The sequence below is a fragment of the Schistocerca americana genome, chromosome 5 (assembly GCF_021461395.2).
Source record: "Schistocerca americana isolate TAMUIC-IGC-003095 chromosome 5, iqSchAmer2.1, whole genome shotgun sequence".
Classification (NCBI taxonomy): Eukaryota; Metazoa; Arthropoda; class Insecta; order Orthoptera; family Acrididae; genus Schistocerca; species Schistocerca americana.
In genome coordinates, this window is record NC_060123.1 from 226,612,373 (window position 1) to 227,189,088 (window position 576,716).

The following is a 576,716-nucleotide window of genomic DNA, read 5'->3' on the forward strand; positions in this document are numbered from 1 at the left end:
TGAATGAATATAACTTTGCTCACTGACTTACATGTCTTACTTTTTCTGTTCCTCAGTTTGTGTACAGTTGTCATAGCAATATAAGCACATTTTTGCAAGTTAAAAATTTCATATGAGTTGCTCAGTAACTGCTATTCAAATGTAGTGAGCATTTTTGTAAGAGATGTTCAGTCATTACTGGCTGATGTCAAACCCAGTACCTAACTGTTCATTGCAAATAGTTCAAATTTCCTTTTCATGTGCAGGCAATAAGTGTCAATGGAATACTTTTAAAATTTTTCACTTTTATTATGGGTCATCTCCAAGAAATCTTACGGGAGCATTTATTATCTAAACTCATTTCTTACATTCCAGATATTGTTCTTAACCTTACAGATTGAAAAAATTGTTTTGAACTTTGAGGCAGAACAACTTTTTTATTTATTCTTTTCAATTTGTATTGTGCAAAATGAAATCAATTTTTTTTCACTGTCACTATGTTGTGAACTGACAACTGCAATTGAACTTTACCTGCCCCACAAAATTGAATGTTTACACGTTGCAGATGTCCATGTTCAGCTTAATCAAAGTTCATTTTTTGTGCTAATCTAGAATGACCTACTTTATTCTATCAGCCAGTACAATACTAATTCAATAACTTGTTATATAAAGCTTACCTGTTCCTATTAAACAACAGTAATGTTTGCAATTCAGATGTATTGGTAGTACAAGTGAGGGTATTTTAAATTCATGCAACAAATGTACAAATTTATTTCATTTTCTGTATACACATAAAAAAGACATTGTTATGATTTACATTTTGCTTTTTTGGTATCATTCAACACTATGGTTTTACTTCAACATCACCAGTTTGATAACTCTGACAATTACAGATCTGCAAGATATTTGTGCGCTTCATCCACCCACACTTTGTACTAATCACATTACACCATCTGTTTAAGCCTTTAAATCAAATACTATGAGATGAACACACAAATTAAAACAAAACAAAATGTCACAAACATATTTACTGTTCCCTTTAAATGACACAAACATGAAGGTACTCAATCCTCTTTCTTCATACACATATTTTCTTCTCAGCACTGCATACACTGAATTTCTTTCCATCGGTGTTAAATGTTTTGCTTTCTGCAGGTTTGTTCAAAACTGAGATATGTGACACACATTTGTAAAAACAAGTTTTTGTGACATATCCTCTCCTAAAATTTTACAGCATTTCTCTGGCTATCAAATACAAAATTAAAAATTCTAGGAGCTACAGAGATCTGCATAATTCATATTGTCTTGTATTTACGAAAGGACATCTACACAGGAAAGGGTAATACTGAAAATGGGTTACTATATCTCGCATGCTGCAAATGTTCTGAAGACTGAATAAGTGAAAAAGTTTCAACATACAATATCCGTATTCCTTGAAAGCCTATTGCAAAGTTCCTTTCTGTGGAGTTCTCTTATTTTATTCATACAGTACTTGAATCTTCTATTTTTCTACTGTTTTCCTGCTTTAAGATGAAAGACATTACATTCTGCAATGAAATGTACTTTGGACACACTCAGTACATGTATGCAAAAGAACAAGGTTGAGTATTCCCACATAGAAAGCGTAAACACAAGTGGAAATGTGATTATATACTTGATGAAATATGCTAACACATTATCATTAATTCACAACTATCAATTGCTTTACTTTTTCTTGTCAATGAAACAGTACATCATGGATTGAAAAGAATCTCCCCTCCCCTGGTCCGCTCTTGGATTGATTAAAATCTGCATTATTTGGACAGGGTGGACAAAAAGATAACACCCAGCTACTGTTGCATCAGCTCCAGAGATATCACAGAGAACTACGTAGTTCTTGAAAAAGAGTGTACAATGATTGCTGGTGACACACAAATTAACACTCATATTTTCAAAAGGGTTTCAATTATACAAAAAATAAAGTCAGTTTGTGGAAAGACTAATAAATTCATAGTTCCTCAATTGGAGTGACCAAAATTACCCTGGGGATGGAGAGTGCAGGAGTGTTTGGCAGTACTATACTCCATAAACAAAAATGTCATGATATGTCAATGCTTGCCATAGGCATGTAGAGCTGTTCTTCAGCTGCTGCTGTTACTGGAATGCGAGGGGACATAGGCATGTATCCAGGTTCAGTGTCAGAAAGAGCAGAACAGGATGCAGAATGCCGTTCAGTGTATCTCAGGGCCACTTGTGACGAAACCAGCCTCGACGATGGTCGGCAGTCGTCTAATGTCTCCTCACTCCGTACACTGTAAAAACAAGAAGTAAAATGTTTTTTTTACAACAAAAATGGACTAATATCAGTAAAATTTTATGGAAATAAATATAAAATTTTAACAGACTGCTCTGCATTAAACAAACCACAAAACTATGTTTTCCATGTTCTTATTATGTGTACTGTAATTTATGTTTTGCTGACTGCTATGTTGTAAGTAATTTTGCTGAGGGATTTTTATTTTACTGAAAAGGCTGCTATTTTAAATTTAAGACTATTATGTGCTCTAAAAATTTTTGACCATATTAATAATCTTTTGCTGGAAAACTAACTTGCCATAATTTAAAGTACTAAGTTTCTTGATTATAATAATTTGTCTGAATTTTCATAACACACAATAATTTGGTTTTCAAATCTCATCTGGTGCAATCCCTAACAATCAGTCTTTCCTTCTCATCCCATTCGGTAAGTCTCCCCCAATTTGCAGTTCTGGGTGACCTTTCTGAAACCTACCCCCTTTCTTAAACCTCTCCAGTCTCTTTCCTTCACCCTTCATCCTTCCCCTTCAACCCTTCTGTCAGAGAAAGGAGCCACTGGCTCCAAAAGCTTGCATAAGTATAACCTTTTATTTGTGTTGTCTCCTGCTGCCCCTTGGTGAGTATATATACTGTATGTATTTTTTTTATCTCGACAATTACATTATATAGTCAAACATCGATTATTGTCATTACAATAATTTGGAAGTCTTTTTATGTACAGATTTCATTGTTCATCTAAAAATGTAATAATGAACTCTTCAGTTGTGTGGCCATAGTGTTTGTAGGTGCTCTAAAATTATCCGAGGTATTTCAAACCCATCTCTGCAACTACTAAAAATACATTGTTTATTTTGTCATGCTTTACACCAAGAAATGTGTGGTGCTACAAAATAAAGTTAAGTTAGATCAAATATATCAGTGTCAAATACAGGAGTACCAGTAAATTATGTAAGCAGATGACAGATGACTCTTCCAGATGTAAGCACGAGGTAGACAAAAATGCAACTGCTGCAATTTTTTAAATGAGTAAAATGGAACATACATCTGCACTAACAATAGAACAATTAAACTGTCATGTCTGTCTGCCTGTTTGAACATACTAATATACAAAACTACTACACAAATTTTCATGTGGTTTCTGCAGATAACTTGAGCATAGCTTGGGGCAACATTGAAGCTTTATTTCATCTTCACTATCCCTGTGTATACCAGTTTTACATTTGTAAATCTCGTATTTTAGCATTTCCGCGACCCATTCCATAGGTGAAACAAACCCACATCCGTTCATGCTGTCCTTCTTCGTATATGTTCAGTATCCTCCGTTATAGGCCTAGTTGGTGCAAGACCCTAACCCTTGAACAATGTTCTAGGATGAATTGCAAGAGTGTTTTGTAAGTAGACTGATTTTTTTTTATTTTTTTTATTTTTTTTTTTTTATTGGGGGGGGGGGCAGTATCTAATCAATGAATGGAAATCTGTCACCCACTTTACCTTCAACTGAGCTTACGTGATCATTCTATTTCATATCCCCAGAAACTGTTTCACACAGGTATTTGTATGGGCTGACAGATTCCAACTGTGCTCATCAACAATTTTAATAAATGGATATCTAGTTTTTTGCATTTTCTGAAATCCACAGTTTTCCAACGAACACATATGTTAACATTGCATTGCTTTGAAATTTTATCAAGATCTGACTGACAAGACATTTTGCTTCTTTCAGACAGAGTTTCATTATACAGATTAAATTCCTCTGAAAAAATATGATTGAGTTGTCTTGGGTTGGTGCGTAAGTTCATAGAATTTCACCATAATCTTAATAAACACAACACACACATATAACATAGACTTCAGTCATCAATAATATATTGTTCTTCACTATTTACAACATTCTACTAAAACTGGGTTAAATCTTCAATTCCACAACTTTACAGATCACATGGTTTTCAGGTGAAGAACTCGTTAAGCCATGTTCAGAGTGCATTTACATCTGAAAATGAAGTTCCTTCAAGGTTTTTCACAGAAACTGGAAAAGATAGAAATCTGGAGACACAAGAACAGGCAAATAATGTGGGTGCAGAATGACTTCCCAACCTAACTCCTGTATAGTGTTTTTTGTCAGTTTAGCATAATGCAGATGGGCATCATCAATCATCGTGGAGTAGCATCACTTCATCCAGTCTTCCTGGTTGTTGTTCTTTGACTGTGTATGTCAGACATCTCAGTTGTTGACAATAAATGTGAGCAGTGATGGTTACACCCCGCTGTTCCATCAGATGCATACCATTACCATTTGTGGATGCACACAAGTCTTTGTACGGGGAGATGCTGCTTTTTTTGGTTAAAAAAATGATGCAAACGGCTCTGAGCACTATGTGACTTAACATCTGACGTCATCAGTCTCCGAGAACTTAGAACTACTTAAACCTAAGGACATCACACACATCCACGCCTGAGGCAGGATTCGAACCTGCGGCCATAGCAGTCACACGGTTCTGGACTTAAGCGCCTAGAACTGCTCAGCCACCGCAGCCGGCGCTTTGTTTGGACTCAACCATTCCTTTCTTTTCTTTATGCTAGCATAAAGACACCATTTCTCATCATCAGTAACAATACAGGATAAGAATGGTTGGTGTTGTTCTTGAGCCAGTTTGATGAGCAAGCAGAAATGCACATAGGGCCACCCCCTGATTTCGGTGAATTTGGCTTAGAGCATGTGGTATCCATACTCCCAATTTTTTTAACCTTCCCACTGCATGCAAATGTTGCACATTGCTTACCCACACAGTTAGCCAGTGAAAATTGCTTTTCATTGCACTCTGAATACTCAACTTTCTTCTAAGAAAACCTTTCCTATGCACTTCAATACTTCAGTTTTAATCGCTCTTCAAACCAATGCCAAACAGTTTTAGCCTAGTGGGAACATGAAGTTACGGAGTGGCTGCAAATTGTCTTCAAGTAGCAACGTAACCATTTCCAATCAATGACTGGTTCAGTTGGACCAGAGGATCCAGTCCATTCCATTCCATATGAACACAGCCCACACCACTACGGAGCAACCACCAGCTTGCACAGTGCCTTGTTGACAACTTAGGTCCATGGCTTCATATGGTGTGTGCCACACTTGTAGCCTACTCTCAGCTTACCAACTGAAAACTGGACTCACTGGACGAGACATGGGTTTCTAGTCATCTAGGATTCAAGCAATATGGTGACGAGCCCCAAACAGGCACTGCAGGTGACGTCATGCTGTTAGTAAAAGCACTCACGTAGATCGTCTGCTGCCATAGCCGATTAATGCCAAATTTCACCACACCATCCTAAAAGATATATTCATCATACATCCCACATTGATTTCTGCTGTTACTTCAAACAGTATTACTTGTCTGTTAGCAATGACAACTCCATGCGAAACCCACTGATCTCGGTCATTAAGTGAAGGCTGTCGGCCACTGTGTTATCTGTGGTGAGAGGTAATGCCTGAAAATTGGTATTCTCAGCACACTCTTGACTCTGTGGGTCTTGGAAAATTGAATTCCCTAACAATTTACAAAACGTAATGTCCAATGTCTCTAGCTCCAATTACTATTTCAGTCTGTTAATTCCCGTCATGCAGCCATAATTGCACTGGAAATCTTTTCACATGAACTCCACCAATGCACTGGCCTTTTATACCTTGTTGCACAATATTACCACTGTGTGTACATGTGCATATTGCTAACCCATGACTTTTGTCACTTCACTTCAGTGTATACTCCTCTCTTTGAATTTAATCAGGGGCAACAACAGCACTGGAGATTCCAAATATTTGTGCCATAGTGTTACAAGATGAATTGGTGAGAGCATGACATGGATACACTAATCTTATTTCAAGGAAGGTCATTGTGACAAAAGTGGTCATGTTCACTCAGAAAGACTTGCAGACAAATGGAGACCATTTAAACACAATAATGCATTATTGTAACTGTCACTGAACCTCAGATTTGGCAAATGTAATGAATTGTGATGACTCACATTGAACAAAAAGACAGCACGTTGCCATATGTGCACATGTACTTGTTTGTCTCCACATGCCTCATGAGCAGAAGCACCATTGACATCCAGAATAATCATTAGCAATTCAAAGCAATGCCTTTCAATAACATCATAAATAAAAATAAAAGGATTGCTAACCTCTAACAAAAATTGAGCATCTCCTCATACAGAGGTCAGTGCGCATCTGCAAAACATAATATTAAACATCTCTGAGGATAGAGGGCATGTTGTACATTAGGAACCATTTCTCAGAAAGTGTTAACGTCATGTGGTATTTATTGCCATCTGAGATGTCGGGTGGCTACAGTCTAATACAAAAAGCCAAAAGGAGGGAGATAAATGCTGGAACTACTTGCTAATGCTTGTCCACATTGTACTAACTTGACTAAAGATATTAAAGAGCTTCATTGTTACGTGATTCAACGCCCCTCTTGATATTCTGATCTACCCTCACTTTAAAACTTTTCCAGTTACATTCATACAGACATTCAAAATGAATGTGCACTTCCAACCTGACTTGAATTTCTTAGTTCTAAATCAATTGACTTTGTTAGGCATGGACTCAAATAGCTATTCCTGAAGCGTATATTTTAGATAACTCAAAGGACTACCTTCTGTTGACCTTTTAATTTAAAAAAGTCATTTTTTTTAAAAAAAAGCTACAAGATTTTGAAAGAACATTTTTTGTTTCCATTTAACTTGGTTAAAGTAGCCACTAAATTCACAAGTCACTTTAAGGTGTCATACCTTAAGAGAAAACTTTCAGTATTACAAATATACATTTAAATGAGTATATACAGTATTTGGCCTGAAAACAGTAATAAATGAAAGAGAATGAAGACATTTCAAATGCCTAATGTTGCTGGTTCAGAATACCAACCTGCAGATAGTGCGGCAGTCGTGTCTCTTCCGTGGGGGCAGTGGAGGAGGTAGAGGGGCACTCTTGTTCATTAATGTTGTCCAGTGTAAAGAAACAGGATTCTCGTAATGACTCTGTGATGATACTTCAGATTCATCAATTTCCTCATATATACCAGATGCCACAGAAATACCAGACTCCCTCCTCGGAGATGTCCCATACCGAATCTGGTCCTGATCATCCTCATCACTGTCAAAGCTTCCAATCTGTTGATACTCATGCAAAGATTCTGAGTCAACTTCACTGCAGCCTGGTGTCGAGAACATCAGCCCCAAGCCAGCAGATATTAGACTCGACGCAATCTATAAAGAAGGAAAAAAGAGCTGTTGAGTAATTATACTACAAAACTCCACATGATTATAATAATTGTTAACAGCCAAATAATATTGTGTACTAAACAGTAAAGCAACTGTAGCTTAAAAGACAAAAGTAAAATATTATCATTAGAGTTTAACATAATCACAAATAACGATGGCATAATTTTCTCAATAGCTGTGAAATTTTGTCTGTCCTACTAAGTTATTCACAAACACGGGGCAACTGTCTCGAAAATACACCACTGTCAGTCAGTCTAGACCCACCAAATCAAGAGGAAACATGCAAGAAGTGCCAGTAAGCCTCACCAACACAAAGGCCACAATGTTGGCACACGAATGAGATCAAATGGAGCAGATTAATTGTTCTCCGGGAAATAGGTGAATCTTACCGTGGCATGGCAGCTTGTACAGGGCACACTGTAATGACACTGATGTGTGTGGAACCAGTGCATAGAAGATGATCATACACAGTGACAAGGAGGTACAGGACCATACAATGTGGGCAAAGCACAGAATGAACGCCTTGCTGTCTGCTTGGCCATAACCCGCAGAACAACTTTGTCGACAGTGTTGGCTCAATGTTGGACCACTTAAACTCTATTACAAGGATTGGACTGAGGGCACATATGCCTTTGCATGGTCTTCCATTGACCAGAAATGGCCAGTGTCTCAGACTGCAATGGGTACACGAGTGCAATTACTGGCACACTGAGTGGAAAAATGTGTTTTCAGATGAATCCTCCTTCAAATTGTCCTACAGTGATGGCCACATACCTGTTAGATGCTACTGGGGCGAATGCAGTTGGGCAGTCTGCATTGGTGAGCAGCATAGTGGACCAATGCCTAGTGTGATGATTCTGGGTGCTATTGCCTACAATGTGCAATCTCAGTTCCTACATATTGAAGGCAAGGTAAACACAGGGTGTATATGTGGACAAGGAAAAAAAAATCCCAGATCTCCCGTTTAAAAATACACTTTCTCCCAGGTGAAAATACAATTTTTCTGTGTTAAGTGACCGTATACTTTCCCTCGGAACTGTAAAATTTGTCAATCATTTGAATGGCTATGGTTTTATACAGCAGCTTAAAATTTCCCGGCACTTTAGAAAATCAAACACAGGGGGAGAAAAAAAAACATATTTTGGAATGTTCTTTGATGTGCAGCAACATATATGCTGCATATTTTCGTATTACGAAAGATAGATTCATATTCCACCAAACACCATATGTTACTTTCTGAAGCATTGAAATTGAGATTGCGATGTGCTTTTGTAAGCCAGTCATAGCTCATGTCACGAGAGCTCACCAGCGGATATTAAGAGCATAGGACATGTGATGTAGTCAGCCAATAGCAACAACACTCTTAAGTACTGCAAACACACAAACAGGAAAAGTTAATGGCTCAAATTAATATACATAATGTTGCTACAAAATAATATTTGTCTCTAAAATTAATAAGCTACAAGAGAATCTAATCTTTCACATAAAATGTTAATCTTTTTTGCGTGTTTTACACTTTAAGATACATCACACAAATTTTGCCAGTAAAATGTTTAATACAGACAAAAATTTCTGATATTCTGGGCTTGAAATTCTTCTGAATGTCAAAGAGCTGATTTTTAAATGAGAGTCAAACGCCCTGTGATTTAAAAAATTCATTGTACATTCTTGCACATAGTTCATCTTGCGCATAAGGAAATTTACTTTGAAAATAATGCTTTTCAAATCACAATTCACAATATTTTCCCGTGATCTGTTAGAAATGGATTTGTTCCAATAGTTGCCAGAGAGCGCCAGATAAGACACGTCACCGCGCTTGCACAGCTACGATGACATAGGAAGCCCGTAGGTTCATATGTGTAAAACATTAAAAGATCTTAAATTATCTCGTAAAAGAAACAGGAATGTCAGAATTTCATGAACCATACTGAAATGAATAATTTGCCTTAAAGTGCACATTCATATATCCAGATTCCCAATTAAGTAGGCCTCGACCTGATATTTATCTTTTCAATGTGGTTTTCGGGATGTAAATTTTCTTGGAGTACCAGTACTGTACTATCTCATGTTTGGTACTTTATTATGGCATAATGCCATACATGCTAGAAGATGAAAACATACACTTGAAATGTAGCGAACAGTTGAAACTAGCCAATAGTGTGAAATTAAACACTTCATTTAAAATAAATTGGCTGCCTCAGGGGAAAAGATAAATAAAAGCTGAATTTATTTAGCAATGCGATAAAAATAAGTTCATTGTTCTGCAAGGTGATTAATGGTTGACTATGAGAAAGGTGGAAATAAAAAAAATATAAATAAATAAAATCTGAAACTAATAACGTATTTTAGCCCTCTGTAATTATGTGAATGTATTTTAATTCACTTGATAGCTCCCAGCCATAGAAATCGCCTTTCTTGAGAGCAGTAAACAAAGAGGAAACAGAAGAATCACTAAATGTAAACATGGATCACATGGAGACTACCCCCCTACCCCCACTTTAACTCAGACTGCTCTGCGCAACAACCCGGATCTACAGTATTTCGAGCCAGGAAATACTAGATGGTGGCCTCCCCCCCCCCCCCCCCCCCCTTCCATCCGCCACCCTAGAGCATTTGAGATAGGACATCAAAACTTTTAAAGACTTTTCAAAAATATGTTCATTTTGTAGCGCATATCTTTCTGAAGAGTCTGACGTGTAAAACATATAACTTCAAGGAAATGTAAGACGTTTTATTTGGTCTTAAGTGTGCCACGCCTCTTCGCACAGCATTCTTCTGCTGCACATCACTGTATTTTGCACTGTGGAACTCAAATGTGTATTTTTTGTAATGGATGCCATCAAACTATATTCAGGATAGCGGAAATTAAAACTTCCTGTGGCGCCTCTCCTGCTGCCACTTGGCCATTTGGACATCCTGCCCCTCTTGAAAACTTCCTCGCAATTAATACTGGATGGGATTATTTGTAACCAGAAGAACAAGGACTCTTCAGGAAATATGGACTATTTATTGCCTATTAGCTAATAACTTGCTGTTCTGTGTGACATAAAATTAAATATACGATACATAATATCAGTATAGACAAGAGACAAGCAAAACAGTACACATTTATTCAGTCCTTAGCTCCTAGCATTTTTTTTTCTGTCTAATCTTGCTACAGCTTTACATGGCACGCTTTCCTTTCTGCGAAAGAATCTATTATCTCATCAAAATTCGTCAAACATTTTGCTACATCAAAAATCGACATGTCAGTGTCTAATACTGAAAAAGTTGTTAATACAAATAGTGTCCAAGACTGCTGTGGTCTCTCGATCTGATTACATCTATTTTGTCACTGAGATAAAAGAAAATAGGCCTTTCTAATATTGCATCAATTGTAAAACACACCAAGTAAGTGAGACTGTTTTGGTAATAATGGTCATCTTTATAATACCAATATGAAATGCCTATCTGGCCTACTACAAGCAAAAAGCTTTATGTTAGGAAATAGTTTCACATTTCATTCATATGCTCCAGTTTCTCAAGCATGAGATAGAAAAGCAGTAGTACGAAATTTTTGTACATTTTTGGAATCGTCAGATTCTTCCATAATTTGTGAGATGCCCAGTTTTCTTCTCCTTCCTCATTCTAACAAACAATATTCTCATCACTAATTCTGTAACTATTCTTACCACTGACAAAACTCATTCTCCGGTTAACTCTAGTAACCCTGCCAGAATCACTGATTTAGTTATCCAGCGATTATTCTCCAGTCAGGCATTATTACGTGTTTGTACAACGCGTTTTCCACGCTACTCCCAGACTAGAACTTAAGTGGCTGCTAGCCAGGGACTGTACAACTTGCCCTTTCTAGTGTAGCAAGCTGGCCAAAAAATTTCTGTCAAAATTTCATTTTCTTGGATACACCGAGAAGATAACACGTAATCTTTCTTACCTATTATTCCTGGTAGTCGTTTATTTCCACTCTGGTAGTCTGAATCTTTGGACTTAGCTAGTAATTATAACAGCACTGATCATTCACATACCCAATCAATCACATAAACGAACAGCAGTTGGAATTCTCCCGTTAGGCTTTGTTCCGCTCAGCTCGTATAGCCCCATGCCCTTTTGTCTGAAGGATACTTTATTTCTAGATGGATTCCCCTGGCAGAGACATCATGTACACTATGCATTCAAATATCAACTTATGACCCATTCAGAAATAAACTTGGAATGTGTTCAAAAACCAATAGGGACGTGTTTCAAAATCATCTGAATAATCGATAGACCAACGTGCGCTGGATCCTAGGTGCTTTGTGAAACAAGGCTTTTTTTTCCTCCATGTTGAAAGCATTTTAATTCCGTCATTCAGTAATAATTACATTGGAAATGTTTTCATGAATCACCTAATCACAACTGACAGCTTCACCAATGCACTGCCCTTTTATAGCTTGTGTATACACTACTGTTGCCATCTGCACATGTGCATACTGCTGTCCCATGACTTCTGTCAGCTGAATGTCTAAAGGATGCTATTCACTGTATGGCTATTATCCCTAAGGCACTTCGGGTTGCCTCAATACTTTCCTTCGGTAAAAATCTCTTTACAAACTTACAATACTAACACAATATATAATATAGATTGTGATTTTATCTTGGCAATAAATGAGAGCTTTTTAAAAGCATTGTAGTAAGAAATTTTTAGGGGTAAAACTTTTAATTTGATCACTTAAAACAAACTTGTTGCAGAAGAAGTAAGGTTTCTTTACTAATAAACGGACTGTTTTTCTTATATATAGTTTATTATAAATTGCATTAACAAAAAATGCTCATGATAGTGCTGTTTGCCCTGGAGCTTGGAATTTTCCTTTAGAAAACAGTGTTTTTCTGCTGCTGTTGCTGCTGAGGATTCGAGATTATCAGTTTGAAGTTACTTATGACAACACGAGATATTTGGGCTCGCAGCTATAACAGAAACTGCGAAATCTATTTATGTTAATAAATGACAACAGCTCAGAAATTTGAGGTTATCCTTATCACAATACACATATTTCACATGTTTTGCTTATCTCTGTTGAGGTGTGGACATTGAGTTTGAAGCTAGTGCTCTAACTTAGCAATACATGTGGTGGCTCTTTAATAGATAATGGCTAAATATACTGTTGAGCTCAATGTGTGAGCAGTAGCACGATGTGTTCAAAATGGCAGTAACCGAAAAGTGACCATTAAAACCACTCAAAATAACTGGTTTCAGGAATAACTGATTTTCAGTTTTTTATTCATATTATTTCCTGCAGTAAATGTAGAAATCGAACAAAGACTGAAAAATTTTGACTCTCTCAGTTTCACGAGACAATAGAATCAAAACATTAAACTTAATAGGCTACTAAAAGAAAACCTAGTCCATCCACCATTCCCTCACTTTCTCAAAAAATAGTAAGTGTTTGAATACTATTAAAAAAATATCACCAGTATTCTCATACAGATTCCAATATTTTTAAACTTTTCTCAAAAATTGTATAACAGTGGATCATAACAGAATTTCAGCATTACGAATCGTCAGTGTTAAAGGATGAAAACTGAGGTTGAAGAATCTGTTTTAGTGTTAATTTGTCTGTCTTACAGCAGCAGCAGATAAGCTACTTTCAATTTTTATTGTATACCATGAATGAATTATTGTTAAGTTTTTAATTAATTACTGTTACCATAATTAATTCCTCATTTTTATTTTAAAATATGGTGGACAATTTAATCTTTTAAGCAAATAAATCATTGTACTTCACTGCTATGTCACTCCGTAAAAATATTTCTACATCTTCATCTATAATGATTTCATGCAGTGCTGTTCTGGATCCCCCACTGGTAAGGCTGTGTCAAGAAAAGGCAGTCTGAACATATTCAACCTCCAGAGATGCAATGCCATTGCAGAAGTTATTTGCCTTGTATAATTTTTAGGTATATTTAGGACTGCAGCTACATGACTGAGTTTGGATAATACAAGCATATGGATGTAGTAACCTATTTATACACTGTGGATACTTTGAAGGCTTTAGCTCCTTAATGCTATTCTCACTGACTAAAATTACTTCTTCTAAATAAGTCCCAACATGTACGTGGCATATGCCATGATGATCGTGTCCAAATGGTGTTTTTATCCAATGCATGCAGCGTGGGTGTTGCGAAGATTGAGAATTGTGTCCTACATCATTAAAAACTAATTAATCAACATTAATTTTGTAATGAAACTAGTCCCCCCCCCCCACACACACATATACATACATACATACATACATACATACATACAAAGTACAAAATGTGATCATGGCTTTCACCAATGAGTCTTGTGACCCCAAGGACAATTCTAATGTTGGTTGTTATTAAATATTCTTACATATTATTCTCCTCTCCACACCCACACCTAAGGGTGGTAGGTTCGGGTATATTACCCCACACAGTATTTTTATACAAATAACGAATTCTGTATATATATACAAAATTTGATTGAAACTGCTTCAGACATACCCAAGTTATGCTTCTATGTCACCCTGTTTTTATCCCCAACCACTCCCCTATGGAAGGTAGGTGATTTTTACTAACATAATGCTCCTTTCCAAATAGCAAATGAGATGGGTACCAAGTTTAATTGAAATTGAGCCAGTGGTTTAGGAGTGGTGTGGAACATACATACTTACATAAATTTTTACAATATAATATAATGGGTATTCAAATGGAAAGGTATGAAATGTCTTAGCCAAACTGGTTGAAAATTGCATTTTCCACTTGGGATAATGTAGTGAGACGTTTATGGACATGAATGCAGTGCTGTCACCTTCTCCTAAAAATTTCAAAGCTGCGCCCTCAGCAGGCAAGGTAAAGCTCACAATCTTTTTCGACATCTGAGATCCAATATTCATCAAATTCCTCGAGCATAGAAAAACCATCAACAGTGATGCATATGCTGCGGAACTCCTGTAACAGTACCAAGAATTCTGGGAACAAGGGATCCTTCATCTTGTGAAACAGTGGTGTAGCTGTGTTCAGGCCTCTGGGGGTTCCTTTTCTTCAAAAGACTTTTATATACCCACAGCATTACTTCATATGTTTTCTTCTTGCCTTCATATTTTATACCTGTATATTACACACAAAGGTGACAAGTCACAGGGTAATTCCTAATATTGTATCAGACCACCTTTTGCCTTATTGCAGCAACTTGGTGTGGCATGGACTCAACAAGCTATTTTAAGTCCCCTAACTGATCTCTCAATTATGTCCCATAAATGTTCAATGGGTGGCTAAATCATTTGTCCAGAATGTTTTTCAAACCAATAGCAAACAATTTTAGTCCGGTGACATGGTGCATTGTCACCCACAAAAATTCTATGGTTGTTTTGGAACACTAAGTCCATGAATGAAAGCAAATGATCTCCATGTAATCGAACACAATCATTTCCAGTCAGTGATCAGTTTTGGACCAGAGGACCCAGTCCATTCCACGTAAACACAGCCCACACAGTTATGGAGCCATCATCAGGTTACGAAGTGCCTTGTTGACAACTTGGGTCCGTTGATTGCCTCATAGTAGGGTTCAGGTGTGGCACAGATCCCATCAGCTCTTACCAGCTGAAATTGGGACTCATCTGACCCGGTGATGGTTATCCATTCTCCTAGGGTCGAACCGATACAGCCACAAGCCCCAGAGAGGCACTGCACATAATGTCACGTTGTTCAGAAAGGCACCCAGATAGGTTGTCTGCTGCCATAGTCCATTAATACCAGATTTCACTGCACTGTCCTAATGGGTATGTTCATTGTAGTACATCCCACATCAATTTCTGTGGTTATTTTATGCCGTGTTGCTTGTCTGTTAGCAATGACAACATCCGCATTGCTACCTGCACCGCCCCCCACCAGTCAGCTCACACGCAATTCGTTCGTTTCTTTTGTCAATCGACTCGACTTAATCGAGTTATCGAGTTGTCGTACTTTCCTATGTAGCACGAGCGGCCACGTCATCATATTTTATACGTTTCTGTCTGGCACATAGACAGCTAACACATACCTACAAAAGAAGTCGCGGCCATTCTAGTGATCTCGATACGTTATTCTATCTGGCATTTGTTCGAGAAATGTCACGAATACTCTATTGTTTTGTGATTAAAAAGTGACTACTGGGAGAGGTTCTTCAATACAAGCAAATGGGCATAAAAGCCCTTAACGATCATGATTCTGTTATTCAAGCGTTGCCTGTTTGTCCTAGATCTGACTATCGCACTTTGCACATGCTGTACAAAATATTTGTGTGTCTACCTGCATCTATTGCTATAGTAGAAAGACGTTTTTCAACACTGCACCGTACAAAGACATGGCTGAGGTCGACAATGAAGGTGGATCGGCTTAATGGCTTAGCTTTGTTGAACACTCACCCTTACATTGATATCCTATTGATGATGTAATTAACCAATTTGCCGGGAAGAATAGAATAGAATTTAAGAAAGAGAACCACAATTTTAGCTTTTTTGTATCATAAGATGGCATTGTCTTGTGTGTGTGTGTGTGTAATCAGTATTTAAACTTTGTTAAACTTTGCATGTGACTTGATTATTTTTGTGATTCTTCAACTTCTCCCGCCGTATTTCTTGCTCGAACAGTCCACAGGTGTACTGCCGGTCCATAGTGTCCAACGGGCACAATATTTCAGCGATCAGACATGTCGGCATCATCAGGTGCGCTGACGAACTGAGCTCCTGAGGGCAGGCAGCCGTCCTAAACCCCCTTCCCCGGCGAGGCATTCTCTCTGCGGTCCGCGCCCGCGGCTGTGTGTCGGCGGTCGCCGAGAGGCTGGCATCGGCGTCTGTGGTGGCATCGGTGTAACTGGCTCATCTGCCCTGGTCGCTTGTTCGTTTTCTTTGCTGAGCCTCTTTTTAATTAGACTCAGTGCTGGTTCCCATGCCTTGCTAAGGTAATTCTGTTGATGAGTCTGCCCCTGGTACGAATTTCGTTAGCCTCTATAACAATGCTGTCCCAGTATTTAGATGTCTGTGCCAAGACCCTGGTAGGTTGGTAGTCCATTTCATAATTTTTATTGTGATAAAGTAAAGGTAGCTCAAGGTATCTCTAGCACCCCTTCCTTGAGGTTTTTCTGTATCTGCCACTGCTGACAAATTAGGCGAATGCCGCTGCTCGCGATCATTAAGTGAAAGCCGTCAGTCACTGCGCTGTCCATGGTGAGAGGTAATGCCTGAAACTTGGTATTACACTCTCGACACTTTGAATCTCGGAATACTGAACTGCCTAACCATCTCAGAAATGGAATGTCCCATGCGTGTAGTTCCAACTACCATTCCACATTCGAAGTCTGGTAATTCCTGCCACGATCGCGTCAGAAACCATTTCACATGAATCACCTCAGTGCAAATGACAGCTTCACCAATGCACTGCCCACGTGTATGTTATGTACGCGATGCTACCGCCATCTGCTCGTGGGTATATCGTTATCCCACGACTTCAACTTCCTCAGTGTACAGATAACATAAGATATAGACAAATGGCTTAAGAGCGGCAATATGGCCGTTGCCGACACCCCTCCAATAGGAAGAACGTAAGTAACTGTTAGAAAACGGCGCAGATATAGAGTACCACTACCTTGCCGCGGCCGGTGCTGGAGTCGTCGGAAGCGGTGGAGACTCGCACGCCAGAGTCGCGCGACCCCGAGTGCGTGCGCAGCAGGACAGCAGCAGCGCGCTGTGGGGAGCCGGCGAGCCTGTCGTCGGCTGCCCAGCAGCAGTGCAGGTCGCTCTCGCTGCGGCTGAGCCGGCGGCTGGCGGCGCGCAGGCCGGCGCACACGGCGGACTGTGCCACCAGTGGGCCGGCCATAGAGGCGGCGGTGGATGCGGGCGCGGTGGCAGCGGCCGGTAGAGAAGGCGGTGCAGACGGCGGTGTGGGCAGCGGCGAGGACAGCAGGCGCTGCGGCGGCCGCCAGCCGCGAGAAACGACGCGCTGCACCAGCCGTGGTGCGCGCCACCCGCACCACAGCACCAGCTGTCCCGCGCCCGCACAGAAGGCGCTGCATTCGACACACACAAAGTCAGCCCTCATTAAGACTAGACTTCAGAAGAACAAAACAGCATAAAATGGTGATGCGATACAAATCATCGCTATACACTGATACTGACCGGGCCAAATATCTCACGAAATAAGCATCAAACGAAAAAACTACAAAGAACGGAACTCGTGTAGCTTGATGTGGGAAACCGGATGGCGCTATGGTTGGCCCGCCAGATGGCGCTGCCATAGGTCAAACGGATATCAACTGCGATTTTTTTATTTTTAAATAGGAACCTCCATTTTTTATTACATATTCGTGTAGTACGTAAAGAAACATGAATGTTTTAGTTGGACCACTTTTTTTGCTGTGTGAAAGATGGCGCTGTAATAGTCACAAACGTATAAGTACGTGGTATCACGTAACATTCCGCCAGTGCGGACGGCATTTGCTTCGTGATAGATTACCCGTGTTAAAATGGACCGTTTACCAATTGCCGAAGAGGTCGATATCGTGTTGATGTATGGCTATTGTGATCAAAATGCCCAACAGGCGTGTGCTATGTATGCTGCTCGGTATCCTGGACGACATCATCCAAGTGTCCGGACCGTTCGCCGGATAGTTACGTTATTTAAGGAAGCAGGAAGTGTTCAGCCACATGTGAAACGTCAACCACGACCTGCAACAAATGATGATGCCCAAGTAGGTGTTTTAGCTGCTAATCAGTAGCAGACAAACTGCGCGAGAATCGGGAATCTCAGAAACGTCTGTGTTGAGAATGCTACATCAACATCAATTGCTCCCGTACCATATTTCTATGCACCAGTAATTGCATGGCGATGACTTTGAACGTCGTATACAGTTCTGCCACTGGGCACAAGAGAAATTACGGGACGATGACAGATTTTTTGAACGCGTTCTATTTAGCGACGAAGCGTCATTCACCAACAGCGGTAACGTAAACGGGCATAATATCCACTATTGGGCAACGGAAAATCCACGATGGCTGCGACAAGTGAACATTAGCGACCTTGGCGGGTTAATGTATGGTGCGGCATTATGGGAGGAAGGATAATTGGCCATTTTATCGGTGGCAATCTAAATGGTGCAATGTATGCCGATTTCCTACGTAATGTTCTACCAATGTTACTACAAGATGTTTCACTGCATGACAGAATGGCGATGTACTTCCAACATGATGGATGTCCGGCACATAGCTCGCATGCAGTTGAAGCGGTATTGAATAGCATTTTTCATGACAGATGGATTGGTTGTCGAAGCACCATACCATGGCCCGCACGTTCACCGGATCTGACGTCCCCGGATTTCTTTCTGTGGGGAAAGTTGAAGGATATTTGCTATCGTGATCCACCGACAACGTCTGACAACATGCGTCAGCGCATTGTCAATGCAAGTGCGAACATTACGGAAGGCGAACTACTCCCTGTTGAGAGGAATGTCGTTACACGTATTGCCAAATACATTGAGGTTGACGGACATCATTTTAAGCATTTATTGCATTAATGTGGTATTTACAGGTAATCATGCTGTAACAGCATGCGTTCTCAGAGGTCCAGCTAAAACATTCATATTTCTTTACGTACTACACGAATATATAATTTAAAAAATGAGGGTTCCTATTTAAAAAAACGCAGTTGATATCCGTTTGACCTATGGCAGAGCCATCTAGCGGGCCAACCATAGCACCATCTGGCTTCCCCCTTCAAGCTAGACAAGTTTCGTCCTTTGTAGTTTTTCGTTTGACGCTTATTTCGTGAGATATCTGGCCCGGTCACGATCAATGAAGCACCCTTTATAGTACGACAATTCAGGAACTGTCGTTTACAAAATTCCGATACTTGTGAAATGTCACCGAAAAGACTTCGTTCGCTTAGTGAGAATACTTTGCATCAAACTTTGTTACTAAGACAGCCAGGCATTGAAGTTACCACAGAGGACTCTTGAGTTTTACGAGCAGAAGAAAGTATACGCAAGAGTTCACATACGGCTATTAGTTCCTCCCGATAAAGTTGTGGAATGAACATCTAAAAATCTTGGAATAAGTGCAAGAACAGTAGTAAGCAAGTGAGCGTTATAACAAATGTTGGAAGTTGTAGACGTGAGCCGTAACGAACCTGAGGCGTCTGGATCAGATGGTATATTTTTTGCGAGCCCTGGAAAGAAGAAAAAGCACCCTCACCTAGTCACCGACATAAATTCTTTCGAGACTGACGCATATTTATGCTTACTACAGCAGGAACGAGTGTCCTACTGCAGCAAAGTTACAGGTTCCGTTAAAAGGAAGTGAACTTCTCAGGGATGGGAAAACGTCACCAAAAATTGTGCTGAAAAGCACGGGTTTCTGTTACAAAGCGCTAGACGAGCGCAAAGTCCCGCTAGAACTGGCGCATGTTATTACGCCTTGAAGCGTATTCTTGCACAACATTGTGGGCAAAGACATTCATCGATTTGTCTTGGTGATAACGAAGATGAAGACGGTTTTGGCGCTGATTCCGTGTAGAGACGATGGGGAGCTGGGTCGAATAGCGCCACTGTCGTCGTGAAATGGTGAGAGAACAGCTACGAATATCTGTTATTTATTGCATCATTATAAAACGTAGGGCGAGAAGTTACAAAATAAATAATAACGTAGATTGTAAAGTACGTACCGTACTGTTTTCAAGAAATCGGTCATCGTCATATTCCTTCCTCTTTTATCGAAAGCGTGTGCTTTGTTATGCTTGTATCTACATTATCATGCGATTTGTTTATTTGCTGTCATTGTGGTAGCAAGTAAGACGATTTCATATATACACTGTTATGGCTCAATAGCTTACATTTACGAGATGGAACAGAAAACTGTTATCATCTGCTATGTGTACAAAAACGGCTGTTGCAATATCGCGCACACGCACAAGCAACAAACCATATTTATAAGGCAACATATGGAGCCTGTTTACCTTCTTCAGTGTGTCTTTTTCTCCTTTCCAAGTACCAAATAACGATACCAACTGCACTTTTCTCCTTCAACTTAGATGATTTTTTTTAACTGTTAAAAAAGAATACTCAATGGGAGTCCTTCATAAATTAATGCTCTTATTTACACACAGAGCACTCTTCTTCTCCGTCCAGGTTTTGCGAATCCTCAATCGTTTTCTGGTTAAGATACCTGGTCTGTCTTATGAAATAACACTCAAGGGAAATAATTTTCCAAGTCGTCATGGAAGACTCACATCGTGTCATGAAAACACAGCAAAACAATAAAGAGTAAGAAGACCTAAGAGCACGAAGTCCACTATTACAATAGGAGAGAGTGCGGCGAAAACAGGTCAACTTCGGATGATAGGCGGCGATCCCGTCCAACAACTGCCCCGCTCCCTCACCACTACCACCGTCAAAGAACAACATCTTTCCTGAGAAAACTTGTTTTTGACTTCCCAATCCGTAACGTTCTGTTGACGGCCTGTGTTAAGGGTCTAGTTTAGCAGGGGATACAACCCGTCGGCTTTGACCAATGACGTCATTCCTTAGTCACAGATGGTAATGTCTTCACTTCGAGGCATAGATAATAAATGAGTTCTGTGTTCCGGATAAGCGCTATCATTGTACATTAAAATAATTATTCATAATGATATTGAGGTAATTTGGAGTATTAGTTTGTTATTGTAGAACAATTTTTAATCTTATTTTCGTTTATAGAAATGGATTTGCCTGTTTGTGGGTATGTAATTTTCGTTACTGTCTGTCTAGACGAGCTTCGGTTATTCCTCGATATTTCCGTGTGGTAAGCTCACTTTTCCATTTGCTTCTTTCACTGTATTTCACAATTTTGACATATTTCACAGTTTTATTCCACCAATATGAGTGTTTTCGTGTTGTGAAGTACGTAATAGAAATTTCTCAGCTGTCGATCTTCTTTCGTTTCCCAGCACTAGTATCAGTTCGACATTTTCGAATGTTGACTTGCTATATTACAGGCGAAACCCCCGACACAACTAAAATTTGTATCCCGTCCTTCACTTCGCCTTTACACTGACGACACAACTATAAACAACTATAATTTGTATCCCGTCCTTCACTTCGCCTTTACACTGACACTATATATGTCAATTCGCGAGCAAGATAAAAATGTTGCGTATAGCTATATAGCTCAAGTAACGAGTGGGATACTATTAGCGTCCAAGGCAACACGAAAACTGTACCCCATAGTGAAGTACGGGATGCAAATTGTACATGTGTCGCCTTTTTGTCTCCGCCTTTCGTAGCGACACAGCTGAACCTAAGACAGCCATGCATAACACCCACCCACCTCCCCAGGAGTCGGAACTCCCGCACCCATTAGAAGATACAGATGCTTCAGTAGCTGATAAGTGTTTTTTGGCTTTTTAAAAAAAAATCTCACGAGATAGAATAAACTGATCCTACTTTATTAAGCAATCAATAAAAAAACTAAACTAAAACATAACAGCAAAAGCGAAAATGGTAAACTGGAAATAGAATAGATTACGAAGACAATACCAAAGTGACCAGGACAAGGCAGAGTGACCCAGAGAATCCCAGAGTGTCCCAGAGAATCCCAGAGTGACCCAGAGAGCATCCCAGACTGCCCCAGGGAGCTACAACACTAAGAAGAATCGCTTCTCGGCTTTTGACAAGATCAATGCGTAGTTCCCTTTCAACAAGTGAAACACAAAACATATAAAATGAAACAGGTTGCAAATGTAACGTACGTGTATTTCCACCTATTCGTTACCAGTGTACATATATCGAGGTCAATGGAAGTCTGGTATACATATATTACATACGTACGTCCTTCTGTCATCAGTAATACTGATATGTACGTAAGAAAAGACTGTTAGTAATAGCGGAGACGAAATAAACAGCACATCTACAATTTGTATCCCGTGTTCCACTTAGGGTTTACTGAAGCGGAGGATACATCGTTCAGGTGAAGAACAGGACAGTAATGCTAGTCAAAACGAAGAAATCGCCTTACGACAAACTCGTATTCCGGACTGTACTTAAGCAACACACTTCGAATGAGCTTTTAATTTGTATCGAGTTTCATTTGCGGTTTAGTGAAGCAGGGGATACATAGTTCAAGTGAACAACAGGACAGCAATGCTAGTTGAAACTAAGAAATCGACTACGCTGAACTTGTATCCCGTACTGCACTTAAGCAATACAGTTCGAAAGACTTTCGAGATACAACTGACATACATGTAACGTGATGCATTCTTTGCTAGTAACATATTTCATTCATTTCTTTCCATTGTATTTTGCGGAGAAATACTAAGATACAAACACGCGATATCGTTAACGTGAAAATACTACTGGCCCGGGTTGTATCCCCTGCTAAACTAGACCCTGTGTTAATGCAGCCAACTCAATGCGTTGTGGGATGCTTTGATGTTCCGTTCCATTAAGTGTGATTCACCCTTTAAACCAACGGCCTTCTGGTCACGATCGACTAGACGGAGTGGTTGTGTGTCAGGCCGGGTCTCCACAGACACGAATCTCTTACACTCCCCAACCATTACTGTTACACGCAAGTCCGCGTTTCGGGTCAATTCCACTGTCCGATTCCACCCGTCGGCTTTGACCAATGACGTATGCGTGATGTTATTTTGTTTGTGCCTCAGATTGGGGTCAATGAACGTCAAATGATTTTTCTGGATTTCGTCGTTACGCGCGTATATTAAAAATTCGTTGTACATTGTTTTGTTTTCACATCGTAATTTGTTCTCGGCATCTTTTGTTGACGAAAATAGTCGTGATTTATAAGATCTTGGTTTCTCACGCAATTCCTTTTCATTATGTGTGAGTCAGCTGTGTTTACAGCAAAATTCTCCTTGAGAAAATGACTGCTCGTAAATCAGCTATAAGATTTTTGCAACCATTGCACGTTATTGCAGAATTTTGCAAGTGCAGTGTTTGTGGAAATTGCATGGTTTTGACAAAGGTTCCATCATCACGAACTATCGACGAAAACATGTGGAGGTGCAGAAAAAATAATATATGGAGAACTATATGCAGGGGGACCTGGTTCGAAAGATCGAGGCTGAATTTAGAAGTAATAGTCACGTTAACCTACTATTTTTGTTATCAATATTCTTGTAAATCTGTGATCCACGAAGGAGGAGTTTCGTGTGGCTCTGTAGTTTACTGGTTTTCATTTTGTAGTGAAGTCTACGGGGAATTTTTAAAGTATAGGGGATCATTGGGGTGGATGGGGGGGGGGGGGGTGTTTACAGCAGAAGTTGGCGATTCACGGTTTGGAAAGAGAAAGTACTAAAAGAGGTATGAGGTTGTTGGACTTAGGGTTTTTGGAGTAGTAATTTCTGGAGGATATTGTGCTGATGATGTATATAGGGTCGTACCAAATCGTACAAAGGAAATGTTGACATCTTTAATAGAAGAATATGTGGAAGAAGGTTCTATAGTCATGTCGGATGGGTTTGCTTCGTACAAGGGGTTGGGTGAAAGGGGTTATCATCATTTGGTTATGAATCACAATATCCAGTTTAAAGATTACAAGATGGGGGCATGTACCAATACTATTGAGTGGTACTGGAAGGCTGTAAAATCTGTTGTCGGCGGGGAAAGACAAGGATTTCAGTGTTGCAAGGCCATTTTGATGAATACTGTTGGAGGAAGAGTATTCCTAAAGGTTATTGTGTATGCAACCACAACGGAGGGGTATCTGTTGAGAGGCCAGACAAACATGTGGTTCCTGAAGAGGGGCAGCAGCCTTTTCAGTAGTTGCAGGGGCAACAGTCTGGATGATTGACTGATCTGGCCTTGTAACATTATCCAAAACGGCCTTGCTGCGCTGGTACTGCGAACGGCTGAAAGCAAGGGGAAACTACAGCCGTAATTTTTCCCGAGGACATTCAGCTTTACTGTATGATTAAATGATGATGGCGTCCTCTTGGGTAAAATATTCCGGAGGTAAAATAGTCCCCCATTCGGATCTCCGGGCTGGGACTACTCAAGAGGACGTCGTTATCAGGAGTATGAAGCAAACTGGCACTCTACGGATCGGAGCGTGGAATGTCAGATCCCTTAATCGGGCAGGTAGGTTAGAAAATTTAAAAAGGGAAATGGATAGGTTAAAGTTAGATATAGTGGGAATTAGTGAAGTTCGGTGGCAGGAGGAACAAGACTTTTGGTCAGGCGATTACAGGGTTATAAATACAAAATCAAATAGGGGTAATGCAGGAGTAGGTTTAATAATGAATAAAAAAATAGGAGTGCGGGTTAGCTACTACAAACAGCATAGTGAACGCATTATTGTGGCCAAGATAGACACAAAGCCCATGCCTACTACAGTAGTACAAGTTTATATGCCAACTAGCTCTGTAGATGAAGAAATTGATGAAATGTATGACGAGATAAAAGAAATTATTGAGGTAGTGAAGGGAGGCGAAAATTTAATAGTCATGGGTGACTGGAATTCGTCAGTAGGAAAAGGGAGAGAAGGAAACTGTGGTGCCACCGCCAGACACCACACTTGCTAGGTGGTAGCATTTAAATCGGCCGCGGTCCATCAGTATACGTCGGACCCGCGTGTCGCCACTGTCAGTGATAGCAGACCGAGCGCCACCACACAACAGGTCTAGAGAGACGTCCTGGCAATCGCCCCAGTCGTACAGCCGACTTTGCTAGCGACGCCACACTGACAAATACGCTCTCATTTGCCGAGACGATAGTTAGCATAGCCTTCAGCTAAGTCAATTGCTACGACCTAGCAAGGCGCCATCACCAAGTTATATTGAGATGATAATACTGTATCAAAAAGACCAATGTTCACCAATTGTGGATTAAAGTTAAGTATTCCAGCAGCTACGTACTTTTCTTTATAGCATTCACTACGTATCCTGTTTCAGACCTCACGCCAGCCTGCGTGAGTTTAAGCGCGTGCCGTTCGGCTTCCTCTCATTGCGTCTAGGCTGTCTTGTCTAGGCACAACAGAAACATAGTAGGTGAATATGGATTGGGGGGAAGAAATGAAAGAGGAAACCGCCTTGTAGAATTTTGCACAGAGCATAACTTAATCATAGCTAACACTTGGTTCAAGAATCATAAAAGAAGGTTGTATACCTGGAAGAATCAGATAGACTATATAATGGTAAGGCAGAGATTTAGGAACCAGGTTTTAAGTTGTAAGACATTTCCAGGGGCAGATTTGGATTCTGACCACAATCTATTGGTTATGAACTGCAGATTGAAACTGAAGAAACTGCAAAAAGGTGGAAATTTAAGGAGATGGGACCTGGATAAACTGAAAGAACCAGAGGTTGTAGAGAGTTTCAGGGAGAGAATAAGGGAACAATTGACAGGAATGGGGGAAAGAAATACAGTAGAAGAAGAATGGGTAGCTCTGAGGGATGAAGTAGTGAAGGCAGCAGAGGATCAAGTAGGTAAAAAGACAAGGGCTAGTAGAAATCCTTGGGTAACAGAAGAAATATTGAATTTAATTGATGAAAGGAGAAAATATAAAAATGCAGTAAATGAAGCAGGCAAAAAGGAATACAAACGTCTCAAAAATGAGATCGACAGGAAGTGCAAAATGGCTAAGCAGGGATGGCTAGAGGACAAATGTAAGGATGTAGAGGCTTGTCTCACTAGGGGTAAGATAGATACTGCCTACAGGAAAATTAAAGAGACCTTTGGAGAGAAGAGAACCACTTGTATGAATATCAAGAGCTCAGATGGCAACCCACTTCTAAGCAAAGAAGGGAAGGCAGAAAGGTGGAAGGAGTATATAGAGGGTTTATACAAGGGCGATGTACTTGAGGACAATATTATGGAAATGGAAGAGGATGTAGATGACGATGAAATGGGAGATAAGATACTGCGTGAAGAGTTTGACAGAGCACTGAAAGACCTGAGTCGAAACAAGGCCCCGGGAGTAGACAACATTCCATTAGAACTACTGATGGCCTTGGGAGAGCCAGTCATGACAAAACTCTACCATATGGTGAGCAAGATGTATGAGACAGGCGAAATACCCACAGACTTCAAGAAGAATATAATAATTCCAATCCCAAAGAAAGCAGGTGTTGACAGATGTGAAAATTACCGAACTATCAGTTTAATAAGTCACAGCTGCAAAATACTAACGCGAATTCTTTACAGAAGAATGGAAAAACTGGTAGAAACGGACCTTGGGGAAGATCAGTTCGGATTCCGTAGAAATGTTGGAACACGTGAGGCAATACTAACCTTACGACTTATCTTAGAAGAAAGATTAAGAAAAGGCAAACCTACGTTTCTAGCATTTGTAGATTAACTGGAATACTCTCTTTCAAATTCTGAAGGTGGCAGGGGTAAAATACAAGGAGCGAAAGGCTATTTACAATTTGAACAGAAACCAGATGGCAGTTATAAAAGTCGAGGGGCATGAAAGGGAAGCAGTGGTTGGGAAAGGAGTGAGACAGGGTTGTAGCCTCTCCCCGATGTTATTCAATCTGTATATTGAGCAAGCAGTAAAGGAAACGAAAGAAAAATTCGGAGTAGGTATTAAAATTCATGGAGAAGAAGTAAAAACTTTGAGGTTCGCCGATGACATTGTAATTCTGTCAAAGACAGCAAAGGACTTGGAAGAGCAGTTGAACGGAATGGACAGTGTCTTGACAGGAGGATATAAGATGAACATCAACAAAAGCAAAACGAGGATAATGGAATGTAGTCAAATTAAATCGGGTGATGCTGAGGGGATTAAATTAGGAAATGAGACACTTAAAGTAGTAAAGGAGTTTTGCTATTTAGGGAGTAAAATAACTGATGATGGTCGAAGTAGAGAGGATATAAAATGTAGACTGGCAATGGCAAGGAAATCGTTTCTGAAGAAGAGAAATTTGTTAACATCGAGTATAGATTTAAGTGTCAGGAAGTCGTTTCTGAAAGTATTTGTATGGAGTGTAGCCATGTATGGAAGTGAAACATGGACGATAACCAGTTTGGACAAGAAGAGAATAGAAGCTTTCGAAATGTGGTGCTACAGAAGAATGCTGAAATAAGGTGGGTAGATCACGTAACTAATGAGGAGGTATTGAATAGGATTGGGGAGAAGAGAAGTTTGGGGCACAACTTGACTAGAAGAAGGGATCGGTTGGTAGGACATGTTTTGAGGCATCAAGGGATCACAAATTTAGCATTGGAGGGCAGCGTGGAGGGTAAAAATCGTAGAGGGAGACCAAGAGATGAATACACTAAGCAGCTTCAGAAGGATGTAGGTTGCAGTAGGTACTGGGAGATGAAGAAGCTTGCACAGGATAGAGTAGCGTGGAGAGCTGCATCAAACCAGTCTCAGGACTGAAGACCACAACAACAACATTGTGTATTTCTTATACTTATGAAAATATTCAGCAAAATGTACAAGTCTCGTTTTGTTAGATAGGTGTTGGTGGATCTGATTTTTTTTCTTGTTTTACGTTGCGTTTTTTTCTGTTACTGTACTGTGGGTTTGCTACTTTTCTGGTTTCTCTGGGAGGAGGTTTTTCTGTCTTTTAATGTTTTTTGGTTATAATGGTGGGGTGAGGGGTGTTGCTGTGTGTTGTGCAGGGTTATGTGATTGACTTGTGGTATCATTTTTTTATTATTTTAAAATTTTGCTTCTGGTTGAGGGTGGGTGGTAGGGAAGATCTGATTTGGGTGGTGCCTCTTTCGTGCCTGGCAGTTTGTGTTTCCCATTAATTTTTTGATTAGTTGATTAGTTATTCTGAATTTTGCGTATTTCGTTGTAGTTTGACTTCCTAACATTATTACTTCTTGTTATGTTCTTATTTTATTCTTCTTGTCAGCCTAGATCGTTCACTCCTTTGGAAGTTCATATGTGGTAAGTTTCTTTTTATGTAGCCACTGTTATGTTTTCCTTTTCGATGTTTTTACTATACTTAATTTAACTTTCATTCCTGATGTATCAATTTTAGTGAGTGTTGTTTAGGAACAACTGTGGGTGGTGTCACTGTCGTGTAGTATAGTTATCGGTTCCAGGGTTTGGTCATTTTTGCGTTTTATTTTTTTGTAAGTGTGCAATAATGTTTGTAAAGATTTTCATTTTCTGAAAGTCTAGTCGTACTCTGCAGTTTACTAACAAGATCGTTTTTTAAGCATGTTTCTCATGTGTTATAAGATTTTTGCGCTTGTAATTGCTCTTTGTACTACCGCGAAACATTAATATTGGCAACTAGAAATGACTTCCTATATAGGTTACTTCCAGTTGCCGATTCCAACTATTCGATGCTTCACGACTTACATCGTTTTTGCAGTGTGTGTGGAAAATATAATACAATATCTGCACTCGTAATTGCTCTCTGAAGTTTTGCGAAAAAGTTAGTAATATTGGAATCGGTAACTAGAAATGACCTATATATGAGGTGAATTCTAGTCACCCATTCCATCTATTCGAAAATTCATTAACTGGGTCTTTATTTTTCCGGCAGTTATCTTAAATGTAATAACATTTTTCCGCTCGTAATTGCTCTCTAATTACTGCGAAACAGCTACAAGCATTTGAATCGATAACTAGAATTGTCCTACTATATAGGTCAGTTCTATTTACCGATTACACTTATTCATTAATTATATCGTTTTTCCAGGTCCTGTGTTAAAGATAATACCATTTCTGCACTCTTAGCTGCTCTTTGAACTTCTACAGTAAAGTTAATAAAATTGGAATTGGTACCTAGAATTGACCTCTTATATAGGTCAATTCTAGTTACCAATTCAAACATTTGTAAATTTTTAACTGGTTTCCGTTACTTAAGTAGCTGCTTTGTTTAGGATTTACGGCGTTCATTTCTCCATATTTTATGTTAGTAATTCGTGTTTCTTATAATTCGCTTTATTTTTCCGTTTTTCTGTTCTGATTTAATTTCTCTCCTCCCCAAACCCCAACTTTCCTGCGCTTCTCCCGTTTGAATCAATAATAGAATTAACGCAATTTTGCAACAGGACGATTTCACCAAGCACTATACTGTAATACAGTTCGAGGTTCTCTGTTCCCCTCCACTCGCATAAATTATGATAATAATTCTAATTAGATACAAATTTTTTAGACTCCTCTTCTTATTTATTTCGGTTATCTTCAACTCTTTTACATGTAATTCGTGTGTAAATAATAATCGCGTTAAATGTATTAATTTATCGCATGCTATATTCGTTTACGTGTATGATCCGTTCCCTTCACAGATTGCCGATATGCGGCATCTTAGCCTTACGTATGACGTCATTGATCAAAGCCAACGAATGGAATCGGACACTAGAATTTATCCCGCGTTTCCATACGCCTGAGTTGGAGACACTACTTACGCGACTTTCAAGATGGCTACACGAGAAATTATTTGTACGACAGTTGTGCAGATTTTAGCTGAAGTCCTTCTAGCAACGCTGACAAAAAAACGGACCCACAAATGTTGGGCATGGAAATGAGCATCTTGTAGGAATCTTTTGGGAACATCTAACACGCTGATATGGGAGTTATATCTACTAAAGACTACATTTCGTTCGAAAATGATTTTCAGTGAGTAAAGACAATTTCTAAATTTGTACAAAAGCCTGATAAATGGATGACAGATGATGGGCCAATTAACATTGACATACCTGACAATTGGCGTCACTGCAATATATGTACTGAATTCTGAAAAGTATTGTTTCTAAGTTTTTGTTCTATTTACAGTACACTGAAGATACATCATAAAGTAAGGTTTTTGTCTCGACAGTTCAGCTTTGTTCTTATTTTCAGAGTTCGTCCAGTTTCTGAGAGGTCACAGATGCTGTAAATACATGTGTGTTTTACTGACAGTACTTTATAAACATCTTTATATTACTCTGCAGCACAGTCATTACTATACCTCCACGGTCATTACATAAACACTGTTATATTTACAGACGGTTTTAGTGGAGGCCTTTACAGTATTGACTGTTAATAAGTTTTAAGGGGCCGCTGAATGCTAGGATGATACTCGTATTTTTTTTAAACATTCTGCAACTTTAGAAAGTATGTATTTACTTAGTTGGCCGATTCTAGATCCACGCTGTCGAACGAATCAGAGCAGAATGAGAGATGATCCACGTATCTGAAGTTGCTGAAGATTGTAGGCGATGGTGGGGCAAGCGGCATCGTGCAAGGAAGTTCAACACCTTTTGACTTTCGTAACTTACGCGTCAGTTGGCATGACTGAAAAAGTAGGGTGTTTCCACACGTAAACTGACTTACGCGAGTGGTGGTAGGGAGAGCACACATGTAAGCAATTCGCGCCTGGGGAAACCCAGCTGTGCTTGGGTATGAATCAGCCTCCAACCACTTCGAGTGGGTCAGTGACGTCAATAATATATTGATTGTGCTGAATGTGAAGTTTAAAATCTCACCTTCCATCACCATTAGAAACTCAGTTACTGCTTGCAGTTCTCTTTCTCCTAAGTGAGAATCACCTTCGCCGTCACTGCCTACGCTACCTAAACTCATTATTATTTTATTTATTTCATCATCGAATGAGATTTATTGCTAATATATTCTCGCTCAGTTCTTTTTAACATGTTCGCACAACGGAATCCAGTCTTTTTTATTCACTGAATTAAATTTCTCGTTGCACAAATGTTACGTTGCACAGAACGTTCCTAGAAGCTACCCAAACTTTCACAATAGAACGAATATTCTCTGTTTGGTTTAATTCTGGGTGGTAAGGAGCAAAGCGTAACTCAATGTGACCAGCAATTTGTAGGATGTCATCAATGGATTACTCTATGGGCCTTCGCTCGGTTCTTCGAACGAGCTCATACGAAATAAGTTTCAGCAAGTCATCCGAAATGGAATGCTTTCCGTTGTTAGCCACTTTCTGATATCCTCTTTTAGTAGAATTACACGTTGGACCTTTATTTTAACGCTTTGATACGGAGCATTGTTAATAATTAGTAAGTGCTTTTAAGTTTTAAATTGGGAATCACCTTTTCCGTCTACCATTTTTTTGGTAACTGCGGTAGTTCTTGTAATTGTATTATCTCCCGTTGCTTGGTTTGACTTCCACATGACAAGCCTATTAGGAAATTACGCTATGTTTACCGCCTGCATGAGTTGTTAATAGGTGTCGTCCCTTTGATATAGGTTTGAAGAAACCGAGTTGTATTTTCGTTCCACGTTTTCCCAATTACGTGTGATGATAAAATGAAAAGTTTCATCAACGTAAAAATATATTTGTTTTCCTAATTTTCTTTATTGCTTCAAATAAGCAATTCATTTTTCTTGGACGTCACTTCTCTCTGACAGTATGATTGTCTTTTTCCAGCGGAAACCTAATTTCTTTGATAACCTCCTTACACTAGTATCGTTACCTTGAAAGTCTATCCCCTTTTTCAGCTTCTGTTTAATTCCTTCCACTGTTAGCACCCGTTTTTCGGACACACAAAACTTGTGAACAATCCTCCTGACACGGCCTCATCAAAACTATAGAAGAATATAACTGTTTTGTGTTTATGTTTTTTATCCGAAGTTACAAATTTCTTTTCTCCGCCAGATTCCCATAACCTGCTTTCCCTTTTAATTTTCTGGATAGTGCTCTGCAAATCGTCTGTGGCCACTAGGACTCTCAGTTGAACTTGCTGCACTGAAATGTCCCTTCCCTGAAAGGACTCATCTTCTGTAAACATTAAAACTGACTATTCTGTTTTATGCCTTTCAATTCCGAAGTACTAATTAGCGTCATAATTTCAATCTGAAGTCACTGTGCGCAACACGGAAAAACACACAACAGACACACACGGGAAACTTTTGTTGTTGTTGTTTTCTTCACTCCGAAGACTGGTTAGATCCAGCTCTCCATGCTGCTCTATCCTGTGCAGGCTTCTTCATCTCCGAATAACTACTGCAACTTATATCCTCCTGAATTTGCTTAACGTATTCATTGTTATCAAACGATCCCTTCTCTTATCAGATTGTGCCACAAATTTCTTTTCCCCCATATTCTGTTCTGTACCTCCTCATTAGTTACGTAATCTACCCATCTAATCTTCAGCATTATTCTGTAACACCACATTTTGAAAGCATGTATCTCATCTTACCTAGACTGTTTATCGCCCATGTTTCACTTCCATACATAGATACACACCAGATAAATCCTAGACTAATACTTAACTCTACACTGAAGCGCCAAAGAAACCGGTACTGGCATGAGTATTCAAATGCAGAGATAAGTAAACAAGGCAGATCACAGCGCTGCAATCGGCAACGCCTAAATAAGAGAACTGCCTGGCGCAGTTGTTAGATCGGTATCTGCTGCTACAATGGCAGGTTATTAAAATTTAAGTGAGTTTGAATGCGTTGTTATGGTCAGCGCATGAGCAATGGGACACAGCGTTTCCGAGGTAGCGATGAAGTGGAGATTTTCCCATACAACCATTTCACGAATGCACCGCGAATGTCAGGAATCCAGTAAAACATCAACTCTCCGACACTGCTTGTGACCGGGAAAAGATCCTGCACGAACGGGACCGAAGACGACTGAAGAGAATCGTCCAACTTGACAAAAGTGCAACCCTTCCACAAACTGCTGCAGATTTCAACGTTGGCCCATCAAAAAGCATCAGCGTGCGAACCATTCAATGAAATACCGTCGATATGGGCTTTCGGAGCCGAAGGCCCACTCACATACCCTTGATGACTGCACAACAAAAAGCTACATGCCTCGCCTGGGCCCATCAGTACCAACATTGGACTATTGGTGACTGAAAACATGTTGCCTGGTCAGACGAGTCTCGTTTCAAATTGTTTCAAGTGGATGGACGTTTACAGGTATGGAGACAACCTCATGAATCCATGGACCCTGCATATCAGCAGGGAACTGTTCAAGCTGGTGGAGGCTCTATAATGGTGTGGGGCTTATGCAGTTGGAGTTATATGGGACGCCTGATACGTCTAGACACGACTTTGACAGGTGATACATACGTAAGCATCCTGTCTGATCACCTGCATCCATATATGTCCATTGTGCATTCCGACGGACTTGAGCAATTCCACAAGGGCAACTCGACACCCCACACGTCCAGAATTGCTACAGAGGGGCTCCAGGAACACTTTCGTTAGTTTAAAGACTTCCGCTGGCCACCAAACTCCCTAGACATGAAAACTATTGCGCATATCTGGGACGCCTTGCAACGTGCTGTTCAGAAGAGATCTACACCCTCTCGTACTCTTAAGAGATTTATGGACAGCCCTGCAGGATTCGTGGTGTCAATTCCCTCCAGCATTACTTCATACATTAATCGAGTTCACGCCATGTCATGTTGTGGCACTTCTGCATGCTTGCGGTGGCCCTACATGATATTAGGCCAGTCTACCGGTCTCTTCAGTGTATACTCAATGTTAACAAATTCCTCTTCGGCAGAAACGCTTTTCTTGCCATTTGCCAATCTACATTTTACATCCTGTCTATTTCGGCCATCATCAGTTATTCTACTGGTCAAATAACAAAACTCACCTACAAATTTAATGTTCTTGTTTCCTAATGTAATTCCCTCAGCATCACCTGATTTAATTCCACTACATTGAATTATCCTTGTTTCGCTTTTGTTGATGTTCATCTTATATCCACCTCTCAAGACACTATCCATCTTTGCTACCTCCGACAGAACTACAATGTCATCGGCAAATCTCAAAATTTTATTTCTTCTCCCTGAACTTTTTCTTTGATTTCCTTCAGTGCTTGCACAATGCACGGAATGAACAACATTTGGGATAGGCTACAACACTGCCTCACTCCCTTCTCAATCACTGCGATCTCTTCATGGCCCTTTAGTCTTAACTGCTGCCTTGATTTCTGTACATATTGTAAATAGCCTTTCACTCCCTGTAGTTTACTCCTGCTATTTTCAGAATTTCACAGACAGTATTCCAATCTACACTGTCAAAAGCATTCCCTAAGTCTACAAATGCTATAAACCTAGATTTGCCTTTCTGTAACTTATCTTCTAAGGTAAGTCATAGGATCAGTAGTGCTTCACATGTTCCTATATTTCTCCGGAATCCAAACTGATCTTCCCTGCGGTCGGCTTCTACCAATTTTTCAATTCTTCTGCAATGACTTCATGTTAGTATTTTGCAACCATGACTTATTAAACTGGGGAATTTGAATTATTATATTTTTCTTGAAGACAGAGAATATTTCACCTGACTCATACGTCTTGCACACCAGTTGGAAGAGTTTTGTCATGGCTGGCTGCCCCAAGGCTATCAGTAGATCTGACATAATGGTGTCTACCCCTGGGGCCTTGTTTCATCTTAGGTCGTTCACTGCTCTGTCAAATTTTTCTCACAGTATCATGTCTGTCATCTCATCTTAATCTACATTCTCTTCCACTTCTGTAACGTTGCTTGCAGTTCATCTCCCCTGTATAGATCCTCTGTACACTCCTTCCACCTTTCTGGCTTTCCCTTCTTTGCTTAGGACTGGTTTTCCATGTGAGCTCTTGATATTCTTACGGATGGCTCTCTCTTCTCCAAAGGCCTCTTTAATTTTCCTGTAGGAAGTATCTATCTCTGTAGAAAGTATCTACCTTTCCCCTAGTGGAATATGCATCTACATCCTTACATCTGTCCTCTAGCCATTCCTGCCCAGCCATTCCTGCTTAACCATTTTGCATTTCCTGTCAGTCTCATTTTTTAGATATTTGAATTCCTTTTTGCCTCACCCGAGGGTTTCTACCAGGCCTTGTCATTTTACCTATTTGATCCTCAGCTGCTTTCACAATTTCATCTCTCAAAGCTACCTATTCATCTTCTTCTGTATTCCTTTCCCCTGTTCCGGTCAGTCATACCCTATGCTCCCTCTGAAATTCTCAACAACCTCTGCTTCTTTCAACTTATCCAGTCTCATCTTCTTAACTTCCTACCTTTTTCCAATTTCTTTAGTTTTAAACTACAGTTCATAACCAAAAAATTGTGGTCAGAGTCCACATCCACCCCTGTAAATGTCTTACAATTTAAAATCTGGTTCTGAAATCTCCGTCTTACCATCAAATAATCAGAGCCCCCCAGGTCTCTTCAGCATGGAAAACTCAAGGCAGCCAAATATATTAGCACTGAACAATACCTCTCTGCGCATGTGCTGTGGTTACCTGGCAGTTACACTGCAACGGTCATGAAACTTTCAGGTACCTGGAGTGGAGAGTATGTTGCTGACTGCGTATGTGCAGAAACACGCGACCGTGGCCTCATCTGCTAATGTCAAATGTTAATTTATTCTCACTGAGCTGACTCCCATTGTATCAATCGATTTTGTTCTATGTGGCTTCTCAATTGTTGAAACTTCCTGACAGACGAAAACTGTGTGCTGGATTAGGACTCGAACCTGAGGCCTTTGCCTTTCACAGCCAAGGAGATAAAGCACTGGCAGGAGTATAATTGTAAGAACTGGTCGTGAGTCATATTTAGGTACTTCAGTTGGTAGAGAACTTGTTCATGAAAGGCAAAGGTCTCAGTTTTTGAGACCTGGTCCAATATGAAGTTTTGATCTGCCAGGAGGTTTCACAGCAGAGCACATTCTGCTGCACAATGGAAATTCATTTTGGATTTTGTTATTTTGTTGTTTGCTTTATTTTTGCGACAGATTGCAAAGGGTGGGGCATGAGTTCCTGGTATTTTTTCTATAAGTGTTCTCCCACAATAACTCCACTTTCATTTTTCAGGTGCTAAAATACACAACAGACAACTGTCACAACACATGCAGTTTTGGCACTTACAAATAAACAAAAACAACCACTTGTGACAGGCGAGACAGTACAGAAACAAAACATCAGGGGCACTGCAGTAGACTCACTTGCCATGAGTAGTCTATTTAGACAAGATAGTTGCTCATGTAAAAGAGGCTTAATTCCAAATTTGTGATACTCTGGGATAGTTCTTATCGCAAAGCCTTACTATGCTAGACACCATTCCCATCAGGCTCATTTACTGTAAAATGCTTAAGGAATCCTTCCCTTATCATTCGCTTCACCTGTGACAAAGACAAACTTAAGTATTATTGTTTTTTATAAGCGCACAACAAATTCAAAGCCTGCTCATTTCACTTGCATGACGAGTTGCATTAAATCCTATCCATTTCATCACTTGAAAATGCATTAAAGTGCAATACAGTAATCAATATGAGTGTTAGGAGTAAATATAGATTATTAAATTTAGAAAATTAAAAGAGAATTCTTTGCGAAATCAAAGCCAGTGCTTCTGCCCAGGGTGTTATGATGGTGTTTGTCACTGTTAACTTCTTTTTATGACATTAAGAAAAACAGCAATATAACTTGGGACTTTGTGATAAAACAAGGCAAACTAGAAGGAAAACAAAAACCTACATTTGGACCAAAACTGACCACTACTGGTGATGCTGTGTACACCTGGTACAGGCAACAACACACTGTCGGAGTTCCTGTAATAGAAGTAAAACTTTGACAGAAATATTTGAAGGGAAGTTAGACCAGACAGGTTTCAAGACTAGTAATGGATGGCTGTTCATATTCTGTAACATGCACATCTCTAACAAAAAACTGTGTTCTCTGAAAAAAATCACAGGCCACCAGGAAAGAGAGTTCAACACCTGGGTCCAAAGTCAGTAAAGAACAAAATCACTGGTCTTTTGTGCTCTAATGCTAATGGCTCAACCCATTCACATACATTCCTAATTGGAAAACTTCTACATCCTAGGGCAATCAAAAATATTATGCAGCATCTCCAAGCAATGATTATAACAACTTCAATCATTACTGTGGTACCATTATATTAGTTTTTAAATTAAATAACCTGTAAAGTACTCACACGGAATTACAGTTCATCCAGTTTTAATTTAATCATTACCTACATGGTATATTACATTTCTATTTATGGTTTGAGGTAGTTATTTTATAAAACTTTTCTGTAGTTTAGACTTTCAATCATTTGGAGTATGGCTCATCCCAACTAGTCCAAATCCACAAGTTTCACTGTACACTCACATTGGACTTCATTTGACAGTAATGACAAAAAATTCCACACATGTATTTCAAATTGCATCATTCAGTCTGCAAATTGATTGTTGCTGAACTTCAATGAAACACAATCCATTCAAATCAGTACTGCACAAGACCTGGCCGTGTTGTAAGAGATAATGCACAAGGGTAAATCAGTAAACGAAACCGAATGGATCGGGAAGTTCTCACACTCATCCCTTCAAAGCTTGACACAAGGCACACTTTATCCATACCAGACAAAATATGTTACTTTCAAAACACATTTTACAAAATTTGGGTAATACAGTCATTAACATAAGACCAGATGTGCAATTTTATTAGCAAATAAAGTGTTATAGATAGAATCATAGTTGAACAAGTGTTTTCAAAATTTATTTCCTGTTTCTTCACTTAAGGGAGTACTTTTGTGAATGATCAAGAGTATTTCCTCAGGCAACCACCTAATGTTCTTACACTAGTAATGTAAAGTCGATTCTGGTTGGGAGAGGGGTAGGTGGTATCTATTGTGAATACTTTCTGAGGTTTATTTCCACACTCATTGGATACACAGGATTTTCATTTATGAGTGATATAATTTCAGATCGTTAAATCAAATCAAAGAATTGGCATCTGCATACATATTGATAAACGGAAAAATGTAATTTGCACATCTAAATGAAGTATGATTATGATTCATGGTATCAAAGCCTCATCAGCTTCATACATCTCTATTAATTGCCGGCCAGTGTGGCCGAGCAGTTCTAGGCACTACAGTCTGGAACTGAGCGACCGCTACGGTCGCAGGTTCGAATCCTGCCTCAGGCATGGATGTGTGTGATGTCCTTAGGTTAGTTAGGTTTAAGTAGTTCTAAGTTCTAGGGGACTGATGACCTCAGAAGTTAAGTCCCATAGTGCTCAGAGCCATTTTTTTGAACGAACTCTACCTCCAGTAAATACAGAGTTATTTGTAAGTACCTCTGGGATTTCAGAAATTACTGTGTGAAAACTGCAAGACAGACAGGAAACAACCCATACCAATGGATAAATTTCAACCCTTAATACAAGCTGTGGAGTTGTTGCTGAGCATATCACTGCGAGTAGATGTATCAGAACATGTAGACAAATCATATGTTCCATACTTTCACAATTAATTAATTTGCATCAGCAGGGAGGCAACCCAATGAACAGACTTAGCAAAGGGGGCTGCTGCTGTGCCTTCCAAGCAGTAGCAACAGCAGTGACTTCAATGAATTGCATGCCTGTATAAGGTCTGCTCAAAAAATTTGGAAACTTTGTTCACAAAATTTTACTTCGCTTACCTTTTACCTACTGTGCATGGTCTTCTTCGAATACTCTCCTCCATAATTTATACACTGCTCCCAACACTGTTTCTACTTCCAAAAGCAGCCGTGGTATGTCTCTTGCTGGATTGCACAAAGCACTGCCTGCAAATTTTCTTTTATCTCATCTGTCATTGCAAATCTTCATCCGTTCAACAGGGTTTTCAACTTTGGAAATTAAAAAAAAAAAAAATTTTAAATCGTCTGCAGGGCCAGATTTGGAGAGTATGGAGCATGAGGTAGCACAGCGATTTCATTTTGTGCAACAGTCACACACCAACAGGGATGAATGTGCAACTGTGTTATCATAATGCAAGAGCCATGAATTGTTTCACCTCATTTCAGGCCATTTCCTTCTCACAGGAGTCACAACATGTCCCAATAGTGCCACTGATTAACAGTTTGTCCCTGTGGCACAAATTCATGATGAGCTAGTCCTTCAAAGTCAAAGAAAACTATCAGCATGGCTTTGACATTTGACCTGACCTGACAATCTTTTTGTGGTCTTGGAGAACCTTACCCAACCCAATCTGAAGATTGAACCTTAGTCTCAACATCATAAACATAGACCCATATATCACCATCACCAGTCATGACACTCTTAAGGAACAACTTGTTCTCATTTGCGTGACCTGAAAGCTCTTCACAGATTGCAACGCAAAGGTCTTCCTGGTCTTAACTCATGAGCCGTGGGACGAACTAGCCAGCAACACGATGCATTCAAAGATGCTGTGTCAGAATTGCACGAGATGATCCAACTGAAATGTTATACTCTTCTGCTATCTCTCTGACAGTTGGTTGGCATGCACAATTTCGTTGACGTTCCCAACATGAGCATCATTGGTAGACGTTGAAGGGCATCCTGAACAAGGTTCATCTTTAACTTTTGTCCTGCCATTTTTAAACTGTGTGAACCCTTCGTAACACTAAGTATGACTTAAGCACTCATCACCATGGGCTTCCTACATCATTTGATGTGTGTCTGTAAAGGTTTTCTGGAGTTTCGTGCACAATTTAATGCAGACGGGTGGCTCCTCTAACTTTGCTATCTTGAAATTCATAAATTGTGCAACACAACATTCTACTCAGTACAGCACCGAACAATAACAGACACACAACAATGAAACTTTGGGCAGTTACATATTAAACACAGGCATGTGCAGGGATGCCAACCACATTTGGCTCCAACACACCATTGGCATGAAATTATGAATGTTTCAGAATTTTTTTAACAGACCTCATATTGACGTTTGCTGCATAACAACTGGTGCCCAAAGTGAGCTCCTGTAATATGAGTTAAAAGCTTTAATAGTTGCTCTATCCACTGATGTATGTCTGTTTTCTGTAGCCTTGTTTTCAAGCAGTTTTCTTCTGAAGCCCTAGATGTACTTATAAATAATCCTGTGTTGATATGACACTATGAATTTTTTGGCTTACAATACCTTTATGTAGTCTGAATAGCTATTTCTGGAGTCATTTACATTCTTAAATTAATTAAATCAGTAGTGATAATGAAAGTGTATAATTGTCATCAATGATGAAAACATACGCTATCTGATCGGAAGTATCTGGATACCCCCATGTAATGCAGAATTGACCACTGTGTGTCAGGAGAGGCAGATCTACCAGTATAAAAGGTGACAGGGAGTACTGTGTTGTCAGTAGTGAAGCAGTAGCAACAGAATGAATCAGTTACGAGTGCCCAATGACTTCCAACATGAACGCCATTGGATATCACCTGAGTAACAAACCCGTCAGGTGCATTTCAACCTTTTTGGAAACAGGAAGGAACAACCACATGTAGACCAGGCAGCCATCACGTAGTGATGGACAAGAACTGTCAAGCATTGTGGAGGGTGGCTGTAAAAAAAAAAGCCTATCTGAAATTAGTGGAAGGAATCACTTTTGGGTTCCAGAGTGTTACCAGCTATGCGGATAGCACAGAGACTATTTGTAGGGAGTTAAAAAGAATGCGGTACAATGATTGAGCAGTACTTCATAAACCACACATTTCTGAAGTCAGTGCTAGACAATGCTCGAGGTGGTGTAAAGAGTGACGACTGGAACCAATTCATTTGGTGTGATTAATCACACCATACCCCATGGAAATCTGATGGAAGAGTCTGGGTTTGGCAAATGCCTGGAGATAGTTACCTGCTATCACATGTAGTGCCAACAGTGAAGTACAGAGATGGTGGTGTTACAGTACAGGACTGTTTCTCATGGTTAGGGTGTGGTCCCGTTATTGCACTTAGGAAAATGCTAAATTCCCAAGGATACGAACACATTATGTACTATGCATAGTAGAGGAACAGTTCGTAGATGGTTACTATTTGTGACAGCATTACAACGCACCCTTTCATAATGCAGTATGCAGCATCTGCGAGGCAATAGTTTGTGGATAACAATGTCCCAGAACTGGACTGACCTGCCCACAATCTAACCTGAACTCAATGCAGAATCTTTGGGACAAGTTAGAATGTCGACCTTGCTCTAGACCCCAGTGACCAACATCACTACTTTCTCTGGTTTCAGCTCTTGAGGAAGAATGGGCCATTCCTCCACAGACATGCAGACAGCTCACTGAAAGTGTCCCCAAGAGCCCAAGCCATCATAAAGGTGGACTGGATACATCTCTCATTAATGTGCACTAAATGTTGTCTGGATACTTTTAAACACTAGAGTGCATTTATGAAGCAGTCCAATAGTACATAAGCACTCTATTCTTGAAAACAATTATCTGATGGGAGATGGCTGAAACTCACCTGCTGGTATGTAGGACGCAGATGCGATTCTCGTCGCTAGGGTTGGTGGCGGCGGCTACGTGGCACTGGTGCAGCTGACGCCAGTCGATGCGCATACGGACCTCCTCCAGGAAGGGGTCACGCAGCACCAGGTGCGTTGGTGTCACACTCAGCACGCCATGGTAGCCCGCTAGGCCGGCAGCACGCGCGTGTGCATTGTCGATCAGTGACACCGCGAAGTCGCTCTCCCCTGCCACAGCCAGAGTAGTCTCCTAGCTAGACGAGCTACACTACTCAACTGCGTAAAAGCTCTAACTTACTTACTTTCACTTCTTGTCAGCACAATGCTGTAGGGAAAGGGGAAGTGTCATCTTTGAGTAACTGTAGGAGGAATTGAACAGCATTTCTATTTGGTATGACAAATGACAGTTTGCTCTAAACGGAGAAAAATTTAAGTTGACGGAGATGAGTAGGAAAAACAATCCTGTAATGTTGAAATATAGTATTAGTGTTCTGCTTCTTGACACAGTCACACTGATTAAATATCTAGGCATAACTTTGCAATGTGACATGAAATGGAACGAGCATATAAGGTCAGTTGTAGGGAAAGTGAATGGTCAAGTTTGGTTTATTGGAAGAAACCTAGAAAAATTTAGTTCATCTGTAAAGAAGACCATGTACTTAACACTTGTGCAATCCATTCTTCAGTACTGCTTGAATGTTTGGGATGCCCACCATGACAAACTAATGGAGGGCATTCAAATAATTCAGAGGTGTGCCATCATATTTGTTACCAGTAGGCTCGATCAACATGCAAGTGTTATGGAAATGCTCTGTGAACTCAGATGAGAATCACTGGAGGGAAGAGAGATTCTTTCTGTGAAAGACTACTGAGAAAGTTTAGAGAACCTGGAACTGTGCCAGACTCCTGTATTTGGGAGCAACTGTCGTGAGCGCTTACAGAAAGTGGTTGAAGGGCTGAAACCAGGAATAGTGGACAAGGTGTTGGATGTTCACACCTTATCATGGAAGTTGGAGGTCAGAAGCTTCCCCACTTTGTAAAGCATCATCTGATTAGACAGTAGAGCACTGCACCCACATGGTCAGTTGGCATCGAGTAGCATTAGTCTACATCACTCGCTTTCCACACACACAGCAGAGTACATGGTCAGCTGTTTCCTCACTTGGTATCACATGGCACAGTACCAGGCAACAGGCAAGTCGCCCTGCCACGAGGTTAAGAAAACATGGACTCTATAGAACTTCACCACAGTGTAACAAAACTAATGGGTCTGGGAAGTGTCAGAATGCGTTTAGGACTAAAGTTTCTTTTTAGCTGCCAATTTTCCATGTTTTCTATGGAGAGTGTATATGCTGAATAACTGGTATTCATCAAATATTACCACACTGACTGAGTAATATTATGGGCAATGAAGATGAAAGTGATAATCAAACACAATGTTACTGAAGGTGCGATTGATTTAGGTGGGACACTGTAAATTCGTGTGAATGAATAGATGTTGAAATAATGATCACTTTTGGTCTGCAGCTAAAACTGCACTGACACTGAGATGTATTTTGGGCACATCAAATGAAAAATGTTTATGTTGTAGAACATGGCAATTGACTGTAATTGTCAACATTGTTTCTAACTGACAAAAAACTTAGTCCAGGAACACTGTAGGCTCCCACGAGTAAATTAGCAAATTAACTAATAGGTCTTGTTAAAGTTGGTTATGTTAACTGAGCTGAATGAGGAAGGAGGAAGGAAGTGCAAGGCTTTATTCAAATAAATTTTTGTCTAGATAATTATTCAAATATAACATGAAAAGGAAAGTTGCTACTTACCATACAGCAGAGATACTGAGTTGCAGATAGGCACAACAAACAGACTGTCACAAATTAGCTTTCAGGCAGTAACACACACACACACACACACACACACACACACACACACACACACACAAACAAGTTAACTAATTTTTTTAGAGATGACAACCTAGATGTCAAACTGCAAAGGTTTTGGGAAGTAGAGGAACTATCTACCAAAACTGTAAGTACACAGGATAAACTGTGTGAGGCAATTTCAACACTACATAGCTAGAGACGAAAGTGGGCGATTTTTGGTTAGATTACCAGTGAAGCATGACTGTAAACCCTTGAATTACGACAACTCACCCCTCTAAGACTGGTGCATCTTCAGAGGAGATTTAGAAGGCAGCAGAATCTGAAAAGGGAAAATTTTGCAGTCTTGCGAGACTAATTTGACCTACGACACATAGAGGATATTGTTGGTCCAAAGTTTCACCTTCCACACCATATTGACTTCAAGCAATGCAGCTCTGCTACGAAGTTGAGGGCAGTATTTGATGGTTCTGCTGCCACTTCTACTGGAGTATGCCTCAATGATATCTTGTTGGTTGTCACACTATCCAACCAGATTTATTTTTCATTATTATAAAATGTTGCCCTCTTTAATGTAGCTCTGTCAGCTGACAGAGTAAAAATACATTGCCAGTTGTCTGTCCATCCTGATGATAGGAGCTTGCAGAGCATTCTGCAGCAGGTATCATCACCTGAACTGGTGCAAGAATATAAATTGTCTTCAGTGTCACCAACAGTTGAATTTGGAAAACCAATGTCACCACAAACTCTGTCATCTAGCTTCTCTCCAGGCTGGTCAGCTACAGAAGCTGAAGCCCAAAATCTTCATTCCCAAGTCAACTACTTGGTTCTAGGGGTAATTTTCCACTGAGGAAAAGATGTTCCAATAGTCACAAGGTTATGGAACAAATTCCACTGCAGGACAGAGAAACCTTGTTGCCTTGCTGTCTCACTGGTGAAGAAGCTATAACAATGTTAGGAATCTTTTGGCACCCTTGCTCGACACATTTCAGTGCAATGTGCAGCTGAAGAGTCATCAATGCTCAATGTGTAACAAGTGTAATGTTCTGTCTACAATAGCATGTATTTTCTACCCACTGGTGCTTCTGAGCCTAGCAGTGGTAAGATGAAAGCTATTTTTACAGCACTTGTAGCAATTACATCTTGATTGAGGTGAAGTTTGCCCATCCAACCTGATTGATGAATGGAATGCTCTTAATGTGCAATTGCCACTGTTGTGCACATCCAAGTGTAACTCACATTCTGAAGCCCCTCCATATCACTGTACATCTTTGCATTCAGACTGCTGGCAGCTGTGTTCCATCACATCATGATTTTATGTTTGAAAATGACAAAAATGCCAAAATTTTCATTGCAATAGAAATTTTTGACAGCAATAAAAGGAATGACTACATTTAGTCATAAATTTTAGGCCCTTCATCTCTCTACTGACACAATGTAGATCTAAAACGTTTAGTCAATGCCATGGTAAGACAATGCAAACAGAAGATCTCAACAAATACCTTTCTTCATCTCCAACATAATCTCCATTGTTTAAGACACACAAAGCAAAACTTATAAATACTGCTTGCAACTGTCAGCTGAAGATGGTTATTTTTGAATCAAGGGGGAACATTCCCCTCACATGTCATTAGTCATCTCTTAGGTCATTATATCCAGTGCCACCATAAGCTTGTCTTCATATCTAATACATACTCTGGAAGTCACTGTTAGACAGATAGTACTTTGAACCATTGTTAGGCTGGTTCCATTCGTAAATGAGGCAAGAAAAAAATGTTGCTGCTCGATGAGTATTAATCTTCTGTATTTTGTCCTTATGTGAGATCAGCTTTGTGGGCAGCAGAATAGATCTGCAGACTGTCACAAATCTTGGTTCTCTCAATTTATTCAATTAAGCTTTGCAAAAGTATCTCCTTCCCTCTAGAAATTCCCATCCAAACTCATATAGAGCATTTTCATAACATACCTAGCAGCCTGCTTCTGTATTGCTCCGATGTCTTCCTTTCCTGGCCTGTTGAGAGATTCCCAGCATTTGAGCTGTATCCAAGAATTGGGCCACATAAGTTTCATGTATGGTCTCTATTCGCCTCCTCTACAACTGAACTTACATAGCCATTACATTTTATGTTGTTCCGCCAGGTATTTAATATTATATTTAATCACTGACTGATTCAAGAATCCTACCATTAATACACTGTTCTAACATTAAAGGATTGTTTCGCATTCTGCATGTTATGTACGTCTTTACTCTGGATCAAACTAGTAGAGTTAAGCCTCATTTCATGTGCAGATACCTTATCAGAAATGAAAAATCTCTGTAACACATGACAGCAAAATCTACAAGTTTTCCTTCTGTGTTGCTTTCTGAGAGTAATTAGTGAGTATGTACAGGATGGATCCTCCACTAATTCATTCAAAACTATGTCAATGATGGCACTAATGCAGTCTATGTTCACCCCCCAATTCACATGATATCAAGCTCAGAGACTTGCTGCTTATTATACACGGTGAACAATTGTTAACACAGTGTGCATCCAGCTGGTGAGGCCATCTGCTGTGCCTGTTATGTGGGCAACAGGAGGATCTCCAGAAAATATAGCTGTTTGTCATGCAAACTATTTTTAACACACGTAACATAAACACTTAAAAAGAAAAGTAAATTACTTACATACATTAAGCAAGGAGATGCTTGAAAGCAAGGAGATGCTTCATTGTTCAAATGTTTCTGATATTTGCTTAGGAAACTGATCATTGCATTATGCAGTTATCTCTGAGAAATGACAGCAATTTCTTGATGAATGTTAGTTTTAAGTTCCTTTAAAGTGGGTGAATTTGATTTTTACACCTTCTCTTTTAATGCCCCCCACAGACAAAAATCAAAGGGGGTTAAAAAATGAGGAGGCCACATGTTAGTGATTCTCTATGTTGAAACATATCATGAATTTCCTGTAATGAGAAGTTGGCTGTATGTCCTGTCACAGAGTCCTCCTGAAAAGCCATGAAACCATATTCTTTTCCAGTTAATTGGCTAAAAAAACTGACAATGTGTTTTCTCCATACCTATCGCTCTTTATAGTTTCCTAGAAAAAAAGGCCTATTATTCTCTCACAACTAACAGTGCACCGTGCTTTTATTTTTTGATTGTACAGGAGTGCCTCATGTTTTATGTCAAGACTTTTCAGAACTAGAATAATCGTTATTTTGTGAACTGGTGTATCCATTTAGGTGGAACCATGATTTGTTTGAAAATAAAGTAGATGAGGGTCAGTTTCTCTGTCATGTGCTCTACTCAGAATCCATTCACAAAACTGCAACCCTTTTGCAGAGTCATCCAGTTTAAGTTCAATCATTGCAGTTATTTTATGGGGTTTTAACTCCAGTAACTTTGTAACCATTTGAACAGAGCCATTGCAAACACCAGTTTCCTGAGAATGACATTGAACTGATTTGCTGGGAGAACTTTCAAGAGCAGGCCCGGTGTTATTATAGTTTCTTCTGTGAGTACTATGTGGCTGTCTACATTTTCTGTCACGAAATTAGTTTATCAGTCAATGGATCACACTCTGATTAGGAACTTCAACATCAGGAATTCTTGAAATAATCTTATTGCACCCACTGATTCTGTATGCATACATGAATCATACATAAACACTCTTTGGTGAACAGAATATTTGTATTTCAGCACTTCACTTATAACACTTTCACTCGACACATGAGCTACTCGCACAAGCAAAGGCCTCGCATCAGAAAGGATATATACTCCCATCAGTGCTGCCACTGGCTGGTTACCAGCTGGGCAACAAAATCCCTACCCAGATGGATGCATTAAGGATTGATCACCCTGTACTCAAGCTTCTACCACACTAGCTTGATGTTCTCTATTCAATGGATTTTGTTGACTGACAGGAATGCGGGCCATTCAAAAATTTCCTTTCATGCTGAAAGCATTTGAATCAGCTGTAAACATTACAAGCAGCCCCATTTGCTAGACTGTAAACAAGACTTAATGTGTAACCCCCTGGACTATTACACTACACTCAGATGAATGCAACAACCAATATGCAACATCTAAGCTTGTTTGATGATATGTGGACTTCTGAATGTTTCTCTCCCTTTGCAAGTGCAAATTTTTAACATGCCTTGCCTCTACATATTGGTCCATTCAACTGACTTCTTAAATGTTATGTTCTACAGCAGTGACATAAGTCAAAAGCGTGGTACTTCTGTAACTGGTCTAGAAATTAGCAAGTTATTAACTAATTGTTGTGTCTCAAGTGTTAAGTGACTCAAATATTGAAAACATGTGAACTCTAATAGCAATTCATTTGTAAAAAGATTTGTATGATATAGGTAATAATATTTGTGAAGGTGTTAATCATCTAGTGGTGATTTCCGCATCTGCAAAATGATCTGCTATTTTCTCCTGATTTACATAACATATTAGAACCAATTAAAACATGCTTACCTAGTCTTGATGCAGCAGCTGAAAAAGAAAGAAACTTTGTATTAATTTCAAGAATTTTAATTATAAATTGGAATTGTGAACATACCAAGATTTGAAACTGGAACTGTGTCTTTCATGAAGATTGGTACTAGCAGAACTGAAACTGTGGTCCTCAAGTAGACTACTGCTGCCTGATTATCTCAGTTGGTGACATCAAGGCCAGCAAATGGTAATGTTCCAGGTTCAAGTCCTAGTCCAGCATACAATTTTAATTTATCTGTAGGCTACAAAACAAAACTGGGGGAGTTCATTTAAAAAAGTTAATGTAAGGCAATGGCGTGCCACCTGATAGGACATACCTAGTAAAGAACTGTGATATTCGTAAATATGTAGAAAAGAGATAATGCCATCGACCATAGAAGAGTTTCTTTATTTTTCATTTGACTCAATCCCTTACTGATACTTTCCGTTATGAGCATTTCAGTTCTTTTTATCCTTCTTGTCTTTATTGGCATTTGGCGATTGCCATCTTGAAACATGTTACAAGTTCAGAGATGAATAATTTCTGGAAAAATGTGTGTCTTTTTTTTTTCAACTTGTTGGTGTATTCTTTGTTTTGGAGAATTTTTTATCACATTCGACACTTCTTTTTGGCTAACAATATTTTTTTTGTTTTATCTTAATTAAAGGAAACCAATGTACAATTTTATAATCACTAACAGGTGATAGGATGTCTGTGTAGTTATCTACCACATAGAATTCACCTCTGGAGTTATATACCACCAGAGCTACATACCACCAATTAAAATAAAGCAAAATTTTGCTAAAAATGTTGGAATCCAACATTTCCTTAGTAATGGTAACAGTGAATTTCAAAATGAGGAGAACACGAATGTGGTGAATTGCTTTTCCATTGCTAACAAGGTGATTGAATTTTGTGAACCTTGTCATAGCTTAACAACAACTTTTGAGGATGAAAAACAGTCCCGGACTACCACAGGAAGACAAAATGGTACTTCAGTGATGCGAGCAGTTTTTTGGACAGGTATATCGAAAGCCACAAACACAACACATTGCCATGCCTAATATGGTCTAGGAAAACAATTAGCATTCAAAATAGCTGCCATATCATCTTGGTATGGATAAACATAGATCCTCTATGGTTGTCAAGAGAATCTCGCACCACTCTTCCAGCAAAATAATGGCAAGGTCAGGTAACAGTAATGGAGGTGGGCAGTGAATAGTCAAGGCTCCATAATATCAGATCTTATGACTGTGGAGGCCATGGAAGATGCAACAATATGCAACAATACATCCTTCTGCTCATGAAACAGGATCTGAATAATGTGAGCTGTGTAAACAGAGGGCCTGTCATCTTGGAACACAGCATCGTTAGGAAAAAAAAAATTGTACAATATGATGGACCTGATCATCCAAAATGGTCACATAAGTCCTGGCAGTAATGTGGCCTTGCAGAGTAACCATAAGACCCAGGGAATATAAGTAACCCATGTCATGTTTCACTCTTAGAACGTACTCTCGGCCAGTAGTTGTTAACAGGCTGAATCTGGATTCACCTGAACAATTGTTTGATAGAAAAGATTTTATGGTTTCGGCACCAAGTTTTCCTGTTATGGGCATTTGCATCACTGGTGAGTGGTTTTGGAATACCAGAACACCCTGCAATACCCAGCTTATGGAGCTCCCTTCATGTTGTTTTGGAGCTGACAGGTTTGCAAATGCAACATTCAGTTGTGCAGTGACTTTTGCAGCTGTGTTCCTCTTGTTTTTCATCATAATCCTCTTCAATGACCATCTGTGATGATCCCTCAACACACGCTTTCATCCATGTTGTGATTTAGTGGGTGACGTTTTTCCGCTTTCCCTGTACTCGGTATATATCTTCAGTACAACACTGTGAAATCAAGACTGCAAAAACCACCTGGTGGTGTGTGGTGGAGCGTACTTCTGGTACCACTATCTGATCCCCCTTTACCTCTTCCGTTTCTGAATGGCTCATTGTAAGAATGACTGCTGGTACTCCTCTGTATTAGCTTTAATTTCTCATTTCTCTAATTTTCTTGTTGTGGCCATTTCGTGAGACATACATGGCAGGATGTAATATGTTGTCCAACTCTTCCTGGAATGTAATCTCTCAGAATTTCAATAGTAAACCACTCTGTGAAGCACAACGGGCTTCTTGTAGCATCTGCCACTGGAGTTTGCTGACCATCTCCGTATGCTCTCGTGCCAACTAAACAACCCTGTGAGCAAACACACTGCTCCTCATTGCATCTTCTCCATTTCTTCTAACAGTCCTACCTAGTAAGGTCCCAGAGTGATGAGCAATAGTCAATAATCATTTGAACAAGTGATTTATAAACCACTTCTTTCGTGGATGAGTAAAATTTCCTTAAGATTCTTCGTATGAATCTCAGTCTAAAATCTGCTTTTCCTACTATTTGTCTTGCAGGATAATTACTCCTAGATACGGTAGATACAGTTTCGAGCAATTTCTCATCAACGGTGTAGTTGTACAGTTGTGGATTTCTTCTTCTATGTATGCACAATATGGTACTTTTATTTACATTCAGGATTAACTGCCAGTCCGTGCACTATTCATCAGTTCTCTGTATGTTTTCTGTAAATCTACTATATTCTTCTGGTGTTGCTACCTTCTTGTAGTCAACCACACCTGCAAACAGCATTATGGAGCTTCCCACATTTTCTATTAGATGATTTACACATACTGTAAACAGTAACGCTCCCACCACAGTTTCTTGGGGTGATCCTGACATTATCTTTGCATTTGAAACTTCCGGGCAGATTAAAACTGTGTGCCGGACTGAGACTCGAACTCGGGACCTTTGCCTTTCGAGGGCAAGTGCTCTACCATCTGAGCTATCCGAGCACGACTCACGCCCCATCCTCACAGCTTTACTTCTGCCAGTACTTCTTATCCTACCTTCCAAACTTTACAGAAGCTCTCCTGCGAAACGGTAGAGCACTTGCCTGTGAAAGGCAAAGGTTGTGAGTTCGAGTCTCGGTCCGGCACACAGTTTTAATCTGCCAGGAAGTTTCATATCAGCACACACTCCGCTGCAGAGTGAATATCTCATTCCATCTTTACATTTGTCTTTTTGTTCTGGTAAGAGCGACGTGTTGAGTTCTCCCTGCAAGGAAGTCGGAAATCTGGTCTGATACTCTGTAAGCTCGTATTTTCCTCACTAAATGGCAGTGAGAGACGGTGTCAAATGTCTTCCTAAACTCTAGGAACACGGTACCAACCTGAGCATTGACGTATACAGCACTGCGGATATCATGGAGGAACATAACGAGATGAGTTTGCAAGATCTCTGCTTCGAAACCCATGTTGATTTTGATAAACGAGATTTTCGTTCTCCAAAAACGTCGCAATGCATGGGCATGAAACATGTTCCGTAATTCTAGAACAGTTTGTGGTCAGCAATACATGCTTGTAATTATGTAAATCTGTCCTTTCTTGTAAACAAGAGTAACCTGCACTTTTTTCCAGTCATTAGGCACCCTTCATTGCTCCGGCAACCTACGATAAACTGCTGTTAGTAGGGTAGCAAGCGCTTTCGCAAAATTTCTGTAGAATCTTACAGGTGCCTCTTGAAACGATAAACACTTCGGCTATCTCCGTTAAGGAAGCATCCACCATACGAGCACCAATAATCTGTCCATGTTAGGAGTAACGTAACTCCGACATAATGCACTGACCACTACGAAGAATACTGTTCTGACCACAACGACACTTACAGCGTACAGGTGCCCTCTGTGGTCAAATGCAACAGCGTAACTTGCAGGCTCGGCTAGCATCTGCATTTATGTTCAAGCAAGCACTTCTCACGGTGTTTCTATATTAGTGTCCAAATCCTTGTACTGTTACAACAGAGCGACTTGATGCGGCGTAGGTTCCATGCCGTGCACGCTGCATGGTGATAGCTATGCGAGTGTATAGAAGACGAGGGGAGAGGAGAGGAGGGAGGATCTAGTGAGTACTTACGCAGCGGGCGTCCCATGGCGAGCAGCGCGCGGATGTGCGCCATCCAGGTCTGCGTCTCGGCCTCGTTAGGGGTGGCCAGGAAGAGCGACGGTCGCCGCGGCGTGCCCACACCCACACCCAGGCCCTGGGACTGAGAGTGTGAGCGGCCCTCCACCTGCGGCTGCTCGTACACGCCGAACGCAAACTGGCGGGACCTGCCCAACAGCAAGAATATGCTAGGGGTTTTTGTGTTACACCTCCGCTATTCCATTACACTTTTCAAACAAAAACACAACGCGAGCGTGCACACTTCTCAGGATAAACAGAACTTCAAGAGGGAAGAGGCATCGAGAATGGTGAAGGAGGAAAGATCGAGGAGGTGGAGGAGCAGGAAGAAGAGAAGACAAAGATCAAGGGGGAAGAAGAGAAGAAGAAAAAAAGGAAAAAGATCAAGGGGGAGGAAGAGGAGAAGAAAAGAAAAAATGGAAAAAGATCAAGGGGGAGCAAGAGGAGAAGAAAAGAAAAAATGGAAAAAGATCAAGGGGGAGCAAGAGGAGAAGAAAAGAAAAAATGGAAAAAGATCAAGGGGGAGCAAGAGGAGAAGAACAAAGAGAAAAATATCAAGGGCGAGGAGGAGGAGGAGAAGAAGAGGAAAAAGACCGAGGAGGAGAGGAAAAAGACCGAGGAGGAGAGGAAAAAGACCGAGGAGGAGAGGAAAAAGACCGAGGAGGAGAGGAAAAAGACCGAGGAGGAGAGGAAAAAGACCGAGGAGGAGAGGAAAAAGACCGAGGAGGAGAGGAAAAAGACCGAGGAGGAGAGGAAAAAGACCGAGGAGGAGAGGAAAAAGACCGAGGAGGAGAGGAAAAAGACCGAGGAGGAGAGGAAAAAGACCGAGGAGGAGAGGAAAAAGACCGAGGAGGAGAGGAAAAAGACCGAGGAGGAGAGGAAAAAGACCGAGGAGGAGAGGAAAAAGACCGAGGAGGAGAGGAAAAAGACCGAGGAGGAGAGGAAAAAGACCGAGGAGGAGAGAAAAAAGACCGAGGAGGAGGACGAGGAGGAGAGGAAAAAGACCGAGGACGAGGAAAAGACCGAGGAGGAGAGGATGAGAAAAAGATCGAGAAGTTGAAAAAGACTGATGAGACGAAGAGGAGAAGGAGAGCAGGAAAAGTTCGATGAAGAGAGGAGGAGGAGGAAGAGGTGAAGAAAAGATCGATGAAGAGAGGAGGAGGAGGAAGAGGTGAAGAAAAGATCGATGAGGATAGGAAGTGGAGGAGAAGTCAAAATACCGATGGAAATGCAAGAGAAATGGCACAGGAGACGACAGTGACCAAGATATTTATAAAATGAATACTGGAAAGAGTGATTGTTTACTGGCAACTATATCAAAATAGTACAGGGTGTTGCACTATGACGAAAATGCAGTGGCACTATGTAGTTTCAGATTCCAACAAGGCAGGCAAACGCCCAGGCACATTCATTGTCACACACAGACACGAAACAAAGAGACCAGAAATCGTACAGGTGTAGACCGTTTCCATTTTGTGTTTCTGTCACATTCAGTTACACAAATGTGAAAGAACACCCTCAGTGTTCTTGTTTTCTGAATCACCTTGCAAGTGCCTTCATTATTGTTTGTAAAGTATGACTTCATATTGTGATAAAAAGTGGCACGCACTAACTATTTGTAGCGAAATATGGGTTAACGACGGACAACTGCTTACTTTCAGGATACGGAGTTGATGTAATCCACCGGTCCACTTAAGAGTCACCGTGTAAGCATTCTAAATGTGTTGTGGACGAAAACAAAAGCGACTGACACAGGTAAATGTTTTAATTTGGTTTTTTTTGTATCAAACTGTTGCAGTTCCCTGAACACAGTCCAATACGAGCGATATAGGGCTGTCCTAAGTGTGTTTCGAACTTTCTACGCCACAAATCTTGCTTTAAATGACGGAGGTACTGCATTCTAAACAGGCAATACGGGAGTAGTACACCTCTTCCTACATTCCATTTTAACACAGTAAAAGGCGTACGCAATGCCACAGATTACCGCAAGCCGCTAGACTGCTGGAATGTCAAACAGTGCGAAACCATACAGCATGCAGATCGAGGCCTTACCGGGACTCGGAGCGGCAGAGCACGACTCCGTGCGGAATGTGCACTGTGTTGGTGCTGCCACCTCCCGGCGTCGCGGAGAACTGCAGCTCAACGGCGCCTTCCTCAGCTGCCGGCCGCGCTTCGCACCACTGCCGCCGCCACGCCTGCGGGTCACAGCAAAATTGTTACTACTGCAATGTTAGTTTCGTGATAATTACCGCTTCTGTCCAATAAATTCTTCCAATTTTTGTTATTTTACAACATAGGATGTCTCTAAAAGAAACTACTATAAATCGAATTTACTTACTCGAAAGAAGCAAACAGAACACACCATTCTCGTCAAGAGATATGCTGTTTAAGCGTAAAACACAATATCAAGCATTTGACCTCCCCCGCCCACCCCCCACCAGCGCTTGAAGTGATCGTTCGGTAAATGAAATAAACCATCAATCGTTCACACGTTTTTCCAACTACGGCGAGGACAAGTCGAATTTCTTGTGTGTGTTGCAACAGACTTGTTCTGGTAAACTCGTGTCTTAGCGTAGCTCCATAGAAAAAAGTCACGAGGTGTCAGGTCACAAGATCAAGGTGGGCAAGCTTGGTCTCCTCGTAACGAGATTTGTCTGAGAACCTTTCACGCAACAGTGCGATTGTCTCTCCTGAAATATGGCAAGCTGCACGGTCTTAGAACCATACATTCTCTGTGCCCATTTGATCCAAACTGGGCCAAAGGATAGCAGTGCGCATCGCATGACAATGAATTCCATTCACCGTGACAGACCTTGTCCATCTTCAAAAAAGTAACGGGCGATTAAGGCCCCACTCAAAATCTAACACCAAACCTTAACTCGTTGACGATGCATGCTCTTTTCGTCAATTACACTTGCGTTCTCTGATATCGATATCTGGCAATTGTGCTTTTTCACAACGCAGTTTAAATGGAAGTGAGCTACTTTTGAGAAAATGCTCATTCCCGTGATTCAAGGTTTAAGTTCGTGTGTTAAGTGAACGGTGTAAAGGTGTAAGTGCAAATCTTTTTTTAAGATTCTGTGCACTGAATTTTCCCGGACTCGCAATAACAGTATCACGCACAGCAATATCGTTCGCCTCTATGCGGCCTCTTTAAGGGCGTCCAGGGCTTTTGATGTCTGCTGTTGAACCGGTTTGTTTCCCTCCTTCAGATTTCTTGATCACACACGAAAAGTGGGTTCAGCTGATGCGCTGTTGAGTGCAAGAACAGTATGGCGTTTTTGAACAGTTTCTGCGAAAACATTCCCATTCATATAGTGAGTTTTCACAATCAACACGTCCGCCCCAGTAGCTGAGTGGTCAGCGTGACGGATTGCCGTCCTCTGGGCCCGGGTTCGATTCCCGGCTGGGTCGGAGATTTTCTCCGCTCAGGGACTGGGTGTTGTGTTGTGTTCATCATCATTTCATCCCCATCCGGCGTGCGGGTCGCCCAATGTGGCGCCGAATGTAATAAGACCTGCGATATGGCGGCCGGACCTGCCCCGCGAGGGGCCTCCCGGCCAATGACGCCAAACGCTCATTTCCATTCCACAATCAACACTCGCTGTTCCGCACTGTACAGGGTTATTACAAATGATTGAAGCGATTTCACAGCTCTACAATAACTTTATTATTTGAGATATTTTCACAATGCTTTGCACACACATACAAAAACTCAAAAAGTTTTTTTAGGCATTCACAAATGTTCGATATGTGCCCCTTTAGTGATTCGGCAGACATCAAGCCGATAATCAAGTTCCTCCCACACTCGGCGCAGCATGTCCGCATCAATGAGTTCGAAAGCATCGTTGATGCGAGCTCGCAGTTCTGGCACGTTTCTTGGTAGAGGAGGTTTAAACACTGAATCTTTCACATAACCCCACAGAAAGAAATCGCATGCGGTTAAGTCGGGAGAGCGTGGAGGCCATGACATGAATTGCTGATCATGATCTCCACCACGACCGATCCATCGGTTTTCCAATCTCCTGTTTAAGAAATGCCGAACATCATGATGGAAGTGCGGTGGAGCACCATCCTGTGGTACGTTTAGCTCCCTGCTTGCTTTATTCGTCGACTTCCGCGGGCTACGCGTGAAACTTGCCCGCGCGCGTTCAACCGTTTCTTCGCTCACTGCAGGCCGACCCGTTGATTTCCCCTTACAGAGGCATCCAGAAGCTTTAAACTGCGCATACCATCGCCGAATGGAGTTAGCAGTTGGTGGATCTTTGTTGAACTTCGTCCTGAAGTGTCGTTGCACTGTTATGACTGACTGATGTGAGTGCATTTCAAGCGCGACATACGCTTTCTCGGCTCCTGTCGCCATTTTGTCTCACTGCGCTCTCGAGCGCTCTGGCGGCAGAAACCTGAAGTGCGGCTTCAGCCGAACAAAACTTTATGAGTTTTTCTACGTATCTGTAGTGTGTCGTGACCATATGTCAATGAATGGAGCTACAGTGAATTTATGAAATCGCTTCAATCATTTGTAATAGCCCTGTACATTTCTATGCCGATGCTCCACAAACACTAACCTGGAAAACAGAAGCACAGTATCAAAACCAAACTTCAATGACCACTGATAACGCAACATACAAAAGCAACGTTGCCAACAACAATGCCGGCCGCTGTGGCCGAGCGGTTTTAGGCGCTTCAGTCCGGAACAACGCGGTTGCTACGGTCGCTGGTTCGAATCCTGTCTCCGGCATGGATGTGTGTGTGATATCCTTAGGTTAGTTAGGTTTAGGTAGTTCTAAGTCTAGGGGACTGATGACCTCAAATGTTAAGTCCCATAGTGCTTAGAGCCATTTGAACCAACAACAATAAATCAAAGTAACGGGCCTTTCAAATCCGGCGTTCTTTTTGAGACACCCGATTGTAACTATCGTTTTGCCCACAGCTTCATCCGCGTACGCATGTCACATAAATTTAGCACATTCACTCCACAAATATTTAACATATTTCACACATATTTCATCTATATAAGTAGGGACTTTCGCCCCGCTGTTTCATCTGCAATCCTCAGGAGACCGACTGTTTCTCCGCTGTTTTACAACATGCGACTCCAGAAAGCGCAAATGTATCTGCCGTGAGGCATGATCAATGATCACAAAATACGCTGAACAAATCATTGGGTCGCTGCAGGGCTTAATCCCTGCGACCTGGTAGTCACATAAAAAAAACGGAGTATGATGCCCAATCTGTCATTTATTCAAGTATTTAACTCAACTAAGCTAAATACATGAAAGAGCTATCAATAGGTCGTTTTCCAACTTTTTACATGGCACACCTTCTTATCCCCAACCCTAACCCCAGCACCAGTTGGGGTATCTTATTCCTACAGTATTTTTAAACAAATAATGACTCAAAGTGTTCAAGAGATTCCCGAGTAACACTTCTGCGTCACCACTCTTATGGCAGCTAGGTGGTTCTAACCCCACATCGCTTCGTTCCAGTTAGTGATATGTTTACCAAACTGATCCAGTCGTTCAGCAGTAGGTATGGAATCTGCACGCTGTTTCAGACGGTTTGAGATATTGAAACGAGATTTTGGCAAATGGTAGCATGCAAAGAAGAGAGTATTTCGCCGTACTGTCAGTATGCAAAACTTTCGAATCTACCAGTATACAAAGTAACTACAGATTTTTTCCAATGGAAAAATAAATTTTCAAAGGCCATCGATTGTTGCTGTGAATTTTACAATAAAGTAAAAAAATTACTCGTTTATTTTTGTACCAAGCATTAGATTTTCGTAAACTGATTGACCAATCTTGTCCTCAGTTGCTAGTTTAATAATGCACCGTGTCATGATTCCGTCGCGATTTCAACTGCATTACAATGTAAGTCAGATGAGTCTTTCTAAACTCTGCTTTTTTTTTTTTTTTTTTTTTTTTGCTACAGAAGCAAATTTTAACATCGCAACAAGAGAAGTTGAGCATTACTCAAAACTCATCACTGATGACATTTCACTGGAAAAAAAGAATAAGATGTCTGGTATAGGGATAGGAACTAAAATATGGTATCTGCAGTGAATTGTTTTCACATTTCTCAGATCACTAGGGGATAGGATTCCGCCAAAACTGCAACACAAGTGGAGATTTTTGTTTCAAAGCGAATATTTCGTGTACGGTGTCTTCCACAGCATTAGACCGCCCGGTACTGCAACCGTCTGATTTGAATACAGCCTTGGCTGCAGTTTTATATTTTTTTTAACGATGCGTTTCGCCTTCGTGGGGCATCATCAGATTATCTATTGAGGTAACAGAATAAACAAAAATTAGGGTATGGTCCTAGCTTTCACTATTCTAAATGTGAATAAGGATTTTTTTGGTCGTTATCTTACGATTTTATTAAGTTACGGGTGATTTTACTATTTTATCTACTTTGAGTAATGTAAAGGTTCCTTCACGGACGACTATTCTGTTGCTGATTCTGTTACCACTATAGATAATCTGAAGATGTTCACCGAAGGCCTAAGGCGTCGTTAATAAAAGAATAAATTGCAACAGGGACTGCGGCGCAGGGTAGCCGCGCCGTCTATGGCGTCTTGTCACGGTCCGCGAGGCTCCCTCCGTCGGAGCTTCGAGTTCTCCCTCGGGCGCGCGCGTACGAATTATTTCGCAACCGGGACTGTCTGTAATTCAGAGTTCTTGTACAAGTCGATGATGTTCTTGTTCATTAGCTCGCTTGCTCCTAATGACAATAATAAATTGCCACTTTTGCATTTTCGGGGGAATCCTATACTCTAGTGGATTTTTAATAAAGGATGGCGGGGGCTGGAACTTCCCAGAGGATTTAATTTCTGTGTGCCAACGATCTGAAAACTATGAAACAATTCCATTTGCAGAATCTTTTCAATTACCCATCAAGGTGGAAGTATTATCAACATCTTTGGCGAACTGAAAGACATTTGATACGTAAAAAGTAACGTCATTCACTCTGTATAGGAATAGGTACTACAAGATGGTATACTACCCCTATAAATTGTTTTCATACTTCACAGATCATTGAGGTGAAGAAACAAAATCCTTTGGCAGGTTTCATTCACAGCCGAAAATACACTAGGGATAGCATTCAGCTGGAACTGCGATAGAGGCGGCAATCTTTATTTCAAAGCGAGTACTTCTTATATAATGCGATGCTCTCCTGGTTCATTCTCTTGCTCGCTACGAAAACCAACGTTTACACTACACAAAACAAGCGAAGCTCTATGATGTGCGCCCAAAACCCGACCATTGTTAAACAGCAACACGTTTCGTGGTGAAGGCCTCGTTAGCACTAGCAGAGAGTTTGTCGAAGAACTGCCCTGACATCCTTCTAGATTATGATTATTATTATTATCAGACGTAATGTTAACTGTCAAGGGTATTCTGGGAATAAGTTACGAATGTACGTATTGTAAGATGGTAAAAGAAATAATATAGAAAAAACAGAACAGATTTGTGTAATTTATATGCATATGAATTCGAAAATATTTAAGAAAATGAACTAATATTTCTTTAGTGTTTGTTTGTACGGCAATATCTGAATCGTACAAGTCGACGGAGTGCAGTCTGTTAACATATTAAGAAACCAGTGAGAAGTATATTCGTTCCGGGAAGAGTCTGATTTCCTCCCATGTACATCCTGCAAAATTATACAACGGCACAAACGGAGGTTTACCAACAATCATTCTCTCCACGCGCCATTCTCGACTGTGACAAGGAGGGGAAAGGGGGGGGGGGAGATAATGGTACCCTCCATCAGGCACCATAAGATGGCTTGCGGAGTGTACATGTAGATGTAGAATTATTGCCAGCACCTCTGCATCAGCGGTGTTACATTTTGACGACGGAATATGTAAAGAACAGCATTTAGTCATCAGTGAGAATGTAATTATTTGCCGAAGACCATGAGTGTACAAAACAAGATAACTTTGAGATGAAGAGCGCGTGTCTGTATTAGTTAGTCGATTACCGTAATTTTAATTTGACGGACAACGCCTGCGAAACTTCTGGCGCAGACATATGTATAGATGCACTTAAAACAGTGTATTATAAGGATTGAGGTCCGATAAAGGAGGCAAGATATCACATTCCGCTTAAGTTGTAGGATACACGACGATTAGTTAGACTTTCAAATTGCGCTACTGCATTTATTATCTTCGCACCCCTAACTTGACGACTATTATTATTATTAATATGTGTGAGGTTCGTGCGATGTCTCGCGAAAATCGTAGAATACGCCAGAATTTTCTAGGTAGATATTACACTTGTACTATCTGTTTCTGCCCTGAATTTGCGGCTGAGTTATCCCCTCTTCTAACTATAATCTATCGTAGATCCCTCGAACTGGGCTTTTTGGTAGGGAGGGCGAGGCATGTTACCTCGGATTGAGAGTCATCGTCAGATGTGGAAGTAACTTCAGGTGTGCCCCTGTTAAGTGTGTTGGGACCCTTGCTGTTCATGTTGAACATCAATGATCTCGCAGACAATACCAATAGGAACCTTCGAGTTCTTGCATATGACGCAATTATGTAATCCATGATGAAGTAATGTCTGAAAGAAGCTGCATAAATACTCAGATCTTGATAAGATTTCGAAGCGGTCCAAAGACTGACAACTTGCTTTAACGTTCAGAAATGTAAAATTGTGCACTTCACAAAACGAAAAAAACGTAGTATCCTACGAATGTAACATCAATGAGTCACTATTGGAATTGGTCAACTCATACAAATATCTGTGTGTCACACTTTTTAGGGATGTGCAATGGAATAATCACATAGTCTCAGATGTGAGTAAAGCAGGTTGTAAGCTTCGGTTTATTGGTAGAATATCGGGGAAGTGCAATCAGTCTAGAAGGGAGACTGCTTACAAATCACGCGTGTGTCTGTTCTAGAATATTGCTCAGGTGTGTGGGGGGCCCGTTCAAAATAGGGCTAACAGGGGATATTGAACGTATACAGAGAAGGCCAGCACGAATGGTCACGATTTGTTTGATCCGTGGCAGAGTGTCACAGATGCTGAAGGAACTGAACTGGAAGACTATTGAAGGTAGTTTACGTCTATCCCGAGAAAGTCTACTAACAAAGTTTCAAGAACCAAGTTTAAATGATTACTCTAGGAATATACTGCTCACGTAGGGATCGTCAGGATAAGATTACAATAATTACTGCACACACAGAGGTATTCAAACAGTTGCTCTGCCCGCGCTCAGTACGTGAGTGGAACAGGAAGAAAATCTAATAGGTGGTACAGTGAAATGTACGCCCTGCAGTGCACCTCATGGTTGTTTGCAGAGTATAGTTGTAGATGTAGTACTGGACAGGAATAAATACAGCTTGAAGGACGGATGTGGTCTTCGTCGAGCGTGGGAGCCTTACCGCTCATCGGTATCTGGAGGAAATCCTTCTGCTCCATTTATTGTTGATGATTTTACAATATTGCACGGCAATGCACGCCCACATATTGCGAGAACTGTGCAAGAGCTCTTGGATGAGCAAGGATTCATGCTATGGGTTGGCCTGCTTGAAGCCCCGATTTGAATCCTATTCAGCATGTTTGGGACCGGCTGGGGAGAAGAGCCTGTCAGCACTATCTAGAGACTCTACAGGACCAGCGGAACGCCCTCCTGGAAGAGTTGGATATGATTCATCAACAGGACATTACCACATTAATCAGGAACATGCCTGAAAGGTAGAATGCTGCCATTGGTGCAAGAGGTGGGGATACACGCTTTTGATTGTGCGAACGGAGGTCTCCTCAATCGTTTCGTCCGCAGCTCGTGGTCTAGTAGCTGGCGTTGCTGCATCTGGATCGCGGGGTTCCGGGTTCGACTCCCGGGCGGGTTGGAGATTTTCTCTGCCCGGGAACAGGGTGTTTCTGTTGTCTTCGTCATTTAATAATAATAATAATAATAATAAGTCGTGACAGCAACAAGATTGGACTGTGTAAAAAAATTGAACTGTGAAAAAAATTGGTACATTGTATGGGCGCTGATGACCGCGCAGTTGAGCGCCCCATAAACCAATCATCATCAATCGTTGCGGAGATCTGTGGTGTGAAGTGTGTAACATCAAAACTGACATGCATTATCTTGATGAGATTACTCAAAATTTCGTTTGTTAAATCTGTTTATAATCGTCTTTCTTATTTCATTGCTGGACACTTACAAGGGAACCTCCCCATCGCACCCCCCTCGAATTTTGTTATAAGTTGGCACAGTGGATAGGCCTTGAAAAACTGAACACAGATCATTCGAGAAAACAGGAAGTAGTTGTGTGGAACTATGAAAAAAATAAGCAAAATATACAAACTGAGTATTCCATGCGGAGGATATGCAACATCAAGGATGGTATGAGCTCAGGAGCGCCGTGGTCCTGTGGTTAGTGTGAGCAGCTGTGGAGCGAGAGGTCCTTGGTTCAAGTCTTCCCTCAAGTGAAAAAGTTAAATTTTTTATTTTCAGACAATTATTATCTGTCCGTCCGTCCGCTATATTTGCTGGATTCATATTGCCACGGAATACATCTCACGTATTTAATGCACTCTCGTCCAAAGTAGCGAACAGTCAACTGCCAGCCAGGGAGCCTCGTTAGCAGGAATAATCTCTCTTCCGTGCGTTGTAGTCGACTGACGTCGTATGTTTCGATGTTTGTTTAGTTGTAGCGTCCCCATACTACGGCGCAGTTACCTCGCATCGGACGGACGGACGGACAGATAATAATTGTCTGAAAATAAAAAATTACAATTTTCACTCGAGGGAGACTTGAACCAAAGACCTTTCGTTCCGCAGCTGCTGACGCTAACTACGGGACCGCGGCTCTCCTGAGCTCTGTGTATCCTTGATGTTGCCTATCTTGCGCATGAACTACTCAGTTCGTATATTTCGCTTATTTTTTTCATAGTTCCACACAACTTCTTCCTGTTTTCTCGATTGATCTGTGTTCAGTTTCTCAAGGCCTATCCACTGTGCCAACTTATAACTACATCTGAGGGGGGTGCGATGGGGAGGTTCCCTTGTTAGATGGGACCGTACCACAATATTCCATCATAAGATAGTGGATTAGTGTCATAAAAGTGTCATAAATTTAAAATAAATTTCAGTTTTTCTAAGAAATAAAAGTGTTTCGTTTTACGTGCCGGTCAGTGTATTTAACAGTTAAGGCGATTACTTTTGAAATAATAAACAGTTCACTCACTTCCTTCCACCTGTCTCGATTTCATTCAATTGATTGCTTCTTATAACAGAAATAATGACTTAACCTAAATGTGCTGCTACGCATTTCGGCATATCTGAAGCTAACAACTAAAAAGATACTGTGAGATGCGGTGCAGTGGTGAGACACATTACTCGTACTGGATTGGAACTAGGTTCAAATCCCCGTCCGACCATCCAGATTTTGCTTTTCCATTCCTTCTCCATATTGCATAAGGAAAATGACTGAAGGGTTACTCTGAAATGGATACAGCCAATTTCCTTCGTGATGTGAGTTTGTTCTCCGTTCTACTGACACCATCATCGACGGAACGCCAAACCCTAACCTCAATTTTTTCCCCCGGATGAAAATCCTTGGTAGAGCAAATAATTACTAAGATACTAGGTGGCTAAATACACACATGAAAAAAAGTTTTGCATCACCCCATTTCCCAGAACTCCTGAAGGCAGACGTTCACTGTGGATATTGTATCACAGACACAGTCCCTTTGACTGTTCAGAGATGTCACTAAACCCGCCCAAAGATGTAAACAACCATGCATGAGCAGCGCCTATTAGACGGAGGGGGTCCGACAGCCGATCAGTTCCAGTCATCCACCAGGAAGGAGGTACACGGTTCGTGTTGTCTGTAGTTCGACCATGCCTTGACGACTAACACCACGGATAGATCGCGTCCGCATTGTTACTTTGTACCAGGAAGAGCTCTCAATAAGGGAAGTACCCAGGTGTCTCGGAGTGAACCAAAGAGATGTCGTTCGGACATGGAGGAGATACAGGGAGACAGGAACTGTCGAAGACATGCCTCGCTCAGGCCGCCCAAGGGCTACTACTGCAGTAGATTACCGCTACGTACAGATTATGGCTCGGAGGAACCCCGACAGCAACGCCACAATATGGAATAATGGTCTTCGTGCAGCCACAGGACGTCGTGTTACGACTCAAACTGTGCGCAATGGGCTGCAAGATGTGCAACTTCACTCCCGACGTCCATGGCGAAGCCCCTCTTTGCAACCACGACACCATGCAGCGCGGTACAGATGGGCCCAATAACCCGCCGGATGAACTCTCTTCACCAACGAGTGTCGCATATTCCTTCAACAAGACAATCGTCGGAGACGTGTTTGGAGGCAACCTGGTCACGCTGAACGCCTTAGACACACCGTCCAGCGAGTGCAGCAAGGTGGAGGTTCCCTGATGTTTTTGGGGTGGCATTATGTGGGACCGACGTACGCCGCTGGCGGTCATGGAAGGCGCCGTAACGGCTGCGCGATACGTGAATGCCATCCTGCGACCAATAGTGCAACCTTATCGGCAGCATATTGGCGAGGCATTCGTCTTCATGGGCATTCGCGCCCCGATCGTGCACATCTTGCAAATGACTTCCTTCAGGATAACGACATCGCTCGACTAGAGTAGCCAGCATGTTCTCCAGACATGAACCCTATCGGCACGCCTGGGATAGATTGAAAAGGGCTGTTTATGGACGATGTGACCCACCAACCACTCTTAGGGATCTACGCCGAATAGGCGTTGAGGAGTGGGACAATCTGGACCAACAGTGCGTTGATGAACTTGTGGACAGTATGCCACGACGAACAGAGGCATGCATCAATGCAAGAGGACGTGCTACTGGCTATTAGGGGTACAGGTGTGTACAGCAATCTGGACCACCACCTCTGAAGGTCTCACTGTATGGTGGTACAACATGCAATGTGTGGTTTTCATGAGCTATAAAAAGGGCAGAAATGATGTTTATGTTGATGTCTATTCCAATTATCCGTACAGATTTCGGAACTCTCGGAACGGAGGTGACGCAAAATTTTTGATGTGTGTTTGTTGAAAATAGGTGAAGCATGTTACGTTAATAAACAAATCCATACGAAGTATAAAAATATATGGATGTATGTTGGTTCAATATCATCTCCTGATTTAGTGTCTGGAAAGAATCACTGTTGTGGTAAGAACCACCCATCTATCAAAGGGGTGGGGGTGAAAAAGCAGTGTGGCATGCGACGCCAGAATACACGTGCTTTACACATCCAGTATTTGAGAACGAGAGAACTTAGATATTTCCAACTTTACCAATAATTTGAAACCTTTAGGAAACTTTTTTTCGCTGACTAATCCCACAAATTGATGAAAGGGAAGAATTTTACCTCTTACTACATTTTCAATGTTCACACATTAAGACTGGCACATGTTGCATGACGTTTTAATTTATTACTTTTTTGCTACTGATTGTATACTTGGCACTTTTCCAGACAGTATTCACATATTCCACTCAATGTACCAGAAAAATCCGAAGTTGGAATGAGTTACGGAGATATGACGTCAAATACTAAGATGCGAGAAAAAACTGCCGCATCATGCATGACGTTTTAATTTATTACTTCGTTGCTACTAACTCTGTTCACAAAATATTTCGCAGACGGTAGGCATATATACACCACTGGTGTAGCTGCAAAATTATATGATTGTACAGCACATAGTTCAGGAGATACATCGTCATAAACATTAAGCTGCGTGAAAATGAAACTGCAGGGTGAAATTCGTTATACACGTGAAATGTGTGTACAAATACCTGTGAAATATGTAAGAAGTATATTTGACATAAGTGTATGCGAGCATACCTTAGAGTAAGAAGCTTATCCTGTACTCCTGGAAAGATTTCACTCTAATTTGGCATACATTGTATTTACAAGCAGAAAAGAAATACTGCAGGGAAGTCAGCAGACTGCTATTGGAATGAGTGTGATAACGTGGAGAGAAGGGAGGACGAAGAAATGGACAGACAACGAGAGGGACGGAGAAAATGGACAGAGGGAGGAGGAGGTGGACTAATGGAAGATTGGAATAAATAATATTCAGGTAATGTTAGGTTTCTAAGTAGGCCTGTAAAATCTAACTGCAAAAGAAGAATAATGAATATTTTAATTTATGACATAAACAGCACTGTAGTAGCAGTTGGGCAAGAATAGCTGGAATTGTTAACAACGTGAATCTATGTTCGGTTTCTTCGTTTCACGACGTCTTCCTCCGAAGTTTTTTCAGATGCGCCTTGTAGTACAAGGACACGGTAAGTATCCGGGTAATGTTCTGGAGCACAGCAGAGTGCATGTTAGTGGCGGTAAAATGTAAAGTATATGTACTTGTCAGTACCCAGCGCAACTGCAGTGCGGCATTTTTCCATCAGTAGATGGGCATCCTGCCCCGGATAGGGAGATACACGGGCGCGCCGCCAGATGCCGTGTGGCTGAGCAGGCGCTGCCAATAACAGGCGCGCCTGTGGATCGGACGTATCTCCGAACCGAAGCGGACGGCGACTGACCTCGGCCACACATTCCGCTGGCAGCTGGTCAGTCGATACAAACCTGCTCACCACCCAGGCGGAGCTCGCTCCCAGCTTGCGGGGCACCTTCACCTGCGTGTATTCTCAGCAGGCCACAGTGAATGGCGGAGGGTATTTCGTAGGAACATCAGCTACTTTTTGTCCAGTTCCCTTAGTCTATGCACTAAGAGGCGGGTGGAAAATTACTACGCGCCTCTTTACGCACTTTAAACCCTCTTATCCTTGCCTCGTATACACGAGATTCACTCAAAAACAAATGTGCAACATGTGTTGGAAAATCTAACTTTTTTCTGCATCTTTGCTATTCACGGAAGCCATAGCAACATCTTCCCCTTTGAATTCAAATTTAGTTCAAATGGCTCTGAACACTATGGGACTTTACTTCTTAGGTCATCAGTCACCTAGAACTTAGAACTCCTTAAACCTAACTAACCTAAGGACATCACACACATCCATGTCCGAGGCAGGATTCGAACCTGCGACCGTAGCGGTCGCGCGGTTCCAGACTGTAGCGCCTAGAACCCCTCGGCCACTTCGGCCGGCCAAATTTAGTTCAACCTGTTTCCACAAGTCGCGCTGTCGTGTCACTTCGTCAAGATGGTTGCTGCACTTGAGGTTCGTCTGAAGCAACGACCTGTTGGAGTGTTCCTTTGTTGTGAGAACGAGATAGTTGTGAGAACGAGACAGTGACAAAAATTCACAAGACACTGAAGAAGGTGCACGGGAATGACGCTGTTGATCGCAGTGCAGTTGGCCGATGGGCAGATTATCTCTGCAACAGCCCTCCCAGGGCTAGAAATGGTAACATCCTTACAGCATGTTGATGTTTAATACCACTGATACAGAAGGTGTGATCATTTGAAAACCGATTTATCGTAAAATTCTGTTTCAGTATCGTGTGCCAGTAAAGAACTTCACACTGACCCCTCGTAATAATAAGGCAGCGCAAGTTAATTCTACGCTTGACAATAAGTGTATTTACAAATTATCTGTACAAAAGTAACCTTTAATCGAGAAAAAGGTAAACAGTTTACAGAAATGTTTAATACAGCATTGAATGCAGTACGTCTTCAAGTTCTATTCCTGCCTAACACTATTAGTTTCCAACTTTCCCGTTAGGTGACATGCATGAGTGAGTTTATTCAAACAGTTATCATGGGGTCGTACGAGGGGGCGTTTGAAAAGTCCGTGCAAAAATAAAAACTACTTACGTGTTTGGAGTAAGCCTTTTTTATTTTTCAACATAGTCTCCTTTTAGACATACACTTCGTCCAGCGCTGTTCTAATTTGTTGATCCCTTCCGAATAATAGGAATTGTCCAAGTCTGCAAAATAGCTATTAGTTGCTGTAATCACCTCCTCGTTTGAGTAACATCTTTGTCCCGCCAGCCATTTCTTCAAATTGGGGAACTAATAGTAGTTCGAGGGAGCCAAATCTGGAGAATAGGGGGAGGATGTGAAACTATTTGGAAACCTAATTCCAATAATTTTGCGACCACAACTGCTGAGATGTGTGCTGGTGCATTGTCGTGATGGAAAAGGACCTGTTGCGGTTTAATCGCCGGTGTTGTTCTTGCACCTCTGTTTTCAAATGGTCCAATAACGATGAATAATATGCACCTGTAATAGTTTTACCCTTTTCCAGATAGTCTATGAAGATTATCCCTTGCGAATCCCAAAAGACATTCGCCGTAACCTTTCCGGCCGAACGAATGGTCTTCGCCTTTTTTGGTGCAGATTCTCCCTTGGTAACCCATTGTTTAGATTGTTGTTTGGTCTCTGGAGTATAGTAATGTATCCATGTTTCATCCACAGTGACCAAACGACGCTTAGAGTCTTGCGGATTCTTCCTGAACAGCTGCAATCCATCCTTGCAACACTTGACACGATTCCGTTTTTGGTCAAGCGTGAGCTATCGCGGAACCCGTCTTGCGGATAGCTTTCTCATGTCCAAATGTTTGTGCAAAATATTATGTACCCGTTCATTCGAGGTGCCCACAGCACTAGCAATCTCACGCACCTTAACTCTTCTACCATCCATCACAATATCACGGATTTTATCAATGATATCTGGAATCGTAACCTCCACAGGGCGTCCAGAACGCTCAGCATCACTTGTGCCCATATGGCCACTCCGAAAATTTTAAAACCACTTATAATCTGTTCTAATCGAAGGTGCACAGTCTCCATAATGTTTATCAAGCTTCTCTTTAGTCTCCTGAGGCTTTTTGCCGTTCATAAAGTAATGTTTAATCACCACACGGAATTCTTTTTCGTCCATTTTTTTGACAGTCTCTTGACATCCTTGATTCACACGAATGCCAAACACAAAGAAATACACCAATATGGCTGAAACTTGGTGTGCGTTCTTTCCAAAGATGCTACTAACTAAACATGAGCTAGATACGCGCCTGTGGAGCCGTCTCTCGGACTTTGCACGGACTTTTCAAACGCCCCTCGTATAATGGTGCACAGTCTGGTTTTATGAATCCAAATCCGCTACCACAGTTCCGAGGTAGTCGAGGACTAAATATCGCAAGCGACCACCTCAAAGACTAACTGTTATTAACTGGTACAATCGTTACAGCGAAATTGGCTGTGTGTCATAAATGACGCCGGGTCAGGTCGGCCAGTAAGACATTTGTCGTGTTACAAAAGATAGCCACACTGAACATTTATAAATAAAACTAAGATACACTGCTCTCAGTGCCGTATCAAACATTTCTGTAAGTTAGTTTCCTTTTTCACAATTGAAAGTTACTTTTGTATAACTAGTTTATAAACACCCTGCTGTACGGCTGGTCCCGGCGGAGGTCCGAGTCCTCCCTCGGGCATGGGTGCGTGTGTTTGTCCTTAGGATAATTTAGGTTAAGTAGTGTGTAAGCTTAGGGACTGATGACCTTAGCAGTTAAGTCTCATAAGATTTCACACAAAAAAATGGCTCTGAGCACTATGGGACTCAACTGCTGAGGTCATTAGTCCCCTAGAACTTAGAACTAGTTAAACCTAACTAACCTAAGGACATCACAAACATCCATGCCCGAGGCAGGATTCGAATCTGCGACCGTAGCGGTGTTGCGGTTCCAGACTGCAGCGCCTTTAACCGCACGGCCACTTCGGCCGGCTTTTTCACACACATCTGAACATTTTAAACGCCCTGTGTTAGCCACCCAGAAACAGAAGCGCACTGGTCGCTTTGGAACACTGTAGACCTAGTAGCAGAGAGTCATGTGATTCTTCAATGCTTACGAAATTGTTTCGACGAAGCGGTATGCTCGTGCCAGTTGCTTGTATGGAAACAGCGGCCGGCCGCGGTGGCCGAGCGGTTCTCAGCGCTTCAGTCCGGAACCGCGCGACTGTTACGGTCGCAGGTTCGAATCCTGCCTCGGGCATGGATGTGTGTGATGTCCTTAGGTTAGTTAGGTTTAAGAAGTTCTAAGTTCTAGGGGACTGATGACCTCAGATGTTAAGTCCCATAGTGCTCAGAGCCATTTGAACCATTTTTTTGGAAACAGCGCAGTGAGGCTGACGAATTAGGGTATTTATTTCAACATTCTCGGTGGCGAAATGTTGCCCTTTCTTCTACGTTTCCATGGTGAGTATTCTGCAGACACTGTCATCTTCCAAAAACAAAGGCGGTGTTCTGAGCAGCAAGTATATGTTTCTGCTTTGACGAAGACATGGGCAATCCATTGAATCTCGACTGGCCCGCTAAATCATCTGATATTAATCCCAAAGAGAATATCTGGAAACATATGGAACAGGAAGTGAAACTTAGCAATCAGCATCCCAAAATTTGGTATCTGTATGCGACCTAGTCAGCTGTGCAAGGCATTCCTGAAGAAACTTTTTAGGCTTACTGCCTCGCTAAACTCAGGCCACTATCAAAGCCAAAGGTAGCATCCTACGATTTTTTCTTCTAGTGTGCTGATAGACATAAATCTAACGCGAACCTCGCAATGGTAACGGTAACAAGTGCACGCAGCAGAGCATGCCAAAATGCGAGCTATAATAGAGACTGCGTAAGAAGGTGCCCGACATCTTGCAGCACTGTTGCCAGCTTTCAACTGCGTAGCGCTAACAGCTGCAGGCGGAAACAGTAGCCATCTCAAGAGCTATGACAAAACTACAAAATAGCATTACGTTATTCGCTGAAGTAGGTCAGTGAAGCTGCCGCACCCAGCAAACTGCAATTGTCAGGGATCAACTTACGCTGATTCAGTAACAGTCTCCTTGAGAGACAGTTAAGAAGTAGCGTGTTAATGAACAGTAGACACTGTTCTGGTTTTACTAGCTGTTGCCACTAGATGCAACCTTTAACTTGTTCTACCAATGTAGGGGGGGGGGGGGTGTCCTTCAAGCAACTCACATATCTGTATATCTGTGAAATACTGACAGGCGGTGGAAATATGAAATGATAGCAGTAATAGCAACAATTTAAATTACAAAACGACTACCTCCGGTACACGGTAATCAACCCCCAGTTACAGGGTGCTACCTAAAAAAACAGCTTCCTTGGGCAACAAAAATTTGATTTGGAACATTTCATATCAATAGTGGTCGAATTTAAGAATTACAATATTTCATAATCTACTCATTACAAGGTACAGGGTGAGGCAGTGAAACGGCACGATTTCGATAGTGGTTGTCGGGCGCGGAGGGGGGTTGCGAGAGTGGGGGAAGTGACCTTGGGCGTCTAGAGTGGTGGAAGTTTCAGTAGCCATGGAGCGTTGGTCGAGTGCGCAACGTGCATATGCCGTAAAGGCATATTACAAAAACGCGGATAGTGTGGTTGGTGCTCAACGCGCCTTTCGTCGTGAATTCAAACTGCCGCCACGGGCTCCCGTGCCATCAAGGAAAGCCATTCTCCTTTGGGTTAAAACCTTTGAAGCTACTGCTAGCACAACAAAGAAAAGAGGCGGCAGCACAAAAACAATCCGGACACCCGAGAACATTAATCGTGTGCGCGAAGCGTTGGGACGAAGTCCGCGAAAATCCGCGAGACGGCACAGCGCAGAACTTGGTCTCAGCAATCGATCAGTAAGACGCATTTTGAAGAGTGACCTTCACTATCATCCATACAAAATTCAGGTAGTGCAAGCCCTTAAACCTAATGACTACAATAACCGTATACGCTTTTGCCAGTCAATGCTTAACGTTATTGAACGAAATGAAGAAAGAGTGCATAACTTATGGATGAGTGATGAAGCCCACTTTCATCTTAGTGGGTACGTAAATAAGCAAAACTTCAGATATTGGTCCTCAGATAACCCGCACGAACTTCATGAAAAACCTCTCCATTCTGAAAAAGTAACAGTCTGGTGCGCAATGTCATCTCGTGGAATCGTGGGGCCCTATTTTTTTGAAGATGAAGATGGCAACACAGTGACGGTAAACTCTGGACGTTATGCTGACATGTTGACCATTTTTGGTCTGCCTGGAATTGATCGACATGATCCAGATGCTGAAACACTCTTCCAGCAAGATGGTGCAACAAGCCATACTGCTAATGTCTCAATGGAATTGCTCAGACTTGCATTTCCACGACGTCTAATCAGCAGGAATGGCGATTTCCCCTGGCCTGCCCGTTCACCAGATCTGACGGCACCAGACTTTTTTCTTTGGGGCTACCTCAAGTGCAAAGTCTTCTAGGAAAATCCACCAAGAACAAAAGAAGACCTGAAGGAGCGAATTCGACAGGAAATTAACAACATTCCAGTACAGATGCTACGAAACGTCATGGGACAATTTCATCTCAGGCTTAGACAATGTGTGCAAAACCAAGGACGACACCTCACTGACACCATATTTAAAAAATGATTGTTTTTAAGTTAAATCTTTAATTTCCACTCTTGTACTTGAGATCCATGTTCAACTATTATGATTTTACTTGTAAATAAATCTTTGGTGGTTTTACAAAATCGTGCCGTTTCACTGCCTCACCCTGTATAATCTCGTGTTAAACGTTGAACTCAGGAAGTAAAGTAATACAGACAGAAACTGTTTCTATCTCTTGCGGCAGCGTAAATCACGCCGTGTAAATTACTGAGACTATATTCATCGTAAATGACATCATTTAGCGTACTGCAGGAAACTTTACACATAATTTCCAATCTTTATGAAAATTTCTCTCGCTTTCACCCCTGCAAAATGCTGAAAGGGAAAAAGTTTATTGCTTTTTACATTTTCCCGGTTCAGGCAGTAAAATTTTAGCATCAGACATGACCTTTCAGATTGTTAGTTCTTTACTACACACCCTATTCGTAACCCATTTTTCAGGCTGTATACACGTATACTGAATGTATCTGCAAAATTTTATCACTATACGACGCGTAGTTCAGAAATGACGTCATAAACAGAAAGATGCGTCAAAAACTTTGTCTTGAAGTAGCGCAAATTTCTCAGACTATACTTATCCAGCGTCTGGTACTGAGATCACGTAGTAACTTCCAACAAACTTTACGCATAGTTTCAAACCTTTCCGAAACTATTTCCCGCTAACATGCATAGCGTCAATTATTTAACACATTATCTCATTATAAAGTAATCAGACGTCTGAAGCTGTTTTATACATGGGATTCACTAAATGAAAATAAACTGATAAAAATTACGAGGGTAAGTCAATTATTATCCGCAATTTAGTTATATTTATGTTTATTTTGGTAGTACTGTCGTTTTACGTTGATGACGCATGCTTTGTTTATTTCTTGTTATATCTTTGCAATTTTCAAGCTGCTAGGTTAGTTTCGTTATCGCTGCCGTGCTGTTAATCACGGTTGCTCCGCTGTCTATTTGCACAAAAGAAGATCCGTTTTTTGTGGTCAGAAGACGTACCAGGGGCCGAAGTTTATCGAAGACTTTCGGTACAGTACGGGAACAGTGTTTTACCAAAACAGTGTCTACGAATGGATTGAAAAATTCAGACGCACCATGAAGCAGTCGGACGACCGTTAACCGCCACAAATGAAGAAACCATTGACCGTTCACGTGAAATAATTTTCTTGGACAGACGATTAACTATTGACGAAGTGGCACATCGTCTGAAAATTAGACACGGTTCTGCCTACGAAATCATCCACAACAGACTTGGGTTTCATAAAGTCTGTGGAAGATGGGTCCCAAAACAACTCACACAGTTGTACAAACAAACGCGCTTGGACATCTGCAGAAAACATTTGGATCGCTATGGTAACGAAGGGGACAACTTCTTAGACAGAATCGTTACTGGTGACGAATTACGAGCCAGAGAGTAAACGGCAGAGTATGGAATGGAAACATCCAAATTCCTCGTGCAAGAAAAAGTTCAAGCTCCAACCGTCCGCAGGAAAACTTATGCTTACGGTTTTTTGGGACGCACAACGTCCAGTACTGGAACATTATGGGGAAAGGGGCTCAACAATAAACAGTGTACGTTAGAGTGACATGCTTACTACCAGGCTAAAGCCTGCAATTCGAAGCAAACGCCGATGACTGCTGTCAAAACGTGTGTTGTTGTACGACAATGCCCGTCCGCATACTGCTGCCCACACAGCTGAAACGCTCCAGAAACTCAAATTTGAAGTACTCGATCACCCTCCATATAGTCCCGATTTTGCTCCTTCTAACTATCACTTATTTGGTTCACTCAAACAGGCATTAAGGGGCCGTCGATTTGCATCGAACGAAGCAGTGAAAGAAGCAGCTCAACCGAGAATCTTCTTTTATGAGGGCATCAGGAAGCTTATACAACGATGGACCAAGTGAGTTGAAACGCAAGGAGACTATGTCGAAAAATGATGTTCTTTTAAGTTTCCTATTTGATTACAATACAATTTTATAACTACTTTGCGGATAATAATTGACTTACCCTCGTATTTTTCATACACTAAAGCAGACTGTAAGTGTAGCATGTTCCCGTAACTTTTATTGTGAATGTGATCAATGGAAGATGATCAAATTATGTTCTACTGTCAACGTACTCTCTGTCCGCCCCCGGTAGCTGAGTGGTCAGCGCGACAGACTGTCAATCCAAAGGGCCCGGGTTCGATTCCCGGCTGGGTCGGAGATTTTCTCCGCTCAGGGACTGGGTGTTGTGTTGTCATAATTATCATTATTTCATCCCCATCGACACGCAAGTCGCCGAAGTGGCGTCAGATCGAAAGACTTGCACCAGGCGAGCGGTCTACCCGACGGGAGGCCCTCGTTACACGACATTTCATTTTCAACGTACTCTCTCTCGTCAGCTCTATACACCAGTCTTATTATCTACCCTGTCTATCCATCTACCCATCTTACTATCTTTCCCCCAGTCTACAGTCTACCAAAGTCTTACAATCTACCCCCAGTATTATTATCTTCACCAGTCTTATAGTCTACTTTCCAGTACCTTCCAAGGAGTGAGCCCCCTCTTGCGGACGCGCGATGGCACCTTCACCTCCAGGAAGCCGCTCAGCTCCGAGGACATGGCGGCTGGCGCTCCCTCCTGTAACACAAAGCACACCCATCAACTTAGCAAGATGCTGCTGGTATTGGGAGGTTTATCTATTGCAGCATCCTAGAATATATAGGGTGTTTCAAAATCTTTGCGACAAACTGCCAGGGGCAATAGGTCACGCCATGGAGAATAATATTTGTTAGAGACAGAAATTTTGGTGACCCTTTACAGTAACGCTAGGCGTCTTATATACGAGAGCTATTTGGAAAGTAAGGACCGATCGGTCACGAAATGGAAACCACAGTGAAAACCAAAAATGTTTTATTTGCAACAGTCTGCAACACCTTCCAGTTACTTCTCTAAATAGTCGCCGCACTGAGACATCTGTCGTAGTAGTTGGTCGGTTGATTTGGGGGAGGGGACCAAGCAGCGATTTCATCGCTCCCATCGGATTAGGGAAGGAAGTCGGCTGTGTCCTTACAACTATTTCGGCATTTGCCGGAAGCGATTTAGGAAAATTACGGAAAACCTACATCAGGATGCCCGGACGCTGGTTTGAACCGCCATCCTCCCCAAAGTGAGTCCATTGTGCTAACCACTGTGCCACCTATCTCGGTCAGTCTCACAAGGGAACCTCCCCATCGCACCACCTTAGATTTAGTTATAAGTTGGCACAGTGGATAGGCCTTGAAAAACTGAACACAGATCAATCGAGAGAACAGGAAGAAGTAGTGTGGAACTATGAAAAAAATAAGCAACATATACAAACTGAGTAGTCCATGGGCAAGATACGTAATATCAAGGAGAACGCGAGCTCAGGAGCGCCCGTGGTCCCGTGGTTACCGTCAGCTGCTACGGAACGAAAGGTCCTTGGTTCAAGTCTTCCCTCGAGTGAAAAGTTTACTTTCTTTATTTTCGCAAAGTTATGATCTGTCCGTCCGTTCATTGACGTCTCTGTTCACTGTAATAAGTTTAGCGTCTGTGTTTTGCGACCGCACCGCAAAACCGTGCGATTAGTAGACGAAAGGACGTGCCTCTCCAATGGGAACCGAAAACATTTGATCGCAAGGTCATAGGTCAACCGATTCTTCCACAGGAAAACACGTCTGATATATTCTATACGACACTGGTGACGGCATGTCCATCACATGACAGGAATATGTTGTCGACCCACCTAACTTGTACACTTGGTGAATGGGTAAAAAGATTCTTCTACCTTTCCCGATTTAGATTTTCTTGTGAATGTGATAATCACTCCCAAAAAACTGATGAAAACATAAGAGTTTGTCACATAAACTGCAACAAATGAATGCAACAGTTTCACAGTCGTGTGTTTCGATGTTTGTTTAGGTGTAGCGTCCCCATACTACGGCGCAGTTACCTCGCATCGGACGGACTGACGGACAGATAATAATTGTCTGAAAATAAAAAAAAAACTTTTCATTCGAGGGAAGACTTGAACCAAGGCCTTGGAGTTTAGATTCTAAGCGGCGGTGTGTCTGAAATGTGTGTCCAAAATGTTTACCTCGGCTACTTGTAAAAAAAAAAACCGCTCGGTTTCAACTTTGGGAGTCACGATTCTGACCTCCATCGCAGAAGGCGTCAGAAGAAGGGGTGAAACGTAGACAACAGGGAATGTGACTACCTTCCCATCTTGTGACACGTCCATGGTGCCGTTGAGCAGAACTATGGTGAAACTGGACGCCAACCTGACACCAGTAACCCACGTTACAGCTCACATGAACTACTGAGCTCTGGCCTTTTTTTCCGCATGTGTCGACGCCTTGCTGTTCGAAGCGTTGTCGACCCCTAGGGTGACGTAGCGGGCGTTAAGCTTTGCAACATTACAGAGAGAGGTTGTAGGCACCAAATTTCAAACTTCTTCGCCACAACAGGAACCCATTATGGGGTTTCTAGAAAGTAGCAAGCAGAGGCAGCACACCTCGTTAATATACCTTGCTAGTTCCGTGAAACCCAGTCGTTCAAGGACCGGCAAATTCAATAAAACGACGCCTACCGTCTCGAGGAAGCGTCATCGAACATTCTGTCTCTGACAAAAGTTGTTCCACATGATGTGATCTACCACCAGTAGACGTCTGATGCAGAAACACCGCAAGACCCTGTATATTGTTAATAGTAATGGTCCTGTAAACGTAGGCTTCCGCGGCCGTTGTCACAGTCAATAAAATTCTTCTGGGTTTGCGGCCGCATTGTCATCTGTAAAATTCCGACGTTTCGGCGACTGTTATCGACATGGAGACAGAGTTTATAGGAAATCCACCAACACGGACAGGTACCTGCATGCGTCCTCCCACCACCATCTTACGCAAAAGAATTCGGCCCTGCAAACTTTAACTAAGAGAGCCAACAGAATCAGTGATGAACACAAGCTGGAAGCTTAATTACAGAACCTCAGGTCCATTTTTGGAGCTAATTACTACGACATGAGGATGCTACACAAAACCATGGCGCTGAAGGAAGAGGGCAACAGGGAAATGCAGAACGAAGCACAGAACACCGTCGTGCTACCATATGTACAAAGGGTTACTGAACGTCTGGGCAAAATTCTCCGTCGGGCAGGCATTAAGCCGATTTTTCGTAGCAACAACAAAATAAGACATTCTGGGCTCGACGAAAGATGCAATTCACAAGTTTCATGCCGCCAGAGTTTATGAAATCGGGTGCGAATGTGGACTGGTGTATGCAGGTGAGACTGGGCGTCCAATAAGCACAAGGTTAACTGAACACGAGAGACACATCCACCGCAAACAATACAACAAATCAGCGGTGGCAGAACATCTGGAACAGTGCAGGATGAAGATCGATTTTCGAGAAGCCCGCGTACTGGTGAAACAGCCGTTTAGTTTGAGGAGGAAGACAGAGAGGCTATAGAAATAGCCAAGCGACACGACAATATGAATAGAGAAGACGGGTACCGACTTCCAGCTGTGACAGCTTTGCGGAAGGACAGCTGTCGCAGAGCAACAGGCGCGCGGTAGGCCACAGCGGTGGAGGGTACACAGACACTGACGCGCCCTAGTCGATACTAGTAGGCAGTTATTAAACAACGCTACGCTGTAATAGCCGCTCAGACTCCTATTCGCCGACTTCCACCAATGGCAAGTAGTAAAAGAAACTTCAATGGAATACGCCTATTTCCGCCAATGACAACACGCAATGCAAAGACAAATAAAATGAACTCCTAATACCCTTTCCTCTCACCCTCACATCCAATGACAGCACTCCTCCATAGTATATACATGGAGAGCTGCATGAAACCAGTCTCAGGACTGAAGACCACAACAACATTGTAGCATATCGCGATTGCGGTTTATCGTATCGCGACATTGCTGCTCGCGTTGGTCGAGATCCAATGACTGTTAGCAGAATATGGAATCGGTGGGTTCAAGAGGGTAATACGGAACGCCGTGCTGGATCCCAACGGCCTCGTATCACTACCAGTCGAGATTACAGGTATCTTATCCGCATGGCTGTAACGGATCGTGCAGTCACGTCTCAATTCCTCAGTCAACAGATGGGGACGTTTGCAAGACAACAACCATCTGCACGAACAGTTCGACGACGTTTGCAGCAGCATGGACTATCAGATCGGACACCATGGCTGCGGTTACCCTTGACGCTGCATGACAGACAGGAGCGCCTGCGATGGTGTACTCAACGACGAACCTGGGTGCGCGAATGGCAAAACGTCATTTTTTCGGATGAATCCAGGTTATGTTTACAGCATCATGATGGTCGCATCCGTGTTTGGCGACATCGCGGTGAACGCACATTGGAAGCTTGTATTCGTCTTCGCCATACTGGCGTATCACCAGGCGTGATGGTATGGGGTGCCATTAGTTACACGTCTCGGTCACCTCTTGTTCGCATTGACGGCACTTTGAACAGTGGACGTTACATTTCAGATGTGTTACGACCTGTGGCTCTACCCTTCATTCGATCTCTGCGAAACCCTACATTTCAGCAGAATAATGCACGACCGCATACTGCAGGTCCTGTATAGGCCTTTCTGGATACAGAAAATGTTCGACTGCTGCCCTGGCTAGCACATTCACCAGATCTCTTACCAATTGAAAACGTCTGGTCAAATGTGGCCGAGCAACTGGCTCGTCACAATACGCCAGGTACTACTCCTGATGAACTGTGGTATCGTGTTGAAGCTGCATGGGCAGCTGTACCTGTACACGCTACCCAAGCTCTGTTTGACTCAATACCCAGGCGTATCAAGGCCGTCATTACGGGCAGAGGTGGTTGTTCTGGGTACTGATTTCTCAGGATCTATGCACCCAAATTGCGTGAAAATGTAATTACACTACAGGTCTAGTTTAATATATTTGTCCAATGAATACCCGTTTATCATCTGCATTTGTTTTTCGTGTAGCAATTTTAATGGACAGTAGTGTAAGTATCCAAACTAGTGTTCATTCAGCAGTTAGCAATACACCCTGAGGAAGGCGCCTTGCAATAGTCGCCGAAACGTCGGAATTTTACAGATGACAATGCGGCCTCAAACCCAGAAAATTATTTATTGACAGTAATGGTCCTATTACACTTCCTTGGGTACGACTGAAGTTATTTTTAGGTACTACGACTTCTGTTCTCGAAAAAAACATGCCAATCACAAAGCTAGCCTAATATTCCGTACATTCTTTTATTTTGTTCATTAGTAACAGTGTGGAACTGTATCGAACACCTCCCAGAAGTCTAGCAACACGGTATTCGGAAATGACGACAGCTGGAGTGACGCCTGAAAGCCCGGTTAAGCACAGGAGCACGTGTCTCAGCTCCCGCCACAAGTTTCCCCTTGCAGCGGAGTGGCAAGAAGCTGACCCGAGACGCCGGCGGGGGTTTTGGCGACGGCTTCTCATTACGGCAAGTCCCTGGCGAGCCGTTGCGGACTCACGAGGTGTGAGGGGCTAGTCTCGTCCCAGCCTCTTGCGAGATGGGCCAAACTTTCCTCTCGTGACCCTAGCGTTGTGCAATCTTCTCCACTACTGTCTCCGTCCTCTGATTACACTACTCTGCGCAGCGTCCGAACAACCGACTTATCTACGGCTGAGAAATCACTCAAATTTTTTTCTCTTTTCAGATGGGACTAGCGCTACTTTAAAATGGGTGCACCTTTATACAGGATATTCATAAAGTCCCAATATCATTCCAAAAAATGAGGTGACATAAGTCATGGGATACCTCTTAATAGCGTGTCAGACCCCCTTCTGCCCGGCGTAGAGCAGCACATTGGCGTGGCGCGGGCTCAGCAAGTCCACTCCATAAATACTGAGCTATTGTGCTCTAAAATCGTCCATGATTGCGAATGTGTTGCCGGTGGAGAATTTAGTCCACGAACTGACCTCTCTTATAATGTCCCATAAATGTCCGAAGGGATTCATGTCGGGCGACCTGCGTGGCCAAATCATTCGCTCGAAGTGTCCAGAATGTTCTTCAAACCAATCACGAACAAATGTGGCCCAGTGACATGTTTGGGAATGGCTGCAAATAGTCACCAAGTAGCCGAACATAATCATTTGTAGTCAATGAGCAGTTCACTTTGACCAGAGGACCCAGTCCATTCCATGTAAACACAGTCCACAACATTACGGAGCCACCATCAGCTTGCACAGTGCCTTGGTGACAATTTGGGTCCGCTGCTTTGTGGGATCTGCGCCACACTCGAACCCTAGCTTCAGGTTTTACCAACTGGAATCGGAACTCGTCTGACTAGGCCACGGTTTTCCAGTCGTCTAGAGTCCAGCCGATATGGTGACAAGCCCAAGAGGGGCGCTGCAGGCGATGAAGTGCTGTTTGCAAAGGTACTCGCGTCGGTCGTCTGCTGCCATAGCCCATCAACGCCAAATTTCGCCGCTCTGTCCTAAAGGATACGTTCTTCGTGCGTCCCACCTTGATTTCTGCGGTCATTTCATGCAGTGGTATTTGTCTGTTAGCAATGACTACTCTATGCAAAAGCAGCTGCTCTCAATCACTAAACGAAAGCCATCGGCCACTGCCTTGTCAGTGGTGACAGGAAACGCCTGAAATCTGGTATTCTCGGCACACTCTTGGATTTCATATAATTGAAATCCCCTACCATTTCCGAAATTGAATGTCCCACGCGTCTGGCTCCATCTAGCATTCCGCGTTCAAAGTGCGTTAATTCCTGGCGTGCGGTCGTAATCATGAATCACCTGACGAAAAAAAGTTGACAGCCCCGCCAATGCACCGCCCTTTTACACATTGTTTACGCGATACTACCGCCATCTGTATGTATATCTGCATATCGCTATGCATGACTTTTGCCGCGTCACTGTAGGATCATGGCTTGTCATCAAACATTTAGCAGCGGTCGAATTTTTTTCTCTTCCGCCAGAATTTAAACGTGTACCCTACTCGTCCCTCGTAGAACATCAAGGCGCTATTTGAGTTCTGTCTATACACGGATCAGTATTGCAACATCAACAGTTCTGATTTCATCGGTGATTCGTGCACGAAGGGTAGGAATGACACGGGGTCGTGTCGTGTACTCGCGATCCTTGACGAATCCCCACAAAAGGAAATCTAATGGCGTGACATCGACTGAGCGCTGGGGCCGTGCGATGCGACGGGACCACCATGAACCAGCTACCCCTCACTAGATTTGTCCGTCAGCAGTAGGAATAAAGATTCTCACTGAAACAAACGGTTTTCGATTATACAGTTTTTTTCCACGCAAGTTTAACTTGACTCTTAAAACCTCACAAAACAACCAGTTTCTATTAAAAGAATCAGCTATCTTCGGTTTTCTGTTCCTCTTATTTCCTGTAGTAAACGTAGAAATCGAACAAAGACTGAAAAATTTTGACTCACTCAGTTTCAGGATACACAGAATCAAGATATTAAACAGGCAAATATCATCATCATCATCATCATCATTTAAGACTGATGCCTTTCAGCGTTCAGTCTGGAGCATAGTCCCCCTTATAAAATTCCGCCATGATCCCCTATTCAGTGCTAACATTGGTGCCTCTTCTGATGTTAAGCCTATTACTTCAAAATCATTCTTAACCGAATCCAGCTACCTTCTCCTTGGCCTATCCCGACTCCTCCTACCCTCTACTGCTGAACCCATGAGTCTCTTGGGTAACCTTGCTTCTCCCATGCGTGTAACATGCCCTCACCATCTAAGCCTGTTCGCCCTGACTGCTACATCTATAGAGTTCATTCCCAGTTTTTCTTTGATTTCCTCATTGTGGACACCCTCCTGCCATTGTTCCCATCTACTAGTACCTGCAATCATCCTAGCTACTTTCATATCTGTAACCTCAACCTTATTGATAAGGTAACCTGAATCCACCCAGCTTTCGCTCCCATACAACAAAGTTGGTCGAAAGATTGAACGGTGCAAAGATAACTTAGTCTTGGTACTGACTTCCTTCTTGCAGAAGAGAGTAGCTCGTAGCTGAGCGCTCACTGCATTAGCTTTGCTACACCTCGCTTCCCGTTCTTTCACTATGTTGCCATCCTGTGAGAATATGCATCCTAAGTACTTGAAACCGTCCACCTGTTCTAACTTTGTTCCTCCTATTTGGCACTCAATCCGTTTATATTTCTTTCCCACTGACATTACTTTCGTTTTGGAGATGCTAATCTTCATACCATAGTCCTTACTTTTCTGATCTAGCTCTGAAATATTACTTTGCAAACGTTCAATAGAATCTGCCATCAAAACTAAGTCATCCGCATATGTGAGACTGCTTATTTTGTGATCACCTATGTTAATCTCACCCAGCCAGTCTACTGTTTTCAACATATGATCCATAAGTAATATGAACAACAGTGGAGACAGGTTGCAGCCTTGTCTTACCCCTGAAACTGCTCTGAACCATGGACTCAATTTACCGTCAACTCTAACTGCTGCCTGACTATCTATGTAAAGACGTTTAATTGCTTGCAAAAGTTTGCCTCCCATTCCATAATCTCGTAGAACAGACAATAACTTCCTTCTAGGAACCCGGTCATATGCCTTTTCTAGATCTATAAAGCATAGATACAATTCCCTGTTCCACTCGTAACACTTCTCCATTATTTGCCGTAAGCTAAAGATCTGGTCCTGACAACCTCTAAGAGGCCTACACCCACACTGATTTTCATCCACTTTGTCCTCAACTAATACTCGCACTTTCCTTTCAACAATACCTGAGAAGATTTTACCCACAACGCTTATTAAAGAGATACCTCTGTAGTTGTTACAATCTTTTCTGTTTAAACATGGAAACTGATCAAAGATCGCCGCAATTCTGGTTCGTTACATACACCATGTCAAGTCTGCAATGAAGAAGGAAGAGGAAAAAGAAAAACTGAACTGCTAAACTTGTTACAACAAATCACGATGCTTATCTCCAACGGTTTCCAAGTTACGACGTGCGCTTGCTTAGTTGGGTGGTAACGTGCTAGCGTCCCATGCAGCGGACCCGGGTTCGATTCCCGGCCGGGCTAGAGATTTTCTCCGCTCGTGGACTGGACGTTGTGTTGTCCTCATCATCATTTCAATATTATCACTTGAACTCGGCGCCCGAACTTCCCCGGATGGCCTCTCAGCCAACAATGCTCATTTCATTTCATTTCCAAATAACGATGTTTTGAAATGATGGCGGGACTTCATAGACACACTGTATCAATGATGTAGCTGATAGGGTAGTCAGTATCCCTAGAATGTTGTTTTCTGTGAACAGATTAATGCTTCCAGAATGAGATTTTCACTCTGCAGCGGAGTGTGCGCTGATGTGAAACTTCCTGGCAGATTAAAACAGTGTGCCGGACCGAGACTAGAACTTGGGGCGTTTGCCCTTCGCGGGCAAGTGCTCTACCATCTGACCTACCCAAGCACGACTCACGCCCCGTCCTCACAGCTTCAACTCCGTCAGTACCCCATCTCCTACCTTCCAGACTCCACAGAAGCTCTCCTGCAAAACCTGCAGAACTAGCACTCCTGAAAGAAAGACAAAGGTCCCGAGTTCGAGTCTCGCTCCGGCACACGGTTTTAATCTGCAGGAAGATTCATATCAGCGCACACTCCGCTGCAGAGTGAAAATCTCATTCTGGAAACATCCCCCAACCTGTGGCTAAGCCATGTCTCCGCAATATCTTTTCTTCCAGGAGTGCTCGTTCTGCAGGTTCGCATGAGAGCTTCTGCAGAGTTCGGAAGGTAGGAGACGAGGTACTGGCGGAATTAAGACTGTGAGGACGGGGCGTGAGTCGTGCTTGGGTAGCTCAGATGATAGAGCACTTGCCCCTTATATATATATATATATATATATATATATATATATATATATATATATATATATTACGACGTTTGAACACTATTAAGGTAAATACATTGTTTGTTCTCTATCAAAATCTTTCATTTGCTAACTATACCTATCAGTAGTTAGTGACTTCAGTAGTTAGAATCTTTTATTTAGCTGACAATATTGGCTTTTGCTATATTGCAGTAGTTGGAGTAACGAAGATTTTTGTGAGGTAAGTGATTCATAAAGGGTAGAGGTTATTGTTAGTCAGGGCCATTCTTTTGTAGGGATTTTTGAAAGTCAGATTGCGTTGCGCTAAAAATATTGTGTGTCAGTTCAGTGGTGATCAGAATAGGTAAAGAGTGAAATGTCTGAGTACGTTCAGTTTTGCTCAGCTGTTTTAAAATCAAATAACGTAAGAGGTTTACCAGCACAGTAATTCATAATTTTCCAAAGGGGATGTTTCAAGTTTTAATCAGGAAGTTTCAGATTAATGTTTAATTGCAAGGAGACGCAGCGCATACTGCTCCTGACACGGAACTCTTGTCAAAAACGACATTTTGCTGCGCCATTTCGAAGGAACCATCCCAGTATTTGTCTTAAGCGATTTAGGGAAACCACGGAAAACCTAAATCAAGATGGCTGGACGCTGTTTTAAACCGTCGCCCTTCCGAGTGCGAGTCCAGTGTCCTAACCACTGCGCTATTCCGCTGGAGTGGAGCTTGGGCTAGGATAGGCGAGAACACCTGTCTCGGTGCACGTGGGTGGGAACGGCGCGAGCCACAGCGTGCATCACGTCACGCCCCCGCTCCGCAGCTGGCGGCAGCAATTACCCAAGTGCAGCCTCCGCGAACAGGAGGCAGTACAGCGGTGCTGAATGAATAACAAATTCAGAGGCGTGCATTAAGTCCTTACTCTCTTATCTTCCCGCGGTAAAAGGATCGCTTCGCGTAATTGCACGCCACGCATATTTCGTCCGAGCGAGCGAGAGCTTGCGGCTGCGAAGATTACAGGCGTGTGTGGCGTAAAGGAAAACAAAGAGTGGCGGCGGGCAATAGAGACTGCAATTACTGAATCAGGCCGCCTTAATGCGGATCTCAAACGGCCGTAAAACTGCCACTGGAAGAGAGTATCCTGCTGCAGCGCGATGCACTAGGTAACAGTGCCGCCGTTGGGTATCCTCTTCCTCCGTGGCTGGTGACTCTGGCGAAGACATAGAAATCAAACTATTTTGACTTGAGAATGTCTATTTGATCGTCGATCGAGCTTTCTTGTGCGGCAGAATACCTTCAGATTTGAATCGCTAATAACTAGACTAATAATGCGTGAGCAATGGTTAAGACAACAACAGATAGAGTATACCGCACCCCGAGAAGATACGTGACCCGAATTAAAAGACGTGTGAATTGCCCCAATGTGCATGAAAAACGCCATATCTCTATCTCGCAATTCGTCCACTTCCGAGCAGTTGTGTTAGTTTTGTTGTAGGCTACTTCTTCATTCGCCACGGCAAGAACAGGGTCACTCCAGTTTTGCTACTTGCAGGTGTGCATCTGTCATTCAAGAAGAGTGGGAAATTTGAGTTATGAAACTTTTCGTTCGTAAGATAAGTTGAATGCAGTTTTTAGTATCATTGATTATTACAATGCCAGTGTTTATTAAGTGTCTAAATGGTTCAAATGGCTCTGAGCACTATGGGACTTAACATCTGAGGTCATGTCCCCTGGACTTAGAACTACTTAAACCCAACTAATCTAAGGACATCACACACATCCATGCCCGAGGCAGGATTCGAACCTGCGACTGTAGCACCAGCGTGGTTCGGGCTCGAGCGCCTAGAACTGCTCGGCCACAGCGGCCGGCTATTAAGTGTGTGACAGCGTCCTTCAGACATACACGCATGACAGACACTGTTTTGACGATTACCGCTATTTTTAATATTACAAAATTTCGTGCGTCGCAGCGCACAAGAAAAATAATGAAAATTTCTGCTATGTGTATTATTTGAGGTGAAAAAGTGCCAGAAGTATTACATGAAGGGCCATACCAAAAACAAAACTATTTTTAGTCAAGAAAAGCGGCACAACTCAAAGAATCAATAAACAGTTACCTGATAACACCTCACATTCGAGGAGTACAGAAATACACGCCCATATTACTGTTGTATAGACCTTTAATAGAATTTACTGCCAAAATTACTTATTTGAAATATAAAGGGTGATTGAAATATTTCAGTATAAATTATATAGAATTCTTTAAGTCGATTTTTCTCAAATACTGTACGTTAGAGTTGTGTCACTGTTTTTGTTCTTGCCGTGGTGGACATCTTTACTTTTGCGCTGTATTTGTTTTTCCTGCGATGTCACCGCACCAGTGCTTGCTGCGAATAACCTTCGTGTAAATTTATAAACTGGTGTAGTGTGGAAACGCGTTTAGCTAACACATTGTTTCGGATATCACTGTGAAGAGCTTTTGGAATGCTACTAGGACCCAAATGCGAGACAAAATATTTCCCTGAGTATTTGAAAGTCAATATTAAATTGAAAATTAGAAAACGATGTAAGATCTCGTCTCAACTGACTCGAAAATATGTTCGGAATTATAGAAGTCAGAGGAAAGCTCGCGTCGAAAGGAGTCTAAAAGCCTGAAAGTTCCAGTGACGAGCTAACGCGAGAGCTAAGGCAGCGTCGACAAGGAAATGAAAATACGGCGCAAACCGATTACGTAGCTGGCCCACCGGACATATCTATCTTGTGTTCTCTCTGTTCTGTAACATTTACACTGAGGTGATTGGCGGAGCTGTCATTTGTACTCAGGTGACTCACGTGGAAAGATCCCGACTTGGCTATGGATGCACGACGGGAGTTAACAGACGTTGAACGGGGGGAATCGTAAATGGAGCTAGACGCATGGGACACTCCATTTCGCAAATCGTTAGAGAATTCAATATTACTTTCTTCTGACTTCAGTTTTCTATAATTCCGAATACATTTTCAAGTCAGATATCTTGCATAGTTCTGTAATTTTCAATTTAATATCGATTTTCACATACACACATAGAAAGTGATTTGCTTAGCCTCGGTTCCAAGAGTTCCGGAACCTGTACAGAAAATTGGAATGGAGATCAACGGAAACATAATTTCCGTCCTTTTTATTGCTCATGAAAAACACAAATTGCATGTTGTACCACCATACAGCAAGACCTTCAGAGGTGGTGGTCCAGATTGGTGTACACACCCGTACCTCTAATACCCTCTTGCATTGATACACGCCTGTATTCGTCGTGGCATATTATCCACAAGTTCATCAAGGCACTTTTGGTCCAGACTGTCCCACTCCTCAACGGCAATTCAGCGTAGATCCCTCAGAGTGGTTGGTGGGTCACGTCGTCCATAAACAGCCCTTTTCAATCTATCCCAGGCATGTTCGGTAGGGTTAATGTCTGGAGAACATGCTGGCCACTCTTGCCGAGCGATGTCGTTATCCTGAAGGAAATTCACAAGATGTGCAAGATGGGGGCGCGAATTGCCCTCCATGAAGACGAATGCCCCGACAATATGCCGCCGATATAGTTGCTCTATCGGTCAGAGGGAGGTATTCATGTATCGTACAGCAATTACGGCGCCTTCCATGACCACCAGCGGCGTACATCGGTCTCACATAATGCCACCCCCAACAGCAGGGAACCTCCACGTTGCTGCACGCGCTGGGCAGTGTGTCTCAGGCATTCAGCCTAACAGGGTTGCCTCCGAACACGTCTCCGACGATTGTCTGGTTGAAGCCATATGCGACACTCATCGGTGAAGAGAAAGTGATGCCAATTCGGCATGTCGTTGGGCCCATCTGTACCGCGCTGCATCGTGTCGTGGTTGCAAAGATGCACCTCGCCATGGGCGTCGGGAGTGAAGTTGCGCATCATGCAGCCCATTGCGCACAGTTTGAGTCGTAACACGATGTCCTTGTGGGTGCACGAAAACCATTCTCAAACATGGTGGCGTTGCTTTCAGGGTTCCTCCGAGCCATAATCCGTAGGTAGCGGTCGTCCACTGCAGTAATAGACATCGGGGGGGGGGGGGGGGGGGGGGGGGCTGAGCGAGACATGTCATCGACAGTTCCTGTCTCTCTGTATCTCCTCCATGTCCGGACAACATCGCTTTGGTCCACTCCCAAACACCTGGACACTTCTCTGGTTGAGAGCCCTTCCTGTAACAAACTAACAATACGGACGCGATCTAACCGCGGTATTGACCATCTAGGCATGGTTGAACTACAGACAACACGAGCTGTTGTTTACCTCCTTCCTGGTGGAATGACTGGAACTGATCGGCTGTATGACCCCATCCGTCTAATAGGCGCTGCTCAAGCATCATCTTTGGTCGGGTTTAGTGACATCTCTGATCAGTCAAAGCGACTGTGTCTGTAATACAATATTCACAGTCAACGTCTATCTTCAGGAGTTCTTGCATCCGGGGTGATGCAAAACTTTTTTTGATGTGTGTATATTGGGGGAAATATTTTGTCTCAGTATGGGTGCCAGTAGTGTTCCATAAGCTCTTGACGGTGGCATCGGAGAAAATGTGTTAGCTAAACGCGTTTCCACACTAAAGCAGTTAATAAAATTTACGCGATGTTATTTCGCAGCAATCACGTGCATGCGCTTACACTGGTACTATGACGTCGCAGGCCAAACAAATACTGCGCGAACGTAAAGATATCACACGGCGGCAAGAACAAGAACAGCTCCACAGTGTAAAAAATGTGCCGCGAATACCAAATTTCAGACGTTACCTCTCACCACGGGCGATGCAGTGGCCAACATCCTTGACTTAACGACCTAGAGCAGCGGCGTTTGCCTAGAGCGGTCAGTGCAAACAGACAAGCAACACTCCGTGAAATAACCGCAGAAAGCAATCCGGAACGTGCAACGGACGAATCCGTTACGACACTGCGGCGAAATTTGTCGTTAATGGGCTATGCCAGCAGACGACAGACGCGAATTTCTTTGCTAACATCATGACATCGCCTGAGCGCCTCTCCTGGGTTGTCTTGTGCATATTTGTTGGAACATGGCCTGACAGGTGAATCCCAATTTCAGCTGATAAGGGCTGATGGTAGAGCTCGAATGTGGCGCAGAACACACGAGACCATACACCCAAGTTGTCAACAAGGCATTGGAGAAGATTGTGGTGGCTTCATAATGGTGTGTGCAGTGTTTATACTGGACAGACTGGGTCCTCTTCATGCTCGGCTACTTTAAGACCATTTGTAGCCATTCAATAACATCATGTTCTCAAACAACGATGGATTTTTATCGACGATAATACGCCATGTAACTGGGTCACAATTCTTCGCGCATTGTTTGAAGAACATTCTGCACAATTCGAGCGAATGGTTTGGCCGCCCAAATCACCCGACATCTCATCGACCATTTACGGCACATAATCGGGAGGCCAATTCGTGTCACAAAATCCTGCATCGGCAACACTTTCGCAATTACGGACGGCTATGGAGGCAGCATGGTTGACTTTTCTGTTGAGGGTCTCCAATGACTTGGCGAGTCCCACTGATAATCTAAGACCTGAGCTCCTTCCCTTGCTGAGTCCATACCACGTTCGTTTGCTGGACTACGCCGGCAAAAGGTGGTTTTAACGATATTTGGAGGTATACCAGTATATAAACTGCTATAGCGTGGAAACACGTTTAGCTACGGCACTTATTGGAGGGAAAGACAAGACATTGGACGATATCTACAAATAACTGAAGATGTTGAGTGTAACAGACTTCGAGATTAAAGAGTCGGTAGCGAATATGAAATGGTCGTTGCGCCGCATCAAGTCAGTCCTGAGAGTGGTATTACGTCAGATGATCCGATCTTATGAGTTCCCACTATTTTCTTCCATACCCATCGGTTACGCTGCCACACGGATTATAGGGGCGTCCAAAAAGCATGAACCGTGGCTGCAGGAGGACCTGAACGAACAAGTCTTTGACCGACAATATCCCAGACACGTTCTATGAGCGACTGGTCAGGTAAACGGGCGGGCCAGGGTACGCAGTTTTCTTTGAACAAGGCTTCCGCATTCCTCGCCACTTGCGGCCGTCTATTGTCTTGCCGAAATATGGCATGTGGAACGTCCTGCAGGAGGAACAGTGCCTCGGGCTGTAAAGCCTCCCTGATGTAGTGCTAGTTGTTCAGTTCTCAAAGCGTAGGAGAAGAGATCGCGTGTTATAGGCAATACTGCCCCGAACCATTATACTGTGCGTTTGTCCGCTATGCCGCTCAACAATATAGTCTGCTCGATTGCGTTCATTACGACGGCGCCGAACGCGTATGTGGGAATCACTGTAGGACAAGTTGAAGCGCGACTCGTGTGAAAACAGAAATTTTGCCACTCAGCACGCTACTGTCGACGTTCACGTGCCCTTTTCACTCTGCGACAGTGGTGGGTTCTGGTCAAAGGGAGCCGATGCAAACGTGTGTGTGCAACAATCACCAGGAGACGGCGTCAAACCATCGACGCAGACATGTCCACACCTTCTGCAGTGCTCCAACTTGGCGCCAACAATGCGGACGCAGCTGTTTGCTGCTAAGCGGACAAGATGGCTGCCATCTCGCGCTGTGGTCACATTGTGTAGTCCAGGACCCTTTCGACGCTGTGTAGGCCCTCTTCTCTACACACATGCCTCACTGGTGAAGCAGTGCGCCCTGCACACGTCGCAAGGTTACGGGACGATAAATCCGCCGCCCAGAGAGCAATCATTCTGCGTTCTGCCCCGTTCAGTTGATACCACGTTTCCACTTCGTACGACGGTTCGCCAATCTTGAATCATCATGCAAGACTGAGAAGACTAGCACAAATCGCGCAACTGCATCATTCAAACTTCCGTTCAGTTTTTTGCTCAGTAGTTTCGAAATAATCATGGAGGAAACACTGCTAGTGACGACAGTTGCGCTATGGGTTCTTAAACTGAACAAGAAGAGAAAGTCTGAACAAGAAGAGAAAGTCTGCTTGTCGTTCACGATGGTCCCGCGACTGGTTATTGAACAGAGTTGCAGAAGCGTTTCCAGTACAGTCGTCTTGTGAGATAGACAAGTGGAGGCTTACAGAGTCGTGCTCAAATAACAGAGCAGTCGCCATCGTTGTTATTATTAATGAGTAACAGTCGTTATGAAACATAAAAATAAAGAAACGGGAACGTCAGGTTGAAGAAATGGATACAATGGAGAACGTATTGATGTTATCAAGAACTGCTGTTCAAAAAATGGTTCAAACGGCTCTGAGTATTATGCGACTTAAGTTCTGAGGTCATCAGTCCCCTAGAACTTACAACTACTTAAACCTAACTAACCTAAGGACATCACACACATCCATGCCCGAGGCAGGATTCGAACCTGCGACCGTAGCGCTCGCGCGGTTCCAGACTGTAGCGCCTAGAACCGCTCGGCCACCAAGGCCGACAAGAACCGCTGTTGAATGAACTAAAATCACAGGACATCACTTATATCAAGAACTTTCAGAGACTGTCTTAGGCAAATTTCGAACATCTCTTCTCTACTATACAATCAAATATTCGATAACAATACACCAAAATGACACTTCCTGGCAGAGCAAAACTGTATGCCGGAGCGAGACTCGAACTCGGGACTGAATTCGAGTCTCAGTCCGGCACACAGTTTTAATCTGCCAGGAAGTTTCATATCAACGCACACTCCGCCGCAGAGTGAAAATTCATTCTGGAAAGTATACCAAAATGTTTACGGTAACATTAAAATGTGGCCCCAGATTTAAAGACGTCTGTACTGCCATTCGACTTCTCCTTCTGGTGAGACAAATCGATTGTTAAATTCATGTCGCGCTTCCGTGGCTGGTGGTACCAGTTACATGTGTGTAGGGGTTCCAGTGATACATTTGCTTTAGGCTTATCGTGGACAAATAGTAGACTGCCAGCGGGACTGGGTTTGAGCGATAAGACTGACGTGCGTCTATATGCAAAGACTTGTCGGCAGTCTTTCATGTACACAAACCTGCAGGCCATCAGTCTTTCAAACTTCATTCAGTTCACGCACGACACGTCAAAACTGTGCGTGTGGACACAGACCTTTCCGCTGTTGGGCCTAAGCCACCCCTCTTTCATTTAAATCACTGATTATAGTTCCTCTGTTCTACACGATCTCTTATCGTGAAGTGTTACAGACCATTGCTTCTGAGTGTTTCACATTTTACAAACCGTAGCGCAGATTTATCGCTAGATGTTCCCAATAGGGCTACGAAAATGTGGTACAGGTCTTCTGCTCCATAATACGGCTGCTTTTTTGTTTTAGATATTCACGTTAACAGACCACAGTCCTGTTTCAGAAAACGGATCACTGCTTTCACATCATACATCGCTGCAGTATACCCTGAAAGCCTCGCGTAGTTCTTGCCTGCCGAGCGAGGATATAAAGGGCAATAATTTGCACGATACAATGGAGAAGAGAAATGGGGCTGGAGAAGGCCGGTGTGTCGGCGCGCATGTTGCTGCTTATCTCTGTCTGCAGGAGCAAAGAGGGAAATTATAGCCGGTCTCGCTGCAATTTGCGTACCGGCTGCAGGTATGGGAACGGAGTCCTTTTTCACGATCTCTGGTGTGCGTAGGCGCTCTATCGGTCCAGGAATCTGTGTTGCTCTGGGACGTGCTTTCAGGAGCAGGAGGAGGAGGAGGAGGGGGGGGGGAGGGAGGGGCAGGCGGAGGGAGGAAAGGCTCCGGTACAAGAAGGAAGCACGAGTGAAGGTTAGGATGCAATGTCCTATCGACGATGAGATCGTTAGAGACCTATTGAAAAAGCGGAAAGGTAGCGAGTTTTGTGGGTGTTTTACTATGCCACCAACCAATGACTCAATGTAACAAATGGTATAGCTTATTTCTAATAATTCTCTCTCATAGAAAGCAGTTCTCAGTGCATCACTGGTGGTGGCTACACCTCCCCCTCAGAAACGAAAGCTAACTGTCCACATTGAGGCCGGCCGGTGTGGCCGTGCGGTTAAAGGCGCTTCAGTCTGGAACCGCGTGACCGCTACGGTCGCAGGTTCGAATCCTGCCTCGGGCATGGATGTGTGTGATGTCCTTAGGTTAGTTAGGTTTAATTAGTTCTAAGTTCTAGGCGACTGATGACCTCAGAAGTTAAGTCGCATAGTGCTCAGAGCCATTTGAACCATTTTTTTTTTTTCCACATTGAGTGCAGACACTTGTTACGAGTCATGCTTTCTCTGAATCACTCCCCTTCCTAGAAACAATTGCTTCGTCTCCACTCTGCATCCTCATTTAACATCAACAAAGTTAAAATGTGTGCGCTATACTTGAGCCTATCGTAAGTAAATAATTTGAAACTTCCTGGCAGATTAAAACTGTGTGCCCGACCGAGACTCGAACTCGGGACCTTTGCCTTTCGCGGGCAAGTGCTCTACCATCTGAGCTACCGAAGCACGACTCACGCCCGGTACTCACAGCTTTACTTCTGCCAGTATCTCGTCTCCTACCTTCCAAACTTTACAGAAGCTAAGGACATCACACACATCCATTCCCTAGGCAGGATTCGAACCTGCGACCGTAGTGGTCGCTCGGTTCCAGACTGCAGCGCCTAGAACCGCACGGCCATTCCGGCCGGCGCTCAGACTGCATCTTGATAAGGAACTGCCTATCGTTCCGTCACAGGGGATAGTCAATCACACAGAAAAAATCATCAGCCCACGAGAAATCACGCTAACACCGTGTAACACTGTCTTTAACTTAAATAATGGGCTCACTTCAGACATGTGCGGAATGCGTGCACGTCATGAGGGGGAACTGATCTCCGAGTTTTGCTAACATGAGCACCCCCACACATTGCACTTCCGTAATGCCTGAGCCAAATTAACCGAAGGGGGGAAAAAAGTAATGGTGCTGTGGCCCGGGTTGGAGGCGTGACTCGGCCGTCTGAGGTTTAGGTTACCGGGCATGTATGGGCTGCAACTCGTTCAGGACACACCGTATTGATATTCCTGCGCGACCGCGTCCCCACTGGACGTATCTGAACCTAACGGCTAGAAAACTTGACGAATAATAATATTAATTAATTAATTGGCGAACGGGAAAATTAACTAGCCGCCTCCAACGCATGTTTACAGTGTCGATTAATAATCATAGAAAATTATCCTACTTACTCGAATCACATGTTTTAATTAATATCTCGCCAGCAGTGTGAATCACTAATCAGGTCGTTCTCTCTCTTAGTTTCTGGTCCTGGAGAAGGAAATCTTTGTGGCTACGCCATGTGTTGGATCCGCACATGAAAAGTCTATGCGTTACAGCTGGGTGACGTAACTAAATAACTGAAACTTAAGTACCGTGATATAGCTGTAAGGACCTGACTTACATCGCCAAGCGGGATGAGCAATCATGGATAGTGTGTGACTGATGAGGTACCAAAGACTTGATGAGAGGCAATAGTTTTCTATTCATATAAGGACACAGTGCGGACGTTTGTTAAAGTACACGGTTGTATTTAATAGCCGTTTGCGTATCTGATGTAACTTTGAAAATCGAAAGCGTGATTTAATCTCTTTGCCGGTGTAGGTGCTCAACCCCCTTGCTCCGCGTCCTGCCAGGGGGCATGCGCGCTCCCTGCCGCGCAGACTTAACGACGAAGCGCACGGGCTCGCTGGACACTGGCGCTATGAGCATTTACCAGAGTTTAATATCGATTGAGTGGCTACGTGATTCTCTTTTCCGTCAACTGAAGACAAAGCCTATAAATGAGCCCACGATAATACTACTGCTCTTTATTCGTAGGTCCTCCTCGATCATATAAATTGTAAAATTAACAGTTACCTATTTCGGACATTGCCATCTTCAGACTGTAGAAATCTAATGTAGGTGTCAGTGTCAAAATCTGAACGCTAAGGTGACAAACATTATGGGGTAGCGATATACAAATATAAAGATGGACGTAGTATCGCGTATACAACGTATAGAAGGGCAGCGCATTGGCGGAACTGTCATTTGTACTGAGGTGATTCGTGTGAAAAGGTGTCCGACGTGACTGTCACTGAACGACGGGAAGTGACAGACTTCGAACGCGGAATAGCAGTTGGAGCTGGACGCAAGGGACACTCGATTTCGGAAGTCGTTAGGGAATACAATATTTCAAAGTCCAGAGGGCCGAGAGTGTGCCGAGAAACCGAATTTCAGGCATTACCTCTCACCAAGGACAACGCAGTGGCTGGCGGTTTTCGCTTCATGACCGATAGTAGCGCCGTTTGTGTAGAGTTGTCAGTGCTAACAGACAAGCAACACTGCGTAAAATAACCGCAAAAACAAATGTAGGGCATACGACGAACGTATCCGTTAGGTAAGTGCGGCGAAATTTGGCGTTAATGGGCTATGCCAACAGACGATCGATGCGAGTGCCTTTGCTACCAGCACGACATCGCTGCAGCACCTCTCGTGGGCTCGTGACAATGTCGGTTGGACCCTAGACGACTGGAAAACCTTGGCCTAATAAGATGAGTCACGAGTCCAGTTGGTAAGAGCTGACTGTAGCGTTCGAGTGTGGCGCAGATCACTGAAGCCATGGACCCAGGTTGCCATTGCTGATAACTTGGGTCTACATCTACATCCATACTCCGCAAGCCACCCGACGGTCTGTGGCGGAGGGTACCTTGAGTACCTCTATCGGTTCTCCCTTCTATTCCAGTCTCGTATTGTTCGTGGAAAGAAAGATTGTCGGTATGCCTCTTTGTGGGCTCTAATCTCTGATTTTATCCTCATGGTCTCTTCGCGAGATATACGTAGGAGGGAGCAATATACTGCTTGACTCTTCGGTGAAGGTATGTTCTCGAAACTTCCACAAAAGCCCATACCGAGCTACTGAGCGTCTCTCTTGCAGAGTCTTCCACTGGAGTTCATCTATCATCTCCATAACGCTTTCGCGACTACTAAATGATCCTGTAACGAAGCGCGCTGCCCTCCGTTGGATCTTCTTTCTCTCTTCTATCAACCACATCTGGTATGGATCCCAGACCACTGAATAGTATTCAAGCAGTGGGCGAACAAGCGTACTGTAATCTACTTCCTTTGTTTTCGGGAGTGCATTTCCTTAGAATACTTCCAATGAATCTCAGTCTGGCATCGGCTTTACCGACGATTAATTTTATACGGTCACTCCACTTTAAATCACTCCTAATGCCTACTCCCAGATAATTCATGGAATTAACTGCTTTCAGTTGTTGACCTGCTATATTGTAGCTAAATGATAAAGGATCTTTCTTTCTATATATTCGCAGCACATTGCACTTGCCTACATTGAGATTCAATTGCCATTCCCTGCACCATCAGTCAATTCGTTGCAGATCCTCCTGCATTTCAGTACAATTTTCCATTGTTACAACCCCTCGATATACTGCAGCATCATCCGCAAAGAGCCTAAGTGAACTTCCGATGTTATCCACAAGGTCATTTATATACAGGGTGTTACAAAAAGGTACGGCCAAACTTTCAGGAAACATTCCTCACACACAAAGAAAGAAAATATGTTATGTGGGCATGTGTCCGGAAACGCTTACTTTCCATGTTAGAGCTCATTTTATTACTTCTCTTCAAATCAAATTAATCATGGAATGGAAACACACAGCAACAGAACGTATCATCGTGACTTCAAACACTTTGTTACAGGAAATGTTCAAAATGTCCTCCGCTAGCGAGGATACGAGGTGTGGCTAGAAAAAAACCGGACTAGTACTGGTGAAACGATAAAACGAATGCAGTAACGCTGAAAGTCGCGTGGCCTGTCACGTGACTCTCGCTCCGCCTACTGCTCGAGTTTCATCTGCCTCCTGCACTCAGTCTGCCCGTGGCGTCTGTTTTAAGTAGTTGACGTTTTGTCTGTGCGTCGGACAATGTTGAGTGTACAGAAAGAACAGCGTGTTAACATCGAATTTTGTTTCAAACTAGGAAAATCTGCAAGTGAAACGTTTGTAATGTTACAACAACTGTACGGCGATGATTGTTTATCGCGAACACAAGTGTTTGAGTGGTTTAAACGATTTAAAGATGGCCGCGAAGACACCAGTGATGACACTCGCACTGGCAGACCATTGTCAGCAAAAACTGATGCAAACATTGAAAAAATCGGTAAACTTGTTCGACAAGATCGCCGTTTAACAATCAGAGCAGTGTCTGAGTTAACAGGAGTTGACAAGGAAAGTGTTAGGCAGATTCTTCATGAAAATTTCAACATGAACAAAGTGTGTTCAAAAATGGTTCCAAAGTGTCTCACAATTGAACAGAAGGAACGCCGAAGAATGATTTGTTCTGACATCCTGGAAAACATTGAAAGTGATCCCACCTTCTTACAAAATGTTATTACTTGCGATGAGTCGTGGTTTTTTACTTACGATCCCGAAACTAAACGCCAATCGATGCATTGGAAAACTCCTGGTTCTCCACGACAAAAAAAAAAAAACACGAATGTCAAAATCGAAATTCAAGGCAATGATGATTGTGCACATTGATTGGGTACCAGAGGGACAAACAGTGAATCAGCATTACTACATTAGCGTCCTGGCTACCCTACGTGAGCGAGTACGGAGAAAACGGAACGATTTGTGGAGAAAAAAAGTCATGGATCCTTCACCAAGACAATGCCCCAGCTCATAGTGCGTTGTCAGTGAAGACGTTTTTGGCAAAACACAACATTCCCATCTTAGATCATCCACCCTACTCACCTGATTTGGCCCCCTGTGACTTTTTTCTTTTCCCTAAAGTCAAGTCAGCTTTGAAAGGAACTAGATTTGAGACTGTTGAAGCAGTAAAAGAAAAAGCGACGGAAGTAATGTATGGACTTACCGAAAATGATCTGCAGCATTGCTATGAACAGTGGAAAATTCGTATGAAGCGGTGTAGAGACCGAGGAGGAGAGTACATTGAAGGAGATAACATGAAATTGTAAATAATTGTAAATAAATGTTTTTTCCAGCATCAGTCCGGTTTTTTTCTAGCCGCACCTCGTACATGCATCCACCCTCCGTCACATGGAATCCCTGATGCGCTGACGCAGCCCTGGAGAATGGCGTATTGTATCACAGCCGTCCACAATACGAGCACGAAGAGTCTCTACATTTGGTGCCGGGGTTGCGAAGACAAGAGCTTTCAAATGCCCCCAAAAATGAAAGTCAAGAGGGTTGAGGTCAGGAGAGCATGGAGGCCATAGAATTGGTCCGCCTCTACCAATCCATCGGTCACCGAATCTGTTGTTGAGAAGCGTACGAACACTTCGAATGAAATGTGCAGGAGCTCCATCGTGCATGAACCACATGTTGTGTCGTCCTTGTAAAGGCACATGTTCTAGCAGCACAGGGAGAGTATCCCGTATGAAATCATGGCGGTGAATCGAGGAAGTACAATACATACTGACGAAACTAAAATGAGCTCTAACTTGGGAATTAAGCGTTTCCGGACACATGTCCACATAACATCTTTTCTTTATTTGTGTGTGAGGAATGTTTCCTGAAAGTTTGGCCGTACCGTTTTGTAACACCCTGTATATTTTGAATAGCAACGGTTCTACACTTCCCTGCGGCACACCTGAAATCACTCTTACTTCGGAAGACTTTTCTCCATTGAGAATGACATCCTGCGGTCTGTTATCTAGGAGCTCTTCAATCCAATCACACAATTGGTCTGATAGTCCATATGCTCTTACTTTGTTCATTAAACAACTGTGGGGAACTGTATCGAACGCCTTGCGGAAGACAAGAAACACGACATCTACCTGGGAACCCGTGTCTATGGCCCTCTGAGTCTCGTGGACGAATAGCGCGAGCTGGAATTCACACGATCGTCTTTTTCGAAACCCATGCTGATTCCTACAAAGTAAATTTCTAGTCTCCAGGAAAGTCATTATACCCGAACATAATACGTGTTCCAAAATTCTACAACTGATCGACGTTAGAGATATAGGACTATAGTTCTGTACATCTGTTCGACGTCCATGGCTTCGGGGGATCTGCGCCACACTCGAACGCTACAGTCAGCTCTTACCAACTGAACTTGGGACGCATCTTACTGTGCAAGCTGTTGGTGACTCCATAATGGTGAGAGCTGTGTTTACACGGAATGGAATGGCTCCTCTGACCCAACTGAATTGATCATTGACTGGAAACGGGTACGTTCGGCTACTTGGAGACAATTTGCAGCCATTCACGGATTTCGTAATCCCAAACAACGACGGAATTTTTATGGATGACAATGCTCCATGTCACCTGGACACAACTGCTCGAATAATTTGGCCATCCAGATCGCCGGTATGAATCCCATCCAACATTTGCGGGACATAATCGAGAGGTCACTTCCTGCACAAAATCCTGCACAGGGAACACTACCGCAATTGCGGCCAGCTGTAGCAACAGCATGGCTCAATAATTCTGCAGGGGACTTGCAAGGACTCGTTGACTCCGTGCCATGTCAAGTTGCTGCACTACGCCGAGCAGGTGGCGGCTCGACGGTATATTAGGTGGTGTCCCATGATCTTAGTCACCTCAGAGTACATATAGGCATGTAGTAAGTTGTCTATCCTACAAACTTACATGTCCGAGAATAATGTCGCTAGGATTTGGTGCAAGACGGCCTTGGAACGTTGTCTGGTATTTGTGTCTACAGAATTCACGGGCAAAGTGAGATACTGGCCCGTAGTCTTTGTCGCCTTCATTGTATAGACCGTACGAACAGTTATTCGGAGCTAAACACTGCGCCGTAGGGTTCTTTATACTATGCGTGGTATATTGTTGTAGCACTGGGTTAAGCCCGATGTTATTTACAATATTTGCCGCTTCCAACTTGGCTAACTTAGAATGCTGAAATTGTTTATGACATATTTAATCCGGTCTATCGGGATTGAGCGCTGTTTCTAATTTTTGAAATTATGTGCCCTGGTTTTGTGTAATTTATTTAGTATTTAGGATCGATGTGAAACGTATCAATATATTATCGTTAGGCTATGTGTGACATGAAGTGTTGATCTCAGGCATCAGGCTGCCACATTCAGAGGCTTAAAAAATTTTTGTAACAATCTTATTTCATTTATCTGGTCGTTTTAGAACAAAATTCATTACACTGATTCAAATTCTGTCATTAATTTAGTTTCGACTTTAGCACGCATACTTACACCACTGCGCTGGTTCGATTGTTACCAATAGATACTTGAACACAAAACATAATTCTCATTTTGTCATTCCAGGATACCTTTCAGTAGAAGTGAAACTAGCTTTTCGTTAGCATTTATGGAATGAACAAATGCAAGCGTTAGAACCATTTTCCGACTAATATTCTTAGTTATAAAAGCAATTTCATAAAAAGCACTGTTATCGAACATATTTTTTATGAATTTCAATGGTAAAAGCTAAAAGCCGTGTAAAAGTTTATGTTGCCATGTGAGATGAGCGAACTAATACGTAATTCCGTAATGTCAGCCTATATACAGTGACCAGTAATTGTTAAAATAATATATAAAGAGCGACAAATCAGCTGTCGGGGTACAGATTTCGGACGGTTTTTGTGTTACAGTTTTGTAACTGCATTCGACAAACATCTAATTATGAAAGACAGCATCATACCAACCTGTCTTCCTTGAAATTCCTCTTGGCACTACCAAATCATTAGCTACACTGTCAAGACCTCAGAAAGTTGCAGTAAATTTTGGTGGAGCAGATACTTGCAAATTCTTTTACAGCCACTGCAAGATCGGAGATCGCCGAGAAACGAAGGTGAGTATTTGCTGTTAACAATTAAACCTTGTTGCATTTCAAATGTAAGTTCAGTTTTACTAGCTGCTGTTTTACTTGAAATTTTTTGAGCGTTTTCGTTCGGATTTTATTTATACATTTTTTGCAGTACTAGCTTCAGTTGTCGCAGCGTACGCTGATACATTCTCTCTTGGTTGATATTTGCATTCTACTTAATGCCATGTTTGGCTAGACAACCGCTACCTTTTTACGAGGCTTCCAATAATATTTCTCTAATTTACGTAAAGGTTATACTTCATACTATATTACAGTTGTTCATTGCTTCTTCTGGTCTGCTGTGTTTATGGATGTTAACTGATGGGTTAACTAAATGTTTATTGATGACAGATGTATTTTTGTCTGGAACAAGTGTTAACTGAAATGTTTGTATTTGTTCCAGGAGTACCTGAATTCGTGCCCTGCTTAAATTAATTTATTTCGAGACAGAATCTGTGAGCAATGTCATGATTTCAAACCTCTAATGAAAATTGTTCATATTTCAAATACTAAATCTTTATTACTGATTTTCTTCCGTTCATTCGAGTTTGTCGCGATTCACCTGTTAAAAATCTTTTGTTTCCCACTATTCGGTAAATTGTTTCATGAGTATAACGTATTAGGTTTTTGAGCCCTGGCATTTTACTACTCCCAGCTTCTAGCTTGTTGTAGTATGTCAGTAACGAATCCCTTCCACCAGTCAGATTTCCGTAAAACTAACACTACAGTTTTTCAAAGAAGCAGGTAAGCGTCATCCGCAGCCATGATCAGTTCAATTGGTCTCTGATCCTGGTGCATCTTTCATCTCTGAGTGTGAAGTCATGGAATGTGCAGAGGTGGAGCGTGCGGTCCGTAGGCTCGCCAAAGCCCAAATAAGCGCTCCGTGTGACCTTTGTTTATGGCGGCAATAACGGAGAATCGGTTCACGGCTGTAAAGTAGGGACGTCCGCCGGGGATTCTGGGTAAGCTGAGGAAGGAAGGGAAGGGAAGGGAAGGGAAGGGAAGGGAAGGCAGCCGAAAGGATAGGCGGGGACCGCGACTTTATGGAGAGCTACTGCCGGCGGCTCAGATCTCGCCACCAAGGCCTGCGCGTTTTCACCTGACCTGCTTTAGCCGCCTTCTGCCTACACGTAGCCTTTGTCTGTGCCGCTTGTATTGTGTGCGACTCTTAGTCAATCGTGGCATATGCTCAACGGGTTTTTGCGCACTCGGCGGAGTAATGCCCATCAAATCCAATTCATTGTCTGTGAATAATCTGACACCACCTGCAGCTGTAATTTTTTCTTTATTTGTGTGCTACTGTACAACTTCGGTCTGAGAAAATTTTCAAGTATTCTAATAACGGAAACAACAAGAACTCAGTGCATTCACAACTGGTTAAAGCCCGCATCTCGTGGTCGTGCGGTAGCGTTCTCGCTTCCCACGCCCGGGTTCCCGGGTTCGATTCCGGCGGGGTCAGGGATTTTCTCTGCCTCGTGATGGCTGGGTGTTGTGTGCTGTCCTTAGGTTAGTTAGGTTTAAGTAGTTCTAAGTTCTAGGGGACTGATGACCATAGATGTTAAGTCCCATAGTGCTCAGAGCCATTTTTTGAACCAACTGGTTAAAAGTTAAACGTAGTAACAAATGAGATGACAAAATGTGCTAAGATTAAAAACTTACTGTACACAAATTCTTAGAGGGCACGTCATGGATGTGCATTGTCTCTAGATGTCTAGCACATCATCTCTGTATGCCTGCTGCGTAGTTTAACATAACCTTGTAACAACATTTTCCGTACTGCCATGGTCATATTAACATTGTGCTGTCGTAAGGTGTAAGCACAGTACGACAGTAAGTGGACACACACATTATGAATGTGAAGTGCTCCCGTAGCAGCGATGTTGATGGCGCTGGATTTATGATAACGTCGACGTTTGCACTTAACAAGCACAAAGGCAGCGTCGACACTCAAATACAGCATGCAGAGAGATACGATGCCCCACTGCAGATTGTTAACGAAGGTACGAGCATAGGGAATAGGGTCCCAGATACATGAGTGGCTCCAAGATTTCTCAAGTAATAGAACCCAGTACGTTGTCCTCGACGGCGACTGTTCACCAAAGACAAAATATCGTCAGGAGTGCCCCAGGGAGTGTGATAGGACCGCTATTATTTTCTACATACGAGGGTAATCCCAAAAATAAGGTCTATTCTTTATAAGTACATAGACCTGTTTATTTCTACAATGATTTACATCAGTTTACAGCTTGAACATTTAACTATTTTTCGACATAATCACCATTTCTGTCGATGCATTTTTGTAGACGCTGTGGCAGTTTTTGTATGCCCATGTCATACCAGCTCGCCGCCGTGCTGTTCAGAAAGCTACGAACGTCTTCTTTCACCTCGTCGTCGGAGCTGAATCACTTTCCCGCCAAATGTTCTTTTAACCTAGGCAACAGGTGATAGTCACTGGGCGCCAAGTCAGGACTATAGGGTGGGTGGGTGATTATGTTCTACTGAAACTGTTGCAGGAGAGCAACGGTTTGCCGAGCGATGTGTGGGCGAGCGTTGTCATGGAGGATATGTATTGCTCAACATTCCTCTTCTCCGTTTCTGAATTGTCCGTTTGAGTTTTTGCAGTGTATCACAATACGTGTCCCAGCGACTCAGCTCCGACGACGAGGTGAAAGAAGAGGTTCATAACTTTCTGAACAGGATGGCGGCGAGCTGGTATGACATGGGCATACAAAAACTTCCACAGCGTCTACAAAAATGCATCGACAGAAATGGTGATTATGTCGAAAAAGAGTTAAATGTTCAAGCTGTTAACTGATGTAAATCATTGTAGAAATAAACAGGTCTATGTACTTATAAAAAAATATGAGACCTCACTTTTGGGATTACCCTCGTACATATATCTGCCGGACAGGCTGTGCAGCAATATGTGGTTGTTTGCTGATGAAGCTGTAGCGTACGGGAGACTTTCGGGAAAGCGTGGTTCATCTGTAAAGGAGATGGCATATATGACGCTAGTGCGACCTATTCTTGAGTACTGCTCGAGTGTTTGGGATCCTTATCAGGTCAGATTAAAAGAAGATATCTACGCGGCTCAGAGGTGGGCTAGATTTATTATCCGTAGGTTCGATCAACATGCAAGTGTTGCGGAACTCAAACGGGAATTCCTGGAGGGAAAGCGGCGTTCTTTTCGAGGAGAACCGGCGTTTGAAGCTACTGCAGAAAGATTCTAACGCCAACACATATTTCGCGTAACGACCGCGAAGATAAGACACGAGAATTTAAGGCTCATGCGGAGGCATAAAGACTTGTTTTTCCATCGCTCTCTTTGCGGGTGAAACAGGAAAGGAAATTAATAGTAGTGGTACAGGGTATCCTGCGACACGCACCCTACTGTGGCTTACGAAGTGTGTTATCTACATGTAGCTACAGATATGGCACAACGTCTCATCGCTAATTTTACACCTGATTTGTTACTGTGTTTAACTTTGAACGAATTTTTAAAGCAATGGATTCCTGTTCTTTCCGTTATCAGAATACTTGAAAATCGTCGAAGATCAAAATTGTAATAGAATACACAAATAAAAAAAAAGGCTGCAGTCGGTATCAAATCGTTCAAACAATTTCTATCAGATGCGGACCCAAATTAAACGAAGATCGTAAAACATCCATTAAATATCGGTTATACAATATATCGTACAAATACAGAAGCCGCCGATTTAACAAAATATCTATGGCTAGCAATTATAGAAAATCAGGGGGGAGAGGCGAGGACAAAACAAATACTGCGTGTTATTGACACAACAATTAGAAGAGGAAAGAAATCTACTAGATAGACTCCTTACACTACGCTTGTCTGTCCTCTTCTGAAGTACTGCTGGGTGATAAGGGATCCTTATTGGATGCGATTGATGGAGTACGTCGAAAAAGTCCAAAGACGGGCAGCTCGTTTTGTATTATCGCGAAATCGGACGGGAAAGGAGGGGGGGGGGGCAGGGGGAGTGTCGCGGATATAAGTGACTTGAGGTGGTAATCATTAAAACAAGGGCGTTTTTCTCTACAGCCGATGTATACGTCTTGTGAGACTCAGCAACTGTATTGATGTTTAAGATAATTCTCGTTTATTGTTCCGTCATTAAAAATGTGCAACTCAGACGGAACATTAAATGAGAATGATCTCAAAGGCATTTTTAATTACAGCGATGCTTTTCTCGAAATTTCAATCACTAGCTCCTCCTAATGCAAAAATATTTGAGTCCCACCTACATAGGGAGAAGTGACCATCGCGATAAAATCAGAGTTCGCTGAATAAAATGCTCATCAACAACTTGTCCTAATTCATTCACGGGTGGAGAGACTGAAAAAAGTGACTATATGCCTCGATTAGACCGAGTTTCTCCTCTTATTCTTATCATTCCTTCGAGAAATAAGCGACTGAGACAGTAAAATTGTTTTACAATTTATTTCGAATGTAGCTTATCTAAATTTACCCCTCCTCACTGTTTAATTTGGTTCTAGAAAGAGCACTGGGAAAATAACAACCCTGCTGACAGGGATACAGGTCGGTGGATCAAAACTCTGGCCTATGCGGATGATGCAGTTTTTAAGCACAGAATGAACAAGATCTGCATCCGATGGCAAGAGTGCTAATATAAAAGGCAATGAAAGCAAGCTTGAAGAGGAATATGGATAAGACCAAATCCGTCGTAATGAGTACAGAGAACGACGGCATACCGTGAGATAAAGGCAGTAAAATCTCTGAAAGGGTAAGAGTTCAAATAACTTAGGGCAGTATTTGGTGGAAGGAATGAGACAGACCAGGAAATAAGCGGCAAGAATCCAGAAAGCAAACAGGTTAAGGTTTGCAGTCGTAGGTTGTGTTCCAAAAATGAACAGCACAGAGATAGAAGTGATAACACTTTCTGCAGGTCCTGACCGTCATATTGCAGGACAATGCTCAAGCACGTACAGTGCAAGCTGTTACTGATTTGTTTGACTGATGGGGCTGCTGAGTGCTATACAACCTACTGCACTCCCCTGACTTAAGCCCTCGTAAGTTCAACTCGGCTTCTAAACTGAAGGATACAGTTCACGGCACTCGCTTCAGAACTGCTACAAATTCGTCGGGCAATAGACCGCGTCGCTCAAACTGTCAGCACAACTGGCACTGCTAAGAGTATCCTACGACTTCCACATCGCTGGCAACGGGTTATACACAATGCTGGTGACTACTTTGAAGGTCAGTAAAACTTTGAAACACGTATATATTTTGTACGAGCTGCAAATAAAGAGTTGCTACTATTGAAGTTCCAACCCTCGTATGTGGTGGAAGAGGACATCAGAGACAACAGAAAAAAGAGAGTGCCACGGCTGAGATGGATTGACTGAGTCAGAGAGGATATGTTTCCGATGGGACTAGTTGGAGGAGAATAATTGGGCCTAAGAAGATGGAGGAGGATGACTGCCCGGAAACCGACCGCGGCTTATGTGACCAACCTAGTAATTAAGTAACAAGTAAGAACTGAGGTTCTCTGCAGAATCGGCGGGGAGTGGAACGTACGGACAACGTTGACAGGAAGATGGGATAGGTTGATACAGGGTGACAATAATTGAACTATATGTGAAAAAATAGTTACTACGGCGTGCACATACTTTATTCAACATGTAAACATCACTACAGATATTCGAATTTAGGTTATGACATATTCGAAAAGCCTGCCATGATTGGCGATGATGAGGCGCAGACGAATAGCGAAATTCTTCTTGACCCGCTGAAGTGTCGGAACATCAATGCTGTCTATGATCTCCTGAATGGTTGTTTTCAGCTCAGAAATGGTTTTGGGGTTATCGCTGTACACCTTGTCTTTAATATAGCCGCACAAAAAGAAGTCGCATGTGTTCAGATCCGGAGAATACGATGGCCAATCGAGGCCCACGCCAGTGGCCTTTGAGTACCCTAGACCCAGAATGCGGTCTCCAGAGTGCTCCTCCAGGACATCAATCACTCCCCTGTTTCGATGGGGTCGAGCTCCGTCTTGCATGAGCCACATCTTGTCGAAATCAGGATCACTTTTGATAATTGGGATGAAATCATCTTCCAAAACCTTCACGTACCGTTCGGTAGGCACCGTGCCATCAAGGAATATCGCACCGATTATTCCGTGACTGAACACCACAGAGTCACTCATTGAGGGTCAAGATACTTCGCGATCGCGAAATGCGAATTCACAGTCCCCCAAATGCGCTAGTTTTGCTTACTGACGAACCCATCCAAATGAAAGTGGGCTTCGTCGATAAACGAAACCATATTCACATCAAAGTCCTGTTCGTCAATTCTGTGGACGATAGTTATGGCGAAACAGCCGCTGTTCCATTGACCTGGGGCTTAATGGCTGATGGGTTTGGATTCTGTATGGGAAGAGATGCAGGTCTTCAACAACAATTTGTCGCAGTGTCTCCCGGTTGATTCCCACCTGTTGTACAGCTCGTCCGATTTCCTGGGTCTAATTTGATAAACAGCGCGTGTCTTTTTGACGTTTTCAGGCTTTCGCCCCCTATTTTGGACGACCGACACTGCGAACAGTTATCACAAACACTACCAGTTCTCTAGAACTTGCGAATCAAATTCGTGACTGTTAGCACACTTGGACCGGTTGTCATCAGCTTCAACTCGGTTGCAATATTCCTTTGACCCGCAGTTGAGCTGTTATTACTCGCTTTACAACCTCTATACCCTCACGCACGCTGTGTCGTGACATTTTCACCTACAAATGGCCGACAACACCAAGACGCGTTCGCATGCGCATACTAATTTCCACCATGCCCCGCGGCCAACCGTGCAGTTTGAATGTCTTAACGCAAACCGTTCAGCAGTTATGACGATGTTATTTCGTATAACTCAATAATTGTCCCCCTGTAGGTTGTGTGTTGAGACACCGAGGAATAACTTTCATGATACTTGAGGGAGCTGTAGAAAGTAGGCCTAAGAACTGTAGGAGAAAAGGAATATTGGAGTATAAGCCCACCTCGGGGAAGATCAGTTTGGATTCCGTAGAAATGTTGGCACATGTGAGGCAAACCTGACCCTACGACTTATCTTAGAAAATAGATTAAAGAAAGGGAAACCTACGTTTCTAGCATTTGTACACTTAGAGAAAGCTTTTGACAATGTTGACTGGAATACTCTTTTTCAAATTCTGAAGGTGGCAGGGATAAAATACAGGGAGCGAAAGGCTATTTACAATTTGTACAGAAACCAGATAGCAGCTATAAGAGTCGAGGGGTATGAAAGGGAAGCAGTGGTAGGGAAGGAAGTGAGACAGGGTTGTAGCCTATTCCCGATGTTATTCAATTTGTATATTGAACAAGCATTAAAGGAAACAAAAGAAAAATTCTGAGTAGGAATTAAAATCCATGGAGAAGAAATAAAAACTTTAAGGTTCGCCGATGACATTGTTATTCTGTCAGAGACAGCAAAGAACCTGGAATGGACAGTGTCTTGAAAGGAGGATATAAGATAAACATCAACAAAACCAAAACGAGGATAATGGAATGTAGTCGAATTAAATCGGGTGATGCTGAGGGAATTAGATTAGGAAATGAGAGGCTTAAAGTAGTAAAGTAGTTTCGCTATTTGGGGAGCAAAATAAGTGATGATGGTCGAAGTAGAGAAGGTATAAAATGTAGACTGGCAACGGCAAGGAAAGCGTTTCTGAAGAAGAGAAACTTGTTGACATCGAGTGCAGATTTAAGTGTCAGGAAGCCGTTTCTGAAAGTATTTGTGTGGAGTGTAGCCATGTATGGAAGTGAAACATGGACGATAAATAGTTTAGTCAAGAAGAGAATAGAAGCTTTCGAAATGTGGTGCTACAGAAGAATGTTGAAGATTGGATGGGTACATCACATAACTAATGAGGAGGTTTTGAACAGAATTGGAGAGAAGAGAAATTTGTGGCACAACTTGGCTAGAAGAAGGGATCGGTTGGTAGGACATGTTCTGATGCACCAAGGGATCATCAATTTGGTATTGGAGGGCAGCGTGGAGGATATTTGGTATTGGAGGGCAGCGTGGAGGGTAAAAATCGTAGAGGGAGACCAAGAGAAGAATACACTAAGCAGATTCAGAAGGATGTAGGTTGCAGTAGATACTCGGAGATGAAAAAGCTTGCACAGGATAGAGTAGCATGGAGAGCTGCATCAAACCAGTCTCTGGACTGAAGACCACGAGAACAACAACAACAACCCTACAAACAATTGAGGAGTTGGGTTCAAGTGCTACTCTGAGATGAAGTGGTTCGCAAAGGAGAGGAGTTCGTGACGAGCCGCACCAAACCACTCGGAAGACTGCTGACAATATAAAAAAATGCTTTTCTCTTTACAGATGCACTACACTTTTTGCAGAACCCTCCCTACATATTTCTCTTACATCACTCTTCCCTACCACCGTTCTCACTCGTTCGTTCTATTGAAATAGTGCCACGATGGAACTGTGTCTGCTTGTGAGGCGCTTCTGAATCACTCAGCCTCCCACGACTGACAAGTACCGGCGTTAAATATCAGTCCCGTAAGAAGTTACAACCTACCGTGATTTTTTTCTTTTAAGATTCACGCTTCATGTGCAATGCTTAGCGTGAAATATTAAAAGATTATTTCTAATGCAACGTCTTTTTTGTCCTCCCTGAACTTGTTCCTGACGCAGCGCCTGTGCGCAGACAGAGGACAGCGGGGTTGACGGCAAACCCCCACCTCTTGATCGCGTCCCTTGGTGGCAAGCCGTCAATTTATCGACACGCGCCCTCCCTCATTAAATATTCCGAGCCATTAAATGCGTGTTTGCAAGTACCCTCGGGCGCTCTGCGTGATTATTAAGCTCCCTCCAGCGTAGCGCAAACTCGCGCTGAAATTGGAAAACAGGTTTTGATGTACGTGGCTAGTACTGAATTTATAAGGTTTTAGAAATACGGTTAACTGATGGCTCATACAAACGTTTAGAGCGCCTCTAACAGCGTGATCACTCAAACGGAGCGTTATTATAAATCATATAACGAGAGAAGTGTCTGAAATGTTCCCGTGACCGACGATCATCACACACGTACCATTTGTTTTCACGTAACATATAAATCAGTTGATATCGCTCTTTTTCTCAAGGAAGGAACTTTTCACCAGCAACAAAATCAGAATTAATGGACTTATATTATGAATTTAAAGTGCCAGTTTTTTCCACTAATGGTATACCGCATTCTGCCTGACAAAACAAGGGACGCACCTAGAAAAATGGCTCTAAGCAGTACGGGACTTAACATCTGAGGTCATCAGTCCCCTACACTTAGAACTACTTAAACCTAACTAACCTCAGGACATCACACACATCCATGCCCGAGGCAGGACCCGAACCTGCGACCGTAGCAGCAGTGCGGTTCCGGACTGAAACGTCTACATCTACATTTATACTCCGCAAGCCACCCAACGGTGTTTCGCGGAGGGCACTTTACGTGCCACTGTCATTACCTCCCTTTCCTGTTCCAGTCGCGTATGGTTCGCGGGAAGGACGACTGACGGAAAGCCTCCGTGCACGCTCGAATCTCTCTAATTTTACATTCGTGATCTCCTCGGGAGGTATAAGTAGGGGGAAGCAATATATTCGATACCTCATCCAGAAATGCACCCTCTCGAAACCTGGACAGCAAGCTACACCGCGATGCAGAGCGCCTCTCTTGCAGAGTCTGCCACTTGAGTTTGCTAAACATCTCCGTAACGCTATCACGCCTACCAAATAACCCTGTGACGAACCGCGCCGCTCTTCTTTGGATCATCTCTATCTCCTCTGTCAACCCGACCTGGAACGGATCCCACACTGATGAGCAATACTCAAGTATAGGTCGAATAGTCTAGAACCGCTCGGCCACAGTGCACCTAGAAACGACGGAGAAGACGAAATGGAATTACACAAGTTGAGGGGGGTATGTAATTTTATTTCAGTGATTACAAAATAGAATTAAATTTATGAAGAACCTGGTGCTTTCAGCCAACTTCCGAGTAGGACACTGCAACGCCCTCTGGCATGGATGCATATACTGATTCGACCAGCAAAGGTATCATGACGCCGAAACATTCTCTCCTGAGGGAAGCTAGCCCATAATTTCTTACTCGTCCTTGATATTCAGCTACTGTTGATAGGACGCAACTGACATCGCAGCTGATCCCACACGTTCTATTGGGGACAGAATCAGGGATCTTCCTGGCCACGGTAATACCTCGACATAACACACACATCCATCATTTTGATTTGCAGCTCCTTGTATTGGCCATGTTTGCAGTTACAATTGTTGGATGTGAGGTCCGGCAATTATGCAAAACACGGTTTTTCTCTGTACCCAAACATGTTTCGGCACCACTGTGCCATCATCAGTGGGTTTTCGTTTTTATTTATGCTTTACATTTGGTGTGCATGAATTTTCTGGATCACTTGTGTGTTAATTACTACCGGCAGCTTGTCATGTTTTCATGTGACAAGCACTTCCATTCTCCTCATAATGCTGAGGTGTTGTGATGCATACGTAATTATAGTAAGTATTTTCCACCAGTAACGTAGTGAAACGCGGATATGGAGCAGCAAGTGGTGCGCTCTTACAGCTACTTCTGTCATGTAGCTCCTCAGTTAGTCTCACAAGGGCTGAGTGCACCGCGCTTTCCATCACCGCTCGCCAGACCTAGACAGACAGTCACCCAACAAGAGCTAGCCAATCCCGACAGCGCTTCACTTCCGTCGGCAGAAAACCCACGCTACCCTCCTTTAAACCACTATCCAACAAGAACGAATAAGCTAAATAATGCATTTACTTTAATGACGTTCCACTGTTTTCTTCCTCCACGGCAACTAGCCACGATACGCAGTATTAGCTGCAAAACAAGAAGGGTGAGATAGAGAGGGGGGGAGGTAGAGAGGGGGAGGGGGAGAGGGAGAGGGGGAGGATAAAGATCAGCTGAAATGTGTCTACCCAATTGTTGTTCTTTTCGTAAGCGTTTAAACTGTCTAGTACGGGCTTCACTGGACTCAAGTGCTGAAATTTATTCTTATTTAAAGCCACTCCTGTCGCTGCAGTATCAGTTGCCTGAGGAAGTAGAGTCGTGTGCGCCTATATCTGTTAATTGTGTAAAATACATTCCGTCTGTGATCGCATTTAACCGTTTGCGCATCGTATTTACTGAGGTGGAAAGTGGGGACCTGCCCAGGTTTTGTCTAAACGAGCGTGGGAAATCGCATAAAACCCACACTCACGGTTATCTAGCGAGGTGGTGCAGTGGTTAGCACACTAAACGCGCTTTCGGGAGGACGACGGTTCAAACCCGCGTCCGGCCATCCTGATTTAGGTTTTCCGTGAATCACCTAAATCGTTTCAGACAAATGCCGGGATCTTTCCTTTGAACGGACACGGCCAACTTCCTTACCCATTCTACCCTAATACGATGGGACCGATGACCTTGCTGTCTAGTCCCCCCCTCAACCAACCACACTCAGGCTAGCGATGGAAAAACCCGACCGGTTAAAACCGATACCGGTATTTCAGTTTCGAATAACCGGCATCTTTCGGTATTTGTTTGGTCTCGGTTATAACAATCTTTCATTTTCGTTTTTTACCAAAAACTGGGTGAAAAACGGATACATCAAACTGGCATAGCAGCAGACTATAATTGTTGTTTGTAAATTGAACTTCTTTAAAAATGAGTAATGTTTTTTTGTAAAATTTTCATTGCTTAGGAATCGGGAAAAGCGATCAGCTCCACTTTAAGACAGAAACTAGCAACAACCACATGACATAAGAATCGGTACAGCCTCGTTGAGACAATTCTGTACCTTTCACAAGCTGCGACACTGTCGCGAATAAAACCGTGACCTGTACAAGCAATAAGTTTCCTTTACTTTACGTCTATGGTCACAAACTTTTTGTGAACAGATTACCGGTTTCGGTCCATAATGACCATCATCAGACCTGTTTCATAAAAACAAAGTCCTAATGTATTGTAGCCATAGTGCATTTAACATTTGACGATGATACTATGGCTGCAGTACATTAGGACTTTGTTTTTATGAAACAGGTCTGATGATGGTCATTATGGACCGAAACCGGTAATCTGTTCACAAAAAGTTTGTGCCCATAGACGTAAAGTAAAGGAAACTTAATTCTGTATCTGTTGCCCTGTATTAGACGTTACGCGTGTACTGGCAGTGTGCAAGACTTGCCACCACCAAGACCATGAAGTAGTTTCTCGCTGACGTCTTCCGGCACCAAGAAATACGGTTTTACAGTACGGTACCGTCTCTCGTTTGTGCAACTAGTTTACGGAGCGCGGTAGCAATGACGTACAGAGCTCCATTCGCTTTAAAAGGTGAAAAACTGCGGGGGGGGGGGGGGGGGGGCACAACGAACTTTTGACATCATATAAGGAGAAAACATCCAAAGAGAAGGTAACACTCATTGATATACCTTTAACATTATTGAGGAAGCATAAACTTGGGATAATACCGGAATCCTTACTCTTATGACTGCTTCAGGGTGAAAAACCGATACCATCCAAAGCCAATGACGCAGAGAAACCATCAACTTGTGGTCTTTCGCTCTCGCTCTCGGCACGCCCGTTCCCTTCACCTTCGCAATCTTTGCTGCCGGCAGTGAGACAGATTCCTGCCGCAACCTCAACACCAAGTCGATCACGAGCTCTTACTCCTTTACCTTCATTAGAACTTTTCAGGTTTTGTTTGGAGTCAACGTTTATTACTGTAAGTAACGCGAATAAAAAAACCCGAAAATCGATTATCCAGAAACTGGTTATTCTGAGCGGATTTAACAGTCAGGTTAAGCCGGAGACAAAAAGAAGCGATGTAGGCGAAAACAGGTTACTTCAGCGATAGCCGCCTGCCCGAACTCAAGCTCGCCACAGCACGTAATCCGCCGCGCGGATGGGTCTGGCACACCGTCACGTAACGCAAAGTAGCGTCTGCTTGCATCTGCATTCGCATGACAATATGCTACTTAAGATAGTTACTGAAGACGCCACTTGTGCTGTTCTGACGTTCTTTGCTCCTAGCGTCCGAGGCACATGGTAATGAATCCTCAACAGCTGCCTTCAGATTTCTTGAGTGCCACTCCTTGACATAGAAACGGAATCATTACCAGTTGGCAGCTCAATGAAGCACTCACTAGAGATCAGAAGTGAGCTCCGTACCCCTGATTTAAACTCGCCAGCGAGTCTTGTGACGTCATCCCGTAACTCGCCGTCTCCATGTTCTCGTACACAGGCTCTTCAGTCTCCGCCACAGCCCACTCCTCACCCGAGTCTGCTGTCGGCTACCAGTGGGCTCAACTCGCTCAGAAGGGATAGTAAAACCGCGGACTTGCGGCATTCCCGCTAGAGACGCAACCGTTTTGAAAGAAAGGCCATTAATCTGTAAATTATTATTCATTATTTTACACACTCATGATTTCGTATTTATACCCATTCTCAACTGCAAGTTAAAATGTCACAAAATTTCCGACCTGCCTAAATAACAGAAGCAAGTTATATACCAATATAACAACTAATCGGTTAGCAGTGAATATTGTTCCGTTTACACATACATTTATATAGACAAAATATTTCCGAAGACAGCTGTAAATTTATTTTAATATCTACTATCTATTCAGAAAATGTCTAACAATTACGCTGAGGTACACACACTTTTGACGCGTTAGGGCGTATGTAACTATAGTACCAGAAAACATGACAAGAGAATGGAGTACAGTCTCTAAATGGTGATAAGATATAAAAACAAATTACAGACGTGAATTAAAAGCTACACAATTTGCTGTTAGCTAATAAACGCAAGCTTTAAAGGCCAAATTAATACAGAAAGAGCGCGCTTTTTTTCTCACAGGAATGCCGATGGAAATGAGCGTTCGGCGTCATTGGCCGGGAGCCCCATACTGGGCAGGTCCGGCCGCCTTGGTGCAGGTCTTATTACATTAGACGCCACATTAGGCGCGCCGGATGAGGATGAAATGATGATGATGATGATGATGATGATGATGATGATGACAACCCCCAGTCCCTGAACAGAGAAAATCCCCGACACAGCCGGGAATCGAACCCGGGCTCCTTAGGACGGCAGTCTATCAAGCTGACTATTCCGATATCGGGGGGGCAGGGATGTAACAGTTACGTTGCTCTGCATCCAGTTTTCGTTTGACGCAGCACGTAGTTTTCTCGTGGTGCAGGTGGAATCAACAAGAATACAACAATTCTGTTTGCACTGCACGAAATTTATATTTTTCATCTGAAGTGCGGACTACAGCGTGTACCTTAGTCCAGACATCACTCCTCCTCTAATGGGACACATTCGAAATCCTGTACGGGGCATCAATTAATTTTCGTCTTACAGCCTCCACAGTTTCACAAAAAATCAGCTTCGTTAAAAGTCACGTCATCCCAAGAGTCGGTCATTTCGCCTTGTCAGTACTACTTAACAGCAGCACGATCGTGAACTAATCTCCCGTACATACAACAAGTCAAGACTAACCTTGAACTCGTGCCCGTTTCAGTAACACAGAACGAGTCGACGAGTATGAAGCGATAGCACGCCACACTTCTCAGACACGTCATACTCGTGGGACTATAGAGAGAATGAAGGAAGCCTATTAGCACGAATGTAACAGCAGCGCTTGATTGTCAAGTGTGCAACCCGAACATTCTAATATCGAGCACTCTCTCTCTCTCTCTCTCTCTCTCTCTCTCTCTCTCTCTCTCTGTCTGTGTAAACGTACCACGGCCCACCATTTTCAGGCGTTGCCCAGTGTACTGACAGTCATTTATTTTATTTTGTTGGCTGAACAAACTCCGCAGTTTATGTTTGTTGTCTGTGTGATGGTCAACTTCAAAACTCCTTGCATGGAGTACTTGTGGCTATGATTTTACGTAAAAGGTATGTTCTTCAGATTACCCACATGAAATAGAAACTGAATCATTTACTTACATCAAACGTTAATTGAGGCCAGATGATTTGAAAACTTTCAAAATACAGTTTCTGTAAACTTACATTGAATCCAAAATTATGTTTTATAATGTGTGAAGTCATTTTCGGAAACTAAAGTAGCTGTAATTAGCAAAAAGGAAGTACAAAATAACGAATATTGTATCAACATACGTGAATGTTGAGATCAATATTAAGCCTTTCTTGATATGAACATCAGCTTACCATTATATGTATGTATTAACTGATACCAATTTTCGATTCTTTTTCATATACTGAAGAGCCAATTATGGTGTAGGGCCCTCGCGAGCACGCAGAAGTGTCGCAACACGACGTGGCATGGACTCCTGAAGTCTGAAGTAGTGCTGGAGGGAACTGACACCATGAATCATGCAGGGCTGTCAATAAATCCGTAAGAATACGAGGGGATGGAGATCTCTTCTGAATAGCAGGTTGCAAGACATCCCAGATATGCTCAATAACGTTCATATCTGGGGAGTTTGGTGGCCAGCGGAAGTATTTAAATTGGGAAGTGTGTTCCTGAAGCCACTCTGTAGCAATTTTTGACGTATTGGGTGTCGCATTGTTCTGCTGGAATTCCCCAAGTCCGTCGGAATGCAGAAAGGAAATGAATGGATGCTGGTGATCAGACAGGATGCTTACGTACGTGTCGTCTGTCAGAATCGTACCTAGACGTATCAGGGGTCTCATATCACTCCAAACCATTACAGAGCCTCCACTAGCTTGAACAGTCTCCTGCTGACATGCAGGGTCTATGGGTTGTCTCCATTCCCGTACACTTCCATCCACTCGATACAATTTGAAACAAGACTCGTCCGACCAAGCAACATGTTTCCAGTCATCAACTGTCCAATGTCAGAGTTGACGGGTCCAAGTAAGGCGTAAAGCTTTGTGTTGTGCAGTCGTCAGGGGTACACGAGTGGGCCTTCGTCTCCGAAAGCCCATGTCGATGATGTTTCGTTGAATGGTTCGCAAGTTGATACTTGTTGATCGCCCAGCAATCTGCAGCAATTTGCGGAAGGGTTGCATTTCTGTCACGTCATACGATTCTCTGCAGTCGCTGTTGGTCCCGTTCTTTCAGGATCTTCTACCGCCCGCAGCGATGTCGGGGATTTTATGTTCTATCGGATTCCTGATATTCACGGTACACTCGTGAAATGGTGGTATGGGAAAATCCCCACTTCGTCGATACGTCGAGGGGCCTGTGTTCCATTGCTCGTGAGCCAACTGTAGCACCACGTTCGAACTCACTTGAATCTTGATAACCTGCCATTGTACAGCAGTAACCGATCTAACAACTGCGCCAGACAATTGTTGTCTTATATAGGCGTTGCCGACCGCAGCGCCGAATTCTGCCTGTTTATGTAAACTCTGTATTTGAATACGCATGCCTATATCAGTTTCGTTGGCGCTTCAGTCTATATGTGATTGATAAGCTACCAACTAATGATCCACGCTTTCGCGTGTTTATTAATTGGCTTGTGTTATTCTGCGTGAATCTATATCTAATTACATACTTACCCCGCAAAGCACCGGCGGAGGGTATCCTGTACCACTACTAGTTAATTCCTTTCCTGTTCCATTCGCAAACAGAGCGAGGGAAGAACGTCTATATGCTCCTTATGAGCCCGAATCTCACTAACCGTATTTTCATGGTCCTTACGCTAAATGTATGATGTCGGCAGCAGAATCGTTCCGCTTCAAATGCCGGTTCTCTAAATTTTCTCAATAGTGTTCCTCTGAACCACCGGTAACAACTGTAGCAGCCCACCTCTGAATTGCTTCGATGTCTTCCGTCTATCCGACCTGGTACGTATCCCGAACACTCGCGCAGTACTCAAGAAATGGTCGCACATGTGTCCTATATGTCATCACCTACTCGTTCGATTTCGTATCGGTTTGCAACATAGCGCCTAGATATTTAACGACGTGACTGTGTGAAGGAGGACACTGCTAAAGCTGTACCCGAACATTGCGGTTTTGTTTTTCTTATTCATCCTCATCAACTCACATTTTTCTATATCTATAGGTAGCTGTTATTCATTACACCAACTAGAAATGTTGTCTAAGTTATCTTCTATCCTCCTGCAGTCACTCAACACTGTCATCTTCCCGTACACCACAGCATCATTAGCAAACAACCGCAAATTGCTGACCAGAATGTCCGCGAGATCATTTATGTATATAGAAAAGAATAGCGGTCCTATCACACTTCTATAACACTAACGAACGAGCAGATTTCACATGTGACCCAGTTCCACCCAAAGACAACAAGATATTGCCCATTCAGTCGCGCAAGCACGGGCGAGCGTTCTCTCTCTCTCTCTCTCTCTCTCTCTCTCTCACACACACACACACACACACACACACACACACACACACACACACAAAAGCGAGAGTAGGCAGCAGTGGAATGAGAATAGCCCCCTCACCGTGAACAGGAGGACATTAGCAGGTGGCAGAATAAACTTCACTGTGCTGTGCTCGTTTCGTGTGTGAATCGGGACAGTTAGGGCAGAAAGTATGTCGAGGCGAACCCTCGCGGTGACGTGCATTCGTTACGTACGTTTATGCAGAGATATTAGCATTAGTTATGTCTAGTGCGTAGCCCGTAACTCAGTGTCCTTTTGCGCTGTTATCGCACTATTCATCGACGGCGGCCTCAGGTCGCAGCTTCCTTTCAGCAAGTCATGAGTAGTAACGAGGATACAGAGTTGCGCATTGGAAATCCAGCCGTTTACGACACACGAGACCAGTTAGCACTTGTTGCAGTTCGATTTCAGCGGCATTTAAGCCTGCGCGAGAAAGAGGGTATAGAGGTGTTCACTAGAGCTCGAACGAAGAACAACGAAGTCACGCAGTAATGCGCAAACTGGACGGGTTGGAGTTTCTTCTACGTGTCCTTTGTACACGACTCTCTACAAAGAAGCTGTATGTTCTTCCTGTCATCTTTGGACCGCGTTATTTCAATTGTACTTTTCGTTTTCCTTGTACTAGGTATTTAACCTAACATTAGCGCATTCGTTTTATGCGCTGTTCCTTCTTCGCTTGTCACTGAGCGTGGTGGTGTAGCGGTTAGCACAATGGACTCGCATTCGGGAGGACGACGGTTCAGATCCCCGTTCGGCCATCCGAATTTAGCTTTTCCCTAAATCGCGCCAGGCAAATGCCGGGATGGTTCCTTTGGAAAGGGCACGGCCCGATTTCCTTCCCAATCTTTTGGTAATCTGAGCTTGTGCTCCATCTCTAATGACCGCGCTGTGGACGAGACGTTTAACTCTAATCTTTCTTTCTTCCTTCCTTCCTTCCTTCCTTCCTTCCTTCCTTCGCTTAAGTCCACGTTTTCAGTTTTGACATTCCTTGGAAACAAAGGAGCTCTTTTTGAGTTTCTAATCGAGCGGAACACGTTGCTGGATGTCCTACAGCGTCATCCTCACTTCTTGTACGTCTTTTTATGTCTTTGTTAACCACGCCACACTGGTTTCCTTGTTGAGTAAGTAATTGAAGATATGATTGCTCAAACTTATAGGACTCATATGACTAATGTGACCATAGAAATCATACGAATTACTACGACGATGTCTGTGATATTTTCTACACGTGCATAGAGTTCATGCTAGTGTTGTCTTCTGAAGTCAGCACTATATTTAACTAGATTAAGTAGTTTGCTCCAGATATCTCTCAGATTTCTAACTTTTCGACCACACATTTTACAGTTTACGGCAAAGCCTCTGGCCGTATTATTGTGTAGTATTCTTGTATACACTGTTGCTTAGCTAAAATGAAGCTTCCATCGATTTGTACGACTATCTTTTCGTCTTTTTTCTTTTTAATTTGTGGTTGGCCTGAATAAGGACATAGCTGCCCCCAATATGTCAAACGATTCTCTGGTTTGATTTATTTCCCGTCCATGCCGGAAAGGTGAGGAGAAACAATCATTCAGCACCCAGGATTTGACAGCTGGTGACATAGCACCGTTTGCAATTTGTAGCGTAGCACTATCTGCATTTGTAGATACAGTAAGACGTCTCTCTCTCTCTCTCTCTCTCTCTCTCTCTCTCTCTCTCTCCCCATCACCAGTCCAATTTTCAACAGCGGGCCGCAAGAAGGTGAAGTGGAGAGGAAAAAACAAACAATCAAAGGAATTCACCTCTGTATGGTTGTAATGAGACCATCATCGTGTGAAAATGGTTTCAAAAGTCCAGTCAGTTTGTAAAATACCAGTTATTCACGGAGCTGGTTGGTTCCGGAAGGTGGCATACAGATATGGAGTCTTTGAAAGCTCCAGTAACATAGTGCGCATTTGCAAAGTATTTTAAGCAGACCTTATAAATTTTACAAGAAGTGACCAGAGCATGCGTCGATTTCTGAAGCAGTCGCCAGTAACTCCTGTGGGAGGGTAAAACGTCAACACGCTTACGTTTTCTAAAAAAAAAAACGAGATTGAACGCCATAACGCAGGAACTATTTTTGACCTGTTGGTATTGTTAGAGCACTCAAAAATAAGGAAATTTCACTCACACGTATCGACATGCAAGCTACTACTTTCCGAGAAATGTAAGAATTAATCATATCGACCGCTTACAGATGTACATTAGGAATGAAATCCTTGCAAACAGGGGCAGTGGGCAAGTGCTGTTAAAGGCCTGGGTATCGATCGCTTAAAAAATACACTGACGGAAAAAATTTCCGGAAAACATTTGTCTAGGAATATATTTAAGTGATTAACACTGCAAGATCGCATGTTAATGTACGCTCTGGATATGCCCCTGCAAATAAAGAGTACAGGGGAAAAAACGTGATATGTCCAGAATACCAGATTTTCAGTTGTTTTTTCATAATTTTGTATTTCAGCCAGTATAGTTGTACATGGTTTCGCACAACTGGTCAAAAATCTGCCAAGTCGGGGGTTATTTCAAGATTTTGGAAGCGTGTGCAGGGGAAAAAAGCGTTACAAACCCATGCAAAACAGGGGAATACCCTGAAAAGTTCAGGGAATGCAATGACGAAATTTTATGATGTAATGATTCCTAGCCTGTATAGATTATTTCCGCTTTGATCACCGTAGTTAGCTTTGTGGAGATTGTGATGGGAGTTCGACCCAGCGTTGTGTTGGGTCAATGTGATGTGAGTAAACAAGACAGTGAGTCATCTACTCGTGAAGGAAAGTACACAATGGCATCGGTGAAACTCACTAAGAAAAGGTAGAAGTTCGGTCGCATTAGTGATGTTTCGAAACATTTAAGACTGCACTCACATGAAACAGGAGAACTCTGTAAGTGCAAAAACAATTGTTTTGATGTTGTCGGCGACGAAAATGAAAGGAATCTTACTAATAATATGAACCAAATTGAAAATCACGATGAAATAAACCTTTATTTAAGTGGTTTAATAACAGTGGTCCCTGCACAACGCTGGCGTCCTAGAAGAGAAGAGCAGGAGGCACAGTTTCGTGATGCATCTTATAAATTCTGTGTCCGTATTACCCTTAATGAAACTGTCCAAGAAATGCAAGAGTATAAGCAAGCATTTATCTCATTACAAGGATAAGAAAGGGCAAGATGGATCATTTACTCAAGAAACTTAAATCTGGAAACCAATCTCGACAGCCGAGGAAAACATAAAAACCGCCCACAGGCTTTAACGGATGAAACACGTGAAATAATAAGAGGGCACATTAAATCATTTAAAGCCACTACAGATTGACCAAGACAGAAAAAAAATTGTCTGCCAGAGTCTTAAAAATAAAAAAAACTTCCGTATGTTCAAGGAGAAGTTTAATGATCACATTGTATCATATGAAATATACCGCACGATATTCAATTCTTCAATACATGTTTTACATATCCACGAACTAATAATACTTACGGTTCTGCGATGAGTATCTAGCCAAGAGAAAATTTTGCAGAATGAACCGACTTTAAAATTGTCTGCTGAAAATAAATTAAGGCTTCATTCTGAACTTCAATCCAATGAAACAGCTAATGAACTGCTTCTTAGAAAGCAAAAAGTATTCCGTCACAGGAAGAAAAAGCAAAGAACGAATGTCAAAAAAATCTATCGAAGGTTGAAATAACGATGGACTACAGCAAAAATTTCCCTTGTTATTATAAACGTCAGTTGTCTGTATTTATTTTCAATACTCATGTTTTAGCAACAGGGTTAGTTATTTTTATATGCATCCAGAAACCACAAGCCGAAAAGGAGCAGACGGAAGTTTCATCGTTCCTTCCTCATTTTGTACACAATTTGCTAGATCCAGCAGTGAGACATCTGGAGATATTTTTTGACTCCTGTGGAGGACAAAACAAAAATGCCACCATGCTCAGATTCCTTCACCGTCTAGTCCTTACATAAAAACTACTGGTCTTTGTAAAGATTACATTCCCCGTAAGAGGTCATCCGCACCTCGAATGTGATAAAGATAATGGTATGATTGACCAATCTCAGAAATGTCAAATGCCTGAGGAGTGGTGTCAGGTTTTCAGGAATTCACGAACTCACCTTCGGCATTTGTTGTCATTGATCTTGAGGAGCAGCAAGAAATAATTAAAGGATGACAGCACATATGGATAACAATATACAAGAAGAAATTCCCTTTGCAATCCAGGCAAATAGGAGAATTTGAAGTCACACGACATAATGCGTCAAGCTTCGTTACTTCTTCCAGGAAATAAAAGGCGAGTTACCAGCTTGAAAGAAGGTGAATTCAACCTCCCATCTGCTCGATATGAAGGTACGGTATTCCTTCTAATATATGCTGAAAATATTTTTAATTTCTTCAGATAAGTTTTAAGTATTATGCATGTAACTACTTGGATTGTAGGTTTTCTGGTTACTTTACAGGCGATCTCAAAATATCTACTGAGAAAGAGAGATTTGCTGGACTTGAGAAGATTTTACGGTAGTGATGGTCTTCGGCAGTAGTCTCACCCACTGAAAAACGACACAATATTCCCTAGAAGATTAAATTAGATAATTTGTTATAAAGAAAATTCAAGTAAGTGTAAAGCCTTGGAAATCTTCTATCTACATGCAATACGTTACGGACGTGTGAGATTTCCTCAGTACCAGCTGTATTCATGATAAAAATGCATCGTTTAGTTGTAATCCTTAAATCACATGTGCATAATTTCAGCCATACCGTTTCTCTGAAATGTGTGCTATCGCCTTACACAAAAATAAAGAATATAATTTCAAAAACCAAAATTTTATGAGCCATGAAACTATATACACTATTGGTCATTAAAATTGCTACACCAAGAAGAAATGCAGATGATAAACGGGTATTCATTGGACAAATATATTACACTAGAACTGACATGTGATTACATTTTCACGCAATTTCGGTGCATAGATCCTGAGAAATCAGTACGCAGAACAACCACCTCTGGCCGTAATAACGGCCTTCAAACGCCTGGGCATTGAGTAAAACAGAGCTTGGATGGCGTGTACAGGTACAGCTGCCCATGCAGCTTCAACACGATACCACAGTTCATCAAGAGTAGTGACTGGCGTATTGTGACGAACCAGTTGCTCGGCCACCATTGACGAGACGCTTTCAATTGGTGAGAGATCTGGAGAATGTGCTGGCCAGGTCAGCAGTCGAACATTTTCTGTATCCAGAAAGGTCCATACAGGACCTGCATTATCCTGCTGAAATGTAGGGTTTCGCATGGATCGAATGAAGGGTAGAGCCACGGGTCGTAACACATCTGAAATGTAACGTCCACTGTTCAAAGTGCCGTCACTGAGAACAAGAGGTGACCGAGACGTGTAACTAATGGCACCCCATACCATCACGCCGGTTGATATGCCAGTATGGCGATGACGAATACACCCTTCCAATGTGCGTTCACCGCGATGACGCCAAACACGGATGCGACCATCATGATGCTGTTAACAGAACCTGGATTCATCCGAAAAAAAAAATGACGTTTTGCCACTCGTGTACCCAGGTTCGTCGTTCAGTACACCATCGCAGGCGATCCTGTCTGTGATGCAGCGTCAAGGGTAACAGCAGCTATGGTCTCCGAGCTGATAGTCCATGCTGCTGCAAACGTCGTCGAACTATTCCTGCAGATGGTTGTCGTCTTGCAGACGTCCCCATGTGTTGACTCAGGGATCGAGACGTGGCTGCACGATCCGTTACAGCCATGCGGATTTAGATGCCTGTCATCTCGACTGCTAGTGATACGAGGCCGTTGGGCTCCAGCACGGCGTTCCGTATTACCCTCCTGAACCCACCGATTCCATATTCTGCGAACAGTCATTGGATCTCGACCAACGTGAGCAGCAGTGTCGCGATACGATAAACCGCAATCGCGATAGGCTACAATCCGACCTTTATCAAAGTCGGCAACGTGATGGTACGCATTTCTCCTCCTTACACGAGGCATCACAACAACGTTTCACCAGGCAACGCCGGTCAACTGCTGTTTGTGTATGAGAAATCGGTTGGAAACTTTCCTCATGTCAGCACGTTGTAGGTGTCGACACCGGCGCCAACCTCGTGTGAATGGTCTGAAAAGCTTATCATTTGCATATCCCAGCATCATCTTCCTGTCGGTTAAATTTCTCGTCTCTAGCACGTCATCTTCGTGTTGTAGCAATTTCAATGGCCAGTAATGTATTTCGTCCCCCGAAAAAAATGATAACTATAACTTACCAGATTAATCCCCTGGACTCTGCAAATGAGAAGTGCTGGTGCATTAATAACCAGTGTAATAGCCAGAATGTTGAATTCAGGCATGTAAAAGTGGATGCATTGTGTTGTAAAGGTGCTGGATATCAGTTTGTTGGATGGCGTTCCACGTCTGTGGCAGTCGGTCGCTCAATAAAGGAACGATTAATGCTGGTTATGGATGACACTGGAGTTGCCCCTTAATGGCCCATATGCGCTCGATTGGAGACAGGTCTGGTAATCGAGCAGACCAAGGCAAAATCTCGACACTCTGCAGAGCATGTTGGGTTTCAACAGCATCATGTGGGCGAGCGTTATCCTCTTGGAAATTACCTACTGGAATGCTGTTCACAGCAGACCGCATCACCATACTGGCGTATAAGTTTGCATTAAGGGTGCATGGGATAGCCACGAGAGTGCTTCTGATGTCATACAACATCGCACCCTAGATGATGTCAGATGTAGCTCCAGTGTGTCTAGCTCGCAGGCAGGTCACCTGCAGCCCCTCAACCGCTCCACTGCTAACAAACACAAGGACATCACTGCCATCGAGAGAGATTCAGCTTTCATCAGGAAACATAACAGACCTCCACCAGCTGGTCACTCTGGCCCAGCGGTTCTAGGCGCTTCAGTCCGGAATCGCGCTGCTGCTATGGTCGCAGGTTCGAATCCTGCTTCGGGCATGGATGTGTGTGATGTCCTTAGGTTAGTTAGGTTTAATTAATTCTAAAAAATTGTTCAAATGGCTCTGAGCACTATGGGACTCAACATCTTAGGTCATAAGTCCCCTAGAACTTAGAACTACTTAAACCCAACTAACCTAAGGACATCACACACACCCATGCCCGAGGAAGGGTTCGAACCTGCGACCGTAGCAGTGCCGCGGTTCCCGACTGCAGCGTCAGAACCGCACGGCCACCACGGCCGGCAATTAATTCTAAGTCTAGGGGACTAATGACCTCCGATGTTAAGTCGCATAGTGCTAAGAGCTATTTGAACCATTTGAAGACCTCCACCCTGCACTCCAATGAGCTCTCTCTTAATACCACTGAGGTTTGGGGTCAATGGGATGCACGCTACTGGGTGTCCGAATGGAGCTGTCCTTGAACTACCCGATTTGTAACATTCGTTGTGTCACTGCAGTACCAGCTGCTGTGTTGTCCGAAAAAGACACAGCGAGGGCAAAATCACCATGGGGGCAAATATGTGAGCTGGTGCCAGTGGCATAGATGATGATGATGATGATGATGATGGTGGTGGTTTTGGTTTGTGGAGCGCTCAACAGCGTGGTCATCAGCGCCCGTACAAATTCTCAACCTGTACACTGTCCAGTCACGAATGATGATGAGCGCAACACAAACATTCAGTGCCCGGGCAGAGAAAATCCCCAACCCGGCAGGGATTCGGACCCGGGACCCCATGATCCAGAGGTAGCAACGGTTGCCACTATTTACACCACTAGTTGGTGCCAGTGCCATAGAGACACGCCACTAGTGTGAGTTCTACCAGCGCCACTGGCGGCGCTCACGATGAAGATATCGACTTCGCCTCGGCCAGTTGCCGACCGAGTACAACACGCCAATGACCGGACGACAACGGACAGAAGCCTTCTCGGAAGATATAGCAGCTCTCGCCCACTTGGTTACAGATCATCGTCCAGGGCTGAATTACACAGGGAAAGTCGTTTAGTGAACTCTTAGACGTAAACAGACTGTTGCTGTAAATTGCATTTGTTATGTTCTGTGAAGCCTACCTACGATTATTTGCACCTAGCCACTGAGGGCCTTTTTTGTGTTCTATTACATGCAGTGTTGCAGACTTAATCATTCAACAAATCACAAAGATAAGAAAACCTTTTTAACTCATTTGTGTGACTTTGTTACTAATTTGTTGGGGTGCTGTAGAACCTTCGTTGCCCTATCCTGCTACCTAACCCTAGGGCATAGCTGTGTAATAGTGGCACTGTATTGCATCCGAAGCCGTTTGATGTACCCAGAACATCGGTCTACCGTATCAGTGGGAACTCAGACTCATTGGCGCTACTGGCGCCACTCTTCTACGACTAGCGCGAAATTTGAATAGACGCCATCTTTCACATGCAGAAATACGCCTACAAACTTTTATTCATGTCGCGCAACTCTTGTTGGGGTTGCAATTTTTTTCCGTCAGTGTATATGTAAGCTATCGTAAAAAATTGTTACATTCTTGTAAAGAAGGGGAAAATAATCAGAGTAAGTGCTTACACGCTTTGACGTAACGTGTTTGATCCGGCTGTATATCTGCAAAGTATTGAAACCACTGATGCGTCGATTCCTCATTAATTATAAGTTTGCGGGCTGATAATATGTATACAAAATTTCCTTACTGAAGGCTCAACTACTGATTTTTATTTGTATGAACTATTTTTCGGCTTATTAGACCATCTTCAGATAACTAATGGCTATTGTTTACAAGGAGCTTGTGTTCTTACGAACCGAACATTCTGGACTAAGATACAACGCACTTACATACGACCTTTAGTTGTAGTATTGTCTTTGGAATTGTCACACGGATCTTTTGACTTTTTGTTCTGTAAAACTGTCCTTTAACTTAATAAATCACATTTTACGGTGTGTCAGTACCATGTATGACAACAATTAGAATTATTTAGAACACAAATTATTACAAAATTACAAATTTTCGGTATTTGTTGTGAACAGTTGCACTGGAGACTGATTGTTGATTGTACAACAGCGATGTTTTCTTTCGGGGTTACAATTTGTTGTTAGAAAAATATGTGCATTAATACCGGGTGATCAAAAAGTCAGTATAAATTTAAAAACTTAATAAACCACGGAATAATGTAGATAGAGAGGTAAAAATTGACACACATACTTGGAATGACATGGGGTTTTATTAGGATGGCGTTCCACCCCATATTGCTAGACGCGTGAAAGATCTCTTGCGCGCGTCGTTTGGTGACGATCGTGTGCTGAGCTGCCACTTTCGTCATGCTTGGCCTCCCAGGTCCCCAGACCTCAGTCCGTGCGATTATTGGCTTTGGCGTTACCTGAAGTCGCAAGTGTATCGTGATCGACCGACATCTCTAGGGAAGCTGAAAGACAACATCCGACGCCAATGCCTCACCGTAACTCCGGACATGCTTTACAGTGCTGTTCACAACATTATTCCTCGACTACAGCTATTGTTGAGGAATGATGGACATATTGAGCATTTCCTGTAAAGATCATCATCTTTGTTTTGTCTTACTTTGTTATGCTAATTATTGCTGGTCTGATCAGATGAAGCACCATCTGTCGGAATGACATGGGGTTTTATTAGAACAAAAAAAATACAAAAGTGCAAAAAATGTCCAAGTATGTGTGTCAATTTGTACCTCTCTATCTACATTAATCCGTGATTTATTCAGTTTTCAAATTTATACTCACTTTTTGATCACCCGGTATATACCAAATATTACATTGTTATAGTTGAGTTACACTTAGTAATGTAAACACATAAGGTATTACAGTATATTGGGGTGTATTCCACTACGAACAACTGTTTACCTTGATTTCGAGGCCCGTATCGTACTTTTTTCTACACTGAGCAGCCAGAACATTATGACGACCTATCCAATAGCCGGTATGTCCACGTTTGGTACGGATAACAGCGGCGACGAGTAGTGGCGTGGAAGCAATGAGGCCTTGCTAGGTCGCTGGAGGGAGTTGGTACCACACCTGCATACACAAGTCACGTAATTCCCGTATATTCCGGGGAGGAGTGCGATAAACTCTAACGCCACGTCCAGTCACATCCGAAGTATGTTCGATTGGGTTGAGGTCTGGCGACTTGGGGGGCCAGGACATCAATTCCCGCCACTGTTTTCCTCCAACCACCACATCACACTCCTGGCCTTGTGACATGGCGCATTATTTTGTTGCAAAACCACTGCTGTCGGGAAACACGATCGTCCTGAAGAGGTGCACGTGGTCTGCATCCAGTGTACGATACTCCTTGGCCACCATGATGGCTTGTGCGAGCTCCACTGGACCCATGGGTGCCCACGTGATTGTTCCCCAGAGCATAACTGAGCCGCCGCCAGCTTCTCTCTGCCCCGCAGTACGGATGTCCAGGAGGTATTCACGGAAAACGACAGATTCGCGCCCTCCAATCAGCACGATAAAGGAGGTATCGTGATCCATCAGACTGTAATGTCTCTTGCAGCGGTCTCTCCACGATCTTTTCAGAAATTTTATAAATTATATAACTCAGTACATATCTCGAAATATCTCTTCTTATCTTACCGATTCCTAAACTTTAATATACGATGATTATCAATGCAAAGTAGTTTCAAGCCCTATTATTCCTTGGAGCGTGCATTTACTACATGGAATAGCTTCTCTGCTATCTATGTTTTCTCTTATGAAGAGAATGATTCAGATCTTGCCGATTAGCCGTAAAAGAACGAAGATGTATATGTATGTATTGTTGAGCTAGTCACCATCTTGATGAGATTCTGTATGAGAAGGAATTTAATGCATGAACTAAACTAAAGTAAGTGTGTTCGCGTATTATTTAACTGATTATTATTGACAGTGTCTGCTTACTACGCTGTGTTGCACGACATCAGCGGGGAACGTCTGATTTACACTGGACGAACCTGCCGTTTTGTACGCTCAAGATATTCACTTTATTACTTTCAATAAATGGGCTAACACGGTCTTACCAGCAGATCTCCGGTCTTCCCCATGTGATCACCGAAAGTTAATAATTATTACAAATGTTTTCAGCTGATCGACTGACAATTTTCGTCGCACCGTGACTTCGAAATTGCTTCACTGCCTTATGGAATTTAAGTTAAGCTCAATTTAATCAGGATAGAACAGTATTGAACTGTGTGAATGTGATAAGCCTGCTTTGTGAATGAGAATTCCCTTAATATACGCATGTTTTTTTACTATCCTCATCAGTGAAGCTAAATCAGGCCGGTGTGAGAGGTTTTTAAATTTCAGATCCCAAAAAAAATATTAAAAGACCATGCAACGCTCCAGTGCCGATGGTCGTAGCCGACGTCGTGGTGTTAACGGTGGCACAGCCGCCGGCTGCGGAGGCCCGCCGTCAGTAGTGTTAGGTGGAGTGTGTTCACACACACTTTTACTCTGCACAGCATTAGTTCCCCCACAGTTCGCAACCTGTCCTGCTTTACCAGCCTGCCCAGCCTACGACGCCCGACATGTCTAATGAGGGGTGGCCGCCCAACACCACGACGTCTGAACGTGCTTTCGCCACGTGCTCAAGACACTCAACACAGCACTCCTTCAACACCCGACAAGTCGTGCACTTTTGGAAATGCTCGTGCCGAGCCTCCGGGCCATCACAATCTACCCTCGGTCAAACTCAGAAAAATCGCGTGCCTTCTCCATTCTACACACGGACAGCATGCCGACTGATACTACATGCACCGTGCGTGTGTCTAACTAGCAGTCATTCATCGTCAGATGACGCTGCTATCGTCTAGACGGGTTTATATCGATAATAGGCAGGTGGTCATAATGTTCTGGCTGATCAGTGGATATTTCTTCGTTGCCGTTGAACTTTATATCACGTCTTCTTTCATAGGACCATACAGGTAAAAATCCAAAGCGGTGATCTCAGGCTGTAAGGAGGATGAAGAAGGAGGAGCTCCCAACGTACTCTGCCAATGGCTTCCATCGTCAACTTGGCCATATGAGGTCGAGCGTAGTCTTATAAGAACGAGCTCACCTTTCCTCTGACATACCGGGACATTCCTCGTCAGCACCGTCTTGACTACTTTCTTAATCACACCTGAGTAGTATGAGGTGTTCATAGAGCGTTACTCCTCTACAAAATTACAGAAAATAGTACCTTGAGCACTCCGAATGATCGTTGACATGATCTTACCAGCCGATGGTTGTGTTCTGAATTTCTTACGCACAGGAGAGTCAACGTGTTTACACTGCGCGTTCAGGTTACAGTTCGGTCAAAAACTGCATCAGCTTCGCTGCTGCCAAAGTTTTGGCGTCTGATCCTTTTGCTGAATGGTAATATCTCTGGGAATCGCCCTTGCACGAGTCTTACAGTTGATCTATTTGTATCTACTGACTGAATGAGCTCTGCCAACACTTACGACATTTTTTCACCAATTTGCTGAACTGTTGAGTCGTCAGTCTTCTTGTATAATGGAACCACCTCGAGTTTGCAACATTTACTATCGGACGATCGCAGCGATGATCCTAAGTTTTGGCGTCCACCTCTCACCTTACTTGAGAGTTAAATTGACGATGAACAGAAAATCTCAATCTTCATGAAATATTGTGCGTTTCGGGAGTAACACATTTTCTAAACTGATTACTTCAGACTCCCCCGGAAATTACGGGAATTAGGTGACTTGCGTGTGCAGATGTGGTGCGAACTCCAGAAGCGACGTACCAAGGTCTCATTGCTTCCATACCAAAGGTTGACACACCGGCTATTAGATAGGTGGTCATAATGATCTGGCTGATCAATATAGAAAAAAAGTACAAAACGGACTTCATTTTTATGACACATTTTTATGTTCCATATACATGTGTCTTTTCTTCATCACGAATAACATTTAAAGTTAGATGATTACATTTGCTCTAAATATAGTTTTATTAAAACAAGAAAAAAGAGAAAATTACTATTATGTTGTTATAACTTTTAAACTCTTACACCAATGCCTATTAACCCTCACTACTGTTGTACTGATTCTTCATTCGGGAGAATATTTCCGATAGTTGGTTGTTCACTTTCTGAAAGTAAAAATGGTAGAACGATGTTTTTCAAACTTGCTTTCTTCGAACTGACACGTCGTCGTAACTAAGATCTGTGTCATTTGTTCGATCAATATTTCCTCAAACGTAACGTGTAACTTTTCTCGAAAGGCTGCCAATTAACACTTAAAAAGTTTCCGTTCACTGCATTAGACGTTGCCTTCGCATGTTTGTTTGATTACTTAATTATCCTCGTAGTATTCAAGCCGTTTATCGTCTGGGATTGATTATTCGCTAAACTGATGTTCTTTGCTCCTTTTCTGTTCAAATCATATTTTACGTTTGTCTAATTCTGCAACGAATGGACAGCGATGTACGCGTACAGTTGGCGACGTCATTTACCGAACGGAACGTGTACAGAGAAAAGAAATTTCCATTCATCTTCTGTACGCAGCCAGTTTAACTCATTTTCTTTACTACACATGTGCCCTTTGACCACTGATGATAGAGCAGATTATACAAACTCGTTCGTCCTGCTATAGGCGCTAATTTACTCCTGTGAAGTCACTCATCCGAGGTAGCTACATGGTCTCTTTGAAGGCTTTCAGTTTGATATAATAACTCTTCTTGTGCAGTTACTACTTCTACGACGAAAAATTATAGTGAAATTACGGATCTGATTTCCTGATTGCATTAGTACATGAGCAGCAGAACTTTTTGTGCAAACCCGAGATCTCTGTACAAGAGCCGCGAGTGATTAAGTGCGTGTCAGAGAGTAATCCACGGGCGCGCGGAGCGAGCGACACAGGTGCACAAAAAGCGTTGGCAGGCGTGCCACCAAAGTGGAAACGCGTTACAACCAGTTTGCGGCCAGTTGGAATGTATATACCCGTGGCGGGAGCCAACGTAATTTAAATGAAATTAATGCGATGCGAGCTCGCAATGAAACGGCAGAAATACGGAGACACAACTGCGTAAATGGGCAGAGAGAGAAAGAAAGAGAGGGGGAGAGAGAGAGAGAGAGAGAGAGAGAGAGAGAGAGAGAGAGACGGGTGGGGCAGGTGGAAGAGTGTGAGTGTGTGTGTGTGTGTGTGTGTGTGTGTGTGTGTGTGTGTGTGTGTAAGGGGGGGGGGGGGGGGGGGACTATAAACAGACCGTACGAATCTGGAATCACTTCTTACGTTTCACAGACTTGCAACTATGAAGCCGGCCGAAGTGGCCGTGCGGTTAAAGGCGCTGCAGTCTGGAACCGCAAGACCGCTACGGTCGCAGGTTCGAATCCTGCCTCGGGCATGGATGTTTGTGATGTCCTTAGGTTAGTTAGGTTTAACTAGTTCTAAGTGACTAATGACCTCAGCAGTTGAGTCCCATAGTGCTCAGAGCCATTTGAACCTTTTTTTTTTTTTTTTTTTTTTTTTTTTTTTGCAACTATGAGTTTAGTGTACTTCGCAGCACGGCTGACTTGCATCGAACTTAGTAACTGAAACTGTGCGTCTAGAAAATCTCTCTTGGCATCGCACTGTGAAAGTTCAAAATGAGCCTGGTTGGTGAACATTTTTATATCGCCTTCACCACCACCACCACCACAATCATCTTCACACTCCGTTAATAATAATTAGTCGGCCGTCAACAAATGGCAATTACAGTATAACCTCGTTAACACGAATCCGAAGGGACTGAAAAATCAAGAGTTAGAGTTAAATAAATTAGTGTTGAGTGAAAACCACTGATTTTCATACGTATGCGTGTACAGTAATACGTAATACACTACGTTACCACTTTACATTACTGTATACTTATAAGACAGTAAAGTGTCTGTAAAAGTAGACGTACTCACTAATTACACCTTTTTCTTGGAAAAAATTGAAGCACAGTTCGCTGACGTTCACGGGAATGAAAATATCTTGTAATTTCACAACCACTTTTAACTGTAGCATCCGTAAACCTAGCAGTCATTCTGGATGTTGAAGATAATCGTTCTAAACTCTTCAGGGCAGTAAGCATCTCCTCACTTTAATCTGATGACACTTCTTGCACCTCGGTCGCAGCTGTTGACACATCAGATTCCACAGAAGCACGTACGGCAATACCGTCTTCTGCACTAATGAGCCCGCATCTCGTGGTCGTACAGTAGCGTTCTCGCTTCCCACACCCGGGTTCCCGGGTTCGATTCCCGGCGGGGTCAGGGATTTTCTCTGCCTCGTGATGGCTGGGTGTTGTGTGCTGTCCTTAGGTTAGTTAGGTTTAAGTAGTTCTAAGTTCTAGGGGACTGATGACCATAGATGTTAAGTCCCACAGTGCTCACAGCCATTTGAACAATTTTTTGCACTAATGAGTTCCTCAAAACTAATCCCAGGGTTCGCAACGTCTTGCAGAACTGTCCATTCATCAGTTGAAGGCATCGTCTAACTTACTGACACCTGGTGTTACTGTGTCTCCAAGCTCTATTAAAAGCACTTGTGTATATGATGTGGCGACACCGCGTTCTAGGCTGCTGCGATGGCTTTTACTGCGTCAAGCGGATTACAGTTTGGGGTTGTAGTACTGTTTTATGCAGCACGAATTGCAGCTCTCACAAGTCGCTCGTGTGATAGAAATTATACCTTTGTCCAAGGGTTGAAAGCGGCTTGTCATTTGATGGAAAAAACTGAACCTTTATGTTGGTTAGGTTCAGATCCTGTACGTTATGGGTAGTACACCCGTCCAATGTAAGAAGAACATGTGCTTTGAGCAACCATTCGACTGTTGAAATTTAGAAGCCACTTTCCAAATGATGTGCCGTCGATCCAAGCTTTCTTACGGTGTGAATAGTCGCAAGAGCAAGTGGCTATATTAATGTTTTTAAAACAACGCGGTTTCTCGGACTTAGCGAGAACCCAGGAACGAAGCTTCTCATTGCCGCTCACATTACATACAAGGGCAACAGTTATATGTTGTTTGCAACGTTCTCCACCGTGACACTTATCACCTATTATCCCCAGGGTGCGATTTGGAAAAAGTTTGTAGGGAAGTCCAGTTTTATCCATATTAACCATCTCACGCGAGGCAGACTTTGTCCTCACTAGTTTGAATTCATTCAACAAGCTGCTCGCACTTTCTTCATTAACTTTATTTTCCTGACTACAAATTTGTACAGCGAATGCCTTGTTTGGAACCAACACAACAGAACAACTGAAATCTTCGATGCCTATATCTTCGGAAAACTCATTTACTTTTGACTGAATCATGGGCTCACTTAAAGGTATGTTAGATGTTGGCATATGAGTGAACCATTCTATCAGTAATGTCTCTATGTCTTCATACTCAGCGCTATGAAGTCGTTTAGATTTGTTTCCGGAATGCAGCAACATTAATGAATGCAGAGTGAAAATCTCATTCTGGAAACATTCCCCAGGCTGAGGCTAAGCCAAGTCTCTGCAATATCCTTTCTTCCAGGAGTGCTAGCCCTCAAGGTTCGCAGAAGAGCTTCTGCGAAGTTAGGAGAGATGAGGTACTGGCAGAATTGAAGCTGTGAGGGCGGGTCGTGAGTCGTGCTTAGGTAGCTCAGATGGTAGAGCACTTGCCCGGGAAAGGGAAAGGTCCCGAGTTCGAGTCTCGGTCCAGCACGCGGTTTTAATCTGCCAGGAAGTTTCAGAGTAATAGTTGTTGGTTTAGGGCGCAAAACAGTTGAGATCATCAGCGCGCGTGACTTGAAATGGTCGATTAGCGAATGAATTTAAAGTCGCTAATACTGGTCGACTGGAATAGAGGGATAGCTAAAAACTATCACTTCCCCTCTGAGGAGCTTGCTCAAGCGGTTGAAAATTATATTTCCTTCCCCATGTTATTGTGACGAACAAAAAGTAAAACTCGTTCTACAGCTCGTGCAGTACCTGCTAAAATACCTGATAATACAAGGGCAAATATACAATAAAACGTGAACATTGATAAAATCGGCATTGAGTAAGAAAGTGGCGCACTGTCAATGGTTAGTTGCAGTAACCACAGAGTTTGCGGTGTCTCCACTTAACAAATGGCGTTGACTGAAACGACAGCCTAGGTAAAAGTTCTTCAAAATGGTTCAAATGGCTCTGAGCACTATTGGACTTAACATCTAAGGTCATCAACCCCTAGAACTTAGAACTACTTAAACCTAACTAACCTAAGAACATCACACACATCCATGCCCGGGGAAGGATTCGAACCTGCGACCGTAGCGGTCGCGAGGTTCCAGACTGAAGCGCCTATAACCGCTCGTCCACACAGGCCGGCGCCGGCCGAAGTGGCCGTGCGGTTAAAGGCGCTGCAGTCTGGATGTTTGTGATGTCCTTAGGTTAGTTAGGTTTAACTAGTTCTAAATTCTAGGGGACTAATGACCTCAGCAGTTGAGTCCCATAGTGCTCAGAGCCATTTAAACCATTTTTTAACACAGGCCGGCCGTAAAAGTTCTGTATCTCCTCGCGACGAAAGGAAGTTGTCCAAGCAGTTGTGAGGTGTTTAATTTCCCAGAATTTATTCCCATATAGAGATCACCAATGTTGATGCCAGAGTGACACAATGGTCCTACGTGCGGCAACACAGATACCATAAAAAGGAACAGAACAGCTAAAAGGCCTAAGTAGTCGATCTGCAGCCTTCCCCGGCATTCCGAAGTGACCAGAGACATCACGTTGGCTCCATCATCAGCGAGCGAGTGGGTGGGTGCATTCTTGGATTCGTTGTAAAGTGAATAGCACACAGAGACTCTGGAGGGCACTAATTGAGTCGGAACATAACAGACTGGGTGGCCTGATAGAGGGCAGCAAGCTCTGCAGTAAAAATCGAGCAGTTTTCTAGGAGCCAGTACCTGAAATGTTGGTTGCCAATGACAAAGGCGCATCCAACACCACGGTGAGTCTTAAGCATAGTTCACACGAAGACATTGGGTTGCGCCACTCGTTGCGAGGAATGAGTTGCACGCAAGTGGTTTCATATATGACTGTAGACACGGCGACACCAGTATACACTTCAGTTTCGTCGTTTTGTGGGTCCCTGAGTCGTGTCTAAAATAACAGTTTTGGCAGCTGCATGTCGCACGAGTTGTGATGGAGTTAAAGCTTGTTGCGTGGAATCGCCGCATAAGAAAAAAATAGGAAATGTGTTTCGATTCGTGACTGGATGAAGAAAAGACGTCAGCTCGGTTGCTCAGCATCCTTGCTGAAATAATTTATAACGGAAGATCGAAGAAGTTCTTTTAATTATCTTGGAATGTCACCAGAACCGTTCACGTCTCTTCTAAATAGAGTTAATTATGCAATAAGGAATAAAGGTACTGTAGTGCATGGAGCAGTGTCGCCAGAACTGAAATTACGTATCATATTGCGTGCATGGTAATGGAGAACACTCGACATGCTACAACACACGGTTTTAGTTGGCGATGACGCTATTTCATTAACACCAATAATTATTAACCTTAGTAGCTATAATTATTAACATTAGCTACAATAATTATTCGAAGCAGGCCGCATTAAGAAGAGAATGGTTTGCAAACTACTCTCTTGAAGATAGATCTGTACAGTGGCAATATTTCAAAATTCTAACATACGTGAATGGGGGAGCACTGCAGCGACGTTTTAAATGTCTGAATATTGAATAAAGAATGCAGCTTCTTGAATTTGTATAGCCTTCCCTCCTGTCAACAATATTCCTTAACAAAGAATTGGTCAACTCGAACGCTGGGATTTTAGTCTTGTAGACGAGAGCATTGCCACAGTTAGAATTACACTTGCTTGTATTTTTTCTTAATTCAATTGTATATGTGCTCCTAACTCAATAAATTTTGCCCGCACCTCAGATATTGTCAAATCATCTATGTTATGATTGCACATGACGGTCTCAGCGGCAGCAATATGTTGCTTATTTTTGTAATCATCACTGAAATCCCACAAACACCTATGCAAACATAGATATCCAAAAAAACAAACATTATTCTCCGTTCCCCACATCATATTTCAGTTTGTCTACACTCTACGAACACACATAACCTCAAAACTCATGCAACTAGTGTCGCCAAAGTTGGAACACGCCAAAAGTGTTTAGTTTCACCAACGAGTTGCGCAAACTCGCGGCGCGCATGTGCATTGGCCGGTAGCGCAGTTGCCTGCAACCTAGTGTCGTCGTGTGAACTAGGCTTTAGAGCCATCAGTGCAGACGGAAGTGCTGTCTCCGTTGCGTGTAAAGTTCGAGAAAATTACATAGATCGAAACTATCTGCACGAAGCCGAGGTGGTGTGAAGGGCTCATACCCACCGGGAACGTGGCAGGTAGCGTAAAGCCGTCGGCACACGGACCGTGCTGCCGAACGTTAACGTTGAGCGTGCCAAGTTCACCGTGCTGCTGAACGCTAAGGAACGAAGCGATTTGTGCATACGGTACGTGGGCCCCAACGTGGTATACGCGGTCGCAATGGACTCCAGCGGCAGTTGAGGGATGTTTCTAGTTCGTAAATCACATTGTCTACTCAACGGGCGCGCGTAAAATTCCCACGTTAGCTCTATTAAAACACCCATTTCCTCCATCGTCCACGAAAAGGAGAGTACCATGTCCAACCAATAAGGACGCAGGCTTATAAAAGTTCTATTACAAACAGTGCGATACAAATTTGGAATACTTTTCCACATAAGATAAACGTTATTCCACCATTCCAACATTTTAGTAAAACCCCAAGGTCAGTCTTGCTTGATCACTGTTCCTATCCAGTAGCAGAATCTTTGCAACATGTGAATTACAAAGCGTAAAAGAAAAAGGAGCAAAATATCTCTATACAAGTAGCGCAAGCTGTCCTGTAGATTAAGCCAATCGAACAAAGAACAAAGTCACCTCTATATATATATATATATATATATATATATATATATATATATATATATATATATAAAAGAGGTGAACTTATAATTATGTAACGTCGAATATTACAGTGCATACTTATATTAAACTAATAATAAAGTATCAGAACCTAATAAAAGCGCGAATGTTAGGAAAAAAGTTTGAAAGTGTCAAGACGCGAACCACCGTCCCAACTAAGAACTCATTACTGATTGGTGACGCAACTCATTACGCTAAACCAGTGATACACGCCTAACGTCTGATCATATTATGTTACGTCTAACTGAAAACCTTAATCGTAGATATGTTACTAATTGAAATTTAATCATATCTAATTGTACCACGAACAATGCGTTTTGGATGTATCTTCAGTGTGGCGCTGCCTTCAAATAGCCTACTCTCATAATACGCAAGTTATAATAATTCTTTTGCCACGAGTATGATGTTTCTCATTATTTTATTGGAACGAATCACACAGTTAACAACGGGGTTTCCAATGATTCTCAATTTGCTGGTGCTCAGAAACGGCATATATAAATTTAGGCTTGAAATGAACTCCAATATGGCGCCTCACAACTCTGTACTGAAGGGAGACGGCGTGCGTGTCACGCAGGTGGCGTTGTGTCATCCCATTGGTCAACGCTCAGACGCACGCTCAGAATATCTGACATGCCAGATATTGCTCTGCACATTCGGCAAGACTCCCGAACGTGCTATTGCACGCTGTGACGTCAAAAACTCGACACGCTCAACGCTCCGTGTGCCGACAGCTTAAGGTTAAGCACACGAAGCAATATGAGAGAGAGAGAGAGAGAGAGAGAGAGAGAGAGAGAGAGAGAGGTATTTAAACGATTACTCAAGCTCCTCGCTTAGCTGCTTCCACCGTCTTTTACATGAATGGTGTGGTCCATTGGCAATGGAGAAGAGAGATGTTAAAACAGCTATCGCGCTGTCCGCGTTTACGGAATTGCCCGGGCTGTCCGAGTCCATTCTCGTTCTCTGGACAGCTATCCCACCGGTAAATCGAGTCTCGCGCTCGCTGTTCCCAGGGGCGCCCCGCGGCTCAGCGGCCAGTGAGTCGGCCAGAGCGACTCGTAAACAAGGCACCGGCGTGAAGAAGGAGCGGCTGAGTGACGGCGCAGACAGCCGCAGCCGTACATCAGCTGTCGGCCGCAACCTGTTTCCCGCCACCTGCCCGCCACACACACACAGGCACACGCACACACACACTGCTCCCGCTTTTTGCCGCCGAGTGAGTGAGTGAGACAGAGGTGGCGTATCGCGCGCCTGCCCGCTTGTGACTGGTGCGAGAATTGCGCAACGGTGGGGAAGGTCGCGCATCTCGGACACGCCGACATGACGAACGAGTTCTGCGCGCACTGTCCTGATTAAGCATGGACGATGTCAGCTGCTGCGGGGCCGGCCAGCGCGTTGCGCAACCGTGTTGCGTATGCACGCAGATGTCCAGAGGTTCCGATGCCGGTGCGGCGTCGGCTTCGGCTTACGAAACCTGAGCGATTTGTAATCACTGGCAACGGCTCGCCACGAGAGGTAGGATGACTGGCTCGCAACTGCAAATGGAAAGTGTTACACCATGAAGCGCCGGTCCGATATTTATCAAACGCTGCGGAGATGTTCATCATTTCACGGGTATTAACTGATTAAACATGCCCTCTTTTACGGCTACGTAGCCTTCCGGGGCCGGTGTCATGATGATCTAACATTCTTCTAGGTGTTGTAGCGCGTCAGTGTACAAAAGACCTTAAACACAAACTATAAAACCGACATTTCGAACGTACTGCTATGGCCTTCCACAGTAGAAGATTGGTTTTGGTTCAAATGGCTCTGAGCACTATGGGACTGTTTGACGCAGTTAGAGGTAAAATGTTGGCCCTTAAAGCAAAAGAATCCTCTAACGCTACTTCAGTATAATTGTTGACTGAATATAGAAACAGACCGTTTTGAAGCCGAGTGTGTGTGTTACCCCGCTAATTCGTGACACTTTGGGATACAGTACTTTGTTTTATTAAAAGAATACTGTTCTCGTAACGTTATCATGATAAAATGTAATTCATTTGTATTCGTACAGTGCATAGTGTGTTTTCGTTGGTTTATTGGACACAGCAGATAAACGTAAGTGATAAATAAATCGGCAACAATATAATCTCCCATGTTATCTAAAACAGACTGACAATGTTCCGATAGTTTTTCTACTTCACGCCTGTAGACAATACGATGGTAGCACTTCGTCTTCTTGCTGCTTTAACATACAGTAAAACCGTTCATTTAATCATATAGCTGAGGCCAGAGGTCTCGCAAATTCTGTCACCGACGGTACCTTTAACCTAAAAATGACCATTCACTGGTCGGAAGTGGCTACAATATTGTGATATCCTCCATGTTATCATGCCCTAAAACCTAAGACGAATATAGTCAGTCACTTAACCTCAGTGGACAGTATTATGTTTACCAAATCAAAGCGTTGCAAATAAGATGACCAGCCGTGGTCACTGGTGCAATCTTAATGTGCGTGAGTGCCGTCTACTTCATATCCAGTGTTGTTTTTCGTTCCTGTTTTACGTAGCGCTGTATGTAACGCCAAGTGTTTAGCCTGATATATAAATTCCACATCGCAAAGTTCACGACGGATCAATTAGGAAAGAAGAATATTTACACCCATTTCTCCCGCTCGTTTTTGTCTCCACGTGTTCTCCAAGCTTCGACCAGCGACTACTAAGGCTACAGTGTTACCCAGAGGCTTACACACGGTGGGAAATAAATAAATAAATAAAAGGAGCTGACACGATGATTAAGGATGCGGAGCACGTGCGATTCGTCACGACGGCTGATTAATGTGTAGCTGACCTCATGTAAGAGCAGAGCTCGGAATTTCTAGCACTCGTGGAAAGACGCGAAGATATATCGCCAAGTTCTGCAGCGGCGCGCACTTCATCACGTGGCGCGGCGTATTGCGTGAGGGGGCGACGAGCAACGGACTGGGGCTCCGTGGGAATCTAGTCGGGCTGCGCTGTTAAATCTGTGGAACAGCTCCTATTGCTGAGCACAGAGGCAACGAAAGGAAGAAAACCGCAAGAGGGAGAGGAGGCAGAGGAAAAGAAACCACAAATAGGATAGAAGGAGAGATGAAGTAAAACCAGGGTGTGTTATGCTCTGAGCACTGTTAAGTCTGACACCGAAGTCAACACTACGGTACATATTCCTCAGAGACTTTTGTTCTGTATCTCGATTCTCCTTCCCGCGGAACGTAATTCACGGCCTGTAAAATTCAATCGCATCCGCCTGATTATGAGAGTATGTTTATAAGCCCTACTGGCGCATTTAATCTGCAGCTGCCCTGCACCATATATTGCCTACTCTACAGTCGGCTGTGCCTGTATTCCCCGTCGGTTGTTGGGATGCGCAACAGGCGACGGTTGCAGCATGAACTTTTCCATCAACCGGAAAATGAAACTCCAGCTGGAGGCTGTTGCCCCCCCCCCTCCCCATTTCACCATGAAGAAAATACCGTCTTCACAAACGAAGCTAACATCCTTGTTCACAACAGAGATTCTTGTATTAGATCTGTATCAGTTTCAAGAATGCCAGAATATGTAATGGATAGTATCATGAGAACTATAAACCATTTCGCTGTTCAGTGGTATTCTCCTGCAACTGGTAATGCTACATAATTCTGGACCCTAAAAACTTCCAGTTGCTTCAGAGTTCACGACGTTTTCCACTTTTCACTAGTTAATGTCAAAATCTACAAAAATGTGAATGTAAAATGTATTCACAGACATCTGATCGCAACATATGTGAGAGGAAAATAATACTTACCACCCCACCCCAATCCAAATCCAACCGCGCGCACAACATTAGGGTACCCTATTATTAATTTCGATGTATACGCCGTACGTCCGAAAATAACAAAGTTGATTTTATTATTGGTGCAATAGCGAATTCAGCGCAGTAACTCCGACGGCAGCTTGAAATAACAACTGTAAATAAATAAATAAATAATGTGCACTCACCTGTCGGTGAAGAGCAGGCAATGTAATGCGGACGCACGGCTACACAGCCACAGTGTATCAACGTTGTTGGATCAAAAAATTACAATGGAGCAACATCTCTAAACTAAGTGTTCAAGACATTCTCCACACGAGGAAAGTGCGTGCACTGTTTGTACAGCACACATTGAGTCCCAAACAGAAATAATGACATGTGGACGCCCGATATGACTTGATTGAACTGCAAAACACGGACAATTCTCTTCTGGAAAATACCATCGCGCGTCTCATCAATACGAACAGATCACAGAACGACAACATCCAGAAATTCACTTGGAGAGTCCATTCTTTGACGGCATGACAGACATTCAAGCCAATACGACGCCAGAGTTGAAAGACATCCCAAAGGAGGACTTTTCCGACACTTTCACAGGTGTGGACGTTCTTTGAGTCACGCTGAAGTGGGAGGAGAATATATGGAACAACTGAAGTATTAAGACCGCGCCGGCCGGAGTGGCCGTGCGATTCTAGGCGCTACAGTCTGGAACCGAGCGACCGCTACGGTCGCAGGTTCGAATCCTGCCTCGGGCATGGATGTGTGTGATGTCCTTAGGTTAGTTAGGTTTAAGTAGTTCCAAGTTCTAGCCGACTGATGACCTCAGAAGTTAAGTCGCATAGTGCTCAGAGCCATTTGAACCATTTATTAAGACCGCCATATTAACTATCCTCTTTTTTAAATTTATCTAGTTTCTAAACTTTTTGGACTGACGGGGTGGCGTATGTCATATTTTAAAGAGATGTGTTGCGAGCAAAAAAATTTAAACGTCATTTGGTACAAATTGCAGAACGGTATCAATGTAGAACAGAAAGGTGTAAGGGTACAGATGTCGATCCGGCATGCGACGGATCGAATCTGTCGCTTACACTTTTTGCTACAGTAAAGCGCGCCTCTTTGCTATGGCGCAGCGGCTTCGTTGAAGGGGTAGATGGTTGAAATGGTTCTAAGCACTATGGGATTTAACATCTGAGGTCATCAGTCCCCTAGACAGAACTACGTAAACCTAACTAACCTAAGGACATCACACACATCCATGCCCGAGGCAGGATTCGAACCTGTGACCGTAGCAGCAGCGCGGTTCCGGACTGAAACGCCTAGAACCGCTCGGCCACAGCGGCCGGCTGACGTGGAAGGCCCACTGTTGTGGAAGGTGCGAATCGGCGCCTAGAGATCGGTTGGTGGGAGGTAGTGAGTTGGTCTCATTCGAGCTATACCCGTAGCCATCAAGTGAGCAGGACGGGAGTATGTACGATCACGCGATCGCGGCAGCTGTCTTGAAAATAACAATTTCTCGCTTATTCGGTTACGAAATGTTTAATATTGAAAAGGCGACCGTACTAAAAAAAAGATCGGCAATGGCTAGCTCATTTAATATAATGAAAATCATAGTTGCTACTCAGCTTATAGAGGAGATGCTGAGTCGGAGAAAGGACACACAAAAACACTATCGGAAAGTGCGCTTTCGGCCAACAAGGTCTTGTGGGGGAGGGGGGGGGGCTTCTTCGAAAAAAGCCTTGTTGGTCAAAAACTCAAATTCCGACTGTCTTTTTGTTGTGCCTATCTGCGACTCAGGATCTCAGCTATATGGTAGGTAGCAACTATCCTTTTCCTAATATTGTTTCATTCCGTGTTAAAATGATGTGCAAACAAGGAACGATAAAAATCAAATGTTTCGTATAAGTGTGTTATCTATTAGATTGCTTTTTAAGTTAGAAGTGTTTTTGTTTTGCATGTTGGTATTCTAGTTGCTATGAATTTATTTATCTATTGTCAGCCGCGCAGAGTGGGCGCGGGGTTAGAGGCGCCATGTCACGAATTGCGCGGCCCCTCCCGCCGGAGGTTCGAGTCCTCCCTCGGGCATGTGTGTGTGTGTGTGTGTGTGTGTGTGTGTGTGTGTTTTGTCCTTAGTATAAGTAGTGTGTAAGTCTAGGGACCGATGACCTCAGCAGTTCGGTCCTTTAGGAATTCACACACATTTGAACATTTTATCTATAGTCATTTTGGCATTTGGAGGTAGTGAGTAGAGTTGTTGACGCTAGAAAATGGTATACCAAGCGGAGAAATCTGAACAGTTCCGACATGTTCTTCTGTCTGAGTTCAACAGACGGGTGACAACAGTGGAGGCAGCCAGAAACATTTGCGCCGTGTATTGGTTTAATGCCACCGGACAGAGCACGACAAGAAAATGGCTTAAGGAGGATAGTTTTGACGTTAGTGACACTCCATTTTCAGGATGACCCCTGGGGTTTGATGCAGATTGACTGAAAGTATTAATTCGCAATGATCCGCGTCAGCGCACTCGAGGACTGGCAAATGTGATGAACTGTTATCATCCCACCATCATGCGCAATGCGGAAGGTTGAAACATCAGCGGTTTGCCCTGTGAGCCGCTCTGCTTGTTCATGTCAACAACCGTTCCTATCCTGTATCGTCACTGGTATCGAGAAATATCTCTCTATGCTAACATAAAGAAAAGGAAGGAATGATTTAACCCAAACAAAGCAGCAACTCCCTATACAAAGACCTGCGAGGTCCACAAAAAGAAAATGTTATGCATCTGATGGAACCGTGCCTGGGTGGTGTACGACGAATTGCTTCCCACAGGCGTAACCATCACAGCTGACATTTATTTTCGACAACCGAGACCAGTCTTGCAGACGCAATCCGAGAACAACCAAAAAGAAGACTGCGTGAAGTGGTGTTACTCCACGATAACGCCCGCCCGCATTCTGCTAGACTGGCACAAAACACTGTACAGAGTAGCGCTCGGAAGTCATCCCGAACCCACCTTCTTCACTTGATTTTGCGCCCTCGGATTTTCATCTTTCCCACTGTCATCAAACAACCTTCAAACGACTCCCTTTCCGGATGAAACTGCCCTCCGAACAGGCTCGACGAGTTCTTCGCCTCAAAACCCTTCGCTTCAAAACCACGTGATTCCTGAAGTCGCTGAATCGAAAAGTTATCCCAGCGTTGGCAGAGTGTTGTAAACAGTGAAGGAGAATATATTATCGATGACTAAAGTCTCTGCTATGTGTATCTGTTGTGTTTATTAAACTTTTGTAGAAACGCTACGAACATATGCACCAACCCAATAACTTATAACCTAACTCACTTTCATGACTTTAAGGTGGGATTGTTTTCTGTTAGTATGATCGGAGCATGTAGGGCATGTGGCGTAGACTACACAGTTGAAAAAAATAACCGACAAATGTACCATGGGAGTAAGTTTGCCAATCAAGGAACTGGCTAATGTAGATGTCCGACATCTTTAAAAATATCAAACAGCCAGACTGAAACATTTCCAGCAGCTACTACAAAAAGGGGGAAACTCACAAAAGTCAGAAAAAAGTGACTGCCCAGTGAGAAGACAACAACTGAACGTTAAACATTTAGCATGTTTATTGACAATAACATTTAACACTTCCAATGCTTTAGGATGCCTCTGTCTCAATTGCATGCACTAGAATATAAAATATGACGTGATATTCGAAAGCCCCCGATGTATATTAATTACATTATTATGTCTTACCTACATCTTATTCGACACCAACACCTTCAAAGTAGCCCCCTTGCGAGTAGATACACCGACCCCAGGGTTTTTGCCACATTTGAAATGAACTGGAAGGGAAATCAGCATTGGACGTATTTTGTTGTTTTATTGTCAGCAAAATCGATTTTCAGTCACTTAGTGACCATCCTCAGTGCTGTAATATACAATTAAGATTGGTAGGCACTGGTATCGAGCTATAACCACAAGCTTAAAGCGATCACATAGTTTATCAGAGTTTATGTGATCGCTTTCAGCTCGTGGTTATAGCTTGATACCAGTGCCTGCCAATTTTAATTGTATATTTCAGCACTGAGGATGGTCACTAAGTGACTTAAAATCGATTTTGCTGACAATAAAACAACAAAATACGGCCAACGCTGATTTTCCTTCCAATTCTATCCACTATTTGGTCGTGGTGCACACAACACGCCGTGGATTCGCCAATCAGTAATATTTGAAATGCATCTTGGAATTATTTCTTTATTAAGGTGTTTAGAACGCTCTGTGATTCCACTCGAATCTTCCCCGCTGCATCAAATCTACGCCCCTTTAACTCTATGATTTTCAACCTGGGAAAGAGGGTGAAGTCTGATTAGTATGGCGCGTGGAGAGTAACAGTCATCTTGCTTCTGCTCAAAACATTATTAGTGTGGACCCAACGCGGTCGTGCATTGTCATGGTGGAGTGGTGGAGTAACCAGCCTTTCGCACGCTACTTCTGTGGATGTGCTCCGAGTCCTCTCTCAAACGCCTTACAACATCGCGACGGAACTGTTTAGTGGCCATCTGACCAGGCACGACGGACTCTTCACGAGCGATCCGTCAATATCAATACACAGATCAACTAGGACGTTACTCTTGACTTGTCGAGCTCTTTTTGGTCGAGGTGAAGGACTCCTCCATTGCAGCGATTGCTGTTCAGTTCCAGGGTCACGGCCATTAACTCAACATACGTCAGCAGTGACTACCACTGGAAACAAGTTTGGATCCTCCTAAAGCACGTGATGATGTGTCTGATGGTCTTGGCACATACCCGGCTGCCATCTTGCTCGTCTAATACCGCATTTTATGGACTATAAGACGTGCATTTTTTCTTCGAAAAATTACCTCCAAACTTCAGGTGCGTCTCATACTCGACATTAATATAAAAATGTCCAGTGTCTGATTTAAAATTCCCGCCAGCTTTAAAAATGGCCATATACGAGGTGCGGCTAGAAAAAAACCGGACTGATGCTGGAAAAAACATTTATTTACAATTATTTACAATTTCATGTTATCTCCTTCAATGTACACTCCTCCTCGGTCTCTACACCGCTCCATACGAATTTTCCACTGTTCATAGCAATGCTGCAGATCATTTTCGGTAAGTCCATACATTACTTCCGTCGCTTTTTCTTTTACTGCTTCAACAGTCTCAAATCTAGTTCCTTTCAAAGCTGACTTGACTTTAGGGAAAAGAAAAAAATCACAGGGGGCCAAATCAGGTGAGTAGGGTGGATGATCTAAGATGGGAATGTTGTGTTTTGCCAAAAACGTCTTCACTGACAACGCACTGTGAGCTGGGGCATTGTCTTGGTGAAGGATCCATGACTTTTTTCTCCACAAATCGTTCCGTTTTCTCCGTACTCGCTCACGTAGGGTAGCCAGGACGCTAATGTAGTAATGCTGATTCACTGTTTGTCCCTCTGGTACCCAATCAATGTGCACAATCATCATTGCCTTGAATTTCGATTTTGACAATCGTGCTTTTTTTTGTCGTGGAGAACCAGGAGTTTTCCAATGCATCGATTGGCGTTTAGTTTCGGGATCGTAAGTAAAAAACCACGATTCATCGCAAGTAATAACATTTTGTGAGAAGGTGGGATCACTTTCTATGTTTTCCAGGATGTCAGAACAAATCATTCTTCGGCGTTCCTTCTGTTCAATTGTCAGACACTTTGGAACCATTTTTGAACACACTTTGTTCATGTTGAAACTTTCATGAAGAATCTGCCTAACACTTTCCTTGTCAACTCCTGTTAACTCAGACACTGCTCTGATTGTTAAACGGCGATCTTGTCGAACAAGTTTACCGATTTTTTCAATGTTTGCATCAGTTTTTGCTGACAATGGTCTGCCAGTGCGAGTGTCATCACTGGTGTCTTCGCGGCCATCTTTAAATCGTTTAAACCACTCAAACACTTGTGTTCGCGATAAACAATCATCGCCGTACACTTGTTGTAACATTACAAACGTTTCACTTGCAGATTTTCCTAGTTTGAAACAAAATTTGATGTTAACACGCTGTTCTTTCTGTACACGCAACATTTTACGACGCACAGACAAAAAGTCAACTACTTAAAACGGACGCCACGGGCAGACTGAGTGCAGGAGACAGATGAAACTCGAGCAGTAGGCGGAGCGAGAGTCACGTGACAGGCCACGCGACTTTCAGCCTTATTGCATTCGTTTTATTGTTTCACCAGTACTAGTCCGGTTTTTTTTTTTTTTCTAGCCACACCTCGTATTCCAAGCCCCAGAAAACCTATCTGGCAACATTAGATTCACCTGACAGCAGCAGTGCACTAGTGCGACAACATCAGTTGCAGGGATTCACAAGCTTGCTAACACTGTATCCCTCCCAATTCCAGAACACTGCCATGCCTGTGACGCGTCATTGCAGTCTATCGTACCAGTGAACTAGGATTGAAATGATGTGTTATCAGTAACAGTACAATATTTTTGTAAGTAACTACTTTCGTAATGGAAAAATATAAAAGCTATTCATATGATGCGGGCTATAAATTGCAGCAGGACATGGAAACGGAGCGGCTGAGAGGTATTTCGGCCCTCCACCAACAGAAACAACCATTCGCGATTAGCGGGCTAGTAAAGAAGGAATGAAAAAATGAGGAAGACTAAATGTGCAAATAGAGGACGGAACGCAAAATGGCCAAAACTAGAAGATGACTCATTAAAACGGCTTCTAGGACACCGTCAAAATGATATTAATACAAAAACTGATTCAAATACACGATCGTTAAGTTAGCGCTTCAGTGGAACTTAACAGACTTTAAGGGTAGAGATGGTTCGTGCTACAGGTTTATGAAGCGTTATGGACTTAAAAAAACTTATTTTTTTTTCAACTGCTTGAAAATTTAGGTTCGTCTTACAGTCAACATCTGATGCGTTTTTGCTGTGGTTCCCCCCAAGCGAAAAAATCTTTATACAGACATTCTCCTTCACGACAGACATCGTAAAACCGCAACCACTCAATGCGCAGCTACTTGCCGCTATGTTTCACTCGACATGTATGAGGAAACACCTAACCGTATTTTCGATTATTCGTAATTATTTACGAGCAAGATTCAGATTTCGGAAACCTTTGTGTACCATTTCGTACCTAATAGTCGTACATAAATAGGACCTATTTTCAATGGCGTTCCGACCCCTGATGGATGTACACTAGTGCCGGCGACCGATGTAAGAACGCGTGTTTGTAGACACAAAGGTTGAATTTACGATGAAAAACGTACAATTGGCAATTTCGTTGTGGTACGTCTGAGAAATAGCTATCCGAGCATCAGCTGTGTTGGGGCTCCAAGTTCTATCGTCCACTTTCGTGAGGTAAGTGTTGAGTGCCATGTCAGAAAGTGCGGAGTTCATCCACAGCTCTAACACAACCCTACAGCACACAAGCACCAATGACTGTCCTCTGTTCAAAAATGGCTCTGAGCACTATGGGACTTGACATCTGAGGTCATCAGTCCCCTAGAACTTAGAACTACTTAAACCTAACTAACCTAAGGACATCACACACATCCATGCTCGAGGCAGGATTCGAACCTGCGACCGTAGCAGTCGCGCGGTTCCGGACTGAAGCGCCTAGAACCGCTCGGCCACGCCGGCCGGCTGAAAATCTTAACATAACAATATCATCATATGGGGCTTGGATTAAAATGCTGACTGTCCTCTGAAAGATACAAATAAATGTTTTATACTACGTGGAGGAATAGGTGAACCCCTGCCTCACAACACCAAAACGTCGCACTGACACTTAGAAATTGTGCTTATTGTGTCCAAAAACATCTCTCTTAAGTGTAAGAATACTTTGTACATCGGCATGTGTCTTTACATTGCCTTAATTACAAGGGAATTTTACGGACAGCCTCTCTCAGATTCTCAAATTTCTTAAACCAGTACGACGCAATTTAAAAAAAACACAGAAAAAACCACATTCGATGATTACGTAGATTTCACAGCGCACAAGTCTTTCAATTATACAGTCCTATTGGTAGCAATTTTCAATTCCTTATTTCCTAACAAATGGAAATATTAAGTAACAAATGTTGAATTACAATTTTATAGAAGTAAGATTTTTATTTTACTTACTATTCTCAAGAAATTGTAAAATATCAAACAGACTTTAAAATACTTTTTTCCTAGGGGTTGAGAATGTCCGTTATGTATATAATTTTTTTCATTTAACAAAGAGGCAAGTTTTTCAAATTTTAATTTTTTCCCTGTGACCAGTAATTAGAAATAGAAGTGATTTTTGTTACAAAATATTACACTACATTTGTTAATCAATATTTCCGTTTGCTAATACATACAACATTTAAATAAATTTTTTTATAAGTGCTAGCAGTGAGATTCGAACCAGCAACTTCAGAACTGCAAATCTATTGCGCTGCGCACTTTTTCCAGCACTTAACAGCTTTTAATATTTTAATGCAGATTTTTTAGTGTTTTTAAAAACTCACCGTACTGCATTAGGAAACTGAAGCACAGGGATTGCCCTTCAAATTTCGTAAACCACGAAGAGAATCTAATGGGGACAGCCCAAAGCTCCAGTTTTCAACTTCGCTTCTTTCATGAGACCTTGCGCCAACTAGTGCAGTACTCAGCGAAGAAGTGTGTCAAAAAGAAACTATTTTGTATCTAGAGTCTCCTTGTTGGTGAGCAACTTTGACGGGCCCCTCTCTCTCTCTCTCTCTCTCTCTCTCTCTCTCTCTCTCTCTCTGTGTGTGTGTGTGTGTGTGTGTGTGTGTGTGTGTGTGTGTGTCAGCGCGCGCGCAGAAAGAGAGAGAGAGATTAATTAAGGTCATTAAGCAGAAGAGAAATAAACACCGTGACGTTAAATGATCAGATGCAGTAACAGTGTGTTGTTAAACGCCGCATGCAATGAGTAGCTTGTACAAACAGGGCGTTCTGCCATTACACAACGTGTACTGTAGCCATCTTTTTTTCAGTCCTCAGTCAACTACGGCCATAAACACCTATTCCAGCAGACAATGGGACATTAATGGAGGTCGTGCGACTAGTACCTAGCTTTGCATACCATTGCGTTCACAAAAAAAGTTTTACATGCTGCAACCCACCTTTCAACAGTATCACACATACAATAACGTAGCCGTGTTTATGACTGTTGCTATTGGAAAATAAAGATTCTGACTGTGTAATATTATTTGCATAACATTCAGGAATATTGGCACGCAGTTGTATCAGTCTTTTTACGACTTCACAGAAAAGTAATTATCTGTTTGTTATTTAAACGCCAGGATGAGTCACCTAGTTCCGCAAGAGAGATTAAGCATAATTTTATAAATATTTCAAAAAGTTTTTAAACCTTACGTCTAAACTCAAATGGTGCTAAAAGTGTGGCCTGAGCATAAAGAAATCATACATGCCATTCTGATGACGTGCAGCGAAAGTGACTTAGCTAAATGTGACTATAAAGGTTATGATTAAATTTTTTTTTTCCTATGGGACTCAACTGCTGAGGTCATTAGCAGAACTTAGAACTAGTTAAACCTAACTAACCTAAGGACATCACAAACATCCATGCCCGAGGCAGGATTCGAACCTGCGACTGTAGCGGTCTTGCGGTTCCAGACTGCAGCGCCTTTAACCGCACGGCCACTTCGGTCGGCTATGATTAAATCCTCACATAAATTTTATTTCGTTTATTGTTAGAGCCGGAATCGGCTTACAAGGGGAGGCCGCCAATTGTGAAATTCAGATTCGATTCATACTGCGCATAATAAATGCTCATGGCCAGAGGTGTAATGTGGCAAAGCACCAAGATGCACTTCTCAACCGTTGTCGAGAAAATCGACAGTTAAAAGAAACCGTTGCGGTGAAATACTCTCTACGATTAATAATTTTCTACAGCGTCGTGGCGCACAGGGAGAGTAAATGATATATTTTTAATGAATAAAGGTCCGTTGACCTTCTGTACTTCAGTTTTTAAGTTTTATTTCCGATACTGATCGGATATGAAATGACCCGCCGGGGTAGCCGAGAGAGCTAACGCGCAGCTTCCTGGACTCGGGTAGGCGCGCTGGCCCTGGATCGAATCCGCCTGGCGGATTAACGACGAGGGCCGGTGTGCCGGTCAGCCTGGATGTGATTTTTAAGCGGTTTTCCACATCCCACTAGGTGAATACCGGGCTGGTCCCCACGTTCCGCCTCAGTTACACGGCTCGCAGACATGTGAAAACGTCCGCTCAATTACATGGTTTACACTAGACGCAAACAGCTGGGATACACCACTTCCCTTCCGAGGGTTCGGGGTGGTGGCAGGAAGGGCATCTGGCCACCCTCTGTAACTAACACTGCCAGATCAGTAGTAACAAGGCCGACCCTGCGTTCAGCGGGATAAAGCCCCTCCCCCCGCCCCCCCCCCCCCAAAAAAACTATCTGGAACAGAGATCTTAGACATTTCCGATACGTACAGGAAGTAAAGCCTAAAAACCAAAATACAGAGAGTCAAAGGACGTTTATTCATAAAACATACTAGCTTCAAAATAGTTAAGTATATACCAACATCTTTCGTTTTATTTATTTTGCTTTGCCATGATGTATTCCCCAAGCAATTACAAATCACGTTGCAGGTTTCATGAATTATTTCAGTTAATACTTGTAGTGACACAACAGCACTGAATTTGAGGTCCTCTTAAGGTCTGCCAGAGGCTAAAAAAAATGTTCAAATGTGTGTGAATTCTAAGGGACCAAAGTGCTTAGGTCATCGGTCCCTAGACTTACATACTACTTAAACTAACTTATGCTAAGATCAACACACACACACACACACACACACACACACACACACACACACACACACACACACACACACACATCCATGCCCGAGGGAGGACTCTAACCTCCCGCGCGAGGGGCCGGCCAGAGGCTAGGAACCATAATGTAGCTAGCCTCTCGTCACAGGTTACAGCCTGTCTCATGACGGTATTCTTTTTCGTTAAGAATCGTTTGATGATGTTCAACAGATCCAAAATGCATATTTCATCTATTCTTAGATAATTACGGAAATCATCGACTCCCGGCTCCTTGAGTAACGGAGCGTAGGGGAAGTTCTTGCATTGCCTTCTTTGCCCACAGCATTCTGTCGGCCTTTTTTTGGTCTAGTGACCTCAAACAGCCAAGGTAGACCCCAGTTTTTGTTCCGTGTAAAACCAAGCTGGATCTCGTAGGACATAAACTCAATGAACTTGATACAAACAAACCACAACGGAGCGGCGCTGTAACCGTCGAGTGCAGACCGTCGGGACGCGTGTAGGCTGTCACGAAATTGGTCGTCTGGCGGTCGGGCGGACGCCGATAAATTGGTTCTGTGTATGTGTGTGTGTGTGTGTGTGTGTGTGTTGGGGGGTGGAGGGGAGGCTTTAGTCGGGAGTACTTCCATGTGAGCGAGTAAGTGTGAAGAGAAAAGGCGGGAAGTGTTTCGCCAAATCCGCCAGAAAAGTCTCCAATGCAAAACTTACGACAAAATGCTCGAAACGTGCTCAGTATTTTAGACTAATCTTTGTATGCATTGACAAGGGTCAACCCGTGTCAGTCTTGTAAATACTAGCTGACAAACCCGATATTTCCCGCGTATTCATTTTGCCAATTTTCTGTTGGAAACGGAAACAAAAAATGAACTGTGTTTGTAGTGAAGTATCCAGAAAATTTCATTTCCATGTATTCGTGAAAACGCTTTTCAACATTATGAAAGAGTCGTAAAAGAAATATGCATTAAGAACAGATGTGTAAGTACAGTATCCAAACTAAGAAACATGTCTACAACGTGATTTTGTTAACGTCTCCATGGCAACACCTCTTCATGGCTCTATAGACGGCTATCCTCTTCGCCTACAGCCGTTTGCCCTTCGCAGTTGAAACCTGTCAAAAGCGCTGTCAGGTGTTAGGGCTTTCCTTAAGTTAACTGGACTGTATTTAGTAGTAAAGAAAAAATGTATTAAAACATCATGCACGATGCGGCAATTTTTCATGCATCTCAGTGTTTATGACGTAACTCTTGAAGTGTGTGTCGTTCAATCATACATTTGAGTAGATACATTCAGCGGCGTCTGTGTATACAGCCCGCAAAATGTTTTGCGAATACAGTTAGTAGAAAAATAATAAATAAATTTAAACGTCAGGCATGATGCTGCAGTTTTTCACACATCTCAGTGTTTATATCTCCTGAACTATATGTGGTACCATGACATACTTTTGTAGGAGCGTTTAGCGGCACATGTGGATACTGCCTGCAAAATTTATTGCAAATACAGTAAGTAACACAGAAGTAATACACTCAAACGTCATGCATGATGCGGGAGTTTTTCATGCATTTTATCGTTAATGACGTCATATTTCCTGAACTATGACAGGTAGGTGGTTATTACCCCTACAGCATGTGTCACCTCATAGTAATGGATGTTTGTAGCAAGTTTGGATGATATTGGTCCATTTGTTCAAGACGAAGGAAGGAAGATTAGGTTTAACAGCCCGTCGACACAGAGATCATTAGAGACGTAGCACAAGCTCGAACTGTGTCAAGGATGTGGAAAAAAATCGGCTGCGCCCTCTCAAAGGAACCACCCCAGCGTTTTTCAGTAGCGATTTAGGGAAATCATGGAAAACCTAAATCTGGAACCCGAACTGATCTTGTCCAAGATCGCCTTCTACGATTCTTTCCATTGCTCTGTAAATAACTCCAGTCAGCATTTTCCAGCCTTGACCTTAAACTGATTGTTCAGTAATATTCACACCCGCCAGCACCTACCTGCTTTGGAACTGGAATTATTACATTCCTTTTCTACATTATTCTTGAAGGATCAAATTTATCAAAATCGCTAGCAATTTTGTATGCTGGGACATCAGCACATCATGTTATAAGTTTTATTGTGTTTCTTATTTGTGGCATACCGATGTTCCCTGCCATAGTTCATTTGACGCAGCCTCACTATGTCGCTTTCAGTATTCTTACAAGCCTGTACAACTAATAGTGTTACGAGGTCCAATGAGGACAGCGTACATCTGTCGAAACCGGTCACAGTAATTAAAAAAAATAAAAGTTGCTAGCGATCTTGGCAAACTTGATTCTTCCAGAATATATAAATTTCAAGTCGCCCCCAAGCTGACGGAATGTCAAACATATATTCTTTTTGAAGTCAAGAGTACTTGGCTCCATATCTTGGATACCAGGTGGAATAATTGTAGATATGATATATTCTTCCAAGGATCTCAAAAAACCTGAGGGAATGTTGTCAATTACATGTTCCTTGTTTCGTCTTTGGTCTTCGAGTACCTGTCATATTATTCTCGCAGTATCATATCTTACATCTACTCGTCATCTAGTTCTTCTCATTAACCTAAACACTGTCAAATTCGGTTCCTTGTATACACCTTTTATACAGGGTGTACATAAAGGGTAGGAACACTTTCAATTCTTTATTGCACAAGAACTACGCATTGTACAGATGTCATACATAATGCATTTTGAAGAGAAACTCTTAAAGATTTTTATATTTTTTTTATTTTTTTAATACAAACATTCGATATGCAAACCATGAGTGACCCGGCAGACGTCAATACGGTAATCGAATTTTTGCCATACCCGTCCCAGGATGGAATCGTCGACTTCCCGTATTCTCTCTGAGCTCAGCTACATCTCGTGGTAGAGGCTGTACAGTGGTAAATGGCCTTCCTTGTTGGTGGCTTCTTACCGTACTTGGTTCTAAACATCCGTTGAACAGCTGTAGCACACTTGTTTTTGTCTAACTCCCAACACACAGAGAGCTCGCTTCGCACCTGAACTCGCCATGTTTGCGACTAGCGCTGACTATCGGCAAATTACAAACTACGCTGTGGCAGCATACATGGAGAGAAAAAAAAAGATAAGTTTCAGTGTTTCTCTTCAAAATGACATATGTATGATATCTGTACAATGTTTGGTTATTGTGTAATAAATAATTGAAAGTGTTACCCGACTTCATGTATACCCTGTATATTCCTTCCAAAACATAAGCCTTCCCTTGTTTGTGCAGTACTGGATTGCCATCTGATCTCCTTATTCTCATACAGCTGCACCTCTTTTTTTCCAATGGTTTCTTTAATTTTCCTGTAGGCGGTACATAATGCTGCGCCTTGCTTTCAACGATTAGCGAGGGACTACTCTCAAGAGATACACAGAAATAACCTGAAATTCGATTGTCCCCTACCATGCGTAAAATTCAACAGTTGAATTTGAAACTGCATCGCTACGGCTTATAACACTGTTCCAGCAGGGCTGACGGCGGAAGGATGATTTTCTGGTTAAATATTCTGTACACGTAACAGCTTCAACCAACTGAAACCAGACAATACTGGAAACTTTTTTATTTGTTCACTCCAGTCCGCGTGTGCAGAAAATATAAAAACAGCGAGCCACCAACAACGACCGCCGTGGCACAAGTTAAAAACATCCCGCTCTTCAAAATAACAGGTTCATGACCACGCCCCCTGCTCCGGGCAGTACGTTCCAGAGGGGCCAAGCCGGCGCAGAGGAAATGCGAATAAAGGTTCAGCGACTAACATGCTCATTGCTATGATTTGCAATGTGGTTTTCAACTGGCGTATGCTTCAAAATGCTAGTGTTTTGTCTGAGGCACCTTTCGCATTTCTTTGGATGTAAGTTTGATCAGCCATGTTATTCTGTATTCAGTTACTGCTCTGCGTGTTAAGTACAACGTACATACTGTATTGTGCTTCCATTCTAGCGGAGTGCTGTTTAATAATAAATTTACATTCAACTCCCAGAAAGACAACGAAAAAATTCACTTTTCTTAAGTATTCAAATCGTATTTTATGTGCAAAAATACTACGCAGCTTGTCTCTATCAGTTCCATTAAGATATTTTATTTATAAAATGGTCTAGATTGTACCGTGAAATAGATAATTTCAGTTCTGCGAAGTACACTTCTTAGTTTAATGGCGAGTTTCTGAGAATCATATAGAGGCAGGGATCAAGCGATTCTTGTTAACAGTGCGTAACGGAACACTGACGATACTGCCGTGATCGCTAGTTCGCTAGGGCGTTTTCAACTACTGGGTAGAACAACTGAATGACTCTTCTGTATCTACATAATTTGTTTTTATTCATTTAACCTGATCTGATTGGGGCCATGAGGCCCTCTCTAACATCGGGCCAGCGTTTCACATATACAGTACCTTCTTTACCTCATAGTTACCTAAGAAACCATTTTAATATAACAAATAGTATTAAAATGATTTTAGTGTTGATAGTTGCATTGTGAGTAAAAAATACTGACTTTGAACTAGTGAGGTTAATGCTGGCAGTACTTTTACCTGTGCCCTTGCTGCTACTAAAAAGTGATGATGACGATGATAACAGATACAAAAAGAATTTATAGGTGTAAAAAATAAGTTTTCTAATATAGCGAGTTCTGGGAAAAGGAAAGCCGAGGAGACTGCGCCAGCTACGAATACTCTGAACTGAAGAAGGTCTGGTTGGAAAGATGAATGCACAAGGGTAAAGAGTGCGTACAGGGACAATTATAATCATTATTGTTGTTTTAGTAGATACATCATTAACTGTCTTCTGAAGCTGTTATTCAGTTCTCTAATATAATGCGGGAGGTTAGTCCAGAGTCGCGTTCCTGTTACTGGGAAGGTCTTCGGGAAAGCGGCTGAACGAAGTAGTGGGACAGAAAGGATATTGCTCTGGTGGGAAAGGGCGTTTCTGCCATGTTGTTCAGACAAGAGCGCAAAGCTCGAGGAGAAATATGGGGACAGTGTACATTAAGACACTGGAGAAGAAAGGTGGTACGGAAATCTCTGCACTTGAAGCCACTCAGCCAGGATAGCTGTGCATATGATGGTGAAATATGATCAAAGAATCAAACATCAGAGACATAACGAACACAAACGTTCGTAACCAGTTCAGGCGCCGTTAGCGCTTCTGAGAAAGGCCTTAAAAGATAACAGCGGTGTAAGCGTAAGTGTTTGTACAAGCTTCTTTTTCATGTCAAGAGGAAAGAGTTATTTATATTTATGTGGGCATAGAAAGATGTTTGATGGAGTCTTCTTGCACACTGCGGTTACGTGCTAGGTCCAATTTAGATTTTTATCTCTTATTACTCCTAGACTCTTTGGTGAGTGAGAAAAGTTTATATTTGTCCCATTTAGGGTTAAAGATAGTAGCGATTCTTGATATTCGGGCTAATGAACCTAGAAACGCGAACCAGTAGCGCTTGGGAATTGGATGGGTTGACCTTTAACCCCATATCCTACTCCTATTTTGATAGTGCTCACAGGTCGGTATAGAGATTCTCGATATGTGCCTTCAGGTTTATTGTTTCGCACTTGGATACAAATAGGTCATCAGCAGTGGCGCAAAACTGAGGGCACATCATTGATATACAATGAAAAGAGTGTAAGATCTAATACCGAACCGTGGGGGACAAACACTTTCTGAAAGGCACTGCAAAACACATGGTGAAGAGTAGTTCGCAACACTATTTGTCACCACCTGAGGGAAGAAATTCATCTGTGTGGCTGTATACCCACTCATTCTTTAGTCTTGTGTTTTTGCTGGTTTCTGACCCAACGGTTCATTGTATGTCATTTACTTTTACTATGTCATAATTTATTTAGCGACAAAATATTAATCGCGTTGATAACAAAAAAACCACAACATTCCGAAGCTTCAGGGCCCGAAGGAATCACTTTCATCAGATTCTGTACCAAACTTACGGCTGAGTAAGCTCCTGTTTTAATCATAACGTACCGTAGATGGCTTTAACAAAAAAACTGTGCCCAGTGGTGGAAGATAGCACAAGGCATACCTGTCTACAAGAAGGATAGCAGAAGTGGCCCACAAAACTATTGTCCAGTATCCTTGACATTCATTTGTTATAGAATGTAAGAACATATTTGGAGCTAAAACATAATGCAGTATATCTAACAGAATGATCTCCATGATAACCAGCATGAATTCCGTTAACATTGGTCATGCGAGGTTGTTGCAGCTTTTCTTGGCTTGTGAGATGCCATTGACACCATCACACCAACGCTTATAATCTAAAATACGATCGTATGAGGTATGAAGTGAAGTTTATGACTGGACTGAGGATTTCTTGGTAGGGAGGACGTAGTATGTAACCGTGGATGGGAAGTCTTGGACAGCTGTGGAAATAACTTCGGGTGTCTCTCTAGAAATTGTGTTGAGACCCTTGCTAGTTTCCTTAGAAACGCTATTCTATGCTAACCTCCGACGATCCGAACTGCGTATCTCTGAATTCTAGCCTATCCAGTTACGTTTACACTAGACCAACATAACTGTGTAACATTCAGACTGCTAGCTGGTGTGTACAGGTAAAGAACATTATATTGGTGTGTGGCATGTAGAATATTAACACGCAGCCATTTCTTTTGATTCACGAAGTTACTCAACTGAGCCAGGACCAGGAGACTGCCAGCAGCGTTTGCTTGTGACAGATAAGAAGCAGGTTTTTGAATCGGAACTACCATGTAGCAGGCAGAGCACCGAGGGAAAAGTCATTTGGCCACCAGTTTACAGGCGACAAAGAATTGCTTGTAAGATAGACGAGGAAAGAAGTTTCCATGGCTTCACTCATTCCCGTTACTGAGATAATTAGTCATCGGTAATATTATCTCCCTCAGTCCAGCTGACTGGCAGCCACAAGGAAAATTCCGGAGCATATATAGACGCCATTCTATTCCGTACGCAGTGGTGAAAGCTACGGGAGCCTGTCATCCATCGATGGGCATCATTAGCACGCCGTGGCTTAGAGGTATGCTATGTTTCTACGCAGCGTGTAGTAGGGTTTTGTGCTGTAAATAGTGACTGCTGTATTATGTTTAACTGTATCCGGAACAAGATGCAACTCGAAGCGTTTGCCTCCGATGGTTGGGATAGACGACAAATACGAGTCCTTCCTCAGCTCCTTGTAATTTTCTATTCGATAGGTATTATGTGTTATACCAGTTACCTCCTACAGTCTACGAATGAAGTGTGCAACGCCTGCTGTAGGCTGATGTTTAAAATTATAAAATTCGTCGAACCAAATGCTGAAATATCCCAAATAAGAAACAAACACAAGCAAGAATATTTTAACCTTTACTTTAATAGAATATAAAATTTGCTGTGTCTTGAGCATAAACGACCACGTCTAAGAATAATTATTGTAAGACAATACATTACATTGTAGACGCTTGCACATTGAAGACGTGTGTGTGAAGTTTTATGAATTCTACATTACAGCGTTTAAGCAATTTTCGTGAGCAATAGTGAGCTTGTTACGCCAAATGTCATTTGTGAATGATCAACAAAAGTTCTTGTATCTCGGAAACGAGGAAGAAGTCCACCGCACTGTATTGCAGCTGTATTGACAGCAAGAATACAATTGCAAACGAAGGAAGGTTAAGTTCGGTCCTTCTCATTAAGCAATGCTGAGAAGAAAGGTTCATTATTTCAAATTTTAGGCGACACGGTGAAGAAAACAGAGATACAACATAGTGGCTCTAAAAAGACGTAGGAAGAATTTTCCTCGTGCGCGAAAGTAAAAATCACTAAGGAGGAGCATGGTAAGGAGATACAATGAACTTCACACATCTTTAATGAAATATGCGCTTTCAAAAATTGAATCAGGAATCAACTGTAACGATTTTTGTAACATACGTCTTAACTATCCGACGTCAGTCACGTCGTTGTATCATTGTACTGAATTACAGTCCTCCCCCGAGTCTTTAAAGAATCGGAATCTGGAGCATAAAAGTTTGAAACGACTTTACAATTGAATTCATGTTTTAAATATCTGACTTCCACCACGTAAAGGTTTTATGTCTGAAGTCCGAAAACTCTAATTTCCCGCATGAACAACGAACTTGGTAAGCGATAAACCGTTTTCCTCTCATTCTTTTATGGGACTATAAGAGAGAAAAAGTTTAGAATAAGCTTTGTAATCATGTGTAAAGTTTTCTGGAATTCGCCAAGAGCCCTCATTATCAAAAACTGCATGAATATAACATGGGTTATTTGCGCGGCGTGAGTTAGCTACCTAAAGGTACATATACTCTTTTTAACTTTAATACTTGGCTTACTGTATTACACTTACCTATGTCAATTTACACCCCATAATATCTAGATTACCACGGGGTGATCCAGAAATTTAAATACCTAGGCTCTTACATGCAAAGTGATGGAGGATTGGAGGCCGAAATGCAGCACAGGATAAATAGTGGATGGGTGGACAGGAGAAAACTGAGCGGAGTACTGTGTGATAAGAAGGTTAGTTGCAGAATGAAAGAAAACCTCTACAAGTCTGTGGTGAGGCCTGCGATGCTGTATAGTGCAGAAACTTGACCAATTACAAAAGCCCAAGAGAAAAAGATGGAAGGGGCAGAAATGAGAATGTAAAGGTGGACGAGTTGGGTGACACGAAAGTATAGTCTAAGGAATGAGTACATCAGGGAAGAAGATCCAAGAAAGTAGGGTAAGATGGTATGGACATGTGCAGAGAAGAGGGGAGTACTATGTGGGGAGAAGAGGAAGACCGAAACTGAGATGGAAAAACAAGATAGAAACGGACATATGGGAGAATGAATGGCTCAAAGGAGAAGCACTGGATAGGCATTTATGGAAGAGAATGATCCAGCAAAGCAACGCCGACCCCACATGACGTGGGAAAAGGCTGAGATGATAATAAATGATTAGATTAAGATGGAATTCTGAATTTTAAGATTTGGTCAATAATAAAATACCGAAAATAAAATTTTTGTTGCCCCTGGAGGCCGTTTAGTTAGGCCACCTGCAATTGGAACTCTGCGTTTGTAACCATTTATTAATATAAACATAAAATTCATATCCGCTAAATTGGTCCCAGAATTCCAAGAAAGCGCTCTCCCTTGTAAGTTTAGACAACGTACTGATAGCCTGTCGTCATTAGTAAGACTTACTCAAATTCACCTTCGCTTGATATCCGACAGTGAGGTAGAAATCGCGTATCTTCAACGTCGCTAATGCTAATAGTGAGGAGTATCAACGTTCGTCCACTAAGAGGAAGATCAGGTCAGGTTAAACTTCCTGCGTATTCAGTAGAGTTCAAGCGTAACGCCTCCGGGATATGACGATGATGATGATGATGATGATGATGATGATAGTGGTGGTGGTGGTGGTGGTGGTGGTTGTTTGGATTGTGGGACGCTCAACTGCGCAGTTATCAGTGCCCGTACAAATTCCCAACCTTTGCTCAGTCCAATCTCGGCAGTTTCGTGAATATGATGAAATGATGAGGACAACACAAACAACCAGTCATCTCGAGGCAGGGGAAAATCCCTGACCCGCCGGTAATCGAACCCGGGACCCCGTGCTCGGGAAGCGAGAACGCGACCGCGAGACACGAGCTGCGGACGGATATGACGAAGCTGGTTTTAACAACACTGTGCTTCACTAGCCTCATCATTTTGGAAGTGGTATGCCCTTTTACCCCTCACATCTCTGAACTCACTGACACTGTCAGTTACAGGGGCACCTACAGTTTAATGTGGGTTCTGAACCACGGTGGAATCACGGCATTTTTTGCATCAACAAAGATTGCCAGAGGTGAAAGAAAGCGATACCCGGCAGAAGAAAACTCTAGGAACAACTGTGCATCGAACCCCGGACCTATAGATTTGTAGTCTGGCACGTTACCACTGAGCCACACGTACCGAAGTAACGATAACAAAATTTCGTTGTTAACAACACTTTATCTGCCTGGTAGATAAATGTTCTCGTAATTACAGAGAGGCATACTATCTGGATTTAAAAATTAAGATTTCCTCAAATGCCCCACATTTCTAATTCTTGCCTGATTGTAGAGTGTCTTCTTATGTGAAATTTAGATACTTCCGGAAAGAGAAGCTGTATCACACTGCAATTAAATCGTCTTCATGAATGAAACACAACACTGATGTAGTATTCTACAATATTCATTACTTGTTACATTAACCGGTTCTCGGCTGTTACGTCACCATCAGGTACAAAGACAAGTACGTGGCGCTGTGAAAGTTTAAACTAGTGCATCGACAGAGAATCTCCACTTCCACAGATGAAAATATTAATGTCAGTGAACCGATTTCTTCTTTTGATCAAGTTGTGCCATAAAATATCATCTTCCCCAAATCGATTTAGTACCTCTTCATTACTGATTCAATAGATCGAATTGCTTGGCGCATTTACAACTCTTGTTAAGCTGTCTCAATCCACATTCCACCTTACTCACCAAAACTTTCGGCATTCGAACATATTCACGCGTTTTTGTGCTGAAAGAGACAGTGGCGGTGGAAAAGAGATGAGAGTGCGAATAGGAGAGAGAAATTGGCAGTGAAAGAGAAAGAGGTTGATGAAGATAATAGCAGTTGGAACCAAAGTGACGGGGAAGATACTGACGGTTAGTGAGACAGCGGCAGTAAATGTGCGTTGACGCCTGTGCGCCTTGTGCTTAGTCGCCGTGCGACTGTACATGCCCTGCACGCGCAAATGGAGGCACGCGTGTAGATTGCATGCCTCTTCCTAAAAATGTGCGTGGGAGCGGTTGCATTCACAGCTGTGTTCACACTGTGCGCTTCTACGTCCATGTGGGGCAAGCTACAGCTGCAAGGCGCACCTTAAAGAAAGAGATTTATGGAAGCAGTGCGTGCAAAAGAGAGATAAAACATTGGAAATGAAAATTACATGTGAGCGGAGACCATACACAAGCTTGGGGAGGGGGACGGGGAGGGGCAGGCGGGCTCTGGACAGGTGAACTTCATAATTAGGTAGGTACAGGGGACGCCACATTTTGACCGACATTTTAAAGAAGTTGGTGTAGGGAAATTTTTTAGCTGTCAAAGTATGGTTGAAACAGTAGCAGTGGGGTACAAAAACAAAAGCAGACAGTTTAAGTGAGAGGGGCGAAAGTGGAAGTGGGACACACTGTAAAGCAGTGGGAGAAAAAGGAGAACGTGTGTGCGCGCTTCAGAGAGAGAGAGAGAGAGAGAGAGAGAGAGAGAGAGAGAGAGAGAGAGAGAGAGAGTGAGAGGGTGTTAGGAGTATAAGTTCATATATTTCTATTGGTGACTGATGATTGCGTACTGAACAACATATATCATATTTATTTCATTTGCAGACTAATAATTATAATAATTATAGCTGTTAGGAGTAGTATGTCTTTAGGTTGGTTAGTACCACCAAGTACATACAGCAAGAGGAAGCCATTAACGCCCATTTTCGCCTGCGCAGCAGATCAGGTGTTGAGTTGTGGATGCATGGACTCCAAAGGATTAATCTCTAATAACAGGCATAAACCACTTAGTGGTGCACTTATACGACCGTGCAGAAAACATCGGGTAGTAAGTTATGTGACATGTTTGCAGCAAGACTGTTACATAACACAGGCTGATTCTCGCACAGGCGGTAACAGCACCCAGCTGCGTTTTATAATGCTATTTATGTACATAATAGCGCCGTTACCGGTTTCGAACTGACAGGTTCATCATCAGATGGCTCGTTTTTTTTTTAGTTCATAATAGTTTTCGCTCTATATTTCCCCATACAATGGAGTGGTGGTGCCCTACAACTAAAACATGGTGTGAGAAACTGTCTACTTGACTGTAATTATGCCACATAACAATTTCAAATGATGTAAATAAATTATTAAAGTGAAAATGTTTTTGTTACTTACGTCGAATGTCAGTTTCCGACAAAATAACAAGACCGTTCGTGCAGATATAAAACAACTAACACACTGAAGTGGGTACATATTATCACTGATGACAGTATCTGTACTTTTAGCCCTCACACTCTGTGTAGACAGTGGCAGGGACAAGGTTAGTATGAAGGCTTAACTACAAAGAGACCAGGGAAAGGCTTTAGAACGTTGGGTGTTAAAAGAGCGCGAATATGTTCGCACGCCAAAATTTTTGATGAGGAAGGCGGAATGAAGATTTAATCACTGGTTCCCCATTTTTCTGTCAGACCCTTTTAGAGAGGAACGTATTCACCTTTATTTGCTCCGACAGGAGCATTTTTCCGCTTGTTAACTAAGTTTGTCAAAGCTCCATTAACGATGGTAAGCTTAAATACTCTGACGGAAAAAACCAACACCAAAAAGAAGTTGTGCGACGTAAACGAGAAGTTGGTAGACGTGTTTCTACATCTGGAAGATCATGTCTCTTCAAATGTGACATCAGGCGTACAAGAGTGACTACGAGGATGCAAATCAGGTTTGCTTTAAATACACGCTGAAACGGTCGTATGCGTTAGTTACCTTTGAGATTGAACGTGGTGACTGATTTTAGTCAACGATGCGTACAAGGCGACAAAGACGCCATTATCAACACCTCACCGAGTTTGAACGAGGTCGTGTCATAGGGCTACGAGAAGCTGGATGTTCCCTCTCCGACATCACAGAAAGACTTCGCAGGAATTTAGCCACTGTACATGATTAATGGCAGTGGTGGTCACGAGAGTGTACGGTCGCAAGAAGATTGGTCTTCGGACGGCCACGTGGCACTACCGAGAGTACAGAACATCGTGTTTGGCGGATGTCTGTGGCGCATCGTACTGGATCCGCCGCAGCAATTTGAGCAGCAACTGTCACCACAGTGACACAACGGAAGACTTATATAAATCTATTATTTCAAGGGCAGCTCAGAACCGGACGCCCTTTAGTGTGCATGCCACTGACCCCAAACCACCGCCGTTTGCAACTTCAGTTCTGTCAAGTGATAGCTCTCTGGAGAGCACGGTGGAAGTCTGTTGAGTTTTCTTAAGAAAGCTGGGTCTGCATCGGTGCCAGTGATGGCCGTGCGTTGATTGGGATGAGGCCAGCTGAGCGCCTGCACCCATCCTGTCAGTGTGCTAGACACACTGGATCAACACCTGGAATTATCGTCTGGGATGCTATTTCGTACGATAGCAAGAGAACTCTCTTGGTTACCCCACCCAACCTGACCGCAAATTTGTACGTCAGTCTGGTGATTCGACCTGTCGTGCTGCCATTCACGAACAGCATTGGACGGGATGTTTTCCAACAGGATAACGCTCGCCCGCATACCGCTATTATAACCCAGTACGCTCTACAGTGTGTCAACATGTTGCTTTGGCCTGCTCGATCACCATATATGTTTGCAGACGAGCACTTCATCGGACGACTACTCCACGCAGCGTCAACCACAAACAGCATCAACCGTCCGTGTACTGACTAGAGATGGATCGTTCGCGAACTAACGGGTCCAAAGGAACGGTTCACCAAGATGAACGGAACGAGCGAGGAACGAACTCCATGGTACGGTCGTTCATAGTTCACATCGGTCGCGGCTTTCTACTTATAGTTCCCGGGAACGGCACGTCGGCCAGTCTCGTTCCAGCCTCGGTCCCGTGCCCGTCTGTCTCGGTCTCAGTCTCGCTCGGCCGGATTCGTCCTTCACGTGGCCACTCGTCGCACTTCCGCTGCCGACAGCTCACAGTTCAGTACCTAGTTGTCGTTCGTTTCGGACGCCCATTCCAGATCTGTTTCAAACCTTTTTTGAACTCTGAACTTCTGGATATTTTCGCATTCTATTCAGCGTCCACGACCGGTAATTAAAATGTATTTTATAATTACGTAAACTATATAAATATTACGAGGTATATAATACATACATCTTTTCAGGTAACAAAGCGGCGTATCAGCTTACTTCACTATTTCGATAAACAGCAGAAGAAATATTTGTACGAAGGCAAGATTTTTTGTTGTTACACATTCAAAGGACGTCGGTACGGCACAAACGAGTGGCCATTTTCCCGTCTTTTTTTGGTCCAAGCCGGCCGGTGTGGCCGTGCGGTTTTAGGCGCTTCAGTTAGGAACCGCGAGACCCCTACGGTCGCAGGTTCGAATCCTGCCTCGGGCATGGATGTGTGTGATGTCCTTAGGTTAGTTAGGTTTAAGTAGTTCTAAGTTCTAGGGGACTGATGACCTCAGCTCTTGAGTCCCATAGTGCTCTGAGTCATTTGAATCATTTTGGTCGAAGGTAAAAGAGTATGTTCATTGTGATGGAAGGCAGACCGAGTTACAACCGAATGAAGCCCGCGCTTCGTAATCGAGTGTATGGTGTTACGTTTTGTAAATATGATAACTTCTACAATATTATTTCAGTGGTACAGGGTGGCGCACGAAAAATCGGCCCCGAGTACTAGATTGCTCATTGTCGCCTACCAATCGTCATCTCTTGTTTGCATTAGCTTGTAATTTCTTCGCTGCCTAATTGTCCCATGTTTATCTATTCTGCTCGTAGCGGTCAACAAATCGCGCGTAACTGTAGAGCAGTCTGTACTTGGGGCCGGTTTTTCGTGCGCCACCTTATATTATTTTACTGCGATCAGTGTCATAACACTACAGTTGGCGAACGAGATGTTTTGCAGAATCAATAAAAAGTGTGTGAGAATTCTGTTATGAATAAAAACTCTGTACTCCAGGGGGGAGGCAAGTGCCCCCTCTTGGCGCTGTCCATCTTCAGTCACCTATGCTACTAATTTTGAATTTTTCATAAGAACCATAATATACCAAGCACAATGAACGGCGAAGGAGTAAAAATGAACGCTTCCCAGAAAAGGGCGATCACCAGTGAACTAGTTCCCTGGGATGAACGACTTTGCCGATCTCTAATACTGACCTACCAAGTGCAACAGGTATGTATCTCATTCCACCGCACAAACTGACATCCAGCACCTGTAGAACACAATGCACGTAAGTTTGGATGCTTGCATTCAACATTCTGATGGTTAGAGGGGTTGTTACTGCACCAGCATTTCACGTTTGCACTGGCATATCACGCGCTTTCATTAACCTGTGATCTTGCAACGTTAATCGCTTAAATAAAATACTGGCCATTAAAATTGCTGCACCACGAAGATGACGTGCTGCGGACGCGAAATTTAGCCGACAGGAAGAAGATGCTGTGATATGCAAATGATCAGCTTTTCAGAGCATTCACACAAGGCTGGCGACACCTACAACGTGCTGACATGAGGAAAGTTTCCAACCGATTTCTCATACACAAACAGCAGTTGACCGGCGTTGCCTGGTCAAACGTTGTTGTGATGTCTCGTGTAAGGAGGAGAAATTCGTACCTTCACGTTTCCGACTTTGATATTGGTCGGATTGTAGCCTATCGCGATTGCTGCTCGCGTTGGTCGAGATCCAATGGCTTTAGCAGAATATGGAATCGGTGGGTTCAGGAGGGTAATACGGAACGCCGTGCTGGATCCCAACGGCCTCGAGTCGAGATGACCGGCATCTTATCCGCATGGCGGTAACGGAACGTGCAGCCACGTCTCGATCCCTGAGACAACAGATGGGGACGTTTGCAAGACAACGACCGTCTGCACGAACAGTTCGACGACGTTTGCAGCAGCATGGACTATCAGCTCGGAGACCATGGCTGCGGTTACCCCTGACGCTGCATCACAGGCAGGAGCGCCTGTGATGGTTTACTCAACGACGAACCTGGGTGCACGAATGGCAAAACGTCATTTTTCGGATGAATCCAGGTTCTGTTTACAGCGTCATGATGGTCGTATCCGTGTTTGGCGGCATCGTGGTGAACGCACATTGGAAGCGTGTATTCGTCATCGCCATACTGGTGTATCACCCGGTGTGATGGTATGGGGTGCCATTGGTTACGCGTTTCGGTCACCTCTTGTTCGCATTGACGGCACTTTCAGCAGTGGACGTTACATTTCAGATGTGTTACGAACCGTGGCTCTACCCTTCATACGATCCCTGCGAAACCCTACATGCATGAAAATGTGATCACATGTCAGTTCTAGTATAATATATTTGTCCAATGAATACCCGTATATCATCTGCATTTCTTCTTGGTGTAACAATTTTAATGGCCAGTAGTGTGTATTACCCAGACAAATGTATACCAGAAATTTCATTGTTGTTTTTTGGTTTTGCGATTTCTTTCCGTCAGTTTACAAGATAATTTCTGAAACATTTTATTGATACCTTTCAGTTTCCTGTTAGATGTTGCACTGGCGCCACGAAAACTGAGGGTAAATAGCTTTTTCACATTTTCGGTGTGACGAGGTGACATGTAGGGTCACCCACGTGCGAACTGCATTTCTGAGCCTGTCCTGGTTAAGCCAGCGCACCTTTACTCCTGCGGCTACAACGGCCGGCCGCGACGCCGCTCGGCAGAATTTCCCCGGAGGACTGCGCGTCAGCGACATCGCGAGCAGGTCGGCCGCCGCTGCCGCTGCCTCACGACTCCCGTAATCGGCAGTCTGCGCATGCGCGCGCGCCTGCAGCTATGCCCGCGGCAGACAGTAGCCGCGCCTTCATTACGCTGCCGTGTTTTAATTAACGGGCCGAACGGAGCAGCGGCGAGCAGACACCGTCTCCGCCTTTTGTTCCGCTACGGCGCCGAGGCGGATGCTACGAGAGCGCCATTTCATTAGCGCTGCTCCGGAAGGCGCAGCGAGACTGCGACTTGCAGATCTGCAGGATAAACTGCTGACAAGTAGGAGACGTTGCAACGTCATCAATAGTTGCTGCTGAATTCGCTGCGAGCTTGCTTTCTCTCTTTCTTTTTCTATCCTTCTCCGCAGTAGTCTTCGAATAAGCAACCGCTCCTGCCAACTATATTCTACCCAGTCAACACGTCTACTACTTTTCGTTTTCATGAAGAGATTATTGAACTATGTGCGGCTCGCGGTGATGCGGTTCTATCTACATCTACAACCATACTCCGCAAGCCACCTGATGGTGTGTGGCGGAGGGTACCTTGAGTGCCTCTATCGGTTCTCCGTTCTATTCGTCTCGTATTATTCGTGGAAAGAAGGATTGTCGGTATGCCTCTGTGTGGGCTCTGATCTCTCTTATTTTATCTTCATGGTCTCTTCGCGAGATATACGTAGGAGGGGGCAATATACTGCTTGACTCCTCGGTAAAGGTATGATCTCGAAACTCTAACAAAAGCCCGTACCGAGCTACTGAGCGTCTGTCTTGCAGAATCTTCCACTGGAGTTTATCATCTCCATAACGCTTTCGCGATTACTAAATGATCCTGTAACGAAGCGCGCTGCTCTCCGCTGAATCTTCTCTATCTCTTCCATCAACCCTATCTGCTACGGATCCCACACTGGTGAGCAGCATTCAAGCAGTGGGCGAACAAGTGTACTGTAACCTACTTCCTTTGTTTTCGGACTGCATTTCCTTACGATTCTTCCAATGAATCTCAGTCGGGCATCTGCTTTACCGACGATCAACTTTATATAGTCATTCCATTTTAAATCACTACTAATACCTCCCAGATAATTCGTGGAATTAACTGCTTCCAGTTGCTGACTTGCTATATTGTAGCTAAATGATAAGGGATCTATCTTTCTATGTATTCGCAGCACATTACACTTGTCTACATTGAGATTCCATTGCCATTCCCTGCACCATGCGTCAATTCGTTGAGATCGTTCTGCATCTCACTAAAATTTTCCATTGTTACAACCTCTCGATGTACTACAGCATCATCCGCAAAAAGCCTCAGTGAACTTCCGATGTTATCCACAAGGTCATTTATGTATATTGTAAATAGCAACGGTCCTACGACACTCCCCTGCGGCACACCTGAAATCACTCTTACGTCGGAAGACTTCTCTCCATTGAGAATGGCATGCTGCGTTGTGTTATCCACGAACTCTTCAATCCAATCACACAATTGGTCTGATAGTCCACATGCTCTTATTTTGTTCATTAAAAGATTGTGGGGAATTGTATCAAAGGCCTTGCGGAAGTCAAGAAACATGGCATCTATCTGGGAAACCGTGTCTATGGCCCTCTGAGTCTCATGGACGAATAGTTCGAGCTGGTTTTCAGACGATAGTCTTTTTCGAAACCCCTGCCGATTTCTACAGGGTAAATTTCTAATCTCCAGAAAAGCCATAATACTCGAACATAATACGTGTTCCAAAATTCTACAACTGATCGACGTTAGACATACAGGTCTATAGTTCTGCACATCTGTTCGACGTCCCATATTGAAAACGGGAATGGCCTGTACCCTTTTCCAATCCTTTGGAACGCTACGCTCTTCTAGAGACCTACGGTACACCGCTGCAAGAAGGGGGGGCAAGTTCCTTTGCGTACTCTGTGTAAAATCGAACTAGTATCCCATCAGGTCCAGCGGCCTTCCCTCTTTTGAGGAATTTTAATTTTGTCGCCTCGTTTTTCTTTTAATTCGTTTTACAGGCGTCACTAGGTTGCTGGTATGCTTGCCCGTGAGTGGTAGCAGCAGCGCTTATCGATAAGTGCACTGTCGTACCATCTCTGGAGCGACCGCTAGTATTTCCGGGCCGTCGTCTGTCGAGAGTGAATCCGGAAGAAGAAGAAGAAGAAGAAGAAGCAGAAGCAGCAGCAGCAGCAGCAGTGAAGTCGCGGACGGAGCGCCAGTGAGGTGCGGACAGCCAGTGCTCGCCGACCGCTGGCGACACACATGAACTGTCCGACGGAAGGAGACTGGAACGGGTCGACCATTGGTCGTCTCATCGGGCGACATGTATTTGGTTTTTTGAGCGTTTCTGGGCCTCGTCAGTTGGTCATCTCGCCGGACTTGGGCCGGTTCCCTCCTTGTGCAGAGATGTCGTGACCAATGGACGTGAGTTACCTCTGCATGGATGGGTCCGAGCCTGGGTGCCCGGGTGGCCGTGTCTCCGAGTTCGGAAAAGACATGGAGTTCAATCGGGTTCAAGCTGCAGTCAGCTTCGGGCAGCCAACACTCGCCCGACCGTCGCCGACACACGTAACTTGAGAGGGAACGACCTGGGTTGGTCGTTCGGTCGGTCGTCTCACCGGACGACGTGTATTTGGTCGCCGACCGCTTGTGGAAACACACTGTGTGTCGAATTGATTCGTCCTTGTTGTTCCACAGTGATTGCTTTTACGATTGTTCGAGTTTTTGTGCAAGTATGTTTACGTGGAACTGTGCGTAGCTTCTGTGATTTACACTGGGCAGATGAATGCTGGCTGCTTACTGGAATAAGCAGTTGGTCGGTTGCGACAGAGGGAATTGATTAGGTTGTTCGTTGGTTGTTCAGCCGTCCCTAGGTCGTGTTGCAACCCTATTGTTTAGTGTTACTCTTGGCTGCCTGTCTCACCTACACTGTGGTTAGGGTTTCCTCACCAGGCCGACCCTTGGAACACTTCTGAGCACCACTGTTTATTGTTTGTGATTGTCGTTTTATTTGGTCGCAGGTATTGTGCCAGGCCTTCAGCCGTGTATTAATATTGTCAGTTTTATGTTTAGTATATGGCCTTCAGCTGCGTTTGTTTTAAAATCTGTGGCTTTCATATGTAAATCCTTGTCTGTAAGGTTTCTCTTGAATTATCTTGAATTCTTGAAACGGCCTCCAGCCGGGTTCTGTAAATGTTTATCTTAAGGATGTCCTTAATTATTCTTGAATAATTGTTAGGGCCTTCAGCCGACAAGATACTTCATGTTTTCTTAAGATGTTGTACTGTGTAAAAGTTTATCTTTAAAGCATCTCTTTTATTATGTAAGGAATTTCTTTTTTATTCGGCTTTCAGCCGAAGAATTAACTTTAATCTTCCTTAATACGGCCCTTAGCCGGAATTGGTACATGCTTGGCTTTTAAGGAATTTCCTTGCTGATCTGAAATATTATTTCGGCCTTTAGCCGAGAAGATATTGTGATTTTATTTAATTAAGAGGGGACTGATGACCTCTGATGGTAACTCCCATAGTGCACAGAGCGATTTGAACTTAAGTAAGGCCTTCAGCCGTTTCTCTAAATCCTGGTGTTTTAAAAGCAATCATATAACTTATTCTGGAGAAGCTATTTGGACCCTCAACCGTGAATTGATCTTTGTTGCTTTAATGAGAAAACTGTGCATTTGTTTGAGGAGTAAAATTGTGTGTGTTCTTGTATAACTAGGAGTAACTGACTTTGGCCGCTTTCCACAACCTGATCCGCTCCGTCCTGCGAAACTAGATTTCAGTAGTTACATATCGGTTACAGTTGTATTACATACTGATATACTTTTTGGCGACTTGTTTCCAACCGACTGGTGCTTTCTCATGCCTGACCGAATATGTTGCATTTGACTGGACTAACGGTCTAGTTGAGGAGATGAGGGGGGGGGGGGGAGGGGGGGGCGAGGATCTGAAACTTATCAATAAGGATAAATCATTTTAATTTTTCGTGATTGTAACGAGCCTGATGAGCGGTGTCTGCAGTACCAGCCGAGACGTCGGCAGTTGCACACTCTCACGTATTATGAAGCTTTGGAGAACGAAAATCTCTTCTTCGACAATAAACATGGATTCCACAACCAAACATGTTCCAAAACTCAGCTCGTTCTGTTCGTCGTCTAAGTTCCGCATTGCACCTTATTGAAAAAAAAATACGAGCCTTCCGAATACCGCATCAGATTTGTGACTGTATTCAGGAACATTGCCAGAGAGAACTCAACATGGCGCTTTTAACGAACAAGATCGACTGATGTAAACCTAACTTCAGGAGTCCAAATGGTTCAAATGACTCTGAGCGCTATGGGACTTATGTCCTGAGATCATAAGTCCCCTAGAACTTAGAACTACTTAAACCTAACTAACCTAAGGACATCACACACATCCATGCCCGAGGCAGAATTCGTACCTGTGACGGTAGCAGCAGCGCGGTTCCGGACTAAACTTCAGGAGTACCCCAAAGGAGTGTAGTATTGCCGGTCTTCTCTCTCTCTCTCTCTCTCTCTCTCTCTCTCTCTCCCCGTCAGAACAGGCAACGAAAGGTCCAAACGTACTTCTCAGGTAAGTCGCTCCTCAAATAGCCTCACAAGGGCAGAGTGGACACCGTTAACGAACAGCGCTCGGCAGATCCAGACAGTTACCCATCGAAGTGGTTAACGTGGATGATATTACAGGAACGGACGTTACTACTGCGGCAAGGCCGTTGTCAACACGACCGTTACTGCTTACGATACCGTCCGCGCCACTATCCGCCTGTAAGTTGGCAGTAACCCATCTGACAGCACCGCCAGTCTGTGGCCGACTCCAGGACACACGCTCTTCAGGCAGCACGTCGAGCGCGCATGGAGCTGAAAGAGGACGCCACACCGGAGTCGAGACAGTCTGTTATTTCAGTTCTGCCTGTGTAGTCTAGTAGTTATTATTCAGCCTCTGTTGTTGTTGTTGTTGTTGTTGTTGTTGTTGTCGTTGTTGGGATATCGAACCGGCCTTGTTTGGATTGTGCTGTGGACTTGCTGTTATTGAAGTTAAGTAAAAGAAGTCTGTTGACCTCTACGCGTGCGTCTCATCATTTTGGTCTCTGCCTTGGAACTCACCAACTCCTTGGCGTCCACCACGCATATGATGCGATTGTCTGTAAGAAGATAGCATCACCAGAGGACTGATGACTGGTGCAGGGACTGCTGGCTCGACTTAAGCATACGAGGTCTGTTCAAAAATTCCAGAACTTTGTCCACAAAATTGTTCTTCGCTTCATTTTTAGTACGAAATACTCTCCTCCACAATTGATACACCGCTCCCAGCGCCGTTTCCACTTCCGGTAGCAGCCCTGCTCGACCGCGCAATGCGTCACCTGCGAATTTTCTTTTACCTCGTCTATCGTTGCAAATCTGCGTCCTTTTAATGGCGTTTTCAGCTTTTGAAATAAAAGAAGTTCGCAGGGCCAGGTCGGGGGAGCGCGAAGGATGATGCAGCACAGTGACTTCGTTTTTTGTACAATAGTCACGCACCAACAACGACGAATGTGCGGGTGCGTTTTTCTGATGCAGGAGCCACGAACTGTCTCGTCACATTTCAGCCCGTTCCCTTCTCACATTTTCCCGCAGGCATCTTGACACGTTCCGATAGTACCATGGTTTAACAGTTTGCCCCTGTGGCAAGAACTCATGATGCACTAATCTTCAAGTTAAAGAAAACAGCGTGGCTTTGAAATCTGACCTGATCTGACGAGTCTTTTTTTGGTGTCAGAGAAACTTTTCCGACCCACTGCAAGGATTGAACGTTGTTCTCAATATCATACCCGCAGACCCACATCCCATCACCAGTTAGGATTCTCTTAAGGAACATCTCGTTCTCATTTGCGCGATCCAGAAGCACAGATTGCGAGGCGAAGGTCTTTCTGGTCTTGACTCATGAGCGGCAGGACGAAATTGGTGGCAACACGATGCAAACCAAGATTCTCTTTCCGGATTTCATGACATGATCCAGCTGCAATGTTACGTTCTTCTGCAATCTCGTGGACAGCCAGTCTTCGATTGGCAGGCGCAATTTCGTTGACTTTCCTGACATGAGCGTCGTCGCTAGACGTTTATTGGTTGGTTGAGTTGGGGGAGGGGACCAAACAGCGAGGTTATCGGACCCATCGGATTAGGGAAGGGTGTGGAAGAAAGTCGGCCGGTCTCTTTCAAAGGAACCATCCCGGCTTTTGCCTGAAGCGATTTAGGGAAATCACGAGATACCTAAGTGTGGATGACCGGACGCGGGTTTGAACCCTCGTCCTCCCAAATGCGAATCCGGGTACACGTGGAAGGCCGTCCCCGAACGAGGGTCAACTTTAACTTCCGTCCCGCATTTTTAAACCATGGGAACCGTTCGTAATACCGAGTACGGCTTAAGCACTCATCATCGTAGCCTTCCTGCATTATTTTGTGTGTGTGTGTGTAAAGGTTTTCTTAAGTTTCACAGACGCGCTGCTCCCCTAACTCTGCTATCTCGAAATTCGCAAACTGTGCGAAACGACGTTCTACTCAATACAGCACTGAACAACAGATATTCAGCAATGAAACGTTGGGCATTTAAACATTAAACACAGGTGTGTCTGCAGGGACGCCAACCGCATTTCGCTGCAAGGCCCACTGGCGCGAAATTATGAATGTTCCAGAATTTTTTCAACAGACCTCGTAAATGAATGTAACGTACTGTTTATAAATGGGCGAAGAAACCCACTACTGAACTCAGTTGTTAAGTCCCATAGTGCTTAGAGCCATTTGTACCATTTAAGACATCAGATCTCCCACATCACTGTGGCGGAGAAAGATCCTGAAACAACGGGACCAACGACGACTGAAGAGGATCATTCAACGTGACAGTAGCGCAACCCTTCCGCAAATTTTTGCAGATTTCAATGCTGGGCCATCAACAAGTGTCAGCGTGCGAACCATTCAGCGAAACATCATCGGTATGGGCTTCGGAGCCGAAGGCCGACTCGTGTGCCGTCGATGACTGCACGAAAAGAGTTTACGCCTCGCCTGTGCCCGTCAACAGCAACATTGGACTGTTGATGACTGGAAACATGTTGCCTGTCGGACGAGTCTCGTTTCAAATTGTGTCGGACGGATGGATGTGTACGAGTATGGAGACAACCTCATGATCCATGGTCCCTGCATGTCAGCAGGGGACTGTTCAAGCTGGTGGAGGCTCTGTAATGGTGTGGGGCATGTGTAGTTGGAGTGATATGGGACGTATGATACGTCTAGATATGGCTCTGACAAGTGACATGTACGCAAGCATCATGTCTGATCACCTGTATCTATTCACGTTCATTGTGCATTCCGACAGACTTGGACAATTCCAGCAGGACAATGCAACACGCCATACGTCCAGAATTGCTACTGAGTGGCTCCAGAAACACTCTTCTGAAGTTAAACACTTTCGCTGGCCACTAAACTCCCCAGACATGATCTTTATGGAGCATATCTGGGATGCCTGGCAACGTGCTGTCCAGAAGAGATCTCCACCACTGTTGCTCTTACTGAAGTATGGACAGCCCTGGAGGATTCATGGTGTCAGTTCCCTCGAGCACTACTTCAGACATTAGTGGAGTCCATGCCACGTCGTGTTGCGGTAGTTTGGCGAGCTCGCGCGGGCCCTACACGAAACTAGGCATGTGTACCGGTTTCTTTGGCTCTTCCGTGTATAAACATCGGGAGCTAACCGAAAGCAAATTCCATGCTCAGATTCATAGGACGAAACTTAAGCAAATGTAATTCATCCACGAAAGAAGTGGCGAACAAAACACTTGCTCGATAGATTCTTAAGTGATATCCATCAGTCTTGAACCATTACCAGGTTTGATGAATGTAAGAGTGGTATGTCTCGTCACGGTATCGCTTAGTCAGCTCGAGTGCGTTACGGGGATGCTCGACGAACTCCAGTAGCAGCCGCTACAAAAGAGGCTTTGGCTATCAGATAGAGGTTTAGTGTTGAAATTCCAAGGGTGTACTTGTGGGAGCAATGTGACAACACATTGGTTCCTCCCACAAACGTCTCGAGGAATGGCTGCAGAGATAAAACTGAAAATTTAAGAGTTAATACCGAAATTTGCCGAGAATCATTTCTTCCGCGTGCCATTCGCGAATAGAACAGGGAAATGTTCACCAGATAGTGGTACCAGAAGTAACTTCAGCCATACACCACATGGTGGCTTTCGGCGTATAAATGTAGACATAGTTATATCATGACACGATTACACGCCGGAAAGATCTTATTCGAAATGGATCGATTCCTGAACGAACAACAGCGGTTATTTTTGGCAGCGGAACATAGCTAGTCCGAAAATGCTTTTAGTCCTCCCCAGTCGAGTTTTTTTTCATTGACTGGGGTACGCTGCAGAGTTGCACGTACGGAGATCTGGTCCACGCTTATTGGAATCACGCCATCCCCCGGGCGCCCGGGGCAGCACTTTATTAAAAAGCTTTTCGCATCTGCAGCAAACGAAGGCCTTAATTACTACACCTTGTTGAGTTTTAATGAAGTTTAGCTCCCACGGGTAACTCTGTTGGGGCTATTGAGTTTCCGGGACCTGCCCTGCCCCGAGCAATGATAGCGCCGCGAGCTAAAAGAAAAACAGAGGTGGCAGGCGGAGGAACAAAACCGTGAAGCCGTCAAAGTGCTGCCTTTTCAATAATTTATCTTTGCCGCAACAAAGGAAGGCTTTCAGAGGACCAGAGGCGGCGTGCATTAAACAAGAGCGCCGGGCCCCTTCACGGCCTACAACAGCTTTACGCTCGCCGCCGAGCGTACGCTCGTAAATTTCTGAAAGGCATAAGGCCGCCCCGGTCCGAAACACTTAGCAGAGAAATTCCCACCGTCCCCTTTCTCTGGGTGAAAGCGCTGTCTCCGTGAATGACGACGCTCCCGCGGTGTACTCACGCAGCCATTAATTAAACGTATTCTGAAGATCACTCCCAATTTAACTCGGCGATCCATTCGGGTAAAAGATGGCGCCTCACGCTCGAGGCGCATATCGGGCGGAAAGCGAAAGTCGCCGCCACGTTCTGTATTTGCCGCGACGGCGTCAGCTCGGAGAATACCGGCACATCGTTAACAGTCCTGGAGCGAAACGACACTAACGAGGAATCCCGACAGCAGAGCAAAAGACTGGGAATAAATGCGAGGTGTGCTGCGGTCTTAATTTGGAACGAATTTATTTCCACGACAAAGTAATATTTTTTTTTTACTTTTTTATTTTATTTTTTGGTGAGACTCCACAAATGCCGCAACGTTGCAAAAACCACTACTCTGTTACAAATGAGAACAGGCGAGAGTAAATGATTCGAAATAGATATCATAACTTTGTAATGGAGCGGACGAAATAATAAGTAGGCAAGCTGTTTAACGTCAGGTGCTGTGAGAACGTCGACGACTGGCGAGTAAATAGGGAATTACAAAAAAAGTAAAATGTTCTGCAAAAAGATTTCTCTACAAGTACAGAAACATTTGCTGCATTTCTGAATGACGCTCGAAACCATGCACAGAACTTGAAGTGCTGACTGAGAATTATCTATAGAAACAGGTCAACGCCACACAACGGAAGAATGCCGGTCTACATAAAAACTTTCCCTATTACCATATAAAATTCTACCTTAAACACTGAACTTTAAATTCTCTGTTGGCACCTCATTTGATGTAAATGGTTTCGAGCATCTTTGAAAGGTGCGTACTCTATTCTATTTCTTGATTTTAGACACTCTCCGCCCGAACAGGCCTCGTAAGATCCAACGTTACCGATCGACCACCGTGTCATCCTCAGCCCCTATGCGTCTCCGGATGCGAATGGTCATGTGGGCAGCACACAGCTCTCACGGCAATTGTCACTTTTTTTTCCTTTATTGATTTTCAATTCCCCCCCGAAGGGGGCGGGCTGGCAGCAGCTTAAAACAGAAAGCAAAGGGGTTGGCAATGTTAATAAAATACACAGGAATTAGAGAAGTAACATAGTAGAAACACAATTAAAAAGACAGGGCGACAGTCCGGTTTCTGTTCGCAAGATATATATATATATATATATCTCACACCCAGCGACAGTATGATGGCCGTTCGCAACAATTCCCAAAAGACACACAACACGGAACACGCACTGTAAAACACTCCCGAACCAAGGGCAGATGGGGGGGGGGGGCGACCTGGAGGAGGGGGAGGGGGAAAACCAAGGTGGGAGGAGAGTAAAAACGAAAAGGAAGGGGGAGGGAACCAAGGAGACAAAGGACTCATAAGGGGGGAGAGGGGTAGGGTGTCACTATCGTGTCCGGTGCCGCTATTTGTCAAGTCGTTGACAGGGCTGAATGCACCCCGCTTTCCAGCAGCGTTCGGCACGTCCATCCAACTGCTAGGCAAGCAAAACAGCACTTAACTTCGGTGATACGACGGGAACCGGTGATACTACTGCGGCAAGGCTGTTGGCAATTTCTTAGTTTACATCAATAATTACATAAAATATATGGCATTTTCCCAAAATGTTGCTACTTTTCGATTTTTTTACTTAAATACCTTGATTACCTCTAAGTTTCTTTTTTTCTCACGTTGCCCTATTTAATGCCCAATTTTTTCATTTCCTACTCTTCGCTCGGCTACGAAAATCTGGACAAAAATCCAGTGTGTATTTTCTAGGGAGTCTTGTTTCCGTTCCGCTCAAACATTTGACCAAAGGGGTGGAAGGTGCGCGATATGGAAAAATTCCGCAGACAGTCCTGGGATACCACATGTAAAGGTCTATACTGCCTTGCGCAACTAAAGTACACAGCCCGCCGGGAGAACGGAGGCAGCATGTCACAGCCTTCCCTTTAAACTGTCTACATCATATTTTTGCTGTAACTTGTAATCATAAAAATGGCTCTGAGCACTATGGGACTTAACATCTACGGTCATCAGTCCCCTAGAACTTAGAACTACTTAAACCTAACTAATCTAAGGACATCACACACATCCATGCCCGGGGCAGGATTCGAACCTGCGACCGTAGCAGTCGCGCGGCTCCGAAATTGTAATCATATATGAAGACAAATAGATGAAGACGCTGTCTCCCATCAAAACATCTGGGGGTCATTAATTACTTTATCATAGTTGCAGTTTCTAATGGGACATTCTCCTCTGACATTACCTTTCTTTATAGAAATAGCCGATACCAGGGATATTTTCGAATGTCTTATAGGTGAACAATATCTCGGCTGTTTCACTGAAAAAAATTCATATTATTTTGTATACGATGTGTTGTATTTCAGGCTAAAATCTATTAAAAGAAATTAATTTGTTACAATCGATATTTACTAGTTCTGTTTGTATAGCTAAAATTATTCTTCTTTTCGAAATATTTGAAATCACGTAATATCTGACATACTTGAAATTCATATTATTAATTGCACAATGTAACAGTAATTATTAAATTTATTTCGGGATTCATTTATAAAATATTGTATAACTCGGTGATGATTCTTCTTTTGTCAATAAAGTCTGTAAACTCTTTGGAATGTGTTAGTACCGCAGTAGTGGGCAAGCCCCTAACTGAAAAAAGAAAGCAGCCCAAAGTTCGAGACCGTAGCCAACAGACAAGGGCAATTGGCCCGGTATGAAAGGTGTTACGGCGGTAACCCAGGGCAGCATACTGATACGGATACTAGAATACACAGTAAGGATCACACGCTGCCGGTCTGTGAGTTGTGACGTCGACATGAATCCTCTCGCCTCGCCGCACTGCACCGAAACTTATAGGCACATGGCGCACACATGTTTAACTCATACGCTGGTATGAATGTAAGCGAGATCTTAGTGTTCTATTGTATTGTTGTTATTAGTACGAAGTTTATGTTAAACTAATTTTTTCTATGTTTGGTGATTAAATGTTAGTATAAACCCTTCGAAGGACGTCGACATCTTTCATCATCTCGGAGGGCACTGTTTTTTTATGAAGGAAGCTGGTCAGACAGTCTTAAGACCACTTAAGGCATGTAATACGGAGAAACACTCTATATATCATTTTAAACTCTTTAACAGTATGGACAGATTTGCTTTTTCTATTCTCGAAATATATATTACAACTTTTTTCATTTTTTGCCTTTGTTCACACTCAGCAAAACACTAAACTGCATCCGAACAGACTTCTGAATGTCCAACGGCACCGACCGACCGCCATGTCGTTCTCGGCCGATATGCTCCACGGGTTGCGGATATGGAAGGGCTTGTGGTCAGCACACTGTTCTCCCGGCCGTTGTCAGTTTTTGTGACCGGAGCCTCCACTTCTGAGTCAAGTAACTCCTCAATTGGCCTCGCAAGGGCTGAGTGCACCCCGCTGGCCAACAGAGCGCAACACACCCAGACGGTCACCAATCCGAGTGATAGCCAAGCCCGACAGCGCTTAACTTCGCTGATCTGACGGGAAGCCGTTTTACCACTGCGGGAAGGCCGTTGGCCAGTTCAGTCACTACTTTTGCATTATTTTCCCTTATTGCTAGCTTTCATTACGATTACAGTGCATGTTCTTACGACACACATTACAGCAAAGTCATGGCAAAAGGTAACGCTCCCTATGATCGGTAACGTACTGTCGCAGCCTTTGCATTATCTTCAGATGACCAATTAGTACACCATTCTTTTGCCGGTCCTTGCGGCACTTCAGTCCGGAACCGCGCTGCTGCTACGGTCGCAGGTTCGAATCCTGCCTCGGGCATGGGTGTGTATGATATCTTTAGGTTAGTTAGGTTTAAGTAGTTCTAAGACTAGGGGACTGATGACCTCAGATGTTAAGTCCCATAGTGCTCAGAGCCATTTGAACCATACACCGTTTTTTAGTAACCACTTGTTGTTGACACTCAAAGAGATCCCTAAATCACCTTTTGAAAATACTTTAATGTCGGTAACTCAGCGCTATTTCCAGAGAGACGATCCTGTTACTTTACATTCTCTTGTCTAAAGTCTTTTATTTCTGTTTTCATAATTTATAATTGTTGGCCAAAGCACACATTGTCACATTCTCGGCAATGTTTATTCTCACAGTTAACGTTTTGTCTAATAGTAATTTCTTTATTACTTGGCAACATATTTACGTGCAACATATCTTTTACATCTTTAGAGTAGCTTCGTTTTCTTGCTAGAATATTTTTCTCATTTTGGTTTCATTCCTACGCCCTACATCATCTCCGGAGGATGGTGATTTCGAGTTGGAACAGCATCGGTTTTCATCTTGCGCTTCGACTGAATACTTGACAGTTCACCTTTCGAATACTCTTCATAATCCGAATCAGCAAAATGTAATGAGCGGACCCGAGCACTGACTCTCGAGCATTCAACTGAAAACGAATCTACATGTTCACAAGCAGTTATCAATATTCGTTCAGTCTCATTGTTTTTGGAAAATGTATGAAACCTAATTCGTAACTTACTTATCTGTCAGATATGGTTAGTACAACTGGTGATCGCGCAGCTAACCATTATTTTTCACTTAAAAACAGCTCTAAAATATCCATCATTGCGGTTTAACTCTGTATTGTATCACCGGTCACTAATAAAAATGCACACACTGCCGTAAACAACCTTGCTTTCGCTCATAAACAATACATAATAGCAATTACGGGTTACTGGGCGCTGATTGGGTTCACTCTGAAGTCAGCGGTGCACACAGACCTCGTGATCCGTACCGTTTATTTTAGTATATCCGTGCTGATACTGAAGTCAACTGTGGTTCCACTGTAGTAGAAAACACGATTGCATTTTAACGTAGACAAACGGATCTCACTATCTCTTTTATTTTATTTTTTTTAATTTTTACAGAAGCTTAATTATGAGGACGTCACCTCTTCATGTCTCATTAATGACGACTAATCTCGAGAGGGGCTAAAGTGAAGCACCAACTGCCATACATCTCTCTGATGATATACCCATCACCGTAATCAAAATACACCTCAATAAAGGTTGAGATTGCGATTCATGTGAACTCATATAATACTCACGCGACTCGCCTTTTCTAACCACTCAAACAACAAAATTCTTTCTCACTAATCATTTCAATTGCGGCTATTTTTGGTGGTCGGTCTGACAACAGCTGAGTTCAAACGGATGCAACTATACGTTTCTGGTTAGACGAACATACAGGCATCCCACCGCGCCTTCTCATCTATATCTGGATATACACACCGTATGGTTTATGACGGAAATTTCTTTTCCTGTTCCATTTGCAAATAGAGCGAGAGAAAAATGACTATTTGTATGCGTACGTGCGAGCCCTAATTTCTCTATCTTCGTCGCCCTTACGCGAAATGTATGTTGGCGGCAGTAGAATCTTTCTCCGGTCAGCGAGTTGCTTGGATATATTGCTTTAATACGATATGGTGGGAATCTTCCACGAAGAAATCTATTCAGGTATTAATGGGTTAACCAATGCGCCACCACGCACAGTAGATGATGAGAGGAAATGAAGCGCCTGCCACAAATGGTGTTTTCCGCTAGAACAAATAAACCGGGTTTACCTTCTCCTGTTAAAAACATGAATAACCATCTCGCAGAGTCAGTGAGGTCCTGGAAGGCTGTGGAGTCTTGCCTACTCCAGTGACGTGGACAGCTGTGCTTTTCTCTCCTGAGCGCCGGCCGCGGTGGCCGGGCGGTTCTAGGCGCTTCAGTCAGGAACCGCACGACTGCTACGGTCGCAGGTTCGAATCCTGCCTCGGGCGTGGATGTGTGTGATGTCCTTAGGTTACTTTGGTTTAAGTAGTTCTAAGTTCTAGGGGACTGATGACCTCAGATGTTAAGTCCCATATTGCTCAGAGCCATTTGAACCAATCTCTCTTGAGGATCCATGCAGCCAACAACCCGATCAAAGGTGACCCACGAACTGTCGACTAGATTTAAATCTCCAGAGTGTGGTGGCAAGGGGGTTACGCTAAACTCACATTGGTGCTCTTCCAACCACGCAGGTACACTGCGATCTGTTGACACGTCGCATTGTCCTGTTGGTACATGCAATTGTGCCGAGGTAAGGACAGTGAATGGTCTCCAAGGATAGATGTATACTAGTGTTCCATTGTGCTATCCAGAATTAAGAGATGACTCAGGGGATGCCAAGGAAACATTCCCCGATCAGTAACGTTTCTTCCCCCGGCCTGGACCCTTCCAACGATTGTTGCAGGTTGTTTGCTTTCAGACATTTCACGCCGTACACGCCGACAGCCATCTTGTCATCTGGAAACATCAACTGTCGCCACGCAGTGTACTTTCAGTTGCGATAGTGACAAGCAAATTCCAGCCTTCGTCGCCGACGAACAGCAGTCAATATGAGTGTATAAACCAGGCGCCTGCCGCAGAGGCCCATAAGCAGCAACTTTCGCTGAACGGTCGTTGAGGAGACACTGTCGCGAGCCCCTTGGATCATCTCTGCGATAATTTGCTCAACAGTTGCACGTCTAGCGCCATTTTGCCGTACACGGTATACATTAACCACGGTGGCAAGCGAACAGTTTATAAACCTATCTGTTTCGCAAATTCTTCCACCCTTGGCCCGAAAGCCAATGATCATGCCCTTTTGAACGTCAGATAAATCGCTCCGTTTCTGCATTACAACAACTGCATAGTTTTCCGTATCCACCAGACACGCTTTGTATATCTCCCACTGCCAGTGCTGCAACCGGCCGTGAGTGAGTGGTAATTGCTCGAACGTAGGCGGTGGTCACATTAATGTGACTGTACCGCGTAGCAGTAGTTACGAACCGCTAGTGTGGTGTAGTTGAGGTGTACAACAGGTTTCTCTTTCTCACAGCGCAGGAGGCCAGATTCTGGTCTCCGAGAATACTCGCAACACGGCCGATGTTTCGCGCTTCCCTCCCGTCACAGTTTAACGATCCGCCGACTGATGGGCCACTTCACAAACTCTCTCGAATTAGCTTAGAATGTTCCACAAAAATAATTGCAACCAGTTTTGCTGGCGCAACTCGGCCGGTTATTTTTTCTTCCCATACCACTTTCTTTCCCTCTTTCCTTCTTTCGAAGAGTTACGTCACTGCCCTATTCCTTTGAGAAGTATAAAGAATGAAGTGTGAATGACAAACTATAGTTGTAAAGAGCGAATCAGGAATGAATGCGGAACATGCCACTTACATTAAAACTTCTTTCACTTGTTCCACTGACAAGGGAACCTCCCATCGCACCCCCCTCAGATTTAGTTACAAGTTACCACAGTGGGCCGGCCGGAGTGGCCGTGCGGTTCTGGGCGCTACAGTCTGGAGCCGCGTGACCGATACGGTCGCAGGTTCGAATCCTGCCTCGGGCATGGCTGTGTGTGATGTCCTTAGGTTAGTTAGGTTTAAGTAGTTCTAAGTTCTAGGAGACTGATGACCACAGCAGTTAAGTCCCCTAGTGCTCAGAGACATTTGAACCTTTCTTTTTTTTTTTTGCCACAGTGGATAGGCCTTGAAAAACTGAACACAGATCAATCGAGAAAACAGGAAGAAGTTGTGTGTGGAACTATGAAAAAAATAAGTAAAATATACAAACTGCGTTGTCCATGCGCAGATAGGCAACATCAAGGATATGGTGAGCCCAGGAGCGCCGTGGTCCTGTGGTTAGCGTGAGCAGCTGCGAAACGAGAGGTCCTTGGTTCAAGTCTTCCCTCGAGTGAAAAGTTTACTTTCTTTATTTTCGCAAAGTTATGATCTGTACGTTCGTTCATTGACGTCTCTGTTCACTGTAATAAGTTTAGTGTCTGTGTTTTGCGGTCGCACCGCAAAACCGTGCGATTAGTAGACGAAAGGACGTGCCTCTCCAATGGGAACCGAAAACATTTGATCGCAAGGTCATAGGTCAATCGATTCCTCCACAGGAAAACACGTCTGATATATTCTATACGACACTGGTGACGGCATGTGCGTCAAATGACAGGAATATGTTGTCGATCCACCTAACTTGTACACTTGGCGAATGCGTAAAAAGATTCTTCTACCTTGCCCGATTTAGGTTTTCTTGTTGATGTGATAATCACTCCCAAATAGTGATGAAAACATAAGAGTTTGTCACATAAACTGCAACAAATGAATGCAGCAGTTTCATAGTCGCGCAGTTTTCCCTGTGCTCTGTCAAAAAATGTTTTCAACGTTTGCAAATTTTTCGTGTGTAGACCGTCAAGTCCTGCATGTGTCCAAGCAAATCTGAAATTGTCCTGGAATTTTGGAGAGCGAAGTTGATTATGTGTGAGTGCCTGAACTTTGACAATTGTCTGAAAATAAAAAATTAAAATTTTCACTCTAAGGAATACTTGAACCAAGGACCTCTCCCCAGCTGCTCACGCTAACCACGGGACCACGGCGCTCCTGAGCTCACACAAATCGTTGATGTTGCCTATCTTACGCATGGACTACTCAGTTTGTATATTTTGCTTATTTTTTCATAGTTCCACACAACTTCTTCCTGTTTTCTCGATTGATCTGTGTTCAGTTTTCCGAGGCCTATCCACTGTGCCAACTTGTAACTAAATCTGAGGGGGGTGCGATGGGGAAGTTCCCTTGTCAGTACTGTACCAAATTTCCAATACCCTTGTAACCTCCTAACAGAAAAATTCCGAAACCTCCCAACAGTAAAAATATAACTGTTTATATCATTCACATTCAGCGTAACCTCTCAATAAAAAATTCCGTAACCTACCAATAACACAATGTGACTAATCTCTCAATTAAATTGTGGCTCACTTATAACCTTTCAATAATTGATTGTGAATTTAAACTGGTAAATTTGGACGCCAGCAGTGCTGCGTCATGGCCCTGAAAAATCATTCTGAATAAATTGAAAATTCTTACCTCAATAAGGTCGCCAGATAACGCGTATATATCTGCTACTATAAGAATTTTTTCTGGCACAGCTCAGTGCAATGCTGGCCGATAGATTTGTCATGTATAAAAAGAAACAATGTGTCTGTCAGAACTTGGTAAGTTGGTGCACAACTGAAAGAATGAGACTGAGTCTGAGAAATAAGAGAACTATCTTGCCTGTTTCATTGCAATTATGATACCACATTAATTCAATTATGTAAGGAATTAGCTACCATGATAGACAACTGATTTCAAAATTTTTACCTTCTCGAACGTGCTAGGGTATGCGCGGAACGATCGTTACTCAGAGGGATCTCCTGGCGGCATCCATTAAAAAACTGGCGCGAAGCCCTCTAAAAAATGTGCCTCCACTCCCGCTCGGACTATTTTCTGTGGGTCCACCAACGTCGGAAAACAGGTCCACCGGCGCTGTAAATACAGAAGGAAACAGGGCTACCATCTCTTAAGACTCGGCAGTTCTGTTGGCATCATGAGACGTCACGGCATCTCCCACAATTTTTTTTAAAACTCATTTAAACAAGTCGGCAACGTAAATTTAAAATGGTACGCGTATATTAAATCTCAACGTAACTATATCAGCCGCTGCGACAGCGCCAGTGAACATGACTGCGATCGGTACATATCGCCTTTCATATACGTATGCCAGATACCTCAGCGACCTAGTACCATGGAAATGTCTGGTGTTCTGTGTGTCAGTGAGAAAGAAACAAGGTTAGGAGTGCTTGAAATGAGCGTCTGCTACAAGGACAGCCGGTAGCACCTGTTATTTACGTTAAATCTTGTTGTTTTCTTGTTTTGATTATAAGAAACAGTGTTTCAAAAAACTGAATTCAAAATCGTATTTTCTAAAAAGTGATTTCTCATTGTAAGTTTTATCACAAGTTGTCAAAAAGCTAAACAGGGGAGATTGTATGACTGAAGAGACGCATACTGGCAACTAAATTTTTTTAAATTAAGCACACGAACACAATAAGCGACTGGACGCCACCTGTTGGCAAACACATCCAACACCCTTGCGACAGACTCTTTAGTTTTGTTATGAGTGATAGGCAGTAAGTACGCTATTATACGTGCGGTAACGTCAGCTACCCTCATGTGTGTGCCTTTTCGGGTAAACCCACTCACCAAATGCACGACGCGGCAGCAAACACAGCTTCACTGCCGAGCGGTGCCGCAGAGGTGCGTGGGCAGGCCATATGTCCATGCATCGCATCGTGCTACAAACTAGACGTATACATTGCACGATGTGTACCTTATGCAACAAATTTAACATTTTTTCAACATTGTTTATGTTCACTGATGTAAAAAAAGATTATGTTCCATTCTCTACTTCGAAGTCTTGGTATTTGTTTTTTCTTTCTTTCTAAAGCGATCTTCCTCAGGTTTCAAGATATCTCCATACCATATTTCATCGAAATCTGTTCAGCGATTTAGTCGTGAAAACGCAAACAGACAGGCACACTTTCTCATTTATAAATATTAGCAAGAGTATGATCTCCACTCTCCAGTTTCCCTTCCTCTTGCAATTTTTTCTGGGCCATTTTTAGATGACGTTAAGTCTCATCCCCTTGTAGCTCCGTCTACTTTCTTCTATTCCGTCTTCCTCTGTCGTTCATTCCGTTTCTTCCACAAGGTCGGCAAGTTAATTACTGAATTTGATAATGTTAGCGGTTGAGGGTGACTGGATGCAGCCCCCTCCCGGATAAAATTTGTGGAAGTGTGCGAATATTTTCAAAGCCTTCGCGAGTAGGGTAACCCAGGCGGGACGTGGGTACTTAGCCGCATTTGAGAAAGCACCTAATAACCCCATCTAGGCTGGCCGGCACATCGGCCCTCGTAGTTACTCCGCCGGGAGGATTCGATCCGTTACCGGTGCGCCTCTCCGAATCCCGGAAGTGGAGCGCTAATACGGGCGGCTATCCGGGCAGGTTTCAGGAGCATTCTGTAATACGTGTAACTGTTCAATATCCTCATTAATTCTTAAACACCGTACACAATCTGCACTGGAGGTAACAGAACCAAGTCATAAAACAGATAGGTGGCTTCATTTGCTCCAGAATCCGTGAGAGTTAAGTCGCGATTCTCTGGTAGTTCTGCTTCAATATGGAGAAACATACACATTTGTTAGGAGCGGAGGAGGAACACGACGACGACGACGTCGACGACGAGACTAGTGTTTAACGTCCAGTCGATAACGAGGTCATTAGAGACGAAACTTAAGCTCGGATTAGGGAACGACAGAGAAGGAAAGCGGCCGTGCCCATTCGAAGGAATCATCCCGGCATTTGTCTTAAGCAATTTAGGGTTGGGGTTGGGTTGTTTGGGGGAGGAGACCAGACAGCGAGGTCATCGGTCCCATCAGATTAAGGAAGGATGGGGAAGGATGTCGGCCTTGCCCTTTCAAAGGAACCATCCCAGCATTTGCCTGGAGCGATTTAGGGAAATCACGGAAAACCTAAATCAGGATGGCCGGACGCGGATTTAAACCGTCGTCCTCCCGAATGCGAGTCCATTGTGCTAACAAGTCTGCTATTCCGCTTGATACACTATGTGATCAAAAGTATCCGGACATCCCCCAAAAACATACGTTTTTCGTATTAGGTGCATTGTGCTGCCAGCTACTGCCAGGTACTCCGTATCAGCGACCTCAGTAGTCATTAGACACCGTGAGAGAGCAGAATGGGTCGCTCTGCGGAACTCATGGACTTCGAACGAGGTCAGGTGATTGAGTGTCATACTTCTGTACGCGAGATTTCCACACTCCTAAACATCCGTAACCCCATTACTTCCGATCTGATAGTGAAATGGATACGTGAAGGGCCACGTACAGCACAAAAGCGTACAGGCCGACCTCGTCTGTGGCCTGACGGAGACCACCGACAGTTGAAGAGGGTCGTAATGTGTAATAGGCAGATATCTATCCAGACCATCACACAGCAATTCAAAACTGCATCAGGATCCACTGCAAGTACTACTGCCGCGCGGGATTAGGCGAGCGGTCAAACGCGCTGCAGTCATGGACTGTGCGGCTGGTCCCGGCGGAAGTTCGAGTCCTCCCTCGGGCATGGGTGTGTGTGTGTTTGTCCTTAGGATAATTTAGCTTAAGTAGTGTGCAAGCTTAGGGTCTGATGACCTTAGCAGTTAAGTCCCATAAGATTTCACACACATTTGAACATTTTATCAAGTACTACGACAGTGAGGGGGGAGGTGGATTTCATGGTCAAGCGGCTGCTCATAAGCCCCACATCACGCCGGTAATTGCCAAACGACGCCTCGCTCGGTGCAAGGAGCGTAAACATTGGACGACTGAACAGTGGAAAAACGTTGTGTGGAGTGACGAATCACGGTACACAATGTGGCGATCCGATGGCAGTTCGTGGGTGCGGAGAATGTCCGGTGAACGTCATCTGCCAACGTATGTAGTAAACTCAGAGGCGGTGATGCTATGGAGTGGTCGGGTTTTTCATGGAGGAGGCTTGCACCCCCTGTTGTTTTGCGTGGCGCTATCACAGCACAGACCTACATTGATGTTTTAAGCAACTTCTTGCTTCCTACTGCTGAAGAGCAATTCGGGGAGGGGATTTCATCTTTCAACACGATCGAGCACCTGTAGATAATGCACGGCCTGTTGCGGAGAGGTTACACGACAATAACATTCCTGCAATGCACTGGGCTGCACAGAGTCCTGACCTCAATCCTATAGAACACCTTTGGGATGTTTTGGAACGCCGACTTCGTGCCAAGCCTCACCGATCGGCATCGATATCTCTCAGCAGTGCAGCACTCCGTGAAGAATGGGCTGCCATTCCCCAAGAAACCTTCCAGCATCCGATTTAACGTATGCCTGCGAGAGTGGAAGTTGTCATCAAAGCTATGGGTGGGCTAACACTATACTGAATTCCAGCATTACCGATGGAGGGCGCCACGAACTTTTAAGTCATTTTCAGCCAGGTCTCCGGATACCTTTGATCACATAGTGGATGTTTGTTCGGGACAATAGGAGGAAACAGTGGCGACAGAAGTCAGAGTCAGTCAGTCCTGCGTGCTCAGTCAGCGTCGTGGTTAAGACAGACCTCTCGCGGAAAGTACGAGATGTGTGTTCCAGATCTGACACAGACAGTCATCAATCTCGAAATGTTCAGCTTTAAGAAAGGTGGCATTTTGGTGCCATGGTCGAGCGAGTGGTGTGCTAAAATCTAGGTCGTATAATGGGCTGAAGAATCGACCTGACAGCAATGCGCGTACCACTTCGGTTAGCGCAGTTCTAGTTTAAAACATGCAGCAACGCTATACTTACTCCCAGTGTAACAGTAATTCCTGCCGGCAGTTTTAACCGTTTTCGCGGGTTCACACTCAACCCAAACTGACCAACACCAGTCGTTTAGAAAGCAGAAACGTACGCTATGCTGATGCGTTTATAATTGTGCCTTTAGGTATGACTTAACGAGAGCGTGCGCTCTTGTCCAGCCTTGACACTATTTTACTTGACCGGTTCCATTGCTGCCTAGACAACCTCGCGCGAACTTTGCTTAGCTACTGTGTACGAGTTAATTGTTATAGTGCGTCTAAAGTAGCATAGCATCCTATTTAATCCATTGGCTTTTATGGCGAGTGAGTATTATGCAATGTGGGATCGGGGGCTGATCTGTGGGCTGGCACATATCATTCTGGAAAGAAACCGCGGCGGTCTCCTTCCGTACACCACAAAACATTTCGCATTTTTTATTCACAGCTGCGTTATTACTTTGGATAAACGAAAAGCAAAATTAATGTTAAATCCACACACGTCATAAAAACGTGCGTGTGCGCGATTGTGTATGCACCACTGGACCAGTTTCAACCGAACTTTGTACACACACCCCTTACTACCACGTAACAAGTGCTGTCGGGGTAAGAACCACCTACCGTAATTCAGCAGACATGCAATTACAAATAATGAAATGCGTGAAAAATTGCCGCATTGTGTATGACGATTAATTTATTTCTTCCTTGCTGCTAACTCTATTAGCTACATAGTTCGCAAACGGTAGTCACATATGCCGCTGATGAACCTACACAAATACATCACAGTACGACACACAGTTCGAGAGGTATGACATCATAAAGCTGATACGCTTGAAAAAATTCCGCATCACGCACGAAGTTTTAATATACTTAGTCTTTTCTAAGGCACTCTTAGAGTTGGCCTAGCTGAAGGTATTCCCTGACATCTGACAGCACTTTTGGCAGCTTTCAACTCTGAAGCGGTAACTGCTTTAGGCGAAAACAATAGCCGCCTACAAAATCGCGTTGCAAACACATGAAGCAGCTGTAGTTATGCGTTTGTACATTATGCATATTTCTTTGTACGGCTGTTTCATAATTTCTAAGATGTATTCAGGAGCACATAGAAATGACTTTTTCTCGATATTACACTACAAAAACAGTTCATTTTCTTCCGTTTCAAACAGAAAATCGGCAAAATGAATACCCGGACAATGCCGAGTTTGTTGGCTACTATACAGATAATTAAAACGTAGAAGATGAAAATAAAAATATACCCACTATTTTGTTACAAAAGTTAACACGACGAATTGTCTCATAACGCTCATCTTGCTCACATTATAACTGTCGTGATTGCTTAAGCTTCGTACTAAAAAATTAAAAATATACACAAACTTAACAGCTGCGAGTGCGCTCATTACGGATGCAGGGGTATGCTTGGCCTGCACGTGCGGGAAACAGAAATAAAGCATCATGTTTAACGCATTATTTTTCGTCTGTGAAATATAATGAACCATACTTCTGAGTATTTACAGAAACTAAAAGAGATTGATTTTTGTTTCTTTTTATCGGATGGTAGTCCCAATGGGTGCAGTAATCGTTTATCTCAGTTATTTACCTACTCAAAATTGTGTTTGATTGTGTTTCACAAATGAAAAACAGTCATTACGATCAGGCACGATGGGTGATGTAAAGTGACCAAGATGGATGTACGGTGACTTTTCGACCTCTTTCTTTAGTAACAGGACACTTGGTATATTTTTGCGTCCTTTTCACTTTATCCCGTTGTTTTAGTATTTTAAATATTTAGCAACAATTTTGCATTTTATCTTTCCTAGATTTTTAGTTTTGGTAGTGACTCTTAGGAGACGACAATAGTAAATTATCGCAATTGGGCAAAGCCATTATTCTGAATAAAAAAGTATTTTTTAAAATCATATCAGGTACTTCAATCTAACGATGTCAAAACTGATTGAACATATTTGAACTCTTAGCGGCGGTTTTCTCAGATATCGCCCGAAAGAAAACGTCAAAGTTGAAATACAACTTCGTCTACTATTCGCACTGGATGAGCCATCGAGGATTTTGTGTAGTTTAGGTCATTGGAAATTTGTGGTAAGGCCTTATGGGATCAAACTGCTGAGGTCATCGGTCCCTATGCCTAGACACTACTTAAGCTAACTTACACTATGGACAACACACACACACACACACACAGCCATGCCCGAGGGAGGACTCGAACCTCCGACGGGTGTGTGTGTGGGGGGGCGGGGGGGAGGGGGGGAGGAAGCCGCACGGACCTTGACAGGGCGCCTACGACCGCGCGGATAACCCGCGCGGCTTCACGGCATTAGTAGGAATCATTACACGGGAGGTGGTTGTAGTGATGGAATGACACGATCGAAGTGCTTTCTGTCTTGCATCGAAAGACTGCCGTATACTTAATACAGATTTATGCGTCAAAACGAGTTTCTTTCCAAGTAAGGTCAACTCTGAAAAATATTGTCAGCTGAATTACTCTGTTTGTGTAGACGTAAGGAAGTTGTCCTGACTGGTTCTATGAAACTTATGAGCCTACCGGAGTTGGACCTCCAAATAAAATTTCCAATAAATTTTGGATTATACGACATGTTGGGAGTGGCTGAGCGTACAGTAAGTGAAGGGAAGGGAAGTATAGTAAGCACCACCTATAATAATCGAATATTTTAACAATTTCATTATCCATTGCCAGGAATAGTTTGAAAGGGCGAAAGCTTGCCTTCAGATTGCTTTCGAACAGTTTCTGATCGTGCGAAGAGGCCCTGTTGTGGCAATATTATACAACAAACAGGAGTGCACTCTGAATGGATCTCATTTCTATTCATGTGGTAAAATATTAAACTACGTGTGACACACTTTTTACACAAATCATTTTTGTTTTTGTGGAGCTCTGCGTGTAAACCCGGAGGTCAAATCTCTAACCTCGGGGCTAAGTATAGGAAGCTGTGTTGAGAGCCCTACTGTTGTCGGGATGATGGAGATTGCGGTGCAGAAGGCTGGTCTCTGCCTTGCACCCAGAAATATAAATCCTGTCCAAGCCATCCTTAAAGCTCCTACACTCAATCCACAACGACAGTTTTTCCGAATACAACAGAGCCATCTGCAAACACTCTGCTGCCCAGCCTATCCGCAGGAGCCGTCCTGTCGCACGTCATTGGGGCACTACTGCCGTTTCCATTGTCTCTGATGAACACCTGTCGTCGAGGACAGAATACTGGACTCGATCATACAAAGAGATGGTTGATTTGGATAAGGGGAACAAACAGCAAGGTCATCGGACCATCGGATTGGGGAAGGAATCGGCCGTGCCCTGTCAAAGGAATAATCCTGGCATTTGCCTGAAGCAATTTAGGGAAATCACGGAAAACCTAAATCAGGACGGCCGGATGCGGGTTTGAACCGTCCTCCTCCCGATTGCGATTCCAGTGTGCTAGCCACTGCACCACCTCGCTCGGTTATACGAGTCTTGGACTCAGTCACACATGCGAACCACTGTATCACGTCACTCGATCGCGGCAGTTTCATACGGCTATGCAGAGCCCTGCCCCCACGCCCGACTTGTTGAAGTATGACTGGTGGGCGCAAGCATTGGATGGATGTGTGGGTGTGTAGGTGGGTGTGCTGTGACGCCCGCCCCCCCCCCCCCCCCTCCCCTTCATTGTCCCACTTCTTGCAGGCTGCCTCTTGATTCCACTCGCCAGTTTACCGTTGTCAGCGTGCAGATCGACAGCCGTCACGGTGAAGCACGTTACGTACGTGGTCGGTGACCATAAGGAGTCCTCCGTCTACAATCCTTTGTTCACCAACTTCCATATGCAAAATTATTCGCGGTCTAAGGCCGATTGCCAATTGTTGATTACGTGACAACGCCGTTACGGGGACACGGTAAAGAAGTTCTGCATTTTAACCACAAACAGCATTTTTATGTACAATGCACTCTGTCAGCATTCCAAGCCCCGAGAGCACATCGCCTCACAGCGGGAGAGTGGGGGTTTTGCAGCTGTCGTGACTTCGCAGTTCCGAACTCTGTTTCGATCCTGGCGTCGTCTTTTCGAAAATCTCTTTAGTGTGTAGCACAGCGAAAGTCTTAGTATCATTTTACACCTGGATGTACTCGTTTCCTTGTCCTTTCTGTCAGTGTGGTACTAAAAAGACGGTCTAATGAGGGCGCTACTGCCAACATGTTTGCCAAGAGTAGCTAGACTCGGCCATAGATAAATACTATATATGAAGTTAGTATCTGTTCCCGAAAGAGCAGATAACATTGATGACCGTGCAGCTTCACTAGAAATCAAATAATTAAATCGACACCCGGAGCGTGCAAGGGATAAGCTCCTGCAGGTGCACTATCCTATGTGCCCTCGGTGGCTCAGATGGATAGAACGTCTGCCATGTAAGCAGGAGATCCCGGGTTCGAGTCCCAGTCGGGGCACATATTTCAGCATGTCCCCAAAGGTGTATATCAACGGCTGTTTGCAGCTAGGGTGTCGACTTAATTATTTCATAAATAAATACAGACCGCGCAGCTCCCTACCTCTGCCACGCTATGGTTCGAAATCACCATACAAGTCGCGTGACGGAGGGCAAAAAGCCCAGATTCTTTTATTACACACTTTGTGATATGGAGCCCACATTTACTCTTTCTCATTTATAGCTGAAATCAAGCAGTGATTCTAACAACTGAACGACACGTTTGTAATAGGGCAGTTTACCTATTTTTTCCAAATTTCGTAAGATTAATGCAATGGTTGTTTTTCCTTTAGGCCAAGTGGAAGGGCAACAAACCGTCTCAAACAATGTACTGACAGTTTTTCTTCTTTTTACAAGAAACAAAATTAGAATTTGGTGAATTCCTGAATTTGTTGCACAGTAGGTTATTTACTTCGCCTTTTCCAAAAGAAGTAGAACAAAAAATATCAGTTTTCAAGGAGACATTTACGAGGTGCTATCCAAAATTTTCGGGACTGGTGCTGCCATCCGTTGAAAACGTTACCTTTGGACTAAAGGTCACCATCACCCTCGAAGTAGTTCCCATCTGCACGTACACACCGCTCCCAGCGCTTCTGCCACTGGTCAAACATTTCTGGAAGTCCTGTTCTTTGAGGGTATTTATCACTGCCAGCGACGCTTCTTAAATCCTCTCTAGAGTGTCGAACCGACGGCCTTTCAATATGAGTTTCAGTTTTGGGGTATAGTGCGAAGGCGCAAGGTGCCAAATCTATTGAGTACGTTGGGTGGGGTACAACCGCCATGTTGTTTTTTGCCAAAAAAGGTCCTGGTGAGCAAGGACGTGTGACAGGGCGCGTTGTCGTGGTGCACCAGCCAGTTCCCTTGACGCCAAAGTACGGGCCGTCGTCGCCGCACGTTTTCATGGAGCTGTCGCAAAACGTCACAGTAGTAAGCTGAATTCACTGTTTGGTTGGGTGGGAGGAATTCTTCGTGCAGAATTCCATTGGTATCAAAGGAAACGACGATCATGCTCTTCACTTTGCTCTTCACCTGCCTCGCATCTTTGGGTTTTGGGGAGCCCGGGATCTTCCACTGGACAGCTCATGCTCTGTCCCCCAAACACTTGTTGAATAATTGCAAGGGTCTCCTTAACACTTTTCCCGAGATTCGCATAGAATCTGATACACACGGGCTGTTCTGTGCGCGGATCCATCGAAATATCGCCACCCACCAAACACAGAGTATTACGGAAATCACTGTGGGCACGTTCCCAGCTGAATGCCACTCCGCACACTGACTCATCAGATATGCAGCTCTGGCCACGTAGTAGTGCAAAGATCTACTCTTCCTACTTTCCAGATGGCAGCACCAGTCCCGAAAATTTTGGATTCCACCTCGTAATTTTCTACATGAAATGTGTTCACAGTTTCGAATATGGACAATTAGCCGTATACCGGAATGACGACACTGAAAATTTTTGCCTGGCGGAACTCTTGAGTCCGAATTTCCCGCTTATCGCGAGCGGTCGCCTTACCATTAGGCTATCCGAGCACGACTCACAGCCAGTCCCAAAACGTCCATATGTTGTCAAGCATGTGTCTATACCTATACTCTTAGTTCCACTATGAATATTTCCGTATAGAGAAAACACTGTAATCGAAAGTTGCTTGTCCGATGCCAAGGGACAAATCCGATAGGAAACATGAACACTGCATCGTAATTTGGAACAACAAAGGCACTGCAATATTCGAAGTGGTCGACCGGTCACAAACACCTCGCTGCTCAACTGGAGGTCTCTGTTGGTAGTGCTGACACAGCCGTCCACCAGCTGGGGTACTCGGTGTCTCGACGGCTAACAAACGGCCATGAAGAGCAACGAAGGATAATCAGCGGAACTGCTGGCATGTTACGAGGCTGATCCTGACAATTGTTTGTCGCACTTAGTCACCTGCGATGAAACGTGGGTTCATCACTTCGAACCGGAAACAAAACGGCAACCGATGGACTGGCGCCACACCGCCTCTCCCCTGAAGAAAAAGTTCAAAGGTGCACCCTCAGCCAGTAAGGTCATGGCGACAGTCTTCTGGGACTCTGAAAGTGTTATTGTGTTTGATGTCCTCCCTCATGCTGCACCGATCAACTCTCAAATGTGTTGTATTACCCTAAGGTAACTGAAGCAAAAACTTCAGCGTGTTCATCGCCACAAAAATACAAACGAACTATTCCCTGCCAACGCAAGGCCTCACGTAAGTCCAAAATAGTTCAAATGGCTCTAAGCACTATGGGACTTAACATCTGAGGTCATCAGTTCCCTAGACTTAGACAGACTAGGACATCACACACATCCATGCCCGAGGCAGGATTCGAACCTGCGACCGTAACAGCAGCGCGGTTCCGGACTGAAACTCTTAGAACCGCTCGGCCACAGCGGCTGGCGCCCCACGCAAGTCTGCGCACCCAAGAGGAGCTCACAAAGCTTTATTGGACTGTTCTCCCTCATCCACCCTACAGCTCGGATCTCGCCCCCTACCGACGGCCATCACTTTGGCCCAATGAAGAACGCACTCCGCGGGAAAGAGTACGTGGATGACGTGGGGAGGTTACTGACGCACAGCAAGAGATTGGTTCCGACGACGACAAGCGACCAGTAGAGTGGTACCACACAAGCATACAGCCCCCCCCCCCCCCCCCCCCCCAGTAAGGTGGTGTAAGGCTACCGCACTGAAAGGAGATTATGTTGAAAAATAGTGTTCCGTAGCCAAAGAGTGGTGAATGAATAACATGGTGTACTGGAATCCTGAAGAAAACCAATCTGCTTTCAGAAAAAAGTGTTACATTACTTATTGAAAACCCCTTGATAACAAAGGAAATTTTTGTACTGAGTAAGATATCAACGTTCTGTCATCTCAAAACCGTCATTCATTCATTGAGATACATACGTGCTTCTGCTACACAGAGAATTGGAGTACATGGAGATCCCTCAACACACTACGCTCCGGTGTCACGAAATGTAAGAGCAATTTGACTAAATGGTGTTTCCTAGAGGAGCCGCCACTCTGTGAGTGTGGAGCAACGCAGACGACCTTCCACCTGCTCCATTGTCCCAATGTCCAGCAACATGCACAACAGAAGACCTGCTACATGCAACGCCAAATGCAATAGAGGTCGCTAACTTCTGGGGGAGAAAAGTGTAAATAATTGTCTAGTAAATATATATATATATATATATATATATATATATATATATATATATATATACAGAGGACATGTAAATATTGTATATTATTTTATATATCGTAAATGATTCTAACACGAATAAATAAAATTGAGGTACAAACATAATGACACTTATCAAACAAACAAAAAAATGGTTCAAATGGCTCTGAGCACTATGCGACTCAACATCTGTGGTCACCAGTCCCCAAGAACTTAAAACTACTTAAACCTGACTAACCTAAGGACATCACACACATCCATGCCAGAGGCAGCATTCGAACCTGCGACCGTAGCGGTAGTGCGGGTACAGACTCAAGCTCCTAGAACCGCTCGGCCACACCTGCCGGCTTTATCAAACAAGTGTATTATTTAGACACAAGTAAAATCTCTCATATTCAAGATCATTCGCAACCTTAGCTTCACCACGAAGATTCACTGACAATCTGGAAAAACGTGTTCGCAAATTTGTGTGTGTTTCAAAAACAACTTTACCTGTGGAATGAAATGTAAGTTCCTTTCACATCTCTATGCACATAATTTCACCAATGTAATAAAGAAACCTTTACTGAAAACATTACAGTTAAGATAAGCTCCGTTTTCCAGGAGTTGTCTGCAAATGGATGAACGTATCGGTCAGCTAAACGAGCTGATGTTGGCTTTAATTTACACTGCTCAAAATAATTACGGTACATGACTTTGGGCGTCTGCCATACTCCACTGAGCAATAATTGAGGGCTTTCACTAATTAAGTGCACAACAAAACATCGTTACATCCTCGTTTATTTCCATAACAAGAATTTAAATGTCCGACTGATTTCGAAAACAAAGTGGAAACGATCATTCCTGCAGTCATCCTGGGTGCTCTTCATCTCACTTTGAGAGCTTCATCAACATGTACGCCTTCCGTAAGCGCTTATCACCACCTGACACCTACGTGGCAAGCTCCGTCTAAGTCTACAGAGGACACCCTGTGGTATCTGTTCTCATTCTTCAATGAGAACCCTTGAGAGTCATTTGAAAGTCTGTATTGGAACAAGACGACCACGAACACGTCTGTCAAACAAGCCGCACGTTTGTTCGATGGGATTTAGGCCGGGACTCACCACTCGCCAGTCCATTACTTTAATGTCCAAGCTTCGGCAGACAACCCAGGTGGGTGGGAAGGTATCGTGCATGGGAAGGTATTCAGGGCCACCACCGCATGCAGCAGCCACCAGCCGGTTGACTTGGGAAAGGCAGTACTGAAGGCGAACTGCGAGATTTGGTAGTTTTTTTTTTTTTTTTTTTTTTTTTTTGTTTGTGGTTTTAGGGCGCAAAACTTCTATGGTCATTAGCGCCCAGCCCGTGACGTAGAAAACAGGAAAAAAACGAAATTTAAAATCAGCAGCAATGGGAACAAAGTCATAAAATTTGAGAAACTAAAGGCAGAAGGAATGCTTAAAATTCCACTATAGAAAGGGGTTGGTTGTCCCCCAAAAAAAAGGCTTCAAATGACTGACGTCATTTCACTGTCACTAATAAACTGTAGAACGCGGTCAGCTGAGCGCGTGTCATCTGCTAAAATCGACGATAGATCCGGCGTTAGCTGTAGACAGGAGCGTAACGGATTAAAATAGGGGCATTCAATTAAAAGGTGTCTGACCGTCCACGGCTGAGAGCAGTGGGGACAGAGTGGGGGAGGATCACCGCTTAAAAGATGTCGATGACTAAAAAGACAGTGCCCTATCCGGAGTCTAGCTAAAATTACCTCCTCCCGACGACGCGATCGGGAGGAAGAGGTCCATGCGCAAGGAAGGGCTTTCACTTCCCGCAATTTATTATGGGGAAGTGTTGACCAATGCGCATGCCATAAATGAGCAACTTGGCGACATAAACCGCTCCGTAGATCGGTAAACGGAAGAGACTGAATAGCTGGCCGAGGAAGAGAGACTGCAGCCTTGGCCGCTATATCGGCCGCCTCATTTCCACAGATACCAGCGTGTCCTGGGAGCCAGAGGAACGCCACTGAGACGCCCCCCAGGTGGAGCAAGCGCAGACAGTCCTGAATCCGGTGGACCAGAGGGTGCACAGGGTAAAGAGCTTGGAGACTTAGGAGAGAGCTGAGAGAATCTGAGCAGATTACGTACTGTATCCGCTGATGGCGGCGGATGTAGTGGACAGCCTGGAGAATAGCGTAAAGCTCCGCAGTATAAACCGAACACTGGTCGGGAAGCCGAAAGTGATTTGGGGTGTCGCCAACAATATAGGCACTCCCTACACCTAACGATGTTTTCGAGCCATCGGTGTAAATAAATGTGGCTTCCGTCATTTGTGCACATAGAGCAGCAAATGCCCGACGGTAAACAAGTGTAGGGGTACCATCCTTGGGAAATTGACATAGGTCGCTGAGCAAGTCGATCCGGGGACGGAGCCAAGGCGGTGCTGTACCCCAAGTTGTCAAGAAGGTTTTAGGAAAGCGGAAGGAAAGAGAATGGAGCAGTTGACGGAAGCGGACTCCCGGGGGTAGTAGGGAGGAGGAGCGGCCTGCATACCCGACATCAAGGGAGGCGTCGAAAAAAATGTCATGGGCTGGATTAGCAGGCATGGAAGACAAATGGCTAGCATAACGACTCAGAAGGACTGCCCGCCGATTGGATAGCGGAGGTTCAGCAGTCTCAGCATAAAGGCTTTCCACAGGGCTGGTGTAAAAAGCTCCAGACACTAAACGTAATCCACGGTGGTGGATAGAGTCGAGACGCCGAAGAATAGACGGCCGAGCAGAGGAGTAGACTATGCTTCCATAATCCAATTTCGAGCGCACTAAGGCGCGATAGAGGCGGAGAAGGACCACTCGGTCCGCTCCCCAAGAGGTGCCATTCAGGACACGGAGGGTGTTAAGGGAACGCAGACAGCGAGCCGAAAGATAGGAAACGTGGGAGGACCAGCACAGTTTTCTGTCAAACATAAGACCCAAGAATTTAGCGACGTCGGAAAACGGAAGGTTGACAGGACCTAGATGTAAGGAGGGCGGAAGGAACTCCTTACGGCGCCAAAAATTAACACAAACGGTCTTACTGGGTGAGAAACGGAAGCCGGTTTCGATGCTCCACGAGTGGAGGCGATCGAGACATCCTTGAAGACGTCTTTCAAGAAGGCTGGTCCGTTGAGAGCTGTAGTAGATCGCAAAATCGTCCACAAAGAGGGAGCCCGAGACATCAGGAAGGAGACAATCCATAATTGGATTAATGGCAATGGCAAACAGTACAACACTCAGCACGGAGCCCTGGGGTACCCCGTTTTCTTGGGAGAAAATACGGGATAGAGTAGTGTTCACCCGCACCCTAAATGTGCGCTCTGCCATAAATTCGCGAAGAAAAAGGGGCAGCCGGCCTCGAAAGCCCCATGAGAACAGTGTGCGGAGGATGCCTGTCCTCCAACAGGTATCGTATGCTCTCTCCAGATCAAAAAATATTGCTACCGTTTGGCGTTTCCGGAGGAAATTGTTCATGATATAAGTGGAGAGAGCAACAAGATGGTCAACGGCAGAACGATGTTGTCGGAATCCGCATTGGGCTGGCGTTAAAAGACTGCGGGATTCCAGCCACCAAGCTAAACGGTAATTCACCATACGCTCCAAAACCTTACAGACACTACTCGTGAGAGAAATGGGGCGATAGCTAGAGGGGAGATGTTTGTCCTTTCCAGGTTTCGGAACGGGAAAGACAATAGCTTCCCGCCATCGCCTGGGAAAGGTACTGTCGGTCCAAATTCGATTATAAAGGCGAAGGAGGTAGCGCAGGCTATGGGTTGATAAATGCAGCAACATTTGGACATGGATACCATCCGGTCCTGGGGCGGAGGAGCGAGAAGAAGAGAGTGCATGTTGGAGTTCGCGCATGGAGAAAACAGTATTGTAGCTTTCGCGATTTTGAGAGGAGAAAGCAAGATGTCGCACTTCCGCTGCACGTTTCTTCGGGAGAAACGCTGGCGGGTAATTTGAAGAGCTCGAAATCTCAGCAAAGTGCTGACCCAATGAGTTAGAAATTGCGACGGGGTCCACTAAGGTATCATGCGCGACAGTGAGCCCAGAGACCGGGGAGAAACTAGGCGCGCCTGAGAACCGTCGAAGCCGACTCCAAACTTCCGAGGAGGGAGTGAAGGTGTTAAATGAGCTAATAAAGAATTGCCAGCTTGCCTTCTTGCTATCGCGGATGACGCGACGGCAACGCGCACGGAGCTGCTTATATCGGATACAGTTGGCCAAAGTTGGATGGTGACGGAAAATGCGAAGAGCACGTCGCCGCTCACGTATTGCGTCACGGCATGCCTCGTTCCACCAAGGAACTGGGGGGCGCCGGGGCAATTCGGAGGTGCGTGGTATTGAACGTTCCGCAGCTGTGAGAATAACGTCGGTAAAATGTGTGACCTCATCGTCGACGCTGGGAAAGCGACGGTCATCGAATGTCGCTAGAGACGAAAAAAGTGTCCAATCGGCTTGGGCAAACTTCCAGCGTCGCGAGCGCATATATGGCAGTTGAGGCTGCAGTCGAAGGACACATGGAAAGTGGTCACTCGAGTGTGTATCATCAAGGGCGAACCATTCGAAGCGCCGGGCTAGCGGAACAGTACCGACCGCAAGGTCCAAATGAGATAAATTTGCCGTGGAGGCAGACAAAAACGTGGGGACCCCAGTGTTGAGGCAGACTAGATCCGCTTGGTGGAAGACGTCTAGCAATAGTGAGCCACGTGGACAAGGATGTGGAGATCCCCAAAGCGGGTGGTGGGCATTGAAGTCCCCAACCAGCAAATAGGGGGGTGGAAGCTGATCAAGAAGATGAAGGAGATCAGCTCGTGCCAGTGGTGTAGACGATGGAATGTATACCGTACATAGAGAGAACGTGTATCCAGAAAGGGAAAGACGGACGGCGACAGCTTGGAAGGAACTGTTTAAGGGGATTGGGTGATAATGGAGAGTATCATGGAGCAGAATCATGAGTCCTCCATGGGCTGGAGTGCCTTCAACAGAGGGTAGGTCATATCGGACGGATTGAAAATGAGGGAGAACAAAGCGGTCATGGGGACGCAGCTTTGTTTCCTGAAGACAGAAGATGACCGGCGAGTAGGATCGTAAGAGGATCGACAATTCATCCCGATTGGCGCGAATGCCGCGGATATTCCAGTGGATAATGGACATAGGGTGAACAGAAAATGGAGAAACGTGACCAAGGGTGCTGTCAACTCAACGACTGCTCAGAGCTTGCGACCGACAGCATGGAATGGCATTCAGTCGAAGGCAGAAGATCCTGATCCATAGGTTGGTCAGGAGCAGCTCCTGCCACCAACGATCGGCCAGTTGACCGGCCACCAGCAGTGCGCCTCGGCGACACGGAAGATGGCCGGGGGCGATTTCCGCCAGGTGGTGCTGTAGTTGGGACACGCCTTGGCGGAGAAGGAGAGGAACTGTGTTTCTTCGTAGCCTTCTTGGAGGTATGATGTTTAGATAAAGGAGGAACCGATGGTTGTGAAGTTGCAGTACGTAAAAACTCTTCACGAGAATGCTCTTTTTTCGAAGACTTGGCGTCTGACTTTTGGGCTCGAGATTTAGCAGAACCCGACGAAGGGTGAGCCATAGAGTGGGCAGGCGAAAGTGGTGAGGTTGAACGGGCGATCTTTGCGCTGGCCGATCTGACGACCGTGGTACTAAATGTGAGGTCGCAAGTCTGCGTGGCCGCCTCCTTTGTTGGCCGAGGAGAAGCAAGGACAGTGCTGTATTTTCCTGTCTGAGGCACGGTGGGCTGTCGACTGGCGAATAATTTTCGAGCAGCAAAGGTCGACACCTTTTCCTTCACTCTGATTTCCTGGATGAGTTTTTCGTCTTTAAAAATGGGACAATCTCGAGAGGAAGCAGCGTGGTCACCCATACAGTTGATGCAGTGTGGGGATGGAGGTGGACAAGCACCCTCATGGGCATCCTTGCCACACGTAACACATTTGGCCGGATTGGAACAGGACTGGCTGGTGTGATTGAACCGCTGACATCGATAGCAACGCGTAGGGTTTGGGACATAAGGGCGAACGGAAATTATCTCATAGCCTGCTTTGATTTTTGATGGGAGTTGAACTTTGTCAAATGTCAAGAAGACAGTGCGGGTTGGAATGATGTTCGAGTCAACCCTTTTCATAACCCGATGAACAGCGGTGACGCCCTGGTCAGACAGGTAGTGCTGAATTTCTTCGTCAGACAATCCATCGAGGGAGCGTGTATAAACGACTCCACGCGAGGAATTTAAGGTACGGTGCGGTTCCACCCGGACAGGGAAGGTGTGGAGCAGAGAAGTACGCAGCAATTTTTGAGCCTGGAGGGCACTGTGTGTTTCTAACAACAGGGTACCATTCCGTAATCTGGAACAAGACTTTACAGGACCCGCAAATGCGTCGACACCTTTCTGAATAATGAAAGGATTGACCGTGGAAAAGTCGTGACCTTCGTCAGACCGAGAAACAACAAGGAACTGTGGCAACGATGGAAGAACCGTCTGTGGCTGAGACTCAGTGAACTTACGTTTGTGAGCAGACATAGTGGAAGGTGAGGAAACCATTGCAGAAGAATCCCCCATGATTACCGGCGTCTCCGATGGCGCGCTCCTCCCTTGTGGGGGCCCTCACCGAGGGCACACCCGCCTTAGGTGATTGTTCACACCTCAGGTCACACCTCCCGACAAACGGACGGAGGGACCAATCGGCACTTTCGGAAGGTATCAGCTCGGGTAATCACCCCTCCCTGGGCCTGGCCTTTACCAGGGGGTACGTACGTGTCCTACCTGTCTACCCGGGGCGGGGAATTACGCGTTACCCCGTCACCGGCTACGCATGGAAGTGCGTGGGTCGGCCTTCAGACACGCACAGGGAGGAAGAAAGAGACAGGGAAAGGAAAGAAGAGGGGTCTCAAACGCCGCAGTGGAGAAAAGGGTAAAGAGAAGAGGTAAAGAGAAGAGGTAAGGAAAAGAGAAGGACGAAGAAAGATGAAGACATACAAGCAAGGAAAGCGAAGAGTGCGGTACATTTACAAGCGTCCGTCTCCGGACGTAGGCACAAACCATACTCCCAGAGGGGGAGAAAGTGAAGGAAAGAGCCAGAGGTGAGGGGGGGGGGGTGAAGACAGGGGATGGGGAAGGATGCGGAAAGGGAAGGTATGCAGCCCGGAAAGGAAGGAAGGCCACATTAGCTCGGGGCCCCGTGCTCGCTACGCACGTATCCACAAAAGAGTTGTGGATCCCCTGGGGGGAGATTTGGTAGTGCTGAGCACTGTACTCGAGCAGGACGTGTGCGTCGTACGGTCCTTTCTCGTGACTTGTTCACTGCAGTCTGATCGGACACAGCGGCTCCTGTGGCCCTTCTGAGAAAGTATTGCAGTGCTCTGGTGGCAGCAGTACGACGCCGCAACGCAGAAATCGATATATTTTTGTCTTCACGCGAGACTGTAATTCGCCGGCGACCTTGTCGAACTTGCCTTGTGTAGTGACCTGTCTCCCTGTAGTCTGTCCACAACTTGTGGATAACAGATGGAGAGACACTGGGATAAAACAAACCGCCCTTGGGTCTTGCACTGTAGTACGAGGGTGAGTCAAATGAAAACCTTAAATTTGTAATAACAAATCGAAATTTCGCGCCGTTGTCCTGTAAGTTGGTAAGCGTGCTACAAACATCGTGCAGAATGGCCTGTAGGTGGCAGCATAGTGCACATGCACACATACCGTCGCAGTATCAGTATAAAGATGGGTGGCCCACTTGCGACTTGCACCAGGGAAGGACAGCGTTCTGTTATTCGGTTTTTGCGTAGTGAAGGTGTGAAACCTATTGAAAATCATCGACAAATGAAGGTTCAGTAGGGTGATATTTGTCACAGCAGTAAGTCTACGAACGGAGTAGGAAGTTCGCAAATGGTGTGACTTCAGTGGAAGATGCTCCTCGTCCAGGTCAGGCACAACGAGCTGTGACTTCACAGAACATTGCAGCAGTTGAAGGAAAACCGCCGAGTGACACTGAATGACATAGCAGCATGTTTGCAGATTAGTCATGGGCCAGCACACCACATTGTGCTTGATGTGCTCCAGTTTCACAAAGTGTCTGCAAGATGGGTGCCACGGCAGCTGACTCCTGAAATGAGAGAACGACGTGTTGTTGCTTGTGAACAACTTCTTCGGCGCTTTGAACGAGAAGGTGATGGCTTCCTTGCAAGAATCGTTACTGGGGACGAAACCTAGGTTCACTTCCACCAACCGGAAACGAAGAGAGCGAGCAAGGAATGGCGCCAATCCTCATCACGAAAAGCAAAAAAGTTTCGAACAGAACCATCAGCAGGGAAGGTTATGCTGATTCTCTTTTGGGACGAAAAAGGCGTCATTTTGGAGTATTACATGCCTAGAGGGACCACTGTCACCAGTGTATTATACACAGATCTCCTAAAAAGTCATCTGTGGCCTGCAGTCAAATCAAAGCGACGTGAATTGCTGTCGGCAGGTGTCCTTTTGCAACATGACAATGCAAGGCCCCACACTGTCCGTACAACAGCTGCAACAATCACAGACCTGCATTTTGAGTGTCTTCCTCATCCACCATATTCACCAGACCTTGCCAAGTGATTTCCATATGTTTGGACCACTCAAAGACGCAATGGGAGGAAAGAAGTTCCGTTCTGATGAAGAGGTACGCCACGCGGTGCATGAGTGGTTGCGCGGACTACCAAAAGAATTTGTTTCTATAGGACTTTATGCACTTTGTAAGCGCTGGAGGACTTGCATTGAGGTGGGGGAGATTATTTTGAAAAGTGATACATCTTTGTACCATTTCTGCACAATAAATAATATTTAAGGTTTTCATTTGACTCACCCTCGTAAGTTGTCGCTTGTGTGGTTGAATGCAACGGCCACAAATGACAACTGCCGTCTGTGCCCCTCACTACAGAATAGTGAAACACGGGTTCTCAGATCTTGCTAAGGGGTCACCCAATACCGTAATGGGTAACATAGCCGACAGATGTCGCATGACATAGCATATGTTTGCATTCAGTGAATGTAAGGAGACCACAGGTACCAGCAGATCAAAACAGATGATAATGCATGTGTTCCTCTAATTCTTTTGAGCAGTGTAACTGCTTCATAGGTGCTCTGTATTATCTACGGACAAAGAGGATGACGTTATTGGGCGACCTCCAGTGCTGGCATCTGGTGACCATTGTGGGTGCCATTCGGATCACAGCCTAAAGGTGAGTAACACACTTAAAAAAAGGCAAGCACAACGAAGCAATTATCCGAATGGGACGGAAATTAGTAGATGTAACCTACATGTACAAACAAATAATTACAGTTTCTGAAAAACTGGATATTTATTCAAGACAATGAGCTTCACGGGTGGGACAAGTCGATAACGAGTTGGTCCTCCTCTGGCTCTTATGCAAGCCTAGAATCTCAGTGACTGGAGAAGAATTGTCTTCAGTGATGAGTCTTGCTTCGAAATGAGCCCTGGTGACCAGTGAAGACGCGTCTGGAGAGAGGTGGGACACCAACCCAACTGTCGCCCGCCATATGGCCCGACAACCAGGACTGATGGTCTGAGATGTCGTTTCTTCTCGTAGCAGGTCACTTTCGGTTCTCATTCGCGGCACCCTTACAGCACAGAGGTATGTCAACTATATTCTACATCTCGTTTTGTTGCCCTTCGCGACAAGCCATCATGTCCTTAGATTTCAGCAAGATAACGCCCACTCCCACACAGCCAGAGTTTCTACACTTGCCTGCGACTGCCAAACCCTACTTTGACCACCAAGGTCGCCGGATCTCCCTCTAAATGGAGCATTATGGGTAGAGACCTCCAACTAGCTCGCGATTTCGACGATCTATCGTGCCAACTGAACAGAATTTGACGCGGTATGTCGTGAGTGGAGCGAATCAAAGATTTCGATTCATTGGCAGAACACCTAGAAGGTGGAACAGGTCTACTAAGGAGACTGCTTACACTACACTTCTCCTCCATATTCTGGAGTACTGCTGTGCGGTGTGGGATCCGCATCTGGCGTGGGATCCGCATCTGGCGGGACTGACTGATGACATCGAAAAAGTTCAAAGAAGGGCAGCACGTTTGGTACTGTCGCGAAATAGGGGAGATAGTGCCACAGACAGGATAATATAATTGCAGTGCCAATCATTAAAACAAAGGCGTTTTTCGTTGCGACGGGATCTTCTCATGAAATTTCAGTCAGCAGTTTTCTCCTCCGATTGCGAAAACATTAACCTACATAGGGAGAAATGGTCATCACGCTAAAATAAGAGAAATCAGGGCTCGCACAGAAAAATTTAAGTGCTCGTTTTCCCCGGGCGCTGTTTGAGATTTGGCCGGCCGGAATGGCCGAGCGGTTCTAGGCGCTACAGTCTGGAACCGCGCGACAACTACGGTCGCAGGTTCGAATCCTACCTCGGGCATGGATGTGTGTGATGTCCTTAGGTTAGTTAGGTTTAAGTAGTTCTAAGTTCTAGGGGACTGATGACCTCAGATGTTAAGTCCCATAGTGCTCAGAGCCATTTCAACCATTTTTTGTTCGAGAGTTGAACGGTAGAGACACAGCTTGAAGGTGGTTCATTGAACCCTCTGCCAGGCACTTTATTGTGAATAGCAGAGTAATCACATAGATGTAGATATTCCCCAGGAGGACATCCGACAACTCTGTTCAAATGGTTCAAATGGCTCTGAGCACTATGGGACTTAACAGCTGAGGTCATCAGTCCCCTAGACTTAGAACTACTTAAACCTAACTAAGCTAAGAACATCACACACATCCATGCCCGAGGCAGGATTCGAACCTGCAACCGTAGCGGTCGCGCGGTTCCAGACTGAAGAGCCTGGAACCGCTCGGCCACAACGGCCGACCCAACAACTGTGTCAATCGACGCTAATTCGAATAACTGTTGCGTAAGAGCCATAGGTGGACCAACGCATTACTGACGTGTTCAATTTGTGGAACTGTTTCTCATGAATAAATGAACAATTTTTCTGAAATTGTAATCACTTATTTATGTATCATGTACGAAGATTTCCATTGCATTCGGATAATTCCTATGCTTTCTTTTTTCTTAGACTGTATTTCGGCTGACGAGTACATATACGACAGTTTGGGTTCCTGTAAATAGCGAAGCGTGGAGTGGTTGCAGTACGCTGTCTTTTCGACCTGTTGATGCCCAGCCGACTGCACCGGCCTCGTCCTGTAGACGGGGCCATCCGGCGCTGACAGGAAGTGCTAAACACCGGGCCTGCGGGCACGGCATTAAGCCTCGGGCACGTCCGGAGGGCACTCGCATCCGGCTGTCTGGCTGGAGTGAAGTGAGGTGAAGTCGCCCTCGAGTGGCCGGCGCATGCAGATGAGGCCATTAGCGCACAAGGGACCGCAATTAATGCTACACCTGGCGCCGCCGGTAACGAGGAAACGGCGTCCGGTCGCGCCTGATAAATATTGATGGCCCGTCGGTCAGGGGCGCCTAGGCCCCGTCAATTAAGTCGCGCGTCGCCGCCCACATATATTCCGCAAATTACGAGTCAAACACTGATTATAGCGATAGTTCCTTCTAATAAGCCCAGCGGGCGGGAGTAATAGCCGCTCCTCGTTACAGCTTAATGGCGGCGCCGGGGCGTGCACCACGCCGGCAAGTGGCCAGATTGCCTCGCATCGCAGTTACTAGGACACACAACAGCTCACTTGCACTGTGGTCCAGTTTAATTCGCTGCAAACGCCCTCCATGACACGGTAGAAACCAAACCGATACGAAAGTGGAGTGACTGGTATAATAACAGTGCCGTAGACACTGGCGAGCAGATTGATGCCGTATTCCTGGACTTCAGGAAGGCATTTGATACGGTTCCGCACTTACGTTTAGTGAAAAAAATACGAGCTTACGGAATATCGGACCAGGTTTGTGATTGGATTCAGGATTTCCTAGAAGAAAGAACACAACATGTCATTCTTAACGGTTCAAAATCTGCAGATGTAGAGGTAATTTCGGGAGTACCGCAGGGAAGCGTGATAGGACCTTTATTGTTTACAATATACATAAATGACTTAGTTGACAACATCGGTAGCTCCGTGAGGCTATTTGCAGATGACACGGTTGTCTACAAGAAAGTAGCAACATCAGAAGACTCGTACGTACTCCAGGAGGACCTGCAGAGGATTAATGCATGGTGCGACAGCTGGCAGCTTTCCCTAAACGTAGATAAATGTAATATAATGCGCATACATAGGGGCAGAAATCCATTCCAGTACGATTATGCCATAGGTGGTAAATCATTGGAAGCGGTAACGACCGTAAAATACTTAGGAGTTACTATCCGGAGCGATCTGAAGTGGAATGATCACATAAAACAAATAGTGGGAAAAGCAGGCGCCAGGTTGAGATTCATAGGAAGAATTCTAAGAAAATGTGACTCATCGACGAAAGAAGTAGCTTACAAAACGCTTGTTCGTCCGATTCTTGAGTATTGCTCATCAGTATGGGACCCTTACCAGGTTGGATTAATAGAAGAGATAGACATGATCCAGCGAAAAGCAGCGCGATTCGTCATGGGGACATTTAGTCAGCGCGAGAGCGTTACGGAGATGCTGAACAAGCTCCAGTGGCGGACACTTCAAGAAAGGCGTTACGCAATACGGAGAGGTTTATTATCGAAATTACGAGAGAGCACATTCCGGGAAGAGATGGGCAACATATTACTACCGCCCACATATATCTCGCGTAATGATCACAACGAAAAGATCCGAGAAATTAGAGCAAATACGGAGACTTACAAGCAGTCGTTCTTCCCACGCACAATTCGTGAATGGAACAGGGAAGGGGGGATCAGATAGTGGTACAATAAGTACCCTCCGCCACACACCGTAAGGTGGCTCGCGGAGTATAGATGTAGATGTAGAATAATGGTACAAGCGGATTCCGACTTCCCATGATCAGTGTTTACATTAATCCTTGCTGACAGCACTTTGTTCACGCATATTCTGACGGCCTTCGATGTCAACAGACTTCAGCAGTAGGATATGCGTTCTTCTCCCTTGGCTGGAATGTTCGGATTTCGCCTGCCTCACATTGTTTAATTTTTATTGCAGAACGATAACGGTTCCAGAGGGTCTCTTACATTGCCATCACGCGGGGGTCCAGAATGTGCAAATGTCGGAATGGTTCCTTTGAAAGGACATGACCGATTTCCTTCCCCATCCTTCCCTAAATCCGATGGGACACATGATCTCGCTGTTTGTTCCCCTTCCCAAATCAACCAACGAACCATAGTGTGACAGTAACACATTCAAAAGGCGTATCAGAATGAGTTGAAAAACCAAAATGGAATAGTACAATGACTCTTCAAATACAGGAAATTATAGGAAAATAGTTGCTGAATAAACGAAGAGTTATGAGATTCTCATTTATGTGAGCCCCAGTTCATGCCGGATCGCTTTACAGTGATTGATTTATTGATTGATTGAGGCGAAACTTTACAGTGACGAGGTCGACAAGTTAATGAAGGAGGCCAGTATTTCTGGCCCAGCAATGAACGTCGTTCCACGATCCTCTTATTTCAAGTTATGGATGAGGAAACCGGTCGAGGAAGAATGTGCAGTGGACTGGAGCCTTTAAATCTGCCATAAAGGTCAACACTATGCTGCTGTCCAACCAAAATTAGAAGCTCCTCCACGTTTCGAAAACTTCAGGCGAAGAGGACGCTGATAATTACTTTGGAACGAATGCTTACCAGTCGTAGATCAGCTCCTTTCTACTTACATCGGACAGACATCAGGGATAGCCCTTTCTGTGACTGTGAGAACAAAAAAGGAGGTTAAACACTTGCTGTTTTCTTGCACTTTCTCGAAGCATAGCAAAACCATTTAACGGAAAAACTCATGAAATTGAAAGTCCACTTCCGAGCAAGTGCTCCTATTTCATTTTGTTTCCTCAATTATAGAAAGCTTTTTTGTCTTACACGAGATAGTAACAGGTGTTTAACAAATTTGGTGTTCTCTCTGTGGTTGCTTAATTACACTAATTTCAAGGTGTATGCGTCCTAATCTCGAATTTTCTGTTTTGTATTTTTTTTTACGGATGATATGTCAATATTCTTCCCCTGTGAGTATTTAACCTAATTGGAAATTGCAAAACAATTTAAAATCATTATTCGTACTATACTGCAATTTCTCTGTATATTTGATTTTATATTTGTAGCAAGTTATTGGCAGTATGATTCAATAAACGTTATTCAAACAATTAAAACGAGTTAGGTTATATAAGCACACCTCACGGAAATAAATTCTGTCATTTCGTCCTAATTTCCGTAGATTCACAACGAGAATTTCAGACAGACCAGGAGGATTGTTTGCGAAAACTGATCCGTAAGGATAGTACTGTATATATCATCACTCTGTGCTTTTAATAAAAGTTTTCACAAGTTGCTTAAGATATTGAAAATTATATGCAGAATATCGTACAGGTCACCTAATGAGTCTATTACATGGAATTTTCCCTCAAATTGTCTTCGTGTATTGTTAAGTTCCAGGTCTTTGTGACCTACGTGCCAGGTAAGACTGTCGCCTCAGCAAAGGTTGCTTGTTGCCTTGGAACTTTCACTACTGACAATCTGCCTGGTAAGAAGCATGTTCAAAAAGTAAGCACCATTTGGAAGAAAACTAATAAAAACTTTTTTCAAACCAAAATTTATTTCCTGAATGAGGAGACGAAATACCGGCAGAAGTACAGCTGTGAGGACGGGGCATGAGTCATGCTTAGGTAGCTCAGATGGTAGAGCACTTGCCCGCGAAAGGCAAAGGTCCCGAGTTCGAGTCTCGGTCCAGCACACAGTTTTAATCTGCCATGAAGTTTCAAAATTTATTTTTACACGAATGAATATCTCTTAAAATATTTTTCTGCTTTTTCAAAATAATTATAGTAATCTAGATCGCAAGTTATATTTATTACTGTCATCCAACGATTCCTCCTCCACACCCAACCATTTATCCATCAGAATGGTTGTAGGTCTGAAGATGATCATGTGATGATTGAAACCGGTCACCACTCAATAAATGTGCCTTGCGATCTAGACTGTTATTTTGAAAGATTGTATTTGTATCGCTGATATCTCCACCAATGTTTTCAAAAATATTTTGCTGCATGACAACTATTCAGACTTTTTCATAGCGGGAAACCAAATTCACTATGCCTTCTTCAAAGAAGAATGCCGTCAGTGAAGACAGCCACTGGTGACCACAGTTTATTTCGTCGTCATCGCTGTGCAAGTGTCTTCCTACAAAATCACGATTGAAGTTCAAAAATGTACGGTATCCGGCCGTGGTGGCCGAGCGGTTCTAGGCGCTACAGTCTAGAACCGTGCGACCGCTACGGTCGCAGGTTCGAATCCTGCCTCGGGCATGGCTGTGTGTGTTGTCCTTAGGTTAGTTAGGTTTACGTAGTTCTAAGTTCTAGGGGACTGATGACCTTAGCAGTTAAGTCCCATAGTGCTCAGAGCCATTTGAACCATTTTGAATGTATGGTAATCAGAAGGTGCGAAATTGGCGCTGTACGACGGGTGATCGAACTGTTCCCAAACCGAATTGACAGGTATGAGTGACACCTGCTGAATGGCGACGTACGTTGTCATGCAGCAACACAATACCTTATATGAGCACTGCACGCCAAAGTGTCAATGTTTCACATCTGGAAAGGAGCTCAACAAACCGAAAAAATGCAAAAAAATGGTATTCAACAGTGGCTGTCTTCACTGGTGGCATCGTTCTACGAACAGGGCATAGAAAAGTTGGTTTCCCGTAATGAAAAATGTCTGAACAATAGTCTCAACTACGTACAAAAGTAGATTCGAAATGCTCTTTCTTTTGAAAAAATATATTTATGAGTTTTTCTTCAAAACCGTGCGTACTCACTGTGAAGATCCAACGGGGCTCGTGGGGAGGAATCAAGTGTTGACATATGGTCGCCGCCGAAAGCGTCGGCCGAGACCGCCAGCTCTCTCCTGCGCTGACATCCAGTCTCAAGGTCGTGTTTCCCTTCCAACTGCTATGTAGATCTAGGGCCACCCGGAATGGTCAAGTTTCACCTCACTGTCCCAGCAAGACTGACTGGAAGCCTTGCAAACAAACCAAGGCAAGTGCAACTGCATCGCAGTTAAGAAATAAATTTCCTTTTTGACCACGGAAAACTACAGCTTATGACTCAACACCCCCTAAATATTCAAAATAGGCTGAAGTTAAAGAGACAAGTCAGGAAGAATCGATGCGCAAAGAGGTGGGGTACGGAAATACTAAGTAATGAAGATATGCGCTTGAAGTTCTCTGAGGTTACAGATACTACGATAATAACAGTAGGTAGTTCAGTTGGAAGACGAACGGACATCCCTAAAAAGTGCAGTCCCAGAAGTTGGAAAGAAAACCTTAGTTACAAGGACCGTGACTGCGATGAAACCATGGGAAACAGAAGAAATACTTAAGTTGATCCACGACAGAAGGAAACAACAACGTTCACGGAAATTCTTCAATACAAAAGTACTGTTCAGTTAGGAATGAAATGAACAGGAAGTGCAGGGAGGCTAAGGCGAAATGGCCTCATGAAAAATGTGAAGGAATCAAAAAAGAAATAGTTGTCTAAAGATTGACGCAGCGTACGGTTAAAAAAAAAAAAAACTTTCGGAGAAATTAAAACCAAAGACGGTAACATTAAGAGTGCAACGGGAATTAGATGAGAGAGCGGTTAGCTGGAAAGAATACATTTAAGGCCTCTATGAGTGGGACCAGTTATCTGATGATGCCACAGAAGAAGAAGAAGCAGGAGTCTACAAGGAAGAGATACGAGACCCAGTACTAGATGCATAATTTAAGAGAGCTTTCGAAGACATAAGATCAAATAAGGCAGAAGCGACAGATAACGTTCCATCGGAAACATAAAATCATTGGTGAAAGTAGAAGCAAAATTACTGTTCATGTTGATGCGTCGGATTGGCGATATACCATCAGATTTTCGGAGAAAAAAAAAAAAAATCACAATTCGGAAGATTGCAAGTGCCAACAAGTGAGAAAATTATCGCACAATTAGCTTAACATCTCGTGCATCCAAGTTGCTGAGAAGAATAATACACAAAAGAATGGAAAAAGAAAACTGAGGAAGTGTTAGACGACGATCATTTTGGCTTTAGGAAAGGTAAAAGCGCCAGAGAGGCAGTTCTGACGCTGTCGTCCTTAATGGCAACAAGACCGAAGAAAAATCAAGACACGTTATTCGAAACGGTGAGAAAAAACGCGGTATGTTATACGAAAAGCCGGGTAATATGCAATATGTACAAGAACCAAGAGCGAACAATAAGACTGTGTTACCACGAACCAAGTGCTCGGATTAAAGAGGGTGTAGGAAAGGAATGTAGTCGTTCGCCCCTACTGTTCACTCTGTACAATGAAAAAGCGATGACGGAAACAAAGGAAGTGGAATTAAAATTCAAGGTGGAAGGACATCAATGGTAAGATTCGCTTATGACATTGTTACCCTCAGTGAAATTGAAGAATTACAAGAGCTGTTCAAAGGAATGCACAGTCTAGTAAGTACAGAACATCGACTGAGAGTAAATCGAAGATGGGCGAAAGTAATGAGAAGTAGCATAAGTGGGAACAGCAAAAGAATTATCTTCAGAATTGGAGATCATGAAGTACACGAAGTCGAGGAACTCTGTTATCTAGGCAGCGAACTAACCAATGACGGTCGGAGCAACGACGACATAAAAAGCAGAGTAGCGTTGGCAGAAGGGGACATTATTGGGCAAGAGAAGTTTACTCTACTAGTATCAAACATCTGCCTTAATTTGACGAAGAAATTTCTGAGAATGTACGTTTGGAGAACAGCATTGTATGGTAGCGAAATATGGACTGTGGGGAAACCGGAAAAGAAGAGACTCGAAGCATTAGACAGATGTTGCAAATTAGGGGGGCTGCGAAGGTAAGGCATGAGGTGGTTCTACGTTTACATCTAGATGAATAGTCTACTATTCACAATAAAGTGCCTGGCAGAGGGTTCAATGAACCACCTTCAAGCTGTCTCTCTACCGTTCCACTCTCTAACGGCACGCGGGAAAAACGAGCACTTAAATTTTTCTGTGCGAGCCCTGATTTCTCTATTTTATCGTGATGATCATTCCTCCCTATGTAGGTGGGTGCCAATATAATGTTTTCGCAATCGGTGGAGAAAACTGGTGATTGAAATTTCATGAGAAGATCCCGTCACAACGAAAAACGCCTTTGTTTTAATGATGGCCACTCCAATTCACGTATCATGTCTGTGGCACTATCTCCCCTATTTGGCGATAATATAAAGCGAGCTGCCTTTCTGTGTAGTTTTTCTACGTGATCCGTCAGTCCCACCTGATGCGGATCCCACACCGCACAGTAATACTCCAGAACGGGGCGGACAAGCGTGGTGTAAGCAGTCTTTTTAGTAGACCTGTTGCACCTTCTAACTGTTCTGCCAATGAATCGCAGTCTTTGGTTGGCTCTTCCTCGCGAGGAAAGGAATATATGGAAAATACTGAAAGGATGGTAGGATATGTGTTAAGACATCAGATAATAACTTCAGTGGTACTTGAGGGAGCTGTAGAGGATAAGACAAACACTGGAATTTACCCAGTAAATAACTGAGGACATAGGCTACAACTACTGCTGTGAGATGAAAAGGTCGGTACAGGAGAGGAATTCGTCGCGGGCCGCATCGAAGACGTCAGAAGACTGATAACACCTGTACTATCCAGACCAGCGTCACACTGGATTTCAAATTAGCGCCAGTTTTCCTGAATGCACAGCTCGGTACGCCTTTTAACGACAAGTTACTGGTGTGACGGAACGTCAAACTTAGGTCGATGCGCTGTTTAGATTCATGTTCAGGTTCGGTTAGATTGCAAAATGTATCCTTACATAGCTGTATATGAGGCAGGCCGGAATTTACGAACAAATGAGGTTCGGTCTGACAAGCACATTGACCGTTAGTAAACAGAATACACACACCCAAAGATGTACACAGCCCCAAATGACTTACAAATAGGTCATACAGGAAGCTTGTGGCTCCGTGGCACCAGCATCTTTCTATCTCGTCGCAGATTGTTTACAAGTCGTTGATAACCTTACTTAGATGGACATTTCGCCACCAGAACACCCTTCTAAACACAGCCAATACGTACAGCATGTTGAATCCACCCCTAAAAGTTTGAAGTTGCACTTCGCAACAAAAAGCTGCCAACTCCTGTAGATTCCACCATAGTAAAATACAGGATGTTGCAACAAATATTATTCCTGTTTCACAAGACTACCACGAACATACAACCTCGGGGTACTGAACGTCCCATAATGAATTCCCGGAACTCTACATATTGTTGTTTATCACTACAACGAAGAGTTTGTAGCAATGAATTTCGTATGGTTTGAAACGCAAACGTCGCCGCGAAAGACGCAATACAGACACACGATGAATGGCTAACTCTTGGCTGGTTCAAATGGCTCTGAGCACTATGCGACTAAACATCTGAGGTCATCAGTCGCCTAGAACTTAGAACTAATTAAACCTAACTAACCTAAGGTCATCACAAACATCCATGCCCGAGGCAGGATTCGAACCTGCGACCGTAGCGGTCTTGCGGTTCCAGACTGCAGCGCCTTTAACCGCACGGCCACTTCGGCCGGCCGCTAGAGACGAAAAAAGTGTCCAATCGGCTTGGGCAAACTTCCAGCGTCGCGGGCGCGTATAGGGCAGTTGAGGCTGCAGTCTAAGGACACATGGAAAGTGGTTACTCGAGTGTGTATCATCAAGGGCGAACCATTCGAAGCGCCGAGCTAGCGGAACAGTACCGACCGAAAGGTCCAAATGAGAGAAATTTGTCGTGGAGGCAGACAAATATGTAGGGACCCCAGTGTTGAGGCAAACTAGATCCGCTTGGTGGAAGACGTCTAGCAACAGTGAGCCACGTGGACAAGGATGTGGAGATCCCCAAAGTGGGTGGTGGGCATTGAAGTCCCCAACCAGCAAATAGGGGGAGGGTAGAAGCTGACCAAGACGATGAAGGAGATCAGCTCGTGCCATTGGTGTGGACGATGGAATGTATATAGTACAAAGAGAAAAGGTATATCCAGAAAGGGAAAGACTGACAGCGACAGCTTGGAAGGAAGTGTTTAAATGGATTGGATGATAATGGAGAGTATCATGGAGAAGAATCATAAGTCCTCCATGGGCTGGAGTGCCTTCAACAGAGGGGAGATCAAATCGGACGGACTGAAAATGGGGGAGAACAAAGCGGTCATGGGGACGCAGCTTTGTTTCCTGAAGACAGAAGATGACTGGCGAGTAGGATCGTAAGAGGATCGACAATTCATCCCGATTGGCTCGAATGCCGCGGATATTCCAGTGGATAATGGACATAGGGTGAACAGAAAATGGAGGAATGTGATCAAGGTTGCCGTCAACTCAACGACTGCTCAGAGCTTGCGACCGACAGCATGGAATAGCATTCAGCCGAAGGCAGAAGATCCTGATCCATAGGTTGTTCAGGAGCAGCTCCTGCCACCAGCGATCGGCCGCCAGCAGTGCGCCTCGGCGACACAAAAGATGGCCGAGGGCGATTTCCGCCAGGTGGTGCTGTAGATGAGACACGCCTTGGCGGAGAAGGAGATGAACTGGATTTCTTATTAGCCTTCTTGGAAAAATGATGTTTAGATGAAGGAGGAACCGATGGTTGTGAAGTTGGGGTACGTAAAAAATCTTCACGAGTATGCTCTTTTTTCGAAGTCTTGGTGTCTGACTTTTGGGCTCGAGATTTAGCAGAACCCGATGAAGGGTGAGCTGTAGAGTGGGCAGGCGAAAGTGGTGAGGTTGAACGGGCGATCTTTGCACTGGCCGATCTGACGACCGTGGCACTAAAGGTGAGGTCGCAAGTCTGCGTGGCCGCCACCTTTGTTGGCCGAGGAGAAGCAAGGACAGTGCTGTATTTTCCTGTCTGAGGCACGGTGGGCTGTCGACTGGCGAATAATTTTCGAGCAGCAAAGGTCGACACCTTTTCCTTCACTCTGATTTCCTGGATGAGTTTTTCGTCTTTAAAAATGGGGCAATCTCGAGAGGAAGCAGCGTGGTCACCCATACAGTTGATGCAGCGAGGGGATGGAGGTGGACAAGCACCCTCATGGGCATCCTTGCCACACTTAACACATTTGGCCGGATTGGAGCAGGACTGGCTGGTGTGATTGAACCGCTGACACCGATAGCAACGCGTAGGGTTTGGGACGTAAGGGCGAACGGAAATTATCTCATAGCCTGCTTTGATTTTGGATGGGAGTTGAACTTTATCAAATGTCAAGAAGACAGTGCGGGTTGGAATGATGTTCGTGTCAACCCTTTTCATAACTCTATGAACAGCTGTTACGCCCTGGTCAGACAGGTAGTACTGAATTTCGTCGTCAGACAATCCATCGAGGGAGCGTGTATAAACGACTCCACGCGAGAATTTAAAGTACGGTGCGGTTCCACCCGGACAGGGAAGGTGTGGAGAAGTGAAGAAGTGAAGTATGCAGCAATTTTTGTGCCTGGAGGGCACTGACTGTTTCTAACAACAAGGTGCCATTCCGCAATCTGGAACAAGACTTTACAGGACCTGCAATTGCGTCGACACCTTTCTGAATAATGAAAGGGTTGACCGTGGAGAAGTCGTGACCTTCGTCAGACCGAGAAACAACAAGGAACTGTGCCAACGATGGAAGAACTGTCTGTGGCTGAGACTCAGTGAACTTACGCTTGTGAGCAGACATAGTGGAAGGTGAGGAAACCATTGCGGAAGAATCCCCCATGATTACCGGCGTCTCCGATGGCGCGCTCCTCCCTTGTGAGGGCCCTCTCTGAGGGCACTCCCGCCTTAGGTGATTGTTCACACCTCAGGTCACACCTCCCGACAAACGGACGGAGGGACCAATCGGCACTTTCGGAAGATATCAGCTCGGGTAATCACCCCTCCCTGGGCCTGGCCGTTACCAGGGGGTACGTACGTGTCCCCGGGGCGGGGGATTACGTGTTACCCCGGCACCGGCGACGGACGAAAATGCGTGGGTCGGCCTTCAGACACGCACAGGGAGGAAGAACGAGAAAGGGAAAGGGAAAAACAGAGAAAGGGAAAGGAAAGAAGAGAGGTCTTAAACGCCGCAGCGGAGAAAAGGGTAAAGAGAAGAGGTAAGGAAAAGAGAAGGATAAAGGAAGGATGAAGACATACAAGCAGAGAAGGCGAAGAATGCGTTACATTTACGAGCGTCCGTCTCCGGACGTAGGCACAAACCATACTCCCACTACTCCCACAGGGGGAAAAAGAGAAGGAAAGAGCCAGAGGTGAGGGGAGGGGGGGGGGCGAAGGTGGGGGATAGGGAAGGATGTGGAAAAGGAAGGTATGCAGCCCGGAAAGGAAGAAGGGCCACATTAGCTCGGGGTCCCGTGCTCGCTACGCACGTATCCACAAAAGAGTTGTGGACCCCCTGCGGGGGGGGGGGGGGGGGCTGAAAGAACATTTGCAGTGTTCAAATAATAAATATTAATTAACAACCTTGTACTACTTCGCGCCAGGGTCAGTAAGTAATTCTCGGCTGTCACACGGTACTCTAGCATGGTATTGTACAGTCACCGCCAGCATCCCCACGCCTTGAAACCATCTGCCGCACTGCTCAATGCACGGTACTCTCCCCTTACCTTGCTGCTTCTGAATGTTCTTATTCGACTGATAGCAAGTAAAAGTAAAACAGACATGTAACGTGACCGAAAAATTTGGCAGAAGCGGCACTAAATGCCCTGAGCTGTATTAGGTGCAGTGCCGAACTGTCAAAGAAACACTATTGTAACCTCACAGTGTGTGTTGAAAAGGTGACCGCGAAACGCATTTTTGCTCTGTAATAACCATCTTCAATAGATGCACGTGGGGTTAGGAACGAGACAGCCAGCTAGCTGCAACATGTAACTCCCAACTGGCGACGTCGTGTGCCGCGAATTCACAACTGACGCCGATGTTAACTTTGTTTCCATGTACAAGTTAAAATTCACCTCACAATCTACCTTCGTTCATGTAGAAGATGTAGTGAAATCGGACAGATCTTTTTGAAACGCACTATACGTATGGTAACAAACAGAGTGTAAGGTAGGGTTAGTGCACAAATTAATGGAGTCGCTCAGATCAATGTGGGCGCAGCCGAGTGCCTAAGTAGCTACGTCTGGAGATGACGGAACGTTCGCCGTGACCCGCTTACTGCACGAGGCGTGCCGGGGACCGCCGGATTCGGCAGACATACAAACACACATACACAGATGCCCCCTCCTCGCCAGCGGAAAACCTGGGTGAATTAGTTCTTACGAGTTCGCTGCGTTATTAGTCTGTGGAGTGTGAATTAAAAGGTGCGACTTCAGTAGGCGAAAATTCGTCCCAGGCACAAGTCTGCTATCAATATTCCGATGTGTTAGTTAACACTAAGTGCCATGCTCTCAATACTACGGGCGTGCCATTCTTTCCAAATTGAAGACACTGTAATATTACGGGTGTGGCACTAACTGTTTAGCACCTCCACGATGCTTACGAGCTTACTAAATGAACCCATAATGAAGCGCATTGCTCCTTTCTTGATCTCATCCATTTCCCTATCAATCCTGTATGGTACCGATATCCGAGTGACAAACAATATTTACCGGGTGTAGAAGTATGAAACAGGAATTTCTCTATAGATGGTGCTAGCTGTCAGTGTAGGACCCGTGAGTCCGCGTCTGCAGAGCCATCGGCTTCCTGTAACGGCTGACAACGAATGTCAACACACAGTAACCCAAGTTCCATTGATAGGTATCTGTTTCAAACCAGTAAACATGTAAAGTTTTGTGCCTACGAACTACGATTTGCGGACAGCATTGGTTTTCTGTTATCATTTGAAGAAAACTGTTGCAGAATCCCATCGAAAGCTTGTCGAAGCTTTCGGCGAAAATGCTCTTGGGAAAACAAAGCGTTTCGAGTGGTTCAAAAAATTCAAAAGTGGCGGTTTTGACGTGAGAAACGATGAGCGCGGGAAACAGTTAGAAGACAACGAATTGCAGATCTTACTGGATGAAGATGAAACTCAAACTCAACAGGAACAATTGAATGAGACGCAGAAAGCCGTTTCTCTTCGGCTGAAAGCTATGGGAAAAGGCGCGGGGGGTGGGGGGGTGGGGGGTGGAGGGGTGGGTGGAGAGAGAGAGAGACAACGACATCGTGGCCAGGCCTCAGAATTCGAACCCTTCTCTTCTCGCCTCCTTCAGCCTGCCGCCGACAGGTGCTCCTTCATAAAAATTGGTAGGCTGCGGCAATCTTTGAGTATCGCCACTGCACGTGGCGAGTTCTGTAAGTGTTTCTTTGTAGAAAGAAATTTTCAGTCAGTCCTAGCAGATTAAAACTGTGTGGCGGACCGAGACTCGAACTCGGGAAAACGGCTCTGACCACTATGCGACTTAACTTCTGAAGTCATCAGTCGCCTAGAACTTAGAACTAATTAAACCTAACTAACCTAAGAACATCACACACATCCATGCCCGAGGTAGGATTCGAACCTGCGACCGTAGCAGTCACTCGGCTCCAGACTGCAGCGCCTAGAACCGAACGGCCACTCCAGCCGGCAGAATTCGGGACCTTTGCCTTTCGCGGGCAAGTGTTCTACCTTTGTGTTCGGCAAAGGTCCCGAGTTCGAGTCTCGGTCCGGCACACAATTGTAATCTGGCAGGAAGTTTCGTGTTTCTTTGTATTCGTTTCTTCCTTCAGCTGTACGAGCGGTGTGGTAGATCGTCTGTTGATGTCACATGTTCAACATTTGTCATCCACTTTCGGCCCCATGTGTCTTATATTAAATTACTAGTCTCAGTGTCAGCTGAGACGTTTGGGAGGTTTTTAAACGGTGAAAAGGATCATCTTGTATATTATGAAAGGTAAAGGCGTTATAAATTTTTTTAGTCTGAAGATGTCTCTCTGTTAAGAATGATACTCTGTTCTACAAACTCTTGAGTTCACTCACACAGCTGGTCTGATTTTCTGCCGGCCGGAGTGGCCGAGCTGTTCTAAGCGCTTCAGTCTGTAACCGCGGGACCGCTACGGTCGCAGTTTCGAATCCTGCCTCGGGCATGGATGTGTGTTACGTCCTTAGGTTCGTTAGGTTTAAGTAGTTCTAAGTTCTAGGGGGCAGAAGTTAAGTCCCATAGTGCTCAGGGCCATTTGAACCATTTTTTTCTGAATTTCTGTACGCTCATATTTACTCATTAGCCGGTACTGCGGAACCGTATGTAACACGTTCTGGAAGCCAAGAAACACGGCATCATGCTTTGTGGGTCTACGCTTGATACCCATTTAAGATCTTAGTTTCCATAGTAAGCGTACGTGTGGAAACGAATCAAATGTTTTTCGGAAATCAATGAATACTCATCCGCGTGACTGAGACGGGCATCTTCTAGTCACAAATGTTAAGCCTACTTTCAGATGAAACGTGAACTTGAACGGTAATTTACATAATAATCCTGTTTCGTACACTATAAGGCAAGTTTTCAACTGGGCAGCGCGCACGCTAACAGCGGCTCAGCTACAACAGAAGTCGCAGTGCCAGTTTTGCGCGCTGCCCGAGCTGCCGGCCTGTGATCACACTGGAGACGCACGGCGCGGCGAGGCGGTCGGGCACTTTCTCACCGCTGCGTGAGACTCTACCTACCACTAGTCTCCCCCAAACAAGTTGCACAATGGATCAGCTCACTTCTTGGCCAACCGTTTCTCCAGCGTACTCCGAAACTTAAGTTTTCCTCGCCTGCGTCACTGTCGTGCCTAATCAACAACTTGCTACTCCCTGCTGCAAACCTTTATTAGGGGATAATGACCTCAAGATTTTAGCTCACTCTTGTTGTTGTTGTTGTTGTGGTCTTCAGTCCTGAGACTGGTTTGATGCTGCTCTCCATGCTACCCTATCCTGTGCAAACTTCCTCATCTCCCAGTACCTACTGCAACCTACATCATCCTGAATCTGCTTAGTGTATTCATCTCTTGGTCTCCCTCTAAGATTTTTACGCTCCACGCTGCCCTCCAATACTAAATTGGCGATTCCTTGGTGCCTCAGAATATGCCCTACCAAACGATCCATTCTTCTAGTCAAGATGTGCCACAAATTTCTCTTCTTTCCAATTCTATTCAATACCTACTCATTAGTTATGTGATCTACCCACCTAATCTTCAGCATTCTTCTGTAGCACCGCATTTCGAAAGCTTCTATTCTCTTCTTGTCTAAACTATTTATCGTCCATGTTTCACTTCCATACATGGCTACACTCCATACAAATACTTTCAGAAACGACTTGCTGACACTTAAATCTATACTCAATGTTAACAAATTTCTCTTCTTCAGAAACGCTTTCCTTGCCATTGCCAGTCTACGTTTTATGTCCTCTCTATTTCGACCATCATCAGTTATTTTGCTCCCCAAATAGCAAAACTCATTTACTACTTCAAGCGTATCATTTCCTAATCTAATTCCCTCAGCATCACCCGACTTATTAGACTGCATTCCATTATCCTCGTTTTGCTTTTATTGATGTTCATCTTATATTCACCTTTCACGACACTATCCATTCCATTTAACTGCTCTTGCAAGTCCTTTGCTGTCTCAGACAGAAATACAATGTCATCGGTGAACCTCAAAGTTTTTATTTCTTCTCCATGGATTTTAATACCTACTCCGAGTTTTTCTTTTGTTTCCTTCACTGCTTGCTCAATATACAGATTGAATAACATCGGGGAGAGGCTACAACCCTGTCTTACTCCCTTCCCAACCGCTGCTTCCCTTTCATGCCCCTCGACTCTTATAACTGCCATTTGGTTTCTGTACAAATTGTAAATAGCCTTTCGCTCCCTGTATTTTACCCCTGCCGCCTTCAGAATTTGAAAGAAAGTATTCCAGTCAACATTGTCAAAAGCTTTCTCTAAGTCTACAAATGATAGAAACGTAGGTTTGTCTGCCCTTAATCTTTCTTCTAAGATACGTCGTAAAGTCAGTATAGCTCACTCTTATGTTCTTGTTTGCTTACAAATAAATTTCTTTGCGGATAGGTCCCACCTTTTCTTCTTACCTGCTTACACATATTTCGCTCAATTTCAGTGTTTTGCAAAGTGTTTACAGAACTGAAAACGTAGTTGCCTTTAATATGTACCTTGGTAACACATGCTGCTACTTCTGTGGCTTACAGTAGTTTGCGTTACAGCTGTTCCTCTTTCACAGTTTGCGTCCAAACACACTGCGCGCGGACATGCACTCACTCTCACTTATTTTGACGTTGAATAGGATAAGTTTAACATCAACAGTAAGTCTTAAATTTTCGATGTGAAAATGTTATCTATATTGAGTTCTCTATGGTTGCTGATGACCCACTATGAAAGAGAAACAGTTTTAACAGAGAGTACAGTAATCTACAAAAAGCAAGGCATGTGTTAACACGGTGGATCTATATTATTACAAATGGAGCATGTTCCCAGCATGTAGACGAGACTGATGCGTAATTATATTTATGGGCGATCTGAGAATGTCATCTAGTGACGGTCGAAATTAGTCATGAAATAAACTATTTCGCATCAGGCAACCTTGGCTTCTAATATTACAAAATACAAAAAGTTATTTTCAGTTTTGTGAATATTTCACAAAAAACTGAAATTCTATATGTACAGATAGTAAAAGGCAATTTTTCATGTTATTTAATAGGAAGCAAATAAAAAGACACACTGACAAACGTTAGCGAATCACGTATGGATAGAAAATTTAAAAAAAACTGTTTGCTCAAGGCCGGACCGATAAAAAAAAAAACAAGAAACAAATTCGTACGACAATATATTTATCCTTAGGAAAGATAAGGGCACCATAAAGACAGTTCTTACATTGCCCTTCACAGTGGAAACAACACTTAAAGAAAAATGAAGGCATGGTCAGAGGATTTATCGGACTGGAAAAAAAAGTTCGAAAATATGAAAAGGTTGAACATGCCAGAAATTCTCAGAAAAAGAAGTGTAAGCTATAGAGAAGGAGGGTAATACACAAAGATTGCAAGAACCAAGAGGTAACCCTAAGAATAAATAAAGAACAACGTGCATGGATTACGAAGTGTATAAGACAGGGTTCTTATCTTTCGCAAGAACTGTTCAATTTATACATCGAAGAAGCAATGACGGAAATAAAAGAAAGGTTCAGGAGTAGGGTTAAAATTCAAGCTGAAGGATATCGATTATAAAATTCGCCAATGACAAAGCTACTTTAGTGAAAATGAGGAACAACTGCAGGACCTGTGGCCGTGCGGTTAGAGGTGCCATGTAACGGATTGCGCGGCCTCTCCAGTCGGAGATTCGAGTCCTCCCTCGGACCTGGGTGTGCGTGGTGTTCTTAGCGTAAGTTAGTTTAAATACTGTGTAAATCTAGGGACCGATGACCTCAGCAATTTGGTCCCTTAGGAATTCACACACACAGGACCTGTTGAATGAAATGAACAGTTCAAAGACCACACACTATGGATTTGAGACCAAGCTGAAGAAGATTTAAGTAATGCTGAGTAGCAGAAACGAGTTATAAATATTAAAATTGGGGACCACGAAGAAGACGAAGTGCAGGAATTCTGCTCTCCTGGAAGCAAAAACATGACTGACGAAGCAAAGACGACATATAACGGAAAGTAGCACAGACAAAAGATGATATTCCTTACCATAAGAAATCCACCGGTACTACACATCGGCATTAATTTGAGGATGAAATTTCTGAGAGTGTACATACTGGGCACAGTACTGTATGGAAGTGAATTGTGTATTGTGTGAAAACCAGGAAAGATAATCAAAGCGTTTGCGATGTGCAACTAACTTCTAGATCAATCCCAGCGCCAGTCACGGCTGTGTTTCACTACTGCTTCTACACTGAAGATCCAAACAAAATTGTACACCAGCGTAACATCGTGTAGCACCCCCACGAGCAAGCAGAAGTGCCTCAACACGACGTGGCATGGACTCGACTGATGTCTGAAGTATTGCTGGAGGGAATTAACGCCGTGAATCCTAAGCGCTGTTCATAAATCCGTAACAGTACGAGCGGGTGTATATCTCTTCTGAACAGCACATTACAAGGCATCACAGATAGGCTCAATAATGTTTATGTATGGGAGTTCGGTGGGCAGCGGAAGTGTTTAATCTCAGAAGAGTGTTCCTGCAGCCCCTCTGTAGCAATTCTGGACGTGTGATGTATCGCAATGCCCTGCTGGAACTGTCCAAGTCCGTCGGAATTCACAATGGACATGAACGGAAGCAGGTTATCAGACAGGATGCTTACGAACGTGTCACCTGTCACAGTCGTGTCTAGACGTATCAGTGGTCCTGTGTCACTCCAACTGCACACGCCCCACACCATTACAGAGCCTCCACCAGCTTGAACAGCCCCCTGCTGACATGCAGGGTCCATGGCTTCATGAGGTTGTCTCCATACCCCTACACCTTCGTCCGCTCGATACAGTTTGAAACCAGACTCTTCCGACAGGCGACACGTTTCCAGTCATCAACAATCCAATGTCGGTGCTGACGGGCCTAGCCGAGGCAAAAACTTGGAAATTTGTGGTAACGTCGTATGTGACGAAACTGCTAAGGTCGTCGGTCCCTAAACTTACGGCTCTGAGCACTATGGGACTTAACATCTTAGGTCATTAGTCCCTTAGAACTTGGAACTACTTAAACCTAACTAACCTAAGGACATCACACACATCCATGTCCGAGACAGGATTCGAACGTGCGACCGAAGCAACAGCGCGGTTCCAGACTGGAGCGCCTAGAACCGCTCGGCCACACCGGCCAGCCGCATTACTTAATCTAACATAAACTAACCTATGCTAAGGACAACAGACACACCCCTGCCCGAGGGAGGACTCTAACCTCCGACGGGGGGGGGGACCGTGACAAGAGACCTGCGGCCGCGCGGTCCAGGCGAGGCGTAAAGCTTTGTGTCGTGCAGTCTTCAAGGGTACACGAGTGGGCTTTCGGTTCCGAAAGCCCGTATCGATGATGTTTCGTTGAATGGTTCGCACGCTGACACTTTTTGATCGCCCAGCACTGAAATCTGTAGAAATTTGCCGAAGAATTGCAATTCGTCGTTGGCCCCTTTCTTGTAGGATCTTTTCCCGGCCGCAGTGATGTCGGAGATATGATGTTTTACAGCATTACTGATATTCACGGTACACTCGTTAAATGGTCGTACACGACAATCCCCACTTTATCGCCAACTCGGAGATGCTGCATCCCTCTGCTCGTGCGCCGACTATAACTCGTTCAGACTCACTTAAATTTTGGTAACCTGTTATTGTAGCAGCAGTAACCGATCTAACAACTGCGCCAGAGACTAGTCTTATTTACGCGTTGCCGACCGAGGCGCCGTATTCTGCCTGTTTACATATCTCTGTATTCGAATACGCATGCTTGTACCAGTTTCTTTGGCGCTTAAGTGTGTAACTGTTTTTGATGTTGTAATAACATGCGTAATGCCTCATTCGTAGACAGTTTGAAGAAGGGAACAAAATCTCTGTTTTTAATATTGTGATGCATCCTTCGATGCAATCCAATTTATCTTTCTATGGTACTGAGATAGGAGGTTAATGTAAAGAATATCATATATATGTTTCGTTAAGAGAAAATTAAAAATGAGAACAGGAATAAGTTTCTTTTATTTACCCAGGAAAGGTGGTTTTGGACTCGTTCTCTTGTTCGAACTAACAAAGCAGATACGCAAAATAAATCTTGCCGACCCTGCGCAGAATATTATCATCATTGTATTCCATAAGCTAATCGTGTGAAATTTTTAAAAGAAATAAATTTCTGGGTATAATGTCTTTGTGGTCACGTGTCACTGACTCCCAGGTTTCGACGGCCAACGTTCGGCACTTAAGTCTGCGAAGTCCTGTGTCGTGCACGGAATGGCGCTCAGTTTGCGAAACGAACGTGAGCAGGACCCACAGTTGTTACGAGACGCTGCAGTCGAGGGCCACGGCTCTGCTGCAGTCGGCCTCTGGTATGCAGTGGCAGGCACGGAGGTCCCACACCTGCCGAACTGGGACAGCTGCGGGCATCCTTGAGCGCTGCAGACGGCGTGGAGTTACGGACCGACACCTCCGCCGCCGCCAAGGATGTCCCACTATGCGGGCCAAGGCGTCCACCGCTGCTACAAGAAAGCGCTCGCAGGGGGGCGGCTTCCTCCGCGAGGGCGCTCCGCAGTGTCTGCTGCCCGCCGCGACAACACTTCCAATGCAACGGGACATTCAGACACAGGGCTGTTATAATTAAAGTGTAACTACTCACAGAGATCCAGGTTGGAATGTAATTATATTATGGCAACGGGACTTAGTAGAATGCGTTAATGTGGAATCGATTTACGCTGAAAAAATAAATTGTTCGAATTTTCGCCACTAGGTGCAAATCTGGCGTTGTGAATGCATAAATGACGTGTTGAAATGTTTCCGTATGAAATGCATTAGGAACGGGACGTGGTCAGAGGAGGTCACACAAGCGAGAAAGGCATAATAACGATTTTATTATTAATCTCCACTTCAAACAATTTGTTTAGTATGAGAACCGGAGAATCTGACGTGTGGCTACATCCGTACAACGACGCGATCAACAGCTGCTCGGAACAGCTCCGGTAGAGTCTGAGCAACGGGTTCCTGAACGAACTGCATGTGAATATTTTAATACACACATATATAAATAAGCACTGAATGCAAACGCTATTAGCCGCGCGGGATAGCCGCACGGTCTTGGGCGCCTTGCCACGGTTCGCGCGGCTGCCCCCGTCGGAGGTTCGAGTCCTCCCTCGGGCGTGGGTGTGTATGTTGTCCTTAGCGTAAGTTAGTTAAGTTAGATTCAGTAGTGTGTAAGCCTAAGGACAGATGACTTCAGCAATTTTGGCGCCGGTGGCGACACCTACAACGTGCTGACATGAGGAAAGATTCCAACCGATTTCTCATTCACAAACAGCAGTTGACCGGCGTTGCCTGGTGAAACGTTGTTGTGACGCCTCATGTAAGGAGGAGAAATGCGTACCATCGCGTTTCCAACTTTGATAAAGGTCGGATTGTACCCTATCGCGATTGCGATTTATCGTATCGCAACATTCCTGCTCGCGCTGGTCGAGATCCAATGACTGTTAGCAGAATATTGAATCGGTGGCTTCAGGAGGGTAATACGGAACGCCGTGCTGGATCCCAACGGCGTCTTACCACTAGCAGTCGAGATAACAGGCATCTTATCCGCATGGCTTTAACGGATCGTGCAGCCACGACTCGATCCCTGAGTCAACTGATGGGGACGTTTGCAAAACAACAACCATCAGCACCAACAGTTCGACGACGTTTGCAGCAGCATGGACTATCAGCTCAGAGACCATGGCTGCGATTACTCTTGACGCGACATCACAGACAGGAGCGCCTGCCATGGTGTACTCAACGACGAACCAGGACGCACGAATGGCAAAACGTCATTTTTTCGGATGAATCCCGGTTCTGTTTACAGCATCATGACGGTCGCATCCGTGTTTGGCGACATCGCGGTGAACGCAGATTGGAAGCGTGTATTTGTCATCGCCATACTGGCGCATCACCCGGCGTGATGGTATGGGGTGCCATTGGTTACACGTCTCTGTCACCTCTTGTTCGCATTGACGGCACTTTGAACAGTGGACGTTACATTTAGAATGTGTTACGACCCGTGGCTCTACCCTTCATTCGATCCCTGCGAAACCCTACATTTCAGCACTATAATGCACGACCGCATGTTGCAGGTCCTGTACCGGTCTTTCTGGATACAGAAAATGTTCGACTGCTGCCCTGGCCAGCACATTCTCCAGACCTCTCACCAATTGAAAACGTCTGGTCAATGGTGTCCGAGCAACTGGCTTATCACAGTACGCCAGTCACTACTCTTCATGAACTGTGGTATCCTGTTGAAGCTGTATGGGCAGCTGCACCTGTAAACGCCATCCAAGCTCTGTTTGACTCAATGCCCAGGCGTATCAAGGCAGTTATTACGGCCAGAGCTGATTGTTCTGGGTACTGATTTTTCAGGATCTATGCACCCAAATTGCGTGGAAATGTAATCACATGTCATTTCAAGTGTAATACATTAGTCCATTGAATACCCGTTTATCATCTGCATTCCTTCTTGGTGTAGCAATTTTAATGGCCTGTAGTGTAACTTGTTCTCCAGCTTAAATCGTTAACGCATTAGCATATGTACTAAGTTTCGCTGCCACACGATAATTACGGTCCACACTTGACCTCCGTGAGTAGATGCACTTTAATAACCACCTGGTACGTCTACATGCAGGAGCGTATCCATCACCTGAGCTGCGGCGAGGAGTGAGAGCTATGGTCATCCCGAGCTGAATGAGGAAATACATGCATCAACAGAAGTGTTGCATCACCCCGATATTTCGTACAGGTGTGTTACTATCGTGACTGCAGCATTTCAGTTGAAAGAGAAGCACACTTGGGGGCGCATGGAATAGTAGAGTGAAAATAGTTATCAGCGATCGGTTCCGCATCATCATGTTACACACAGAACGCTTGTCAACCGAGCTCGATATGTGCACTGGGATCGAATAGACGTGATGCGGGCATGGAATGGATTCCAATTAACAGGTAGTGTTGAGGACTACACGGCACAGTCCTTCAACGCCGTGCAGGTGTACTGGATTATATCTACGACCTTTGAGGCAAAGGAACCGTGGGCTGAGTGCTTCAGAACTGAATTCGGCGTTCAGAGAAGCTACAGGATGTCATGTATCGCATCAGACTGTTACGAGACGATTTCTCAATTCGACTCTCCATTCCCGATGGCCATGGAGAGCAACTTGACATATAGAACATCATGGAAGACATCGTTAAAGATAAGCGAGAAATCACGCGGACTCGACGCACTAGGATCTTCCTCAGACTCTTCCCGTGTCCACTACTGCTAGAATACTGTCAGAGACCAGTGTCGCGTTCTCTTATAAAGGAGAGTTTCCCCGCATTCGTAATGGTGAAGTGGTAGTATTGGTTAAAATTCCTACGGCTACCATTGGTGGGCCATCGTCATAGGCTAATATTCCCGCACTGATGCAGAAGAAGGGGCGCTGTTGGCTAAACTCTTGTGGATACTATTGGTGGCCTGTCGTCCTTGGCTAGAAAGGCACTATTCCACACTTACGCTGGAGAAGGGTTATTGGTTGAAATTCCTCCTACTGCTTGCTATTGGTTGGCCGTCGTCAGTGGCAAGATGCGAAACGGATAGAGCAAGAAGGGGGGAATGTTTACCCAAAGTATTATTTTCCGCCGAGGTGACTGGCAGCGCGTTGTTTATGTTGCTCGCACACCGCGGCCTTATATTCACTTCCTTGATGGCTGGGAGCCATGATGCCAGAAGCCTATAGCCGTCCTCTCTATTAAAATTAGATGCATTCTTGGAAATTTCAACCGCTTCTCGGACCGGAGTTTAGCCAACAGCGCCCCTTCTTCTGCATCAGTGCGGGACTATTAGCCTATGACGATGGCCCACCAACGGTAGCCGTAGGCATTTTAATAAATACTACCACTTCCCCAGTACGAATGCGGGAAAACTCTCCTTTATAAGAGAACGCGACACTGGTCTCTGACAGTGTTCTAGCAGTAGTGGACACCGGAAGAGTCTAAGGAAGATACCAGCAGTGTGGTCGAAACGTCGATTATTTTAGAGGAAATATGACTCGACCTAATAACCCACTGGATTTTAATTTCTGAAATTTTCCTGGCGTATTTCTTTTTCTAGTCTTTCTTTTTCTAGTAATTTTCTGTCTGTAGCCGGATCCCGTCGACATTCTGCCACGATAATCCGTGGCAAATACAACCGTCATCGGCAATCGTTAAAATCAGCAGTGGCAAAACACTATTTCCATGGGACACTCAGTGGAACACCATGGAAAAATATCGTAGCTCCAGTTTCCAGTTTTTGTGGTTAAGTAGTCAAGAATCGGGGCAAATGCGTCGTGCCGGTAATCTTATAAATCGTGACAACGGCTTTCAACTAGGTAAAAACTGGAATCCGATGACTAAAATTATCCAGTCACAACGGAATCGACGAGGTCATTCGATACTTCCACCACCGAGGGCAGCACACACAATTCGGCAGTTCCGCGCTTGACGTCACCTGGCATATTTCGTATGCGCAAGATTCGGCATAAATACTGTGAATGCACCTGGGCTCTTCAGTAGTTGTCTACTCACCTGAAGATGGACGGACGTCATTGGGCCGAAATATCGTGGCACAATGTCGACGGGATCCGGCTGCACACCCGGAATGTTAGAACATGTCTGGGATCGACTGAAACGAGCCGTTAATGGACGTCAAGAACGACCACGAACCCTGCACGATTTACGCAGAATCGCCATTGAAGAGTAGGACAATGGGGTCTCATCGACGGTATGCAACGACGGATTCAAGTTTGCACCCGAGCAAGGGAATGCTCACTGCGTATTGACGCTACTCCAGAGTGCTTATTTTAAGTCGGTGGTCTGGACACGTTGCAAATGAATATATTAGGCTTGCCTGAGATTCAATTTCTATTTTGAGTGTCGTGAATAAGAAAACGCTGGAAATCATAAATCCGGATGGCCAGACATTGATTCGAAACCAGTTTCTTTGCAGCTCAAATCTACTGCATTGAACGCTGCGCCACTTCGCACGATCACTTCTTAGAGCGGAGGAAAAAGCCGTATCTATATCTAAATAAATTACAGGATTTCGTAAAGATTCGACAGTGCAAATATTTTGGCAATATTTACTGTAAATTAATTTCGATATACCCGTTTTCACAGCACTTCATCAAACACTCTGATGAAGTGTCTTACCTCGGCGAGGCTTATTTCCAATCACAGCGTCATAAACTTTGTGGCGTTGCGTCACGTGACTGGGTACCGCAGGTAGTACGGCACCAAGAGAAACTCCAGCTCTGACATGAAGTGTTCCACTTCGGATGTATTTAATTGCCTCCGCTGGGGCTATGACCCATCTGTCTAGCTTGTTCACTTCATAAATGGCGACTACCAGGGGGCTTAAAACCCCACTATGCGGAATATAGTCCGTGCATGCTATCAATTATCCGGTAAGTTTATGTATCTGTATGAATGTCTTAAGGGAGTGCCGTAGTTTACATCCAATAATATGGTCAGCAATATTTCTTCCTGCTCAACACAAAGTTGTGGGTCTCCCATATAAGGAGTCTAAATACTAATGAGAGGCACTGGGAGCCCCAAGGTCCGAGCGTAATTCAGTAGGCTATTTCATTCACGCACTAAATCTACAAACCAATCAGTGCCGATACCAGGTCAGCATGTGTGAAGTGTGTGTGTGTGTGTGTGTGTGTGTGTGTGTGTGTGTGTGTGTGTGTGTGTGTGTGTTTTCAACTACGGAGTTAACAACACCCTTATCAAAATAGAGACGAATGTGATTAAAGTATTAAAAGGAGGTGAAGAAATAAAAAGTTGGTTAAAAATTGCACTCAATTTCACTGTCTTACACAGTCCACTGGTATATTCATGCAACTTTGAAGGTACAGTACTTTAAGTTAAATATTGTAAACCTTTAAAAAAACTGATAGCATAAAAAGGAAGCTGTAGTAACGACACAGGGAAGTGTGCCTCTCTCATCACTTACATGAGCCAGCTCTCCTAAAAGCAAATTAGTTACATCTCCGTAATATTTAGGAGATTAAGCCGGACATTTCATAGGAACTTAAAATTTGTGCCACATTCTTCTCCTTTTTAGCTAGAATAGAGAACACATCTGCACGCAGATTAGCCGCTGCCTCTTGTCTGAACATAAAACATATTCAAAGAAACTGTGACGCACACAACCACCACACATGTGAGGGTCCTCTCGCTGGAGCAAGACGACATGTGTCAAATGACAGTTCAGAACGTAGACGACGTCCGTAACGATCAGGAAAGTTATTATTTGGTAGAATTTCCCCTGGATCGGCTGATAGTTTGTCGTTTCAGGTGAAAACCTGGCAAGTGTTCCACGCAAAAACGACGCATTTATTTGAATGTCTAATACATGGAAATACTTGTATTTCAGCACTAAGACGTTTAATATCCGGCCTACTTAGATACACAGTAGTTTCTGTACGGGGTGAGGTGTACAGGGCGTACAAAGAAAAAGGAGACAAAATTTATGTACAGGTTCCTAACACATAAATAAGAAAAAAATGTCTAATACCTTAAGAGGTAGGACCACTCCAGCTTTGCTAGCATGAAACACATCTCTACATCTTTTCTGCTGGACAAGCGCTCATAGTTCTTAACATATGAGTTTCAGAGCCCGTGTTTACTGAACATTTTTTCTTGTTTTGGTCGATACTACCTCCCCCCAAAATAAGAAAAGCAAAGAGCTTGCAGTAGAAAAGATTCAACTCATAGAACCAAAGATGAACAAGTGCTCCTATCTCTTAAGGTATGCACTTAAGATGCCTTTTTTGTTTTTGTGTGAGGAACTTGTTCCTAAGCTTTGTCGGTGTTTTTTTGGGCCACCCTGTATTATGTGGGTACACTAATAGCTTCATAGCCGCATCAGCATATTGAACTGAAGCTTTCGACAGGTGATAAAACGTGAAAGGGCATGTGATTTGCTCCATTATTATGTTTTTAAGTTTATAGATGACAGTGAGGTAGCAACTTTTAAATTTTTAATAAGGACATTGTTTTTTAACATGTTCGAATGCTTTTGAGACGTGGAGATTACATGGTGATGTGTCTTTCAAGCCTGGAATTCTAACCTATAGTGGGCAAGGTTAGGCTGTGCTGTTTTCTAATTTTGTGACTGTCTCCAATGATTTTGTCGTCGCCTCGACGTTAAAAACTCTAAACCTTTTCTGGTTTGCCTCCGCTCTACCTTAAGCGCCCATGGCTCACAGATGGTCACAATGTTATACTTTTTTTCTTCACAATGGCTTTCTCCTGCATTGTATGCATGTAAGATTTTTTCTTACGGAACTGTCTTCCCTAATTGCGGTCGTTTATTTACAGCCATTTTGCGAACGGCTTCAGGAATTTTCTGCCTAAAACACTTCAAATTTTAACACGCTGCATATTCCTATACTGTTCAATAGCTATACAATTTCGCCTTTACCTGGAACTATTTTTTTGTTAGCGCCCTCGTACGGAAAAAAAAGAACACACTTGATGATTTCATTGCGGCTTGACATAAAGACTAAGGCTGTTAGCCAGCTAGGAGAAGACGTAATTTACAGCAGCAGCAACTCACCTTTCAGCGCGCGTTACGTGATCCGTTGCGGGGTAAGAAGCGAACGTCGCTTAGAATCCAGGGCGTAGCCAAGTGTTAGCTGGTATGACGTATTTTTTGTGGTCTGCCTCCGATGGTTGTCCGCAGCGACCCTGCAGATAAACGACAAAATCTTAAGGCACTTCATATTAAAAAACACTTAACTATATATGACAGAAATTGTTTCTTTTTAAATATATTTTAAAGGTACGATTTCTCATCTATGACCGTAAACGTACAGAAAAATCGAAAAGAAAAATCCATCGTTCACGAGAATGATGACTCTTTCGGAGACGTTGCAATTGCTCTGTGGGAATGAACACGGAATCCGTAAGCACAAATCGTGTAAAAAAAATAGCTATCTCTGTTCGTTCAGGAGATCTAGGGGGCGCTTCAGAGGCACGTATATACCGACTAGGTTCATCCTCTCCTCTTTCTCTTCATTATGCCACAAAGGCATGACATGACCACTACAGTCGTTGTAGACAACTACGCTAGACAGGCAGCGTCGGACGGACAACTCGAGTACACCACGAGAAAAGGGGGTCAATGTGCACATCAGGGCATTAAAAACAATCTAGGAAATACAGGAAAGCTTTAAAAATATTAACACTTGGTGTACGTGGTGGTAACTCACTCAGAATGAACAAATAAATATCTCTTTGTGTACGTCATTCGAGACTATCACGAGAGATTTCAGTAAACAGAAAGAATCAAGGAATTTATCAATGGAAGCCATCTCCTGTTTATTTACTTGCAGAAGGCCCAAGGCACGTGATAATACACACTATTTTGGTGTCATTTTATGCCAGAAAGCGTATCACATGTAGCCTATAGTGAGAACACTTTGTTGAAACCACACACAAATGAAACATAATACGGAAACTCCAAGTTTACTGTTACCAGTCATTTCTTAATACGACAGTTTGTGTGTGTGTGTGTGTGTGTGTGTGTGTGTGTGTGTGTGTGTTTTGTTGTGTGTCGATTTTTTGGAGGAACTTGTGGCGCTGTCTCCAGTGGTCACAGGTCCCTTTCACTGTCGTAACACATAAAATGCATAGTCATATTTTGTAAACAGTACAGTATGCATGTGATGTGTTACGACAGTGAAAGGAACCTGTAAAGTAAATGTTCACGAGCGGAAGATGTCAGTTGCAAGTTGTAAGTCTGTCCGAGTCTCGCTAGAGAGTTCTGCACGACGTTCGTCGTTTCTTCAAGTCGTCGAGTGAGAGAGAAACAGTGGCCGGTAAATAGACAGTGGTTAGCCTTCAGTAGAGACAGAACACAATAGAATTATCGTGTATGGACAGAGACCGCCTGCCTAGAGCTTTAACCGAGTACGGTTAGCTTGCAATTGTTCTTCGAATAGTACATCACGACTTTAGTTCAGAGAATATTATTTAGTTAGTGTTCATGGAACGCTGGACAGATAGGCTAAACCTGCATTTACAATTGTTCTAGCCAGCGTTACCGAAGTTGAGTAATATATTTTACTGGTTTTTTTCTGTGTGTGTGTGTGCGTGTGTGTGTGTGTGTGTGTGTGTGTGTGTGTGTGCTGCCCTAGAACCCATGCATCCTTCCTACCAGGATACCTGTATTAGATATGAAGACAGTAACTGTTCTCGAAAGAACAGAATACTGTTGATGACCGTGCAGCTTTTCCCTGGAATAAATGATGACTAACTGAAACCCTCAGCTGCCGACAGGTGTTGTTGATATACCTCGATGTGGACAGCTGAAAATGTGTGCCCCGACTGGGACCCGAACCCGGGATTTCCTGCTTACATGGCAGACGCTCTATCCATCTGAGCCACCGAGGACACAGATGAATAGCGCGACTGCAGGGACTTATCCCATTCACGCTTCCCGTGAGACTCACATTCCCAACTGTCCACAATTCTACGTATGTAATGTACCTTATAGACATTTGCCCATCCCGAGTCCCGGTCGGGGCACACATTTTCAGCTGTCCACATCGAGGTATATCAACAACACCTGTCGGCAGCTGAGGGTTTCAGTTAGTCATCATACCTGTACTACTCTTTCTCAGCGGTAGCGAGATTTACGTCAAAGTGGACGCCCCCAGTATACAACACTTATTGAATTACATTACGTGATGCAACAATTAGCCAGTATCTGTGTCTCCAGTCTTTTTCTGTGGCTCAAATGGCTCTGAGCACTATGCGACTCAACTTCTGAGGTCATCAGTCGCCTAGAACTTAGAACTAATTAAACCTAACTAACCTAAGGACATCACACACATCCATGCCCGAGGCAGGATTCGAACCTGCGACCGTAGCGGTCGCTCGGCTCCAGGCTGTAGCGCCTAGAACCGCACGGCCACTCCCTTTTTTTGTGTATTTGGATATCATGGAGGTTTCATGTGGACACACTGTACTGCTGCAGCTCAGGCACTGCTCTGTTTTTACGACGGGGTGAAGGATGGACAAAGCAGTGGGGGCGCTTCCGTTCTCGATTCGTCGCTCAGAGGGCGCTTATGGAACGTCACTTCGCAGGCCAAGCTGTCTTCCATCTTAGTGAGTCGCTACAAAAGACTCTCGCCTGCTGGCATTACTCGCAAGCACCGAGGGTGCTAGGTGGGGGAAGAAACGCAGCTACGCACTCGCCGGTATTAAAACGCACCAGCCTCGGCGGCGGAGCACTAAGACAGAGTGGATGCGCTGCTGCAGGAGCCCGGCCGCGACCCGCGCCCATTCGCTGGTGGCAGAGTGGAAAGCGTGTCCGGCCTAATCGACATTTCCGCCCGTCTCCCTGCTCGCATCGCGCCGAGCCGCGCCGCTGATCACAGAGGCCGCCGGCGGCCGGCCGCCCGCGTGGGCGTTGCGAAACGGCCGTGGCCAACACGACCCGACAGCCGCCCGCTGGACATAAATATTGGCCGTCGCGCCGCGCCGCGCCTAATACCATCGTGCGCTACAGCACCTACAAGTGGCTACTCGACCCAGTACCGGGTGCTGCGGTGTGCACGCGTCGTAGCAGCTCCCTAAGGAGTAGCGAGGCTTTTAGACTAGGTTCTTGTTTTTGTTAGATTACTAGCGAACCTGGCAAAGTTTCGCAACTGTTAAATATTTATGAGAATTGGATATACGTCCGAATCTCCTCCTCCTCCTCCTGCTCTCTCCCCCATCTCTCTCCCCCAATCTCTCTCCCCCAATCTCTCTCCCCCAATCTCTCTCTCCCCCCCCAATCTGTCACTCTCTCCCCCCCCCAATCTGTCACTCTCTCCCCCAATCTCTCTCTCTCTCTCCCCCAATCTCTCTCTCTCTCTCTCCAATCTCTCTCTCTCTCTCTCTCTCTCTCTCTCTCTCTCCCACAATCTCTCTCCCCAATCTCTCTCCGATTACCTTTGCCAATCTGTTCCTCCTCCCCCCTCTCTTTGTCCATCACCTTTCTCCCCTCCCTCCGCTGCCCGTACACCTCTTATCTGACACTCTTTCTATCCATTTCTTCCTCCCTGCTCTGTCCATCTTCTCTTCCCCTCCCCTACCTCATTTATTGTTATTGCAAACGGAACGTTGGTTGGAAACAGAAATCAAAATGAATGGGTAAATCGGTTGGAATCATTAGTATAGGGGGTATGAAAAATGGTTCAAATGGCTCTGAGCACAATGGGACTTAACATCTGAGGTTATCAGTCCCCTAGCACTTAGAACTACTTAAACCTAACTAACCTAAGGACATCACACACATCCATGGCCGAGGCAGGATTCGAACCTGCGACCGTAGCAGTCGCGCGGTTCCGGACTGAGCGCCTAGAACGGCTCGGCCACTCCCTTTTTTTGTGTATTTGGATATCATGGAGGTTTCATGTGGACACACTGTACTGCTGCAGCCGCGCCGGCCGGCCGGCCCCTGGGGTAGTGCCAGCGTGTCTACTTGACAGGACTCACCAGGCCTACATCGTATGCGCAGACGACCATCACATGCGTGGAGGTAGAATCTGCTTTCCCTGCTGAAGACAGTGGCGTACCACTCCCCATCCTCCAAGTGATCCTCTGACGGTACCAGTCGAGTCGTGCACGTCGATCCTGTGGCGCGAGCGGAAGACAGACTAAAGGTGCGCGTGCCTTAGTCCGACTACTAATAACCGCTACGCAACAGTTCGTGTTGGCACGTCTGGCCTCACAACCTCTCTTATCAATACTACTGTCTGCCACCGCTGCCTGGTCGCGTCTGTTCAGCATGGACATCCAGAGCCGTGTGTGTGTGTGTGTGTGTGTGTGTGTGTGTGTGTGTGTGTGTGTGTGGTGTGTGGTGTGTGTGTGTGTGTGAGACTACGTTCACGTCTCCACTTATACCAGCACCACGCTGATCCTTCTGGCTTTCAGCATTCCCCAGAGAAAGGTGTAACAGATGCACTCTGGTAGCAATGCCACTATGCTATGTGTCGGCGGACGACGTTGAAATCATAATCAGTACATCTATTGTCCCCGAGGTGGCGTATGCCATCATCGGATCAAAATCGACGTCGCCTTTCCAGGAGTACTAATTTCCAGCAGCGCATGAATGTCGTCTTCCTCGTATAGTCCACCCGCTGCACACAGACTTCCTACTTTGTGCAAAGCATCTACGACAGCAATATTGAGACATACACGCCACATAGGCATAAATATGTCCTGGAAACCGAGTTCTGGGTAGTTCGTGCAATGCACCACAAGCTGCTTTATTATTCACTTCGCAGCACATAAACTAAATAATTGACTACACAGCACAACACAACAGTTAACTATTCAATGGCTACAACTTTGCTGTAGCGTAAATTTCCTTTACTTTACGTCTATGGTCTCAAACTTTCTGTCAACAGATTACCGGTTTCGGTCTATAATGACCATCTTCAGATCTGTTTTACAAAAACAATGTCCTAATGTACTGCAGCCATAGTAGCATCGTCAAATGTTAAATGCGAAATCAGGCTGATTTTGAATTTAACATTTGATGTTGTCACTATGGCTGCAGTACATTAGGACATTGTTTTCATAAAACAGTTTTTATAAAACAGATGTGAAGATGGTCATTGTAGACCGAAACCGGTAATCTGACCATTCACGTAAAGTAAAGGAAATTTATTCTATATTCGGGTCACTGTTTTATTCACGACAATTCGCAGCTTGTGAAATTTCTGTAGCGGCTTCGCAGTACTGTTACTGTTATTTTTACTAGCGACACTGCTCAGACAAACCACTTCCAACCTCAAGTCTTAAAACAGTACAGCAATCATATGTTTTACAAACAATAAGTACAGAGCACATATTTTAACTTGGTTGATTTTGACTGGGGGTGCAGCGTATAGGTGAAACAAGTGTTGCTAAGGACAGGAATGGGGCAGAGGGAGCTTGGTTTGCAACATACACTCCTGGAAATGGAAAAAAGAACACATTGACACCGGTGTGTCAGACCCACCATACTTGCTCCGGACACTGCGAGAGGGCTGTACAAGCAATGATCACACGCACGGCACAGCGGACACACCAGGAACCGCGGTGTTGGCCGTCGAATGGCGCTAGCTGCGCAGCATTTGTGCACCGCCGCCGTCAGTGTCAGCCAGTTTGCCGTGGCGTACGGAGCTCCATCGCAGTCTTTAACACTGGTAGCATGCCGCGACAGCGTGGACGTGAACCGTATGTGCAGTTGACGGACTTTGAGCGAGGGCGTATAGTGGGCATGCGGGAGGCCGGGTGGACGTACCGCCGAATTGCTCAACACGTGGGGCGTGAGGTCTCCACAGTACATCGATGTTGTCGCCAGTGGTCGGCGGAAGGTGCACGTGCCCGTCGACCTGGGACCGGACCGCAGCGACGCACGGATGCACGCCAAGACCGTAGGATCCTACGCAGTGCCGTAGGGGACCGCACCGCCACTTCCCAGCAAATTAGAGACACTGTTGCTCCTGAGGTATCGGCGAGGACCATTCGCAACCGTCTCCATGAAGCTGGGCTACGGTCCCGCACACCGTTAGGCCGTCTTCCGCTCACGCCCCAACATCGTGCAGCCCGCCTCCAGTGGTGTCGCGACAGGCGTGAATGGAGGGACGAATGGAGACGTGTCGTCTTCAGCGATGAGAGTCGCTTCTGCCTTGGTGCCAATGATGGTCGTATGCGTGTTTGGCGCCGTGCAGGTGAGCGCCACAATCAGGACTGCATACGACCGAGGCACACAGGGCCAACACCCGGCATTATGGTGTGGGGAGCGATCTCCTACACTGGCTGTACACCACTGGTGATCGTCGAGGGGACACTGAATAGTGCACGGCACATCCAAACCGTCATCGAACCCATCGTTCTACCATTCCTAGACCGGCAAGGGAACTTGCTGTTCCAACAGGACAATGCACGTCCGCATGTATCCCGTGCCACCCAACGTGCTCTAGAAGGTGTAAGTCAACTACCCTGGCCAGCAAGATCTCCGGATCTGTCCCCCATTGAGCATGTTTGGGACTGGATGAAGCGTCGTCTCACGCGGTCTGCACGTCCAGCACGAACGCTGGTCCAACTGAGGCGCCAGGTGGAAATGGCATGGCAAGCCGTTCCACAGGACTACATCCAGCATCTCTACGATCGTCTCCATGGGAGAATAGCAGCCTGCATTGCTGCGAAAGGTGGATATACACTGTACTAGTGCCGACATTGTGCATGCTCTGTTGCCTGTGTCTATGTGCCTGTGGTTCTGTCAGTGTGATCATGTGATGTATCTGACCCCAGGAATGTGTCAATAAAGTTTCCCCTTCCTGGGACAATGAATTCACGGTGTTCTTATTTCAATTTCCAGGAGTGTATGTCTATCCTCAACGTGGATAGCCAGCTTTCTTTTCTGAGAATCAGTTGTAGGTAGCACTTGCGATACACTGTGAACTGCTTCAACATTCTATAAAGAAGGGCTGTTACTGATTGTTTTTACTGATTCACAAGTTCATTGTTTAACAAAACACCTGCAAAACCTAAATATCATTTATATTTCATCTTTTTAAAATAAAAGTGAACAAAGAAAGACCTTTTTGATTCCATAATTTAGTTAGGTGCCGATGTTGTTGATGTAGAGGATGGGAGTTGGAGGAGGGGTGGGGGTGGGTACTACGTAATAGCTGTTTACACTCAAGGGCAAAGGTTTCAGATAGGTTGGAACCCAGTGGCGTAAAGTCAGACATGTTTCTGCAGTTGTCGCAAGTAATTGGAATTTTTAGAAGTATTGTGAGCAGGTGGAAATTTTATAACTGCGGAACTTGAATGATTATTGTGAAACAGTTGGTTTAGTATACAGAGAAAATACAGAAGCTAAAACGATTATTAATTATTTAGTAGTTAAAGTCATCCACTGAACTGTGAGGGCTTGCTGAAAAGTAATGCCTCCGAATTTTCTATGTGAAATCTCTTGAACGTTTAAAATGAAACAAACGTTATTAAATTCTACATCTTTATTCAACATATAGTCACCCCGGTCATGAACACATTTCTTCCAACGAGACCAGTCACTGTGGAATGTTTGACTTTGTTGATGGAGCCACAATCTCACCTCTGCTTAACTGCTTCGTCACTACTGAAGTAAAAGTATTCTTTAAGTTTTGGAAACATCTGAAAATTGGATGGGGGCCAAGTCGGCACCGTATGGAGGATGATCGATGACAGTGAACCCAAGGCATCAGATTTTAACAGATAATGCAACATTCATGTGTTGTCTCGCATTGTCATGCTGAAGGACAGGGTGCTCCATTCTGGATGAACTGTTCCAACTCGAAACTGTATTATAGCATGCTGTTCCCCACCCTCTGACACAGGTTACACATTATCATTTTTCACGCTACAGTTCGGAGTTCTCTAGCGGCAGAGGGCTGGAAATGTGTACCGAGTGGTCATAATTAGACAGACGTTGCTCAGATTGCTGCAGTGCGGATTGTATATATACCAGGACGCTGAATCATCATTAGGTTTGTTCACTAATCGGAGAATTCATGGAGTACGCGGAAAAATAGTTCCACTTTCTGCCGCCGGTTGAAAATGTGACGCTGTAAGCAGACAGAATGTGAAATGTTTCCTTTTGTAACGTTAGTGTGCTGTTTGCCGCTTGGCAATCCGTGTTTATTTCTTTTGTGAAGTGATTGTTGGTGTAAAGTGTTAAGAAGCTTTAAGTTTTCCGTACAAAACGTAATGGCTGTTGCGAAGAAACACTGTGCACTACTGGTAAGGTTGTTTTATCAGCACGGCAGCAATAGCAGTGATGCATTGCAGGAGTATCATGGGTAATAATAGCTGCGAGCGGGCCCAATGTCAATAAATGGGCTAAAAAATATGACCAAGAAATTTGAATTAGGTGGAGAGGAAGCATCCCTTTCCCATGGAAGATTATGAAGTTGATGCAGCTATGGCCGACCGTACAGCACTTGCCTCAAATTCTGCAGCCAGTGCTCGAGCTGTGTACGGGAATCCACACTCCTCTGGTCAACAGTTAAAAAGATTTTGCGGCCCATTGTACACTGGTATCGCTACAAGATTCAGAATTTGCACCAAATGAAATCCCAAGGTAGGCTACAAACGCCGTGAATTTGACCTTCCTTTTATGACACGAATGGAAATGGATGAAATGTGGTCAGAGAACATTCTTTGGACGAACGACGAACGTTTTACTATGGACAATGTCGCGAATGCACAGAACTATCGCACATCGGGTTCTAGTCCGTTACATTCACTGCACTCAACTTATGTGACTGTGTGGCGTGGTCTCACAACCTCATCCATTACCAGTCCACTTTTCTTTGAGGAGATTTCAGGTGTACAGCGACACCTGCACGTTATACGGACCTCCTTGTGCAGCACTTTATTCCAGCTTTGCAAGAACGGAACGTTGTCCACACCACTATTTTTAATGCAAGATGGGGCGACACAACATTTCGCTTGCCAGGTGAAAGATTTGCTTCAAGAAATCTTTTGGTTGTATTGATAAATGAAAGATCATGTCTGTCAGGGATGTATCCAGACTCTGCCTGATTTGAATACTAGCATATGATGACATATTGCTATGATTACGCTGAATATGAAGCGAGTAACTGTCGACCATACCGTATTACGGATGCAGCGATGTTGCTGAGCAGGGCGACCATATCGAACACACGTCTTCACTTGGCCTGAATCACCGTTATCATGTGTCTGACTGTTTCTCCCCTTTTCTTGCACCCACGCAAAATTCTGAATGCCTACAGCGCCATATTTTCACCTACTGGCAAAAAGGGGAACTATTATTTCTTTCAGCATATACCGCAAGGACACCAGTTAATGAGCACACCTACGATACTTCAGCATCCTGTGATGTATATAGCCCGCCCTGCAGCACTCCAAACATCTTCAGTTTAATTATTACCACGAGATAAAATGAAGACTAAAGATGTAGAATAATAGTAACGTTTGTTATACGAGGGTTGGAACTTTAATAGTGGCAACTATTTATTCACAGCTCGTACAAAATAGATACGTGTTTCAAAGTTTTACTGACCTTCAAAGTAGTCACCAGCATTGTGTATAACCCGTTGCCAGAGATGTGGAAGTCGTAGGCTAGTCTTAGCAGTGCCAGTTGTGTTAACAGTTCGAGCGGCGCGGTCTATTGCCCGGGGAATTTGTAGCAGTTCTGAAGCGAATGCCGTGAAGTGTTTATTCAGTTTAAAAATCGAGTTGAACTTACGAGGGCTTAAGTCAGGGGAGTGTAGTAGGTGGTATAGCACTTAGCAGCCCCATCAGTCAAACAAATCAATAACAGTTTGCACAGTACGTGCTTGAGCATTGTCCTGCAAAATGATGGTCAGGTCCTGCAGAAAGTGTCATCACTTCTGCCTCTATGCTGTTCATTTTAGGAACACAACCTACGACCAGCTTAGAGAAAAAAAATTTGTAATTATGTCATAGACCACTTCAAATGTCTAAATTCTGATGAAGGCACTCTTAGAAGTGATGAAACCTGGTAAATAAGACTAAAAAATTGTGACCGAGGGATCATTTATTCCAATTTTGTTCCTACGGCGAATAAACGCTTTCACACTTTTATCTCTGAATTAACAACATTTAAACGCTTCATGCTATTCCAACATACGATGGTATTGCAGTATAGTTATCATTTTCAGAAAGCTACGTATCTTTATTTTATTTCATTATTTATTAGGTATTTTGGATCTTTTTTTATTACACAAATGTTTGTCAGAACATTTTATTCTGCGAAATTACACAGCAAATGAATACAGCATAAATACCTCATATTTCGCCATAAATCTGTGTTTACTTCACTAATAGTCGACTATTTTGCCAGTAACTTTATTCCAATGTCGACTGCAAGTGCTATTAAAAACTCTGCTAATTTAAAAGTGGTCAATCGCTGCGTCAGCGGACACTACAACTGAAAAGATGCTTCTATCAAGAAGGTGTAAATAATTATTTAAATAAAATTTAACGACAATTTGTTCTCTTTTAACGTGAGCGCACTTGCGTAGGAATACTAGGTTATTTATTTATGAACGAACATTTGCGTGTAATTATTGCGAATGATCTGAGTGTGACCGAATATTTATAGCATTTATTTATTTGAGTAGGTCGTAATATACTAGTTTAGTTTGGGAAGCGGTCAAATTGAATCTTATCACGTCTACACATCTTAAGAACGTTGTATTTTTTGTGGGGTGGCGTTCAGCCAATGGAAAAGCAGACAGTAGCTGAGAACTATGGGAATTTTCGAGTGAAGAAGTCAAGGGAGAAATCATGACATGCTGGAAGAAGGCACTACTGCCCAAGGTAACGTGCGTGATTCGATCGTGTAGGCGACTGATTCTAGATGGTGAACCGTTGCTACAATACTATTAACTTTTGAAGGGACTCACAAGAGATCTGAATGTGCTCCAAATAAGACTAACTTTTTCCATTTGTCTCACGGAACTGGGCATAGTGAGAGTTGTTATTCTTTGTATTGCGTGTGTTAATTTGTCGATCATCATGTTGAACTGTGAACTATTTTGAGCTGGTGAATCGTGTATTGTGATCATGAAATTGACTTAGTTTACCTGAGTCTTTGATGACTATTTAGTTTGGGGATTTTATCATCATTCTTGTAACGCTCTAGACTTAACTTAACTGCATTTGCTAAGGGCATTTTATGTCTGTATCGTAACTAATACCGCAGGGCCATTCCTATTTATCTGAGATGCTCTTTCTTGACTAAACATTATTAAACGTAATTCTATGTCGACGACATCAATTACAGGCGTTAGAATTGAACCCTTGTTATTAAGTCATTCATTTAATTTTTATTTTGTATTTATGTGTATTTTATTAACTCGCAATTCTAGCCAATGCGTAGATTATTTGACTGCAGGATCACGGTTACAGTTTATTATTTGTAGTGAATTAGCTGCAGAGCATGAAAACAGACGTCTGCGGCTCGACCCTACGACTACATCGAGTTATTCTTTCGAACAGAACCGTGAACAGCCTAAGTAACTATGTTAGGAGTAATATCAAGCAAAGTCGCAACTATTTTGCTCGTATGGGATGCTGTTTGGAAGGGCAACTACACTCAGCCGTAACCGTTAGGTATCGTTGCAACTGGCGATTTGGGAATTGGTCCTGGGAGAGGCTGACTGTGAAATGCACCATGTCCTAGAATGATGGATGCACTGTGCTATCCTCATGCAGTGTGCCAGCTGTGTCACGACAGCTGAACATCGCGTGTTCCCTCGTTCGTAAAGTGCTCCGAAAAGTTGTGAAATGGTATCCGTACAAACTTTCAAGCTGTTGTGGGTGCAAATGGTCGTCACACTGAACAACGTTCATAACCTGAAGCGTAAACATAGTACGCAATTAACAAACGAAAATGAATACACTTCGTACACTGCGATCGCAGCATAGTCACTTACTGTTGTAAGACTACCGGTTTCATCAGTCTTATGCTGGCATCATCTGATCTAAAGGGGACAACATAAAGATAATAATACGGGGAGGAGGGAGAGTACCATTCGTATCACGGACTATACAAAAATAAACAAAATTCCACCTACCTTATGGACCTTGGTATAAAATTGCCAGTTACATTACATGAAATCTAAGCATAAAAAGTTTACATGCCTCGATAAAAATCCAGCTGACAAAATGCACACAGCTGACAAAATCCTCGTATCGTCCACGCATGTTGGTGGCGAACATGATAGATTAGATTAATACTAGTTCCATGGATCATGAATACGATATTTCGTAATGATGTGGAACGAGTCAAATTTTCCAATACATGACATAATTAAGTTAATTTAACAACATACTTAAGTTAATATAACAACTTTTTTATTTTTTTTGTGTTTTTATTTTATTTTTTTTAAATATTTTTTTTCTTAATTTATATCTAAAAATTCCTCTATGGAGTAGAAGGAGTTGTCATTCAGAAATTCTTTTAATTTCTTCTTAAATACTTGTTGGTTATCTGTCAGACTTTTGATACTATTTGGTAAGTGACCAAAGACTTTAGTGCCAGTATAATTCACCCTTTTCTGTGCCAAAGTTAGATTTAATCTTGAATAGTGAAGACCATCCTTTCTCCTAGTATTGTAGTTATGCACACTGCTATTACTTTTGAATTGGGTTTGGTTGTTAATAACAAATTTCATAAGAGAGTATATATACTGAGAAGCTACTGTGAATATCCCTAGATGCTTAAATAAATGTCTGCAGGATGATCTTGGGTGGACTCCAGCTATTATTCTGATTACACGCTTTTCTGCATAAATACTTTATTCCTCAGTGATGAATTACCCCAAAATATGATGCCATATGCAAGCAATGAGTGAAAATAGGCGTAGTAAGCTAATTTACTAAGATGTTTATCACCAAAATTTGCAATGACTCTTATTGCGTAAGTAGCTGAACTCAAACGTTTCAGCAGATCATCAATCTGTTTCTTCCAATGTAATCGCTCATCAATGGACACACCTAAAAATTTGGAATATTCTACCTTAGCTATATGCTTCTGATTAAGGTCTATATATATTAATGGCGTCATACCATTCACTGTACGGAACTGTATGTACTGTGTCTTATCAAAATTCAGTGAGAGTCCATTTACAAGGAACCATTTAGTAATTTTCTGAAAGACAGTATTGACAATTTCATCAGTTAATTCTTGTTTGTCAGGTGTGATTACTATACTTGTATCATCAGCAAAGAGAACTAACTTTGCCTCTTCATGAATATAGAATGGCAAGTCATTAATATATATTAAGAACAACAAAGGACCCAAGACTGACCCTTGTGGAACCCCATTCTTGATAGTTCCCCAGTTTGAGGAATGTGCTGATCCTTGCATATTATGAGAACTACTTATTTCAACTTTCTGCACTCTTCCAGTTAGGTACGAATTAAACCATTTGTGCACTGTCCCACTCATGCCACAATACTTGAGCTTGTCTAGCAGAATTTCATGATTTACACAATCGAAAGCCTTTGAGAGATCACAAAAAATCCCAATGGGTGGTGTTCGGTTATTCAGACCATTCAAAATTTGACTGGTGAAAGCATATATGGCATTTTCTGTTGAAAAACCTTTCTGGAAACCAAACAGACATTTTGTTAGTACTTCTTTTTTACAGATATGTGAAGCTACTCTTGAATACATTACTTTCTCAAAAAGTTTGGATAAAGCTGTTAGAAGGGAGATTGGACGGTAATTGTTGACATCAGATCTATCCCCCTTTTTATGCAAAGGTATAACAATAGCATATTTCAGTCTGTCAGGGAAAATGCCCTGTTCCAGAGAGCTATTACACAGGTGGCTGAGAATCTTACTTATCTGTTGAGAACAAGCTTTTAGTATTTTGCTGGAAATGCCATCAATTCCATGTGAGTTTTTGCTTTTAAGCAAGTTTATTATTTTCCTAATTTCAGAGGGAGAAGTGGGTGAGATTTCAATTGTATCAAATTGCGTAGGTATGGCCTCTTCCATTAACAGCCTAGCATCTTCTAATGAACACCTGGATCCTACTATATCCACAACATTTAGAAAATGATTATTAAACATATTTTCAACTTCTGACTTTTTGTTCGTAAAGTTTTCATTCAATTTGATGGTAATACTGTCTTCCTGTGCTCTTGGTTGACCTGTTTCTCTTTTAATAATATTCCAAATTGTTTTAATTTTATTATCAGAGTTGCTGATACTCACAAGCTTGCCGCACATGACTGCGCTGCCGGCGGCATACCCCCTTCTACATTATTTTTTATGGTATATTTACACTGATTCTGTAGTACACATCTCGCACCCAGTAAGGCTTGCATCTGCCTCCGGATTAGATGACTTCTGAAGTAAGTTCAGCACCGTGTCGTTTTTGCTCACGTCCACCCCGCCCCCTTTTTTGGCTGGGTGATATTTCGCGGGAACCCTCCAGGTCTGGTCGCTTTAGCATTCTTTTTATGTCACGTTGCTGTGTTATTTAAAGATATAGGCTTTTAATTTTTTTATTTTACTGTTGTTTTCTCGCTGTCGAAAAGCGCACAGTATGTAATTGCTACTGATTTTATATGGACCATAAGCCCACACGGCTGCAAAATACAAACACTAATCATTTTCGGTAGAATGGAGAAACTGGTTGAGATCGACCTCGGGGAAGATCAGTTTGGATTCCGGAGAAATGTAGGAACACGCGAGGCAATAGTGACCCTACGACCACATAGGTTAAGGAAAGACAAATCTACGTTTATAGCATTTTTGGACTTAGAAAGTTTTTGACAATGTTGGCTGGAATATTCTCTTTCAAATTCTAAAGGTGGTAGAGGTAAAATACAGGGAGCGAAAATACAGAAACCATATGGTAGTCATAAGAGTCGAGGGGCATGAAAGGGAATCAGTGGTTGGGAAGGGAGTGAGACAGGGTTGTAACCTATCCCCGATGTTATTCAGTCGGTAACTGAGTAAGAAGTAAAATACACAAAAGAAAAATTTGGAGTAGGAATTACAGCCCAGGGAGAAGAAACAAAAACTTCGAGGTTTTCCGATGACACTGTAATTCTGTCGGACACATCATAGGACTTTGAAGAGGAGTTGAACGGAATGGATGGTGTCTTTAGAGGAGGATACAGGATGAACATCAACAAAAGCAAAACGAGGATAATGGAATGTAGTCCAATTAAATTATGTGATGTTGAGGGAATCAGATTAGGAAATGAGACACTTAAAGTAGAAGATGAGTTTTAGTATTTGGGCAGCAACACGACTGTGATGGTCGGAGTAGAGAGTATATAAAATTTAGACTGGCAATAGGAAGAAAATCATTTCTGGAGAAATTTGTTAACATCAAGTATAGATTTGTCAGGAAGTCCTTTCTGAAAGTATTTGTATGGAGTGTAGCCATGTGTGGAAGTGGAACGTAGACGATAAACAGTTTAGACAAGAAGAGAATAGATGCTTTTGAAATGTGGTGCTACAGAAAAATGCTGATCAAGTAACTAATGAGGATGTACTGAATAGACTTGGGGAGAAGAGAAATTTGTAGTACAACCTGACTAGAAGAAGGGATCGGTTGGTAGGACACATTCTGAGGCATCAAGGGATCACCAATTTAGTACTGGAGGGAAGCGTGGGGGAGGGTAAAACCCGTAGAGGGAGACCAAGAGATGAATACACTAAGCAGATTCAGAGGGATGTAGATTGCGGTATTTACTCGGATATGAAGAGGCTTGCAGAGAATAGAGTGGCATGGAGCGCTGCATCAAACCAGTCTTTGGACTGTAGATCCCAACGACAACAAGCACACGGTAGTTTTTTTACATGTATGGCCAGGTGCCATTCCCAATTGTTACAGTGGCACGTTGAAAAATCCACCTTGCTTTCTGGTGCGCTGCTATTCATTGCTTATAACCACAGCATGTAATCATCTAGCACCTACTACACACACCATCCAACGGCGAGATACGTAACTTCGTGGCGGGTCTGCTGCCTCTACGGTTGTGGGCGATACGAGGATTTTGTCATCTGTGTGCATTTTATCGACTGGATTTTTTCTGAACATGTATACATATGGAGTGCCTTTCATGCTTTGACTTCATGTAATGTAAGAAGGTACTTTTATAATAAGTTCAATAAGGTATGAGAAATTTTGTATATTTTATATAACCCGTGGTATGAATTTTAGTGTCCGTCCAAACCCCGTATTACATAGGATGATGGCAGATTAAGACTGTCGAGCCCAGTCATCTTGGAACAACGGAAGTGCCTACACTGCGATCGCAGAATACGAAGTGTGCTAATTTTCAGCCACACCGATCGCCCCACAGCACAACATGTCTATTTTACGACTGACAAATGTTATCCTCTCATGTGAAAACTGAAATGTGTTTCTTTCAGTGGTTTATCCATTGTCTCTCTTCTACAGGTCCGTACGAATATTTCTGCAGAGTTTCATTGTCCTACGATTACTCATGTTTCATGTGGATCTCTCACGTAACGAAAGTTTAATTATAACCACGCTCTATAGCAGAAACGTCTCTGATGCACAAACAATCTCCACCCCCCCCCCTCTCTCTCTCTCTCTCTCTCTCTCTCTCTCTCTCTCTCTCTCTCTCTCTAAGCGTCTGTTAGAGGCATCTGATGATCATTTCTGTGGCACTAACGCGCTTTCTAAACAAAATACTAATGAGACAAGTCACTCGTCTTTCGATCTTCTCTCTTTCTTCTACACTGTGGCCCATGGGAAATTGTACCATATCAGTTAGTAACACGCCCGGGAGTACAAATGGGTTTGTTGTTGTGGTCTTCAGTCCTGAGACTGGTTTGATGCAGCTCTCCATGCTACTCTATCCTGTGCAAGCTTCTTCATCTCCCAGTACCTACTGCAACCTACATCCTTCTGAATCTGCTTAGTGTATTCATCTCTTGGTCTCCCTCTACGATTTTTACCCTCCACGCTGCCCTCCAATACTAAATTCGTAATCCCTTGATGCCTCAGAACATGTCCTACCAACCGATCCCTTCTTCTGGTCAAGTTGTGCCACAAACATCTCTTCTTCCCAATCCTATTCAATACTTCCTCATTAGTTATGTGATCTACCCATCTAATCTTCAGCATTCTTCTGTAGCACCACATTTCGAAAGCTTCTATTCTCTTCTTGTCCAAACTATTTACCGTCCATGTTTCACTTGCATACATGGCTACACTCCATATGAATACTTTCAGAAATGACTTCCTGACACTTAAATCTATACTCGATGTTAACAAATTTCTCTTCTTCAGAAAAGCTTTCCTTGCCATTGCCAGTCTACATTTTATATCATCTCTACTTCGACTATCATCACTTCTTTTGCTCCCCAAATAGCAAACCTCCTTTACTACTTTAAGTGTCTCATTTCCTAATCTAATTCCCTCAGCCTCACCCGACTTAATTCGACTACATTCCATTATCCTCGTTTTGCTTTTGTTGATGTTCATCTTATATCCTCCTTTCAAGACAAATGGGTGGGGTACCATAAACTGTTTGTCGTTCCCTGACCGTGCGCCCCGTCCACATCACGTACCTGATAATCCCGCGGCGGTCGTATTGTTCTGCTCCACACTGCTGCTGGCTTGCCCGAAATTATCTATCGAAATATGCAAGCGGGTTTAGGGGAGCCACTCAACGTTAAAACACAACACTGTCTGACGTCTGGTATGAACAACTATATTCTGAGACGATTAAAGAAAATCGCAGGTTGCACTGTTTACACTCTAAGTCGTAAATATTTATCTCAATTCACAATCTTGATGATTATCTGCCCACAATATCACTTGGACGAGCGTACGCGTAACCGACACGACGCGGGTGATTGTTGTTGATGCGGAAGCCGTATGGTCGCACGAAAGTTCCTACGCTCGTCACGCATAGACAGATTTCTTTTGGTACCAGTCATCCGTGACACTAGTAATGATGTAACATTGTTCGTAAAGTTAATTTTTCAGTGCTCAGTTCTCACGTGTACGAGCGTGCGCGTAACAGTCGCGGCGCGGCTGATTATTGTTGATGCGGAAACGCAATGACCAAACGCACGTTCTCACGCTCGCTGCGAGACACTGGCACTTATTTGCACTCTTTTATAGTAACTAATTTTTGCTAATTCACATTAGTTCATTCTGAGAGACCGAACACGGCACGGATAATTGATACTGTACGGTACGACACGCAACGAGAGGACACACAAATACGTTATCGGCAGCACTGCTCGCTTTTCAATTACTTCTTGACGCACTTTCCTCTGAATCATTTCCATATTTCATCACTTTACTGTAATAGCACTTGCAGAAACATTTCAACTTCCATACTAACAATGCCTCTCACATGCAGAGCTACACACTACACAACAGTTCCGTGTCCCGTGCTCGACCCTGCAGACGCGGCTGCCCGCAAAGATAAGCCAGCGATATGAGAGTACGCTTACAAGATAGCCACCGTGCATAGATGTACATGTGCTCTAGCCGCCTACCTCATATGATCGGACGCACACATATGTTCAGTAAGGAACGTTGGCCAGTGCAGGTGCATACTGAGGCAGTGGAGGGGTTCTTAACAACCGACAGCCAAGATCGCATAAAATACACTGCTGGCCACCGTAAATCCAACACCCTGAAGGAAGCATCCGAATCAAGTGAAATTTACACCATGGGTTTGCAGCGATGAGATACGCAACTGATTAGAATTTCAGTGCAGACGCACATCACGCGCGCCTGTGGCGCCACCTCATAGCGCCATTTAAGGCTTGGCGATTTCGACGAGTGCACGTTCGGCACGTGTGTTTACCTTGTGGTTGTTTCACAAGACGATCAGTTATGCCTCGTAGACAACAGCGAACATCGTTTGATCAAGTATCCGAGTTCGACAGAGGAAGGATAGTGGCTTACCGAGATTGTGGATTATCATACAGAGAAATCGCTAGTCGTGTTGGACGAAACCAAACAACTGTAATGCGGATATGTGACCGTTGGATGCAGGAGGGTACGACGGACCGACGTGGTCGATCGCATTCACCTCTGTGCACCACTGCACGTGCTGATAGGCAAATTGTGCGCATGGCAGTGACGGATCGCTCAGTGACATCCCCAACCATAGCACAGCACATCATCCAGTGCCTGCGCGTACCATTCGACGCCGTTTACAGCAGAGTGGTCTGTCCGCAAGACGTCCATTGCTTCGTCTACCATTGACGCAGAACTACAGACGTCTCTTTCGCCAATGGTGTGATGACAGACGGATGTGGACGGCAGAATGGAATGACGTTGTCTTTACTGACGAGGCACACTTCTGTCTGCAGCACCACGATGGTCGGATTCGAGTGTGGAGACACCGTGGAGAGAGGACTAGTACGCATTGCCGGTACTTTAAATAACCGGCGCTACATATCCGAGGTGCTGGAGCCAGTTGTCCTTCCTTACCTTCAGGGCTCGGCCACAGCCATATTTCAACAGGATAATGCGCGACCACACGTGGCACGCATTGTCCAAAGGTTCTTCGTCAATAACCAGATTGAATTGCTTCCCTGGCCGGCTCGCTCTCCAGATCTTTCGCCGATAGAAAACATGTGGTCCATGGTTGCTCAACGAGTGACCCAGATTACATCCCCAGCTGCCACACCAGATGATCTTTGGCAACGTATGGAAGCTGCTTGGGCTGCTGTACCCCAGGAACACATCCAACGTCTCTTTGACTCAATGCCGAGACGTGTGGCAGCGGTGATCTCCAACAATGGCAGCTACTCTGGCTACTGATTCTGGCAGGAACCACATGTCACAGACGTCTGTAAAAGTAATCGTTTGATACTTGGTCAACATGTTATCTACAAAATAAATTTTGTTGTGCTACTTTTGTCTTTCTTGGTGTTGCATTTACGGTGGCCAGCAGTGTATTTCTTTATAGACGACAACCGGTTTCAACAGTGCACTGTTTAGAATACGTCTAGCACATGCAAACAGTTGTACTGTTGTGTACCGTGTTTGTATGAGGCAAACAAGCAACTGTGAGCAATATTTATACGGACATAGCCTGTTTCACAAGGAGCTTTATGTTTTTAAATATTTTAGCTACGTTAAACCTTTTAAAATGTGCTATTTTTATCCACTTAACATCTTGTGGGTGAGGTCAGTGAAAACGAACATGTTTTACAAAGAAAATGGTTCAAATGGCTCTGAGCACTCTGATCGGAGATCATCAGTCCCCTAAAACTTAGAACTACTTAAACCTAAGGACATTACACACATCCACGCCCGAGGCAGGATTCGAATTTGCGACCGCAGTTGTCGTGTGGTTCCAGACTGAAGCGCCTAGAACCGCTCGGCCACTGCGGCCGGATGAACATGTTTTATAACAACATCTAAGACCTGAAAAATGACAGCATAGTCTGTTGAAACCGGCTGTCTTAAGTAAAGAAGTATTTTATGTGATCTGGGCCGTTGAATGGTTTCTAACAATTAAACAGATCGCCCTTCAGTTCTCTCAAAATGAGAAAACCAGTGGATGAGTTCGATCGTGCGCTGAAAGCTGCGGCTGTGAAAAGCGCAATGATCCATTAAAGAGACTGTCATTACTGTATTCCAGGTAGAAGGTGAATAAAACGGGTTCTATAACTAGTGTCAAGCGTTAGGGGCCTGAACCGACAATTCGACCACAGGAAAATATCCGACGGGTTCGTGCAGCTCTGTAACGAAGCCCACAGCCATCTGTCCGTCTCCATTCCAGAACATTACAAATTCCTCGTACGTCTTTGTAGAGGATTGTGAAACGGGATTTGAAGTTTAACCCTTATAAGCTGCAAGTGGCTCAGCAGTTACGGCAGAGAGATAAAGTGAGCACGCGCAACTTCTGCACATTACAGGGCAGAATTGAGATGGAGGACGCTTTTCTGGCAAGTTTTGTGAAATCTGGCGAGGCAAACTTTCACCTGCATGGTTTTAGCAATAAACAAAACTATTTGGGCACAAACTCGCAGCTCAGTCATGAAATGAAGAGAGATGTAAACAGGCAGAATACGGTGCTGCGGTCAGCAACGCCTACGTAAGACAACAGATGTATGGCGCGGTTTTTAGATCGGTTTTTACTGCTGATGCTATGCAGGTTGTCAATATTTAATTGAGTTTGAACGTGGTTTTACAGTCAGTGCACAAGCGATGGGACACAGCATCCCCGAACGACCATTTCAAATGGTTCAAATGGCTCTGAGCACTATGGGACTCAACTGCTGAGGTCATTAGTCCCCTAGAACTTAGAACTAGTTAAACCTAACTAACCTAAGGACATCACAAACATCCATGCCCGAGGCAGGATTCGAACCTGCGACCGTAGCGGTCTTGCGGTTCCAGACTGCAGCGCCTTTAACCGCACGGCCACTTCGGCCGGCACGATCATTTCACCAGTGTACTGTGAATATTAGGAATACGGTAGAACATCAAATCTTCGACATCGCTGCGGCCGGGAAACGATCCTGCAAGAACGGGACCAACGATGAGTGAAGAAAATCGTTCAATGTGACAGAAGTGCAACCCTTCCGCAAATTGAAGCAGATTTCAATTCTGGGCCATCAACGCGAGCGGCGAATTGTAACAAGAGTGTACGCGTGTTCTGGATTTCCTGCAAACGCAGTCCTGTTGCGACATGAATCACAGCGTGCTAGTGAAACGGTGCGGCAGCTACGAATGTACTCTTCCCTAACTTCGAAGTTGCATGGAACAGTACGATTCTTGTGCGCAAAACGTCTAAGTTGGACACACATTCACGATGAAAGTAAAGTTTGGTGAGCTTGCAAGACCAAAACTCCATAACATCAGTCTTCATAAAGATGCACTACCGTCACAAACGTGGGACCAAATGACGGAAGTCATTTTGGCATTATTTCCGACATCAGAACACCCACAAAATGCAAAAGTCTTGGATAGAACAGACCATACTACAACTAACTGAAGAGAGAAGCAACCTGAAGAAAACTGGTATCCACACCACCCTCGATCAAGACGGTACAAGAACCTACGCAGAGAAATACAACGGAATCGCACAAAAGACTGATCACATTTCATTAACAGTAACTGTGGTGGGACACAAGAACATCGTCATCACAATCAAGTACGCTGTAAGGTACCCCTTATTTGCATATGAGAGCGCATTTTACTTTATTTCCAGTTTTGTTACGTCACGTACTTGAAGTGAATGTAGCAGCGCTGCAGTACCTATGGAGTAAGGAGCGAGCGGTAGGTTCCAACACTTACAGTGGGATGAGGTCCCGAGGCAGAACTCGCTCGTGACGTCAGCAACGAGATAAGTACGGAGAGCGCATTTATTCTGCCGCGAATCAAGTGATTGTTATCGATAAACATTTGCTAACAAAAGTTGCCTTTTGCCACTCAGATATTAGGAGGTGTTTACGAGTCACAAATACTATCAGTAACTTTAAAACCCCAGGAAATTTTGATATTAATACATAAATGAACAACTCTTGCGTAACCGAAGAGGTACGATCTTATACGAACCGTACCGACTGTATGTCCAAGTTACAGACTGCAGCACAGTCGGCAGTCGTCGATAGGATGCCTTTCGATCTAATCATGTGATAGACCATGCTCTCGTGCCGTTATTAGTTAGCTTATATTTAGTGTTTTGTTCATTTTACGGCGTTTCTTAAATAAATGAATCATAGTGACATCCCGTGTAAAAATTATTTGTACAAAAATCTTCTTCCCGCTTCATTACGTAAAACACACAGTAGTGTTGCACTTTCAGAATCCGACGGTGCTGCTACGGCTCTGCAAGGGGAGTGCGGACATAAAACTACGAGAGCATCTCCACGTAACAGGTAAGGAGAATTCCTTCGCGGTGGCTCACAAAGTCAATTTAAAGACGGATTGGCTTAATTAACGCAAAATTCGGGTGGAAAAGAGTGACTAGTTATACTGTACGTCCTTGTACCTCTAGCGACTCACCGGCTAAACCGAAACGTTTCTGGAGGTTTAGTACGACTGGGGGGTTCTTGCAAGAGTCACGCGTAGGAGGTGCAGATATGCCTGATGTTTGAGGCGTTGTGGAAGGATAGCTGGTCCCGCGAAACGTCCGCCAATAATCCCCGGCCACACACTGAGATTGAACGGATGCTGGCGGTTCGCTGCCACCATACTATGCGGTTTCTCCGTAACCCACAGATGGGTGTCGTAAAGGTTCACGATACCGGCATCCGTTAAAGTAGCCTCATTTTTGACCAGGTTGGATGACAGGGAACACAGTACCCTACTGGCCGAAGTGAGGAACAAGCGACTAACCGACGCCAGGAAGGTAATTCGCACTGGTACGAACGCCTGCACGCGTTGTAAGTGATACGGATACTGGCATTTGTCGTGGAGAATGTTCCACATGGTTTTCCGGGTCACATTCCTGGTGCTAATACCGGGGTCACCGGTCAAAGACGTTTCCATCTTCAGTTTCGAGCCACGCGTCCGTATGACCTTTTTTTGTTCCTTTTCTCTCAGGAATCTTTTCCTGCAGTTTGTTCCGAATTCAGCAAAATCACCCTCGTATACCGTCTAGAGGCATTACAAAAACGTGTTTTTAACGCCGGAGTCAAGTTTGATCTTGAAATAAAACTTTTTTTTCGCGTCCCAAAAAAGTTCCTACTTGAGAACTGGCATGCACAATGATTTGCATAACAGAAGCGGTATTTATGGCAGGAACAGTCCATCGAATGACAAACAGATAGGACGGTCAACAAACTCTTGACTGCTTGTGCATCCATTCTTTGAAAGATGGTAAGAGGTCGGCTGAACGAACGAGCGTTTTGTAAGCGAACTTTCTGGTGCATGTGTTACTTTTCTTTAGGATTCCTCGAATAAATCCGAGTCTGGCGCTTGTCTTCCCTTCAACTCGCTCCGGACAGAAATTCCTGGATACATTTAGGTAGTGCCTCGTTTCAGCGAATGATCGCTGTCAGCCTAGTCAAACGATGTCGGCTACTTTCGTCTATTTTTACGCATTACATTACATTTATTTATGATTATTAATTTCTAACACATCTTGGTATTATTGATTAGTGACATATCGTATTTTCAAATTTGCTTGACGTACAATTCAGTCTATTTGTTAAGAAGCCACTTACACTGTCAGTCATCTCTGTGTGCTGACATTGCAGATTCCAGCGTGTAACTTGCCTACTTTCGGAGTTCTACGCTATGGCATTTAACCTGGTTGTCATGTTTTCACCTTAGTATTAAAAGCAAGAACAACACGGTGGCTCATCTTCGAGCGGACTTAGAATAGTGAGTTACACATTACTATGGGAGGCAAAATTTCTTTTACGGAATGCTGCACTATTTGTGCAACACAGATACTTGGCACTATTGTTAAACATAGTCACAAGGTCTCTGTAAAAGACGGCCGGAAACTCCTACCAATCATACGACAGAAATCAGCTCTTTGGTCACGGAACCATTCGACAACCGCTGTATGAAAATCCCCCCCCGGATGTTCGAACTTCCCGCAAATATAGAAATCGCATGGTGCAAAATGTGAAATGAGTAGCGAATAAGCATCACCGACGTTTGTGCGGTCGCGTTCTAATTGTTGGAACCATTTGACTGCGGCTGGTCCAGACATTTCACTTGGTGCGTATGTTACCAGAATTTCACGGCGAATGTGTGTGCTGTGTAGACGCTTTGCTCACAATAATCGTACTGTTCCCCGTATTTTAGATTTGGAGTATGTTTCCAGTTGCCGAAGGGTGAGTTTCGAGTTGCAGCGCCGTTTCATTCCCAAACTGTGATGCCCTATTATCCGACCCGCAGCACAATTGCGTCCGCAAGAAACCCAGAAAATGCGGCACTGTTGTTGCGAAACGGTCTTAGCTTGGAATGACGCGTGCTTTTGTAAAGTTCTTACGTACATTACAGAAGTAGTGAAAGAAATACTCACTCAAGTCATTTGCAGCTTACTACACCTCGAGACGGTGTACGAATGTAATTACCGTGTTATCTCCATCTCGGTACAACGTGCCATAGCTGAGAGCTGAGAAAATGTTACCGCGTAATTTCTGCCTTCTCAGTACATATTTCTCTACAAACAGCGTGTATAATTGTTTGCCAACAGAGATTAACGTATTGTTAACGCAGTTAACATTCCGTTGTGTACAATATGACACTGTCGTGGCTATTTGCTTCGTGAGTAATTGTACTGTTTCTGCTTCCATAGTTGAATGTCTACCTACGCTTTGCTTTACGAACCAGACAGCGAATGCTTGCGCCTCTCCCCCCCCCCCCCCCCCCCCCCCCACACACACACACACACACGAGAGAGAGAGAGAGAGAGAGAGAGAGAGAGAGAGAGAGAGAGAGAGAGGCGCGCGAGCACTTTATCCTAATTACCGGGAAACGTGTTTTATTTACTGCGAACTTTAAATTTTTATCTTAGCATGACGAACGCAAGTGAAGAGAAGGTGGTGAAACGACGTCGGCCAATGGTGCGTTGATTACGACCGCACTACGACAAGAGCGGCCTCTACAAGAGGAGAATATGAGCGCCGCTCCTGCCAACCTCATCGGCTCAGTATTCGGACAGGATCAGAACAGTATACGGACAAGCCTAGCAGAGAACGCTACGATAGTAGTTATTAGTGATCCACAAACTGTGTGTCAAACTTGTGTGCACATTGTATATAGCAAATACAATTGTATATTGTAAATTCAAGTTAAGTATTGTCAACCTGCTTTACTGAAATATAACTACTGATCTTATTTGCTTGAATTGTTGTATAGCATTCCGAGAAACCCAGCCTCCTTTAGGTACCCTATACGAGACAAGAGGACAGGAACCCATATCTTTCACAAATATTCATTTTATTTAACAAATATAATTACAACACTGTACTTTAAAGAACTGCTAATTACACAATTTTATTTGAAACAAGAGACTCCTTTGATTACACAACTCCTCTGATTTGTGGCTCAATTTTTGTCGTGGACAAGCGTAAAATTGAGCCGTCATTCGTCAAGGGATTCATATCTTTTGATTTGTTTCTGCTGATTACGGAAATACTTGGTCATATTAGGTTTGTGCGTAAGTTTGCAGCTTTTCTGTTTCCCATGTTAGTATTCCGGTTGCTACGGGTTCATTTATCAAAGGCCGTTTTTTATTTGTAGATCACTATTGCTATTTGAGGTTATATATTTTCATTTTGCCATTCGGAGATAGTGTGTGGAGCAGTGGACGCCAGGAAATGGAGTGCCAACTCGAGAAATCGGAAAATTTCCGACATACTCTTCTGTTTAAATTCGAAAAAGCGGTGATAGTAGCCAGAAATATTTATGGAGTGTATGGGGATAATGTCATTGGACAGAACACGATATGAAAATGCTTTTCTCGTTTTGTGGAGAATCGTTTTGACATTGGTGACACTCTACATCCAGGAAGATGTTCGGGGTTTGATGTAGATCGTTGAAAAGCATTAATTCCCAACGATTCACGTCATTGTACTCGAGAACTGGCAAATATGATTGACTGTGATCATACCGCCATCGTGCGATATATGCATGCAGTGAGGAAGGTTCAAAAACCGAGTTTATGCGTAACGCATACTCTAAGAAAAAAATCACGAAAATCAGCTAGTCCTTAATTGGCACTTGAACAACTACGACCATTTCTATCCTATGCCATTACTGGTGACGAGAAATTGTGTCTGTATGCTAACATAAGAAAAATAAAGCAATGACTGAGACCAAACAAAGCAGCAGCTGCCCGCACGAAGTCCAGTGAGCATCCACAAACGATAATGTTGCGTATTGCTGGAACAGCAACGGTGTGGTTTTTTACGACGTGCTTCCCTGGGGTCTAGCCGTCATTGCTGACATTTACTGTCAACAACTGACACCTGCAGACGCAGTCCAAGTACAATGACCAGGAAGACTGTGTGTAGTGATGCTATTCCACGATAACGCCCGCCGGCATTCTGCTAGACTGACAAAAAACTCTGTACAGGAGTTGGATTGGGAAGTCATTCCACACCCACCTTATTCATCTTATCTTGCACCCTCAGATTTCTCCCTTTTCCACTCTCTATCAAACAACCTTCAAGGAACTTGAGATGAAAATGCGGTCCGAACATGGACAGACGAGTTCGTTGCCTCAAAACCACGCGATTTTACAGTAACCCCAGGGTTGCCAGACTGTTGCAAATAGTGCAGGAGAATATATTACTGACGACTGAAGTCTCTGTTACGTGTATCTGTTGTGTTTGTTAAACTTAGGGGAAAAAATGCTACGAGCTTTTGCACCAACCCAGTAAGTTGACCCAAAAAGGTTCGCACATTTTAATCCTTCATCTACCAATAATTGGCGCTATGAATGCAAGAATGGCGTATACAAATGTTTACATTGGTAATCGATTAGGAACGAGACATGGGCAGGGAAGGTGAAACAAGTGAGAAAGGTATGATGTTGATTCTATTACTTTGTTCATTATGTGCACCGGCGATGTCGATCCGATGCTCTACAGCGCCATATTTGGTGGTCAAAACTGGAACTTTTTTTTTTCCTGCGTAAATCGGTTCTGCAGTAACGCATTAGCATATGTATCCCGGTACCACTGTCCAAACTTACGCGAGACAGAATCTACATCTACATCTACATCTATACTCCGCGAGCCACCTTACGGTGTGTGGCGGAGGGTACTTATTGTACCACTATCTGATCCCCCCTTCCCTGTTCCATTCACGAATTGTGCGTGGGAAGAACGACTGCTTGTAAGTCTCCGTATTTGCTCTAATTTCTCGGATCTTTTCGTTGTGATCATTACGCGAGATATATGTGGGCGGTAGTAATATGTTGCCCATCTCTTCCCGGAATGTGCTCTCTCGTAATTTCGATAATAAACCTCTCCGTATTGCGTAACGCCTTTCTTGAAGTGTCCGCCACTGGAGCTTGTTCAGCATCTCCGTAACGCTCTCGCGCTGACTGCGTTACGGACCTTCAGGACAGGCAGGTAGTTGGAACTGCGGCAGTTAGGAGACAATGAGATCTCAGGATCGAAAGCAATAAAGGGCGGATCCGAGACTCTCAAGTGGAGGCCACGACGTTGGGATCACAGATTTACTTCAAACTTTGCACATCTTTAGTAGTCCATTAAAAACAACATATTGTGCAAATATAAGGTGCACTACTCTGGAAACTCCGAGAAAATTGCAAGTGAATTTTTACGCGTCTGTTACATGGCTCATGTACCTATGCATAGATGCCGGACGTTAGAGTTCGTGGTGGTCAAGCTTTTTAAGACGAACGTGGATTGAGGCAACGGTTTGTCTCCAGCTGAAATTTAATTATTAACCTTTTATCATCACTGGTCCTATTATTTAATTTTATGGCATTTGCACGGTAATATAATGAAAATAAACACGTGTATTTGCATCAAGTATTTGTACGAAGTTTCAATTTATGTCCTCCATACCTGCGTGACAAATATCATCCTGCAACGTGTGATGTCGCGAGCATATTCGACGAGTAACTGTACATTACTCTTGTGGCTTACTGTATTACAGATTGTGAGTAACATAATTCGCCCCGTTATTAATCTAGGTTTGACGTCGGCTTTCAAAGTCATTCCCTCGCCGTTTGAAAATTTAATTACAAAAAGTAAATTGTCAAATAACATATGAAATTCACCACAACTTGATGAAAATGCACGTGGTTTTTCAGTATATTATCTCTCAAATTCGACACGCAAATCACCGAAGTGGCGTCAACTCGAAAGACTTGCACCAGGCGAACGGTCTACCTGAAGAGAGGCTCTGGTCACACGGCATTTCCGTCTCTCTCAAATATCATATAAATTAAATAATGTGACCAGTGATGAAAAAATATAGATTAAAAAACAAGTGTTAGCGGGACTCTGACTGTTGCCTCGTCTATGACCCTTTTGCAGTAGAGAGAACGCTAACAACTTTTTTCTTCCTTATTTATTTTTTATTTTATGTAATATTCCTCGCATTCCTGAAATTACCTAAAACTAAAAAGGAAAGCTAATGCCACCGCCACTTTTGCCCTAAATATTTGAGAAGCAGCCCAGAAAGAAAAGCGCCACGTCAGGCGTTGGCCCCTATTACGAAAGACCCCAGTAACTTCTAAAAAAAAAAAAAAAACCACCAGGAAAGGAGGATACATGAGAAGTAAGTTTTAATTTTTATTTTTTCCTTTTTTATTTTATTGACTTTATCATACATGAATTCATCTCCATCGGACAAGCACGTCCTCGCAAAGACTGGCGATCGCCTTCGACATCAGCGGGAAAGAAAATACCTCGTGGTGGCGGCACATCAACAGATCATCGATTTACGTCCTCCCGGAAGTGCGCATGAGTAACCGTTGAGGGGAACGTATCTGCAAAATGGAAGAAGGGTCATTTGTCAGCTGCTCTTAGCATAGATGGTCCATCTGCGACGGGGGTTGTGGAAAGCGCTCCGGAGAAATTTCGAGAAATGTTGTTGGTACTCTGGGTTCTTGAGTACTGCTAAATGTCCGTCGTTAAGGCACTGCTAGAAATTGAAGGCTCATTTGTCAGCACGGACCAAATAGGTAGTGGAGTACGTGTCCGCTAATCCAAATCACTGAGTAGGCCTTTGCACGCGGAAAATAGTCCATGTCCGGGAAGAAAAAATGGTTCAAATGGCTCTGAGCACTATGGGCCTTAACATCTGTGGTCATCAGTCCCCTAGAACTTAGAACTACTTAAACCTAACTAACCTAAGGACATCGCACACATCCATGCCCGAGGCAGGATTCGAACCTGCGACCGTAGCAGCCGCGCGGTTTCCGGGAAGAAGTTCTTGACCACAGCCACTACTTACGACCGATGTCTTCGCACAGATACATGAGTTACATAACAGACGCATAAAATTCTCTTGCAATTTTCTCGGAATTGCCAGAGTAGTGCACCTTACTGCTTGCACATTACGTTGTTTTAATGGCCTACTGAAGGTGTACCAAATTTGATGTAAATCTGTGATCCTAACGTCGTGGCCTCCCTTGTTAGTAAGACAGGATTGCGTCGCTGCTTCACGGAGCGCAGTCGCCGCTCCGATCCCCGCCACGGATGTAGGTTTGTTTCTGACTGGCGCCCTGTGCTGGCTTCGCACGGCTGCCCCCAAGTATGCACGGCCGGGCGGATTGTCTGGCGTAGCGGTAATTTGGTTGACTGGCCACTGCGTAGAGTTGTGAGTAAAACTGACTGAAGAACGTTAGGAAACTTAGTACACTACTGACCATTACAGGAACTGCAACATGCGGTCGTGCATTACCCTGCTGAAATGTAGGGATTCGCAGGGATCCAATGAAGGGCAGAGCCACGGGTCGTAACACATCTGAAATGTAACGTGCACTGTTCAAGGTGTCGTCAATGCGGACAAAAGGTGGCCGAGACGCCCCATACCATCACGCCGGAAGATACGCCACTATGGCGATGACGAATACACGCTTCCAATGTGCGTTCACCGCGATGTCGCCAAACACGGATGCGACCATCATGATGCTGTAAACAGAACCTGGATTCATCCGAAAAAATGACGTTTTGCCATTCGTGCACCCAGATTCGTCGTTGAGTACACCATCGCAGGCGCTCCTGTCTGTGATGCAGCGTCAAGGGTACCCACAGCCATGGTCTCCGAGCTGATAGTCCATGCTGCTGCAAACGGCGTCGAACTCTTCGTGCAGATGGTTGTTGTCTTGCAAACGTTCCCATCTCTTGACTCACGGATCGAGACGTGGCTGCACGAACCGTTACAGCCATGGGGATAAGATGCCTGTCACCTCGACTGCTAGTGATACGAGGCCGTTGGAATCCAGCACGGCGTTCCGTATTACCCTCCTGAAACCACCGATTCCATATTCTGCTGACAGTCATCGGATCTCGACCAACGCGTGCAGCAATGTCGCGATACGATAAACTGCAATCGCGACAGGCTACAATCCGACCTTTATCAAAGTTGGAAACATGATGGTACGCATTTCTCCTCCTTACACGAGGCATCACAACAACGTTTCACCAGGCAACGCCGGTCAACTGCTGTTTGTGTATGAGAAATCGGTTGGAAACTTTCCTCATGTCAGCACGTTGTAGGTGTCGCCACTGGCGCCAACCTTGTCTGAATGCTCTGAAAAGCTAATCATTAGCATATCACAGCATCTTCTTCTTGTCTGTTAAATTTCGCGTCTGTAGCACGTCATGTTCGTGGTGTAGCAATTTTAATGGCCAGTAGTGTACTTCCCAAAGCGAACGGAGTCTTCCCTGCTGGGGGGGGTTTCCATTTGAGTTCGCGAGGCATTTCCGTAACACCCTGATGTTGATCGAACCTACAGGTCAGATGAATGCGAAGCTACCGCGAAACAATGCAACAAGTTCTACCAACTTCTCAGGGTTTGCTTGCAAAACATGAACGCCCGTTATTGTCACCAATTGCCCTGGCAAGGACCTCGAAGAGACGACACCATCTGTGCTGTCTAAAGCTCTGAATTTTGCAGCAGTTCTCTAGTGAAGAATACGTCGGCTATACTGAGTTCCAAGAACATTAAAAAAATTCGTGTAAGTGCGAATAGGACTCGACTCCTTGGGTTCCGTACAAACTTTTTGTATCAATAGTTCATCCATCCCAGGAATTGAGAATCCAGACGATTTTTGCCGTTACTGATATCGATACTTGCAAGATATCGGTCCCGGGAAATCCAAGACATTCGAGAATGAGAAGAAAAACACTTGTTTCGTTTGATATAATTACAAATCATATAATTGTTTCCTTTACATGTAGTGTGAAACACAGCTTGTCAAATTTCATAGTTCTAGGTGAAAGGGCAGTACCCCACAGCTTTCGATGGACGAGTTTGCGAGCATCAAAATACATGACATAAATGGCCGTATCTTTTGACTGCGTTGATTTAGAAAAAAATGTGTGTGAAATATTATGGGACTTAACTGCTAAGGTCATTAGTCCCTAAGATTACACACTACTTAAATTTCAACTGCACATGTCTACCATTTCTTGAGAGAAAGGTTTTTGAACAGTAGAACAACGGACAAACAGCAAAGTATCAGTTTTTACCGATTGAGGTACGGAACCCTAGAAAGATAACGAGTAGGAAACGCGTCGAAACGTTGCAACAACACGACACCACGATTCGGCGCCGTCAGAACATTTTATCAACGAAATTTGTCGAGAAAGTATGCATTCTCAAATAATCATTTATGTTTTTAATGGCAATATGTAACAGAAAAATCTATCTAACGGTAGCAGATCACCTCAAATATAGGTGGGCGCTCGCTCTCACTAGCGTCAGATAGTGCGCCTCGTTACGACTGACAAACTACTATAAAATGCTCCGCTATTACATACAAAATTGTCACACTTTGGCGTTACCGTCTCGATAAAGCAGTAGCGATAAACAATATACCTACTCAAGTGTGCATCCGTGTTACTGGTACACATATTATACAAGGCCAAAATAAGTATTAAATCTATTACGTATAGTAATTTAAAATATAAGGCTGCTATTTAACAATAAAGTAGTTAAGTTACCACAATTACCTAAAATATCTATATTCGCTGGAAGCTGAAAGTCTTCAAATTAGTTACGATAAATAACTAAGGCATCATTAAATACAAGTACGTAAGGGTACGTAAAAGTACATGCCCTTAAAATTAAAAGGGAAAGTGAAAGGGAAAGAGAAAGAGAGAGAGAGAGAGAGAGAGAGAGAGAGAGACAGAGAGAGAGAGAGAGAGACGAAGAAAAGGCCACTGATTTCAGTGCTTGTGGGGGGGGGGGGGGGGGGGGGGGCTTAGTAGGTGGTTATGGCATATGACTGTTCTTCAGAACGATATGACAACAAAATTACACGCTGAATTGAACCTTCGTGACAACACTAAACATAACTGAGTAATTACTGTATATGGTAGTCAATATGTCCACATGAACGGAATTTTGATACCTGTATAGGAAAAGTGTACTCCATGATTCTAATAGGCACACGATTTAATGATACAAGAAGCAGCGTATTAGACGCGATGATGCCTGGGTCATCTTCGCTTTTACTATATGAACTGTGTTACTTATTACAGGAGTTCAAAACGTGATGACGCAAAGGCAGTGTTCGGACACTTCCTCAGGACGCCTTGAATCAAGTCAAGACAAAACCCACAGTATCGGTGTCAACAGCATGGCCTGCCAACACGGTACTTGGTTTAAAAAAAATGGTTCAAATGAGCATATGGGACTTAACTTCTGAGGTCATCAAGTCCCCTAGAACTTAGAATTACTTAAACCTAACTAACCTAAGGATATCAGAAACATCCATGCCCGAGGCACGATTCGAACCTACGACTGTAGCGGTCGCGCGGTACCAGACTGTAGCGCCTAGAACCGCTTTTTTTTATAAAACCTTTATTAAAAAAAACAATGTTTCACAATCCAAATACATACTAAGTTATACATACATTAAGTTATTTAAACAAAACGGTTTGATCATTTCAACTGCGCTGACGTTAAGGAAAGACAACAGAAGATTGTGTTACTGACTAAATCACCAGAAAGAATTAAATTAAACATAAATACTTGAGAATGGCGGAAAGGAGATATATAATAAAATTGGCTAGCCTTCCAACTACACTTTCTGGACATTAATTGAATCTAAGTATCTGAAGTAATCAGATCTATATAATCACTCTTTCACTGCAAAATGAACAGGGCAATGTGCCAGCCATTGAATATTACATTTATCAGATAGAATCTTATGGTTTTAACCAATCGATAAGGACATTTCTATAAAAACTGTCTATTTCCAAATTTCTAGTATAAGCCAATAATGCACCCTTAATGTTTTGTGTTTGGCAGTATTAGACACACAATCTCAATGTCACATTCTGTACATTAGCTTATAAATTTCAAAAACTACTCTCTGCACTAGAAAAAGCACACATCATAAATATACTGTAAAATCTTAAATAGTATCCTTAAGGTTACTACAATACATCACTGTCAACACAGTCTTCTTTTTTATTTTAACCAATGCCCATTCTTTCAAATACAATTTTTAAAATATTACCGAACTTTTTCTTGTGATTCGAATAGCTTCTAATTTTGTGGAACTCACACAGCATGTGTACCTTGAACTCTATGATGCTATCGGATCCTAATTTGTTAAGGACGTAGTTAACAAAATTTCCCAGCAACCAGTACACAGCGTTTTTTTTTTTTTTTTTTTTTTTTTTTGCTTCTGGAAAATAGCGTTCTTCAGGCCTGTGTATCAACGACAGCGATATATACTCAGGGGATGTTCTTGTAATCAGAGCTATTTGCTCCCGGATCCAAGAACTACTTAAACCTAACTAACCTAAGGACATCACAAACATCCATGCCCGAGGCAGGATTCGAACCTGCGACCGTAGCGGTCGCGCGGTTCCAGACTGTAGCGCCTAGAACCGCTCGGCCGTCCCGGCCGGCACGGTACTTTGACTACGGAGCGAGGGCACTTACGTGACTTCCCCATTCAGCGCGTCAGTAAACATAGCGCTTTGCCGCCACCCGGTATGGCAACAGTAGCACTACGCAATCGTACCGATCTGTTCCTCAGTCAACACAACTAAGCAGTGCATATTTCAATACAAAAATCCGCCCGCAGAGCGTAACGCGCCAGCTGCGGAGACAAGAAGGTGACCCAAGTCCGGATCGAATCCGTGCTGCTGATAAACGTTTTGCCTTTTTTCTTGAGTCTGCGCAGGATACGACGGTGGATGCGCCGTCACCGATTTTCGGCCAAAGCGCTGGGCGAGTCCATTCGTTTGTTCGGAAGGTGAGGCCGAAACTACCTGGCACCTTTCGGCCGGCGGTATGTCTGAGTCAACGTAGCAAGCATATGACTTGGTAACAAATGGTTCAATTGGCTCTGAGCACTATGGGACTTAACATCTGAGGTCATCAGTCCCCTAGAACTTAGAACTACTTAAACCTAACTAACCTAAGGACATCACATACATCCATGCCCAAGGCAGGATTCGAACCTACGACCGCAGCGGTCGCGCGGTTCCAGACTGAAGCGCCTAGAACCGCTCGGCTGACTTGGTAACATATTCGGGAAAGTTTTGTTGAAGCTGACAACGGCTGGCGAAGCCCACACCGCCATCTGTATACTGGTGCTGTGGCAATCTATGTTCGTTTAAACCAGAGGTTCCCAACCTGTCTGGGACACGTCAAATGAATTCGCAATTGCGAATAGGGACTACCATCAACTGTAGAATGGAATGGCGACAGAGAAAATTTGTGCCGGACCGGGACGTGTTTCGTAACGGCTGTGGTCGCCGCAGCGCCTGTTCCTTTGGACTTGCATTCATGTCCAAAGGAACTTTGCGTCGTAATAAGAACAACACATACATTGCAATATCGTCTTTCTGAGACCACTAATCCTGAAGGGCACTCAGATATTAGATAGTACCCCCTTCCCCCGCCCTGCCCCTCCCACGATGATCAAGATTACTACCAACTACGCTTTAGAGTGAAAAGCATATATTTTAACACTTTCAGTTTTAAAACGACGGGTGATAAATAATATTTTATTTTTTGTAGGTGTCTGTTAAACTACGAACGAATGAGTCAGTGAGACTATAGATACGGCTTATTTCGAACCATATTTTTGTGGAATGATAGAGCAATTCTCAGTGCATTGCGGGTGTTGTTGTGGTCTTCAGTCCTGAGACTGGTTTGATGCAACTCTCCATGCTACTCTATCCTGTGCAAGCTTCATCTCCCAGTACCTACTGCAACCTACATCCTTCTGAATCTGCTTAGTGTATTCATCTCTTGGTCTCCCTCTACGATTTTTACCCTCCACGCTGCCCTCCAATACTAAATTCGTGATCCCTTGATGCCTCAGAACATGTCCTACCCACCGATCCCTTCTTCTAGTCAAGTTGTGCCACAAATTTCTCTTCTCCCCAATTCTATTCAATACCTCCTCATTAGTTATGTGATCTACCCATCTAATCTTCAGCATTCTTCTGTAGCACCACATTTCGAAAGCTTCTATTCTCTTCTTGTCCAAACTAGTTATCGTCCATGTTTCACATCCGTACATGGCTACACTCCATACAAATACTTTCAGAAACGACTTCCTGACACTTAAATCTATACTTGATGTTAACAAATTTCTCTTCTCCAGAAACGATTTCCTTGCCATTGCCAGTCTACATTTTATATCCTCTCTACTTCGACCATCATCAGTTATTTCACTCCCTAAATAGCAAAACTCCTTTACTACTTTAAGTGTCTCATTTCCTAATCTAATCCCCTCAGCATCACCCGATTTAATTTGACTACATTCCATTATCCTCGTTTTGCTTTTGTTGATGTTCATCTTATATCCTCCTTTCAAGACACTGTTTATTCCACTTAACTGCTCTTCCAAGTCCTTTGCTGTCTCTGACAGAATTACAATGTCATCGGCGAACCTCAAAGTTTTTATTTCTTCTCCATGGATTTTAATACCTACTCCGAATTTTTCTTTTCTTTCCTTTACTGCTTGCTCAATATACAGATTGAACAACATCGGGGAGAGGCTACAACCCTGTCTCACTCCCTTCCCAACCAGTGCTTCCCTTTCATGTCCCTCTACTCTTATAACTGCCATCTGGTTTCTGTACAAATTGTAAATAGCCTTTCGCTCCCTGTATTTTACACCTGCCACCTTCAGAATTTGAAAGAGAGTATTCCAGTCAACATTGTCAAAAGCTTTCTCCAAGTCTACAAATGCTAGAAACGTAGGTTTGCCTTTTCTTAATCTAGCTTCTAAAATAAGTCGTAGGGTCAGTATTGCCTCACGTGTTCCCATATTTCTACGGAATCCAAACTGATCTTCCCCGAGGTCGGCTTCTACCACATTTTCCATTCGTCTGCAAAGAATTCGCGTTAGTATTTTGCAGCCGTGACTTATTAAACTGATAGTTCGGTAATTTTCACATCTGTCAACGCCTGCTTTCTTTGGAATTGGAATTATTATATTCTTCTTGAAGTCTGAGGGTATTTCGCCTGTTTCATACATCTTGCTCACCAGATGGTAGAGTTTTGTCAGGACTGGCTCTCCTAAGGCTGTCAGTAGTTCTAATGGAATGTTGTCTACTCCCGGGGCCTTGTTTCGACTTAGGCCTTTCAGTGCTCTATCAAACTCTTCACGCAGTATGATATCTCCCATTTCATCTTCATCTACATCCTCTTCCATTTCTATAACATTGCCCTCAAGTACATCGCCCTTGTATAGACCCTCTATATACTCCTTCCACCTTTCTGCTTTCCCTTCTTTGGTTAGAACTGGGTTTCCATCTGAGCTCTTGATATTCATACAAGTCGTTCTCCTTTCTCCAAAGGTCTCTTTAATTTTCCTGTAGGCAGTATCTATCTTACCCCTCGTGAGAAAAGCCTCTACATCGTTACATTTGTCCTCTAGCCATGCCTGTTTAGCCATTTTGCACTTCCTGTCGATCTCATTTTTGAGACGTTTGTATTCCTTTTTGCCTGCTTCATTTACTGCATTTTTATATTTTCTCCTTTCATCAATTAAATTCAATATTTCTTCTGTTACCCAAGGATTTCTATTAGCCCTCGTCTTTTTACCTACTTAATCCTCTGCTGCCTTCACTACTTCATCCCTGAAAGCTACCCATTCTTCTTCTACTGTATTTCTTTCCCCCATTCCTGTCAATTGTTCCCTTATGCTCTCCCTGAAACGCTGAACAACCTCTGGTTCTTTCAGTTTATCCAGGTCCCATCTCCTTAAATTCCCACCTTTTTGCAGTTTCTTCAGTTTTAATCTGCAGTTCATAACCAATAGATTGTGGTCAGAGCCCACATCTGCCCCTGGAAATGTCTTACAATTTAAAACCTGGTTCCTAAATCTCTGTCTTACCATTATATAATCTATCTGAAACCTTTTAGCATCTCCAGGGTTCTTCCATGTATACAACCTTCTTTCATGATTCTTGAACCAAGTGTTAGCTATGATTAAGTTGTGCTCTGCGCAAAATTCTACCAGGCGGCTTCCTCTTTCATTTCTTACCCCCAATCCATATTCATCTACTACGTTTCCTTCTCTTCCTTTTCCTACTGTCGAATTCCAGTCACCCATGACTATTAAATTTTCGTCTCCCTTCACTATCTGAATAATTTCTTTTATGTCATCATACATTTCTTCAATTTCTTCGTCATCTGCAGAGCTGGTAGGCATATAAACTTGTACTACTGTCGTAGGCGTGGGCTTCGGGTCTATCTTGGCCACAACAGTGCGTTCACTGTGCTGTTTGTAGTAGCTTACCCGCATTCCTATTACTTTATTCACTATTAAACCTACTCCTGCATTACCCCTATTTGATTTTGTATTTATAACCCAGTATTCACCTGACCAGAAGTCTTGTTTCTCCTGCCACCGAACTTCACAATTCCCACTATATCTAACTTTAACCTATCCATTTCCCTTTTTAAATTTTCTAACCTACCTGCCCGATTAAGAGATCTGACATTCCACGCTCCGATCCGTAGAACGCCAGTTTTGTTTCTCCTGATAACGACGTCCTCCTGAGTAGTCCCCGCCCTGAGATCCGAATGGGGGACTATTTTACCTCCGGAATATTTTACCCAAGAGGACGCCATCATCATTTATCCATACAGTAAAGCTGCATGCCCTCCGGAAAAATTTACGGCCGTAGTTTCCCCTTGCTTTCAGCCGTTCGCAGTACCAGCACAGCAAGGCCGTTTTGGTTAGTGTTACAAGACCAGATCAGTCAATCATCCAGACTGTTGCCCCTGCAACTACTGAAAAGGCTGCTGCGCCTCTTCAGGAACCACACGTTTGTCTGGCCTCTCAAGAGATACCCCTCCGTTGTGGTTGCACCTACGGTACGGCTATCTGAGTCGCTGAGGCACGCAAGCCTCCCCACCAACGGCAAGGTCTATGGTTCATGGGAGGTACTCAGTACTACTACTCAAACCTACTACACACAAAAGAAAGATGACTATCCACATTGAGGCAAATGCTTCCTCTGCACCATTCCTCTCCCTAGCGACACTTGCTTCACCCACCTCCTGCAAGTCCATTTAAAATCTACCCAATTAAAATGTGTGCACTTTACTTAGGTCTAATGTAAGTGGTGTTCAAAAAGTCTCTCCGCAGTGCCTTATGATTGTTAGCCGCGCGTGCCGTATGCCGCACTGAATATACCGAAATGAAACTCACTGCAGTATCGTTGTGCGTTTATTGTTTCGTTGATTGGGACCCACAATCCGACATCTAGAAATTGCAATTCAAACTCATATTTTCACAGAATGAAGCGGTTCCTCATGAATACACAATGGATTCACATACGAGAATTTTGCGAATTCATGTACCCGGATAAATGAACCCACGCCTCATCAGTGAAAAAGTTTCATTACGAATATCCCTTCCATTCTGTTGAACAAAATTTTTGAACCATTGGCAATAATGCAGTTTCTTGCCATGATCAGTATTTCTCAGTTCTTGCACGACTGTCAATTTGTACGGGAAAAGTTCTGCTTTTTCCCCTTACAGCTTGGGCGAGTTTGCTTACTGACTTGTTGGGACTCACGGACATTTTATCGTAAATATAGATTAGTTTATCCTCAGACAAAACACTAGGACGACCACTTCTCGGTGCATACATCACTGAATTCGTACTTCGAAATTTGTTAATTAAATCTCGCACAGTATCGCGATGTGAGTGTTGTCTCCGGGATCTCCGGGAATACTGAATTAAATGTTTGAGGAACTGAAACTGTCTATTTACAGCCAGCTTTGAAACGAAACAGTGGGATGTTGGGAGAGAGTACTTGAAGGGAAGTAACCCAGGCAGGCGAACCATCATACGGCACGCGCGGCTAACAATCATACGGCACTGCGGAGAGACTTTTTGAACACCTCGTACTTAGATCTCTTGACTGCTGGGCTCCATACTCTGATCTGGTTGTCAATGCTGTGTGTCTGGTCACTGCCACTAACAATAATAATAATAATAATAATAATAATAATAATACAGTGTAGGCCCTACAGAAGTATAGCAGCCATTAAATGGTTGCTGTTCTGCTGTCTGCTAGTTCGCTTATTGTTACGACGAGAATAACGAAGCGTTTTTGGACCTATTGCAGGACCTACCCGCGATTCGGAGACGGCATTTTCACGAGATATTTACGCATATGTGGCGGAAATGTATCAATTTTACTGTCATAGATGCAGGGTACAAAGTATGTGTGTAGTGTGTGGTTTCTGTGATAAAGATGATGTTCATACATAAGTTTCACAAGCAGCAGCCCCCATAATGTGTAATTTGTTACAAATAATTTGGTTTCGTGGCTGAAACACAGTTCAATCCTTTTCCTTTTACCTCTCAGAAAATTATGTTGTACCCCTCAGGGGAGTAATAACCCCCAGGTTTGGAACCGCTGTGTTCAGGGATAGGCCACACTTGGACACCGGCAGGTAAGAGAAAGCTGCCAATAGCAGCTGCAGCAGCGGAGCTTGCAGATCCTTGGCTGGAACAATGCGGCCAGCTCTTCTTCCGCGAGACGGCGTCCTCTCCACCGCCCCGTCCGCGGAAACTTTTCATCCCCGCGACGAGAGCTGTCTGCAATTACTCTGCAAGGCGTCCCATAATTTACCTGTCAGCGACACAAAGCGCGGCCAAACTGCGCGCGCCGCCCGCGTCCCAGATTCTGCAGCGCGCGCCGTCATAGAGGGCTTTTTCATTATTGCTTGTTCTTTCATTACAGGCTCGCATCACTGATTACCGACGCAGCAGCTGGCTCGCGCCGCACCGAACCGGGCCTCAGTGTACAAAGGAAAACTCTGTGTCGCCGGTCCGCGTTGTTGCAACGCATGTAACACAGCAATTGCTCACATTGTTTACAATCAAATGGCATCCCTTCTCTCTTCCACTCTCTCCCTCCACGTCCCCCCCCCCCCCCCCTCTCTCTCTCTCTCTCTCTCTCTCTCTCTCTCTCTCTCTCTCTCTCTCTCTCTCTCTCTCTCTCTCTCCCGTACGCGTGTGTGTCAGAAACACAACAGCTGTAATCAATGCAGAGAGAATACGTCCACTATTGTTCTGGAAACCACCCCCCCCCCCCCCTTGCGACCAAATATCCGTATGGATTGGCAGTATGACGGTAGGTCACAATTTAAACCCGTTACAGTCCTTTATTTCACACGAAACCCGCAGAACACTCGAGACGAATTTGAATTACATATTAGTCACGAAACTGTCCGACTGCATATGTGTTCGAGTCGAAGTTCCAAATGAAAGAGAGGAAAACGAATTCAGGTTCGACACACAGATCTAAGGTGTCACATACAGGGTGTCTCAGGAGAAACGGTCAACACTCAGCGATATGAAAGGAACGATCATTTGAAGCAAGAAATCTCATATGGACGTATTCCTATTCCTGCATTGCGCAGTCCTGGGGATTCCGAAACAAAAAAATTGTATTGTGTCTGGTATTGATTTTTTTTGTTTTCGGACTGATGCGTAATAAAGGATGTATAAAGAGACATTGTTTAACTTACACTCATTATACTCAATCTAGAAAGAAAATGAAGCGATAAAATCTGAAACTAAAAATATTACCAAAATAGTCTTTTTGTTGTATCTATTTTTCGAGAAACATCTCGCAAATAAAAACTTTTCTTTATCGAACAGACGTTTGGTAAAGTTTATACTATAAGAAAAGAGCACACATTTACTTCGAAAAGAAAAACGTAAAATACTGACAACGATCCAAACATCCATATAAAAGGACATAATATTTAGAATTCCTGTATATTTGCAACGCATTCAACACAAAATTTTCGTCTTCACTTTCAGCACCAGTTAGCATCAGCAGCTGTAAGTTTTTCTGGATTCGTGGACATATTCACTAATTTGAAAATATTACACTAACTGTGTAGCTGAGTTCCTGGGACAAAGTTCGCTCTTCACTATGCTTGCTTACCTCGCTGACTGACTGTAGTCTTCTGAGCACGTGAAGCGTCGCCCCACCAAAGGAAGCTCTCTGATCAAAAAAATTGGAAAATTACTCCGAAACGCCGATTAAGATGTACGGATGTCCCTGGCCACGAGCATTACAGTACATACTTCTGGAATGAAGGAGTCCCTCCATATTTTACGACACTTCTCAAAGAACATGTCAACCGCACTTTCCCTAGTCGCTGGAATGTTCGTGGTAGTACCAATTAACTAGCTAGCACGATCGCCAGTCCGTAACTCATTAGATTTTTGTTTAAAGGACTGGAGAAAGTCTGAGCTGCAGAAACAAGAACTGAATATATGAGATGAACGCCTTGGTCACATCACGGACGCTGATGCCCTGATTAGGGAATGATCAGAGGCACTCAAGACAAGCAACACAGTATGTTTTCCTAAGAAGGCACAAGTGCAATGAACTTAACAGCGAGATATTCTAAATTTATTGTGAGCTATCCAACTGCTGTAACGTGACGTGTGCGATAGTACTTAGACGTGATTGTGTTAGAAGTAAGTATTTTTCAATTGATACTTTGTAAAACGTATGTTGTAATGTTTACTGGCTGACGTACATGAGTAAATGTATTGAATAATAATAATGAATAACGCATTGAGGTGACGAAAGTCATGGGACAGCGATATGCACGTATACAGACGGCTGTAGTATCGCGTACACAAGGTATAAAAGGGCAGTTCAATGGCGGAGCTGTCGATTGCACTCAGGTGATCATGCGAAAAGGCACCGGACGACGGCAATTAACAGACTTTGAGCTGGACGCATGGGCATTCCATTTCCGAAATTGCTAGAGAATTCATTAATACGAGATCCACAGTGTCAAGAGTGTGCCGAGAATACCAAATTTCAGGCAGTGCCTCTCAACATGGACAACCCAATGGCTGAAGGCCTTCACTTAACGACCGAAAGCACCGGCGTTTACGTAGAGCTGTCAGTGTTAACAGACAAGCAACAATGCGCAAAATAGCCGCAGATATCAATGTGGGACGTGCGATGAACGTATGTGTCAGAACAGTGCGCCGAATTCTGGTGTTAATGGGCTATGGCAGCAGACGACCGACGTGAGTGCCTCTGTTAACAGCACGACATCGCCTCTCCTGGACCCGTGACCATATCGGTTGGGACGTAGACGACTGGAAGACCTTGGCCTGGTCAGGTGAGTCCCGATTTCAGTTGATAAGAGCTGATGGTAGGGTTTAAGTGTGACGCAGACCCCACGAAGCCTTGGACCCAAGTTGTAAATAAGGCACTGTTCAAGCTGGTAGTGGCTCCATAATGGTGTGGGCTGTGTTTACATGAAATGGACTGGGTTGGTTGGTTGGTAGGTGGAGTTAAAGGACCAAACTGCTTGGTCATCAGTCCCTTCATCCCGTATGTATCGAACCAGGAAGAACCTCTCAGAAGAAGAATGCAAAAGGCAAATGCTGAGACGCAGACTGTCAGCAAAATACAATAAGACAGAGATAAAATCAGGATGAAGTAGGAGGGGGGTGAGAGAGGCTAAGGTGGGTGAGCCACTCTGTCCAGCATGCAGATGAAGATTTCCGGAGCATGGTTGAGTGGCGGGAGACGCACCCTCTGCATGCCACCAGCACCACCTCACAACCTGTTTCCCCAGGGGAATGGACTGGGTCCTCTGGTCCAATTGAACCGATCATTGACTAGAAATGGTTATCTCCGGCTACTTGGAGACCATTTTCAGCCATCCATGGACGTCTTGTTCCCAAACAACAGTGGAATCTATATGGATGACAATGTGTCAAGTCACTGGGCCACAATGGTTCGCAATTGATTTGAAGTACATTCTAGACAGTTCGAGCTGATGGTTCGAATACCCAAATCGAACATTTATGGGATACAATCAAGAGGCCAGTTCGCGAACAAAATCCTGCACCGCCAGCAACACTTACGCGATTGTGGGTGGCTATATAGAGGCTGCCATGTCTAATTGCGGCACTACGCCGGGCAAAATGAGGTCAGATACCATTATTTTAGGAGGTATCCCATTGCTTTTGTCACTTCGGTGTAAATTTATTGAATAATACAGAATAAATTACCAACGTACATTAAATGTATTTAAAGCCATTCGGAATAGGGCGTACAATATTCATCATTTGGATTTGCAGCTCCGTGTGTTTACCGTGTTTGCAGTTAAAATAGTAGGATGTGAGGTTCGCCAGTTACGCAAAAAACAGGTTTTTCTCAGTACTCTAACATATTTCAGCACCACTGTGCCATCATCTGTGGGTTTCCGTATTATTTAGCCTATAATGTGAACATTTTTACTAAATGATTACAAAATTATGTGGATATTTAGTTCGTTTCTTTTTATTAATGCCTTTACACTTGGTGAGCATGATGTTTCAGCACCACTTTTGTATTATTTATTACAGGTAGCTTGTCATCTTCAACCAAAAGATGTTGATGAGAGATTTTGTCTAAACGCAATTTAGCTTGTCGCGATATCTCGCGCCTATATTCGTTTTTACCTAAGTTTTCGTGTGGCAAGCCCTTTTATTCTTAGCATCATGGTGAGGTACACGTGAATATAACACGAAACGAATATAGACGCGAAATATCGCGACAAGCTAAATTACGTTCAGATGATACGTTATCTTCCAACAAAATTTCTCATCAACATCGTTTGGTTGCAGATGACAAACTACCTGTAACAAATAATACAAAAGTGTCTTGAAAAATCATGCACAACAAGTGTAAAGGTATTAACAAAAAGAAACGAACTATTGTTTGAACTAAATATCCACATAATTTTGTTATCATTTAGTAAGAATGTTCACATTACAGATTAAATAAAACGGAAACCCACAGATGATGACACTGTGGTGCTGAAATATGTTTGGGTACTGAGAAAAAAAACCGTGTTTTGTATAACTGGCGAACCTCACATCCTACAATTTTAGGGCATACAAGTTTTTGCTTCAAATTATCTTTCCTCTGATATCCCTGAATACTGGCCATCCCTCCTGGAACACACTGTACAGCCAGTGTAGCATAAACTGACTAGTAAACAGATGATGATGACCGGTTAGCACCATAAGACCGAATGCCACTAAATGGTGTTGAGGCGCCCAAGTCGGTAAGGGAAGTTCGTAAGGGCAGAATCCGCACTGAAACTCTCATCTAACAGCCGTTGCCCACAGAGAATTATAGATATGACTGGCGTGTGTTCTGTAGGACACGTCAGACAGAACAGACACCGCTCATATCTACGGCGTTTCAAAATGAATGACCTTAGTTAAAAACCCATTATTTACAGACAAAAAGGTACTACAAACATGGGATACAATGCGAAAGCAGGCCGGGGTGCCGTGCGGTTCTAGGCGCTTCAGTCCGGAACCGCGCGACTGCTACGGTCGCAGGTTCGAATCCTGCCTCGGGCATGGATGTGTGTGATGTCCTTAGGTTAGTTAGGTTTAAATAGTTCTAAGTTCTAGGGTACTAATGACCCCACATGTTAAGTGCCATAGTGCTCAGAGCCATTTCAACCATTTTTGAACAATGCGAAATACTCATAAAATCTTAATGTTTCAGCTATGCTATTACAAAGGCTTTGTTTGTACAGCAGCAGCTGAACGAACGAATAAGTAGAGAGCTAAATAAGTCGTCAACTTTACACACTGTATCCACTTTTACAGAAGTTACGGCGGCTGTTATTATGTTCTTCATTTCTTCTGTCACGACGTAAAGGAGAGATGAACATATTATCCTGCACATACCCTCCCAAGAAAAAATCCCATGGGGTCATGTCTGGCGATCTTTGGGTAAAGAATTTTAAGCAGTGTCTCAGGGTCCCGTGCGCCATTCCCAGCGTTGAGGCAGAGTGACACTTAGAAGCTGTCATCCGAGTCCTCGTGGAGTTGTGGAAAAGGTCAGTTCCGAAGTATTTGAAGACAGCTCAAGGCTAGATAGGGAGAACGGGACCGCGATTCATGCCCTGCACTCTTGGCCTCTAAGATCGCCGGACAAGACCCCATGCGATTTTTTCTTGTGGGGATATGTGAAAAAAACTGTCTTCGCCTCCCCTTTATTCCCATAAAAGAAGTGAAAAACAGAATAACAGCCGCCGTAACTTCTGTAAAAGCAGATACACTGTATAAAAGTTTATAACGAATTTAGTTATCATCTACATGTTGTTCGTGTTGCTGCTGGTGGACACATAGGGCCTTTGTAATACACTACTGGCCATTAAAATTGCTACACCAAGAAGAAATGCAGATGATAAACGGGAATTCATTGGACAAATATTATACTAGAACTGGCATTTGATTACATTTTCACGCAGTTTGGGTGCATGGATACTGAGAAATCAGTACTCAGAACAACCACCTCTGGCCGTAATAACGGCCTTGATACGCCTTGAGTCAAACAGAGCTTGAATGGTGTGTACAGGTACAGCTGCCACACGATACCACAGTTCACCAAGAGTAGTGAATGGCATATTGTGACGGGCCAGTTGCTCAGCCACCATTGACCAGACGTTTTCAGTTGGTGAGAGATCTGGAGAATGTGCTGGCCAGGGCAGCAGTCGAACATTTTCTGTATCCAGAAAGGCCCATACAGGACCTGCAACATGCGGTCGTGCATTATCCTGCTGAAATGTAAAGTTTCGCAGAGATCGAATGAAGGGTAGAGCAACGGGTCGTAACACATCTGAAATGTAACGTCCACTGTTCGAAGTGCAGTCAATGCGAACAAGGGGTGACCGAGACGTGTAACCAATGGCACCCCATACCACGACGCCGGGTGATACGCCAGTATGGCGATGACAAATATACGCTTCCAATGTGCGTTCACCGCGATGTCGCCAAACACGGATGCGACCATCATGATACTGTAAACAGATCCTGGATTCATCCGAAAAAATGACGTTTGTGTATGAGAAAGCGGTTGGAAACTTTCCTCATGTCAGCACGTTGTAGGTGTCGCCACCGGCGCCAACCTTGTGTGAATGCTCTGAAAAGCTAATCATTTGCGTATCACAGCATCTTCTTCCTGTCTGTTAAATTTCGCGTCTGTAGCACGTCAGCTTCGTGGTGTAGCAATTTTAATGGCCAGTAGTGTAGCATAGCTCAAACTTTAAGATTCTGTGAGTAATTTGCAATTCGTCCCATGTTAATAGTATATTTTTATCAATAAATATGGAATTTTGGAATCAGGTCATTCTTTTTGAAACGCATTGTACAACGAAAGACTGTCCGAACTTCCAGTATGCTGGACTGAAAGGATTGTTCTTATAACACATTTCTAGCGTCGTTCAGTACTTTGGCAGCAAAGATATGCGACATCTTCTGTGGGCAGTCGCTGACCTCCGTTGGAACACGACCGCTTCTCTGGCTACCGCCGCCGGATCTCCTGCTAACGTATCTTGTGCCGCGGAGAGCCTGCCAGAGCCGTTTCGTAACAGCGGTGGTGCTGCGGGCGGCATTAGCGAGCTAACGCCATTAGCGCCGACGGCTCGTTACAAGCCAGCGCCCGCGGCTACTACGTGATTGCCTAACCTAACCTCACTAACCTAACCTAACTTAACCTGACACAACCTAACGTACCACCCCGCGTCCTGGACGTAAGCGACACTCCGTCCTTCCCATCTGCACCCGCTGCAGGCAGCTATGCCTGCCACGAACACCCGCGACATTTCGCAGACAGCAAATCTGTGTGATTAACCGGTAGAATCGGCGCACCCCTTCCATTTGGAGGCTGCCTACCTAAGGACTTCGAGGGGGCAACAAAAATTTCATTTTTTGTATAATTATTGACGGAATTTGAGAAATTAAAGCCGGCCGAAGTGGCCGTGCGGTTAAAGGCGCTGCAGTCTGGAACCGCAAGACCGCTACGTTCGCAGGTTCGAATCCTGCCTCGGGCATGGTTGTTTGTGATGTCCTTAGGTTAGTTAGGTTTAACTAGTTCTAAGTTCTAGGGGACTAATGACCTCAGCAGTTGAGTCCCATAGTGCTCAGAGCCATTTTTTGAGAAATTAAAATGCTGTCATAATCCACTAACTGAGAAGTACGAGGGTCACTCCAAAAGAAATGCACAATATTTTCGTAAAAATACAGTTTTCTTTCTGCATGTGTGAAAGTTTTACAGTGTGTAGATACATCCCTCCCGCTTGTTTTCAAACTTCTTCAACCTGTTCCCGTGAGTGGCGCTGTCACAGCATGTCTTCAAAATGGCTGCTACACTTGAGTCTCCTCAGAAGCAACATGTCGTCATAGAATTCCTGTGCTGTGAAAACGAGACAGTGGGAAACATCCACAAGAGGTTGAAAAAGGTCTAAGGAGATGCTGCTGTCGATCGCAGTAAAGTTAGTCGGTGGGCATGCAGGTACGTCATGAAAGCGGGCACGGCAATACGGCAATATTGAGGATTGTCCTTGCAGCGGCAGGCCTCGTACTGCACACACTCCAGACAATCTGCAGAGAGTTAACGAATTGGTGACTGCTGACAGGCGCTTCACAGTGAACGAATTGTCACGCTACGTTGGGATAGGGGAAGGAAGTGTTTGCAGAATACTGAAAGCGTTGGCGTTAAAAAAGGTTTGTGCCAGGTGGGTTCCCAGGATGTTGACATTGGCTCACAAAGAAACAAGAAAAACGGTATGCTGCGAACTTTTGGAACAGTACGAGAATGGTGGAGATGAATTTCTCGGAAGAATTGTGACAAGGGACGAAACATGGCGCCATCATTTTTCACCAGAGACGAAGAGGAAATCAATGGAGTGGCATGATGCAAATTCACCCAAGAAAAAAATATTCAAAACCACACCTTCTCCTGGAAAAGTTATGGCTACGGTGTTTTTCGATTCCGAAGGACTCTTGCTTGTGGACATCATGCCAAGTGGAACCATCATAAATTCTGATGCATATGTGACGACACTGAAGAAACTTCAAGCTCGACTGGGTCGTGTTCGACCACATCGGCAAAAGCAGGATGTTTTGCTGTTGCACGGCCACATGTCAGTAAAAAAAACCGTGGAAGCGATCACAAAACTTGGATGGACAACACTGAAACACCCGTCTCACAGTCCTGACCTGGCTCCATGTGGAGTGTTGGCAGAAGAGCCAACACCGTGTTGCTAGAGGAGGCCGAAATGCACGCTTTTAAGCTCACGCAGATTGGCGTGAGGTCTGGAACATTACAAGGAAATAAGAACTTAGAAAAACGGACGCAGTTGCTGTAATACTTAACTTTAATCCATAATTGTAGAACATCCCTCTTGACTGTACAGGCATTAATATAAATATCAAATGAATACGGCGCCTTGCTAGGTCGTAGCAAATGACGTAGCTGAAGGCTATGCTAACTATCGTCTCGGCAAGTGAGAGCGTATTTGTCACTGTAGCATCGCTAGCAAAGTCGGCTATACAACTGGGGCGAGTGCCAGAACGTCTCTCTAGACCTGCCGTGTGGTGGCTCTCGGTCTGCGATCACTGACAGTGGCGACACGCGGGTCCGACGTATACCAACGGACCGCAGCCGATTTAAAGGCTATCACCTAGCAAGTGTGGTGTCTGGCGATGACACTACACCATGTGACTATCATCTCTTTGGGAAACTGAAAGACACTCTTCGTGGAACAAGGTTTGAAGATGATGACTCCCTTGTGCACGCTGCCAAACAGTGGCTCCAACAGGTTGGTCCAGAATTTTACCGTGCAGGTATATAGGCGCTCGTTACAAGATGGCATAAGGCAGTTGAGAGGGGTGGAAATTATGTGGAGAAATGAAACTATTGTTCCTAAAGGATGTATCTACACACTGTAAAACTCTCAGACATGTAAAATAAAAGATGGATTTAAAAAAAAATAGTGTGCATTTCTTTTGGAGTGACCCTCGTATAACGTTACGTTAAAGGTCTAACACAGTAGGTTAAGTATTGAAGTTAGAAACTGCGTGTGTGTTTGAGACTGAGAGCACATAGCGATTTCTAACGAAATTTAAACACAATTTCAAACCTTTTCGAAATTTCTCGCTGACAACCCCATAAAATAATCAAAGGAAAGGAGTTCATGACTCGCTACGTTTCCGCTGTTCGTCACAGCAGTTTTGCGTTAATTTTATTATGATGATACTGTAATGGCTTAGTTACAGCCATTTCTTATATTCCAACAATAAATATTATGCAGAACTACGGCAATAGGGCCTATACAGTATTGTCGTTCGCTAAGTGAAGGGAGAAGGGCGGCAAACAGAAACCGTTTTGGGAAAATCTGTTGCATATTGTCGTCGAGTAAGAGCTAAGCGCGGAGTGGGCAACTGAAAGCTGACCGAAAAAACCGCTCGCACACGCACACATACACGGATATGACTGACCGATACGTTAGTCTTTGGTCTGTGTTCATTTTCGACTGGCGTATTTTTATTTGCGCCAGGCCATAATTATTACCTTTGATACAGACTGTTTACCTTTTAATGGACATTATCAAACAGACACGACAAGACATTGTTTCTGTATTTTACTCGTTGAAGATTATATGACTCCGTTAATATTCAGCACTTCATCGTTTCCTTTTATGTACTGAGAGAATGTGTTTGTCCATGGGTTTCATATTTTCAGTTAATTACAGAGAGAAGTGTCTTTCTACCCGTAACTTCAGCGTGAAGGTAGGGGCCGCTATTTATCTTTAAAGTACTCTTTGCTTCTACTGACTCATGCCCTCAGTGGTTTCGACTATTCATACGCAGATACTAGTTCAGGACCGAATTCATGAAAACTGTACTGGAACATCAGCATTATTAGGAGATATTTATGTTAGACCTTTAAAAGTCGTGGTTCGCCCAAGCAAACAAACTTTAATTTGTTTTACACTACAACAGAATACTCGATACAATATGAACAGTTGTTTTGTACCTCATATAAAAGCACCGATGAAACTGTGTTTCAGTAAGATCTATCTTCCACAGTACAAATAAATGAAAATAGAAATTAAATCAAATTTCAAATTATGCATCAAAACTACGAGGCGTGTTTTTAAGTAAGTACCGTTTTGAAATTAAAAAAAAAGACGTGCTCAGATATCTCAATAATTTTCTTTTTAGATAAAAGCCTGTACCTTAATCTACGCACTGACACCATTACCGTCTGATTCTTCCTTGTTTACGTTGTGTACTGAGTGTTTAAGATGCCTCCGATAATCGTGAGTCCCGCCGACTGTGAAGTATGGACTGTTATAAGATTGCTTAGTGCTAAAGGCCTAAAAGCGATCGATATTCATCGTGAGATCTGTGCAGTTTACGGAGAAAACATTATGAGTGATGCAATGGTAAGAAAGTGGGTGAGAGCCTTTAAAGATGGCCGCAAAAATGTGCATGATGAACAACGGAGTGGGCGTCCTTCAGTCGTCAATGAAAGTTTCGTGCAGGACGTGGGCAATAAGGTGAGAGAAAACAGACGCTTTACGATTTCCTCCTTGCAGGATGAATTTCCTAATGTTTCTCGTAGTGTTTTGTATGACATTCTGACCGAGCACCTGAATTACTGAAAATTGTGCGCACGTTGGGTACCGAAAATGTTGACGGATGTGCACAAAACCGAACGTCTAGACAGTGCATTGACTTTCCTTGAGCGGTACCACAACGATGGTGATGCTTAAGAAATCAAAATCGTTATGGGCGATGAAACATGGGTGGCCTACATCACACCAGAATCAAAGCAACAGTCCATGGAAGTTGAGCAAGGGCGTCGTTTTGCTTCAAGACAATGCCCGTCCGCATGTGGCGAATCACACCAAAGATCTCATCACATCTTTTCGATGGTAAACTCGAAATCATCCTCCGTACAGCCCCTATCTTGCGCGCAGTGACTTCCATCTGTTCCTGCACTTGAAGAATCACCTGGGCGGTCAGCGTCTTCAAGACGATGACGAAGTCAAAACAGTGGTGATGCAGTGGTTAACAAGTCAGGCGGCAGATTTCTATGAGGAGGGTATTCAAAAACTGGTACAAAGTTATGACAAGTGCCTCAGTATTGACGGAAATTATGTAGAAAAGTACATTAAGCTACAGGCTTACATGAAAAATTAAATTATTGAGATATTTTAGCACGCATTTTTTTTAAATTTCAAAACGGTACTTACTTAAAAAACTCGCCTCGTAAATGCTTTCCTTGGCGTCAGCTGTACGTTGCCATTTACATGATTGACGGTAGGTATCTCCAATGCCCAGCCAACTCACACGGTCCTTCATCGGTCGGAGACGAGACTTCTACAGGTGCAGTTCATTCCCAGCTGTGTTGTGTGATCTGCATCCAGAGTACGGTGCTGCGGCGGGAGCTGCTTCATCAACAGATCAGACGTCAACTCCGTCTCACATGGAGTAAAGTTCTCCGCAAGTTTGCTAGCTGGCACGCATGGCTGCTGGCTAGCAGATGGAGGTGACTCCTACTTCGCGTGCTGAACCTCTCGCAAGGCGTCTGTATGATACCGGCGCGAAAGCTAGCTAGCTGTGTGAACGGCAGGGCGCGCGAATCGGCCGGACTGCAGTCTTTCTCAAGCGGTTCTGAAGGAACTATCCGGTAACATAATATGATCCTCACACATCTTACAAATTCACTTGTCAGCTTTATGACGAACTGCCTGTCATTTCGTTAATGGTTATATCTGTTGTGATATTTTAGGATTAAGTAACCTTCTGCAATAATTTCGGAAATTTTGCAGTGAAAAATAGGTTACTATGAATTTGCGTTTGGTGCATGTTATTTCATATATTGCTGCGTATGAAATGCGACTAACATATTGAATTTTTCTTTAAACTTTGAAGGATATTGCTATCTATTACCAATCTTGAGGAAAAGTACCTTATATAGAGTGCTTCGTCTCGAACCCCCGCACCAGTGAAAGAGGCAGGAGGAAATATTCACAAAATTCTTCGTATCTCCTAAACGGTTTCAGAAATTGAAGCAAGATTTTGGCAAATAATAGTACGCTAAGATGACAGTATTTCACCGTATGATCAACATTCTAAACTTCCATATTTAGCGCGATATTCAAGCGACCACAGATTTCTCTCAGTGGAATGATGCTGGTGAAACGAGAATTATTGTGGGTTTGGACCCACACATAAGGTTCAAAATTGGCTCCGAGCACTATGGGACTCAACTGCTGAGGTCATTAGTCCCCTAGAACTTAGAACTAGTTAAACCTAACTAACCTAAGGACATCACAAACATCCATGCCCGAGGCAGGATTCGAACCTGCGACCGTAGCGGTCTTGCGGTTCCAGACTGCAGCGCCTTTAACCGCACGGCCACTTCGGCCGGCCGCACATTTCACTTTATTTTTATATCGAGAACGGGCATTTTCATTACCTACTGACTTTTCTTTCAATCAGTTACTATTTTAAGATACTGTCACAATTTCGATTGCATTATAATGTTAGTGACAGGAATATTAACAAACTTCGCTATGTTTTGGCGAAAGAGTCAGATCTGAATGTGGCATCAAAGTAACTTAATGTTTTAGTCAAAACTCAGGAACTGAAATAGAAATGAGCGTTTAGCATCATTGGCCGGGAGACCCCATCCGAGGAAGTTTGGCCGCAAAGTCTATGTATTACTCAAAACTCAACACTGATGACGTCTCGCTGAAGAAAATGGAATAAGAAGTCTAACGAAAATAAATCGATACTTCTGTTGAAATTTTAATGGAATACCCCAGTGTGTGCATTGTGTGGATTGACACTGACCAAAGAATTTCATTTCTATATCTCAAGGATCTGCGAAATACGTAAACTTGAAAATTTGCAAAATCCAGTCAACTACCTACCATGGTGCAAATAGATTACCAACATTTTTTCCAAGCTAAAAGATGGTATGGTTATATAATTTCATAATTCTTAGATTACTGACACAAAGAAACAAAATCCGTCACCCAGTTCAATACACGTCATTCGTTATTAAAAGTACACTGGGGTATGGGATTTCACAGAAATTTCAATAGAAGTACATATTTATTTTCCCTGACTTTTCATTATGTTTGTTTTTCTTCAGTGAAACGTTATCAGTGACGGAGTTTTGAGCAATATGTAAGACCCCTTGTTGCCATATTAATCGGTTCCTTTCGCCAAAATACAGCTGAGTTTATAAATATTCATCTCACTAACATTCTAATGCAGCTGAAATTGCGACAGAATCATAAAACAGCAACTGATGTAAAAATGTGTCAGTAGTGTATGAAAATGCCCATTCTCGGTACAAAAATAAACTGTAATTTCTTCACATACATGATTCCAAACACACAGCAATTCTCGTTTCAGCAGCTATCAATTGCGCTTAAATATTACATCATTTCACTGAAAAAAAATCTGTAGTCGCTTTAAAAAATATCGCATATTTCTGCATATTAATCATGTAGCAAAATACTCTCGTGTCATTTGCCAAAATGTTATTCCGAGATACAGAACCGTTTTTGACGTACGAGGGATTTTGTGAATGTTTCATTCTGGCTTTTTGGCTCAAATGGCTCTGAGCACAATGGGACTTATCTGTGGTCATCAGTCCCCTTCTGGCTTTTTCACTGGCGCATTAGCTCGGGACTAAGTGCTTTACATAGGATACATCCTCTCGACACTGGTGATATATAGTAACATCCTTGAAAGTTTAGGGAAAAAATAGATGTGTTAGCTACATTTGGTATGCGGCAACATACGACCTAACATGCACCAAACGCAAATTCATAGCAACCTCTATTTTTCACTGCAAACTTCCCACAATTCATGCACTAGTTTACTTAATCATAAAATGTAACAGTAAATATTACCATTAATGAAATGATAGGGTCTGGAACCGCGCGACCGCTACGGTCGCAGGTTCGAATCCTGCCTCGGGCATAGATGTGTGTGATGTCCTTAGGTTAGTTAAGTTTACGTAGTTCTAAGTTCTAGGGGACTGATGACCTCAGCAGTTAAGTCCCATAGTGCTCAGAGCCATTTGAAATGATAGGCAGTTCATCATGAAGCTGACGAATAGAACTATAAGATGTACAAGAAACAACTTATTTCACGGGATAGTTTCTTTACAATCGTTTGAGAAAAATCGCTCGTCTGCTGGCGGGCGAGTGACATTCTGTTTGGTCTCGAGGGTTAACTAGCGTCGTCCCCGAGTTCCCGCCTGTAGGCTGTGAGATGGCCGCAACACGATTTTTGGGGTTTATCTAATCAGATAAGAAGCTGTCTGTGCTAAGTCTGTCAACTTTCTTCTCTGAATGCGAAAATATTTTGTAGACTCCCACACAGATACGGAGAAATTACCATTGTGATAAAATATGACAAATCAGAGTTCGCAAGGAACGATTTAGGTGTTTGCGTACGCCATGTGCCTTTTGATGATGATGATTGGCTTGTGGGGCGCTCAACTGCGCGGTTATCAGCACCCGTACAAATTCCCAACCTTTGCTCAGTCCAAACTCGCCACTTTCAGGAATGATGATGAAATTATGAGGACAACACAAACACCCAGTCATCTCGAGGCAGGTGAAAATCCCTGACCCCGCCGGGAATCGAACCAGAGATCCCGTGCTCGGGAAGCGAGAACGTGACCGCGAGACCACGAGCTGTGGACGTGCCCAATGAGATTGGAACGGTTGAGAAACAGTCAAAGGGGTTCTATGGACCCTCTGCTCTGCAGTTCACATTTTAACAGTGACGTCGATCATCGCGAAGTATGGGACGAATTTGACTATCGCCCGTATGTTTGTTGAGCGTACGGTGGAGGATGCATTGAACATATGTGAGGGGAAAATGGGAACTTCAGTCTTGAACCTAATCGTAAAAAGCAGGGTACGTGGGGGTGAAGCTCTGCAGTTTGTAGGTATTCTAATATTGCGGTCAATTAGGTGCAGATTTTCTCACAATTTCAAATTGAAGAAATAAGTTGTGTTGTTATCTATAACCCGTCCAAATTCTAGGTCTAATTGTTGAATACAGAGAAATTTACAATGTAGCTAAAACAAAATTGCGGTGCAAGTCTTTGTCCGATTTGAAATAAATGTGAATAAAAATTGACGATAAAAACGCTTGAAATAACCCTTTGTGTCATTGTTGTCTTGCAGCCAAGTTACCCAAGACAATATTCAACTGAAATGTCTCAAATTTGAATATAATGCTTAAAAATACTTGTACAAAAGTAATACTTTCTTATCCAGAGAAGGAGACTTAGTAGGGTAACCTGAAAGAGTTCAGTTCCTGAGGTTAAGCTAACTAGGAACCTAATAAATACTGTACTTTCTTAGGTCCATTGACTATTCCTTGAAATTCCAAGTTCTTATTCTCATTCTTCTTCGCGCGCCTTTCTTGATTTTTGTGACCAACTAGAACAATTATTTCACGAGAAAGTGAAGCTTAAATGCACTAGCATTAACGAGTAATTCCTTGAATCTTCTTTTTAAACCATAAATTACAGAACGTTCGATAACAACATCGGGAAAGTAAGTGTTAAATAGTAGAAAACAGAGTTCCTTCATTTTATTACCTCTGGAGGAACCTGCCACCAGGTGGTCAACTCCTAAATCTATGGCGGTCAATTAAAAAATTCGTGAAGGTTTTTACCCCATGTGGGGTTTTACCCCCACCTACCCCACCACATGGATGTACAAGGTGTCCATAAATGTCTACTCTGAATTCAAGATGAAATATTGATTATATTTATGATGGTAACATTTGTTTGTTGTTACAGGTCTACTACGGGACCCATGAAGTTCCTGTACAGCCGTGTCTCATTCAACACTTTCGCTACAAGGAGCGCTGTGCGACTATACTGTAAAAATGGCTTCCCCAGATGAGAAAGTTCAATGTTTTGTTTGGCTAGCAGAAACCTAATCACGATTAGTGTACAGCGGAAGCTTGTGTTCCACTGTGGAAAGAAAGCAAGCTTATGTCAAACATGGAAACTCTTTTAGCAACGGGGTCAGTTCAGAAACGGACAAGCAGTAGAAGACCATCTGTTTCTGATGACACTGTGCAGGCAATTTAAACCGTATTCACGAGTTCGACACATATCGATTAGACAAGCTTCGCGGGAACTTTAAGTGCCAAAGCCTACGCTACAGAAAGTGGTTCGCAAATGTCTTAGATTATGTGCCTATAAGGTTCATATTGTTCAGGCATTAGAACCAAATGAACGTCAAAAAGGTGAGCAATTTTCAATGGACATGTTGAACCGTTTGGATGAGGGCAATGATTTCTCGAAGGCTAACATGTTTGTGGCTTAGTCATGCGCCATAATATTCGGATCTGTGGATCAAAAATCGTCATGTCGTACGAAAACACATCCTGGACTGTCCAAAGGTTAATGTGTGATCGAGTGATTAGACCTTTTTCTTCCTTGAAAACAATGTAAATGGGTACGTTTGCCTTGACATGTTAGTGAGTTACGCAATTCCCCCAGCTACAAGTTATGCAGGACACTATAATCTATACCCCTCATTGGAGTATCAGAAGTCCGCAATTTTCTTAACGAAACCTGTCCCAACGTCCTCTTCGATGACTTTCTTTGGGTGTGTGTGGAAGATATTGTGTTCCTGATATTGTGACTTTGCAACAGAGCATCAGAGACGCCATTCGCACAACACCACGAGACGTGTTGCAGAATGTGTAAGGTTAGAAACTTGATGAGTAAAGGCAAATGTGGTTGTTGGTGCTGTGGTCTTCAGTCCAGAGACTGGTTTGATGCAGCCCTCCATGTTACTCTATCCTGTGCAAGCTTCATCATCTCTCAGTACCTACTACAACCTACATCCTTCTGAATTTGTTTAGTGTATTCATCTGTTGGTCTCCCTCTACGATTTTTATCCTCTGCGCTGCCCTCAAATACTAAATTGGTGATCCCTTGATGCCTCAGAATATGTCCTACCAACCGATCCCTTCTTCTAGTCAAGTTGAGCCACAAATTTCTCTTCTCCTCAATTCAATACCTCCTCATTAGTTATGTGATCTAACCATTTAATCCTCAGCATCCTTCTGTAGCACCACATTTCGAAAACTTCTATTTTCTCCATACAAATACCTTCAGAAAAGACTTCCTGACACCTAAATCTATACTCGATGTTAACAAATTTCTCTTCTTCAGAAACGCTTTCCTTGCTATTGCCAGTCTACATTTTATATCCTCTCTACCTCGACCATCATCAGTTATTTTGCTCCCCAAATAGCAAAACTCCTTTACTACTTTAAGTGTCTCATTTCCTAATCTAATTCCCTCAGCATCACCCAACTTAATTCGACTACATTCCATTATCCTCGTTTTGCTTTTGCTGATGTTCATCTTATATCCTCCTTTCAAGACTCTGTCCATTCCGTTCAACTGCTCTTCCAAGTCCTTTGCTGCCTCTGACAGAATTACAATGTCATCGGCGAACCTCAAAGTTTTTATTTATTCTCCATTGATTTTAATACCTACTCCGAATTTTTCTTTTGTTTCCTTCACTGCTTGCTCAATATACAGATTGAACAACATCGGGGAGAGGCTACAACCCTGTCTCACTCCCTTCCCAACCACTGCTTCTCTTTCATGCCCCTCGACTCTTATAACTGCCATCTGGTTTCTGTACAAATTGTAAATAACCTTTCGCTCCCTGTATTTTACCCCTGCCACCTTTAGAATTTGAAAGAGAGTATTTGAGTCAACACTGTCAAAAGCTTTCTCTAAGTCTACAAATGCTAGAAACGTAGGTTTACGTTTCCTTACTCTTACTTCTAAGATAAGTCGTAGGGTCAGTATTGCCTCACGTGTTCCAACATTTCCACGGAATCCAAACTGATCTTCCCCGAGGTCGGCTTCTACCAGTTTTTCCATTCCTCTGTAAAGAATTCGCGTTAGTATTTTGCAGCCGTGACTTATTAAACTGACAATTCAGTAATTTTCATATCTGTCAACACCTGCTTTCTTTGGGATTGGAATTATTATATTCTTCTTGAAGTGTGAGGGCATTTCGCCTGTCTCATACATCTTGCTCACCAGATGGTAGAGTATTGTCAGGGCTGGCTCTGCCAAGGCTATCAGTAGTTCTAAGGGAATGTTGTCTACTCCCGGGGCCTTGTTTCGACTTAGGTCTTTCAGTGCTCTGTCAAACTCTTCACGCAGTATGATATCTCCCATTTCATCTTCATCTACATTCTCTTCCGTTTCTATAATATTGTCCTTTCAAGAACATCGCCCTTGTATAGACCCTCTATAAACTCCTTCCACCTTTTTGGTTTTCCTTCTTTGCTTAGAACTGGGTTTCATGTGGTATAACGCTCGTTTCATTTCTTGTAGCCAATAAAGGGTTACATTGTTTTCTTACCAGGGTAAACGTTTACGAACATCCTGTATGATTAAGTCTGGAACCGCGGGATCACTACGGTCGCAGGTTCGACTCCTGCCTCGGGTATGGATGTGTGTGATGTCCTTAGGTTAGTTAGGTTTAAGTAGTTCTAAGTTCTAGGGGACTGACGACCTGAGATGTTAAGTCCCATAGTGCTCAGAGCCATTTTCCACAGCCTGTATGAGCATGCATGTAAAACCGGATGCTAGTTTTGAAAATAAAAACTTCTCAGACCTATGCGTTAGCTGTAATTTAATCCAACTTCAGTAATGTACAAGATATGCACAGTCTTGTAAAATAGTATGAATCTACGTACCGCGCTGTGCCACGGCTTAACTGCGCCGCGGAAAGGCCAAATAAATCGATGACGAGGATGTACACACGGAGAGAGTGCGGCAGGCCGGTAATACCTGCGAGCGGCACGTGGAATAGGCCTGGCTGCTTGGAGTGGAGGTGGTGGTGGGGCTGGAGCGGTGGTTGTGGCGCTGGTGGGCCGTGTGATCAAGCGGCCGGCTGACAGCACAGGCCGGCGCTAATTAACGGCTGCAGCCCCAACAGGGCCGTGGCCCGTCACACACAAACGTAGACACGCCGCGGCTACACCGCGCCGCACACAGCCTCTAACTCATTCAGCTGCGCTTGCCTCAGCACGCAACGTAATCTGCGAGGACACCCACCAGTCACCGTGGACACTTGTTTCAAGCGACCAGAAATTCCACTTCCTAATTCGGCATGGCGGTTATCGCCGATATAACCGGTTTTCGATTACATCGGTTTTTTTCATCTCCAGTCCAACCAAACTGTTCCAACCGCTCAAAATAACCAGTTACTGAAATAACCTATTTTCGGTTTTTTATTACTGTCGAGGGACATGAAAGGGAAGCAGTGGTTGCCGGCCGAGGTGGCCGTGCGGTTCTAGGCGCTGCAGTCCGGAACCGCGGGACTCCTACGGTCGCAGGTTCGAATCCTGCCTCGGGCATGGATGTGTATGATGTCCTTAGATTAGTTAGGTTTAAGTATTTCTAAGTTCTAGGGTACTGACGACCTCAGAAGCTGAGTCCCATAGCGCTCAGAACCATTTTTTTATGTATAAAATGTGGACAGGCAATGGCAAGGAAAGCGTTTCTGAAGAAGAGAAATTTGTTAAGATCGAGTATAGATTTAAGTATCAGGAAGTCGTTTCTGAAATTATTTGTATGGAGTGTAGCCATGTATGGAAGTGAAACGTGAACGATAAATAGTTTAGACAAGAAGAGAATAGAAGCTTTCGAAACATGGTGCTACAGAAGAATGCTGACGATTAGATGGGTAGATCGCATAACTAATGAGAAGGTATAGAACAGAATTGGAGAGAAGAGAAATTTGTGGCGCATCTTGACTAGAAGAAGGGATCGGTTGGTAGGCATATTCTGAGGCATCAAGGGATCACCAATTTAGTATTGGAGGGCAGCGTGGAGGGTAAATATCGTAGAGGGAGACCAAGAGATGAATACACTAAACAGATTCAGAAGTATGTAGGTTGCAGTAAATACTGGGAGATGAAGAAGGTTGCACAGGATAGAGTAGCACGGAGAGCTGCATCAAACCAGTATCTGGACTGAAGACAACAACAACAACATTACTGTCATCTTCTTCTCGTGGTCACCTCCCCCTAGTGAGCCCCCTACCAGAGCTCCGTATGGGCGGACCATTTCGAAATCTTTTGACGATGGAGAGCTTATGGAAATTATCTATCCATGAACCACCATTCCTCGGATGAGAAATCTACGATCTAGCAGAAACATGGGCAAATAGTTATTCGCTGTGACCTCCTAGCTTCCATTTCAACCCAATGGAATCGATATGGGCCCAGACTGGTAACTTTGTCGTGAATACTTCCTACAATCTGAACATTCATAAACGAAGCTCTTAAAAACGTAATCTCTGAAAACCGGAAGGAAGCCGTCCATCATAAGCAAGTACGAATCACAGAAAAAGCATGGCGGAATGACGTTATTTTAGAAAATTCAATAGAGGAAATAAATTGACAGTAGCTGTCACTTCAGGCATTTGATGACGAAAGTAGTGTCAGTAATAGGTTTTATGTAATGAACAAGTACAAAGATGTATCAGAAAATGTAGTAACAGGGCATAAACGTAGTTATATGTTTTTCGTAATGAAACCACAGTACTGATAACTTAGTTTTTGACACCCGAGTGCAACATTACGCAACACATTGAACTAAGAAGAATCTCGTGTCGGCAGTTCCCGTTTGGGCCTGATGGAAATTGACGCACTGTAAAGAATTTGTTCACGTAATGTGTCCGCCCAGTTTCGGTAACAAACTTTCCCCACCTGTCGAAAATTCAGCAACGTCATCAGATAACGTGTTTTCGTAAACGTTACGCATACTGAGTAATGAGAAATAGCAGAAATGTGGACAGCGAGAAACTTTTCATAATTGGTGATAAGGTTAAGGTATTGTGCTACTTAGGTGGAAAAACAACTCATGCAATACGGAGCAGGGAGGACATGAGCATAGCACTGACAAAAAGGGCATTCCTAGCCAACAGAAGTATACTAGTATCGAACATATGTCTTAATTTGAGGAAGCATTGTATTGTAGTGAAACATGGACTGTGGGTAAACCGGAACACTGGTGAATTGAAACTTTGAGATGTGGTGCTACAGAAGTATGTTGAAAACTGTATCCACTGATAAAGTAAGGAACTAGGAGGATTTCCGGAGAATCGGCGAAGAAATGAACACTTCGAAAACACTGACAAGACGTAGGGACAGAATGGTAGGACATCTATTGAAATATCACGGAACACTTTCCATGGTACTAGAGGGAGCTGTAGAGGGTAAAGAAAACTGTAGAGGAAGACAGAGATAGGAAAACATCCAGCAAATAACTGAGGACGTAAGATCCAAGTGCTACTAAGAGATGGAGAAGTTGGCACAGAAGAGGAAATCGCGGGGGCCGCATCCATCACACAAGTCAGAAGTCTGATGTCCAGATACACAGAATCAAAATATCAAACAGAATAAGTAAATAGAAGAAAACTTGGTCCGTCCACCGTTCGCTGCCTTTCTCGAAATGTAATGAAGGTCTGAATACCACAAGAATTCAACAGTATTCTCCTATTAATTCCCATTTTTAAACTCTGAAAACAGGACATGTGTAATCAAGGATCATACTACTATTTAGGCATTACGAAGTCAGTGCTAAAGGCTGTAAAGTAAGGTTGAAGAACTCTTATTTTTCGTGTCAGACTGTCCGTTTCTATGAGCCGCAAGAAGATAATGGCGTATTATATACACAGTGGCAACAGATCAACTAATTTCTGATTTTGAAATCAACAACGAGTGATTATTACTCAAGCCATAACTTCCTTTTTACTATTTAACGGAAATGGCAGACAAATAAAAAGTTTTTCTGTAAACATTTTTGCGTTCTTTTTGTTTAACTATTTCAAATGAAAAAGCCGGTTTTAGACCAATATACATCTTCAGTTCTCAACTGGAATTTAAATACAGTTGACTTCTGGCTGACAAAGCGAAAAATGCTCTTTTAATAAGTACAAACTAACGATTTAGATAGTGGTCACAAACAAAAACAGTTACATGACAAGTGCTACACTTTCAGTAATGAATTAATCAGAAGGCAATATTTATTGTCCAATCTGTTCGTAAATATCATTCTATAGTGTGTAGACCTCTAAGTTGACTCCTTTCACCAGAAACTATAACATTCAATGACGCTATCAATCTTTCAGAAGCCACAGCCGCCCTATCAGACTTTTTTCTTAACAGAAGTTTTACCTTAAAGCAAAAATTATAGCACCATTGCTGTAGCAAATTGATACATCAGTTTCATACCTTGTTATTAGTAAAAAAATAAAAATACCTGTATCGGTTTTAACCGGTCGGTTTTTCCCATTTCCACTGTCGAGTGTTGTTTCTGAGCCCTTAGCCAATGAGCGTTCGTGCTCGTGAATCTTATGAACCACCTCAACTATATGAAACCCTACTCTTTAACGACCATGAACATCCTATCTGTATCACTAAGAAGCTGAAACGGTCACCCATTCCACTTGCAGGAGGCGTACCCAGTAACTTCCAAGACAACCAGAAAATTCATTTTTAGTATCTCACACGATTGACAGAATTTAAAAATTTAAAGTTCTGTCATAACCTACTCACTGAGGGGTATAACGTTACGTCAGGCGTTTAACACAATAAATCAGGAAATGAAGTTCGTGTTATGAGTATGTGACAAGGCAGCTTAACTCACAGTGCGCAAATTAGGTGAACTACACTGAAGCGCCAAAGAAACTACCATCTCCGAGGTAGGATGAAGTGGGGACTTTTCCGTACGACCGTTTCAGGAGTGTACCGTGAATATCAGGAATCAGGTAAAACATCAAATCTCCGACATCACTGCGGCCGGAAAAAGATCATGCAAAAACGGGGCCAACGACGAATCATTCAACGTGACAGAAGCGGAACCCTTCCGCAAATTGGTGCAGATTTCAATGCTGGGCCATCAATAAGTGTCAGCGTGCGAAACATTCAACGAAACATCATTGATATGGGCTTTTGGAAGCGAAGGTCCACTCGTGTAGCCTTGATGACTGCACGACACAAAGCTTTATCGCCTCGCTTGGGCCCCGTCTACACCGACATTGGACTGGTTATGACTGGAAACATGCTACCTGGTCAGACGAGTCGTCTCAAATTGCATGTCAGCATGCTGGTGAAGGCTCTAATGGTGTGGGGCGTGTGCAGTTGGAGCTATATCGGACCCATCACACGTCTCGATGCGATTTTGACAGGTGACACGTACGTATGCATCCTGCCTTATCATCTGCATCCATTCATGTACACTGTGCATTCCGACGGACTTGGGCAATTCTAGCAGGACAATGCGGCACCTCACATATCCAGAATTGCTACAGAGTGGCTCCAGGAACACTCTTCTGAGTTTAAACACTTCCGCTGGTCACCACACTCCCCAGACATTAACGTTTTGAGCATATCTGAGATGCCTTGCAATGAGCTGTTCAGAAGAGATTTCCACTCCCTCCTACTCTTACCATGAATCCTGCAGGGCTGTCCATAAATCCGTGTCAGTTCCCTCCAGCACTACTTCAGACATTAGTCGAGTCCTTGTCACGTCGTGTTGCGGCACTTTTGCATGCTCGCGGGGGCTCTACACGATATTAGGCAGGTGTACCAATTTCTTTGGCACTTCTGTGTATATCCATCCAGTATTCGGGAGTGAGAGTACCTAGCGAATTTCAACAAAAGACACACATAATTTCAAACCCTTTGAAACTTCTCACTGACACCCTCAAATAATAATCAAAAGTATGAAATTTTGTCACTCCATTTTCGCTGTTAATGCATTAAAATCAGACATGACATCTCAATTTATTACTTCATTAGTTCACTCGCATCACATTTTGCAGACAGTATCCATGTACACTCCTGGAAATGGAAAAAGGAACACATTGACACCGGTGTGTCAGACCCACCATACTTGCTCCGGACACTGCGAGAGGGCTGTACAAGCAATGATCACACGCACGGTACAGCGGACACACCAGGAACCGCAGTGTTGGCCGTCGAATGGCGCTAGCTGCACAGCATTTGTGCACCGCCGCCGTCAGTGTCAGCCAGTTTGCCGTGGCATACGGAGCTCCATCGCAGTCTTTAACACTGGTAGCATGCCGCGACAGCGTGGACGTGAACCGTATGTGCAGTTGACGGACTTTGAGCGAGGGCGTATAGTAGGCATAGGGGAGGCCGGGTGGACGTACCGCCGAATTGCTCAACACGTGGGGCGTGAGGTCTCCACAGTACATCGATGTTGTCGCAAGTGGTCGGCGGAAGGTGCACGTGCCCGTCGACCAGGGACCGGACCGCAGCGACGCACGGATGCACGCCAAGACCGTAGGATCCTACGCAGTGCCATAGGGGACAGCACCGCCACTTCCCAGCAAATTAGGGACACTGTTGCTCCTGGGGTATCGGCGAGGACCATTCGCAACCGTCTCCATGAAGCTGGGCTACGGTCCCGCACACCGTTAGGCCGTCTTCCGCTCACGCCCCAACATCGTGCAGCCCGCCTCCAGTGGTGTCGCGACAGGCGTGAATGGAGGGACGAATGGAGACGTGTCGTCTTCAGCGATGAGAGTCGCTTCTGCCTTGGTGCCAATGATGGTCGTATGCGTGTTTGGCGCCGTGCAGGTGAGCGCCACAATCAGGACTGCATACGACCGAGGCACACAGGGCCAACACCCGGCATCATGGTGTGGGGAGCGATCTCCTACACTGGCCGTACACCACTGGTGATCGTCGAGGGGACACTGAATAGTGCACTGTACATCCAAACCGTCATCGAACCCATCGTTCTACCATTCCTAGACCGGCAAGGTTGGTTGGTTGGTTTTGGGGAAGGAGACCAAACAGCGAGGTCATCGGTCTCATCGGATTAGGGAAGGACGGGGAAGGAAGTCGGCCGTGTTCTTTGAAAGGAACCATCCCGGCATTTGCCTGGAGCGATTTAGGGAAATCACGAAAAACCTAAATCAGGATGGCCGGACGCAGGATTGAACCGTCGTCCTCCCGAATGTGAGTCCAGTGTCTAACCACTGCGCCACCTCGCTCGGTCGGCAAGGGAACTTGCAGTTCCAACAGGACAATGCACGTCCGCATGTATCCCGTGCCACCCAACGTGCTCTAGAAGGTGTAAGTCAACTACCCTGGCCAGCAAGATCTCCGGATCTGTCCCCCATTGAGCATGTTTGGGACTGGATGAAGCGTCGTCTCACGCGGTCTGCACGTCCAGCACGAACGCTGGTCCAACTGAGGCGCCAGGTGGAAATGGCATGGCAAGCCGTTCCACAGGACTACATCCAGCATCTCTACGATCGTCTCCATGGGAGAATAGCAGCCTGCATTGCTGCGAAAGGTGGATATACACTGTACTAGTGCCGACATTGTGCATGCTCTGTTGCCTGTGTCTATGTGCCTGTGGTTCGGTCAGTGTGATCATGTGATGTATCTGACCCCAGGAATGTGTCAATAAAGTTTCTCCTTCCTGGGACAATGAATTCACGGTGTTCTTATTTCAATTTCCAGGAGTGTATACCACTGAATGTACCTGCAAACTTAGGCTATATCACTGTACGACGCACTACTTGGAAGGTATGACGTCCTATGCACTGAGATGCGTGCAAACATTTAGTTTCGACTTTTTCATTAGTCTATGGGTGAATAGTATAAAACCAATAAAACCAACGAAATTTCAGTTTTTCATCTTCAGTCGTAAATGTTTTACATGCTCAACTTCAGATCTTTAACTCATTAACTCATTTATAAAGTACTCAGACGTTTGAAGCTGTTTTACACATGGGAGTTCGAATCTTTACACAATCAGGAATGCTGGAACGTATAAGTCACCCTGTCACTAGCGCATTCTGCATTTGCTATAACTGGATTTCGCGTAAGTATGGGACATCGATAGTACTTTTTCCATGTATCTGTGTGTACACAGCACTTGATGATGATTCTCTGATGATACGAATACTCCTACTGGTATATTATGGCTGGTAGTTACGATAACCTTATTGTGAACAGCTATTTTTCTCTAGACTGGACCTTCATCTACTTCTACATGACTACTCTGCAATTCACATTTAAGTGATTGGCAGAGGGTTCATCGAACCACAATCATACTATCTCTCTACCATTCCATTCCCGAACAGCGCGCGGCAAAAACGAACACCTAAACCTTTCTGTTCGAGCTCTGATTTCTCTTATTTTATTTTGATGATCATTCCTACCTATGTAGGTTGGTCTCAACAAAATATTTTCGCATTCGGAAGAGAAAGTTGGTGACTGAAATTTCGTAAATAGATCTCGCCGCCACGAAAAACGTCTTTGCTTTAATGACTTCCATCCCAACTCGCGTATCATATCTGCCACACTCTCTCCCCTATTACGTGATAATACAAAACGAGCTGCCCTTTTTTGCACCCTTTCGATGTCCTCCGTCAATCCCACCTGGTAAGTATCCCACACCGCGCAGCAATATTCTAACAGAGGACGAACGAGTGTAATGTAAGCTGTCTCTTTAGTGGACTTGTTGCATCTTCTAAGTGTCCTGCCAATGAAACGCAACCTTTGCCTCGCCTTCCCCACAATATTATCTATGTGGTCTTTCCAACTGAAGTTGTTCGTAATTTTTACACCCAGGTACTCAGTTGAATTGACAGCCTTGAGAATTGTACTATTTATCGAGTAATCGAATTCCAACGGATTTCTTTTGGAACTCATGTGGATCACCTCACACTTTTCGTTATTTAGCGTCAACTGCCACCTGCCACACCATACAGCAATCTTTTCTAAATCGCTTTGCAACTGATACTGGTCTTCGGATGACCTTACTAGACACTAAATTACAGCATCATCTGCGAACATAGCCGGCCAGAGTGGCGGTGCGGTTCTAGGCGCTACAGTCTGGAGCCGAGCGACTGCTACGGTCGCAGGTTCGAATCCTGCCTCGGGCATGGATGTGTGTGATTTCCTTAGGTTAGTTAGGTTTAATTCGTTCTAAGTTCTAGGCGACTGATGACCACAGCAGTTAAGTCGCATAGTGCTCAGAGCCATTTTGAACCATTTTTTTCTGCGAACAACCTAAGAGAACTGCTCGGATTATCACCCAGGTCATTTATATAGATCAGGAACAGCAGAGGTCCCAGGACGCTTCCCTGGGGAACACCTGATATCACTTCAGTTTTACGCGATGATTTGCCGTCTATTACTACGAACTGCGACCTTCCTGACAGGAAATCACGAATCCAGTCGCACAACTGAGACGATACCCCATAGGCCCGCAGCTTGATTAAAAGTCGCTTGTGAGGAACGGTGTCAAAAGCTTTCCGGAAATCTAGAAATACGGAATCAACTTGAGATCTCCTGTCGATAGCGGCCATTACTTCGTGCGAATAAAGAGCTAGCTGTGTTGCACAAGAACGACGTTTTCTGAAACCATGCTGATTACGTATCAATAGATCGTTCCCTTCGAGGTGATTCATAATGTTTGAATACGGTATATGCTCCAAAATCCTACTGCAAACCGACGTCAATGATATAGGTCTGTAGTTCGATGGATTACTCCTACTACCCTTCTTAAACACTGGTGCGACCTGCGCAATTTTCCAATCTGTAGGTACAGATCTATCGGTGAGCGAGCGGTTGTATATGATTGCTAAGTAGGGAGCTATTGTATCAGCGTAATCTGAAAGGAACCTAATCGGTATACAATCTGGACCTGAAGACTTGCCCGTATCAAGCGATTTGAGTTGCTTCGCAACCCGTAAGGTACCTACTTCTAAGAAACTCATGCTAGCAGCTGTTCGTGTTTCAAATTCTGGAATATTCCATTCGTCTTCCCTGGTGAAGGAATTTCGGAAAACTGCGTTCAACAACTCCGCTTTAGCGGCACAGTCGTCGGTAACAGTGCCATCGGCACTGCGCAGCGAAGGTATTGACTGCGTCTTGCCGCTTGTGTACTTTACATACGACCAGAATTTCTTTGGATTTTCTACCAAATTTCGAGACAATGTTTCGTTGTGGAACCTATTAAAGGCATCTCCCATTGAAGTCCGTGCCAAATTTCGCGCGTCTGTAAATTTTAGCCAATCTTCTGAATTTCGCGTTCTTCTGAACTTCGCATGCTTTCTCCGTTGCCTCTGCAACAGCGTTCGGACCTGTTTTGTGTACCACGGGGAATCAGTTCCATCTCTTACCAATCTATGAGGTATGAATCTCTCAATTGCTGTTGCTTCAGCCGTATTGTAACTTATTTTCCTATGTTCTTCCAATTTATTTTCGCAGATCTGATGGCAGAAAGCCAAAACCAATAATATTGTAAACTGTGGCGCCTCTTTTTGAGATTTAAGCTATTTTTTGTATTTTTGTTGTTGTTTCCTTTCCTAACGAGTAATAAATAGCAATTAATAAAGAGCAAAGATGCATAAGATGATGAAGTACCGGAGCGAAGAACTATAGGCTGACCAGAGACATGATGCAGAATACGGCATAACGTGCTTAAATTGTTTCTTTTGTAAAAGTATAAACTGACGAAACAATGTTTATTCACTTCTCCTCTAGCGATTCCTATTGAGATTGCTATTCATATCGTTCGTTGATGATTCATGTACTGTATACAGTCGAAAATATAATTTCAAGAAAAGTACTACTTAGAGTCGTGTGCTTTATTTAGATAGCCTGAGTCATATATCATTTTCAAATAATTGCTAAATGTGGCCTTCATAATAACTGAAGCTATCGTGGGAGAAATTTTTGGTGGCTTCGCCGACAATTAGTGAGAGTCAAACTTATCTGTAAAACGGAATATGCATCTTTTCCAAATTACGTTAAAGAAAGTCCGATAGTTTTTCTACAGTCGAGACGACGACTACTCATTTCGTAGTTTCAAAGGAATCCCATGAGCCGAGGTTACTCGAACTTTGCTTCGTGTAAGCTTGTTAAGCACGGAAAGAGAGTAACTTTCAGAATGTGATGCAGGAAAATATAGTGTGCAAGGGTGAAATAGTATTCAGACTTTAGAAATAATTTTACTCCATCGAGTCTTAAAGGATCGAGAAATCATAGCTATACTTAAAACAGTTTTGTGCTTCAAACAGGAAATTGATATAACTACGCACAATAACTACAGTCTCCCATCACATAAAATACTTAAGTAGTAATATAGTACTTTCTTATTTCGATTTTATTTGCAGAATTACATAATAAAGCGCCGAGTATGATTACTGGAACTGTAATTGTACACTTCTCAATTCAGCATAGCCAGCAAATGATCTGCTTTAACAGTAATAAACGGTGGCTGTTAGCTCAACGTATCGTAGGCCAACAGAAATCGCCTCTCAGAGTTCTTGGCGTAGTGTGCACTTTGTAAAAGTGGCGCCTGAAATCCCATAAAGGCACGACAGCACAGCTGGGATGGGGGCTAATAGATCGGGTGAACAACGACGAAGTGCAGCGCACGAAGCATATCTACTTGCGCTTTTACAACCAGCACCTTTACGTCACGAGAGGTCGCTCAATGAACAGGAAAGGTCAGGATAAAATCTGCGTACTTACCGGTGCCTGTCCAGCTACTTGCTCCGTAGCCACGCGAGAGCAAGCAGTAGCTTAGAACAACAAGTAGCTAAGCGTGTTTCCAGTACGCTGGTGCCGTACACTGTCGTCACCAATGTATTTACGTCTAACCGTGCTATCGGAGGTCGCTTTAACGGCACTGCAGACACGCACTTTAGCTTACCTCAGCTATCGTAGGTATCGTATGATCACGCTTCCTCCTCAGCAACGAGTTAAATACACATGCATGCAGACACGTACAACTGCGAAGGTTCCGGTAAATGTAGTTAGCTTGATGAAGGGTAAAACCATTTTTCTCACGGGCTATGAACTTTCTTCAGAATAGACCAGATGCATTACTAGAGTCAAGACTTTCTGGGGGACAGAAATCAATACGTTGCTCTTAACGGGAGGAAATCGACATCTCTAAAGGTAATTTCTGGATTACCCACGTCCAGTATTACAGGGCCATTACGACATATAAAGAAATGATTAATAGACAACGTCGGAAGTCCACGAGCCCTTTTGCAGACGATGCTGTGACCCATTACGAAGGTTGCAAATCCTAGATGACTGTATCGAAATACAGGAAGGCTTGCGGAGGATCAATGTTGGTGCAGGAACTGGTAGTTTACACGGAACGTAAAGAAGAAATGTAATGAATTGCGCACAAGTAGGGGAAGAGATTCATAACTGTTGACTTACGCACTGGAAACGGTAACAATCGTAATAAATAAATAAAGCCTAGGAGTGACAGAAGAGACCGAAAGTTTATCAGTTTCGGATTTTTCACCCGCAGATAAATATTCATGTAATTGATTCGCTCACATGAGCAATGGATCCACTTCCTTCAGTGCGGATGCACAAATACGTCCGACGTCTGCGGGAGTCGGACAGTAGCGAGTATGGAGGAAACGGACAGAGCTGAGGATACGTGGCGCTCGGTGGGAATGTGGGTCGGCCATGAGGCGTGCCGAGGTAGTCCTCACAGTTGCGATAAAGCTGTGTCCCAGATGGAGCAGTGGTTAACGCACCTGCCCAGTAAGCAGGAGATCCTGGGTTCAAATCCCGGTTCGGCACACATTACGTGTAATGTCCCGATGCAGGTGACGTCAGTAATCCCTTCCCTTCCCTTTCTCCCACCCCTCCCCTCCCCCAAACCAATTTACATATAAACCAAAATGTTCTCAGGCATCAGCCATTCTAATGCTTATGGCGTCGTATCTCCTGAACGGTGTGTTGTATAATGATATAAATTTGGCAGATACATGCAATGATGTATGTGGATACTCTCTGCAAATTACGGAAGTGAAATTGATTCACGAAAGCAACGCCTTAAAAAAAATTCTTTTTCGACCGCTTCTTTGGTACTGTTCATCAGCCTGCTATCATTTCCATTGTATTGTATTTCTATTTTAACCGGGGGCCAAGAAACGACGGAGAGGCTCCGTCCCCGCCGTAGCCGCAGTGGTCCACAACCCCATGACGACTACCGCAGTCCACTTCAACCCTTCGCCACCCCACACCGAACCCAGGGTTATTGTGCGCTTCGGCCCCTGGTGGACCTTAACGACCGCATGTGGTGTGACACAATTAAATCACGATTTTTGAGTAGTTTGAAAAAATTAGAATCAGCAGTAGAACACTGGTGAGCTTTCTGTTATATTCACTCACTTATCACTTTCGAGAGAAGAAGCGAACAGTGAACAAAGTTTTCTTTTCTTTGCCTACGTAATTTAATATTTTGATTCTATTATCTTGAAACTGAGGGAGTTGAGCCGGCCGCGGTGGTCTTGCGGTTCTAGGCGCTGCAGTCTGGAACCGCGGGACTGCTACGGTCGCAGGTTCGAATCCTGCCTCGGGCATGGATGTGTGTGATGTCCTTAGGTTAGTTAGGTTTAAGTAGTTCTAAGTTCTAGGGGACTGATGACCTAATATGTTAAGTCCTATAGTGCTCAGAGCCATTTGAACCGTTTTTTGAGGGAGTTAAAATTTTTTACTCTTCGTTAAGTATTTACATTCATTTCGGGGAACACTTGCATAAAAACCGAAAATCAGTTACTTCAGAAAACGGTTATTTTGAGCTGTTTTAACAGTCACATTAAATTGGCATTGATATAAACCGATATAACCGGAAACCGGTTTTTTCACCGATAGCCGCCAACCCTAATCTGACTGTGGCCACCAGTTGCCGTCGAGTCCAGTGCCTTGTCAAAGAGGTGAGAAAGCAAGAAAAAGAGTTTGTCTGTGTTGGAATATGCGGGATGTTTATCTACCACAACAGGGCAGCGAGCATTCAAAAAGGTATTATAGAAACGAACCGCCATGTAAACCGAACACAGTGCATCGGTATCGACAATTTACGGACACTGTACACATTAACGTGTTGGTCGACCAAGCGCGACCGAGCGAGGCGGCGCAGTGGTTAGCACACTGGACTCGCACTCGGGAGGACGACGGTTCAATCCCGCGTCCGGCCATCCTGATTTAGGTTTTCCGTGATTTCCCTAAACCGCTCCACGCAAATGCCGGGATGGTTCCTTTGAAATGGTGTTGTGTCTAGACAAGACAGCCTAGACACAATGAGAGGAAGCCGAAAGGCACGCGTTTAGCTAAAGCTGGATGGCGTGAAGTCTGAAACAGGATACGTAATGAATGCTGTAAAGAAAAGTACGTAGCTTCTGGAATACTTAACTTTAATCCATCCTTTTGGTACATCTGGAGATTGTGGCGATACAAGTGAGACTCTTTAGATACATGCAATGTTACTAATGGCGCCTTGCTAGGTCGTAGCCATTGACTTAGCTAAAGGCTATTCTAACTATCTGCTCGGCAAAGGAGCGAGGCTTCGTCAGTGTAGTCGCTAGCTACGTCGTCCGTACAACTGGGGCGAGTGCTAGTCCGTATCTCGAGACCTGCCTTGTGGTGGCGCTCGGTCTGCGATCACACAGTGGCGACACGCGGGTCCGACATGTACTAATGGACCGCGGCCGATTTAAAGCTACCACCTAGCAAGTGTGGTGTCTGGCGGTGACGCCACAAATGGCACAACTGACTTCCTTCCCCGTCCTTCCCTAATCTGATGAGACCGATCTTCGTCTCTTCCCCCAAACAACCCAACTCGACCAAGCGTGCCACATGCAACCATGGAGAGGGTGAGGGATACTTTCACACGCAGTCTAAAAAACTCAAAGGTCCAGTGTAAAAGAAAATAAAAAATAAACGATCCGCGCAAGCCACAACTCAGATTACCGCAGCAAACTCTCTAGAAGATCTCAAACCGCGGAAGATTATGGCCGACGCCTTCAATTTTGCATCACAACGCAGAAAGCACTTGAAGATGCACACTTCGCCACCAAGCTGATGTCCAGCGACGAAGCGACCTTCCATTTCTCTGCGAAAGATAATCAGCACAATTTGAGTGTGTGGAGCACTGAACATCTTCATGAAATTGTGTCGCATGAACGAGATTCGACGAAGGTTAATGTTTTCACAGTAGGACATTATGCAGAGAACTAACAGACTGTATGTTCCTTGATATTTCATTTTAGTATTAGAAGCTTATTTCGGCTTTATTGCCTTCGTCAGTACGTGTCCTGACGTTGTCTATAGATATATATCAACTTTGAGTCAACCATTATTCCCGTCCGTAGTTGTTGGATAAATTTTTTCCAGCAACGTTTTACAGTTGTTGGATAATTTGCTGTATCTGACGGTTGTAGAAATTCAAGTTTGACAGTTAGTTGCTTACTCACAAATATTTTTTCTGTTGAAGCTCTACGGGCTGTTTTTATTCTGTGAGAGGACTTGACGGGTGCTTCTTCCCTTGATATGGCACAGTTGTGATTGATACTGAGGAAAACATTGATGCTGTCAGAAAAAATGCTAGACGAAGACAGGCGAGTGACCTGAGACCAGACAGAGGATACTTTAGGGCTAAATGCACCAGCAATTCGTTCGATAGTGCATGGTGATTTGTAAGTAAAGAAACTTTGTTGTCTCTGGGTGCCGCAGATGACACAACGTATGACTTGGTGCCAAGAGATGTTAAAGATGTCTTCTAAGGGACATTTTCAGCAGGTGAATAACATCGTGCTAAGTGACGAGACTTGGCTGTACTATTATGACGTGCCGACTAAGACTGAGAACAAAGTTAGGGTCTGTGAAGATGACGACACACACGTGGCGATCAGAAAATCGCGATCAGTAAAGAAGAAAATGATAGCCGTTTTTCAAATCGATTAGAATTATGGAGCGTGTTGTTTTGGACACACAGAAGACAGTCACAGCTAAGTGGTACACTGAGCGGTGCCTGCCCAAAGTCATCCAATCTTTGAAGATCACACCGAAGTCGAGAATGAACACTTGATTCCTCCAACCCGACAATGTACTGGCTCACTGCGTTGTATACGGTCACAGTGTAACTTGCAAGCATCAGCTAGGGAGTCGGCAAACGATCGTATTAATAGGTTATGTCAGTACGACCAGAAATTCGATAAAGACCACGCACTGCTAGACGAAAATATCATAAAACAAAAAAGGGATAAAAATGTAGAGTAGTGGACAATGTTACTTACAATGATGCTGACAACGCGAAATAAAGAACACGTCTCTTGTGAAAACTCTCTGTCGGTCTACTGACAAACTGTCGTCAGCATAACCTAAATACACTCCTGGAAATTGAAATAAGAACACCGTGAATTCATTGTCCCAGGAAGGGGAAACTTTATTGACACATTCCTGGGGTCAGATACATCACATGATCACACTGACAGAACCACAGGCACATAGACACAGGCAACAGAGCATGCACAATGTCGGCACTAGTACAGTGTATATCCACCTTTCGCAGCAATGCAGGCTGCTATTCTCCCATGGAGACGATCGTAGAGATGCTGGATGTAGTCCTGTGGAACGGCTTGCCATGCCATTTCCACCTGGCGCCTCAGTTGGACCAGCGTTCGTGCTGGACGTGCAGACCGCGTGAGACGACGCTTCATCCAGTCCCAAACATGCTCAATGGGGGACACATCCGGAGATCTTGCTGGCTAGAGCACGTTGGGTGGCACGGGATACATGCGGACGTGCATTGTCATGTTGGAACAGCAAGTTCCCTTGCCGGTCTAGGAATGGTAGAACGATGGGTTCGATGACGGTTTGGATGTACCGTGCACTATTCAGTGTCCCCTCGACGATCACCAGTGGTGTACGGCCAGTGTAGGAGATCGCTCCCCACACCATGATGCCGGGTGTTGGCCCTGTGTGCCTCGGTCGTATGCAGCCCTGATTGTGGCACTCACCTGCACGGCGCCAAACACGCATACGACCATCATTGGCACCAAGGCAGAAGCGACTCTCATCGCTGAAGACGACACGTCTCCATTCGTCCCTCCATTCACGCCAGTCGCGACACCACTGGAGGCGGGCTGCACGATGTTGGGGCGTGAGCGGAAGACGGCCTAACGGTGTGCGGGACCGTAGCCCAGCTTCATGGAGACGGTTGTGAATGGTCCTCGCCGATACCCCAGGAGCAACAGTGTCCCTAATTTGCTGGGAAGTGGCGGTGCGGTCCACTACGGCACTGCGTAGGATCCTACGGTCTTGGCGTGCATCCGTGCGTCGCTGCGGTCCGGTCCCAGGTCGACGGGCACGTGCACCTTCCGCCGACCACTGGCGACAACATCGATGTACTGTGGAGACCTCACGCCCCACGTGTTGAGCAATTCGGCGGTACGTCCACCCGGCCTCCCGCATGCCCACTATACGCCCTCGCTCAAAGTCCGTCAACTGCACATACGGTTCACGTCCACGCTGTCGCGGCATGCTACCAGTGTTAAAGACTGCGATGGAGCTCCGTATGCCACGGCAAACTGGCTGACACTGACGGCGGCGGTGCACAAATGCTGCGCAGCTAGCGCCATTCGACGGCCAACACCGCGGTTCCTGGTGTGTCCGCTGTGCCGTGCGTGTGATCATTGCTTGTACAGCCCTCTCGCAGTGTCCGGAGCAAGTATGGTGGGTCTGACACACCGGTGTCAATGTGTTCTTTTTTCCATTTCCAGGAGTGTATATAAGGGGCGTTCAAAAAGAAACGAACCAGAGGCATAATTATAGAAACCAGTACCTGTATGTTAGAAGTATTGACCCTGGCTGTTGAGACACTTGTCCCACTGTGACACAAGGCAGTGAATGACTGTCTCATACAATTCCCGGGGCTGCGATGTTAACCAGCACGTACAGCTGGACGTCGTCGTCAGAGGTGAATCGTTTCACCCTCAGAGCCTTTTTAAGGGGACCAAAAATGGCGTAATCACAGGGAGGCAGGTCCGGACTGTATGGAGGGTGGCCGAGAATCTCCCGTTTGAATTTCTGTACGAGTGCCGCGACTGTGTGGGCCGTATGAGGCTTTGCATTGTCGTATAGCAGAATGACCCCACGGGTGAAATTGCCTGGTAGTTTTGATTTGATCACTTGGCGAAGGGCGGTCAAGGTTTGCGAGTAACGCTGGGCATTCACTGTTGTCCCGTGCTGAAGGATATGAATCAGCAGGGGGACCATCTTGGTCTCCTTAAAAAGGCTCTGAGGGGCAAACGATTCACCTCTGACGACGACGTCCAGCTGTACGTGCTGGTTAACATCGCAGGCCCGGGAATTTTATGAGACAGCCATTCACCGCCTTGTGTCACAGTGGTGGGGCAAGTGTCTCAACAGCCATGGTCAATACTTCTAATATACAGGTACTGGTTCCTCTGGTTTCTGTAATTATGTCTCCGGCTCGTTTCTTTTTGAACGCCCCTTATAAAATTTTCTTCAGCTCCTTCGGCATCTTTAGTAGAAGCCTTGGTAAGTGTTTGTAGCTATGTTTTCGCCCCATTTCAGTCTCTTTATTGTGTGACGAACGGATGGCGGTTGACGCATCTCTGTCAAGCACACTTAGTAGTTAGATTTTTGTTGCTTAAATAAAACGCTTCGCCTTAGGAAGAATGAGTAATGTTTAAGTATTACTGTGTTGGCAGTGCCAGATGGAGGTTAAAATGATGGAGCAACGTGAAAATATTTTCCAGCAGAGCCAGGTTCTGGAAGTGTATTTGCATACCAGAGAAGTAACGATGTTTGGAAAGCAAGTAGCTATTAATATGTAAAACACCGCTGTCGCGTAATTTAAGTCCTCATCTGCATCAAGTTTGAGTAAATTGTATAGGGTGCTAGGGACACTCGGCGGTGTTAGTACCTCCTCAAACGCACCTGCTAAATTCCTCCACCCGAGAGCTTCCACCTGCACTACTGTCGTACAAACCTCCCATCCCTCCGAATTTGTAACAACATTATTAGCTCGGAAGCTCCGTCAGGCTGTCCAAGGCTGATGCTTTCGTCTATATAAGAGGTGTCCAAACTTTTAATTTACCTGGGCCACACTGGAAGAAGACGAGTATTTTTGGGCCGCACACAGCGTATTTAACACTAACAATAACCGTTGGACAAAAAAAGGGACGGCGGATGATATATATTTAACATATTTAAGTAATAGATCATGATCAAATTTTTCTTTTAGTTGGATGCCAGATTGCAACTCTATGCTTTACAGTTGAAAATCTTCTGGTAACGTATCCACATAGTTTGTAAAAGGTGTCTCACAAATACAAAAAAAGTTGATTCTATCTTGAAACAGATTTTCAAGTTGTTGCATCAAATCGAAAAATATAGCTGCGTGTCTCACCTCGTTTTTAGGATTATGTTTTCCAGTTTCAATTAGAACGCTTTAATGTTTGAAAGACTGTGCTTATAAGTAGGTTTCTACTTTCAAGATACCTGTTTGTTACCTAAATGAAGAGTCAAATCTACCAAAAATGCTACATCTGCCATCCAGCTGTCATCGTCAAGTTCTGGCAGAGATTTCTCTTTTGATATCATGAACAATTTGATTCCATTAATTGTTGTTGTTGTTGTTGATGTCTTCAGTCCTGAGACTGGTTTGATGCAGTTCTCCATGCTACTCTATCATCTGGCCGTAATAACGGCCTTGATACGCCTGCGCATTGGGTCAATGGATCAAACAGAGCTTGGCTGGAGGGTACAGGTACAGCTGCCCACGCAACTTCAACACGATACCACAGTTCATCAAGAGTAGTGACTGGCGTATTGTGACGAGTCAGTTGCTCGGCCACAATTGACCTGGCGTTTTCAATTGTGAGAGATCTGGAGAATGTGCTGGCCAGGGCAGCAGTCGAACATTTTCTGTATCCAGAAACGCCCGTACAGGACCTGCAACATGCGGTCGTGCATTATCCTGCTGAAATGTAGGGTTTCGCGATAGGCTACAATCTGACCTTTATCAAAGTCGGAGACGTGGTGGTACGCATTTCTCCTCCTTAAACGAGGCATCACAACAAGGTTTCACCTGGAAACGCCGGTCAACTTCTGTTTGTGTATGAGAAATCGGTTGGAAACTTTCCTCATGTCAGCACGTTGTAGGTGTCGCCACCGGCGCCAACCTTGTGTGAATGCTCTGTAAAGCTTATCATTTGCGTATTACAGCATCTTCTTCCTGTCGGTTAAATTTAGCGTCTGTAGCATGTCATCTTCGTGGTGTAGCAATTTTAATGGCCAGTAGTGTATATGCGTGCAATGTAAACTCAACTAACGCTGAAAACAGAATAAAGAATTCTTTCAGAGGCACGACCTTGTACTTTGACTACAGAGTACATGAATCTGACTGTGCCATTACAATTGAAGCCACAAAATTTGAAACATAAGAAAATGTCCCCAGATTTTATAGTTATGGCCAATATGTTTTCATTCGTGGGACTAAAAGCTACTCTAGCATCCGTAGCGTGAGGCAGGGATCACGTATTGGATATTTTTTTAATACATCCCTCGTTTTATTAGTATACATGTGACCTGTCCGTTAATAGTGACGATTTCTTTTCTAATGAGCGCCGAGTTGAGAAAGAAAGGGTAGTATGGGATGTATTGCTGAATCGCCCAGTACCATGTGACTTTCATCTTACGGTCCACGAGCACTATCTCCCGCAATTCTTGAGGATGGAAGAGAGTCCTTAGTGCGTGCCTTGGTCGTAGTGATCGACCCGTACATACTGCAATACTTCGAACAGTTCTTCAGGAAGTGTACTCTACAATCACAGAACAGACGGTACACACTGTGATGAAAGAGAGTGTGTACCGTCTGACATTGTTGCATCGCTCTGCTGTGTATTGCACTGCTTTCACACTGTTGTGAAGGTATTTTTTTGCGAAAATACAGGTTACTGGGATGACAAACCAAATAGAACATAATTACCGTACACCACAGGTCCCTTACACTCACACTATATCCTTGAATAACCGCCGAAATTTTGTCGGTAGAGTTCGCGGTCGCTCCATGTAACGATGATATAGGGAGGCGCAGAGAAACGGGAAAATTTGAGATAAGTAGGAAAAATGAAGCAAGCTTAGGCAACTTTGATGCTGAAATGTGTGATCTACAGGAGTGGAAATTTTATCAGCCAACGACGAGGCAACTTTTCGCATTGGACGAAGAGTAATCCTTACCACTGCAGCTTGCAGGTCAAAACCCGAACCAGTCTCTTCAGAGACTACAAGTGAAGAAAGAACTTTACCACGGGAGCGGACCTCATAGTGGCGCTGAAACACACGGAGCAGCTGTCTGTCACACTCTCACCGTGTGGGTAATAAGCGTTCACGGCGAAGACACGCCGCCCGCCGCCACACTTAAAAATTTTAAATTTTACTCGACGGTTTGGCGTCCTTTCTCCCCCCCCCCCCCCCCTCCCCCCCGCCGCCACCAATTACTGAACATCTGCAGGACTGCGAACATCAAACGTTTCCCTTTATCTGCGCCACCCTGTCGACTAACAGAATAAATAATGCAACACTATATGGGCTCGATACAGGGAGAATCGATCAAATTTTAATAGGGTATGGGTGTTAAGGTTGTTCTCTTTTTCAGAATATAAAATTGTGGAGTTATTTCATGGAATTGTGTGCTCACCAGATATATTCATTTAATTTCTTCAATAAAGTAAATGCAGTCGGCATGGTGAACATGCAGTGCTAAGTACAATCGTTCGCATTTGACCCGAATACTGATTTGGTTGATGTATATCGTTACCACGTTAAAAGCCGAGAATTTACAGCATCTGTTTATCGAAGTGCCTGCTGGTATCTTCCTATTCCTCTGGCCCTCAACACAGTCTCCATTCCTCTCAATGTATCCTTTATTCTGCAGCCTATTTTCATTCAAGTGTCCTGATCAGTTTACTTTCTTCCTCTTATTGCTATTCCTTATTTTATCTGTCCATTTCATATCTTCCATCCTCCTCTACGTCATCTGAAAAAAACCTCTGAGCGTTTCTCCGCTCTACGTCACACTGTCCCTGTCCCGGAGCCACACAGGATGACACGACATAGAAAATACTTCACTAATTTCTTCCTTAATTGTTTATTTAATGGATCACAGGCAATACTTCTACTTTAAAATCATTTTATATACAGGGCATCCGCAGCTGCTGAAGTGACAATTAAAACGACAGCTGTCAGCGGTGTTTTCATAATCACGATCTACTTTAAAATATGTGCTTTTATGTTACTGATTATTTCACACTCCCAAGCACTAACTTATCAAAAATTTTCACTTATATCTTCCTCGCTTACCTCGTAAAATTTATTATTGTCTTATACTACTTCATTTTTATCTTCATTCAGTATTGTTCAGTTCTTTTAAGATATTAATTGCATTTTCATTTTTACGTAATTGGCGAATCTTATACATTTGATCAAAATTCCTTTTATTGTCACGCCACTCTTCTGTTAGTAACAGTGTATAATAAATCATCTAAACAGATATTAAACAGAGAAGGTAAAAGACAAAAACCTTGTCTAACCATTCTCTTAATTTCTATTCCTTCTTTCAGCTAATCTTCTATTCTTACTTTTACTCTTTTTTGCCATGTCTACATTGCTTAGCCATACTTCGCTTACTAGTCTTTCTTTCCAGTTAATTCTGATCTTTAGGAAGTCTAAAAATTTAATTCATTCAACTGAATCAGAGGCTTCTTCAAAGATAACAAAAAATTATCAAACTTCTCTGCCGTTCTCTATGAATCTTACGCCAATTACTCGAAACAATGGTACTGCTTCTCTTGTACCTTTGCTCCTTTGCTCGTCCAATCCTCAGTTTACCAAATAGTGTACCTGAAACTGCACAGCGCAGCAGACGAGTGATCAAAAAATGGTTCAAATGGCTCTACGCAATATGGGACTTAACATCTGAGGTCATCATTCCCCTACAGTTAGAACTACGTAAACCTACCCAACCTAAGGACGTCACACACACCCATGCCCGAGGCAGAACTCGAACCTGCGACCGTAGGACAAGTCATCAACACTTGGCAGAACGCTCTATACCCTGTGCAGTCTACGGCGACTGCGGCCGAATCTGTTATCTGGAGACAGTGTGGCTGGTGGCCGCCTCGTCAAACCACACCAGTCCAGGCCTTTGTGCGGTCCACAATGCGCAGTAATGGGAGCGCCTCAGCGGCCAGGCATGCCCGCCTTAACCTGGACCACAGGCCTTACCGCCAGCCTGTGTTCTGTCTGCTCAGGCCTCAAGTTTGTTTCCACAGTATGCAAGAAGCACGAAAACCGTGCACCAACAGGAGTCGAACCGATTCACAGGTAAGTGGAAGACACACTTTTGCTCACACTCATCTAGTACACGCGAACTAGATGTACACGTGCTCCACAACATGAATGTAGCGAACATCACAGAGTTACACTAAAAGCGTTTACACATTTTCATAGGACAAAGTAGTGCAGTATAGGCTGTGATTTCCCTTTCCGCCTCCAAATCGCAGAAGTGTGCAGTATGCAAAAGCAAGCTTGTGCATGCATGTGCACTCGAGTCGGATATCTTCTTCCTTTCTCCAGTGCTTTCTCTGCTCCGAGTGCTTCGTGGTGGGTACTGTAGTTCTTAGCGCACGAAGGTGTTTTGTGGCCTATGGTACTCGTTTCTAACGTTAGTGATTAATTTCGTTGCTTTATTTCAGTTATGTATGTTATGTAAGGAATACCATCTAACAAACGGTTTAGGACAGGTTCTATAAAAGAACATACAATATGAGTACCTTCTGTATGTTTATCGTGTAGTACCAGGCACACGATTCTCGGAGGGAATTATTTTAATTTTTGAATTATATTTTCTACTTGTTACTTCTTTTCAGAAAGAAATTACTGAAAATGAGAAAAGGAAAGTGGAATGAGGAGTGCTTAAAAAAGGCTGTGAGCAAGGCTACGTCTAACAAAATACCGCTAAGGAGGCAGTTTTCAAAAAGAAAAATATCGCCACCGAAAAGAGAACAAAAGCAGAAAAAAAAACGTCTGAAAGAGAGTTTAAGGTAGCTGAATATAATAAGCGTGAACCAAAGTAAAACAAACACGCAAATGGTCCCCATGGAAAACCTATTAAAAAATGGAATTTACTGATTTACTGGAAATAATGGGCCAACAGAGAAGACTGAAAAATGCACTACTTGTTTGGAGCCATATTAAGACGACTGGGCAGTGTGTACCAAGTGTGGACGCTGGTACATGTTAGATGTGCGGAGCACTGTAGAACAATGGCTGAGCATTGGTGAACGGAAGTACCTATCCTTGTGTGTCCCATTATTATTCAGTAACTATTAATGCAGAGCATCATCAACAACCGATATTACAGCGGAAAAGGCAATCGCCGATAATGCAAGACACTTTTTACAAGCCTTGTCATTGGAGGTCGTTTACTTTCGCGGTAAATTACTATAAATCACAAAAATAATTACACTATGCTGTCCATAGAACATGTCTTGAGGTAAGAGAGTAGTGTATTAATATTACGATTCACCAACACAGTTACAAATGGTTCAAATGGCTCTGAGCACTATGGGACTTAACATCTATGGTCATCAGTCCCCTAGAACTTAGAACTACTTAAACCTAACTAACCTAAGGACATCACACAACATCCAGTCATCACGAGGCAGAGAAAATCCCTGACGCCGCCGGGAATCGAACCCGGGCGCGGGAAGCGAGAACGCTACCGCACGACCACGAGCTGCGGACGACACAGTTACAAAGCAAAGTCTGTAAACTCCAGTCGGCTGATACTGCATGACTCTCCGCCGTAGCAATTTCCAAGTCTCACGTAACGTATTTACGACGACCCGTTTCGGTAAACAGAGTTACCATCATCTGATCTGTAAATAGTGTACATGAAGTGGACAGCATGTCAGATTGTAAAAAAATAGCACACAACGTTACAAAATGCAATACATACAACGAATTATTATTAGACACACCGCGGTAAAAGTTGATAGAAGTAGTTATGGAATATTCAGTCGGTTCCACAGATATTAATAATTTGACTACAAAGTATTAATGTTCCACAACAATATTTATCACTTCGTCATGAAGCGGCTTTCAGCTTCTCAGGCCACCGCCATATACCTTAATGCTAAATAGATAGTCCAGACAGCTTCAGCGAGAATTCATAGCTATGCGAGAAGTCTCTTCACCCTCAACGGGTGACCGTGTGGTGTGCAGTGTCCAGCCACGGAATAATCGGTGCTATATTCCTTGATGGCGCGGTGACTACCGAACGGCACGTGAATAATTTGGAAGATGATTTCATCCCCATTATCCTGGAGGAGCACTCTGGGGACCGCATTCTGACTCTGGGGTACCCAGAGGCCACTGGCATGGGCCTCGATTGGCCGCCATGTTCTCCGGATCTGCACATATGCGAATCCTTTTCGTGGTGCTATATTTAAGACAAGGTGTACAGCAATAACGCAAAAAACATTGCAGAGCTGAAAACATCCATTCAAGAGATTATGGACAGCATCAGTGTTCCAACGCTTCAGCGGGCCATGCAGAATTTCGCTATTCGTCTGCGCCAATGATGGCAGGCATATCGAACATGCCGTAACCTAAATCCGAGTATCTTTTACAAGTCGAATAAAGTGTGTGCACGCCGTAATTTGTAACTAGTTTACGTTTTTTCACATACTTCAATAATTGTCACCCTGTATGTTCCTTACAAACATTTTAGAATAACTGCCATGTTAATAAAACCATACGTATCATGAGCGCAGTAAAGGATCTAGAGCTGGTTACATTCTGCGACCTTAATGACTGACCACAGAGAAACAGCCGCCAGAAGATGCATATCACTTTCTGAACACAGGGCTATGCCCCACAGGGGCTCGTAGAGACTTCATTCACTCCTCGCTGTTTATGGCGGCTTTCGCCACGCTGCACGGCAGCAGTAAACGTAAAAAGCGACCGGCGACCGGCGCGCGGCTGAGCCGTCCACAAAAGCAGGCGTGACGGACCGACTGAAAGTTGCTCCGCGCCCGCTAGGGGGCGCCGTTGCGAAATTTCCAAGGCAAAGCAGCAAGGCCGTTACTCATTCTATTACACCGGCTGAACCTCATTCATGGGCTACCACTGAATAGCGGTAATTCATTCCGAGCGCCGTAATGGCTGTTATTACACTACATGAACGTAAAAAGGAAAGTTTATCAAGTGTGCTGTACCAATTATCGGTAATACACGTCGCTCTCCATCTCCCTCGCCGGCAGTAAAAGGCTTTATGAAACTGTATTTTTATTACTGCACAAAGTGTCGTAGATAACTGGAACACACGACGTGAAAAAGTCTGCATTGACCCTTCTGCTTCAATCGCGGCTACTGATTTCCTGCAATGCTCCGGGATAGCACAATGCACTGCTGGAGACTCGGACAAAGTATCGATACCTCTAGATGTCGAGTACCTCGATACGATTACGTTGTCACTGCTTTGTTGATGACGATGGATGATGATGGACTCTATGGTCTGCATATAGCCAGAGCCTCAAGACCGATTTAAGGACCGTTTCATAATTCATGTTTGACAATTTTACAGGTTGTAGAGGGGACTTAGCAGTTTTACATAGGAACCCACGTCCGGAAACGTCATCCAGCGACGCTACAGAACGTCAAAGTTACAGGCGCCAGCGTCTGTAAAAGTATGTATGTACAGGGTGATTGCGTGATGTTATGAACTTTCTTGGACGATAGAGAAGGATAAATGTATGTATGACGTAGGAGTTCCTGCAGCGCAGTGGTTCCCAAGCTGGGGGTAATTACTACCTGAGTGACAAAATAAACTTTTCTGGGGGGGGGGGGGGACTAAACGGTTTGATTCTGTTTCAGCCGGCCGCAGTGACCGAGCGGTTCTAGGCGCTTCAGTCCGGAACCACGCGGCTGCTACGGTCGCAGGTTCAAATCCTGCCTCGAGCATGGATGTGTGTCATGTCTTTAGGTTAGTTAGGTTTAAGTAGTTCTAAGTTCTAGGGGACGGATGACCTCAGATGTTAAGTCCCATAGTGCTTAGAGCCATCTGAACCATTTGATTCTGTTTCAGTCACGAAACTGAATTATTTTCAAAAGATCATTACTATATCACAATTTCGTAAGACTCCAACACTGATTGTGTAAGTTATCAATAATTACTTTTCTCAATAGGTAGCATTAATTTGGTGGAGGTTACAGGTTCCTCACACAATCGACCCACCACATACATGTGTTGTGCTTTGTCCCGTACATCGCTGATGTTAAAAGTGAGATATGTTGTTGCTGTTGTGGTCTTCAGTCCAGAGACCGGTTTGATGCAGCTCTCCATGCTACTCTATCCTGTGCAAGCTTCTACATCTCCCAGTACCTACTGCAACCTACATCCTTCTGAATCTACTTACTGTACTCATCTCTTTGTCTCCCAATACGATTTTTACCATCCACGCTTCCCTACAATACTAAATTGGTGCCTCTTGATGCCTCAGAACGTGGCCTACCAACCGATTCTTTCTTCTAGTCAAGTTGTGCCACAAATTCCTCTTCTCCCCAATTCTATTCAGTCCCTCCTCATTAGTTACGTGATCTATCAATCTAATCTTCAGCATTCTTCTGTAGTACCACATTTCGGAAGCTTCTATTCTCTTCTTGTCTGAACTATTTATCGTCCATGTGTCACATCCATACACGGCTACACTCAATACAAATACTTTCGAAAAGATTTCCTGGCAAATCTATACTCGATGTTAAGAAATTTCTCTTCTTCAGAAACGCTTTCCTCGCCATCACCAGTCTACATATTGTATCCTCTCTTCTTCGACCATAAACAGTTATTTTGCTTCCCAAATAGAAAAACTCATCTACTACTTTAAGTGAAATGATACATATGCGTAATAAATGCTGAATATCTCAAGAAAATGTTTCCTCAAAGTTGTAGATATTACCTACAGTCGTCCACAAATTGCTCCATTACTCGCTTCGAAATAGTTAAATGGATTGACAGCACGACACAGCAGTAACTACGTAAGGATTACTATAGCTGCATACACATTATTATTATTATTATTATTATTATTATGAGTGGCTGTCGTCAGACATATAACGTTAACGGCCTGAAGTTTTACAATTTCTGCCAGTTCAGAAGTACGGAGTAAAGCAATCAAGTGATTTACAAACAGTAAGTATAGTGCACTCATTTAACTAGGCTAATTTTAAATGGGGTTGCAGTGTCCAGGTCAAGCAAGTGCCGTAATGGAGAGGAGTAATGCAAGGGAAGTTTGTTTTGTAGCAAGTGTCTACCCTCACTGTGGATAGTTAGCTTTCTTACTTGAGAAGAAATTGTGGGTAGCACTTGCGATGCACCACGAATTACTTAGTCATTCATTGTATCACCTCCCTCCCCACCCTCTCCTCTCAACCACAAAAACACACTAAGTATCATTCATTTTTTAACTTTTTAAAAATAACAGTTTTGGAAGAAAAGGCTTTCATTCTACAGTTTAGTTAACTGTTAATAGTTGATGATAATGTGGTGGACGGGGGAGGGGGTACCAGGTAATGTATGATTGCTCTCAGGGGCAATGGTCTAAGTGAGGCTGCGAACCAATGCTGCATCGCAAACTAACGAGTCGAAAATTATAAGCGAAAACTGTTCTAATACGTCTGACAGTGAAATAGGAAGGTAAGTCAATTATTAACCGCAATTTAGTTATATATTTGTTTATTTTGGTAGTACTGTCGTTTTACGTTGACGACGCATGCTTTGTTTATTTGTTGTTACATGTCTGCAATTTTCAAGTTGCTAGGTTAGGTTCGTTGTCGCTGCTGTGCTGTTAATCATGGCTGCTCCGCTGTCTATTTGCACCAAAGAAGAGCAACGTTGGGTGATCCATTTCTTTGTGGTCGGAAGGCGTATCAGGGGCCGAAATTCATCGAAGACCTTCGGTACAGTACGGGAACAGTGTTTTGCCACAACGGAGTGTCCAAGAATGGATTGAAAAATTCCGAAATGGTCACACAAGTGTTACGCACGATGTAGGAGCCGGACGACCGTTTACCGCCACAAATGAAGAAACCATTGAGCGTTCACGTGAAACGATTCCCTTAGACAGAAGATTAACTATTGACTAAGTGGCACATAGTCTGCAAATTAGTCACGGTTCTGCCTACGAAGTCATTCACAACAGACTTGGGTTTCGTGAAATTTGTGCAAGATGGGTCCCAAGACAACTCTCACAGTTGCATAAACGAACGCGTTTGGACATATGCAAAAATTTTGGATCGCTATGTTAACGAAGGGGACAACTTCTTAAACAGGATCATTACTGGTGACGAAACATAGATCCATCATTACGAGCCGAAGAGTAAACGGCAGAGTATGGAATGGAAACATCCAAATTCGCCGTGCAGGAAAAGTTCAAGACCCAACCATCCACAGGAAAACATGCTTACGGTTTTTTGGGACGCACAAGGTCCAGTACTGAAAGATTATGGGGAAAGGGGCACAACAATAAACAGTGTACGTTACAGTGAGAAGCTTACTGCCAGGCTAAAGCCTGCAATTCTGAGCAAACGCCGAGGATTGCTGTCAAAAGGTGTTGTGTTGTTGCACGATAATGCCCGTCCGCATACTGCTGCCCACACTGCTGAAACGCTCCAGAAACTCAAATTTGAAGTACTGAATCGTCCTCCATATAGTCCCGATCTTGCCCCTTCTGACTATCACTTGTTTGGTCCACTCGAACGGGGATTAAGGGGCCGTCGATTTGCCTAGGACGAAGCAGTGATAGAAGCGGTGCATTCCTGGCAAGCAACTCAACCGAGAACTTTCTTTTAAGAGGACATGAGGAAGCTTGTACAACGATGGACGAAGTGCGTTGAAACGCAAAGAGACTATCTCTAAAAATGATGTTCTTGTAAGTTTCCTACTTGATTACAATAACATTGTATAACTACTTTGCGGATAATAATTGACTTACCCTCGTACATGTACCTGTACTTTTGTTGCTAAGATTGTAGGGTAGGCAACTTTCACAGGTGGCAGTACGGAGCAAACCCATTAAAAACGTCACGAAAACATGGGCTCTAAAATGCACACCTAAAGCACTTAGAGCACTTGTTCAATACAGATGTGTTTGACACTTCACAATACCGGTACGTGTATTCTCGTGTCAGAGGTATCAGAATGATTTCGCTTGTAACTTTCGACTCGTTCGTTTCCGAACCAGAGACCCTTACCTCAAACTGATACATTTATTCGCCTCCATCGTCCTTTGAAGTTTGAGACGTCATCACGGAATCTCCCTGTAGATACGTTCATGTACAGTCGTGGACCAAACGAGCGAGACCCCTCGCCTTTTCGTTATGCAGATCCGCACAGCTTTAAAGTCTGTTACACACCGTAACAGTCAAGGCGACGAGGTGCTCTCAACATACTGTGCACAGGCGTGAAATTGAAAAACTATCCGAACTTCCTCAGACTGTTTTCAATCATGTGTATGACTATATTAATGCTGATTAGTGTGTTAAACACAACACGTAAATATAAGATGTAAATGAAAGAATAAAAGCAAATTAGTATGAACTGTACTAATAAAAATGAATTTCAGCTTATCGAGACAACGTAACTGTTTTAGTAGGACAAAGTACCCCAGATCGTTATGAATTAGCAAAATATTATGCGTATTCGGCTGCGAAACGGTATGTGTCAACGTTCAGATCAGTCATACTGGATTACCGTTGCTGACCTGGCAAGAAAATGTGCAAATTTAGCATTGCGTGAAGACTCATAACGAAATTCATTTAAAAATCATTCAGTGCACACGTAAGTCAATTCAATTATTGACAAAGCGGATAAAGTAATCAGTAAGAAGCATGAAATGCTACAAGATCTTACATCCACAGGGCGCCGGTACAGAATAAAGCTATCAATAAAACGTATTGGGGAAGCGAGAATTTCTTAAAATTGCTTTACTGCTAGTCTATTTGCCTCCATCGAGATAAGAACCGAAAACAAACCAGACATCCCTTGCAGTAGCAAACACCTTTTACTACGCTAGCTGACAACTCAAGCGTACAGCCCTCTATTACTACCCCAGCCGGCAATTTTGCAATGAAAATGGCAAAATGATCTGCAGTTTCTGTTGCATAGATCTTTCTGGACTCAAAAACAAGAATTTTCTACCTTTATGTCACCGCTTATGTGACAATTATGCGGGATGTTTATCGAAATAACAAAATACTGTTATTAGCGAATAAATTTAGCAGGATAATTCTGCACCACCCCAGGAAATAAACGGCTACATAGCTGCCAAACGTGTTGTACAATGTTTCGAATTCTCCATTAGACTCGCCACAGCCAGAAAATGTTCATTAGCCGAAGTGTTTCTTAAGCTACCTGGCAATGGGAATGCTCGCACTTCTAAAACGTGGTGGCATTAATACTGGGATCCGAATTGCCACATGTATAGGCAAATGGATTTTATTTGCATTCCTGTAAACGTGATTTGGATCGAAAGCATAGCTACGAGTAATATGCTGATGTATCGACTGCAACTAGAACATTTCCAATAAAGAGTAGGGGGGGGTTATTTATGCGGCCCTGATCTTTAGTAACTCTCGTAGCTATTTTCGTTGTTAGGATTTCATCACCTAAATTGGTAAAAATGGAACCCTACTTGTCTCACTTTCTTGGCCTTATATCTGTCTGCCCAGCCCTTAAAACCAGTTTTGCTAATTCGTAACGATCTGGGGTACTTTGTCTTACTAAAACAGTATGTTATGTCGATAAGCTGAAATTCATTTTTATTAGTACAGTTCATACTAATTTTGTTTCTTCTTTCATTTATATCTTATATTTACGTCTTACACATTATTGGAAACAGTCTGAGAAAATTCGGATAGTTTGCAATTTCACGCCTGTGCATAGCATGTTGGTAGCACTTCGTCGCCTTGCCTGTTATGCTGTGTAGCAGACTTTAAAGCTGTGCGGATCAGCATAACGAAAAGGCGAGGGGTCTCGCTCGTTTTATCCACGACTGTACAGGCGCCGGCGCCTATAACTTTGACGGTTTGTAGCCTCGTTGGAGATATTTCGGGACATGAGTTTCTATGTAAAACTCTATCTACTAAGTCATCTCTACAGCCTCTACAAGTGTGTAACATGAATCGTGAAACACTCTGTAGGAGCTTATTTACTCCGTGTAAAGTGAACAAGAATGGACACCGGGACAAAGTGAGCGCGCGCCTCCAGGACAAATGGATCAGCTTGGCGTGGGTTAGAAGGCCGCCTCATCAGTCGTGGCGAATCTGGCTTGCGCAAGTGCGCGGTTTCGTCGTCCGCCAGAGAAAGTAGAACGTGTAAGCGCGGGACGACAGCGGTGCGGCCCACACGGTGATCCAACCACCCATCACTATCGTTTGCATCTGCGACGTCGAGGTCATACGTCGCCCGCATCAATACGTGAGGCAGACTCTCTGACAGGCGTCGAATGCGACCTTCTGTCAGGGAGAGACGACTGTGGAATATTTATTACCTCAGAGTGCGCCGGTCATTAGCATCACAAACAGCCTTATACTGCTGCATAACTACACCACCTGCGAATAATGCTTTATCGTGACGTACAGCCCGACGATATCACATTAGTTGACAGAAGCTAGAGTTAGTAGGTTTATCAGACGTTAAAGCACTGCTCTGTTTGGAAGACAATACTTCGAATTTTTTTTAAAGTACCGGGTGATCAAAGAGTCAGTATAAATTTGAAAACTGAATACATCACGGAATAATGTAGATGGAGAGGTACAAATTGACACACATGCATGGAATGACATGGGGTTTTATCAGAACAAAAAATAAATAAATAAATATTTATACAAAAGTTCAAAAATGTCCGACAGATAGCGCTTCATCTGATCAGAATAGCAATAATTAGCATAACAAAGTAAGAGAAAGCAAAGATGATTATCTTTACAGGAAATGCTCAATATGTCCACCATCATTCCTCAACAATAGCTGTAGTCTAGGAATAATGTTGTGAACAGCACTGTAAAGCATGTCCGGAGTTATGGTGAGGCATTGGCGTCGGATGTTGTCTTTCAGCATGCCTAGAGATGTCGGTCGATCACGATACACTTGCGACTTCAGGTAACCCCAAAGCCAATAATCGCACGGACTGAGGTCTGGGGACCTGGGAGGCCAAGCATGACGAAAGTGGCGGCTGAGCACACGATCCATCACCGAACGACGCGCGCAAGAGATCTTTCACGCGTCTAGCAATATGGGGTGGAGCGCCATTCTGCATGAACATCGTACGTTCCAGCAGGTGTTTATCAGCCAGGCTGGGGATGATGCGATTCTGTAACAATTCGGCGTACCTCTCACTCGTCACGGTAGCAGTTACAAAACCAGAATCAAGCATTTCCTGGAAGAAAAAAGGTCCGGTAACGGTAGATGTGGTAAATCCAACCCATACCGTGACTTTCTCGTCGTACAATGGAGTTTCCACGACAGTTCTAGGATTTTCGGTAGCCCAAATTCTGCAGTTGTGGGCGTTTACAGACCCTTGGAGCGTGAAATGAGCTTCGTCGATCCACAACACGTTACTCAACCAATCGTCATCTTCCGCCATATTTTGAAACGCCCACACCGCAAATGCCCTCCGCTTCACTAAATCGCCAGGTAACAGTTCACGATGCCGATGGATTTTGTACGGATAGCAAGGAGGGTACGCCTAAGTGCCAACCAAACAGTAGTGTATGGAATGCCGGTGCGACGTGACACTGCACGAGCGCTGACTTCCCCGTGCACCGAAGTGGCCGTGCGGTTAAAGGCGCTGCAGTCTGGAACCGCAAGACCGCTACGGTCGCAGGTTCGAATCCTGCCTCGGGCATGGATGTTTGTGATGTCCTTAGGTTAGTTAGGTTTAACTAAGTTCTAAGTTCTAGGGGACTAATGACCTCAGCAGTTGAGTCCCATAGTGCTCAGAGCCATTTGAACCATTTTTCCCCCGTGCATAGACAAACCCGCTACAGTCTCCATTTCTTCCTGAACTGTCTCAGCGGCATTACGCTTTGTGCTCGGTCGACCACTATGGGGTCTAACGTCTAAACAACCCGTGGCTTCGAACTTCGAAATCATTCTCGCCACAGCTGCATTTGTCAATGGACCTTTACCCGTTCCAATCCCCTTCCTATGGCGATAGGATCATAACGCTGAACTAGCACATTCCCCATTGTGATAATACAGCTTCACTAAAAGCGCCTTTTCAGGTAACGTCAACATGCTGCGACTGCTGGCGCATCTGATTCTCTCTCTCATTAAAGCTCCTTTTATACACGATTTTCATGCGCAGTCACTGACGTTTTGCTATCCAGCGCCACCTGTCGGACATCTTGTGAACTTGGTTTGTTTTTTTGTTCTAGTAAAACCCCATGTCATTCCTAGCATGTGTGTCAATTTTTACCACTCTATCTACATTATTCCGTGGTTTATTAAGTTTTCAAATTTATACTTCTTTTTGATCACCCATTATTTTGGATAAACAGGGCACGACGACTCAACACAATTGGATGCCCTTGGCTAAGAAGTAGTCTTCCACGAACAGTACTTCAGACGTGTGGACTCCCTCTGAGCAGAGGAGAGCTGATAATCCGAACAATGCAGGACACACTCCTCCCTCTTCAACTGCAGCGGATGCTGATGTCATACTGCTGGCTACCGTGACGTGGCTATCAGAAACGATGCGCCCATTTCTGATTATTTCTATTAAAAGCTATTGCACAGAGTCAATCCGCTGTCAGCGCAAGCAAGTGAGCCACAACGCGCTACCGCTGTCTGTCTACGGCTCTAGGCAGTAGGCGGCAGTGGCTGGCGAAACACGTGGTCCGCAGGGGGGTGTACGCTGAGAGAAGCAAGCGCTGATAGTAATGTATGCAACAGCCTCCGCCTCTGGACACCTAACGACATGATCATAATCATATTTTGAAACTTTCATGGTTCAGAAACCCAAAACTGAGGGAAAGTATAACTCATCACAGAAAGAGACCACAGCGATAAATACAGGCCTGCTGAGGAAACAGTTGGGCAAGCACGAGGGCTCACGGTAAATATGGCTGTCAGATGTCATTATGTAGCGAGTTTATTTTGTGATTGTTCGTCAATACTGAACTGGCTTCAACAATAGACACACGCTTGAAAAAGTGCGATATACAGGGTGTTACAAAAAGGTAGGGCCAAACTTCCAGGAAATATTCCCTACACACAAAGAAAGAAAATATGTTATGTGGACATGTTTCCGGAAACGCTTACTTTCCATGTTAGAGCTCATTTTATCACTTCTCTTCAAATCACATTAATCATGGAATCCAAACACACAGCAACAGAACGTACCAGCATGGCTTCAAACACGTTGTTACAGGAACTGTTCAAAATGTCCTCCGTTAGCGAGGATACATGCATCCACCGTCCGTCGCTTGGAATCCCAGATGCGCTGATGCAGGCCTGGAGAATGGCGTATTGTGTCACAGCCGTCCACAATACGAGCACGAAGAGTCTCTACATTTGGTACCGGGGTTGCAGATGATAAACGGGTATTCATTGGACAAACATATTATACTAGAACTGACATGTGATTACATAGCTTTCAAATGCCCCCATAAATGAAAGTCAAGAAGGTTGAGGTCAGGAGAGCGTGGAGGCCATGGAATTGGTCCGCCTCTACCAATCCATCCGAATCTGTTGTTGAGAAGCTTACGAACACTTCGACTGAAATGTGCAGGAGCTCCATCGTGCATGAACCACATGTTGTGTCGCACTTGTGAAGGCACATGTTCTAGCAGCACAGGTAAAGTATCCCGTATGAAATCATGGCGGTGAATCGAGGAAGTACAATACACACTGACGAAACTAAAATGAGCTCTAACATGCAAATTAAGCGTTTCCGGACACATGTCCACATAACATCTTTTCTTTATTTGTGTGTGAGGAATGTTTCCTGAAAGTCTGGCCTTAACACCCTGCATAAAAAAAGTGTTGTGTACTAAGTACGGTAGAATACCAGTTTATTCAACCGTGCTGGTACATAGTTTGAAAGTCGCAACAGGACAAGGAACCACGAGACGGACGCCTTACGGTGGATGGCAAGAAACGGGTCAACGTTGTATCTTCAGCGGAAAGTGTCGAATGATACGTGCAATAATACAGACTGCCCCATTATTATACACATCAATCATACAATGTAGGCTTTCACGGTCGGTGTTGTCTTCAGTTGAAACTTACGGGCTCAGAGGCCGTGGTTGATGTATTAAATTTCCACCTAACGCTTCGTCTCCATCTGCGGAAGACATCTTCTGAGGTAGTCCGGCTACTGCCACTGAGGCTCCAGGTACTCTCGCGTTTGTAGAGCGCTTCACCATTCGTCACGTGATGTCGACGGTACGCCTAACTTTGGAAGGCGTCATCATTCTCGATTAAGAGTAATCGATTGTCATTCTGCTGGCGCAACGTCGACATCCACATTTTGCCTAACTTTAAAACTTCCCCTTTTCTATTAAAATTATTATGGTGTTTCTGAATCTCTATTGCTTTTCTATACATGCGCGCATGATAATGGGATATTCGTCACAGAACGCTTGTCTCATTAATTTCGTGGTTCCCATCTCGAAAAACATGCTCAGCTACGGCCGATTTTTCGATGTGTCCTGAGCGACAGTTTCTTTTATGTTCGGCTAAGCGGGTGTTTACACTTCTTTTCTTTGTTCCAATATATACTTGTCCACAATTTACGGAATTTTGTATACCCCAGGTGTTGCTAGGGAGTGTCGGGCGTCTTTTGCAGTTCTTAAATATTCCTTAATCTTCTTGGTGGTTCTGAAGATTGTTTCGATCCCATACTTGTCCAGAACTTTCCCGATACGGTCCGTGACTTTATTAACGAACGGTAGGGAAACTTTTCCAGTAGGTGACCGTTGTTGCTCTGGACTTCTGGCTTCCTTTATTCTTTGATGGAGGGCTCGATCAATTTCCTTGCTGGTATATCCGTTTTTCCATGAAGGCTGACCGTAAGTGATTTAGTTCATCTTGCAAGTAAGCCGGCTCGCAGCCTTTGTTAGCTCTGTCCACCAAGATTTTCCATGACATGTCTTTTTGCCTAGGATGATGGTTTGATTCCTTGTGGAGGTATCGATCCGTGTGAGTGTTCTTTTACACCACTGGCCATTAAAATTGCTACACCAAAAAGAAATGCAGATGATAAACGGGTATTCATTGGACAAATATATTATACTAGAACTGACATGTGATTACATTTTCACGCAATTTGGGTGCATAGATCCTGAGAAATCAGTATCCAGAACAACCACCTCTGGCTGTAATAACGGCGTTGATACGCCTGGGCATTGAGTCAAACAGAGCTTGGATGCCGTGTACAGGTACAGCTGCCCATGCAGCTTCAACACGGTACCACAGTTCATCAAAAGTAGTGACTGGCGTATTGTGCTCGGCCATCAATGACCAGACATTTTCAATTGGTGAGAGATCTGGAGAATATGCTGGCCAGGGCAGCAGCCGAACATTTTCTGTATCCAGGAAGGCTCGTACAGGACCGGCAACACGCGGTCGTGCATTATCCTGCTGAAATGTAGGGTTTCGCAAGACTCGAATGAAGAATAGAGCCGCGGGTCGTAACACATCTGAAATGTAACGTCCACTGTTCAAAGTGCCGTCAATGCGAGCAAGAGGTTACCGAGACGTGTAACCAATGGCACCCCATACCATCACGCCAGGTGATACGCCAGTATGGCGATGGCGAATACACGCTTCCAATGTGCGTTCACCGCGATGTCGCCAAACACGGATTCGACGATCATGATGCTGTAAACAGAACCTGGATTCATCCGAAAAAATGACGTTTCGCCATTCGTGCTCTCAGGTTCGTCGTTGAGTACACCATTGCAGGCACTCCAGCCTGTGATGCAGCGTCAAGGGTAACCGCAGCCATGGTCTCCGAGCTGATAGTCCATGCTGCTGCAAATGTCGTCGAACTGTTCCTGCAGATGGTTGTTATCTGTTGACTCAGGAATCGAGATGTGGCTGCACGATCCGTTACAGCCATGCGGATGAGAAGCCTGTCATCTCGACTGCTAGTGATACGAGGCGTTGGGATCCAGCACGGCGTTCCGTATTACCCCCCTGAACCCAGCGATTCCATATTCTGCTAACAGTCATTGGATCTCGACCAACGCGAGCAGCAGTGTTCGATACAATAAACCGCAATCGCGATAGGCTACAATCCGACCTTTATCAAAGTCGGAAACGTGATGGTACATATTTCTCCTTACACGAGGCATCACAACAACGTTTCACCAGGCAACGCCTGTCAACTGCTGTTTGTGTATGAGAAATCGGTTGGAAACTTTCCTCATGTCATCACGTTGTAGGTGTTGCCACTGGCGCAACCTTGTGTGAATGCTCTGAAAAGCTAATCATTTGCATATCTCAGCATCTTCTTCCTGTCGGTTAAATTTCGCGTCTGTAGCACGTCATCTTCGTGGTTTAGCAATTTTAATGGCCAGTAATGTATATACGTTGTGGCCCAGCGTCCCATCCACCCGTTTAATTACCGACACATCCAGGAAATTGACTTTGCCGTTGCGCTCTTTCTCCATCGTAAACTGCATCTTCGGGCTAATACTGTTCAGCTGCACCAAGAAGACATCCAGCCCTCCTTCACCATGGCCTCGATGGCGCGAACAGTCCGATCGAGTTGGTCCCATAGAATCTCGATTGGGTTTAAATCCTGGGAGTTCGGTGGCCAGAGGAGTGCGGTGAACTCGTCCTGGTGCTCTTCGAACCACGCACGTAAATTGCAAGCTGTGTGACATGTTGCACTGTCCTGCTGAGAAATTCGTGCCGGGGAAGTGCATGTACGAGTGCACATCATCCATAAGCATAGATGCGCGCTTATGTAGCTCCTTTGTGCCTTCCAGGATGACGAGATCACCCAGGCAATATCACAAAAATATTCCCGATAGGGCCATAAACGCTAACAGCTATCTGTCCGATGAATCATAAAAAGTCATTCATCTGAAAACGCCACTTGTCGCACCTCAGTTGACGTCCAACTGCAATACTGGCGTGCATATTCCAGCCTTTGACGCCGATGAACAGCAGTCAGAATGGGTGAATGAACCAGACACCTGCTGTGGACGTCCATGCGCAGCAGTGTTCGCTGAACGGTCGTTCAAAAATGTTCAAATATGTGTGAAATCTTATGGGACTTTACTGCTAAGGTCATGATCAGTCCCTAAGCTTACACACTACTTATCCTAAATCATCCTAAGGACACACACACACACACGCACGCCCGAGGGAGGTCTCGATCGAACCTCCGCCGGAATCAGCCGCACAGTCCATGACTGCAGCGCATCAGACCGCTCGGTTAATCTCGCGCGGCGAACGGTCGTCAAAGAGAGACTGTTGGTAGCCCCTTTGTTCATCTGTGTCGTCAGCTGCTCACAGTATTAGCTCGTCTGTTCACCCGTACCCATCGTTCACTCCTGTCATCTACGGTCCATGGTGCACCACAGCCTGGCGCCGATTTTGAATACTGCTATTTTGTCATGCAGGGAATACTTCAACCCCAGAGTGGCGGACGAACATCCGACCTGAAAGCCAATAATCGTGCCCTTTTGGACGTGATATAAATCTGTTCAATTCCATATTACTACGACTTCCCTGTTTCCGCGTCCCGCCGACATGCTTTACATACTCTTCACTGGCAGTGCTGCCACCTGTCGTCTGTGAGTGGTTATTGCACCCTGATGTAGAGCATAATGAGTGGTCACATTAATGGGAGTGGACCGTGCAGAACAACGCAAGGGCAAGTGTGGAAGGGGGAGAAATGGACAGATGAATTGTTCCAGGACATAGTTTTCGCTCAGGAGACTAAAGTATTCCATTTGGTAAGGCTCAGGTAGTGGCAGATAAAAGCGAGTACCATGAAAGACTGCACAGGACAAGGAAGAATGTGGGGGACTGCATGATATCGTGCGTCCGGTGCCGAAGAACATGTGTATGACTCCTCCACCGCAGGGTGACAACAATAGCAGATGACAGCAACCGTAAATGGCCAGTTGCGATCGAGTTTTCAAAACTTAACTCACGCCCCTTCGCGAGAGCATGTGGCAACGGGATTTTACTTCAAGCAGTAGCGAGTCAGAACTTCCGAAGAGCTACAGTCTCCTTTGCCGATGTCCTGCGCATATGGGGCCCCAATGAAACATTGGGTTTTAACACGAAATTCATCCGACCACGCCATAATACTTCGGATTACACTCCTGGAAATGGAAAAAAGAACACATTGACACCGGTGTGTCAGACCCACCATACTTGCTCCGGACACTGCGAGAGGGCTGTACAAGCAATGATCACACGCACGGCACAGCGGACACACCAGGAACCGCGGTGTTGGCCGTCGAATGGCGCTAGCTGCGCAGCATTTGTGCACCGCCGCCGTCAGTGTCAGCCAGTTTGCCGTGGCATACGGAGCTCCATCGCAGTCTTTGGTAGCATGCCGCGACAGCGTGGACGTGAACCGTATGTGCAGTTGACGGACTTTGAGCGAGGGCGTATAGTGGGCATGCGGGAGGCCGGGTGGACGTACCGCCGAATTGCTCAACACATGGGGCGTGAGGTCTCCACAGTACATCGATGTTGTCGCCAGTGGTCGGCGGAAGGTGCACGTGCCCGTCGACCTGGGACCGGACCGCAGCGACGCACGGATGCACGCCAAGACCGTAGGATCCTACGCAGTGCCGTAGGGAACCGCACCGCCACTTCCCAGCAAATTAGGGACACTGTTGCTCCTGGGGTATCGGCGAGGACCATTCGCAACCGTCTCCATGAAGCTGGGCTACGGTCCCGCACACCGTTAGGCCGTCTTCCGCTCACGCCCCAACATCGCGCAGCCCGCCTCCAGTGGTGTCGCGACAGGCGTGAATGGAGGGACGAATGGAGACGTGTCGTCTTCAGCGATGAGAGTCGCTTCTGCCTTGGTGCCAATGATGGTCGTATGCGTGTTTGGCGCCGTGCAGGTGAGCGCCACAATCAGGACTGCATACGACCGAGGCACACAGGGCCAACACCCGGCATCATGGTGTGGGGAGCGATCTCCTACACTGGCCGTACACCACTGGTGATCGTCGAGGGGACACTGAATAGTGCACGGTACATCCAAACCGTCATCGAACCCATCGTTCTACCATTCCTAGACCGGCAAGGGAACTTGCTGTTCCAACACGACAATGCACGTCCGCATGTATCCCGTGCCACCCAACGTGCTCTAGAAGGTGTAAGTCAACTACCCTGGCCAGCAAGATCTCTGGATCTTTCCCCCATTGAGCATGTTTGGGACTGGATGAAGCGTCGTCTCACGCGGTCTGCACGTCCAGCACGAACGCTGGTCCAACTGAGGCGCCAGGTGGAAATGGCATGGCAAGCCGTTCCACAGGACTACATCCAGTATCTCTACGATCGTCTCCATAGGAGAATAGTAGCCTGCATTGCTGCGAAAGGTGGATATACACTGTACTAGTGCCGACATTGTGCATGCTCTGTTGCCTGTGTCTATGTGCCTGTGGTTCTGTCAGTGCGATCATGTGATGTATCTGACCCCAGGAATGTGTCAATAAAGTTTCCCCTTCCTGGGGCAATGAATTCACGATGTTCTTATTTCAATTTCCATGAGTGTATTTTAATAAGCGTGGTATCTCCGGCCGCCAAAGTTTACAGCCAGAGATGTGTTAACATCGAATATGAATGCAAGTGTTAAGAAATCTTTTCGGAAGTGTATGTTTATAACGAAGTGAAACTGGGATGACACTTCAGGCAAGAAGAGAATAAAAACTTTTGAAATGTGGTGTTATACAAGAATGCCCGAGAGTAGCTACATAATCGAGTAAGCAATGAAGAGGTATTGAATCGAATTGGGGAACAAAGACGTCTATGGCATACCCTGACTGAAAGAAGGGATCGGTTGACAGGACTCATTCTATGACAGCAAGCGACCATCAGTTTGGTAGTGGAGGGAAGCGTGGGGGTAAAAATTGTAGAGGGAGACCAAGGCTCGAATACAGTAAACAGGTTTAAATGGATGTTCGTTGTTGTAGTTACGTAGATGTGAGGAGACTTCCAGAGGAGCGAGTAGCACAGGGAGCTGCATCAAACCGGTCTTCGGACTGAATACAAGAACAGGGACAACAAACTACGAGATGATGGTCTGATTGTAGCTATGCGTATTTACTGACTGCCATCTGGTAGTGGTTAGAAGCAGTAAAAGCGCGTCAAAGACGATAAATGAAATTCATGAAATGTATTTGTAGTTGCAAATATGGACAACCATCAACTGTGTAACAAAATGACAACATTTGCACCAGACCGGGACTGGAAGCCGAATTTCCTGCTTATCGCGAGCTGTCGCCTTACCATTAGGCTATCAGAGCAAGACTCATGGCCAGACCAAAATTTCTGTACATCGTCAACCATGTGCATTCGTAAATCCATTTCGTATACGAGGTGCTATTCAAAATTTTCGGGACTGGTGCTGCCATTTGTTGAAAACCTTACCTTTGGACTAATGGTCACTGTCATCCTCGAAGTAGTTCCCACCCGCACGTACACACCGCTCCCAGCGCCTCTGCCACTGGTCAAACGTTTTCTGGAAGTCCTGTTCTTTAAGAGTGTTTATCACCGCCAGCGATGCTTCTTGAATCCTCTCTAGAGTGTCGAACCGATGGCCTTTCAACCTGAGTTTCAGGTTTGGGAATAGCGCGAAGTCGCAAGGAGCCAAATCTGGCGAGTACTGTGGGTGGGGTACAACCGCCATGTTGTTTTTTGCCAGAAAGGTCCTAGTGATCAAGGACGTGTGACAGGGCGCGTTGTCGTAATGCTGCAGTTAGTTCCCTTGACGCCTAAGTTCGGGCTGTCGTGGCCGCACGTTTTCACGGAGCCGTCGCAAAACGCCACAATAATATGCGAAATTCACTGTTTCATTAGGTGGGACGGATTCTTTGTGCACAGTTCCCTTGGTATCAAAGAAAACGATGATAATGCTCTTCACTTTGCTCTTCACTTGCCTCGCTTTTTTGGGTCTTTGAGAGCCCACGCTCTTCCGCTGGGACGACTGTTGCCTTATCTCTGGGTCATAATCGTAAATCCAGCTCTCGTCGCCGGTGATAACCCGTTACAAGAAGGTTGGATCATCAGATGCGGTCTGACGAAGGTCCGTGCACGCTTCAACACGCTGTGCCTTCTGATCGGCAGTCAAGAACCTTGGCACAAATTTTGCGGCGACACAATGCATGCCCAATTCTTTGCGGCGACACAATGCATGCCCAATTCATCAGTCAACATTCGTTTGTATGTCCCTTAACCAATACCCACTTCATCCGCAAGGTCTTGAATGGTTCGACGTCGCCCGCACGAACCAATTGTTGAAGTTTGGCAACAATGTCTGGCGTTGTGTGGCTAACGGGCCTTCCAGTGTGAGCATCATCTTGGACGTCTGTATGGTCGACCCTGGACCGAGCATGCCAATCAAACACACGCGTACGGCACATGCTCTGTCCCCCAAACACTTGTTGAATCATTGCAAGGGTCTCCACAGCACTTTTCCCGAGATTCGCACAGAATTTGATATACACGCGCTGTTCTGTTTGTGGATCCATCGTAAAATAGCCACACACCAACACAGAGTATTACGGAAATCACTGTGGACACGCAACACGTCCTCCCAGCTGAATGCTACTCCTCACACTGACCCAACGGATACGCAACTCTAGCCACCTAGCGGTGGAAAGATCTACTACTCCTACTTTCCAGATGACGGCACCAGTCCCGAAAAATTTTGGATTCCACCTCTTATTCTCGTACAGCGGAGATATTTTAACTGAAAAGTCGCTTGCCCGGTGTCGCTGTATGAAAAAATACTGCAGGGCGTGTGTTGATCAGAAATATGATGCAATACGCCTTCGGACATGCATCAAGCACTGCAATATCGAATTTATCCGTTGACACCGGGCAATCGACTTTAACAATTAACTTGCCTCCCCTGAATTGGAGTATACATAATGCATGTACGAGTGCAGATTGTAGATGCATGGTTGATGACTTACAGAAACTGGGCTCTGTCTATGAATCGTGCTCAGATAGTGTAATGGTAGGGCGAACGCTCCCGCTCAGCGGGAAATTCGGGTTCGAGTCCCGGTCTGGTACAAATGTTCATTGTCGTCATTCAGTTGTACAGTTGATGGTTGTCCATATTTGCAACTGCGAATACATTTCATGTATTTCATAACGGCTATAGTCGCCGCAGTTCCGGTTCGTTCCGACATGCATGCATGTCCGAACGAACATTGTATTGTATTTCAGATCAACACAGACGCTGCAACACCGTAAATGAAATTCTCTCTGGCAGTAAAATTTTTTATTAAAGAAACGAGCAATGAAATAGGCCGGATCATGAACAGAACGCAAGAAAGAAAGAAAAATGAAAATTTAAAAAATTCAGTTGTGAAAATTCGTCTGATGAACGATTACAAGTGGGAGAAATGGAAACGAACCGGTTTAGTCCATGAAGGGATGAGTATGCCATTTGTCTAGAATGGTGTTGTAGTGGATAAGGCACAGGACACGTGCTGTTCAAACCATACTTCGTAGCTTGAACAGCGGGAGAGCTAAGTGAGCGGTGATAGTTCAGTCTGTGCTAACAATGTTTAGAAAGTGAGCATACCTGCAGTCTGTCCCCCTCACAGCAGGGTCTGTAGAACACCAGCGCTATCACTGCTCTACGGTTAAGACTCAGCGCTCACGCCAAGTACTTTTTCCATGAAAATTATTTTCAAACAGAGAGAAATGATTTGCACGAACTGGGCGAGGCACGACGAACGCAGCGTGCAGTGCTGCGGGGTGGGGTTCGGTGTGATTAATGCTGAGTCGGGCCTTGGCAGCCACCACTGCTGACCCAGTCCCCGCCACTGGGCAGGATTTACATACGGCCTCTCCACACCACCTGCCAGCCAGCCAGCTACGCCTCTCCCCTCCCTGCTGCAGCTTCCTCCACAAGTCAAAGTGGTCGGGCAGGTCTCCCCTCCAGACAGTTGCAGACTGCTCATCACGGAACGCAATCGGTACGAGCGTGTCTTTTACTGGACTGCCCAGCTGCAGTGGACCCTAGCTAATTTAAACATCGAAAAACCGAATGGATTTTCGAGACATATCGCAAATCAAATACACCATAGTTCGAAGTTAATTGCTGTCGAACACTCAGTATTTGGAACTGTTTCGGCAAGTGTTCCGCCATTCACCTCTTCGTGACACCAGTGTGTTTACAATGCATAAAGTATTACATTACGTACAGACTCTGATCAAAAGTACACTGCAGCGGCAAAGAAACCAGTACAGGCATGCGTATTCAAATACAGAGATATGTAAACAGGCAGCAGACAGAGCTGCGGTCGGTAACGCCTACATAAGAAAACAAGCGTCTGGCGCAGTTGTTAGATCGGTTACTGCTGCTACAATGACAGGTTGTCAAGATTTAATCCAGTTTGGACGTGGTGTTATAGTCGGCGCACGAGCGATGGGACACAGCATCTCCGAGGTAGCGATGAAGTGGGGATTTCCCAGTACGATTTCACGAGTGTACCGTGAATATCAGGAATCCGGTAAAACATCAAATCTCCGACTTCACTGCGGGGGAAAGGGATCCTGCAAGAACGGGACCAACGACGACTGAAGAGAATCGTTCAGCGTGACAGAAGTGCAACACTTCCGCAAATTGCTGCAGATTTCAATCCTGGGCCATCGATAAGTGTCAGCGTGCGAACCATTCAGCGAAACATCATTGACATGGGCTTTTGGAGCCGAAGCCCACTCGTGTACCCTTGATGACTGCACAACACAAAGCTTTGCGCCTCACCTGGGCCCGTTAACACCGACATTGGACTGTTGATGACTGGAAACGTGTTGGCCGGTCGGACGAGTCTGGTTTCAAATTGTATCGAGTGCATGGACGTGGTCGGGTATGGAGACAACCTCATGAATCCATTGACCCTGCACGTCACCAGGGGACTGTTCACGCTGGTGGAGTCACTGTAATGGTGTGGGGCGTGTGCAGTTGGAATGATATGGAACCACTGATACATCTACATACGACACTGACAGGTGACACATACGTAAGAATCCTGCCTGATCACCTGCATCCATTTGTGTCCATTGTGCATTCCGACGGACTTGGGCAATTCCAGCAAGACAATCCGACACCCCAAACGCACAGAATTGCTACGGAGTGGCTCCAGGAACACTCTTCTGAATTCAATAACTTCCTCTGGCCACCACGCTCCCCAGATATGAAAGTTATTCAGCATATCTGGGATGCTTTGCAACATGCTGCTCAGAGCAGATCTCCATCCCCTGCAGGATTCATTGTTTGAATTCCCTCCAGAACTACTTCAGACATTAGTCGAGTCCATGTCACGTCGTGTTGCGGCACTTCTGCGTGCTCGCAGGGGCCCTACACGATATTACGCTGGTGTACCAGTTTCTTTGGCTCTTCATTTATTCTTCCTCAAGAGCCGAAGCCACAGAAGTGGTAAAGTCGGACACTGAGCCATTTTAGGAATGTTATTGTCCACGAACTATTGTCTGACTTGCGAGTCTTCGCCGGCCGCTGTGGCCGAGAGGTTCTAGGCGCTTCAGTCCGGAGCCACGCGACTGCTACGGTCGTGGGCTCGAATCCTGCCTTGGGCATAGATGTGTGTGATGTCCTGAGATTAATTAGGTTTAAGTAGTTCTAAGTTCTAGGGGACTCAAGGCCTCGGATGTTAAGTCCCATAGTGCTCAGAGTCATTTGAATTTTGAACTTGTGGGTCGTCCATATTATAATTTTTTTGTGTATACAATTTTGTGTACGCTTTTATCAAGGAACACATAATTCATGTATCTACTAAGGACCATGGAGCCCATATGGCAATATTTACACTATCTGTACAAATGAAAGATAGGGTAGCCTATAATTTTTTCTTCGAAGGCGGCTAGGAGATGTCTAGCTGTTCGCTTTTGTCTTTTACCATCCTGATCTTGTCATCTAAGCACTGCTGTCTGTCGCTCTGAGTAATTTCTAATGCACTGAGTTAACGTCTATTCAAAATGTGTTTCAATACTCTATTGCAGTGTCAGTCCACATATTTATATTATGTACAGGGTTATTACAAATGATTGAAGCGATTTCACAGCTCTACAATAACTTTATTATTTGAGATATTTTCACAATGCTTTGCACACACATACAAAAACTCAAAAAGTTTTTTTAGGCATTCACAAATGTTCGATATGTGCCCCTTTAGTGATTCGGCAGACATCAAGCCGATAATCGAGTTCCTCCTACACTCGGCGCAGCATGTCCCCATCAATGAGTTCGAAAGCATCGTTGATGCGAGCTCGCAGTTCTGGCACGTTTCTTGGTAGAGGTGGTTTAAACACTGAATCTTTCACATAACCCCACAGAAAGAAATCGCATGGGGTTAAGTCGGGAGAGCTGATCATGATCTCCACCACGACCGATCCATCGGTTTTCCAATCTCCTGTTTAAGAAATGCCGAACATCATGATGGAAGTGCGGTGGAGCACCATCCTGTTGAAAGATGAAGTCGGCGCTGTCGGTCTCCAGTTGTGGCATGAGCCAATTTTCCAGCATGTCCAGATACACGTGTCCTGTAACGTTTTTTTCGCAGAAGAAAAAGGGTCCGTAAACTCTAAACCGTGAGATTGCACAAAACAAGTTAACTTTTGGTGAATTACGAATTTGCTGCACGAATGCGTGAGGATTCTCTACCGCCCAGATTCGCACATTGTGTCTGTTCACTTCACCATTAAGAAAAAATGTTGCTTCATCATTGAAAACAAGTTTCGCACTGAACGCATCCTCTTCCATGAGCTGTTGCAACCGCGCCGAAAATTCAAAGCGTTTGACTTTGTCAGCGGATGTCAGGGTTTGTAGCAATTGTAAACGGTAAGGCTTTGCTTTAGTCCTTTCTGTAAGATTTGCCACACTGTCAGCTGTGGTACGTTTAGCTCCCTGCTTGCTTTATTCGTCGACTTCCGCGGGCTACGCGTGAAACTTGGCCGCGCGCGTTCAACCGTTTCTTCGCTCACTGCAGGCCGACCCGCTGATTTCCCCTTACAGAGGCATCCAGAAGTTTTAAACTGCGCATACCATCGCCGAATGGAGTTAGCAGTTGGTGGATCTTTGTTGAACTTCGTCCTGAAGTGTCGTTGCACTGTTATGACTGACTGATGTGAGTGCATTTCAAGCACGACATACGCTTTCTCGGCTCCTGTCGCCATTTTGTCTCACTGCGCTCTCGAGCGCTCTGGCGGCAGAAACCTGAAGTGCGGCTTCAGCCGAACAAAACTTTATGAGTTTTTCTACGTATCTGTAGTGTGTTGTGACCACATGTCAATGAATGGAGCTACAGTGAATTTATGAAATCGCTTCAATCATTTGTAATAGCCCTGTATATAGACTGAAGCAGAGAATGATAACCCTTCACACGTCCTCCCCCGATCCAAATTCTCACTTCTGCCCTGGTCTACTGTTCGTGTGTAAGGGACAACTTAACAGTAGACCGGGGTGCAGTGAGAATTTCGATCGGGGAAGGTGGTGTGAAGGGTTATCCGTGCAGTTGTGTGAACTGCTGTGTCAACCTGGCACTTGCGCCTACCTAGTCAGCAGGAGGCGCGGGTTGGATTCCCGGCCTTCGTACAAATTTTCTCTCTCCGCATCAGTCCGTATACAAAAAATCGTATCTGTATGAGGCCAGTGAAGTCTCTGAAATTGTGTCATTCCACATGTTTATGTAAATGATCACTGTGCTTGCTAGTTTCATTTTTCAGCTTTTTTTTTTTCGACCTGACACCGATCCGTCATTGGCGTGACTTCGTTACTAATTTTCAGTATTTTTTTCTCTTACCGTACAACCTAAACATGCAGCCATTTGCAGGAAAATGTCCGAGAATTTTAACTTAATCACACAACATGGAGCGGTTATCAGATCGCGATGTGCAATTCGCATTTTCAAAAGTTCCAACGGTCCACTTATGTAGTTGAGCTGCACCCAACAATAATCTGAGACAATTACAACGTGCATTCTTTTACTGCTTAGGTATTCATTTAGTGAGCGGAGGCAGAAGCCAACTCACGTACTGCATTATGACACAGAGTGTTTCGTCACGGTGATTTCCAGTACCATCGTCTCCGAACTGCTCTCTTTAGCATTTCATTATTTCTTAACCCTCCGTTACTTGCACGAAAATTCGTGACATGGTCACTCGCGCGGATGACTGGTGTCATCCACAAAGCAAGCGATCTATTTATATACTTTGAACGGTCTTTATGACCGGTTTTATGATTTTTTTTATTAAATCTAAATATAATACATTTAATATGTGTACACAGTATAATATATTCTAACGTTTGAAACGGTTTGACCATTCGAAGAACAATATCTTCAGCTGAATTACTGGGGTTACATGGTTCCTCTTCTTGCTTACTGACGTACGGTTCTAAATTCAAAGTGTAAGCTGTGCTTACATCAACCAAAGCAAACACCTTTAACCCATACTTAGCCGGTTTTCTAGGAATATATTGCCGGAACGGGTAATTTCCTCTAAGTGCCAAAAGCTGTTCGTCAACAGTAAGATATTCACTAGGTGCCGCGCGGGGTTAGCCGATCGGTCTAACGAGCTGCAGCACTGGACTGTGCGGCTGGTCCCGGCGGAGGTTCGAGTCCTCCCTCGGGCATGGGTGTGTGTGTGTGTGTGTGTGTGTGTGTGTGTGTGTGTGTGTCCTTAGGATAATTTAGGTTACGTAGTGTGTAAGCTTAGAGACTGATGACTTTAGCAGTTAAGTCTCATAAGATTTCACACACATTTGAACATTTTTTTTCACTAGGTGAAAAATATTTTTGGCAATTGTTCGTGAATAGTTCAAGTACCTCTCTGATAGTTCTGATAGCTGCCAACTTGTCAGTCTCTCTGCGAACACCTCTATCATGGATATTACCAAACCTCAGACATCTCAACAGAAACCTGAATCGGTTTTCACTTACGTATAAATGACATGACGAAAGTCCGTTTCCCTTTGAGTTATCTCACAATTTCGATATACTCTTCCTAGAACATCTCAAACATCCACATAAATATATAACAAACCAACGAAAGCTCTGATCTCTATCGCATCTGTTTCTTTAGCATCCCTTTCCCTAGAGAAGTTACCACGAACGTCACTGATGTGTATATTAGTGCATGTTGCGATAATGCTTATTGTGTCTTCATGTCTTCATCCAGGAACAAATTCAGAATTTCTATTTCTGTCTTTTTTATACGAGCTTGATTTTTTGGTCTAGGCAATTGCGTAATAAAATTAGAAGATCTGCTTCTAACACTGGTAGAATATTTATTTTTCCTCCGTTTAGTTATTCCATCTTTCCTTAAAAAATGCATCCTCTTGAGTTACCTCTTCCTGTGATTCACATTCATCATTTTCGGACATTTCTTGTTCTGTTCCTGAATCATGCCCGGTTTCATGAACAGAATCCTCAGTCTCTGAGTCAGCGCTAACACTGTGAGCATCTTCACCACTCAGCTCATTGAACCGTTCCAACCATACATGAGATCTCTACTAAACTCTGTCCGAGGTTTTTTGTCTTTGATATTTCTTCCACAATTTAAAAATAAAGAGAATACTAGGTAACTGCAATCAGTTTCAATACGTCTAAATTTACGTACATGAAAGATCAATTGAATCTAGGAAAGCGATGAAGTAATACAGACTTACTTTGTTTCAGCTTGTGGCAGGACAGCTCGCTCGGATGACAAGTGTCCTCCAGACTATAATAAAGTTTCATAAACAATGTATCTCTCGTAAATGCAAGCCAACAATGATTGGAGCTAACAGCCGGAGAGTTAACAGAAAGGTACTGAAAATGGCGCGAACCCAATCCAGCGGGAAAATCATGCGGATGATGAGCGTCATCCGCGCGAGCAACGGAGGGTTAAGCGCAGTACAGGAACCGCACCCTAACCGCGAGGAACATCCGCATACTGTACCACCACCTACTCTGTACTTCACTGTTGGCACTACACGTGATGACAGCTAATGTCCTCCGGGTATTCGCCAAAACCCAGATCCTTCCATCGAATTACCAGAGGATGCAATGCGCTCCATCAGTCCAAATCACTCGTTTCGTCATCCAGTGTCCACTGGTGTCGCTGTCTTCACTACCTCAATCTTGGCTTAGCACCGACTACACAAACGTGTGGCTGTGGCTTACCCCCGACGCACAGTCACTGTGCTAGTTGTGCTGGTAACACTTCAGAACTCACGAGTGGTCCCTTCCGCTGATTTCACGTGGTTTTTTACAACCACTCTCCGCAATGCTTAACAGCCCCTGTCCGAAAGTACAGGAGGACTGCCTGGTCTTGGTTTAGCTGTCGTTCCTTCGCAGTTTATCATATCATCACTGGCAGTCGACGTGGGAGTTTCAGAAGGACTGAAATGTCCACGTTGTATTTGTTACCCTGGTGAAATCCAAGGACTAGTCCACGTCCAAAGTCACTGAGCTCTCCCGAGGGACCCATTCTGCTGTCGCTGCTTCTCCGCTGACAACACGGCCATCCTTTTGTAGTGGCGGGTCCGCCTCTCGCGACATCTGGTGATCAATTCTGGATTACGAAGGGCGGGGTTCCGATAGTTTACATCGGGTAATGCACATCAGTTGTAAAAGTGATTCAACGAAGTGCAATTGTTTGACTCTCGTAAAGATCGAATTGCTGCAAACCCGGCAAGGAGCGTTACCGATTCTTTTTAAGAATGATTATATAAGTGGCATCCTCTACACAGAGGACGAAACGTACTGTAGGAGGTTATTATAATTAAACAAAAATGGTACAACAGGCAGTGATAGTCTTGGTAAAGAAGAATTCGCCGACACTGAGGGGTCGCATACTTTTTAAGAAAGTGCAGTCTGTAAGAATATTTATAGAGGGAGGAGTGTGAGCATAAATGATATACTTTGTTCGGCATGGAAAAATGAACTAGAAAGCCTGCACTCTAACTACGATCCACACGGCATGTTCAGTATCTACGAGCCAGACGGGGTGGCCGAGCGGTTCTAGGCGCTATAGTCTGGAACCGCGCGACCGCTACGGTCGCAGGTCCGAATCCTGCCTCGGGCATGGATGTGTGTGATGTCCTTAGTCTAGTTAGGTTTAAGTAGTTCTAAGTTCTAGGGGACTGATGACCTCAGAAGTTAAGTCCCATAGTGCTCAGAGCCATGGTAAAGAAAGAGACACCCTGTTCATGCAGTGAACATGGACGGGTCTCTGAAACTACAGACCTCTTGATAGCTGCTAATTCTATCATATGATTTCCTATAACTTACCAGTTCGAGAAAAGTTTAAATAAATAAAAATTAGAGCAAAGTAAAAAAAAATCAAGCTTCTTATTTTTAAGTTCTCGTAATGACCTTCCGCTTCTCTGTAGAAGGCAGTATGAATGAAAAACTGCAGTATGATTTTTTTTACGTTTATTTTCGTAGTGACTACACTTATTTTGGTTTTTTTTTTTATTCCGCCTCGATCAGAGATACTTTCGTCAAACCTAACCCTGAAGTATTCTAACTTGATTTATTCCTTGTACTACCATGCATTTTGTTTTTATATTCCTCTATTAAATTATTGGTGATATATTCAATGTCTTCATCTTGTGCCAAAATTAGGTGGCCATCAGCAATTCAATCAAGATATAACAATGGAGACGATTTAGGAACGATTACATATACTAAAGAGTACATTATCTACGACTAAATATCAGACAAGATAGTAAACATGATACGGGAATTAATTCAAGAATAAACGCTGGGACGATCGCTACTGGAATATTTGATGGTATTTTGTAGGATCAACAGTTTAGAAAAGAAACAAAAGCAAAAATCTTCAGAACAGTTACGAGAAGCATGACATACTGGTCAGCAATACGGACAGTTAACTTCCAATAAATGAAAAGATTGTTGACAACTAATGGGGACTTTTGGAGACGGCATGCATGGGTATCCAGACGGGACAGTGTCCGAAACAAACTCATCAGGAAGCTTGTCACTACTTCGATTATTGATTTTGTCTAAGAAAAACATATGCAGATCAGAAAAGGATGTCGCATCATTCCCTGGGAACAATCAGAAAGAAGGAACGAGAGAGATCACACCAGCCACATTGACAAAAGGAATTCAGACATTACTTAGAAGAGGAAATACTGAAGAAAATTTATGGACGTAATACGAAGTGTGGACCTTCTGACACAATTTCTGACAATGCTTCTAGAAGGTGAGGGACTTATCACACACAGGTGAAACATAAATATGTTGCCACGTTTGCATTTGATGGTGTCGTTCTAGTTAAGGAGATCCTTCAGTTTCCTTCCAGTTCCTTTATCTTGTAGATAGAAGGCTGTCCCGTATCGCTGGCTAACTCCCTTGACACACAAGCACTGCACCATAACATGCTAGAAAGGACTTCCGTACGACGAGACACAGCAGAGCCAGGAAGTGGCGAACAGTCGAGGGGTAACTGCAAGCCGCCTGAATAGCCTTCCCACTGGTCAGCGAATGCACTCCACTGGTGGTCGCTGACAATGGAACGGCGCAATCGTTGAGTTAGGTGAGGTGAGACTGCCTGACTGCCGCTACACTCATATTCAAAACACTGGCGAAGGATGATATATCAGCGTTCATATGTGACGTGCTTTAAAGGAACGAAGTCACGATTTTAACCTCCCTTCGACGTCTACGTCTCTAGTGATGCGGCACAAGCTCGAAATGGGGAATGACGGGGGAAGAAGATCAGATCAGCAGTGTCATTTTAAGGAACCATTCCGGCATTATTTTAGGGAAATTACGGAAAATCTTAATGTGGATGGTCGGACGGAGATATGAACTGCCGTCATCCCAAATGCGAGTGCAGTTCCTTGAACTACACCACCTCGCTTAGTGGTTTCTAAATAAAGATTGCTAATTCTTCACCTTGGCAGTTACTTTATTAACATGATGGTATTCTTTGAACAGAAACTAGCTGTGAATTAGAAACCTGTAAATCTGCAGCTTATGCTTATTCTTTTTAAAGGAATATGTGCAGCTTTTGTCTAGCTGGCACGTTTCACATTACATCGTTCGATATCACGGATATGACAGTGTTAATTTACGCTAACAAGGCCGCACGCTATTTGATGAGCTTTGCAAACTTGATACACACTGAATGGTGTATAAATGGCTGTTTTTGCTGCGATTCCTGATTGAGAAGATAATTACGCGACCCCTGGTGAGCAATCCTGTTTACTCGTAATACAGATGGTATCGCGCCAGTATTGCGTGCGAAACGTCCGCGCGTATCGGATAACAGCTGCTTAAGGTTTTTTCCCCCTTCTGTAGGTTTCAACCTTGCGGATGATGGAGTATCTTACGGCCGTCGTCGAGATACCCCGTCATGTGCAGTTTAAACAATGAGAAATATAAATGTAACGAACATCCCTACGATGAACAATAGTGTACTATGGTCATCGATAATGTGTTTAATTCTTCCTTTGCTACTAGAATGTTACTGCGGCTTGCAGATCGGCTTTTCGAAATGAAAGATTGCAGTTAACAACGAGAAATACCTCTGCAGTAATGGTTCGGTTGCACGTACGGTTCCCTTAATTCTTGCTAGATTTGGGTATAAACCAATCTTGATGTGGCTTCATACATTTCTACTGCAGATTTACAGGTCGAGTCTTTATAAGTAAAATGAAAATTAAGTCTGTTGTTGGTTTCAAAACTACACTGACCGGCACGAAAAACGCAACACTTCAATTTATTACAAAAACTGAAATTTTATTTTAAATTTGTGACACTTTTCTGACACTGATCCACTTTCTTATGGTGGAATATTGTGGTACAGTCCTATCCAAGTGCCCATCAATGAAAAAAAAGAAAGACGATTGTAAACAAATTTAACAAATTAAACCAGAGATGTATACTTCAAGCAAATTTTGAGTAAGCTCGTAAAGACAATGCACGTCTGTTTTGATGTTACACACTTCACACTTTACTTCACAGTCCTCGTAGACGATCTCTGAGACCTCTGTTCGCGTCTTCAAAAGCGTGTGTTGTCATCTCTTGCACCAATGATGGCATTCAACCTTTCAGGCATGACCCCGATTAATACAGTTGATGAATCGTACCCCATTCTTCCAGCAGGATGTTCTGTAGGGTTTCTGGATAGTGCTGACGGGTTCTTCTCCCCAGCCAGTCCGAAATGCGCTCAATAGGATTCAAATGAGGGCTTCGAGCAGCCCATCTCATAACATGCATTATTGTTTCATCCAATAATTCCTGTATAATTCTCGTAACATGTGGGCGTGCATTGTCGTGAATTACTGTAAAATCATCTTCAAAAAATTGAGAGAAAGGCAAAACATGCTCCAGAAGGATTTCCTCCAACTAAGGATGCGCGGTAAGGCTCCCATGCTCCAAGACGACCTAACCCATCCTTGCAGTAGTACTGATTCCTGCCCACACCATCACAGAACCACCCTGAAAAGACGTCCTGGACGACCTTGTGGAAGGAGACTACCTTTCCCCTGGACTTCTCCAGACCCTCTCTCTCCAGTCAGGTGATCGGGGGCCAAGTCCAGACTCATAGGTGAACACCACTTGATCCCATTGTCGTACTGTTTAGCCAAGATGTTCCCTCGCGAAATGTAGTCGAACTGTACAATGTTCACTGGCGAGTTCTGGATCTGTGGCAGGTTTTCAGGACTGAAGACTGGCTTCCTCCAGTCTTGTCTGAAGGTTTCTCTGACTAACATTGACCCCCAAACCTCGTAGAATCGATTTCGTGCTTCAATAGCGGTGGTGTGACAGTTGCGGAGAACTTGAAGTTGTAAGAAGCGGTTATCTCTCTCAAATATTGCTCTTTTCGGGCCTGTTTCTGGTCTCCTTGCGAAGCCTCCAGTCTCCCTCTACCTTTGTACGATTCTGGAAATCATGAAACTTTAAGTCCTCAACACCTCTGCAACTTAATGCACGCTGCGGCCATCTCCCACCGAAGCAACAACTTTCGCAGCTTGTTCAGGGCTTAACGGCATGTTTACTCAAGAAATTTGATTACGACGATCACAGAAAGTTCCTACAAACAAATGCAAATGAAAGAACAACAATTCACGGTACAACAATAAGCGCTGCAAGGGCGGGAAAACATTATTCGCTCACATTCAGTGATGTGTTTTCCAGGTTGTGAGGGAAACAACAGCTGAGTCTACTACAATAAACAATTAATACTTCATTTCTTGCTCGCAAAGCAACGCCAGTAACACGCCCCGTCTCAAAAACTTGTTTGAAGTGCTTCAGTTCGATTAAATAGATAATTACACAGTGATTACATATCATTTATTGGGTGTTGCGTTTCTCGTGTCAGTCAGTGTGTATCCAAAAAGTTATCATTTGTGGTACTTACTGGAATAAAGAGTTCAGAGGAAGGTCAACGATCTAGCTTCTCTCTTTCCCTATTTTTGAGTGCGATCTAGTTTTCCTTTTTTCCGTATTATAAAGACATGGACTTAATGTTTGGCGGTTTTGAGTGACAAAGCAGAGAAAGTTTTACATATGGTATGAGAAAACGTTGGCCAGGGTGAATGTACACAAATTCTCAACATAAAAAACGTTTCAACGCAGGTGCAAGATTATCCTAAAGCAAATTTCTATCTGGACATATAAAGGTCAACGCTTGACAAAGGCTGCTCACGGTCATGTGGTGAAACATTTGAGTGTGAGAAGTCAGGGTGGTCTTGTAAACAGTTCCGCTGAAAATAACTTTTTTATATGTAACTGTTTACGCTTTGAGTCGCAAGTATTAAATGTGCACCACCATCAATAATTACGGGTATGGACTTAATTGTTTTAAGATTAACTGAAACTAACTAGAGGGTTTCTTCGCCACTCTTTACACATAGGTTATTCGTGAATATTTAAAGGATTTCAGAAGACAACTGCACGAAAACTACAAGACACACATAAATGAGACATATACAGGGCGACAATTATTAAACTATATGAAATAAAATCGTTATAACTTCTGAATGGTTGGCGTTAAGACGTTCAATTGCACGGTTGGCCGCGAGGTGTGATGAGAGTTAGTATGCGCATGCGCCCATGTCTTCTTGTAGTCGGCCATTTACGTTTGGATGGGTTCGTCAATAATCAAATCTGGAGCATTTGGGGAACTGAGAATCCGCATTTCGCGATCTAAAAGTCGCTTCACACACAACGGGTGCTGCAATGTCCAGTCACGGAGTAATCTGTGCGATATTCCTTGATGGCATGGTGACTAGCGAACGGTACGTAAAGCTTTTGGAAGATTCTTCCATCTCCATTATCCAAAGTGACCCAGATTTCGACAAGATGAGGTACCGGCGAGACGGAGCTCGACCCCACCGAAGCAGGAGTGTGATGTCCTGAAGGAGCACTCTGGGGACCGCATTCTGGCTCTGGGGCAGAGACCACTGACATGGTCCTCGATTGGTCGCCATATTCTCCCGATCTGAACACGCCATTTTGTGGGGCTATGTTGAAGACAAAGTGTACAGTAATAACCCCAAAACCACTGCCAAGCCGTCGACAGCATCGATGTTCCAACACTTCAGTGTGTTATGAAGAATTTCACTAGTCATCTGCGCCACATAATCGCCAATGATGGCAAGCATATCGAACATGTCATAACCTAAATCTGAACACCTGTAGTGATGTATACATGTTGAATAGAGTGTGTGCACGCCCTAGTTTGCAACTAATTTGCGTTTTTTCTTTTCATGTAGTTCTATAATTGTTACCCTGTATCAGTGGATAGAACAACTATCCAAGATTTAACTCTCATTACAGGTGACAATATGAGCACCATTTGTGACGTGGCAAGGTCACTGACGTGAACTGCCTAGAAATGCGCCGGCCGCTGTGGCCGAGCGGTTCTAGGCGCTTCAGACTGGAACCGCGCTACCGCTACGGTCGCAGGTTCGAATCCTGCCTCGGGCATGGATGTGTGTGATGTCCTTAGGTTAGTTAGGTTTAAGTAGTTGTAAGTTCTAGGGGACTGATGACCTCAGATGTTGAGTCCCATAGTGCTCAGAGCCATTTGAACCTAGAAGGGCACGTCAGCAGACCACTTTGGAAATCTGTTCACTGTTTTGCCTATCTGTAGGCGCGAACTAATTTGATGCAACAGTTCGGAGAGGATGATGAGTCTACAGGTTTTGACATTCCTGCCTCCCAGTAGTACGCTCTGCAACTACGCTACGGTGCGCATTACGAATATAAATTTTTTGAGATGCTCTATCCAGTGATGGGTGTAAACTTTTCTGAATGTCTTGTAGGTGTTGCTCAGTTGTCTTCTGAAACTCCCCAAATACTTACAAATCAACTAGGAGGAGGACCGCGTTTGGCATAAAGTCTGACTGAAAACTGCTGATCCGAACTGTTTAGTCACTTCCCTGATTCCCTACAATCAAGCTGGGTGGTTCCTAGTACAGTATGCTGCTGCATTACGTCGCTGTTTTGCGAGGAATATTAGTTATTCTGTTTTACACAGCCAAATTTCTGATCCAAATAGATCAAGGAGACGCCTGGAGTGAAAGATGAAATTTTGACTACAATGTAAAAAGGCAGAAGGCGGGACATGTGGACCTTATGAATGCGTGGTAGGTGCATGAAGGAAGTTCACTTTTGGATTTCAATGGGTATGAAAAAGTGTAGTCGACGGGCTAATAACAAAGATGACGTTAGAAAATATTAATTGCATAACGTTTCGAAACACTTATGTCGCCTTTGATATGGTTCTACAATGTGTGCAAGCTTCAATTGAAAGACAATAGACATTAGTGATAATGACTGGATTCCAGTGCTGTGTGAAGGAGAAGTATTTATGATATGCCCAGAGAAATTACACTATTGACTTGTAGCAGCAAGACAGCTTCATCGAAACCAGCATTTCCTTCAAGAAGGTACGAAACTCGATGTCACAGAGAAAGCCCGGGAGGAAGCGGCGTTAGTGACCTTGAGCATCTTTTGTGAGCCACTAGGGATTCGGAAAACACGGGAGAGACTGGGAGATTTTAGATCGCATCATGAATGCACCTGGATTTCCACAAAAGCGAAATGACGGCAGGATAAACGCCAATTGCGAATAGATACATCAGAGTCCTCGGCTCTGCTAGTTCTCGGCTGTTTCCCTTACATGACACAGTGGTACAACATGCACAAGTGTGCCCAAGACAGAAGCGCATAGGCAACTTGCATACAATATTTGATTCCTCCCTTTCTGAGCTAGGTGCATTCATTGCAGTTTTGTATGCCCGCCGCTTTTTGCGTGTACGGGAGTCGAAACTGAGAGCTTTTGGTAAGAAAATAGAGGGACAGTTCTTTCGTGATACCATGTCAAGAGATGTAAATATAGAGGCAGTGTGAAATTTTTAAGCTTTCATTTCGCAGAATAAAGGTCAACGGCTGAAAACACAAGTATGGAATCGATTCAGTGAAAACTATTCCCTTGTTTCAGAGTCCACGACAAAACATCACAACTGACGAACGGCTCTTTCACACTAACGACGGGTGAAGGTGTACACAACACATGGCTAGCAAGCATTTGCATTTTGCATCAAGTTTTGGTTTATGGCGGATTTGGATATCAAAATATCTCTTAAACGGATTGTGAAAATCTACCGGAGAATCAAACCCTTTCCGGATAAATTGTTATTAAACTTACAGTACCATTCCTTGGAAGTGAAGAGAGTGTAGCAACAAACTGTTTTCCCTCCACTTTGCCGCAATATTGGAAAGTATGTGAACAGCAAACTGTTAAAGAAAAGGAGAAAGAGATCCTATCATCAATATGAATGTCAAAAGAACAATACTATGTTATGCTACTGTGGCGAGACAGACAGAACCTTGCCTGTTTATCACAATAATAAAAATAAAGATTCTCTTTCTCAATAAACTTCATTGAAGTGTAGATATTGGTATCTCTGCAAATTACACTCTAGTGCCTGGCACAGGTTTAACCGAGCCCCGTCACAATAATTCTCTATTATTCTACTCTCTAACAGCGCGCGGGAAAGCTAACACCCGTATCTTTCCCTGCGAGCTCTGATTCCCCTTATTTTATTGTGATGAGCGTTTCTCCCTATGCAGGTCGGTATCAACAAAATATTTTCGCATTCGGAGGAGAAAGTTGGTGACTGCCATTTCTTGAGAAGATTCCGCCGCAACGAAAAACACTTCTTTTAGTGACGTCCACCCCAAATCCAGTATCATGTCAGTGACTCTCCTATTTCTCGATAATAGGAAATGTGCTGCTCTTCTCGAAGTACCCCGTTATACCTGTCTAGTAAGGATCCGAGACTGCGCAGCAGTATTCTAAAAGAAGACGCACAAACGTAGTCCAGGCAGTCTCTTTAGTACGACTGTTACATTTTCTAAGTGTTCTGCCAATAAATCGCAGTCTTTGGTTTGCTTTCCCCAACAACATTTTCTATGCGTTATTTCCAATTTAAGTTGTTCGTAATTGTTACTCCTTCGTGTTTAGTTGAATTTACAGCCATTAGATTTCACTGACTTATCGTGCAACAGAAGTTAACGGATTCCTTTTAGTACTCGTGTAGATAACCTCACACAGTCAACTGCCAATTTTCGCACCATACAGCTAGCTATCTTTTCTAAATTGTTTTGCAATCTGTTTTGATCTTCTTGTGACTTCACTAGATGATAAACGACAGCATCATCTGCAAAAAACCAAAGATGGTCGCTCATACTGTCTTGTAAATCGTTAACCTATATAAGAACCAGCAGAGGGCCTATAATGCCACCTCGAGGAACGCCATAAATCACTTCTGTTTTACTCGATGACTTCCCGCCAATTACTACGAAATGTGACTTCTCTGACAGGAAATCACGAATCCAGTCACATAACTGAGACGATATTCCATAAGCACACAACTGCACTACAAGCTGCTTGTGTGACAGTGTCAAAAGCCTTCTGGAAATCTAGAAATACGGAGTCAACTTGAAATCCCTCGTCAATGGCACTCAACACTCCGTGTGAGTAAAGGGCTAAGTGTGTTTCACAAGAACGATGTTTCCTAAATCCTTGTTGACTGTGTGTCAATAGACCGTTTTCTTCGAAGCAATTCATAATGTTCGAACACAATATATGTTACAGAATCCTGCTACATATCGACGTTAATGATATGGCCCTGTAACTTAGTCGATTACTCTTTCTACCCTTCTTGATTATTTGTGTGACCTGTGTAGCTTTCCAGTCTTTGGGTATGGATGTTTCGTAAGCGAGCGGTTGTATATGATTGTTAAGTATGGAGCTATTGCATCAGTATACTCTGAAAGGAACGTTACTAATATACAGTCTGGACAGGAAGAATTGCTTTTGTTAGGTGATTTAAGTTGCCAAAAGCAGGCAACGGAGCGACTGTTAAAACTAAGTTTTCGAAAACAGCTACAAGTCGCACTTTTTTTTACCGATTTCGCCCTTTACATGAACGATAGCATCATCATAATATAAAGTTTAAAGTAGGCTTGCAGATCAATTTCATCTTTGCCCCTGTCAATGTAAATGTCATTATTTACCACTGTACTTTAAACATTAGTGTCAGTACTATAGTACAGTCAGATTTATCTTTAATGCTGTCAGCCAACTTTAAGCTGTTTATTTTGATGATGCTCTTGATCTTTTGAAGAGCGAAACCAGTCAATAAAACTAGAAATACAAAGTGCGACCTGCGACTGTTTTCGAAAACACAGATTTAAGTTGAATCAGTACTTCGACGATATCTAAGTTACTCATGTTAGCAGCTGTTCTTGATTCAAATTCTGGAATATTTACTTAGTTTCCTCCGGTGAATTTCGGAAGGTTGTTTAGTGACTGCTTTGGCAGTATTGCCGTCGATAGTATTTCCATTGGTATCGCGCAGAGAAGGCTTTGATTGTGTCTTTCTGCTGGCGTACTTTACATACGACGAGAATCTCTTTGGATTTTCTTCCAGGTTTCGAGACACAATGTCTTCCAGAAAACTAAGAATTTTATAATAAATTGGAATATGGAGTGAGTATTACAATAATGGATCAGACTGCTAAAAGAGGCGAGTGACAGCAACTTCGCAGAGACGAGCAGTACAAGTGCTTTACAATACAGGGTGATTCAAAAAGAATACCACAACTTTAAAAATGTGTATTTAATGAAAGAAACATAATATAACCTTCTGTTATACATCATTACAAAGAGTATTTAAAAAGGTTTTTTTTTCACTCAAAAACAAGTTCAGAGATGTTCAATATGGCCCCCTCCAGACACTCGAGCAATATCAACCCGATACTCCAACTCGTTCCACACTCTCTGTAGCATATCAGGCGTAACAGTTTGGATAGCTGCTGTTATTTCTAGTTTCAAATCATCAATGGTGGCTGGGACAGGTGGCCGAAACACCATATCCTTAACATACCCCCATAAGAAAAAATCGCAGAGGGTAAGATCAGGGCTTCTTGGAGGCCAGTGATGAAGTGCTCTGTTAAGGGCTGCCTGGCGGCCGATCCATCGCCTCGGGTAGTTGACTTTCAGGTAGTTACGGACAGATAAGTGCCAATGTGGTGGCGCTCCATCCTGCTGAAATATGAATTGTTGTGCTTCTTGTTCGAGATGAGGGAACAGCCAATTCTCTAACATCTCCAGATACTGTAGTCCAGTTACAGTAGCACCTTCGAAGAAAAAGGGACCAAAAACTTTATTGGCTGTAATGGCACAGAAAACGTTCACCTTAGGCGAGTCACGTTCATACTGAGTTGTTTCCCGCGGATTCTCAGTGCCCCATATACAGACATTGTGACGGTTGACTTTCCCGTTAGTGTGGAAAGTTGCTTCATCACTAAACACAATCTTTGAAACGAAAGATTCATCTGTTTCCATTTGAGCAAGGATAAAATCACAGAAATCGATTCTTTTAATCTTTTCAGCTGCAGACAGTGCTTGAACCAATTTCAGACGATAAGGTTTCATAACTAACCTTTTTCGTAGGACTCTCCATACAGTTGATTGTGGAATTTGCAGCTCTCTGCTAGCTCTGCGAGTCGATTTTCCTGGGCTGCGAACAAATGCTTGCTGGATGCGTGCTACATTTTCATCACTCGTTCTCGGCCGTCCGGAACTTTTCCCTTTGCACAAACACCCATTCTCTGTAAACTGTTTATACCAACGTTTAATACACCACCTATCAGGAGGTTTAACACCATACTTCGTTCGAAATGCACGCTGAACAACTGACGTCGATTCACTTCTGCCGTAATCAATAACACAAAAAGCTTTCTCTTGAGCGGTCGCCATCTTAGCATCAACTGACGCTGACGCCTAGTCAACAGCGCCTCAAGCGAACAAATGTAGAACTAAATGAAACTTTGTAGCTCCCTTAATTCGCCGACAGATAGTGCTTAGCTCTGCCTTTTGCCGTTGCAGAGTTTTAAATTCCTAAAGCTGTGGTATTCTTTTTGAATCACCCTGTATATTGGACATCGCTGAAAAAATGCATCGATTCTTTTCACAGGAGTTTAAGGAAATTTATCCCCCCATTAGTTTCTGCAGCTTCTCAGTGAAAAATAAAGACGTGATCACTTGAAAAACAGGTGCTAAAATTATACTGCCGGAAAAAAATTAGTCACCTTGAAAGACGATGTCTATTTTGAATGCACCTGGGAGACAGATGTACTGATAACGGTTTCAACGTCGTCCGCCAACAGACAGTGGTAGTGGCATACTACGACAGCGCCGACTGTGTCTACCCTTTAATAGGGAATGCGCCCAGCCACGAGGCTCAGTGTGGTGCAAACCTGTGAAGCAAGCAGGCAACCATGCCACAGGGACGCACTCATGCTTCCTACAGCCAACTGAGTGAGTTTGAAAGGCGCTAGATTATGACCTTCCGAGTGGCAGGATGAAGAAGCTCTCTCATTCAAGTTGATAATGGAAGCAAGAGGTCTTTGTGGAAGGAGACCAGACAGCGAGGTCATCGGTCTCACCGGATTAGGGAAGGACGGGGAAGGAAGTCGGCCGTGCCCTTTCAAAGGAACCATCCCGGCATTTGCCTGGAGCGATTTAGGGAAATCACGGGAAACCTAAATCAGGATGGCCGAACGCGGGATTGAACCGTCGTCCTCCCGAATGCGAGTCCAGTGTCTAACCACTGCGCCACCTCGCTCGGTGGCAGGATGAATTGACACGTAAGTTAGACGTGTTGCATCAGTTGTGCAAAGATCCTGGTACCACTGTGGCCAAGCTGTTCTAGGCGCTTCAGTCCAGAACCGCACTGCTGCTACGGTCGCAGGTTCGGATCCTGCCTCGGGCATGGATGTGTGTGATGTCCTTAGGTTAGTTAGGTTTATGTAGTTCTGAGTTCTAGGGGACTGATGACCTCAGATGTTACGTGCCATAGCGCTCAGAGCCATTTGAAATTCTGGTATCAGTGGCAGACGAGATCCTGGATGTCCACAGAGCACAGGGGCCCCATCAGGATCGCCGTATTCTAAGGGCAGCAACGGCAGATCGTACGGCTACCACAGTATACTAAAGAGGGCTTGTGAGCCCAGACGTGTCAACACCAACTGTTGCGAACCGATTATTAGGAGTAGGACTATGGGCACGCACGCACGCACACCCCTAGGTCGTCTTCCATTCACAGCACCGCACTGCTGCGATTTCGGTTTATTTCTAACTTTTACCGAGTGAGAACTGTAATCTTATTATTAGCACGTGCGGTCTGTATGACGTACCTCTCAAGCAACACTATGCCCGACTGGACCTAAGTCCGTACATAGCAGCATTCGTCCAAAAGATCCAGACTTCGATTCTGTTATACAATCGTGGCTAAATGACGCAAGTGATGTTGACAAGTGCGAGGCAGACTTCTGCATGGAGGTATGTGGTAATAATTCAGACTATCAAATGTCTGTAGATGAAAGGGAAGATGTTACAGTAGCCAATGTTCATAGTAAGATTTGTTATGCAAGAACGGGTTCAAATAGTTTTGTGAACCTTTTCTCAAAAGAAGCAGGACGCAAAAACAAAAGACAATGTTGTTGTTCAGTTGCCAAGTATACAGGAACGAGCACACAAACACTTTTACAGAACACTCATGTTGAGTATCACCGGTAACAAATATTTCCAACATTGTAAAAATGTAAAAAACAGTACATTATGATATATCCAGTTTTTAATAGTTCAGTTGCACCCATTCATCTCTAAATATGCAATTAATCACTAAATATTTTTACTAATTACTTAGTACAAAGGTTGGAGTCAGTTTGTGTAATTTCCTCTTAATTTTTAAAGTTGAATTAAAGAAAGTTGTACGAAGCATACATACATACATACATACGGTATGGTCTACATGTATTAATTTGTAAGTAGCTTTAGTCACTAAATACTACTCTATGCTGTCAGGGTCTCAGATTTGAAATTTCTATAAATCTGAGGATAAAATAAAGCACAGCGGCATGGTACACCTGACGCCTCGATCTATGTTCCATTGAAAGTACGTCAAAAGTTAAGGGTAACCATGTTAACTGGTTTACCTTATATTATTTATATGTTTTGTCTTAAGGGGGGTAGGACGTCAAACGGGCCGCCTCGGGGCAGGAGAGGCACCACAGGACATTTTAATTTCCACTGTCTATACTTTTACACATATATTCACACAACTTTGTCAGCATGTCCAAGAAGGATTCAGTATTCACACTCGTAACAGTGGAACTTCAAAAACATGAAGTAAATTTCTTTTACATGTCAAATTTAATCATTTTTTCACTTACTATTGGCTGCATTTGTTACTATAGGTACACTTTTCTTCATAAGTAAGAGACATTCTTCGATGAATTTTGGACAGCACACAAACCATACTCATAGGTATATGAAACTCTACAATTTTCCAAATCTATTAAAAACTGCGGTAAAAATTCAAATAATTAACTATAGAATTTGAGATTTTCTAAACATGAAATTTAAAATATAACAGCTCATTCATTTTTTCGTAAATTAAAGAAATTCTAGAGTTTCATGCACCTGTAAGTATGGTTTGTATGCTGTGCGAAATTCATCGAAGAATCTCTTCTACTTATGAAGAAAAGTGTACCTATAGTAACAAATGCAGCCAATAATAAGTGAAAAAAATGATGAAATTTCAAATGTGAAAAAAATTGTTATGTTTCTGAATTTCCACTGCTAAGAGTAGAATCCTGAATCCTTCCTGGTCATGCTGACAAAGTTTCATGAATTTGTTTGTAAAAGTATAGACAGTGAAAATTAAAATGTCCTGTGGTGCCTCTCCTGCTCCAAGTCGGCCCGTTTGACGTCCAATCCCCCTTAATGTAATTACTACGTTCTAGATCAGTAACAATTTCAAAAACTTATGTGTAATATATTTGTTTGTTGTGTTTCCTTGATAAATAGATAAGAAACTTATACATTAGTTTTGAAATAATTTGATATTTTAATGGTTTTTTTAATAGGTGTGCAGATTGTTCTTTTGATTTACTGATGTATCAGTTGCGTTTCGAAATTAATACATTACATGTGAAATTTGCAAAATTTCCATCCGTATACAAATCCCTAAACAGTTTGTTTCATCACTGAAAAAAAACTACAATTCTGCAGAAAGCGAGTTTCGAAAAACGGTCGGCAAAAAGAGGGGACAGTTCTTTTACCCTTCTTTCTGCAGCCATCATCAATGTAAGGTGCAACTTAAAACAGAATCGACATTGAGAACAGACCGTCTCCATTGAACGACTCTCCCCATTTTAAATGACAGAAGCCAGCGTCCCTCAGCCTGGGATTGCGGCCTGGCGTTTCGTCGGTTACCCCCGGCGACAACCCGATCTGGGGCCTGCTGGCTTAGTCATGACTGTCACGTCATCCAGGCGCGCCCGTGTGGGGGAGTGACGAAGGGTGATTACACTCGTCACGCACCGCACGCACGCGAGCCCCCGGCCAGCGCACAAAAGCCGTACTAGTCACTGCGTTCTGGACGCCGTACACTTGGGGCGACACCCACAGTGAACGATAGCCTGTACACCAACGCTTGACTTTTACTGCAAAAACGTTTGCTGCAATTAATAAAATGTCTCGGGCTATTGTGCCGTTGTCGAATGGATTTCAATTTTAAACCTATCGTTTCGTCCTCGTCTGCGGAGAACATTTTCAAGGAGGACAGTAGCTTCTCCGAGTGTCCCATTCACAACCTGGCTCGCTACTCACTGCAGCAAAATTCCGTTTACGCGTGTTTCCGTGCAGTGGCGTGACGTGACATGTTTTGACTACCCGAGCGCAAATAACCACTGTCGACTGCTGTGATGCGCTGGCGCCTTCAGCTCATGGTGGAAGACTGGCAATCAACATCTTCAGCACTGGAATCTTATGTCATTCAATTTCAAGCCCTCCTCCTTCCTCTTGAAATTCCTGGTCTGTTTTACGATCTCTGTGGCCTCTCTTTATAACCTTTCATGGTATCCGCTTGTAGCTGCTAGTACTTGAGTCCCATCAGAATTAACATCGTGGTCTCCTAGCTGTAAAGTACGTTCCGCAACAGCTTATCAGCCGATGCCCCCCTTTCTCCAATTGCCCTTGTGCTCTTCTAGTCGTTTTTTGACGGTTCTTCTTGTAGCACCCACATACGCCTACATCTACATCTAAATCTACATGATTACTCTGCAATTCACATGTAAGTGCTTGGCAGAGGGTTCATCGAACCACAATCATACTATCTCTCTAACATTTCACTCCCGAACACCGCGCGGCAAAAACGAACACCTAAACCTTTCTGTTCGAGCTCTGATTTCTCTTATTTTATTTTGATTATCATTCCTACTTATGTAGGCTAGGCTCAACAAAATATTTTCGCATTCGGAAGAGAAAGTTGGTGACTGAAATTTCGTAAATAGATCTCGCCGCGACGAAAAACGTCTTTGCTTTAATGACTTCCATCCCAACTCGCGTATCATATCTGCCACACTTTCTCCCCTATTACGTGATAATACAAAACGAGCTGCCCTTTTTTGCACCCTTTCGATGTCCTCCGTCAATCCCACCTGGTAAGGATCCCACACCGCGCAGCAATATTCAAACAGAGGACGAACGAGTGTAGTGTAAGCTGTTTCTCTAGTGGACTTGTTGCATCTTCTAAGTGTCCTGCCAATGAAACGCAACCTTTGGCTCGCCTTCCCCACAATATTATCTATGTGGTCTTTCCAACTGAAGTTGTTCGTAATTTTAACACCCAGGTACTTAGTTGAATTGGCAGCCTTGAGAATTGTACTATTTATCGAGTAATCGAATTCCAACGGATTTCTTTTGGAACTCATGTGGACCACCTCACACTTTTCGTTATTTAGCGTCAACTGCCACCTGCCACACCATACAGCAATCTTTTCTAAATCGCTTTCCAACTGATACTGGTCTTCGGATGACCTTACTAGACGGTAAATTACAGCATCATCTGCGAACAACCTAAGAGAACTGCTCAGATTGTCACCCAGGTCATTTATATAGATCAGGAACAGCAGAGGTCCCAGGACGCTTCCCTGGGGAACACCTGATATCACGTCAGTTTTACTCGCGTATTTGCCGTCTATTACTGCGAACTGCGACCTTCCTGACAGGAAATCACGAATCCAGTCGCACAACTAAGACGATACCCCACAGGACCAGAGCTTGATTAGAAGTCGCTTGTGAGGAACGGTGGTTGTTGCCTCCCCACAACTAAACGGAATACTACAAATTTCTGCTTTTTCTAGCGGTTGGCGAGCATCTTTGGCCAATTTTAGGTGATCCTTTGTCTTCCAGGTGGGATTGTAGATTACCGCGATGTTCCATATTTTCAAGGTTTTTGCTGTGTGGTCAAACGCCCTTAATGAAAGGCAAGAAAACTTTCGATTTCACAGAGGATTGTACATCGTTACGATTCCTGCGCGGTGTTGTCTCTTTTTACCTCAGCGGACGAATAGCCATTCTTTATTAATGCATTGTGAGGTGTTTCAATTCTACGTCAAGCAGCTCTGGTTCACCGATGTTCCTTGCTCTATCCGCCAACGATTTTAAGATACCTCGTTTTGTTGTGAGTGATGGGTCGAATCCCGGTGTTGACGCATGGTGCAGGGAATGGCAATTGAATCTCAATGTAGACAAGTGTAATGTGTTGCGAATACATAGAAAGAAAGGTCCTTTATCATTTAGCTACAATATAGCAGGACAGAAACTGGAAGCAGGTAATTCCATAAATTATCTGGGAGTACGCATTAGGAGTGATTTAAAATGGAATGATCATATAAAGTTGATCGTCGATCAAGCAGATGCCAGACTGAGATTCATTGGAAGAATTCTAAGGAAATGCAATCCGAAAACAAAGGAAGTAGGTTACAGTACGCATGTTCGTCCACTGCTTGAATACTGTTCACCAGTGTGGGATCCATACCAGACGGGGTTGGTAGAAGAGAGAGAAGATCCAACGGAGAGCAGCGCCCTTTGTTACGGGATCTTTTAGTAATTGCGAAAGCATTACGGAGATGATAGATAAACTCCAGTGGAAGACTCTGCAAGAGAGACGCTCAGCAGCTCGGTAAGGGCTTTTGTTGAAGTTTCGAGAACATGCCTTCACCGAGGAGTAAAACATTATATTGCTCCCTCCTACGTATATCTCGCGAAGAGACCATGAGGATAAAATCAGAGAGATTAGAGCCCACACAGAGGCATACCGACAATCTTTCTATCCACGAACAATACGAGACTGGAATAGAAGGGAGAACCAATAGAGGTACTCAAAGTACCCTCCGCTACACACCGTCAGGTGGCTTGCGGAGTATGGATGTACGAGGTGCATTCGAGTTCTAAGGCCTCCGATTTTTTTTCTCCGGACTGGAAAGAGATAGAAACATGTGTATTGTTTCAAAATGAGGCCGCGTTCATTGTCAATACGTCCCAGAGATGGCAGCACCGTACGGCAGATGGAATTTTACCGCCAGCGGCGAGAATGAGAACTGTTTTAAATACTTAAAATGGCGACGTTTTCCTTACTTGAACAGCGTGCAATCATTCGTTTTCTGAATTTGCGTGATGTGAAACAAATTGAAATTCATCGACAGTTGAAGGAGACATGTGGTGATGGAGTTATGGATGTGTCGAAAGTGCGTTCGTGGGTGCGACAGTTTAATGAAGGCAGAGCATCGTGTGACAACAAACCGAAACAACCTCGGGCTCGCACAAGCCGGTCTGACGACATGATCGAGAAAGTGGAGAGAATTGTTTTGGGGGATCGCCGAATGACTGTTGAACAGATCGCCTTCAGAGTTGGCATTTCTGTGGGTTCTGTGCACACAATCCTGCATGACGACCTGAAAATACAAAAAGCGTCATCCAGGTGGGTGCCACGAATGCTGACGGACGACCAAATGGCTGCCCGTGAGGCATGTTGCCAAGCAATGTTGACGCGCAACGACAGCATGAATGGGACTTTCTTTTCGTCGGTTGTGACAATGGATGAGACGTGGATGCCATTTTTCAATCCAGAAACAAAGCGCCAGTCAGCTCAATGGAAGCACACAGATTCACCGCCACCAAAAAAATTTCGGGTAACCGCCAGTGCTGAAATAATGATGGTGTCCATGTTCTCGGACAGCGAGGGCGTAATCCTTACCCATTGCGTTCCAAAGGGCACTACAGTAGCAGATGCATCCTTCGAAAATGTTTTGAAGAACAAATTCCTTCCTGCACTGCAACAAAAACGTCTGGGAAGGGCTGCGCATGTGCTGTTTCACCAAGACAACGCACCAGCACATCAAGCTAACGTTACGCAACAGTTTCTTCGTGATAACTTTGAAGTGATTCCTCATGCTCCCTACTCACCTGACCTGGCTCCTAGTGACTTTTGGCTTTTTCCAACAATGAAAGACACTCTCCGTGGCCGCACATTCACCAGCCGTGCTGCTATTGCCTCAGCGATTTTCCAGTGGTCAAAATAGACTCCTATAGAAGCCTTCGCCGCTGCCATGGAATCATGGCGTCAGCGTTGTGAAAAATGTCTACGTCTGCAGGGCGATTACGTCGAGAAATAACGCCAGTTTCATCGATTTCGGGTGAATAGTTAATTAGAAAAAAAATCGGAGGCCTTAGAACTTGAATGCACCTCGCAGATGTAGATGTAGGTATGTAGGTATGTACATGTGCGTGGATTTTCGGTAAAGTGTGTGACCTAAGCTATTCTTCCTTGAAAACTACCACATCAAGTAAATTCAATCTTCCGGCTTCCTCCTCCTCGTCCTCCTCCTCCATGGCAAACGGAGCCTTTGGATTAATCCCGTTGAGATGTTTACGAAAACGACAAAGTTCCTCTCTGCCATGCCTCCACAAAACAGACTTATCATTCAAGTACTCGAATTTTTCCATACAGAAATTCACTGTAATTGGGCTTAAGTGGCTTCCCAAAGCCACGCAATCAGTCTGTTAATAGAAATCATCACACCATAGGACATACCTGGTTCTGTGGCAGTAGCTGACAACATGTTTCCAGTCATTAACAGTCCAATGTCGGTGTTGATAGGCCCGGGCGACGCGTAAAGCTTTGTGTCGTGCAGTCATCAAGGGTACAGGAGTGGGTTCCGAAAGCCCATATCGATGTTGTTTCGTTGAATGCCTCGCACGCTGACACTTCCTGACGGCCCAACATTGAAATCTGCAGCAATTTGCGGAAGGGTTGCACTTCTGTCACGTTGAACGATTCCCTTCAGTCGTCGTTTGTCCCGTTCTTGCAGGATCTTTTTCCGGCCGCAGAGATGTCGAAGATTTGTTATGCCCGATTCCTGATATTCACAGTACACTCGTGAAATGATCGTACGGGAAAACCGCCGCTTCAACGCTACCTCGGAGATGCTGTATCCTCTCGCTTGTGCGCCGACTACAACACCAAGTTCAAACTCACTTAAATCTTGACAACCTGCTATTGTGGGAGCAATAACCTATCTAAAAACTGCGCCAGACACTTGTCTCACGTATACAGGCGTTGCCGACCGCAGCGCCATATTCTGCCTGTTTACTTATCTCTGTATATCATTAAGTATACCTATATCACTTTCTTTGTCGCTTCAGTGTAGTTACTCATTATACAGCGTTGCGCAAGAAAAAACGACCCGAAGTAATAGACGGCCCATTTTCGTCGGTCATCTACTGTTCCGAAGCTGCTGCGATTACGTTTTGCATTGTCAGTACGAGAGCCGTTGCGATTTGGTTAAGACCTGAGAAGTAAATATCTCAGCGAAATGTATCCCCCCCTCAAGAAAGAATCGCATTAGCAGACGCGTACGTATCTACAGGTTCATTTAAGGAAAGGGGAATGTTTTTGGAAAGAAGTTCCCTGGAGTTTCCGTACCAGCAAGGAGCGTTATGCAGGATATGGTGACGAAGTGACGTACTATAGGGTCAGCTGCAAATGCAGAGAGAATCGACCTCCGTCCGTTCGTACACCTGCTGCAATCGCGGATATTTGAGCACGAATGATACAGAGTCCAAAGACAACACTAGCCGTGTACCTCCTTCCTGGTGGAATGACGAACTGATCGGCTGTCGGACCCCCTCGGTCCAATAGGCGCTGCTCATGCATGATTGTTTACATCTTTCAGCGGGTTTAGTAACATCTCTGGACAGTCAAAGGGACTGTGTCTGTGATACAATAACCACAGTCAACGTCTGTCTTCAGGAGTTCTGGGAACCGTAGTGATGCAAAACTTTTTTTTTTATGTATGTAATTCGGTCAGATGAATTTTGTTTCAACTTTTTATAAATCCTGGCCGAGTTCACGTTTGAAGACTACAACATTGCGGGAGGTTAGTGTTGATTTGGACAGCCATATCACGATATCCCATGAGCACCATGGGTACTCTGCAAGGGTGAGTTACTGTCAAGGATTGTGTTACCATTCTGACGACTCAGTTCCATCCCAAGGTACAACATTTGTTCAAAATGGTGATTTTGTGTTCCAAGACGACAGGACACCTGTTCACGCAGCTTGCATCGTCCAGCAGTGGTTTTGTGAGCAGGAGGATAAATCGTCTCATCTCCCCTGGCCAGCACAGTCAACAGATCTCAACATTACTGAACCTTTCTGGTTTTATTTGGAGAGAAATGTGTGTGATCGCTATCCACCTCCGTCACCGTTACTTGAATTTGCTCTAGTTTAGTAGAAGAACGGCAGAGGTTTCCTTGAAAACCATATAGGACCTTTATTTATCCACTCCGTGTTTTGAATGCGAACGATTTTTGTACATCGTATTAGACACGGTAAGGGTTGTGTTTTTGGTATTTAAATATTTTTGTACACCCCTCTATCTGTTGTACGCTGTTGCCATACAGGAAATCACTCCATTCTCCCGAGTATCCCCTCTTGGATTAGCATTGTGCAAAGTGCTCCACTCTCCCTCGTTACACCGCTGTCACACTCAGCGCTCTCGACGATTCGTCCACCTGTGGGGCGTACAGCCTTCATTTCGGCGTGGCCCGCTTGAAGACGGTTTCGGCGACACCGAACGAAACTGGGAAGCGCTGCTGTGGAACAAGCAATAGCTCCTTCGATTCTAATACAATATTGAAACTGCCAGCAGTTATCGACAATCAGTAACAATCCAAGTGACTCCACACGGTGTTCAGTCACCGTCAATCTGGAAATAAAAGCGTTGGACTAAACGGTTATATTGCTATACCAGTTGTAGCCGCCAGACTTTTTTTCGATACCAGTTTTTTTTTTAATTGCTGTTAGTTGCTGATCTGTGTTGTGACTGGCTATAGAAGCAACTTGAGGAGACGTCATATTGGCCATGGTGTGCAAATGTTGATTTTTTGAGAATGAAAAATCCCTCTACAGGTCCGATGGACTACGTCGTGACTTTGGACACACATCAGCCCCATTAATTACATAGAAAGCGTTAGTCATGGTAGATCACAAGCCGAGAAACGTGATGATCATGTATTCAAAAAATGGTTCAAATGGCTTTGAGCACTATGCGACTTAACTTCTCAGGTCATCAGTCACCTAAAACTTAGAACTAATTGAACCTAACTAACCTAAGGACATCAAACACATCCATGCCCGAGGCAGGATTCGAACCTGTGACCGTAGCGGTCATGCGGTTCCAGACTGAAGCGCCTAGAACCGCGCGGCCACACCGGCCGGCTAATCATGTATTCATTCCACATGCTTGACAAAACAATATCACTCACTGTTGTTATTGTAATGTCTACGGTAGCTCTGCAGAACACGTCACTGAAAGTAAGTGTTAGCACTACAGCGCACGCATATGTTGTGTGACGCATCCCACAACCTGATCGAAAAACGTTCAGTTGAACGTGCTCATGACTGTTCAAGAAAATTACCTACACTTCGGATATCTGTCAAGCACTCAGCTACGGGAACGAAAATTTCAGTTGCAGAAATGTTATGCTTGACTACGCTTTACACTATATTACCGTGTTATATTGTTCTACAAAACAGCATTTGATAATGAAGAATCATTAAAGACTGTATTTTTCGAGAAAAGGTCAAGTTGGCAGTCTTTCGCCACTAAAGAAGTGCACTGGTCCACAACTGATCTCTCAACACAGGAAGTCCGAATTAATGGTTCTCATGGAATTCTTGTCACCAGATTTCACTAGTTATACTGAGATCTTATGGCATCCGTTTTCAGGGAAAGTCTACGTTGAGACTCATACATTGAAGACGATTAAGGAAAAAGACAACCGCTTTCTTTGTGGAGAAAATATACAATGCATCAGTTTTTGAGCATCATTAATTGCAATTTTGTCGTCTGACTTTTAAATTAAATTTTGTTAAAGCAGTCTATGTAGCTTTAGGCAGCACGCTCAGAAATATTTTTCTGTATAGCTACATTTTATAGCACTCCAAGCTCTATGTTTAAATGTTGATGAAAGCACCAGTTATCATTGGGTCAGTATGTGGCTGGATAGGAGGGTATTGATCTGGTGTCATGAATTCGAATTCTTCCAGTGCTACACTGTTTTCCTAGCCACAGATACCCATGACGCGACTTGCCCTATGAGATTATGACCTCTAACACAACAATGAAGAACATTTTAGCACACATCCTATGAAATTTAACCATGCAAAATGGTTCAAATGGCTCTGAGCACTATGGGACTTAACTTCTGTGGTCATCAGTCCCCTAGAACTTAGAACTACTTAAACCTAACTAATCTAAGGACATCACACACATCCATGCCCGAGGCAGGATTCGAACCTGCGACCGTAGAAGCCGTGTGGTTCCGGACTGAAGCGCCTAGAACCGTTCGGTCACAGCGGCCGGCTTTAAACATTCAATTTCGCATATGAAAATTCAACCCGCACGGTCCTTGTGCACGTAATGTTGGTCAGTTGCTGATAAAACGAACGAGGGATGCCTATAGCAGGTAAACTGCAACTGTCAACGAAATACATCAATAAGGCACCAATTTTGATGTCCACATCCGTTGCGTAGTCACACCTTCCGTAACCTTTGACATCTCGCCTTGTCAGACAAGCTTCTCGTACATCACATCTAAAGCTTATGAAGAATCTATATGACAAAAGCTAAGAACAAAAGTAACTATACTTAGTTCGTAACCAAATATTTACAGTGCATTAGGAAAGACTCACATATCAACGCAAATGACATTTAACAAAAACTGTGAGTTAAAAAAATGAAGTTCAGAGCTGTTACACATCTTAGTGGTGACAGTCGTAGGAATTCGGAATGAGACAAGGGCTTTGCCACAGAAATCCTTAATAACTGCCCAGTAATCATAACAACTGCGATCCTTGGACTACCTTCTTATTTACGGATGCGGTAATAACTCTGAGAAACGAAATGACATGTAGGAAACATCCACAATTGGGTTATTTCCGCAGAACTATAAACGCTACTTTTAGTATTTCAATGTAGTTGTCTCTGTAGATAGCAATTCATTTGACGTACATTAGAAAGAACTGTAAATCAAATGCTCTACTACTGTTAATTCCAAACCATTGACCATTATTCCCAAATGTTTACTGGTACAGAAACCCAGTATTTGTAACTGTATGAAATAACCGGTCGTTCCTATAGTGCGTCCGTACACCCATAATCAGATAGCGTAAGAGCGAAGAGCGTGCTTCGGTAAGCTGATGGGGGTAGTACAGCGTTGTTGGTGAACTAATCGCTGTGTACAAATAATCAGTTATTACGATCACTGCAAATACTCATTAACGGGCTGTTCATTCTACGTAAGTTACGTTTTGCCATCTATACTGACGAGCACAGAATTAAATTTAAGTATCTGATTGCATACGGAATAAATTTTAACAAGCTATGTCCCAAGGGGGCTTGAAGATGAATTGGAAGACTGTGAAGAAAGTATTACAAAATGGTAAGGGCGTTAAATTGCCTCACGCTATTCGCCTGGTGTCCCTCTGGCACGAATTCTGATGTTCAATCTGCGAACGCGTGCCGGCTTGTTTGATTTATTCCAATATGGCGGGCGCTCCCTAATTGGGCCTGCCCGTCCCGCTAGTTGACAGGTCTCCCGCGAGCCACGTTCGCTATCAATTCTAAAAAAATTGACGTAAAAGGCAGACAAATGAGATATTTAGGAAAGCCAGTGCTCGGTAGCAACCTACAAACGTTGCGCATTCTTCTGGCAGAAGTAGTTTGCTGCGCATATTCTTGCACGTCAACGAAGTAAACGCCGATTCTATAACAATTTTTGCTAACTTCATTTCATTATTCACGTGGAGTCTAAGGCATCTGGCTTACATTTACCGAGCTCAACAGCTGCACTGCATGTTTACCACTAAAGCCGATGCTGGAATTACTTCAGAGCCTCTGAAACTTCTGTTACGTTGTGGCTTGGCTCTGAGCAATATGCGACTTAATTTCTGAGGTCATCAGTCGCCTAGAACTTAGAACTAATTAAACCTAACTAACCTAAGGACATCACACACATCCATGCCCGAGGCAGGATTCGAACCTGCGACCGTAGCAGTCGCTTGGTTCCAGACTTTAGCGCCTAGAACCGCACGGCCACTCCGGCCGGCTGTTAAGTTGTAAGGATATCAAGTTTATTTATTTACACATTTATTTATGTCACAAGCGAAAATCTTTTTGTTGCGTTGAGATAACTCCTGTTTTTAAATAAATTGTTGTTGTTGTGGTCTTCAGTCCTGAGACTGGTTTGATGCAGCTCTCCATGCTACTCTATCCTGTGCAAGCTTCTTCATCTCTCAATACCTACTGCAACCTACATCCTTCTGAATCTGCTTGGTGTATTCATCTCTTGGTCTCCCTCTACGATTTTTACCCTCTACGCTGCCCTCCAATACTAATTTGGTGATCCCTTGATGCCTCAGAACATGTCCTACCAACCGATCCCTTCTTCTAGTCAAGTTGTGCCATAAACTTCTCTTCTCCACAATCCTATTCAATACCTCCTCATTAGTTATGTGATATACAAACCTAATCTTCAGCATTCTTCTGTAGCACCACATTTCGAAAGCTTCTATTCTCTTCTTGTCTAAACTATTTATCGTCCATGTTTCACTTCCATACATGGCTATACTCCACACTAATACTTTCAGAAATGACTTCCTGACACTTAAATCTATACTCGATGTTAACAAATTTCTCTTCTTCAGAAACGCTTTCCTTGCTATTGCCAGTCTACATTTTATATCCTCTCTACCTCGACCATCAGCAGTTATTTTGCTCCCCAAATAGGAAAACTCCTTTACTACTTTAAGTGTCTCATTTCCTAATCTAATTCCCTCAGCATCACCCGACTTAATTCGACTACATTCCATTATCCTCGTTTTGCTTTTGTTGATGTTCATCTTATATCCTCCTTTCAAGACTCTGTCCATTCCGTTCAACTGCTCTTCCAAGTCCTTCGCTGTCTCTGATAGAATTACAATGTCATCGACGAACCTCAAAGTTGTTATTTCTTCTCCATGGATTTTAATACCTACTCCGAATTTTTCTTTTGCTTCCTTCACTGCTTGTTCAATATACAGATTGAATAACATCGGAGAGAGGCTACAACCCTGTCTCACTCCCTTCCCAACCACTGCTTCCCTTTCATGCCCCTCAACTCTTGTAACTGCCATTTGGTTTCTATACAAACTGTAAATAGCCTTTGGATCCCTATATTTACCCCTGCCACCATTAGAATTTGAAAGAGAGTATTCCAGTTAATTGATTATAAAAATAAAAATTTATGTACAGGTGTCCATTAAAATTTCAAGGCCTTGAAGCGGGCATCCATCACACCTCAAGTTGGCGTGAAGTGCACTTAGTACTTGGATATGAAAATTCTTAACATTTCAGAGAACCCGCACACATTAGGTATAAGTAATTAAGTGGTTCAAATGGCTCTGAGCACTATGGGACTTAACATCTGTGGTCATCAGTCCCCTAGAACTTAGAACTACTTAAACCTAACTAACCTAAGGACATCACACACATCCATGCCCGAGGCAGGATTCGAACCTGCGACCGTAGCGGTCGCACGGTTCCAGACTGTAGCGCCTAGAAGCGCTCGGCCACCCCGGCCGGCTATAAGTTATCCCCTATACATTCCGTATACATGGCGTTGTCTTTGTAGCGTTTTATTGAATTCACCGGCCCTGCGACAAAGAGATTTCACCGCAGTAGTAGGTTCTACTAACCACTTGTGTTGCACCTGAATACCACCGGGTTTTATAATTACAGTGCAGCTACTCTCTGAGGTCCAGTGGGGGCTGTAATTATCGTATGACAACGAAACTACTGTATGTAGATATGCTAATGCGTTAATACGGGACGACTTGCGCTGGAAAAAAAATTAGTTCCAATATTCGCCACCAGATGCAAATCTGGCGCGACGTCTCCGGTGCTCGTTTTGAACAAATTGTGTAAGGGGCAGTTAATGATAAGATTGACCTTCTCTATCCAATACGTAACAAAACATTTCTATACATCTTTCTTGCATTCACAGTGCCTGATTTGCACCTTGTGGTCAAAAACTGAACTAATTTTTCTACGCGTAAATTATTTGCGCATTAATTCGTTATAACAAAGTTTCGCTGCCGTACGATAATTACAGCGCACACTGGCCTCCAGAGTAGCTGCTCTCTTTAATATGACCACCCGGTACCCAAGTAAACTGGGTGATTTTCACAAAAATCTTATAAATTAGTGTTTAAGCAGAGACACTAATTTTGCTCGGTCTACCACCTTTCACGCTGAGAAGATGCCTGAATTATAAGTAACAGACACTGCATACGAATGCCGCACAGTGCCTCCACCCCTCAAACTGTCACATGAAGTGTACACCAGGATCACAGTGACCCTCAATTATTTGCTCGAGAAACTGCCTAAACATAGAATATTTTATAATCAAATTAGACTCTCATTTACTAAATTCATTTTATTTCACCTCTCCCGCGTACTTTCTAGATTCATATTAGTATCAATGAATCTAGTATTTATCCACCCACAGCAACGAAATAGTAATTAATATTAGTATCAATGAATCTAGTATTTATTCACCCACAGCAACGAAATAGTAAGCAACCAGATGCATAGAAGAAATTTAAATGTTTTACCCTTCTTCAGAAGGTTAGATACATAGCCTTACCTGCAAGTGTCAACAATACGATGCACACAGCGAAATTCCGTGGTCATGCGGTTAACATTATGAACCACATAAATAAATAAATAAATAAATAAATAAATAAATAAATAAATGTCATGTGACTAGGGCCTCCCGTCGGCTAGACCGTTCGCCGGGTGAAAGTCTTTCGATTTGACGCCACTTCGGCGACTTGCGTGTCGATGGGGACGATGATTAGCACAACACAACACCCGACCCCTGAGCGGAGCTAATCTCCGACCCAGCCAGGAATCGAATCCGGGCCCTTAGGGTTGACATTGTGTCGCGCTGACCACTCAGCTACCGGGGACGGACATGAACCACATGACCACGGTATTTTGTTGTTTGCTTATTGAAAATAATGCCGTAGATATTAACTTCTAGGCCGTCCGCTGTGGCCGAGCGGTTCTAGGCGCTTCAGTCCGGAACCGCGCGGCTGCTACGGTCGCAGGTTCGAATCCAGCCTCGGGCATGGATGTGTGTGATGTCCTTAGGTTAGTTAGGTTTAGGTAGTTCTAAGTTATAGTGGACTGATGACCTCAGATGTTAGGTCCCACAGTGCTTAGAGCCATTACATTCTAAAGGAGGACACTAAGTATCTGATTTGGTTAAGAAATTAAATTTCTTTTATGCAATTGATTGTATTAATAAATTCAAAATTAGACACTAAGTAAAAGATGTTGTGGAAACTTCAGTGAAGAAACATGAATGCGATCCGTATCAAAAGACATTATTTACAATTTTAGCAGATGACGATGCTATATGTTGTGTCTAGACAAGACAGCCTAGACACAATGAGAGGAAGCCGAAAGGCACGCGCTTAAACTCACGCAGGCTGGCGTGAGGTCTGAAACAGGATACGTAATGAATGCTATAAAGAAAAGTACGTAGCTTCTGGAATACTTAACTTTAATCCACATTTGTAGAACATCACTCTTGATGATACATGCTTCATATAATAAATATCAATTGAATACGGCGCCTTGCTAGGTCGTAGCAACTGTAGCTGAAGGCTATGCTAACTAACGTCTCGGCAAATGAGAGCGTATTTGTCAGTGAACCTTTGCTATGAACGTCGGCTGTACAACTGGGGCGAGTCCTAGTACGTCTCTCTAGACCTGCCGTGTGGTGGCGCTCGGTCTGCTATCACTGACAGTGGCGACACGTGGGTCCGACGTATACTAATGGACCGCGGCCGATTTAAAGGCTACCACCTAGCAAGTGTGGTGTCTGGCGGTGACACCACACTATTCATTTAATGAATTTGCACATATTATAGGAATATTTTGAGGGATTCTGAGTCATTTATAAATCCGTTCATTCTTAATTGCACATTCTTGGAATGTGGACTACAATGTTATCGGCAGCTGCTAGGTCTGAACCATTAAGGAGAACTGTGTTCCTCCATGGGTGATTGTATTTTCTTCATCGACGTCTGAAGATTCGGTAGACTGGTTAGTTTTACCCTTGTCCGTAACTGCTGCAGGAGCTTCGGCTTAAGAAACACTTCCCCACAAATGTCAGTTACACGACTTTCACGTTTAAGTTCTTTTAACAATGCCTGCTTTGCTATTCGCCGTTTTCACTTAAATGCACTTCGCACTCAGCGACAGAACAGTCGCATAATGTGCACTCCAGGGTCACTGTCAATCTTACGAAAATCTTTCTGTCGAATTAATTAAACAACAGTGTATCAAAACATCGAACGGCCGTCCTCCACTAGATCTCACTAAATGCTGAATTTACGTTGGTAGCAGTGGGCTGTGTTTGTGCAGTGGGGCATGCACAGTAACGAACACAAAAACTCCAAGGTCAGAGTGACATTTCTAGGGTTCAAAGACACCTAGCGTCGGGAGAATCAGCGACCATTCTGTGTGTAACAAAAGTTGCTATTCATGACATGGTGCATCACCCACAGACGTCTGATGCACAGTCTTTGAAAAAACCCAGTAAAACGCAGTTGGTTTCCATTCAGAAATCGCATTTCAATCTTAGTTGTCTGCGAGAAGATAGCGTTGTGTCTCGTTTCACAAGCAGAAACGTCTAGCAGCAGGAGTCGGAATTCGATACCAGCCAGATCGCGGCTTTTCGAGAATGCGATATCGTTCCGCGATATTGCTACTGAAGTCGGTCGGCATTCCACTGTCATGCCAACATGGAATCGATATAAGGTCGCAGGAATCAGACCTACATCTCAAAGTGGCCGCCAAGATCAGTGATTTCCTGAGGTCCACGAAGGCTCCATGAATGCTCTCCACAACGCCGATGTCTACGAACTTCGGCGTGAACGCGGCGAAGTCCGTGTTGGTGAAACCGGGAGACCCATAACACTCGCAGTTCGGAGCATGAACGTTACGCACGACTGGAACAGAACAAGTCAGCTGTAGCACAACAGCAAGAGAGATGTGGAAGTCCTAGCAATTTTGAAGTACCTCGCGTATTTTCTCGGCAGCCGTGGATGCAGCAACGGAAAATAAGAGAGGATATTTAAATAATTAAACGCCTTAACAACGTTAACGGAGAAGACTGCTACAAGTTACCTGCGACCTGGCTGCAGACTGTGTTCGTTCGCCATTCAGCAGCGTCACTTGGCGCGGGTTTAACAGCATAAACAGCAGCCGCGAAAGAACTGCCCTGCAGCGGTAACGCCTTGCTACAGGACAACACCACCCCTTTGATACAGGATGCCGATTTGCTACTGCCTTCCAGTCACCAACGACAGCTTGCCTAGCAATCACTTAACAGACTGGCACAGGTAACAGCCACCTTATACGCTGTTGTTGTTGTTGTTGTTGTTGTTGTCGTCTTCAGTCCTGAGACTGGTTTGATGCAGCTCTCCATGCTACTCTATCCTCTGCAAGCTTCATCATCTCCCAGTACCAACTGCAACCTACATCCTTTTGAATCTGCTTAGTGTATTCATCTCTTGGTCTTCCTCTACGATTTTTACCCTCCACGCTGCCCTCCAATCCTAAATTGGTGATCCCTTGATGCCTCAGAACATGTCCTACCAACCGATCCCTTCTTCTAGCCAAGTTGAGCGGCAAACTCCTCTTCTCCCCAATCCTATTCAATAACTCCTCATTAGTTATGTGATCTACCCATCTAATCTTCAGCATTCTTCTGTAGCACCACATTTCGAAAGCTTATATTCTCTTCTTGTCCACACTATTTATCGTCCATGTTTCACTTCCATACATGGCTACACTCCATACAAATACTTTCAGAAACGACTTCCTGACAATTAAATCTATATTCGATATTAACAAATTTCTCTTCTTCAGAAACGCTTTCCTTGCCATTGCCAGTCTACATTTTATATCTTCTCTACTTCGACCATCATCAGTTATTTTGCTCCCCTAACAGCAAAACTCCTTTACTACTTTAAGTGTCTCATTTCCTAATCTAATTTCCTCAGCATCACCCGACTTAATTCGACTACATCCCATTACCCTCGTTTTGCTTTTGTTGATGTTCATCTTATATCCTCCTTTCAAGACACTGTCCATTCCGTTCAACTGCTCTTCCAAGTCCTTTGCTGTCTCTGACAGAATTACAACGTCATCGGCGAGCCTCAAAGTTTTTATTTCTTCACCATGGATTTTAATACCTACTCCGAATTTTTCTTTTGTTTCCTTTATTGCTTGTTCAATATACAGATTGAATAACATCGGTGAGAGGCTACAACCCTGTCTTACTCCCTTCCCAACCACTGCTTCCCTTTCACGTACCTCGACACTTGTAACTACCTTCTGGTTTCTGTACAAATTGTAAATAGCCTTTCGCTCCCTGTATTTTACCCCTGCCACCTTTAGAATTTGAAAGTGAGTATTCCAGTCAACATTGTCAAAAGCTTTCTCTAAGTCTATAAATGCTAGAAATGTAGGTTTGCCTTTCCTTAATCTATTTTCTAAGATATGTCGTAGGTCAGCATTGCCTCACGAGTTACAACATTTCTATGGAATCCAAACTGATCTTCCCCGTGGTCGACTTCTACCAGTTTTTCGATTCGTCTGTAAAGAATTCGCGTTAGTATTTTGCAGCTGTGGCTTATTAAACTGATAGTTCGGTAATTTTCACATCTGTTAACACCTGCTTTCTTTGGGATTGGAATTATTATATTCTTCTTGAAGGCTGAGGGTATTTCGCCTGTCTCATACATCTTGCTCACCAGATGGTAGAGTTTTGTCAGGACCGGCTCTCCCAAGGCTGTCAGTAATTCTAATCGAATGCTGTCTACTCCAAGGGCCTTGTTTCGACTCAGGTCTTTCAGTGCTCTGTCAAACTCTTCACGCAGTATCGTATCTCCCAATTCATCTTCATCTACATCCTCTGCCATTTCCATAATATTGTCCTCAAGTACATCGCCCTTGTACAGACCCTCTATATACTCCTTCCAATTTTCTGCTTTCCCTTCTTTGGTTAGAACTGGGTTACCATCTGAGCTCTTGACATTCATACCAGTGGTTCTCTTTTCTCCAAAGGTCTCTTTCACTTTCCCGTAGGCAGTATCTATCTTACCCCTAGTGAGATAAGCCTCTATATCCTTAGATTTGCCCTATAGCCATCCCTGCTTAGCCATTTTGCACTTCATGTCGATCTCATTTTAGACACGTTTGTATTCCTTTTTGCCTGTTTCATTTACTGTATTTTTATATTTTCTCCTTTTACCAATTAAATTCAATATTTCTTCTATTACCCAAGGAGTTCCAGTAGTCCTCGTCTTTTTACCTACTTGATCGTCTGCTGCCTTCACTATTTCATCTCTCAAAGCTACCCATTCTTCTTCTGCTGTATTTCTTTCTCCCATTCCTGCCATTTGTTCCCTTACGCTCTCCCTGAAAGTCTGTACAACCTCTGGTTTAGTCAGTTTATCCAGGTCGCATCGCCTTAAATTCCCACCTTTTCGCAGTTTATTTAGTTTTAATCTACAGTTCATAACCAATAGATTGTGGTCAGAGTCCATATCTGCCCCTGGAAATGTCTTACAATTTAAAACCTGGTTCCTAGTTCTGTCTTACCATTATATAATCTATCTGAAACCTGTCAGTATCTCCAGGCTTCTTCCATGTCTTCTTTTATGATTCTTGAACCAAGTGTTAGCTATGGTTAAGTTGTGCTCTGTGCAAAATTCTACTAGGCTGCTTCCTCTTTCATTTCTTAGCCCCAATCCATATTCACGTACTACGTTTCCTTCTCTCCCTTTTCCTACTACCGAATTCCAGTCACCCATGACTATTAAATTTTCGTCTCCCTTCACTATCTGAATAATTTCTTTTATCTCCTCGTACATTTCCTCAATTTCTTCGTCATCTGCAGAGCTAGTTGGCATATAAACTTGTACTACTGTAGTAGGCGTGGGCTTCGTGTCTATCTTGGCCACAATAATGCGTTCACTATGCTGTTTGTAGTAGCTTACCCGCACTCCTATTTTTTTTATTCATTATTACACCTACTCCTGCAATACCCCTATTTGATTTTGTATTTATGACCCTGTATTCGCCTGACCAAAAGTCTTGTTCCTCCTGCCACCAAACTTCACTAATTCCCACCATTCTAACTTTAACCTACCCATTTCTCTTTTTAAATTTTCTAACCTACATGCCCGATTAAGGGATCTGACATTCCACGCTCCGATCCGTAGATACAGTATCTTCTCCGTTTCCTTCCAAGCCACCCCTCCATAACAGCCTCTTCAAATTGTGTAATGACATCTGACATATGTGACGTCGGGTGCCACCAGATAACCGGAAATGACATTATGACCAGTATATACAGAAATGAACCGCAGCAAGTCGGTCGAAATGTCAGCTATTTGGTTGTTTACGATGACGCGGCCCAATTATTTGAATCCAGATACTGATGGCTCCAGTTATGGATGTGTCGATAGATCTGTCTGTCTATTCATGGAGTGCACAGGGGACTGAAGATGGCATTACGAGATACAGAACTGATCGCCTAAAGAAAATAACTTCTGAAAACATTGGGTTATTAGGAGATTTCACTTCGCTAAGTAATTGTTTAAGTCTTTCTTGTCACCTTTCTTATGAAGTGATTTAACAACTGCATATTTTAACGTGTCTGGAAAAATTCCTTGCGCCAGTGATGCACTGCTAGGGACATTACTTACTGGATCCCATAGCCACGTCACGAATCTTTGATCAGGAACGGAAGTTTTTTGCAGTAGGGCTGTTGACATTTTTAAACATATCGGGAATCTGATATTTCTGTATTTAAAAAAGTTATATCGACGTACCGGCTTGTAAAAATATACTGGCGGTTTAGAGCTGTACATTTAAGTATTGATTTATTATTAGAAATTCTGTACATGAACAAGCTAGCAGCCTACTTATCCCCCTTAGAGGAAGAACTGAAAGGAAAACGATGCACGTTCACGCAAGGCGATAACCATTTTGCTAACAACTGTAACTGCATATAAGTGGTGCAATGAAAGGTGTGCCGCGCGGGGTAGCCTTGTCTCCCGTCGGAGGTTCGAGTCCTGCCAAGGGTGTGTGTTTGTGTGTGTGTTTGGTCCCATAGGAACTTACCACAAATTTCCAAATAAAAGGTATCAGATGGATCCATCGTTCAGTTTCGTCACATATCGGATTTATCCGGAACACTTCATGTCTACTTCTCCCTTTTTTCATTTTTCAAACGCCAGCCACCTAGCAGTCGTATTGCCAAAATTGCGTGGTGGAGTCAAACGATGCAGTTTCTGCTGGTTGCGCCGAGCTCCGATTACGTGAACATTCCCCCCTGATACGTGTCCGCCAACCGTAGAGACCAATGTTGTCAATTGGATTTTTTTTTGTTCATCATTTTCGGCAACTGTTTTTGAAGAATGCCGATGTGAAGAAATACCACACTAGTTGTTTTAAAAACTAATTTTTAACGCAACTGGTGTGCTATTTCTTCACATCGGCAATGTTGCTATTCCATTCATGCCGCCCTCTTCAGTGCAGTCGGACTACACTCCTTCACACAGTGAAAGTAAAATTAGGTTCTACACAACTTCAAAAGAACAGTTTGACATATTTACGAGAATTGCGAAAAAAATATAACATAAAAACATCGGCGCTCGATATTGTCGTTTTGATATCCTATGTACCAATACATCGGGCAAGAAATTTTGCCGATATATATTTGTTGAAACAAATATTGATGTGTCGATGTTTCGTGAACAGTGCTAGCCTGCAGCACCACGGACCATCAGCGGTTGAGGTTTCCGTTGGCGTGGCAGCACAGAGCGGCGCGCCGACACTGGTGCGCGTAACTTCAGTATTGGTCACTCCAGTGGCACCTCATCCTCTTTCCGGTGGTGGTGGTGGTTTGTGTTTAACGTCCCGTCGACAACGAGGTCATTAGAGACGGAGCGCAAGCTCGGGTGAGGGAAAGACTGGGAAGGAAATCGACCGTGCCCTTTCAAAGGAACCATCCCGGCATTTGCCTGAAACGATTTAGGGAAATCACGGAAAACCTAAATCAGGATGGCCGAAGACGGGATTGAACCGTCCTCTTTCCGGATGAGTAGCGCGTCTGCGTATGGCATTATGACGAATATATCTGTTTATGGAGTTTGCAAGGACAACGAAGGTCGCATCGCTACAGCGAAAATCGGCTTGCTCTTTTCTCAAATATCCTGCGAAACGTAGGTTAAGGGCAACAGGTAGATTTCCGAAAAGCGTTCGACACGATGCACCACTGCGAACTGTTAGCGAAGGTGCGAACGTAAGCAACAGGTTCCCTGGTATGTGCGTGGCTACCAGAAAGCCTCTCGCAGAGGACTACGACGGTCCGGGCTTAAGGGCGTGCCACACATGTAACCGCATGCAGATATTCTTATAGGCGGATTCATGTGTGGCACGCCCTTAAGCCCCAACCGTTGTCCTTCTCAGAGAGAGGCTTTCTGGCAGGCCTAGGATCTAAGAGAATATGCATAATTTATGCACAAACATTTTAATATGCACCTGAATATCTGAATATGGGACACAGGCTCTGAAACCGGGTTGAGCCTTCATTTTTAGAAGTACTTCCCTCCCCACAAATGAATATGTGAGTGGGTCGAAGGCTTCTTAAGTAATTTAACTCAGTATGTTGTCCTGGATGCCAAGTGTTCATCAGAGACATGGGTATCGTCAGGAGTGCCCCAATGAAGTGTCAAAGGACTGTTCTCGTTCACTGTAGACGCATGAATGATCTGACGGACCGAGTGAGCAGCAATCTGTTGCTGTTTGCTGATGATTATGTGGTGTACAGAAAGGAGTCGTCGTCGTCATCGTCGCATGCCTGCACGCGGATACGAGATGACTTGGACAGGAAGTCAGGTTGCCCTAGATATAGAAAAACATGAGGTAATGCAGATTAGTAGGAAAAACAAAACCATAACGTTGGTTTTAATATAATTTTGTACAAAGCATAACTTAATCATAACTTGGTTCAAGAATCATGAAAGAAGGTTGTATACATGGAAGAAGCCTGGAGATACTCACTGGTTTCAGATAGATTATATAATGGTAAGACAGAGATTTAGGAGCAGGTTTTAAATTTTAAGACATTTCCAGGGGCAGATGTGCACTCTGACCACAATCTATTGGTTATGAACTGTAGATTAAAACTGAAGAAACTGCAAAAAGGCGGGAACTTGAGGAGATGGGACCTGGATAAACTGAAAGAACCAGAGGTTGTATAGAGTTTCAGAGAGAGCATAAGGGAACAACTGACAGGAATGGGGGAAAGAAATACAGTAGAAGAAGAATAGGTAGCTTTGAGGGATGAAATAGTGAAGGCAGCAGAGGATCAAGTAGGTAAAAAGACGAGGGCTAGTAGAAATTCTTGGGTAACACAAGAGATACTGAATTTAATTGATGAAAGGAGAAAATATAAGAATGCAGTAAATGAAGCAGGCAAAAAGGAATACAAACGTCTCAAAGATGAGATCGACAGGAAGTGCAAAATGTCTGAGCAGGGATGGCTAGAGTACAAATGTAAGGATATGGAGGCGTATATCACTAGAGGTAAGATAGATACTGCCTACAGGAAAATTAAAGTGACCTTTGGAGAAAAGAGAACCACTTGTATGAATATCAAGAGCTCAGATGGAAACCCAGTTCTAAGCAAAGAAGGGAAAGCAGAAAAGTGGAAGTAGTATATATATAGAGGGTCTGTACAAGGGCGATGTACTTGAGGACAATATTATGGAAATGGCAGATGATGTAGATGAAGATGAAATGGGAGATACGATACTGCGTGAAGAGTTTGACAGAGCACTGAAAGACCTGAGTCGAAACAAAGCCCCTGGAGTAGACAACATTCCAGTAGAACTACTGACGGCCTTGGGAGAGCCAGTCCTGACAAAACTCTACAATCTGGTGAGCAAGATGTATGAGACAGGCGAAATACCCTCAGACTTCAAGAAGAATATAATAATTCCAATCCCAAAGAAAACAGGTGTTGACGGATGTGAAAATAACCGAACAATCAGTTTAATAAGCCACAGCTGCAAAATACTAACACGAATTCTTTACAGACGAATGGAAAAACTGGGAGAAGCCAACATCGGGAAGATTAGTTTGGATTCCGTAGAAATATGGGAACACGTGAGGCAATACTGACCCTACGACATATCTTAGAAAATAGATTAAGGAAAGGCAAAGCTACATTTCTAGCATTTGTTGACTTAGAGAAAGCTTTTGACAATGTTGACTGGAATAATCTCTTTGAAATTCTGAAGGTGGCAGGGGTAAAATACAGGGAGCGAAAGGCTATTTACAAATTGCACAGAAACCAGATGGCAGTTACGAGAGTCTAGGAGCATGAAAGGGAAGCAGTGGTTGTATATTGAGCAAGCAGTAAAGAAAACAAAAGAAACATTCGGACTAGGAATTAAAATTCATGGAAAGAAATAAAAACTTCGCCGATGACATTGTATTTCTGCCAGAGACAGCAAAGGATTTGGAAGAGCAGTTGAACGGAATGGACAGTGTCTTGAAAGGATGATATAAGATGAACATCAACAAAACCAAAACGAGGATAATGAGAGAATTAGATTAGGAAAGGGGACACCTAAAGTAGTAAAGGAGTTTTGCTATTTGGGGAACAAAATAACTCATGAATGTCGAAGTAGAGAGGACATAAAATGTAGACTGGCAATGTCAATGAAGTGGTCCTGAAGAAGAGAAATTTGTTAACATCGAGTAGAGATTTGAATGTCAGAAAGCCGATTATGAAAGTATTTGTATGGAGTATAACCATGTATGTATGGAAGTGAAACATGGACGAGAAATAGTTTGAACAAGAAGAGAATGAAGCTTTCGAAATGTGGTGCTACAGAAGAATGCTGAAGATTAGATGGGTAGATCACATAATTAATGAGGAGGTATTGAATTACGGAGGAGTTTGTGGCACAATTTGATTATAACAAGAGATCGGTAGGACATGTTGTGACTTGTGAGGCATCGAGGGATCACCAGTTTAGTATTGGAGGGCAGCGTGGAGGGTAAAAATCGTAGAGGGAAACCAAGAGATGAATACACTAAGTAGACTCAGAAGGATGTAGGTTGCAGTAGGTACTGGGAGATGAAGAAGCTTGCACAGGATAGAGTAGCATGGAGAGCTGCATCAAACCAGTCTCAGGACTGAAGACGACAACGACGACAACAACAACAACAATGTTGGAATACAGCGTTCGTAATGTACTGCTTGAAAGATTTGCGTCGATAAAATATCTAGGTGGAGCGTTACAAAGCAATATGAAATGGAACAACCACCTAAGGACGATAGTAGGTAAGGCGAATGCTCTAATTCGGTTTATTGGGAGAATGTTACTGACGTGTCGTTCATCTATAAAAAGAGACTGCATACAGAACTCCAATGCGACCCATTCTTGAGTACCGTTTGAGTGTTTGCGATTCACACCACGTCGGATTAATGTAAGACAGCGAAGCCATTCAGAGGCAGGTTACTAGATTTGTTACGATAGTTTCGAGCAACTCGCACGTGTTACAGAGATGCTTCGTGAACGTAAGTGTGAATCCATGGAGGGAAGTCGACAACATTTACAACCATTTTTGTGGAACACTGCTGAGAAAATTTGGAGAACCAGCATTTGAATCTGACTACAGAACGATTCTACAACAGCTAACTTACGTTTCGCGGAAGGACCACAAAGATAAGAGAAGTTAGGACCCGTACGGAGGCTTACAGACAGTCGTGTTTCCCAAGTTCTATATGCGAGTGGAACAGGAAACGAAATGACTGGTGGTGGTACAAGGTACCCTCCGCTTCGCACCAGGCAGTGGACACTCATGTTCGCAGATACAGGTTGCAATCGTTATCACCATACGAGCCCAGCACTTCGCGTACTAGTATGGTTTGCCATTTATTACAGAACATGACTATCCTGGTAGCGCAGACGGTAACTGGGACAACAAGCATCACATTCCTGGCGAGTGGAAACCTGTGGCTGTGTGTGCCATTTCTTCGATGGATCCGTGATGTTATTAAGCGCAAGACCTTATGTTGCCTGTGCACTCCTGTCCTTGATAGACTCTCTCACCCACTGAAAATATCTAGTCATGGGTTGACGAGATATTGACACGCCACCACTCGACAGTCACTACTGTTGAGGAACGATGGCATAGAGTTGAAGCACCATGGAATGACGTACACGTCTGTCATCCAAGCTCAGTTTGACTTTATGCCCACCTGGGTAGCTCATTTCGACTCGAGCGTCACCTGGGTTACAGCTGCTGTTGCCGGCAGATGGGGTAACTGAACACTAAATGTATATTCCCAAATAACCTACAAAATCACCTAATTTTCCAGCTAACTACAATTAATAAGTGAAACAAGCAATCGGGATCCACGGATTGCCCGTCATCTTCTGCTAATATCGTCAGTGGAAGCAGTACGGAGTGGCGTGGGGCCAGCAGACAGCTCTGCCGGCCGTTTCCGGCTTTCTTATCTTGATTGCCAGTGTCAATAATTCTCAAACAGCCGTGTAACTTAAGATGTTAGCCGCGCGGGGTAACCAGCCAGTGTCCCCTGTCCATGATGGACCAACAGATACACACTTTCTTGAAGCCGCTACTTCTCAATCAAGTAGCTCCTCGGTTGGCCCCAAGATACTGAGCGCACCCCGTTACGGTCCTTTCACCTCGGAAAAATCCAGATCAGTACAAGGAGTGGAAGCCGTGTCCTCCACATAAGAGCCAGACTCGCTGACCACTAAGCTACGGAGGCGGAGGCTGGGCGTCTTTCCAATACATGTAACCATAAAATATCGAGCTGCATCTTACTAATTGAAGAAGGGAAGATCCCATAACGTTAGGGAAATTGCAGTAGAAACTATAGAGCAGAACAATAAGTAAAATTGTTATTTGCTGTCCTCTCTGGCGTTGCAAAATGCAATGGTGGCCTGAACACAATACAACACTGGTGCAATACAAACGCATTATCAATCGCGTCACACAAAACAGCTTATATACTAATGAAACGTACACTACAAAGACACCTCCCGATAGAATTAAACAACACAAACATCAAAAGAACTTGGTAGTACATGCTGGCGACGAACATAACACACAGAACTAACTGCAAGTAAGGCCGAAAAAACGTCATAAAAAATTAGCACGTTTAAATACTTCTAATACAGACTACAAGACACGGACATCAGAGCATATCACTGCTCTCTCTATGAGTTAGCAGTATGTTTTATGCGAAGTGTGTGGGCACACAGACTTGTCCCTGAGATAAAAGGGGCAACTATGACGCGCGGACAGAGGAGTGTGCTCCTTGAGGTTGTTAGGGGCGTTCAGAATCACCTCAGTAGAGGCAATGTGTGTAATGCTGGGTGTCTTTACTATAGTCTCGAAGTTATCTCACTTCGTCCACAAACTTGCATTTTAGAGCTGATAACGTAAGTAAGCGATGAAAAAAAGAATAAGGGAATGACCATTAGCGTTAGTGTCGTATGGAAAGGAAACTTCCCTTTATTCATCTTACTGAAGATACCAAAAAAAAAATCATTCTGCTTTGCTGAATATTAACTTCGCTCTTCCCAAAAGCGAATCTAATGTTGATCCCTGCATCATTTCGCCCTGTGAGGAGTGTTAGAGAAATAAGCAAACGTAATTGTCATCGGGTTAAACACAAATAATGTTGAGTAACTACATAACAGGGAAGTTACCGTGGCAGAGAGAAACACTGCGCGTGAGATGTCACAGCCAACAGCCGGGCAGACGATCCTCGCCGTCAAAATATTATCGCCGAGAATGCTCGATGTGCCTGTTGTCAACATTCCTTTCTGTTGACAGACGATGTGAACGCGCCTAAATTTAAACTACAGGTGGGAGTTACTTGCTGTTAACATTCCGTTCCACTGACTTGCCGTCGGGTGCGAAGCGAAAATAACGCTCCTTTATCGATCGCGATTACGAATGAAACCTAGATCGTAGGACATTTCCAGCCTTGTTGGAATAATGACGATTTCCTAAATGACATTTTTTAAAATCAGAAACGATAGGCGTTGTGATGTCTTTCCAAGATTCGCGAGTCAGTGGGTAGCTTCAGTGCTACTTACCGAGCAAAATTATTGACCACACTGACCAAAGAGCCCCAATCAGGTACCAATAAATTTTAGCACATCTTGCAACAGATCGTGTTGAAGCTATTCTCGCGTAGGAATCCAATTAGTCGTCTGCTGTGCTTAAGATGTACGACAATTTCACTCGCGAAAAGGTAAAATGGCAAATTACTATTTTAGCCGACGTATTCTGAGCATAGGGAATGGAGTATCGGCAACTGTAACTTGCTCTTTGGCTAATTGTACGTAATACCACCTGCTCTGTAAATATATTTTGCGCCATGACCAGGCAGGCCTAGTGGTCGAAACTGTTCGTGTCTAACACCACTTGTGCAACTAGAGCTCGTATGTATTCGAACTGTCAAATGTCGCAATTTTTCGTTAAAAACTAACGTTTTCGTGACATGTTTAAAGCCGCCATTCCTAATTTTAAAAAAATTAAAAAAGTTCAAATAGCTCTAAGCTCTATGGGACTTGACATCTGAGGTAATCAGTCCCCTAGATTTAGAACTTCGTAAACCTAACTAACCTAAGGACATCACACATATCCATGTCCGAGGCAGGATTCGAACCTGCGACCACAGCAGGTGCCCGCCGTTTCTACATCTGCATATAGGAGGTGCACGAAAATATATGGAAACACCAAAAGCACAACACATAACCGTGCATAATACGGCGTAGGAAAACAGCTGGCATTCAAGACAGCTTCCAGTTGCATTGGTATTGATAAATACAGATTCTGTATGGCTTTTAAAGGAATCTTAGAACTATTCTTCCCGCAAAATAGTGGCAAATTCAGAGGTAACGATTACGGAGGTGGATTGCGATCACGCAAGCTTCTCACCGAAGTAGACGTATAAAGCTCAATCATACTGAGATGTCATGACTGTGGTGATCACGGGAAATAAAACAGTTCAACCTCGTGCTCACAAAACCGGTCCTGGATGATGCACGCTATGTGAATAGGTCTTTGTCACGAGTTTGGAACACAGCGTTACCATTTTAGAACAAATATTGTACCATGGGATGTCACGTAATCTTCTTCCTCCATAGTCCAAGTTTTACGGGCTCGGCACAATGCTTTCCTGATTGGACGATTGTATCACTAGAGCTCCATTCGCATCATTTTTGTGCTGACGGAGCTCTCCAGTGCGATGTTCAGTTCTGCGGCTGTCGTCCTCTTTATTTCACAATCCTTTTCAAAGAGCGTCCGTCACGACCACTAAAACACAAACCCTCGTTCGCGTTGTGACTTGATGATGATGATGATGATGATGATGTCCCATACTCCGAGGAGCGTAGGGGACGATGCAGGAGACCCGCACGGCTGACTAGGCAAGGTCCTAGCAGAAGTGGTTTGCCATTGCCTTCCTCCGACCGTAATGGGGATGAATGATGATGATAATGATGATGATAATGATGATGATGAAGACGACACGTCACCCAGTCATCTCGAGGCAGGGAAAATCCCTGTCCCCGCCGGGAATCCAACCTGGGACACCGTGCGCGGGAAAACGCTACCGCAAGACCACGAGCTGCGGACCGTTGTGACTTAGCAGATGATACGTAAATTTCCGCTTTACCTGTATGCGGTGTAAACCTTGGATACGGTGCCTCCTGAAACATCAAACACTTGGGGTATCTTGGTTACAGATGCAAGCACCACACGAGCACTGACTTGTGCAAGTTCGAATTCGGTTGGCTCCGACATGGCGCATTCACTACTACCATGTTCCGACCACGACTGACACTTGCGAGGTATTGATGACATCGCATGGCGACGTCAAATACAACAGCGGAACCTGCAGGCTTGGCTACCATCTCCATTTAGATACGATAGTGCAGTGCCTGTGTTATTCCGAATTACAATGCAAATTTCCCATGGACATGCATGCATGTCCGAAGGAACATTGCATCGTAATTCGGAATAACACAGGCACTACACAAACGTATTTATCCATCGGCATCGGCGAACGACTTTCAAGTAAAATGTCTGTCCTGTACGGGAATATGCATAATGGATGTACGAGTACAGGTTGACGACGCAGGAAGTTTGGGTCTGGCCTTGAGCCGTGCACGGATAGCCAAATGGCGAGGCGACAGCTCGCGATAAGCAGGAAATCCGGGTTCGACTCCCGGTCTGGCACCAAGTTTCATTCTCGTCATCCCATTCTACAGCTGATGGGTGTCCATATTCTGAACTGCGAATACATTTCATGGATCTGAATTTACGTTCAAGCACTAATTTCTCGCGGTGTTACCATGTTTTTGTCCACCCTCAAAAAAAAAAAAAAAAAAAAAAAAAAATGGCTCTGAGCACTATGGGACTTAACATCTGTGGTCATCAGTCCCCTAGAACTTAGAACTACTTAAACCTAACGACATCACACACATCCATGCCCGAGGCAGGATTCGAACCTGCGACCGTAGCGGTCACGCGGTTCCAGACTGAAGCGCCAGAACCGCACGGCCACACCGACCGGCTGTCCACCCTCTACACATACTTTGCAGACCACTGTGAAGCCCATGGTGGAAGGTCTTCAGCATATTGCTTCTTAGGGTTTCTTCCACTGCCGCAGAATGACTGCGGTAATGCCAGGAACTTTGAAGGATAGCTTTCACGGGATAGTTGACGCTTGTCTTTAAGCCTCTGCCAACTCAAATTTTCAGCGTCTGTTGACTGTCTTCCGGGATTCAAAGAAACAGATGACCATTCGTGCCGCACTTATTTGCATACGTTCAACACGCCCTACTAATGCTATCTGGAATGGATCTCTCACACTTGACAATAAGACAGTATACACAAATGATTTGTAACCATTTTCCCAGAATGCTGCCTATGAATCGAAGACTGCCATCTGTCTTACCTACAGCTGAGAGCCTGTTTCGTCATTCCGTCATTTCATGCCCCTACAAACAGGTATTTGTCTGAGTTGACGGATACCAATTGTAACTCACTGATGTCATCAGGGAATGCTACGTACTTCTCAACGTTTTATGAAGTGCATAATTTTACGTTTCTCAACATTTAAAACGAGTTGCTAGTCTTTGTGCTGCTTTCTCCAGACAGTACTTCATTATATGTATTTATTTATTTGCTGTTTTTTTTCTAGTTTTTTTCACAGTGCAACACAATTAAGGGTCACTTTTTCGAAACCCCGTATTTGTTTCCCGTTGTGACGAAGATGTTGGAAATCTGACTCAAAGGTGCCTACAACGTTCCTCTGTAATTATGAAAAAACATGACGACCTGCTATTTCACCACCAGGCTCGACGACTTTTCGGTTCAAATAGCTCTAAGCACTATGGACTTAACATCTGAGGTCATCAGTCCCCTAGACTTAGAACTACTTAAACCTAACAAGGGAACCTCCCCATCGCACCCCCCTCAGATTTAGTTATAAGTTGGCACAGTGGATAGGCCTTGAAAAACTGAACACAGACCAGTTGAGAAAACAGGAAGAAGTTGTGTGGAACTGTGAAAAAATAAGCAAAATATACAAACTGAGTAGTTCATGGGGAGATAGGGAACATCAAGGACACTGGAAACGCAGGAGCGCCGTGGTCTCGTGGTAACGTGAGCAGCTGCGGAACGAAAGGTCCTTGGTTCAAATCTTCCATCGAGTGTAAAGTTTAATTTTTTATTTTCAGTTTATGTGACAAACTTATGTTTTCATCACTTTTTTGGGAGTGATTACCACATTCACAAGAAAACCTAAATCGGGCAAGGTAGAAGAATCGTTTGACCCATTCGCCAAGTGTACAAGTTAGGTGGGTCGACAACATATTCGTGTCATGTGACGCACATGCCGTCACCAGTGTCGTATAGAATATATCAGACGTGTTTTCCTGTGGAGGAATCGGTTGAGCTATGACCTTGCGATCAAATGTTTTCGGTTCCCATTGGAGAGGCACGTCCTTTCGTCTACTAATCTCACGGTTTTGCGGTGCGGTCGCAAAACACAGACACTAAACTTATTACAGTGAACAGAGACGTCAATGAACGAACGGACAGATAACTATGTAAAAATAAAGAAAGTAAAATTTTCACTCGAGGGAAGACTTGAACCGTGGACCTCTCCTTCTGCAGCTGCTCACGCTACCACGAGACCACGGCGCTCGTTAGCTGACGGTCTCCATCATACTGCCTATGTCGCCCATGGACTACTCAGTTTGTATATTTTGCTTATTTTTTCACAGTTCCACACAACTTCTTCCTGTTTTCTCAATTGATCTGTGTTCAGTTTATCAAGGCCTATCCACTGTGCCAACTTATAACTAAATCTGAGGGGGGGGGGGGGGTGCGATGGGGAGGTTCCCTTGTAAGTAACCTAAGGACATCACACGCATCCACGCCCGAGGCAGGATTCGAACCTGCGACCGTAGCAGCAGCGCGGTTCCGGAATGAAGCGCCTAGAACCGGTCGGCCACAGCGGCCGGCCGACGTTTCGGGCAGCAAGGCCTTGACACATACAAAAAATACGTCACACCTCCGACGTTCATGCGAGGAGTAAGGTGTGTAACGTAGGTTACATTGGCACCAAATTTCACCACAATTGCACTCACCGCTACCGTGGGCGTGCCACATGATAGGAAGTTTTCTCCCCCACCCCCCTTCCCCCCTACACACTTCTCACGAAACCTCTGCAGTGGAGGTCAAATCCGCACACCCAGCATTAATCACGCGGTTTTCCTGTGGGTGGCAGAGAAAAACATTTTAAACACATCGCCGCTCAGAATCGACACGAGAAGCCTTCAGGGGGTGGGGAATAGGTCGTCAATGAAACCACCCCTTCCCCTGGGGGTGCCCACTCCCACACATTTCGCGATAGAAACGACAGTTCGCAGTACAGGAAGACCCCCTTGACAATCTTTGACACTACTGATGCCACAGACGATTCGAGCCTTCTCTAAGGTCAAATGGGGGGGGGGGGGGGGGGCCTGCAACCGCAATGAACATGATCGTACCCGTTTGGAATGTAGCACGGCCGTAAATCTTTGCTCTGGTGTGAAGGATGAAACCACTAGGTACCACTCAAAACCATTCGACGAAATTTGAACTTTATCCGAAACCAAAGATAGATGAAGTTTTTCAGCCCTCCTGTTTCACGCCTCTTGTGGCGTGATCATGGGGAATCCGACACTAACATGCGCATGAGGAAAAAGGAAAATGGCCCTCTAAGACCCCTCAGTTCAGCAACACCCCCAGCACCATCCATGCACCTTTGCTGAGCACTTTAAGGGAGGGTAGGACGTCAAATGGACCGACTTGGAGCAGGAGAGGCATCACAGGACATAGTTATTTCCAATGTCTATACTTTTACAAATCAATTCATAAAATTTTGTCAGCATGACCAGGAAGTATTCAGGATTCACACTCATAGCAGTGGAAGTTCAAAAACATTAGAAAACAATTTTTTTTTACTTGTGAAATTTCACCATTTTTTCACTTACCATTGGCTGCGTTTGTTGCTATACGTACATTTTTCTTCATAAGTACGAGATTCTTCGATGAATTTTGCACAGCATACACACAATATTTACATTTGTATGAAACTCTATAATTTTCCAAATCCATTAAAAACTGTGGTGAAAACTGAGATAATTAACTATAAAATTTGAGTTCTTTTTATAAACATCAAGTTGAAAATGTAACAGTTCATCCATTTTTTTCATAAATTAAACAAATTCTAGAGTATCATACACCTATAAGCATGGTTTGTATGCCGTGCAAAATTCATCGGGGAATCTCTCTTACTTAATAAGAAGAGTGTACTTGTAGCAACAAATGCAGCCAATAGTAAGTGAAAAACTGACGAAATTTCACATGTAAAAAGAACTTATTTTGTAATGTTTTTGAACTTCCACTGCGATGAGTATGAACCCTGAATCCTTCTTGGTCAAGCTGACAAAGTTTTATGAATTTATTTGTAAAGACATAGACAGTCGAAATTAAAATGTCCTGTTGCGCCTCCCCTGCTCCAAGTCGGCCCGTTTGACGTCGTACACCCCTTAAAAATGTTCCTGTACGGAGAGACCCCCCCAGACAGATGCAAAGGTGCCTGCAGGCAGGCAACCTCTTTGGCACCCCTCAGATTCTGCACGACTGCAAGCAGGCACTCTAGCAACAGTGCAACGTCACTCAGCCGAAGGGTGGCAAAGGCTTGGCTTCCAGCAGGCACCTAAGAGTCCGTCGGAGGTTCTCTCTGTACAGGAAGATTTCGTTCGGATAAGGTGCATGGATGGTGCCGACGACGTTGCTCAGCTGAGGGGTCTTAGAGGGACCATTCGCTGTTCTACTCATGCCAGTGTCAGTGTTCCACCACCCTGTGATCACACCAGAGGAGAGCGTGAACCAGGAGGGCTGAGAAAGCAAAAACAACCTTTCCTGAACGGTTCTGACTGGTCCCTAGTAGTTCCCTCCTGTACACTAGAGAAAAAACTGCAGTCGTGCTATATTCCAAAGGGGTATCATCAGGGTCAATGGACATTTTGCAGCCACGCCACAGGTAGGGAATAAATATCTGCTGAACACCACATCGCATCACGTATTTCCCCTATACGTTTCGGAGCTGTGAGATTCAATCGCAGGTTGAGAAGTCCGTTCATGCTTGAATTATTAAACTAACTTCAATAATCAGCATAATCAAAAAATAATGCAATGCAGCGCCGTTAGAGCATATTGAAGTACAGTAGTCCCGTTAATCCGAACTAATTGGGACTGGGCCTTGTTCGGATTACCAATTTGTTCGGATTAGCCGGAATTGCGGTGACGCGTTCCTGGAATGAAGTATACCAAGCAGGTAAGTAGGTACACCATGGTAACAAATGGGAACAAGCGTGGAAACAATGGCTCACTCTCACCCCCTGCCCTTGTTATTGAGCGTTGTTGAGACCTTTGTAGTGTCTGAGGTCAGTGCACTGCCAGTTGGCTCGCAAAGCGCTTGGTTATGTTAGTTATCGATCGCTAGCTCTCGTAATAGTTGTATTCGTTCAGGTGTAGTGGTGTACGTATTTTCGTCACGAGTAAACGGAAAAATACAACGTTACCTCTCAAAGAAAAACTGAATGCTATGAAGCGGATAGACAATGGCGAGCATGTATCTAAACTGGCAACGGAACTGGTTGTTGGTAAAGCAACCATTTTTAATTTGAAGAAGAACCGAGTGAAGCTTGGCAGGCTTCAACAGTCCCAGTCTGATAAAGTGGATGAAGCTTTTTTCCTTTGGTTTACGCAGGAAAGAGAAAGGGGAACTCCTTTTGAGTGGAGCACTGGTTCAGGAGAAGGCTGTTTACCTGAACAAGTTAATGAATCCAGAATGAGATTTCCACTCTGCAGCGGAGTGTGCGCTGATATGAAACTTCCTGACAGATTGAAACTGTGTGCCGGACCGAGACTCGAACTCGGGACCTTTGCCTTTCGCGGGCAAGTGCTCTACCAACTGAGCTACCCAAGCAAGACTCACGACCCGTCCTCACAGCTTCAATTCTGTCAGGTACAAGCACACAGTTTTAATCTGTCAGGAAGTTTCAAGTTAATGCATGGTGATGAGTCTTTTAGCGCGAGTACGGGTTGGATGGACAGATTCAAAAAACGTCATGGAATCCGTCAGCTAACAATTACTGGATAGAAGCTTTCTACTGACCATGATGCAGCGAAGGAATACTTGGATGAGTTTGAAAAAATGATAAGAAAGGGACAGTATTCTCCCCAACAAATTTATAACGCTGACGAGACTGGACTTAATTTTAGGGCATTGCCAACAAAAAGCCTAGCATCAAAAGCAGACCACCATGCTCCTGGTTTTAAAATGTGCAAATATCGTGTGACTTCATTAGCGTGCAACAAAGCTCTGCGCCCAGCTTTTAAAAATTGCAACATGAAGTCCCTGCCCGTATACTATCGCAACCAGAGAAAAGCACGGAGGTATGGTAAGTTGTTCAGAGAATGGTTTCACGGCCAGTTTGTTCCCTCTGTTCGACGGTTTCGTAAGGAAAATCATTTGTCTCCTCGCGCAATCCTTTTGACTGATAACGTGTCATCTCTTCCCAGCACTGAGGAATTATGTGATGGACAAATTGTGGCGAAGTTTTTGCGCCGAATGTTACACCACTTCTACAGCCGATGGGCCAGGGCGTACTGCAAACATAAAAACTGATTTACAGAAAACAGTTTTTAAGAATGTTTATCCAAAATGATAGCATTCCTTTAGTGGACAAAATAGAAAAGACCAATTTGAAGGATGTTGTTGATTGGGCCGCTGAGGCATAGCGGAATGTTTCAGAAAAAACTGTGAGCAAATCGTGGAGAAAACTGCGGACATCTCTTGAATTTCAGTACAACCTAGTTGAAAATGAAGAGTAAAATCTACTACAAATGATACAGACAATCCCTGGATGTGAAGAAGCTAGTGAAGTAGACTTAGATGAGTGGATGGCAGCGGATGGGGCATATGTAGAGAACCTTACTGACGCTGATTTAGTTGCTGCTGAGACTCAAGACCAGGAAGAAGTGGACTGCTGTGACAGAAGTGACAATGAGCCTGAAAGCGACAAAGGAGAGCTGGTGCCACACAGCGACGCAGCAGAAGCCCTTCACCTCGCGCTACGCTATTTGGAGCAACAGCCCGCTGCTAAACCTGCTGATTTGATGTTTATGAGACGATGGCACAACTATGCGTCATATAACAGACTGTCTTCATTATGACAAAACAACAGTGAGTGAGTTTTGTCATCTAAAAAGTACGGATAAAATGTCCGCCGTATTTTAGTAAGTTTGACAGCTTTTCTTTCATTGTTATGCATTGTTTAAACCTAACGTTTTCTTGCCAATTTTTCTTATACATGTTTACTGTACTGTATAAATTAAAATAGTGTGTATGTATACCAGTTTACCGCACGGTTTTCCATACTTAGACTAACATTTTTCATGTTCGGATTAACCGAACGTTCGGATTACCGGGGTTCGGTTTAGCGGTTCAAAAAATGGTTCAAATGGCTCTGAGCACTATGGGACTTAACATCTATGGTCATCAGTCCCCTAGAACTTAGAACTACTTAAACCTAACTAACCTAACGGCATCACACAACACCCAGTCATCACGAGGCAGAGAAAATCCCTGATCCCTGACCCCCGTCGGATTAGCGAGACTCTGCCGTAGTTGCGTAGTACAGTATTAGTTCTCGCAGTTCTTTTAGAAAACTTCATCTTCATATTAGCTGAACACTTCCACTCATACTTTCTAGTTTAAGCATTAAAGCAGTTCCTCTTACTCATAAGCACTGTAATCTGTAATGTAAAAGGCAGAGTAAGTTATTTCACTTTTCTGTTTAATTTCCCAAGAGTATATCCAGCTGTAGCTGTATACAATACGTCAGCACAAGCAGTAATCCATGATATGAATATTATGTCTGCTTTGTGTGCACTGTATTTGATTTATGCTGAATCGTTCATGCTCTGTAGTTTATCGGCGTTAAACTGGCTGCGATGAATATTATATATGATCGGAAATAGTTATTATCAGTCACTCAACGGACGTTTGTGGACGTTCTTCTCCTGGTGGTTATCTTGATACTACTTGATCAAGTCGCATGCATGTCATGTCGTTGAAACTCTCTTAAATACTTCTTTCGAATGTCACAGAAAAAATTTACAGGGTGTATCTCCATCAAAGAAAAAACCGAAATCAATGACGTAATTCGTCGACTGCAAACGATAAAAATTACTTGCGGACGTCAGGAAATTCGTCATATTGTCTACTACAACTTGGCGAAAACCGTGCCTCCATGTATTTATTCATTCTGGATATAGTTGGGTGGGCTGTCGTAGCTGCCTCACGAAGTAGTTGTGGACAATATCGCGAATATCCCAACTGGCAAGCAATATATACATTTTTATTTATCATGAATTTAGCCCAGACATAATAAAAACGTCGTTTTTGTTGATTGTTGGACAATTTTAGACTTTACTTATTCACTAATTTTTTGCTATTTACCTGCGAACAAAAACACACTACTTTTCGTACAAGTTAAATTTCTTCCGTTTCAAATCTGTGTTGTAGCTCAAGTTCACATTTTACATCGGTAGATGTTATCGTTTACTCGTGTTGTGTGTTGCTTTAGGTGAATGCCTGGCATTTTTCGAAACTTTAACGAGTTGTTCGTATCTTTTGTAGAGGTTGCCCCCATTTCGCTAAACGCATCAAATAGCTAACCGAGAACATTGCAGTATTTATACTAACCATCATGTCCAATATGTTAAATACAATAAAATAATACAGACATAGCAAACGCAGGCATGACCTGCCGAGGGGGACAGCGACCATTATAATTAATATTCAGATAAAAACAGCCAAAGGTCGCACACATGATCTTTCTACGGGTGGCAAGGACGTTTTCAAAAGCACTCGGCACCACAGTCGAAGCCCCTACCGTTGCCACAAACGCAAAGATTTTCTGATGATGATCGCGTCTGACGGGCGAGACCGATTATAAAATGTAGTTCTATGTGACTGTGGCTCTTTTTATCTGAATACTGATGAAGTCACAGTTCTTCTAGCACATTTGTCGATAGGTAATTCATCTTCCTAGCAACTTCTTTGTAGTGGGGGGTTCACTTGTGGTGAGCCATTTCTTCTTCTTCTTCTTCTTCTTCTTGCTTCGAATCCAGCCAACTATGGACCTCGTAAAACAATTATTCAAAAGAATTTTTCTTTTCAATGAAGTTCTTCTTTCTATCTTGACTGGGGTTTTTCACAACGTCGCTCTGTTGACGCTTTTGTTCCCAAGTGAAGATCCTTCCTTGTTGCCTCTTTTTTTATGGAAACCCGTTGTCTTTTTGAGTGTACCTGTTTCATTGATTTTTTGTTGGTTTTGTTCTAAAGTACTCGAAGACTTTTTAGTTAATCTACTGTCGTCAATTTATTTTTACGTGTTCAAGAAAGCAAATCCGTCTTCTCCGCATTGTTACCAAAAGTCTGCGAATTTTTTGATAGAGTTCTTTGTTGCTTCTTAATTTATAGTTGCCATTTTCATCTGTGGTGGGTACCAGAACTTTTCGAGGGATCCTCCTTTCGCTTTTATTCATTTCTTTTATATTCCTCCTACTTCAAGCGTGGCATTGTACCCTGGTGCCTACGACGCTCGCAGTTTTATAACTACTGACTTTCACAGAGTCTAATTTTTGCATTAATGAAGACTGATAGGTGTCCTGGGAGAGTTGATAAGCCGACTTCGTCTTGTGGGATCTGATGTCGTCTGTGTCTTTGGTTGGTGAATTTCTTTGACAGGTTTCTTATTCTATGATTTATTTTTAATTTTGGGACCCGACGCCTAGGAAAAGCGCCATAGTTTTCACAATACGGAAGGAAAGTCATGCACACCATCTGACTGTCAACACCGTAAATTTTGTTGCTATACATTATCGCATTTTATCTGCTTATGTATGGTCTTTTCAATGCAGACATTCGGCATCAGTTTGACATTTGCCTAAGAGCTGGGAATCCGCCTAAAAACCATATTTAGGTTGGCTTATGTATCAGACTGACTGGTCAATATGACGCGGGGATTCGATTCCCGTTTTGCTCACATCACTGTCTTGTATGCAAGCGCGCTGCGCGCTAAGCCATCATGCAGACGAGACGACTGCACACTAACGAGAAAAAAATCGCAACACCAAAATAAAAATTAATGTGGAGCAACGAAATTTCGGGACTACGTTTTTCTAGGTAACATATTTAAGTGATTAACATTGCAAGATCACAAGTTAACGTAAGTGCGAGGTAAGCCACCCCAACTATGAAATGCCGGTACGTTAACAACAGGCGTAGTCGCCAGAATGCTGAATGTAAGCAGGCAAACTTGCCGGGCGTCTATCTGTGGGATGGAGTTCCATGCCTATTGCACTTGATCGGTCAATAAACGGACGGTTAATGCGCGTTATGGCTGATACCGGAGTTCCTGTCCGATGATGTCCCATACAGGCGGCGGCACTTGAAAACGCACAAATGAAGCTTTTTTAAAGCAAATTTACCAAAACAAAACAAAAATGAAAATCAATTTACATGTAAGTAGTGGTATCTTTCAAGAGTAACATTACTCGATGTAACCCCTTTGCCGCAATGATACCCTATAATCTTGCATCAAGCGATCGCACGCACTCTATAAAACAGAGAGCCGGTTTTGGACTAAATGGCTCGTATGAGGTCCTCCTCTGCCATCCGACGCACTGTTCACTCGCAGACATTCAATACTGACGCCAATTTCCACAGCGATCGCACCGGGTCTTCTGCAATCAGCGCCTGAGCTTTTTCGATGTCTACCGCAGTTCGAGACACGAGTTTACTCGCCGGGTTAGCGGAGACTCCACCAGACTTCTGCGAAGCATTATACTTGGCCCCAATATAGAAAGTTGATCTCGGGTACCCAAAGAATCGAACTACACTGAAGCGCTAAAGAATCTGGTATAGGTATGCGTATTCAAATACCAAGACATGTAAACAGACAGAATACGGCTCTACGATCGGCAACACCTACGTAAGACAAGTGTCTGGCGCAGTTATCAGATCGGTCGCAGCTGCTATAACGCCAGGTTATCAAGATTTAAGTGAGTTTGAACGTGGTGTTATAGTCGGCGCACGGACGATGAGACACAGCATCTCCGAGCTAGTGATGGAGTGGGGATTTTCGTACCGTGAATATCAGGTATCAGACAGGTAAAACATCAAATCTCCGACATCGCTGAGGCCGGAAAAAAGATCCTGCAAGAACAGGACCAACGAAAACTGAAGAGAATCGTTCAACGTGACAGAAGTGCAATCCTTTCGCGTATTGCTGCAGATTTCAAGCATGGGCCATCAACAAATGTCAGCGTGCGAACCATTCATCGAAACATCATGTATTGGGCGTTCAGAGTCGTGTACCCTTGATAACTGCACGAAACAAAGCTTGACGCCTCGCCTGGGCGCGTCAGCACCGACATTGGACTGTTGATGACTGGAAACATGTTGTCTGGTCGGATGAATCTCGTTTGAAATTGCGTCGAGCGGATGGACGTGTACCGGTATGGAGACAACCTCATGAATCCATGGACCCCGCATGTCAGAAGGGGATTTTTCGGAGCTGCTGAAGGCTCTGTAATGGTGTTGGGCGTGTGCAGTTGGTGTGACGTGCGACCCTGATGCATCTAGATACTACTCTGACAGGTGACACTTATGTAAGCATCCTGTCTGATCACCTGCATCCATCCATGGCCATTGTGTACTCCGACGGACTTAGGCAATTCCGGCATGGCAATGCGACACCGCACACATCCAAAATTGCTACAGAGTGGCTCCAGTAACACTCTTCTGAGTTTAAAGACTTGCGCTAGCTCAAATGGTTCAGATGGCTCTGAGCACTACGGGACTTAACAGCTGAGGTCATCAGTCCCCTAGAACTTAGAACTACTTAAACCTAACCAACCTAAGGACATCACACACATTGATGCTCGAAGCCCTGTATGTACTCGATTGAAGACAGATATGGTGATCGAAAAGGCCAAGGCAACATGTCGACACAATGCCCGGCACGATGGATTACAACAGCAGTATGTGGGCAAGCGTTGTCCTGTTGAAAAATATCTCCTGGAAGGCCGTTCATGAATGGCATCGCAACAGGTCGAATCTCCAGATTGACGTACAAATCCATAGTCACGTTGCGTTGGATAACCACGGTAGAGCTCCTGCTGTCATACGGATTCGCAACCCCAGACCATGACTCCAGGTGTAGGTCCAGTGAGTCTAGCAAGAGGACAGGTTGGTTGCAAGCCATCAACTGGCCTCCTCCTAACCAACACGTGGCCACCAATGGCACCGAAGCAGAACCAGCTTTCATCAGAAAAAACAATAGACCTCCACTCTGCCCTACAATGAGCTCTCGCTTGATATCACGAATGTTTCTGGTCTATGGAACGCGCGCTTGAGGGCGTATGGCTCGGAGCTGTCCTTGAACTAACCGATTCATCGTGTCATGTGGTCCCACTGCTGCCCAAATGCAGCAGATGCGGTATGGTGTGCGAGAGACAGATGCCGAAGTCTATGGTCCTCCCTCAAGGTAATACCACTGGCCGTCCGGAGACTGGTCGTCTTCCGCACATTGCCGTGACCGCCGCTGCCAGCAGTCATGTACAGTGGCCACATTCCTGCCAAGCCTTCCTGCACTATCGTGGAAGGAACATTAGCTTCTCGTAGCCATACTACACGACCTCGCTCCAACTCAATAAGGTGTTGATAATGGCGTCTTTGTCGCCTCAAAGGTAGTGTTGACTAACCAACTCACCACGTCCAATCTCAAAGGTAACTAACGCTCATGATTGTTACACTGTGTATACAAAGCGAAACTGATTTTCATCCTCATCACAGTCTCTTTTGACTAGTGCGAAATCTAAATGAGACGTAATCTTTGAGATGTAGAAACACGCATGCCAACTTTCTTTTGTGTCGCACAACTCCTCCTTGGGGTTGTGCCTTTTTTCCTGTTAGTGCAGTCAACCTACGTGAACGTTAGGATGCAAACAGCGTCTCGGCGGTGTGGAACTGCCTCGACGGACGAAGTGCAAATGCGTTTTCCGATAGTGACGTCAGATGGTCTGTTCCGTCGGTTTTCGCCTGCGCTCTCCTACGAAAGCCTCGTTACCGCAGCAGTAGTGCTGTCTGCGCGCCGCGACCAGGAGAGAGGAAGGCACGATGCGCGGATCATTTGCAGAAATGTCGTCCTCTCTGGCTGTGGCCTTCCCCGTAGCGAGACTCTACTATTCTTAGGTGAAAACACAGCAAGAAAGACTCGCCTGCCCCTGAGAACAGATGACACGGAGATGCAGAGCGGATATACACAAACAGTGACGACAGTTTTTTTGTGATATCACTCTTCTGTTAATTACTTTAAGAATTACAGCAACCTGCCTCTTTTTTATGTATTTTTCTTTATACCAAAACGCGTTTCGGACTTTCGCCCCCTTTAGTTCCATAATGTGTGTTTAAATCTTGTTAGTGCATCATTAGAAACCTCGATTGTAATTCAGATGCTGCAACTGTCCTGTCCAAGTTGAAAAAAAAGTTAACTCTTACACCTCGAAAATTACGATTTACAATATATCAATCGTTAGATGCACTTTGTTGCATCCTGCCTACTCCTCGAATATGGGGTGGCTAGGTAACCTGCTATCTCGGATCGCTAGACAACAATTCAAGCAAATCGTATTAATGAATGAGATTTTCACTCTACAGTGGAGTGTGCGCTCGTATGAAACTTCTTGGCAGATTAAAACTGTGTGCCGGACCAAGAATCGAACTCGGGACTTTTGCCTTTACTAGCAGAAGTGAAGCTGTGAGGACGGGGCATAAGTCGTGCTTGGGTAGCTCAGATGGTAGAGCACTTGCCCACGAAAGGCAAAGGTCCCGAGTTCGAGTCTCGGTCCAGCACACAGTTTTAATCTGCCAGGAAGTTTCGTATTAACGAAATTTATTACATAAGAAAATTATTACAATGCTTACCGTTGTCTTAACAAGATGTGTCGCAAGCAAAGGGCGACAGACAAAATAAGAAATCTCTTCACTATTGACAATGCTACATAGCAGAAGCGAAAGGCCTAGTCTGATGCTATTCTTGAACGCGCTGCTGTAGAACTCTACGAACTCGCTGAACTTGGCCACGGTCAGACAGCGCGGCGCTGATGTCCTCTTCGTGTAGAGAGCGCTGCCGTGGCGTTGTCGTCCTGAAGAGGGGTCGCTCAGTGTGTAATTGGCTGATGTCTCACAGCTCTCTCTACTCTAACGCTCCCGCCTAGGGTGACGGCGCCTGACTTTACGCCAGAACACACTTAACTTTTCTACTCTGCTCGTCGTTGATCCAGTTTTCTGGATTTATAAACATGCCACAAACACTTTCGTTTAAATGTTGCACAAGAATAGCACAGTATTAGACATGTTGCCGATTGAAGTGTTGGTTACACCAGAAAATTGTGTATATCGACAAAGTTACATTTTGTTGAAAGTTCTGAAGGTACTGCTGAGTCAGTTGGGTGTATGCATCAGATATTTTTAATTAAGCTCTTGAATAACTAAAAGATTGGGATTGGTTAGCGCGAAATGTACTGAGTGCTATGCGTGGTCACTACGTGTAATAGTTCAAATATTCAAATGTGTGTGAATTTCTAAGGGACCAAACTGCTGAGGTCATATGTCCCTAGTCTTAAACAGTACTTAAACTAACTTATGCTAAGAACAACACACACACACACACACACACACACACACACACACACACACACACACACATGCCCGAGGGAGGACTCGAACCGCCGACGGGAGGGGTCGCGCAGTCCGTGACATGGCGCCTAAGACCGCTCGGTCACTCCGCGCGGCCGTGTAGTAGTCACTGGTTAATTAAACTGTAACTTCGGATCATATAAGCTATTGTTCTTCCTTTATTCATTATGAATGTCACTCCAATATGTCAAATTTATGAACTGTGAGTGAAATATGTAATATTAATTCTCTAATATTAAACTTACTGTATTATTGTTGTTGGGTTGTTTTTGGGGAAGGAGACCAGACAGCAAGGTCATCGGTCTCATCGGATTAGGGAAGGACGGGGAAGGAAGTCGGCCGTGCCCTTTGAAAGGAACCATCCCGGCATTTGCCTGGAGCGATTTAGGGAAATCACGGAAAACCTAGATCAGGACGGCCGGACGCGGGATTGAACCGTCGTCCTACTATATTATTGTCGTAATATTCAATATACTTCAACAAACCAGTCACTACTACACTTACGAAATAACCGTGCACAGCACCACTACACTGCATTCCAAGCAGTTTCAAATTTTTAGTTATTCACGGGCTTCAATTAAAAATATTTAATGTATACACCCAACTGTCCTCAGCAGTATTTTCAGAACATTACCAAAATTTAACTTTGACCATAATCCGTATTACGCCAAATGAGAATGGGCGAAAGCTCAAAACGCATAATGGTATAAACAAAAATACATGAAGAAGTGGCAGGTTGCTGTATTTCTTAAAGTGATATGGGGGGCGGGGGCGGCAAATAAAAATAAAAATAGCCCGGGGAACAGAGGAAAGGATCTACAGTACTGACAATAACAGATACTGAAAGGGATCATCATTCGTATCTTGGCACTTTCGGGCCCTGGTCAGCAAGCTGCTGAAGACGGATCGAAGCTGGACTGCTGGAATTGCTGAACTCTCATCCGAAATGTTCTGCTGCAGTGCTTTAAGGCTATGAGAATTTTTGCGATACACCTTAGACTTGAGGGCTCCCCACACGAAGTAATCGCACACTGAGATATCAAGTGACCTGGGTGGCTAGCTAGGACTGCGACCAGACAGACATCTGCTGACAACTCCGTCAGGCGTGAAGACTGTGTGAATGTACTCCGGGGTTCGCCCGGCTGTATGGACAGTTGCTCCATCCTGTTAGTAGTACCTGTAGGTGGTTTCTTCCTCCGTTAATGTTGCCAGAAATACTTTCAAAATGTTCACAATGTAACGCGCCGAAGTCAGCGTTTGATGAAAGGAGATGGGACCAATAATGCGTGGTCGCGAGACTGCGCACCAAACCCCGACCTTCTAATCATGCAGTGATGTTTCTTGGAAGTCATGCTAATTCTCGGCTGCCCAGAACCTGTGATTCTGTGAGTTGATATAGCCAATCGAGCGAAACAAGGTCTCACCAGAAGTACAGATCCACGTCCACGCCAGTCTATGAACAGCCACTCACAAAACTGGAGGCGCTGGGGAGTATCTTCTGGTTTTAATGCATGACCAACCGACACTCGGTATAGATGCATGTGAAGGTCCAGGTGGAGTATGCGTCCGCATGATTTGTGTGGTATGCCAGCCACTTGCGACAGACGTCTAGTTGATTCGGGCACGTTTCGGAATGTCCTTTGACTTGTTCTCAACATATCCCACCTGATGCCATTTTCTGACTAAGTGTTGCATGGCGCTCTCTGCTGGCACTTGGACATCGTTAAACTTCTCAGCAAAAAACTGACCACGCCGTTTCCACGACTCTGTTGTCACACAACTTTCCACAACGAACACCCGTTGCTCCGCTCTCGAGTATCATCGTCCCTTTTGCACTGTTCCACTCACACTCACCGCCCCCACTACGCTCTGAAGCGGTGTGGATCACGTGGCGGGCGCACATTTGGTGTGCGCGTCAACGGCTGTGGTCATATACGAGGGTCGTCCACAAAGTAAGTTACGTTTCTATTTCTATCCGCGGCAGCGCTACGATCGCAGTTCCGAGCATGCGCGGCAGTTACTCTGAATCAAGGAGAAGACATGTAAGCCATTTTCAGATCGCTGCTGCCGACATGTGCTTTGTAGCTCTTCTTTATAATGTCAGCCGTAATTGAAAATGGTGCCGCGTGTGGAATCAGATCTGTGATTCGTTTTCTAAATGCAAAGAAAGTTAAACCAAAGGAAATTCATCGGCAAATCTGCGAGATTTACGGACAAAATGCTATGAGTGATTCAATGGTTACAAGATGGGTCAGATTGTTCAATGAAGGACGTGATCAAGTGCACTATGAAGAACGAAGTGGAGACCCGTCTGTGGTTACTGATGAACTGATTCACGCAACTGAAGAGAAGATTAAGCACAACCCTAAGTTTAAACTTAGTGCCCTTGCTGTGCAAGTTCCGCAAATCTCACGATCACTAATTCATGAAACTGTTACTGAAAAACTGAAATTTCGAAAACTTTGCTCACATTGGGTACCCAAAATTTTTACTAAACACAAAAAACAACGGATGGGCAGTGCACTTCAGTTTCTGACACGCTACAATGAAGAAGGCGATGGTTTCCTTTCTCGGATAGTCACGGGGGATGAAACGTGGGTATCGTACGACACCCCTCAAACGAAAAGGCAATCAATGGAATGGAGGCACTCTTCATCCCCAACGAAGGTTAAGCCTAAGTGACCAAACAACTCTTACGGGAGTTTCACTGGGACGCGTTTGATCATCCTCCGTACAGCCCGGACCTCTCTCGTAGCGACTTTCATTTCTTCTTACAGCTAAAATCTGTCCTTGGTGGTCAACACTTCAACAATGATGACGAGCTGAAAGAACATGTTTCCACATGGTTGAATACACAGGCGGCAACCTTCTATGAAGAAGGCATACAAAAACTTGGGTCACGCTATGACAAGTGCGTACAAAATTTCGGAAGCTATGGAGAAAAGTAGTTTAGCAGTTTTAGATTTTTGTACAATAGATATTTTTCTGTATCTGTACACGTTTGTTTTATATAACCAAACGGAACTTACTTTGTGGACATATCTTGTACGCACATTCACGTACACATTTTATTTGCCCGACGTTGTATGATAACTATCGCTACCTCCATCACCATATGACATAATGTAACTGGCAGTTTTTGGATGTTGCTCCCTACATTCACATAGGTCTTTTCGTTGCAAAGCGCTGTCAAGCTACATATACATCTACAAACATACACCGGAAGCTACTGTACGATGTGCGTGTGTATTTCTAATTCTTCTAATATATTAGAAATACACACACACAAAAAAACAGCAGCCCACACTATATCATTAATGAACAAACAGAGCTAGCTAACACCCCTTTCCTGAAAAATTTCCAGAAATTACTTTCCAACCTCCAAAGCAAATAATGTTAGTACACCTATCTGCAGATCAAGCAGCAAATTTATATGTTACTATAAGTCTCATGATGCTAAATGTAATTAAATAATATACTATTTTACCTATACAGTACTATATATTAAAAAAACTTTATAATTAATTTAACAATATCAAGTCAAAAATGCAATGTCTCTGTACTAGTGTAAAAGGCATTACAGTTGCATAAATGATCCTTTCCAAACATAGGACATCATCGTGAAATGTTACGATATATCATAGCATCTGTGATACTCTTATGTTTGTATTGTAAGCTCTTTGTATGTATCAAAACATGTGGTGCGTGGTAGAAATCTTCTCAGTGACAAATCTAAAGTGTTCAGTGAGAACAATTTACGTGTGCAACACTAAGAATGCAGTGGGAATGTATTTACATCTGCTGGACGAATGTTATGAAAACAAACACCCCAAACCGACGTTTCAGTAAGTCACATGCAACGAAAATCTGTAACGCAACCATCTGTGTGTGGTGTGTTTATAATTATGTATATTTTAGGACAATTAATCTGTAAAAAAACACACCACATGTCATAAAGAAAGCGTGTAAACCGTCTGAGTATGAATCACAACGAATCGAAACCGGTAACGGTACCCTTTGAATAAAGGAACTGAAAGTAAATTTGTGGCTGGTTGCTGTCCTAACACCATCAACATTTGTCTTCAAACAACAGCCACGGTCTCCATCATGTCATCATATGACAAAATTGCATAACAGTATTTTGTTCCACACGACTAGCAAAACTTGATTTGAGCAATAAAAACAGGAGTAATAATGATGAATTATAAAGAAACTTAAATTAGTTGTACGAGACAGGAAATGAGAGAGATAGAAGAGGGAGGATCTTCATATTATCTTTTATTATTAAAACGTAATATATGAATTATGGTTCGTGTTGCTGCTACTCCAGGTGGGAGGGCCTCGGCAGAAACATGGAACCTGTCCCACCCGAAGTAGCATACAAAATTGTGTCTAATATTACTAAATGAAATACCGGTACCGTACATCATGAGTGTGTGTGTGAGTGGATTTGTTTCCCAAAGAACAATTACTACTTATTACATTTGAAGTGCGTATGCCGGCCACTCTGGCCGAGCGGTTCTAGGCGCTCCAGTCCGGGACCGCGCTGCTGCTACGGTCGCAGGTTCGAATCCTGCCTCGGGCATGGATGTGTGTGATGTCCTTAGGTTAGTTAGGTTTAAGTAGTTCTAAGTTCTAGGGGACTGATGACCTGCGATGTTAAGTTCCATAGTGCTTAGAGCCATATGAACCACTTGAAGTGTGTATGTAGGGCATACCCATCGCACCATTTGCGTTGCCGCATCTAGACGTAGTTCTACATGTTGTTCGTTTATGCGCTTGATGCTGATTCCATTAACTAATGCCGTATGTGAGAGGGGAGCCTTTGAACTTTAAGCTCCCCGTAAGGTGTATTCCTTAGATGTAATGATTGCCTCATTGTTTACATAAGTCATTTACCTTTAGATTATCTAGTTATCATATTTGAAGTGTAGATTAGATACGGGGTTGAATCACGTGCTTGGTCAGTTTACTTATAATTAACCTATTTATCTGTTTTAGGTGTTATACTCCTTATGTTAGGAGCCTGTGTTTTTTGATGATGTGTTCGTGTCATTTTGTGCGTCTGCATCTATGTCAGTGTCCGTGTGTAAATTTCTGTCGTTCTAAGGATCTTGTTGTCGCATTTGATGTATGTGCGTGTGTGTGTGTGTGTGTGTGTGTGTGTGTGTGTGTGTGTGTGTGTGTGTTTTCGAGATATGCCGTATGGATTTTCTTGCCTGTAGACGGCATGCAGTGTTCTTAAAAACTTATCTGCGATGTTTGCTACAATCTCGTAGCGTTTCCTTGATGCCATTGTATTCTGTTAGGAGGTCTTAGGTGTGTGAGGGTGTTGCAATGTAATGCCACGGTGACTCATATGCTCCACACGTGGATGTAACGCTCTGGCCAAGGACCACGCGGTTCAAATTTGCTTGGTACGGGCCGTGATCGGTCAAAAAGTAAACCATACGCCATGGCTAGGATCCGCATGCTTCAGCTTCAGTCGCCGTGTATTGGGGAAAAAGGAGACAGTGCGACTGTCTTTGTCGGTCGTCTTCCAACCCCGCTGCCGTGTGTCAAGGCGCCAGCTGTTTAACTGCCGCATGTCTACAACCTTTTCCCCTGTTGTTTCACGAACCTTTTAGTGACTGCCCCTCTTCAGCTAGTACGCCGCCGCTCCTTGGGGGATAGTGACGTCAGTGGGGCAGGTCGGCAAAACAACACCCAAGACGTGTTGCCGAAAGCACCTGACATTCTGAGTAGTATGCTCCACTGCCCTCGCCTCACTGTTTCTATACGTCCTTAGACACAGGTGGTGCGCCCACGTATTTGCTGCAAAGCATACTACGACTTCCAAGAGAGCTAACAAGCCAGTCATACGGTAGCGGCCTTCCCTTTCCAGTGCAGGACTTAATGGCCGCAACGAAACGACCCGTAAACTTGAGCTAGTCACACAGTGGTCATTAACCGCGCACAAACAGCCAGCGAGCGGGACGTTCTGCCATTGTTTGGTTCGCCCTCGCTGTGTCAGCACTGGGAAAACACTGGGCAAAGCGTCTCTCATAGAGTTTTTAACGGGGACTGCCAGAACCGTTACAGATCGTTTCTGCTAAGTCACTCTTGTATTACGAAGTTCCTGTCGGTTCGTGGGGACCCCAACTACATGATAAGGAGGGTCTCGTCTACAATCTTCGACTAAAGAAATACATGGCGATTTTTCCTGTTCGATAACATCGCGATTTTAATAGTCGCACAACGGTGACACACTCTAAGCGTTTATAGCTGCGACATCGCGGTCGATGACGTCGTGTCAAAATTAAAAAGTACTTGTCACATTTGCGACAAAAATTTGTGGTTTCTGCAGTGTGCAGCAACCAGCCCAACGGACACGCCTTGTAAGGTGGGCTGTCATACTGAACGAAACTATTTATTTATTTATTTATTTATTTATTGTTCCGTGGGACCACATGGAGAAGTCTGCATGGTCATGGAACGAGTCAATACATGAAATTATAACACGATTGTAGAAACAGATAAAATGAAATATAAGAAACATATTCAGCTGACACGTCGTTAGTTTAAATAAAGGAAATCAAGAATGTAACACTGGAATTTGCTTAATTTTTTAGCTCTTCCAGGAGCTCCTCGACAGAATAGAAGGAGTGAGCCATGAGGAAACTCTTCAGTTTAGACTTAAAAGCGTTTGGGCTACTGCTAAGATTTTTGAGTTCTTGTGGTAACTTATTGAAAATGGATGCAGCAGAATACTGCACTCCTTTCTGCACAAGAGTCAAGGAAGTGCATTCCACATGCAGATTTGATTTCTGCCTAGTATTAACTGAGTGAAAGCTGCTAACTCTTGGGAATAAGCTAATATTGCTAACAACAAACGACATTAAAGAAAATATATACTGTGAGGGCAATGTCAAAATTCCCAGGCTATTGAATAGGGGTCGACAAGAGGTTTTCGAACTTACACCACACATAGCTCGAACAGCCCGTTTTTGAGCCAAAAATACCCGTTTTGAGTCAGAAGAACTACCCCAAAAAATTATACCATATGACATAAGCGTATGAAAATATGCGAAGTAGACTACTTTTCGTGTTGAAATGTCACTTATTTCAAATACTGTTCTAATGGTAAATAAAGCGGCATTTAGTTTCTGAACAAGATCCTGAACATGGGCTTTCCACAACAGCTTACTATCTATCTGTACGCCTAGGAACTTGAACTGTTCCGTCTCGCTTATAACATGCCCATATAGCTGCAGTGGCGTTAATACGTTATTCGTCGTCGAATAAGAATTAAGCGCTTACCAAAATTGTGGATTCGTCCAATATAATATTACAATTAATCCTCCAAGTCAAGGAAAGTATGTGCTGTTACACAAAAACATAGTTATTGCCCGGAAAAAATTCTTTGACTCATGTCCGTAGCTATTTTCGAATTACTGTTGTCGAATATTAAAATTAACTTTAAAAAAAAGTTACGTGATTGTTTCAGTGGAACGAAAAACACGTTAGTGAAGATAAGGTAAGTTTTCGTTATGAAATAGGTAAGTAGTTTATTAACAAACATGAACTTACTGTCACATTAAAATAGAAAAATTTATTTTAACATTAAAATAAATTTGTAATGACCATGTTTATGTTAAAAGTTCATATTAATTGGTCACACAACTTGGGATATTCTTAAAAATGTCTAAATTGATTCATCACTCACTCTAGTAACCGAATGGAAAATAAGGGACTGAACTCACAGTAGTTGAGCTTTGCATTTACGACGATGTGGACGGTGCTGTGTTTATGAAGTGGCGGGGGCGGGGGTGGTAGTTGTACTGATCTACATCTACATCTACATCTATACTCCGCGAGCCACCTTACGGTGTGTGGTGGAGGGTACTTATTGTACCACTATCTGATCCCCCCTTCCCTGTTCCATTCACGAATTGTGCGTGGAAAGAACGACTGCTTGTAAGTCTCCGTATTTGCTCTAATTTCTCGGATCTTTTCGTTGTGATCATTACGCGAGATATATGTGGGCGGTAGTAATATGTTGCCCATCTCTTCCCGGAATGTGCTCTCTCGTAATTTCAATTGGTATTGGGGGTGGTGGTGATGGTAGAGTCGATACAGAAACAATACGCCACCTGAAGCGCAGCAATATCTGTAACAGGATTTCCAACATAACACGTGTGACGCACTAGAGTGGAAAAATATTTTCCCTGCGCTGCTACTGTTTGTGTATTCCATCCTTTCACGGCGGACCAGGCTTTCCAGACGATGTTTGGTTAAGCCTGCTAAGCGTTTAATGGCCGACATTTCATTACCTTCGGCCACAGTAAAACCCATTCGGAAAGTGACGCAGTATGAGGTTTGGTGTTTACAGAGATTGTGACAGTTGCAACAAATTCTAGATACTATCAAGACGAATGAGAGTTATCATTCACACATTGTCTGGATCGTCGGTGAGCTAGAAGTAAGGCGACGGTAGTTATCTGACCCCTCGCTGACACATAATAATCATTGTGATCAGCAAATTTTATCCTAACACACGGCCTAATGTCCAATTTATGTCAAGACAGTATATCCGTACATATTACTAAATTTAAGCCCCCCGCCATGTTTTTCAGTCTGTATGTGAAGGCTAATCTCGGGAATTGCTGTAGGGGTTCTGATAAGGTTTTCACTGATACACAGACTAATTCACGAGGAAGGTTTCTGCATACACACCATGCGATCAAAAGTATACGGACACTCCCAAAAACATACGTTTATCATATTAGGTGCATTGTGCTGTTATCTTCCGCCAGGTACTCCATATCAGCGACTTCAATAGTCATTAGACATCGTGAGAGAGCAGAATGGGGCGCTCTGCAGAACTCGCTGACTTCGAACGTGGTCAGGTGATTGGGTGTTACTTGTGTCCTACGTCTATACGCGAGATTTCCACACTCCTAAACATTCCTAGCTCCACTGTTTCCGGTATGATATTGAAATGGAAACGTGAAGGAACACGTACAGCACAAAAGCGTATAGGCCGACCTCGTCTGTTGACTGGCAGAGACCGCCTACAGTTGAAGATGGTTGTAAAGTGTAATAGACAGGCATCTATCCAGACCATCACACAGGAGTTGTTAACTGCATCAGGATCCACCGAGAAAACTTTCGATTTCAGGGTCGAGCGGCTGCTCATAAGCCACCCATCATGCCCGTAAATGGTAAGGGACGCCTCGCTTGGTGTAAGGAGCGTAAACATTGGACGATTGAACAGTGGAAAAACATCGTGTGGGGTGACGAATCACGGTAGACAATATGGCGATCCGATGGCAGCGTGTGGGTATGACGAATGCCCGGTGAATATCATCTGTCAGCGTGTGTAGTGCCAACAGTAAAATTAGGTAGCGCCAACAGTAAAATTCGAAGGTGGAGGTGTTATGGTGTGGTCGTGTTTTTCACGGAGGGGGGCTTGCACCCCTTGTTGTTTTGAGTGGCACTATCTCAACACAGGCCTACACTGATATTTTAAGCACCTTCTTGCTTCCAAGGGGATGGCGATTACATCGAGCACCTGTTCATAATGCACGGCCTGTGGCGGCGTGGTTACACGACAATAACAGCCCTGTAATGGACTGGCGTACACTGAGTCCTGACCTAAATCGTATAGCACACCTCTAGGATGTTTTGGAACGCCGACTTCGTGCCAGGCCTCATCGACCGACATCGATCTCCTCAGTGCAGCCCTCCATGAAGAATGGATTGCCATTTCCCCAGAAACCTTCCAGCACCTGATTGAACGTATGCCTGCGAGAGTGGAGGCTGTCATCAAGGCTAAGGTGGGCCAACACCATACTGAATTTCAGCATTACCGATGGAGGGCGCCACGAACTTTAAAGTCATTTTCAGCCAGGTGTCCGGATAATTTTGATCACATAGTGTAATGTACTAACGCTACGCCAGACAATTCGTCCTGTCCCATAGACTCTGAGCTGTCCGTGCGGAACTGAGGAAGGTTATCTACAGTATACTAGAGTATTCACACAGAAATACTATGTATCCAGCGGATATCTACAAGCGCAATCATGCCTTAAACGGTGTCGCGGCGCATTAAGCACAATCACAGAACAGCAAAATATCTGAAGTACAGAGCCCGTGTTACGACACAGAAACGGAATGACAGCAGCGCACCAAGTGGTGCAGAAGTGAACTTCAAATGCGAGAAATATGGCTCGGAAATCTGTATTACTGCTTTTTGTAACACTAGTACTAGATGATGATTTTCTTTTACACTTTATGGGTGGATCTGGTAGTCCGGTGGTAAGTTGCATTTATTTGTAAAACCCAATATTGCAATTTCGACCATGTGGAAATTATGTTCCTGATTACGATCTTCCTGTGCGTATTGCAGTCTTTGAATTGTAACTTAAGTATGTTGTTGGTATTCTGCATAATTTTTTATCTCTTCTTGTAGTACTGGGTGGGGAAGATGACTACATGTTTGTTTTTGTTTTTGTTTTGCAGCAAATGTAAACTGGTACTCTATGGATTATTTGTTTGTTTGTTCAAATGGCTCTGAGCACTATGGGACTTAACTTCTGAGGTCATCAGTCCCCTAGAACTTAGAACTAGTTAAACCTAACTAACCTAAGGATATCATACACACCCATGCCCGAGGCGGGATTCGAACCTGCGACCGTAGCGGTCGCGCGGTTCCAGACTGTAGCGCCTAGAACCGCTCGGCCACCCCGGCCGGCGTCTGTTTGTTACTGCATACGAATCCGTGTGTGAACTGCTTCATTTAAATGCACACTTAACATATATCTGGTATTCTGCGTGTTACCATCCGGTTTTCATACTCTCGCATTCAATGGAGGTTACTGTTTATAGTATGTCTTGATAACCTGTGAAAAATTTGAATAACTAGTGTTGCTTTTTCAGCAGTTGCAAGGATGAATGCTCTAATCAAAAAGACTACGAAGCGTAGGGCCTACTCATCTACCTCTATAGTCATACCTGCAACACACTGTGAAATGCATGGCACCAATAGCAAGAAACAACACCATTCAAATCAGAATTACGCACTCATGCCGTAACAGGAATATAATAAAGGTGAATACAAAAACTGTCAAAACGTACTAACATGGAGATATCCATAAAAGGCAGAAGGCATGGAAAACGGCTGCAAGCAAAAATACGGTAGAATACGAACAAAACACTTACAATGCCTTTAAATCGAGCAGTTCACACTGAAGGTTTGTGAGCAATAACAGATACACCTAAGTACACAGACCACCATGCAACGAAAGTAGCTTTTGTTTTATATGAAACAAGAACAAATTTGGAATCATTTACGCTGCCCAATATTACGGGTGCGAGAAGAAAGCAATCAGAATGCGGGTTATATATTTACAACGCATTTCAAAGACGAATACAAAGGAGAAGTTTTGATCAGAAGAGCGCTGTGATGAAACTAATTTTCGTTAACTAAGAAACTGAAACAAACCTGAAGATTAAAAATCTGCCAGTAAGAAAGCGAGATGGTAGACTGATAAACCGCAGCGCTCCGAGTGGCGTGGCAGCGAACAAAGAGCATGTTGCCTGACGTCTTCGAGAGGAGTATCACATTGGATTATTTAATACAATATCTTTATATTCTCCTTGGAATTAATAAATGTCATTGTTTATGTGGATGCACGCGGTGCGTCTTACTTTATTTACTTGGAGCTACATTGCGAAAACAGTGCAAGGATTGCCGCAGCCGGCACGCGGAACAATTTCTGCGGGCAACATTTCCGTCTTCGCTAAGAAGGCGGAGCAGCTACGCAATCTCATTAAGGTACGGTGAGCAACATAACGCTGTAGGACTCCCGCTCCCGGAAAGGAAATTTGTCAAGCATGTTGTATACTCTATACTTTTTGAGTAAAATTACAAGCCCTCCCGTTACTGCTATTAATATTGCTGTGGAGCATTTACTGAGTATTTTTGTGTGAACTTCGGCGTAGATTGCGATTGTACTGATCTCTGGTTGATTTGGCCGCTGCTGTTGTCACCAGCGGATCTCACCTTTCGTTCATTTGCTACTACCCTAATTTTGGTCTGTACACAATTACTAACTTTCTTTAGAGAAGATCATTAAGCTATAACAGTTTTCTAAACATGTCGGCAGGAAAACTACACCCTCTGAACAGAAACCGAACTCATCAGAGGTCGATATTACTCGATTGATCACGGCTCTCCAACGTTAGACGTTACAAGATTCGATTGAGGACACGGGGTACAATTGTCTGTGAAAATTATACTGATAAAGCGACAGTATCGGAAGGAAGCACACTGAATTCACGTCAAGTTTAAACACGAACGATGTGATCCTTCCTGCCAAAGCAATTACTACTCAGTCAAATTGCCGTCCATTAAATCAGAGCCCTTTTCAGGAGACGTGCAGAGAGAGTATAGATTTTGGGAACAATTTGATAACTAAGTGGACAGCACCCCATCTTCGTCCACTGTCTTCCTTCGAGGCTATCTCGAAGATAAAACTAAGACGCTCGTCGAAGGTATCGCTGTAACAGCTTCGACTGAAAAAGAAAAGTCTACGTTAACAGTACAGAGATAGTAATAGAATCATTCGGGCACATCCAGAGTATTAGGAAGTGATTGCGCCTGTTCAGTTCGTATCCCGGAAAGCCTCAATTTAACATTCATAGAATGTAACTGAAGTAAGCAGGCATTAAAATCATTGGGGGAAGACGTCAATGCCTGTGGGAGAGTTCAGAAAACAGCGCGCCTTCCAGAAGAAATCTGTCGTCACTCGATAATGGGCGCAGAACTACATAACCTCTCCAAAGGAGACCTTTCAAGTTAATAGAGTTTCTAGCGCAAGAAGTAGACGGAGCATGCATTACTTAAAAGATCCGCTGAGAAGTACAAGCAAATTAAAACCCGCTACCCTCAGCTTCGGCTCTAATTACACTGCCTAAACAAACTCTTCTCACGTAATAACAAGCGGACGCCAGAACCATTTTGCGTAATCTGCGCACAATGTAGCCATTGGGCTCAAGATTTCCAGACAGTACTAAAGGCACAGGAGCTTGCCAAGATACTGAAGCTATGTAACCGTTGCTTCCTTTCCCTCTAGAATGCCCATACTTTTAAGAATCGCATGGCGAAAGGCAAGACCTTCTGGTCGTTCTGTAAAGGCAACCACCACAAATCTTTCAGTGGCCGCAAAACATCTGCATCTAGAGCGCAAACGCGTTGTAGATCAGTGGATGATGTGAACACAAGATCCTCCGGCTCCACGCACCTGCAGACGGCACGTGTTCGTGTTGCAGGTCTCAAAGGCGTGGAAGAACTGACACATTGTATTCTGGACGCTGGTACCAGTTCATCTCTGTTAACAGATTTTTGATTGACAGTCTTCTGTCCGCAGCTCGTGGTCGTGCGGTAGCGTTCTCGCTTCCCACGCCCGGGTTCCCGGGTTCGATTCCCGGCGGGGTCAGGGATTTTCTCTGCCTCGTAATGACTGGGTGTTGTGTGCTGTCCTTAAGTTAGTTAGGTTTAAGTAGTTCTAAGTTCTAGGGGACTGATGACCATAGATGTTAAGTCCCATAGTGCTCAGAGCCTTTTGAACCATTGCCAGTCTGAATTGTGTGACTGAGTGTCACTCGGTCGCTGACGGTCGGCGCATACGAGCCCGCGGTTACCACATATGAATCACGCAGGCTCGTCCGTCTGAATTTTAGTATGTGGTTTTTTAGCAGCCTCCGGTCTGTACCACGAGATGCCACGATTGTGCAACACGCCAAGCAACCTATCACTGACCGATCCTATTTCCAAACATACGGATGTCGCTTATATTAATATCTCCGTCTCTGATCTTAAAGTCCTCGAAGTTTGACTAAATACTTAGCGGACGTCGGGCAGGTGTTTCTGCAGTACACACCGCACCTCATTAACGTCAAGTCATAAGGGCCAACGGGTGCCAACATCAGGAGTTTCTGGGTTTTGGAAGCGCGGAAATGTCCATTACTTTGTTGGGTTTAATGCATCTTATCAAAGGCAACAGAAGCTCGAACATTCACGTTTTCTGCGAAGTTTCTGACCATCTACATTGTGTCTTTTACGTCATGTGTAAGAAGAACGAAACTACTTACACACCTCAAGTTCCGTAAAAACCATTTAGCACCAGTCAAGAGAGTAACTATCTCGCGTCCACTGTTCCCAAATCTCCCACTAAACGAAATAAGCTAAACGTGTCCACAAAAAATTGCCAGAAAAAAGTTGGAACAAAAAATGCGTACAATTGTGCAATTTTATTTTTGCAGTAATGAAACTGTATAGCAGACTAGCATGAATTTATATCGTCTTAATTTGGAATGTACTGGCCTGTACAGCAACATAGACGATTAACTGTGAATGTATAACCCTATTTTGAATTACATACGCTTGATAATAAGGAAACAATATACTTGCATTTTCAAAACTTCAAAATGGATTATTTGTATCACTATAAATATTAATTTAAACATTAATTTGCATCCAGGAAACCTACATTTAGAAAAATGTTCAAATGTGTGTGAAATATTATGGGACTTAACTGGTAAGGTCATCAGTCCCTAAGCTTACACACTACTTGACCTAAATTAACCTAAGGACAAACACACACACCCATGCCTGAGGGAGGACTCGGACCTCCGCCGGGATTAGACGCTCAGTCCATGACTGCAGCGCCCTAGACCGCTCGGCTAATTCCGCGCGGCTACATTTAGAACTGCTTCATCCAAAATATCAATGCACCGACATATGATTGCCCTGGTGTAATTTTGTTTACGGTGCAAAGTGGAAACTGTAATCCTTGTAACATTTATTGCGGCATCGAAGACCTGCTCGTATTTTAAGAACACAGCGGTGTCTGCAGAGACATCTTCGTTGGTAAACGGGGCTCAGTTCGAAGCGGAACTCATCACAGTTCTACTCCTGTCAAGGAGATTGAAGGGCGAAGACGTATCTCGAGATGCCCTAGAAAGCGGCGGGATACCAACGTGCCTGCTGCCCAGCACACGGCCCGACAACCAGCACTGATGGTCTGCGGTACAGTTTCTTTTCATAGCACGACCCCTTTAGTTGTCATCCACGGCACCTTCGAGCACAGCGGTACGTCGCCGCCCCGTTTTGTTGTCCTTCATGACAAGCCATCCTGGGATTACATTTCAGCAAGACAATACCCGACTGCACACGATGAGAGCTTCTCCTGCTTGTCTTCGCGCTTGCCAAACCCTACCTTGGCCGGTAAGGTCTTCGCATCTCTCCCCAACTGAGAGTCACTCTGAACCGCGACCAACAACTGTATCAATCAGTACAAAGCCGAGTAACTGCCAGAGGTGGAGCAACACGTTATCGACATGATCGATCTGTAAAGCTGTTTCTCTTTAATAAATCATCAATTTTTTCTGAAACTGCCATCATCTATTTATACAAGGGTGCGTCAAATGAAAACCTTAAATATTTTTTAAATATTATTTATTGTGCAGAAGTGGTAAAAATCTGTATCACTTTTCAACATAATCTCCCCCACGCTCAATGCAAGTCTTCCAGCGCTTAAAAAATGCATAAATTCCTTTAGAAAAAAATTCTTTTGGTAGTCCACGCAACCACTCATGCATCGCGTGGCGTACCTCTTCATCAGAACGGAACTTGTTTCCTCCCATTGCGTCTCTGAGTGGTCCAAACATATGAAAATCACTTGCGGCACGGTCTGGTGAGTATGGTGGATGAGGAAGACACGCAAAATGCAGGTCCGTAATTGTTGCAACTGTTGTACGGGCAGTGTGGGGTCTTGCATTGTCATGTTGCAAAAGGACAACTGCTGACAGCAATCCACGTCGCTTTGATTTGACTGCAGGCCGCAGATGATTTTTTAGATCTGTGTATGATGCACTGGTGACGGTGGTCCCTCTAGGCATGTAATGCTCCAAAATGACTCCTTTTTCGTCCCGAAAGAATGTCAGCATAACCTTCCCTGCTGATGGTTCTGTTCCAAACTTCTTTAGTTTTGGTGATGAGGAATGGCGCCATTCCTTGCTCGCTCTCTTCGTTTTCGGTTGGTGGAAGTGAACCCAGGTTTCGTCCCCAGTAACGATTCTTGCAAGGAAGCTATCACCTCGTTCAAAGCGCCGAAGAAGTTCTTCACAAGCATCAACACGTCGTTCTCTCATTTCAGGAGCCAGCTGCCGTGGCACCCATCTTGCAGACACATTGTGAAACTGGAGCACATCATGCACAATGTGGTGTACTGACCCATGACTAATCTGTAAACATGCTGCAGTGTCATTCAGTGTCACTCGGCGGTTTTCCTTCACTATGGTGAGACTACGCCAGAAGTTGGTCAGAAAGTCATTCAGGGCTACGTGTTAAGGAGAATGGAGTAGAATAGGTTGAAAGGTAATTCCATATTGTAATATCTAGCACAAAATATATTTCCTGCTGTACTGCAGTAGCTGTTTACTTACTCTTTATCTCTAAAATCTCCACACATTGTAATTGTTTTTGTTATATCCCAGCAATTATTTTCAGCTTCCGACAACGGTAAATTTTTCTTAATTTCTACCAGTTTCTACAAGTCTCGAGACAATCCAGTACCACCCCATCATTTAATGCTTAAATCATATATTTTTCTTTCTTCAATGTTCTGTCTAGTCACAACTCGTTGTGCCTGACCTGGACGAGGTGCATCTTCCACTGAAGTCACACCATTTGCGCATTTTCTACTCCATTCGTAGACTTGCTGCTGTGACAAACATGCATCACCGTACTGAACCTTCATTCGTCACTACGCAAAAACCCAACAACAAAACGCTGTTTTTCCCTGGTGCAAGTCGCAAGTGGGGCGGCCATCTTTATACTGATACTGCGACAGTATGTGTGCATCTGCACTATGCTGCCACCTACAGGCCATTTCGCACGCTGTTTGTAGCACGCTTACCAACTTACAGGATAACGGCGCGAAATTTAGATTTATTATTAAAAATTTAAAGTTTTCATTTGACTCACCCTCGTACATGTGTATCATAACTACAGATTTCCATCCAATTCGCGTAATTCATTCTTGTTGCGTCGTTTTTTGTTGGTCTTACAATTCGAGTGTTTACAGTATATCATTTGTGCGCGTCCATCCCTTAGTACTTGCGCTGACAACAGAAATGCCTACATTCTTTTTCGCCTTCAAGCTTGCAGTCTGTGCTGCTCGATTTTTTTTTCCTTTAGCGGTGCTGGTTGTACTTTAACAGAGATACACAGCTGTGTCATTTGACTGCTGCAATGGAAGAGCGGCACAGCGATTCTCTCATGGCCATCTTTGCTAGGGTTGTTACAACTGCAGAAATAGTACGCCGCACTCACAAATTTTTGAGTGTGTAATACACTCGATGGTGCGTCGTCATATGCCCTGCAGCCAACATCGTCGTCGACATTTTGAACTGTAACTGTATGTAAACAGTTCTTAAATTCTTGTGCACTTTCTTCTAGCTTGGCGTAGTGGATACACCGGTTCCCGTGAGATCACCGAAGTTAAGCGCTGTCGGGCGTGGTCGGCACCTGCATGGGTGACCATCCAGGTCGCCATGCTCCGTTGTCATTTTTCCGGGTGCACTCAGCCTCGTGATGCCAATTGAGGAGCTACTCAACAGGATAGTAGCGGCTTCGGTCAAGAATACCATCATAACGACCGAGAGAGCGGTGTGCTGACCCCACGCCCCTCCTATCCGAATTCCTCCAATGCGGATGACACGGCGGTCGGATGGTCCCAGTAGGCCACACGTGGCCTGAAGACGGAGTGCTACTTTCGTGTAGCACAGTGTGTTCAATCTTTTCTGTAAATGTAAGCCGCAATATGTTTGTTTCGCCTGAGGTACTACTATGTTTTATGTTGGTGAGGTTTTTCCTGGTTATAAAGATATTTTCGTACAGACAAAGGTAAATGAGGGGGGAGGCAAAAAATAGAATCAATGATATCTACATCTACATCCATACTCCGCAAGTCACCCGCGGTGTGTGGCGGAGATTACCTTCAGTAGCTCTATCGGTTCTCCCTTCTGTTCCAGATTGTCGGTATGCCTCAGTGTGGGCTCTAATCTCTCTGATTTTATCCTCATGGTCTCTTCGCGAGTATATACGTAGGAGGGAGCAATATACTGCTTGACTCCTCGGTGAAGGCATCTCTTCTCGAAACTTCAACAAAAGCCCGTACCGAGCTACTGAGCGTCTCTCCTGCAGAGTCTTCCACTGGAGTTTATCTATCATCTCCGTAACGCTTTCGCTATTACTAAATGATCCTGTAACGAAGCGCGCTGCTCTCCGTTGGATCTTCTCTATCTATTCTATCAACCCTATCTGGTACGGATCCCACACTGCTGAGCAGTATTCAAGCAGTGGGAGAACAAGCGTACTGTAACCTACTTCCTTTGTTTTCGGATTGCATTTCCTTACGACTCTTCCAATGAATCTCAGTCTGGCATCTGGTTTACCGACGATTAATTTTATACGGTTATTCCATTTTAAATCACTCCTAATGCCTACTCCCAGATAATTTATGGCATTAACTCCTTCCAGTTTCTGACCTGCTACATTGTAGCTAAATGATAAAGGATCTTTCTTTCTATGTATTCACAGTACATTACACTTGTCTACATTGAGATTCAATTGCCATCCCCTGCACCATGCGTCAATTCGCCGCAGATCCTCCTGCATTTGTGTGCAATTTTCCATTGTTACAACCTCTCGATATACTACAGCATCATCCGCAAAAAGCCTCAGTGAACTTCCGATGTTACCTACAAGGTCGTTTACGTATATTGTGAATAGCAACGGTCCTACGACACTCCCCTGCGGCACACCTGAAATCACTTACTTCGGAAGACTTCTCCTCACTGAACGACATGCTGCATTCTGTTATCTAGGAACTCTTCAACGCAATCACACAATTTGTCTGATAGTCCATAAGCTCTTACTTTGTTCACAATTATATTGTTACTCTGTAACTGGAGACCACGAGAATGTTTAAAACCAAAGTACTCAGAAAATACTCCTAAATGATTTCCGAAATTTTGTAATGAAATTCCGTTTCACCCTGTATAGACATTTTCATATACAGACTGATTCAGCTGCCCCTGCCGTTGCCGTTTTAGGCGACCCACCCTGTTTTTACTGTCATAAAACACGCGTGAGATTTTCATAGTCTCTCGCTTGCTACGCGCAAACTATTACTCCTACAGTTAAGATGAACCGCCCCTTTTTGTAGGAAAATTGATGTAGTTAAATTTTGTACTGGGATACGTTTTGCTGAAGGTCACGGTTTTCGAGTCATTAAAGGAAAACCTAGAAATTGGCCTTCAAACGCACCTTCACCCTCAATCATCCCCCACGAGTCAGGATTTCTAGTACGTTGTTCGTGGCACACCCTCCTATCACCGCACAAAAATATCTGACAACACGAAATACTCCCGATATTCGACTTTTCTCGGTGACTATTGATTGGGCTATTACGCCACCACCATAGCCGCCTATTTCGTAAACATTATTAATTTAAACGTGCGCGTGAGGCAATGAAAGGAAAATGACTTTCGTGAACGTTACGCTAAAACTGATTACGCTGACAATTCGATCCAAAATTAACCCCTACAAGCACCGTAGTTTCGTACTCAGATGCCCTGACCATTACAGCGATGTAATTGTTTATTTTATGCTGTCAGAATTCACTTCGCACGAGATGCAAGTTGTAAAGGAATAGGACTGCAAGGGATTTTGTCGCTCAGAATCAAGCAAACTGCTTGCGTAGAATGTAACTTCTGCAGTGGTTGGGAACCCCGCTCTCACAAGGAAAATGCGCCCACAACGAGCGCCCGAGAGAATATCCACAATGTAATCAGAACTTTCAAAGGAAGGGGAAGACTCCAGTGGGTATTTTCCAGCTTAATGAATGAGAAACGATGTTTTCTGAAGGCAGCTGGCTGACTCGCCTCCGCTAGATATGCGACGGAAAACTGCAAAAAAAAGAAGTACTTCAGCTGTTTGATTTCCTGGGAAATCCACCGACGTCGTTATTAAAATGGCATTACCAGTAATCCTTTGTGTGACAAAACTGTTCGAAAACTTCCGCCACTACTCGCTTCATAATACGAAGGCTGTTTGTTTTATCACTGCAATATCTGATGAAATGATTTTTTTTGTGAGAAATCTTAAGCTTCTTAACATTGACGTGCCGGAACTGTCGGTAATAGGGTACAGTATTGCGTCATTTGATACTACAGTACGCTTGCTGACAACTTCAGCCAGCCAACGGAAAATTACGACAGAATTAGATCTACGTTAAGTTCTCCGCAAGCCATTTCGCAATCGATCTTTTGTTACAATCTATTCGCTTACTCGCCGGTTGAAAAATGGCTGCCTGTTTGCTTCTATTTGCACACTAATCTGCCTTTCCTTTTTCTCATGGTTCCTACGCTAGGTATGCGTTAGTGATACGAGAAGTGGTACCGTGTCTTCCTCGATTAAAAGGTTTCTACATTTTCATGATAGGGCTTCCCGAGAATAACGGCACTTTTCTTCCATTTTCCTATTTTCTTTCCACAGGCATCTCTCTCACACTTTCATATGTGTTATATGGATCTACTTAGACCGTAACAAGGAGTTTAATGTCTGCTGCCACGCCTACTCCAAACACAGGAACAGTATTCAAGAAATAGTCGCACCAGTGTTTTCTATATTTCCTTTAGAGATGCTACATCTTCCCAGAAACCCTCCAAACAACCCAAATCATCCGTTCGCCTTCCATAATAATGCTTTTATAGTCAACCCCATTTCATATTGCTTCGTACAACGGAACTGTCCAATTCGATATCTCTAAATCTGCCCTGAAATTGTTTATAGGGGAAGAATAAAGTGAAAGAAACAGCGTCAAAATTTTAGCTTCTCAGACATACTGCAACAATTTTTTTAAAAAGATATGTTGAAATCTACGGAATCTGTAGGTAGCTAGGCAGCTGGAGAAATGTACATCCTTGCCGTAGCTATGGCAGATGGCGCATGCACACATGGCAGGCACATGTCCTTAGCTGAGGACACATCGGTGAACGGGTAACACGGCACAACACGATCGTAATTTGTAAAGCGAATTTCAGTTTCCGTTGATAGTTTGAATGGCACAATTGATCAGTTACTGTTCGCTCGAATTTGGAATTCATTAATATGCATCACAATTAGCAGTTGACTTTGTGGTATTGCCAAGCGTTAATTGAGATAAAGCAATTACTCTTGATTCATTCATATATAGCTGCCAAAAGCATCCGTTTTCGTGCAGGTTTCAGAGTTTCACGGTCATGTCGAGTCCAATTGATGTTTTCAGTGTTGTGAAGATGAAATATGAAGAACGCGGTATGCAGTCGCAATCACCTACTTCTCCCGAATACCTACATATGTGTTACTTACACTCCTTCCAATGATGTGGACATTTCGTTGGAAATTGTGGCAACTTTACAAGCAACAGGAAGTAACTGATCATTCCGTAAATCGTGGTTCGAACTGTGACTGTTGTGCTAATTATACACCAGAACAAAAACAAAGTACCTACCAAGCCCAAAGAACACATATAATAATAGCTTTCAGTGAGAAACAATGCTGTATTTTTTGTTAAACGGAAGATTGAGAAAACGCTTAAACTTAAGCCGTACGCAAAGCCGGTTCCATTTCGTAAAATCCGACCATCGCTAAACGGAAGAAAAGTTTACATGAAGTACGAAATATGCGCCAAAATGAAACTCGCAAAAATGTGAAAGGAAAAACCTTTCGAAAGAATTAGAAAGATTCACGAGAGTTAATGCACTATTACCGACGGAGATCTACGAGAGTGGGCACTCTGAACTTCAATTGCGATGAACATTACTGATTTCCAGGTTTCTTCGGCATGGTTAAACAGATTTAGGAAATTATGGGGAAAAGGAAATCGCAAAATCACGAGGTTTACTTCAAGTACACATGGAGCGGAGATCTCATTAATAGGTAATACAATACAGAAATCGCAGTTGACGTGCATACTAAGCTTCCTGTTATCCCCTAAAGCCTAAAAGCTGCGTATAAATTCATTACTTTTGTTAGACCCTTGACGTGGGCACAACGACACCTCCGTCTTTAGCACGACGACGGAAAGACTGAGTTTGGATTTCACCCGAAACTAATACTGTGACACAGCCTCTCGATTACAAAAAATTTCCGATAGTTACAGCACTTATTTGAAAATAGTCGGACAATATAACTTCCGACAGCACTTTGTCATTTCAGGTTTATCAGCGGAATACTATACTGGGAATACTGGAGATGAAAGGCACCACCAATATGGCAATCTCATTCCACTGAAGGTATTGCATTCACGCAACAAATTGGAAACTAACATTTCACAGCTGGAGGAAAATGGTCTAAAAGCACCACAAAGTGATATTTAAGGGGCACTTAAAGTAATAAGTGCTCATTCCCAAGAAATCTGTTTGCTTGTGTTAGTGCTAAGCTTCTGGGGTTGGTCAGAACAGAGGTATCTACAGATGATACCCCATAAAAACTAAGAAATTAATTTTAGGGGTGGCTAGTGGAACTTAAATTTATTGGAAGGTTCCTTACAAAGTACGTTGGCCTTTAAAGAAATGCGCAAACAAACGTTGGTACAATAGATTGCAGAGTAATGCTTCAGCTTTTAGTGCCCTCTTTTAGGTGGTCGGACGGAAGGTATCAGACGACGTCAGGTGATGCTTGTAGGATCTTAAGGGGTCGGTTTAGCTCACACGAAAGTGTAGGAGACGTGCTCACGCAGCTTACTTCGGAGTCGATGGAAGGAATGACACTGTCCTCACGATATCCTGTTGCGTAGAATAACAGAAACAATTCAGTATCTTATATCTTGCATGTTAGAATAAGACACGAGGGAGTTTATGGCACGTACTGATATGTACGAAACGTATTTCCCTAGCTTAGAACGCGAATGAAATTGGAGTGGAGAAACTAATAATAGTGAACAGTTCCCTCAGCACACGAAGTACACTGGCTTCCGGGATATAGGTAGACGTATAATGGTAATAGTCGGTGCATCTCCACTGACCTTGGTCTGATGCGCCGGTGTTGTGCCACCGACAGTAATGCTTGGTCCGAGAGAAGTACTAACGACGTCTCCCGTCGGTGATGGTATCCGGCAAGAGTCCGTGACTTAGCTTCAGGGCGCACATTCACTCAGCGACATCTGCAAGAGTAACGGATTGATGCAAACAAGTAACGCAAAAAATAATTATAAGTAAACAAGGAACTTCATGTGAAAGTGGAATTTTATCACAATAATAAGAAACTCAGAACTGAAAGAGGTCTCACAGTTTCCATATCCAGAAAACAACCTTAACAGCCCACAGGACGTTTTTAGGCATCTGAACTTTACGAACTACGATGGCATGCGTATTCATGGAACACACGTGAACTATCTTCACTTTCCTGATGATCTTTTACTGTCTGCCTCAATAGAAGAGTAATTTTAACAACTGCAAGAAAAACTGAACACAGAAAGTGTGAAACTAGGACTAAAATCCATCTTAGTAAGATTAGTATAGCGTGTAATTAAAACGATGAAAAATTTATGAAGTTGGGAAGTTGTTGAACCAGTTGGAATCCTTGTATTTGAAGCTGTTATAAACGATTGAAGTTCTCTCTCTCTCTCTCTCTCTCTCTCTCTCTCTCTCACACACACACACACACACACACACACACACACACACACACACACACACACACACACCTAGAAATTATGAGCACTCAATTGTTTAAAAAAACGAAAAAGCAATCAAAAATTTACAAATTCACACATGTATATGAAACACCGTTTTTCGAAATTGTCCCCTTCGTCCTCAACGCCCTTTGCGAGCTTTCGTCAAGAAAGGCACCCACCGCCTCTTTTGCCTATTGTTTGACCTCTGGACCTTATCTCGTGTAGAAAATGTTTTTCCATATATGAGCAATTTCAGAGAGGTGAAAATGAAAATCTGAAGCTACCAAATGAGGGCTGTGAGCGGGGTGATTGGTGATATCGCAACCAACCGAATGAACCAACGAAGTTTCTTGCGGCGTTGGCTGCGTGGGGACGTGCTTTTGTTATGCAAGTAGTACACTCCTTCGCTAACCCTCCCCTTCCACTCTGTATCGCCCTCCGCAGTTTCTTTCTTAGGTTCCATAGTACCACGCAGCTTTAACTGTCTCCCACTTCGGTGAAAATTTAGTGAGAAGAATCCCTTGACGATCGTTAAAGACAGGGAATATTTTTTCGAGTCGGACAACGTTTTGTAATTTTTCGCCGATGACTAAGACGGTTGTCGCGGCCCCAGTGATTGTCTTTTCGTCTCAGGAGTGCAGTCGGCCATCCACGTCTCGTTGCCAACCACAACAGTCATGGAACTGCCCATGTTACAGTTCGAAGCGTTCGAGAAATTCCCCTGAAGGTACGTTTTTATTGACTTTGTGCCGATCCTCGAGCAGTTTTCGTACCCACAATTTACAAAAACCAAATGTTTCAGTAGTGGTTTTTGCCGAAGAGGTTTGAAGATTTCTGGAAACGCTCCGTTTATCTCGTCCAACGTCAATCGTCAGGTCGCAACAGACAGGGTCGGATCCAGGCTCACTGCTTTTGTTAATCTTACGTCAGTGAATGGCAGAATGCTTCAGCATGTGGAACACATACAGTTCAGAAAATTATTTTTTTGAAAATCACATACTAATAATTTGGGAACTACATGTATCACGTAGTTAATTCGAGAACTGTGATAGGAAATTCGATAACGTCATAATGCACACAAAATGAAATCGAGATATGTACTCACTATTACCAGTATTTTACTCAGCACTATCATTGTACAAGCGTTTTTCAGTAAGTAATGTAACCGTTTCTTTCCTGAAAGCAGGTTTGTTTTACTCGGGATTCTAATACACCATATTATTCTCCACTTTTTTGGCTACAAAACCCTAGATTTCAACACAGTCTCCGTTCAAAGCGACAGCCTTACGCCTCCTCACTGGCAGGGCCTGCAAGCATTCAGGGTACCACTACAATGGACGACCCCGGAGCCAACGTCTTGCTGCAACAATAAGCTCCCCACCATCCACGTACTGCTCCCCGCAGAGCGCTACATGATATCAGCAATGATGCAGAACTGCTGGAAAGTGCCATAACAGGCGATAAAAATTGGTGTCCGGATATGACGTCGAACACAGCACTCAGTGGCACCAGGGGAAAACCGTTTTCGACGGTCAACAACGAAGAAAGCTCGACAGTTTAAGTACGATGAAGTGTGAAGGTAACGTTCTTAGACGTTGAAAGCTTAGTGAACCACGAATTCTTGCCACAAGGTCGAACCATCAATAAGGAGTACTAACTACTTCTTACGTCGCGACACCCAGATTCATGGCGTAACAAACCACGGCTTTGCGTCATGATAATGCACCTGCTCACACTTAGTTGCTTTCCCATGATATTTTGGCCCAAAAACAAAAAGTTAAAAAATAAATAAAGAACCGTAAAGATGGCCTAGCATCAATATTCTCAGGCATTGCCCTATTTGACTTTTTGTGTTTGCAAAGTTAAAGAAAATCCTGAAGGGTCGTCGTTTATAAGCACAGATGAATTAAAAACGCACTGGAGCCAGAGAGCCTATCGCTCTTCCTAAAAGAGTTCCAAAAGTGTTAGAAGGACTGGGAAAGCACTGGCATCAGTGTCTAATATCTAATGGGGAGTATTTTGAAGGTGTAACACTGATGTAGAGGAACAATTGAAATTATTTGCAACAAAAGCATTTCAGTTATTTTTTTGAACAGGTTTTGCATGGAGAACAACGCTTCTCCTATAAACGCCGTCTCCCCCCCCCCCCCTTCCTCCATTTCGAGAACTGGGTTGCACCGTATGCAATGGCTAGGCTTGATGTACGACGCCAATCGCTAGATAGGTAGCAAAACAAACAAAAGGAGCAGGCAGTCTTGAATAGAAGACGTAATTATCACCGCAACGAAAATTAAACTGAGTTAAACAGATCACTGTACTTGACGACTTCGATTAGAAAAAAAAAAAAAAAACACTCGATGACCTAATGGAATGTAGCTATGTGCAGCATGGACGCGTATATTTGAGGACCGCGATGCGTGGAAAAACCTGAAGGCGGACTTTAACCAGCAGTGGATATCATGGTTGATGATGACGATTGCGACGACTTTATTTTGAACATGCTGACGCCATATCCACAGGATACATCCAGTGCTAACATATGAAATTCAAAGAGCAATTCTCAGTCACGGAACTTTATTTCCTCCTCCCTCCATTACTTGTGCTCTGCCAAGTTTATCTTTCTCCCCGTCTCTCATGTTTTCACATTCGACTGCTGCTGCATTTCGAATGCCCATGATTTGTCTTTGTTGTTCTACTTCACAACTGCCACGAATAGACTTTCAGTAAATTTAAGACGTCTTACTCAATGTAATAGGAAATACGTAGAATATCTGGTTGGATGGAATATTGCAAGGATAAATAAATCAATAAACAAACGGTGCCTCCTTCACTTTAGCAAGCTGACTTCCTCTTTGAATACTGTTTAGTGTCAACCATTGTGGATAAACACATCGGTTACATTACATTAAAGTAGATGGTTGTCACGCTTCAGATAATAGCGATTTTATGTCCACTGGACTCCAGTTCTTGGAAGCAGCCGCATCCATTACATTTCTGGGAGCTTGCGTACGGATCTATTTCAAGTGAAACGACCCATGAAGATCTTCATTGGAAGAATTTGCAGGGACTGTAGTACGAAAAGTAGCCATTCTGAGACCGGTACCAAAACGAATTTATAGAGGAAATATTAGAGATAAAAAGAAGAGCAGAGCGATTTTTCAGAAATTAGTTTTGCAAACGCGAATGCGTCAGGGGCGGACGCTCTTCCAACTCCATTGGTAGACGGAACAAGACGGGGGGGGGGGGGGGGGCTGTATCGTTAAAGATATGTGAGCGCAGTTTTGTAAAGAACTCAACCAATACATTGCTTCCTCGTATGTGTACCTCACTGGAAGAACAGGTACGTGCAGCAAGAGAGATCAGAGCTCCCATGGAGCCTTACCGACAACCGTTTATTCCGCGCATGTTCGCATGTGAAACAGGAAAGAGATGAAGTGGTTGCGATGCACCAAGAGATTTGAATATAGACCTGTACAATTAGCGTCAATAGTTTTCAAAGTAGGACTGTTTTGGTTCAATACACGATTGCTTTCCTTTATCTCATAGCTCTAAACACACTTGTGAGTTGACAGTTTTTATGAAAGTTTACAACGTCTCTGTTTTGGTGGAAGGTATGCGGGGTACCTCTACTAAACTTCTGCCTGGAATAAGCAAATGTTAGTAGAGATTTCTGCGTCTGCGAAAAGAACTCTGCGCGAAGCATACAACAACTACTACCGTCACATCTTAGCAAAAGATCAGGCAGAGAACGAGAGAAAATTCTGGTCATATGTAAAATCCGTTCAAAATGGATCAAATGGCTCTGAGCACTATGGGACTTAACATCTGAGGTCATTAGTCCCCTAGAACTTAGAACTACTTAAACCTAACCAACCTAAGGACATCACACACATCTATGCCGGAGACAGGATTCGAACCTGCGACCGTAGCAGTGGCGCGGTTCCGAACTGAAACGCCTAGAACCGCTCGGCCACAACTGCAAAATCTGTAAGCAGGTCTAAGGCTTCAATTCAGACCCTTGTTGAGCAGTCTGGATTGGCAATGTGTAAGTAGGCTGTTTTGGTTTCTATGTTGGTAACGCCACGTAGTGCTCTGTATGAAAATCGCTGACTGCGCTGTGTGCAGTCTGTGGCTGGTTGGACTCATTGTTGGAATATTCGCTTGTGTAGTGTTGGGCAGTTGGATGTGAACAGCGCGCAGCGTTCTGCAGTTGGAGGTGAGCCGCCAGCAGTGGTGATATATATATATGTGTGTGTGTGTGTGTGTGTGTGTGTGTGTGAGAGAGAGAGAGAGAGAGAGAGAGAGAGAGAGAGAGATATGCTAGAGTTCTGAGAGGTTACTGTAAGCGGACGATATGGACGCCAGAAAAAAGAAATTTGTAAATACGGATGTCATGAATCGAGATATAACTTTTGAACATTATTAAGGAAAATACATTGTTTGTTCTCTACCAAAATCTTTCATTTGCTAACTATGCCTATGATTAGTTAGAATGTTGTTTTATTTAGCTGGCAGTAATGGCGCTCGCTGTATTGCAGTAGTTCGAGTAACCAAGATTTTTGTGAGGTAAATGATTCATGAAAGGTATAGGTTATTGTTAGTCAGGGCCATTCTTTTGTAGGGATTATTGAAAGTTGGATTGTTTGTCAGTTTAGTGATGACCAGAATAAGTAAATAGAGCACTGTCTACGTTCAGTTTTGCTCAGCTGTTTGAAAATCAAATAACGTAGAAGTTTACCAGCACAGTCATTCATAATTTTTCTAAGGGGACGTTTCAAATGAAGGTAGCAAAACGAAAGCCCAAGTTTTAAATTTCACATTCAAGAAATTGTTCACACAGGAGAATCGTATAAAAATACAGTCATCTGACCATCGGGTTCCCCTATGGAGGACATAGTAATAAGCGTCCCTGACGTAGAGAAACAACTGAAAGATTTGAAAGCAGATAAATCACCACGTCCGAATGGAATTCCAATTCGATTTCACCAATAGTACACTACGGCGGGAAAAATTCCCTTAACGGGAGCGAGAGTCCTACGGCGTTTGTTGCTCATCATAGTTTAATATGACTGCGTGGCTGCTCCACATTCTCAGCGAAGACGGAAATGTTGATCACAGAGATCCTTCCACGTTCCGGCTGCGGCGATCCTTTCATGGAGTAGGCCCTTACCTAGCTTGCAATTATAGTGAATCTATCGTCCAGAACGAAGTCACAAGCGACTGCAAAAAGCGCAGGTGTCAAGTGTGTAAGAATGTAAAAGAAGGGACCCGCCAAATCACAAACCAATATCCCTGACTTCGGTTTGCAACAGATTCCTTGGACATATTCTCAGTTCGAGTACAGTGCATTTTCTTGAGACCGAGAACCTGAAGTCCACGAATCAGCATGGTTTTAGAAAGTACCGGTCATGCGAAACTCAGCTTGCCCTTCTCTTAACGCGTCGGCACTTCCATACTCCAATCGCAAAATTCTCCACTCTCTGTATAGCCTCCTTCCAGGACATAGGCAAATTTTCCTCCTCCAGTCGTATCGCTATACGTGGCTAGGAATAGGCACCCATCGACAAGTCTTCTGATGTCACAGTCGGTGTCCCAATCGAGAAACTGTTTCTCTGCAGCTGCGAAAGCAGCTTGATGGGGTGCCTTCGTGACTCTAATAAACCTCGTGAACGCTATCTCGGCGATAATGCGAAGCGCATCCTGCCATGGCGGCCAATTCTAGCCAGGCGTACCGTTTTTCACGATCCTTCCTGATACAGATCTCGGCACGAGAGTCAGCAGGAAACATCAGGTGGATACCTGGAGTTTCAGAAGAATGCTGTACCCCCAGCCATGAAAAATAATCAAGGCGTCGGGCCGTCGTGACTCCGTTGAAAAAGTTGCAAAATATTTCATCTAGAGCTTCTGGGACAATTCAATGTGCCCCGCTAATAGCTCCACTTTCCCTGAGGTTAAGAAACCCCTTCTGCTGAGACCAGCTGTCAATCAGATTGAGTACTACCGCGTGAAAGCGGCAGCCGGATATACCTCGACCGCGACCCTCACTGTTCATGAAGAGATGGTGATAAAATGGCCTTCTTCATCATATATATGCAGCGATCATTCCTTCGCCTAGCCACAGCCTTAACTGTCCACCAAAACATAAACACAATCCCGCCATTTCTAATCACCCCATGTAATAAGCTACTAATGAACTTAGAACTCACCAACTGTCAACCCTCCTCAACGAACATTACGTCGATCACGTTGTCATTAGAAATAAATAAAATTACCGGAACTGTGTATGTCTTTATAAACTGAATAATGAGAGTGAAAGAATGGCGACCCCATAGGACTTGCAACCTTCCAGATGGTCACAGAGCAACTTCACAGCCAAAGAAATATAAACAGCTGTGCACCACGAAAAACAATACCTTATCTGTTAGGGCAGCCTCTTTAATCTGAGTACAGGTATTTAGTAAATGTTGAGAATAATAATGATGAACAACACAGACGCAAGTTTACGTCGAGACGCTGATTACTGAAGTGAGATCTAAAAAGCAATGAATGAAGTGTAAAAGTGCTGTAAAACGGGACAGTGCAAGGGGAACATACGCTAAGATTGGCAGCCCACAAAAAAAATACGGTAGAAAAAGTTTAAAACAGTTTTGAAAGATCACGAAAGTGTGACTCAATCAAGTGAGGCATCAAAAACAGATCAGCGCAGGCGAAAAGTTTTGTCCATTGCATGATGTGACGCACTTATTTACAGAGTTGTGAAAATTGCTCCAGAAACTACAAGTATTCAAAAAGCTGTCATACGGAAGTGAAGACGGTCAGACGCGAAACAAGAGGAGAGGCCTGCTTCTGAGAAGCTGTTACAGAAGAACGACAAAAATTAAGAATCAGCATCGCACTGAATGCGGACACGCTATAAAGAAGGAGTAAGGGTGAATTGTACGAACAACTGGGACATGAGGTGAGCGTGGATGAACACTTTAAACTTGTAACGGAATGCATTGTATAAAAGAAAATAAGGCACACGCTAAATAGATTGCCGAAGACGGTGGATGAAGTAGGTATGTAGAAATTAAAAGAACACACTAAGAAGGTTATATGAGAAAGGGAGAGCGTCATCTATCAAATTTAAGGCGTTCTCAATTTAAAAGGAATGTAAACCGAATTGGTTCTAATATATGATGTGAAATGAAAATTGAAACTTTAATTTTCTTTTCATACTGAACAACTGAAGTCCCTATAACCACCGGCTACAAGGATAAACATACAAAGAATTTATGAGGTGCTATACGGTTCCAGAAATATGTTACTTAAAATATTACGTCTTAGATCTTTTTCACGTTCAAAGTAACCCCGTTGGCAGTGAACATCTATGTTTCTGTAAATCCCTAAATGCATTCTGGAAGTCTCTTTCTTACGATGTTTAGCACCCTCTGAGAATCCTCTGGAATCTCCATAATTTTATAAGAGGAGAAGTCATATGTAGCTAACACGGGAATGTTCCATTCCGACATGTCGAAACATATCATGAAATTTTTCACACCGGAACATTACACCGAAAGAATCCACTTTCAGAATTTTAACTGGTGAGGCGCACTGTTAACTGTTTGTTTTAAAAAATGTAGACGTTACTTATATTTGCCGCACGAAGGCCTTCCTGCCTAGTGCGCTAATCGGTGAATAAGCAGACGCAGCCGTGATAAGAGAACGTGGTGCAGCGTAGCGTGGAGTCCAAAGTACACACGCGCGAATTTTAAGCCCTTCATCCATACCAAAAATGTCTCATAGTCATACCGTTAATATTTTGCATAATTTGCAGTTCATACTGACAGCCAAACTGTTACAGATGTAACGGTTGCGCATGTTACTAAAGTGCGCGTCATTTATGTTGGCGGCCGAGTTTAGGTTCGTTCTGCGCATCTGACGTCACAAAACAAGGTCAGCCAATGAACAGAGAGCGACGTTGCCAGATCTCGACTGCAGTGCAGAGCATGGACGAGTGTCTTCAGTTTTAGAAACGTTCAGTCATAAATAAAGTAATAGAACAAAAGCAATGTCTTCATAGCAGACTTTCTTTTATAGAAAGTTTGGAAAAAGCATTCTTTATACCAACTGCTTCATATTCTATTAATTAATTAAACAAAACAAGCAATAAGACTCCTAATTCAGGCGATAGCAAGGAAAGGTGTTTGTATCAATCTCACGAACTGCTTTTTCGCAATAAAGAAAAGCGGTAATTATTTATTTCCTATTGTACTTCGACGAAGCGTGAATATTCATAGTCATACCAACGGTGTTTGTCAGTATGTTTCGTGACGTGTTATATTTCTCAAGGAGTAACAAATAGAGATAAGCTGCGTTGGCGTAATGGTGAAGGTGTTGGGCTTCCATGTGAAAGGTTATGAATTCAATCCTTGTGAGGTGCATAATATTTTCTCTATTTAAAAACAATATTGAAGTGCCATGCTTAACGAATTTTATTCGTTTGAATGCAATTTTTCGAAATTTCTAGTGCTTTGTCTCTTCATTAACTCTTTCGCTGCTGCAGACACGTGCTCCCCGCATTCCGCGCTGTGCGCGGTTTTGTCATCACTGCCCTGCTCGCCTGTGCAGACACATAGCGTTCCCACTGCTTTGACACACTTATCATTCGATTTCACAAAAACTATTTGGCCCAAAAATTTGATTTTTACACGTCTTCTTGACTGATACCTTTTCCCCATAAATGACTTAATTTTGTTCCGATGTTCAACGCAGTTATTATGCAGCATTAAATGTAGTAAACCATTACACGAAATTTTGAAGAGTTTGCAGAAGTAAAAGTCCATAGCGTATACTTTCCGTATGGCCGATTTTAGTTGCCACAGTGTTGAGAATGAAATGTGTGGTGTCACCGCCAGACACCACACTTGCTAGGTGGTAGCCTTTAAATCGGCCGCGGTCCTTTAGTATACGTCGGACCCGCGTGTCGGCACTATTAGTGATTGCAGACCGAGCGCCGCCACACGGCAGGTCTAGAGAGTCTTCCTAGCACTCGCCCCAGTTGTACAGCCGACTTTGCTAGCGATGGTTCACTGACAAAATACGCTCTCATTTGCCGAGACGATAGTTAGCATAGCCTTCAGCTACGTCATTTGCTACGACCTAGTAAGGCGCCATTACCAGTTACTATTGATGCTGTAAAACATGTATCATCAAGAGCGATGTTCACCATTTACGGATTAAAGTAAAGTATTCCAACAGCTACGTCCTTTTTTGCTAAAGTCTAACTTCCTTGTCCTGTTCCAGACCTCACGCCAGCCTGCGTGAGCTAAAACGCGTGCCTTTCGGCTTCCTCTCATAGTGGGTTGGCTCTCTTGCCAATCCACAACAAAATGTGGACAAGATACCTAAATTTCATATAAAATTTACTGTATAACATCTCATTTAAGTACCACATAGGTGTCGTATGTAATATTGAGAAATATTCCGTCTTTCGCGACTGTAATAAAAGTTTTATTTACACCGGGCGCATTTGGCTTTATTTTAAAGCACTTCAATCAATGAAAGGTATGGCACATACACAATGGTACTCATGTTCTCTTTCTTGTTTTTGCTCCACAGTCGCAGTTTTACCAATGGTATTGAAATATATTCCTCTTCTGCAACTGTAGTAAGCGACTTATTTAGACCAGACGCGTATCTCTTTTGAAGCATCTTCAGTGGACAGTATTTTGTCTCCTCCATTGCCAAGTCCCCTTTTGTAGTTTTGTGCTGCGGTAACACAATATTCAACGTTTCTGTTGGCTGATCAGTGTTTTAGCAAATAAATGTTGTTTGTGTGTGCCACACACAAAAATTATATTTGACATAGCTCAGAGGACTTCACTGATAGACGGTATATTCAAGTCCTAATGTTTTTGTGTCCACAGTTTTGTTTAATGTATTTTGTGTACTGCCTTTTGATTCATTGAAGTGCTTTAAAATAAAGCCAAACGTGCCTGGTGTAAATAAAACCTTTGTTACAGTCGCGAAAGATGGAATATGTCTCAATATTACATACGACACCTATGTGGTACTTGAATTAAATATTGTTATACAGTAAATTTTTTATGAAATTTAGGTATCTTGTCCACATTTCATTCTCAACATTGTGGCAACTAAAATCGACCATACGGAAAGTATACGCTATGGACTTTTACTTCTGCGAACTCTTCAAATTTTCGTGCAATGGTTAACTATATTTAATGCTGCATAATAACTGCGTTGAACATCGAATCAAAATTAAGTCATTTATGGGGGGAAGGTATCAGTCAAGAAGATGTGTAAAAATCTAATTTTTGGGCCAAATAGTTTTAGTGGAATCGAATGATAAGAGTGTCAAAGCAGTCGGAACACCATGTGTCTGCACAGGCGAGCAGTGCAGTGGCAAAATCGCGCACAGCGTGGAATGCAGGGAGCACGTCTTTGTAGCAGCGAAAGGGTTAATGCGGCCGTGGTGGCGTTATTTCACGTGCTGCGCGCTCCCCCCGAAACGTAAGTTTGCGAACTATGCTATACTATGGCGCTGATTCTCTTGGCGCGTGCGTCGTGTGCAACTGGCAACGCAGCAATCTCCCGCGTCTGGGCGGGCATGCGCGAGCCGCCAAGATAAGAGAATTCTACTATAGTAGAGGAAAAGTGAACCAAGGCATTGTGTAACGTCACATTACAGACGATTCTCATTAAACGAGACTTTAATTTGATGACATGCAATATTTTATAACAATTCCTATAGCACAGTTCTTATGATAATTTTCAAATATTGGATATTTTGCTACCCATGAAACACTCCTTTGTGCGTTTCCTGTAGTCGTCACAAAAATGCGAAGTGCCTATTGGATGACGAAAATAAACATTTACCTTACACCAGACACACCTGATAAAGGAAAAATTAATACATTCAGGCACATCACAGTAAATACTAATTTTATTTAAACAAAATTGGGATGTAGGAAGACAATGCTGTGCTGTGTATCAGGCATACTTTATCAGTTTCCTAAAACGCGGTGATAAAATTTGACAATACACAAATCTCTGAAGTTTAACAATACTTTTCCCCTGATAAACCTGACGTGACAAAGAACTATCGGAAATTATATTGTCTGATAATTTTCTGAAAAATGTTTTACACTAAAAAAATTTCTTTATCGAGAGGCTGAATCACAGTATTAGCTCCGGGTGGAAACCAAATTATGTAAAGTCTTTCGTCGTCGTCCTTCAGGCTGTGTTGTTATGTCCAGGCCAAGAATCCAACAAAAGCATTGAGTTATTTTCTGTAAACGGTAAAAAGACATTTCGAATGTTGTATTGAAAATTATTCTCTGCCATTCTTCCAGATTTTTCAGCATCAATTACAAGATTATTGCAAATTCATTGACTGTAAACAGAGTATGAATTTTTTCGCAAGAAATGATGAAGTGCGGTACGCAGTTCTTACGCGAAACCCGACTGATTGGCTTTATACACAGCATTGTAAGGGATAACAAGAAACTTCGTCTTACGTCAGATCCGAATTTCTCTGTAGTATTACCTATTAATGACTTCTTTACGCAGTACTTGAAGAAAACATAATTTTTGTCACTTTCTTTTTCCGTATAATTTTCTGAGTGTGTTCAACAAGGTCGATGAAATCTGGAAATCAGTCTTCAGAGGCCCAGTCTCGCAGATCTCCCTCACTAACGGTACACTGACGGTACACTGACTGTCTAAATCCTTAGAGTAGTTTTCTGTTCACAATTCTGCGAGTTTCATTCCGGCGAGTATTTCGTAATTCGTGTAAATCTTTCTTGTGTTCATATAATTAATGTTATACGCATTTTATCTCTCCTTTGTTTAAAAATTTACTGCCCTTTGTCACTCAAAGCCATTACTGAAATATTTTCTTTGGGGTAGGGAAGTACTTCATTTTCGTTCTGGCGTTTAATTAGCACAACAATCATCGACTGAGCCACAATTGGTGGAATCAGAATTACTTCCTGTTCCTTCTAACGTTTCCATGATTTCTAACAAAACGTGGGCATCGTTCGAACGAATGTCCATGAAATTAGCTACTAAATAACACGTTTGTAGGTCTTCAGGAGAAGTAGGTGATTTCGATCGCATACCACGTTCATATTTCATCTTCGTAATGCTGAAAACATTAACTCGATTCCACACTGCTGTGGAACTCCGAAACCTGCACAAAGATAGATGCTACCAGCATTCACACACGAAGAAAACACCAAGAAAATGAACCCCGTTTTATCTCCCTTATTAATACACAGTGATATCGCAAAAGCAACTGCTAATCACTATGAATATTAATGAGTTGCAAATTGAAGCAAATAGTAACTGAACAGTTGTGCCATAGATACTACCAATTAAAAGTGAAATTCTGTTTACAAATTATGATCGCGTTGTGCCGTCTTATCTGTTTGCCGAAGCGCCGTCAACCAGCGCTATGCACCTACTTTGTTGTGTGCGCGCGCTGTCTGCTGCAGAAATGGTACTGGTGTACATTTATCCAGCCACCTGACGAACTACGAATTTGGCAATTTTCAACATTTTTTGAAGAATACTTTCATTGTTTCTTAGCAGCTAAAATTCTGATATGATGTTTATTTCGGTGTGTTCTTTGTGTATAAAAAAAAAATTCAGGGCATATGTCGAATTGGACCATCGATTGTCAAGTCTGTCGGGTAACGCTAGGTTGCGGCGAACTGACATCTCGTTTCTAGTTTTAAAAAAAATCTGATTAATGTATACTATATACGAATGTGTACTGAGTACAAAAATGGTTCAAATGGCTCTGAGCACTATGGGACTTAACTTCTGTGGTCATCAGTCCCCTACAACTTAGAACTACTTAAACCTAGCTAACCTAAGGACATCACACACATCCATGCCCGAGGCAGGATTCGATCCTGCGACCGTAGCAGTCCCGCGGTTCCGGACTGCGCGCCTAGAACCACTAGACCACCGCGGCCGGCTACTGAGTACAGAATATAGATTGAGAGTAGATCGAAGAAAGACGAAAGTAACGAAAAGTGGAAGAAATGAGAACAGCGAAAGACTTAGCATCAGGATTTGATGGTCACGATGTAGATGATAAGTAATTCTGCTTTCTAGGCAGCAAAATAAACCATGGCGGACGGAGCAAGAGGACATCAAAAGCAGACTAGAACAGGCAAAAGGGGCATTCCTGGCGAAGAGAAGTCAACTAGTATCAAACATACGCCTTAATTTGAGTAAGAAATTTCTGAGAATGTACGTCTGGAGTACAGCATTGTATGGTAGTGAAACGGACGGTGGGAAAACCGGAACAAAAGAGAATCTAGGCATCTGAGATGTGGTGATACACAAGAATGTTTGGCATTAGGTGGACTGATAAGATAAGGAAGAGGAGGTTCTGCACGCAATCGGAAAGAAATATATGGAAAACACTGACAAGAATAAGGGACAGTATGAAAGGGCATTTTGTATATCAGGGAGTAACCTCGAAGGGAGTTGTAGAGGGTAAAAGCTGCAGAGGAAGACAATTTGAACACATCCAGAAGGGTGAAGACGTAGGTTGCAAGTGCTACTCTGAAATGAAAAGGTTGGCACAGGAGAGGAAGTCGTGGCGGGGTGTATCAAACCAGTCACAAGGCTGGTGAAAAAAAAAATTGAGAACGTGCATTGTCATGATAGAGTACCCAGTCGTTCGTACGCCACTTTTGTGGACGTTATCTCCTCACGTCTTCTTTCAAATGTCTTAGAACGTCGCGGCAAAACTGGATACTGACCGTCTGACCAGGACGGACAAACTGTTTACGAACAACGCCGCCAGTACGCATATAAAAAAAAAATTACGATCAACAGAGACATATACTACTCTCCACTTATCAAGCTGCTTTTTCGTCGAGCTGAAGTACTCTTCCACTGCGACGATTTCTGCTTAGTTTCAAGGTCAAAGTCGTAACTACAATTTCTGTCCCTAGTGAGAACATGTTAAGGAAAACGGGAATCGTCTTTAAGCCATGGTACGAACTTAGCTGCAGTCCTCCTCATGTACAATTCTTTTCACAGCACACGTTCATACGTACCATAGCTTATTCCCAAGGTACTGCAGAGGTCTTCAGTTCTCTGTTTACCATCTGACAGATTCAGGTGCCTCACTTTCTGAATATTTCCTGGTGTGATGTCAGTTGAGGCCTACCGGAACGATCGTCACATCAGTCAATGTTCGCCTATTTTCGAAACGCTTACACCTGGGTGTTGGGCCTAATGCGTTGCCTCCGAAAGCTTGCTTTAACGTTTTGATGCGTTTCTGCTGGAGTATTTCCAAATTTTCTAACAAATTTATGCAGCCAACGCGAAAACGTGAACACTCGGAAACTGTGGCAATATGCTCGTCAACAACTCTGTTCGCACTCACTTGTCACACTGACTGAAGGAACACTGAGAGACAACTAGTGGCATTTCTGTGAACTCTTAAGCATTTCTTCGTAAAATTCGAATTTATATAACTCTTTGATGTCGAATTACGATGTAATATCATTTTTGTGCGTTCTGTCGTTCATTCTCTGTATCGTAACACGTGCAAATACTATGTCGGTCGACCACAAAGGTACATTCAAAACCGTAGCTCACGCCGCTGCTTATGCGAAGCTTTGTTTTAATGAAGTAGTCACGCGTGCGCGAGTGTGTAACCTTGGCCATGGAGACCGGCGTCACCGAGGTTACAAAACTCACCGCCACTTGTTTGCACGCTGTACGTTGCAGACAGCTGTTGTCTGCACAGGCGTTGACAGCTCTGATAATGCGCGTTTCACCGCCGCTGCTCGGCACAAAGCGCCTCCCTCCCTCCCTCCACACCCACCCACACACGCTGACACCCGCACGCTTATCTGGGCGACTCCACTGTAACTAGCCGCTATTCGCAGCGCCTCGCTTTTCAGATCGCTTACAACGCGTTCTGAATTAGATCTGCCAACTAGGACAGCTTTTGCTCACATCACGTATATTGAATTTCAGTACAAAACTGCTCGCTGTAAAGCTAGCGCAGGTAAGCGCTTCGTTAACTTTCCTATTCTTCCCCAAACGCCATTCAGCGGACCTTTTTTAATGTGGCTATACATATGGGGGTGCAGTCAAATGAAAACGATACAGATGGAAAAAAATGGCAACTGAACTCTACATCTACATAGGTACTCCACAAGCCAACGTAAGGTTTCTGGCAGAGGGTACCCTGTACCACTACTAGTCCTTTCCCTTCCTGTTCCACTCGAAAATAGCAGGCTGCTGTGGCCGAGCGGTTCTAGGCGCTTCAGTCCGGAGCCGCACACCTGCTACGGTCGCAGGTTCGGATCCTGCCTCGAGTATGGATGTGTGTGATGTCCTTAGGTTAGCTAGGTTTAAGTAGTTCTAAGTTCTAGGGGACTGATGACCTCATGTGTCAAGTCCCATAGTGCTCAGAGCCATTTGAACCATTTTTCCACTCTAAAAAATGGCTCTGAGCACTATGGGACTTAACATCTGTGGTCATCAGTCCCCTAGAACTTAGAACTACTTAAACCTAACTAACCTAAGGACATCACACACATCCATGCCCGAGGCAGGATTCGAACCTGCGACCGTAGCAGTCGCGCGGTTCCAGACTGAGTGCCTAGAAGCGCTAGACCACCGCGGCCGGCTCCACTCTAAAATAGAGCGACTGAAAAACGACTGTCTACATGCCTCCGTTCGAGCCCTAGTATGTTATCTTCGTAGCCCTTGCACCCGATGTATCCTGGCGGCAGTGGAGTGGTTTGGCAATCAACTTCAAACCCTGGTTCCCTAAAATTTTCCCATTAGTGTTCCTCGAAAACAACGTCACTTCCCGTCCAGCGATTCCTATTTGAGTTCCCGAAGCATCTCCGTAACATTTGCTTGTTGTCCGGACTTACCAGTAACAGATCTAGCAGCCCCCTCTGAATTGCTTCGATGTCTTCCTTCAATCCGACCTGGTACGGACACCAAACAACCAAGCAGTGCTCAAAGGAAGTGTCACCACAGCCTCCTATATTCAGTCTCCTTTACAGGTGGACCACTTTTTTCCTAAAATTCCTCCAATAAACCGACGTCGACCATTCGCCTTCCCTACCACAGGGAAGGTTACATTTCATATCGCTTCGCAACGTTACGCCCAGATATTTAAACGACTTCATTGTGTCAGGCAGGACACTAGTAATACTGTATCCGAACATTACAGGTTTGTTCTTCCTATTCATCCCCGTTAACTTACATTTTTCCACATGTAGAGCTGACCAACTAAAAATTGTGTCTGAGCTGTCTTGTATCTTCCTACAACCACTCAACTCCGACACCTTACCGTACACCACAGCATCGTCAGCAAAGAACCGCAGATTGCTGCCCAACTTTTCCGCATAATCATTTATGTATACAGAGAACAAAAGCGGTCCTGTCACACTTCCCTGGGGCACTCCTGACGTCACTCTTGTCTCTGATGAACACTCACCATCGAGGATAAAATACTGGGCTCTATTACTTGAGAAGTCCTCGGAGCCATTTACATACCTGCGAACTTATTCCGTATGCTTGTGTCTTCGTTAACACCCTGGAATGGAGCGCTGTTTACTATTTCAAAAGCAATCGCCCTAAGTGTTAATACATTTATCGCACTGTGAGACAGGACATGCCTTCATGGAAAAATGTTTGCGGTTGTCTACGGGACCATGATTGTACCCAGGCTTGTAACTCTTCCTCCCAATCAAATCGACGGCCACAAATGTCTTGCTTCAGGGCTCCAAAAATATGGAAATGACATGGGGGGAGATAGGGACTGTATTGAGGATGTGTAAAGGGCTTCCTGGCAAAACTTCTGCGCCGTAGTCATAACAATCTGTCAGCAAAATGTCCGCCCCATGTTGCTAAGGTTGTTCCCAAGTGGAGCTGCCAGCGCGGTAAGGAACCGACACTAAATCCATCCTCTCATGGGAGGTGAAAACGCACGTACAGGAGGAGCTGGTGACGTCACAGTGTGGCTTACGAGGCTTACGAGAAATACACGTACGTCATAACACGTGACACTGCAGGTCTTACGAGTGCCACCAGTCGTCTCCGGCGGCGAGCGAGCAACTATTTCAGACGGATTTAATAAATCTTAACTGGGTGGTTAAATGCATGCTAGTTCTCCATAGCACACAACAAAATTAACGCATAAATTAGTCGGTACCGTTTCAATTAAATACTGAGTTCCCGCGGGCCCTGCAAGGAGCCGAGCGTTCCCGAAGTGTAGCGGAGAAGCCTTCTCGTATGACGTCACAAGTCTGTTGCAGAGCCCGTATATCCCGTTGGTCCCAGTGGAATTTCACGCTCCACAACACTGCGGAGTGTGAGATGAAGACTCCGGCTTGTCAGACTTCTGCCTAGTGAAATACAACATAGCCAGTGAAATACAACATAGTTTTTACTTCACAAGCAGAACTGAAGATCCGCCATATTGAATCGAGTTATGCTACAGTACGTACTGCGTGGGTTTTGATTATCATGGGGTACGATGTATGAATATAAGCCGTTTCAAAGGATCCGTAAAGCGGGGAGCTCTCGAAGACGCGTCATTTTAGCTCTGGTTTGTCGTAGTAAAGGGACATGTAACAACACCTAGGCAAGTAAGGGCTTCCTGTACTTTGATATTTCCAGTGTCGTAGATTGTTTGCTATGGAATTACACCGTTTCACTGCTACATCACAATGACCTATGATTATCATTTTAATACAATTTGTCATAGTTAAATATCAAATAAGTGGTTAAATATCAATCAGTGGTAAATACAGTCTTTACCCCTTCTATTTTTTTTCGTCTTTTGTTTTCTTCAAGCTTCTTGGCCTTTCCTATTCGTATACTGAAGAACTGACTCAAAAACCGATGTTATTTATTGTAAATAATGTACTTGCTGCAATTACTGTTGCAAAGGTCAACGACTGGAATGCTTCCCCTGTGGACAAAAACCTTCGAAGTGACTTACACTTACGTCAGAAAGTAAACAAGTTACACACTGGAAGGCTTTTTGTTACGAAACCTTCTGTAAAATGCAAGGTGCATAAAAAATAATCATCCGATTTTAAAAAAATCATAACTTTTATGTTATTTCAGATATGTGCGTGAACAACGTAATTTTGGAAAGAGCAAACTGTTGAGTTTTACATGGTTCCAGCTATGTAGCAGCAGTGTGCGCCCACTTTAGTTCTAAAAGAAACGGTGTCTGTACAGCAGAAAGCGTTTTGTAGTCTACGTTTTGCGCAGTGCGGCTCAGTAATAACTGTTCAGCGTGACTCTCGTACTAGGTATAGTGTGGATTTTCCTACAGCACACAGCATTTGAAGATGGCACGAAAAATTCCGAGAAACGGTTGTTAGTGTAAAGGTAAATCGCCGGGCCGTCCCCAAGTGTCTAACACAAGTCGAACGCCTCCGAGTTTCACAAGGACTCCGCAGAAATGCGTCCGTCCTGCAGCTCGGCAGCTCAGCATGCCCCCGTTGTCCGTCTGGCGTGTGTTGCGTCGACGTTTACACATAAAACCATACAAAATTCAGCTACTGCAAGCTTTTCGTGAAGGCGACAAACAACAACGTGTGGAGTTCTCTAATGTCGTTCTTGGCAAGATGGATGACAGTTTTCTTTCACGCTTAGTGTTTAGTGACGAGGCAACATTCCATTTAAGTGGAAAGATGAACCGTCATAATGTGAGAATACGGGGTGCGAACAATCACACGAAGCTGTACAACATGGGAGGGACTCTCCAAAATTTAACGTGTTTTGTGCAGTTTCATGGGAAAAAGTGTATGGTCCAGTTTTCTTTGCCGAGAACATCGTTGCGGGAAGCACATATGCTTGGGAACTTTTTTCCCACACTTGGAAATTGATTCGAACGACTTCATTTACCAACAGGATGGGGCCCCGCCACACTGACAGATAGTGCGGGAATTTTTAAATCAAAGGATTACTGAACGATGGATCGGTCGCACTTGATCAAATATTCAGCCTTACATTACTGGCCTCCAGGGTCACCGGACGTGACTGTATGTCATTACTTCTTGTGGGGGTTTATAAAAGACTCTGCTTATGTGCCTCCGTTACGAACAAATATGAGTCAACTGAGACACCGCACAACAGCAGCTGTAGAAGCTGTAACTCAAGACATGCTCGCTGCAGTGTGTGAACAATTTGAATACCGCATTGACATACGTCTTTGATCTCAAGGCAGTGTACTGAACACCTTTGAAAAAGTGTGAAAAGAAAATTTTTGCGTTTCCTGTTCATCAAAAAACAAAATTCATCGTGTATGTTTATTAGTTTCAGAAATACAGACGTGCCAAATCGGATGATTCTTTTTGACACAACCTGTATATATTTATCTCTGTGTTTTGTCTGTTGCCGGTAAGTATCTTTTCTAGCATCGAAAATATGGATACTTTCCACGCGCAAACTGCCAGTAGACGCTATACCCCACGAATTTAAAACCGTAATTGGGATAAATAAATGTCGTGTGACTGGAGCCTCCCGTCGGGTAGACCGTTCGCCAGGTGAGAGTCTTTCGGTTTCACGCCCCTTCGGCGACTTGCGCGTCGATGGGGATGAAATGATGATGATGATGATGATTTGATGAGGACAACGCAACACCCAGTCCCTGAGCGGAGAAAATCTCCGACGCAGCCCGGAATCGAACCTGGGCCCTTAGGATTGACATTTTGTCGCGCTGACCACTCAGCTACCGGGGGCGGACGGAAATGGGATGAAAATGCACTTGAGTTAACGAATAACTTCTATTAGCATGTTTCTCAGATCGTTGTGCAGCCTTAAGTACTGTTCCTCTACCAGCAATTCGCTGTTAATGCCATCGACGAAGACAGAATCTTCTTCACGGTTTTCTCCGCTCTTCTTGGACATTTGCTCGTAGAGATAACGCAGCTATTTTACGCGCGTCCATTGCGATAAAGAAACCCTGTGGTTTTCGAGCCAAATGAAGCCGACAACGGCCGCTGAAGAGCGCTAAAAGCGCATATCACGTTAACCAGCTCGTCCCGTGTGCCGATGCTGCTCTGTCTCTGGTGAGGTGGAACGTCGCGTCCGCGTCCACGTCAACGTTAGCTAGCTGCGTCGTTCCTTTGTGAAGACGACTTTAGGTTCACGCCCGCAACACGCAGCGTCTAGCCTTGTGCTTCGTTTGCGATCATGGTGTAACAAAAGCTCACCGGGAATTGAACACGTCAAAATTTCCGCTCCTATGATGCGTTGGAGAGAATTAACTTTAAGCCTCGTATCATTACACAGTTTCGGTGAGCTTAAATTTTGCAACAGAGTAATCGGGACGCCGTTTACCAAATTAATTTTGTGTGATAGAAGGCCAGGTGAGCTGGAAGTGTTTAAAAATTCGACTGGATAACAGCACCATCTATTGGTTCTTTGGTGTATTATGGCGTGATGATCGTTTCACTAATGTACTAACATCAACACAATCTTAAAGCTTTTAATTACATATTCCTTTAAATGAATCAAAGCTTGTATGTTGACCAAAGCTACGCTGAAGTTACCTGTCATAATCCCGTGAAACCTCGTCTGCCAGTCTTGGAGATCAGCGTGATTAAACAGACGAACAGACAGAAACGCTGGTTTTCCAGTTTTATTATTAGCATTACAAGTTACACGATTGCCGAAAAATAATTAGAAGTAGTTCCAACGATTAAATATCTGGGAATATACGGAGCGATTCAAAATACTACCACCACAGAAAACTAATCCCAAGGAAACAAGACGCTAGACAAATGCCTTTAGAAATGTTCAAAGGTGTGTGAATTCCTAAGGACAAAATTGCTGAGGTCATCGGTCCCTAGACTTACACACTGCTTAAACTAACTTATGCTAAGAACAACACACACACCCAAGCCCGTGGGAGGACTCGAACCTCCGGCGGGAGGGACCGCGCACTCCGTGACACGGCGCCTATAACCGCGCGGCCACTCCGCGCGGCGACTGACTCACTGGAAGCTTCCTCAGGGAGTGCATTCCATCCACAATGGAGCTCGTTCGATCAGTACGTTAATACTGCTCGTCGTTCTGCTATCAGACTGGCAGGACTGAGATGAAAATAGGGAAGATCAAAAGAAAAAAAGTGCGAAAGCGTCACAGAGATCCTCCCCCAGCTCCTGTGGCAGACGCAACAAGTGCCGCATTGTGCATCAGGTTGTGGTTTCCTGTTAAAATTCCGAGAGCGTACATTTCTGGAAGAGTGAAGCAACATATTACTTTCTCCTGCGTTATCTCACGAAAAGAGAATTTAGTTAAAAATATAGATTCGAGCGCACAAGGTAGCTCGTTTATCTCATGGACCATACACAACTAACAAAAACAGCTGGAGGAAACAGTAGTACATAGAACACCTTCCGCAACACACCAAAAGGTGGTCTGTGCACTATAGTTGTAGTTGTGGCAAGGTTGCGCAGATGTGACTTGGACTCTTATTCGGAAGAAACAGGGTTCAAAATCCCTGAAGTTAGCCACTTTCGCTTTATCCTTTGATTCCCTATATTACTTAGGCTAAGAAGAATACCACGAGGGCAACGGAGGGCACTGTGCCCTGTCCTTGCCCAAACCGAACTTTTGTTGCGTACATGTAACTTCCTCGCCATATTTCGTTGTTTTGTGTCCTTCAAACCAACACACACAGATTTTATATATATACACACGAGGGGCGTTTGTGAAGTCCGTGCAAAAATAAAAACTACTTACGTGTTTGCGGTAAACCTTTTACATTTTTCAACATAGTCTGCTTTTAGAGTTATACACTTCGTCCAACGATGTTCTTATTTGTTGATCCCTTCAGGATAATAGGAATTGTAAGCGTAGGCTTCCGCGGCCGTTGTCTTCTTCAATAAAATTCTTCAGGGTATCAGACCGCATCGACTGCAGTTAACGTAAGGCCCTTATGAAGGCTAGCTGCAACGCTGGCCGAAACGTTGGCGCAATTTAAAATTATGACGATGCGGTCTGATACCCTGAAGAATTTTATTGAAGAGGATAATAGGAATTGTTCAAGTCTGCAAAATATCTATTAGTTGAAACTTCCTGGCAGATTAAAACTGTGTGCCGGACCGTGACTCGAACTTGGGACCTTTGCCTTTCGCGGGCAAGTGATCTACCAACTGAGCTACCCAAGCACGACTCGCGCCCCGTCCTCACAGCTTTAATTCTGCCAGTATCTCATCTCCTACCTTCCAAACTTCATAGAAGCTCTCCTGCGAACCCTGCAGAACTAGCACTTCTGGAAGAAAGGATATTGCGGGACATAGCTCAGCCACAGCCTGGGGGATGTTTCTAGAATGAAAGCTGTGAGGACGGGGCCTGAGTCGTGCTTGGGTAGCTCAGTTGGTAGAGCACTTGCCCGCGAAAGGCAAAGGTCCCGAGTTCGAGTCTCGGTCCGGCACACAGTTTTAATCTGCCAGGAAATTTCATATCAGCGCACACTCCGCTTTAGAGTGAAAATTTCATTCTAGCTATTAGTTGCTGCAATCACCTCCTCGTTTGTATAAAATCTTTGTCCCGCCAGCCATTTCTTAAAATTGGGGAACAAATAGTAGTTCGAGGGAGCCAAGTCTGGAGAACAGAGGGGAAGGGAGGGTGAAACGAGTTGGAATCCTATTTCCATTAATTTTGCGACCACAACTGCTGAGGTGTGTGCTGGTGCACTGTCGTGATGGAAAAGGACTTTTTCCGGTCCAATCGGCAGCGTTTTTCTTGCAGCTCGGTTTTCAAACGGTCTAATAACGATGAATAATATGCACTTGTAATTGTTTTACCCTTTCCAGATAGTCGATGAGGATTATCCATTGCGAATCCCAAAAGACAGTCGCCATAACCTTTCCGGCCGAAGGAATGGTCTTCGTCTTTTTTGGTGCAGATTCTCCCTTGGTAACCCATTGTTTAGATTGTTATTTGGTCTCAGGAGTAAAGTAAGTAATGTATCCATGTTCATCCACAGTAACGAAACGACGCTTAAGGTCCTGCGGATTCTTCCTGACCAGTTGCAAACCATCCTTACAACACCTCACACGATTCCGTTTTTGGTCAAGTGTAAGCAATCGCGGAACGCATATTGCGGATAGCTTTCTCATGTCCAAATGTCAATGGAAAGTATTATGTACCCATCCATTCGAGATCCCCACAGCACTATCAATCTCATGCACCTTAACTCTTCTGTCATCCATCACCATATCATAGATTTTATCAACGATTTCTGGAGTCGTAACCTCCACAGGGTGTCCAGAACGTTCAGCAAGAGCGGCACGCTGTCAGAAGACGGTACATGTACCGGGTTTCCCGCACGGACAGTTCTGCTGCTGTAAGGATGATTGGTACACCACAGTGTTGCATCGAAATCGCACAGCAACTGGAGAAGTATTCCAAGTTAAATTACGCTGGACAGTGCGATTATTTAGGCAAGACGTCTACAAATAGCACACAGATCCGTCGTGAAATTTTGGCGGTATTCGGAAGAAATGCAATGTTGCGCCCAGCCGTAGAGAAATGGTGCCAACCGTTGGCCAAGGCCACACACACGCTGGAAGACAAAAATGATCAAAATCCCGAGTTAACTGGAGTGCCCTGATCATAAACTTTCTGGTCAAGGTAGGGCCTGGCAAGCACGAAAACAAGCAGTAGAAACTGTCACCGTATGCAGGCAGGCGTTATCTTGCTGAAAGGTAAGCCTGGGATAGCTTGCCATGAAGGGCAACAAAACGGGACGTACAATATTGTGGACGTACATCTGTTGGAAGCGTGCCAACCAAAGGAGCCTTACGATTCTTAATAGCAACCCAGATCATCACTTCTGGTTGTCGGTCCGTATGGCGGGCGACAAGATGTCACCGCTGTCAGAGGCTTCTCCAGACAAGCCTTCGCTGCTCATCGAAGCTCAGCTGGAAACGGGACTCATCACTATAACAGTTCTTATCAGTCAATGAGATTCCAAACAGAAGACGGGTGTGGAGACGTCCCCGGAAAGCGATGGGATACCAACCAAACTGTCGCCCGCCATACGGCTGGACAACCAGGTCTGGGATGCCCTTCCATTTCACAGCATGACCCCTTCGATTGTTATCCGCCGCACCCCTGCAGTACAGTGGAACGTCGACGATATTCTACCTCCCGTTATGTCGTCCTTCATGGCAAGCCATCCTGGGCTTACCTTTCAGCATGATAACGTCCACCTGGGTAGTGCGAGAGTTTCTACTGCTTCTCTTCGTGTTTGCCAAACCCTACCTTGGCCAGGAAGGTCGCTAGATCTCTCTCTCTCTCTCTCTCTCTCTCTCTCTCTCTCTCTCTCTCTCTCTCTCTCTCTCCAAGTGAGAACGTTATCGAGCATTTGGGCAGGCCCCTCCAACCATCTCTGGGTTTTGGAGATCTAACACGCCACTTGTAGAGAATTTGGCACGATATCACTCAGCTGGGCGTCCAACATCTCTTATCAGTCAATGCCAAGCCGAATAACTACTTGCGTAAGAGATAGAGGTGGACCAATGCGTTATTGACTAAGTTTAAAACTCTCTCTCGGCCAATATTTTCCGAAATTGTAATTGTTTTTTGTCTGTACATGTACATCACATATATCGATTTGCGTCCCATCTTTTTGGTCTGTGAGTGTATGATACCGCCCCTGTTACCCAACATCGAAATTAACGATGAGGCTGTACACGCCGACAACGTCCGATGTAGGACTCAGCGATTTTCCGCCCGAGAAATTTTATTTTGTCGGCTGTACATGTCAACGTTTTATTGAGCAATTAAGCATTTTTAACTCATGACACCGACTCATTTTTATCAGTTTATGAATATAAATGCAAACGGTGTTAGTGAATCTTCGAGGTAATGGCTATGCAGCATATACTCTGTAGAGCCAAAGAAACTGGTATAGACATGTATATTCAAATTCAGAGATACAGTATGTAAACAGACAGAATACGGCGCTGCGGTCGACAACGCCTATATATGGCAACAAGTGTATGGCACAGTTGTTCGATCGGTTACTGCTGCTGCAGTGGCAAGTTATCAAGAATTAAGTGGATTTCAACTTGGTGTTACAGTCGGCGTACGAGTGATGGACACAGCATCTCCGAGGTAGCAATGGAGTGGGGATTTTCCCGTACGACCATTTCACGAGTATACCGTGAATATCAGGAATCCGTTAAAACATCAAACCTCCGACATCGCTGCGGCCGGAAAAAGATCCTGCAAGAACGCGACCAACGACGACTGAAGAGAATCGTTTAACGTGACAGAAGTGCCACCCTTCCGAACAAATTGCTGCAGACTTCAATACTGGGCCATCAACAAGTGTCACCGTGCGAAACATCACCGATATGGACTTTCGGAGGCGAAGGCCTACTGGTGTACCCTTGATGACTGCACGACACAAAGCTTTACGCCATGCCTGGGCTCGACAACACCGATATTGGATTGCTGATTACCAGAAACATGTTGCCTGGTCGGACAGGTCTCGTTTCAAATTATATCGAGTGGATGGATGCGTTCGGGTATGGAGGTAACCTCATGAATCCATGGACCATGCATATCAGCAGGGGACTGTTCAAGCTGGTGGACGCTCTGTAATGGTGTGAGGCGCGTGCAGTTGGAGTGATGTGGGATCCGTGATACGTCAGTGTACAACTCTGACAGGTGACACGTGCGTAAGCTTCGTGTCTGATTACCTGAACTCATTGATGTCCACTGTGCATTCCGACGGACTTGGGAAATTCCAGCAGAACAATGCGACACCCCACATGTCCAGAATTGCTACAGAGTGGCTCCAGGAACACCATTCTTTTTAAGTTTAAACACTTCCGCTGGCCACCAAACTTCCCAGACATTAATATTATTCAGCATATCTGGGTCGCCTTGCACCGTGCTGTTCAGATGATGATTCCACCCCCTCGTACTATTACGGATTTATGGACAGGCCTGCAGGATTTATGTTGTCAATTTCCTCCAGCACTACTTCAGATAATAGTCGAGTCCATGCCACGTCGGGTCGGCACTTTTGCGTGCTCGTGGAGGCACTACACGATACAGGGCAGGTGTACCAGTTTCTCTGGCTCTTGAGTGTATTACGTTCATCTTGTGTAGTTTGTAGCCTAATCTGAGTCTTGTTGAAATGCAGGCCACCTGATTATGTTCGTATGAAATGAGCCCAGTCATTGCTTAGTAAAACAACAGCTGTCATTTTCTTAACATTCATGTGTCTCTGAATTACTTACTGAAAAGCTCTCACTTCTTGTGTGGGCTTTGAGTCATAAGTCCATGTCCCAGTGTCGAATGTCAAAACTAGTATCACAAGGTAATGCATCTGTGCAGGTGTTTCTCTCCCAGACCACAGACACTGCCTGCTAAGATGGTCACTCCAAATGAAATGCACGCTATTTTCATAAAAATACAGTTTTCATTCTGCATGTGTGAAAGTTTTACAGTGTGTAGATACATCATTCCCGCTTGCTTTCAAACTTAGTTCAACCTGTTCCCGTGAGTGGCGCGTCACATGTCTTCAAGATGGCTGCTACACTTGACGTTCGTGAAAAGCAATGTGCTGTCATAGAATTCCTGTGCTGTGGAAAATAGACAGTGGGAAACATCCACAAGAGGTTGAAAAAGGTGTATGGAGATGGCTGCTGTCGATCGCAGTACAGTCAGTCGGTGGGCAAGCAGGTTACGTGATGAAAGCGGACACGGCAATATTGAGGATTGTCCTCGCAGCAGCAGGCCTCGTACTGCACACAATCCAGACAATGTGCAGAGTGTTAACGAATTGGTGACTGCTGACAGACGCATCACAGTGAACGAATTGTCACGCTACGTTGGGATAGGGGAAGGAAGTGTTTGCAGAATACTGGAAGTAATGGCGTTAAAAAAGGTTTGTGCCAGGTGGGTTCCCAGGATGTTGACTGTGGCTCACAAAGAAACATTAAAAACGGTATGCAGGGAACTTTTGGAACAGTACGAGAATGGTGGAGAATTGTGACAGGTGCTGAAACATGGCTCAATCATTTTTCACCAGAGACGAATAGGCAATCAATGGAGTGGCATCATGCAAATTCACCCAAGGAAAAAAATTCAAAACCACACCATCTGCTGGAAAAGTTGTGGCTACGGTGTTTTTCGATTCCGAAGGACTCTTGCTTGTGGACATCATGCCAAGTGGAACCACCATATATTCTTATGCATATGTGACGACACTGAAGAAACTTTAAGCTCGACTGAGTCGTGTTCACCACATCGGGAAAAGCAGGATGTTTTGCTGTTGCACGACAATGCACGGCAACATGTCAGTCAAAAAACCACGGAAGCGATCACAAAACTCGGAAGGACAACACTGAAACACCCGCCTTACAGTCTTGACCAGGCTCCATGTGACTATCATCTCTTAGGGAAACTGAAAGACTCTCTTCGTGGAACAATGTTTGAAGATGATGATTCCCTTGGGCACGCTACCAAACAGTGGCTCTAACAGGTTGGTCCAGAATTTTACCGTGCGAGTGCACAGGCGCTGGTTCCAAGATGGCGTAAGGCAGTTGAGAGGGATGGAAATTATGTGGAGAAATGGAAATATTGCTTCTAAAGGATGTATCTACATACTGTAAAACTTTCAAACATGTAGAATAAAAGATGGATTTAAAAAAATATATTGTGCATTTCTTTTGTATTGATCCTCGTACAAAGTAGCAGTAACATTATTTCTATCTTACAGCAAAATATTACAGACAAACAAGTCAAACATTTGTAGAGCACCGATACAAGTACACATCGCAGCACTCGTGGTACATACTTCTAGCAGGACTACTTCAAGAAAAAACAAAGTGCTATTCGTATAAATTGTCTTTTCCAGAATGTAAAGTCATATGGCATTGTGCAGGCTGGGGTCTCTTATGTGCTGGATTCAGCAGCCTGCGCACAACGGCTCCTTTCGTTGCAGGAATGTGGAAGTTATTCCTTAAGTGTATTCGTAAAGTGTAGGTGACTAATGGAAGCGTGTATAGTGTTAATTCTGACAACTCGTTTGTGCATAAGGTGCCGATCCTATTCTATATCCACGAAGTGTGAAGGTTTTTAACTGATAAAATCTTAACATTCATGCTACGTTCTTCGAAGAAAGGCATAACCGATGTCGCGCTTACACGGGTTGAGCACCATACAAGCTTTCAAAGCGTGGCTTTCGCAAAGGTCGTCCTGCTTTTTCGACAGATAACCTTGTTCCACGGAAATTTCGCGGAAAAACTTCTGTTATTTCACTTTCTGAGCCAAAGACACACAGCGCCAAGGTTCCCAGCAGAAAGCTTCTACGAACACGCCAGCCTGCTCCATTTCGCTGATCGAATCTCTGCCTCTACGAACAAACTTGCTGTTATGCAAATTGTTACACCAGAGAGCAACAGCTGCCAAGATCAGCACTTCATCGCGAGATCCGCGCGCGCAGACAACGAGTTTTCGGTGAAAGGTTGCCGCTCTGAATACAGAGGTTGCGGCGATATGTCACGTGGGCGGAGGCGAACCGAAGCTGTCTGTCAACATCCGCTCTGATTGAGGCGGTGGCTTGCGTGCTGTGATTGGATCCAATTCATTTCCTGCGTCGTGCGCTGCTTGCAATGCGTAGGAAACGTCTTGTCACTCCTGAGCGGCAGCAACAGCAGGAATACAAGGAAGGCTGCTCTAGGTAGGGGCGGAGCGTCTAAAGGGAATCGCCTACAAGACGATAATGTGACCAGTTTTGGACTACAGAATTTTCTTATTTCGTGAGTACTGAAGGACGATCTGTTTTAATTATTAAAAAAAAATTTACAGCCAAGATCGCATAAAACATTTTTTTACTTAAGACATCTGGTTTCCATAGTGTTTGCAGCCATCTTTAAGTCTTAAAAATCTTGTTTTTGTAAAACATTTTACGCTGAACCTCACGCACAAGATGTCAAGTGAACAAAACTCAGCACATTTTAAAAGTTTGTCATCGCTAAAATATTTAAAAACGTGAAGTACCTTGTCCAAAAGGCAATGTCCATATACATATTGCTCACATATGTTTGTTACATCATACAAACACGGTACACAATAGCACATATGTTTACGTACGCTGGATACATTGCAAACAGTGCGAATACACTTTAAGTGGCATATAAGGTGCAACTGACACTATACAACTGGACTATAGCTCCTTATGGAGTAGGAATGGCAAAAGACATTCAACGAATTTAGAGACGCGCTTTCAGGACTGAAACACGTAGGTCTAATCCTGCTCATACTACAGCGAGAACTCAGTTTCTAAGGGGGACTTCATTGGTATTTGACGAAGACAATGATTCTGTCAGCACTTTAAATTTTACGTGTAATTAAAAATTCATTAACATCCGCTACAGGCCCTGTTTCCTCTTGTAAGTCATCAAGCGAAATCCGAAACATAATAAATATACCTCTAATAAATTCATGAGCAAAATAACATGTAAACTGGAACGTCATAAGCATAAAAGTATTCGAGGCATGACACAAATTTCAGGTAGTATAATTAAAACGTTCTTGCATGTAAATTCGTTTTAACGTTTCCGTACGAACCACGTTTTCATTTTGATATTCGCAGTGGCTGAGGAAATCTAACTGGGACTCCTTGAAAAACGCCGCAGTACTCGCAGACGCCTGTTAGTTCAGTTTAGAGTAATTACACTCTAATAAGACTGCGACAATTCTTCTGCCACCATTGCCCTCATTTCCGATATCCATCAACAACACAACCTTTTCATGCTTTACAAGCACTCGTCCTCTTTCTTCTTCCTCCCCCCCCCCCCCCCCCCCCGACAATAAAATAGTTACGCTGACAACAATTAACGCGATATCCACAACAATAAAGTACCAGACTAGGTCGCCTACCGGCAGATAGATTAGGACTTACCGCTGATACTGATACGAAGTACCCTCCGCTATGCATTGTACAGTGGCTTGCACAGTACATATGTACACATACACTGGTCAGCCAGAACATACTGACCACCGACCTGCTATCGATATAAACCCGACCAGGCGATAGCAGCATCACATGGCGAGGAACGACTGCTAGTGAGACGCACGCACGGCGCATGTAGTATAAATGAGCGAGCTGTCCGTGTGTAGAATGCAGAAGGCGCGCCATTTATCTAGGTTTGACTGAGGGCACATTGTGAAGGCCCTGCAGCTCGGGACGAGCAGTTTGGAAACAGCACGAACTAGAGGGCGTTTGAGGAGTGCTATAGTGAGTGTCTTCAACATGTGGCGAAACCAAGGTAAAATCACGTCCAGACGTCGTGGGGTTTGACGCCACCACCCTTTACAGATGTTGGACGTCGTAGGCTGGCAGACTGGTAAAACAGGACAGGCGGCAAACTGTGGCGGAACTAACATCAGACTTTAATGCTGAGCAGAGTACAAGTGTGTTTGGACACACAGTGCACTGAACACTCCTAACGACGGGCTTCCGCAGCCGACGACCCATGCATGTGCCATTGTTAACACCACGACATCGGCAAGTACGACAAACTGACACGTGACCATCGGCACTGGACTTTGGGGCAGTGGGTAGAGCGTTGCATGGTCTGATGAACCCCGATACCTTCATCATGGCGCCGGGAGTGCGCGAATCCATCGCATTTCAGGATAACAGATCCTTGTCAACTGTAGACATGCTGGCGGCGGCTCTATTATACTCTGGGGAACATTCACATGGGCATGCGTGGGTTCAGTGGAGTTCGTGTAATGCACTATGACCGCCTATGAGTAACGTACACTGGTTTCACAGCACGTACACCCCTTCATGACGATCGTGTTTCCCGACAACAGTGGAATTTTTCAGCCCGATCGAAAATATCTGGGATGTTATCGAATATGCCGTCAGAGCTCATTGCCGTCCCCGCTCCCTACCCCCCCCCCCCCTTCCCAGAATTCTCGGTGACTTCGAACGTGGACTACTTGAAGTCATCTGAGTAACAAACTGATCAGATTCATTTCAACTTTTTTAAAGCTGTCCAAGTCGACTGTACGTAAAAAGCCAATGATTACACCTCCTGAAAGTCGGATAAACCGCTCCGTTGCCGCATTACGACAACGATTGCACTCAGCCCCATCCTCGCGATTCGCTTTATATACCCTCCACCGCTAGTGCTGCCACCTGTCGTCTGTGAATGGTTATTGCACGATGACGTCGAACCTATGCTGTGGTGACAATGTAATTGTTATCACGTATTAGAGGGGGTTACATCAATACCACCAATAAATCGACAAATATAAACCTTCAAGGTCGGTAGTTTGGCTTTTTGGGGGGGTTGGTTTGTTTGGGAGAGGAGACCAAACAGCGAGGTCACCGGTCTCATTGGATTAGGGAAGGACGGAGAAGGAAGTCGGCCGTGCCCTGTCAAAGAAACCATCCCGGCATTTGCCTGGAGCGATTTAGGGAAACCACGGAAAACCTAAATCAGGATGGCCGGACGCCGGATTGATCCGTCGTCCTCCCGAATGCGAGTCCAGTGTGCTAGCCACTGCGCAACCTCGCACCGCAGTCCATAGTTTTCCACTACAGTATCGAGAAAGAAACAGTCGCTCAAACAAAGTATCAGCCAGTGCAAAACAAGATATATCTTGCAGTGTAAGAAGAAAGTCAGGCAAAACAACAAATGGATTTAGATGTAGCGCAGTGGACAACGTCGCTTATGGTGATACTGACAATGTAAAATAAAGAACCATTGTCATGCGCAAAATGTGTCAGTCGCCTGACAAGCTGTTCGGTATGGCTACCTAAATATAAAATTTTATTCTCATTCTTCCCGGTCTTCCCGAAGTAGTGAAACGTTGGCAAGAGCTTATAATTATATATTTTTTCTCTTGTCTTACAAGGGAACCTCCCAATCGCACCCCCCTCAGATTACGTTATAAGTTGGCACAGTGGATAGGCCTTGATAAACTGAACACAGATCAATTGAGAAAACAGGAAGAAGTTGTGTGGAAATGTGAAAAAATAAACAAAATATACAAATTGAGTAGTCCATGGGCCACATAAGCAATATCATGGACAATGTGAGCTCAGGAGCGCCGTGGTCCGGTGGTAGCGTGAGCAGCTGCTGAACGAGAGGTCCATGGTTCAAGTCTTCCCTCGAGTGAAAATTTTACTTTCTTTATTTTTACATAGTTATCTGTCCGTTCGTTCATTGACGTCTCTGTTCACTGTAATAAGTTTAGTGTCTGTGTTTTGCGACCGCACCGCAAAACCGTGAGATTAGTAGACGAAAGGACGTGCCTCTCCAATGGGAACCGAAAACATTTGATCGCAAGGTCATAGCTTAACCGATTCCTCCACAGGAAAACACGTCTGATATATTCTATACGACACTGGTGACGGCATGTGCGTCACATGACACGAATATGTTGTCGACCCACCAAACTTGTACACTTGGCGAATGGGTAAAAAGATTCTTCTACCTTGCCCGATTTAGGTTTTCTTGTGGATGTGATAATCACTCCCAAAAAAGTGATGAAAACATAAGAGTTTGTCACATAAACTGAAAATAAAAAGTTAAAATTTTCACTCGATGGAGGATTTGAACCAAGGACCTTTCCTTCCGCAGCTGCTCACGTTACCACGAGACCACGGCGCTCCTGCGTTCCCAGTCCCCTTGATGTTGCATATCTTGGCATGAACTACTCAGATTGTATATTTGGTTTATTTTTTCACAGTTCCACACAACTTCTTCCTGTTTTCTCAATTGATCTGTGTTCAGTTCTCTAAGGCCTATCCACTGTGCCAACTTATAACTAAATCTGAGAGGGGTGCGATGTGGAGGTTCCCTTGTTAGTTGAATAATTCTGACAGCTGCCAATTCTTGCAATCCTCTCGAACATAGTTTTTAATGAGTTTTTGCTTTGTTTGCCTCTTTCAGCAAAAATTTAGTGGCATTACATATAATCACACGAGCCTGATTATGAAGAACTTCTCTGCATCCATGTCGTGCCAAGCTATATAATAAAGATGTAGCAACGAGAACGCTGCAAGTACGAATGCTAGCAAGCGACAGTCAACGGAGGCGGTCTTCCTTTCGGAACAGGATGGAATCGCCCACTGGGAACAGGATGGAATCGCCCACTGCTAGAGGCCGAGAATGCGTTTCTGCGCCGGTCTGACGTTATTTCACGCGAGCTGAACTGTGCACGGTAAGGCACTATCATAAATAAATTCTGTGATCAAAATCTTTTGGCTACATTGCTTGCACGTGAGGTTTGTGATACACTCCTGGAAATGGAAAAAAGAACACATTGACACCGGTGTGTCAGACCCACCATACTTGCTCCGGACACTGCGAGAGGGCTGTACAAGCAATGATCACACGCACGGCACAGCGGACACACCAGGAACCGCGGTGTTGGCCGTCGAATGGCGCTAGCTGCGCAGCATTTGTGCACCGCCGCCGTCGGTGTCAGCCAGTTTGCCGTGGCATACGGAGCTCCATCGCAGTATTTAACACTGGTAGCATGCCGCGACAGCGTGGACGTGAACCGTATGTGCAGTTGACGGACTTTGAGCGAGGGCGTATAGTGGGCATGCGGGAGGCCGGGTGGACGTACCGCCGAATTGCTCAACACGTGGGGCGTGAGGTCTCCACAGTACATCGATGTTGTCGCCAGTGGTCGGCGGAAGGTGCACGTGCCCGTCGACCTGGGACCGGACCGCAGCGACGCAGGGATGCACGCCAAGACTGTAGGATCCTACGCAGTGCCGTAGGAGACCGCACCGCCACTTCCCAGCAAATTAGGGACACTGTTGCTCCTGGGGTATCGGCGAGGACCATCCGCAACCGTCTCCATGAAGCTGGGCTACGGTCCCGCACACCGTTAGCCCGTCTTCCGCGCACGCCCCAACATCGTGCAGCCCGCCTCCAGTGGTGTCGCGACAGGCGTGAATGGAGGGACGAATGGAGACGTGTCGTCTTCAGCGGTGAGAGTCGCTTCTGCCTTGGTGCCAATGATGGTCGTATGCGTGTTTGGCGCCGTGCAGGTGAGCGCCACAATCAGGACTGCATACGACCGAGGCACACAGGGCCAACACCCGGCATCATGGTGTGGGGAGCGATCTCCTACACTGGCCGTACACCACTGGTGATCGTCGAGGGGACACTGAATAGTGCACGGTACATCCAAACCGTCATCGAACCCATCGTTCTACCATTCCTAGACCGGCAAGGGAACTTGCTGTTCCAACAGGACAATGCACGACCGCATGTATCCCGTGCCACCCAACGTGCTCTAGAAGGTGTACGTCAACTACCCTGGCGAGCAAGATCTCCGGATCTGTCCCCCATTGAGCATGTTTGGACTGGATGAAGCGTCGTCTCACGCGGTCTGCACGTCCAGCACGAACGCTGGTCCAACTGAGGCGCCAGATGGAAATGGCATGGCAAGCCGTTCCACAGGACTACATCCAGCATCTCTACGATCGTCTCCATGGGAGAATAGCAGCCTGCATTGCTGCGAAAGGTGGATATACACTGTACTAGTGCCGACATTGTGCATGCTCTGTTGCCTGTGTCTATGTGCCTGTGGTTCTGTCAGTGTGATCATGTGATGTATCTGACCCCAGGAATGTGTCAATAAAGTTTCCCCTTCCTGGGACAATGAATTCACGGTGTTCTTATTTCAATTTCCAGGAGTGTAGGTGCATACTTGCTACGTGCCCAGTGCCAAATGTGCATTACTTGGGCAAGTGGACGAATCTTTTCCCACACTACCCAATATCTTTAAATTTTACAACAACAATCTTTGTCGTGGTCTTCAACCAATTGTCTATAGCTTGACGATGGTATTGGTTTGTGGAGCGCTCAACGTCGTGGTCATCAGCGCCCGTACATGTTCCAGATCTTTCCATTTCCGGTCTCGGCACTTCCCGAATGATGAGATTATGAGGACAATAGAAACACCCAGATTTGTTGGTCATTCGGATCTTTGATTCAATAGCAAATGCGGCGGCGACTTGGGAATATGTCCCATTCTTCCACTCTACTGGAGAGACAAAAGCGGTGTTACTGCTTTTGTTGCAGATGGGAAGTCATCGGATATGGCTCCTGGTCATGCCTGGTAGCGATAGGAGGGAACACTAATGGACAACATTACGTAACGGACATTCTGCGTTCTCATATGTTACCACTCACGCGACAGTGTGGTGTGGCCATTTCCCACCAGGAAAATGCTTGTCCGTTTGAGGCACGTATCTGTACGAACTGTCTGCGCGATACTGAGGTACTCCCGTGGCGAGAAAGATCCCTAGATCTCTACCCGATTGAAACATATGGGACCAACTCTGATATTATCTCCTGCACAGTGCCAGTATACTAAGGACCACTTGCAACAGTTGTGGGCCAGCTTGCCTCATGAGACGATACCACGGCTGTACGACACCCTTTCCAACCGGGTCAGTGCATGCATCCAGGTTTATCACGCTGTAAGTGGGCTCATTCTCCCAAGTTCTTTGCGAAATTGACTATTTTCTAATCACTAGAATAATATCAAATATCCTTTCAACGCATGGAGTACGATTTCGTTACACGACCGCCTGTCTCTTCCCCCACCGCCCTTTTTACCCACTACCTCGCACATCACGTAAGCATGTGCGTTAAAAAACGACTGGAACAGAAACAACTACAGAAGAAGAAGCAAAACTTGTATCATCGTCGTCGTCAATGATGTTCGATAAAAGGCGTACCTATAGCTTTCAATGCATTATGGCCATCGGCTGCCGATAATCACATTCAACTGTTATGCTTTTTAGTATCACTTTCGCTTAGATCACTTTGTTGATGTTTTCGTAATACATCGAACATATTATTTGATCCATTTGCCATCCATTCTTTGGCTACAAGCCCTGACCATTTCCATTTCATTTTTATTATGGTAATAATTTAGTCTTTAACTCCATCCTGTTGCATGATGCATTCGCTTCCCTCTCTCTCCTAATAATTCCCAACATGCGTCTGTCCATTACTCTCCTAAAGCAACCACTTGTCTTTGCGTGATCGCACATTAAAGGTTCATATATCTCTGGTAACACGCTATGATTGTAAACTTCAATTTTAAAGTCTGGTATTTAAAACAGTACTCAGATCACCAGAAGCAACCATGCTTCATTGTGCAAAGAAACAAGGGAACATAAATCATCATCATCATCATCATCATCATCCTGCTGTCATTCATTGTAATTATACAGGACGATTCAGCTGCCCCTGCGAATAGATTTTATGCAATTCGCAATACCTTGAAAAACTAAGCGTGAATTTTTCATTTCTCTCACTGATTACATGCAAACTAAAAATGGACACTATCTTTTGTAGGCAATTTAATGTATTTCAACTTTGTACTGGGATTACTTTCCGCTGGAGCCTTTAGCGAAAAGGTATCCCAGTACAAATTTTAACTGAATTAAATTTCCTACAAAGGTCCTGTTCATTTTCTCTGTAGGACTAGTAGTTTGTCCTTAGCGGGTGAGAGAATGTCTTGCATGTGGTTATTTGAATGTGTTGCAGGTTGCATAAAACCCTTGGTAGGTCAGCTAAATCATCCTGTGTAACACATTCTCGTTCGACATTACCGGTTGCCCACTAATTTTGATACTTGCTGTGGGTACCATTACTAGCCAAGTGTGAATCTCCTGGAATATCTGTTGAGTGAGAGCTATAGAGGTTTCATACAAATAGACCATACACGACATTACACTAAATTTTCGCCTTCAAATTCGACAGATCTTCGACGAGTTTCACCCCATACAATAGATTATGATATTAGGTCACTTACTTTGATCGAAACTTTTAATTAAGTTTGCGGGCTATAAAACTTGTTCAGAGGACTTCATTGGCCTTACCCGTTTGAGTTCCAGGATGTTTGACAGAGAATGGAAGGCAGGAATAAGAGACAGTGATGGCGAAATTTGGAAGCAGAAAGTAGGACAAGTGGATGGTGAGGGTCGCTTGACGAAACATATTGCTCCGGCTGCGCACACGAAATCTGTCAATAAGGCGGGTGCGTAAGCCGGGATGCAGTAAGCTCCGTGAGCGCTTTCAATTCACTTTCTGGTGACGCGGCAATTGCTGCATCAGGAGCAGACTATTACTGTTGCTGGAACAAAACTACCGCAATGTTACAGTCGCCACTCTTTAGTGCAACGATAAATGGCACTGACTATCGTCAGCCCCCACAAACGCTTCACTCTTCTATTCTGTCTGCAAAAAGATGTGCTCCAGTCGGCAGATTCAAAAATCCACAACTCCCGTCGACATACTTATCTTGTGGTCGTTGGTCGTCCAGGGTTGTAGATTCACGGATCCTTTCCGTTTCTTTGTTTAAGGTGATCCATCTTTATAAATAACAGAAACACTTTGAGTACTCTTACTTTATTACTGTTCAGTACACAGACAGAGACTTCTTGCACATGCTTTAGCCAGTTTCGCCAATATACAGGGTGATTCAAAAAGAATACCACAACTTTAGGAATTTAAAACTCTGCAACGGCAAAAGGCAGAGCTAAGCACTATCTGTCGGCGAATTATGGGAGCTATAAAGTTTCATTTAGTTGTACATTTGTTCGCTTGAGGCGCTGTTGACTAGGCGTCAGCGTCAGCTGATGCTAAGATGGCGACCGCTCAAGAGAAAGCTTTTTGTGTTATTGAGTACGGCAGAAGTGAATCGACGACAGTTGTTCAGCGTGCATTTCGAACGAAGTATGGTGTTAAACCTCCTGATAGGTGGTGTATTAAACGTTGGTATAAACAGTTTACAGAGAATGGGTGTTTGTGCAAAGGGAAAAGTTCCGGACGGCCGAGAACGAGTGATGAAAATGTAGCACGCATCCAGCAAGCATTTGTTCGCAGCCCAGGAAAATCGACTCGCAGAGCTAGCAGAGAGCTGCAAATTCCACAATCAACTGTATGGAGAGTCCTACGAAAAAGGTTAGTTATGAAACCTTATCGTCTGAAATTGGTTCAAGCACTGTCTGCAGCTGATAAGATTAAAAGAATCGATTTCTGTGATTTTATCCTTGCTCAAATGGAAACAGATGAATCTTTCGTTTCAAAGATTGTGTTTAGTGATGAAGCAACTTTCCACACTAACGGGAAAGTCAACCGTCACAATGTCTGTATATGGGGCACTGAGAATCCGCGGGAAACAACTCAGTATGAACGTGACTCGCCTAAGGTGAACGTTTTCTGTGCCATTTCAGCCAATAAAGTTTTTGGTCCCTTTTTCTTCGAAGGTGCTACTGTAACTGGACTACAGTATCTGGAGATGTTAGAGAATTGGCTGTTCCCTCAGCTCGAACAAGAAGCACAACAATTCATATTTCAGCAGGGTGGAGCGCCACCACATTGGCACTTATCTGTCCGTAACTACCTGAACGTCAACTACCCGAGGCGATGGATCGGCCGCCAGGCAGCCCGTGACAGAGCACTTCATCACTGGCCTCCAAGAAGCCCTGATCTTACCCCCTGCGATTTTTTCTTATGGGGGTATGTTAAGGATATGGTGTTTCGGCCACCTGTCCCAGCCACCATTGATGATTTGAAACGTGAAATAACAGCAGCTATCCAAACTGTTATGCCTGATATGCTACAGAGAGTGTGGAACGAGTTGGAGTATCGGGTTGATATTGCTCGAGTGTCTGGAGGGGGCCATATTGAACATCTCTGAACTTGTTTTTGAGTGAAAAAAACCTTTTTAAATACTCTTTGTAATGATGTATAACAGAAGGTTATATTATGTTTCTTTCATTAAATACACATTTTTAAAGTTGTGGTATTCTTTTTGAATCACCCTGTATTATTAAATAAGATCGAAAAATCAGAATTACTGGTCCAACTCATTCAACACCTTCCACAGTTTTCCACACAACCGGTGCCTGCAGCTGAAGCTGCTTCTTTTATTCTGGTGCCATGTGTCGTCGTTCCCATGGCGTCAAGCAAGCCCTTAATCAGAATTACATCGTTTCTTATGAACCGAATTAAGTTACCTGTACACTGAAGAGCCAAACAAAGTGGTACATCTGCCTAATATCGTGTAGGGTCCCCGAGAGCACGAAGAAGTGCCGCGACACGACGTGGCATGGACTCGATTAATGACTGCAGTGGTGCTGCAGCAAACTGACACCATGATTGCTGCAGGGCTGTACATAAATCCGGAAGAGCACGAGGGAGTGGAGATCTTTTCTGAAAAGCTCGTAGCAACGTATCCCAGGTATGCTCAATAATGTTAATGTCTGGGGAGTTTGGTGGCCAGCGGAAGCTTTTAAACTGAGAGGAGTGTTCCTGGAGCCACTCTGTAGCAGTTCTGGAGTGTGGGGTGTCACATTGTCCTTCTGGAATTGCCCAAGTCCATCGGAATGCACAGTGGACATGAACGGATGCGGGTGATCTTACGTAAGTAATGTTTACGTACGTGTCACCTATCAGAGTCGTTTCTAGACGAATCAGGGGTCCCAATCCACTCCAACTGCACACGCCCCTCACCATTACAGAGCCTCCGCCAGCTCCAACAGTCCCCTGCTGACGCGCAGGGTCCATGGATTCTTGAGGTTGTCTCCATACCCGTATACGTCGATCTGCTCGATACAATTCGAAACGAGACTCGTCCGACCAGACATGTTTCCAGTCATCAACAATCCAATGTGGGTGTCAACAGGCTCAGGCAAGGTGTAAAGCTTTCTGTCGTGCAGTCATCAAGGGTACAGGTGTGGGCCTTCGGCTCCGAAAGCCCGTATCGATGATGTTTCGTTGAATGTTTCGCACGCTGACACTTGTTGATGGCCTAGCATTGAAATGTGCAGTAATTTGTGGAATGGCTGCACTTTTGTCACGTTGAACGATTCTCTTCAGTCGCCGTTGGTCCCGTTCTTGCAGAATCTTTTTGCGGCCGCAGCGACGTCCTAGATTTAATGTTTTACCGGATTCCTGATATTCACGGTACACTCATGAAATGGTCGTACAAGAAAATCCCCACTTCATTACTACCTCGGAGATGGTATGTCCCATCGCTCGTGCGCCGACTAATAGCACCACGTTCAAACTCGCTTAAATCTTGGTAACCTGCCATTGCAGCAGCAGTAACCGATCTAACAACTGCGCCAGACACTTGTTATCTTATATACGCGTTGCCGTCCGCAGCGCCGTATTCTGCCTTTTTACATATCTTTGTATTTGAATAGGCATGCGTACAACAGTTTCTTTGACGCTTGATTGTATACGAAAACACACAACTCAACACATTACCATGCCTAATACAGGTGGGACACCCTTTAGCATTCAAAACAGCTTCCATCCGTCTCGGAAAAGGTAAATACAAATCCTGTACGGTTTTGAGGAGAATCTAGTACCATTCTTCCCGCAAAATAGTGGAAAACAGTGAACGAGATGAATAGCAATCACGCACGCTTCTTTCCACAGTACACCAAAAAGGATCAATAATACTGATATTTGGTGTCAGTGAAGGCCAGGGAAGATGCGATAATTCATCTTCATGCCAACCACCCCAGTCCTGGACGATGCGTGCTGTGTGAAAGTGGCTCCCCTGTCACTCACAGCTATGTGCCGTCGGCCGGCGCGACCTTCTTGCGATGATGACAGATGCCGCTCCCAGCGACTCACCGAGCTTTTGTTCACTGCCAGGTCTCTGTAGACATTCTGCAAGCGCCTATAAATATCTCCGATGCTCTGGTTTCCCGCCAAAGGAACTCAATATCAACACACTGCCTGGAACGCACCCCCGTTACAGACGCTATTTTTAAGGCTATGTACTATAATGCCGCCACCTATCGGAACTTCACGAAAGCGGAAATATTCCACGATGTCCGACAGCAAATTCCGCATTTTTTCAACCGAAAACGGCCGAGACAAGAATGTGTAACGTATTTGTTGAATTCCCCTCGTAGAACAACGCAAGTATCTTTACTCGTAAGTTGTTGTTGTATGTTACAATACTGTTTTGTCTACAACAAACTGTTTATGTCATGTGTTCAGTTCTTTCATTGACGTGAGTATATCGCAGTTAGTAGCAGAAGAATTTCAGAATGGACCGGTTTGGACATATTAAACTGATTTCCTTACTTGGTTATTTTAAAGCTGTATTACGTTCAGTCCGTAGAAAGATATTACAATACACGCTAGTAAGTCTGTTTCCGGCTCTACTAAACAGAAAACTGCTTTTGAAATCTCTCTCAAACTCAAGAGCAGATACTTTAAAGCAATACGAACGCCGGAAATCTCGCTCTAGTGCCCAGCAAATTTCCACCGGCACGGAAAGAATTGAGAGGCCATTCCTTCTGGAGTCTGGGAAGGAACAGCCACCTTCGTTAACGAAGGGATTTTACGTGGAGTGTTTGAGGAGTTGAATCCCGAGAGGGATGAAGGGGGTGCAGGGAGGGTAAACAAAAGAAGAACGGAGGAAAGAAAGTAGTTAACGTCCCGCCGACAGCCAAGTCATTAAATAAAGAGCACTTTTACTCTGGTTTCACAGAGTTGGCGGAATTTGTTGGTGGTGACTTATTATGAAAATGGCACGCTTTCCGGTTAACGAAATTGCACAAAATATCATTCGAGGAAGACGATCTCTGCACAGCAGTGCTCTCAGGTTGTGCTTCAGTTGACACGGCTATTTCATCGATAGGTTAACAGGCGTTCTCGCCGTCCGTTACCATTTCTTCTCAAAGGTTAACGCCATGAGTTCATGTTAGCTTCAACTTACTACAGCGGCGTATGCAACAACTATGCCAGAAGTATTAACGCTGCACTGTAACTGTCCGTTACTTGTATGTCCCGTGCATCAAAAAGTTCTGTGAATTCTCACTGTGAGTGCGTTTCACAATTACAGTACACCGTGTAAGAGCAAAAGAGTTGTCAGAGCACCTATGATTTCCGTTTGTATTTTAACTTAATAACCATTAATTATGCCTTTGGACCACTGGGAAGGTGGCCAAAAATTTTAATGGCTGAAGACCTCACTACTTTCAGTGTCAAGCTATGATTGAATGAGGGATAGCATAAATCATTTCTCCTTCTAGTATTAAACCTGTAAATCCCCTTCCCCTCCCCGTTTCTTTCAAAAATCGAACTCAGTAGGATCTCGCAGATCCGTCCTCTACGAGACTGGGAACATGGTCGGAACACAAAAAAAGGTCGGATTATCAACTGAACACGTTACTGACCAGCAACGTAACAATACAGTATCTTGTGAGGTTCATTATGACTACTGCAAACAGCAACCGTTTTCTGTCTTTGGAAAGTTTTGTACCTGTCAGATTCATTTTCATGTAAGAAGAGTTCTTGTAGGGAGAATGTTATACACTTCACCAGGGGTCAGGTTAAGCTCTTTAACTAAGTTTTCAAATTTCAAAACAAATTCATTGGCAGCTGCTTCGTCAGCAGGAGGCTTCTCGCCAGAAATATTTACGTTTCGAATGCCATGTAGTTTTTGCCGCCGATGTAAGCTTTTCAGTTTCATTGTCTCCATCTAATTTTTCAACAAAATCAATGCCTTTGCTTTTATGATTGGTCCCGGCAGAGTTCCTTTTCTTCTCTCCTGCTCGAACCACGCCTACAAGGCATTCTCTAGAATTTCACTTTTAGGCTTCTTCACAGTCTTGCGCATTTTTCGTCGTTTCTCATCACGATCGACAATGTATAACTCAAAGGTTTTCCTGTTCTTTTCCTCCGGTATTTAACATTTGTTATGTCAGCCCGTGTCTTTATTACAATGTTTTGAGAAGACTCGCCCTTATATAACCTTTAAAGCACTTTCAGTTTCTCCGCTAAGGACAGTATCAGATGCTTACATTTAGTTGAGGCTATAATTTAGTTTTATACACTTTAAAATTAAAGAACAACAGTGTCACTGGTTTATAAAACGAATGCGTGCACAATGACATTAACTGATCGAGGTGGTTGTTGTTGTTGTCTTCAGTCCTCAGACTGGTTTGATGCAGCTCTCCATGCTACTCTATCCTGTGCAAGCTTCATCTCCCAGTACGTAGAAACAAGTTATTTCATACTTTTCAGATAATGGGTTAACAGTCTGGGTGGTTGTGCGAAGTGAGTTACACAGCCTGAAGACATACTCTCAGTTTCCAACTGTTAATACTCGTCTTATTGTGTTAAACTTTTAACTCAAGATTATAGTTCTTTATGAGTACATGATGACGGTCGTATAAATTTTTAAATTCGGCCAATAATTATATGAAATATTTGTTATCTGATTTTTATTGCATCTGTAAGCCGTTGGATATGTAGCCTGCAACTGGAGATCATGCAACGTTGCCCGGGTAGCCTCTTAGCAATATTCAGTAACATAGACTTAACACTCCCTACCTCCAAGATACAGTATCTCAAAACACACTGCGGAGCTCAGAAGTTCATGTAAGGTGTGAATTGATGAGGTCACATTGACACTAAGTTTCACCACGGTTCAGCCCAACGCCACTTCAGACATGTCACATGGTAGGGAAATCGTCATCCCATCCCCACCTTAACTGCATCTCATTCCTAGTCTTGACTTCTCTTTGCGATGAAAGCGAAGACCGGAGTCTGTAATATAGTGGCTGGGGAAAACATTTCAGACAGATTGCCGCTCAGAATCGAGAGGAATTGGTATAAAGCACGTCAATGAATCTACTTCTTCCCTTGGTCGTTCATTTACACGCATTTCATGATCCAAAACGACATTCAGCAGAGGGATGTGCAACGGAACGACGTTCTTGACAACGTTTGGCGTTGCCGACAACCCCTTGGGACGGTTCACCTCGTCTCTAACGACACCGTGGTGTTACAACCACACTGAACATTATCTGACCCCTCTGGAGTTTAGTGGGAGCTGTGGTGAACAGGTCAAGACCACTGGAGATCGATCAAAACCATTCGACGAAATTCTAACGTGATCCGAAGCTACAATACTCTTTCAGCCCTCCTGTGTTTTGCGCCTTCATGGGGCATGATCATGGGGATCCATCGACAATGACACATTCATGAACTAAACGGCAAAGGCTCCCTCTGAAATCGCCCAGTTTGGCAACACCCTCGGTGGCACCCCTGCATCTTTGTTGAGCACTTTAAAAATGTACCTGTAGAGGAACAACCCTTGACCAATTTGTTCGCGCCTGTGCGCAGGCAACCCGTTCGACTCCCTCAAATTCCGCATGCCCATAAACACGTGCTATAGCAGTTCTGCGGCGCCACTCAGCTGTTGGATGCCGACGGGGTTGTCAACCTGCAACCAGTCAAAGGTAATCAATGTACACATTCATTTTTAAAGTGCTCAGCAAGGGTGCATGCGTGGCAACATGGGTGTTGCCGAAGGGGAATCCTTTACCGTTTATTCGTGCCTGTGTGAATATCACTCATACCCTACCCTCCCCCCCCTCCCCTCCTCTTCCGCGATAACGCCACAGGAGGGTGCGAAACAGGAGGGATGAAAAAGTATAAACTCCCTTGCTGCTTCGGATCGGATTCAAATTTCGTCGAATGGTTTTCTGTGGTCCCTAGTGGTTCCATTTCGTACATCACAGCAAAAACTTATTGTCGAGCTGTCCTCCAAAGCTATCAGATCACATGCAATGAGGTTCCAACCCCACGATTGTCCTCAGGGAAAGAATGAATCATGCAGGTGACGTCTACAGTGTCAAAGCTGTTGCACACCAGACCGCGAACTGTTGTTTTCGATTGCTAACTGTGTACATAAATGTCCCAAGGGAAGGGGTGTTTTCCGGATACGGATCCTTTACACGTCCAGTAAACTGGATCCCCCTCACCTGCTTGTCTCTCCCGTCCTTTCCCACCGCAATCCGCTGCCGCGTTTCAACTCCTGCATCCCACCTGCTCTCCATATTACCACCCTCCATACCCGTGCCCAAGATGGCTTCCGCCAACTCCCCCTTCCAGATGATGCCCTCGTCCCCTCCATCTACCCCTCCTATCAGATTTGATCCTCCCCTTCCTCCTCATGAGTTTTTCCTCCAGGGCTACCTCTTTTCCTTCTCTCCCTCCTAACTTCCTTCCCCCTCCTCTCTCCCTCTCCTTCCCCCTCCCCCGGGCTTCCACATCCAACCCTAGCCTCTCCCCTCCCTCTCACTACTTCTCTCCCACTGGCGTCCTCCCCACCTCCCTCCTACCGTCCCCTATTACCTGTGGCAGCCCCCCCCCCCTATTTTCTTGTAATAGTGTGTGCTTTGCGTCGAAGATCATCGTCAATGTTTTGTGTACAGTGTTTCTCCATTCCAGTGCAATTGTGTCTTTTCAGTGTCCTCCATCGTTCCACAGTGTGCTCATTGTGCCTTCGTGTACGGTTGCACTTGCTTATGCAACTCAGTGTCTTCAGTTCGAACGTCTTCGTTGTTATCATTATGTGTGTCACCTGTTTCATCATATTCATATTTTTCTATATATCTGTCTACATGTGATCTGTTCTCTCGTTTTCTATGGCCGAAGAGCGGCGTAGATAGGCCGCTGACGGCCTACCTTTTGTACACAGTTTTAAAATAACAATAAAAGGAAAAAGGGGTTGTTTTCATTGACACGCTTTATGCCACCTCCTGAGGCATTTTCTTGTTGATTCTGAGCGGCAGTGTGTCTGAAATGTTTTCCTCAGCTACTCATAATGGTTCAAATGGCTCTGAGCACTATGGGACTTAACAGCTGAGGTCATCAGTTCCTCTGGACTTAGAACTACTTAAACCTAACTAACATAAGGTCATCACACACATCCATGCCCGAGGCAGGATTCGAACCTGCGACCGTAGCGGTCGCGTGGTTCCAGACTGAAGCGCCTAGAACAGTTCGGCCACACCAGCCGGCCAGCTACTCATAAGAACACCGCGTGATTTCAATGCTTGGAGTTGCAAATCTGACCTCCGTCACTGTCGCTTCAAACGTCTACTGTGGCGTAGGTTAGAAATGTGATAAAATCTGGCACTATGTCACATCATTAACCAACCTTACATCTCAAATGAACTCCTGAGCTCGGGGGTTTTCTTTTCCGCATGTGTCGCAGATGGTGGGATTTCAAAAAGTGGCCCTTTAATTCACTTGTGCAGCGTGTATCACGAACAGTGGATGAAAATAGGAACAATCGAGTCAACTTTCTGACATTTTCCTCTCCAAAACCTTATATTATCCGTAATTCAAATGTTGCAGAGCTTAAATGTTTAAGAAGTTCTGTAATATTTATTGATTTACCCTGATGCATTAGTTCTGACAGAGTGATCAGGCATAATGTAGCGGACCAGTTATTAATTACGAGAGAAATAATATTTGTATTTTAAAGGTTTGAAGTGACAGGCTACATGGCCAAATGGTTAGCGTCACTACCTACCTACGGTGCAGAAGGGCTTGGGTCGATTCTCAGTATCATCTCAGGATTTTTATGAGATAGCGAGGCCTGGAAAGAGATCCACTTAGTATCGTGAGACCAAATGAGGAGTTCTTGAATAAAGAAGCAGCGCCAGCACCTCGAATTGTCTGTTGGCATTAACGGATGGTCACTTGTCCCACCATCATAGATCGCTCCTCGTTCTGTCTTGCAGGTGGCACCTGGCCAGTCGGAACGAGCCTAAGACCTAACTCGTGGATGGTGTTTAAGTTTATCCACTGGATGTGATTATATTAATTACATTGTCAGCAAAGGAGTATTGCTTTTGCTTCCTGGACATATACGGATGGTGGCAAAAAACATGGGATAGCGATATGCACATATACAGATGGTGGCAGTATCGCGTACTCAAGGTGTAAAAGAGCAGTGCAGTGGTGGAGCTATCATTCGAACTCAGATGATTCATGTGGAAAGATTTCCGACGTGATTGTGACCACACGACGGGAATTAACAGACTTTGGAGCGGGACGGTAGTTGGAGCTAGACGCACAGGACATACCATTTGGGAAATCGTAAGGTAACTCAGTATTACTAAATCCGCAGTGTCATGAGTGCGCCGAGGATACGACATTCATTACCTCTCGCCGACGACAACGCAGTAGTCAATGGTTTCCATGAACAACCGAGAGCAGTGGCATTTGCATAGAGTTGTCAGTGCCAAAGGTACGCAGCTCTACGTGAAACAACCGCAGAAATCAGTGAGACGTAAGACGAACAGGTTTGTCAGGACAGCGTGGCGAAATGTTGTGGTAATGGGCTATGGCAGCAGACAACCGACCCGAGTGCCTTTGCTAACAACATGACATCGCCTGCAGCGCCTCTCTTGGGCTCGTGACCATATCAGCTGGACCTTACACGACTGGAAAACTGTGGCCTGGTCATATGAGTCTATTTTAGTTGGTAAGAGCTGACGGTACGGTTCGAGTCTGGCGCAGGCCGCACGATGCTATGGACCCTAGTTTCCAACAAGGCACTGTCCAAGCTGCTGGTGGCTCCATAATGATATGGGGCTGTGTTTAATGGAATGGACTGGATCCTCTGTTCCAACTGAGCCGATCATTGACTGGAAATGGTTATGTTCGGCTACTTGGAGACCATTTGCACCCATTCGTGGACTTCATGTTCCCAACAACGACGGAATTTTTATGGATAACAATGCGACATGTCACCGGGCCACAATTTTTCGCGACAGGTCGAGCGAATCCTTTGGCCAGCCAGATCGCCCGACACGAATGCCACCACACATTTATGGGACATAAGCGAAAGACCAGTTCGTGCACAAAATCCTGCACCCGCAACACTTTCGCAATTGTGAATTGCTGTAGAGGCAGCTTGGCTCAACATTTCTGCAGGAGCCTTCCAACGACTTGTTGAGTCCATGCCACTCTTAGTCGTTGCACTAAGCCGGGTAGTAGGAGGCCCAACACAATATCATCAGGTGTCCCAAGACGTGTCAGCTCACTGTGCAGGGTAATTATGAAGTCTTTGAAATTTGTGTCTGTTTCCAGTAAGTTAGTACCGAAAATCCATAGGGGCGCGACCTACAGTAATTGAAGAAAATGATGGCGAACGAGACAGAGAAGGCATTTAGTAATTTTGTCTTTTGTGTGCAAGTACTTGGCCGTTGCCAACAGGTAGCAATTGTGGAAAGACCTGTCAATAGCAAGAGCGTCCGCCCCTGGTAGCTGAGTGGTCAGCGCGACGGAATGTCATACCTAACGGCCCGGGTTCGATTCCCGACTGGGTCGGAGATTTTGTCTGCTCAGGGACTGGGTGTTGTGTTGTCCTTATTATCGTCATTTCATCCCCGTCGACACGCAAGTCGCCGAAGTGGCGTCAACTCGAAAGATTTGCACCAGGCGAACGGTCTATCCGACGGGAGGCCCTATCGACAAGGCATTTCCATTTCCAATAGCAAGGGTCACAAAAGGGACACAATCAGTTTACCACAGAATAGTGAAGTGGTACAATAAACTGGAGGAGAATAGAATGAGATTTTCACTCTGCACCGGAGTGTGCGCTGATATGAAACTTCCTGGCAGATTAAAACTGTGTGCCGGACCGAGACTCGAACTCGGGACCTTTGCCTTTCGCGGGCAAGTGCTCTACCATCTGAGCTACCCAAGCACGACTCACGCCCCGTCCTCACAGCTTTACTTCTGCCAGCACCTCGTCTCCTACCTCCGCAATATCCTTTCTTTCAGGGGTGCTAGTTCTGCAGGGATCGCAGGAGAACTTCTGTGAAGTTTGGAAGGTAGGAGACGAGGTATTGGCAGAAGTAAAGCTGTGAGGACGGGGCGTGAGTCATGCTTGGGTAGCTCAGATGGTAGAGCACTTGCCCGCGAAAGGCAAAGGTCCCGAGTTCGAGTCTCGGTCCGGCACACAGTTTTAATCTGCCAGGAAGTTTCATATGGAGGAGAATAGTTGTTCGGTCCGATCGGCGTGCAAGAAAAGACGGTGGACCTGTCTCAGGATGCTGCAATTGTGGCTCATGCCACAGTTTGATAGCGTCTTTCAACAAAGTGGCGCCCTTGCACATTTTTAGAATTGTCTATGCTTCTACCCGACAGACGTCGTCACGTCGCTGGTTAGACCGTGATGCCGCCGCTGCCTTGGGCGCGGCTCAAGTGACCGAACTGGACGATCAGCAATTTTTTCTTGTGGAGTTATATCAAGGACAACGTTTACACGGTCCAGTCACATTATTGACACCACCGCCTATATTACCACACACAGATGGCAGGTGACAACATTAACTTTTCGAGAGTCGGGGAAAATAGTGCAGTCGTTGTCTTAATGCGGAAATGGAGCGATTTATCTGACGCCCAAAAGGGCGTGATCACTGGCTTTCGGTCCAACGGAGGAAGTATACCCCAAACAACTAAGTGGCACTGTGGTTAATGTGCATGGCAAAACAGTGGTATCGAAAACCGGCGACGAGGTAACTGTGGTGCACCAGGGGCCATAAATCATAGGGATGAACGACGGCTTCGGGGATGTGTACGGGCGAAAGGCGTGCAACTGCTGGAGCAACTGACCGCCCAGATGAACCAAGGAGCTACCAATAGTGCCTCTTCAACGACCGTTCAGCGAATATTCTGCATACGGGCCTCTGCAGCAGGTGCCTGGTTCGTGCAACCCTGGCGACTGCTGTTCATCAGCGACGAAGGCTGGATTTTGAACACCACTACTGCAACTGGACGTCCACTGAATGGCGACAGGCGACCTTTTCAGATGAATCCATCGGACAGATGGCAGTTGGCGTGAAACTTCTGAAAGCAAACACCTGCAACAATCGTCGGAAGAGTCCAGGACGGAGGAAGGACCGTTATGGTCTGGGGGACTGTTTTTGTGGTATTCCCTGGGTGATCTCGTCGTTCTGCAAGGCTCAATGAATCACTGAAAGTATACGTATATCCTTGGGAACGATATCCAACTCTACATGCAGTTTGTTTTCCCTCGGCACGGTGGCATCTGTCAGCAGCACAACGCAACGAGTCACACAGTTCCAAGTGTACGCAAGTTGTTTTAAGAGCACGACAGTGTGTGTATCGTACTCCGGTGGCCACCAAACTCTCCCCACCTCCCCAGCCTCCGCCAACGATTGTAATCCAACTAAAGATCAGTAGGACCATCTCGGTCGGGCTGTTGGCGCCAAGGATCAAAAAAATGGTTCAAATGGCTCTGAGCACTATGGGACTTAACTGCTGTGGTCATCAGTCCCCTAGAACTACTTAAACGTAACTACCCTAAGGACATCACACACATCCATGCACGAGGCAGGATTCGAACCTGCGACCGTAGCGGTCGCGCGGTTCCAGACTGTAGCGCCTAGAACCGCTCGGCCACTCCGGCAGGTCGCGCCATGGATCCTCAACCCAGAAATCTAGAGCAGCTGGTCACAGCACTGGAGTCTGCATGACTCCACAACCCTGTCTGTACCTTGCAGAACCTCACACACACTCTTCCTGCGCGTCTCGCAGTGGTCCGTGCTGCTAAAGGTGGTTACTCAGGCATTTGACCGCTGAGCACACATTAACGTGACTGGACAGCGTATGTTCCACCTCTAACAAAGAACACTGAAGACTTGCGAGATAATGCCGCTGCACTTGGTCTTACCGTCACCCGTAACCTGCTGGCTCGGATACGGACCGATCTGGACTAGCGATTACTTTTGTGCCGTGTAACAAATGGTGGAGTTACGTAACATTGTAAAAAGAAACACACAATATCATTTGTTACGTTGGACTTTTCTATTTATCTGCACCCGTTTTTTGAAATGTTTCATGGTCTTTAGAACTACCCTGTTTTTAAATGTCATTGCACACAATGTTTTTAGCGCTCCCTTAATCAGTTCGTAGACAACTTTATAGTTTACGGAAGGCGACACTTTATCAGCGCGCTATTTAATGAGCGTAAATAAACGAAGAACAACTATCTACATATTAAAGTCACTGAAAACAGGCAAGTATTTAGAAGTACTTCTCCCAAGTAATTAAAGATGAAAGACTACACAAAAACCCGTGGTAAAATCAAACGGTGGATAATCGTAAGGTCGAAAGTCGCTTACCTACGAGTCTTTCGATAAATTTATTAATATTCTTCGTCGGTCTACACCCCTACCAGGTTGGACAAACGACATGAAGTGAATATTTAAACTAGAACAGCGCGCTCACCCCCCCCCCCCCCCCTCACCCCACCGTTTGTCTGGTCGACTCAAGAGCGTCACGGAATTGCTTGCTGAACAAATTCCTGCGGAAAATGTCACAATAAAGGCACTGGGAACCGAGGAGGGCCTTAATTTCGAAATAATGAATCCACGCCTCATCTCCAGTGACAGGAGTTTCAAAGAAGCTTCACCTTCAGTAGCTTCACAGTTAGCGGTCCAGTACGTACTGACAGATTATTAATAGCTCTTTTAAAATGACGTCATATTTACCATGAATGTACTATTTATTACAACTTCCAGGACTGAATTTTGGACTTAGGTCACTTTCAAGTGGATAAAGCAGCAATCAATATATAAGTCGAAGTTGTAGACAACCCTTTCAAAAATTCATGTGTTTCGGAGTAAATCGATCAAAATTCTGAGTTAAGAATTAACCTAAAATTACTCATGTGCAGAGCAGGAGTCCACATTAATAAAATGAACAGAAATTGACGTCAGCCACCACGGTTCGTATCACGTTTCGTAACACAAGCCGACTGTATACGAGGTAGGGATATAAAATAATGGAAGTATTGCTGCAAAACTTTTTTTTTTTCAAAAACTTACATATTTAGCTTCTGTAACACTGAATGCATTCCCCCTCCTCTGCCCTTACAAAGCTCCATGCGAATTTTCCATCGATGGAAACAAAGCTGGAAATTTTCCTCTGTGAGCTCCTTTCACTACTTCAACGAACAGAAATCTTGTTTCTTTTGATGCAGATTTGACTGTAGGAAATAGACAAAAAGCACATGTTGCTAGATCAGGCCAATAAGATGGATGGTCTAACATTCGGATACGAACCTCGTCACAGACAATGCAGCCAGACTAGTGCACTGTCTTGACGCAGAACCCGTGACTTTTTCTACCACATTTCACGTCTTTTTTTTAATTTTGTCACGAAAGTTTAGCAAAAACCTCAAGGCAGTAATGTTGATTAATAGTTTGCCCTTCAGGAACCCAGTGGAGATACACAAGCCCATGAATATCGGAAAAAAAAAATCATCGCTTTGAATCTAGATTTACTCGTTCCAGCTTTTTTCGCTCTCGGTGAAGTTGGGACCTTCTAATGCAAGAATTGGCGCTTGGTTCTTGAATCATATGTGAAAAACTAAGATTCGTCATATGTGAAAAATCAAGATCCAGCACACGTTATCACTCTTTCCAAAGACTGTGGATCATTTTCAATGATACTCCAAGTGTCCGTATAACTTTTTCACAAACTTCTTTTTATTCCGACATGATAACTTTCGGCACCACTTTCGCACACAATTTTTCATGTTGAATTGATTATATAAAATTTGCCTTACGTATTCTTTGTCAATTGCTACAGTTTCAGTAATCGATCGAGTACTCACATGACGGTCAGGTCGAACCAGATTACCCATTTTTTTGATATTTTCTTGCGTTTCTGATGTTTAACGGCGTCCCTGGAGTGAATCATCCTCAACCTCTTCTGGGCAATCTTTGAAACGCTTGAACCATTCAAAAACTAGCGTACGTGTGAGAGGTGGCATGAGCCCCCTCTCACATTTCTATCTTACGATTTTCGTCTCTAATTCATGCGGTGAAAAGTTGCTATTCCTTCACACGCGGACTTCCCACGCAGCATATCTCGTCACCCAGGTGGTCCGGTGACAGGCGGGCTCTGCGGATCTCGAGAGGGTTAAGCCGACGAGTGTGAGGGAGTCGAGTGAATGCTTTCCAGACGCCGACATTGCCAAAAGACACGCCCGGAGGGGTCTGAAGTAGCGGCTGGGCTAGAGGTTCCGTTACTTCGCAGAAACTTAGCGGGCTACCAGCGAGGCGTGGGAATGACTTGTGTACCCAGGCAGTTGTGGCGGGAAAATTCCCGCGCTTTCTGCAAAATAGTAACTGTGATTGGCTTGCTCAGGGCATAGCTACGTGTGGAAGGGTAGTGTTCCGGCAATAGAGTGGAATTTTCCGCCGCTTTTGGAGTTGCTGATTGGAACGTTTAACCACGGCCACTGTCGTGGGGGCGGGAATGTTGTGTGTTCGGCCTGTACGGGTGCTCTCGCCTTTCGGTCGAGGACGTCGAAGCAACCAGCCATCGCCTCCGGTACGCCAGATCGTGTTCTGGCAGTTAAGAAGACAGTTTGGTAATGTATGTCCGCAGCACCGGCAGATAGGTATTTTCCTAGGTGATAATCAGAGCTCATCAGAGCGCACCTGTTCGTCTTTTTCTAACTTTGTTCTGTCTTGAGTAGCAGCAATTAATGTTGGGTTAGCTGTGTGTCTCTCTTAAGATTTGAGTGGCAAGGAATTGGCTCCACATACCACTTCGTCTTAAACCTCACAATCTAGTTTAGGGACAACTTCACCTTCACAGCGTTTGTTTGAGTATCCAATTTGAGCCAAGTTGATGTATTATAAATGTTTCATGTGTTTTTGTTTATTATTTTGTGTTTAGTCTTAATAAATCATATTGTTATTTTGGACAGAACTTTCATTCTGTTAACTGGTAGAGCAACCCATCATTAGAAGAACCCATCATTTCTCACTACGTTAGTGAAACCTTCCTTTATTTAACTTATTTATCAAATTAAATTATTGCAGGTGCCAAACTCTTTTCTACTCCAGTTGTAGGGTTGATTACAGTCAGTTCGCGTATATTTTTTAATCCATGTGCAACAGCAAAAGTCGGAGTTAGAATAGGGGGGGAGGGGGGGCTTAGAGCATAATTTACATATGTAGATTCTAGAAGAATTTAATGTTACATACACTGCTTGCCCCGGCACCTCGCATAAAATGGCGACCCTTAGCATCGGATCTTTCCTGTGAATCACTGATAAGCCAACAGGATTCTTAGTAGGAACATTCAATTTTTTTCTCTATTTTTTTTTAATGAATAATACCCAACTTGTTTTTCTTGTAGTTCCGTGATTAGTTTTAAGTAGCGGCGCATGACTACAGTTTTTGTTTTCAGTGTATATATTTTTTTGTTCATTGTTTTTTGTGTTTCGTTGAAGTGGTGTCCGTACCACATCGCACTTTGTCGGATTTGTGTGCGGTTTCTGTACCACATCAAATTGTGTTTGTGATTACAGGGTTGGAACAGCGTTGTTGAAATTTTATGTTTATGTGTAAAAATACAGGGAGTAGATTATTTTTACTGTGTATTTTAGATAAATTTTGTTTCTCATGAATGATCACGAGAAGTAAGGCACGACTATTAGTGAGCGAAGCTAAAACAAAAGTGGATACTATAATGGATAAGGGGCAAGTTGCTGACGGGGATAGGTTCGGAGGTGAGATGGGCACATTTTTAGCAGGACAGGACGACGGGGTCATTGATGAGGACGGTGATTTGGACGCGATCTTAGAGCAACGTCGCGACCGTGATTATGATAGTGAGGTAGAGGATGAAACAGAGACAGGCACACAGGTCGAGACGGCAGCAGAAGTTTATAATCAAACGAACGAGAGCAGACAGGGGCCAGCTCGATCACGTCAGAGCTCTAGTGCCCAGGTGTCCAGAGTTACATCGCCCATGTGTGACGAGGATCAAAAAGATGACATTAACCCAATACTGAGCTTCCTACGATCAATGAACGAAGAAGATGAGAAACAGCGTAAGAAGGACACTCAGACTATAATTTCGCGTATAGGAGAAATTCGTGGGGAATTACTAACAATAAAGAAAGAATGTGGAGAAGCAAAACAATTGTCAATGGTAGCACAAAAAGTAGCAGGCCTAGCCAAAACGGCAGCAACAGGGGCAATGAGAATCGCAAAAGTAACTTCTCAACTTGCAGGTCGCTTGCGACGTGCGACACAAGCCCACTCAAAATCCCTAGCGTTCTTAAAAACTCAAGGTAATATTGCGGTTACGAACATCACGAAACGAATGAAAGAAGTAGAGGGTCGGATAGCAAAACTAGAGTGAAACGGGCACACGAGCACTGCGCATTCGGATACCAATGATGGAGTACACAGAATTGTGTCTCCGAGGAAAAGCCCGCCGTGCTCTAGCCCAGTGACAGAGTGCGGAACTAACAGTGCACACGCAGAAACACCTAGTAATAGCTCCACTAATTGTAGCCCACTTAGGAGAGTGAATTCTGAGTGCCACTGCCACTGTGATACAGAGGTAGCACATCACAGTTATCAGCAAGATAGATGACACTCAGCAGACGTGCAAGTATCGGAAACGAGTGACAACACCAGTGCAACGATCGGACAGGATTTTCAAAAAAATGGCTCTGAGCACTATGGGACTTAACATCTATGGTCATCAGTCCCCTATAACTTAGAACTACTTAAACCTAACTAACCTAAGGTCATCACACACATCCATGCCCGAGGCAGGATTCGAACCTGCGGCCGTAGGAGTCGCGCGGTTCCGGTCTGAGCGCCTAGAACCGCTAGACCACCGCGGCCGGCGGACAGGATTTTGATCACAATCACTTCCTGTCGATACTAAAATTCCAAAAGTTCAGAGATAATGGAGGGTCGATGCATCCCAAGAGCTGGGTGATGCAGTTTACAAATTCATTACCGTCATCATGGCCAACCCTGGCAAAATTAGAATTCATGTGTGGACACATCGAAGGCCAAGCCGCGGAAAAGATGCGGGGTGTGGCAGCGACGTGTCAGACTTATCAGGAATTTGTTGATGCGTTCCTGGGGATCTACTGGTCAAAGGAAACGCAAGACAGGATTAAAGAGGAAATAATATTTTGTCCTGAAGGAAGTGTCCGGGCAAAGGAGCGCAACCAAATTTTTTGATGATTTACTCAAGAAGAATCAATTTTTAGATAGTCCATATAGCAAGGGAGAAATCATCAAATTTTGTTTTTCCAAATTGCCTGTTAGGTATCAACAGACACTTGGTCGGCAAGTGTGGATCTGACATAGATGCATTCAAGAGTCTATTGCGCGAACTCGAAGTAGTCTTCGATAAACAAGACGCAAAGGACAGGAAGAAGGCGCAAAATAACAAATACCACGGGCCAGCAAGGGCAGACGACAACAGATCGCATAATCGCGCTCGTCAGTTAGGAAACCAGGGTTACGGAAATCAAGGTTACGCAATTCAAGATTATGGAAACCAGAGACACGGAAACCAGAACGTCAGGGAACAGGGTCAATCTAGACAAGGAATCTGGGACAGGAGGAATAACGAACGGCAAAGCGACCGTAACTGGAGAGAGCGAAATCAAGGACCACAGGAGAATCAGGAGATTGAAATTAGACCTGCAAATCCCAACGCACGTCAGAGGAGGGGGAGTCTGACAAGGGATTGGCGCTAGTCCATAGGACTCCACCACATCTCTCACACGAAGAAGTTCGTGGAATAATAGTAATTTAAGTGGTGTACATAGTAGAATAGGCAAATATATGAAACTTTCTTCGGGGAACAATAATCGTTGCATTAATAGATTAAGATTGTTAAAGTATTAACACGCTGCGTTTTCTCGCATAAGAATTTACTGCTGTTAACTTTTTTGTCTATGTTCGCGATCTCCTCTGTCGTTGCGATAAGAGGCACTACCTTTCCATGAGCAATGTTTTTGTGCTTTCCTATCTGGTGTCCATGTTAAGAGATAAAGATGAGTGACGAGATGTCGCACAAACGGGCGCATACAAGAATGTGCTCTTAGAAGCGTTCTGAGAAGTCGTGATACACTCCATAGCGGCCACAACCAGTTCGTGAGACGTTCATACCGACGCTTGCAGGCACGCGTCAGTGCACTGCAAGATTGTGGTATATTGCGTGATTTCAAGGATGAATATGGGCAGTATAGTTTTTTTGCAGAGCTGCGCCAGCATCGTTGTCTTGCAAGTCGGGGTGAACCTGTGAGCGTTTGACTCCAATGGGGTCCTAGACGAGAGAAATGCGGGCATAAAGCCTACCATGCCAATGTGCTGGTTGGGGATTTAGCGTGCTGCTTGTGACTGTCACAGATGAATAACCAAGGAATTATACTTGGAAATTCGTGACATACTGTGTAGCTGATGTGTGGTGGGCGACGGAATCCTCAACAGGAACCAGTCCTGGCTTGGTCATATTACGTTGCCTCTGGAAAGGTGTGCTTTGATCGCGAATACTGCATAACATAGAAAAAGAAGTTGCAACTATAAATTTATTGTCTTGTATAGCCATGGCTAACCCAGTCTCTGGAGTTTCAGTGAGGCGTAGTGAGAACTCGGAGGCCATGTCGTACGGCGCGCACATCACTGTCGTCAATAGCGGCGAGCAGCGAGACATCTCAGCGTAACAGGAATTATGTAAGAGTGTTGTATAAGGTAAAAAAAATATATATATATAATAATAATAATAGAGAGAGTACCAGATATTAGGATAAATTAAACTTTAGGATTTTACAATAACTAGATCCTTAATATTGTGGCGGCTTTCTACCACAAGTGTTTGGCGCGCGCCTGTTGAGATGCTATTTTTCAGGTCACCAAACCACAGACCCGAGATGGAGGGACGACGGGCGAGTGAAAGTAGCATAGTTGCATGTTCTTTACTGTAAAACTTAGACCTGCATAACAACATAATTTAATTAAAAGACATAGAATGTAGATCGTTGGCAAATGGTAGTTAATTCTTGATCATGTCTACTGTCGATCTATATAATTAATAGTAATATTAGTGCGGGCCCGCACATTTAGCTGTTCATCCAGTGTAGCGTCACACACCATGTACAGTAGTGAGACCGGTCTCTACAAAAATATCAAGATAAATTATTTCCATGTCTAAATTTGATACACCAAGATTTTGTTATAATGATAGCCATAGATTAATAACTATAAAAGTAAAATAAGAGTGTCTGAAATGACAGACCATCAATGTGTCATTATGTAAATTTATTATAACATAGAAGGTCATGGGAAAAAGTTAGGCATAAGATTTTTGTCAGAACTGTGCAGATGACAGGTATCGTGGCAATGCAGAGGCCAGCCAGCGCAAAAATAAGAGGTCTTCGGCTACCTGCAAGAAGGCGAGCGTCCGGTCCTGCAAGCTGACAGTCACCGGGCCGTATACCTGAGGGATTAGGCGGGATCCTCGCTGGGCCACAAGCGAAAGTGAGGCTGGCCGTTGACACTGACACGCGACCCACACGCGACAGCCTGCTAGCTCTCCGGACGCGGCAGCCGTTTGGAGGGATTCCCTGCGGCAGACCACGTTGTCGTGAGTACACGAAGAAGAACACATATTGTGTCAGAACCTGCGCCTCATGTGCCTCAGGACAGATAGGGACGCTATATACTCACCTGTTTGGGTTTTTACAACTCACTAGCATTGGCCGATCTGCATACACAAAGCAGTATCGTGCCAGACTAACAAATGTATGGTCTCATTTCTAACTTCTCCTCTCTATTAGAGAGCAGTTTTAGCAATCGTCGCTCCTAGTTCGATCCTGTATGGATGACCTCACACACTTGTGGAGTCACTCCACATGCCATCATCCCTCGTCAAACTGCAATATTGGGAAACGTACCTTGTTTTTTTTCTTAAATTTCTTTCTCTAGTGTTGTTTTTCTAATGTATGTTATACCTTGTATGTGTTTGTGTTTTACACTGTAATTCTTATTACAAATTACTGTATTGTTCTCCACACCATGTTTTTTTGTATTTTGTATTTATTGTTGTGTGTATGCAAACAGTGTGCCTGAAGTCCACATAAACTGAAGCAGATGCCACCACTGTCATTGTGAATGCACCATCAGTTCAGGGAACATTTTGTAAAGGTTATTCTTGCTGCAGAGAGACAGAATGAATCGGAGGTTGTAACTAGATTCTGAAAGCTCACAAAGAGATTGTTAACTTAAATAGTATCATGTGTGAGTGAGTTCAGGTTAGTTTAACGATACAAATCATTGTAACATCTTGGGCATTTAATTGCGGAGCACTCCAACTCTGATTGTAAAGAATAAACTGCTCCATATTTGGCTCACATGCCCGGGCCATATTTAGAGCGAGAATGCCTGTGTGAATCGGTGTTTGGAAGGGGCTCCTTGGGTATGGATGTGTGATGTGAGTGTTAGTGTTCCATAAGAAGGTGAAGTTGGCTACATCATAAATAATCCTCCCTCTATGAGCTGCATTTTTCAGTTGCAATGATTTTTTTTATAGAGTGCGGCATGTGGAGTCAGTTTTTAAGATTGTTCTTGGGTGATTGACTCACTACCTTGCTCCTAAGTGAGCCAACCGCTCACCAATTACGATCTAAAATGGCGTAGGGGCTATGAGAGGTAGCATGAGCCCCCTCTCACATTTCTATCTTACGATTTTCGTCTCTAATTGCATGTGGTGAAAAGTTGCTATTCCTTCACACGCGGACTTCCCACGCAGCGTCTCTCGTCACCCAGGTGGTCCGGTGACAGGCGGGCTCTGCGGATCTCGAGAGGGTTAAGCCGACAAGTGTGAGGGAGTCGAGTGAATGCTTTCCAGACGCCGACATTGTCAAAAGACACGCCCGGAGGGGTCTGAAGTAGCGGCTGGGCTAGAGGTTCCGTTACTTCGCAGAAACTTAGCGGGCTACCAGCGAGGCGTGGGAATGACTTGTGTACCCAGGCAGTTGTGGCGGGAAAATTCCCGCGCTTTCTGCAAAATAGTAACTGTGATTGGCTTGCTCAGGGCATAGCTACGTGTGGAAGGGTAGTGTTCCGGCAATAGAGTGGAATTTTCCGCCGCTTTTGGAGTTGCTGATTGGAACGTTTAACCACGGCCACTGTCGTGGGGGCGGGAATGTTGTGTGTTCGGCCTGTACGGGTGCTCTCGCCTTTCGGTCGAGGACGTCGAAGCAACCAGCCATCGCCTCCGGTACGCCAGATCGTGTTCTGGCAGTTAAGAAGACAGTTTGGTAATGTATGTCCGCAGCACCGGCAGATAGGTATTTTCCTAGGTGATAATCAGAGCTCATCAGAGCGCACCTGTTCGTCTTTTTCTAACTTTGTTCTGTCTTGAGTAGCAGCAATTAATGTTGGGTTAGCTGTGTGTCTCTCTTAAGATTTGAGTGGCAAGGAATTGGCTCCACATACCACTTCGTCTTAAACCTCACAATCTAGTTTAGGGACAACTTCACCTTCACAGCGTTTGTTTGAGTATCCAATTTGAGCCAAGTTGATGTATTATAAATGTTTCATGTGTTTTTGTTTATTATTTTGTGTTTAGTCTTAATAAATCATATTGTTATTTTGGACAGAACTTTCATTCTGTTAACTGGTAGAGCAACCCATCATTAGAAGAACCCATCATTTCTCACTACGTTAGTGAAACCTTCCTTTATTTAACTTATTTATCAAATTAAATTATTGCAGGTGCCAAACTCTTTTCTACTCCAGTTGTAGGGTTGATTACAGTCAGTTCGCGTATATTTTTTAATCCATGTGCAACAGCAAAAGTCGGAGTTAGAATAGGGGGGGGGGGGGGCTTAGAGCATCATTTACATATGTAGATTCTAGAAGAATTTAATGTTAAATACACTGCTTGCCCCGGCACCTCGCACGTGAAAAGAGTCTTCGCCACACACTTCTTTTAGTGTAGGTTTCAGAAACAGTATTTCCAAGTTTCTCGTGAAACTTCACTGCAATTAGTTACTTTACTATTACACGTAACAGTTCTTACATAAACGAAGGCTACTGCCACAATGATTTGTTTACAGACATCAGACATGCAGTTCTCGGTAACTTCGAAGTTTAAGTGCATGGGAGATTTTTGTGCGCAAAACGTCTAAATTGGAAACAGATTCACGATGAAATTTTGGTGAGCTTATAAGACCAAAATTCCATAATACCAGTCTTCATATAGATGCACCACCATCACAAACATGCGACCAAGTGAAGGAAGTCATTATTTCCTACATCAGAACGACCTCGAAATGCAAAACATACACGGACATCACAGCCCATATTATAGCTTAAGTGAGAAGCAGCCTTAAGAAAACTGTGAACCACACCACCCACGATCAAGACAAGACAAGAACCTGTGCAGAGAAATACAACGGAATTCAGAAAAGACATATCGCACTTCATTAACGGTATCTGTGGTGAACCAGAACATTATAATCACGTCAAGTACATGAGCTCTCTTCAAGAAACTCAAAAGCATCACCGATGAATTTAATCCTCGTACGTGGGTGGTAGACGATGAGAACTGTAACGCACTGGAGACAAGGAAGAAGCCGTTGCGAGGTGGAAACGCTACTATGAAAAGCTGCATTCTGGGATTAGCAACAGTAGAGAAGTCAAGCATTTGACTAATAAGCATTAGAACCTGCAATCCTACGTAGCGAAATAGAGAACGCAGTACAATATCTGAACTATAAATCCTCTGGTATAGAAAGTACATCTGGTGAAATGATCAAAGAAATGGGGCAGGAAGGTGTTTTACGTGCTACGTTCAACATGTACAAGAACATGGGAAACTGGAGAACGGCCAGGAGACTGGTCGAAGTCACTCTTCATCCCACTAAACAAGAAAGGACCAATCAGTAAGTGCTCTAACTACCAAACCATTGTTCTCACATCCCACGCACGCAAAATTTTACTCTACATCCTGAACCAGCGTTTGAAGCCATTCATTCAGCCTCACATATCAACGGAACAAGCATCTTCTGTACAAAGAAAGAAACACACAAGACAAATAATCGAGAAATTGCGAGATTTCTGTCTTCCTGTCTTCATCTGCTTCCATGACAACACGAAAGAGTTTGACTGTGTTGTCTGAGAAAAGTCGGGGCAGTTGCCTGCACAGTTCGGTGTCCCACAACATTTGACAGCACTTATCAGATGTCTGTACAATAATCACCTCGCAGTTAAGCCAAACGCTGGCACGTATGATTTCTTCAGTGTATCGGAAGGTTGGAAGTGCTGGGTTCTATCTCCCCCCCCCCCAATTGTACAACGACTATGCAGAACATGTAATTGCCGGCCTTTGTGGCCGAGCGGTTCTAGGCGCTTCAGTCCGGAACCGCGCTAGGTTTAAGTAGTTCTAAGTTCTAGGGGACTGATGACCTCAGAAGTTTAGTCCCATAGTGCTCAGAGCCATTTGAACCATTTGATTAAGGGAACTGGAAATCGTGCATTCTTTATCTATCTTGAGTCAACCATATGTGACATGGGAAGTTGTGAAGATGAGATAGGGAGACGGTTTACGCAAGGGCGAGTGGCTATGAAGCAGCACACAGAGACCTGGCACCAACACACCGTATTATTCCCCACTCTTCTGGCTACAAACCCAATTTTTCAACATAACCTACGTTGAATACTACGGCCTTGCGCCAAATTACTGGTAAGGCGTTTATTCCCGCATGGTACGATTCTACTGGTCGACGTCGGAGCCAACGCCTTACTGCATCAATAAGCTCCCTTTCATCCACGAACCGCTATCCGTGGAGTGCACCCTTCATTGGGCCAAACAGATGGAAGCCGGAAGGTGCGAGATCCGGACTACACTATGGATGAGAAAGGACGATGGAGTTCCGTGAACTCTTCTCGGGTGCGCAGACTTACGTGAGGTCTTGCGTTGTCATGGAGAAGGAGAAGTTCGTTTGCATTTTTGTAGCGACGAACACGCTGAATTCCATTTCCTGAAGGTACTACTACACACTTCAGACTGGATCGTTGCACTACGAGAATGGACATCGGACAGAATAACCCTATTAGATTTCCAGACAACCGTCGCAGTGACTTTCTCGACTGACGATGCGGCTTAGAGCTTTTTCTTCGGAGGAGAGGTGGTTTGGCGCCACTCCATGGATTTCCATTTTGTTTCCGGTTCGAAGCGATCAATCCATGTGCCAGCGCCTGTGACGATGTGCAGCACGAGATTTTCATCATCAGCATCGTAATGCGCAAGCAGTTACGAACTGATGGTCCTTCGTTGCTCTTTATGAAGTTCTGTTAAGCAGCGAGGAACGCAGCGGCCACACACCTTTGAATACCACAACTGGCGGACCAGTGTGTCAGCACTGCCAACAGAAGTCCAGTTGGGGAGAGAGCGTCCAGTTGGGGAGAGAGGTGTTACACTTCTGGCCATTAAAATTGCTACACCAAGAAGAAATGCAGATGATAAACGGGTATTCATTGGACAAATATATTATACTATAACTGACTTGTGATTACATTTTCACGCAATTTGGGTACATAGATCCTGAGAAATCAGTACCCAGAACAACCACCTCTGGCCGTAATAACGGCCTTGATACGCCTGGGCATTGAGTCAAACTGAGCTTGGATGGCGTGTACAGGTACAGCTGCCCATGCAGCTTCAACACGATACCACAGTTCATCAAGAGTAGTGACTGGCGTATTGTGACGAGCCAGTTGCTCGGCCACCATTGACCAGACGTTTTCAATTAGTGAGAGATCTGGAGAATGTGCTGGCCAGGACATCAGTCCAACATTTTCTGTATCCAGAAAGACCCATACAGGACCTGCAACATGCGGTCGCGCATTATCTTGCAGAAATGTAGGATTTCGCAGGGATCGAATGAAGGGTAGAGCCACGGGTCCTAACACATCTGAAATGTAAAGTCCACTGTTCAAACTGCCGTCAAAGCCAACGAGAGGTGACCGAGACGTGTAACCAATGGCACCCCATACCATCACACCGGGTGATACGCCAGTATGGCGATGACGAATACACGCTTCCAATGTGCGTTCACCGCGATGTCGCCAAACACTGATGCGAGCATCATGATACTGTAAACAGAACCTGGATTCATCCGAAAAAATGACGTTTTGTCGTTCGTGCACACAGGTTCGTCGTTGAGTACACCATCGCAGGCACTCCCGTCTGTGATGCAGCGTCAAGGGTAACCGCAGCCATGGTCTGCAAGTAGATAGTCCATGCTGCTGCAAACGTCGACGAACTGTTCGGGCAGATGGTGGTTGTCTTGCAAACGTCCCCATCTGTTGACTCAGGGATCGAGACTTGGCTGCACGATCCGTCACAGCCATGCGGATAAGATGCCTGTCATCTCTACTGCTAGTGATACGAGGCCGTTGGGGTCCAGCACGGTGTTCCGTATTACCCTCCTGAACCCACCAATTCATATTCTGCTAACAGTCATTGGATCTCGACAAACGCGAGCAGCAATGTCGCGATACGATAAACCGCAATCACGATAGGCTACAATCCGACCTTCATCAATTTCGGAAACGTGATGGTACGCATTTCTCGTCCTTACACGAGGCGCCACAACAACCTTTCACCAGGCAACGCCGGTCAACTGTTGGGGAAACTTTCTTCATCTTAGCACGTTGTAGGTGTCGCCACCGGCGCCAACCTTGTGTGAATGCTCTGAAAAGCTAATCATTTGCGTATCACAGCATCTTCTTCCTGTCGGTTAAATTTCGCGTCTGTATCACGTCATCTTCGTGGTGCAGCAATTTTAATGGCCAGTAGTGTAGATTGAATCCTGCCTATAACCTCGAATGATGGCGTACGCACATTCCAATACTAAAGGAGTCGCTTCTGCATGCGGCCGGCCGGTACGTGCGTGTCTGGCAGCTTTTTCGCGACTTTGCTGCGATGACGACAGAGCCTCGCCCAACGACTCACCGTGCTTTCGTTCACTACCAGGTCTCCGCAGACAGTATGCAAAGGACTATGAAAATATGCGATTTTCTGGTTTTCTGCCAAAACAAAATTGAAAGACAGCTCTATGCTTGGAACGCACTTCCTTTACAGACGCCATTTTGAAGTATACGTATAGAGCTGCCACCTATTGGAACTCCATGGAACTATAGGGGCTGAAGCGGGGATCTTCCACGATGACTAGAGGAAGTATGCATTTTTTTTTTACTGAAACTGGCCGAGAAAAAAAATGTGTTACATTATTTATTGAACACCACACGTATTTATTTTCGATTTTGGTCAAGAAAAAACGCGCTTGACCAGACAAGCTGAAGGTCACTGAAGCTGAAAGCTGTCAGTATTTTCTCTACAAAATAAAAATGAAATTTTCTTATGGTTTTTCGGAATATTTTTTGTGCCTTCCGTTTGAAGTAAATTAATAAAATAGGCAAGAAATTTATTTTATTTTGAGCTGTAGTCGTTACTTTGTTTCTACAGTAACACTTCGTTAACACGAATCCGAAGGGACCGAAAAATCAAGAGTTCGTGTTAAAAAAATTCGTGTTAAGTGAAAAACACAGATTTTAATAAGTATCCATGTATTGCAGTACACCAATGTGTAATACATTACACTATCAATCACGTTATTGTAGACTTATAACACTATAAAGTGATTGTAAAATTACAAGTACTCACAAATAATGTACTTTACTTTCTTGGAAAAAATTCGGTCATGGTTCGCTGACGTTTATGGGAACAATAATATTTTGTAATTTCACAACCACCTGTAATAATAGCGTCCGTTAACCCAGCAGTGACGTCGGATGTTGAAGCGAACCGTTCTAAACAGTCCAAGGCTGTAAACATCTCCTGGCGGGCAGGTGGAATGGTATCTGTATTCTCTTCCTCTTCACTTTCTTCTGATGACCATTCTTGCACCTCGTTCACAGCTTTTGGCACATCCAATTCCACAGAAGCACATACGGCGACATCGTCGTCTACACTAATGAATTCTTCGAAACTAATTCCAGGGTTCGCAACGTCCTGCAGAACTGTCCATTCATCAGGTGAAGTGGCATCTTCTAACTCGTGGACATCTTCAGTGTTTCTATGTCTCTAAGCTCTGTTAAAGCACTTCCCTATATGATCTGGCGATACTGAGTTCCAGGCTGCTGCGATGTCTTTTATTGCGTCAAGCAGATTCCAATTTGGGGTTGCACTATTGTTTTCAGCAGCACGAATTGCAGCTCTTACAAGTCGCTTACAATAACTTCTCTTTATGAGAGAGATTATGCCTTGGTCCAAAGGCTGAAGGCGGCTTGTGGCTTTGGGTGGAAAAAACTGAACCTTTATGTTGGATAATTTCAGATCATGAACCTTATGGGCAGTACATCTTCCAATATAAGAAGAACATGCCTATTTTGAGCAACCATTCGACTGTTGAAACGAAGAAGCCACTTGCGAAATGATGTGCCATCGATCCAAGCTTTCTTATGGTGAGTGTAGATGCAAGGTAAAGTGTCCATATTTTTGTTTTTAAAACAATGTGGTTTCTCGTATTTACCGATAACCCAGGGACGAAACGTCTCACTGTCGTCAGCATTACAGCACAGTACAACAGTCACACGTTGTTTGCTTCGTTCTCCACCGTGACACTTATCATCCTTTATCCCCAGGGTGTGATCTGGAAAAGATTTTAGAAAAATCCAGTTTCATCCATGGACCTGTCAAATCTGGCACTGAGTACGTTCCTAAATGCTGCTGCACACATTATTGAATGTCGTATAATGTACAGCATGCGCTGATTGTTGAGGTGATAATCGCGGTTGCCGACTTACAATACGTTAAAAACAAATCAACAATAAGTATAATTAGCTTTGTAGCTACATTTCCTACATTCAGTTCGGAAAAAAATACGCTTTAGAATACTCTAAGGTCGGAAGTTTGTGTTACAGCGAAATTTAATTACGCTAGGAACTGAAACAGAGTTCGTTATTCGCCTTAACCGAAACTCGTGTTAACCGATGAAACATACCATAACTAATGCAGGGCTTCCCAACCTTTTCAGCTAGCGGACCCCTTCTTCAGCCGAAAATCCATGGCGGATCCCTAGTCAGTCAACAGCACAGTAACTTCAAATTTCAGAGCGAAACCCACGGGAACTGAAAGCTTCTTAATGCAGGTGCCATGTTCTCATTGACCCCCCCCCCCCCCCCCAAAGAGTCAATAGTCTTTCGTTTAGAGATGAATGAAAACAACTTGAAATTAGCGATCCAATTTGAATTCCTACTGTTTCTAGACACTTACTAGTGGATTTACTCCTTTTGTTCAACACACTATAGCCTGATTAAAATTACTTGGTAATTGAAATTTCACACGATGGCGCTTTCTTCCTCCAAGACCAATCAACGTCATGTCCAAACTGTTCGCTGTTGACAAGCTGTCGCTTATGGTCTATTCACTTCCACTGTTTGGCTACTGTTGTGTAAGGAGCATACGTATTTCGTAACAGTCGTGTGTGTGTGTGTGTGTGTGTGTGTGTGTGTGTGTGTGTGTGTGTGTGTGTGTGTGTGTGTGGTTTTTCGTGAAATCCGAAGAAACATGTTCAAATGTATGTAAAGTCTTCCTTTGGTCGTTCTCCCTCCTCATTCATTTCAACTGGAAACTTCCCTTGTGAAGGCGATGGAGAAACTGCAGCCTTCTTCAATGATCCTGACTTCAGCCACCGATCCATGTTGGAAGTAATAAACTGGTCAAAAATCGACTTACGGAACAGGTAGTGCACTGGCAAAGCAAGTTTAACATTTAATGATGCCTGGGGCCGCATACGTGCCAGCGAGAGCTGTGATTGGTCGACAAAGCTCGCTCCGCGCATGCGTAAAAGGTTTCAGTGCATCTAGCGTCCTGAGCCAGCGCACAAACGACTCCCGTATAGTTGCTAAACAGTCGATCAGAGAAGCCGCATTCTCCGGCACTGTGTATACGTTCTCACTTAGGAACCGCAAAGGCTGCTTGGGGATACGACCTGAAGTAAAAGTACACATGTTTTTCACACGAAAAAAATAGTGATGAATTTTATTTTCACATTTTTATTCAATAATTTTACTCATTATTTTACACGATTTGGTGAAAGATGGCCGCGGACCCCCAAGAAAGAGCCGGCGGACCCCTAAGGGGTCCGCGGACCACAGATTGGGTAGTCCTGAACTAATGTATTCCTGGTGGGACCAATAATTTTTTTCGCGTTAACCGCATGTTCGTCTTATCCTCGCGCTAACGAGGTTATATTGTATTTGTAAGGAAATAAGTTACAGAGAATACCGCTATTTTAACTGTCTCTGGAGTCCATCTTTATCATACTTTCACTAATTCGAACCCTCAATTATTCTTAGTTTTTATTGAGTCCCTTAAACTTCAGATTATCGAGATGCGACTGCAGCTACAGACTTGGGCTCGTTTATAATGAGAAGAAATCCCGCAACAAACGGTCGAAAAACTTGAAGCACAGTCATTACCGCCGACAGGATAGCTTTGCAGCAGAATACTCGTACTGCCTGCGGCCAGTGAGAGCGTTCTTTCGCTCCCATTCAGGCCGCGGATGGCTAGTGGAGCCAGGCGCGGCGCGTCGTCTTCGCGACAAAAGCGTTCAGGTCGCGGACACTCATTAAGAGGGGCACGCGAGCGGACGAGGAAGTCCGCACAGTGTCGGCGCCCGTAGCGTCCTCCCACGCACAAAGGCCCGAGGCACGGGAGGCGAGCAAGGCGCCGTGTTTACCCCGGCGTGATTAACGAGCGCCAGCCTGTGCGGCTCACAGTTACTTTGCGCGCTCATTATGCCACTCGGCGTGTGTGACCGCCCTGTCCGCGGAGCGGTAATCTCTGTGACCCAAAGGGCGGCAACTTGAGACGAGGTTTACACTCGCTACCAAAGCTGGCGTTTCCGTAACAACTGCAACAACGACAAAATCCGAGCAGTTCAGTTTCAACGTCATAGCACTGGCTAAAGCCGTCGGCACACGGACCGTGCTGTCGAACGTTAACGTTTAGAGTGTGCTGCTGAACGCCCAGGAACGATGCGACTTGTGCATACGGTACGTCAGACCAACGTGGTACACGCGACCGCAACGCACTCCAGCGGCAGTTGAGCGATGTTTCTAGTTCGTAAATCACACTATTTACTCAACGGGCGCGCGTAAAATTGCCACTATATCTCTATTAAAACGCACATTTCCTCCATCGTCCACCAAAAGGAAAGTACATGATCAATCAATAAGGACACAAACTTATAAAAGTTCCATTACAAACAGTGTGCTACAAATTTGGAATACTTCTCCGCATAAGCTAAACACTATTTCATCATTCCCACATTTTAGTAAAACCCCAAGGTCAGCCTTACTTGATCACTGTTCCTACCCAGCAGCAGAATCTTTGCAACGTGTAAATTACGAAGCGTAAAAGAAAAAGGAGCAAAATATCTTTATACAAGCAGCGCAAGCTGTCCTGTTGATTAAGCCAATCGAACAAAGTCACCTCTCAAAAAAAGGTGAACTTATATTTATGTAACATCAAATATTATAGTACATACTTATATTAAACTAATAATAAAGTATTAGAACCTAATAAAAACGCAAATGTTACGAAAAAAATTTGAAAGTGTCAAGACGCGAACCACCGCCCCAACTAACAACTCATTCCTGATTAGTGGCGCTACTCATTACGCTTTTTTTTTTTTTTTTTTTTTTTTTTTTTTTTTTTTGGGAACAGGAAGGCAGGGTAAACAAACAATCTTTATTCGTACAATTGTGCTGTCCTAGGGATAAGAAAAGTATCGAGACAGCAAAAACAATTTGGAAACCATAAAATCAACGCAAAGGCCGCCCTCTTTTTTTTTTCTTTGTAACAGGAATAAAATAAATGACAATCCTAGTCACGGGCGGGAGTGAAAATGAAGTTATCATCTGCAGCACAATCCCTGCAGCACGCGGTGTCGCATCATAAACCTGGCAGAAAGCCATATAATCTTGACCATTTCTGCCAGTGTGGGCGGTATTTATTTCTCCTGCGTCGACCTTTCGAAGGACCATTATCTGAGGCGGTTTCGGTGTTTACCATTGTTGTTTGTGTGTGTGTGTGTGTGTGTGTGTGTGTGTGTGTGTTTGTTTTTCACGTTTACATAATGCAGTCATAACTGGCGCCAACAGGTAGGGGCCAGTTTTCTTCTCAGTGTGCTATAGACCAATATAATTGAACCGCGCAGTACTGGCTCTAGTCGTTCTGCTGCAGCAATCTTCCCAGTTCTGGGACACCCCAGCTGTCGGGCGGATTGTGAAAAACAGTTCCTAAAAAATTGGAAAAGTAAGTCCTGTATTTCGTATGACTCCGTATGAGATCGTGTTGTTCTTGTAAATACATCCAATAATCCATCACGGACTTAATATCGTACGAATACAAATATTTCGTCGAATGTCCAGCGATCCAATTGACCGCATACGTCTTTTGTTTCGGAAAAAAGGTCTTGTCCGGTAGAAAAAGTACATCCGATGTGATTTCTGTGTAGTTAGTGCGCCGAAGGAAGGCCAGTATTCGACGCGTCAGCATCCAGACGTCCCTCGCTGCGCCACACACTAAACCATGTTCTTCCGTGGCTAACAGTCCACAGTTTGTGCAAAGAGGAGAATCGACCATATGAATTGTCACAAGTTTACGGTTTATAAGAATATACCACATCGGTCTCGCTGCTGTTGACAGTAATGGAGTATGCACTGCACACCAAATGTGGTTCCACGTTCTCGACGGGTAATTGAATTCCATTATGTTGCGGCCATGGTGATCCATCAAGCATCTATAGATCTCCCGAGTCGTGGGTATTCTCGTCGAAGGTACTTTCAGACGAACATAACTGTAATCAACAAGAAATGAGGCAATGTGTGCAAGAGAAGGCGAAATATTGCCCACCGCAATAGGGGGTTCGTACGAAGGCGGAACAAGTACTTCTATCAGAGCTGACGTTATGGTATGCTTTCTTTGTTGCCAGTTTCGTATCATCGCTCGCATGTAAAGCGCCAGAGCTTTGTTTCGCACGTTTGTGAGGTTGAGGCCACCGTTCCGGAACTGTAGCGTTAACGTATCATATTTGATCTTAAATAACATCCCAGTACTAACATAGTAACCAAAGGCAGCCACGAGGCGGTCGGCGATACCCTTCGGTATTGGTAGGATCTGCGCTAAATGGAGCAGTCGTGACGCTATGTGAACGTTGGTGTATGCCACACGTTGGATCATGTCAAAGGGTCTCAGTGAGCTGTTGCGTATCGTCAGACGAACATTCTGCAGAAGCCGCCGAGAACTCGCCGCCGCTTACCGCCGTAGTGAACGGGTAAATGTAATCCCCAGAAATATCAGCGATTCCACCGTCTGAAACGGTCCCGGTACGTCTTCCAGACCCCGTCCAATGTGCATAATTTTGGATTTCGTCATGTTAACGACACTGCCTGCCGCCGTCCCGTAAAAGTCTAGATGTTCAACAGCCTGACGCACTTCATGTCCTGATCTGACAAGAAGGATCAGGTCGTCCGCATATGCGCTACAAACGAAAGAGTTCTCATTAAGCGCTATCCCAGTAAGTGAGCGCCTCATAACACACATCAGCGGCTCAAGCGCTATCGCAAACAGCATCATGGAGAGTGGGCACCCTTGTCGGACTGAGCTGTTAATAGGAATCGAGCCCGCTTCCTGACCGTTTACAATCACCTTCGGTGTAGCCCCTCGTATTAGCTTCATAACGATGGAGATGAAAACAGGAGGAATCGCCATTCGGCTCATGACTGACACCAAGAAGTCATGGTTTATCCTGTCGAATGCACGATCGAAGTCCACAGATATCATCGCTGCTCGCATCTTACACGTTTCCGCAAGGGCGATAACGTCACGGTATTCACTTACCGCCGAGGAGATGTTGCTTCGCACCCCTAGGCAAGCCTGATCAGCGGGTATTGTCCTGGATATCGCCAGCTTGAGACGAGACGCTAGTAGTCGTGCAAAGATTTTATAGTCGGTGTTTAGCATAGTGAGAGGCCGATATTGATTAACACTGCGACTCCCCGCCATCTTCGGGATGGGAAGAAGAAAGCCCGTCACAGAATCCGACGGTAGGCGCATGTCCGGACGCATCGCCTCATTGTACATCGACACTAACTGTGGCATCATCATGTCCACGAATTCTCGATAAAACTCTAGCGTAATCCCATCTGGCCCTGGTGATTTATGGGCCGCTCTTTTTGTGAGAGCCACCTTTATATCGTCTTCTGTGAGTGGCTCCATAAGCGCTGCCTTATCCGTCTCTGTCAGTGTCGTTTGCAGATGTTGCAGTATCTCTTCCCCCACCAGACGGTCCGTCGGTGTACCGGCATAGAGGTGGCGGAAATGCTCTAAAAATTCGTTTGCAATGTCCTGTTGTGTTGTCAGTTGACGGCCATCTAAACCGTGGAGCACTGTTACCAATGCCCGGCGGTAAGTTTATGTTCCCGCGACACATGGTGCATCGAGGTACGTTCCCCAGCGATGGTGTCGAGACATCTTGCCCGTATTGGGATGCCACCCAATCGTCGTCGCGTGATCGATAGGATTTGTGCCTTGACACGATGAACTTCCGCATGATGTTCTGCAGACGGCACCTGGAAGGACAGCTCACGAAGCATGGTGTAATAATAATCAAGAGTGTCTCTTTGCCATCTCGTCTTATCCCGGCTCTAATGGTTCAAATGGCTCTGAGTACTATGGGACTCAACTGCTGTGGTCATAAGTCCCCTAGAACTTAGAACTACTTAAACCTAACTAACCTAAGGACAGCACACAACACCCAGCCATCACGAGGCAGAGAAAATCCCTGACCCCGCCGGGAATCGAACCCGGGAACCCGGGCGTGAGAAGCGAGAACGCTACCGCACGACCACGAGATGCGGGCCGTCTTATCCCGACCATACTGTATGAGAGCTCTTCTTATTGCCGGCTTAGTACACTCGAGCCACCATTGAAGCACGGAGGTATATGTTGGTAGACGGCGTTGACATGTGGCCCATACCTCCTCGACTCTCTGACGACATTCGGGGTCCGCCAAAAGTGACGAATTGAGCTTCCATGTCCCGCGGCTTCTCCACACACTTTGCCTAGGGAGTGATATGGTACAAATGTAAGCCAGATTATCAGTAAATGCCGCAGGCCATCGCTCCGCGTCGACCACCTTATCCTGTAGGCCAACCGAAACATATATTCGATCGAGTCTGCTCGCCGAGTGACTGGTATAAAAAGTATATCCCTCACGGTTCCTATGAATCATGTCCCAGGTGTTGCTTAACTCCAGATCCCGGCATAGCACATGCAATTCACGACAGGTATTGTAATGTGGAGTCTGGTCTTTGTGCGCTAAAACACAATTGGAGTCACCACCTATAGTGAAATGATCGAATCTGCCGGTAAATAAGGGCACAATCTCTTCCGAATAATATCTAGCACGCGCCCGTCTGTTGTCTGTGCCGGAAGGGGCTTAAACATTGAGAATGCGAATTCCATTAACAGTTATCGCCAGTCCTCGTGCCGAAGGTAGATAAGCCAGGTCTCGGACCGGAATCCCGTCCCGGACCAATATCGCCGTTCCACTGTCGTCGTTAGAGTGCGGCGAGGTGTAGGAGATGTATCCATGGACTTCCTGGAACTCAGGAATGTAGATTTCCTGGACCATCAGTATATCCACATCCGACGCGTATATCATGTCCCTAAACAACTGCTGTTTCACGGGCGATCTAATGGTATTTACATTCACTATCCCTATTCTGTATGCCTGGGGTCGAGTAGCTGTCATCTCCACATGATGTTAAAAAGACAAAGCTTCACCGTATCGATAGTCCCTTTGCACATCCTCAGAGGGTCGCCCGACGGACGTGTCCCTGCGGCATTACGTTTCTTGAGATGCGGACGGATGCGAGTCCCCACCAGTAGAATGGTCCGCATCGGTGATTTCGTCGTCCTGCTCATACCAGCTGATATTATTGGGGTGCTCCAAATTTTCCTGTGCGGCATTGATGTGTGACATCTGTTGTTCTTTCGCAGCATTAGACTCCACCGCAGAAGGGGTAGCAGGCCCCTGAGCGGATGAGTCTTCTGAGCGACATGACATCTTTTCACTGTCCGAATTCATATGGTCTGCGACATCCGAAGCTTGTGGTTCCAAGTCAGACAGTTCCATAGTGTTAGACTCATCTGGGCTCCCAAGAAGAGAAGAGAGCGTCTCCGCAGAGTTTAGTCAGCGCTTTGGCGAGCGTTGTTTGAGGGCTCTAACCTCGGCCTCTGGTGTTGGCGAATCTTGCATCACCTGCACTCTCGCCGCCGCAACAACGCTCTGGGGCCGTTCCACTTCAGCTTCCATGCCTGTTGTGATGCTGTCATCCTCTTTCTGCACCACCTGTAATGTCTGGGACTGGATGTTGGTGAGAGCCATTCCTTCTTCAGTGGGGTCCGAAGGCGCCTCAATCAACTGCGGCGTCGGTTCGATAGTGCGCTCCGACCTCGGCGTCACCTCCCCGCGAAGCGCCGCCTCGTAAGTCATCGGCAGTGACGTTGGTGTAGTCGGAATGAAATTACCCGAAACCTTTGACAACGTGTCTGGCGGAATGGCTTCACATGCAGATGAGATGTACTGCTTCAGCTGTTCAATTGTTTCTGGATTCTGGCGGTACACCTGGTCTTTCAAGTGTCCCCACAGAAAGAAGTCACAGGGGTTCATGTCTGGCGAATAGGGAGGCCAATCCACGCCGCCTCCTGTATGTTTCGGATAGCCCAAAGCAATCACACGATCATCGAAATATTCATTCAGGAAATTAAAGACGTCGGCCGTGCGATGTGGCCGGGCACCATCTTGCATAAACCACGAGGTGTTCGCAGTGTCGTCTAAGGCAGTTTGTACCGCCACAAATTCAAGAAAAATGTCCAGATAGCGTGATGCAGTAATCGTTTCGGATCTGAAAAATGGGCCAATGATTCCTTTGGAAGAAATGGCGGCCCAGACCAGTACTTTTTGAGGATGCAGGGACGATGGGACTGCAACATGGGGCTTTTCGGTGCCCCATATGCGCCAGTTCTGTTTATTGACGAAGCCGTCCAGGTAAAAATAAGCTTCGTCAGTAAACCAAATGCTGCCCACATGCATATCGCCGTCATCAATCCTGTGCACTATATCGTTTGCGAATGTGTCTCGCGCAGCAATGGTAGCGGCGCTGAGGGGTTGCCGCGTTTGAATTTTGTATGGATAGAGGTGTAAACTCTGGCGCATGAGACGATACGTGGACGTTGGCGTCATTTGGACCGCAGCTGCAACACGGCGAACGGAAACCCGAGGCCGCTGTTGGATCACCTGCTGCACTAGCTGCGCGTTGCCCTCTGTGGTTGCCGTACGCGGTCGCCCTACCTTTCCAGCACGTTCATCCGTCACGTTCCCAGTCCGTTGAAATTTTTCAAACAGATACTTTATTGTATCGCTTTTCGGTCCTTTGGTTACATTAAACCTCTGTTGAAAACTTCGTCTTGTTGCAACAACACTGTGTTCTAGGCGGTGGAATTCCAACACCAGAAAAATCCTCTGTTCTAAGGAATAAACCATGTTGTCCACAGCACACTTGCACGTTGTGAACAGCACACGCTTACAGCAAAAAGACGACGTACAGAATGGCGCACCCACAGACTGCGTTGTCTTCTATATCTTTCACATCACTTGCAGCGCCATCTGTTGTTGAAAATAGTAACTACTGTAATTTCGAAAGTTTGTCCGCCTGAAAATGTACTGTTGTCCCAAGCATATTGCAACAAACGGTATATTTCTATCGCTGCTCGTTTAGTTTTTATTACCGTTTCAAATATACCGGTCATTTTTGAAACACCCTGTATACATATAGGTTTGAAATGAATGCCAATATGGCGCCTCACAACTCTGTACTGAAGGGAGACGGCGTGCGTGTGACGTAGGTGGCGTTGTGCCATCTCATTGGTCAACGTTCAGACGCTCGCTCAGAATATCTGACATGCCAGATATTGCTCTGCACGGTCGGAAAGACCCCGAGCGTGCTGTTCCACGCTATGACGTCAGAAACTCGGCACGCTCAACGTTCGGATGCACGGTCCGTGTGCCGACGGCTTAAGGAACCCATTGAGGGCCATGTCGCGAGTTCAATCGGCTCATTTCAAAGTGTTGTGTTAATAATTATCACAGGAAAAATATTAGGTGCTAATGACTCACCATGTGCATCAGGAGGGCGACAGAAAATGAGAGTCCAAGAGATCAGCCTTGTAGGGGACGTACGTATTACACGTCACAAAATGGGCATCCTAGACATTCAAGAAATGTTTAAATCAATCCGTAAACTTGCACCATAAACACAGAAAGAACAATGGCGCAGCACAGTGATGACAAAGGTTTGCACCATCTACATCGGAGACAAACTTCTTGGGAGTCACAAACGGTGCAGGACGTTCAGCTACCACTCTTACAGAATGCATATGGAATCCTATTGTTGTAACACGGTGATGAGAACTGAAGGAAGGTGATGGCATGCATCCAAACACGAAGAAGTCTTTCGGAGTTTATCGTGGAACTGGCTATCCTTTTAGACATAGCTGTAGATAGTGCGATACTGTTTTATAGGCACGGAAAAAACAAACAGTTTGTCCAGTGGTTGCAGGTAGTATGAATTCCAATATCGCACACTTTTCAGAACGGATAGTTTGCTCTAAAGGAGTAAGATTTTCATACGCGAAGCAAGAACCAAGCAAAAGCAAGTTTATGTGACCAGCTATTGGCCAAAGGCACTGCTCGTACTGTAGTTGTTCACTTACGCCCATTTTCCCCATTATTCCTTGCTGTGACGTAAATATTCCCTACTGCCCTTGCAACATCACTTACACGATAAAGAATCGCAGCTGCCTATCTAACTTCTCGCAGCACAATTTATCGCCTGGATTAACAGTTGCCATAATTGCATATGAACGTGTTAAGGCATTGATGTTAGTTAATCTTCATGCTATTCTCTTCGTGCCTCTAATTTGCGCGGTTCCTTTCATAGGCATTTCTTCTTCAAATCCTGATTGGTCGGAGTTGAAAACAAATTCCCTATTCAACGATAGGATAATTATGTTTGTCTCATCTACAAATTTTCGGGCCGATTTCGCAGTTTGCTGTGCATCGTCAAGTTGACGCTTTGTTTGAAATCGTGTTGTCTTACGTCTTTCAATTCTGCAGCACTGTTTGAAGCTATGCGCCCATCTACAGCTTCCCTTGAAATCACTGCAACGTATGTCGCGTGCAGTTCGATGGGCATAATGTAGTAGGTCACTATCGTGCATGTCCTGTAAATTGTATCGGGCAGCCTTAAAACGCGCAAACTTCAGTTTTTGTAACAAGTGCGCCTTGTCCTCCCTTGAATATCCGTAGTTTTTTGTAAGCGTACACGGTCATACTACTGCAAGCTTATTTGAAATCCGTTCTTTTTTTTTCCTGTGCTGCGGATGACCTTCCATGCACGTAATTCTGTTTAGTACCCGCTCCATGGTCCTTTACTACGTTTCATTGCAGACGGGATTTATGGCTGACAAGGATGATTAACTACATGGCTCGACATCTGTCTGAATATCACTTTCACTTGTTACGCGCATTTCGTCATCATTGTACTCCTCAAGTACGTTCTCCGCACAGTCGAGAGCGTATACGACACCACACATTCCACTGACTCATCTTTCAGAAGCGCTAACATTTTTATCTGCCACTTATTTCTCGCTCTACTAAATTCCTTGGGTTCCTTTCTGACGAACTGTCAACTTCGGCATCTGTTGTAGATTAATACAATTTTTTTTTTTTATCGTTGCCATTACTCTGCATTGTGTCAATACCACTAGCACTGTTGTGAGTTACTCGTCGTCTAAGCAGTTCAACTACTCTTCGTAGCCTCATGCAGTGCTCAACATGGGATACCTCGAGTCCCCCCCCCCCCCCCCCCCCCCTGTTGCCATTAGCAGACAATATGTGGGGCGTCGAATGCCGCGAACATCATTCACCTTTTGCGACCTCGCAACTCGAGGGATTCTTTGTAAGACCTCCGTGCGGGTAACATGTAACAGCTTCATTTCCTCTATCGTCAGTCCACATACAGGAGTGCTACAGAACAATGCTACGATCAATACAGTGGAGTATACTTACTCCGGAGGCTCACCGTTAACTTCTGCACTATACCTGTCTAGAGTTAGCAGGTGATTTTCTGAATACGCCTGTTGAATATCACCGTACGTTGCAGGGCAACGTTGTTTAGGTTAGGCCATGAACAATATGATGGAGGATACGAGAACGCAGGAGCTCATTTTTCTAACAAAAGACGCCTACGAGCCTGGAGATTATACGAACAGCAGTATCATTTGGACAATAGAAGCATCGCAAGGCGGATATACAGGGTGGGCGAGAAGTCCCCGGACCCGTGTAACCGCTATTTAGTATCAAATGTTATTACGCAGGTTATAACCTTGTTACTTCTTATGAATTGTTGGAATTCATGTTTGTGTGTTTTCGTAGTCGCATTTGCAGTGAAGTTTTAATTTGTAGTCATAGCAGATGTGAGCGGTCACAGTTACGTTTCTGAGGAGCGCTTAGTAACAAGTGTTGGGTGAACGACACACAGGGCAAAAAATAAGATTACGGGAGCATTCCAGGAAAGATTTAATGAACCTTCGCCGCGAAAGGCAACACTTCTGGACTGGGAAAGAAGTGTTTTTGCTTTTGGCAGCGTTAAAGACAGGCCGCGGAGTGGAAAGGAAGAGAACACGAGAAGCAGCACGTGCTTCTGCTTCGATTGAACAATCTCCTATGAAGTCGACGCGTAAGTGTGCTTCGGAAGTCGGTATACCGAGGACAACAATGCGACATCATATGAAAAACAGATCTTGAGGTCTGACCTTTTTGACCGACGTTCGTAAACGAGTTCTCGGATACAGACCGGAATGAGCGCGTTTTAGCAAGTTGTCTTAAATTTCCAAATGCAGTGAACCGTGATAAGCTCATGTTTTCAGATGAATGTGCCATTTATGCCAGCTCACGAGAGACAAATAATATCGTTTGAACCAAAGAGAATCATCGTTACACACTCGAATTAAAAAGGAACGCGCATCACGTAATGATATGGGCAGCGATGACATCACAGCGTTTGCTTGGAACGTACTTTTCTTGAAGGGACTGTGAATGGCGCAAATTATTTACACATGATACAATCGTGGTTAACATCTCGGCTTCAGGAATAGGCCTCACAGAACGCATATGGCTGCAGCAATATGGAGCGCCTCGTCTCTTGATACAACGTCGTACGGGGACTTTTCGCCCACACTGTACAGCATATTCCGAAGCATTCAGAATCAACCCACTCTCAGTACGCGCCGCGACGCTCTGACTCTACTCTACGTACACCGCGTCTGTTAACACGCCGAGACGCATATCCCAAATATCCACATGGAGCGGGATGCACTAACATAACGTTGTAGGCTGGCCGGTTCCAGGCAGAGGCGTAATGCACGTCATTAGAATGTGATTTGCAAACGACTGCAGAAGATCAACATTTATGGACTAAATGTGAACTATGATCTCCAAGATCACGTGGACAAAATATCACTAACGTCAAAAGATTCGAAGAGCAAAGTAGAGGGCAATGAGGAAGAGTTACCTCTATAATGCAGAATGATGGGCACGACTAAAATACAACTGAAAGGAACTTTATAATAAAAATTAAAATAAATTTAAAAAATAAAAATGTAATGACCACCCACGTCAGCACGCGTAGACTTGAGCTTGCCGAGGCACGAGGCACGTTTATTTCGGAGGTGGGGGAGGAGGCGGTGGCAATGTAGAATACTGTAGCAACAATAGGTATGGATCTAGGAATAGTTTTAGGCAGCCACTAAAACTCCAACTCTTCCAGGGCAACCTGTAAGGGCTGTCATAATTCAAGCTGAAAGTCAGTCACTTACTACTTAAATTGTATTTCTTTTATTGTATGTTGTTTGATCTGATAATCTTTTCAACACTACGTACGACCTGTATAGAATCTCCAGATGAAAGGTCCAAAATTTCTGGCAAAAACTTGAATCATAAGTCCACACACTCAAACAGGGGACTATCAATGACCAGAAATCCTACGATTAGGATCGGACGAGAGACGTTCGTAGATCAGAGACATAAATGTCACATATTCCTGGAGAAGGTAACGTCTGTCCTATATTTTATACGTCAAAAGCCTGCTAGTTTCTCTGTCTATCACGTTTATTTGGCAGATGTTCAAAATAAAGAAATGAGCATGCAGTAACTCACTCGCTGCCTTATAGAGACACGTGAGCGGGTTGGAGCTGGGAGTCTCAGAGAACAGAATTACCTCATGAAGATGATGATGTTTCGGAATGTGGGGCGCTGAACTGCGCGGTTGTCAGCGCCCGTACAAATTCCCAACCTTTACTCAGTCCAATCACGCCACTTTCATGAATGATGATGAAACGATGAGGACAACACAATCACCAAGTCATGTCGAGGCAGGTGAAAATCCCTGACCCGCCGGGAATCGAACACGGGACCCCGTGCTCTGGAAGTGAGAACGTGACCGCGAGACCACGAGCTGCGGACGTCATGAAGGAATAATTGTTGACTATATTATTTAAAGCGGAAGCCACATTTATGCGACACTGGCGACTGGCCTCAGCTTCACACGGGTAACATTACCTACGGCCGGACGATTTGTTTGGAATTGTGGTAAAAAATCATACAGGGTGTCCCAGGAGGAATATGACCGCAACGAACATTCGAACCCAAGTAGTCTACAAAACATGGGCTCTGAAATGCGTACCTTAGAAGCTATGAGCATTTTTTCAGTAAAAGAGGTGTTTCACAGTAGCGAACATTAACACAAATGCTCACAGCTCTTACGGTATACGCTTTAGAGCCCACGTTTACTGCTCCATTCTACCACCTCCCAAAATATGGAAAGCAAGGCCTTTCTCCTCACATTTTATCCTATGTGCACACTGAAGAGCGTCTTGCTTCATTTGCTTTCCGTTTCGGTTTTTATTTGTCCGTCTTTCACCCATACTGCGCGTTTTTTACTTGAGGGGTTAGGGCGTAGCTTCTAGCAACGAAAGCAACTCATCTCTCTGTACCTAAATTAACATTTTATTCCTGCAGTACCTTTTCCTTTTAGTGTACCTGATGCGCATAATAGGAACTCCACTTCGTTTGGCTTGGGACCGTATGGTGTAGCCGCGCGGTCTTGGGCGCCTTGCCACGGTTCGCACCCCCCCCCCCCCCCCCCCCCCCCCGTCTGAGTCCTCCTAGATTAAGCAGTGCGTAAGCTTAGAGACCGATATGACCTCAGCCGTTTGGTCCCATAGGAACTTACCACAAATTCCCAATTTCTTTTCTTCGCTTGGAACAGAAACAGGTGGAACGTTTCGCGCGCTCTTCACGAGCTACCTGTCACTCAAGGAGCAAGCTGCACGGAGAGCCGAGCAAGCCCTTCTGGGATTATCCTGCAGATACCTCGAACAATGGGCGGTGGAACGATCGACTGGCGTCTTCTATAGCATCCACTGCAGCACGGCGCGCGGTGACACAGCTGGAGCAATTACGACTAAAATTTTATTTTTAAATTTTTGAATAATTTGAGGTAACCAGACCTTAAAGAGAAACTCGTCCACCGTAAAGAAGGAATCGTAGCGAAAAGTTTCGCGATTTTCTTCCACACTGTTGACGGGAGGCCCTCGTCACACGACATTTCATTTATTTGACAATCCAGAAAATAAAAAAAGCTCAGATTGCTGGAAACGTGTCACAAGGACGCAGGAAGCGCACCGCGCGAGGTCAGTTCTCGCGCTTCCAGGAATGCACACCGAAATGTACTAGTCAACGTATGGGACAAAAGGTGTGTGTCAGAGACTCGGAGGTTACATGCTTAAAGGAAAGGCTAACTTTTTCACCGTTAGTCTGAGCAGTGTATGGCTCGCCGGGAGTGAGGTATGGCTACAATTATTTAAGATATGCTCTTTTGTGATTCTATCTTGATCAGTCAAGCTTTCGTTGAATCGATGGGAGCTTACGGTAAAATCTACATCCGAATTAACTGACGGTAAAAAAAAAAAAAAAACGCAGCACCAAAAATAATCAGTGAAAAGCAATGAAATTTCGGAAATACTTTTGTCTAGGTAACACGTTTAAGTGATAAACGTTGCCAGATTACAAATTAATGTAAGCGTGAGATAGCCATTGCAAATGTCAAACGCTGGTACATTAATACCCGGTGCAACCGCCGAAGTGATGAATTCAAGCTGAGTGTTGTACAGGTGCCGGAGGTCAATTTGTGGGATGGAGTTTCATGCCCACTGCACTCTGTCAATACAAGGATGATTAAGGCTGTTTGCGGATGACGCTGGAGTTGTCGACAGATGATATCCCGTATCTGCTCGATCGGAGACGAAACTGGTGATTGGACAGGCTAAGACAACATGTCAACACACTGTAAAGCATGTTCGGTCACAACAGCGATATTGGCCGAGCGTTATCCTGTTGTAAAACATCTTCCTGCTCCCCCTCCCCTCCCCAACCGAAACTGACGTACAAATTTGCAGTCAGAGTGCATAGGGTAGTCACGAGAGTGCTCCTTCTGTCATACGAAAGCGCAGCCCCCACATGGTAACTCCTGGTGTAAGTACAATGTGTCTAGCACGCACGTTTCCCTGAACGGTTCTGTCCCTAACCGACACACGGCCATCACTGCAGAACCGGCTTTCATCAGAAAAAACAACAGACCTCCACCCTGCCATCCAATGAGCTCTCGCTCGATATCACAGAAGCCGCAAATGGCGATGGTTTGGGGTCGGCGGAACGCACGCTACAGGGCATCTGGTTCGTAACTGCACTTTAAGTGACCGATTTGTAACAGTTGTCGTCTCACTGTGTTGACAACTGCTGGCCAGACTGTTGCTGTAGATACAATTGGATGCGCCAGAACCAACGCGTTGGTCTTCCCTCCCTGTAGTGCCACGTGGCAGTCCGGAGCTCGGTCTTCTAGCAACTGCACATTCTCGCAACCACCGCCACCAGCAATCATGTGGAATGGCTACATTCCTGTCAAGACTTTCTGCAGTATCGCAGAACGAACATCGAGCTTCTAGTAGCGCTATTCCGCTACCTCGTTCAAACCCAGTGAGGTGTTGATAATGGCTTTTCTTTACCTTAAATACATTCTTGACTAACGTCGACTCCCTGTATCCAATCTCGAAGGTAACTAAAGCTCACGACCGTTACAGCGTGTATTTAAAGCAAACCTGATTTCCATCATCACAGATGCGCTACTAATGCCACTCTTACGCGACTGGCGCAGAACTTGAACAGACATCTTTCAAATGTAGACACCCCTACTAACTTTCGTTTAAGTCTCACAACTCTTCCTTGGTGTTGCGATTTCTTCCCGTCAGTGTATGTATATGTCTAGGCGCACGAAAGTCAGGCACTGTTACACAGCTGTCAAGCCTGAAGTCTTGTACCCTAGCTAAACATTAACATTACACGGAAAAGGTGATATCGTAGATACATAACCCAGAACTCAGAAAAATACTCGACCCCAAACGAACAGAAGCTGGATACACACTACAATTCCGAGAAACTACAAAATCTCTCGGCAGACATAAAAAAGGAGGACTCAAATTTTGTGGGCACATCCGCACACTTTCTACAAGATTCACTCAAAAAATAGCGACTTACGTATCCTGGATCCAGTAGATCAGAAAGGATTTAGAAAAAACTGACGTAAGCCCATTGGACTTTTCAAGAGATACTTCACAGAGAGAGAATTAGCAGTGACAGAATGGAGTCACCACCAGCCTGTGTAAAATAAAAAAAAATGTGGACTGAAGAAAGAAAAAATCCACGGAGAAAAAATGTCGGAAAAAAATGGCTCTGAGCACTATGGGACTCAACTGCTGAGGTCATTAGTCCCCTAGAACTTAGAACTAGTTAAACCTAACTAACCTAAGGACATCACAAACATCCATGCCCGAGGCAGGATTCGAACCTGCGACCTTAGCGGTCTTGTGGTTGCAGACTGCAGCGCCTTTAACCGCACGGCCACTTCTGCCGGCAAAATGTCGGAAACTACGAAGACTGATGAAAGAGAAATAATGACGTAGGCTACATGCGCAAGACACTAAACGTATAATAGTAATCTGAAAATCGAAACAAACTCGTAATAGCTTTACATTCCCCGACAGGATACAATCGCATCAAGGATTTTATCAACGGCAGCGGTGGCAGTGGAGGCGGGGGGTCCGATTTCTTAAATAGAACCTTAAAAACGCCCACTCAGTCTCAAATATTACTAAAGTATCAACAGCTTAAATAAAATTCTATTTCCTTTAATGATAAAAGTTTTCAAAATTATTCCTACAGTCAACTTGACACTATAGCAACCAAATTTATTTATAAAAGGAAGCAAAATACACAAATAATGCGAGCCACAGTTTTAGTATCTTCACACTGACTCAAGCATTGATTTCAAATAGGCTTATGATTATGCGACCTGAAAAACGGGTTTGTTCCTATCCATGATAACATTTTTATACAGTCGTCTAGTATGTACACCATACGTTGTCGTTTGTATGACCTTTATTTTCAAGTACCTTGGAGTTCTGATGATTGAACTCACTGTTCCAAGGATATTACGAATGAGACATTTCACTGTAGAGTATCGTTCTAATACTAAAACACGATATATTGCCGCTACCTTTACACAAAAATACCTAGAACAAAATGACTATCGCTAGCCACCTTCCATTGTGAATATGGCTTTTAGTGTCAGCTGCCTCCGAAGACATGTTCGGCTCGCCTTCGATGCAGCTCGTTTCATTCAAGCAGACAGGTTGCATGTTTAACGGAACTGGGAACCGTCAGGAGAGAAAATAATTGTAAAGGTATCGGCTGTGGGCTACAGTAATATATCAACCCCGCCATTTGATTAAATTTAAAATGGGATAGCACATTAATCCGTTTTGAAAGTTGCTGGTAGATGGATTCTGACCACTTCGAATCGAATATCCAAGGATTGCTAGCTCAGCGCCTCAAAGCGCAGAGCTATCCCGGTCGGTGGGAGATTCGCAGAAACAGACTGCTGTACACTGTTTTAAAATAAAATAAAAAGCATCAAAACAAAAGAGGGAATTCAAATATTGCATGTTTTTCCTTTAACTGTGCATTTTTAATCATTTGTTTGTGCGTGAATGCAAGCATATTTTATGATTTAATTGTGCATGGACTTCCTGGCTTCAGTTATTACACTATTACAAGAGAATAAATAAATTTAGGACGAAAGGGGAAGGGGAGGGGCGCTGGGCGCAGTCGGTTCGGACGAATTCAAGTAGCACGCTGAAATAATCTTTCAGAAACGACGAACTACAGAATACGCTGTCATTACATACCCCTCTGGTCTCCACAAACCACTCCTCATTGCCCCATGTCGCAACTGTGTTTCATAACTGAGTACCACCTGGGTGGCCACAATGGACGATATTTCGTCATTTTGGGTACTAATGATAGAATTTGGAAGAATTTTTTTTAAAGAAATGCAACTATCGGCGTCTGGCCGAAATTTTTGTTGATCACCCCGGTTTTTGGGCGTCCCAGGCAAATCTCGGTGTATTTATAAGCACTACTTTTAATCTTATGTCATTTGTACCGACGTTTGCCGCTTCACTGCCTCGTAAAATACTGAAATATTAGAATCTCAGACTTCCATCTGTCTCCAAATAACGACACCAGTGCTAACATTAAACTGCTACAGATGGATAATTAGGCTATTACAGTAGTGCGTACATACGTTCCAAGACAATAAAAAAGTAAGAAAATACGTACCACGAAGAAATTACCCGAATGGGACAGAAATCGGTAGATGTGATGTGCTTGTACAGACGAACCAATGATAACAGTTTCAGAAAAATTGTATGTTTAATTCAAGGTAAAGAGAGCTTCACTATTTGACCAAGCAATCCGACTTAAGAAGAGTTTACAGCGACCTCAAAAGTAAAATGTGAAAAAAGGAACCTATCGTTAAATGTAAACATAGACTTGAAGTTTCGCCTTCAAAAGCTGAATGAAACAAAGCAAAGCTGCTGAACTCTGCTATGCAGATATTTCCCACTTTCATCATCAGGTGACATGATTAAATAAGATGGATCAGGATATTTCGGTATATTGATAATTTTTACTTATGGACCGTCTGACAGCAACTGAATAAAACACAATTTTAGTGCCATACGCGTTTCGCCTTTATTTTCTGCAAGGCATCATCAGTGGCAGGTTGCGTGGACAATTTCTTACATATTACGCTCCTGTTGCATTTTTGGTGTTGTTCTTCTTCTTATGAATGCCAATTTGCGGTTTTTTCCCACATTCCACAGCATGATGACCTGAACGCTTGTTTCAATGCAATGTTTTGGTTTCTGTTCTAAAATTATCAATATACCGTAGTATTACACGCAACTGAGGAAGACAGGACTACGAAAGTTGAAGATGGATCAGGATAGGTTTCTGTCAACAGTTTTTAATATTTATTCACCTCTGGACCACCAGAATGCAAAAAGGAAGAAAACGGTGACAGTGCAGTATACTATTACAAAAACGTGTGGCGAAGTAGTGCCTGTTTGTGCTGCCACTTTCCAAAAAGTGTCTGACATATCGAAGGATAGGTTATCCCATTCAGCAAGTAGATTGCATGAAGGAGGAAGGTTCCCAAAGGATAGGACAGGAGGCGACAGAACAGGTATGGAACATGAGAAGTTAACTCTTGCCATTAAGAATGATACAAAGGAATGGTGGGGGATATTTACGAAAGGTTATTTGCTTTCAGATTTAACAGTGGATAAAATATTCTAGAGATTCCGTGAAGAAAGAAATAATTTAAGGCTGAAACAATGCTCCTTATCAAAATCCAAGCATATATTTTGTAAGTATTTCAATCTATCATTCCAGACACCTCATACAGATACCTGCTCCAATTGTAACGTTGGCGTAAAGGAAATAAAGGCTGAAACAAATCTGCAGAAAAGTAATGGATTACAAACTAGACACCGATTACAAAAAAATTGTGCAAAGTGGTTTTATGATATAATGAAAGAAGGTAATCCAACTGCCGGTAAGATATGCTTTGACATGCAGCACAACCAGCCTATTCCAAAACCATCTGTCAGTGAGGTTTTCTGCACTACACAACTATATTTATACAATCTGTGCATACTAGTCCATATTAAAAATACAAAAGAAGGGAAAGCATCGTTTTATATGCCTGCTTGGAGACAGAATCTTCAAGAGGATATCAAGTTGCTTCATCTTTGCTGGAGTTTCTGACTTAAGATATAAAAACAACCAAGTGACGCCACCAATAATATACATCTATTCTCAGATTCTTGCAGCAGCCAAAATAATAAAATAGTTGTGTGATGACCATGCTTACAGCTTTCTTGGTAAATGAGCACAAAATTCAATAATATTCGTCACTTCCTCCATGTTCGTGGCCATAGCTAAGTGTGTCTGGTAGAACCGAGATATCTCACAGAAAAAAGAAAACATCTTGTACCCTAAAAAAAATATGATATTTTTGAGGAACATGGCATTTAAGAGTTCTAAAGACTGACTGAACTACTAAAAATCTACAAGACAGTGCACGGAAAGTACTAAAATCCACGCTACCGTTCAAAACGAACAGCCAGCGTGTCATTTCATGTAAGACAGCAAAGAAAATTGTTAATGTGTCAGTAAGTGACACGTATTGACATCCTGTGACGAAAGAAACCATGCCATCCAGCAGTACTAATGTGCGCCGCTTTTTTTTCTTTTTCTTGGAGCATAATTTTAAGATACCTGCATGAGGGGAAGCGGTTGTGCATAAATAATCATTTAAGGTAGTTGGAACAATAGCAACTATTTACTAGAACTTACATAAAACAGATACATGGTTCAAAGTTTTACCGTCCTACAAAGTAGCCATTACCGTTGACTAAAACCCGTTGCCAGCGATGTGGAAGTGGTCGAATACCCTTAGGAGCGCCAGTTTGTTGATAGTTCGAGTGTAGCGGTCTATTGCTTGCCATATCTTTGTAACAGTTCTTAAGCGGATGCCCTGAAGTGCTTCCGTCACCTTAGGAACCAAGTCGAAGTCACAAGAGCTTAAATCTGCCCGGTGTGGCGGATGGTGTATTACTTCCCAGCCGCACACTGGACTCGCATTCGGGAGGACGGCGGTTCAAACCCTCGTCCGGCCATCCTGATTTGAGTTTTCCCGTGATTTCCCTAAATCGCTTCAGATAAATCCCGAGATTTTTCACTTGAAAGAGCACAGCCGACTTCCTTCCCCATTCTCCCATAATCCGCTAGAACCGATGACCTCGCAGTTTAGTTCCCTCCCCCAAACCAGCCAACCTACCAACCTTCCCAGACCCATCAATCGAATAAATTAGTCACAGATTGTGCCATATACGCTCCAGCAGTGTCCTGCAAAATGATGGACAGGACCTGTGGAAACTGGCGACGTTTCTTTCTCCAAAATGGGCGTAGACTGTGATCCCAAAATAAACAGTTGCCACTACTGAAATCCCAGTCTTCACAGCTCTTTGATACTGAAGTATGAAATTTCTGTAATATTTACGAGCTGTGGGGAACTATCAGCACAACACACGCTGAAGCACGAAAGAAACTGGTGCAAGCATGCATATTCAAATACAGAGATACATAAACCGGCAGCATATGGTGCTGCAGTCGGCAACGTCTATGTAAGACGGCAAGTGTCTGACGCAGCTGTTAGATAGGTTACTGCTACTACAATGGCAGCTTATCAAGATTTAAGTGAGTTTCAACGTGGTGTAATAGTCGGCGCATGAGCGATGGAACACAGCATCTCCGAGGTAGCGATGAAGTGGGAATTTTTCCGTGTGACTATTTCACGGGTGTACCGTGAATATCACGAATCCGATAAAACGATAAATTTCCGACATTGCTGCGACCGGAAAAATATTCTGCAAGAACGGAACCAACGACGACTGAAGAGAATCGTTCAGCGTGAAAGAAGTGCAACCGTTCCGCAAATAGCTGCAGTTTTCAATGCTGGACCATCAGCAAGTGTCAGCGTGCGAATCATTCAACGAAACATCATAGATATGGGCTTTCGGAGCGAAGGCCCACTCGTGTACCCTTGATGAGTGCACGACACAAAACTTTACTCCTTGCCTGGGCCCGTCAACACAGACATTGGACTGTTGGTTACTGAAAACATGTTGCCTGGTCGGACGAGACTCGTTTCAAGTTGTATCGAGCGGATGTAAGTGCACAAGTATGGAGACAACCTCATGAATCCGTGACGCTGCATGCCAATAGGGGACTGTTCAAACTGGTGGAGGCTCTGTAGTGGTGTGGGCGTGTGCAGGTGGAGTGAAATAGGACCCCTGATACCACTAGATACGACTCTGACAGGTGACACGTACGTAAGCGTCCTGTCTGATCACCTGCATCCATTCATGTCCATTGTTCATTCCGGCGGACTTGGGCAATTCCAACAGGACCATGCGACACCCAACACGTCCAGAATTGCTACAGTGGCTTCCGCTCGCCACCCCGTCCCCAGACATGAACATTATTGAGCATATCTGGGATTCTTTGCAACGTGCTGTTCAGAAGAGATTTCCGACCCATCTTACTCTTGCGGATTTATGAACAGCCCTGTATGATCCATGGTGTCAGTTCCCTCCAGCACTATTTCACACACTAGTCGAGTCCATGCCGCATAATGTTGCGGCACTTATGTGCGCTCGGGGGGGGGTACACGATATTAGGCAGGTGTACCAGTTTCTTTGGCTCTTCAGTGTATATTCTTCGACAGATAACCATAACCTTCACACTATCAACAAATGACAGATTTATATGTAAGACAAAATGGAAAAAAAGAAAAGAACGGGACTATACTCCCCATCTGAGGGCACTCCCGAGCGTATCACAGTATCGTGAATCGACCGCTGGAAACCCGCGGCCTTTTAATTCAGCAGATGGGCAGGCGTCCGAATTTCCGACGCAACATTGGAACCGCAAGACGGGAAATGAATGAGGAAGAGGAATTCCGGGAGAGAATGGTAAGAGAATCTGGGGAGGACAAAGGACGGCCGTCTGTGAAGGCCCAGGGCAGCGCCGCGCAGCCGATGAGGGCTCGGCTTTTGTTCGCGGCGGAGGCGGGCCCCTGCACGCCCGCAACCCTACGGGCCCAACCGCAGCGCGGGCTGCCCGCTGCCCGTGCATTGTGCCGTCTCGCCGGCAGAATGCACCGCGCTGCGCCCAGTAACCCTACGCTGTTCCAGCCGTCGCGCAGTAGACAAGGAACTGGTTTCGCCTGCACGGTTGTGGAGCGGTGTGCACCTTTCCTTTACTTGTACGATATTCTTCAATTATTTACTTTTGTTCGTGTAGGTACCACAGTCGTAGAATATTTGCTTCACCTACGTCTACGTGATTACTCTGCTATTCACAATAAAGTGCCTGGCAGAAGCTTCAATGAACCACCTTTAAGCTGTCTCTCTACCGTTCCACTCTCTAACGGCACGCGGGAAAAACGAGCACTTAAATTTTTCTGTGTAAGCCCTGCTTTCTCTTATTTTATCGTGATGATCATTTCTCCCTATCGATCCGCCACGTTAGCCGAGAGCGCTAATGCGCTGCTTCGTGGACTCGGGTAGGCGCGCCGGCCCCGGATCGAATCCGCCCGGCGAATTAACGACCACAGTCGGTGTGCCGGCCAGCCTGGATGTGGTTTTTAGGCGGTTTTCCACATTCCCCTAGGTGAATACCGGGCTCGTCCCCACGCCCCGCCTCAGTTACATGGCTCGCAGAAATCTGAACACTTTCGCATTCTTCCATGGATTACACTAGTCGCTGACAGTTGGGATACACTAATTCCGTCCTGGGGGGTACGGGATGTCGGCAGGAGGGGCATCCGGCCACCCCTTAATCTAACATTGCCAAATCCGACTAACCATGCTGACCCTGCGTTTCTGTGGTACAACGGCACAAGCGACAGCAAGAAAGAAAGAATCATTTCTCCTTATCAATATGTTCGAATGTGTGTGAAATCTTATGCGACTTAACTGCTAAGGTCATCAGTCCCTAAGCTTACACACTACTTAACCTGAATTATCGTAAGGACACACACACACACACACACACACACACACACACACACACACACACACACGCCCGAGGGAGGACTCGAACCTCCGCCGGGACCGGCCGCACAGTCCACGATTTTTCTCCCTATGTAGGTCTGAGCCAACAGAATGTTTTCGCAATCGGAGGAGAACACTGTTGATTGAAATTTCATGAGAAGATCCCGTCGAAACGGAAAACGCCTTTGTTTTAATGATTGCCACTGCAATTCACGTATCATGTCTGTGACACTATCTCCACTGTTTCGCGATAATACAAAACGAGCTGCCCTTCTTCGTACTTTTTCGATGTCATCCGTCAGTCCCACTAGATGCGGATCCCACACCGGACAGCAATACTCCAGAATAGGGCGGACAAGCGTAGTGTAAGCAGTCTCTTTGGTAGACCTGTTGCACCTTCTACGTGTTCTGCCAATGAATCGCTGTCTTTGGTTTGCTCTACTCACAATATTATATATGTGATCGTTCCAATTTAGGTTATTTGTAATCGTAAGCCCTAAGTATTTAGCTGAATTTACAGCCTTCAGAGCTGTGTGACTTATCGCGTAATCGAAATTTAGCTGATTTCTTTTAGTACTCATGTGAATAGCTTCACATTTTCTTTATTCAGGGTCAATCGCCACTTTTCGCACCATACAGATATCTTATCTAAATCATTTTGCAAGTCGTTTTCATCATCTGATGACTTCACAAGACGGTAAATGACAGCATCATCTGAAAAAAATCGAAGACGGCTACTCAGATTGTCTCCTATGTCGTTAATATAGAACAGGAACAATAGAGGGCCTATAACACTTCCTCGGGGAACACTGGATATTACTTCTGTTTTACTCGATGACTTTCCGTCTATTACGACGAACTGTGACCTTTCTGACAGGAAATCACGAATCCACTCGGACAGCTGAGGCGATACTCCGTAGGCACGCAGTTTGGTTAGAAGACGCTTGTGAGGAACGGTGTCGAAAGCCTTGTGGAAATCTAAAAATATGTAATCAATTTGACATCTCCTGTCGATATCACTTATTACTTCATGGGTATATAAAGAGCTAGTTGTTTCACAAGAACAATATTTTCTGAAAGTGCTGACTATGTGTCAATAAATCGTTTTCTTCTAGGTACTTCATAATGTTCGAATACAGTGTATGTTCCAAAACCCTACTGCAAATCGACGTTAGTGATATAGGCCTGTAATTCAGCGGATTACTCCTACTTGCCTTTTTGGGTATCGGTGTGACTTGAGCAATTTTTCAGTCTTTAGGTACGGATCTTTCTGTGAGCGAGTGGTTGTATATAATTGCTAAATATGGAGCTGTTTTATCAGCATACTCAGAGGAACCTGACTGGTATACAATCTGGACCGGAGGTCTTGCCTTTATTAAGTGATTTAAGCTGCTTTGTTACACCGAGGATATCTACTTCTACGTTTCTCATCTTGGCAGTTGTTCTTGATTGGAATTCAGGAGTATTTACTTCGTCTTCTTTGGTGAAGGAGTTTCGGGAAACCGTGTTTAATAACTCTGTTTTAGTGGCACTGTCATCAGTGACTTCCCCGCTGTTATCGCGCAGAGAAGGTATTGATTGCGTCTTGCCACTGGTGTGCTTTATGTATGGCCAGAATCTCTTTGGGTTTTCTGCCAGATTTCGAGACAGAATTTTGCTGTGGAAATTATTAAAAGCATCTCGTGTTGAAGTACGAGCTTCTGAGTTAACTCTCATTTTAACCATAAAATATAGTAGATTTAGAGAAAGTATTTGGCGAAGTGAATATATGTTGAAATTCTGAAGGAGGCGGGGGCAAAATATAGGAAGCTTAAGGTTACCCAAAACCTGTATTGTAACGACATCTCAATTAATTGAAAGATATCAAAGAGAGTCACTTGTTGAGAAGGGACTGAGGCAGATTATAGACTCTCACTGGTGCTTATCCGTACAGTGAGGAGGAAACAGGAAACAGGAAATTTTGAAACGGGATTAAAATCCAAAGATAAGAAATATAAACTTCGCTATTTTCCGATAACATTAGCACAGACGGCAATGGATTTGCAAGAACAACTTGACGGAACGCATAGTGTCTTGAAAAGGAGGTTGTACAATAAATATCAACAGAAGTAAAACAACGGTAACGGCACTTAAACCAGATAATGCCGAAGGAATCAGATTACGAAATGAGACATTAGAAGTAGTAGACGAGTTCTGTTACTTGAGCAGCAAAATAACAGTTGACGGCAGAATTAGAGAGGACATAAAACGCAAGTTGGTTACAGAAGCAAAAGCGTTTCTGAAAAAGTGAAATCGTTAACAGTGAACATTAATTTTAATTGCGAGGAAGTATTTTCTGAAGGTATCTGATCTCAGTGCAGCCCTGTACGGTAGTGAAACATTGATGGTCAACAGTTCAGACAAGAAGAGGGTAGAAGCTTTCGAAATGTGGTGCTACAGAAACATGCTGTGCATTGAATGAGTAGATCGAGTAAGTAATGAAGAGATACTAAGTGAAGGGAAAAATTTCATAACTTGAATAAAAGATGGAATCAGTTGGTGTAACACATCCTGATGCATAAAGGACTAGTCAGTTTGGTGATGATGGAAGTGTGAGGAGTTAAAAGTTCTAGAGGGAGATCAACGGGCAAATACAGTAACAAGATTCAAAGCAAACTTAAGCTACCCAGCATCCAATGTCAAGCTCTGAGGAAAGCTTTTAGAGTTCTTTAAGATTAAAAGCGGATACAGAGAGAAGGACTCTGACCCTTGGTCTTCAACTGTGTTCTGAAAGAATCATCAGGAATGGCGACGAGAAATAGAAGCTGTTAGCGGAATACGACTGGGATGCAAGAGAAAGGGGTATAGGGTAGACTGTCTAGCATTCGCAGACGAAATTGTGATATTGTCGGAATCATTTGAAGAGGCTGTTAACCACATTATGCAACTACAGAGACAAGCGACTAAAGCAGGCTTACTGATCTCTAGCTAGAAGACACAGTATAAGAGACAAACATCAAGGCAGCTCCTGTATGTGTGACAACAGAAGCAGGGAAAAATCGGAAGGTGAAGAGATTTAAATACCTGGGAGAATGGATAGCGACTGGGTTGACAGGGAAGGAAGCAACGTGAGCACGAATACACAAAATGAATTTAACATATAAACCATGAACATTTACAATAAGAAGAGTATTTCCATCAATGAAAAACTGGGACATTACCAGATAGGGATCCGCCCCGAAGCCTTATAAGCAGCAGAAACACTTATACTAGTATGAACAAGTATACGTAAGAGACAAGAACTGGTGGCACGGAAGATTATCGAAATGATACTGGAACCTCGAAGAACAGAAGATTGCCAGTTTAGAAGACCAGAGAACCAAGAACTGTATACCAAGGTAAAAAAGAATCTTTGACATCACCAGGAAAAGCTGTGTGCTCTCCGGACACATCCTTAGAATGGAGCAGGGAAGGTTAACACACCAGAACCTGAGATATACAACGGTGCTTTCAAATAAAAAATCCAAGCTTTCACAGATTTCGAAGACAGAACTAGACCCAGAACAAAATCCTCATGGGCAGAAGAGTGAAGAAATTGTAAAGTACGAGAATGAAAAAAATATTAGCAAGGAGACAGACCAGAAGAATCAAAGCTGTCGCGAATGAACGTGGGCCTTATATGGCCGGAATGAAAATGATAAGGACGTGGATTAGCGTGGAGAGTTGCATAAAATGGGTATTTGGACAGTAATCTACAACAACTCCCGTAAATTCTCCGAACACAGAGCGATGCTCTTATTAGAAAGATGCATGCGACATGAAATTAAGCAAGCGCGTAGGGTGGGTTGCGGGTGTGGTATCACTTGGCCCAGACTGACTATTTGTAGTCGTGATTCAATGACCTTCCTACAGTTATTGGTTCAAAGTTAATATATATCGCGAGGCGGCAAGTTTTGCCTGCGCGAGCCAAATGTTTATTTCTTGACTTCGCTTTGTCCATGGCGAGCGAAGAAATGTAAGAAAACGGGTCTGTGACCTGAATTTGTTGCGACAAAGGATAACGAGAGGACGTGTGCGAAGTGTGTGAAATGAAACAGTCATTGTTAGCCGCCATATTGTACAACGTGGTTTTTGAGATTCACAAGCGATATGTAACTTTAATTTTGAATTAGTAACAGCCATAACACAGTCTGGTGCATTTCAAAGGTAATTTCGCGTATTTATTTTTGATCAAAAGATTCTGTGCTGAACTGTAAAGTACGAAAGGCTTATTTAGGACTTCGAACATTTGGTGGTCGATGTTTGCTGTAGAACCTGCTTCAATAACGCGGTCAAAAGCATAGAGAAAGTTTTCTCTGCTAAAACGAACTCATTTCACTCGCAGACAATCATCGAATGGCCAATGCGAATGGCAGTATCCCAATTCGAGAAGATCCTATAGAAGTTTTCTTTCTCTTACATTTCAAGAACTTTGCGGGCGACTGTCGGAGTCGGCAGCTGCTTATACACCACAAGAGTAACTTGTCTAAGTGTACGAAATTACGTGCTCTGTGGGAGTAGTTGTTGTCCTTCACAGACATACAAGCAGAGACACTACAAACACTAGTTCAATAACAACGAGTTTAATATTAATAGCTTGAAAACATTAATTCCTTCTTTTGAGCCATAACAGTATACAGGGAAGGCCAACGGTCAGCTTTCATTTATGAGAAAAATTCTAGGGACATTTCTCTCGTGTAAAGGAGACCCCGTACGGAAATGCTTGCGTGACACATTCTTGAGTCTTACTCGGCAGCTCGGTATCCCTACCACTCTAGATGAAAGAAAGATATCGAAGCAATTCAGAGGCGTGCTGAAAGATTTGTTAACGCTAGGTTTTGCCTGCACCTGAGTATTGCGGAAATGCTTCGATAACTAATTTCCTGGAGGAAAGAAGACTTTCTTTTCGCAAAACACTGTTTATGTTTAAAGAACCGGCATTTGCGACGGAGTGTAGAACGATCGTATTGCCACTAACACAGATGTCGCGTAAGGGCCGTAAAGAGAACATAGAAATCAGAGCTTGTAGGAAGAATACAGGCAGTAAATCCTCTCTCGCTCCATTTGTGAGTGGAACAGGAAAGGGAATGATTAACAGTACAAGATACCCTCCGGCATGTACGGTATGTTGGTTTACGGAGTATGTATGTAGGTGGAGATGGAGATTATTTATTTATTTTATTTTATTTATTTATTTATTTAACCTGATCAGATTAGGGCCATCAGGCCCTCTCTCACATCGGACCAGTGTTCCACACATGCGGCATTTCACACATCAGAGTTACATCATGACCATAGTTTAAATGAGAAAATTAGCTTACTCTAGTGACAATATGAATAAAGAGTAGTGACTAAGACGTAATAAAGTAAATGCGGCAGTATTTTTACAACAGGTGCCATACATACAGATTATGATAAAAGCAATAATAATAACAGTAAAAAAAAATCAAATAATAATGACAAACATGAGAAAGATTGGCAATAGTAATGAAGGTTTGTGCAGATGTACATTAATATCTTGGTGTGTAAAGTAGATTTTTACTAGTATAGCGAGTTTTGGGGAAGGGAGATTTAAGGAGGGGGAAAGAGGGAAGTAATGAGGTGAAGTGCATTCATGTACAGAGGAAGGCATTACTGTTGCTTAAGTAGATACGTCATTAACTGTTTATTGAAGCCGGACATGTTTTTAAGTTCTCTAACATAAGGAGGGAGGTTATTCCGGAGTCGGGTTCCTGCTACTGTAAAGGACTTGGAGAAGGTGACTGAGCGATGCAGTGGAACTGAGAGGATTTTATTATAATGGGAACGCGTGTTTCTGTCATGTTGTTCCGACATGAGCGTTAGGGACGAGAAGATATATGAGGGACAGTGTACATTTATAAGGCAGTAGATGAGACAGAGTGTATGGAAATCTCTGCGTTTGTATGCACGCAGCCAGGACAATTTTGCATATGCTGGTGAAATGTGATCAAAAAGTCGAACGTCACAGATATATCGGACGCAGGCATTCATGACCAGTTCTAGACGTCGGGAATTTTCCTGAGAGAGGCCTTCTAGGATAATATTACTGTAGTCAATGATTGGGAGTATAAGCGTTTGTACTAATTTCTTTTTCAGATCGAAAGGGAAGAGTTTTCTATATTTTTGTAGGACATGAAGGGATGCTGATGCTTTTTTGCACACTGCAGTTACGTGCTCTGTCCAATTTAGATTTTCATCTATTATTACTCCCAAACTCTTTGCTGAGGGAGAGAAGTTAATATTTGTTCCATTTAGGATAAGAGGTGGTACGGATTCCCGATGTTTTGGGCTAATGAGCTTAGAGTGACCAACAAGTACCGCTTGGGTTTTAGATGGGGTTAGTTTTAGACCTATGTCCTGTGCCCATTTTGACAGTGCATCGAGGTCAGTATTGAAATTTTCAATAGCTTTCTTGAGATTGCTTGGTTTCGCACTTAGATACAACTGAAGGTCATCAGCATACATATGGTATTTGCAATAGGTCAGAACCGATGACACATCATTGACATACAGAGAGAAGAGTATAGGACCTAATACTGAGCCTTGGGGAACGCCTGACACTACCTGCCGCAATTGTGATTTTATATTCCCAGACAGGACGCGTTGCTGACGAGACGTCATGTGTGACCGAAACCATTGCACTGCACTTGGTGAGAAATTTAGACCGCTAAGTTTGGCTAGTAAGATGTCGAAGTCGACAGTATCAAATGCTTTGCTGAAATCTAAGAAGCAAATGATAGTCGCTTCTTGTCTGTCCATGGCAAGTTTCAGGTCATCTGTCACCTTTATCAGAGCGGATGTTGTGCTTCGATGTTTACGGAAACCTGATTGGTATTCGTCTAGTAGGTTAGGTATCCTGAACAGAATGCCCTCTTTCATGCCACTCAGAATGGATATCGAAGACATCAACGATGCGAAACCCAACTCTCTCATTTTTCGTATGACATCCTGAAAGCCGTGGATCAAGACAGTCAGGTGGTCGCTTTATTACTAGCCTTCCGAAAAGCATCTGACTTGGTAAGACTCCCGTATTTAGTAACAAAAGTACGAGTATGTGGAATGTAAAAAATATCTTGACTGGATGGAGGGTTTCTTGGTAGGGACGATGCAGCATGTTATGTTGGTTGTCGAGTCATTGACAGAAGTAGAAGTAATTTTAGAACTTCAAACAAGTGTATCGGGAGCCTTGCTTTTCATGTCCGACAGGGCGTACTACCAGGAACATCAATAGTCGAGGATATGACGCGGCTGCTCATTTGAGCAAAAATCTTTATATGGACGTATGACCTATTCCGAATGGTTTTCAAGACAATATATTTAATGTTCATTTGTTTTTGGGCTAGTGGCGCACACGTATGTGTCTTCCATTTCCAACCTCTTTGATGTTTTATCATAGCCCAATCTACCTCTCTGCTTGCTCGGGATGTCATTCTGTCACAGGAATACAAGTGGACACAAAACTGAACCCTGTGGGACTCGGTGACTTCTCCACAAACGCTAAAATTTTCTGTCTTACCAACACGGCTTGAATCATTCAACACAACTTTTGCATCAGAAACCACTCAGAATAGTGCATTCCTCGATATGAAGCTTTCTGCTTCAAATGAGTGTTCCTATCATATCCGTAAATATTGACCATTCCTTCTGGGCACCCTGTAGCTATATTAATGACCTAGCAGAATAATGAAATTACCTGTAGTGAAATGCTATCTGGAAAAAAAAAATCTGTACAAATATTCAGTCAGATTTTGATAACGTTTGAATGTGGTCCCATATCGCAGCCCGCCATCTCCTTCAGAGATGGAGTGAAAGATTACAAGAAAAAAGGGTCAAATTTATCACTGTTACCTTAGTAAATATGCCCATATTGCTAGATCAGGCCGTTGCGTCTGCGCCAGCTGACACGCCTATAAGGCGGCACGACTTCTTCTGAGGGGATACAGAATTTATCCTGGAGCAGATATAGGAATAAACCCCGCACAAGACAGTTTGGAAAACCAACTAAAACGTCACGCTCGGACTGGCCTGTGTATGAAACCTAGAGTCATTAATGCGGGTCGCGTATTCGATCCAAAAGCCAACACGCTGCTGGTTAATCTGCACGGGCAACTAAATTAGTTGTTGAAAGTAAGTCAGTAACTAAACAGTGGCAAAACGTAGAAAATAGCAGTGTTGCAGCCTGCGAGTGAAACTCAGCGTGTGACAGGAGAGAAAGAGCACTCCCTTGTTCTCCGTTAAAATGGGTGTCATGGCCTCCATTGCACAGCCGCTACAGCACAAATCTCGATATCATCCAAGGTGAACACGGCACGGCAGGCGCTGAACCGGCGCCGTAATTGACGACCGCAAAAATTAGCGCACGCAGAAATATTGGCGCGTCCGCCTTTGTTCAGGGTCCTGGCAGCGCAGCACGGCGCTGACGTAACTGGGCAATCGTAAAACAGACAGGAGAGCCATAAAATTTGAAAGCGCGCCAGGACCCGGCTTCCCAGCCATTTTACAGGCTAATGGCTCGTCGGACAGGCTGCTGATGATGCCGAAAGCGCTATCACGACGACCCACATTCCTGCCACAGGTGTTTTCACAGCGCTTCCCTACAAAGGAAGACATTCCCTGGGCTAATGGCTGCAGCATGAAGCGTCGTATCTTCACTGCACCACCTGATGAGGAACCTCTCCCTAAAGATCTTACCACCCAAATTTTATATCAGATCCACAACTGCACTTAGGCTTCAGCATTTAGGCAAAATGGCGAGTCTTGCACAGGGTAGACTAGCGTGGAGGGGCCCATCGAACCAGACTTAGGACTGAAGACGACGACGACAACAACAAAAAACAACAAGCCCACAGTCATGACGAAATCATTAAATAAAGTACTATTTCTTGCAACGCTGCTTTTATTCGACATTTTCTTTGTGTGTCACAATCGGCTAGATGAAGCGAAAGAGAGAGAGGAAAACTACATCATCGTCATGGTGGTAACAGGCCATCGGAAAGTACGATCAACAGCGACTTTGCTGATTACATTTCCCAAATAAATTCACAGTGTAGATAAATAAATGTCATGTGACTAGGGCCTCCCGTCGGGTAGACCATTCGCCGGATGCAAGTATTTCGATTTGACTCCACTTCGGCGGGGATGAAGTGATGATTAAGACAACACAACACCTAGTCCCTGAGCAGAGAAAATCTCCGATCCGGCCGGGAATCGAACCCGGGCCCTAAGGATTGACATTCTGTCATGCTGACCACTAAGCTGCAGGGGGGGCGGGGGGCGGACACAATGTACATAAAATATATTCATCATTTCGGCTAAATCCAAGAAATATGTTACACTTTGTGAACCAGACCATGGATACCGTCCGTCCATAAACTTCAGAGACCGATTTTGTTCCCGGCGTGGTAGCTTGAACTAACAACGGTAAACAACAGATGCGCATTCGACAAGTGAGTCGCGAGCAAGACGTGTTAAGACGTGGACGTGCGGCGGTAGAACGTCTGCTTTTGTCTCACAAATCACAATGGAGCAACATCTGTATATCAAGTGTTCAACATACTCTCCAGAATGCCTTGAGGAAGAGGGAACAGTGTGCGAAGTCCGTTCCGCACTAGAGATGGGTCGTTCGGGAACTAACGGGTCCAAAGGAACGGTTCAGCAAGATGAACGGAACGAGCGAGGAACGAATTCTAAGGAACGGTCTTTCATAGTTCACTTCGGTGGCGGCTTTCTACTTACAGTTCCCAGGAACGGGAAACGGTCGGTCTCGTTCCCGTACGGCACGTCGGCCGGTCTCGTTCCAGCCTCGGTCCCCGTTCCCGTCTGTCTCGGTCTCGGTTTCGCTCGGCCGAACTCGTCCTTCTTCGTGTGGCCACTCGTCGCAGTTCCACTGCCGACTGCTCATAGTTCAGTATCGAGTTGTTCGTTTCGTACGCCCATTCTAGATCTGTTTCAAACCTTTTTTAAACTCTGAACTTCTGGCTATTTTCGAAATTCTATTCAGCGTCCACGACCAGTAATTAAAATGTATTTTATAATTACGTAAATTACGTAAAAATTACGTGGTATGTAATACATACATCTTTTCAGGTAACAAAACGGCGTATCTGCTTACTTCACTATTTCGATAAACAGCAGAAGAAATACTTGTAAAAAGGCAAGATTTTTGTTATTACACATGCAAAGGACGTCAGCAACGGCACACACGAGTGATCATTTTCCGTCTTTTGTTGATGCAAGGTAAAAGAGCATGTTCATTGTTATGGAAGGTAGACCGACTTACAACCGAATCAAGCCCGCGCTTCGTAATCGGGTGTACAGTGTCACATTTTTAAAGATATGATAACTTCTACAATATACAGGATGGCGCACGAAAAATCGGCCCCGAGTATTATTAGACTGCTCATTGTCGCTTACCAATCGTCATCTATTGTTTCGAAGTAATTGTTTGGATTAGCTTATTTGTTATTTCTTCACTGCCTGATTAATACATGTTTATCTATTCTGCTCGTAGCGGTCAACAAATCGTGCGTAATTGGCTCGCAGTCTGTACTCGGGGCCGGTTTTCCGTGCGCCACCTTGTATTATTTCACCGTGATCAGCCACATAACGCTTCAGTTGGCTAAATGAGATGTTTTTGCAGCATCACGAACATTACAAGTGTGTGAGATTTCTGTTACGAATAAAAACTCTGCACTCCAGGGGGGAGGCAAGTGCCCCTTCTTGGCGCCTTCCATCTTCAGTAATCTATGCTACTAATTTTCAATTTTTCGTAAGAACCATATACCAAGCACAATGAATGGTGAACGAGTAAAAATGAACAGTTCCCAAAAAAAGAGCGATCACCAGTGAACTAGGTCCCAGTCATCTATGCTACTAATTTTCAATTTTTCGTAAGAATCATATACCAAGCACAATGAATGGTGAACGAGTAAAAATGAACAGTTCCCAAAAAAAGAGCGATCGCCAGTGAACTAGGTCCCAAGGATGAACGACTCTGCACATCTCTATTCCGCACACCTTAATTCCCAAACAAAAACACCGACGCGTGGACGCCTGCCGCGACTTTATTGAAATGCAATACACAGACACTTTTACCCCGCAAGAAATAATCGCGCGTGACGCGCCTTGGCATAATTAGTATGAACTTATCACAAAGCGAGTGCAGAAATCTACATGAAGGGCCAACGCTTTTTGCGTTGTGCTCCAGTGGAGGAAGGGGGAGGGAGGAAGGAGGGAGGGAGAGAGAGAGAGAGAGAGAGAGAGAGAGAGAGACGTCCTAGTTGTGGTGCGCTTTGCCCCGTACATTGCTAATGATAAAAGTGATACATATAACAAATGCTAAATATCTCATGAAAATGTCTTCTCAATGTTGTAGATAGTGTATGCAGTAGTCCAGGAACTGCTTCATTACTCGCTTCAACATAGATCACCATCATTTGCTTGAGGCGTTAATCCCGCGGCAATGCGGGGTCGGCCTTGTTACTATTGATATGGCAGTGTTAGTTTCAGAGGGTTGCCAGGTGCTCTTCCTGCCGCCACACCGAACCCGCCGGGACGGAATTAGGGTAACCCAACTATCTGCGTCTAGTGTAAGCCATGAAATAGTGTGAACGTGTTTCAAATGTCTGCGAGTCGTATAACTGAGGCGGAACGTGGGGACCAACCCGGTATTCACCGAGCGGGATGTGGAAAACCGCCTAAAAAACACATCCAGGCTGGCCAGCATAGCGGACCCTCGTCGTTAATCCGCCGGGCGGATTCGATCCTCGGCCGGCGCGCCTACCCGAGTCCAGGAAGCAGCGTATTTGCGCTCTCGGCTACCCTGGCGCGTTTCGCTTCAACATGGATATATTGTATAAATTAATTGACAACACGACACAGCAATAATAATAATAATTATTATTATTTTATTATTATTATTATTACTATCTTCATCATCGATAATAGACTGATTGCCTTAGCACTGACAGCCTGAAGTCCAATTTCTGCCAGTTGAGAGGCAAGGACTGCAGCAACCAAGTGATTTACAAACAGTAAGTATAGTACACCCATCTGAACCTGTTTGATTTCAAATGGGGTTGCAGTGTGCAGGTCAAGCAAGTGCCGCAGAGGAGAGGAATAATGCACCGGTAGCTTGTTTTGTAACAAGTGTGTATCCTCACTGTTGACAGTTGGCTTTCTTTTCTGACGCCCAAAGCTCCAGACGTCACTCAGATCGGCGCCAAACGTTGTGTGTCGATAAAGCATCAACCAAGACACCGATTTAGTTCGTGCTGTGTGCTGTCGTCCAGTATAACATGTGTAAATGGTAATTAAAAGTAACACCAGAGCTACAGAGCATAGGAAAAGCGTATCTGTGAATCTGAAATGCGCTGGAAGGTGAGTAGGTAGGGCGTCAGATCGTCGTGCGAAAGGTCCAGTGTTCGAAACGCACTGATGGCGAATTTGACAGTTTACGCGTGGAATTGTTATATGGGAGAATATTTTTCTGACAGGTAAAAGGACGTTTCGGAATTTGTAGCAATGTTCCTTTTGCAGTCTGCTTTCGATTAGTTAGTGGAAAGTAGCAAACCAATAGCATACATTTGTATAGATAACACCACACAACTGTCCTCTCGTCTGATTTTCAGATTATCTGTTAAAATGCTTCGTACGGATCCGTACGAGATTCGAAGTTCTTCGGTGCCACTCTCAACGAACAATTTTTGATTTTTGCCGCTTTCTGGACGTTTTATTCAGTTTCTGAGTGTAATGGAACGTCCCACACGTTGCTCGTCTTCTACCGACCCATTTCCGCTTTTAAATCGCTCATACCAGTTGTAAACAGCCTTCAGAATTACAGCATTATCGCAATACACGAATTACAACATTTTATGAGCATCTCTGACACTTTTTTGCTACTCGAAATAACTTAATGTTCACGCGTTGTTCGAAAGCCATGAAGTGTGGCCGGCCGGAGTGGCCGAGCGGTTCTAGGCGTTACAATGGTTCAAATGCCTCTGAGCACTATGGGACTTAACATCTACGGTCATCAGTCACCTAGAACTTGGAACTACTTAAACCTAACTAACCTAAGGACATCACAGAACACCCAGTCATCACGAGGCAGTGAAAATCCCTGACCCCTAGGCGCTACAGTCTGGAACCGCGCGACCCCTACGGTCGCAGGTTCGAATCCTGCCTCGGGCATGGATGTGTGTGATGTCCTTAGGTTAGCTAGATTTAAGTAGTTCGAAGTTCTGGGGGACTGATGACCTCAGAAGTTGAGTCCCATAGTGCCAGAGCCATTTGAACCATTTTTGAACTATGACGTGTGACAAACACGGTAAACACAATATTACTCCAGCATCCCTGGACGCTGATTGACAAGCTAGAATGTGTTCCAACTTGATGCTGCCTGTCTCAGCTAATCAGCCTGTTGGTCAAATTACATAAAATAGTTGTCTTCAGTTGCTACTGAAACAATTCCGCCACCGCATTTTTTTCATCACGCTTCGTGGTGTCTTCAGTAAAAAATCGTTAAAAATTTCGTTACTTCAGCGAAATTGATAATGGGCGAAAAAGCGTGAAATAAACTGCAGAAACACGGCAAGTTGATGGACTTCTTAACTTGGCAAATTATGTTATACTGCACGGGCATTTTTCACAGTAAAATATGACGAGATGCCCATTGCTGATCCCCACATTCAAAAGCAGCCAGATATGACGACGTGACTTCAACCGGGCAGCTCAGTGGAACTGCGTGAGTTATTAATCTCTCCCTAAGCGGCGACGGCAAAACCAAACTGATGAAGCGTGAAAAGGCGGCACGGGAGGGTTGTCCTTTTAACCGAAATTAGTTGAATGTGTTTGCGTCCGTAATTGGCACCACATATACACATCAGTGTACTTGACGCGCTCACGTGGTGGAGAGTTTTTGAAAAGTCAAGCCGAAAACTCAGCAAAATGAAATTTTCGTTTGAAACTTTTTTTTTTTTTTTTTTTTTTTTTTTTTTTTTTTTTTGTGCGGGGCGTGAACGTGGCACAACTGGACGCGGGGTGTGTGTCATCTAGCTGCACACGTTGGCACGTGAGACGTGTGTGTGTGTGTGTGTGTGTGTGTGTGTGTGTGTGTGTGTGTGTGACGTCAGGGGGACAGCGAGACAGAAGCCATGCGGCCGCAGGGCGACCGATAACAGGCATCGCCGGTGCATACGGAGGGGGGTTGGAGAGTGAAGAGCACACATTCAACAGAGGCTGCCCTCCCCCTCATACGAGCATCGGGCCGTGTCGCGTTTAATTGCTGGCCGCGAGCGGCGGGGGAAAACCGCGGAAAGCCCAGCGACATTCAGTGCGGCTCAGTCAAGTGTTTAAGGGAGAAAGGGGGGCGGGGGAAGTAGTGGAGAGGCGGCTGCGTGAGGGGGCGGGAGGAGGGGAAAGAGGTGCGTGCGTGCTTTTGCTGACGAGGGGCGTGCGCGCTATGGATCGCATCTGTAGCCTCGCCCGCGAACCGCTGCCGTCGTTTCAACTGACTGGATCGTGGGTTGCAGAACACGAGAATGTTGCCGTCGGCCGCTCGGCTCACAGACCGACAATTCTCGAGTGCGCGAAGTTTTTCTTTTTTTTTGAAGAGTCGTAGCTTTGTAACGGTCCTGCGGCAGGATCGCGAGTTAATTAGTGCCCGTGTGTTTGCAATAACCAGCAACCGTCGCTGCGAATCCTCGACGGCGTCGATTGCGAGGCAGGGTGATTCAGAAATACTTTGACGAACTCCGACGACAGGTTCCTTAAACCAAGACAAGGGAAAAGTTCATATAGACGTATACGCAAAAATACTTAAGTTTATTGATGAAACTTTAATAAAATTGTACGTTTAACACTTCAGTTATACAGATTGAGGCAAGAATATGTTCACATTGAATGGGTGATTTGTTTTTTGTTTTTTCGCACATCAAACAATGGCGTCACGATATTCCATTGAGGAAAGGAGGTATAATAGATAGCTGCCTCGACGGAGGATTTCAATCTCAAAGCATCGCACAAGAAAAATTCAGGGCCTGGACGGAACAGGATGCACCATCGCGCCTGACAATTGGTAGTATCTACGGGGCAAGTTCGTATAAGGATTGGTCCGTTCACGACGATTGATACGGAAACAGAGGTAGAAATAAATCTGTCCTAACTGGAGAGAATATCATCCTCGTCCAGGGAGCAATGGTAGCCAGCCCAACCAAGTCCTCATGCAGACTTGCCCTGGAGACTAGCATGTCGCAAAAGTCAGTGGTTAGAGTTTTGCACCGTGATTTAGGAACGAAGCCATATGACTTGGAGATTGTGCAGCATCTTACAAACGCGGACACGTACGTGTGAGTGCTGCACAAATTATCTCGGAAATGATGCACACGGAGCCTGACATTCCATTCATGTTTTCTGACAAAGAAACATTCAACATCAGCGGTTGTTTGAACAAGCACAGCTGTGTCATCTGAGTGACCGAGCACAACCTGGAAGTTCGATACCACATGCAACCTGTGGTCTGCAGTGAGAAAATTTGCAGTCGTTGACCCATCTTTGTTTGAAGAACAGACCTTCAGGGGAGACAATTACGTCGCCGTGCTCACCACCTTCATGGAGGAGAACGCGCCACTTGCCATTCTCCAGCGAGGGTACTTTCAGCAAGACGGCGCCCTTGCCCATTACTTCGGGACTTTCTGCACGAGACGTTCGTAGACGATGGGTCAGTAGAGGTGGTCCTCTCCCATGGTCCACATGTTCACGTCCTGACGCCATGCGATTTTTGGCTCTAGCGCATCGTATCTATGCCAGCGAATCTAGCAACTTGGAGGACCTGAAGTATCGCGTCACTGAGCTTCTAGCCCTGTTCAAATTGGCCAGTGGGCTTTAAATCAACAACACAGAAGTGCACTGAGCCATATGGGTACCAAAATAAAACTCAGTCACGAAACCCCTGCCTTATCATTTCATGTGATTAAACACCCATTTAATCCAGAATGAGATTTTTTCACTCTGCAACGGAGTGTGAACTGATATGAAACTTCCCGGCAGATTAAAACTGTGGGTCGGACCAAGTCCCGAGTTCGAGTCTCGGTCGGGCACACAGTTTTAATCTGCCAGGAAGTTTCACCCATTTAATGTTAACATCTTTTTTGCCTTACCCTGCACACTGTCAGCGTCGAAATGTTATCAACTCGGAGACTCAAAGTAAATGTTCTGAGCGTCTCGCTCTTGCTTTCACGTGCTTGCAGTCTTCGCTTTATGGATTGTCGCACTCTTTCAAATGACAGTGTCTAGAGATTTCACAGGCTTCTGCGACACGTGGACGACAAGTTTCTGTATTCGGTTTTCCTGCTGTAGCTTGATGGTCATGCTGAGCATCATGAATTCGATTCCCGCTACTGCCAGGGACTTGACCTTGGAGGTGAGGGGGACTAGACCGGGTGGACTCAGCTTAGCCATGGGCAAAAAGCGATCGCTTAAAACCGATACCAGTAATTTAGTTCTGAATAATCGGTATTTTTCAGTACTTATTTGGTCTGGGTTTTCAAAGCTGTTTTTATTTTTTACTGTCAACCAGGTAAAAACGATCGAAACATCAATTAGCCAAAGCAGCCGCGCAAAAATTTTTCGTTTTTAAAGAAACCTTTTGTTGAACAACAAGTAATTTTTATTCTTGTGATTTGCATTGTTTTGGAATGTTGCGTTATCATAGAAAATGGGAAAAGCTATCAGTGCTACTTTAAGAAGAACATCGACAGAAAGGAGCAACAAACACTTGGCATAAGAATTTGTGCAGCATGGCTGAGACGATAATGCCACTGTTACAATGTCACGTGGGGATGCCACGCATGTACACGCAGTCTGCAAGACTTGCCTCATCTCTCATGACAGTTTCTCTCTATCGTCGTCAGACATCGGTTGTATTACAGAATGGCACCTTCTCTAGTATGTGGGAGTACTTTACGGAGCTCGGTATCAGCGAAGTACACTGCTCCATTTGCTTTAACGATCAAACACAGCAGGAGCCACAACCAGGTCCTGATGTAAGGAGAAAATCTAAAACCTCGCAGTTTATTTATAGTTTACAATAAAAATAGAAAGCAGCTGATCTGCTGCTTGTATCTATACGATCGATGATTACAAGAAGGTTTTTTAATTGAGTTTCAGATCATCACCACCACCACCACCACCACCACCAGTAGGTGAGTATTGACGATTTTTTAGTGGTGGTCAATAACTTTATCACTTTCCGAGAAACGCGGCGAACGGTGGACGGACTAACTTTATTTTTATTTGCCTATTTAACTCACCATTTCGAATCTTATGTATCTTTAAACTGAAGGAGTCTCAGTTTTTCAATCTTTGTTCGGTTTCTACTTTTCTTACAGGAAAAAATATGAATAAAAAACCTAATATAGGTTATTTCAGAAACCGACTCTTTGGACCGTTTTTAATAGCCCGATTAAACTGGAGTTGAGAGAAAAAAAAGATATAGCCGAAAACCGGTTGTTTCAGCGGTAACCCCCATCCCTAACTCAGCCTCTCGATGCCACCTGAAGGAAAAAAGGAAGGAAGTAAGATCGAAGTTTAATGTCCCGGTAAATAGAGATGGAGCACAAGCTCCGATTACGAAGACTGGGGGAGGAAATCGGCTATGCTCTTGTTAAAGGATGATGCCACTTGAGGAGTTATGTGAGTGAGAAGCAGCGGCTCCAAGGTAAAGACAGCTGACAATGGCTGGGAGAGTTGTCCGCTATCCCCACACCTCTCATACCGCATCGTGTCGTGCAACTGGTACTCCTCCATCTATGCATCATTCAGTCCAGTGTATACTGAAGACTCAGATTAAAATGTTTTGAAGCCCCATCATACACCACACATTTCTTCTTACTTGCTAGGGCACATCATCTAGTAATTCTTTGGGCGTTATCTGAATTAAATTCCGGCAGACAGCACTTTTTAAACGTATAGGCTTACCAGTAAATCAATGGCAGTTTCAAGCCTTCTACGAATGAGAGCACCACGCCGCCTTCTACGATAGAATGACTCAATGCCTTCTTTGAATGAGTGCACTAAACTTGTTCGATTGCATCTTGAAAGCTACGAAAACTACGTCTTGTGGATTTAGCTTTATCTGAATATTTTCCCCTTGTAAGCAATCTGTCCCGCCTTTTAGCAACCTGTCCTCAAAATTTGTAAAAGCATTTCAAATCGTCCTATATATATTTCATGACGAATCTGACATAATTTTAATCAGAACGAAACATTGAAAAGTATTGTAAATTGGCAAATACACGAGAATGCTGGAAGAGGAAGAGATGGGGATTCGTATACATCATACACCGCAAGCAACCTGATTGTGTGTGGCGGACGATACTTCTGGCACCACTAACTGATCCCCCGTATACTGTTCCACTCGCGAATGGCGCACAGAAAGAATACTTTGTCGGTAAACCTCTGTATTGGTTCTAATTTCTCGAATTTTCTCATCGTGGTCATTAAGCGCAGTGTATCGCGATGTATGTGGTAGAAAGTAATATGTTTCCAGAATGAGATTTTCACTCTGCAGCGGAGTGTGCGCTGATATGAAACTTCCTGGCAGATTAAAACTGTGTGCCCGACCGAGACTCGAACTCGGGACCTTTGCCTTTCGCGGGCAAGTGCTCTACCAACTGAGCTACCGAAGCACGACTCACGCCCGGTACTCACAGCTTTACTTCTGCCAGTATCTCGTTTCATATCAGCGCACACTCCGCTGCAGAGTGAAAATCTCATTCTGGAAACATCCCCCAGGCTGTGGCTAAGCCATGTCTCCGCTATATCCTTTCTTTCAGGAGTGCTAGTTCTGCAAGGTTCGCAGAAGAGCTTCTGTAAAGTTTGGAAGGTAGGAGACGAGATACTGGCAGAAGTAAAGCTGTGAGTACCGGGCGTGAGTCGTGCTTCGGTAGCTCAGTTGGTAGAGCACTTGCCCGCGAAAGGCAAAGGTCCCGAGTTCGAGTCTCGGTCGGGCACACAGTTTTAATCTGCCAGGAAGTTTCAAAGTAATATGTTGTCCGACTCTTCCTGGAAACTGATATCTCGATATTCAATAGTAAACCTCTGCGTGATCCACAACGCCTCTTGTAACGTCTGCCAACGGAGTTTGTAGGGCATCTCTCTGTAACACACTCGCGCCGACTAAAAGATCCTGTGGCGAAACACGCCGCTCTTAGCTTGATCTTCTCTATCTCTTCTACCAGTCCTACCTGGTAAGGGTCCCAGACTGATGTACTATGATCAACAATCGTTCGACCAAGCGCCTTAGTAAACTTCCTTCGTGGATGACTTACATTTCCTTAAGCTTCTTCATATTAATCTCAGTCTGGCGTGTGCTTTTCCTGCTATTTGTTTTATATTTCCATTCCACTGAAGATCCTGCCGAATATTTAACGCCTGGCTCTTACAGTCCAATAAATCGGCTGCGGCAGAGCACTGTATTGATACTACTCACTGTATGTTTACGAAAACGTCGAAATTTTTGCGTCTACTTCATCTTTTGGGGACTCTGTGGTGAAACAGGCGATTGAAATTCGCTTGGTGATGAATTTAATTGATGGTGACACCACTGTCAGATTGGCTAAGTCATGGTATCCAAGCTTTCTGTAATAAATTAAAAAACGCAGCGAATACGGGACCATCAATCTTACGGATACTCTGAAGATGCCTGGACGATATACACCTGAAATATTAGAAGAAGAAGAAACATGAAGAGGAATTTAAGCAGCAGCACTCCCAAAAATTTATTGAAGTAGTCATTGTGCCGTGAAAACATGAAGATGCAAGTGTGAAGTATTTCACGTAGTGCACCAGTTGTAGGATTTTGGTACGGTTTTTACTAACGGACCGAATCACAATGAATATTTGTGCATATAATTTATCATCTCAACGCCAGACAAATCGTCCGGCGGTCGAAAGTGTTAACAGTACGAAGGCGAGGCGGGTCCACTTTAAACATTCTCGTCAATATTAATATCTTTACGACGTTATTTCTGTTCTAAGAGACTATCGAGTCGGGTCGCGTGTAGGGCAGCGAGTGAGTGAACGCACGCTTATTTCTTTATTTTGAAGAGCTGTCGAATAAGACACAAAGGAACTAGAAGGCTTGTGACGTATCCTTCGCTGTCCGACTGCGTCCCCTAGTTAACAAGAACCCGTTAGGCACAGCCATGTTTGAAGAGTAGATCGCTAAGTACACAACAAAAGAATGCCACTGGAGCTACCAACGCGCTGACTTCATACACAATGAGCGACTTCCGTACGTTAATTTCGAAGAAGTATCATTTATTTTGGAGAAAGTGATGTTCTGTTCGATAAATCTCTGCCGCGTTGTTTATGGCTTCTTGCCACGGTTCGCGAGGCTACCCCCTTTGGAGGTTCGAGTCCTACCTCAGGCATTTGCTGAGGATTTGAATGCGCAATTCCATCAAATCGTGGTGATGCTGATAATGATGTCGGCATTTTCCCTCTTTTCCAGTATGTCCCACAGATTTTCCGTGGAGTCCAAGTCAAGTAGTTTTTCAGGCCAATCGAGATGTAATAGGATAGGGAAGTGTTCAGAAAACCAGTCACATGTTCTTCCAGTTCGATGAACTTTGCTGTCGTCTTTATGTGCCTTTGTGAGCAATGGCCTCTTGCGAGGTGAGAGACTAGATGTTCACTGCATGCAGTTCATGTCGCAATGTGCTCTTGGTAACAAGTTCGGACGGACTTCCATTCACTAAAACTAAAAAAACTCTGCCTAAACAGGCCACGAAGGCACAACGGTACCAACCGGCCGCCGAGTCATCCTCAGACCGCAGGGGTCATTGGATGCGGATATTGAGGGGCGTGTGGTCAGCACACCGTTCTCCCGGTCGTGTGCCAGTTTACGGGACCGGAGCCGCTATTTCTCAATCAAGTAGCTCCTCAGTTTGCCTCACAAGGGTTGAGTACACCCCGTTTGCCAACAGGGCAGGCCGGATGGTCACCCATCAAAGTGCTAGCCCAGTACGAGAGCGCTTAACTTCGGTGATCTGACGGGAACCGGTGTTACCACTGCGACGTGGCCGTTGGCCCACGCGCCTCCTTACAATCGTCAGAACCAAGGTGTTTCTTGCTGTGGCGAGATCTTCTGACAGAATTGCGATCTCCAACTTCCACGGCCGACTGCGAATTTATTTTGTTGACGCCATCGTTATGAAGTAAGAGAAATCAGAGGTCGTGCGGGAAGATTTAGGTGTTCATTTTTCCCACGTGCTATTCGACAGTGCATCTGCTAAGCACAGTAGTGGTGCAGATGTAGTAAAAGATATAGTTTCTTAACACCCAGTCCCCTCAGTGTAATTAATATGCAGCTTTAATAAAAATCATCAAGTTTAAATTTTCGAACATTTTTCCGTCAGTTCAGAAGCAGAAGGTGTTTAACGTCTCATCGACACCAAGGTCATTAAGAGACGGAACACAAGTTCGGAATTGGGAAGAATGGAGAAGGAAAGCGCCCATCCTCTTTGGAAGGAACTATCCTGACATTTGCCTTAAGCGATTTAGGGAAATTACGGAAAACCTAAATCAGGAAGGCTGGACGCGGGTTGAACCGTCGTCCTTCCGAATGCGAATCCGGTGTGCTAACCACTGCGCTACCCTGCCCGGCCTGTCAATTCAATCTGGCAAAAAAATGTACGGTAGTATCTAGAGCGTGACAGCACTGCAGTCTCTTTAAAATGGCGTAAAGCATAAAACAATGGAAATACTCATCTTGGTTTTCTCGTGGAACCAGTGGCCCTCGTACTATAGTAATCTGCTGGGGTATGATTCATAAGAGGCCGAAGTCTGAGAAGTTTCCGTGAAGATGTTAAGTCGTTAAAAAAATAAATTCTCTTAGTATCTTTCATATGCTCCCCGCATCCAGTAATTCACTTTTCACTCTTGTCCTACAACACACAGATTAGAGATGGTGACTTTAAAAATAAACAGTAATTTCCAGAATGACGTATTTATATTCTCTTCCGTAACTCGTGAGTTACGAAAGTTAACACTTGGTTTTAACAGTATGTAGTTCCAAGGATAAAAACTCCATTCCATCTTAGATGCATGCTAGTCGGCGACTGTCCTCTACTAGCAGTCCCCAATGACTATTAGTACGACGACCCACTACACAAAGGTAGCACTACTCGCTTGTGCAATGAGTTTGATTTCAAACTTACCGAGTAAATGATATTCAAGACATAAACAAGTTTTATAATAAGAATGAATTTTAATAATTTTACGTACAATTTTGTAGTGAAGTTTCGGTGTCTAAATAATTTTAAATGCTTAAACAGCTGCCGGTTACTGACAAAAGAAGATGTAATTTCATAGGACAATTGATGTTTCTTTTTAAAAAAAACAGGAAAATAGAAAATGGGTTTCCAATTCACGGCGGATCAACTAAAACTTGCACCGCAAACATTTCGATAATTGAAGGCGCCACTGATAAGCGAATTTCACATATTGGAACCATAGCCAGCGGCCCTCTTAGGCAGCCCATACACAGTGCGTTATGAGTTTCAGTTGTGTATTTATTTAAAACATTTACTGACAGTTTCACAATCAAAGCAGACTAAATTAGAACGTCAACGGTGTCTGTTGCAGGAATCTATTGCAAGTAGTTTACAAGATATCTTAGTTTGAACTTTGTTAACACGGACAGTGTTTGTTTTATGTTGCAGCACAAACGAATGTGAATTTCACATGGGTGCGTAGTGCAGCCCTACATAGATATTATTAAGTCTTCGGAGGGGCCGTGACGTTGGACATTGCCAAGAACAAAATTAAAAGGAAACAAAGGTGAACGTAGCACCTCTGCGGGGTCTGACACGTAAGGAACTAAATGCATCCTCAAAACCCATGCTCTAAGTGATCACCACCAGCTGCTGACTGGCATGCAACGATTGCTACTCACGTTCTAGCATTTCAAGGGAAATTTAGCGTAGACAGCAGTAATATGCCGTTTCATATGATCTGTAATTATTTGAAGAGGCTTAATAGGTTGGAGAGTTTGACGTCTATTAGGATATCTTTCGGCGTACACAGTACACGAACGAGCGGCATACTTCTTACGTTCGCCATAAGCCATGAGCATGTCTGCTTTTTTTCGCACTGGGAAATACCACATTCCAAGCACGTCGTACTACGTCAACATCGTACAGTAAATGACACGACCTTCGCAAAGCAGTCGCAGTGTACACACGAGGGCTTTGAGCACTATGGGACTTAACAGCTGTGGTCATCAGTCCCCTAGAACTTAGAACTACTTAAACCTAACTAATCTAAGGACATCACACACATCCATGCCCGAGGCAGGATTCGAACCTGCGACCGTAGCAGTCGCGCGGTTCCGGACTGCGCGCCTAGAACCGCGAGACCACCGAGGCCGGCGTGTACACACGACTCAATGTAAACAAACATAACATTGTCACGTAGCATGTAACAACCACAGAGCGGTTCTAGGCGCTACAGTCTGGAGCTGCGCGACCGCTACGGTCGCAGGTTCGAATCCTGCCTCGGGCATGGATGTGTGTGATGTCCTTAGGCTAGTTAGGTTTAAGTAGTTCTAAGTTCTAGGGGACTGATGACCTCAGAAGTTGTGTCCCATAGTGCTCAGAGCCATTTGAACCATTTTTGTAACAGCCAAACCAGCACATGTCACACTCTCAGATCGGTACCAAACTTTGTATGACGATAGACTATCAACCAATACACCGATTTAGTTCGTGCTATGTGCTGTCGTCCAGAAGAACATACCTAAACGGTAATTAAATGTAACGCCAGAACTACGGAGCACACGAAAAGCGTATCTTTAAGTGACAGTGTTGCAGATCTCGCGTCGGTGACTTGATAGAGTGAGAGGTCGTAATCCTAAAGGTCCCGCGTTCAAACCCGACTGATGACAATTTGTATTGAATTGTTTACACGTGAGACTGTTATATGGGAGGACGTTTTCCTGACATGTAAAAGAGCTTTTCGGAGTTTGTAGCAATGCTCTTTTGGCAGTCTGCTTTCGTTTCGTTAGTTGAAAGTAGCAAACCTATAGAGAACATTCGTATAGATAGGTGTGGGTTCTGTCCGACATGTGCGGCATAACAGACACCACTCATGATGAAGCAGCTGATGCATTTGTAGTTTTACGTAAACGATCGGAACAGTAGAATAAAGAAAGATTTGCATCGCACGTGCGGTAATACTAATAGTCCCGTTTAACACTTTGAAGCATAATACAGTAAAAAGAAATTGTGATCATTGAGGTTTGAACCTAAGACCCTTGGTACAGCGGTCCCACACATTATAAAGTTCCGCAAGGAAGCTGTAGTTATTAATTAATCACAGTTATGCTTTTCCTGTGCTCCGTAGATCTGGTGTTCCTTTCAATTACCGTTTGCGCCCGTTCTACTGGACGACGGTACATGGTACGAACTGAAGCGTAGTTTCGGTTGATACTCTGTTGACATACAACGTTTGGTACCGCCCTCACTGACTGACATCTGGAGGTTTGGGTGCAAGCAAAAGGATGGAACAAACAAAATGGTTCCAATGGCTCTGAGCACTATGCGACTTAACTTTTGAGGTCATCAGTCACATAGAACTTAGAACTACTTAAACCTAACTAACCTAAGGACACACACACATCCATGCCCGAGGCAGGATTCGAACCTGCGAACGTAGCAGCAGCGCGGTTCCGGAATGAAGCGCCTAGAACCGCTCGGCCACAGCGGCCGGCCAAAATTGTGTATTGACTGAAAATATGCACCCCTGCCTGCAATTCAATTCCGTGAAAACCTTATCGACAGTACCTTCCGTGCTCGAAATACTTGCGGCGCAAGTGTTAAGTGATTCACTCAGTATATATTACAAGAAATAAGAAATGGAAATACATTTCAAGTAAATGATCTTAAGCAACAGTATCAGTCCAAATGGCTCCTACAATGTACGTAAGATATGCAGAGATATCAAAGAAACAGTCAAAAAATGAATGGTCATCAGACGGATCATCAATCGGAAGATGTATCGTCAACTACTATTGAGCAGAACTCCCTGTGGTACAGATTCGTTGTAAGTTGTACTGTGACTCCGTGACAAATGACCTTGGCAACACTATTTTTACGGTCGTCTCTGGCAGCCTTGTAGCCCGAGAGCTATGCTTGGGAATGCCGAGGCCAAGGTGGGTGGCTGCGGCGAGCGGTCGCTGATAAGACGGAGCGGCACTCGCACCGGCGAGGGATCGGCAAACAGGCTGAGGCCGGCGCGCCAGCGGGCTCCTGAAGAGCCGGCAAGAGTGGCGCCTGATTTATCGCTCGCCCTGTCTCGCGGCGCGGGTAAACAGTTGTCTGGCAGGCTGCCCGGGGACCGCATCCGACCTGTCGGCTCCTGCCAAAGCGAACGAGCGCCAACACTCGGTGGCCCTCCCAGTCTACACACAGCAGTCCATCATGGAGGGGAAAGTCAAACTGATATCAGAACGAAATCACCCTACGATAACAACTCTTCGGCAATTTTTTGTACAACCCTACCACGAGATGCGTGACGTCGACGGCTCCACACGACTAGAACCCGAAAGGGCAGATATTGTTCGCTCGGCCGTGCTGTATCGCACAGCTGCGACACCTACCTCGAATCGAGACATGTAGGGTCCCCGCGAAATAACGCGGCGCCGTTGCTGAAACTCATTCTCGTCGTGAGCGCTTAGCGATATCGCCCTATCGTCGCATGCCTACCGGCACTCTTCGATCGTTATCGTCGTGATCTCGTAGCACTTTTATCTTGTAGAGATGTAAATGAGTTACCTGTTCTGCTTGCTACGACTTCCATATCCATACATATTATAAATACGTATCTATGTATCTTACATATCTCCTCCTACACCATTGGACCGATTTCGACGAACTTGATACACGTATCAATTATTGTCTAGAAAGAATCGTTGTGGGATTAAGAACCACGTGTCTATTAAAGGGGCGCAGGTCAGGGTGAAAATGTAGCCCACGACGAGTGAATAACCAGACTTGACTCATCGAGTATTTGAGAATGTAACCACTTGGTGATTTGCAAATAACTTTACACATAATTTCAAACCTTTACGGAACTACTACACGCTGACAACCAACAAAATGACGAATGGAAAGAAATTTCTCGCTAACTACAATTCCGCTTTTCATGCAATAAAACTGCCCGATCAAGGATTACGATTTAATGTATTATTCTTTACTACTTTTATTCGCGACACATTTAGCAGACACCATTCTCAAATACTAACGAATATCCCGGCTAAATTATATCTTTGTGCGACGCGCAGTTTAGGAGATATGACGTCACACTCTGAGATGAGTAATAAAACTGCTGCATCATGTATGACGTTTAAATGATTACTTCTTTGCTACTAACTATTCGCAACACATTTTGCAGACAGTATCCATGTATGCCGCTGAATGTTCCTACAAAACCGTTGAACGACACACAGTTCACGAGATATGGCGTCATAAATATTGAGCTGCGTGTAAACTAAACTGCAAGACGAAATTCGCTAAAGAAACAGGTGAAATACGTGTACTAAAGTGTGAAACATATTTAAAATACAGAAATGTACGTATGCTGGCGAATCAGAGATTAACAAACTCCTCCTAAACCTCTGGAGCGAAATCCACCAAACTTGATACACAGACAAGTTACTGTAAAGAAAGCTTCAGGTATGAAGTTTTTATTGCCCTTATGGCACACGATTATTTCATAACCAGTACGCAGAGGAACTGAAGATGGCAGCTTAGCCCTGGCGAAACCAGTAATCCAGTATACCTACATGCCATCAACGCAATAAAAACTTCAAATCTGAACCTTTTTTTTATACTGAACTCATGATCGCTCTCCACCTGACAATGTCAGAAATTTATAGCTCTTGTTACTATCTGGAGAGAAATACTGTGGGGGGGGGGGGGGGGTGTAAGAACCACAGTTATCTCCAACTAGGGTGGGGGTGATAAAGTGTAGAGGGAAGTGGGAAAGAAGGGAGAGAGGGGCGAGATGGGGGGCAGGGAAGACAGAGGCAGGAGAAAATGGACGGAGAGGGATTGGAGGAGATGGACTAATAGGGGAGTGGAATAAATACATATCCGGCCGACGCCAGGTACTCAGTTACTCTGCTGATGAAACAGATCTGCCTGCCGTTCACCGTGGAGACATCGAACTTTCATCTTACTACATGTATTTCTATTGGCAGAGAAAGCCAGTTTTACAAGAGCGACTTTCTACTAAAAATCTACTACTCTAAGTGTGTACACGTTTCGTGCCGGAGTGTAAATAGCTGCCAAACACGTGGCGAGTGTGTGTACTACGTCGAATGATCTATTGATTGTGCCCAGTCTAGAGTTCTAAATTTCCTAGTATGCTGCACACTGCACGGGCTGTGGCGCCGTCTGCTAACATCGAAAGTTCTGGTCAAGCTCAAACCCATTACAGGAATGGATATTGTACTTTCGTGTCTTCTTGTTCTTTATTATGTTGTTGGTTTTGCTTTAGTGATACACTGGAAAGGCTGCATGTACCTGTCCTGCTAGTGTTGTTGTCCTAGACGTGAGAAGAAATGTCTGAACGGTATGTGCGTTTTACAGAGAAGAACCCCACACTATGCTTGAATAAGAAAGTAATAGTTGATTGTGTTAACTAAAATTATGTCAACAGAGAGAAAGCCAGAATTATCAATGAGAAAATAGTTTTCGATGTTATTTGGCACATAATGAGACACAAATGTTTAAGTAAAAAGTCACTACTTTGCGCGTTCTAGATACCGTTTGATATGTTTGCAAGTATAAATTTTCTCGAGAAAATAAATGAATATAAGCAGAAAGCAATTACAGATATTGGCTGCGAGTAGGCGTTGATTTACATCACGAGGCAAATTTGAAAAATTGACTCGGACCGGCAGCGAACCCGGACCTCCTGCTTACTCGGCAGTTGCCATGACCACTGAGCCATCCGAACACAGTGGTCATCGGAGCCGCACGGACAACCCCAGCACGCCTCCCGTTAGATCCAAATTCATTCTCAACTTATCCACACACTACTGAAGTACTGCCCCTTATTCTCATTACCCGCGGCATTTCGCCGATTCCCGGAAGTGTGTGTGTGTGTGTGTGTGTGTGTGTGTTTTGCGTGCGCGCGCGTTGGAATGTTTGGACGACACTTTCCCTGTTCTTACAGTACTCAGGACCGGAGAGAATTTACCACACGACCTTTGACAAAAACATTCACTATAAACTTTTCTTTTTACATTAAACTATTATCAATGTTTGTTCCTACATTTTGTTACTATTTTTTGTGAAAAGAATACTCCCGACAACCTCACTTTCACCATTCAGGTGGCAAAGTGTGCAGCAGACAGCTCTCACAACACACGCGGACTGGACAAACAGTAAATTTAAATAATTGGTGTAGACTGATTATGAAGAACAGATTAAATGTGAAGTAGACTCTTTACAGTTTTGGGCGACGTCCATCTACAATTCTGGATTACTCGTCGACAAGCCAGTATTCCGTAGTAGATGTAAGTAACACAAGAAAAATACTAATTCAAGGAATGACTGATCGTCCAGTCCCAATAGTATCCTGAACTAATAGGCGAGATCGTGGCTGACCGTGAAAAATAGAGGATACGGACACAATGGGGGGCAAGCGGAACTGTTGTAACCCCATCAGCATCGGTGAGTGCGTGATACCGGCAGTGCAAGCTACGAGTTCGTGTATTTACGGCGGGCGAATTAGTCATGAGCACATTCTTGTGAAGCGACGTACGAGGGCTATTCGGAAAGTAAGGAACGACAGGTCGCGAAATGGAAACCACAGTGAAAATCAAAACTGTTTTATTTGCAACAGTTAGCTACAACTTCCAGCTACTTATCTCCATAGTCGTCGATCCGACTTAGACGTTTGTCGTAGCGTTGTACCAACTTTCTAATACTCTCGTTATAGAAGATAGCCGCCAATGCTTTCCGACAATTCTCTACGCTGGCCTATAGCTCATTGTCTATGCCAAAATGTCGTCTTGTATAGCCAGCAGTTCATGTGAGCAGAGATGAAACTCAGAGGGAGACAATTACGGGCTGTATTGTGGGTAATCAAACATTTCCAACTGAAAACGATGCAGGAGCATCTTCGTTGCCCCTGCAGAATGTGGCTGAGATCTGTATTGAGGAAGAAACCGCACGACAGTTATGTAATGTCGGCTGCATAGCTTCAGGTGAAATTTCTCACCAGTCCCTCGTACTTGGCAGGAGACACCATTGCTCTAAGTATCTTTATGTGCTCCCTGTGCGCTCAGAATTAAAAAGAACGATATAACGCGATCGACAGGCATACTAGAGACACTGCCCAACACACCTGTGAAAAACTACCTCGGATTTTCACTGTCGTTTCCATTTCGCGACCGATCGTTCCTTACTTTCCGAATAACCCTCATAACTGCTAATCTTGGGACCAAAAGAAATGGAAGGCTTCCTGTCGAAGATGGCGGCAACTTCCACACTATCAATAGACCGTTGTGAACAAGCACCGCCCAAGGTCTGCAAAGAAGTGGTTGACCGTCTCATGTCAGCCGCAGAATAGGCCCCCCCCGAGAGCGTCTCCATCGGTGATTTTATGGTCGCTGAGCAAGCGCAGTGGTATGCCCACTCTGGGGGAGGAAATGTAGGAACTGTAGCCAACCTCATTAGGGGGCTATGGTGCCATTTCCTGCAGCTTTTTGTCACCTAACTCTAATGCTACTTAGTTTGTTTTGCAATCTACTTTCTTCAGCCGTTTCTCTTTGCTTGCTGAGTGTCTCACTCGATCCGCTTCTCTAATTTCATCCTGTTGCGTATCTGTTAAGTTCTGTCTCAATCTATTCATTCTCTTCCGCTATGAAACTATACGTGCTGCTCATTCCTCATCTGTTCCAGTTCTTCGCTGTTTTTTTTTTCTGTTTCCTCCTTTTCAGTTCACCACTGGCAACCTCTCCCAATGTTCTAGAATATTCTCGAACCTCCTGTAATATTCTGTACCATTTTACATCAGTCTCCAACATTCTAGCCAGTCTAGGCACTTCGGCTCCCAATTACCAGTTGCTTCATCTGCTTCCCTTTAATTCCACGGTGCGATGCCCTCTTTTGAAAACCACATCTTCGAACCCAGCTGTTACAGTTCCATCGAAACCTCCTTCATGGCTGAAAGATGGAGGGCTATGGTAGCATATAACTCCCATGCGGCTGCAGGAAGGGGGAGGGGAGAATTCATAGTGACAAACACGGAAAAACCACGCTTGTATTGACTATATATGGCGATTTTGCTTTTCAGACATTCTGCACATCCACGAGAATCTCCTCACTGTGGACCTGTGGAAAAACACTATCTAATCTAATTTTATCTTTCCAAAGGCTTCCCTTCGCACGGAAGGGATACAACTACAGAGTGAAATAGCTGCTTTGAAGACTGCTTCGTGTGACGAACGGACAAGAATAGGCGAGAACAGAACATCGGTTCCTTTCACGAGTCGCTGGAGGCTGATCTCATTTACAGCATCGAGAGGGAAGCCGACGTGTTAATTTCCCCCCCAAGCGTGAACACGAGCTAACTTTCAAAAGGTTTAATCTTCCACATCGTGGCTGCCCATCGGACCAAGCTATCATCTGATTCGGCAATGCTCCATTGCTTACTCGACAGCACGCCCGTCTGCTGTTAGTCTCTCTCTAGTTTCACATCCAACGTACAGCCTACAGATTCGATTCAGAGATAGCGGGGCAGGCTTGTAAGTGTAAAAAGAAATCCCCCTCCCCCCTCCCCCTAACGCAGATGTTTGTACTGTGGTTAGTTTATCGGTTACTTACTACCACACCATCACATTTACAAAAAAAAACATTATCACTTTAGCGAAGAAGGCACATATGGACAATGTGAACACTACCAGACCATGAGTTTGAAGTCTTAATTTACAGTAGAGGTGGAGAAGGAGGGGAAGTTACCTTTCTACGTCAACATCTACATAGACGCTCTGCGAGCCACCATACAGAGCGTGACGTAGGGTACCCTGTACCACTGCTAGTCATTTCGTTTCATGTTCCATTCGCAAAGAGAGCGAGGGAAAAACGACTATTATATGCCTTCGTATGAGCCCCAATTTCTTCTCGAATCTTATTTTCGTGGTCCTTACGAGCAATCTAAGTTTGGTAGTTGATAGTCGCAGACACAACATTGCTTTTACAGTATCATATTGAAGTCAATTCTTAAATGTGGCGACTGGTTGGATTGTGTATACGATTGGAGTTCACCTCCTCAGCGTCAGTTATCGTCTGAAGATGCTCTACTGAGTCACCGAAACTGGTTGCAATATAATAAAATAACATCAAAACGACGAGTATCGCTGTTTCACTTTATTAAGTAACTGAACAGCTGAAGTCCTGCAGATCATCAGTCACAAGTACGGACACACAAAAACATAGCTGCATCTGTTTTTAATAATATGTATGCATATCAATTTTATCAGATGCCAAATCAGGATGAAACGTTATAACTCATATTTGTGAACGATCTTACCAGTCTCTCGTCACAATTGAGGGGAAACTCTGGTATCGTCTGTAAAAGGTGTCAACCTTCACGGCCTGGGGTCAGTGCGCTGAACACGTTTCACTCTGGAGAGCGGTTTAGCTTCTTGTTTTCAGGACTTGGTATTTCTCGCGTCTGTGGACTCTTGCATCTTCTCACGAATGCTGTAATTCTAGACTACTTTGGAATTACTCTTTAGTTCATGTCGTCGTGGCTCTGGATCAGCTACGAACATACACGACCTGTGTTTATTTCAATTTATAGTTATTTTCAAACTACTATATGGGGCCTCGAGTCCTATTTGGGTCGAAACAATGTCAACAATTAGGACTTAAAGAGCTACTGTTTAATGTAAGAAAGTCACTAACAAATAATGGCAATTTTTGATTATTAATCACCTCGTGTGACATTTTTATGCCACACCCATAAATCAAAGGTAATAGATGTTTTTCCTGATTATGCATTTCAGTGACATAATTTAAATTTTGAAACTTCCTGACAGATTAAAACTGTGTGCCGGACCGAGACTTTAACTCGGGACCTTTGCCTCTTGCGGGCAAGTGTTCTACCATCTGAGCTACCCAACCACGACTCACGCCCCGTCCTCACAGCTTTACTTCTGCCAGTACCTCGTCTTCTGGAAAGTCTGGAAGGTAGGAGACAAGGTACTGGCAGAAGTAAAGCTGTGAGGACGGGGCGTGAGTCGTGCTTGGGTAGCTCAGATGGCAGAACACTTGCCCGCGAAAGGCAAAGGTCCCCAGTTCGAGTCTCGGTCCGGCACACAGTTTTAATCTGCCAGGAAGTTTCGTATCAGCGCACAATCCGCTGCAGAGTGAAAATCTCATTCTGGAATTTAAATTTTACTGTGAAGAACAGACTGCGATGAGTTCGACTACGGCCCCTATGATGCAGAAAAGTTCCGAAGACATTACTGACTGGTCGCATTGTACGATTTCATCACCATAGCCTCACAAGAGTGAACGCTTTCGACAATGTAAGGCGGAACATGATGTTCATAATCGTTGAGGCTAAAGTACAGAGACATATGGATAATATTCTACAAAAACTGAATGGGAATAATAAAATACGGGTATCAAGAAAGAAATTCAAATTTGTGTTAAGGAGCGTCAACACAAGTTTGCAGATTACTAGTTTTTCAACCAGCACGTTGAAGAAGCTATGAAAAATTGGAAGAAAATGTCGTAGGACGAACAAATGTGCAAGGGAAAATATATCAAAGTCAAGGCCCTCCATGACGTAGCTCTTCTAATAGTATGTATCTACGACAGAGGAGCGGTTGAAATAAATGGACAACATACAACGGATAATGTCTTACGGTTGAAAACAACATGGTCGCGGGTGATTAAGAGTAGTAAAAACGAAAACGGCCATTTGCTTATCATCAGAATTGCAAACGCCACAGTAGTGAAAAAATGGTTCAAATGGCTCTGAGCACTATGCGACTTAACTTCTGAGGTCATCAGTCAGCTAGAACTTAGAATTAATTAAACCTACCCAACCTAAGGACATCACACACATCCATGCCCGAGGCAGGATTCGAACCTGCGACCGTAGCGGTCGCTCGGTTCCAGACTGTAGCGCCTAGAACCGCACGGCCACTCCGGCCGGCCACAGTAGTGAAAAGAATGTTGTACAGAAGGGATATAACGCCAGTGGTAATTTTGCCATGTAAGAGTTAAGGTTACAAAGAGTGGCCTAAGTAAGGAATATTTCAAAAATTGGATTGGCACAGGAAGTTAAAGTTTCCTTCGATAAAAAGAGCTCTAGTGGTTCCAGGTATTAATATGGTTCTGAGGAAGAAATTCATGAAAGGGTACAAGTGGCAGCATTGTAAGAAAGTGGAACGTGAGAAATTCGGACAAATAGAAACAGAATTATTTGAAATTTTGAGGGCTGTTGAAAAATGTTGAAAATTAAGTGAACATATGAAGGTCTAATGTACCTCCCGGCTGAAGTACACATTCTGTACTCAGAATAACGTAATACCATGAGGCTGGTATGCACTAATCCAGATAATCTCGAATACTTCCGTCAAACACCTACGACGAAGCAACTTAGGCTACAAAAAATTTAGTTACTGTGGAGCCACGATGGGTTTAGGAGGCAATATGGACACCATATGAAAGTCCGATACTTCTCTCAGGTAGTGGCATGAAAGCAGTTCATGTTTTTTTTCAGATTTCCGGCGAAAGATCAGCTCAGCGTTGAAAATTAAAGCATTGTAGTCGATAAGTGTGCTGATAAAATACAACACATTTTTCCGTAGCGCTTCACTTGTGCCTTAATCAGCGTTCGAAAACCCAGATCCAATATTTCACCAGTGGTTACCTGTGTCGACGGGATCGTGCGGCATGCATATGCATGCTCGAGAGAGTGCGAGTATGCAACGAATGCAATGTGATGTGATCTTGCATATGCATGTGACAGACAGGCGGGAGCGCGAAATTTAATATGTGCTTCAGCGTAGTGGGAAGGGGGCGTCGACTGCTCTCGCCGGGGTCGCCGACACCATGGAAATTTTATCTCCTGCTCTCATTACCCTTCTTTTTATTATAACTTCCGTTATTTCGGAATTCCTCAATAAGGTAACATCGGAGAAAATCGCACACGCCGAACGCACTGTGAACTTCGAGAGCTCCAGCAATGGAAAGTTACGTAAGATTTTGGGTACGAAGTGCTGCGAGAGCACGCAGGAATCCGAATCAGAAGGTCAAAGAAAAATATTCCTAATTCATGAGTGAATACACAGACTAAGATACGAAAGCTGTTGTTAATCAGCACGGAAAGCACAGCATTACGCTGCAGATTGCTAACAAATGTCCCAGCATACGGAACAGGTACTCACATATGTGAGTGAGCCGAAGACACCAAGTAACAGAACGCAGTACGTTATCCGGGACAGTAAGAATTTATCAGTGACAAAGGTATCGTCAGGAGTGCCCAACGGAAGTGTGACTGGACCGTTCTTGTTCTCTATATACGAGAGTGATTTGGTAAGTCTGATAAATTTCCATGAAAGAATCTAACATATTTGCTGTGCCTTCCGAGTTGGTAAGCCTGATCACTCCAAGGATCGTATGAAGAATATCAACTATTTACAGCGTACAGTTCATGGTTGACAGCCGACTGGAGTAAAAAAAAAAAAAAAAGAAAGAAAGAAAAAGAGAGAAGAGGAAAACCGGTTTCGTGCTGTTATTAAACAGTTCCATTTGAAGGATTGGACAGCTGCACAAATCAAAACTGAATTAGATGAAGTTCATGCGGACAGTAGACCATCTTTGGAGGCCGTTTGCTTTTGGCTACGGAATTTAAACGTGATCGGATAAGCACCGAAGACGAAGAGCGCTCCGGCCGTCGAATTGAGGTCACCGCAAAGAAAACTATTGACAAAATCCACGATATGGTAATGCAAGACCAAGGCATAAAAATTCCTGTGATTGCTGAGACTAAAGTCATCTCAGCTGAGCGAGTGCACAACATCCTGCACGGTGAACCGGCTATGAAGATGCTGTGTCCGAAGCTTGCTCAGAGTCGACGAAAAGCGCATTCGGCACAACATGTCAGCACAATGTCTGGCGATGTTTAATAGCCTTCTGCAAGACACTTTGCGCCGATGTGTTACTGCTGAAACCTGGATCCGTCATTACACACCAGAATCTAAGCGGCAGTCAGAACAAGTGAAAGTGCATCGACGAAGGCAAAGGCCATTTCGTCAGCTGATAAGGTGACCTGTGTTTGAGATTCACAAGGAATAATTCTCAGATTACTTTTTTTTAAAAAAAGGCAGAGCCATAACTGCTTCATTGTTCGATCGTCTGAAAGTTGCGTCAGCTGAAAGAAGACCAAGGTTGGCACGCAAAAAAGTGCTCTTTCCACTAGAAGAACGCACCATTCCACACACCAGCTATAACAGCGGCAAAAGTACATGAACTGGGCTTTGAATCCACCCTATTCACCAGACTGTGCACCAGGTGACTTCTTTTATTTCGTAACTTGAAACTTTGCCTTGCTGGGACGAAATCATCATCACATGATGAAGTGATAGTTGCAATCAACGAGTATGTTGCAGAGTTCGACAAATTATTTTTTCGATGCGATGAAAAAGCTTGATGATCGCTGGACCAAGTGATACCCCTTAACGGACTTACCAAACCATCCTCCCTCGTAACCGATGTGATAGATACGGAAGCCGGCCGCGGTGGCCGAGCGGTTCTAGGCGCTTCAGTCCGGAACCGCGCGACTGCCACGGTCGCAGGTTCGAATCCTGCCTCGGGCATGGATGTGTGTGATGTCCTTAGGTTAGTTAGGTTTGAGTAGTTCTAAGTTCTAGGGGACAGATGACCTGAGATGTTAAGTGCCATAGTGCTCAGAGCCATTTGAACCATGTTGAACAGATACGGAGAGGAGCAATCTGACACTGTTTCGTCATTGAGTGCAGTCGAGGACAGAAGTTGACTTGGACAGAATTTCTACTTGATGTGATTAATGACAGCGTGCTCTAGATATGATTAATGGCAGCGTGCTCTACACGGAGAGAATGTCAGTTAATGCAGACAATAGGAAAAAGCATCTTCCAATGTTAGAATGATGTACTAATGGTATGGTGTTAGTCACGTCGATTACATACCTAGCCTTAAATTTGCAATTCGATGTAAAATGAAACGAACTCGTAAAGTCGGTTGTATGGAAGTCGAATGATGCACATTCGTTTACTGAAAGGATTCAAGAAAAACGTAGTAACTCATGTGTGAAGACGACCACTCATGGGACACTTGTGCCACCCATTCTGGAATACTGCTGGAGTTTTTGGGACCCCCACCAGATCTGACTAAGGAAGACATCGAAACAAATCGCAGGCGTGTTGCTGTAGTTGTTAGCGGTACATTCGATCAACATACGAGTATTATGGAAATACTCCATTAACTCAAATGCGAATCCCTGGAGAGTAGAATACATTCTTTTAGCGTAACACTCAATAGAAAGTTTAAAGAACCGGCTTTTTGCGACAGACTACAGAACGGTTCTACTGCGACAAACGCACTTCTCGCGTAGAGACCGCGAAATAACAGGACAGGAGAAGTCGGGACTCGGATGTAAGCGTAAAGACAGTTTTTTTTTCCATAGCTGAATTTGAGAGTGGAACAAGAAACGCAATGACTCGCAGTGGTACAGCGTCTCCTCCGCCATTAAACACAGGGTGTGTTGCAAAGTTTGTGTGTAGATGTATCTACACTCTCCGATCAAAAGTATCCGGACACCCCCAAAAACAGACGTTTTTCCTATTAGGTGCATTGTATTGCCACCTACTGCCAGGTACTCCATATAAGTGACCTCAGTAGTCATTAGACATCGTGAGAGAGCAGAATGGAGCGCTTCGTGGAACTCACGGAATTCGAACGTCGTCAGGTGATTGGGTGTCACTTGTATCATACGTCTGTACGCGAGATTTCCACACTCCTAAACATCCCTAGGTCCACTGTTTCCGATGTGATAGTGAAGTGGAAACGTGAAGGGACACGTACAGCACAAAAGTGTACAGGCCGACCTCGTCTGTTGAATGACACAGACCGCCGACAGTTGAAGGTCGTGAAGTGTAATGGGCAGACATCTGTCCAGACCATCACACAGGAATCCCACACTGCATCAGGATCCACTGCAAGTACTATGACAGCTAGGCGGGAGGTGAGAAAACTTGGATTTCATGCCGCGCGGGATTAGCCGAGCGGTCTCGGACGCTACATTCATAGACTATGCAGCTGGTCCCGGCGGAGGTTCCAGTCCTCCCTCGGGCATGGGTGTGTGTGTGTGTGTGTGTGTGTGTGTGTGTGTGTGTGTGTGTGTGTGTGTCCTTAGGTTAAGGGCTGATGACCTTAGCAGTTAAGTTCCATAAGATTTCACAAACATTTGATTTTTTTTTTTTATTTCATGGTCGAGCGGCTGGTCATACGCCACACATCACGCCGGGGTAAATGCCAAACGACGCCTCGCTTGGTGTTAGGAGCGTGAACACTGGACAATTTAACAGTGGAAAAACGCTGTGAGGAGTGACGAATCGCTGTGCACAATGTGTCGATTCGATGGCGGGGTGTGGGTATGCGGAATTCCCAGTGAGTGTGATCTGCCAGCGTCAGTAGTGCCAACAGTAAAATTCGGAGGCGGTGGTGTTATGGTGTGGTCGTGATTTTCATGGAGGGGGGGAAGGGGGCTTGCACCCCTTGTCGTTTTCCGTGGAACTATCACAGCACAGGGCTACATTGATGTTTTAAGCACCTTCTTGCTTCCCACTGTTGAAGAGCAATGCCATTCGCCAACAAACCTTCCAGCACCTGACTGAACGTATGTCTGCGGGAGTGGAAGCTGTTATCAAGGCTAAGGGTGGGTGTCTCTGCACTAAAATGCAGTACCATTGGGAATGAGATAATATCCAGGATGGTTATAATTAAACCTTGGATACTTGAGAAAACCGTCATGAAGAAGTAATGATCGTAGGACAAAGAAATTTTTTCGAAAGACGTTGGTTGCCACGTGAGAGTGTAACATATGTTAACTAACATGTTTACGTTCCAGATTTCAAACGTTGCTGAATGTGACGATCATCTACATGCACGACGGCTTGGAACAGCACTACAGAGTGCTCTACTGCTGCCCGAAACACCCAGGTGGGATGTCGGCTATCTCCCTCGTTATCCTCATCTTCATCCTCCAACTTGTGTTAGTGCCCATTGATAAACCATGTCCTTTAGGCAGCCCCACAGCCAGTAATCACACGGCCTCTCCGAGGAACAATTCCCAAACCTCCAGTTAATTCGAGTTTCCGAATCATTTTCTCCAAGCCCGTTGCGGCCAGAGGAGCTCTGTGTACTCTTTTGATGCGTCGATGCTCCCGCGGAGCAGTAGCGCTGTTGATAAAACAGCTGCACGCCTTATGCAGGCCCACGTTGACTGCAACTGTAATGCACACTGATGCCTGCATTTCAGCTAGGACTACTGATTTTTTAAAAACATCGGGAATCCTGTACGTAGATGAGCTGTAGCTTGATACCACTCAAATCGCAAATGGCTGGAATGCTTGCTACAGCGCGTCTGGGTCGGAGCTCTCGTTGAAGTAACCGAATTTTAACAGTTCATTTTATCACTGTGGTGGCAACCGCTACCAGATATCATGTACAGTGGCCACATTCCTGCCGAGTCTCTCTGCAGGATCGTAGAATAAATATCCAACTTCTCGTATCCCTGTTAGACGACCTCGTTGAAACTGTGACGTGTTGATAGTGGCGTCTCTGTCGCCTTAAAGGCGTTCTTGCCTGGCATCAGCTCACCAAGTCCAATCTCAAAGGTAACTAACGCTCACGAGCATTACACCGTGTATTTAAAGGAAATTTCATCTGCATCGTCATAATGGCGCTACTAGCTTTGCCCGTACGCGAATCGCGCGAAATGTGAATAGACATTATCTTTCGGACGCCTGCCAACTTTCGTTATGTCGCGCAAATCCTTGGTGCAGCGAAACATACTTCTGCGCTCAGTAGGGGCATACAGAACAACTCGTCGGGGGAAACAACTCGTCGGGGGGGGGGGGGGGGGGGGGGGGGCACTGCTAGTGCTGATGGAGCTCTGTCCCCTTGACATAAAAACCAGAGAACAGGCCGCCTGCTATTGTGTGAAGGAGGGAAAAGATAGTGGAAATAATGGGGGCATACGTTGGGGATAAGCCTGGAATAAAAAGAAGGGTGGAAGAATTGTGGCAAGAGCAGTGGGATAATGATGAACTGGGGCGAAGCACGTATGAATTGTTGCCACACACTGAGGAGCGAATACAGCTTAAATATCTCAGACCAATCAGAGGACAGCTGCACTTTCTTACTGGACATGGACCCCACCCGACATACCTACGCCGGTTCGGGAATGGGCTACACCTGCGTGTGACTGTGGTACGGTGCAAGGCATTCCAGACCATGTGGTGTATGACTGCCCCCTCTTCGAAGACGTTGCAGAGGAACTTAGACAGCAACTTCCTAACTACTATACGCACCCTCTGCTCAGGCATGAGAACAACTTTCACGTCCTGAACAAACTTTTACATGCAATTTCCAGTAAAGTCCTCCAATAATTTTTTCGGTACAATCGATTGGACACTACTGGCCATTAAAATTGCTACACCACGGAGATGACGTGCTACAGACGCGAAATTTAACCGACAGGAAGAAGATGCTGTGGTATGCAAATGATTAGCTTTTCAGAGCATTCACACAAGGTTGGCGCCGGTGGCGAAACTTACAACGTGCTGACATGAGGAAAGTTTTCAACCGATTTCTCATACACAAACAGCAGTTGACCGTCGTTGGCTGGTGAAATGTCGTTGTGATGCCTCGTGTAAGGAGGAGAAATGCGTACCATCACGTTTCCGACTTTGATAAACGTCGGATTGTAGCCTATCGCGATTGCGGTTTATCGTATCGCGACAATGCTGCTCGCGTTGGTCGAGATCAAATGACTGTTAGCAGATTATGGAATTGGTGGGTTTAGGAGGGTAATAAGGAATGCCGTGCTGGATCCCAACGGCCTCGTATCACTAGCAGTCGAGATGACAGGCGTCTTATCTGCACGGCTGTAACGGATCGTGCAGCCAAGTCTCGATCCCGGAGTTAACAGATGGGGACGTTTGCAAGACAACAACCATCTGCACGAACAGTTCGATGACGTTTGCAGCAGCATGGACTATCAGCTCGGAGTCCATGGCTGCGGTTACCCTTGACGCTGCATCACAGACAGGAGCGGCTGCGATGGTGTACTCAACGACGAACCTGGGTGCACGTAAGGCAAAACGTCATTTTTTCGGATGAATCCAGGTTCTGTTCACAGCATCATGATGGTCGCATCCGTGTTTGGCGACATCGCGGTGAACGCACATTGGAAGCGTGTATTCGTCGTCGACATACTGGCGTACCACCTGGCGTGATGGTATGAGGTGTCACTGGTTACATGTCTCGGTCACCTCTTGTTCGCAATGACGGCACTTTGAACAGTGGCCGTTACATTTGAGATGTGTTACGACCCGTGGCTCTACCCTTCATTCGATCCCTTCGAAATCCTACATTTCGGCAGAATAATGCACGACCGCATGTTGCAGGTCCTGTACGGGCCTTTCTGGATACAGAAAATGTTCGACTGCTGCCGTGGCCAACACGTTCTCCAGATCTCTCACCAACTGAAAACGTCTGGGCAATGGTGGCCGAACAACTGGCTCGTCGCAATACGCCAGTCACTGCTCTTGATGAACTGTGGTATCGTGTTGAAGCTGCATGGGCAGCTGTACTTGTAAAAGCCATTCAAGCTCTGTTTGACTCAATGCCCAGGCGTATCAAGGCCGTTATTAGGGCCAGAGGTGGTTGTTCTGGGTGCTGATTTCTCAGGATCTATGTACCTGAATTGCGTGAAAATGTAATCACATGTCAGTTGTAGTAGAATATATTTGTCCAATGAATACTGTTTATCATATGCCTTTCTTCTTGGTGTAGCAATTTTAATGGCCAGTAGTGTATTTCATACCCATGCACCTCTCCTGTTCCGCCGGGTCATGGACTTGGCCAGCCGCTTCACGGCTGGGATCCAACATGTCCCGGATTGGCGGAGGGAGGGGAGGGGATGTGCACACTTTTCACCGAACATGACACGCAGCGACAACGACAGCATAGATAAGAAATAGTTTAGTTGTAGGATAAGCTAGGAAAACCCCTTAGGATAGTACTGCAGCGATTAACGTCTCCGGACAGCCCAGTGCCAGGGCACGTCCACTGGGGTTAGCTCGGTGGGCGAGGCGAACAACAAGGTAGATTTGTTAAACGCTGGAACATCTGTAAAGCTGCAGATAGTGCACAGTAGTTAGGTTTAGATAGTTGCATGTACATCAATAATAACAGCTGTAGGGAAATAATAGTACGAGTAGAATCGGCATACCTGTACGGTTAACAATTACGCTGCATTAGTTGTAATATGATTGTAATATTAGGACCCACAAATTTAGTAATGTAGTGGGTTGATATGTATTCTTGTAATTAATTCGAATAAAGATTTGTTTTAAAAAATCCTTCTTGTGTTTAGATTTTCTTGCGTCAATGTATTTTAATGTTTTCAGTTGTCTAGAGTTCACCCGCTAGGGTAGCCGAGAGCGCTAACGCGCTGCTTCCTGGACTCGGGTACGCGCGGCGGCCCCCGATCGAATTGTGCCGGCCAGCCTGGATGTGGTTTTTAGGCGGTTTCCCACATCCCGCTAGGTGAATACCGGGCTGGTCCCCACGTTCCGCCTCAGTTACACGCGTCGCAGACAGTTGGGGTACACTGATTCCGTCCTTGCGGGGGGGGGGGGGGGGGGGTTACGGAGTGGCGGCATCCCACCGTCCCTAACACCTGCGATCGCTGCGGGGCTATGGCGTAAGTGAAAGAAAGAAAGTAGTCTACAGTTCAAAATCTTGCGAGACTTCGCCCAGAAAAATGGTTGCGGTGTCTATCAATTCATTATCTAGCATTTAATACACTGTCAGACAGCGCTGTCGTACATTGTAGCAAGTGGAAATTTTTTCGAAGTCATTCATTACGACCGTCAAATTGCGATACCTCCCGGTAGCGCCTGTCCGTACTGCAGTATCGACACCCTAATTCTTGTGCCAGCACGACGTGAGAGCAACGTTTCTGGTCTCCTTGAAACCCGCATGCCCCTGAGCGCGGCCAGCGCGTTAATGTTGAATGAGCGTTGAGGAGCCAGAGACGGCCAGACTGGACTGGCGGCCGCTGGCCGGATTACGCGGCTCCTGGGAGGATGCTGTGGCGCCTGCCTGTCTGGTCCCCCGCTTACTGATGCAGCCGGCGTGCCCGCACCGGCAGCGATGCCGTCTCTGCCGCTGAATGGGCTGCCGCCCCGATACGTCCCAAGTGTCTTCCACTGCGAGGTCCCTCCGTGCTGTCAGTGACACGCCTACCACTCAGCTGACGGTTGAGTGGCAGCGGGAGCGGTACAACTTCTCGGCAGTCAAGCTGGAGCTTCAGTGAAGTCAATACTGAACTTGTGGTGACATTGATGTGTTTAGACTACCTCATCCTTCCACTGCGACAAATCTATTTGAATTACAGCGTTTATCTGAAATAGAGAATTGGGAAGGAAAGAGAAGGGATAGGTGGGAAATGGTGACATCTAGCCGCACTGCGCATTGTGTTCAGACTATGGTAATGAGACGTGGTACTTAGGGAGTAGCAGGATTCAGTGTGGACAGAGCCGTACTCAGTCACCATTGGTTGCTCGGTGTTTTATTTATTTTTTAATCACGTATGCTATATGAAAACAATTGCAAATACGGTTGACAATAAGGAACAATTGTCAAATTTGACTGTTGAGGCACAATGTCTAATAAATTTCTTAAGCAAGTTGCACTCAAGGCTGAAGGCCTTATTGACAAGAAATTCAAATTACTTGTCGGCTGAAGGCCCCAAAACTCAAACAACAATTTGATGGCTGAAGGCCTAGATAGCAAATTCTTAAGAACGAGTTAACTTCTCCAAGAGATACTAAAATATTATAAAAAAGGACAATCATCAAATTTTCACTATTAAGAGACAATAACTGATTAAAAATTCTTAAGACGAATTGCATTCGTGGCTGAAGGCCTTATTGATAATCATCACAATCTCTCCAAATCAAGAGAGAAGTAGGCCTGAGACACTGCTCCAAGGATCAAAAAATGGTTCAAATGGCTCTGAGCACTATGGGACTTAACAGCTGAGGTCATCAGTCCCCTAGAACTTAGAACTACTTAAACCTAACTAACCTAAGGACATCACACACATCCATGCCCGAGGCAGGATTCGAACCTGCGACCGTAGAAGTCGAGCGATTCCGGACTGAAGCGCCTAGAACCGCTCGGCCACCGCGGCCGGCGCTCCAAGGATCGACCTGGGAAAGTCGCTCAAGTTCGCAAACGATGAGACAGGCGGCCAACAGTTGTATTCAGTCAACCGGGTGCCAACTCAAACTAGTGACAGTGAAACGCAAGACAATACTCTTGCAACATCTACCTAAAGTCTGATAACCAACACAACGATGGAATAGCCCAGGCATCTGCACTGCATCTTCAGAATCCGGTGTTTAGAGCATTCAGAAGCAGAAGGACCCACTACGACTAAAGTAGTCCAAAAGAAACAAATATCCGAACCCCAATCAAGGAGGCTGTCGAACTACACGCCTTACCGGACAGCAGCGGCAAGGCGAGGCGAGGAAAGGTACACTGCCGCAAAAATGAGCTAACCTCAAGGGCAGGTATCTGGGGCGTTAGCGGCCACTAGGCAGAAAAACACCGCTGCTTGAACTTCATCAATAAACACAAGGAATTCAATGATTAATATGATTAATAATAAAAGGAGGAGGACGGCTAATTAGTTTCGCCAACTCCAAACACTCCACTTGTTGCTCTTCGTCTCAGCGACCCTGCGAGCAGCAACGCGTGAACAAACGGAGTGATCTCAAAGTAGTTGAGGTTTCACTACTGGATTAATATTCACTCAACTCAGACTTCCTGGTTCCGGTGGAAAACGAGGTTGTCGCCCTCACAACTACAGCCCCTCGATCCGCCAGGGGACCCGGCATGTCCCCACGCTGCCGGACCTCACTGCTGCCCTGTCCCAACCGATGTACACGACACACTCCGACCTGGAGAACACTTGACGCCCTTCCAAAGATAGTACTAGAATACTAGATATCGATAACCGCTGCTGCTGCCACTCGCGGGCATACAATGCTAGCAAACGTAGCGGCTCTAGGAAACACGAGAAGAAAACGAGACACCACTATCCCCATTACACGATGCCAACCTACCAACGGCACCTACGCGAGACGCAACAAGGCTCAGGTACGAGTTCAAAATTTCTTCCGGACCGGGACTAATCCGGACTTACCGCTTCGGCCATTTTGGCACGGACCCTGACCCACTGAAATTTCCAACTATTCGAACGCTGCAGTGCAGCGTCTCTTTCATGAGAAGCGGTAAATCTGTGTTAGTCCTGGTCCGGCACAAATTTTCGGCATTCGCCATTGCATTACCACAATGCCATGTGCGGCTCTAAGTTGCGAATTTCCACCAATGCCGTCCGTATCTTTCCCCATTCTCTATTTCATACAAATGTAGGCGCCAGCCGCTTCATAACAGGTGGTGTCTGTGGTGTCGGGCGTGTCAGGCTGATCAGGCACAACTCAAGTATATACATTAATGTACAGGGTGTTTGTAATTAAATTTCCGCTACCCTAGTCAGTGTAGACGGAGAAATACTTGCAGTATAGGTATCCAACTTCGTGGGAATGATTTTCACACTGTGCGCTACAGGATCTGCGCTGTTGGTACTTTTACTGTCATGACTTTCCGTTAGGCGCCGGTACTGGTTCGGTGATGTAGGGCTGTTGACATAATATCGATACTTTTTCCAAAAAATGTCGATATATGGCTCTGAGCACTATGCGCCTAGAACCGCACGGCCACTCCGGCCGGCAGTCGATATATACCGGCGATATTTTTTTCCCCTGATAAACTGATATCAAAACGGCAATATCGAATGCAGATATTTTTGTTTTGTATTTTTTCACAATTTTCGGAAAATATTTGAAGTTGTTCATTTTGAAATAGTAGTAGGACATAATTTTACTTCTACTGCGTGAAGGAGTCTTCATCAAGTCCAGTCTTTCTCTTTGGCTGTGTGAAGCAAGTATATGTGGCACGAAAGAAGAACTCCGATTGTACTGGGTGGTGATGGTGTGAATGGAATAACAAGATTCCCGATGTGAAGAACATTTTAACGCAACCAACGTGCTATTTGTTCACATCGACATTCTTAAAAGCAGTTCCTGAAAATGAACAAAAATCTAAATGAGAAGATTGCTCTTTGCGTTGAGCGGAGACGTTGAGGGGAAATACTGGCGTAATCGACGCTCGGCGCCACCAACAGAAATGGCTCTGAGCACTATGGGACTTAGCTTCTAAGGTCATCAGTCCCCTAGAACTAAGAACTACCTAACTAACCTAAGGACATCACACACATCCATGCCCGAGGCAGGATTCGAACCTGCGACCGTAGCGGTCGCGCGGTTTCCAGCCAGTAGCGCCTAGAACCGCTCGGCCACCCCGGCCGGCGCCACCAACAGAAACTGCGACGTTTAGCTTCACGACACAATTTCGACACTACAGCTCCTAGGTCGCTGGCGTTTGCAGAAAAAAGAACAGGGAAGTCGACATGGAGTGTTCCGAACAAATCCGATATGCGACTAAACTGAACGATGGACTTATCAGACATCTTTCATTGTGCCACTTACAGGTAATTACGATTGTTAGCAAAGTAGTTATCGGCTAGCGTGAACATCCATCGTTTTCCTTTCAATTCTTGGTCTCTAATAATAAATCAGTGCATAAATATACTGCTCTAAAACAGGTCTGCAAAAGGGCTTGTACCATATCACGTGGACTATTTTCAAATTAAGTTTCCAGTTCATGTAAATAAAGAACCGTATAAATCCACGTGTGCATTGATTTTTTAGAAAGAGGATACCGGCCACCCTAACAACATCCTCTCTCTTGTTTCCTTGCGGTACAATACTCGACAGAAGTGTCCTATGGCCTTTATCACGTCAGTGTAGTTGAGCCGATTTGTACGAGACACACATAAATTACGTACAAACCTTCGTTTTGAGTCAGACTCGATAGAAAGAAAACCATTTCGTTTGTCACCTCAATGTATGCCACTATTAGTAGCAGAAGTTAAATACATGACTTAAGTAAAATGACACACTATGTATTATATCATCTCTCAGTTACAGTCTAATGACTATATTATCTGCGGATCAGGACGGAGTATATGACCGAAAGCACTTTCTACAGGACGTTATATGAAGGTTTCTTCCTGTCCCATTTACGGATAGTGCATGCGAGTTGTTTGCCTGACTATATTTGCACGATATGCGTGGGATAGATACTCAGTTTCTGCCCGAAACACGATTCTTCTTGTCCCGAGATACGCGGCGTTTATCTTCACGAGTACGCCAATTTACATTTTTTCAAGGTTTTTTGTTAAAGTATCTGTCCAGTCAAATATACCTGCGTTCATATTCGCCTTAAAACCGTGCCTCACAGCCTTCTTAATTGAGGTTTTACTGCAAATAATCACACTATAAACTACTAACAGTTTATTCGATTGTGCACTGTATCCAGCTTCTGCCAGTTGATGACCTCTAGGCTGAAATCAAACGCAGATAATGAGAAATAAATAAAAACTCTCAGCAGCTTGTGGTCATTATTTACCATAAAGTACCTGTGACCATTCGATCCGCCCAACAATGTCACTAATAATGTATATTGGGCTCCCATAGCTGAACAGTATTGAAGTAGGGGCCTTACAAGTGTACTGTATAATTATCTCTTTTCCATTCAAATTATCGTTCTAATTAATCAATTTAAATGTAGCCTACCACTTGCTTTACCCACAACTACACCCATATAGTCCACTTCATATCTATACACATTGTTACTTTCAAATATTTACATGACATGACATTATAGTTGCGGTTCAGTAATCCTGCAGTGAAAACAGGCTTTTACGTTTCGTAAAGTGCAGGATTTTGCATTTATCCTGCAATTACATTAAGAGCATAAGTAGTGGAAAGATATATGTCGCGTCTGGGAAAACTACAGAGATCTTTAGAGAAAAGGAAAGCATCTGCGTGAATATTACAGATTGTAAGTCCGTTCTAAGCAGAGAAAGGAGAACTGAAATGTACAAGAAATATATAGAAGGGCTACACAAGGGAAAGAAAACTTTAATGCAATATTACCGAAAGAGAAGAGAAAGTTGATGAAGGTGAGATGAGAGATCTGATATTGTGAAAAGGCTTGACAAAGCTCTGAACCACATTCAGTCGAAACAATGTATCTGGGCTGGACGGCATTCCCTGAAAATTTTTGAGATCGTTGGGGAGCCAGCCATGACAAAACTATTCCAAATGTGTGTGTGAGGTTTATCAGACAGGCGAAATACCCATACACTTCAGGAGTAGTGTAATAATTCCAATTACAAAATAAGGCGAGCCCTGATAGGTATGAATACAACGAATCATCTGTTTGATAACTCATAGTTGCAAAATATTGACATGATTTATTTGCGGAAGAACGGAAAAACTGGTAGAGGTCCTTTGAGAGGATCAGACTTGGCTCCAGAGAAAAAGAGGCACACACGTGGGAATATTGACCCTACGACTTGTCTTTAAAAAAAAGGGTAAAATACAGTAAGCCTACCTTTACAACGTCTATACATTTAGAGAAAGCTTATGACAGTGTCGACTGGAGTACACTCTTTGAAATTCTGAATGTAGAAGTACAATGAGCGGAAGATTATCTATGAACTGTAAGGAAACCAGGACATGGGAGGGAGCAGTGGGGTTGAGACAGGAATGAGACAGTGTTGCAGCCTACTCCCGTTGTTATTCAATATGCACACTGAACCAGAAATAAAGGGAACAGACAAATCTGGAAAAAAAATTGAAGGTCAGGGACAAGAAATTTAAACTAGGTATGCCTGTGACACTGTAATACTGTCAGAGACAGCGAACGACTCTGAAAAGCAGTTGAACGGAATAGATAGTGTCTCGAAAATAGAGAGTAAGATGAACATCAACGAAAGTAAAACAAGGATAATGAAATGTAGTCAACGTAGCAGGTGATGCCGAAAAAAATTAGATAAGGAAACGAAAAACTGAAAATATTCTCCGAGTTTTGCTCTTTTGGCAGGAAACTAACTGTATATGGTCGAACTAAAGGATATATAAGATGCAGGCTAGCGAAAGTATGAGAAGCGTTACTGAAAGAGAGCAACTGTTAACAGCGAATATAAATTTAAATAATATGAAGTGTTTCCTATAGTGTAACCAAGTACGAAAGCAAAACGTGGCTGCTGAACACTTCAGACAAAAAGAAATTTGGAAATTTGTGGTAAGGTCTTATGGGACCAAACTGCTGAGGTAACTGGTCCCTAAGCTTACGCGCTACTTAAGCTAACTTTAACTTCGGTAAGGACAACACATACACACCCATGCCCGAGGGAGGACTCGAACCTCCGACGGGGGGCAGCCGCGCAGACCGTGAAAGGCGCTCCAAACCGCGCGGCACAAAAAGGAACTAGGAGCTTTTTGAAATGTGGTGCTACAGGAAAATACCGACAGTAAGGTGGGTACATCACGTAACTGAAGAGGAGGCACTTAATAGAACAGAGGAGAAAAGAAATTTGTTGACAATTCGTCTAAAAGAGCGTACCGGTTGATAAGATATATTCTGAAACATCAAGAAATCATCAGTTTGGTAAAGATTTTGGAACATATACTGTTTTAGAACGTTATGTATTACGTCGTAGCTTCCACAATGAAAATACCCCATGCCCGCATCTCGTGGTCGTGCGGTAGCGTTCTCGCTTCCCACGCCCGGGTTCCCGCGTTCGATTCCCGGCGGGGTCAGGGATTTTCTCTGCCTCGTGATGGCTGGGTGTTGTGTGCTGTCCTTAGGTTAGTTAGGTTTAAATAGTTCTAAGTTCTAGGGGACTGATGACCATAGCTGTTAAGTCCCATAGTGCTCAGAGCCATTTGAACCAAAATACCCCATACTTAGTTGTCACAGTATAGAACAGCTCGCTTGACGAAAGATCGGTAACAGAAGACCGGAGAGTTGTACAGGTCACAAAAATACTTAATAAAGTTAACAGGAGTGTTCTGCTTAATCACAGACCTATATAACTAATGTCGATTTGCAATAAGATTTTGGAACATATGCTGTGTTCGAACATTATGAATTACTTCGAGGGCAGCCGGCCGGAGTGGCCGTGCGGTTCTGGGCGCTACAGTCTGGAGCCGAGCGACCGCTACGGTCGCAGGTTCGAATCCTGCCTCGGGCATGGATGTGTGTGATGTCCTTAGGTTAGTTAGGTTTAATTAGTTCTACGTTCTAGACGACTGATGACCTCAGAAGTTAAGTCGCATAGTGCTCAGAGCCATACTTCGAGGGTGACGGTCTGTTGACGCACAGCAGCACAGATTCAGAAAATATCGTTCTTGTTAGAAACAACTAGCTTTTTATTCAAACGAAGTAGTAAGTGCTATCGGTAGGGGACCTTACATTGATTTCATTTTTCTATATTTTCGGAAGATTTTCGACACCATTCCCCACAAGGAGTACTGCTTCAGTTGAGCGATTGGATCCAATATTTTCTCTCAGAAAGTCACAGTACGTAGTAATCGACGGAAAATGTGGAGTAAAACAGACAAGATGCATAGCGTTTCCCAAGGAAGTGTTACAGGCGCTCTGTTGTTCCCAACCCACTTGAACTATTTACGAATTAATCTGACCAGGCATCATACATTTATTGCAGAGGATGCTGTCATTTACCGTCTAGGTAAGTCATCAGATGAACAAAACAAATTGTGAAATGTCTTAGAATGGTGCGAGAAGTGGCAACTGTCCCTCAACAATGCAAACTTTAAGGTCAACCACATGAGTACAAAAAGAAACCTGTTAAATTTCAATTATGCGATAAATCACACAAAGTCTGCAAATTCGACTAAATGACCAGATATTATAATTACGAACAACTTGAGTTTTAACCATCACAAAGATAATGCTGTAGGGGAGGCAAACCGAAACTGCGTTTCACTGGCAGAAGACGTTGAAGATCGAGAGATCTACTAAAGAGACTGCCTAAACTACGCTTGGTCGTCTCTGCTAGAGTGCTATTCCTATGAGATAGTAATGACGAACAACATCGAAAAAGTTCAAAGAAGGGTAGCTAGTTTTGTATTATCGAAGAATAGGGGAGAGTGTGTCATGGATATGATAGGCTAGCTGGGGTGGCAATCATTAAAACAAAGGCGGTTTTCGTCGAGGCGAGATATTTTTATGAAATATCAATCACCAACCTTCTCCTCCGAATCTGAAAACATGATTTTTACAGACTGTGTAACTTGCAAACTGACTGGGGTCGCAACTAGCTCTCGGATTATTTAGGGAAAATGTTTAAAGAGTTCGCTGCGTTCTGTTTTATCTGCCTGCCTGTATGAGCGTAAATTCACCAGCGATTTGCTGTCGCCCACTGCGTCATGGAAGATGCCAAGAATGGGATTCACTGACAGAAAGAGAAAAGAGTTACCGTGATAAGATTGATTAGCATCAACAATCGTCTGACGAGATCCTAATCTGCGGCGATTATTATAGTATCTTACAGTTAACACATCAGAAATGAGACTCAAAGTGACTATCTGCACGGGATATTCCTAAACTTCCCTGAAAACATGACCGCCTGCATAAACGTGTACGACTACTTCGTGAGAAAGGGCACTCTGGCGTCATGTAAAATGAGGTGACGGACAATTTTACGAAGCAGAACGACACATAATTGGCATCACTTGCATGTTAAAGAAGAATATCTTATACGAAAGGTAATAAATATGACAGCACTTCGTAATGACAGGAGTGACACTACGTAGAAGTACAGCTTGGTATCCACAGAAACTCTGGTTCTCTCATACGTCTAGGAACTCTCTTCCTATCACTGTTCTGATGATGTCAAATCTGGTACAGGATGAAAATACTGGCAAGCTCCTAACCTGCTCAACTACGCCATACTGGGATGCCTAAGACAGCGCTATATATTTTATACACCACTAATCAAAGTAGGAATAGGTCCACACACGAGTATTAAAATAATAATACACCAGCAGCTTTGTCTGGCAGATGCACAATTCTAAAGCGATTGCATACCGACCCAGAAGACAACCGAAAGTTGAACCTCCCGATATTTCTGCAGTTTCATCCAAATCTGGAAGTTATTTTCCGCAACCTCTATGCCTTGTGTGTGTGTATATACATGAAGAATTAATACTGAAATTACACTCTAAGGCCACGATGGAATTATCCGAATGGGTGGGAATCGGTAGACGTTATATACTTGTACAGAAAAACAAGTGATTACAATTTCAGAAAAATGGGACGACATCTACGAACTGTTCAATAAGTAACAGAAGCCACATGCCTCGTCATGAAGATTATATGTATTCAAATAAATCCCATTACTTGCAGCCTGTATCTTGTGCCTCAGAGCTGTTTATAAATTTTATGAAAAATTTTATTAAATGTTAAGAAAATAATTGGCTCAGAAGGAGTGAACCTGGCACTTTTGATATCTTCTATTGTTAACTGTTAAATGTGACAAAGTTATTACAGCAACGTTAATATTCTTACTTTTATTTTATTCCCACACAAATCTTAAATTTTATTAGAGACCATAAATGCTCTACTATGAACGTTACGTATTACGTAGTTCATATAGAGAGCGCCATACAGCCGACCGACGTGTTCTCTGCAAAACCAACCTTCATTACGCAACAGTATTTAATGAACCGCGACAAGAGCCTGAACAACAGGGTATAGACGTACTAGGGCACATGTAACAACTCCTAAATACTTGTATGCAATTTAATGTACAAGTAATACATGTCACGAGTTGTGGCTTTTATAAGTACTTCTTGTATTTTTAGCATCGGTAATGGATAGTACCCAGCCGAAATCTGGATCTGTTCTAATAAAGCTAGAACGAAAACGACGACCGATTGCTGCTCTTTACCTTTTTGAATATCCTACTCCAGACGACGGGGTTCCCGCCCTGATTCCGCTGCAAACGGGGTTGTTGATGTACAGAAATCGATGTCGGTCGGCGCAGAGACGCCGTGAGCTCAGTCCCATTTCTGTGACCACCTATTAATGGTCCTTGTGGCCAATGAAGCTCCAGTTGCACGTCGGATCGATGATTATGACGAATCCAGGACTCAGCCTCCCACTAACGATTGATCGATCCTCACGTTCTGTCGTCTCTCTAGTCGATCATTTTCTTTTTGATGCTGTGTTCGGCCATGGTTCACCCGTTTCTGCCTACATCGTCGAGCTGTCTCAAATGCGGACATCTGCGTATATTGTTCATGGGGCTGTCTCCTATTCGTGGTTACAGTCGAACTGAGTACCCGGAATGAAATTCGCGAAGACTTTATGCTCTGGTATCGACATGTTCCCTGTTTACCATTCTTACCAGATGCGTGGTGAAATTGCGCTGCAGTGTTACACATGCATCCATCGGCCGCGAAGGTTTAAAATTCGTTACAGTCGAACTGAGTACCCGGAATTAAATTCGCGAAGACTTTATGCTCTGGTATCGACATGTTCCCTGTTTACCATTCTTACCAGATGCGTGGTGAAATTGCGCTGCAGTGTTACACATGCATCCATCGGCCGCGAAGGTTTAAAATTTTGCATTGTCTGTCGCCTTTATGAATATCAGTTTGCCACCAATTTGTGTAAAACCTTTGTGGAGCGTCGTTTCCTTTTGTCTTAAGAGTGTGTTTTAAAATCTCAACGTAAAATATGCCATCCAAGGCATGCATGGCTAAATATGTATTGTCATGGCTAAGCTGCGTTATGGACAGACCAGATACGCACTTAAGAGCCAATCATACGACTGACTGCCTGACAGAATGTTGGCCCCCATTAGAACTTCATACAGCAGTGTTTATGCAGGGCATAAAGTCCTTGCCAGATTTCCGGAGGTAGGCTATGTGGAACGAGATATCCAGGCATGTAACACAATTCCAGCAAATTGATTGTGGGAGGCGGATCTAGCGGCCTGTAAGGTCCCAGATGTGTTCCATGAAATACAGATCAGGTGAATTTGGTAGTAAATCAATGCCTGTTTTCTATAATGCTTCTCAATCCTCTATAGCAGTATTCTGGACTTTACACGAACAGTTGTTCTCCTGGAAGATGCAACCGCCGACTGGAGGGCATTAAGCATAAAGGGCTGCAGGTGGTCCACAATAATGTTCATGTAGTCAACAGTTGTTAATGTGCCTTTGATTACTAAGACGGGCGTCATAGAGGCCCAGGTGAACGTTCCCCATAGCATAACACTACTCCCACAGGCCTGCGTTCGTGACATGGTGTGTATTTCGGGCAGTAGTGCGCCTATATAACGCCCTATCTGGATACGACCGCAGAATGGTGTTAACAAGGAACGTGATTCATCCGATCAGGCAAAACGTTTCCATCGATCCATGGTCCAGTCTCTATGGTCCTGCACCCAGTGCAGTTTTAATGGATGTCATTGGAACAACGTGGCAACACGTGGGAATCGACTGCTGCGGAGTCCAATATTCAACCATGTGCGCTGGACGGTGTGCGCCTGTATTGTATTCTGTCGTCAGATCTGACATAGAGCGCTGCCTATCCCGCTTTACACAGCGGTGTAGACTGCCACCTCCACGTCCTGTGGTGAGGAGTGGGCGTCCAACATCCAGTCGCCTACAACTGGTTTCACCGTCCTTCAATCATTTTTGTAGATGCTCACGACGGCAGAATGCAAATAACTAACCAGCTTCGCCGTTTCCGAGGTTGTTGTTCCCAGGCGACGGGCCGTAACAATCTGCCCTTTGTCAAAGTCCCTTATGTAATGGATTTCGCCAATTGTAGCCCGTATCGTTGCTACAATAATTCTGCCCATTCGTCTCTGCTCTCCTTATACATTTCCTTGGTACGTAATGTGCGCGCAAAGCCACCAGGCGACAATGCCACGGTGGGAGGCGATCGTAACGTTTCGGCGGTGTGTGTGTGTGTGTGTGTGTGTGTGTGTGTGTGTGTGTGTGTGTGTGTGTGTGTGTAAAACCGCAATTCAGTGTGGAAACGTCCATCTTTGTATACATCAAAAAAGTTCAAGCGCCAACAGTGTTTTGCGATGTGAAACGTCCACTGTTGATTAATTACACTCCCAAAGGCCGAACAGCGATTAGGGGCAACTATGTGAGTTATGAAAGCCAAAATCATAACAGCAGGTGAGGGAAGCTTCCAAAACATGTACTTCCGCGCCACTAGCACTTTTACAGCGTATGTAGATACAGAGAAAGTTTTTGACAATACTGACTGGAAGAACGTCACAAAGTTTTTCAAATGGCTCTGAGCACTATGGGACTTAACATCCATGGTCATCAGTCCCCTAGAACTTAGAACTACTTAAACCTAACTAACCTAAGGACATCACACACATCCATGCCCGAGGCAAGATTCGAACCTGCGACCGTAGCAGTCGCGCGGCTCCGGACTGAGCGCCTAGAACCGCTAGACCACAAAGTTTTTACGAAATACTCAGATTACTTTCAAGCATTTATTTATTTATTTATTTATTTGCAAAACCAGACCTCAAGCTGCTCAATTTGCCGACCCATTTGTCCATATCCCAGTTTTAGTTTGGCTAAAAGATTTCGGACAAAAATGCACTGTTTATAAGAACATAGGCTTCCGCGGCCGGTGTCATAGTGATTAAAATTCTTCTGAGTATTATGCCGCTCTGAGGAAGGCCGTTGCAATTCGGCCGAAACGTCGGTTTTAGTTTATTACTGTTGTTAGTTTTTAGCAATGACGCGGCATAATACCCAGAAGAATTTTAATCACTATGCACTGTTTAATTCATAGGAAGTCTTGTTTTTGCTCCACTCGAACATTTGACCAATGACGTTACTTGCAATTTTATTTCTAATAATTTTTTTTAAATCCATTTGTTTTTTGACTTGTTTTCGAATAAGAAAACCACTGGGGTAACATTTGCCTTGTGCTCCTGCGTCAAGGTGGTGGCG

At 44.1% G+C, this 576,716-nt stretch overlaps 1 protein-coding gene across 1 annotated transcript; it reads right to left on the reverse strand.

Annotated features, from left to right (window-relative positions):
- Window positions 1-726: 726 nt before the first annotated feature.
- Window positions 727-429,754, reverse strand: LOC124615694. The gene is made up of 10 exons (XM_047143726.1): window positions 429,621-429,754; window positions 237,791-237,921; window positions 74,988-75,083; window positions 54,101-54,243; window positions 52,004-52,197; window positions 47,995-48,012; window positions 41,646-41,874; window positions 17,167-17,587; window positions 7,190-7,530; window positions 727-2,270 (listed from the first exon to the last, which is right to left on the reverse strand). Exons 3-10 carry the CDS (start codon window positions 75,063-75,065, stop codon window positions 2,057-2,059), a joined length of 1,638 nt encoding a protein of 545 aa, XP_046999682.1. The 5' UTR covers window positions 75,066-75,083; window positions 237,791-237,921; window positions 429,621-429,754; the 3' UTR covers window positions 727-2,056.
- Window positions 429,755-576,716: the final 146,962 nt, after the last annotated feature.

What these genes read in the sequence shown, in the direction of transcription:
- LOC124615694 (XM_047143726.1), bottom strand. Translation starts at nt 75,065, where the DNA reads ATGTCCTCGGAGCTGAGCGGCTTCCTGGAGGTGAAGGTGCCATCGCGC. An exon ending in TGCGTCCTACATACCAGCAG is followed by an intron (nt 17,588 to 41,645) that starts GTGAGTTTCAGC and finishes TGTCGAATGCAG; the next exon opens with CGCCTTCTGTGCGGGCGCGG. An exon ending in CCAGCACCGGCCGCGGCAAG is followed by an intron (nt 7,531 to 17,166) that starts GTAGTGGTACTC and finishes CCTTCTTTATAG; the next exon opens with ATTGCGTCGAGTCTAATATC.